General features: G+C 42.8%; 14 protein-coding genes and 4 long non-coding RNA genes across 34 annotated transcripts; 7 read left to right on the forward strand and 11 right to left on the reverse strand.

Moving 5' to 3' along the window:
- The first annotated feature begins 29,097 nt into the window (after window positions 1–29,097).
- On the forward strand, window positions 29,098–183,969 carry plxna2 (plexin A2). 3 transcript variants are annotated; one of them, XM_028992514.1, is made up of 32 exons: window positions 29,098–29,498; window positions 60,613–61,937; window positions 65,061–65,243; window positions 97,938–98,072; window positions 119,450–119,550; window positions 124,530–124,653; window positions 126,012–126,165; window positions 127,944–128,040; window positions 129,624–129,738; window positions 130,415–130,615; window positions 130,716–130,812; window positions 131,185–131,384; window positions 136,006–136,157; window positions 141,782–141,899; window positions 146,258–146,394; window positions 147,620–147,787; window positions 150,203–150,296; window positions 154,343–154,582; window positions 154,708–154,851; window positions 155,626–155,860; window positions 157,123–157,265; window positions 158,435–158,703; window positions 167,883–167,949; window positions 168,708–168,854; window positions 169,763–169,922; window positions 170,509–170,612; window positions 175,570–175,669; window positions 177,609–177,799; window positions 178,152–178,321; window positions 178,388–178,600; window positions 178,817–179,007; window positions 181,477–183,969. In XM_028992514.1, exons 2-32 carry the CDS (start codon window positions 60,738–60,740, stop codon window positions 181,500–181,502), a joined length of 5,676 nt encoding a protein of 1,891 aa, XP_028848347.1. In that variant the 5' UTR covers window positions 29,098–29,498; window positions 60,613–60,737; the 3' UTR covers window positions 181,503–183,969. The 3 variants fall into 3 exon arrangements, with proteins under 3 accessions (XP_028848347.1, XP_028848346.1, XP_028848344.1); XM_028992513.1 differs by having other exon boundaries at window positions 178,817–178,967; XM_028992511.1 differs by lacking the exon at window positions 181,477–183,969 and having other exon boundaries at window positions 178,817–180,679.
- Window positions 183,970–195,174: 11,205 nt separating this feature from the next.
- Window positions 195,175–218,974, forward strand: cd34 (CD34 molecule). The gene is made up of 5 exons (XM_028992494.1): window positions 195,175–195,320; window positions 210,181–210,276; window positions 210,755–210,978; window positions 216,345–216,494; window positions 217,778–218,974. The coding sequence occupies exons 1-5, from the start codon at window positions 195,239–195,241 to the stop codon at window positions 217,970–217,972; spliced, it is 747 nt and encodes a 248-aa protein (XP_028848327.1). The 5' UTR covers window positions 195,175–195,238; the 3' UTR covers window positions 217,973–218,974.
- An 8,108-nt stretch (window positions 218,975–227,082) lies between these two features.
- Window positions 227,083–234,988, reverse strand: LOC114798450 (uncharacterized). Its single transcript, XR_003751064.1, has 2 exons — window positions 234,500–234,988; window positions 227,083–228,719 (listed from the first exon to the last, which is right to left on the reverse strand). It is a non-coding gene; the product is annotated as an uncharacterized LOC114798450 (long non-coding RNA).
- LOC114798451 (uncharacterized) lies at window positions 227,641–229,949 on the forward strand. The gene is made up of 2 exons (XR_003751065.1): window positions 227,641–228,140; window positions 229,438–229,949. It is a non-coding gene; the product is annotated as an uncharacterized LOC114798451 (long non-coding RNA).
- A 6,656-nt stretch (window positions 234,989–241,644) lies between the features above and the next one.
- LOC114798212 (uncharacterized) lies at window positions 241,645–242,966 on the forward strand. Its single transcript, XR_003751032.1, has 2 exons — window positions 241,645–241,869; window positions 242,352–242,966. It is a non-coding gene; the product is annotated as an uncharacterized LOC114798212 (long non-coding RNA).
- Window positions 242,967–244,262: 1,296 nt separating this feature from the next.
- taf8 (TAF8 RNA polymerase II, TATA box binding protein (TBP)-associated factor) lies at window positions 244,263–247,501 on the reverse strand. The gene is made up of 8 exons (XM_028993718.1): window positions 247,340–247,501; window positions 246,643–246,802; window positions 246,421–246,519; window positions 245,968–246,030; window positions 245,765–245,889; window positions 245,488–245,635; window positions 245,004–245,146; window positions 244,263–244,732 (listed from the first exon to the last, which is right to left on the reverse strand). The coding sequence occupies exons 1-8, from the start codon at window positions 247,376–247,378 to the stop codon at window positions 244,592–244,594; spliced, it is 918 nt and encodes a 305-aa protein (XP_028849551.1). The 5' UTR covers window positions 247,379–247,501; the 3' UTR covers window positions 244,263–244,591.
- A 4,902-nt stretch (window positions 247,502–252,403) lies between these two features.
- xpc (xeroderma pigmentosum, complementation group C) lies at window positions 252,404–258,917 on the reverse strand. Its single transcript, XM_028993814.1, is given in 15 exon segments — window positions 252,404–253,028; window positions 253,351–253,444; window positions 253,577–253,746; window positions 253,872–254,003; window positions 254,107–254,188; window positions 254,881–255,041; window positions 255,160–255,897; window positions 256,033–256,122; window positions 256,797–256,917; window positions 256,991–257,037; window positions 257,039–257,149; window positions 257,540–257,624; window positions 257,743–257,842; window positions 257,939–258,175; window positions 258,683–258,917. Coding segments are annotated over 15 exon segments (2,598 nt in total). The 5' UTR covers window positions 258,798–258,917; the 3' UTR covers window positions 252,404–252,713.
- Window positions 258,918–273,667: 14,750 nt separating this feature from the next.
- On the forward strand, window positions 273,668–277,207 carry LOC114798671 (hyaluronidase-1). 2 transcript variants are annotated; one of them, XM_028994555.1, is made up of 6 exons: window positions 273,668–273,915; window positions 274,009–274,050; window positions 275,221–275,771; window positions 275,898–276,287; window positions 276,375–276,464; window positions 276,588–277,207. In XM_028994555.1, the coding sequence occupies exons 3-6, from the start codon at window positions 275,244–275,246 to the stop codon at window positions 277,065–277,067; spliced, it is 1,488 nt and encodes a 495-aa protein (XP_028850388.1). In that variant the 5' UTR covers window positions 273,668–273,915; window positions 274,009–274,050; window positions 275,221–275,243; the 3' UTR covers window positions 277,068–277,207. The 2 variants fall into 2 exon arrangements, with proteins under 2 accessions (XP_028850388.1, XP_028850387.1); XM_028994554.1 differs by lacking the exon at window positions 274,009–274,050.
- Window positions 277,208–277,933: 726 nt separating this feature from the next.
- On the reverse strand, window positions 277,934–282,705 carry borcs6 (BLOC-1 related complex subunit 6). Its single transcript, XM_028994556.1, has 6 exons — window positions 282,558–282,705; window positions 280,995–281,533; window positions 280,046–280,391; window positions 279,789–279,949; window positions 279,629–279,712; window positions 277,934–279,556 (listed from the first exon to the last, which is right to left on the reverse strand). Exons 2-6 carry the CDS (start codon window positions 281,520–281,522, stop codon window positions 279,431–279,433), a joined length of 1,245 nt encoding a protein of 414 aa, XP_028850389.1. The 5' UTR covers window positions 281,523–281,533; window positions 282,558–282,705; the 3' UTR covers window positions 277,934–279,430.
- Window positions 282,706–284,868: 2,163 nt separating this feature from the next.
- sema3h (sema domain, immunoglobulin domain (Ig), short basic domain, secreted, (semaphorin) 3H) lies at window positions 284,869–310,451 on the reverse strand. Of its 2 annotated transcripts, XM_028994327.1 has the most exons (18): window positions 310,112–310,451; window positions 306,577–306,635; window positions 303,084–303,238; window positions 302,604–302,666; window positions 300,777–300,896; window positions 297,770–297,863; window positions 297,559–297,678; window positions 297,300–297,445; window positions 296,997–297,111; window positions 290,261–290,330; window positions 288,954–289,098; window positions 287,363–287,582; window positions 287,118–287,206; window positions 286,982–287,023; window positions 286,514–286,671; window positions 286,369–286,430; window positions 285,964–286,103; window positions 284,869–285,830 (listed from the first exon to the last, which is right to left on the reverse strand). In XM_028994327.1, exons 1-18 carry the CDS (start codon window positions 310,234–310,236, stop codon window positions 285,423–285,425), a joined length of 2,331 nt encoding a protein of 776 aa, XP_028850160.1. In that variant the 5' UTR covers window positions 310,237–310,451; the 3' UTR covers window positions 284,869–285,422. The 2 variants fall into 2 exon arrangements, with proteins under 2 accessions (XP_028850160.1, XP_028850161.1); XM_028994328.1 differs by lacking the exon at window positions 306,577–306,635 and having other exon boundaries at window positions 285,423–285,830.
- A 3,742-nt stretch (window positions 310,452–314,193) lies between these two features.
- rhoab (ras homolog gene family, member Ab) lies at window positions 314,194–319,770 on the reverse strand. Its single transcript, XM_028994268.1, has 5 exons — window positions 319,634–319,770; window positions 316,800–316,957; window positions 315,482–315,602; window positions 315,020–315,150; window positions 314,194–314,930 (listed from the first exon to the last, which is right to left on the reverse strand). The coding sequence occupies exons 2-5, from the start codon at window positions 316,953–316,955 to the stop codon at window positions 314,757–314,759; spliced, it is 582 nt and encodes a 193-aa protein (XP_028850101.1). The 5' UTR covers window positions 316,956–316,957; window positions 319,634–319,770; the 3' UTR covers window positions 314,194–314,756.
- tmem115 (transmembrane protein 115) lies at window positions 316,774–324,552 on the reverse strand. Of its 2 annotated transcripts, XM_028994267.1 has the most exons (3): window positions 322,782–324,552; window positions 322,275–322,526; window positions 316,774–316,790 (listed from the first exon to the last, which is right to left on the reverse strand). In XM_028994267.1, the coding sequence occupies exons 1-2, from the start codon at window positions 323,636–323,638 to the stop codon at window positions 322,298–322,300; spliced, it is 1,086 nt and encodes a 361-aa protein (XP_028850100.1). In that variant the 5' UTR covers window positions 323,639–324,552; the 3' UTR covers window positions 316,774–316,790; window positions 322,275–322,297. The 2 variants fall into 2 exon arrangements, with proteins under 2 accessions (XP_028850100.1, XP_028850099.1); XM_028994266.1 differs by lacking the exon at window positions 316,774–316,790 and having other exon boundaries at window positions 321,599–322,526.
- Window positions 324,553–337,514: 12,962 nt separating this feature from the next.
- On the reverse strand, window positions 337,515–372,527 carry kcnab2b (potassium voltage-gated channel subfamily A regulatory beta subunit 2b). Of its 4 annotated transcripts, XM_028994263.1 has the most exons (16): window positions 372,418–372,527; window positions 370,319–370,614; window positions 367,021–367,064; window positions 366,874–366,911; window positions 366,661–366,740; window positions 363,558–363,602; window positions 362,130–362,174; window positions 360,255–360,298; window positions 358,268–358,354; window positions 357,954–357,998; window positions 345,373–345,458; window positions 343,932–344,052; window positions 340,815–340,909; window positions 340,526–340,646; window positions 338,850–338,938; window positions 337,515–338,727 (listed from the first exon to the last, which is right to left on the reverse strand). In XM_028994263.1, the coding sequence occupies exons 1-16, from the start codon at window positions 372,466–372,468 to the stop codon at window positions 338,638–338,640; spliced, it is 1,377 nt and encodes a 458-aa protein (XP_028850096.1). In that variant the 5' UTR covers window positions 372,469–372,527; the 3' UTR covers window positions 337,515–338,637. The 4 variants fall into 4 exon arrangements, with proteins under 4 accessions (XP_028850096.1, XP_028850098.1, XP_028850094.1 ...); XM_028994265.1 differs by lacking the exon at window positions 357,954–357,998; XM_028994261.1 differs by lacking the exon at window positions 372,418–372,527 and having other exon boundaries at window positions 370,319–371,011.
- Window positions 372,528–423,192: 50,665 nt separating this feature from the next.
- Window positions 423,193–463,626, reverse strand: pax7b (paired box 7b). 4 transcript variants are annotated; one of them, XM_028993082.1, is made up of 9 exons: window positions 463,334–463,626; window positions 462,865–463,100; window positions 462,142–462,268; window positions 461,769–461,900; window positions 451,433–451,632; window positions 447,786–447,951; window positions 447,516–447,712; window positions 429,149–429,398; window positions 423,193–424,655 (listed from the first exon to the last, which is right to left on the reverse strand). In XM_028993082.1, the coding sequence occupies exons 1-9, from the start codon at window positions 463,416–463,418 to the stop codon at window positions 424,540–424,542; spliced, it is 1,509 nt and encodes a 502-aa protein (XP_028848915.1). In that variant the 5' UTR covers window positions 463,419–463,626; the 3' UTR covers window positions 423,193–424,539. The 4 variants fall into 4 exon arrangements, with proteins under 4 accessions (XP_028848915.1, XP_028848913.1, XP_028848914.1 ...); XM_028993080.1 differs by having other exon boundaries at window positions 462,127–462,268; XM_028993081.1 differs by having other exon boundaries at window positions 462,142–462,271.
- A 19,527-nt stretch (window positions 463,627–483,153) lies between these two features.
- Window positions 483,154–491,213, reverse strand: LOC114798891 (uncharacterized oxidoreductase YjhC). Of its 2 annotated transcripts, XM_028994978.1 has the most exons (14): window positions 490,855–491,200; window positions 490,511–490,611; window positions 489,918–490,002; window positions 489,762–489,835; window positions 489,626–489,685; window positions 488,307–488,414; window positions 487,703–487,759; window positions 487,502–487,632; window positions 487,356–487,410; window positions 487,186–487,278; window positions 486,980–487,114; window positions 486,203–486,304; window positions 485,411–485,572; window positions 483,154–483,956 (listed from the first exon to the last, which is right to left on the reverse strand). In XM_028994978.1, exons 2-14 carry the CDS (start codon window positions 490,604–490,606, stop codon window positions 483,822–483,824), a joined length of 1,293 nt encoding a protein of 430 aa, XP_028850811.1. In that variant the 5' UTR covers window positions 490,607–490,611; window positions 490,855–491,200; the 3' UTR covers window positions 483,154–483,821. The 2 variants fall into 2 exon arrangements, with proteins under 2 accessions (XP_028850811.1, XP_028850812.1); XM_028994979.1 differs by lacking the exons at window positions 483,154–483,956; window positions 485,411–485,572 and adding an exon at window positions 485,760–485,998 and having other exon boundaries at window positions 490,855–491,213.
- Window positions 490,997–494,549, forward strand: LOC114798892 (uncharacterized). The gene is made up of 3 exons (XR_003751134.1): window positions 490,997–491,211; window positions 494,048–494,110; window positions 494,499–494,549. It is a non-coding gene; the product is annotated as an uncharacterized LOC114798892 (long non-coding RNA).
- A 1,620-nt stretch (window positions 494,550–496,169) lies between these two features.
- On the reverse strand, window positions 496,170–506,845 carry LOC114798007 (tumor necrosis factor receptor superfamily member 25). Of its 2 annotated transcripts, none has more exons than XM_028993364.1 (10): window positions 506,477–506,845; window positions 505,986–506,190; window positions 505,623–505,760; window positions 504,905–505,030; window positions 504,741–504,825; window positions 499,416–499,462; window positions 499,129–499,287; window positions 498,572–498,597; window positions 498,083–498,221; window positions 496,170–497,103 (listed from the first exon to the last, which is right to left on the reverse strand). In XM_028993364.1, the coding sequence occupies exons 1-10, from the start codon at window positions 506,510–506,512 to the stop codon at window positions 496,811–496,813; spliced, it is 1,254 nt and encodes a 417-aa protein (XP_028849197.1). In that variant the 5' UTR covers window positions 506,513–506,845; the 3' UTR covers window positions 496,170–496,810. The 2 variants fall into 2 exon arrangements, with proteins under 2 accessions (XP_028849197.1, XP_028849196.1); XM_028993363.1 differs by having other exon boundaries at window positions 499,129–499,284; window positions 506,477–506,844.
- znf362b (zinc finger protein 362b) lies at window positions 506,609–518,290 on the forward strand. Of its 4 annotated transcripts, none has more exons than XM_028993362.1 (9): window positions 506,609–506,926; window positions 507,588–507,651; window positions 508,297–508,441; window positions 509,131–509,235; window positions 512,060–512,387; window positions 513,827–514,051; window positions 514,182–514,260; window positions 514,355–514,513; window positions 514,739–518,290. In XM_028993362.1, the coding sequence occupies exons 2-9, from the start codon at window positions 507,589–507,591 to the stop codon at window positions 514,853–514,855; spliced, it is 1,221 nt and encodes a 406-aa protein (XP_028849195.1). In that variant the 5' UTR covers window positions 506,609–506,926; window position 507,588; the 3' UTR covers window positions 514,856–518,290. The 4 variants fall into 4 exon arrangements, with proteins under 4 accessions (XP_028849195.1, XP_028849192.1, XP_028849193.1 ...); XM_028993359.1 differs by having other exon boundaries at window positions 506,613–506,926; window positions 508,198–508,441; XM_028993360.1 differs by lacking the exon at window positions 506,609–506,926 and adding an exon at window positions 507,160–507,468.
- The last annotated feature ends 10,939 nt before the right edge of the window (window positions 518,291–529,229 follow it).

Below are 529,229 nucleotides of genomic sequence, written 5' to 3' on the forward strand. Positions count from 1 at the left end.
TAAATGTAAAAATTAACATGCTGCCCCTTTAAGACTTCACCCAAACTTCCATTACTTACTGATCGCTGGGCTTGAGGTAACATTCTTTTTTTTATGGTTCTTCTGTCGTTCCTTCTCTCCCAGTTGCTCTGCCTCACTCTTTCATTCCACCAGCTGCCAAACCTGTGACTCTTGTTCTTTCTTCATTACAGTCTGAAGACAGGGTGTCATCACTTGTGACTATAGTGTCTCAACCGCCTGACACAGTGTGTGTGGAGTGCTGGGTGTGTGTCTCTGTTGGTTTGCAGTTCACAGTTCTCCAAGTGTGGTGTGTTGATGCCTTTTGACACCAGAAGGATGTGCTAAACCAAGGACATTCATCCTGCTATGTCTGTATCAAGAGTACAAAGGAGGGCAAGACACTGCTGGCAAACGACAAAAAAGTATATTTTTGTGACGTTAGAGTAAGTCATCGTGTTGGTCCAACTAAAAGGTAAGAATGTTAGTCAAACAGAGATCTTCTCATAAATGGATTAACACACCCAGATATGTGACTGCCAGTTGAGCTACAATGTTGAACAGGACCCAACTGTAAAATTATTTTCTACACCTTTTACATCAGTTTCAGACAAAATGAAAAGGTTTCTCTGTCTACTAACTATCATGGTCTGTAATTTCTCATGTTATACAATCATTGCCTGGGTTCAGAATCCATTCTAATTTCTCAGGCATCACAACCATAGTCAGCTCCTCTTTATTCTTTATGTCATTAATGCATTATTATCATTCCATTAACCAATGTAATGAATATTAAATTACATGGAACAACAACATGGAATGGGCTTCTGCAGCTAGTGAGTGCCACGTGGGAGTATGCAATACCTGTTATGGAGTAAGCAGGGATACATTAACATGTTTTTAAGTGAAATATTTAGCATATTAAATGAATTGCTGGTAACAGTGAAGCCATTGACCATTTTTATAGCTGTATAACTTTCACACCAAGCTTAGCAGAAAGGAGTCAAAAGGGAACAGATGTTTTATTAAAATTCAGGAATTACTTAGCTGCAAGTGATCTTATGGACCACTGGTGCAAGCAGTCCCAGATGAGCAGATTATATTACGACGACTGAGCCATCAGCCATCAACATTACATAAAAAAAAAAGAAACAAGCATGTCCAGCATTGCAGCCACCTGAACAGTCATCCCTTTCTTTTTACATTTCATATGAATTTATAAAAACATCCATTAAGATTATGTGCCAACCCTAAAATAACATTCCAGCACCTCAAACTTCTTGCCACAGCAATCGCGGTCACTGATGTGGAAAAATCAGCACTAAATTATGAACCATACTTTGTTGCTGTGACGTCCAGAGACTGCTGGGCTCACACAGCTGACGCTGCTGCACCTGATTAAGGGGCCCTGATCAATCCAAGCTAAAGCCAATGGGTGCTGCGACATTAATGTGGACTTACCTTTCCTTGTGTTATGGTTTTGCTCCTGTCTTTACAGGACACACGCCTTTGGGTCTGTTTTAGTTTGTTTTGTATTTTGTATTTTAAATTTTTATGATATACAGTCAGCATATTGTCTATGCAATTTTTTTTTTTTGCTGCTCTTATCTTGTACTATCCACTTTCTGCTATGACAATGTAAATTTCCCACTTGTGGGACTAATAAAGGATCATCTTATATCTTATCTTTTTTGGCCCTCGGTCTGTTTTAATATAATAAACCCCTTTTGTCCTGATGTCCTGCCTCCGTCCCCTTACAACCCCAAGACGTCACAGTTGCACAGTGAAGATAAATGAATTAATTTCATTAAATAAATGTTGGTTGTAGTAGCCTAGTGTGTAATACACTTGCCTATGAACCAGAAGACCCAGGGTCAAATTCCACTTACTACCATTGTGTCCCTGAGCAAGAGACTTAACCCTAAGTTGCTCCAGGGGGACCTTCCCTGTAACTACTGTAACTACTTAATACTGTAAGTCGCTCTGGATAAGGGCATGTGATAAATGCTGTAAATGTAAATGTTGGTACAATGCATTATTTGTTTCTTGTCTTGTCACTGGCCGAGTTCGGGGACGCATTCGCAGGCATGCTTGGAGCGGATGGAGTAGTCGTCGTACTGGGAGAGGGGGACCGGAGGCGCTTGGCCGGTGATAAGGCGGCCGGAGGTGAGCTGGAACGGGAGTGTGGCCGTGGAAGCGCCGCAGCGCGGCGGGGAGGGAACTCTGGCTCCGTTGGGGGTAATGGGGAAGATCGTATTAGCAAAAGGGGGCAGGCAAACTCAAGGTCAATGGCGGGCGAAGGTCGTGGTCACACTGGAGCATCAGATTAGAGATCGTCGTCACAAGAGGGGCAGGCAAAGTTCTAGGTCGGGGACAGGCAAAGGTCGTGGTCATGGATATCAATCAGTCGGGCGTGGGAAAATAAGGCTGGCGTCTATGGAAATAAATTTGTCAAAGAGCGGGCAGTGTCTCCTCAGTGTCATCTAGCTTTTATACTTGGTGCTGCCCACTCTCACTTCCGTTTCCGGGTTGCCGTCTCCCCGGCTTGTCTGGCACTCTCTGGTGGGCTGGAGGTGTATTGGCCGTGACATGTCTGTTAATGCAGCTGTGCTTGTTAGTCAAAAAAGTTATGTAATTACTGAATGAGCAGACAAGGAACATAATTTTGTCATTAAGATTCTCTTTTTTTAAATTCTCTTTTATACTTTCTGTGCAAAGTTTAAATCATAATTATAATAAAATCTGAATAATGATCATTTCTTTTGCATAGACTTTTCAAAGAAATGTTTTTTTTATACAAGCATCCATTTCTATTTTTCCAGATTGTTTGTATAGTGTATTTTTATCCTGTAATGTTATTTCTCACTAGTGGGACAAATTTATTTTATTTTATCAAGATGAGAAGAGTCAGAGCAGATGCAGCATTTGGAGAAATGGATCCCCATCTGCAGTGACTGAGGAAGGTTCCACTCCACAGCACTAACATTTCAAATTAAAGTCGGCGAGAGGTTGATTACACGTTGCCATGATGTCTGTGAGACCAAGACGTTCACACATGGCTGAATCCCCAATCTACATGAATCCAGGTTGGAGTTACATGCTCTATATTTATCTCGGTTTTACTTTATTTGCACTTCGGTGGCAGTCAAAGTCACATGGCCATAATACATAATCAGGACTTTGCCTGCAAATGGACTTTTAATGGAAGCCACGCAGCAGTGCCTGACCTTGACTTGTGTCATTAGCAAGCAACTTGTCAACTTTTTCTCACCAGCTGTGCCTTGGAATGCAACCTTGTATTAATAAAGTAAAGTCCATCTGTTCTGTGTTTCACAAATACACACACACACACACACATGCAAGTGGCAGAAAGAATCACCAAATTATTTACCCAAAGCTTTAAGTTTTCATCCGGCCTATCAGCAAGCAAGAGATTTTCAGGCTAGGCCTGTCTCCTTACCCTCCACCAGCCCAGCTGTCTCTAACCCTGACATCCTTCTTTTCAATTTCACCCTCATTTTTCCAGTGTTGGCTCTTCACATTTTTTTTGTCCATTTTGGCCTTATCATAATGGAGAGGCGTGGTTATATGCTATTATTTCTGGACAGGCAGACTAATTCTGTCATTCTACAGACGCCACATCTGCCCAATTCAGTATCAGCTCAGAAACAATGGTGACCAACCTGCCTCAAAATGGCATGTATAGGCTTGATGATACTCAAAATCATGTACTTCCTGAATTAAGATTCAATATTACACACAGTGTTGGGGAGTAACGGAATACATATACCGGTGTTACGTATTTAGAATACAACAAATGAGTAGCTGTATTTTGTTACAGTTACCTTTTAAATTAGTGTAAATCAGAATACAGTTACTTTTTTTAAACAAATGGATTACGCCGGTCTTTTCCTGTTTCATATGCTAGGCTATCCCCTCTCTATCTCCTCTCTAATTTTGGTAATTCCACACTGCGTGGACCACGCATAACACAGGTGTTCTGTCGAAACATGCTGCCTATCGAGTTGTGCTACTTAGCGGATCTGCACATGCGCAGTCCATCAAGTTTGTGTGGACTGAGTGTGTGTAAGTGAAAGTGAAGTGATTGTCACACGTGATACACAGCAGCACAGCACACAGTGCACACAATGAAATTTGTCCTCTGCATTTAACCCATCACCCTGAGTGAGCAGTGGGCAGCCATGACAAGCGCCCGGGGAGCAGTGTGTGGGGACGGTGTTTTGCTCAGTGGCACCTCAGTGGTACCTTGGCAGATCGGGATTCGAACCAGCAACCTTCTGATTACGGGTCCGCTTCCATAACTGCTAGGCCACCACTGCCCCAGTGATGGTGACACGCCATCACCCGGTTTAACCTCACCGCTCGGAGGGTTTGAGGAAGGCCGCCTCAAACCCTTGTAAAAAGCATGACAAAATATTAAGTAATCCAAAGTATTCAGAATACGTTAATCACATTGAGTAACTTAACGGAATAAGTTACAAACTACGTTTTGGGGCATGTATTCTGTAATCTGTAATGGAATACATTTTAACAACACTGATTACATGGGTCATGTATTAAAGGGCAAAAAAAATGCCAGAAATTAACAAATGGAGTGCAGTGGACAGGCTGGATTGACCTTTACCTGCCTGAGTGGAGTCTGCAGGTACTGACCCCTTCAATAAGGATTTCAGTTCTGACATGTGATTTTCCTCCAGTGGTTACAGCTGCAGCTTTCTCATAACAAGGAGGCCAGGAATTTTATCAGCTTATTATGGAGAAAAGAATAACAAGGAAATGTGCTGTTTCCTCATGGAGGTCAGTTCCCTACAACAATGACATTGTGAGTTCTGTTAACTCCATAATGATACAAATAGACTGTAATGCATTTATATATATTGATTTTAAACATTTTATTCCACTGTTATAGCACTGCTTAGGTGTTCAGAGAGAAAACAGTTTCACATAAATGTGAATTCAGTTGTGAATTCTGCCATTGGCAATTTCAATCTATGATCATGTTGAAGTTGATCATACTGTGCAATTTTCAATTCCTGATCAGCTATTATCAAATTGTCCACTGTGGGCAGCTTGCTGATGCATTACTCTTACTTGCTTTTGCTGTTTCTTACAAAGCACGATCATTACAGCAGCCATCACTTCAAGACCGGGCAGCATGAGGTTCCTGACGTGAGTGACATCATTTATGCCGGATACATTTATTGCCGTGAACCGGGAATGGTCAGACTGGGTAGAACAATTTGAAATGTCTGCTGTAGTTAGCGATTTATATCCCTCTTACTTTCAGGTAAAGCATGAGAAATTGATGCTGCCCACAGCCCTGTACCACTTATGGAGATTTAAAGGGGGCTATGAAGGCATGCATAGAACCTGGTAGGAGCATAGATTTGTATTGTGCAGAATTCTCATTTCGTACTCCTTTGCCTCATTAATCAGCCAGTGAATGTGGAACTTGAATAAGCTTGTTATGTGTACCTGCAGGTTGATCATATAACGCAAGATATGCTGGCGCAGGACCACTTTGTTGTTAATGTGGGGTCGGGAGAAATGCGTATACAACTACGTTGTCACGGTACCAGCTCGGGACCAGAATGTGAGCGTGTGTTGGAAGAAACAAAAAACCCCGGTGCAATTGGACGCAAGGAGGCAGGAAAATTTCCTCCGATTTAATATGTGAACGAGAGCCAGCATGAGCTGCAAGGTGAAGAGATGAACAGGTTAAAGCTTAAATAGTTGAGGTGGATAAAGAGCCGGCAGGGGCCATCTTGCCAATTTATGGGAGTAACGTTACCTCATCTCCGTGTTGCTCCTGGTCACATAGATGGACTCATGTGACATACAGTAAAGGCCAAAAGTATGGACACACCTTCTCATTCAATGTGGTTTCCTTTATTTTCATGACCATTTACATTGGTAGACTCTCACTGAAGGCATCAAAACTATAAATGAACACATGTGAGGTTATGTACTTAGGTGCGGGCCTTGTGGACCGAAGCTACATTAAGAGCCCTTGGATCTCCTGTGGTTAGCGGAAATGCAGCAGCCCCTGGGCAGCCCTGGCAGGTAAGAATGTTAGAGGCACCCCATGCTGATCGAATGGTGTGTTGGGAGTGTGGATGTGACCAGCACCTTAAAAAGGATTGTGCCCGAGGGCAAGCATGTTTTAGTGGTGCCATTGGTTTTTAGGAGGCTGCCACGGTTGGGAAAAACAAGAGTTGGTACTATTGCTGTAGCGAAAGGGGCTAACCTTAAAATCTTGGGTAAATGGTGCACATTGTGCCACTTCAAGTCACTGGCCTTGGTGTAGAGTTCCTAGTAGCTGATTAGTTCAGTATTGGGCAGTAGTTGACCTAAGTGTTTGGGGAAATGGGAAAAACTATACTTTATCACATGCCATGAGTTAACAGCCTTGGACTGTCACACTGACCACTGATATCATGATTCCACCATGGAGTGAGGTGGTTATTACTGGGAGGGTCAATGAATTTTTGGCCTGTCCCCTAGTGGGGATGTTGGAGCCTGCACTGTTGATGTCGACAGTGACAGCATGTCCTTATGAAAGGGTAGCTTTGGACATTGCTGTTTGTCCATTAAAAATAGAGTCAAACTGGGACTCTCTGCTGCCATTTGTGATTATGGCTTACATAAGCAGTGTACAGGCTAGTACGGGTTTTACAGTGTTGGTCTGGATGCGGGATAAAGTCTGTATAGTGTGCATATAAAAGGGGGGAGGGGACCATGGCAACTGTTTAAAACCATGCGTGTCTCCTTCTGTCAAGGTATCTTTAGCTCCTCAGAGATCTGGGGCTGTGCGGAAGGAGGGGAGGAGGCAAAAGAAAAATGGCAGAAGGCCTCCAGAGGGTCACTCCCCTGCCAGCTGGGTGCATTTCCGGTCCAGGTTGTCTGCAGGGGAAGAGACAGAGAGAGTGGGCACTATACACAAAAAGTTAGCAAGGTCAGTTGCCCTTCATATACAAGGGGCCATGGAGAACTATGTGGAAGAGCTATGTGGCATAGCGCAGGAACAATCAGCTGCACAGTGGACCTGAGTAGCTCTATAGCTGTGACTGTGCAAGATTCACCAGCAAAAATGGTGATTTTTTTTTTTTATCCTTTGTTCTTGACGCTGATACACATTGAAGGTGTCTGCCACATCAGCAGTGGATCTGGTCTTCAGCCTCAGGATGAATCTTAGGCATGTTTGCAGAGGTCTAGTTGCAGTTAATGTGAAGGTCTAGTGTTGTCAGGATTGCCTGCAGCTGGGCTCCACACCGGAATGCAATCCTGACGCCCCATAAATGCCGGAAGTTTTCGCCCGTTCGGGGTCGCTGGCATTTTCGTGAACTTCAGTTGGTAACACTGTTTATGATTTGAGTTCTGGCAATCGCCACACGCCTACGGGTTAGTTTTAGTTTATCTGTATTTAAGTTAAATCGTTTTCGGCCACCGCGCCATTGTTTCTTTGAGTTTATTGTTTGTTTATGAATAAAACCCCTTCCCAACATGTCAGACCTCTGCGCTTCCTTCCCTCGTAAGTCCGTAGTCGTGACAGAATGCCAGCGACCCACCCAAAAGCGCAGAGGTGGAAAGCAGAGGAGAAGAAACGCCGCGAAGGACGCAGCCCGGCGCGGCGAACGCGGACGGCAGGGGAGAGACGCGCCGCCCGTTCTGGTAGAGCGTTTTCTCCCCGAGAAGCCGTGGTACGCGGCGCCACGTGATGACGTCACCCCCGGGAAACTCCGCGAAACCCGGAAGCGACAACGTCGCCGGGTGAGTGGGCGGAGCGAGGACGTTGGCGTCGGCAGCAGCGAGGAAGTGACGTGGGCAGCGAGCGCAGAAGATGCGACCCCCACGATCTTCGCCATGTCGAGCCAAGAACTCTGCGCTCTGCTGGCCAGGCTCCCCGTGGACTGGGACGACACGGACGACGACGAGAGCACGGGAGACGAGAGTTGGGCTCCGCCCATCGCACCAGTCTGCGATCGTCGCAAGGTCCGTGGGGACCCACGTCACTTCCAGGGGGGTGAGAAGCGGCAACAACAACGGCGGCGTTCCTCCAGCGAGGAGGTGGGCAGCCTCCAGCCCGAATGGCCAGAGTACTGCCCATGGGAGCTTATCGCGCCATGGGTCCAGGATGTCCGCAGGGTGGACGACCCTTGGAGTCACCGGTGGGAGGACACGGATGACGAAAGCGATGATGACGTGGATTTTCGGTGGGCGGTCGGTGCCGGGATGGCTCCGCCCAGCGTGCGCGTCCGAGATCATCGCGGCGTCCGTGATGACCCATGTGACTTCCGGGGGTACGAGGTTGACACGGACGACGACCAGGATGACGCCGTTTGGGCAGTCGGTGCCGGGATGGCTCCGCCCATCGCGCCCATCCAGGAGCGTCACGAGGTCCGTGGAGACCCACGTCCCTCCCAGCAGTGTGAGGAAAGCTGGTGGAAGAGGGCGACGGGAGGTCGCCAGCCAGCAACTGCGCTGCCGGGACTGCCTCGCAGGGAATCCTCCATTCCTGCTCCAGTCGCCGACCCGCCTTCCCTCTGCCCGGACGTTCCCCAGCAAAATGGCAGCGCAGCACCAGCGTCCACACCTGCTGGAGAAGACGTCCACCCCCCTCCACACCACACACCTACCACCATCTCCAGCGACGTGCCCAGCCCCGTGTGGGACCGCCCAATTGTCCCGGGACCCTTCAGTGGGGCAGCAGACACAGACGAGATCACTACCATCCTCACGTGTCTGACTGGATCAGCATGGGGCTGGAGCACAACCCTCTGGCAGCAGGGAGAGACAGACAGGAGTTTTCGGGACTTCCAACAGAGACTGAGGGCGGAGTTTGATCGGCCTGAGCCAGGGATCGAACTCTGCCCCTCCACCACATCCAGTGCCAGTCAGGATCCGGGGCAAGAAGACCCAGCACTGGTGGGCGACGAGAAGGTCGCTCCTCCCGAGATCCTGGCTGTGCCCCCTGAGGAGGTCCCGGAGAGCCCAGAGAGGGAGCCAGACGACCCTCTCTTCTGTCTGTCTCTGTCTGTGTGTGTCTGTGTGGCATATGTGTCCGTATGTCGCCCCCACTTACCCTCTTTGTGTCCACCAGATGGCGACCCAGCCGCGGAGCCGAACCCCAGGGAGGAGGTTCCTGACCCGAATGTGCTGGTCCAAGGTGAGGTGGACAAGCCCCAAGGTACCCCTAAGTCCAGCCGGGGGGGGTGCTCCCCCAAAGAATTTTTTGGGGGGGTGCAGTTCGGGTTGGGGACTCCTCCTGAGGGGAGGGGAGGTGGGGAAGCGATGGAGCTGGGTCCTCCGGTAGCCAGTGAGGAGGGCGGGCCAGGCATGGGCCTGCGTCTGCCTCCAGAGGGGTGGAGCGCCATAGAGCCCCCGGGTAGGCATGAGGACCCAGCTGGGACAGACAGGAAGAGGGCCTGCTTGTCCCAACGGACGCAGAAGGGGCTAGCCGGATGGTCTGGCAATGCCCCCCCCTTGGCACCAGGGCCGTGCAGCGAGAGGGGCTGCATAGTCCCAGAAGGCACCAGCCTGGGGTGCCTGGAACAGTCGCCGGAGGCTCTGGGACAATCTCCCTGCGCGGTGCAGGGGGTGACACAAGAAGTGTCAGAGGGGACGTGTGGAGACAGGGCCCACACATACCCAGATGGATCGGCCCTGATTATTGTGTGCAGGTACGGGAGTCCGGGGCTGCCATACAGGACCACGCCGTGGAGCCAGGCCGAGGGTCCGGGGCCGCCATGCGGGACCACGCCGGGGAGCCAGGCCGAGGGTCCGGGGCCGCCATGCGGGACCACGCCGGGGAGCCAGGCCGAGGGTCCGGGGCCGCCATGCGGGACCACGCCGGGGAGCCAGGCCGAGGGTCCGGGGCCGCCATGCGGGACCACGCCGAGGAGCCAGGCCGAGGGTCCGGGGCCGCCAAGCGGGACCACGCCGGGGAGCCAGGCCGAGGGTCCGGGGCCGCCAAGCGGGACCACGCCGGGGAGCCAGGCCGAGGGTCCGGGGCCGCCACGCCTGACCACGCCGGGGGAGCCAGGCCGAGGGTCCGGGGCCGCCACGCGGGACCACGCCGGGGAGCCAGGCCGAGGGTCCGGGGCCGCCACGCGGGACCACGCCGGGGAGCCAGGCCGAGGGTCCGGGGCCGCCAAGTGGGACCACGGCGGGGAGCCAGGCCGAGGGACCGGGGCCGCCACGCCTGACCACGCCGGGGAGCCAGGCCGAGGGACCGGGGCCGCCACGCCTGACCACGCCGGGGAGCCAGGCCGAGGGACCGGGGCCGCCACGCCTGACCACGCCGGGGAGCCAGCCCGAGGGACCGGGGCCGCCACGCCTGACCACGCCGGGGAGCCAGCCCGAGGGACCGGGGCCGCCACGCCTGACCACGCCGGGGAGCCAGCCCGAGGGACCGGGGCCGCCACGCCTGACCACGCCGGGGAGCCAGCCCGAAGGACCGGGTCCTCCAAGGGGAGGATACAGCAGGGCAGGAGCCCTGTGGTTGCCGCCGTCCGCCCCGCCGCCTCCACTGATGGTACTGTTGGGGCTCCGAGGACGTAGCCCTTGGAGGGGGGGCTCTGTCAGGATTGCCTGCAGCTGGGCTCCACACCGGAATGCAATCCTGACGCCCCATAAATGCCGGAAGTTTTCGCCCGTTCGGGGTCGCTGGCATTTTCGTGAACTTCAGTTGGTAACACTGTTTATGATTTGAGTTCTGGCAATCGCCACACGCCTACGGGTTAGTTTTAGTTTATCTGTATTTAAGTTAAATCGTTTTCGGCCACCGCGCCATTGTTTCTTTGAGTTTATTGTTTGTTTATGAATAAAACCCCTTCCCAACATGTCAGACCTCTGCGCTTCCTTCCCTCGTAAGTCCGTAGTCGTGACAAGTGTACTGGGGAAATGAGCCATTTCTTGTAAAAAAATCTAGATTAGAAATATATTTCGGCGGCACTTGACGTTAACAAATTATTTTGCATGAAGTGATTTTATTTTGATTGTGTGATTTGTGTGTTTCTATACTTTTACCTTTTATACTTTTTGCTTTTATACATTTAATGGTGAAAGTGTACACCCAACTTCTCTTTTTCAACACTGTGTTTTAGATATTTTAAATTGTGTATTAAATCTGACCCTACATTAAAGAAAAGTTAATCAAAGAATTCTATAAACATGAAGGTCTTAAGCTGCTGTTTGAAAACAGTTAGGAAATTTCATTCCACCACATAGAGGCCAAGACAAAGAAGAGTCTAGATGAGTGTCATCCTTGTTCCTTCACAGGAGAAGGGACCAAGCGAGCGGTACTGGATAGTCAAAGAATGTGAGGTGCAGTGCAAGGTATAATAAGGGCTCTGAGGTAGGCTGCTGCTACCCCATGTTTGGCTTTGAAGGGCAGCATCAGCATTTTGAATCTTATGCAGGGGCAGCTACTGGGAACATTGCAGTGGGGTGGTGTGAGAGAATTTGGGAAGATGTTCATAGTGTTACACTAGGAAAATGTGTATCTATTGGGATGCTTTCTTTTTTAAGTATATGGCTAAGGCACTTCACATACCAACCAAAATTGTGAAGCACACTTGCAATGATGAGCCATAGCTCATTAGTTTTTTCAGCACTGGGACCAATAATAGAAGTAATGACATGAGCCCAGCCTGTCACAGCAGCCCATAGTGGTTGTCCAAGATGGATGTTGCTCCAGCTTTCATTGTGACACTGACAGCTGTATTCATTATGACCATGCAGAGGCAGGAAAGTTGCTTAAAGCACATAATTTGGTAAACCTTTTAATGAGAGTGCATTTGAAAAAATAAAGGTACAATTTAAAGAGATCTATTAACAACAACAACAACAACATTTATTTCTTATATAGCCCAAAATCACATACAGTATGTCTCAATGGGCTTTGACAGGCCCTACAGTTGACACCCCCCACACTTGACCCTTCTGCACACAAGGAAAAACTCCACACAAAAAAAAAAAGAAAAAAAGAAAGGAAGAAACCTTGGGAAGGAGTGATACAGAGAGGGACCCCCTTCCAGGGTAGAGTGAGCCTGCAAATGGTGTCAGTGCAGGGTTGGGGATGATATAATAATAATAATAATAATTTGTTTCATGGTATGTCCTTGTTAAGCAGTTGTCAGGAACCAGGATTTATTTGCTGGTCTCTTCACTGGGGTCTGCCAGTAGTCTGGGCGCTTGATTCCGTGTCTCGGAGAAAAACAAACAGAAGCAGCGGCAGACGGTTGCACTGTACGACCGATACTGAAATATGTGGTTATAGTGGTATATTGGTGCTACAGTGGCCCGGTACCCTAACTAGGACAGCCTAACTAGAGTGAATTTAACTTTGTCTGTGTCTAACAGGGGGACTCTGTGATAAACTGGACTTTATAATTGACACTGCGTCAAAATGAAGTGAAATGAGGGTCTAGAGAAAACACATATAGGTTTTGAGATTGGATTTAAACACTGAGACTGTGTCTGAGTCCCGGACACTGACAGGCAAGCTGTTCCACAACTGCGGAGCTCTATAGGAGAAGGATCTGCTCCCAGCTGTGACCTTCTGCACCTTTGGTACCAGTAGTGACCCCGCACCCATTGATCGAAGGGGGCGTGGCGGTTCGTAAAGAACCAAAAGTTCACTCAGTTACTGTGGGGCGAGACCATTTAGAGCTTTATAGGTTAAAAGTAGGATTTTGTAGTCAATCCTAAATTTGATGGGTAACCAGTGCAGTGATTGTAAGACTGGGGTGATGTGGTCAAACTCTGGCTGCAGCATTCTGTACTAGCTGGAGTTTACTCATGCACCTATTAGAGCATCCAGACAATAATGAATTGCAGTAATCTAACCTTGATGTAATAAATGCATGGACCAAAACGCAAGTACATTGATTTGACGACGAGATTAATTTGATTAATTCATGCTCTTTAATAAGGTTCAATTGTTCTAATCGGTGGTCGTCTATTAGAAGATTATTTTCCATGGAAATATCGGCGGAGCTATTTGTTGTGCTTTTAATCTTCTCTCTATTTGCGACAATTTTACTATTAAAGAAATTCATAAAATCATCGCTACTATGATGATATTGAGTGGTATCCATTTCTGTCTTATTCCTGGTTAGTTTGGCTATAATTTTAAACAGGAATCCGAGATTATTTTTGTTTTTGTCTATTAACGAGGACAGATATGTTGATCGAGCCGTGCTAAGAGCCTTCTTATAGTTAAGTAGGCTCTCCTTCCAAGCTATTCGGAATATGTTTAATTTACTTTGACCCCATTTGCGTTCTAATTTCCGGGCGGTCTTCTTAAGCGAGCGTGTGTGATCATTATACCAAGGAATTAAGTTTTTATCGCTTACTATCTTCCTTTCGAGGGGAGCGACTATATCTAACGTACTACGCAGTGTTAATTCTAGACAATTTGGTCGCTTGGTCAAGTTCAGCGGGGTCTGACGGTGAGTTTATCAGCGTTGATAAATCTGGTAAGGTATTAATAAACCTCTGTGCCGTACTTGATGTAATTGTCCGTTTGTCTCTATAACGAGGGGGATTGAGTTTGTTGTCGTCTGAGACATATTTTAAAAGCGATGAGGAAATGATCTGAGATCATTTCAGATTGCGGAAGAATAACTATATCTTCTATATTTAAACCGAAAGTCAACACAAGATCGAGCGTGTGACCACCTTCGTGAGTAGGTCCTGTTATATGTTGGTTAACTCCAACTGAGTCTAATAAAGACAGGAATGCTGTTCTTAGTGAGTCTTCTAATTTATCACAGTGGATGTTAAAGTCGCCGACAATTAGGGCTTTATCTACAGATACAACTAAGTTGGAGACAAAGTCTGTAAATTCACTAAGAAACTAAGGTCCAGGGGGTCTATAAATAATAATCAATGGAATGAATTTAGGATTTTTATTTTGTGAGACTACATTATAGTTATATTGGTATGTAGAATCTCAAAAGAGTTAAATCCTTGTCCGGGTTTATGAGTAATACTGAGGTTATCCTTATAAATTACTGCGACGCCACCTCCTCTTCCAGTTAAGCAAGGTTGGTGTACATAGCTGTATCCAGGAGGACTAGACTCGTTCAATGCTACAAATTCGTTTTGTTTTAACCAAGTTTCGGTCAGGCATAGTACATCGAACCCCTGATCTGTAATCATTTCATTGACAATGAGCGTTTTAGGTGTGAGAGATCTAACATTTAATAATCCTATTCTTATATCGGGGGGGCTGGTGGTAGGTTCAGAAGGAGTGATAGTATTGGGTAGTAAGTTGCTGAAACAGACACCCCGTCCAGCCCATGGAACAGACACAGTGTCAGCATATTTACAAGTTTTATTATTAATGTTTTATTATTAATGTTAACATAAATGCAATACTGTGTTAATTGCCTGTGCTTTTGCAAGATTTGAATGAGTCCTTTTTCGACTGTGGGGAGGAGTCTTCTTTCATGGTGTTTACATGTTATATTTCTTTGCACATATGTGGAAACACACAGTAAGACGGTACTGACCATCAAAAGTTTTAAGCGCTAAGCACAGCAGGACAGAAATGACCAATTTGCGGCTCAGTCTGACATCATTTACATTTTCACTTCCCCTTTGTAAGTCCATTTACATTAATCCCCCACGCCCCACCACCCCACCCCCCGTGCATATATTGTGTAACAATAAAATTAGGAATATGCTGAATGCCTGGCACATTCCATTATTTAAAATAGGTTGCTGCGCAGTGAACCGCGTTAGTGCCTAGAGCTTTACCTAGTGCCTGGATCAAAATAGAGCCCATGATTTGGTGCCACATTTTCTTTTTTCTCCTTGTCAAAGTCTTAATAGTTGCATTCCACCTGTGTCTAATTACCCAGTATTTACCCTGTATTTAATTGTAAATGTACCCATAGTCCTGTTTTATCTGTTCTATCAGCATTTTGTTGGTTAATTGTCATATCCACGTATTGAGAGCTACCATAATCAAGTTTTCTCCCCATGTGCCTCTTTTATGTTTTATGTGTTTAGATAAGGTATTGGTAATGGAGGGTCAACCTGAAAGTCTCAGGAGAGGAGGAGCACTGCTCATCATTCAGTGAGACTGTTTATTTGTTGGGGCAGTGGTGGCCTAGTAGTTAAGGAAGCGGCCCCATAATCAGAAGGTTGTTGGTTTAAATCCTGATCCGCCAAGGTGCCACTGAGGTGCCAGAGAGCAAAACACCATCCCCACTCCCTGGGCATCTGTCATGGCAGTGTTTCACAGAGACACCTCACTTTCACTTACTGCACCATGAATGGGTGAAGCCCAAAGAGGAGCCCAGGCCAGACAGGCACCATCTCACACCATATGAGTTGAGCAGAGGTGTGAAGGGGCAGCCTCTGGAGAAGAAAGTGGTTGAACAGACCTCCTGTGTCTGAACTGGTGAACATCACCTGATGCCAATTATGGCAACTACATGAACCACCTGATGTGTCTCGTCCAGGTTGTTTGCCTGTGCTGTGGTGCACTGCACTGTGTTCAGTTCAGTGTATAATCCACAGTTAGAGAGCAGTGTTACCAACTATATTTGACAGAATGTAACTGAAGATTACCCAGAAAATTGCTAGGTGTTGCTAAACGACAACACAGGCCAACTTGCATATAAATTATCATATAAATTAACTGGGTACGTTGAAAGCTGAGAGGGTAATGCCACGCCCTGCTCTGTGGTTATCTATAGATTTTACTTTGACCTGGGTTTCATAACACAATTTTTCAGAGGTGCTTAGGAGTGGTCCACTCTTGTTTGGTGCCCTGTGCAAACACCCATCTGGTGCTCCCCTAACACACACTCACACACACACGGACCTGTAATCAGGTGGTTGCTGGTTTGAATCCTTCGGAAGGCTGTGTACTTGCCATGTGCGACACTGTCATACGGATGGCACCTCACTGACTGATTGCAGAGTTCGCATCACAACTTGCCTTGCTGTGGCACGATCCACTCCCAGGGCCGGCCCCCCAACCTGTCTTGTTGGCGCTTGCATGTACCCCAACTGGGGGTGCTCTTGTCCGTCTTTTTTCTCCTCCACTTTAATTGGCTTCTGCACTTCTTCTGTAGCCTGCTGTATTTTGTCATATCTCAGGGTCGTAGGGGGGAGGAGGCAGGACATTAGGATACAGGGAATAATACATTAGAATAAAGAAAAACAAAACCTGGTGCAATGGACGTAAAAAAAAAGAAAAAAATAGACCCCACAAAAGAAGTAAGGACAAATACTTATAGGGGGGTTGGGTAGTTTACCAAAAGTAATAAATGGTAAACTAAAACACATTTACAGACAAAGGTGGGACCTGCTAGTGACAGGATAGTTTGACACTCTACAACAAATATTGTACCAGAAATCACAAGACCCTCACAGGACACTTTCAGGACTACCCAATAATAGATGTTTTTTTTAATGTTATGGCTATTGTGGGTGTTTGTGACTGGTTAGTCCATGTCAAGTTGCAAACAAGTGCAAAAAGTTGAACTTGTGTATTCACATGAGTACTCAATTTCTTTTTATTATACATTTAATATAGAAATAGACATGCACATATGCCTACATGCACATAAATCCATATGATCACCAACACGTTTTTTTGACCTTACGTTCACTCTTGGTTCTGTAGGTTCAGGACTCCATTTGCTATCAACATGATCTTGTCCTCAAAGGCACTCACCAGCATGAGGGTCATATTGAAGGATGCAGGATGTGGTATAAGCAAAAAACAGGATCTGCAGTAATCCAGCAGTGCATTATGTGCATTATGGAGAATGTGTGCAAACTGGTCTAGTAAGTAGTAAAAGCCCAGGGGGAGATCAAATGTTTAAATTTCCAGTATCCTTTTGACAAATGACAAATCAATTGTACTTGCCTTCAGTTTTTCTAAAAGAAAGTTTCTTTCTTGAAACTTTCTTGTATGAATGCATGGACAGTACAGGCCAAACGTTTTGACACACCTTTTCATTCAATGTGTTTTCTTTATTTTCATGACCATTTACATTGGTAGATTCTCACTGAAGTCATCAAAACTATGAATGAACACATGTGGAGTTTTCTCAACAAAAAGTGGAGACCTGAACCCAATCCAGATGGCCTGCAGAGTGAAGGCAAAGGGGCCAACAAGTGCTAAACACCTCCTGGAACTCCTTCAAGACTATTGGAAAACTATTTCAGGTGACGACCTCTTGAAGCTCATCGAGAGAATGCCAAGAGTGTGCAAAGCAGTAATCAGAGCAAAGGGTGGCTATTTTGACGAAACTAGAATACAAAACATGTTTTCAGTTATTTCACCTTTGTTAAGTACATAACTCCACGTGTTCATTCATAGTTTTGATGCCTTCAGTGAAGGTGTGTCCAAACGTTTGGCCTGTACTGTATCATTAGTCAGTTCCCCTATAAAATCTTTTACATAATTAGGTTTTGAATGCCTAACCCATGAAATTGTGCTGTCCATTGAAAAAAATCTAAACTATGTCATGTAAGGGTGGAAGTAGCGGGAAACACACTCGCCTATGAACCAGAAGACCCAGGTTCAAATCCCGCTTACTACCATTGTGTCCCTGAGCAAGACACTTAACCCTAAGTTGCTTCAGGGTGACTGTCCTTGTATCAACTTATTGTAAGTTGCTCTGGATGTGTCACATGACTCAATCATGTCACTAGGAGCAACACGGAAACGAGGTAACGTGTGCCCTATAAATTGACGAGAGAGCAGCTGCCGGCTGCTCGGTCATTGATTGGCACTCGTTGTCAGACCCGGCTCCGCACTCCTCGAACCAAGTAAGCCCGTTCCAGTTTCCCTGTAACCCCGACACCTGATCTCCGTCCTGTCGCCCTGTTCTGTCCTGTCCTGTCCCGTCGTCAGACCCGGCTCCGCACTCCTCGAACCAAGTAAGCCCGTTCCAGTTTCTCTGTAACCCCGACACCTGATCTCCGTCCTGTCGCCCTGTTCTGTCCTGTCCTGTCCTTTTTGCCTTAGACGCGAACGACAACATCAGCGTGGTGTTGCGGCTCGCGCCGCCCGCGTTCGCAAAGTATCGCGGAGGAGCTGACCTGCCTCCGTGCGTCCCGCCGCACCGAGGTCTCTCGTCTCCTCCTACACGACTCTCTCATTCTGGTCCCGGTTCGCGTGTCAGAATGACCGAGCCCGTAAACGCCTCAGATTTCGCTGCTTTGTGTGATCGAGTAGCGCGGCAGGAAAACATGATCGAATGTCTGTCGCAGGAGGTTCGCTTCCTGCGGCAGCGTCTACATGAAGTGACTGTCGCGCACCGAGAGCACGAAGTGGCGAACGCTGAGCAGAGCCCTCGCTCCCCCGCGGCTCCCGAACCTAGTTTGGTGCTCCCAGAGCGCTGGAACGGGACCGAGGGGAGCGGCGAGGCGCTCCTCACCACACTCTCCTTAATTTTCGAGCTACAACCTAGCCGCTACCCCAGCTCCCGGTCCCGAATCGCCCTCCTCCTCACCCTGCTCGTTGGGCCCGCGGCGGAGTGGGCGGCCGCCCGAATAAACTCACCCAGTTCTGCATCCCTGTCGTATTCCGAATTCGTGGGGGAATTGAGGAACACCTTTTGTCACCCGGACGGCGTGGAAGACGTTGCGTCGCAGCTTTATCATCTGCGCCAGGGTTCCTCATCGGTCAGCCAGTTCACCGCCAGGTTCCGGACCCTGGCTGCAAAGACTCCGCTGGATGACCACGCCCTCCGGATGATTTACTACAAAGGTCTGGCCCCACGAATTCGGGGGGAGATGGTCAGCCGGGAGATGCCAGCAACCTACGAAGCCCTCATTCAACTCGCGATGAGGATTGATCGGCATCTGCTGGCACTCCAGAAAACTGCGGCCCCCACTCCAACCTTGCACCGGATTTCCCGACCGCCTCTATCACCACCTCAGCCCACCGTCGCTCCTCCAGACCCTAGGGGGGAACCCATGCAGCTGGGACGGACGACCCTCACGCCCGAAGAAAAACAGCGACGCTTTCGGGAGGGTTTGTGTGCATACTGCGCTTCCCCTTCACACCGCCGCCTGGCCTGCCCTCATCGGCCGGGAAACGGGAGTCCCAGCTGATCGGTACGGCACGGTCGGCTGGGTCAATTCATCCACAGCCAAGGACGCCGACTTCCCGTCTCACTCTTCCAGCCGTCCTGAAGTGGAACCAGCGAGCCATTTCCACCACCGCCTTTGTTGATTCCGGGGCGGCTGGAAACTTCATAGACCATTCGTTCGTCCTACTTAATCACATTCCTCTGGAACCACTCATCCATCCCCTCACCATCACCTCCGTGGATGGTCATCCGGTCTCCTCGGGTCCCATCGTTCACCGTACGGTTCCTCTACAACTCCGGCTGGACTCCCATGTGGAGAAAATCCAATTTCTGGTGACCAAGATTATCACCTCACCACTCCTCCTCGGGTTCCCCTGGTTGTCCCTACACGAACCCCATCTCTCCTGGTCGTCGGGCATGGTGTTGGAGTGGGGAGCGCACTGCCATCACCATTGCCTTCTGCCACAACCCTCCTCGTCTGTCTCCACGAACCCAGAACCGAGTCCTCCCGTGTTAGACAACATCCCCTCCTGTTACCATGACCTAGCCACCGTCTTCAGTTCAGCCAAAGCCGCCCAGCTGTCTCCCCATCGACCAGGCGACATGGCCATTGACCTGCTGCCGGGAACCACTCCTCCAAAAGGACATCTCTACTCCCTCTCAAAGGCAGAGCAATTGGCCATGGAGCGGTTTGTGGCAGAGGTGCTTCAAAACGGCACCATCCGCCCATCGACCTCCCCGGCCGCGGCAGGGTTCTTCTTCGTGACCAAGAAGGATGGTGGTCTGCGACCGTGCGTGGACTATCGGGGACTCAATAAAATCACCATCAAAAATCGAACACCGTTACCCCTTACCAACACCGCCCTGGACGCCCTCTCGGGAGCCAAATATTTCACGAAGCTGGATCTCCGGTCTGCCTACAACCTGATTCGTATCCGGGAGGGCGACGAGTGGAAAACCGCCTTCATCACCCCCACTGGTCATTTTGAATCCCTAGTAATTCCCTTCAGTCTATGCAACGCACCCGCCGTCTTCCAGCAGTTCATAAATGATACTCTCCAGGACATGCTGGGACGGTGGGTGTATGCCTACCTGGACGACGTCCTCATCTACTCACCCACTCTAGAATCCCATATTCAACACGTGAGGGCAGTACTAAAGAGATTGCTCGCCCACCGACTGTACTGTAAGCTGGAAAAATGCGCCTTCCACCAGCGCTCCACCACGTTCCTGGGTTTTACCATCTCGTCCCAGGGTGTGGCCATGGAGCCCAAGAAGCTAGAAGCAGTGGCGTCGTGGCCCCTACCCACGACGCTGAAGCAACTGCAACGGTTTCTTGGGTTTGCAAATTTCTATCGTCGCTTCATCCATGGCTACAGTACGGTCGCAGCACCCCTAAATGCCCTCACCAAACCTTCGTCACGTCCATTCCACCTACCCCCGGAGGCCATTCAAGCATTTAAATCCCTGTGTCGGCAGTTCACCACCGCCCCCATTCTTCAACACCCGGATCCTGCCCTCCCGTTTGTGGTAGAAGTGGACGCGTCAGAGGTGGGTGCTGGTGCCGTCCTCTCTCAACGCGGTCCGGACAGGAGATTGCGCCCGTGTTGCTTCTTCTCGCGGAAGTTCACCCCTGCACAGCGGCGGTACGGTGTAGGGGACCGGGAGCTGCTGGCAGTCAGGTGGGCCCTCGAGGAGTGGCGACACTGGCTGCAAAGCTGTGACACCCCGTTTCTGGTCTGGACCGACCATCAGAATCTAATCTCCATCAAAACCACCAAACAGCTCAATCCCCGCCAGGCGAGGTGGGCACTATTCTTTGAACAGTTCGATTTCCAACTCTCCTATCGTCCCGGCTCCAAAAACCAGAAAGCCGATGCCCTGTCACGTCAACACGCCCCAGACTCAGAACCACCTGACCCCGAGCCCATCCTTCCTCCTCACCGCATCCTGGGACCTCTCCGGTGGTCACTGGAGACCAAGGTCCGGGCCGCCCAAGCGTCTGACCCGAGCCCGACCAACACACCGCCCGGGTGCCTCTATGTCCCAAAGACCTGCCGGCCCGATGTACTGCAGTGGGGCCATTCCTCCGTGCTCTCCGGCCATCCAGGACGCCAACGAACCCTCTCTTTTATTCGCCGGGCGTTCTGGTAGCCCTCAGTACGGCGGGACGTACAGGCATACGTGGATGCCTGTGACGTCTGTGCCTGGGCCAAGACTCCCAACACTCCGACTGCTGGGCCCCTACGTCCTCTTCCCATTCCTCGTCGCCCCTGGACCCACCTCGCCTTGGACTTCGTCACCGGTCTCCCAGAAGCCAATGGTATGACCGCCATCCTGACCATAGTGGATCGCTTCTCCAAGGCGGTCCACTTGGTCGCCCTGCCCGGCCTACCATCCTCTGCCACAACCGCTGACCTCATGCTCCAACATGTGGTCCGCCTTCATGGGTTCCCCCAAGACATCGTCTCCGATCGGGGACCCCAATTCGTCTCAGCTGTGTGGAAGGCGTTCTGTCGCCTTATTGGATCAACCTGCAGCCTCTCCTCTGGCTACCATCCCCAGACCAATGGCCAGGTGGAGAGGGCCAACCAACAGCTGGGACGATACCTGAGGTGTTTCGCATCGGAACATCAACACACCTGGCCAGGCTTTCTCCTTTGGGCGGAGCTGGCCAACAACCTGCAAGTCTCCTCCGCCACCGGTCATAGCCCCTTTGAAATCTGTCATGGATATCAACCCACCATCTTCTCTCACCAGGTGCCCGCAGGCGGGGTCCCCTCAGTCCGTCAGTTAATTCGGGGTTGCCGAAGGGCCTGGAGATCTGCACGGTCTGCCCTCCTGGATGCCTCCCGAAGGATGTCCACCCAGCACGATCGCCGGCATCCTCGTCGACTACATTTCCGAGTGGGACAGAGGGTGTGGCTGTCCACCAAAGACCTACGTCTCAGGACTGAGTCACACAAACTGTCCCCTCGATACATCGGACCATTCCGGATCCTCAGTCGGATCAACCCCCTCACATACCGTCTCCAACTCCCTCCTGCCATCCGCGTCCATCCTGTCTTCCATGTCAGCAAACTCAAACCCTTTGTCCGTTCCTCCCTTCATCCTCCGGCTCTGGATCCACCACCGCCACGCATCGTCGACGGGGGACCGGCATATTCTGTGGAACGCATTATTGCCTCTCGGCGCAGGGGTCGGGGGGTCCAGTATCTGGTGCATTGGACCGGCTATGGACCTGAGGAACGTTCCTGGATCCCTAGTCGTTTCGTCCTGGACCCCTCTCTGGTGACTGAGTACCGGCAGCGTACCGCCTCCACTTCGGGGCCGTCGGGGGTCGGCCCTGGAGGGGGGGTACTGTCACATGACTCAATCATGTGACTAGGAGCAACACGGAAACGAGGTAACGTGTGCCCTATAAATTGACGAGAGAGCAGCTGCCGGCTGCTCGGTCATTGATTGGCACTCGTTGTCAGACCCGGCTCCGCACTCCTCGAACCAAGTAAGCCCGTTCCAGTTTCCCTGTAACCCCGACACCTGATCTCCGTCCTGTCACCCTGTTCTGTCCTGTCCTGCCCCGTCGTCAGACCCGGCTCCGCACTCCTCGAACCAAGTAAGCCCGTTCCAGTTTCTCTGTAACCCCGACACCTGATCTCCGTCCTGTCGCCCTGTTCTGTCCTGTCCTGTCCTTTTTGCCTTAGACGCGAACGACAACATCAGCGTGGTGTTGCGGCTCGCACCGCCCGCGTTCGCAAAGTAACGCGGAGGAGCTTACCTGCCTCCGTGCGTCCCGCCGCACCGAGGTCTCTCGTCTCCTCCTACACGACTCTCTCATTCTGGTCCCGGTTCGCGTGTCAGGATGTCTGATAAATGCCATTGTCACTGTGCAAGTTCGGGGGGCCATTTGCAGGCGTGCTTGGAGCAAGGGGACAAGTCATCGTACAGGGAGAGGACACTTGATGAGCTGGGTAGGAGGACCAGCGGCGCTTGGCCAGGTAGAACGAGGCAGTAGGTGAGTTGGAACGGAAGTGTAGACGTGAATGTGCCAAAGCGCGGCGGGGAAGGAACTCTGGCTTCGTTGGGAGTCACGGGGAAGGAGGTGAGGCTGGACTGGAGGACATCTGCAAAAGGGGCAGGCAAACTCAAGATCAATGGCAGGTGAAGGTCGTGGTCACAATGCAAAATCCGTCAGGCGATCGTCGTAACAAAAGGGGCAAGCAAAGGTTGTGGTTAGAGGTTATAATTAGTCAGGCGTGGGTAAGGAAGGCTAGTGTCTCTGGGAATTAATTCAACAAAGAGCGTCAACAAAGAGTGTCTCCTCGGGGTCACCTGGCTTTTATACTTGCCGCTGCCCGCTCTCACTTCTGTTTCCAGGTCGCTCTCTGGAAGGGCTGGAGGCCTGGAGTCCTCAAGCATGCCCTGTATTTTTCAAAATTATTTATAGACATAATGATAGCTTTGAAAGCCATCCTCTGGGATGCAGTTGGTGGTGTCTAAGAGTGATTCAATTTTTGAATAATGCATGATTAAAAAATGAACCTTTTGAATGAATGTAATTTAAATTTAAATGCGCTGCACCAGGTGGTTTGGTGGATAGATCCAGGGGGACAGCTGTTAAGAAAACTGCATGATTCTCCCAACAGAGGGGTTAAGGTTGAAATCAGCTGCACCACTGACTCCTACTTAACACCACACTACAAAAAAGCCAAATCAAAATACATATTTATGAATGTCTAAAGTTTAAACTTTTACAGCCTAAATGGTGAAAGTGGTTCACATTTTATTAATCATATTCCTTCACTGATTCTGACCCATGGGACATGAGTAAAAGATAGATTATCTGACCCTCTTGTGATTGAAATTTGATTTCTTTAATAAACTAATCAACTAATTACTCTTAATAGGACTAATTATTATTAACCAGTAATTACATCCAACTGAGAATCACTTAAGTGACATTTACTGAAGGAAAAATCGAATTCATGAGCAAATTAGAAAATAACTTTCTGTTATAGAATTATTTTGTTGCGGATATCCTTTGTCATTTTGTCAGATCAGCGTTAACCAGATTGCTCCTCAGGCACCATGACAGTGTCCAATATTGATCCCAACACCTCACTGACATCCTCAATCCCTCCCCCTGTTTACTTTTTATATATGCATGTGGCCTCAAAAGGTCAATCGGGATTAAAGTATCACTACTGCCACTACGAGAGGCTGTCCGTAGCCTTAAATCCCTGTCTGAAGGGTAGAAAAAGAGACTCGGATCAGATAATACCTCTGACACGCCTCTGTCCTACCTCAGGAGATCAAATGCACTGACATGTAATGGTGCTGGTAACAAACCTAACAGGACGTATCAGGATGTGAATCATGCATTTACTCAAACCTATATGAAGTATGCATTATGTCTGTATACTATATGCTGTGAGGTTTCGGTCCATTTTGACTGTTTACTCACATTAAAGACTAATGCTCTCCATGCTTCATTTCTTATTGTGGCAGAAGTGAAAAAAAATCTTCCGCAGATTACCCAATTATACAAAGGGGCTTTCCTGAATGGCAGCCAGTTTTATTCTGTAGCGACATGCTGAAGCATGCAGAATTACCTGTTTCCAACAATCATCAGCCCGGCTTGTCTGTAATGCAAGGTTATCCCCCAGTGGATTATGAAGACGCGTCTAATTAAGATGAAAAGCATTATCAGCCTGCCCACAATGAGTAACTGTAAAGTGGAACAAATAGCTGTCAATTTAGGGAAGATTCAAATTTGAAAAACATCTTATTAAAATGACCTCTGTCATGTAATACATTGTGTATAGAATTCTGTCTGAGCACTTGCTCAGGAAGATGCTCCTTCCTTGGCTTAAACCGGAGGCAGCAATATTCTGGATCTTTCCTTCCTACACTGTCATGGGGAAAGAGGTGTAAAAGACATGCTGCTGTGCCTGCAATATGGTTAATTGTTATCATTACTCATCTGATCCTGAAGGTGTGACTGCGCCACTGATTCACCACTAAATGCCCAACCATCTTCACAACAGAAATTTGCACCCTTGTTTTGGAGGTGCCAGTGCGCTGCGTCTTCCACCAGTGGTGTAGTCTTCAGCTGTTAAAATCATTTTGACGTGTAATGTTGCATACACACTGGCTCCACATTTACCCCCTGTCCCAAGGTGCCTCAGGGCAAGGACAAAATAATAATAAACACTTCAGCACACAGCGCCACCTGCGCACAATTACTCACTTCTCTTGTGATTGTCTCTCAGAGGAAATGAATGGCATTTTTTTCATGATGAACTTTTAATGAAATTTCCTTCAACATGAAACCATCAAACTTTTTTTTCACTCCAACCCACAGATCAGAGGCGTTTGGTAGTTTCTCTGTGGAGACTTTCAGGTAAACTTGATATTTGTGTTTTTTCTCTGGCTCTTACAATGGGCTGGTATATGTTTTTTGAGCAGACAGTCAAGGTTTCCTGATGTCATGATCTTCATTGTTCTGCCATGTTAAGCCTAAATGGTTCTTTTACAGGCCAGCTCCCTCCAGGTCCATTGGTGCCATGCTTTGGCCTTCTGTCTGCTTGCCAGAACAGAGGGAAAGATATAGAGAAAGACAGGGAACCCCGCTGCCACCACACCACCTGCTTTTAATCCGGGGTCCCATGTGCCGTGTCCCTAATCTCATCTCAGTGAACTGATCACCCAACATCTTCATGGTGAGCCAAGAATTCATGCATACAAGACCTACCCTTTCCCAATACTGAGGGACATGCATCTCCTCCCCAGACTCCAGATTACTGATAAGCGCTACAAAAAAAGGCTTTGTCCACCTAACAAAATAGAGATTTCAGAGAATGGCTTCGTAATGTGACAGATACTATACCATTGGCTGGAATAGTCTGAAATAGTGGCTGTCGGTCAGCTCCAGGTAGCAGTGTGCTGTAACACTTGAATCAGGTACACATTCTTTTCCCAGGATGCCAATTCAGGTACTTTAATGGATGCTTTTGACAGTGTTGGCATCTCTGACTGATGGGATCACTGCCCTTCCACAATTTGAGGCCTTGAGAAGATTTAGGGGTTATTAACTGAAACCCACTTGAACGTAGGATCTAATTTCCCTTGCACTTTGTCATGTCGGAATGAAACAGGAGGCACACTTGCCCGACATAGTAACTAGTATTGAGAATAATTGAAAAGCGACACAATGGCCAAAACAAAAAGGAAACACTTTCTAGAAGTGATACACTTTCCCCAAAAGTGATAGAAAAAAGTGCAATTATTCACAGGTAAAAAAACAAGTCTGCTACAAAAATAAATCAAACATTACAAAAATTACAGAAAACAAAAGACATGAAACATGTCTTTAAAAAATTAAGAAATAACAAAAACACCCACACCTAAACCTTCAAATTCCCCCAGTGATGGCATCTCCCATATACCCAGCCAAACCAAAATACCTGGACGTGACACCAAAATAGTAACAAGCAGCCAATATTTAATCATGCCGACAGAAGGTCTCTTGCTTACTCTGAGCGTCACTCAATTGCATACACGAACAACTAACAGTAACTAACGTGTTTTCAAGCAAAAACAAGGCTTAAATTCATGTAATTACATGTAATTGAGCACTCATGGAGATATTTAGGTTAGACAGTAATACAGTGCCAGCTGGTAGTCACCCTAACCTTTTTGAAACCTTGGCACAAGAGAAGGAGCAACAGAAGAACCACTCCCGGTGGTGGCCAGGTATGTGATGACAATTTCAGGACCCCTATTGAACAAGTATTGGTATCATCGGGGTCCTCCTCTGTTGGCTGAGAAGGTGGACCAAGGAACCTGGGGGCCCTCTCTCTGCACATCCATTCAGGAGGCCGGTTTCCCAGCCACTTCAACCATCTCTCCTCAGATCTTTGACTATAAATCTGACATATTCCTTGGGCCATTGGCTAGTGTATTGTGGTATTAGTTGGATTAGTTGGATTTTAGAATCAACCAGATCATATTTTAATGATCATGCTGGTTTCAGGGCTTTAGAGCTTTATTTAGCACAATACAGAGCCATTCTCTCACAATAAATCCCAAGTAAGAGCTGCATTCCAGATTACACGTTTGACTTAGGTTGTAGACACGCTGCCACTAGGGAGGGGGAGTGGGTGTGGCTGTTCTTGAGTGTGGGTTAAGAAGTGTTGCTCCGACCTCTGTGAAGTGGTACTGGAAGGCAGCTGGCTGTACTCGTGGTTGTCAGGGCAGACTGCTCTTGGGAGCAGCTGCAGTGTCAGAGAAGGTGTGGGGATCTTGTTTTTGCTGGAAGATTTGATAGGCAACATCAGGATCAAACAGAAGATAGAAGGGTAATCCAAAATCATGGTCGGGGTCAGAAGACAGTACACAATGAGGGTTGAGGCAGGTAGATCCAAAAATATTTTACAACAAATGTGAGTTTAATAGACAAATTAGTTCACATCTGCTGTTTCTCATCTCTGTGACCTTACGGTTCAGGGGGGACGGGGCTTTGCCTCGCCCTCTGGTGGCCTGGCAGGCAAGTGGCGGCAATGACAGTTTCTGGTGTGGTCTAAATGCAGTATGGTAACAGCTCTTTTTGTTATGCCTGTCATTGCATGAATGGATTCCTTTACGCTATTGACCTCATCTTTTAAAGTGCACCTTGCTTTTAGTTTACGTAGATGTCTTTTTTCCCACTGGCAGTTTCCCAATACTTTGATGGGCGCTACTGGTCCTTTTCCCACTCGGAATTATTGTTATACCAGAGAGTATGTAGCCAACCCGAAATCTGCTCTTAGCCTGAATTCTGTCATTGCATTCAAAGGGAGCCTAATAACATTTCACCTTGAAAATGATAGAATCCCCAATTTTGCAGCATCAACATCAACGCAAAGAGGATAGTGGCCATTTATTAATGACGGGATATTCAGGTTACAGAATATTTTCTTTAAATTGGAACAGATCAGTTGTTGGTAAACCGAATAAGATAAGCAGTTAAAAATAAAATATGATTTGGATATGATTTGGAATATTCCAATGAGACACAAATGGGGAGAAAGAACCTTATGGAATTGTAGATACCAAAAATGTATTCAGATGAACCTCTGAAATCATTTATTCAGGAATGAGATCTAAAGCAAAAAGAGTCTAAAGTCTTAAAAACAAAACAAAACACTAAAACAATCTTAAATGCCAACACAACAGAATTATAAATTAATATGCTATATTCAATCCAATAAGAAAAAATGGTTTTATGAATTCTTCTTTTTTTATTATGCACATAAAACACGTGAAATGAATCATAACCCTTTGATTTCTTTTTTCTTTTAGAGATCAAGGAAATATTCCCTCATACATCCTTTACAACTGCAGTCAAATACAATTTCATTGTACCACAGTTCGAATGACGTACACAGGCCCCGTTATTCTGGATATAACGACAGGTACATTACATATGAATTATTGCATTTTTCAACGAAAAGCGCTTGTGAGTACAGGCCTCGGTGCCGCTGTTTTGTCCATAGAGGGCGCTGCAGTTACAGAAAAAAAACTACGTTGTGTAATTTCTCTGCTCATTTTACACTTATGAGCCGCATTTAGAACAGATCGGTATTTTTGGGCGCTCATGTTTTGAAAGATATGTATAGAATGTACCTGCTATGCATGCAGAACGGAATAGAATAGGTCTACGAGAGCTGTGGTGGCGGATTAAAATAAAGGTGAATACTTGAAGATTTTCTGTCTGTCTTTACAAGACCATGGCATGCGTCTTCTTATTACAGACCTCAACACTGATCAATAATCATTGATCAGTGTTGAGGTGTGTATGGTCGAACTGGACCCAGTTTTGGGAACCCAGTAACGACATTACTCTTGAGATCATTTCCGCGATTGTTCCATTTAAAAGGGTGGGCTCGTCATCTCGGTGGCGACATGGTTAACGCGCGCACGCGCGCACGCGCGCACGCGCGCGCGCGCGCCAGGCGGGCAGGCGTTCGGGGGGCGGGGCCGGGTTTAAACGCAGCGCTGTGCCGGTGGTACAGTACTCGTCCGGACCCCGGTCAGCTCCGCAGCTCTGTAGCCGGTGTCATGTGTGGGTAGGTCGGGGGAGAACGTGTCAGCGAGCACCGGCAGCACCGGGCGGATGGCAGAGCGGAACCGAGCGGAACAGCCGTCGCGACGCTCCGTCCCCAGTGAAGGAATGCGCCGGGCGCTCGGCGCCGTGTGGTGAGCGGCCGCGGACTGTGCGGACTCTGCTGCAGGAGTCTGGTGCCCACATTCCTGCCCGGTGGGGAGTTCGCTTTTCCCGGACAACGTGCCACTGGGACCGTTTTCGGTGTGGATTTAACTTAAGGAACAATGTGCTGTGCGTGAGCAGCACCGTTTCTGCAGACAGAGGTGAGTTATGAAAGAATAATAATAATAATGAGCCCTGCGTGGGATTTATTCGGCATTGAGGTCGGAATGCTAACCTGACTGTACAACGCGAACTGGCCCTGCTTGGACCACATCACGGCGCGACTGCGCTGCGTCTTTGCACGTGCAGCGTGGGAATTCTGAGCACGTCTGACTTGCATCAGTGGTTACAACAGACAGGATGCTTCTCCAGCTCAACATTTTCAGCGGCTTATGCAGCCCAGATCAGGAACTAAAAAAAAAAACTAAATCTCATTATGTCTGATTGACCGACTTCATTGATTCTCTTAAAGTAAATTCTGTTTTTTTATTATGCACGATATTTTACATTAGGATCACTCATCCTTGTGATGGAGTTCAATGAATTATTAAACGGGTGGCTTGGTTTGAAAAAACTCATCCCAAAAGGAATATCAGGCATTCCATAAGCTTAGCTGTTGTGAGAAGCGAAGGTATATGAAGAAATACTTCAGTTGTGTACTTTTTACATTCAATTATTAGATATAGAATGTTTATTAAAGCCCTGTGTAATTTATAGACTGGGTTGACTCTCTTCACCTGCTCCAGTAAATCTATGGTCCAGTAAATCAGTGATCATCACAGGGAATTTCAGCCTCAGTGCTTGGAAGTGGAATCTCATACATTGTTGTCTAGTGGCTATAATTCAGGATTCCGGCTCTCCTCCTTCAGACAGATCATCTGGTGCAGCAGCAGACCAGCAGATGCACCCACAAATCTTAATTTCTACCCACTCTGTGGGTCCGGGAGAGCCGCGCCTGCCTTGACATTGACTCTAAAGAAAATAAATGTTGTTTTAAGTAGAAAATTGTGGGGCATTTGCATGAAAATTGCTTGCATCTGCTATGAGGGACAGACACAGTATTAATGGTTCTTTGCCAGCCTATCAAACGCTGCTTCATCTTGGTAAGAAGGGTTTTATTATGTGTGAAGCGTGACCTACTCGCATAATTTTTGATGTCCATTTCAAAGGGCAAACCTCATTTTGAGTTCTGATTCGCCTTCTCCAGTCTGGAAATTGCCATCTCGAATTGCACAGAACACCAGATCAAGTCTATTTTGCTAGCTGTATTCCTTTTGTTTTGAAACCTCGGAAAGCTGGTACTAAAGGAGCATGACAGACGGAATCTCTGCATAACTATACAGTAATAAACTGAAGCCTTCTCTTAATAATGTGACCGAAAGGGTGCGGGGCAGTGATTAAAATTTTAAATCCCTAAAAGATTCTCTCACTGAAAGTTTCATGACCTTTCCTTTGAATTTATTCAATGTAATTACAACCTTTCAACAACAATCACAAATCAATTTTATTCAGCATTGATCTCTACTTTTGTTCAGTGTTTTCCATTAAAATCCAATAATATTGAAATGCTGACTTAATGTAGATGCAACCCTGGTCGGGAAAATTTTTAGTTTAAGGACCGTTTTTTTGGATGTTGGTCATGGATTTGCCCAAATTTGTTGCCTTAGGGCCCTTTCTCTGTGATTAAGCAAGTGATCCCATGCATCACATGCTTTTTAATCAATAAGGATATCTGCATTAAAAGCTCAGTTGGACGAACTCCGGTCCCTCCTCATCCACTGAGCAGGCGTGTGCTGCTTGGCTTCGCCAGCACTTTGTCTGAGGGGCCCAAATTCAGCCAGGTCTGCTCTCTTTCTGCCAGCATGTGCTCCAACAGTCCGGCTGGATTTGTGCTCAGACAGCCAGAAAGTCGGCACATCTGGTGCATTTGTTTGGCTCTCAAGCAACACTTTCAGCTCTCAACTCACTGCTCTTGTGAAGGGGTGGACATGTTCTGCTATTATTTACACGAAAGCATGTTTTGGGAAGTTCTTCCCATAAAAAAGACTTTTTTTTATTGATTCATATTTCTACCATCTTGACAGGTAAGATGGCTGAAGAGGCTTGTGGGATGGCAATGGTGATTCCAGTGACATGCACATTTAACCTAGGTGAGAACTCTAAGCCAGTGTAGGGTGTCAATGAGGCTTGTCAGATTTGTCCTGTACCGTAAAATGTTGGTTCTAGTGAAAGAGATGGGGTTCTGCAGTGTTGCGTCTAGTGATGGCATGCTCCCTGGATTGCTCAGGCCCACCTCGGTTTAGCTTGAGAGATTCTGACAAGTAGCTAAGCATGCAGGCAGAATTCTTGACCTGTTTCTTAATGAGCCAAAAGTGAAAAGTTGGCTCCGCCCACTCCCCACTCCTTCATGCCCGCCAGGGTTGTTCCTTGCAGATATAGGTCTTCCTCCTCTTCTGTGCTTGACTGCGTGATCCGTGTTTGTGTGTGTTTTTCGTATCTCTCCATGGTTGGTGTGTTTATCTGCGGCTCTCTACAGTCCAGCTGTCACAACAGAGATCTCTATCACTCTGACCCCAACACGCTTCAGTTGACTGAGCCGCATGTGTGTGTTTCGTCAAACAAGGAGAAACCTTCCCCCGTACTGATGATGGTAAGGAGGACGGGAAGACATCCATTCCACACAGTCCAGTTGCTTTTTTGTAATATTCTCCAGGGTAAATATGAGAAGAAGTGATTATTTGTCTTCAGCAGCCTGACCCCTTTGCTCAGAAACACCTTAATTAGCGAATGCTTCTGTTGCCTCTAATTACGGAGAACTGTCTCGGAAGACAGAGGCTCACAGTTAGTAGGTGGCAGCGGCCAGATTGGGTTCAACAAAGTGTGGGCACGATGTTTTCACAGCTTCACAGTTTGTGCCGGAGAAAGCCAGGCTGCCTTTGGGCTGAGGTGGCGATAATTTGGCAAGAGAAATGTTTTTTCTCCCCCGTGGCCATTTCTGATCACCTTGCGGAAAGACGATTTCCTGGGACTGAAAGAAGCCTGCAGCCAGTCCCGTCTGCTTGTGGCCTGATTGCAATGAAGTATTTTGAGGATACCACAGTGAACCTGGCTGTGGAAAAATAATGATGTTCTTTGCAGTCCGCAATCTTGATCGCCTTTCTTCTTTTGTATGTGTGAATAGGCTGCTTTCCCGCGGTAACTTGCTAGGCGGGAGGAAATAACTGAATCAAACCGAGCTGACTTGCTATGAGCAACACAAAGCACAAAATCAATGGCGCCGTGCAGCATTCCGGCTCTCAATGACTGATCCAAATTGGTACGTAACTGAATTTCAGCCACCATATTGCGCGAGGAGGGCCGTTTCGGCATGATGGAGGTGTGAGCGGGTACGTTTCCTGCAGAGGAGCTGGTGTGGGGCTGTTAGATTTTCTATGGCTTTTTTTTTCGTAAGATTTCAGGACCAGTTGGTAATTTCTCCTCGGCTTACGACCAAATCTTCCCCGAACTCACCCCACCAAAAACAAAGGCTTTTGTTTAGATATTCAGTTGGACAGATGGAGGAGGGGAAGAAAAAAGACTGTAAATGAAAAATGTGCAAACTTGTGGACCATGGTGGGAAGACATAGTGGGAAAGGGCCGGTCCTTTGGTTTCTCCCTCCTGCTTAAAGCCAGTGGCATTCAGAGCTTTCATGTTGTCCAAGGAGCCAGGGCTCCTTTTATTAAGATGTTAATGGAACTGCCTTCACCACACATTTCCAAAAAGACAGAATCTGTTGGCAATGCTGTTCCTCAATTCCTGCCATTCTCTCTCCTTCCTTTCTCCATTGTTACTCTAGAACTGATTTATTTTGTTCTGGTAGCAAGTTTTGTAATTCTTTACCTTTTTCAGCCATGTGCTGCATTGTTTAGAATGTCAGCTACAGTAGCATTTGCGCAGACGAAAGCTGTGAACGCCACCTCCCACAGTGAATCAATTTGCCTGTGTCATGTGTTCTCTGTGTTTTTGGGAGCTGACAGTGTGAAAAGAGTGTGTGTGTGTGTGTGTGTACTAGGATGGCACCATTGGCCCCCATGGTCAGCCACACTGCCCCCTTGTGACGGAAGAAATGTGGCCAGCCACCGTTACTATGGTTTGAGTGGGTGAGTAAACCAGGTGGCAGCGTCCACCAGTGTGTGTGTGTGTGTGTGTGTGTGTGTGTGTGTGCGTGTGTATTAGTGTGGGGGGGTGTCACCAAAGAGGGCTTTGTCCTTTGACTCCCGCCAATTAGTGATGGCTAAAGCTTGAGAATTCTCCTTGAGGCGCAGAGCCTTGTCAACCAATATTGTTGCAATATATATAGCTTCAGTCATTAAAGCCTTGTTGTCATTTCAAAAAGTAGCCTATAAATAATTGAGTACTTTTTCGACTGTGATCTGTGTTCCACCTCTTTTAACGTGGATCACTGAGATGCTGAATTAAGTTCTACACCCATGTGAAAAAAAATGTTTTCTCTTGTACTGAATAAAGTTATTATTTTTATGGCATATTAAAGCACTTATGGGAGACCTGAAAATTCAGTTTTTAAAACGGCCCACTGGTGACATTCCTTGCAACAAGTTCCATCTGTGCCATTCGAGCCCATGACGGAATGCTTGATTCATTACCAGACCCCTTGCACCTCCGTCTTGGTCCAAGTCGCCAACGCTCTGACATGTTCCCGCCTGCATCCGAGCTGCCAGCTTTGTTACAATCCTGCAGTCAGCCGCTGCCTTATCTGGCCAGATAGTTCCCCTCTCCTGTCGGAAGACGGACGCCTTAACACATCCTCTGCCTTCAGCTGGGAACAGAGGAGCGATAAGCCCTTCAAATTCATTCCTGAGTGAGATAGCAAACAGAGCACCTTAAATGAGAAACTCTGCGGGAAGCTGGAGGAAAGAATAAACGGAGGCTGTGTGTCATCCAGATTATCCACTCTGTGGGGACCAAAGTTGACCAAAACAATCCCAAAGCAAAGGGATGATGAAAGTCCCTGAAAGCTCCTGGCTGCCAAACATCCCAAAAAAGAGACACACAGGCCTTTCTTGAGAAGCCCACCACTCTGCGAAGATCAGTTGATACCACAGGAGCTGAAAAAGAACTGGGCTTCATCCATTCTTTGTTTTGGCCTGTGCAGCTTTACTCGGATGTCCAAGCCAAGTGAATTTAATCTTCCCACTGTGTGTCTAGGCATCGTTATGCTAACATGATCCATGCAGTGGGGTTTCAGGTCTGAAGCAATGTGCTATTTTTTCCCAAGGTTAGACATTGTCTTGGACTTGATGGCAGACTTCCTTAATTGTCCCTGAGGAGTGCAGCCAGCACGGGACTGGACCCTGTCATTACTGATCAGAACATGGCTGTGGACTTTCAGGCCTGCATGCTTCAGCATAATGATCCTGAGAGCCCATATTCTGGCAATAAAAGGGACATTGTGGTGTGTGGGAGTGTGTGGGTGTAAATCCTCTATTTTTGATCATCATTTTTAGTAGAACAGACAGACCACATGATCTGCGAGGAAACCAGAAAAGTCTAATTTGAGACATGACAACAACATCATCCCCCTTAGCAGCGCAGGTTTACATCTAATATTCTGTTCAGCATCAGGCTCTTATATTACTTCACAAGAACAAAAAAATAATCAGATGGTGACATCATGTCTAATTCAACAGCAATGTAGGTCAACTGCTCTCCTCTTTCAAAAATGAGGGTCTCTAAGACAATTATCCTGAGTGTGACAGTGCAGCGGCTCAGAGATCTGCTGAGACGTAGATTAAATATGACTGCTACTGACACTGGATGGAGAGGAGGAGTTCGGGAGGGAAGCAGGGGGAGGGCTGGCAGTGGGCTCTTGTATTCACGGAAGCATTTGAACGAACATCTCTTCATGTCTCAATCTGCAACAGTTAGGGATTAGGCGGCTAATTCCATTTAATGCCTGAAAAACACAAAGGGTGATCTGTGTTATTCACGGCTTTGTGGCTGCCATGGCATCACAGTGGCATTACCACAGCCTCTGGATATTATTACTGCACACTTCCTGCTGATATTTGCAGGTCATTCTTGACCAGGAAAGAACTGTGTTGTGTTCACTGGAGGTTTGGAACATTTGGAACATTCCTTTGTCTTAAACTCAAGGTATCGCAGCTTCTAGTGCTCAGTTGGCTGCGGCTTCTGCCAGCACTGGGGTTCGAAGACGGGTCACAGGGTCAAACATGTGATGCCACCCACCTCTTTTGAACCATTGTGTATCAAGTTGTGCAGCTACTTCCATTGTTGTTGGAGCGCAATGCATATTTTATGAGCCAATTATCCTCAAATGAGGGAAAATTCTCTCACATTATTGCAAAAAATAATAAAATGAATTTGCATGGTTTTTGTTTTGGCTGTTTACGCATCAGTGATGCTCCCCCCATTACAGCTGTTAAAAGCTGACAATTAGTAGCTTTAATAGACGGATGAAGTACAGATATTTTCTTTTGTTTCCTTTCTGGCAGTTACTGTCCGCCCGCACCACACAAAGAAAACAGAGTTTGATTGACAGCGTGTGTGTGTGTGTGTGTTTGTAAACCTACCAATATGTGGACATTGACCTGACTGCACACCAATAAGGTGGGGACGTGTGTCATCGTGGGGACCAAAAACCAAGTCCCCACAAAGTTAACTACGCTAGCATGTATATTTCATCAAAATAAGCCTACCCCTTTAATATCTCCAAAGTCCCCAAGATGGACATTTTCTTGAAAAACATTGTGTATGTGTGTGCCTGGAATTGCTCACAGTGTGTACACGCCAACTAGGGTTGAAGAGGGTAATTGCAATTGCAGATACACACAGTAACACGTGGTACAGCAATGCTGAACTCTTATTGGCTCGTCTTGATGACGGCACGGACCATCAGAAACCAATGAGAGAGCTAATTGTTAATAAGTGCCTCAGTTAGCAAGACTGAGTTTGCTGAGCTATAGCACCATCCAGATCTATGTAAGCTAACTTTAACTGCAAGAAAAAAATCATTTAAAGATTCATACTTTTATGATACACATTGTGTTAGGGGTAAATAATATTTCTTTCAATAGTAAAGTGTTTTAGTAAGAAAAGCTATGACAATGCTAGCTAGTTAAATGGTACTAGCTTAGTTAGCACATGCTAGTTTCTGTTATTTATGGATATTTAAAATTACAATTATTACTATATCTTCCATAGACGTTTTCACTAAGCAGTAAGAGAAATAATGTGCTAAGAAAAATGGCTCGGAGGCGACAAAGCCCAATAAACAATGCCATTTTTCACATCACCACCTGCCGTGATAAAGCAGGGCTTGATGTTAAATACATCAATTTCTATAAAGGTGAGCAAAGCAGATATATTATCTTAAACTAATTACTATGAGGGAAAGTAGGTATGAATGTGGGTTGTGATTCACAAATTAGGCAGGGGAGTGTTTGCCGAGTCAGATATTTTCAAAGGAGATTTCATACTGGAGTACAGAGGAGACCTTATCGATCCAGAAGAAAGTAAACGAAGACGGCGAATTTACCACAACTCCCTAAAAGGATTTATGTTCGATTTCATCTGGCATGGAAAATTCTGGACGTGAGTACAAATGGATTTATATATTTTCCTTTGTTTTGATGTATAACTGTATTAAATATTTAAAAAATATATTTGAAAACTCGCTGCTAAAACTAGTATTAGTTTTTTATTAGTATTCTAGTTTTGTTGCCACATGTGGGAACTCGTGTCTTGTGTGGAGTTGCACAGCATGGGGAGCATTTAGATCATTTATCATCGCTAAACCGCCCATAACAGCTTTAAATGTGTATTATTAATTTTTTCAAGTCAGATGTGGAGTCAAAATGGGTTACATAACGTCGCTCAGACACACAGGGATTGTGGGTAATATGGTTGTTTTCTTCTGATGGAACAGAATGATTTCATCATTTGTCTGTCAGCATTTAAGGTACTTATTGTAAACATGCCATACTATATTGACTTATTTACAGTTGGCTTCTAATAGTTAAGATAGCAGCTCATGCATGGTTCCTGCTCAGGTCTGAATATTTTCCAGAAATACAAAAAAAAATTGTTTATTTGTTCAGCTATTTGAAGTAGATTTATAATGTCTGCATATATCAGTTGTGTCATCACAAGATCACAAAAAATTGTTTAACAATTTATATATTATATTGTTAATATAAAATTAAGTAATACAAACTAACAATAGTATAATTTTGCATTTAATAACTATTCTCTTTATTCAAATTCAGTATTGATGCTGCAAGGGATGATGGCACCCTTGGAAGACTGGTTAATGATGATCACATTAACCCCAACTGCAAAATGAAAAGAATCATGGTGGAAGGAAAGCCTCATTTGTGCCTTTTTGCCTTAAAAGACATAACACCTGGAGACGAGATTAGATATAATTATGGCGATGCTGATTGTCCTTGGAGGAATCAGGTAAGAATTGTAAAAGATATTTTGAAATCTGATATTTATATAAATTAAGATTTTAGTATTAATTAATTGTAATATTATGTTTGTTCATAAAGTTTTAACAATCAGAATAATTCACACATGCTCGCATCCATTTTACTGTTATTGGTTTACTGGGCTTTTCATATGTTTGCAGCCCTGGTCCTGCATTCGAATTCTGTAACAAATATTGAATCTAGAGAATTGTGGTTGTTTTGTTTATTTCACTGAAGATGCATCATCACTATACCTACTTAAGCATATTCTCTGCATCTGTATTTATTTAAAAATGCTTTTGCAACCTGACACTGTTCAGCTTTTTTATCTTTTACCAGTATTTGGGGACTTATTGGGGATTCCTTTGATAATTTCAGGAAGAAAGAAGTGGAATGGAAGGAGCCAGTAACTGTCCCAGGTCAGAAAACGCCTCTGAAAAGGATCTACATTACACCCAAAGTTCATTGGATAACTGCACCCTCAACAATCAGGTATAAAACTGCTGTTTAATTACCCGATATTATCCATACTTTTAGAATGAGAGTGTGCATTTTAAAGTTATGCAAACATAACTTTCATATTTGGTCTAATTGTTGGCTGTTTTGTTCATTCCAGGAGACAATAAGTGGTGTAGACAGAGCTAATATCTTCCCCAAATCAGATGGTACCTCTGAAGACATTCAGCATTCCACAGACTGTTCACAGGTTGAGACTTTCCACATTCAGGTATGATACTTCTTTTTAAAATGTAATTTTAATATAATATACGTTAAGTCCCCACACTGTGCAATGTGCATGATATATGTGAAGTCCCCATGAACTATTGTGTATCACAAATCTTTTTGAAAGATTCACAAGACTCAGGATGAGAAGTGCTGCACCTCCCCCACTATGTCCCCACATTGTCTTCTAAAATTAAATCTCTATACTAAGTCCACACACTACACCTATTTTGATCTATTAGGATTTTGTAACACATGTACAACTCTTAGTACATTTAAACATTGAAAATATGTAGTGTGATTGTAGAATGGCAACGTATCTTTTATGTTTGGTTTAATGGCTGACTGTTTTGTTCATTTTAGGAGACAATAAGTGGTACGAACCAAGCCAGTAACTGCCCCAAATCAGATGGTGCCTCTGAAGACAATCAGCATTGCACAGACAGTTCACAGCATGACAGTATCTTCCACATTCAGGTATGAAACTGCTCTTTTTTTATGTATTTTAATTACCATATACGTTAAGTCCCCACAATGTGCAATGTGCATGATATATGTGAAGTCCCCATGACGTATTGTGTATCACAAATGTTTATGAAAGATTCACAAGACTCAGGATGAGAAGTGCTGCACCTCCCCCACTATGTCCCCACATTGTCTTCTAAAAAAAAATTTCTACACTAAGTCCACACACTACACCTATTTTGATCTATTAGGATTTTGTAACAAAATTAATTATTTTAATGACATGTATAACTGTTAGTACATTTAAACATTGAACATATGTAGTGTGGTTGTAGAATGGCAACATATCTTTTATGTTTGGTCTAATGGCTGACTGTTTTGTTCATTATAGGAGACAATAAAGGGTATGAACCAAGCCAGTAACTGCCCCAAATCAGATGGTGCCTCTGAAGACAATCAGCATTGCACAGACAGTCCACAGCATGACAGTATCTTCCACATTCAGGTATGAAACTGCTCTTTTTTATGTATTTTAATTACAATATACGTTAAGTCCCCACAATGTGCAATGTGCATGATATATGTGAAGTCCCCATAAAGTATTGTGTATCACAAATGTTTATGAAAGATTCACAAGACTCAGGATGAGAAGTGCTGCACCTCCCCCACAATGTCCCCACATTGTCTTCTAAAAAAAAATCTCTACACTAAGTCCACACACTACACCTATTTTGATCTATTAGGATTTTGTAACAAAATTAATTATTTTAATGACATGTATAACTGTTAGTACATTTAAAACATTGAAAATATGTAGTGTGGTTGTAGAATGGCAACATATCTTTTATGTTTGGTCTAATGGCTGACTGTTTTGTTCATTATAGGAGACAATAAAGGGTATGAACCAAGCCAGTAACTGCCCCAAATCAGATGGTGCCTCTGAAGACAATCAGCATTGCACAGACAGTCCACAGCATGACAGTATCTTCCACATTCAGGTATGAAACTGCTCTTTTTTATGTATTTTAATTACAATATACGTTAAGTCCCCACAATGTGCAATGTGCAAGATATATGTGAAGTCCCCATAAAGTATTGTGTATCACAAATGTTTATGAAAGATTCACAAGACTCAGGATGAGAAGTGCTGCACCTCCCCCACAATGTCCCCACATTGTCTTCTAAAAAAAAATCTCTACACTAAGTCCACACACTACACCTATTTTGATCTATTAGGATTTTGTAACAAAATAAATTATTTTAATGACATGTATAACTGTTAGTACATTTAAAACATTGAAAATATGTAGTGTGGTTGTAGAATGGCAACATATCTTTTATGTTTGGTCTAATGGCTGACTGTTTTGTTCATTATAGGAGACAATAAAGGGTATGAACCAAGCCAGTAACTGCCCCAAATCAGATGGTGCCTCTGAAGACAATCAGCATTGCACAGACAGTTCACAGCATGACAGTATCTTCCACATTCAGGTATGAAACTGCTCTTTTTTATGTATTTTAATTACAATATACGTTAAGTCCCCACAATGTGCAATGTGCATGATATATGTGAAGTCCCCATAAAGTATTGTGTATCACAAATGTTTATGAAAGATTCACAAGACTCAGGATGAGAGTGCTGCACCTCCCCCACTATGTCCCCGCATTGTCTTCTAAAAAAAAATCTCTACACTAAGTCCACACACTACACCTATTTTGATCTATTAGGATTTTGTAACAAAATTAATTATTTTAATGACATGTATAACTGTTAGTACGTTTAAACATTGAAAATATGTAGTGTGGTTGTAGAATGGCAACGTATCTTTTATGTTTGGTCTAATGGCTGACTGTTTTGTTCATTATAGGAGACAATAAAGGGTACGAACCAAGCCAGTAACTGCCCCAAATCAGATGGTGCCTCTGAAGACAATCAGCATTGCACAGACAGTTCACAGCATGACAGTATCTTCCACATTCAGGTATGAAACTGCTCTTTTTTTATGTATTTTAATTACCATATACGTTAAGTCCCCACAATGTGCACTGTGCATGATATATGTGAAGTCCCCATGACGTATTGTGTATCACAAATGTTTATGAAAGATTCACAAGACTCAGGATGAGAAGTGCTGCACCTCCCCCACTATGTCCCCACATTGTCTTCTAAAAAAACATTTCTACACTAAGTCCACACACTACACCTATTTTGATCTATTAGGATTTTGTAACAAAATTAATTATTTTAATGACATGTATAACTGTTAGTACATTTAAACATTGAAAATATGTAGTGTGGTTGTAGAATGGCAACATATCTTTTATGTTTGGTCTAATGGCTGACTGTTTTGTTCATTATAGGAGACAATAAAGGGTATGAACCAAGCCAGTAACTGCCCCAAATCAGATGGTGCCTCTGAAGACAATCAGCATTGCACAGACCGTCCACAGCATGACAGTATCTTCCACATTCAGGTATGAAACTGCTCTTTTTTATGTATTTTAATTACAATATACGTTAAGTCCCCACAATGTGCAATGTGCATGATATATGTGAAGTCCCCATAAAGTATTGTGTATCACAAATGTTTATGAAAGATTCACAAGACTCAGGATGAGAGTGCTGCACCTCCCCCACTATGTCCCCACATTGTCTTCTAAAAAAATCTCTACACTAAGTCCACACACTACACCTATTTTGATCTATTAGGATTTTGTAGCAAAATTAATTATTTTAATGACATGTATAACTGTTAGTACGTTTAAACATTGAAAATATGTAGTGTGGTTGTAGAATGGCAACGTATCTTTTATGTTTGGTCTAATGGCTGACTGTTTTGTTCATTATAGGAGACAATAAAGGGTACGAACCAAGCCAGTAACTGCCCCAAATCAGATGGTGCCTCTGAAGACAATCAGCATTGCACAGACAGTTCACAGCATGACAGTATCTTCCACATTCAGGTATGAAACTGCTCTTTTTTTATGTATTTTAATTACCATATACGTTAAGTCCCCACAATGTGCACTGTGCATGATATATGTGAAGTCCCCATGACGTATTGTGTATCACAAATGTTTATGAAAGATTCACAAGACTCAGGATGAGAAGTGCTGCACCTCCCCCACTATGTCCCCACATTGTCTTCTAAAAAAACATTTCTACACTAAGTCCACACACTACACCTATTTTGATCTATTAGGATTTTGTAACAAAATTAATTATTTTAATGACATGTATAACTGTTAGTACATTTAAACATTGAAAATATGTAGTGTGGTTGTAGAATGGCAACATATCTTTTATGTTTGGTCTAATGGCTGACTGTTTTGTTCATTATAGGAGACAATAAAGGGTACGAACCAAGCCAGTAACTGCCCCAAATCAGATGGTGCCTCTGAAGACAATCAGCATTGCACAGACCGTCCACAGCATGACAGTATCTTCCACATTCAGGTATGAAACTGCTCTTTTTTATGTATTTTAATTACAATATACGTTAAGTCCCCACAATGTGCAATGTGCATGATATATGTGAAGTCCCCATAAAGTATTGTGTATCACAAATGTTTATGAAAGATTCACAAGACTCAGGATGAGAGTGCTGCACCTCCCCCACTATGTCCCCACATTGTCTTCTAAAAAAATCTCTACACTAAGTCCACACACTACACCTATTTTGATAATGACATGTATAACTGTTAGTACATTTAAATTTTGAAATTATGTAGTGTGCTTGCAGAATGCAAACATTACTTTTACATTTGGTCAAATTGCAATCAGACAGTCAGAATTGCACTGCCAGTTCACAGGTTGAGAGTATCTTCCACATTCAGGTATGAAACTGTTCTTTTCAATGTATTTTTATCATAATATCGAATCTCGAATTCCGATCCGCCAAGGTGCAACTGAGCAAAGCACTGTCCCCACACACTTCTCCCCAGGCGCCTTTCATGGCTGCCTACTGCTCACCAAGGGTGATGGGTTAAAAGCAAAGGACACATTTAGTTGTGTGCACATGTGCTGTGTTGCAGTGTATCACAATGACAATCACTTCTCTTTTACTTAATAAACATTAAGTCCCTTCAATGTAAATATATGTGACATCCCTACAAAGTAGAATGTGCTTCACCACTATTGTTGAAAGGTTAATAAGACTCAACAAGTTTTGTGTACGTGCCTCAGCAGGTACCCATGTTGTCTTCTAAAATGAAGGCTTTAGTGAAATAGCTAAGAGACTCCATGGTAGCATGAAATGGAGTCTACAACTGACATAAGTGGCTCAGGTAGTGCAGCTCGTTCAGGATCAAATTCAAATTTTATTTGTCACATACACAGTCATACATGATATGATATGCAGTTTTAACAAAAGTGTTTAAGTGTTAGGATATGTTAGGAAGTGTTCAAGTGTTAGGTATATCAATGCAAGCTATGGCAAGAAGGTTTGTGTAGAGTCCAGAACATGAAGGCACTACCAGGAAACAGGCCAGTACATCAGAAGACATGGAGGAGGCAGTAGAAGGGCAACCCAGCAGCAGGACCGCTACCTCCACCTTTGTGCAAGGAGGAACAGGAGGACCTCTGCCAGAGCCCTGCAAAATGACCTCCAGCAGGCCTCTCTGCTCTGCTCAAATGGTCATAAACAGACTCCACAAGGGTGGTATGAGGGCCCGATGTCCATAGATTGGGGTTTTGCTTACAGCCCAACACTGTGCAGCATGTTTGGCATTTGCCAAAGAACAACAAGATTGGCAAATTCGCCACTGGCGCCCTGTGCTCTTCACAGATGAAACCAGGTTCACACAGAGCATATGTGACATGTGACAGTCTGGAGACGCCATGGAGAACATTCTGATGCCTGCAACATCCTCCAGCATGACCAGTGTGGCAGTGGGTCAGTAGTGGTGTGGGGTGGCATTTCTTTAGGGGGGCGCACAACCCTCCATGTTCTCGCCAGATGTAGCTTGACTGCCATTAACTACCGAGATGAGATCTTCAGACCCCATGTGCACATCTGGGACATCATATCTCGCTTCATCTACCAACACCACGTTGCATCACAGACTGTGCAGGAGTTGGCGGATTCTTTAGACCAGGTCTGGGAGGAGATCCCTCAGGAGACCATCCGTCACCTAAACAGGAGCATGTCCAGTCATTGTAGGGAGGTCATAGAGGCACGTGAAGGCCTCATTACTGGGCCTCATTTTTACTTATTTTAAGGACATTACATCAGCCCATAGTTTGTTTTGCCACTTTAATTTTGAGTGTGACTCCAAATCCAGAGCTTCATGGGTTGATAAATTTGATTTTCATCGATAATTTTTGTGTGATTTTGTAGTTAGCACATTCAACTATGTAAAGAAGTATTTAATAAGAATATTTCATTCATTCAGATGTAGGATGTCTTATTTCTGTGTTCCCTTAATTTGTGAGCAGTGTATTTTCTCCAAGAAAGAATCAAATCCTTAACAATTTTGAATGCATTTGTTTTGTGTTTAAGTGGCTCTTGATGTAGAACCACCCATAGATCCTTCTGCAAAAGAAGTCCAGAAATCTTCAATTGAACAAGCAACAGAAATAACAAGTACCACAACTACCATGAAAGGTACTGTTTGTTAAACTTCATAGAAAGCCTTTATGAACTTAAAAATCTCTGTTTTTTCTGATGTGCTTTGTTCATTCAGGTCGAAAGGTGGTAAAGAAAAAGAAATGGGACAGTGATGAAATGAATGCAGTTGAAAAGCATCTAAACAGGTTCATCAAAACTTGTACAGTGCCAGGAAAACAACAATGTGAGGCCTGTATAAATGCTGAACCTGTTGCCTTGAAAGACAGGGATTGGTTGTCTGTAAAGTTCTTTGTGAAGAACAAAATCACTACCCTTAAAAGAAGAATGTAATGTCAGTTATTTTATTTTGTTTGGTATCTTATTTTCTGGTATTTTAGATTTCTGGTTATTACATTTGTTTTAAAAGGATCTTAGAATCTCTTTTTTTTTTTTTTTTTGGAAATGGGTGCAATTCAGTAAAGTGTCTTTGAATCGAATGTAAATATGTACAGAATACTGTTCAGAATGCTACATAAAAATAGCAAAAAAAAATAAATATTTTATTCATGTTATTAAATTTTGATCTTTTCATTCATTATAGCTGCATCCCAGCTGTTTCGTCCCCATGTTGTTCACAAGTACCTACATCTTACAGTTAACCAGACAGTTCACTATGTGTGTCTGCTGGTCCTCACAAGTGATGTCTACCAGACAAGGTCCCCAGTTTGTAGGAAAATGTCACATTGCTTTATTAATGTATTTTCTATATTTTAAAGTGACAGTCATTTTTAAAGCCTCAAATGAAACATAAATCTATCTTTAGATTTTTCATAAAGCCTTTAGAAATGCACGTCCCCACGATGTGGCATCGTGCATGTAGTCCCCAAATTGCGGCTACACAAGTATGTGTGTGTGTGTGTGTGTGTGTTTTTCCCAGTCTGGCTTTGGGATCTTGGATGCACGGACTCTTCCTTGTTTCTGCTTTATTTGCATGTCAAATAAAGCAGGCACTTGTCAGTTTAAGCCAATTTCAGGAAGTCTGTGTAACCTTTGGGTTTCCCACTCTAATAACAGAGACATCATCCTACAGATCCGTTTATGAATGAATTTGTACTGATATTGAGTAATAATAGAGAAGTGGAGAGAGGGAAACCTATGTAATAACCTCGACCTTTACAATCTCCCACAATTTCCAAACGAGCTCTTATGGCCGGGGATGAAGTGGAAGGCAATGAAATGGCACCTTTCTGGATCGGTCACCGTTCTATTTGCATCTTTAATTGATGCTCAACTCCAGCTGTCCTTTCACTGCCTGTGATGGAGATGGCAGCCATTCATTATTCAGAGCACAAAAGTAGCTTGTGCATTTTTACATCCCAAAAAAGTGTAGGACAGTGGGAGACACACATGGACCACCATTGTATCATGCTTACGACAAGTGGTGCCGTCCACAAATGTAAAATGGGATTTCACTGGTTAAATTAACTTTTTGCTTATCCTTCCCTCCCGACCTACTTAATTGGAGCATTTCAGGACCAGACGTTTTGAGGATACAGGGTTCACTGACAGCATCCACTGGCGGAAGAAAAGGAAAACAGAGGAGGAAGGATACAAGGAGAGGTTGGGAATTGTTTTTATCATGACACAGTCAGATGGAAGCCAAAGTTTTTTTTATATATTGAGGTTCTTTATGCTGTGTGGCCATATGTAATAGAGACTTTTGATTATGGTAGAATAATTGGCAAGTTCTGGCCAGGAAAGCTGTATAGACTTGACCCATTTTCACCCAGGCGATTGGAGAGTTCTTTTGGAAGTTAACAGATTTCTCTTGTGTGGTGGGGTCAGATGATTGCATGAATTACGGGAGAGATTTGAGTTATTATTAGGGAAACACAGAGGTTCAATATGAATGTAAACTCCCATCATTGGTGGTTAGCCAAAATAAATAATAATATATTTAAAGAAATTAATTCTGCATTCTTTTTTTGTGCTGCTATGCTGCCCCGGTATGTGTGTTGTCATATGACTGCATAGCTATGTCTGATTGGTGAAACTGTGTCATCAGAATCAGAAAACTAATCCCAAAGGAAATTGCTTAATTTCATGTGATTATTATTGCTACGTCTGAAAAATAAAGCACATCTAATGTATGGAATAATGTATGGAGTCACATGTTGACAAATGTAGCAAAGTAAGAGTTAATATAGCTCATTACTACTTACCTCTGTTGGTGGGAAAATGTCTTAATGTGGCCTTATTGTGTCTCTCTCTTATATACAGTAATTCACACTGATAAATAATTAATTATAGATCTAGTTTCTTCACACATTCTACATTTGTGGAGCTTGAAACCAGGTCTTACATCATTCTCGTTCAGACTTGGAGAGGCAGATTTTATCCCCCGAAATGTATGGTCAGTAGTTTTATGGGATTTGAACTAGCAACTTTTCATGATGTTGATAGGCAAATGTGTTGCCCACTAGGCTCCTACCACCCTTGCTGAAGTTCAGTGCCCTCTGTGGTCTTTGGCTATTGTACTTAAAGAAATCCTGTATGGTATTCTGGCTCTGAAATGACAGGGTTGTTTTTTATTGTTTGTTTTTTAATGTTGTTACTCTTTTCATAAGTTTGATAATGTGATCAGCCTCTTCCTGAATTACTGTGTGAAATCAGACCCATTTTGTTTGGTGTGGAATTTAATTGCCTGTACTATTCACTTCTGGCCTTAAAGCTGTGACAAACAAAAATGTTAGTGCCTGACAGATTGACCTTGCTGCAACAGGGTATGCTTGGGTAAAAAAACACATTTTCTGCAAATGTGCTCTTTTACAGTCTGATCTCAGCATTAAGTTGTGGAACCCCAGATGCGGTTCTTGCTGTTGCTGCTGCCTTTTTATGGTGCTCTCTCTAAGAGCTGAGCAGATGCCACCGTCTGTGACCCACTAACGGCCTTGCCTTGCATCACCTTTGGCGTAATGACGGCACGGAATGTGGGATGAGGTAAAGACAGAAGTTCTCCCCAGGCATGACTAAATTGCCATGTCATTAATTTTTTTCACACCCCTCCTTTATCCATTCCCTTGTCCTGCTCTCTCTTTACCATGATGCACTTGTCAGCCTCTTCGCATCTGAGGCCAAAAACAGATGCAAATTTTAATCAGGGCTTCATGCACACATTTGATCAATCTTGATGTCCAAAAAGCATCTGCTTCACTGAAAAAGTGAGCTTTTCCTCTGTTTTGCATCTGCTTTGCCAGAAAGAGGGCTGGGAGACAAGGGGAGGAGACTACCAGAAATGGGTCCAAAAAGTTTCAAAAGGGACATATCCATCTGAAAGATTCTGTTTAAAAAAAACAAAAAAACATTTCATTGGATTTACTTAATTGAACAATTGATTTGAGTTAGTCCTAATGCCTTTGCATTACTTCAAACTAAACATATTAACTTAGTTTAGCTTGATTTCTTACGTAACAAATGATTTTATTAAGTTGATCAAAAATAATTTGGCTTTGAATTTAAATCAAATAATTTTCTTTTAACTGTGTTTTGTTGGAAACGTTAAAATATTAAGTTGAAACCATGTGATTTATTAAAGTTAATTTAACATGGGAACATTACCTTATTTTCAGCGTACATTGAACTACTATCACCTCTGTTGAAGTTTCAATTACAATCATTGTGACTAATAATAAAGATAAGATTAGATGTCTAGTTAGTATACGGTCTTGTCATTTTTATATGTTTAAAATATATTCCCTATATAAAATGTGTGGAGCTGAGACGGCAAGGGACCATAACATGGACTATTTGGTGAGGAGGGTGGAGGGTTTTTTGAAACTTCATTACTATTCTGCTCACACATTTAGCAGGATTTGTCAAATCCCTGCTTGGAATGTCAATTCCCCACTCCAAATTTAAACATCGCTAACACCTTGACTGTGATAAGATCAGTAGCAGGCTTCCATTAACCTGCGTCCCCTTATAACACGGCCGGTGTGGACGTGTTGAACACTGTGCAGGAGGAAAACGATGCTTAACTAACTGGATATTTATCGCTTTTCATTTGCAGACCTTCATCCCTCCTCCTGTCCGGGCCAGTGGTGGGGGTCTGTAGTGCACAGTGGTAGCTAAATGCGTCTGATTTAAAGTCGCAGACCAATGCAGAGCAGTCTTGACAGCTTTGCATAAGCCCTGCTTCTCTCAACAGAGGACAAGGAGCACTCTCATTACCACAGGTGTGAACCGAAAATGATTACATTCAACCTTCAGATGAGATGGGATGATATAAGGTGCCTGGCATTGCTCCGGTTGCATGCAATTTGTCATCAAGGTCCTTGTAGGCCACAATGAGTCCCACCACCAAAACCCCTTGCAGGTGGACCCACGGTATAACATATGTAATAAATGTGCTCTTTGTGCAAGAATTAAACATCAGCATTTCTAGGTCACAACGCAGAGATATATGCATCCATGTTCTACTGGAGAATCTGCAGCTGAAGCTCTGTAGGTGTCAGCAAATAAAGTCCTCTTTTATCAGCATGTTTTTCGTCTTTAGAATTAAGTCTAAAAGCACAAGTGCCTGGCATGGAATGCTGGCTCGTGTTTGGTAGGAAGTACATGCTGTGGTGGAACGGAGTCACGTAACCCTGGAGGCTCTTAGGACTTGGGCTAACAGGAAGCAGTCTGTTGTTTTTTGACCAGCACTCCATCCTGTTGGTGGTTCACATGGAAAAGGGCCGGAAAGCATGATTGTGCCGTTCTGCCAACCAGATTTGAATGACAATTCCCTGTAACATCTTACTGTACAACACAGAAGAAATGTTTTCCAAAGTAACTTAATATAGAAAACCATAGAAGATCAGAATATTCTTTACACATAGTCTCTGCATTTTGCCTCTGCTAAAGCACATACATATCCTGATGCTATGGACCTACTTTTAGTTGTGCAACACTCGTGTCAGGTTTATAATTGATGTACTCTTCCTTCCATTTGTTCTGCAATCAGCTTAACTGCAGAGACAAGTGAATCTGCGGTGATAAGTCAATGACCATGCGATTTCAGAGACAATCATTGGAGATGGTCAACTTGGCTCCCAACTTTGTTTAAATTCAATATATGATGTGATTTTATGCAATATTTTGCATTTATACAGTAATTTAGAGAATCTTTCAAGATATTGAGATATGTATTGTGATCTAGCTTAAAAATATTACAATATTTTTTAGGCCCAGCCCTAATTTACTCCCTTTCTAGAGTGACTTTGCTCTTGAATTTGTGACTTTTTGGTTGTTGTGTGGTTACGAGCTAGGGTACTATGACACTTGCTTAGTTTACAATTGTATAAAGAAGGTTTTATTCTCTTTTTATGACCTCAAGGTCAGTAATTCCTGTGTGTAAACTGCGTCCGTGGCTCACTGTGTTGTTGCCTCTCATCCAGGTGTCCAACAGTAATAATGAGCCCGTCATTTCCCTGAAAAATTGACTTTAAATGTAAATGTTTAAATGTAAATATAACGTTTAAATGACTTTAAATGCTGGCAGCTGGGTAATGGGTTGGTATCGGTAGAAATGCTATGGAATGAGTCTGGGCAATGCAGAGACGTAATCGCTCAGATATAAAGCAGCTCCAGCTTTGGTCGATTCCGCTTATTTGTCATACCCTACAAATTAGGGCACAATATCTGTTGAGTGTTATATTGATGTTACCTAAAAATAAGTGTCCAATGAACAGTTATAAAGCACATAATGCATAGATTCAATCAGTGTACTATATTAATTTTGGTTGTCAAATAAAAAAACAACAACTCCAAAAACACATAAACCCCTTAATTTGAAGTTTAGAATATTGGGATCAAAACTGATAATGTATTAATCTAATGTATTAATCTTATTGTTATTTAGGGCATGTTGTTTAGCACCACCACAGTTTTTGATCTAAGTAATAATACTTTGTTGTTCAGCCATTCAGAGGCAACAAACGTGAGAGGACATGAAAATTAGCAACAGCACTGGAGGGGGCAAGCGAGTGGATATAAGATTAATTGGTTTGGTATCTGAGGCTGGCCCAGTGGGCACAGGAAATAAAATCAGAGGAGGACATGACACTGGGATTCACCCCTACCCATCTTAATGCTCCTCAGTGGGGATGTGGAATTGTGGTGCTTGGCACTGAGATTGCAGGAATCTTCTTTTTGTGCATGAGCGTGTGAATAATAGTGTGTGTGTGTGTGTGTGTGTGTGTGTGTGTGTGTGTGTGTGTGTGTGATTAGAGAAGCCCCTGCTGCTCCATCAGCATGACCACATTTGAACCAGTAACTTCGGCAGAGAAGGGATTACACTGATAGCCATCCTCTTATATAACTGGCTTCGGCAAATTATGTTGTTTTCATCAACACAATTGATGACAAAATACCTTTACCAACAAACGTGATGCCAACTATTTATATTTGGGGTAAAGCTTAAGCTCCAACCAGCATGGGTTTTCCCCCCGTTAGTGCCTTTTCAATGTCTATTAAAAATAAAATAAAAATAAGAAGGACTGATGGGTTTGTGACTGACCTCCGATACAAGCCACCAAGCTGTCACTGTCATGCTGCTGGAAACAATGTTTACCAGATGTGCAGACGTGACGTGATGAAGATGAGACACAATGCAATGCTATTCATGTGATGATAACTATAATGAAATATATTATGTATTATTGTTGATGAATAAAATGAGACTAAATGTGGTTTTCAAGATAAAATCTAGACTAATATGTCTCTGAATTATTCTGTTATTATTCTGTTTCCTGTATCTCCCATCCATTAGCACAGATGATGTTACTTCCACAATATACAAGCATGGCATTGTTTTAGATTTCAGGATACTTCTGATAAGCAGATGGCTTGGAGAAAACAACAAAGCGATCTTTAGACGCACATTCTTTAAAATGAAATGGAAAAGATAACAGAACGTGTGTAAAAAACAATTAACAAATCAGAGCATCTTCCATGACTGGAATGGATGTAGAATATTATTGAGTCTATAAGGTAACAATGATATAATGATAAGATAATCTAGTTTTAATTATGAAATGGGTTTGGCTTAAAGAAAATGTTGTTTTTGTCTGTTCTACTAGGTACTTGTACTAAATTGACTGGGTTAAATAGAATTGCACTGCTAAAAAAATCTTAAAATACAAATTTCATGGAGTAAAATTAGACTAAAATGTCATAAGTTCTCGTTGACTAAATGTAGACTAAAATATTCATGGGTAGGGTTAGGGTTAAATAAGACTAAAATGGTCTGACTTTTAGTTGACTGAAATCTGACTTGAGTAAAATGAGTCTGGATGTGACTATGACTAATAAAGACTAAAAATAGACTAAAACTAAAATTAAAAGAGGCCAACAAAATCAACTACACTGGCACACACAATCCGTCTCCCCCATTTTTTTTCACTCCTCATAATGCTTAGCTCACTCTCTGCCTCTCCCCTCCACACTCTATTCCTCAGTCTGGCTGCCAGACTCTATAGATAATGGTCTGTTGCCATTTGTGATTGCTGTTGTAACCAGTTGTTTCTCAGCTGGAGTAATGAATGTCCTCCCTCTCCCTGTCCCCCTGGGAGCCTGGCTGGGACTGACACTCTGGGGATAGTGGAGACGTTGAAGCAGTTGCAAGGCATAGAGCAGGACACACACATTGATGACATTCACACACAATGATGACATTTAACCCTGCCCTGATTGTGATTTTTAGCACTGCTGCATGACCCCTTCACAATTTAGATTCATGCAAACAAACCCTGATAGAACCCTGATGGTGACAGACAACCCTGATGAGTAGTGGGAGGATCTGGGTGCATTCAGATCTAATCCAGAATTATTCTCATTGGTATGTGTGTGTCGAGGGGCTGTTTACTGTAACAGGGAATAGAAAGGACATTATCAATGTTTTTCTAATGTCTTTCTGGGTAGATTACGGACCCGTAACTGGAAGGTTCAAATTCTGAGCTGCCAAAGTGCTACTGAGGTCCCCTTGATCAAGGTCCCCACACACCGCTCCATGGGCACCCGTCATGGCTGCCCACTGCTGTTTAAGGTAATGGGTTAAATGCAGAGGACACATTTCATTGTGTCACCGAGTGCTGCGCTTCCTGTGCTTCACAATGATAATCACTCCACACACCAGTGCTTATTTAAACACTGATGGAGTGTGCAGAGAAAAGCGTCTCTTTCTGCTGCTCCCAGGGCCAAAGGGGAGATTACATCTCGTGTCTTTGTTTGTATTTAGGGACAAAAGTGTGTTTGCTCTGCCCCCCAGTTCTTGTGTTATGTTGACAGGCTGGTGGATTTTATGCACTTGCCTGTGTTGGTTGCTGTGCTGAGTAAAAACAAAATGCTACAGCACTGCTTGCTCTTCAAAGTTTGTCGCTAAAATTGCGGTCGTCCCCATCAAACGCGCAGTGTCTCAGTGACATTGCATCATGAATTTTGTTCTGCCTGAAAAGCACAGTAAGCAAACCATGATCACAAAAAAAATGTGATCTTAGCAAAACAGCAGAATGTGAAGGGTGGAAATGTTGAATAATACCATGTCCCAGTCTACACAGCAGGTAAAATAAGCATTTTAAAATAAGCAAGCAACCGTAAAATAAGCATTAATGTGAAATTCTCAATAGGTGACAGCAACAACCCATCCAATCCACTCATGCAAATCAACCAAACCTTAGATGTCCATAATATGTTGTGATATGCAGTGCCGATTGAACTCCAAACATGGTGTATGTTAATTTTGGTCTGACCAGACTGTATCCTTGTGGCAGCTTGTTCATATTTGTCTGTGTGTTATTTAGCATTTTATTACAAATTATTTTATTTATGGACATCTATGGTTTGATTTCTTTGCATGTGTGGTTTGGATGGGTTGTTTACTTATTTTGCCCACATACTGCTCAATTTACAGTAGTAGTTAGCAGGCGTGATTGGTGAATGATAAGGACAGCTCTCCATTCTCAGCATATAGCTGGTGTATAGTCCATGTGGATTAAAGCAGTGCAGGCATGATGCTCAGTGTTCAAGGCTGAGGTCACCCTGTCCGGTGGATCTGCAGAACAGATAAACCATCACTGAAATGGCGCAGGACACAGCAGGGTAATGAACATGGGAAATACTCTGATGGATCATAGAATAGCCTGGACCGCATGAGTAATGATGGTCATTTAATAGGACAGATTAGCTGTTAGAGTTACAGTAGCTCAGAGCATTGCAAGGTCTATTTTAGACATAAATAAAGTGGGTATTAATCAGCTTGTTGTGTACCTAGTTTCATGAGAGCATCAAGAAAAGTATTTCCACAGGCACTTACCTTTTAGTCATTTATTAAACTGCCATATGATCACAATTCAACATAAATAATAATAATAATAAACTGCTTTGAGAAATTAACTTTTCGTTCTTTCAGTGTGTGTGCATTTGTTCGGAAATTATATGTGGCAAGGCTGCTTTTCAGATCCGTAGTTAGAGAGTGACCGTATAGCCTGGATGGAGCAGGAATGACAGGAAACTGGGTGGTCGGTGACAGTGTAATCCATCCCACTTCTCTTTAACATGTCATTTTCCCAGGGAGAATGCATTTGCTGAATATCCGAGTCGGACCACAGGGCTGGCACCGAAGGAAAAATGGCTGCCATTACTGTCACAGTCGGAACTCTAACTGAGACAAAGGAATTTATAAATATCAGCATTCCACACAGGCGATGCAGAAAGCCACTCATTATCTCCTCAAGAGAATGTCACTGGAGAAATAAAGGCTAATGGAGGAACCTCTCCTGCTAATGGTTTCGCATGCCAATTTTTACCTAAAATAAAGCTATATGATATTAGGATTAATATGTTATTTATTTAGCAAACATGCATTCCAATAATTTATTACATTGTTTAATCTTTGATTGAGTTTAAAAAGCAGGTTTAAGATTAAGCCCCTTTTTGGAGCATAGGAGATTAACCTGATGCATTGAAACGTTCACCCCCAAACAATTAATATAATATTGATTTATGTTCTTTTTATGTTCTTCTGCAATACAATAATTGTAAATACAAATTTAGGAAATCCTACAGTTGCGCTGCATTGTATGGGGGCTTATTGCGGGAGAAATAAACATATATTTGTGTTGGCAAATATATGTTTGGCACCATTATGACGGTGGTGGAGACTTTTGTTTGATTTGTTGGCCATACAGCTAGCTCTTCCACCACTTCCTGAGATTATGTTACGACTGTCTCGGGACCCACAGTATCTTGGGACCCAGTGTTTTGTGCTGACCCTGAAGCTGTAATGTGGTCGGGGCGACAGCCAGGGTGTCCTGGGTGTGGGAGGTAGAGCAGAGTAGCTTAGCTCCACCATTCATTATGGAAAACAACAGCTTCCCCTGCACTGTAATCACTGGCAAAGTGAGCATTGGAATGCTGTGGCTTCCTGTTGTTTCCTCACCTAATCCACAAGTTTAGAATTTGTCTGGCCCTGTTACTAACAACAGTTCCATCTTGTGGCCTTTTATCGATTGCATGTTACAGCCAGTTTGTACTTCTTGTTGGTGTTGAACTTTTTTTGAAGTCTGTGTCTGATAAGGAACCCTGCATGGGCTTGCCTGCAGGTCACACTGACATGGTTAGCAGATGATAGTGGTGCAATGATTTTTCCTGTGATCTAAGCTCCAATCTTGTCAGATACGATGTTGCAAATCTTCCCACCCGTCGCTATGAACCTCAAACTTAAACAGAATTGTTTACCCACTCGCCTCCTGGCATTCATTTTCATGGTTTTAAGTCATTACTTGAAAGACTGATTCATGGCTAAATTCGATGTCACAAGCTTACGCTTCCACCTGAGGTGCAGCAATGATCCAGAGCAATGAAAAGGCTTGTCTGGTCATCTGGACCGGGAGAGAATAAACTGTTTATACTGCCTATCATAATCATTCACTTTCATGCTAGCATAAGGTTCTTGGTACAATGCCAGCATTGTCCAAGGCTCCTGAACAAAAAACTTCACCCTTGAATGGCCCCGATGATGCCTTTGGTTATGGAGTCACAGGTGCTAACATTGGCATGGTAATGGCTTATAGCTGAATGCAGGAAAGAATGACTTGCTGCAATAAAAAGAGGATACGAATCAAGCCCTTCACAGCTATTCATGTCCTCGGCTAAGCATAATAGACAAGTGTTGCAATGGGGAGGGGGGCTCTGTAGGCTCTGCCTGTGTTCCTGAGTGGCTGTTACTTACACCATTCAGCTCTTTTCTTTACTAGAGCTGTTGATTCAACATGAAAAGAGCCTTGCGCAGAGGAGAGATACATTCATAGAGATGGAGGTGTAGGAGAACCTGTAGTGGAGGCAAGCTTGCAAAAAAGTGGTAGAGCCATCACAAAGGGCAAAAGGCTCCAGGGCTCCATGGAGAAAAGAACTAGCTCAGCAGGAACCTTCTGCCTCCTGAGGGATTCTCCAGGCTGCTCCATTACGTGAAAACTAAAGCAAAGGAGTAGCGTGAAGGGCAGGCCCTTGCCCTGCTTTCCGGGCTTTAGCACTCCCTTCAGCTCTGTGATAAACTTGTCTCGGGAAGTCCCCCATGCTGACATCTAGTACACATGCTGGACTGGTCTGAATTTGGTTGATCGCGAATTCGGTGAGGCTCAAAAGAAAAAGAGAATCATCTGGGTTTGTTCGGTGGTGCAATGTGTTCATGTAAACCATACTAAAAGGTTCACATGAGGTTTACTTTTTTTACTCTTAGAGCCGTCCACACAAGAACATTTTTATCTAAACAATAAAACTGGTTCTAGAGTCGTGTCTGTGTGGATGGCAAAGCTATGAAAAAGGCTTAACCTAATGAGCAATGGTGGCAAGTTTTTACACCTCTAGTCCTGCTTGATTGGTTTAGAAATGATTTCGCTGTCTCTTATGATTAATCCCTTCAGGGTTTGATGGTGTCATAGCAAGGGAGGAAAAAAAGAGGGATGTTGCAGAATTGAAGGCCAATAATTAAGACTTGGATCAGGCCCCTTCAAGAGCTGAGAATAGAAGACAAGGTGTGAGGAGATGGCCAATTTGTTCATTCTTTATTCACATATTGTCACGACTACGGACTTACGGGGGAAGGAAGCGCAGAGGTCTGACATTCTGGGAAGGGGTTTTTATTACAACAAACAATAAAGAAATACAAATAAACAATGGCGCGATGGCCGAAAACAATTTAACGTAAATAATGAACTGAAACAAACCCGTAGGCGTGTGGCGATTGCCAGAACTCAAAACACATGAAAACAAAACTAGGTCAAGTTCGTGCAGCGAGTTCACGAAAATGCCAGCGACCCCGAAAGGGCGGAAACTTCCGGCATTTATGGGGCGTCAGGATTGAGTTCCGGTGTGGAGCCCAGCTGCAGGCAATCCTGACAGAGCCCCCCCTCCAAGGGCTACGTCCTCGGAGCCCCAACAGTACCATCAGTGGAGGCGGCGGGGCGGACGGCGGCAACCACAGGGCTCCTGCCCTGCTGTATCCTCCCCTTGGAGGACCCGGTCCCTCGGGCTGGCTCCCCGGCGTGGTCAGGCGTGGCGGCCCCGGTCCCTCGGGCTGGCTCCCCGGCGTGGTCAGGCGTGGCGGCCCCGGTCCCTCGGCCTGGCTCCCCGGCGTGGTCAGGCGTGGCGGCCCCGGTCCCTCGGCCTGGCTCCCCGGCGTGGTCAGGCGTGGCGGCCCCGGCCCCCCCGGCCTGGCTCCCCGGCGTGGTCAGGCGTGGCGGCCCCGGTCCCTCGGCCTGGCTCCCCGGCGTGGTCAGGCGTGGCGGCCCCGGTCCCTCGGCCTGGCTCCCCGGCGTGGTCCCGCTTGGCGGCCCCGGACCCTCGGCCTGGCTCCCCGGCGTGGTCCCGCTTGGCGGCCCCGGACCCTCGGCCTGGCTCTCCGGCGTGGTCCCGCTTGGCGGCCCCGGACCCTCGGCCTGGCTCCCCGGCGTGGTCCCGCTTGGCGGCCCCGGACCCTCGGCCTGGCTCCCCGGCGTGGTCCCGCTTGGCGGCCCCGGACCCTCGGCCTGGCTCCCCGGCGTGGTCCCGCATGGCGGCCCCGGACCCTCGGCCTGGCTCCCCGGCGTGGTCCCGCATGGCGGCCCCGGACTCCCGTACCTGCACACAATAATCAGGGCCGATCCATCTGGGTACGTGTGGGCCCTGTCTCCACATGTCCCCTCTGACACATCTTGTGTCACCCCCTGCACCGCGCAGGGAGATTGTCCCAGAGCCTCCGGCGACTGTTCCAGGCACCCCAGGCTGGTGCCTTCTGGGACTATGCAGCCCCTCTCACTGCACGGCCCTGGTGCCAAGGGGGGGGCATTGCCAGACCATCCGGCTAGCCCCTTCTGCGTCCGTTGGGACAAGCAGGCCCTCTTCCTGTCTGTCCCAGCTGGGTCCTCATGCCTACCCGGGGGCTCTATGGCGCTCCACCCCTCTGGAGGCAGACGCAGGCCCATGCCTGGCCCGCCCTCCTCACTGGCTACCGGAGGACCCAGCGCCATCGCTTCCCCACCTCCCCTCCCCTCAGGAGGAGTCCCCAACCCGAACTGCACCCCCCCAAAAAATTCTTTGGGGGAGCACCCCCCCCGGCTGGACTTAGGGGTACCTTGGGGCTCGTCCACCTCGCCTTGGACCGGTGCAGTCAGGTTGGGAACTCCCTCCCTGGGGTTCGGCTCTGCTGCTGGGTCACCATCTGGTGGACACAAAGAGGGGAAGTGGGGGCGACATACGGACACATATGCCACGCACACACACACAGACAGAGACAGACAGAAGAGAGGGTCGTCTGGTTCCCTCTCTGAGCTCTCCGGGACCTCCTCAGGGGGCACAGTCAGAATCTCGGGAGGCGCGACCTTCTCGTCGCCCGCCAGTGCTTGGTCTTCTTGCCCCGGATCCTGACTGGCGCTGGATGTGGTGGAGGGGCAGAGTTCGATCCCTGGCTCAGGCTCTGGCCGATCAAACTCCGCCCTCAGTCTCTGCTGGAAGTCCCGAAAACTCCTGTCGGTCTCTCCCTGCTGCCAGGCAGCGTCGCTGGAGATGGTGGTGGGCGTGTGGCGTGGGGGGTGGTGGACGTCTTCTCCAGCATGCAGGGGCGCTGGTGATGCGCTGCCGTTCAGCTGGGGAACGTCCGAGCAGAGGGAAGGCGGGTCGGCGACTGGAACTGGGAGGGCATCTTCCCTGTGAGGCAGTTCCGACAGTGCAGTTGCTGGTTGGCGACCTCCTGTCGCCCTGTTCCACCAGCTTACGCCCGCATCGCTGTCCTCCTCCTCACTGTTGTCGCACCTCTGGGACTGACGTGGGTTTCCACGGACCTCGCAACGGACGGGCACGATGGGCGGAGCCATCCCGGCACCGACTGCCCAATCGGCGTCATCCTCGTGTTGGTCCGTGTCGACCTCATACCCTCGGAAGTCACGTGGATCTTCACGGATGTCGCGACAATCTCGGACGCGCGCGCTGGGTGGAGCCATCCCGGCCCCGACTGCCCAACGAAAATCCACGTCATTTTCGCTTTCGTCATCCGTGTCCTCCCACCTGTGACTCCGAGGGTCGTCCACCCTGCGGACATCCTGGACCCAGGGTGCGATCAACTCCCAGGGACAGTACTCTGGCCATTCGGGCTGGAGGCTGCCCATCCCCTCGCTGGAGGGACGCCGCCGTTGTTGTCGCTTCTCACCCCCCTGGAAGTGACGTGGGTCCCCACGGACCTTGCGACGATCGCAGACTGGTGCGATGGGCGGAGCCCAACTCTCGTCTCCCGTGCTCTCGTCGTCGTCCGTGTCGTCCCAGTCCACGGGGAGCCTTGCCAGCAGAGCGCAGAGTTCTTGGCTCGACATGGCGAAGATCGTGGGGGTCGCATCTACTGCGCTCGCTGCCCACGTCACTTCCTCGCTGCTGCCGACGCCAACGTCCTCGCTCCGCCCACTCACCCGCCGACGTTGTCGCTTCCGGGTTTCGCGGAGTTTCCCGGGGGTGACGTCATCACGCGGCGCCGCGTACCACGGCTTCTCGGGGAGAAAACGCTCCACCAGAACGGGCGGCGCGTCTCTCCCCTGCCGTCCGCGTTCGCCGCGCCGGGCTGCGTCCTTCGCGGCGTTTCTTCTCCTCTGCTTTTTACCTCTGCGCTTTTGGGTGGGTCGCTGGCATTCTGTCACGACTACGGACTTACGGGGGAAGGAAGCGCAGAGGTCTGACATTCTGGGAAGGGGGTTTTATTAATACAAACAATAAAGAAATACAAATAAACAATGGCGCGATGGCCGAAAACAATTTAACGTAAATAATGAACTGAAACAAACCCGTAGGCGTGTGGCGATTGCCAGAACTCAAAACACATGAAAACAAAACTAGGTCAAGTTCGTGCAGCGAGTTCACGAAAATGCCAGCGACCCCGAAAGGGCGGAAACTTCCGGCATTTATGGGGCGTCAGGATTGAGTTCCGGTGTGGAGCCCAGCTGCAGGCAATCCTGACACATATTAAGAAACAGGCCTCTCCAGCAGTGAATGGGATAATTAGTTCCTTGGGATAAACCTCCCTGCACCAATCCTTTTTAATTGATGCGTTGTAATTGCAGTTTTGTGAATGGCTACCTTAGCCTCAGTTTTTAGAATCAGGACAATGAAGAATAAAGAGGAAAAAAGTGCTTCCTTGAGTCTCTTTTGAGTCTCTATTGTATTTCCTAGGCATCGCTGCCAATGATTGCTCACTCCTTGGCTCTTGAAGAAATGTGGATGCTTTTCAATACACTTTTTTGATGATAAGTATTGTGAGTTATTGTAAAGCTGTTTAGATGATGACACTCTTTCAGCTTGTGGAGTGTAACAGTAAAGCCTTCCTCATATTGGGTCAGATCTCTTGCCACTATTGCACTGTTCTGCTATCGAAATAGCAGGCAGTGTAGTGTATATGTAGCTTTCATTTACCTTATTCATGGTGACAAAGTGTGAGTCAGCACACACTGTGACTAATTCTTTTTTTTTTTTACATTCTTTCCTTCTCCTCCAGAAATATGTGAAGAGACTAGTAAAGGCAAAAATCACAGACAGAGCCTTTTTCTTCTTTCCGCTGAAGTTTTTCTTCCACTTAAAAGGCACTCGTCTGTGCTTGTTTTTGTATTCTGTGGCACAGGAATGGAGGACCTGCAGGTAGTCCAGAGAACTTTTACACGCAGCACAAAAGCAGGTGTCATTGTGACCCTGTGTGGCTGGCTCTTTATGTTAACTCTTGTGAACATGTGTACTGGGCAGACCTTCAACAGTTTCCAACCCGAACGTCAGGAATGGGCCTTCAACCACCTAACTGTCCACAAGACAACAGGCACCATCTACATTGGCGCTGTTAATCGTGTCTACAAGCTATCTGGCAACCTCACTCTTCTGGTTTCCCATGATACAGGCCCAGAGGATGACAATAAGGCCTGCTACCCACCCTTGATTGTTCAGCCCTGCACAGAGCCACTGGTGTCCACCAACAATGTGAACAAGTTGGTGCTAATAGATTATTCCCAGAACCGATTGCTCGCCTGTGGGAGCCTTTACCAAGGTGTGTGTAAGCTTCTGCGGTTGGACGACCTCTTCATCCTGGTGGAGCCTTCACACAAGAAAGAGCACTACCTCTCCAGCATCAATCAGACGGGAACCATGTATGGAGTGATTGTACCCTCCAAGGGTGAGGATGCCACGCTGTTCATTGGTACAGCAGTTGATGGCAAGCAAGACTACTTCCCTACAATCTCTAGTCGCAAGCTCCCTCGAGATCCAGAGTCCTCCGCCATGCTGGACTACGAGCTGCACACTGACTTTGTGTCTTCACTGATCAAGATCCCCTCAGACACTTTGGCTCTGATCTCACACTTTGACATTTACTATATCTATGGCTTCTCCAGCGGGAACTTTGTCTTCTTCCTGACGGTACAGCCTGAGACTGAGAACAGCATGGTGTCCAGCAGCTCCTCCGCTGATCTCTTCTACACTTCCCGCATCGTTCGCCTCTGCAAGGACGACCACAAGTTTCACTCCTACGTCTCGCTGCCAGTAGGATGCGTTCGCAATGGCATAGAGTACCGGCTGCTCCAGGCAGCCTACCTGGCCAAGCCCGGACGAGTTTTGGCCGCCTCCCTCAACATCAGCACCCAGGATGATGTGCTCTTCACCGTCTTTTCCAAAGGCCAGAAGCAGCACCACCAACCTCCTGATGATTCAGCATTGTGTGTTTTCACCATCCGGGACATCAATGCCCGGATCCGTGAGCGTCTGCAGTCCTGCTACCAAGGGGAGGGCAACCTGGAGCTCAACTGGCTGCTGGGGAAAGACGTGCCCTGTACCAGAGCGGTAAGAGACAGATAAACTTTCTGCATTTTTTTTTCTTATGTATAGATAATTATTAATGATGTATAATGATATCTCAATAACTGGGCATTGATAAACCTTTTTTAAAATGATTTATTAGATTGTTTCTTTTCTGCAGCAGGTCACAGATCTCAGTATCCATTTGGTGCTCATAGATTTCACGGCATTTCACGGGTATTTTAAAAGCAAGTCAAAGAGTTCATTTAAAGCAGGCGCTACTTTCCATATTGCCATAGTTATTGTCTTTTGGAAGGGCTCGCCTTTAATACTGAATGGCAATTCAGGAAAGCAGTTCACTCAGAATAGCAAACAGAGAATGAGGATGCATGCTGTCACTGGCTCAGTAGGACATGCATTTGTCTATCAATACTCACACTACACATAATTATAGCTAATTGCCTTGCTGATAAGAAAGAACAAGCACATTAAAGTCGGTCATAATGACAGATATTCACAAATTAAAGGGGGTTTATTATTCTTGGCAACCGTCACATGTTCGGCGCAAATAAATATGGGTTTCATTGACAAGATGCCGGGGAAACGTGGAAACGGGTAATACAAGAGATGTGGCGCAGGGGAAGGGAAATTGAGTAGGTGACAGACAGAGAAAATGTGAGGTAATGAATGAGGACACAAGGGCCTTTGTCAAGAAGATTTTACAAGCCAACATATCACCAACCATTTTTCACAGTACTTTTGAAACATTGCTCATATGAATGCAAAATGAGAATAATGAACACTAATGAGTGTGTGTGTGTGCATGCTTTGTTGTCAGGCACCTATGTACTGTATGTGAAGCAAATCCGCTACCAGAAAATGTGTGTGTGTGTGTGTGTGTGTGTGTGTGTGTGTGTGTGTGTGTGTGTGTGTGTGTGCGTGGGTTTGCTATGTTTTAATCTTCTAGTTTGCAGGAGCAGGGAAAGATGTCCCTTGGCCAATGTGCAGCAATTCTCTTTGGGTCCAGCATTGACCCCCTTTATTAGCTTCAGCAATTTCACAATTAGCAGGGTGTCAAAGGTGATTGTCAGGAGGTGAAACATGTTATTTTGGGAGCTGATGGGAGGGTTGGTGTTGGAGTTACATCATCATCACCACTTTCAAGAAAGACCTCTGTTGTTAGTGATAGAGCTGATCTGTGTAGACTGACCGGTGAAAAGGGGGTTTATGTAAAGATGCCTCAATCAATAATGACTCAAGATTAACACAGGAAGGTTATAAAACCTGCATCATGTGACGTATCAGACTCTTCATCTTTCTATTACTTCCTTTGCAGTTTTATTATGTTGTGGTAAAACAACAAAATGCTCCTTAAAAAAATCCATATTAGCAACTGTGTTTTTTTAGTCATCATGCACAGTTTAATTCTATTGATTGAATAAAGAGTTAAATTTTTATGCAGTGTAACATTAAGTTATGCAGTGGTATGGGTGGTATTTGTACCGTCATGGCTGATATGACTTTCCTTTTGCGTGATACGCTGTCAAATGAACAACTTTTTTGTAATATTCTTGAACATTGATAATCTCAATTTCAACAATACTGAGAGATTCATGTAATGTAACTACAAAACCCCAAGGTGTCAGGGCAGAAACAACAAATTCTGATTGGTCTTTGGCAACTTCCTGGGAGTCACTGCATTCCGTTTCTCCAACACATGCTGTTATTAAGCAGTTTTTCTGCTACCTGTCTTTTTATCCAGTGCTGTGTGTAACATCTGTTGGGTATGTTGATTTTCCATCATTCTGTCTTGTTTGTGTGGCCCTGTAGAATGTCCCATCTTACACATGTAGTATCATTGTCTCTTTCTTCCTTATTATCTTCCAAAGTACCTGTTCAGATGGACTAAATAGTCTTAAGAAGGCACTCAGAAACTGTTCCTTCAACATGTTTTTCCTCCACCCCCATTCTCTAAGGTTCAGTTTTTGATCCTTAGCAGTCTATCCAGTGTTCCAGTAGTCATGGGACATGGGCCTTTTAAAATTAAATGACACTCCCCCTATTTCCTTGGCCGTTTGCTTTGGAGACTACTTACAGAGTATCACCATGTGGGATGAAGGTAAAGTTGGAAACCAGGGTTCATCAGCACCCAGAGATTTGTGGGAATGGAATAGAAGCTGTCCTGAAATGAGCTTCATCACAATCCCGGTAATACCGTAAAAACCGTACTCTAACCCTTTTAACAGTTATGTCAGACCTGTTAATATATATTTTCTTTGAAAAACTAGTATATACATATGAGCCTTGAACTCTGTAATCATTTGCAAAGCACATGTCCCCAAAAAATGTCTTGAATTACAGTCCAACAGCTGCCTCGCTCAGTGTGCATTTCTTCAATCTAAACAGACTGAAATTTGTGGTTAACATGCCATACAAAAAACGGCACATTACCTCGTCTGTGTAATATCATAGATTGTATCAATATGGCACAGCAAGAACAGGATTTCATCATTTCACTAGCGCTTTACACTCACTTTCTCTGGACATGTAAATAGTGGAAAGAAGGAACAATTCTTTCAGACAATCTACCATCTATATTGGGAAAGAGGAAAAAGAGTCTAAGATGCAGACTGGAGGGTTTATACAGGGGTGGTTTATAAAGGCTTTTATGGCCTGGGGTTGCTGCTAATGGGTTGACTGCTGCTCTGTATGAAAGCCCGAACCATAGCTGTACTCGGCAGAAAATGCCAGGCTGGTCTCAGACTTGTATTTCTGAGCGATTTACTCTGACAGTGTGTCAGAGAGGGCAGTTTGCAGGGCTCTTTTACACTTCCTGACACTTTGAGGCCAGCGCCAGTCACAGACAGTGATGACCTGATTCGAAGTGACCTCTCTGGACTTTGATACGCTAAAAATCTCCTTTCCTTTCAAAATGAAGATTTGTGGGCAGTAGGGCTGCTTGTGACATGGCCAGTTATGTAGTAAACCTTTACAAGGCCACACAGTTTTTGTGTGAAGGACTGATCTAGAAAGCTGAGTATGTGTGAAGTAATACTGATGCAGATGTTTGTGTCCTGGGGGGATGAAATATGCTGAGTCACTCACATGTGTTGTATTAGTCAGACAAATTTACGAGTTACTGACCTTGGATCTGCATCTTCTCTCCAGCCCGTGCCCATTGATGACTCTTTCTGCGGCCTGGACATCAACCAGCCCCTGGGCGGCTCCCAGTTGGTGACTGGCCACACACTTTACATCGAGAGCCGAGATCGCATGACCTCCGTGACCTCCTACATCTACAACGGGTACTGCGTGGCTTTCGTCGGAACCAAGAGTGGACGCCTGAAGAAGGTGCACACCATACTTTGCTTGTGAAAATGTTTTTGTCTTTGGGTGTTGACAGGATTTACAATGTAATTATATATGCAGTCAAGAAGCAGTTATCTTCATTTCACTTTCCAGTTAACTGTTAACTGTTTGCCAGCCTCATCTCTCTGGTTTGGGGTCAATTTAAAGGGCTTCCAACAGGCCAGAGACACCAAATATATTCCCAAGAGCCCACGACAGGGCAGAGAATGTGTGGCAAAACATACTTATCTTTCCCTCTCTGCAGCTGAGGATAGAGCATGTGGTGGGGTATCATCCATTTAATTACCAGATTGGGCACGAGGGGCACAGCATGAGTGCAGTATAAAGAGTTCCTTTTTGATGGAAATGACACTGTGATTATTGAATAGGTCTGCTATTCACTCTCTGAAATTGAAACTCTTTTGTAGGCAAGTGGCTTGTAACTGTTTTCAAGGTGTATGAATAGCAGAATTTCCTTTATATATGGAGAGAGAAACTGTGCACTACATGGTTTCTGGGCATTATCTCATTGACAGGTAGATTGACATCAGGTAGATGGAGTTCCTCCATGACCACCATGGACAGAGTCTCCATGTCTCCGCTGCTCATTGGCCCTTTTAGCATGCTGCCCAAATGCCGTGACAAGGACCAGAAACTGCAGCTGTTCTTTCTGACTGCCTGGGGGCTGGCAGCATCTTGAGTGACAGAGTGTCAATCACCCAGCAAAAAGAGCAAAATGGACTCTCAGTGAAATCCCTCCACACTCTTTAACAGAGAGAGACCTACTTGATGAACTCCCTGTTCTTTGTTAACATTGTTCCCCAAAATAGAACATCAGGGTTATCTTTGCTTACTGAATCATTTATTCATATTTGAATCAGCGCTGTAATCAGGATGTGACACTAGAGATATCGAGTATGTTTAATCCCTCTTATTTGAACGACTTTATAATTTTTTTGCTTTCTCTCTACATGGTTACAATGGAAAGATCTGCTGTAGTCAGATATTTTGGCGAATCCTCTGCATGCTCTCCTCCTTGCGTTGTCAGACGTGTGTCAGATACGTTGGAGCTGAATAATTCTCCTCTGGCAACCTAGATGGTGGCAGGGCTGCCACGCCACAGTGCATTGATGCAGGGCAATCCAACCAGGTGCATTATTGTGGCACGTGAATAACAGGGCTATAGGTTTACAGGATTTACAGGGGCTGGACAGCTTTGCTGTGACTTATCCTTTAATGCTCAGAGGTGGCTACATTGCACCCGTCTCGTCACCCCACTGTCCCTGAAAGACGGGGAGAGATGGCAGAAATGCTGACTTTCCAAGCAACCCCCACCTCACACACTGTCCTCACACTCCTTCATTTTTCACTCTCCCAGCAGAGTTAACCCTGCTGTTTATGTAGCTGGTTTATGGACTTTGCTGCAGCAGGGCAGGGAAGTAGAGTGAAGGCTGGATTGGGTTGGCTTTTCTACGCGGATTGATTAGGGGAGCAAAATTAGAGACACTTGGGAGCTGAGGCGCTGGTGTCATACCAGACTGCTCTCAATCATGATCATGAAAACACAGAGGGTTCACATACTTTTTCTTGCCACTGTTATAATGTCCCTGCTTAAAAATGTCCCATAAACCAGTCAGGCAGTGTTTTATAGAGCTGCATTGAAGAGGCGAGGACATAGTCTCAGCCTAGTGGAGAGGAGGAGAATCAAGGTGAGAAAGTCCCCAGACCTTCCATAGTGGCACAGTCTTAGACTGTGATTGATGGCAGAATGAGGTGCATCAACAGAAAGGCACCGTGTATCTTACAGATGACTTACCCTCCCCATCATCTCAGTACCGTGAGCTCTGTTTTCCAGCCACTTGAGATCTATAGGGATTCACTGTCCTACATAGCCTTTAAATGTTGAGAAGAATAGCATTAATTACAAATAGCATTTTACAACAGGATTCTTGGCTACGCATTCCATTTTCCAGAACTGCCATTAGACTGATGTTCTTTTCCTGTTTAAGCAGAAGGGCAAATTTTTTAAATGCGAATGTTGAATGTTGATTTGGTGTTGAATGGCCCTAGGTAGACTTTAAAATGGAAAGAGTAGTTTTATGCAGAATGAATACTAAAAGGTGTACCATTGATAGATTAGTGGCCACATTCACGTTGCCATGTTTGCAGTGGCCATCAGTTCATGAGAGAGACATTGATCATTGTCAGGATTGCCTGCAGCTGGGCTCCACACCGGAACCCAATCCTGACGCCCCATAAATGCCGGAAGTTTCCGCCCGTTCGGGGTCGCTGGCATTTTTGTGAACTCTCTGCACGAACTTGACCTGGTTTAGTTTTATGTGTTTTGAGTTCTGGCAATCGCCACACGCCTACGGGTTAGTTTCAGTTCCTTATTTAAGTTAAATCGTTTTCGGCCACCGCGCCCGTCTTTATTTGTGTTTAGTGTTTATTTAATAATAAAAAAACCCTTCCCAGTATGTCAGACCTCTGCGCTTCCTTCCCTCGTAAGTCCGTAGTCGTGACAATCATAAAGATTGTCAATCGCTCTTCTAGCCACGATATTGTAATTTGATATTAAATACAATTTTACTCTGCAGCTCATTATTCCTGAGAACTAATAACTAGGAATCTATGACCAAATTAGGATCTACTTGTAATTTTGTAATTGTATTTTTATTTCAGTTTTAGGAATCTTTTTTTATACAGACAAGTGTGTAATGTACTATTTGTTGTCGATTAAACAGTGGTCATAGTTCTACTCATTGAAAGATTTGGAATGATGTAGATGCATGCAAAGATAAATTCAACATGTATTATGCATCTTTTCCTTGGTGCCAATAGCTGTGTGATTGCAAAGCAAACCAGTTAGTGTCAAGGGCATTTTTCAGACAGGAATATCTCATAGTGGTAAAATATTCCTTGTGTTTTTTATCATAGACAACCTTTTATGTTAATCATTCTACAAAATCTTAGATATTTTCACTAATTTCACAATAGGGGACACAAGTCTGCACTCTACCAGTTCAGATCAGAGGCTGCTTTCCGAGCTCCTTGGACTCTGTCTTCTCTGGTCTTGGGGTATGGCCCCACACTCTCCAGTATCCACAATCTTTTCTCTGTGTGGCACCTTCACCCCTGCTTTATCAGACCCTAGGACTGGACCTACTAAAAACACCATCACCAGCTATCCTCCTCCTCAGGGTGCGGTAGGTAGTGCAGGTTGTGCACCGGGTGCAAGATATCATGTGACCGTCAGGATGTTTAATTTTTGTACAATACTTTGGTCATGAATGGTCTCTGTTGATGGATGTAGATGTAGAAAAAAGGCCCATGTGCATGTACTTAATGTTATTTTTTTCCTATGATGCTTTGATGCATAATCATCATTTTGTTTTGGATGCTGCCTTGGTACCATGCTGGCACTGCTTGAAAGGCTGGTTCAGGTGTAGCCCTCCTGGGTTCCAGCAAAGGCATTAACTGGACAAATGCCTCATTGAACTGGTTAACTGAGTTGCTGGGCACTAGTCCCACACACACCTTGCTTCTTCACCATGTGGCAGGGCTGAGCTTCCTGTGTGGAGAGGAGGCTTCACTGATTATTGAGCACAAAAAGAGTTGGTGACTTAAAAGGATTTTGCAAACAGCTGCTTCCATTGCGTTGTTTTTCCTTTTTTCCGCTCTCCCGTCCTACTGTGTATCTCTCATTCTCTTAATACCGTACCGTTTTTATGCCAGAGTGACTTCCCCAAATGTGGATGCCTTCTCTATCATCGCACATTACCAACTCCCATTAGCAGGAAGGATGGGTGGACTGGTGGCTCAGGTTTGTCGGCATCAACTTTGCTAATTTGTTGTTGCCTCCTCCAATGCAGGACAGCAACTGCAATCACACAGGTGTATATCTGTGTCAGAAGAGATGAGGTTAGTGTGTGTGTGTGCGTGTGTGTGGAGAGACGTGTGGTGCACAGAGAGACCCTCATTACTGCCAACCCCCCAAGTTCAGACTGGCAAACTAGAATGAGGATCTGTGTCCCTAGCAACAGCTGAGCCGTAGGACAGTGAGTGAATAGTGTCCTGTTCCTCATGGGACTGTGTTTCTCCAAACATGCAAGCATGTACACACACACACACACACACACACACATGCACATCATTTCAAAAATACAGCAAATGCTCAGAAGATTAAGAGTCAGGAATTCATTGCATTGTAAGCAGAACTTTGTACTAATTTATTTCTCAAGTGTACTAAAGATATAGGTTTTTCAGAGCAGGTGACTTTTTCTTAGATGAATTGCCACCTAAAGCGTGCTGTTGGAAAATTACACCAAAAGACGCTTTTTCCTACTTTATTCCCACTGCTTGTGCGATGATTGATTGCCTGAAGATTTTGAATTGTCAGACCTGCAACATTTCCTGGGTAGATTACAATGGGTGCAGTTGTGAAGCAGCATAAATTGTTGAGTTAATTTAGAAAATTCTGTAGTTTTTTTTCTCTCCTTTGTTCCGCCTCTCATGCAGGGAGATGCCATATGCATACTGCCATATGCAGACTGGAAATTGCTGTGACAGGTGGTCATTTTCTTCAGGATATGCGGCTGCTCATATATCTGGCATGAAATTGGAGTTGCCAGGATGATAACAGCTAGCAGCATGAATCAGTTGTACAGTATATCTACAGTACAAACTGGTCTGCACCTATAAAAGAAGCTCATTAATCAGGCAATATTTTTATTCTTGACATTCTCTTATTATTACAATGCTCATCTGAAATGATTGCCACTGGGATTGATCCAGAGTACTAAGCCCTCAGCTTCTTCAGTTAGATGGCAAGTAATCTTTCTAATCACGTTACACTGGGCAATTCACCTGCAATTTACCTGCCGGCAGAAACTGGTGGCAAGGTGACTTTGGGAGAATTAGCCTGTACTGATTTGTGGCAGGGAGGGGAGGCATCTGTTGATAAATGCTTGTAAGCTGCTTTTCAGTGTGCAAATTCAACATAAGCCTGTTTCTGTCCTGTGAGCTGTAGACTTTGCTGAAGCGAAAACAGACAAGCGTTAAATAAATTAATTATTCAACATTTAATCTCTTCCATCACTGGAATAAAAATATGGGGAATTAAAAAATAAGGAGTATTCAACTTCTTGATGCAATGTTAAAGGTCCTCTGTTCTGAAATTAGAAATGAAGTCATAGTACAAAATAAACTGTAAGGAACAGATACAACTTGGACACAATTTTGGGCGGCTTCCAATGTCTGGACTTGAATTTAAACTTTGTTAATGATGAATAGATCTTAAAGAGTCTCCTACAACATTTCCATAGATAGCTGAGGTTGAGAGCTTTTTGACTCCGCTATGACAATATACAATTATGTGGCCAATGACTGGTTGAGGTCAAGATTTTTTCCAGTCTTGAGACTGAGAAGTAATGGCACTATTAGAAAATGTGAAATGATATTTAGGTAATACTATGTTTTGCAAGTATACATATATTTCATGGACAAAAGGCACACAATTAAGGAAGGCATCAAGCAAATATTGCTCTAGTATTTATATCAGGTTCGGGTCTCTGTTGAATATTTTTATAATTAAATAGGCCCACCTCTTTACTTGGAGCCGGCCTGTGTTTTAAACAAAGCAGTCAGTCACTGAGAGGGTGGTTTGGTTCCCTCGCTGTGAGAGACCAGGGTGTCACTGCCTGGCTGCTTCCCGTTTACAAAGGCCACGTTGAGCAGAAGATAGCAAGCTCCTGCTGTTCCATTCAGGAGTAGGTCCACACTTTGGTACCCCTCCCCAAAAATCTCCTTTGACGTGTCTCCTCAGCTGTGTCGATGACAACCCCCCACCGACCCAGTGCCTCTGTCCGTCTGCATGGAGTGAAGGACTTGCCAAGCAGCTGTCTCCTTCTCTTCCTTTCACTATCACCTGCTTCCTCACTCTCTTGTTCTTCAGCCCACATGACACCCCGCATGACCCCACATTGATCTTATTACAGATGCACTTGTTTTTCCTCATCAACAACAACATTTATTTCTTATATAGCCCAAAATCACATACAGTATGTCTCAATGGGCTTTGACAGGCCCTACAGTTGACACCCCCCACACTTGACCCTTCTGCACACAAGGAAAAACTCCACATAAAAAAAAACTCTAGGAGAGAGAAAAAAAAGAGAGGAAGAAACCTTGGGAAGGAGTGATACAGAGAGGGACCCCCTTCCAGGGTAGAGTGAGCCTGCAAATGGTGTCAGTGCAGGGTTGGATATGATATAATGATAAGTCCTACGGTTGTAGGGTTGGAGAAGTCCAGGATGTATTCAGTGTCATGGTCTAGATTACGTGTCCATAATGATGTTACTGGTCCATTTGAAGATCCCTGAAGCTGTAGTTGTAATGGTGGTGGTGGCTGTGGTGACCCTCTGGTTTGTTTCATGTTTTGTCCTTGTAAAGCAGTTGTCAGGAACCAGGATTTATTTGCTGGTCTGATCACTGGGGTCTGCCAGTAGTCTGGGCGCTTGATTCCGTGCCTCGGAGAAAAACAAACAGAAGCAGCGGCAGACGGTTGCACTGTACGACCGATACTGAAATATGTGGTTATAGTGGTATATTGGTGCTACAGTGGCCCGGTACCCTAACTAGGACAGGCTAACTAGGGTGAATTTAACTCTGTCTGTGTCTAACAGGGGGACTGTGTGATAAACTGGACTTTATAATTGACACTGCGTCAAAATCAAGTGAAATGAGGGTCTAGGACTTTAGCAAAAAGCCAGAGAAAACAGATAGGTTTTGAGATTGGATTTAAACACTGAGACTGTGTCTGAATCCCGGACACTGACAGGCAAGCTGTTCCACAACTGTGGAGCTCTATAGGAGAAGGATCTGCTCCCAGCTGTGCACCTTTGGTACCAGTAGTGACCCCGCACCCATTGATCGAAGGGGGCGTGGCGGTTCGTAAAGAACCAAAAGTTCACTCAGGTACTGTGGCGCGAGACCATTTAGAGCTTTATAGGTTAAAAGTAGGATTTTGTAGTCAATCCAAAATTTGATGGGTAACCAGTGCAGTGATTGTAAGACTGGGGTGATGTGGTCAAATTTCCTGGTTCTGGTTAGTACTCTGGCTGCAGCATTCTGTACTAGCTGGAGTTTACTCATGCACCTACTAGAGCATCCAGACAATAATGCATTGCAGTAATCTAACCTTGATGTAATAAATGCATGGACCAACTTTTCTGCATCATGCATTGAAATTATATTTCTTATTTTCGCAATATTTCTAAGGTGAAAGAATGCTATTCTAGTGACATTATCTACGTGCGAATTGAATGAGAGACCTGCATCAATGATGACACCTAGATCCTTCACTTTAATACTCGGTGAGATAGAAAGGCTATCCAGGGTAATTGTGTAGTCAGCCAGTTTATGCCTGGCTGCTTGAGGCCCAAGTACAAGCGCTTCTGTCTTGTCAGGGTTTAACAGGAGAAAGTTGGTGAGCATCCACTGTCTAATGTCCTTCAGACAATTCTCTATTTTGTTCAGCTGCTGCCTCTGATCTGGCATTGCTGACAGATACAGCTGTGTGTCGTCAGCGTAGCAATGAAAGCTAATACCGTGTTTGCGGATGACGTCGCCTAAAGGTAACATGTATAGAGAAAAAAGTAACGCACCTAGGACAGAACCTTGTGGAACACCAAACTCTACTTTACTATGTGAAGACGAAACACCATTGATGTCCACAAACTGATATCGGTTGGTCAAATATGATCTGAACCATTCAAGGGCTGTTCCCTTAATCCCAATAACATTCTCTAACCTGGCAAGGAGAATAGCGTGATCAATAGTGTCAAACGCTGCACTCAGATCAAGCAGGACAAGCAACGAGATGCGTCCCTGATCAGAGGCCAACAGCAGGTCATTAACCACTTTAACCAGCGCTGTCTCAGTGCTATGATGAGGTCTAAATCCTGATTGATATACTTCATGGATGTTGTTACAGTCTAGGTATGCGCTCAGCGCATAATCAGGGGTCTAATGACTGCTACCTTGAACGAACTTGGTACGTGGCCAGTGCTAAGCGACGAGTTAACAATTTTGAGGATAGAATTTATAACATTGGGTGCTATTTGCTTAAGGAGCCTTGTTGGAATCGGATCCAAAGCGCAAGTACATTGATTTGATGACGAGATTAATTTGATTAATTCATGCTCTTTAATAGGGTTGAATCGTTCTAATCGGTGGTCTATTAGAACATTATTTTCCATGGAAATATCGGCGGAGCTATTTGTTGTGCTTTTAATCTTCTCTCTATTTGCGACAATTTTAGTATTAAAGAAATTCATAAAATCATCGCTACTATGATGATATTGAGTGGTCGCATCCATTTCTGTCTTATTCCTGGTTAGTTTGGCTATAGTTTTAAACAGGAATCCGGGATTATTTTTGTTTTTGTCTATTAACGAGGACAGATATGTTGATCGAGCCGCGCTAAGAGCCTTCTTATAGTTAAGTAGGCTCTCCTTCCAAGCTATTCGGAATATGTTTAATTTACTTTGACGCCATTTGCGTTCTAATTTCCGGGCGGTCAAGCGAGCGCGTGTGATCATTATACCAAGGAATTAAGTTTTTATCTCTTACTATCTTCCTTTTGAGGGGAGCGACTATATCTAACGTACTACGCAGTGGTGATTCTAGACATTTGGTCGCTTGGTCAAGTTCAGCGGGGTCTGACGGTGAGTTTATCAGCGTTGATAAATCTGGTTAATAAACCTCTGTGCCGTACTTGATGTAATTGTCCGTTTGTCTCTATAACGTGGGGGATTGAGTTTGTTGTGTCTGAGACATATTTTAAAAGCGATGAGGAAATGATCTGAGACCATTTCAGATTGCGGAAGAGTAACTATATCTTCTATATTTAAATAGAAGGTCAACACAAGATCGAGCGTGTGACCACCTTCGTGAGTAGGTCCTGTTACATGTTGGTTAACTCCAGCTGAGTTAACCAACTGCTCTCATGCCTTATTCTCTCTTTCAACTCACCACCATATTTAATATGCATGTGCATCTTAAATGTTCTGCCCAACAGGAAGTGAGATCATTTGGATTGTTTAATTTTTTGCCTATACAAACTATACACAAAAAATCAAGAAAACAAATTCTCGTACAAAGGATGTGTTTTTGCTTCATTTGATGGGCGTTTGACTGACGTGCTCTTAACGCTGTTTAACGTTGGTTGCTGTTTAACGCTTGTCAGCTTGTCAGCTCATGAGCAGAAATTGATGCCAAGAGAATGCTGCATGCAGCGTTTCTTAGATGCCATCCAAACACGCAGCCAACCGAACTGGTTGGCCTGGTTCAGATGCCCATGTGATCTTTAATGGCGTTGCAGTGGATACCCCCTTAGAATAAGCTATAAAGAAGACAGGTTGGTCTCCCTGAGAAGCAGCTCTCTGCATGAGCTGCAACAGAGGAGGGGTAGCAGATGAATCAGATGAGTGCTGAAAGTTTAAATGAGTACTGTATTCGATGTATGCAGCTATATTTTTGTTTTGTCCCTCATAGTCGTGGCTCTAAATGACACTGTCTATGAATTTTTTTTGTGTCAGAAATGTTTTTTTGTTTCACTTTGACTAACAGCACAGGCTCTAAGCTAAAGGGATATTTATTGAAGATGTGGGATGGAACTGCTCTAATCACAGCATGGTATAGATTTTATCCATAAAAAGCTCAGCTTTACTTCAGTAGTGACAGGGACAGTCCCACTGGAGACACTCAGGGTTAAGTGTCTTGCTCAGGGACACAATGGTGGTAAGTGGTGTTTGAACCTGTGACTTTGTCATCTTCTGGTTCATATATGAGTGTCTTACCCACTAGGCTACTACTGCTGATAGTTCATATTCAGATTTTGTCACTTTTGTGCTAATGTGGTAACTCCTATGGGACCATCATGTGGCTTATGAATATGCTTTGCCTGTTTATATAGGCGCATATTTTTTCTAATTCAGAATATTCTGCCCTGTTCTGCAGCTGGCGATGGTGTAGCTTTGCATTATTCAAATGGCATAACAGGCTTCAGTGGGAGCCATGCTCCTCTCATTAGCTGCTCCCTTTGAAGGGAAGAGCTTCAGGCTTCAGGTAGACTTCCTGTCTTCCTTATGAAACATCCTGCTATTTGAAAGGGTGTCTATAGGGCCGGGATCTCCTAACCATATTGAAAACTGCATTTACATTTAACATGTGTTGTCTTACTATATGGTTATGCATCAGTGTATCTACAATATCGATATACATGGTACTTACAAAATTGTTATACCATGTACTTACTTACATACATATATACATACATACATACATACATACATACATGTATTTAATGCTAATATTAAGTTTGTGTTTCATGGAATATGATAATCATGCCTATTTAGTCCCAGTTTGAAGCATTGAGGTTTTCAACATTATCTGGCTGATTATATGTTGGTGTAATACCACTAGAAGTTATTATTATTATCAGGAAGCACCACTGCCTTTTTGGGCAATAAAGTGCTCACTAGGTCCTGTTTTTTACACTTGTGTGACTGCAGCAGGCTGAATTCTGTTGGGCCAGGCTCCGGTTCCAAATGTCTGAAAGTAATTGCCTCTTGGTGCGGTTTTTCCCTGATGTTGAGCATAATGACATTAGGCTTGGTGAACCACATTACACTTACCGTGGTTCCCGTATTCCATGTTTTTTTAGTATATAGAAGATTAAACACTCGGAAGGATAATGTGAAATTCCTACCATTGTCATTTTCCCTTCCACTTTTCTTCACATGATAATGATCTGTTCCTATGTAATATTATGAACTGTGCAGAGAGTGAAAAATCTATGAAATCTATTATTTTTTTTCCTGAAGCATGGATCTGTTTGGAACGTAGTAATAGTAGAATTTCTTGCTCTATGCTTATCTCTGTTCGAGCCAATTTTGCTACAGGGGGACCTTTTGAAATTCATTGGAATTCTTATCAGTCATGGCTTTTCCCTTATTGATCAATTTCCATGGAAACAGTGCTGTATTTGGGTGATTTCTCTCTGTCCTTTAACCTCAGGTTGCAGCCTCAAGAATCAAGTGTTCCAGTGGCCTTGATGAAAAACAAACTTCATGCTAAACGTTGCAACATGTAGGAGGCAGAGACATGTAGGGAGGTGGAGAGAAGAGGTGGTGATGTGATTTGCACCATCCGCTAGAGTGGACAGTTGGCCGAGTGCCGGACCATATATAAATTTACTTTGCAGAGCACGGTTATTACACAGTTCATTCATGGTGCAGGTGTGTGTGCACGAGGTGCTTCAAAATGCACTCAGCTGACACCATCATATTGTCTGTGCGTAATACAAGTAAATTGGGGCAGTGGTGGCCTAGCGTTTAAGGAAGCAGCCCCATAATCATAAGGTTGTCGATTCGAATCCTGATCCGCCAAGGTGCCACTGAGCAAAGCACCATCCTCACACACTGCTCCCCAGTGCTCACCAAGGGTGATGGGTTAAAAGAAGACACATTTCGTTGTGTGCACCGTGTGCTGTGCTGCAGTGTTTTAAAATGACAATCATTTCTCTTTCACATTGAATTTTGTTACATTACATATTTCTATTTAGCTCAAACTAATAAATGTTCTGCCTATAAGGGATTGTTGTTGGTTGTCTTTCAAACTGTGATGTTAACCCTAAAATCCTTTACAATCCCTCAGCATTCAAGACCCAAAACCGTCAAAACCTAAACTACTAATGTGTTTGTTTTACAGAACCTGTTCAGTTCTCTCTAAGGCAGCTGCAGATCCTAGTTCTCCATAAAATGTATTATAGTCAGTGCCTTCTTAATTACACTGGAAATTGTTTTTTTCCAGCATTCGAAATATCTAAACAGTCAGGAAAGGATTGATAGTAATCTGAATGCATCATTCATTAGAGATCAGTTTATACTTATTAGTTCAGTGATACAGTTAGCAGTTGGCTGCCCTCACACACCCCTGACACATTACTAAATAACTTGTGCTGTTCAGGCCCCAAGAGTGGTAAAGTGTCCAGTTGGCATCAACGATTGGGAATTTTCAGCCTGCTTCAGATTTCCTACGTCTTTATTTCTCCTGGGACTGAAACACCAGGGAGTATACAGGGAGATATGACCCTAATGAATTCTGATGCAGCCCTAATAGCCTGTAATGATGTTTCAAATGGCGGGTAATAGCATTTACCCCAAGCCAGGCTAGAAGTTGCAATGCCAGCTCCATCTCTGTCCTACTCTCTTGTGTCTTTCATGTAAGGCTGCCCTATGGAGTGGAGTGGAATCTGATGACCTCAGAGAACCGAGATATTCCATACATTAAATGGCAAGATTCTGGTAAAGAGACAAACAAAGGTCTGTGGGGTTCTTATGATTCTTCTCTTAATAGCCATTATTACAACATAAATTAACTGTCACAACCATGGTGGCATGACGAGGCAGGTGAAAGGAGATGATGAGAATAGGTGATGAGGAAGAATTTGCATGACATCAGGAAACTGGGTTTTAATGGGTGAAGAACAGGACAGGGGAAACATCCAAGACATTGGCGAACATGTAACATAAGACCTGACCGTGAACAGAAACGAACAGGGCAGCTTTATACATTCGACATAGGTGAAAATGATTAGGGAACATTACACACGACAACAGTGAAACCCCTTTCGGACTGGATCATGACATTAACTAGACTATTAATTATCTTGTAAGAGTCCAGCAATGCAGTATCATGTTCACTGCCAACAAGACATGCTTGCATAATCTGGGATCACTGGAATGAAGTCATGGTGACCTAACCTGTCACCTAGCAGCACCAGTATCAAACCTTCTTCCTTTCTTCAGACGGAATAATGTCAAAATAACATTGAAGGTCAACTTTCTTGTATTGATTCTTTGGCTGCTCGTCTGAGGCCTGAGGTCCATAAGGTTCAGCTCATGTGTGACATCCTCCACAGCATATGGCACATGTAATTTGGCTGTGGAGAAAGCAGCTGCTGTCTCGGGGGGGGGGTTCTACCCCCAGGCACTAACTGGGAGATCCTGACCCTTCATTTGTTTTTTTGTTTTCACGTGTCACAGGAAGGCAAACATCCACACTAAAGGGCAGGTAAACCACCTTGGTGAGTGATGGGTACACTGCCTGTCTGTGGACAATATGCTCTTTACATTCCTGTTCTCTCAGGATACACAAACTGCCCCAAAACAGTTTTTTATATAGTTCCAATGAAAATATCCATATTATTTTATCTATTGAGAATTCACAACATTCATTCAAAAGCCTGGTTGAGGAGTAAAAGGCAAACTTGAATGTGATTATCTGTGCTTTATGGCTTGCTCAGACTTCCAGGTGTCATGTTCATGTGAATTATAATTTAAAAAGGCACATTTAAAAAAAAAAAAACAGCAACATTATTCCCAACTCTCCTAAATGTCATGTTCTCAAATTCATTTTCATAAATCATTCTACATACAATTGTTAACGAAACAATTGTTCTACATACAATTGTTAAGTGATGTGAAAAAGTGAATATATTGTCACTTGTGATAGACAGCAGCACAGAACACAGTGCACACAGTGAAATTTGTCCTCTGCGTTTAACCCATCACCCTTAGTGAGCAGTGGGCAGCCATGACAGGCGCCCGGGCAGCAGTGTGTGGGGACGGTGCTTTGTCAGTAGCACCTCAGTGGCACCTTGGCAGATCGGCATTCGAACCTGCAACCTTCTGATTACAGGGCCGCTTCCGTAACCGCTAGGCCACCACTGCCCCAAATGTTAAACAACATAATAATTGAGCCTTTCATATCCAATTGTCACGACTGGGTGCAGCTGGAGACGCACCTGGCACCAATCTGCATGACAGCAGGGTGGGTATAAAGGTCTTGTTGAGCAGCCCATCAAGGCTGCGACATTTTATGTGGACCCTGCGATTGCCACACGCCTGCGGGTTTGTTTTTGTTCTCACTCTTTTCTCCTATTTTTGACCCCCTGCGCCGTTTTCCTTTGTGTTTAAGATTCTTGCACATGTGAATACTGATGTTATTCTATTGGTTAATATATTTAAACAGATATCAGTGCATAAGATTTCTCAACAGGTCTATCAGTAAAATAAATATAGATTTTATTTTTATGTGTATCCAAATACTTCTACATAATAAATATTTGATTTGCAAAAAAAAAATTCGCCACCAAACATGGCATCGCCAAACTGCTGCCCTTTATCACAGGCCCTGGGGGACTGTGTGGTCAGCATTAGAGCTCCTCAGGGCAGGTAAGCTGTTTTTGATGGAGGCCAGTAGTGTTAAAAGGTCTGAGCATCAGATGACATTCCTGGCTCTCTGGCTTTCACCTCAGTAATGTGATCTATCTGATGTTTGGGTTGCCCTTTCTGCGAACTGATGTCCCATTCAAAGAGACATGCTGAGTAGAGTGGTGCTTATTAGATTAACCATCATGCACCCCACCACTTTTCTGCACTCCGCTCACCTGATCAATTACAAGTCTACTTCCCTCTTGTGCTTGTGTTCAGGTCAGTAGCATTCATGTTAAAGCTGTTGCACAGTAGTTTTAAATGTTTTTTACAGGTGGGTGATCCAGAAAGAGAGAAAGAGAAAGAGAGCACCACGTTACACAGCTTGACATTTTTATTTTTAATTATAAATCATAATAATGCCTCCTCCCTAACTTCTTACCAAAATTATTCAAATGATTTCACAGCTGAGCACTAGGACCTGGGGAAGTTGCGGGCTGCTACTGCGGAATTTCAACCAACTAAAATGATGTAAACTGGAATTTCTACAACTAGTGGAGCCAAATCTTAAGCATTTTATTAATGATGATAAACAAATTTACAAAGACAAAACACATTTGTTACATGTTTGTTACATGGATTTTTTTCTCAGTTTAAGAGGCGATTTGTGCACCGTGCATCATTCTTCAAAGGCTATAGTGCACATCATCTGTATTTGGTTGGCATAATCATGAAGTCATGTTATGTAAGTATGTTGAGTTCTGTGGTAAAGTGTGCCGCCTCTGCAGACTAATACAGCTATAGAGTCTGACTAATAAACAATGGCAGTGCGGCTTGTGTGATTCACACTGGAGACTGAACCCCCTCCCCCGGCACTATTGTTAGATTGTCGGATGGTGAGGAAGCTGTTTTTCCTTTTAGGCGTCAATGATTTCCTCTTTCAGAGAACATGACCATCATGCCCATCTGCCAGAAAGGAAGTGCTATAGTGATATAATAACAGCTTCTTCTGTCTCTGCTCTTGCCGTCTTTCTCTCTTTGTTATCCTGCTGAGCTCGGACACAATCCCATATAAGGCTCTGGGTTGCAGCAGAAGATTAGACATTCTTTTCAGGATTGAATGCTGAGTCAGTTTGACCCTTCCAACTTGTGGAATGTATGCCCTTAGTATCAAAATGAAGGACCATACCTGGCTAATCAGAAGGCTGAAGAATAAGAAGATCAAAGCAGAGAGGTGAAAAAAAAGTTTTGTAAAAATAGACAAAGGAGAGTTGTGGTTTGGCCTACTGGACCATTAACTTTTTAATGGGCTCCCTCTTTTCCTTTTCCCCCCACCTTCTCTTTCATTTTTGTTTCTCATTACACTGATGTTTCTGTCTCCTCCCATGGGTATGCTTTAACATGCAAAGCCTGGACTCTGTGTGTGGTTGTCTTCGGGAATCTGCTTTTGATTTGGGTCTCCTCTCCCTAAAAGGCTGTAGCTCTGTGCCACATTTGAAGCCAGGGCTGGCACAACCCTAATTGGTTCTGGAAGGTGCCAGGCCTGTCCAGATCTGCCCAATGGGGAAGTAGTGCATTGTGAAAGAGTGACGTTTACCCCCTTGGGCTTCAGAGTCCTTGTTAACCTGCCACGATCTTGATCTGGCCACGAATGGATTAGGGTAGTGTCTGTAGATCCACTATTATCAGACCGTGATAAGGACACATGCTAAACTCACACAGTATTAGCAGCATGAGCTGATAAAGTGAACTTATATACTCAGTAATCATGTTTGGAGGAGTCTGTGTAAATCCCGCCTGAGCCCCGGCTTGAATATTGAAACGACATGGATCTTTGCAATTAATGGCTTTTAAAGGCTCCCTCTGGTCTCTATTATGCACCGCTGCTCTTGATGTGAACCAGGAGGGTGAAACATATGGCCGTGGACAGACCCCTGCACGGCTGGGACCTCTGAATACAGTTTATTCATCTCAGAGTGGGACCATGTGAATTGTCCCATTTGGTTTTTGGGCAGAGGATTAAGTGTGCAGCAAGTTTATAAAGACTGTAAAAAAGCAGACAGGCATGGGGTCAGGGGTCGCCGCGGGGCCTTGGGAACTGAGATGCGACAAACCTTTAATGTGTGATTCCTGCCTGTTGTGTGTGTAGTGCGTGTGTGTTTTATGACTCTGTGTTTACTGGTTTTACTGGGTGTCGCTAAATGGCAGCCAATGTTTCTGTAGGTCTTCTGACAGTCAGGAGACCTTAAATGTCCTGTGACATTTTGACTTTCATGGACACATAACTAGTGCATCCTGTTATAACACTGGCAGTCTGTGAGGTGTGTAATATGTGTGTTTGTGTGTGTGTTGTATTGATATGGATTGTTTATGTTATTGTATTTTATTTCATTTCTATGTTGTTTGGCAGAAATGTAATTAATCAATAAGTTCCAGATGTTTTAAAATTATATACTATATTTTCTTGGCTTTGAGATAATCTTGGCTCTGAAATAATTCGCTTCAGGGCCAGAGACACCAAAATAAATAAATAATTGTTGTTGATGTAAGATGGGGCGTTCTGCAGGACCACGGTACTTCTGCAACTTTGCGTTGTGGAGAGGCAAACGCCTCTTTGTTCTTGTGACAATTTGGTGGTGATGGTCCGTGGGGGTCGGCCTCCTGTTGTTTGTTCTTGTGACCATTTGGTAAATAAAAGGTGTGAAGTGCCAGCCATGTTTTTTGAGATCGCCTGCTCTCTATGTCTGCCCCAGACGGGAGACTCTGAGGGCCTGACGACAGAAACAACAAATTCTGATTGGTCAGTGACAACTTCCTGTCGGTCAAATGTATAAAGGATGTTCTCGTGTGGTAGCAGGGGCTTTTTTTTCTCTCAGCTTCTTTTCCATCGGAACTGGTCCTTCCAGTTCTTGAGTCTTCTCTCTCTTGAGTCTTTTCTCCTGGATCAGGTAATGTCTCTGAAGCTTGGTTCAGGCTTTTCTGTCTTTTTTTTATCTTTTCCTCCTGTCTTTCATTTTGGTTTTCTCTGTAACATTGATACCTTTTTTACATACAATATTTACATGTAACTGCAATAATAATGTACTGGTGTTAATAAATTAGAAACTGTTCATCCTTTTAACCTGTATTGTGCAATGCCTCTTTCTGCCAGGTAACATCAAGTTGAAGTGGTTTGAATACAGTGCTTTTTTTTGTAGAGAGAGAGTTTTTTTACTCTATTCTCCACAGTTTTACATTGATAATGGGTCAGCAAGTCCCACATATGTATGAACAATTTACACAATTTTAAAGACTTTAATATGCATATGCATTTGGTGATTGTTCAGTATTGTAACAATGCTTCTTACAAAGTTAAATCTCTCTCATATACCCTACTTCCTCATTCAGGAAAATGAGACAAAACGTTACACACCCATGTACTGCACAGCATCAGTCTATTCCCTCTTTCCTCCATTTCCCTGTTTTGTTTACTTATACCCTTTGTCCCTGGGGGCAATAATGGACATGACAAATGTGATCTGAGGACTAACTTGCATATATATTATCAGGACCTTAATTCAAATAATTCTTACATACATATTATCAGGATTTTCATTGAACTTTAGACACAAGCAAGATGTTAAAGTGTATTAAGAAAGAAAGTAGCTGTGCTACATTTTGTATATTGTTCTTCTGTCTGTGCTGTGAAGGTGAAGTTATCTGCAGGACTTTAAGGATACAGCTAGTGAATGACAGTGAAGGAAATAAAAGGTGTCTTTAAAAACTGCTAAACCATCTCTCTGGTAATAGCTTCCAGCCACATCTGTGTGAATGCTATAGCCAGAGGGACTCTGACATTTACCACCTACTTACAGGCTAATTAGCCTGATTTATATAAAAGTAGGAAGGAATCCATCTATCCAGCTCACCAGCAGGGAGTAGCAGGTTGCAGGGACTGTGTGTTCATTCATCGCAATGCATGCTTCCCAATTCATTTTTCATGTTCATCCTGTGTAATGTTTCCTGATCGTGTTCACCTGTGTCTGATTGTATAAAGCTGCCCTGTTCGTGTCTTTTCGCCGTCAGGTCATTGTTAAGTGTTTTGTGACGTGGTGCGTATGCGTCCTTCTTCATCATCATGTCCAGCCATCATTCCAGCTCAACTGCCTCTCCATGTCAAACCAGCATGACAGCAAGCATCCCAATTGCTTTCAGAAACATATTTTTCATTACGTGATATTAATTTACCTTACAGGATGGTAGTAAGATAAGATAAGATATGATGATCCTTTATTACTCCCACAAGTGGGAAACTTACATTGTCAAGGCAGGAAGTGGACAGTACAATATAAGAGCAGCAAAAGACAATAGCACAGACACTATGTCGACTGTATAATATAAATGTTCATATAATATAATATAAATGTGTACAAATAAGCAAACAAATAGTCCTAGAATAGCTAAATAAAAATGTCACTATATACATAAGTATAAAATATATATTTGTGAGAATTTTACATATAGATATACACATATTGCACTTAAGAAAAATGGAGATGGTGCTGGATGTGTGTGTGTGTGTTTGAGTGGTCAGCTGTTGTAGAGCCTGACAGCGGTTGGCAGGAAAGACCTTCTGAATCTTTCCGTCCCACATTGGACGCAGCCTGCAACCGAAGAAGCTGCTCAGTTCTGTCAGGGTCTCCTGCATGGGGTGGGAGATGTTTTTCAGCAGGGATGATAGCTTAGCCACCATTCTCCTGTCAAGCCTAGTTAGTAAGAAACCACAAGACCCAGATTCAAACCCCACCTACTACCATTGTGTCCCTGAGCAAGACTTAAGCCTAAGTTGCTCCAGTGAGACTCTCTGTAACTTCTGATTTTAAGACGCTCTGATAAGACGCTCCCAACCACACACTTTGATCTTATGATTCTCTTATGGGCAGTGGTGGCCTAGCGTTTAAGGATGCAGCCCCATAATCTGAAGGTTGCCGGTTCGAATCCCGGTCGTTTGGGCATCTGGTCAGGATGCGTCCTGGACGCCTCCCTGGGGAGGTGTTTCGGGCATATCCTGCCGGCAGGAGGCCCCTGGGTCACCCAGGACACACTGGGGTTTAAGGTGTTTGTGGAGTTACCCACTAGGCTACTACCATCCTATTTAGAATTATGTAATTAAATAAGTTAATTTAATATAGTTATCATCCCTCTTATCTCCTCTCAGTTCTCCATAACTCTGGACTGGGTGCTGAATGTCTCCCTGTCCTGTGTTCAGAGCTTGGTATGCACAAGCTTGGTGCATGGTTGTGTAAAAGAGTTGAAATCATAGCAGATACAGTCTGAATAAAACCGTTTCAGCAGATGTAAATGATTCTTCCCTTGGCCACATGTCTGCTTTACAAAAGCCCACATTGCATTGAGGCAGGTTGATTATTGTTAAAATGTTTACTTTAAATATTCAGGATATTAGTCTTTTTAGTGAAAAAATTGCTTCACACATTATTCAATTTAGATTTTATTATTAGCAGCTCAGTTTGATTTCCTTCTTTACTTAACTGCACTGTTTTCACCCACCTCAGTCCTCGTAGCGCCAGTTTTCCTTTTTGAAAGGGACATAGGAAGTGTTCTCAGCGCTGAGATATGTTGGTTTTAGCCAGTGCTGTGGTCCTGCTATACTGTCTGCCAAGAAGAAATAACCCAGAAGGCTTAGTTATGCTTGCAATTTAGGTTAGTTACGCACCGCACTTAGATAAATAGTTTTGCTAGGGAAATCCCTCACACTCCGGCTTTTATTAAAGAAAATCATTATTGCTGGGTCTGTTGCAACATTCATTTTGAGCATGAAAGTTCATATGCCGCTCTTGCTAGGTGGTGCTAAAGAGATGTTAGAAATAATTTCTTCTGGTCTTTATTCTATTTATAAGCATGTCTTTATTCAGCTCTGCTAAACTGCGTCCTCTGACCACAATTGCAGGCTTCAGTGTCCAGTTGCCCATCTGTGTCGTGCGGATTGGTTTGTTTGAGGGTGTGTGTGTGCCATGTGTTCTATTGCACTATGGGTTATTTTTTCAAACTGGTGCTACTAAGCATGGGGCTTGTTTGCTAGAGTAACGTGAATCGTCTGCAGGATTTACATAAACTTGTATTCAAATTTATATTAAAATATTCTTGATTGGTTCATATGGGGTGGATTGGGTTTCAGACAAGAGTGTGTTTAATAAACAAAGCATGCCATTAAACAAACTGTGTATGTGTGTGTTGGAGGAATGGTGTTCTTAATTTTACAACCATGAATAGTAATAGCCCCGTCTTTGGGTCAGGGGTCAATTTGTCACAGGGAATTAAAGGGAAGGTGATAGATTTTCCTGTGGTGATTGATTGAGGACCCGTAACCCCTCACACACACATGCATTGTCACTTTGTCTGCTGTGGTCCTGCCTGAGATCCGGCTGGCAGTTTCTACCTGTGGCCCATCACATTTTCTGCTGCCTGTGTATGTTGTTATTGGTCTTGTTGTGTCTGTGATGTGTGTTGTTGTGTAAAAGTAAATGTTTGAGTGTGTGTAAGTTATTTGAGGTAGTATGTGTGAGTGAGTAGACGAAATGCAGGACAGTCGAGTGTCTCTCTGCCACCTGGCCTTCTGACGGTTATCTCAGCTTGACAGGTTCCTTTTGTTCCTTAAAGCCGTCAAGATGAGTAAAGTTGCACTCACTGCATCTCAGCATGACTCAGCCATGACAAAGTGCCATGAGAGATGGAGAGGAAAAGAACAGAAAAGAAAGGAAAGGCAGTGGGGGGGCAGGGTCTTGGTTTTTAACCTGACCTGAAAGTAGTTTCTCATCCTGGGGCCTGCGTGTGTGTGTGTGTGTGTGTGTGTGTGTGTGTGTGTTTTATTGTGTGCGTAAATGTGTGTGCACTTGAAGTAAGCCATTACATACAGAGCTGACTGCTCTGCTTGGCTTCTTTCCCCCACCCCCCCCTGCTGCTCACTTCCTGCTGGGATCCAGCAGACAGCCATCGCTACGCTGTCGCTATTGGTGACAAGTGACGGCACATTACAGGATCTTAGCACCATCAGGACAGGGAGCAATAATGGCGAGAGCTGATTATGTTTACATCTAACCCCAGTGTTGGTCTTATATAAACACTGTCAACAGTCAGTCATGGTTCAGTCTTCAAACGTCCTGTTATGTTTTCTGTTACAATGTCACTGGAGTTTAAAGGTACAGGACGGCTGTGGTCCCTGCTCTACATTGATAAATAGCCAATGAGAGCCAGCCGGTCTATGTCAGTGCCACCCACATCTCAAACACAGCCGGTGACTGAGCAGCTGTGTGTTCCACCCCCTTTCATTTTGTCTGCTGCTTCTCGCTTTTTCTTTGTCACATGGTGTCAGTCTAAACAGTCCCCTCCTGTATTTTCTGTGTAAATTAAACAAACTGTTTGTTCACCTCATCTCATGTAAAAAAAAAGTGGGTACTCCAGTTTGTGAAAGTACAAATCCCTATGTCTCTTTACCAAATAAACTTTTCCTTCTCGCTAAAGAAGGCCTCAGAGACACGGGGAGTCTGTGCAAAGCCATAGCTATCATGGTCAGGGGACCGATAGATGACACCTCGTCCTCCCCCTCATGCAACAAATGGACATGGTTATTCAGCCCATTATTGTGCATGAACAAAGACTGGGGGATAACAGTGGTCTGAGGAAATGTGGAGGGGAAACCCACTTTCCACCCACAAGCCCCTCTTGGATGTCCGCCAGTCCAGACAAAAATGTCCTCACTGTGTAACAGCAGAAAGAAAGACGCAAACCACTGCCGTGGGGCGCTGTCTTGTGTTCATGCTCTTATTTGAGCTGTTACAGTGAGAGTAAATGTTAAAATGGACACTTTTCAACTAAAAGAGGGAGCTGGGGCTTAAAAAGTAAAGTAAACTAAAAAGTAAGGGAGAGAGTTAAAAAAGAGAAACAGAGGCTGTGCCAGAAAGAGAAAGGCTAGTCGTCTCCTTACAGGAAACCGGAGCTTGAGCTGAGGAATCTGGACAGCAGTTAGCAAACAGCCAGCAGTCCGGACAGAGTCTGCGGTTTGAAGGGATGTGAACGTTTGGAAGAATTAAGGGTTCTTCATAAACATGACTGCACTACCTTTTTCTGAACTGTTCTTCTGTCATATATTACACACAAATACAACACATTCATAACACAGTTACTGACATTTTCTTCTTCAAGGAGCACTTTAAGAGCAAAACATCAGATTTCATGACAGATCCCACATTTTCCTTAAAGACAATCTGACTGAAATCTGACTGATTTGTGAAAGGTTTCTGTATATAGGACAGAAAGCTGTCAGAACATCAATTTTCTAGGTAAACAGACACACTCAGACCCCCTACCCAGCTCCTCTATCTCCCTTTTTTTACTAAGGGATGATGGCAGCTGACAGCTGAGGTCAGTGATGTTGAACCTGGAACCCTCCCCCTAGCAGACAGAGACATCCATCCTCTTCCATGTAGGCGCTGACCGGCACTAATGCCCTAATAGTCCTGGTCTACATATGAACCAGGCGAGTGTCTGAACCGCTGTGGTCTCCGCCCACTACAGATATAGATATTAGTGTTTTTAGTGGTCCATCATAGTGGAAGTCCATCATAAGTGCTCCTCCCTTTTTAAAACTTTGTTTAAAAGGGGTATTTTTTGTTTGAATTATTTCAACCTGTACCAAATTGACATAGCAATAGAAGTTCCTCTTTCCAAGATTGTCAAATAACAGTCTTATCTTATTTTGATCTGTTTTTATAGATCCTGAAGATAGACCTGTGAACACAGTAAAACTGTTTTCTCGTTACTTTTATATTTCTGTCTTAAATTTACGGCATTTATCAGACGCCCTTATCCAGAGCGACTTACAATCAGTCCCCCCCCCCCGGAGCAACTAAGGGTTAAGTGTCTTGCTCAGGGACACAATGGTAGTAAGCAGGATTTGAACCTGGGTCTTTTGGTTCATAGGCAAGTGTATTACGGGATTCAAACCGGCAACCTTCTGATTACAGGGCCGCTTCCTTAACCGCTAGGCCACCACTGCTGCATACTTCATTAATCCCGAAGGAAATTGCTTCTCTGCTTTTAAACCCCTCACCCTAGGTGAGCAGTGGGCAGCCATGACAGGCACCCGGGGAGCAGTGTGTGGGGACGGTGCTTTGCTCAGTGGCTCCTTGGCGGACTGGGATTCGAACTGGCAATATTCTGATTATGGGGCCACTTCCTTAACTGCTAGGCCACCCACTGCCCACATAAAACTGTGCTATGTCTATTCTATCACCAGAAAAAAGGCCTTTACACACACATATGGTCACTGACCATATATTTACTGTTACAGACCATACATAACGTCTGGTTCTACCGACAATGTAAAGTACACACTAACACAGTCACTATGTGGCCCTGCATCAGCTGGCCTCCACACATGCACACACACACTTCACCCAAGAGAGTTGTCATAATGTCAGGGTTGTGTTTTGACCCATCCATCACTGCTGTTTGCATGTTGCCCATGGCGATGAAATCACCAACACATGATCTACTCTCTGGGGTGTGTGGCTCTGAGGGTAATACTGGGACTGGGGGAAAAATTACTATTGCTCATTCAGCACATCCCATCATTCCTCCCCTCAAGGGTCCCGGTCGCTCACCTACATTTTAAAAGGTGATGAGAGGAACAGGGAAACACTCACTCTGCAAGTTCATGCCTGGTCAGGATGCAGCATCCCTCTGGCACTCGTCAATTCCAAAATGACACACAATTTTTATCAAGCTTCCATGGCTCAGTGGACACGTTGCACCAGGCACGATGAATGGTTTCAGGGTAGTTCTGGAACAGTAATACTTTTCCATCATCACCAGCAGCTAGGGTGATATTACTCCAGTGATGAAGGTTCTTGTTGACTGACAGGAGCCACAGATTCTGGGCAAATGCAAATTGACCTTAATTGAATTTATGGCTCTGTCACCCTTGGGTGAGGGGAGAGTTGAGAACTTGGCAACGGCTGTTTGCTTCTGCGGACTGATGCACTAACTTCACCTGTCCATTATTAAGGCATCTGACTCACCTACCTGACTGCATGCTGCTACCTACATTTGGGTATTGGTTTTGTAAAGCGGGAGTAATCTAATAGCCTTACAATACTGTGCCTGTGCCTGTGTCTGTGTGTGTGTATATGTTTGTGTGTATGTGAGTACATGCAAGGCTGACATTTAAAACTGTGAGCTTTGTTGTCTGTGTATTAGCCTGCCTTATGGGGCAGTAATGTGTGTTTAAAAGGACAGATGCACTGATAAAATAGATGTCACACTGGCCTTTTAGAGTAAGTAATAAGTCATTACATACAAAAATAACCTCAGAGAGTAAAACACACACACTCACATGCAGCATGTTGAGTGAAGTTCTTATGCATACTCCTATTGTGAGCTGACAGGATGAGGACTGATGAGGAACTATTAGAGAAAAAAATATTGTTTTTATATACATATATACACCTTTATTTACTGCTTATTTCAAGGACAGAATAGCTGAGAATCACCACACACACAGTCTCAGAGTATTAAAGGCAGGTACCAACTATTAAAGTCACAGTGCATGAGTTAGTCTCACAATCTAAGGAACTTCCAGGAAGTTGTCACAGAAGAAAATTAAGGCTGGATTAAAGCATTGCACTTTTTCCAACAGTGGATTCCATTAACTTGTGTAGACAGGCTTGTGGGTAAATAATTATTATTTTTCATTTTTTTCATTTGATTTATTATTTGCATCTATTTTTCTTCTGTAAAGCACCTTGTGAGCATTATATGTGATATATAAATACATTTTACTTACTTACTCTAGTTAAGTTTGAAAAGATATTTAAAATCCCACGTCACATGACCTGTTTTCAAGCAAGGCAGTTGTTTGGGTGCTGCCTGCTTTGATGTCATTGCTGTCAAATAAGAACTACTGCTGTTGAGACTGGTAGGAAAATGTGTTGTTTTCTATTGTAATGAATTAAGTCAGAGCTTATGTAATATTTTGTGGGGGTGTTAATATTGGGTGTCACTGTTTGTGCGGCTGAAGTCTCTTTAACCCACTATTCTCATTCGAATAATCATAGAAACAGTTAAAAATCCCATGGCCCCCACACACATTCAATACATGTTTAAAGCAAGGAGTCTGACCTAAGGAATCCTCTTTTTATTTCTCTTTAGGATTAATGTTAAATGTAAGGAAATCAAGCCAGATGGGGGCAATGTGTCAGAAGTTGGCTGTGAGAGGTCAAGCTAGCAATCTATAGCCCTCTCTATAGTATTCCACTCTTGGGAGCATTGCCGTGGTGACCTGGCATTATGATAGTTTTTCAATAAAAGCATCACAATGTTAATGGCCCCAAAGTGTGTCAAAGGCAGAAAAAATATCTAAATGCTCACTTCTATTGTTCTATCCTACGTTCACTATCATTCCATATTATGTTCACTATCATTCCATATTATGTTTACTATCATTCCTTAATTCGTTCACTATGATTCAGTATTATGTACACTATCATTTTGTCATATGTTCACCATCATTCCATATTATGTTAGGCTAACATTCCGATTTACATTCACTATCATTCCGTCTTACGTTTACCATATTTTCGCATTATGTTCACTATCCTTCCCCATTACGTTCACTATCATTCCGTATTACTTACACATCATTCCATGTTATGTTTGCTATCATTCCATATTACATTAATCATCATTCCATCTTACGCTCAGCATTACTCTGTCATCTTCTGCCTATCATTGTAATATGTACTATGGTGTGTGTTTGTTGTGTAGTGTGTAAAGGAGAATTTAATATGACTGTACATTGATAGTGTTTGTGAAGGAGTATAGTATTGTATGGACAATGTCTTGTTCTGCCTCTCATATGTTAACAGGTGTAAGAAAAGACCAGGTCCTGGCATCTATTCTCTTTCAGCCAATGTTGTTTGGCTATTTTTCCAAGACGGTGCAGACAGAACGCTCTCACATGTGCACACACACAGACTAGCAGTGTATTACACCTTACATGTGCTGAATAATCCCTCAGGGCCTTAAAAGACATGCTGAACCTTTGCTGTAGTTTGATGATGGTGGGCGATCTGTCCCATTGAGGCCTCGTGGCAGCCTCAGCTCAAAGGCATCTTCAGACCCCCAGAGCCCTTCCACCTCACTGGGCCTCGCTGTGCCATCTGTTGGTCGTGGTAGATTGAAGAGAGACGAGCAGGGTATTTTTGGAGTCATGGTAGTCTCGGTAGCTGGATCCAGGCAGGAAGAAGATGGATAACGGGAAGGCCCTGAGGAAGACGATGAAAATTAATATAGTTGTGTGAAGTTTGGGTAAAGCTGGAGAGCCTTCCAATGTGCCTGAGAGAAAACAGAGAGATCAGGGATTTATTAAAGAAAAAAAGAAAAACAGTTAGCACAGGGGGAGACAGAAGCTCCTCGGGGACATTAGCCCCCTATCGACTCTAATGGGATGTGCTCCCCCTCTCCCATACTGTGAAGTGTGTACCTCAGACCTCTTGTTAGCAGTTCTTCCTTTTTCATTCCCCCAGTCTCTCTTTTTCCACACTTTCTTTCTTGCTTTCTGTCCTGGAGCCCTTCAACCATTTCTGATCTCTTCACCCAGCTGTAGACAAATGAGGCTTTACCATCAGCCTCCCTGTCCCCCATATACCCCCTTCCCCGATTGGCCCTAATAGGCTGTCTGGTCGTGCATGTGTCACTGAAGAGCCCACTGATGCCGACCTGATGAAGAAAACATGGGGTGTCAGAGTAATGAAGTGATACGAGACATGCTAGCTGCTGTTTCTGGAGCGAGCGCCCCTGGAGGATTATGGTGGTGGAGTTTGTTTCATGTCGAGGCTTCGGAGGCAGCCAAATTTGTTTTATGTTATCAAGAAGCCTTTCTGCTTCCTCTGTGACATAAATAAAACCCAGCATTGCCTTTGATACCATCTTTTTGTTTAATAGACAACTTTCTCAGGGGAAAAATCAGGCCAAATGCAGTTGCTGCTTTACATTTTTATTACATTACTTCAAATGCCATGAGCACATTTCAGAGAGGAGAGGTGAGCCTGCATTTATTCACATCTGACAGCATTCCCAAAATATATACATACCAGCCAACTGGACAACTTTTTAATGAACAAATTACAAAAGTGAGAAAAAAGTATTGTTACATTCGCTTATATTCACTTTCATTACATTTACTTTGTGTAACATTCTGTGAAGGAAACAGACTTTGTTAGAGTAACATATCATGTAACATACAACACAATAGTATTAGCACAAATAGTACTGATATTTTGCCTTGAACCATGCTTCTACATCACATCTTGGCAACTTGGGTATCAGAACAATTTTGTGTCTCCTCATTATTAATCTTAACCATTCATGTGATAATGTAATTTCTGACAGCAAATGAAGGCAACATTACAACCACAGAATTACATAATTACTACAAGTACATTAGATGTCATCTGATTTAAAAACAATCAACTGAGTTTGTCAAAAATTAGTTTAGTGTTTAGTTTTTGCTCATATTTTATGAGTGCTCCTGAACTTCCCTTTTACTTCTGTCTGCTCTGTCTAATATTTACACTTATACAGTACACTTCAAAATCTTGGTGTGCACTGAAACCTGAAACTCTTATTGTCTTGTCTGTGATTGGTGGGCAGACCTTGTGTGAAAGTTTCCTCTTTTTTGATCGATAGTAGTGTCTGTTGGTGTCATTATGTTAATGTGAATTATGAGTCACAGCTGTGTTGTTGTTGGAGGATGTACGGTTGTTGCACGTCTTGCTTTAAAAATATCACTGAAATTAAGAATGGTAACCTCTGAGGAAGTCTTTAATTAAAGTGTATGACATTAAAATGTATGACGTGTACTACATTGTCCCAACTCACTTGTTGTTGTTGGCTCGAGGGGTGTTGTGCGCTATTGTGCTCTGCCTATTTTCTATGTTCCAACAGGCTAAAACCGCCTTGTGGTTTAAGAAAGCCACTTCAGTTCCACCATCCCATCCCATCCCATCCCTGAAGCCTTATTTATTCTTGTTTTGCCTGGCCACCAGCCATCAGGCTGGTTCCGGAGCAGTTTTTATAGTGCTAAATATAGTGCCGGACGAGGGGTTTGCATTTTTTGTGCCAATTAGGGTTATTTTGATCACAATTCACTGCAGCTCATTATACATGTTTCAATTTGGACTCGGCTTAGCAGCTATTGGCCAGTATCAAGTTTTGCAATTGAAAAGAAGAGTTTTCAGTTCTTCTTGTGCTCCTGCAAGGATGGTCAATTCACATTGACCATTCTATTCTGGATGCTCATACAGAATGCGCCTGTGTGTGTGTGACAGCTTAGAAACATGCCTCTGTATAGCAAAGGAAGCAATCAACAAATCCAGCAATAAACTGTGATTTGTGGTGCAATTAGAAGCTTTTGTCTGTGCAGCGGCACAGGAGAGAGTGAAGTGAAGGAAGAGCCAATGATCAAGTGATGGAGATTGAAGAATGAAGACTGTAAGGTGGAGTACAATGAGGAGGCAAGACAGGCACAGGGAAGCAGGAAAGAGTTGCCAGATAGTCAGACCAACACTGAAGAAGTGGTAAGGAAGACAGATAGATAGGCGCTTGAATGAGTAGATTAGGGAAACGGTTATGGTGGGTTGTTTTGGAGACAAAGTCAGATAGGTGAGATTGTGTTGGTTTGGACAGGAACACAGGAGAGACACTTGGCAACTACTGACCAGTATCACGTTTTGCAATTGAATTTTTCAGATCTTCTTGTGATTTTTCAGATTTTTCAGATCTTCTTGTGACGTACTATGAGCTGCTACTGAAGCTGCTCCACAGCTATGATGTCACAGGAACTCAAGAGAGACACTTAGTATGTTGGGAGAAGGATTCTGAGGATGGGGCCATCAGGCAGGAGGAAAAAGTGGCTATGAGGTATAGGGATGTGGTGAGGGAGGTGGCTGGTGTGGAAGAGGAAGATGGAAACGGTTAATCTGCTCTGGGCACAACTAACACGAACAACCAAGAGTACAGTACAACAAGAAGAATGAACAGTGTGTGCAGCAGCAATAGGATATTTGCTAATCTCATGCCTTTACACAAACACAAGAGCTGCATGTTTAAGTGCAGATCACAACTGGAGTCCCGGTTCCCACCACAACAGCAGACTGAGAGATTTTGGGTCATGTCTGTATTTGAATATGGATTACACTCAGCGTGTGTCTGTGTTCACAACAATTAAAATAAAAAAGGAAGTAAAGGAACTCGCTAGTGATGAGTCAAATATAGAAATTAACAGCCTCCAGGTAATCATCTTAATTAGTCCAGCAAGGACTCATGAGAAAAAAAAGAAACAACGAAAGAACATTACTTTCTATTGAGGAAAGGCGCTATAGAGTCTGTAGTTCATGTGTGTGTGTGTGTATGTGTGTGTGTGTATATACACACACACACACACACACACAGGATTGTATATATGATATATGCTGATATTAGGGGACTGAGTGTGTGTGTGGGTGTGTGTGAATGTATGTATTTCCACATTGGCGTCTCTTATACTGGGCCTGCTAAACATTTTATTTTGGTGTCAGGTGAATGCAGATAGTGATTTGGAAAAGGGTGAGAGTACAGCCATGTACAAGCAAGACTGACATGGAGTCGACAGTGGAATATTACTGGCCGGGAGATGAAACCTTCCCACAGCAGCAACAGCATCACACCAGTAAAGGAAAAGAGTAAAATGGCTTCCATCTAGAAGAATGAGACTGAGGATTTAGCTGGACAGTGGCATCTCTATTGTCAGATTATTTATTAGTCTTTATTATTTTCCTTTCCTCTCTGTCCAGGATATCAAATAATCCGCACTGCCTTCTTGGTGGTGGCCACACCCAAGATACCAGCAAATCGTTTTTTTGGATCAATACAGTGTCCATGGTTCTGAGGTGTGACATCACACCCAGACAGTCCACTTTCCCGCCTTGGGCTCATGGATTAACCCTTTCATAACCCTCTCTGACATCCCAGAAAAAAACAAGAAAGTTGAAACTGATATCAGGTCTGTAACATGATTAGTTATAAAACGGACGTCTTAGAGAGGCAGAGTCTCTCAGAAGTAAAGATGGCCAGAGGGTCTTCAATCTGTGAAAGAGTGTGGAATACTTCAAAACAATGTTCCTCAATGTCAAATTACAAAGGCTTTGCATATCTCATCACCTACAGTGCATAACATCACCAAAAGATTCAGAGAATCTCTTATTGGACCCTCAAATGACCCTGTGTCACTGCACCTATTTAAGAATTCTGGTTTCAGGGTGCAGGTCAGTGTTTGCTCTTGATAAGAATCTGATCAAATACACTATACAGGGGTGACAATTCAGTGTGTTAGATGCATATAAGACAATATATTAATTGTGAAAACAAATGTCAAATTGTAGAAGACGCCATTAACTGGATAGCATTTAAAACATGTACTTTAAGTTAAATAAATACATACACTGGTAGCTTGGTCCAACTTCAGATGTTTTTGCGAGAGGGTTGCTGTACATTCACTGATCAAAAAACCCTGTAAGGACCAGGTGCTGTGAGGGGACATTTGCTATTTCATAAACACACAAACACATAGGAAAAACGTAACTCATCTAAGTTAAACATTTAAACCCTGAAGAAAGGTGGAGTTCTGGGAATTAGAAGTAGATTGTTCCTGAGTTGCTGGTCATGTCAGCCTCATCCACTTCCTCCATCATTCCCTTTATTTCTGTCTCGAAGTAAGGCCTGGCTGTGGGAGGTCTGGCTTGTCTTCCAGGGGCTTAAAGACAAAGTGAGTCATTGGAGGGTTTTGAGTCACTCACTCTCACAAAAAACACACACACACGCACACACAGTACCTTGGAGCAGACACACACACATGCGTCATGTCAACACAATACACATGCAGGATCCATTAAGTTCCTAATGCACACCTTGCCAGTGTCTGCTGGCTGATCGCAGGCCTGCAGACATGTTCATACAGGATCTATTCAGCAAATTCTATGCTAATTCAAACCCACTCTTACTCACACACACACATTGAAATTTAGTGAGTGAGTTTATGAGCGGTGATGAGTGAGTGAGAGCCGCTGCCTGTGTGGTTCCTTAATGTGAGAGACAGCTGGGTCACACACACACTAATGCATTCCATTAATGTGAATGGTAGAGAGGAGAGTTACAGGCCAGACAGGAAAACAGAAAAAAAACAAATCCAACAAAGAGCATAAGAAGCAAAAGTCCCTCAGTACAGGAGCAGGGAGTGAGAAAACGGGCATCTGAAAGGATAAAAGGACTCCAATTCACATAATCCAAGATGCAGAAACATCTCAAGGATGATCAGGGGAAACAGGATGCACTTGAACTCAATTTTGAATGTCATGGCAATGAATACTTAAGTACATTTGATTTTTCTTAATTAATTTCAATTAATATATTTGCCAAAACATCAAGTAAACATTTTTCATTATAGGGTGTTGTTTGAGGGAAAAACTATAAGGCTGTAACATAACAAAATGTTGAAAAAGTTATGCACTGTGAATACTTTTCAGATGCAGTGTATGAGTCTTTCAGATTTTGTGTTACTAAGTCAGGTGAACTGGTAAAAAAAAAAAAAAACAAATTCCCTCGAACGGACACCTTGAGGGAAATATATAGCTTTGAGAATTGCATCATGGAGATAGCCCATCTGTTAGCACTGTGCTAATCCTCTGTCCCACCACGGCATTGGAACTTACCCTGTGTGACTTGGCCTTGAATGGCGGTTGGTCATATGACAGACAGCTGACCTTGACCTGACCCAACGGGGTGATGCAGCGGGGCGGGGTCATGGGTAAAAGATGAATGTAATGTCGTAATGACGTAATGTCGCAGCATCTGCTGGAGCGGGTCAAATGTTTGAATGAGCACAGTCTTTTCATGATGGAGAAAGTTTCTGGGCTCCATTGGTCTTTTAAGAGCTGCAGCAGAAAAAAAACAAAAAACAATTGATTTCCTTTAGCTCCTCTGCTGTTGTCTGTTGTAAGGAGCAAGTGATGGAAATTATGTGGATTTTGATGTTCAGTGGTCAGCATTCAGTGCAGAACCGGTGTTCCTCCCTCAACCCTCGTAATGCTTGATTTATCAATTTACATGACTCTGATGCTCATTTCACTGCTCTCTCACTTAACTCATTTCCTCACAGACCTGTTTTTTATCTTTCAAATTAGGACCATCATTAATGTCATTAATTATATGTTGAACTGTGCAATTGTTATTATTATTATCCATATAAAAAAGCACATATTTAAAGTGTTGTGAAGCTCTTGCATGAACAGGTTTTCATTGCTGTAGTGTATCTCTCTCTCTCCATCAGATCCGGGTGGATGGGCCGCCTCACGGAGCGGTGCAGTATGAGACAGTGGCAGTTATTAAGGATGGGAGTCCAATCCTACGTGACATGGCCTTCTCATTGGATAACAACTTCATCTATGTCATGTCTGAGAGACAGGTAGGCAAGGCTGTGGCATAATGGCATTTGTTACGACAACAGACACACATGCACACACACACACACACACACACACTTTTTAAGTGAGGGTGATAGTAGCCTAGTGGGTAACACACCCGTCAATGAACCAGAAGACCCAGGTTCAAATCCCCTTTACTATCATTGTGTCCCTGAGCAAGACACTTGACTAAGTTGCTCCGGGGGGGACTGTCCTTGTAACTACTGATTGTAAGTCGCTCTGGATAAGGGTGTCTTATAAATGCTGTAAATGTAAATGTAAGCGATTGTCACACGGTGCACACAACAAAATGTATCCTCTGTTAGTTTTAGCCCCATCGCCCGTAGTGAGTAGTGGGCAGCTATGACAGGCACCCTGTGAGCAGTGTGTGGGGACAATGCTTTGCTCAGTGGACACCACTGCCACCTTTAGTTTGAGGAAAGGAGAATAATGGACAATGTGATCCAGGTCTGACATACTAAAACGTTTTTGTTTCAGTATTACTAGATTGGATGTGAGAAATGTCTACACTGTATATAGTATGGAATGGCCTCCCAGAAAGTGGACTCAAAGCCAGACAAAATTACTACTTATTGATTGGCTGAATGAACATTGGGTCTGTAAAAAACTTGTGAAAACCCAGGGAATATGAGTGTGGAGTCAGAGTGTCATGGCGCTGACTCAGGAAGCCTCGCACATGCTCTGTCAGCTTTTATAACTGCCTGGGTTGCTTTCTTTCTCCCACCTGAGCCCCTGTGAAGGATTCAGAGCCAGCATTTTCTGCCATGTCCACCCGTAAAGACTCAACTCTGAGCAAAGTGACCTTTGACTCTGTGAAAGAATTAATGAATTTGCGGCTCATTTAGTTCTGGCTGCATGATTCTACTCCCTCGGTGGAATCCCCCTATCAAGAGCACCAAAGAAGCCACTTTTAAAGCACTTCAGTTCAGGACTGGCCAGTCCACACAAGAATTTGTTGTTGGTAAATAATTATAAAAAAAAATTCAGTCTGAAACGATCTGAATGTTGTGAATGTTCTGTACTGAACTGCTAAAAATGTGTGCTCTGTGTTTTTAACAGACACATAATTTTACATTCTTCTCATCAATTCTTGCTAAACTGTATGAACACACTCATAAACTCTGTTAAAAGATTTCTAACCAAGTCTGTGACAAGAAAGCATATTCTTCAAACAGCATTGTTTGGGAGATTTAATGACAATATAAATGACCCATGGAGCCATTCTATCACTTTAAGTCACTGTAGTGGAACAGATGAAAGTGGTAGTTGAATGGGCTTGCCATTCTACTCCAGAACTACTCCGGAGGTCAGCGGCACGGCCACTGCAGAGCAGTACATCATTGCTGACAGTTTAGAAACGGGGCCTAGTGCTTTTGTTCCTGATTCATGCATTTCACTGCTGCTCCACCCAGTGCTACGCTGGCTCCACCTTCATCTGAATAGATGACTCTAAGATGGAGTGGGGCAGTCATGTTTCATTGGCTTTACGACCTGTAGCACTTTAAAAAAGGAGGATATTTAATTCTGTTATAGGCTGGTGTGACACATGGCCTGTGAGAACTAATGCTGATATATTGATCTCAGTGCTGCAATTGAACAGCCAAGTTATTATAAAATATGTTTCATGCTTCATACAGAATCATCAATAGTGTTGAACTTGTTGTTTTCAGTAACAGGGCCTTCCTTCTGGCTTCTAATGGCCTGGTTATGCCATAGCATAGTTTTACCATGAGAAAATAGCAGAGTTTTAGGTGATATTTCATGTCCTGCAACTTGTCGAGATTATGCTACAGTCAAGTAAATTTCTTCTAGAGGTGTGTGTGGAAATTCTCATTCTCTCATAGCCAACAGTGCTAGTATGCTGTTGATGTATTTCAAGAGCACATTTGATTTTCACCAAATGTTTCAGTGATCACTAATGACCATATTACTTTGGTGAAGCTGATGGATCTCCACAATTTTTTCAGTTTTTAATAATGTGTTGGACAGATCTTAACCCAATTTTAGGACATTCAGCAATCAATTGCAAAACAGCAATTGAACATCGTTTCCATCTTTTGACACGGTTGTTAAAGAAATGAAAAGCTGCCCACTGCATCAGTTTGGGTTAAATAACTTGTTAACATCATAATCTATGTTACCTGAATGTTAAAAGTGTACTAGTCTAATTTGTAGGCAGTGGTGGCCTAGCAGGTAAAGAAACAGACCCGTAAGAAAGTTGTGGGTTTGAATCCCGATCTGGCAAAGTGCCACTGAGGTGCCACTGAGCAAAGCAAAGGCTCCACACACTGCACCCTGGATGCCTGTCATGGCTTTCCACTGCTCACCAAGGGTGATGGGTTAAAAGCAGAGGACACATTTCATTGTGTGCACTGTGTGCTGTGCTGCAGTGTATTACAATGACGATCACTTCACTTTCTGTTTCATCTGGCCATGAACATTGTCTCGCACTGCACCTCATGCAAATCAGTCTCATTTGCAGTGCAGAATCTGATTTGCCTTCTGGGTCTCATGCTCTATATGGAAATAACCATGGCTGCTGAGTAGATGCAGGCTGCTCTGTATGTTCCTGGGATCGTACAGATCGTATTTGGACACAGATTGGCCAGGGTCAGATAACCTATGTTTTGACCCAGGGTCTGTGTTTCATCCTGTGGGCAATAAATAATGTGTTCACTCTGCACTTTTGGTATACTGTGCTTACTTATTTGTACCAGAGTGTTAAGCTATCACAGGCTTTTTATTTATTCCTTTAGTCAATGATGAACAACTGTCCTTGCACTTACAGATGCCATGCACTTGATATTCTTCACGTCAGAATGACAGTCGACATGAGTGTTGACATGAAGGAGGTTGCTGACATGAGGGAAGGAAAACATTAACCCTGGCTTACTGCTCAAATTAATGGTCATGATTCAGTCCTGGCAAAACCTCCCTCATCAACACCCCATAGCAATCCCAAATCATTCCCAAATATAGGTAGTTTGTCTCTTCTAACTGCTCAGCTATGAAATTTGAAAAGCATGAATGTATGAATTGTTCAAGCTTTGGAATACCAAATTCTGCCCCCCAACTCATTGGCTTTTCTTTGCAAAATCTTGCACACACCACACACACACACACACACACACACACACACACACACACACACACACACACACAGGCACACACACATATACATGCCCCCTCTTTGTTTAGGCAGCTTACAGCCACGAAGAGGAAATGAGTTCCGCATTTATCAAGCCCAAGGAAATGGGATTCGTATCCTGTTTGCAGCATCGCAATTGCATCACAATCACCTGGCTGAGGAAGAGTGTCCAATAAATGGCCAGATGTGTCTGTGTGACTGAATGCACCCCAGCTTGCTGTATTTATGACACCATGATTCCTGGAGGGACTGTGTGTGTGTGTGTTGCAGATTGCATTGGCTCATAGCCATCTGTTTGCCTTCTTTCACTGACCATTAGTGTGTGTGTGTGTGTGTGTGTGTGTGTGTGTGTGTGTAAGGCTAGAGGGGACTGGGGTGGCTACAGGAAATCAACAGAACAAGAGATTTGATTAATGAGAACAAAGGAGCATAAATATTCACTTAAGAGGATCTTTCCCTCGATTTTTCTGAGCACCAGCTCACAATCTCCCGGAAGAGGCAGGATGGCTGGGGACATCAGCGCTCTGGCAGGACTGCTAACTCAAGCACGGAACAGAATAATTGGCTTTGCAGAGGTGGTGAGAAAATTGAGAGCAGGAGGCTCAGCTTCACACTGGCTTGTACTCAGTCACTCTCTCACTCACTATCCTTAACCACTTAGTCCTGTCACTCAGGAGCGCGACTGTCGGAGCCCATCCTAGGACACTGGGCGCAGGGCAGGCCCACACACACACCATTCACTCACACACTCAAACCTACAGTTATCACGGCAAGAGCATGTAAGCTCCACTCACACAAGATCTGAGCCTGGATTCGAACTCATAACCTTGGAGGTGTGAGACCACATTTTCATGCCGGCCCACTGGCTTGTATTAAATTTTAAATCTGAAAAACTTGGTAAAAACGCAAATGAATGTTTTGGCATAAAAGCTGTATATTTTAACGGCTGCAGTGTAAAGTCTGGTAAATGGTTTGTTCATGGTCATTGTCAGTCATACCTTTTTTCAGATTTTTCCACTCGCTGGGCAAACTGTGCATCTATTGTGCATATGGTCATGTGTATTTGCATCGGTCTGCTTTGTCTGTGTTCACACATGCTTGATCTCATTTGGCTTGACTGCTTTAGTCGGGATTGCCTGCGGCCCATCCACAGCCCTGTGGCCCCATAGGGGCCAGCTGTTCTCACCGTAGAAAAAGGGGAACAGTGCCAGAGAGAGAGGACTTGGACCATTAACATCTCTTCACCAGTCAGTGTGTGACCTACTCTGACAAGGACAATAACTGACTTAATGTTCTAGTGTTCTTGTGACCTGTTTATGCTTTTTTGGGGGCATTAAGCAAGTTGCTACAGTTTCTACATTTTTTTTTTTTTTGTATTGTACAAAAAAATCTATACAAAAACATTAACATTCAAAAGTTTGGGTCACTTTTGTCCATAAAAATATCATCAAATTGATCAAAAAGTTGCCAGATGTTGTAAAAAAGCTCAACACCTCGATTCAGCATAAAACAGTTAAGATTCTCCCATTGGATAGCTACCGCATGGATGAATATGTTCTATCCTCCTGAGTCCTGGAAGAAAAAATGTTTTGGTATTTAGATTTTTTTTAGACAAGTTAAGTGCTGTGAACAAAAGAAACATGTTGCAACACTTGTTTTTCAATATGTCCTATGTTTTTACCATATGTCCTCTGCAGTTTTAAATCACAGTTCATCATAGATTCATATAATGGTGTCATATGGACAATTTATATAATTAAAACATTTAAAAATTGCTAAATTCAGGAATCTTATTTAAACATGGAAAAAGCTTGTACTTAGCAATTGAACTTTTGTTTTCTAATGCAGATCATGTAAAATGTGAAATGGTAATTCATACCTCCAGAAAGCATAACAAGGTAATAGTAAGGCCTTTTGGCAAACGGTTTTTAAAAATTTGAAATAATTGTTTAAAACCATAAGGGATCTGAGTTAGGAGTGAAATGCCAGAAAACATTTTTTTCCTTTGGCAATGCACAGAAACACATTGCATTTGATGCATTTCACATAGGGCTGCACGATTTGGGGAAAAAGACATGTTGCGATTGAGATGAATATTGCAATGTGCGATTGCGATATGATAAAGGACACTTGCTTGTATATCAATGAAAAGTCGCATACAAATTACTAATAGTGAAATGTTTAATTTCAAAGTGAAACATACAAACTACTTATAACAACCTGAAATGCCCAGTGCTTTCAAAATACAATATTCTAATAAATTAAATAATCACAAAAAAGTCTTTACTTTAAAAAACATTACTGTCGAACGACAAACCCTGGTAAGGCTAAACAACTGTTTTGATTATATTTGGCCATTATAAAATCCCGTATTATAGTTCTTACGTTTAACCAAAACGTTGTTTGGAGGCTGACTTGAACACAGGGATGCATAGCTTTGCTAGCTTAGCTAAGGTTAAGATTTGTAAAGTGAGGTGAATTTCTTTAGGAAACCTTCAAAGTTTGAGAAAAGTTAACTAAACAGCTAAGAACCGTCTAAATAGTTAATGCCTACGTTTAGCCAAAACGTTGTTTGGAGGCTTACTTGAACACAGGAATGCATAGCTTCGCTAGCTTAGCCTATCTTAGCTAAGGTTAAGACTTTTATAATGGCCAATATATATATATCAAAACAATTGTCCAGCCTTACCTATGAAATGTAATCCCCCAGGATCTGGTTTGGAGCGTACAGTGGTTTGTACAGCCCCAAGCAGCACAATAGTGAGGCATTTTTATGCACTTCGCTCCATAGACATGTATATGCTTCACGCCACAGCAGAGCCTATCGCAATATGGCGGCGACTTTGACGTACGATGCAGTGCGTCATGCGGCGTCTAACCATATGTCTCCGAATCGAAAGTCATGTGACCAAATACGTCACATTCAACTGAAGTGAGACTTCAGTCAGCTCGCAAACTTTGAGAGAATGGATCGGATATGTTGCCGATCCAATCCATGTACTAATCATTTAAATCGCAGCTTTTTGCGTTCATGTAATCGCACAGACTGACATCGCGATTACGATTGCGATTAGATTAATTGTGCAGCACTAATTTCACATAGGTTTTGCCATTACATCCACCTCTCCAGCACCGTGATGCATGGGCTGCCTCCACCATCTTGGGCATATGGACAGCCCCATATTTTTTCATACTGTGGCCCCATCAGTGGGCTGTGGCTCCACACTTCGCCTCCTCTTAGGGGGAGTGTACTCATCATTAGTGCTGACATCACTGACCACCTCATCAAACTCTTGACCTCGTCCCCACTGGGCTTGGGCAATAAGATCTTCAGCTAGGAGCAATCTGAACTCAAAATACTGCAGCCTATCCTGCTCCAGTCTCCCACTCATCTCATGATCTACCCTGTACTCAATCCAGCTGTTAGTGGCAGCCAGATCAAAGAAATGCAGAATGGTACGGACAGTCCATTTTCTTGTACGGCTAGACATTGGGTAGAAGCTGATCATTCGGTCACACAGATCAACTCTGCCCATGTTAGTGTTGTACTCAGTCACAACAGCAGGTCGAGATAAATTAAAATGCCGCTTCTCTTTGGAAGACCATCTCATGCAGTTGTCCTGGGGCTCTATTCCATGGACAGTGGAGGCCAAGAGGACTGCTTTATTGTCCTGACACTTAATCACTGCAATCTTTGATGGCTTTCTGACAACCATCTCAGATGCACCTCTTCCTTTTTTTTCAAAAGTGTTATCATTTGACATCTTTAACTGTTTTGGGAGTCTGTTTTTCGTGATGGTCCCTGTTCCCTGGAGACCACTAGCTTTCAGTGCATTTAGCAGTTTGACAGAAGTGAAAAATCTGTCAAAGTATAGGTGTGTTCCTCGTGGAAGAGTCTGTGCCATCCGAATGACAGCATTCCCTCCGATTCCCAGGTGATGGTCAGTGAACGTGTTCTTGCCCTTATAAACCTCAAAGTCCAGCACCAGACCACTTGGACTGGCAAGCACAAAGGCTTGCACAATCCTTTCAACCTTACTCATCCCCTGGCTTTCTGTTTTGTGAACAATGGTAATAATGAGAGTTATTAAGTCCTGCTGTCCTCTCCAGAGGACACTGAATACAAGTTGTGTTTTCGAAGGGTTAAATTCATGTTTGAAATCTTATTAAAATTAAGTTAAGACTATCATAATAATCATGATTTTTGACAGCACAGACATATTTTCTATGAAATAATTAGCACTTACCTCCCCTAGTGCCGTAAAATGTGGCTGATGCAATGCCGGGAATTTTGAAAAGGCAGTACATGTGCTCAGTAAGCCCCTCCCCCTTTCTTGTGACATCATTAGAAAGCCCAGGATCTCTCCTAGGCAGTACAGTAGGACTGGATTAGGTTAGTCAAATGCCATTTAAACCAAAATGACCAAAATCATCAAAAATGATGTGTTGGGATTCAGGAGGCTATGTGCCAACAACCTGAAGAGATGATTTTTTTTTTTTAAGATGTTGGAAGACACATCCTGTGGTCATGTTTCAGAAGGATCACATTTTTAGCAATCAAAGAAAACATGTAAAGAGATTACTGAAACTTCTAAAATGGGGCTAAGAAATGTCCAACACATTATTAAATGTGTATGTATAGTGGATGGATAGGGCTTCAATTTGTCAGGGGCATAAAGACTGGACTTTGTAGCAATTCTGCCATTATACCTAAATTGTACCATATGAACTGGGGTTGCTGCAGTTGGTATGATGTATGAATCTACTGAATCACCAAGTTAGTTTATCTCACAGTTTTTCCATGATGGCATGACATATTCTACAAAAGACCAACATCTACTGTGCAGAGGCGACTCTGTTCTCAATTCTACCTATAAAAACCACAGGACAGTCGATTGACTGGAACTTTTAACAAAATATCCTTAATCACCTGTGAACAGATGCTTTTGTTACGTAAACAAGGTGGGGCCATGCTGAGCTACTTCAAGGACACTTGTGTTTCACTTTGATATTAACACACATTGGTTTTTTCCTTTGTTGAAGAGATTTATTGATAAAATAGTACAAAATAAAATAAACAACAAACCAATCATTTGTACAAATATTTACAAATAATAATAAAAAGTGAGTGAGCACATTTCAGCAATAACTCACAATCTTGGCACTGCCATGGCATCTCCCGTCTGCATTTACCACATGTGTATCTGTAGCAGTGAACACATCGCACAGTGGCACGATTGTTCTTGCACTGGTGTTTGACCTGGCACATGGCTCTTTTTCCAGGGCTAGGTGTGGAGGGTTGTGTCTGAAGCAATTATTCACCTCAGCAGATTGACATGTAGAATACCCAAGGCCTCCCAAGCTGTTATGAGCAGTGCAGTGTTATTCCATTGGTAATTCACCTTTTACTTTTTTTGCTCACTTTTGCTCATGTAGTGAAGCCACAACTTGTGAGAACCATTCTGTGATGGCCTGGTGTGGCACCATTCCAGCCACAGCAGTCTGTGAAGGGCATGTGTATGTAGATCAGTCTTTGATTGATTGAATATAATTCCTGAGGCCACTGTGGGACAGTCAATTCCACTGATATCTCCTGCACTCTTCTAATCATGGCCCAAGTGTCCAGGCTGACAGCTTCACTTGATATTGACACCTGGACAAATAAGGATAAATTCTTTTGTCGATACCAGTGTCTGTTGTTATTGATGAAGCCATTTGCTTTTTGAGAGCCATCTGCTTCTCCACATGAGCTATTTTCCTTCTTGACCCTCATTTTGCCATAGTCTCCTTTTGCTTTTCTATTTGGATGCGGAGGTTATTTTGGCTTCAAAGTCATCTGAGGTCAAAGGTTAGCTCAAGTCTCTCGTTCAGTCTGACAAATGTTCTGAAGCATTTCGTGTTGGTGATGAGGCCCCTCATCCTGTTCAATTCACAAACAAAAGTACCTAATTTGCATTAATCCCAGATTAGTGTTAATCCCCCACTGGCCAATTCTCACCTCATTATTTCATAGTGCACAACCTGTCATCCTCCATTAACTCATTAATTAATGTTACAAACCACATTATCTCACCCTACCAAGTCACTGTTGATGAAGCTGAAACTGCCGTCTCCAAGGTGAACATCACCTGCCCCCACCGCTACCCACCTGACCTCCTGATGTGTTCAGAGATACATTGTCATAGGTGGTGACATTTGGTCCATCATGTCCTGTCCTGTCTCTCACCCCTGAATTTAGGATCTAGAGAGAGACAGGCTCATTTCTTGGCAGGTGTCTCCACTGGGAGCTGTTCTGGACGGACATTGCTCACTCCCCCGCTGTAAATTATACCCTACAGCCACAATTTTTAGTTGGTTCTGCAAAGTATTTGACATGATGTGGTTTGTTGTACATCACTGGTGTGCATCAGTAGGCCAGTTCATTAGTTTATTTGTGCAAAAAACCCTTCAGCAATTTAATATCATGGTCGCATTCACACTTGCCATCACTTTGTCCCTGGAATCAGGCACCTCACCTCACCCATGTACGCTGTGACAGGATAATCACAAATGCAATTAAAATGTTCTGGAGTGTCAGCAGTCATTGTAGCTGTCACTGGGTGACTGCATAATGTTGCAGCCTTTGTGCGTTTATTGATACCTTATAGAAACCATTGGCTTCCACCACAGGACTAATAGTGGTGCTTTGCTCTCCTAATTGCAGGCTTTAATTGCAATAATGACTTGCAAGCCTAATTAAACAAAAAAAAAAGAGTCTTGGGAAGAAGTGACTACCAGTTCAGGGATTCTGCTGGAGTTCTGTCAGGGAAGTGATGGCGTTCAGAGAATGCCAGCATGCTATCATTACTGCTTGTGGTCTAATTGGTGGAGACAGCAGTGTCGAGCTGTCTCGACTCGTTCTTTCGCTCTCTTTTTCAGCTCACAGACAGTTATGTGCTTAGAGTCAGCAAGGTGACATCTGCATAATGAATGCACTCATGCATCAGAAAGGGGGAAAACAACAACTTCTGCGCTATAAAAATATCCCCGGGCCCATTTGCTTATTGGTCATTTTTGTGAACACGATGCAGTAGCTTTGAAAATGGTTGGCTTTTGCGTAAAAATATAAGGTGAATTGCTAACTTTGTGGGATTTAATGCAAAAAATAAAAAGTAATTGCCAGAAAGCGTGAGAGACTGTTTGTTCAAGTTCAAGTTCAGCTTTATTGTGATTTGAGCTACTTACATTTTAGACAGTGCACAGTGAAACGAAACATTTCTACAGAACCAGGTGCAGCATGTAACTTTAAAACAAGGTTAAATAAACCTTACACGTGTGACATCAACAAACTGAGCTACATAAATTGCAAGATTTAATTTTCAAACAAAATACGTAGGCAACAAAGAAAACAGACAGTGCTTAAAACCAGTGAAATGAATAATGAAGGTGGTAAGTAGAAAAATAATGAAAATGGCTCGTTCCCTGACCAGCTAACCTGCTTAAATGAAATATCCTTTAATGTCAGGTGAATCTGTCATCGTAGTTCAGCATGCTGTGTCTGCAGCTTTTTTTCTTTTTTTTCTTCACCTTATTGTCATACCAATTTGGCACCAGTGGTCTCTCCAAGGTGTTCATTATTTTTTAAAGACTGTACTTCCCCAACACCGAAATAACAAAACTACTGTCACCACAGTCAAAGAGCTGCCTGTCAATTTTCCCGACCCCGCTGCTTCAACAACCAGTGATTGAGCCTGTCCTGTTGGTTGCGGTGTCGAGGATAACCCCGCCCCCACAGAGTCGGGGTGTTCGCCAACCAGCTTGTGGATTTTGGCAGGCTGGCAGCAGTTTTGGCCCCACAGCCGGTGAGCCGAGTGCCAGGGCTGCATATGTTGATTGTCTGTGCCACCAATGGCCCAGATGCACTAGAGATCAGGCTGTGCAGTGAGAGCTGATTGCGTTCTCTGTGGGTGACAGGCTGTGGACTCAGACCATACTACATATGCAGGAAGAACGGCCCCATCTCCTGCTCTCCAAGAATGGGTGCAACTGCTACCCACTATCATCAGGTCAACATGTTTGAAGTCCATTTGATCTGGAATATCAAGCTCCACTGAGTTTGATGCAGCAGCACATGACAGTGCCATTTGACATCCATTGATATGTTAATATGATGGATATGGCCCTTTTAAAAATCTGAAAGCGGGTCGTCCAGACCTCCCTGGATTGCAGGTTATTGACAGCCACCTATTTTTACTCAAAGTAAATCAACTCCATTTGTGTAGCATGGTGAGGCAGCGGTAATAATAATGGTGTCATGAAGTCATGATGGCACATTTCTGCACTCAAAGCAGCCAGAGATGAGGCTTAGGCACAAAAAAGAAAGGATGAGTACAGTGACAAGTGTACCATATTCCAGGGTAATATAAGTATGGGAAATATGAGGTTCAATAAAAAGATAAGCCCTCTCCACCTGACTGCACTGCACTGCATTTTTGAGCAATATCAGACTGCTATTGAACTGTTTGCTCTGCACTCGACTTGCAGATATTGTTTACAGACAGGATCAGATGAGGGAAGTAACTGATAGAGCAATAAATGTGTCAGAAGCTGATCTGAATTCTAAATTTCAGTGGGTGCCTGTCTCCAGAGTGCATGAAATGAAGGTTTTGTTTTTGTGGTGCTCAATAAAGCTCAGCTCATGGGCCAATCTCATGTATGACCTCTGGATGTACATCTTCCCAACCAGCCTGTCTGTCTTCCTCCCTTCTTCTCTGTGCTTTGGGGGTGTCAGTGGATGTCACAAATTATCTTTAATACTTGCACTCAGATGTCAATGTGACATTAGTGTGCACTGTCTTTTTTTACAGATGGGGAAAGAAAGCAGTCCCATATGGAGATAGTTTAGTTTAAAAATTCACAAATACATGTAACTAGATTCATAAATATATTTCATGATTTACAGATAAATGTAACAAGATTCAGAAATATATTTCATGACTTACAAATAAATGTAACACCGTTGCATGCATTGTTGGACTTGTGATTCACAAATGTCAGTGTGGTTACATTTATTCACAAACCTATCAACCTGCATTTACAAATCACTGTATATATTTGTGAATACACTTACATTTATTTTTGGATTTTTAAGCTTCTATGATGGCGCTCGGTTCGCAACTGCCAGGTAGCCAATCAAATGTCTCCATTATTTATAGCCAATCACATCAACTGATATTCTAGAGTATGATGTCAACTGCTCTACTTTCGTGCATTGTTGTGGTGTCTTGGTAGAAATTGGGACAAAAGTAATCAATATAACGCAAACCTCACAGCGTTTTGTTGTGGTAGTAACTGTTATTCTGCTGAATTAAAATGAAAGTTTCCCTGCTTGCTCGTGTCAAGTGCTGTTCGTTGGTCACATGTCAACACAGACAGCCTGGTGTCTGGACAAACCCTGTATACAAGAATACGATCTGAAATTCTCTGAAGTTCAAGTGCAGTTGCCCATCACCAGACTATTTTATCCCCAGTTGAATCTTTGTTTTTTCTTTCCTTCAACATTTAGACCCTGTCAGGAACATTGTATAACAAACAGCATTAATTAAAACTGGACTTAATTGAAAGTTTTGTCTCGTTTCATTTGATGATTATCAGCTGCCAAAATACACAAACAAGTGCATGCGCAGGTCACCAGTAGATCAGTGACAACTGGTTGATCATTTTTCCTGAATAATGCATGACTACATTCAGCTTGTGAAAATACTCATAGTCCAGTTGTATATAGACACGACTACGCACAATGTAACCGCACTGATATTTGTGAATCACATAAATTTTTTGAGTTGAGAAGCTGTGTTACATATATCAATATTTGTTAATCTTGTTACATTTATCAACTCATGAAATATAGTTACATTTATTTGTGAATTTTGAAATTGAACTATCACCATTGTCCCTAGTGTGTAAAAGAAAGCAGGACAAAGTGCACATGCAATCTTAAACCTCGCCTTTGAAATAAACGTCTGAGTCATTATGTATTTTAACTCTGTAAATGGGAAGAATATGACATTAAAAGCTTGTTGCAGCTCCTCCCCCCTCCCTCCCTTCTCTAACCCAGACAGACAGGCTCTCCTGTCGGAGGAACAGAAATAAACAAGATCCGTCTGTCCTCTCTCTCTGTAGAATGTGATGTGATGCTAGAGGTATACACAGCTTAGACATCCTTTTGGAGGAAAAAAATGACAGTCCTGATATGATGACTAAAACCTGGAGATTGTCTTGGAGAAGAAGAAAGGCCTCAGGTGTGTGTGTGTGTGTGGCGATGTGATTGTGTCTCAACCGTGAAGTTGCCTCCCCGCAGAAGAAGGTTGGCTTGTTTCTGAGGCGACTGCGGCAAGAAACCACCTGAGCCTGGTTCACTCCCTGCAGCTTTGCGTTACAAATTCTGCCCCCCATCGAAACGTCACCAAAGCAGTGGGGTGCCAAAGCAACCATATGTATCTGTTCTGCTCTCCAAGGAGGGGGAGAATACAAACAAGGAAATAGACAAAAACACACACACAGCAAAAACAACAACAACATTTCTTATATAGCCCAAAATCACATACAGTATGTCTCAATGGGCTTGGACAGGCCCTACAGTTGACACCCCCCACACTTGACCCTTCTGCACACAAGGAAAAACTCCACACAAAAAAAGTCTAGGAGAGAAAGAAACCTTGGGAAGGAGTGATACAGAGAGGGACCCCCTTCCAGGGTAGAGTGAGCCTGCAAGTGATGTCATTGCAGGGTTTGTGATTGTCCAATAAGAAAAGTCCAAATGTAGTCCAGTGTCATGGTGGCATTGAACGACTGATGCTGAAATATGTAGTTATAGTGGTGTATTGGTGCTACAGTGGCCTAACAAGGACAGCCTAACAACCCGAACACTGTCTATGCTTAACAGGGGGACTGTGTGATAAAGTGGACTTAATAATTGACACTGTGTCTGGGACTTTAACAGAAGGCCAGAGAAAACTGATGTATTCTCAGTTTAGATTTAAACACTGAGACTGAGTCTGAGTCCTGGACACTGACCGGCAAGCTGTTACACAACTGCGGAGCTCTATAAGAGAAGGATCTGCTGTGACCTTCTGTACTTTGGGTACCAGTAGTGACCCCGCATCCGTCGTTCACTAGTTCTAGTTATAACTCTGGCTGCAGCATTCTGAACTATCTAGAGTTTACTCATGCACCTACTAGAATATTCAGACAATAATGCGTTGCAGTAATCTATTCTTGATGCATTTATTACATGGACCAACGTTTCTGCATCGTGCATTGAGATGATATTTCTTATTTTTGCAATATTTCTAAGGTGAAAGAATGCTATCCTAGTAAAATTATCTACATGTGAATCACAGCAAATCATGCCATACTCAAAGCAACATGCAGTATTCACACTATGAATGGAAGCACACACTTATTTAAGCCTGTAGGCCAGGGATCTACCATGGGCCAGAAAGACCCTGATGTCTGTCAGTGTCCTCTAAATCAATACATTGTCCCTGTCCCCAAAACGCATAACCGGAGGATCATGAACTCCTCCGTGCGCGAGAGCTGCCCTCAGCAGCTGCTTATTTTCTCTGAAACCAGGCTGCAGACACTGCTGTTGGTGGATTTTGGAAAATCACTTCTGTTCTGGTGCAGATTGGTTGAGCTGAATTAATGAAGATGAGGGGCTTTTGCTCAGAGCCTGAGCTCACCTTCTGTGCTTTTGTTCGTAACAGGAGTTCGAAGTAATGGGATTAAAACTCAGTCCCTTCCGTTATTGTGTGAAAACAGCAGCACGCGGCTGCTTATTGCCCTCGGCAGAAATCCATACCCCTCCCTTGCGCGATTGATTTTCAGAAAGTCAGACACCAATCAGCAGACACACTTCCCTTGTGGGTGCAGTGTTTCATTTTTTTGTTTAATGCTCATGATGCACCAGTTAGAGGTGGACTTCACAGCCACTATCAAGTAAAAAAAAAAGGATTACAATGCCCATCAGAATCCAAGTTATTGACTGAGTGTTTTTTTCAAGGTCCCAGGCCTACCAGATTCTTCACAGCCCACCTGAGACAAGGGCTCGGTTTTACTTTGCTTTTGGGACTGGCATAGGCCCTGGTATTGATCTCCTCCCAGCCATTAGATCATTCTGAAACACTGGAGAATGGGCACTGTAGTGTGGATCATAAAGAAGAGTCATCATGTGCGCAGTACATTAGGCTTGTGCTTCTACGTGATTTGGGTATGAATCGCTGTCACAGAATGCTCTGTACCTACTGCTGGTCTTCAGATTGTACACCAGCATTGCTCCCTCCGCCCCCAAGAAAAGGATTACGTTCATACATAATTAATATACTCCTATCGCTATTGACTGGCTGGATCTCTCGGGTCGATTCCTTTTTTTTTCATTATTATTTTTCCCCGTTTCATGCTTTGTCTTCTGCCAGGACTTCGTTCTCCATTTCTGCTTCCCGTGGATATTTTAGTGGCCGCAGTTTTTTCATGAGAGGCTTCGGGCACCAGTAACCTTGAGAGTTTTTTGTTTTTTTCATACAAAGAACCAGTTCCATTTATGGACAGAAGCAGGTGCTAGTGTGTCCACCTGTTTGCCAAGGCGCCATGCCAAGAATTTGCTACTTAGCTGGATGTTCATGACTTTAATACACATAAAAATCCTACTAGTATTAGATTTTTTACCTGGCCTTTTTTCCAGACATACAGTGCCAATAGCACGTGAAGGGGTGTGAATACTTACTACTACTTAGATCTCTTAATACACCTTATTCCATTATTACATTCTTGGAAGCAGCAGATCATCTTCACTGGAGACGGCCAGATAATCAGTCAACAGGACTCTTGGCAATGGCGTGTCTCGGTGTCACAGTCGAGCTAAAATCGGCTCAGGTCGAAAAATTAGCTCAGGTCAAATCTGATAACTAAACACAAGTAATAAGGAGAAGGAGTGTCTTGTTCATGCAGGCTTTATAATAAAGGCATACAGACAAGATTAAAATTTGAACTATCTGCTGTTGTCCTGGCATGATCTCATTTGCTGTTTATTTTTCCTCATTTGTCTTTCAGTTGTGACCCACTGATCCTCTGATATTATCTCTATCTGTAATGATTGATCTGAGAGCTGCTCCTTTTAAAGGCTGTGGTTCTATCAGAGACATCAGTACAAGTGGCTTTTGAATTAATCATTGCAGTGGGTCAGACTCAGAAGAGCATCCTGTGCAGGATGTGTATTGTTTTGTGCAGTACGGCACTGGTCTTATTTTTAGTATGTGGTGTGGTATGCTTCTGTATTTAATTCAGAATTTTTGTTCAGTGTGTTGCTGTAGTGTGGTTTGTGATAGTGTTGTGTTATGTCTTGCGTTACGGTCGCTTCTGAATTCTGTTTCACCTGGGTTATATTGTTTTATGCTGTGTATTGTGGTCTGTGCTGCGTGGGCAATCTGTTGTGTGGTGGCAGGGTCCCTGTGGAGATTTGTGGATTTTTGTTTCAAAAATCCACAAATAAATGTAAGTGTATTTACAAATATATATGGTGATTTGTAAATGCAGGTTTATGGGTTTGTGAATAAATGTAATTGTACTGATATTTGTGAATCACAAATATTTGTGATTTATTTTTTTGAGTTGAGAAATGCATTTGTGCAAGCAGCAGGTGTACCTCACAAATGGAGGGCACCCTTCCTCCACGCAAGAGGGCAATAAACCGCATGCACTCACCCATCCATGTTGCCACCCTGGGCAACGGCCCACATCACCCATATCACCCATGCCACTTGAAATAACTCACAAACAGTACTGTAAAAAGCGTGGTGGGGTGAGAGAACAAAGTGTAAAAAAACTCCTTCTCCCTGCACACAAAAGCACTGTATTCAACTTGATGTTACCTGGCAGAAAGAGGCATGGCACAATAGAGATTAAAAAATGAACAGTTTCTAATTTATTAACACCAGTAAATTATTATTGCAATTACATGTGAATATTGTATGTAAAAAGGTACCAAGGTTACAGAGAAATCAAAAATGAGAAGAAAGAGGTAAATGGAGAGAGAAAGAGGCAGAGCCATGAGAAAAAATGAGATGATAGAGCAGACTCAAAAATCGGAAAATCCGGTCTCGATGGAAAGGCAGCTGGGAAAGAAAAGTCCCTTCCCCACATGTGAACAGACCTTTATACCCCTGGCCTACAGGAAGTTGTCACAGACCACTTTCTGATGTCTAATGTTTTTGATGTCATGCCCCCGGGGCCTCCCATCTGGGGAAGACAAAGAGAGTGGGCGGTCCTGACGGCCGACACCTCACACATTTGGCTCCGGGGCCTCACGTCTGGGCAAGACAAAGAGGGTAGGCGGTCCCGACGGCCGACACCTCACACGTTTGGCTCGGGGGATGCAAATGTTGCACTGCCGTCCGACAAAAGACATGTAAAACGGAGGTGTTGAATCTTCATGCACAACAAAGGCACAGGAATGTCACATTTCTTCTTACAGACGGCCGCTATGCAAAACAAAAGCGTAGAAAGGCCATGGTCCTGCAACGGCCCATCTTACAGTACAAACCGAAAATATGTGTCTGGTAACATTGACAAAGGCTAATAAAAATAACAGAAATTTGGAAGGGATATGAATATATCAAATAATAATATATTACTTTAGATAAAATACAATTGATAATGTGCATCTGGCCCTTGGACAACTGTAGTTAATGACCCCAATGCAGGGTCTTAAACTTCATGAAAGTGGCCTTAAACCTGCAGCTACCCTGGATCTTTATACTTTCTATTTCTGTGTCTAGTCTAGTAAATGCTAGTTTTTACTGATTGATAAAGAATATGCAGTGTGAGAGCTGTGTGTGTGTGTGTGTGTGTGTGTGTGTGTGTGATCGATGTATCTTGGTGCAGGCCAGTGACGTGCTTCTCATTAATAATGAATGTGTGTGTGTGTGTGTGTGTGTGTGTTGGAGGTTGTGGGAGCCACTCCCAGCAGGGCCAGTTGTTTACCATGATCTCCAGGATATGGTGGGAGGGAGGCAGGGTTCGGAGGCTCGCCAGTTGCCGCGGTAACAACTCTTTGCTTTAGTTCTGCTGACTGTGATGCAGGGTCTGCTTCACACATCTGGCTCCTGAGGAGATGAGCAGGACAGTGGAGCAGAAAAGCAGAACCTTTCTTTCTTTAAATCATCATGTCTTTAATGTAATTAAATTAATGTCTTAAAATTAATAAAATAAGACTTGTAGCTACAGCATTTTAGATTTACCTACTTTTGTATTTTATAAATTTTTTATATTTTATTCTTTCTTAATAAATAAGTAACTATAAAAATGATCTGAGATATTTCATTCTATTGTTGAATGAAGGGCAGTGGAAGTCCTTGCAGCTTTGTGCACATGTACTTCAGTGGACGATTCTCCTTTTCTAATTTTCTAAATGCCAGAGTCTGCAGGTGACCACTAGATTAAATTTAACTTTATCAGCTGCCAAGCATGTAGAATGTGTGTGTGTGTGTGTGTGTGTGTGTGATTACACTTACACTGTACAGAGGTGTCACTGTGGATTATTGCAGCTCTATGTCGTCTTTCATCCTCTCTGTCCTTTTCTGCCAGTGTTTTGTTCTACCTCCTCTGACACCCTTAAAGCAGACTCCACTGACCTATCACACACACACGTGCACACACACACACACACACACACACACACACACACACACACACACATAGATCGTTCAGTCCTCTGGACAACAGGCTGGATTGTTCAGACCTGCTGTATTGAATGACTGCAACATATGCTGAGCAGCTGCTGCTATACTTCCCCACAATACCCTCCTTTCTACTTTACGATCCCCTCTGTTGACATTCTCTGAGTGATTTGCTGTCTTATAAAACCATTATCTTTCCTGTGTTAATTCTGTGATGCAGAATTCAGACTGGAGCCACGCTGTCTTTTTATGAGATATTATTGTTATTAATATTCTTCTCTTGACATGAAAAATGAACCCTAGAGTGTAATTGTTTGAATTTCTTGTGGATTTCCATCTGTGTAACTCCCGGTGAGTGTGTTTGCCGTCAGGCCACTGCTACGCCGGCCTCATCATTCTGGACATTTTACCAGTCCCTCACAGATATCCTCGGGAGGTCCGCCTCAGACGGGACACTCGCTGGCATGGTGTTTGTGTCTGCATCATGACCATGGTGAACACACCAAACTGTTCTGTCCCTGCCCCAGCTGTTGTTGGGGGTCTGGGGTCAACAGGTGGACGGCAGCAGGGTTACTGGATCCCCAGCATCTAAATATGCAATATAAACATACTCTGCAGTACTCTGCAAATACATGATTCAGTTAGATCAGGAAAGATATCAGGATGGTAGTCTGTTAATCTGAATGTTGATAATATTACAAATGAGGCTGGGCTAGTGATTATCCTCCTTGTTTCTGGAGACTGTATTTTAGTTACTGTCAGGGTGAAAGCAAACATTTCTGATCCATTTTGCTCACGGGTTAATTTGAGATAATATTGCTCCAGATAATTATTATTTTGTTTTATAGTTTTATATGGTACAGCAGAGTAAACTAATGTCCTCTTAATGACATTAACAGATGATAGTCTGTTCTAAAGACTCTGGTGTGTGTGTGTGTGTCTGTGTGTGTGTGTGTGTGTGTCTGTGTGAGAGAGAGTGTGGCCTCTTGTGCTGCTTTTTAATGTATATGAAAATGTGCTGCATTGAATAATTAGAACACACAATCAATCAATCAATCAATCAATCAATCAATAAAATATATCTGAGATTCATGCGTTTCCATTTATAGACTCACATATCACATGCATCTGTGTGAATGTTGGTTTTATTGAATAAAGAAAGTACAGTCCATGCCTGATCTTTAGTTTACCTTAGAATGTATTTATGTTTTTAGAGGTGTGATAAATTTGTGTGTGTGTTAATGCTGTAATGTGAGATCATACACTCTGAGTGAAACTGAATAGACAACTATAATTCCTGTATGGTCTGTGCATTTAGATGACAGGTGTGAGTGGGTGTTTGTGTGTGTGAAGGCTTCCTTTGTCCATTTAGGTTTCTGTGCATGTGTCATTTTTTGTCTGGTTTGTGTTGCATTTACAGCTATCACGCCTATTCACTCAAAGCAGCATATTCACAGTAGGACATGTTCATTTGGCCAGGAAGAACATGGTATTGGAAAGCCATTAGCGCATTGTGCGCATTAGCGAATAAATAAAAAGAATAATGAAGTCAGCCATTAAGAGGAGATGTTGTCCATGGTGCTGATTTCCTTGGGGGAAGCAGACAGCAGAAGCACTACATTACCAGACGACAGTGGAGATGACACTAGCTGTTGTCACTAGCTTGGGTCACTGCATTACTCTGCTACACTGAATTAGAGACTGGATTTAGACTGGAGTAGCACTAGCCAAATAGAACTATCACAGATAATATCACAGAAAACATAGAAAAGATTTACTTGAACAGAAATTTCTGCTTTTTCCTTAACACAATTGCCCTCCAGCCTCTGGGTACACTCATCTAAAAATAAATGACATTTTAAGGGTCACAAGAGGTAATATTGGGTTAGTTTTTGTGTCTTCATGTCTAGACATGAATTTTAATGAAAGTGTGGACATGTCTTCAGAGGTTGCTGATGCTTTGGTTTTAAGGAGGGCTGACTATTAATATCTATACCTAGCATTTTCCACCCATTAATATAGCATTATGTTCCTTAATATGATCACTGGATCACTGTGTCCACAAGTGAAAGTCAAACTGTTTGGGTAACCTGCCCTTGATACTTCTTTACTCAAAGAATAAAGTCAATATTTTTTTTTCCTTCCTGCCTCAGAAATTAACCAGAGTGCCTCATACATACCTCAGACATGCGCATTACTCTGTCAAGATGTGACAAATGAATAACACCTCCTAGCCGACCTCATCTCAGCTCAGCAGTGAAACCAATTAACTATCTCCCTTTCAGGGAATTCAGGAAAATGGAAAGAAGGGCAGGAAATGTATTTGCATTCCTTTTTAAAGCCTGTCTGTGTCTGACCATGTTTACTGGTGGCCATAACATTTTTTGAACAAATAACATACAGCTCTGCGGTTTATCCTCTGGTTTCTTTCCCATGTGTGACCAATTTGCTGTCAAAACCTTAACCAGCAAGTGACCACGGTGTTTGTGTGTTGCAGGTGATGCAGGTTCCCATCGAGGCATGCAAGCAGTATACAACGTGCGGAGAGTGTCTGAGCTCCGGGGACCCCCACTGCGGCTGGTGTGTGCTCCACAATGTGTAAGTGTCTCCCATCACACACAAGGGCAGAGTGCATACTCGCTACCTGGTGGCTGTTTTGTGGAACTGCGGCTGCGGTGGCTACAGTGCTCAGAATTTTTTTTTTTTTTGAAAATGTGCGCTTCCTGTACATGTAATTTGTAAAATTTTGGGCAAAGTGAGTAAAAACTGGATTTACATCAGTTCCATTCACCTCCTTGGTTAGGGATCAGACAGTCTGGTGCATGTATGTACGTCAGCAGCGTGGCCTACAATCATCATTACTGTAATAGCAGCGGTCCAGGTAAAGTGCACAGTGATTTACATCATCACAAAAAAGGCAGGAATTGAGACAAATAATCTGCTGTCCATTAATAATTCTGTCTCTTCTCCATGTGGCGTTTGTGAAGTGAAAGTGAAGTGATTGTCATTGTGAAACACAGCAGCACAGCACATGGTGCACACAGTGAAATGTGTCGTCTGCATTTAACCCATCACCCTTGGTGAGCAGTGTGCCCGGGGAGCAGTGTGTGGGGATGATACTTTGCTCAGTGGCACCTTGGTGGATCAGGATTCAAACCGGCAACCTTCTGTTTATGGGGCCGCTTCCTTAACCGCTAGGCCACCACTGCCCCGCAAGGAAGTAAGAAAGGGCTCTGAGGTAGGATAGTGCTATACCATGTTTAGCTTTGTAGGCCAGCATCAGAATTTTGAATCTGATGTGGTGGTAGAGCTACTGGGAGCCAGTGGAGGGAGTGTAGCAGTGGTGTGGTGTGAGAGAATTTGGGAAGGTTGAAAACCATTTTGTTTTAGTTGTAGAAGCTGGATACAATACTAGGAACTGAATGAGTATCTGGTTGGCCTTTGTTGATAGATAACGGACTCTTTTGGTTAACTGTATCAAATGCAGAGAGGTCAAGGAGAATAAGAATAAGTTTAAGCTGTGATGCACTGTGGGTAAAGAGGGCTTCCTCTTCTTTCTTTGCCTTGTTTTTCCAATAATCCCAGGCTATTCCCACTTTCCCATGTGCTTGCTCTCCTTTATCCCAGTGTCCCAGTAGCCGCAGCTGTGTCCTCAAAGGGGGCACATTTACTCACATCAGTGTTGACCTGATGAAATGATCCTCCCCTCATTCCCCTCTCGTCGCCCACTTCTGCACTTCCTGAAACTCTTCCCCAGACTCTCAAGCTGCTCAGTGCCATGCATAAAAACACCACAGCTTTAATCACAACCTCTGTGTAGCAGCTGCCATTGAGCACGTTTGTGCGTGTGGGTTCTCTCTCTCCTGCCTACATTCACCACGTCACAATGGCAGTGAGGTGTTGAGAGAACTGGGTAATTATCGGTGTGGCACTACATTTTATGAGAGGAAGTGCCGTCTTTTCTTTTTCTTCCTTTTTATTTACCAGCAGCTGGCGCATGATGAGCAGAAGCGAGAAAAGAGAAAAAGAACCAGACTGGCCACACATAGCCATCAAAAGTTGAGTATGCTCAAAAGCTACGCATTCTGAAGCACACCTGTTCCCGGTGTGGTTAACCAGCATCCAGTTTCACCCTGGTCACCACAGAGTAACCCCCTCCCTAAATCCTCTCACCTGTCCCCATAAAGCATGAATGGGGCACAGCCCCCCAACCTCATTGGCAGCATTTTGTGGACGAGTGGCTTTGAGGTGGGATGGTGGCAACCGCTCACCTTTAATCACTCGCCCCTTAAACACTTTTTCCTGATTGGCTGGTTTGGTTCTTTTCTTTGTAGGAGCTGATGTCAGGGTGCATTAGACCAGACTGTCTCAGTCCTCTTTCAGGTGGAGACTAGATATCCTGCAGTGTCTTCAGTGTCTTCAGCGGTGCTTTCTGCTTCATTCAAAATCAAGAATCCAGTACAGGCTTTTCACAATTATTACATAATCCCTTTTTTTCAGCAGACCGAGATTATTTTTGCAGAATTATTGGAACTGTTTCTATTCTACTATTCTGTATTGCATTATAGTTGTGCCTGAACAATGTGTGACCCGAGCTCATTTAATTACTTTTTTTTCTTTGTGAAGCTGCTTGTATTACTGTGGCAAATTAGCTGCAGAGACAAAAACACCACAACATTGCTGTGGGTGCAGTTTGGTTTTAAATGAAATGAGAATGTGGGACAAGTCTACAAAACTAGCTATGTAGCCATCATCCCTCACAGTACACAAGATGCAGCACCGGTAACAGAACAAAAAATGACAATTAATCAAGAGCTAAATATGATGACAGTGACAGCTCTAACCCTAATAAAAGAAACCGATACCACTTACAGCAAAAGAGGGAGTGATATTCCATATCCATGTGCTGAAATCTCACACTACTTTAATTTATAATTGTTGTTATACCACATGGTAACGTGGAATTATGAGTTAAAATTATGACATCAATCCCTGGATTCCTCTCAGAATATTGGTCCACCAATGCCGAAACCAGTTTGTCAGATTAACAGTGTCTGCCATCACAGATGAAAGAAAATGTTCATGTTATTTGATGTGAACAAGCATATTGACTAAAGAAAGTTGCTCATTTATGTCTCATTAAGTGAAATCAGTGCATATAAGGATTTATATTAATATGTTCATTATTGACGTGAACAGCATGCATACTGAAAGACGAAGTGATAACACCAATAACCATAAAATCCAGACGGACCTCATTAAAAGACACAATTCGTTTACCTTGCTGGGTAATGACTAGTCTGGGCTGCAGCTATCAGTCTCCCCAATGAACTCCTAATTAGATATTGATCAGGTACATGAATGTCCCTTCACAGTACAGCAGGCTGCCATGCTGCTGCTCACATGGCCTTTTAATGGAGGGGTATTTATGGGAGAATGGGACAAAAGCAGAGTCGACAAGGTTCCCGTCCAGCCACAGTCCCTGTACAGCACAAAGGAGGGGGCGGAGCCCAGACACAATTAGTGTATTTCTAATAATCCAATTATTGCTCAGACAATTTGCCTCACCATTAGACTGGCCTTTCAGCCTTCTCTTTATTCTCTCTCGTTGAGGTCTCACGTGGTTTTTCCTCCTTTTCTTTGTGCCATCACCTTCCCTGTGGCCTCACCTCATATCTCACCATCCCTCGTGTGAGTTGGCGTTTCCTCTTATCAGATATTGAGGCATTAAGATGGGAGATTTCACACTCACACACTCTCTCTCTCACACACACACACACACACACACACACACACACACATATACATAACCAAAACACATATTAACACATAAGGTAGGAGAAATAAATGAACACATTTTTTCTTCACTGTTCTTCTCCTCCTTGTTCTCAAATGATGAACTATCATCTGACATATGACGAAATGGCTCCTTCCCTCTCCCTCCCTACTTCAGACTCTTCACCTCTAATCCAGGTTGACCTTCATCAGTCATTCACAGCCCTTCTCCTCCAGACCCTTGAGTTTGGACAGTATTGGAAACTAAATCCATTCATGTACAATCTTTTCCCCTGCCGATGTCTATGAAAGCAAAAGAGAGAGAGTGTGTGTGTGTAGTGTAGAGAGTGTAGAATCTGTGACTGGGTAGACAGAGTAATTGTCTGTCTGGTCTTCAGGGCAAAAGTCAGATTGCTGGATCCAGAAGCTATCCTGCCATCTGCTATGCCACACGCACACACAAGCACACACACACACACACACACACACACACGCACACACACAGTGCTAGTCTCCTTGTTCATTTTCTTTCACTTGTCTGTTTTCTACTTGGATTGTCACTGTGTTTTATGGGTTGTCAGGTCTGCATGACTATGACCCCACATTCCTTGCACCTCTTCCACACACTCCTAGTTGGACTTATTGAGCGATTATGTGTGTGTTTAGTGGCATGCACTTCAACTAATGAGGGAGCTGAGAGGGTAGGGAGAGGGTAGGCTCCAGCATCACACAGATAATGACTGTCTCCTGTAGCCACGGAAACCAGCTCAAACCCATAGCTCAAAAAAAAAAATTAAATCATGTTGGCTCAGAAGGTGCTTGAATTTTTTCATGAATCCATGTAAAGTATTCATAAAACATTCTTGATATCTTCATTAAGTGTAATTTTCCTCTTAGAGAGATTGCAAAGAGAGACTGAGAGAAGATGAATGTGAGAAAATGTGAGAGCGAGAACAGAGGAGGGACAAGATGTAGGCAGTACTTTTTATTAATCTGCTGCTCTAGATATGATATTTCTTCATAAGGAGCCTTATTTTTCTTACTGGGAGCCATGCACACACATAGACACACACACACACACACACACACACACACACACACACACACGTGTCCTTTACCTCCTTCCTGCTTCAGGGAACATTTATGGGTCTGTCTCTATGGTAACTACCACTTTGAAGGCATCCGAAAAAAGTGTAGGAGGGACATGCGTGGGGGGGGTCAGGACCAAAGGCAGCATCCTACAATCTGTCCAGCAGGACACCAGTTACAGCCACACTTGACCTAGACCTGAGGGGCGGGGTCTTATATTCATTGCTAAAAGGGAGTTACAGTAATCCAGTCGTGAGATTACTAGGGACTGAACAAGTATATGGGTGGCCTGTGTTGACATATAAGGGCATATTCGTCTCATATTGTAGAGAAGGAATCTACATGAGCAAGAAAGAATGGTGGCGTGAATCGAGAGGGAGAGTTGGTAGTCTATAGTTCAAGCTCTGAGTTTTCCATATCCAGGTAAAAGCACCTGTTAAAAATTCATCATGAGAAAAGGGGAAAACATTTTTTGTGTCATCACTGTCGCTGTTAGCATACTTTTGTCATCTTGCAAATGATCTTGTGGCACCTTTCACACACATAAACTTTCTCTTATTAAGTTAATAATCATCCCAAATTCTGAATTGTTTGCTTTTATTTTTTTTCTAAAAAGCTTTTAAGCTGAATTTCCCAGCATGCAGCTCTGAGTTTGATGTGTGATAGGGAGGGTCTGTGTGTTTTTTCTGTAATGCAGTGTCTCTCCCCTTCAGGTGTTCTCAGAAGGACCGCTGCGAACGAGCCAGTGAGCCGTACCGCTTTGCCGCGTCCATCGGCCAATGCGTGAGAGCCGCCGTGTATCCTGACAGCATCGCCGTGTCCGAGCCCGGCGTGCCGGTGAGTCCCTCAGACCTTTACAGACTGGATTCACAGTGGTCACTGTGAACCATTACAGTGTCAGGAGAGAACAATGCCACATTAGCACCTCCTGTGGGTTCTAACCAAGCATAATATCATATTCATGCACAAATGTTTGGGACTTCACTCCTTTCACCCTCCCTCAGATCTTTCTCCTCTCTCCTGTCTTCTGTATAAAATGCTAATGCAGCCTGATGAGATTGGGTGTCTGCTGTCTGCAGCTTAGTCATTAGATGCAGTGTGACCAACACTGTGACTATATACTGTGATTATGACTGTGGAGCCACCTAAATAATTCCCTTTTGGTCAGCTTCTCAGTTCTGTCAGGGTCTCCTTCATGTCCTTCAGGGATGACACCTTAGCCATTCTCCTGTCACTCACCACCTCCACTGGGTCCAGAGGTCATTCAAGAACAGAGTTGGCCCTCCAGATTTGCCTTGTCAGTCTCATTCTGTTCACAGCAGAGATGCTACCTCCTCATCTGACCACGCCATGAAAGATGGATGAGGCTACCACAGAGTCACTCCAAAAGACCTGAGAGACTCTTGAAGAATTTGATCCTGAATAGAGACACACGCATTATCATGATGTTGGTCATATGGTCCCTGATTTCACTTCTGGCAGCATGAGAGAAACATTTGTCATCATAATTTGCTAGTTCACTCATATATATAATATAGGGGGCTCATCCTCCTGCATTCCATTTCTTGTAGTGTTTCAATTTTCTTGGTGGGAAGAGATCACCATGACAACAAAGTCAATCTATACCAAAACGATACAGCAGCAAAAACAGTACCAGCAATTAGGAACCTCTAATGTGTGCGTGTGTGTATGTGACCATGGCATGTGACCATGTGACAGTTTCTGGATGTGTGCACAGGACATTTACTGCTAATTGGTGTCACAGAACGGTGCAACTTCAGGGCTCTGAGAAGCCCAAAGCCAGACCATGTATCCGCATTCCAATGTATCTCTGTAATGAGTCCTTTATAGTCTCCATCTGCCGCAGTGAGGGGGACTCACCGCAGAAGATGTCCTCAGCAACGACGCCTCCCAGGTTAGCGACAGGCAGACGGAATAAAGGGGAACTTTAAAACGCGGGGTGCAAAATGGCACCTAGTAGAACAGGGCTGAAGAAATGGCACACTGATAATTAGCCAGGCTGCTTTACTCCAGTGAGACGGCGCAGCTCCAAATACAAATATTTATCCATCTTGACACTGCTCTCTGGGGAATTAAAAAAAACTCCAGTGTGTGAGTTTGTGTATGAAGTTAAATAAGTTGCTGATATTGTGTTACAAGTGTGCATATTTTTTATGAAATGCGCTTCTGTATAGCTGCTAGTGAAGGTGACCGACGTTCCAGACCTTTCTGCGGGAATCACATGCTCCTTTGGCAACCTGACAGAGGTGGAAGGCCAGGTGAATGGGAACCAGATCCTGTGTGTGTCCCCAGCTGCCAAGGACGTACCCATCATCCCCACTGACCAGGGTAGGAGAACAGTTATTACCCCATTAAAAATGTGTTTGGTATACTGAAATGTTACTGATATTACAGAAGCATGACAATTAAAGTGTAACTCCATTAAATATAACTCTAAAACTCTTGAACAAGTAGACTTTTTAACATCTCATGGACATGCTGAATCAATGAAATGAAGTGAATGTGATTCTGACCCCTGAATTTGAGTTGACTGCGAGGATAATTATTTGGCCAGAATAGGTGTGATTGTTTCTTGATCAGAGTAAGATTCTAACAAACCTTTAAATGAAACCAGAAAATATAGTGAAAATATTGTGGAGCTGCTGGTAATATCAGGGCAGAAGTTTCATCTGTGGATTGTTTTGCCTCTTTTATTTTTTACTGACATGTAAACTAACATGAATATTACAATGATATCATTATAAGCAGATGTCAGTCATTGAAGACGAAGTGTAAGTGAGCAGCAAATGTAACTGGTTACTATATGTCAGTAGGATTTTGGTGTATCTGACTCATCTGTATATGCTTTTGCTTTTACTGGACTACTTTTTTTTAAACCTTATTATTCTTTTATTATTTTTTTATTTAGTATTGCTGTTAGTCTGTGTCCTTGTTGCTCATCTTTAAGATGCTCCTCTTCTTGTTCTGTTTTCTTCTCTTTCACACTCACACCCTCATTGTTTAATTAAATGTTCATTTAGGCTGGTCCAGCACTCTCCAGCCACTGATCCAATCACACCACATGTAGCTGGCTCTATAACAAGCACAGACAGAACCTGGGTCAGGTGCGACAGCACCAGGCAAGCTTACAACCCGTCTGACTCATTAACCTCCACACACACACACACACACACACACACACACACACTCACACACGCACACACACACATACACTCATCATTTACTTCAAGCAATTTTAGCTGCAGTTTTACACTTAAAGGCCTTTTGCACCATGCCAGCTTTTTTTATTACATATAATTGGTGCTTTATTCATACTAATTGCTGCATGTTGTGTTTAATGGCTTTTATTGAGAGGAACATTTGTTTTATTACTACATGAATTTTTATGTGTTCAAATTATATGTTATTATATGCTACCCCAAAAAACATTGTTGTTATTGTTGTGAATAAATGTGTATATCAAGTTGGCAGCCAATTTAAAATTTCAAAGTGTTTATGAGCAAGAAAATATCCAAAGCCACAAGCAGACAGTATTAAGATGCTAATGCATGGACATCATCCATGCATTAGCATGTCTATGGTAAATGACAACATGGTGTACCGATGACTTCAGGCTTGTGAGGTGAGAGCTGATTCTCTATATGTCCAAAAAAATTTATTTGAATGTTTATTAATTTGCTCATCCTCATCCATTCCGTTGCGGATTATGAATTATTTAACATATTGACAATGATAATGTGTGAATCAGTCTGTGAGTCATTACCAGCTGTGATGTCAGATGCAGGTCCCATACAGGACATTGTATAATCTGTGCTGGTTCAGTTTTGGTATAAAACAACAGGTGTGAGTGGAGAGGGCGCTGCTGCAGGGTCAGGCCAGACACCCACACACTGGAGTCCGTGGGTGCTCCAGGCACCCACCACAGCTGCAGGACCTCCATTCTACTCTACGCACTCTCACATAAAAACATTTACGCTTCTCTTCAAATCCGACACTTGCAGGCTTGTGTTTCTATAAAGAGAAATATTTGTGTATGTTTTATTGTACTTTGAAATTCAGGAAAATGCTAATGCTGTGAATAAATGTTAAACGTTCTCTCTCTGTAGACTGGTCTGGGGTGGAGTTACGGCTCAACTCAAAAGAAACCGGCCAGATGTTGGTCAGCACTGAGATAAAATTTTACAACTGCAGCCTCCACCAACTGTGAGTACAACCAAAGACAGGTCGAGGTCATTGTCTCTGCCCACTTCTGGACTTTCTGACCTCTGGGTGATATGAAACAGCAACTTTCAGCCAAAACCTTCAGAAAGGGGACATGTCATGTCCAGAAGCATGGGGTGTACAGGACCCTTCAGTAATATTGTTTGCTTTGTGGGGTGGTAGTAGCCTACAAAGCCTATGAACCAGAAGACCCAGGTTCAAATCCCACTTACTACCATTGTGTCCCTGAGCAAGACACTTAACACAGAGTGCCTCCAGGGGGACTGTCCCTGTAAATACTGATTGAAAGTCGCTCTGGATAAGGGTGTTTATTCATTCATTTTAAACACTCACACACACACAGTGAAACAAGGGAGAGTAACTGTGAAAGAGCCAGTGGAATATTCTAGACAATCACTGTGTCTGAAGGGTGCCACTCAGTCACAGTCTAGATGGATGTTGACAGAACCTGAGCACTTTAGACAGAAATAGCCTCCATTAAGGTACATGTGATGGTGCAGCCAAGGACAATAAGTCAAGTGGCAGAATTTTCTCCATGGTAAGTGGACTGCGGGCTATACTGAGCATGTTTGGACCCCCCTGTCAGACAGGACCCTGCTGTGATGGAGCATAGACTGGTCAGACCAGGACCTGGCAACATTATGTGGTTCTGCTTGGTCATAGTTCATGTCTGTACAGAAAACATACACACATACAGTAAGCAACTCATTGTTAACACGAGACTTTTAATCTCGTGTTAATCTCACGAGACTGTTAATAGCACTGAGACAGAGTACTCTCTCTCACACACACACACACTGGTGTGTTTTCTCTGATCAGATTATTTGTGAGATTGTCTGTGAGGAATTATGGGATTGACATGCTCCTGGGTGCTGTGGTTCTCTCGTCTCGTTTCCCATTTATCTCTCTCCACTCTCCCCTGCTTCCAGTTTTTGCTTTCAATTTTTGTTGTGTGTGAGTGTGTTCTCTGCATCTCAGTGTCTTTGGTATCTATTCCATCTTCCTTTAAAATTGTCCCTTTCTTCTTGCATTTTTATCTTAATTTTAATCTGTCTCTCATTGACAAACACACATTAAAATTCTCTCGCTCTTCAGTCCTACGTGTTTTGTTTGAAGAGATATGTCTGAAACTGCAGCCCCACTCACGTGCCCTGTCTTCTATTAAACTAATCAAGAGCCATCACTCAGGTTCACTCAGGTTTTCCAAAGACACAAACACACACACACATACACACACACTTTTCCATGCATTCATAGCTGAATCAATCGCATTCGTTAGGTTAGGTACAACAAAAACAATGTTTATTTCTTATTTAGGCCAAAATCACATACAGTATGTCCCAATGGGCTTTGACCGGCCCTACGGTGGAGGCAGTATACACACACATACTGTATGAACCTTAGACATCCTCGCTTTTACTCAGGCTGTTTCTTTCAGACTCAAAAAGTTGCAGGGGAGTGTTGAGCACGTGTCCTTTTCACCTTCTTCATTACTGTGTTTAAGAGCAGAACATCTCGGTCCTGTGTGTTCTTTGTGAGACGGCTGATCTGGGATCTTCTTGCAGGTGTCTGTCCTGTGTGACCAGTGCCTTCCGCTGTCACTGGTGTAAATACAGGAACCTCTGCACCCACGACCCGTCCAGCTGTTCCTTCCAGGAGGGACGCGTTAATGCATCAGAGGTACAAAAAGTCACTCACACCACCACTCAGATACATGCATTATGACTTCAATATACAGACAGGCAGACTGGTTTGTGAGGTAAGTCTCTATTTTAGCCCAGTTTAATGCTGTTAGTGGTTATAGATGTACATACAGGATTAATCCAATCAGTCCAGTCACTGTATGAAAATATAACTATCTGCAATATGATTAATGCCTATGTGCTAAAGGAGCTGGAGATACGGGCTATGTGTGTACAGCAGGCTACCTGTGTGTGTGTGTGTGTGTGTGTGTGTGTGTGTGTGTGTGTGTGTGTGTGTGTGTGTGTCTGTGTCTGTGTCTGTGCTGTGAAGGAGAAAATTGTGGATATTGGCTGCTAATTGCCCAGAGGGAGGGGGGAGGGTTCTTTTCACTGCTAGATGAAGAAAATTGATCATCCTGGTGACCTGAAAGTAACATGTATCTCCACCTATCAGTCATAACAGAAAAAATACTGAGATGGGAAGTGAGGAACATTGCCTGTCAGGGGGTGATTAATTTAGACAGCAAGAGAACAGTCGGTACTTGACTGGAGGAAAATATGAACTTGCTCTGCATGGAGCTGTGTAGCTGTGTAGAAGCTACTGCAAAGACTGTGCATGTGCAAATGTCAATTTGAATAAATGTGTGAGTCTGTGACGTTTGACCGCTGGTTAGGACTGCCCTCAGCTCGTCCGCTATGAGGAGATCCTGATCCCGACAGGGGAGGTGAGGCCCATCACCCTGAAGGCCCGGAACCTTCCACAGCCGCAGTCAGGACAGCGGGGTTACGAGTGTGTGCTCCACATCCAAGGTGTGACACACAGAGTTACCGCCTTGCGCTTCAACAGCTCGAGTGTGCAGTGTCAGAACAGCTCAGTACGTCAACGCACACGCACATAAGCATTTATACATGTAGATGGAATTCATTCTTCCTGCTTTTTCAGCCCTGTTTCTTCTCCTCTCCATGTGTATGCAGTATATCTACGAGGGAATGAAGATCAGTGAGCTTCCTGTGGATTTCTCTGTTGTGTGGAATGGTAATTTTATCATCGACAACCCCGAGAACATCCAAGGTAAATCACTGCTCGCTCATCTTTCCACTTTATCCAGCTGAGTCTGATGGTTTGTGTTTAGAGAAGAGCCATTCATTATTCACATCAAAAGAGCCTCAGCCCTTAATCAAACCATAAAACTGGGCCATTAGATAAAAGTCAAATAAACTCTTAGTCACTCTTAGTCAAATAAACATTATTAAATGCTTAAATTCTATTTTTTTCTTCACTTTGCATTGACTGTGGAAACTAGCCGCTATTGTCTCCTTTATTGTTTAATGAAATAAACCTCTTAATTAAGTACAGATGCAGGGTTGCTCCAGAGCAGGTTGCTTGGCTGTGGCTATAACAGTTGCTGTGGTAACAGTTTTGTGCTCTTCCTCTATCCCACAGTGCACCTGTACAAGTGTGCTGCCCAGCGTGATAGCTGCGGCGTGTGTCTGAAGGCGGAGCGGAGGTTCCAGTGTGGGTGGTGCAGCATGGAGGGGCGGTGCAGCCTGCGACACCACTGCCCCCAGCCCAACCCCTACACCAGCCGCTGGCTCCATCTTGCCAGCAAGAATGTCAAATGCACAAACCCCCGCATCACTGAGGTTAGTGTTCTCTCTTATATGTATACACACAACAACAACAACATTTATTTCTTATATAGCATAACAATCACATACAGTATGTCTCAGTGGGCTTTGACAAGCCCTACAGTTGACACCCCACACCCTTATGCACACAAAAAAAAAGAAAAAAAAAAGAAAGGAAAAACCTTGGGAAGAAGTGTTACCTAGAGGGACCCCCTTTCAAGGTAGAGTGAGCCTACAACTGGTGTCAGTACAGGGTTGGTGTTGATTTGTTCAAGAAGAGAAAAAAAATCCTACAATTCTATTGGTGGAAAAGTCCAAAGTGCAGTATAGAGCCTCTATCCATGTTTGGAGGTACTGAACAGTGCAGAGTAGTTGTTTAGTCCAGTGTCATGGTGTACATTGTGTGCCAATATAATGTTACTGGTCCATTTGAAGATCCCTGAAGCTTTAGCTGTTAGGCAGATGGTGGCATTGTGCAACTGGTATAGAAATAGGTGACAATAGTGGTATATTTGTGCAACAGTGGCCCAGTACCCTAATTAGGACAACCTAACTAAGGTGAATTTGCTTGACAGGGTGACTGTGTAATAAAGTGGACTTTATTGACACTGTGTCTTGTACTTTAACAGAAGGCCAGAGAAAACGGAGCTCTATAGGAGAAGGATCTGCTCCCAGCTGTGACCTTCTGTACTTTGGATACAAATATGTGTCAGCATAGAAGTGAAAGCTAATACAGTTTCTGTGAATGATGTGACCTAAAAATAACATGTATAAAGAAAATAGCAATGGACTTAGGACCAAACTTTGTGAAACATGAAACTCTTTTACTATCTGAAGATGAATCACCGTTGATGTCCACAAACTGATGCCTATCAGTCAGATATGATCTGAACCTTACGAGGGCTATTCCCTTAATCCCAACAATTTTCTCTAACTTGTCAAGGAGAATATCCTGATCAATAGTGTCTCTCTCTCTCACACACACACACACACACATACACACACACACAGATTTACACTTCACTGTCACACACCCGCATGTAGACCCAGCATTAATGCACAATCACAAACGCAAACCTGTTATACCTGTTATCCACTTGTAGTCAACACTTCAAAAGTCACATGCATGAGCATGTATATACAAATATTGCTACTTCTTCATTCTGCAGTCAATACAATCAGCAACAGTTCATATAGACATAATAACATCATAAAAGAAACACTATTTAAATAGATTATTAGATTTTTGTTGGGGTGGTTACCTGAAACATTATGAGTAATTATATATTAAGTGCAATTTTTGTAGTGTGTAGGATGTACACACACACAGATATAAGTCTTTTTTGGAAAAAATGCAAGTTTTTCACACCTGGATTTGGGGATCCTCTCCCATTCCTCCTTGCAGATCATCTCCAGTTCTGGCAGGTTTGATGGTACTGTATATGTTGGTGGACAGCCATTTTTAGGTCTCTCTCTTCATTGGATTTTAGTCAGGGTTCTGGCTGGGCCATTCAAGAAGAGTCACAGAGTTGTTGTGAAGCAACTCCTTCATTATTTTAACTGTCTGCTTAGAGTCATTGTTTTGTTGGAAGGTAAACCTTTGGCAAAGTCTATGGTCCTGAGCACTCTAGAGAAGTTTTTCGTCCAGGATATCCCTGTACTTGGCCATATTATACAATATAACAAAGACTGAAAATTTTAAGGGGGGCTGAATTCTTTCCGTACCCACTGTACATGAACTGTGGCACTGGTGATATTGTGTGCTCTCTTTTGTGAGAGAGTGAGTAATGTAGCATGTTGCAGACAATAGGACTGGTTAATTTGTGTGGCTTTGACTATGAATTATGTTTCATTTGTCAGCCTATTAAAGAAAATGAAAGTAAAAAACAGTCAGCCCTGGCACAGCGCAACACTCTCTTTCAGCATGATGCATAGTATCCATGACCACACCCAAATACTTTCCTATCCTTTCCATAGGATTCGCTGCTTGTAATTTTTTTCTGGTTATTGGTAAAAGTGTTTTACATGTTGTAAATTTGTTTTATTAAACACTGATGCTGGTTTTATTAAACGTTGGGGCAGTGGTGGCCTAGCAATTAAGGAATCAGAAGGTTGCCAGTTTGAATCCGTCGAGGTACCCTTCCAGGGTAGAGTGAGCCTGCAAATGGTGTCAGTGCAGGGTTTGTGATGATTTGTCCAATAAGAAAGAAAGGCCTATAGTTGTAGAGGTGGAGAAGTCCAAAAAGTCCAGTGTCATGGTGTACAATATGTGTCCATTATAATGCTACTGGTCCATTTGAAAATCCCTGAAGCTTTAGTTGTTATGGTGGTGGTGGCTGTGGTGACCCTCTGGTTTGTTTCATGCCATGTTCGTTTTCAAGTCCTCATTTAGCAGGTGCAAGGAACCAGGATTTATCTGCTGGTATCTTCACTGGATTCTACCAGTAGTCTGTGCTGTCCAACACACATACACTGTGCTGTGTATGTGTGTTGTTTGCCCTGTTTTTGTGTACAGAATAGTAGAGGGGCTCTTGATGTGGATGGTGTGCTGCTGTTCCTCCTGTTGAATCTTTCAGGCGCTGATGTAGTAGGACACTAGTTCTACATGACTAGTGATCAGTTTTTTTGTCAAGTGAGCACTATTTGTTTTTTGTTTAAATTCTTGTTTAAACTTGGGTATCTGATAAATTAGGATTTTCCACATGTCCCCAATGGCTTTTGTTTTTGGATTTTTAAGCAAAGTAGTAAACCTGACATTACCTGACACAGACATTAGCCAGTCTATCTCCATTAAGACAAATGTTAGGAATATTCTGATGAAATAGAATCCCCCTTCAAAGAGTTGTTCATATTAAAGTGGTTTAAAGGAGAGCAGGGGACATCAAATGAGTCTGACAGATGAAAGGCCGGTTGGGAGCTCTGGGATCTTCTGTGCTGCTTGCAACAATCCAGATGCTGCTCAGCATGTGAATGGATGATCGTGTGAAATGCCACTGGAATGCAACAGGAAGTTACTCAGAGTATGTAGACACACACAAACATAGGCACATGCATACACACACACATGCACACACATTAAAATAAAAAGGGAAAAGAGGAAACAAGTGAAACAAGAAACAATCAAGTGCTCACATGAAAATCTATTTGAATGCATAAACTTCATATAGCTGGAAGTGGATGTTTATGGAAATCCATTTTCTTTATTTTGTGGATCTTTTGGGGGCAATCTTAGGTTTTGGGGTTTGGGTTTTCTTGTACACAATTCATAATATTGACAATATTACATTGTATCAAAGCATTGTTCTACCCCATGACTTGAAGTGTTGCTGGCCCTCCTGTTTTTACTTTGCATTTTATTTATTCATGGACAATGTTATATTCATGTAGAGCAGCTTTAAACCTAGTTTGTCACTAGTTGGTTTTTATCTCGTAATTGTTTTTCACCCTGAGCCCAGACATGTCAATAGTAGAATAAATTTCATTAGGAAAGATCGAAACAAAGATCGAAAGATCGAAACAATAAAGATGACAAGAGCAGGTGGCACAGGTCAGTTTATTCCAATTATTCTATCCAGAGTCTGAATTTTGCAAAGCATCCCCTGTCCTCCTTGTTCTCTTCCCAACCCCCACAAACTCAGGCAGCCATAAAAATTTCATGTATTTCTGCCCTCAGGCAGTTTGGTGACACACTTACTTTACATTGGGAGCAATTAATGTCCACTACTTCTAGATTACAATGCTAAAGTTCTGCCTGGCCACAGCAGAATTTGTCTTCAAAAGCATGTTTCTAATTATCATATGGTGGGTTTTAGCTCAGCAAACATCCTTACGTACATTTTTGATGCTGTATTCATGGTTGCTAATGGCGTATTGATTGTGTGTAAAGCAGTATGTTCTGTTCACCTCCCTCGCTCTATCTTATCTTATCTCTCCCACACTCCATCACGCTGGCTTTCAGAACTGGAGGATGGCCAAGACTGAGCCACTCTTGGGTTTTTACAGTACAGAGGGCTTCACGCCAAGGTCATGCTGGGTGGCCATATTGTATTTTATGAGAAGTTGGGCTGCAGTAGCTCATGTTCAGTTTTATTGTCCATGGTAACAGCATACAGATCTGGGGACAGCTGGCCTCCAGAATATTTATGCTGAGAGAACATGCTTCTTGAGACAATAGTTATTTAAAAAACAAAACAGAAACTTGTCGTTCTAGCATTTAGAATTACATATATAAATGAGCACATGCATGTTTGCACTCATTTACCTTTTTTGAGCAGATTAACCTTTGAGTTTCTAAAAAAAAAAAAAAAACGGGCACAGTGTCCCTGGCTCACCAGGTGGCACCAACTCACTGTGTGCATTGAATTTGGACAGGGGACTGCCCAGTCGTGCCTCGTGTTAATCTGCGTTGCTGCATGTCAACAAGGTAACCCAACAAAGAAGAAGATGAAATATAAATGAATTAACCAACACATTACATTAATCTGGCACAAAACTGATGTAACAGAACATGTGTCCATCTGTAAATGTTGGAAGGAAAATATCGGACAATGCTAGTGTTTGGCCTATATATTGATTCATCGCAACTGTAGCACAAGGATCACTGAAATTTGCTCAAAATTGGCTTCTGTTTCTACAGGTGACTCCAGTAACAGGACCACCTGAGGGGGGCACACTGGTGACCATCCACGGTCTGAACCTGGGCCTTTCCTTCTATGAGATGGTGAACAACGTGCAGGTGGCAGGTGTCCAGTGCACTCCGCAAGAGGATGGTTACATCATTGCTGAACAGTAAGTCACTGCTGGATCGTTGAACCACTGCCTCCACAAAGTCCAAACAGAGGTCTCTAGTCCTCTGTCCAGGGACTGGCTGTGAGACACAGCACTAGTCCATTTTTAGCAAACAGCCACGCCGGCCCCAGACTACATCTGTGAGCAGCATTGCTCACAAGAGGTCATTAATTGGATCTGATGTGGAGATTTCTGGAAATAGAATAAGCTGCCGGAAGTAGAATACAATGCATTAGTTAACCCATGGGTGCGTAAGTGATTAAAAAGCTGCCACTGGCCTGCGTGAGAGATGAGGATACTCACTCCCTCCCTTTTCTGATTATAATTAGATGAACTGAACTCTTGCACAGCACCCATGTGGATGATTCAGGGCGTAGCTGTCATTACATAGATGCTTATCTGACCAATGACTGTTTTCTACAAAAGGTGAAGAACCCTGCCCATATGTTTTTGTACCATTGAGCCCAGCAGCATTTTGCACATAAGAGGAAATGCATCTTGAAGGCTTTTTAATCAAAAGACAACACAACCCTTTCTCTCAAACACAAGCCTAATTACGGCAGGCCAGTTGCCGCCTTCTTCTCTTCAGCATCGCTCCCTATTTACTTTCTTAATTTTGCTCTATCATCAGTCTGCTAATTGGATAATGTTGCACGGCGATGCAGGTGGTGCATCACCATAATCACAGATTATGTTCCTTCAACAGCATAACCTATAAAAGAGGAGACCTGGAAATTTAAAACATGATGAGCCTTAAAAGGGGGAAGAGAAAAAGAAAGTAGTTAGCTAGGGCTGTCTGAGGAGTCATTAACCTTAATTCTGCTCCCTCAGTCAGTGTAGCATGCTGCAGCCCTGCAAAAGAGAACATTTCACATACTAATGCCCACCCCAATAATTATCTCTCTACCAAGTTACCGAGATGTGCGCACATGAAACTCGGCTGTTTCTATATTAACAGACTGATTAAATTCATCTTTAATTTCAGATTATTATAAAATATAAAGAGGAACATTGTTTCTGATGTGTTTTGTTTATTTGCAATAAGAACAAAAACAATAGGAAAAAATAAATTCTACACCCAGCTGCTTTTTTTAGATGGTTGCTATGGTTACAGATGTTTGCTAACTACATTATGGCTAAGCAGTTGAGAACCAGGACCCATTTATTTCATGTTGTCACATTGTCACAGAGATGTCATATTGCCATTTTCTGTTACTAATTTTAGTCTGTTCCAACATGTAGCACAACAATGTGTCATCAAAATATGTTGAATGTTATGCAGGAGATTTTAAATTGGTTGGACAGCTACCCCTTACCACATGAAAGTGTGTATGTGTATCTGTGCCTTTATATATATATATATATATATATATATATATGTGTGTGTGTGTGTGTGTGTGTGTGTGTGTGTGTGTGTGTGTGTGTATATATATATATTTAAAAAAAAATTTCATTCACAAGAGAAATGACTGGGGGACAGACGAAAAAAAAAAGAGAAGTTGGACAGAAAGTCGACAAATAGAGAAGGGAGAGGGTGGAGGAGTTTAAAAAAAAATGGGGTGGGGAGTTGGAGAAGGATCGGGAACGACATGTCAATACATGTTTGTTCATCTGTGTGAGCCCTTCGGGGTAGTGGTGGCCTAGTGGTTAAGGAAGCGGCCGTTTCATGGTGCCTGTCACCAAGGGTGATGGGTTACAAGCAAAGGACACATTTCATTGTGTGCATCATGTGCTGTGCAGTGTATCACAATGACAATGAGAATCAGATCACTTATTGTCACGGTTGGGCTGGACATGGCGTTGAAGGAGGACGCATTCGCACAATTTCACACGACAGGGGTTTAATACAAACTACACGAGACAAGGGAACATAAACATGCACAACGACCCGACGGCGAACACACATGAACAGGATAGTTTTATACAATTATATAAATAGACAACAGGTGAACACGATCAGGGAACATTACACGAGACGAACATGAAACTCCGGTCCGAACTCCGGACAGTCACCCCTGCCGGTCCGGATCATGACACTTATACTTACAGTACAGGCCAAAAGTTTGGACACACCTTCTCATTGAATGTTTTTTCTTTATTTTCATGACCATTTACATTGGTAGATTGGAGTTATGTAAGTGGAGACCTGGCCTCCACAGTCACAGGACCTTAGGGGTGAGCTGGACCGCAGAGTGAAGGCAAACAGGCCAACAAGTGCTAAACACCTCTGGGAACTCCTTCAAGACTGTTGAAAAAACATTTCAGGTGATGACCTCTTGAAGCTCATCGAGAGAATCCCAAGAGTGTGCAAAGCAGTAATCAGTGTAAAGGCTATTTTGAAGAAACTAGAATATAAAACATATTTTCAGTTATTTCACCTTTTTTTGTTAAGTACATAACTCCACATGTGTTCATTCATTGTTTTGATGCCTTCAATGAGAATCTACCAATGTCATGAAAATAAAGAAAACATATTGAATGAGAAGGTGTGTCCAAACATTTGGCCTGTGCTGTATGTGTAGCCATGAGTGCACACCTGCGCCCATGCGTGTGAATGTGCCCGTGCCCACAAGGTTTCTCCATGTAAGTGGTTAATAGTGTTTGTTGGTGTCTAAGGGCAGTGGTGGCCTAGCGGTTAAGGAAACGGCCTCGTAATCAGAAGGTTGCCATTTCGAATCCCGATCCGCCAAGGTACCACTGAGGTGCAACTGAGCAAAGCACCGTCCCCACACACTGCTCACTGGGCGCCTGTCATGGGGAGGACACGTTTTGTTGCCAGACGGGACCAGGATGGTCCTCCGTGCCCCACCACACCCACCCAAACATTCACTCAACTCCCAGACTACAAAAGACAATAGACACCCCGGTTGGGTCCATCCTCCACCCCTGATTAATCCCCCCCGCCTGTAGAGTGGATGTGTAATCTCCCTGCCTGCTAAAGAGGCCCCCAGTTTCATCTGTGTGCTAAAGGCCCCCCACACCCGAGTGTATACACCGTGACCCTAAGCAAGAAAAAATGCTTGATGTCTCCAATATGCCATCCAGGCATCACTGGAATGGCAGTACACACACTGTTAGTGCTAATATATGTCATGGATATATGTCAAGATAAAGTTAAAGATTACAATGTATAATTAACTTTTCAAAATGTAGAATGTAAATTGTAAGTCTATCTTTTGCATGACTGCCTGTTCACCTGAAGTGCTGAATGCCATAATTCTGACTGGTCTGTTGTTGGTTTTAAAAAAGTTGACAAGGCAGGCCACTGTAGTCCATCTCGGCCACTGCTGCAAGCAGCTGGGCCCCGGCAGGCTTTATGTAATTGTAATGCGAAACATGCCACCAGCTGCGTGGAACAATTTGTCTGCGGCGTGTGCCTCTGACAGGAGTTTAATCCGATCGGGACTCCACCACAGTGAATTCAGTTGTGTGGGGCTGGTAGGAAGAAACTGTCAAAAGGAAATGAGAGGACTGCTATGGACCCTGTATTGCTAGAGAGGCAGGATAGTCTCAATAGACTTCATATGGTAGTCTGGCATCTGTGTGTTTTTGTCTGTGCCATGGCAAGAAATGGTTAAGGTGCCACTGAGGTGCCAATGAGCAAAGCTGAATTTAGGTTTGTTTCATGTTCACTAAAGCTAATCACAGTGACACACAAACCCTGTCTTCACCTATAGACCATGTTCAGATTTTATTTTCACAGCTTTATGCTGTGTTACATGGAAAGTGGTCACAGTTTAATGACTGTTCTGTAGACATGACATGCATGTCTGATACTTGTCATCTTCAACATCACTGACTCACTGAATCAACTATACAACATAAAAATCTAAAAAAATTGGATTAGTACAAGACAGACATTTAGCCTTTACCATATATTATTTCAATACTTGTATTAAATCATTGTGGTTGCTTTCTTGTTTGGTGTATTGGGGGTTTAAATCATCCAGAATTAGGACCTATTTGTGTGAGAGAACTATCAGTCCATACCTACATGCGTCTCCATTTTTAAACTTAGTTTAACAAAATGAATAAATAATAAAAAAATAATAAATAATAAACTAATAAAAAAATAATAACATACTCCTCTCCAGGTTTTTCCACAATTCCGTTGAAGTCTCCCAATAAGACATTTATATTTGCAGCATTTATCATACACTCTTATCCAGACCAAATCAGTTGTTACAGGGAGAGTCCCCGTGGAGAGTTAAATGTCTTGCTCAGACACACAATGGTAGTAAGTGCAGTTTGAACCTGGGACTTTTTGCTCGATAGTTCTCCACCTTTTGCACCAACTGTAGCCGGAGTCCGGACGCCCATGCGGGACACCTAGCCACCATAAACCAACCCTTTGGTTCCAGGGGTCATATCGGGTGGGGTACAGTCAGCTCATGAGGGATGACTAGCCTATTCTTTGTCTGTCATCTCACGTCAGACCAGTTTGATATAGGAGACCCTACTATTACTTAAGCTCCAGACAACATAGCTCTAAGAATCATCTGTACCTGTAACAAGCATGTCCCATTACAGACAGATAGACTGCAGTTGGCTGGTTTTGTTAACAAGACCCATTTATGTTATACTTCTGCTGACACAAGACTTTTGCCTCAAGTAAACAATTTCCTTAGCTCTCTGCATAGTAGACACCATAGTGCTGTAAAACAAATTATGATTCATCCATTTGGTGCTCTTCACAATGACAGCAATCATTGCCTGTTTACGAGCCGGTCTAGGGGCTCCGGCGCATAACAAAAGAAAGGACAAAAACGAAAACCTACTAAGACGAAAGGGAGAAATTTAACAAATATTTTATTAATAAAAAATAATTAAAATATTATTGAGGAAATACAACAAATTACAACAAATAACGACAAACAAAACAGGAAAACAGAGAAAAACAAACACTGAAGCAGGCAGACACAACAAGTTGTGTCGCCTCCTAGGGGAAGAGATGCAAAAGGGAAATGGTAGGGAGGGGGCGGGGTAGATGGCATGGCAAGCGCAGCCCCGAAAAAGGAGACTGAGGCTCCTTTTATTCTGTCTGTCCCACAGCAGGAACAGGTGGGCTGAATTTGTAATCACCAGGCACCTGCAAACATAACACAAAACACAGAAACACACCAAAAATACCAGGATGTAACATGTTCTTTATAAGGCCCGCTGCAGCCAATCAGTGCTTCTCCGCTTTTTATTATGCAATTTGACCAGGACACCTGCCAGCATGGGTGACACCTGATCACAGAGTTTAATAAAGATGTATTGATTACAACTTACTCTACTTAATTCACCCTGAGTACACTGCTGTCATTCTGGTGGTCTGGTGACTGTCTGAGTGAGGACAGTGTGACACCAAATCACAAGGAAGATGTCAGTGTGATGCCAGGAAGTATGGCATCTTGAGAGGGTTCCAGTCAATTCTATTTCAGAATACATGTTATAAAGCAATCAAGGTAGCAATTCAGGAGAGCTCAGCAATCAATAGGGATATGCGGAGCATACTGATCATTTTTAGACCATTAAATGTGTGGTGCCCGTTTCAGATTTCTCTTTCACAGTCACATTCCTGCTGTGCTGTATGGGTTTTTAATATTTATTCAATGTAATCATAATATGCTTTCTTCCAGGATTGTGTGTGAGATGGATGCTGCCCCCATGGACAGTAAGCCTGGGCCAGTTTCACTGTGTGTGGGAGAATGTAAGCCCGAGCTCCAGACACGATCCTCTCACCTCTACTCCTTTGTGGTAAGACTTAAATGTACTTTTTACTATATGACCAGTTTGAATGTAGCTGCTGGTAATAGTAATAATAAGAGTAATAGTAGTAAAAGGATGAGTAGGAGTAGTAAGAGTAGTTGATTTAGTAAATGTAGTAGTTGTAGTAGTAAGTAAGAGTAGTAGGAGTAGAAAGAGTAGTAGTAATAGTAGTAAGAGTAATAGTAGTAAGAAAAGTAGTAGTAGTAGCTACAGGGTGGTAGTAGCCTAGAGGGTAACACACTCGCCTATGAACCAGAAGACCCGGGTTCGAATCCCACTTACTACCATTGTGTCCCTGAGCAAGTCACTTAACCCTAAATTGCTCCAGGGAGACTGACCCTGTAACTACTGATTGTAAGTCGCTCTGGATAAGGGCGATAAAATGCTGTAAATGTAAATGTAGTAGTAATAGTATGAGTAGTAGTAGCAGTAGTAAAAGTCTTGCTACTTGTTACAACTCTTACTGTATTTTTTGACTGATTGCTTCAGGTTGCCTAGATGAAAAGGCTGCCAGATTCTTACAAGGACTGAGATTAGCACCCCTCTCTTCACAGTGTGACGCTTTTGGAACTAGCGTTAATTTCAGCATGACACGCTAAACATGAAGCTTGTTCGCAAATGTTTGGTCAAATATGTCCTCAGAATTTACATACATAAATAGACCACACAAGAAAGAGACACAATATTAATGAAGTTTGCATCATTCGATGTGAGGAAGTAATTTGTGCAAGAGAGCTGTTAATCATCAGGCTACTCCCATTTTCATCTCTGTTTAAGCCCTTAGTGACATAAGTAATTACACACTAACAAAAAAGGAGTGTGGAGGAGCAGCGGTTCTACTCTGAGAACCTCCCGAATGTCAGACCTCCTCACCCTATCTCTAAGGCTGCACCAGGCCACCCTACGGAGGAAACTAATTTCGGCTGCTTGTATCCACGATTCTTTCGGTCATTACACAAAGCTCACGACCATAGGTGAGGATTGGGACGTAGATTGACTGGTAAATCGAGAACCTTGCTTTCTGGCTCAACTCCCTCTTCACCACAACAGATCGGTTCAGCATCCGCATCACGCTGCCCCAATCCTCCTGTTGATCTCCTGCTCCCTTTTTCCCTCACTCGTGAACAAGACCCCTCAGGAGAGGCAGGACCTCTCTCCCTGTACTGGCCACGGTTGTATTTGGGCAGTGGTGGCCTAGTGGTTAAGGAAGTGGCCCCGTAATCAGAAGGTTGCCGGTTCAAATCCCGATCCGCAAAGGTGACACTGAGGTGCCACTGAGCAGTTAAATTGCACCGTGTGCTGTGCTGCTGTGTATCACAAGTGACAATCACTTCACTTTATCTCCTGACCCGTAGTTGGCAAGCCACCCTTTTCCAGTCGAGACCCATAGTCTCAGATTTGGAGGTGCTGATCCTCATCCCAGCCACTTCACACTCAGCTGCAAACCTACCCAGCAAGATCTGAAGGTCAGAGCCTGATGAACGGCCGCTTGGCCGTTTGGTACCAGTCTGCTGCTTCTGGAGACCCACAGACCAGCCATGCCCTGTAGGCCTCCTTCTTCAGCCTAATGGCTCCCCTAACCTCTGGTGTCCACCAGCGGGTATGGGGGTTACCGCCACAACTGGCACCGTCCATACAAGGTCCATTCAGACTCAATGTCCCCCACTGCTCTTGTTATGCGGTCAAATCTCTGCCAGAGGTGTGAATTCCCAGCAGACCCTTACTATACATTTGGGTCTGCCAGGTCTATGTGGCATCTTCCTCTGCCATCTGATCCAACTCACCATCGGGTGGTGATCAGTTGAGAGCTCCACTCCTCTCTTCACTTGAGTGTCTAAAACATATGGTCACAGGTCAGATATTACGACTACAAAGTCAATCATTGACCTGCGACCTAGGCTGCCCTGGTACCAAGTGTACTGATGGGCATCCTTATGCCCATGGTGTTTGTTATGGCCAAACGCGGCTTGCACAGAAGTCCAATACCGAAACACCACTCGAGTTCATATCTGGCAGGCTGTTCCTCCAGGTCATGCTGTCATTGCCCACATGAGTGTGCCCAGCAAGTCCCCAGTGGGAGCACTAGCAAAGGAGAGTGTCCAACCTCTCCGGGTCGTGTACACTGGCTCTTTGTTGGTTTTTCCATGAAAGGTCTTCTGAACTGATAATTAGGGCTCCCAAACTCCTCCACCATGATAAGGTGATGGTTCAAGGAGGAGAAAATTTGTTTTTTACACCTTAAATTTTCAAACAGAAACTATATGCAACTGTAAATAATTCCAGTGTGACATTAGTGGTGAAAATGCTACATTTGTGACACTGCAAAGACTTCACTACTCTACCATTACCCTTGAGTGGAGTGCTTCAGCAGTGTTTACAGCGGACCTGGAACTGCAGTTGTTGCTGCAGTTGTTTGGGAAATATTTCTCATCTCATGAAGCACCTTGAATTTAGAGGTTGCTGATAATGTGCTACACAAGTGTTGTTATACCGTTTGCTTCCATTACAAGGTGAAGGTCAACAAAATGCCAATATTTTCCAGCAATTTACTTTAAAACAGAATTTATTTTTGCACTGTGCATTGATGCAGAAAGCAGCAAACTGCTCTGATAATTAGAACCACAATGGGAGTTCAGGGCATATACAGAAAGTTCTAAAAAAATTTAGAAAAATTATTTTTTAAAAACTAATTTAAAAATAAATGGATTATAAATTTTTTTTATTTATGTTGTTTATCCCTGTTGTTTTATCTTGGCTGGGATTTTAAGATAACTGACTATGTTTTTCAAAATCCAAAATTTAAATAAATGTTACATTTAATTACAATTAATTAATAATCTACATTATGGCTATTGTGCATTTATGAGGCATATTTATTTTATATATATATTTTTAGAACATTTAACCAAGAAAATAATGTAAATAAGAAATTTGATAATGTAAAACATTTTAGAACATTTAACCAACAAAACAGTGTAAATAAGAAATTTGATAATGTAAAACATTTGATAATGTAAAATATTTAAGCTGTATACAGTAAGTCATAGGGTGTTATAAATTCGTGATATTTTATTTGGTGGTATTGTATTGATACAGAGACATCAAATATCCATATTTATGTACACAAATGTTGTCCACCGGGTGGTGCTGTCAAGCATTTTCGTCAGCAGAGATGAGAATCAGTGTTAGATTACAACCTCCACACCTGTAGATGGCACTGTGCAGCTGAAATCCTTGTCAATAGACACCACTAGTAAGTTATGTTAATTATCTGACGACTCATTTGCATGTTCTCAATCAGGCGGCACCATCTAGTGAATATAATGTAAGATGGAATGATAGCATTTGGGTGATAGCGTAGCATGATAGTAGCCGAGTGGGTAAGACACTCGGCTATGAACCAGACGACCCAGGTTCAAATCCCACGTACTACCATTGTGTCCCTGAGGAAGACACTTAACCCTGAATGTCTCCAGGGGGGGGACTGTCCCTGTAACTACTGATTGTAAGTTGCTCTGGATAAAGGCGTCTGATAAATTCCGTAAATGTAAATGATGACTCATTTGCATGTTCTTAATCAGGCGACACAATCTATTGAATATGATGTAAGATGGAATGATAGCATTTGATAATATAAAAACTTTAAGATGTATACAGTAAGTCACGCTGATTATCTGATGACTCATTTGCATGTTCTCAAGTAGACGCCACAAGTGAGGCTTTCTTTACTGTTAACTCTTTGCGCCTACAAGTTAAGGTATATTTATAGCTTTTTCAAATGCAAAACCCAAGCCGAATAATCAGCTCACCTGATTACCTACCTAATTATGACAGCAGTTTGGGTTTTAGCATCTGATTTGTTTTGTGAGGGTGTGTGGTCGTTATTAAAATGCTGTAATTATGAGCAAGTGACAATGTGGAGAGAGTAGATGGAAACTAGTTTGATGTTTTTCTGTCAGGATCGTGAGTGAAATTATGACGGCTGCACTGCACCTGTTTTGGCCTGAAATGCTGCGGCTGCTGCCCACCGAAGCACAAGCTTGCAATTATAACATCCCCAGTGAATTAACAGAGGTGCTAATTAGCATCACTGACATGCTGCCGCTGTGAAACTCTCTGAAAGGGAGTGAGGGTTGCATGCGTTGAGTGTGTGTACATCATATTCATCACACTGAAATGTTAACCTCATGAGAGGTTATATGCGGTTCTGGTTCTCCCCAACCTCATCCTTGTCATTATTCTGTGGACATCATAAGGTACTTATGAACAACCAAACACACAAAGCATGAAGTCTTTACCAATTATCCCACTCAGCCTGGCTCTTCTTCTCTGTCTGTGTCTCTCAGATGCCATTGGTAAGTGGACTGTCCCCAGTCCGAGGACCGGAGTCTGGAGGCAGCAAGGTCACCATAATGGGAGAGAATCTGGGAGCCGGGAGCAGCGTCACCGTTCTATTTGGGAACCAGACCTGCGAGTTCTATGGGTGAGACATCCATCTTCTCTATTCTGCTGCTGAATGCATTGTGTGTCTTGGAGCCACAGAACATCTTGAGATGAGTTTAGCCACCCATGAAAACAGATTTGAGCATCCAAAGTTCTTAAAACTAGATTAGAATTATATTAATTATTGTTATTGACTATTATACACCAAGGATCACTATTAATTATTCATTTTCAGTATAGTTTCAATGTCTAGGCTATGTCAGAAATGAAAAATATGAATATAATTCTAACCATACAAGCAATCACATTTCTTTAAAATATACAGTGAAGGACACAACTGTTCTATACTTATTTTTTGTTAATGACCAGGGCGACAGGCTCAATATATGTTTACCATGCTTGTTCTATGGTTTATGGCATTGTGACCAGCCGTGGCGTCACTTTATCTGTCTCTCTGTCACTGTTTCATTCTTCGTTTCGATTTCTTGTCAGCCCCTGAGGAAGAGTCCATCTTGCCACCTGTCAGAACAGAATGTAATTCTGAATAAGGTTTTACTGACCTGTTGTGTCAAGCTGTTATAATAATAGCCCAAAGTTGACCTGTTCTGGCCCTCTTTTTCACTCTCTTTCTTTTCTCCATCCCAGCACTTTAAAGACGAGAGGTGGAGGTTGATTGTAATGCTGTATGGTTGATAAGTCTGTGCCACTTTAATGAGATGTCAGCTAATTGCAGGCACCCATTTCCTGGTGTGTGTCTGTCAGGGGCTGCGAAGGGAGGCAGGGGACAAAGGGACATGGGGACACCTCATACCTCCAGAGAGGGTTGCTAATGAACCAACTTACTTGTTTATTTGGGGGAGGAGTAAAAGGAAGTGTGACTTTCACACCACATTCAGTCAAGAACACAGCACCTTCCCACTTTGTAGTTTTGTTTGCATTGGCATAACATGTTTAAAGGGTTCAAAGATTTGACACCTTTACCACCCAAACACACACAGAGGAGTAGAAATTAGGTTCCTTTAACAGTTGGATGGTTACATTCAGAGAGAAGCAGTATGGATAAAGAATAGAAAGTAAATGTTTCACAGAAGATAAGAATTCATAAGTTTTAAGGTTTTCATATTCTCTCAAGTCCACTTATTAATGATGAGTCAAAATGAAAAAGACTTTCATTTTGTTTGTGCAAAACTGATTGCTAGTGTGTGTGTTGTCCCTGGGTACCGGGGACAGGTATTACAGAGTCTGCTGTTATTCCCCCCCTCCAGTCGGACCATGACTGAGATTGTGTGCTACTCAGCCCCGTCTATGACAGGCGTGGGCCCTGTGCAGATCTCAGTCAGTGTGGACCGCGCCCAGGTGAAGGGCAGCCTGACGTTTGAGTACATAGACGACCCCACGGTGCAGCGCATCGAACCCGAGTGGAGCATCGCCAGGTACATTCACCCAGTCTTCCTCCATCCCCCCCACCACAAGGTTCATTCAAAACACCTCATGTGGGGTTTCATTAGAGTTTTTTTTTTTGTGTGTGTTGAATGATGGTTGAGGCAACACAGCGATGCTGGGAGCAAAGCAATTAGTGAGATGGATAAGGGCAAAGTGAGCAAAGAGTGGCAGGAGAGGTGTGAGTCTGGAGCAGATGGCAGTGGAGATGATGTTTATACGTTTACAGAAGAGATTGGATATGGAAAGAATATGGAGACAGTGAGTAAGGAACTTAGGGAAAATGTCACTGTTATAAGAGAATAAAACAGAATAAAACTTCACTTGCCTAATTTTGGCAGTAAAATGTTTCTCCATTGTAGAGAGAACAAAGTCAGTTGACTGCAAGACTTTATGACTGCAGAGGTAAATGGATGTCACTATATCAGCACTTTTACAGCAGGTCTCTCAAATGTCTCATGACCAGCTACTTACTTACTTTACTTGGATAAGGGCGTCTGATAAATGCTGTAAATGTTCACCAAATACCAGAGTTTCTACAGCTATTCACAGTCATGAATTATAAAGACCATACCACACAGGGTTCATAATGTCAAAGCCGCAACTCACCAATAGCTATTTCTCCACATTCTCACTTGCTGAATTAAATTTACTCAGTGTGGGAGGAAAGAAATCCAGAACCTTTTGATGTTCTATCAGAAACTGAACCATGCTTGAGGTCTGTGTTACTGGATGCTGTGTTATTTACAATTATGGAAATCTGACTTCTTTCTTTATTTACAATCTTACAATCAGTAGTTACAGGGACAGTCCCCTGGAGACACTCTGGGTTAAATGTCTTGCTCAGGGACACGATGGTAGTAAGTGGGGTTTGAACCTGTGACTTTGTGGTCTTCTGGTTTATAGTCTGTTGAAGTGTTCTGCAGTGGTAGTCCTGCTGTTTTACTGCAGTCACAGAAATGGAGAACCTGCGACACAGAAAGATAGAGAGAAAGAAAGGAGAGAGAGGAGGTTCTCCAGTTAGGGTTCCCTAAATCTGATTTTGCATGTTATCAGCTGGAGAATCGCCCTACGCCCCTGTGTAATGTAGGGTGGCAGGGGGGTCAAAAACATTTTGTATTGCAGTTTACATTTACTAATTAATTAACTAATTACATCATATTCCTGCAAATTTTCTCTCCAGAGATTAAAATTCTTAACTCGAACCAAATGTGCAATTACCCTGCTCATACATTGGTCTATGAACCAGAAGACCCGGGTTCAAATCCCACCTACTACTTATTGTAAGTCGCTCTGGATAAGGGCGTCTGATAAATGCTGTAAATGTAAATGTGACTATTTTTCACGATGACATTCATTTTAAATGGTCCTTAAATCTTCCTTGTGGATGGAAAAATTTAATATTCTGTTTTTTTTTCTGTACTGTTTAGTATAATGTAGACTATATATACAGTCATATGCAAAATTTTGGGAACCCCTCGCCTCAGTAATTACTAGTATGCAATTAAATCAAATGTGAAAAACTAGCTGTGTAAAAATGTGGGGACCCTTGTCATTTTGCTGATTTGAATGCACATAACTGCTCAGTGCTGATTACTGATGACTAATTAGCTCATTAAGCCTTGAAGTGTGTCCAATCATGAGAAAAGGTATTTAAGTTGTCCAATTGCAAGTTGTTCTTCACTTTGACTCTCCTATAAAGAGTGACAGCATGGGATCCTCATGGCAACTCTCAGAATATCTGAAAACAAAGCAACTTCAGTATTATTATTTAGGGGAAGGCTACAGGCTCTCTCCACTGTAAGTCTGGCAGGCCAAGAAAAATAGAAGTGTGGCAGATGCGGGGGATTGTAAGAACAGTTATCTCCGAAGATATATTTTGTCGCTGTGCGCACCGTGTGCTGTGCTGCAGTGTATCACAATGACAATCACTTAATTTTCACTTCAAAATAAAGAATTCTGAGAAGTCAGACAACAATCCCATTAACACAAAAACTGTAAGACGCCAGACACACAATCGATATGTGACCTCTCTCCAAATGAGCTGAATGCGGCTCCACCAGTATGTCCAGGTTCACTGTGTACTGTGGTTTTAATGTTTTTTTTTTTTGGTCCACAATTGAGCCGCTGCTGCTTCTGACGACCTCTGCATGTTAAGTAGGATGGTGGCAGCATGTCTTTAGTGTGTTTAAAAGGATGCATGTTTTGTTTGATTGGTAAAGTCACTTTAAATCATCTTTAATCATTATTTTCTCAAAAATGTATTATTTTCACCACACTTCAGACAAAAACCCAACATCTTGAAAGCCAGGGGATTTAGAGAAAAGTTTCTTATTGATATGAAAAGAAGTTCATGAACTCAAGGATGTGATTTGTTTCTCTAACTTCTACCTTTGTCTTTACAACAGCGGACACACGCCTCTGACGGTTACCGGGACAAACCTGGACGTTGTCCAGGAGCCACGGATCCGGGTAAAATATGCTGGGCGAGAGTCAGTTAACGTGAGTACTGTCACCATGAACCTCTCCCATCCTATGCTTTTTAAATTACCTTTTTGCATGGCTGGACATGTCATTCCATTATGAGTAAAGTCAACATTTAGTGAGAGAATAGTCAAAAAGTGTCAGAGATATGTTAATACATGTTCCTGCAGCTGAACTTGGGTTTATTATCAGGATTATCTTTAAAAAATATTGACATGTAACTTTAAATAGCTTAAAGACTGACTTTTCCAGCCCTGCCCCACCTGACAGGTTGGTAGTAGCCTAGCGGGTAACACACCTGCCTATGAAGCAGAAGACCATAAAGTGACAGGTTCAAACCCTGTGGTTCTGAGTATGGGGGAGCTCCGGTTCCATGTGCTGGTCCGGAGTTTCATGGTGTCAATGTTGTGCTCCTTCAATGTTGTGCTCCTGATTTCCTGATTGTGTACACCTGACATTCTTGTCTATGAACTGGTGGCTTGTTGTAACCATCCCTCTGAGCTGTTCAGCTCACATGAAGAATTTAGATAGAGTATTTTGCCTGCTTTTACATTAAGCATGGGAATTTGAGGAATATGGGTTTTAATGAAAGTGTAACTGTTATTAGGGCAGAAGCAGAAGAATCCTTACAGATTGCATTTCTGTTCCTGTCCTGCGGGCCCATGTTAAAATAACAGAATGTTATTGTTTTTTGGGGTTTTTTTTGTGTTTATCAGGCAGGATGATGAGAAGTGCTGTGGGTTGTCTCCAAAGAGAGATCACTCATATACACACAAATTCCAATTATTGTATTTAGGGAAGACGCCAGTTAAAAATAAAAAAATAAGATCTCCACTTTCCTTCATATGACATTTTTCATTATTTAGTTTATTAATTTGTATTGATAATCGAGAGCCTATTTCAGACATACATGGTAGAAGCACAATTTTCACCTTAACCGTGGCCCCAGTTCCTTGCTCCCTGTACATTTACATTTACGGCATTTATCAGATGCCCTTATCTAGAGTGACTTACAATCAGTTGTTACAGGGACAGTAGTTACAGGGTTAAGTGTCTTGCTCATGGACACAATGGTAGTAAGTGGGATTTGAACCTGGGTCTTCTGGTTCATAGGTGAGTATGTTACCCACTGGGCTACTACCACCCCTTTCCATGTAGCGGCACAGTTTAAAAAAGGGAAACGGCAACAGGTGGGATGACTGAAGTCTCTGAGCACCTGAGAATGGTGAGGATTCTTGGAAGACTCACACTCGAACACTGTGTGAGTGATGTTGGGTCTGTCCAGTGGGGCGGCAGACTGGGAAATAAAGAAATACAAAGTGAGTCAGAGAGAGAGAAGGTTTTCTTTTTTCATCTGGAGTCTCTCCCATCAGAACACACAACAAAGCACTCCTGCCACTTTCATTCTTTCCTCCTGACCTCCCAAAGAAATTTTTTATTAACTGCCAGGGTTACAATTATTCTGCCCTTCATTCCTCTCTCACCCCCTTTGTCACCTGGGGAAGGACAAACAGCCATCTGAAGATCAAACTGTCACTCAACACCTCTTCAAACTGCCTCTCCTCCCTCCCTGCCTACTTGCTACTTTTCAGCTACAACCATGGCTGAAAACAGATACAGAGGAACCAGTTGGCTTCGTAACACATGCTCATGTCTGTCTCTGATGATTGAAACCCACTGCACTGATTATGATGAAAATGTCCTCCATTTTTCTTCTCTTGTGTGGGCAAGAAAAAGCATCTGGCACTGCAGTAAGAACATCAGCTGTTGCCTGAGCAGAACTGAAGGCACTGTGCGACTTCTGCAGGGCATTTATTGTACACATGATACAAGCCTGAAAACCATTGCTGAAAGGTCCACCAAAGTGAAAGTGATATATTCCTCTGCATTTAACCCTTCATCCTTGGCCATGAAAGATCCCCGGGGAGCAGTGTGTGTGGATGGTACCTTGACCAACAGGACCTCAGTGGCAACTTTGCAGTTTGGAATTTGAACCCACAATCTTCCGGTTATGAGTCCACTTATGAGTCACTGCAGTACTGGAGCAGAAGGTGCAAGTCCCTTTGCATGTTCTAAAAATCATCTTATTATGCAGCCCCCCCAAATTCAAGGTGTATCAGATATTAAACTCTTACACGAGAGGCAATAGGAGGAAAAACGGAAGACACATCTCTAAGATTATTTCAGCATTTCTATGGTCATTAAAAAACTGGAAAAGTCATAGAATTTTAAAAGAGAATTTCCCAGGTCTTGAAAAATTTTGGAATACGAAATAAGCATAAAAGTTGTGGAAAAGTAATTTAAAAATGATTGGCATGCAGTAGTTTATGTGCAAGAAACATTTTTCTACATTTTCAACTACAATGTTTAAAACTAGCGCAGGTCTATAGTATCTTTGCTGGCTTTACGTAGTGAACCACGTCACATGCTACTGCATGCGTTGCTTCCATATTCCAGCACTTTCTCAGCCACGTGACTCCTTTTAAAAGTCATCAGCTGAAGATCTATGCCGGAACACGATTCGGCTCATTTTACTCGGGCTCGGGCTCTGCGAACTTGGAGGAAGAAACACTGTCATTTTTAGGCTTGTCATAAGTTTAGTTTAACAGGAAATTTGACTATTTGTGTTTTTTTTTCTTCACATTTGCATAGAAAGTTCAGAGAATTTTTTTTGGAGTAATTGAAAAATCATGGAAATTCTCTTTTAGTAATGTTTAAGAACCCTGTTTTTCATTTGTTTTTGCGAGTATGCGCGAGTAAACGTGGTACGTTCCTGGTTCCTGTTTCTCTGGTGCTTTTACTTGTCGTGAGGAGAGGGAGAGAGAGTGAAAGAGAGAGAAATTGAGAAATTAACATTGGATGCGGTCTGCAGGTTCGCCGACCACACGTTGGTCTATGCAGGAGCTGATGAAGGTAGAATTAGACAGGAGGGGCTGGCACAGCCTGGCTGCAGACTGACGATCGCCCCTGGTGATAAAGAGTCCCTGCAGTTGTCTGTCTTGCTGTTGGAGCGGTGATGTGGGTGGGTGCCCAGTGCATGTTATAAACAGATATTGCACTTGAGAATATACATATAGTGTACTGGGCTGTCAGGTGACCAATCAGAGTTCTTTAAGTGTTGTTTTGCGGTGGCAGCATCATACATTTACATTTAGATTCTGGAACATCACAAACTCCACATATTTGCTGAATACATTTTACTGCTGTTTTTATACATTTAACATGTCTAATGCACTGTAAAGAATAATAGTTTGGGAAAACTTCAAAATTTAAGGCAATCGGCTGCAAAGCAAGCTGTATAATCTGTGTAAACTCACAGTTGTGTGGTTGCCAGTTTTTTTTTTTGTTTTTTTTTTTTTTTTGCTGTGGTGATTCTTCAGTCTTAGAAATTCAGAGCATTGTATGATAGATGTCTGAGGGTTGGCTTTAACAGCTGAGACAGCTGTATCGTCAGAATGTCGAGGTTTGTGAAAATGTCGCTTCTTGTACGATGGACTGATCTGTTTGACCAAGATGAGATGACATTGACAGCTCTCAGCCTGCCAATATTTAGCTCTAATTAAGTTTTTCCAGGGAGAGTGCTGGGAAACAACAGGGTGGGACTGTGCCCTCAGGCACAAGTACTTTTACAACAGTCTATTCTCTACTGGAGAGAGGTGGAGCTCCGCTTAAGCACCAGTGTGTGGGATGAAGGAACATAAGTCAGGAATGTGGCCTGCGTGTAAATATGGATGGGGCAGCCAATCATCTTGGTACCTCATGCACTGAAAAAGTGAACACTTCTAAAATAAAAAATGTAAGTAATCTGTCACACCTAATAATTTATCATTGACGTAATGTAAATAAACAGATTACAGCAAGTTTGATTGGTTTATTCACATTAGATTGCAGTAGGTGTGACAGATTAAGTTTAGCCAGCGTTCACTCTTTTACAGTGTGATACTATTAGGAGTATAAACCAAATGATCAGGAAAGCACTTTTTTAAAGAAACTGCTCAACTGCGGCTACAGCATGCTTGTTATCAGCCAAAATGGTTGAATTCTCTTTCTCTCTGTCTTATCAGGTTTGTAAGGTTCTGAACACCACGTCTATGAGCTGCTTGGCCCCGTCTCTGACAGCGGAGTACCGGCCTGGCCTGGATTCTGTGAAGCACGCTGATGAGTTTGGCTTCATCTTCAACAATGTACAGGCCCTCCTGGTCTATAACAACACCAACTTCCTGTACTACCCCAACCCTTTCTTCGAGCCCCTCAGCACCAGTGGGGTTCTGGAGCAGAAACCAGGCTCCCCTATCATACTGAAGGTATGAATATTTATCATTATTAGGACTTCTTTTGCATGAAGCAGATGTTCTCTGCGTAACATACAGAGCAGTGCGTTCTCTGCTGTAACATCCATTTTCTTGTCCTTTAACTTTTAACTTTGCAGGGGAGGAACCTGGTGCCGCCTGCATCAGGCGGGTTGAAGCTGAATTTCACAGTGCTGATTGGAGACACGCCGTGCTCTGTGACCGTCTCAGAGAACCAGCTTCTCTGCGAGCCACCCAACCTTACTGGCCAGTACAAAGTTATGGTTAGTCTGGGAAAACTTCCACACACACATTACACAGTCAACACCATTTTTATGTAGATCTTTTTATTAAAGAGAGTTCATCGAGAGCCTTGGAGGAGTTTTTATATACCATTTTATGACAACACTGTTACAATAAAACACTCAGATTTGCCACTTATCATGCTAACATATATGGTTGCTCTTTAATTCACTGCTGTAAATACCGTCACCAGTGTATTACACATTGTTATATATCACACGCTACCAGCCATTCCATTCCATTCCAAATTCAAAAAATTGCTCAAAAATGCGCTAGTTATACTCAGAACAGCACACAGTGCACACAACGAAATGTGTCCTCTGCTTTTAAACCATAACTCTTGGTGAGCAGTGGGCAGCGATGAAAGGTGCTTGGAGACCTTGGCGTTCGGGATTGAAATAGCAATATTTTGCTTCTTTACACACTAGTCCTCCACTGTCCTTAAGTGTGGGCAAAATGGAAGCACAACCACACAAATATTTTATGTACATGACTTGATGTAGCTGGAGCAGATATTAGTGTAAATGATGATTTGGCTCCACTTTAGCATGAAATCCTGGCCTTTGCTCCTGTGTGTGTGTGTGTGTGTGTGTGTGTGTGTGTGTGTGTGTGTGTGTGTGTGTGTGTGTGTGTGTGTGTGTGTGTGTGTGTGTGTTAATGGATTCGTTGGCATGTCGATAGTAGGAGCAAATGACATGAAAATATGTATGAATGAGATTTTAATGTTTGTACTGTACTGTGTGTCTCTCTCTCAGGTACAGGTGGGTGGTCTCAACGTCTCCCCAGGGGCGGTGCATATAATGTCCGACAGCCTGCTGACTCTGCCAGCCATTGTGAGCATAGCGGCTGGAGGAGGTCTCCTCCTGATCATCGTCATACTGGTGCTCATTGCCTACAAGCGGAAATCTCGTGAAAACGATCTCACCCTGAAACGGCTGCAGATGCAGATGGACAATCTGGAGTCCCGCGTGGCCCTGGAATGCAAGGAAGGTGAGTTTCTTACTGGTGATACAGTATCTTCTACCTGGATTCTCAGCATTTCTGCTGTGTTTAATGTCAGTGTTTGCATATTTGCTCCAAGCTGCGTAATCTGGTTCATTCAGTATTGCATCTGTTATGTGACGTACGGATGGTTGGTTGGTAACAGCTGGTTATGGGATGCGAGGTGAAAACACACACATTGATGGAGGGAGTGTGTGTTTGATGTTCTTTTGCTCTGTTCTATATTTGCTGCTGTGTTTTTACAATGTGGGGGGGGGACTCAAATTAGTAAACCGTAGCTGTTTGTTTAATGCAGCAGCACGACTAATCTTCAACCTTCCCAAATTCTCCCACACCACCCCTCTGCTACGCTCCCTCCACTGGCTCCCAGTAGCTGCACGCATCAGGTTCAAAATACTGATGCTGGCCTACAAAGCCAAACATGGAGTAGCACCATCCTACCTCACTGCCCTTATTACACCTCGCACTGCACCTCGTATACTCCGAACCTCCAGTACTGCTCGCCTGGTCCCCCCATCTCTGAAGGTAAAAGGAAGACGCTCATCTAGACTCTTCTCCATCTTGGCCCCTCGGTGGTGGAATGAACTTCCCCTCGAGGTCAGAACAGCTCAGTCACTGAGCACCTTCACACGACATCTCAAGACCTTCCTCTTTAAAGAATATTTAGATTAAATTGTAATTTTCTTGTTGTCGAACTTGTGTACAGAATCTACAACAGAGTGAATAAAATAGATGGATTCATAGTTGGGGTTCTAGTGAACCGGAATTGATCTCTTCATCGATGGAAACTTAATCACGTTGTAAGTCGCTCTGGATAAGGGCGTCTGCCAAATGCCGTAAATGTAAATGTAATGTATTTTTTTCTCATTACAGTAGTTTTCTCTTTTAAACTAAGCTTTCTAATTTATGTGCACATTGTTTTTTTTTACTTTACTATAATTCTACAGGTTTGTTTGGCTAAAGTTAAAAATATTTAAGTAGTCTGTCACCAGTGTTTGCTTTTTTCATTGCCCCCCCCCCCCCCCCCCCCCCCCCCCCACACACACACACACACAAACCAATCATGCAATCCAGATTAAAGTGTAACAAAACACCTTAGTTAGTTTATCATACTGTATTACATCATCCTCAACAATGGGAAATTTGATTCTTCAGTCCATCTTCCATCCATCACCAATCCAGTTGTTTTTCCAAATACAGACTTTTGCTTATAAAAAGTCCTGACCCCCTCCTTTTCCTTTGGTTCCCAGCCTTTGCTGAGCTGCAGACTGACATCAATGAGCTGACCAGTGACCTGGACCGGGCCGGCATCCCCCACCTAGACTACCGGACCTACGCTATGCGAGTGCTGTTCCCTGGCATTGAGGACCATCCAGTGCTGCGTGAATTGGAGGTGAGTCGATGCCCACACAGCCACCCATTAGAGATGGGGGATCTCGGATGGGGCTTGCAGTAAGAAATCCCTTCTGGATGTCAATACATCAAAAATCTGCCTGACCCTTTCCTAATGCTGGGTCAAGAACTGAAACCAGTTCAGAGTAGTGGCTGAATCATGTGACAACAAGAATGAACACAGGTAGATTACTATTGCAGTTACATGTAAATGTTGTATGTGAAAATGGTACCAAAATGGTACAGGAAACCCCAAATTAGAGTGAAATAGAGAAGCAGGAGGGAGAAGAAGAACCTAAAGGAGAAAGAATCCCCTAAATTTGCCACAGACAAATCTGATTGTCCACTGACGTTTTGTCCAGAGAACCCCTGATTGTCATCCACCAACAAGACTTTCCCGTCATGGCACCTCAGGCTATTTGAAAAGATAAGATAAGATAAGTTTCCTTGTTTGTGAGGGGGTGGCCACATCTTAGAGATTAACATGAATAGTCATGGACCTGGAAGCTGAAGCTCTTAATTCCCAGTTGTCCATAGAGTAAGTCAGAACAGAACCCCTCCAGCCAACATCTCCAACCTTCCTTTGAGCTGCCGGTGAAGATGCTCCCTCTGATCATGTGTGTGATTTAACCTGGAACCTCACACTCTGAAGCTCCTTGAGCTGAAAGCTAACAAGTGGAATGCATAATGAAGTTTTATGAGTTGTTGCCACTGTTCCTGTGGCCTGGTGTTCCTCAATGTAACAAAAAGCTGCAAGGACAATTTCAGTAAAAATAAATCTATGTAACCCTTTATTAAAAACAAAGAATTCCAGTTTCAGTGGAAATGTACACAATTTATAATTCACCTAGCCCAAGGTTCCAAGGTGTGGCGGCGGCGCCACCATACTACTCTGCTTCTCTCCAGGGAACACAAAAAAACCCTCACTACTCATCAAGACTGAAATATTCTCATTAAATACTTTGTTCTTTACATAGTTGAATGTGCTGACAATGTGCTGGATTTAGAATCATAATTAAATCAAAATTAAAGTGGAAAAACACCCTACAGGCTGGTAGCATTATATTTTATTCTGGGGATAACGTAGCATTCATGGATTTAAAATGTAAAAACATGTATTTGTTCACAGCTGTGAATATTGTGTGTGTGTGTGTGTGTGTGTGTGTACAGGTCTCAGGTAATGGCCAGCTGCATGTGGAGAAGGCTCTGAAGCTGTTTGCTCAGCTCATCAATAATAAAGTCTTCCTGCTGACGTTCATCCGCACACTGGAGCTGCAGCGGTCCTTCTCCATGCGTGACCGTGGCAACGTGGCATCGCTCATCATGACAGCACTGCAGGGCAAGCTGGAGTACGCCAACGACGTCCTCAAACAACTGCTCTCCGACCTCATCGACAAGAACCTAGAGAGCAAGAACCACCCCAAACTGCTTCTGCGCAGGTACATGTGCAAACACACTCCTGCACATGTAAGGGTAACATTCTTTCTTCGTTGTCCACATACAAATGCCAAGTTAGAGTTTGATATGAATAAAATAAAAAATAAATGCTGTAAATGTAAGTAAACTCATTAACACATTTCACTGGAACAAGACAGAACTGTTGACAGACACACTTACACAAACACAGATACAAAAAATGACCCAGTTAACCCCAAGAGCCCAGACTGTGTGTGTATGCAGACATTCACTAATGCAGAATCCTGGGGAAGTTGTGTTGACCGGAGGGTCTGTGTCCCTAATTAGCGGAGGATCTGCTACAAATCCCTCGTGTGACTTTTCTGTCTATTCGGCTGTCTGCCTGTCCTCAGAGGATGCACAGCTGTCACTCTCACTTCTGTGTGCTGGCAGCTCATGAAACATTCAGAAGCTCTTCACTCTTCCGCTTCTGTTTCCAGTTGCATTGTGGGCAGTTTTACTTACTTTACCCCCCCACATTGTGATTACACTTCTGCAGCAGTTGGAGGATGATTTGCAGTATAATTGCTCACTGCTCCAGGTGAAAGATAGTTCCTGGTTAATATTAACAGTAAATAAAGGGCAGAGGCATCAGATGAATCATGCTGAAAGGTCCTCATTCATTGTTATCCAATGTCATTAGGATCAAAGCACTAATCGGCGAGTCCTGGAAGACAGAGCTGTAGATGACATTCAGTTATTTATTGATTCGTTGTGGTCCGTTGCCTCCAACAGAACAGTATACTAAAAATGTTGCTGCTCTTCCCCTCCCCCACCTTGTCGTCCATTCTCATGGTGTGTTACTCCATCTCAGTCTTCTGTAGTCCAATACACCATTAAGAAAAGTGGGCCTGCAGTGGCAGGCCTGGAGATAACCTTCACAGCAACTACCACCACAGCACAATGACTCACATTTCCTCTCAGTACAAATGCTCAGGGGACAGTAGCATTTGAATGTGTCAGACTGGGACATGATCATTCCTATTATTGAGACAGATAACAGGTTGACAGTTCTGTCTACTGCCCTGTTCGGAACTGACGGAGTCAAACATTCAGCTGCAGATGTTAAATAAATTTGGAAAATGCTTGTTCTGGCACAGGATGGTTCTGCAGTAGAGCTGATGTATTATAAGCTGCCAGAACTCAGCTAGAGGATAGTATCCTCTGCCTTCCCTTACCCCTCATCCATTTTGCAGAAGGCCATTGGAAGACAGTGTGTGACATGGCATGCCCATGCCCCATGCATGTGGGTTCAACTGAGGGGACCAAACTAAACAGACCTATATTATCGATCTATTTGAAACAATATTGGTCCCAAAATAACCAGAGACAAATAACCACAGACAGTGTGTGTGTTTGTGTATGTTTAGCCATGAATGCTCTTCATCCATCCTTTAGACAGGATGGGGTGATGTGCAGCGTAAAGAGAGCAGTGGGAGAGAGGTAGAGATAGGGCGATTAACGCTTCATGCTTTAGAAATGCGGGCCACGCACTCTGGGTCTAATTAACATGTTCTCTCTCACTCGCACATCCTCTCCTCCCTTCTCATTACCCAGTCTGTTCTTCTTCAAGGAGCATCTTAAGAAGCACTGCTAAACACTTGTATTATGTACACATAGGTTATGGATTCAGTGCATCGTCTGGACAGTGCAGACGTTGGCCAAAAATGCAACAGTTGTCGAAGCCTAATTACGAACTGATACAAATCACAGCTGCTCCAAGGGCACCAGCATACAAATGAGGAATTTCAGGCTTTGGAGAAGCTGACCCACATGGGCAGAATCTGTTTGTAGCTGGTAAATTGGCTGCAGCTCAACAGGATGCATCTTGTCATTTGAATTGCAGATAATGCAGCATTGCTGCTGCTGGTTTGTGTTTTGGTGTGAGGAGCTCGGCTCAGAAATGCCTTTTCAGACAGGCTGAATATAGAGGAAATGATAACACGCCTTGTGCTGCAAGAGGTTTAAAAATTGAATAATTTCATTTTGCTGAATTTGCTTTTGTAGTGGGCACCGCAACTGCATGCACATCTCATCTGTTATTGTTTGGAACATTGCCTATGAAAAAATGAAGCAAAAATCCCTCTGAAGTTTTGCCAGATATTGATTTTTGTCAGACACAATGAAGATGCTGTAGCCAAACACTTTATTCCCAAGAGTCTTCATATAATATACAATAATGTGCAGATATCAGCACATGTAAAAAGTTAGACACTGTAGAGGTAAAACATTTATACACTCGGTACATGCAAACCTAGTGGCAAAAACTGGAGAACACTAACACCAACAGTCTATTTTAAATGGTGGCCAAAATACGGTAGCCCAGAAGGGTCAACAAATGCAAAAGCCAAAACGGAAGTTACACACTCTTGAAGTTATATACATATATCAAATATTGTATATTGCAAGTTTGATATATGAATGCATTGTCAATAATCCCTTACATAAATACATCACAGTTAATAACATTGCTCATTATGACAGCTAATAATACATGTGCACTTACAATAATCAGCCTCATAACTTCTGTTGCCAAAGCCACAACACAAATGCAAAAGCAGCATTTTTGCATCCGTGTTGACCCTTCTGGGATCAACCAGATCTACAAAAACAAAAAGCATCTAACAGCTAACTAACAGATAAAACACAAAACCCCCCTGTTACTCATGAACTGAGTACATGAAAAATGTACAAAATGTATTTGTCCATTGGTGTTCTGGGAAGCTACGCCGACACACACTTGTGAAGCAGGGCCCAGCGTGCATGCGCACTCTGAAAGCCACCATGCTGCTGCCCAATCGGTTCTTATGAACTTTGACCGACTGAAAAGCTTTATGGCAGACAACACATTTCCACATGCACATATAAAAGACATTTATACATGATAATATCTGCAAAATGTTGCATCTGAAATACATTATTGGTTATCACACAAGGTCAAAAATGTTTGATTCTTTTCATAGAATTCCTAATGGAAATTTTCTTAATTTTCATATAACTTTAATGGCAATATCATGTACATATACTGTGTGTACATATATACACACACACACACACACACACACACTGCCCAGATCTGACTGTGCCGTAAAGTTGTGTATGAAAGTAACTGATACTGTTGTTAATGTTTATTGGCATACAGAAGAAGAGTAAATAATTTTTTTATGGTTTGGGCACAAGCTCAAATGTATCTCACACAAATCTGGCAGAGCTGCTCTTGTTCATAATATACCTTGTGATATTTTGACAAACATCACAAACATACATGATATTATTGACCATTTCTTTAAATAGCTTTTGGTGCAGTTACGTTCACTCCTGCTTTGGGTGGCATTAATCCCAACATTTCCCTGTTTGGATAGTAGAGTCTACACACCATGTCTGAAGCCCATTATTCAGGAATGCTTCTATATTTCTTCATTATGAAGGAGACATGCCTCACTGTCCAAACCTGTACAGCCGCCTCCCTGTCTCATGTTTCAGGGGACAGCAGACTGGCGGTTTTTAAAATGGAGTGTCTTCATGGCCTCTAGGCTCTTGTTCCCTTTTCCTTTCTTTCTTTTATAATGAGATTTGGATGGAGCTGTTAGTGGAAGAAATGTTTCATTGTTTGGCTGCAATGACATTAAGGGAAAATAGGAGGGAGACACCCCCTTCATTCTTATTGCACTATTGGATAATGAAACCCTAATGTTCATTAACAAAACTCAAATTAAAAGAGGGATAGTAGGGAATAGGGTGAGAAAAAAAGATCAACCAGACTAGTGGTGGCCAAAAAAAAACTACTACACACCCCAACCAAGACCAGCCATCCGCCTTGGCCGTGTGGAAAGTCATGACAAGCAGTGTCCTAGAGTTTGGTGTGTCTAGTTTTATCTGCGTATTACCTTAGGCATGTCCTCACATGTACAAGATCTTATTTACTTACTGCTCACTGGTTAAAATGGCTAAAACATATAGATGTTTAAAAAAACGAAAGCTAAATACCTTTGTTGGTGCTATACCAACACAGCATGTAAAATGTACTTCAGTTTTACATTCATGAGAAGTTAATAATTACATTATTTTTAATATCATTTGACATACCCTGTTAACTGACAGAAAGACTCACTGTTCAGTGGAACTAACATTGTGTTAAATTATATAGATTTAATGCATGATGCAAGGGCACTGTAAAATAAATTCTTACCATTTCTCATTACTCATACTCATTTCAAGTACATCTGCATGTTACATAATTATTATCAACACTTAACACCTGGTGTTGCAAAACCCATTTTCTGGCTTAGCACTACTGATCTAATGATGTAATTTCCACACACATGAAGCCATGGTATGGGTATGGATCAACTGATCATCATCCTGGCGGATTATCGGTGTGCTGATATTAGGCATTTTATTGACTGTCTGTATGAGCTAAGAGAAGACTGTTGTGCATCTGATGTTTTCCCACAATAAAACATGAGTTATTCTCTGTGGTTAGTCGGGGTCTTCTGCCTCTCTTACCTCCATTCCAACATACCTGTCACGTCTTCGGGCTTACGGGAGAAGGAAGCGCAGAGGTCTGACATGCTGGGAAGGGTTTTATTATTATTAAATAACCAACAAATACAAATAAACAATGGCGCGGTGGCCAAAACGGGAAATAAAAGGGAATAAACGTAAACAAACCCGCAGGCATGTGGCGATTGCCAGAACTGAAAATACTAACACACGGTTACAATGTCAATGTACACGAAAATGCCGGAGACCTAGAAGGGGCAGAAACATCCGGCATTTATGGGGCGTCAGGATTGGAGTCAGGTGTGGAGCCCAGCTGCAGGCAATCCTGACAATACCACTGACGAGTCTCGTCCAAAGAAAGGAACTCCCTTAAGGGCTGGGGACTGTTTAAAAAAATGTGACTGTAGCAAACTGTAAGCAAATCAGAGCTTTTTTTCTTTAATGACTGAAAATGTGATCAGCAATGATACCTGGAATGGCCATGCTAAAAAGCGTTATGTAATGGTGACAGATAACTTTGCAGCTTCCACAGTTTGACACAGTTCCACATTTGAGCTTGTACAGTGCTGATTTTACTGTACATTATAATATTTACCCTACTCATCACAACATTCTCCAATAACGTCACTTACTGATAAGTGAATATTACATTTACATTTACAGCATTTATCAGACGCCCTTATCCAGAGCGACTTACAATCAGTAGTTACAGGGACAGTCTCCCTGGAGCAATTTAGGGTTAAGTGTCTTGCTCAGGGACACAATGGTAGTAAGTGGGATTCGAACCCGGGTCTTCTGGTTCATAGGCGAGTGTGTTACCCACTAGGCTACTACCACCCTATTTTTTACCAAACCAAATGTTTATTCTAAATGTATATTGGTTCCCAAAATCTGTTATTACCCCATTAACTAGCGATAATCAATATCAACATCGGCCCTGAACATTTCTATTATTTTTTATTCAATATACTCAATACCCAGCATTACGTTTTAGCAACCTCCTCCTTGAACCGTCACCTTATCGTGGTGGAGGAGTTTGAGAGCCCTTATGATCATATGTTGCCTGGGGCACCTGGTGCCCCTGGTAGGGTCTCCCATGACAAATTGGTCTTAGGTAAAGGGTGAGACAAAGAATGGTTCAGAAGACAAAGAGCCAGTGTACCCAGCCTGGAGGGTTAACAGGGTCCCACCCTGGAGCCAGGCCCGTGAGCAAGCGCCTGGTGGCCGGGCTTTCGCCCATGGCACCCGGCTGGGCCCTGCCCAAATCGGATACGTGGGCTCATCCAACTGTGGACCCACCACCCGCAGGAGGAACATGAAGGGTCTAGTGCAATGTGGATTGGGTGGCAGACCCGATTCCCGATTTTCCGATTCCTGGACAAGGAAACTGGCTATTGGGACATCACCTCTCTGGAGGGGAAGGAGCTGGTGAAGAGGTTGAGTGGCACTGGCTAGATATAGTCAGACTCACCTTGACACATAGTGCTGGCTCTGGAACCCAAGTCCTTGAGAGAGGTTGTTCACTCCACTTTGCTGGAGCTCCGGGTGAGAGGTGGAGGGATGGGCTTGGCTTTTTGTTGGCCCCAAGACTCTCAGCCTGTTTGTTGGGGTTTACCCTGGGGGACGAGAGGGTAGTTTCCCTGCGCCTTCAGGTCGGGGAATGGGTCCTGACTGTTGTTTGCGCTAATGTGCCAATAACAGCTCAGAGTACTCACCCTTTTTGGAGTCCATGAAGTCTGACTGGGGACTCCATTGTCCTGCTGGGGGACTTCAACACTCACATTGCTGAACCAGAAGACCCAGGTTCAAAGCCTGCTTACTACCATTGTGTCCCAGAGCAAGACACTTAACCCTAAGTTGCTCCAGGGGGAATGTCCTTGTCACTACTGATTGTAAGTCGCTCTGGATAAGGGCGTCTGATAAATGCTCTAAATGTAAATGAGAACGTGGGCAAGGACAGCATGACCTGGAGGGGCATGATTAGGAGGAACGGCCCGCCAGATCTGAACTCGAGTGGTGTTTCGTTATTGGACTTCTGTGCAAGTCCCAGTTTGGTCATAACGAACACAATGTTCGAACATAAGGATCCCCATCGCTACACTTGGTACGAGTGTCATATCATCTGACCTGCGACCATATGTTTTGGACTCTCAGGAGAGAGGAGAGGAGTAGATCTGTCAACTGATCACCAACTGGTGGTGAGTTGGGTCAGATGGCAGGGGAAGATGGACACCAGAGGTTAGGGGAGCTGTCAGGCTGAATAAGGATGCCTACATGGCATGGCTGGTCTGTGGTGCTCCAGAAGCAGCAGACAGGTACCGGATGGCCAAGTAGGGTGGAGCAGTGGCAGTCAGCAAGGAGGAGTTCGCTGAGGCCATGGAGAAAGACTACCAATCGGTTTCAAAGAGGTTCTGGCAAACCATCCGACGCTCCAGGAGAGGAAGGCAGCAACTCACTCACACTGTTTACAGTGGGGATGGGGAGCTGCTGATGTCGACTGGGGCTATAGTCGGGCGGTGGAAGGACTACTTTGAGGGGTTCCTCAACCAGAGCTGGGGTACCTGGGTGTGGACTGTCCAATCTCAGGGGCAGAAGTTGCTGAAGTAGTCAAACAGATACACAGCGGCAGAGCCCAGGGAGTGGATGAGATCCATCCTGGGTATCTCATGGCTATGGATGTAGTAGGGCTGTCGTGGTTGACATGTCTCTGCAACATTGCGTGGACATTGGGGGCAGTTCGGGTGGCGTGGTGGTCCCCGTTTTAAGAAGGGGGACCAAAGGGTGTGATCCTATACTATCGGGGGAACTGTGGACCAGCTCTTTACCCTTGTGATAGAGGGGGAATGGGAGTTTGCCCAACCAATCCACATATGTTTTGTGGATTTGGAGAAGGCTTATGACCGTGTCCCCAGGGGCACCCTATCGGGGGCGCTCCAGGAGTATGGGGTGGATGGCCTTTTGTTAAGGGCATTCAGTCCCTGTACCAGAGGAGCGTGAGTTTTGTAAGGATGCCTCCAGGACGCCTCCCTGGGGAAGTGTTTCTGGCATGTGTTTCAGGCCCCCGGGTCGACCCAGGACACGCTCCAGTCTGGTCTGGGAATGCCTTGGGGTCCTGCCGGAGGAGCTGGTAGAGGTGGCTCGGGAGAGGGCTGGGATTCCCTACTTGGGATGCTGCTCTCTGCGACCCGGACCTGGATAAATGGAGGAAGACCATGACAAGGATTTAGCAACTTTCTACATTTATCACTTTTTTTGCTCCATTACACTCAAGTATTAATTGTGAGGTTTTAAAATACATCTGCATGAATCACAAACCCCGCATTTTGTTAAGGGAGCTGATTGCATCTACAGACATTACTCAAATACACATCTCCTGCTTTATGTGTGAGTGTGTTTCAGAGGTTTCTCTGCCCAAAGTAACGCTGCTGGAGGTCTCAGTGTAGACGCTTCTGGTCTCACCACAGCTTTTGCACTCAAAGAGTGTGTGTTTGTGTGGGTTTTTTATCTCACAGACAGACTCAGCTCAACTGAAATGTTTGTTTTGGGTGAAAGACAGTAAAGTGAGTGAATGTCGGGGTTATTTGGTGGAACGAGGGATTCTCTCTCCCTTGCTTTTCTCCCCCGGGTGATGAAGGGGAGGTATTGGTATTCCACAGCCATGTTTGCTTGCTCTCTGGAGCAGGAGAGTAACCCTTTCATGTATTTTTTATGCTCATTATTCACTCCTGTCTGGCTTCTTTATGTTTTTTTCTCTCCACTTTTGTTTTTTCTCTTTTGTACTCTGTGTTTTTTCTTCAGCAACCTCTTCTTCTGGTTGAGTTTTTATTATTGGGGCTAGAAAGGCAAATTGATTTCAGGCACTCCAGCTATGTCAAGATTCCCTTCTCTCCCTTCCTAAAATAAAAAAGAAGAAACAAGATTACAGAAGGATAGAGAGAGAGAGATGTGCTGGTATGAACCAGACCACAAAGTGAAAGGATCAAACCCCACTTACTTCCATTGTGTCCCTGAGCAAGACCCTTAACCGGAGTGTCTCCAGGAGGACTGTCTCTATAACTGGAAACTGCTAGGTCTTGCATTTTCATCGACAGTTTGATGCTAATGATGACCACAGTGACCAATCACACACCTGCATCCCTCTTAGGGCAGTGGTGGCCTAGCGGAGGGCAGTGGTGGGCTATCTGTAGGGCAGTGGTGGCCAAGCGGTTAAGTAAGGCCCCGTAATCAGAAGGTTGCTGGTTCGAATCCCGATCCGCCAAGGTGCCACTGAGGTGGCACTGAGCAAAGCACAGTTCCCACACACTGCTCCCCGGGCGTCTGTCATGGCTGCCCACTGCTCCCTGAGGGTGATGGGTTAAATGCAGAGGACAAATTTCACTGTGTGCACCGTGTGCTGTGCTGCTGTGTATCACAAGTGACAATTTCACTTTTTCACTTTAAACTTACTTCTCTCAAGCACCAATTTGATTCTTTTATTTTCTCCATGTTTAATAGACGTTTAGCCCTATTGTGATTTCTGCTATCATGTAAGAGTATGAAGTCTGGGATGAATGTGTTGAATTTGGTACAAACAGCACAGTTCTGTCTGGAAGTTTCCGGTTGTCTGCATGTGGATGGATTGTGCCTGTACATCATTCACACAGTCCTCCTCTTCACCCAGAACCGAGTCTGTGGCGGAGAAGATGCTGACCAACTGGTTTGCCTTCCTGCTCCACAAGTTTTTGAAGGTAAGCAGACTGGGCCTTCAGGGGGAACAGGGTCTTCAGGGGAATTTCTGATTGCATGCTTCTGATTCTTGCATGCAAGAATGAGCTGGTCGTTTCTGCAAAATCTTATCCAGAATTATTATATACATTTTTACCCCAAACTATATACAAATTTAGTCCAAAATTCAGTTTTGTGTTATGTTGTTTTGGCTGAATTACTAATGTAATGTGATCGACACAGACGGATCACCTCACCTCATCAGCTCTGTTTTTACATTTTCAGTGAACTGAAATATTGAATATTGCAATATGTACAGTATCACACTATATCATTGTATCATGACATATTGTATCCTGAGATCCTTTCCAGTACACACCTACTTTATGAGAACCAGTGGTGATCCTACAGGTGAAACACTGGTGCCGGGCATTAATGTAATGGCTATTCAGTCAGGTCCTGCTCTCAATCATGCTTTCAGTGAGAAGTGGGGGACATGTGGCCCTGTCATCTGTCCCTGTCTGCACCCACCAGACCCTCATACATCACTGCCTGACAGGGGTTTCTTATCCAGAGGGAACAGACAGCACTGTTACCGAGCGCAACTGCAAGCGAGCTCAGATCCTTATCTACATGTGTCTTACACTTGGACTGCTCTTAAAGTCCTGATCCTCCTGGAGGCTGTCAGACCCACAGTCTCAAACCACTCTCTTGTGTGTGTGTGTGTGTGTGTGTGTGTGTGTGTGTGTGTGTGTGTGTGTGTGTGTATGTGTGTGAGCAGGAGTGTGCTGGTGAGCCTCTCTTCATGCTCTACTGTGCCATAAAGCAGCAGATGGAGAAAGGTCCCATAGATGCCATCACCGGTGAGGCACGGTACTCTCTCAGTGAGGACAAACTCATCCGCCAGCAGATAGAGTACAAGACGCTGGTTAGTACCATTCTCACACACACACACACACACACACACCGAACCCAAACCGCCAAGGTGCCACTGAGGTCACCGTCCCCACACACTGCACTCCAGGCACCTTTCGTATCTGCACACTACTCACTAAGGGTTATGGGTTAAATGCATATTTAGCTGTGACAAACTTTCACTTTCAAACGCATTTATACACAAGTGGTAGTGGGTGGTAGTAGCCTAGTGGGTAACACACTTGCCTATGAACCAGAAGACCCGGGTTCGAATCCCACTAACCACCACTGTGTCCCTGAGCAAGACACTTAACCCTAAATTGCTCCAGGGAGACTGTCCCTGTAATACTGATTGTAAGTCGCTCTGGATAAGGGCGTCTGATAAATGCTGTAAATGTAAAATGTAAAACAAGTCAATACATTATCAAAGCTCACAAGGTTCTTTTGCACCATTAAATATATAGAGACTTTTTTTGTCTCCAAGGCTTCTAGCATAATGCCTTTTTTATTTAGAGGTGAATGTGTATCCTTCTGACCAGTGACAGGAAGACAGCTGGTCTCCTAAAAACCTCTCTGGGTTTGGTATCTCAATTCAGGCACTGAAACAATTCAGTCAGATCTTTCAGTCTTTAAGGTGTGTCTAATGAGGCAGTGGGCCTTAGTGTTGTTTCAACAACAACTGAACCGCTGCGAACAGAGCAGTGAGGGAATTACCACTCATACACACAAGGATGACACTGCTCTGATTGTTCTGGTTGGGAATCTGGCTCATTAATGCACTAATACCCCACTGGAGTTGGAAATTGCTGTCCTGCCGAAGGTGTGAAATTAGATCATCAATGGAGGTTATAAAGTAAATCAAATAACAACAAGAAAATAACTTCACCCTGCTTCATCTTCTGTTCGCCTGGTTCCACACAGATCCTGAACTGTGTGAACCCCGACAATGAGAACAGCCCTGAAATCCCGGTGAAGGTGCTGAACTGCGACACCATCACCCAGGTGAAAGAGAAAACCCTGGATGCTGTCTACAAGAACATGCCCTACTCACAGAGACCCCGAGCTGTAGACATGGACCTGGGTACGACACACATACATCCTCCATTTCCAGCATTCAGAACTGTTTAAAATGACCCTAAATGTAGTATGTGGTAATGTAGTGTGTGTAGGTAGATGTATTCTGATGGAAGGAAGGGGAGGTTGGCGCTGTCTGCATGTAATAAAGTCCAGCCAGCAGAGGAGAAAATCTGTGATCACTGCCTGTGTGAACACGTCCATTTCCTCATAATCATTATCATTTCATTATAGGTTGACAGGGCCTCAGCTCCCTCTCTTCATCTTTTGTCCCTCTCCATTTATTCCCCAACCCTTAAAAAAGTAAGAAAAAAAGCTGAGCTCGCCCCTCAGTCGGTTTGAAAATGATGCGTTGCCTCTCTGACACAAGGGCCAATTACAGGCTGAAAGGGTGAGAAAGGAGCGAGAGAGAGAGAGAGAGAGAGAGAGAGAGAGACAGGGATAGCTGTTTAATTAAAATTCCCATCAGTCCAGATTGTCTATCGGCCACAGTGAGCACAGCTGCACAACACAAATCTGTTGATGCTGCTTTCTTTTTCTAATGTTCTTGCAGTACTGCCTTCATATTGAATCTTTATTATCATTGGCTGCAGAGTGGCGTCAGGGCCGAATGGCTCGTGTTGTCTTACAAGATGAGGACATCACCACCAAGATTGAGAATGACTGGAAGAGGCTCAACACCCTCATGCATTACCAGGTAGGACCAACACAATTGTTCACATGACCCTGTCCTACCTGTCTACCTCCAGGAGAAAATGATGATGGTGATGATGACAATTAGCACCTTCATCCTCACAGGGATGTAAAATAGTCTCTCTCAGGTAGCTCTCGTACCCACATACTCAGTTGCTCCTTTCATTCAGCATGAACTGAGGGTTTCATTAGAAATTCAGTTGCATTAGGTTTCATGGTCATTACCAGAAGTAAACTCATTAATTACTAATGTGTTTTCCATTAGTAGCAATTTTCTAGTCTGGACTTTGTTTATTATTGTTGTTTCTGCTTAATTTTTTCATTTCACTTCTCTCTTTTGCTGTTGAGTAATAGCACAAAAATAGCTTTTGTGCTCCTGTACAACGTGCTCATCGCTCACGTTTTATGCAGCAGTTGCTTCATCTGAGATGGGGGCACTGGCCTCCCAACTACTCACCAATGCCATCTGGGCATGATGCTTCTGTACAGAGGCGGGGGAGAGGTCATATGCCTGTAATCTGTCATTAGGGATGTATCTCATGCTTTCAACAATGCTTCATAGTCTCACTTCGCTCTGTAAATCTGGGAAATACAGCAAAAAGAGGTTCTCGTGGTTTGAAAAACATCTGCCAGAGGGTGAAGACTATTTTCTCACATGTCCATTTACAGATTCTGAATGTCAGACCTAAATGATGTTTAAATATTTCTGCAGACTGAGTCGTCTGTCATGTAGCAGCCATTCAAAAACACAAATATGAAGAGGTTAACAGAGAGATTCATAACTAGCTACATTAAGCATGACTGTTTTTATAAATAAGCATAATAATTGTTATTGTATGTTATTATATAGTATATTATTGTCAAATATATGCAGATGTTCCGGTCATGTTCCAACAATAACAATATCTGGTCAGGATTTTTCTTTAACTTTATGTAATTTTAATTGAACAAAACAAGGACATTTCTTAATGACCTTGAACTTTTGAATGGCATTGTAAATTTCTCCACCAATTAGAGAACCCAGTTACACAATTACAAGATTGTCTATTTAACATGTCCTCTTCTACTTAATGGAAGGGGAGCAAGACAAAAAAATAAACTTGACCTAAACCAACTGCAGCAAACCCAGATCAGAGCACCGCTCACAGCTCTGTTCCCTGATAGGCATGTGGTTTCTGGGATTAGAGATGGTGCTCTGGGAAATGGCTCAGGTCCACCATTATCTTCCTGGAACCAGTACAAATCAGCCCCCAGGGGAAAAAGGCAACTGCATTCAATCATCCAGCATTTCATAGAGCAGACCAGCTCCTCACAAAGAGAGAAGGTGAGAGGATGAAAAGAGGGAAGAAAGAGGTGGAGTTAACTAATAGGGCTTTCAACTGCCTTGTTTCTGAATCTTTCTGGAACTTTCTGATGAAGTAATAAAGGACATGGAACAAGAGAGGGTTGAAGGGAAGGAAGGGAGGGAGGGAAGGATGAAGGAAGATGTTACATGGAAAAAAATGTGTTGGCAGCCCAAAGATTGGGAGGCAGCCAAGCAGAAGTGTGGCTTCTTAAGAGCTTCGCTTTCAAGTGTCTTCCAGTCTCCTGCAGAGGGTCAACCAGGGCCACAACCCCATCTAATGGTGTAGCAGGGATTAGTGTGAGCTGGAGAATCACCAATGCAAATCAGCTAAACGTTTGTCCTCTGTATAATTTCATAGAACACCATGAACTAATACTGACTGTTATCATCCCAACCAGCCACTAATCCATATCTTATTATTAAAAAAAGGTTTTTTCTTGTGATTATTAGCTTTTACAATTACACTAGTGGCCGATTGAAATCCATTTGATGCATGAAGGAAAAAAAACATCTGAGATGATTTAGAACAACACCATTGACTATTCATATACCAACAACTTCTGTTATTCATTTCCCAGTATTCATGGCCCTTAAACAGTCTGGCTTCAAAGCTGCACATTCCACTGAAACTGCATAACTAGCTGAGGAGCTTGTCTTATGACTACACTCTCAAACTTAAAATTTCAGATTCAACATCTTATCTTCAGGATTGAACATACCAGGTGACATGGTGAGGATCCCTGTTTGCCCCGCCATGATTGGAATTCCCCAAGCCTCCGTCCTTGGATGCCTCCTCTTTTCCTTAAACATTAGATCCCTTGGAGATGTCAGAGCCTCACATTCTCTTACCATCGCTAAAAAGGCAACAACAACAACAACAACATTTATTTCTCATATAGCCCAAAATCACATACAGTATGTCTCAATGGGCTTTGACAGGCCCTACAGTTGACACCCCCCACACTTGACCCTTCTGCACACAAGGAAAAACTCCACACAAAAAAAACTCTAGGAGAGAGAAAAAAGAAAGGAAGAAACCTTGGGAAGGAGTGATAGGGAGGGACCCCCTTCCAGGGTAGAGTGAGCCTGCAAATGGTGTCAGTGCAGGGTTGGGGATGATATAATAATAAGTCCTACAGTTGTAGGGTTGGAGAAGTCCAGGATGTAGTCAGTGTCATGGTCTAGATTAGTGTCCATAATGATGTTGCTGGTCCATTTGAAGATCCCTATAGCTGTAGTTGTAACGGTGGTGGTGGCTGTGGTGACCCTCTGGTTTGTTTCATGGTATGTCCTTGTTTAGTAGTTGTCAGGAACCAGGAAACAAACAGAAGCAGCGGCAGACGGTTGCACTGTACGACCGATACTGAAATATGTGGTAATAGTGGTATATTGGTGCTACAGTGGCCCGGTACCCTAACTAGGACAGCCAAACTAGGGTGAATTTAACTTTGTCTGTGTCTAACAGGGGGACTCTATGATAAACTTGACTTTATAATTGACACTGTGTCAAAATGAAGTGAAATGAGGGTCTAGGACTTTACCAAAAAGCCAGAGAAAACAGATAGGTTTTGAGATTGGATTTAAACAGAGACTGTGTCTGAGTCCCGGACACTGACAGGCAAGCTGTTCCACAACTGCGGAGCTCTATAGGAGAAGGATCTGCTCCCAGCTGTGACCTTCTGCACCTTTGGTACCAGTAGTGACCCCGCACCCATTGATCGAAGGGGGCGTGGCGGTTCGTAAAGAACCAAAAGTTCACACAGGTACTGTGGGGCGAGACCATTTAGAGCTTTATAGGTTAAAAGTAGGATTTTGTAGTCAATCCTAAATTTGATGGGTAACCAGTGCAGTGATTGTAAGACTGGGGTGATGTGGTCAAATTTCCTGGTTCTAGTTAGAACTCTGGCTGCAACATTCTGTACTAGCTGGAGTTTACTCATGCACCTACTAGAGCATCCAGACAATAATGCATTGCAGTAATCTAACCTTGATGTAATAAATGCATGGACCAACTTTTCTGCATCATGCATTGAAATGATATTTCTTATTTTCGCAATATTTCTAAGGTGAAAGAATGCTATCCTATTTCTGTATAATCTGTACATTTTCATATTATAGTATACTAGAAAGAAAAAAGAAAACCATCCCAACATTTCCCCTTGTTTATGCTCATTTAAACAAATTTCATCAAACAACATTTCAAAATAATTTTCCTCAAATATTCATAAAAACAAAACATTCATCATCCAGTCGTTGCTATTTGGGTTTTCAACAGGAGTTTGCTTCATCTGTGAATAAGAGTAGTTCTGCAAGGTCCGTATCGCAATCTTAACGTTTATTGCCAGTATGAGGTTTTTCCTGCAAACATCTGCAATTTCTTGGTTACAGCAGTTTCAGTCAATTGAACTTTCAGGCTTTGGATAATGTGGTTTATGTATGTGTAATAAAGCATTGTTGAGTGTAATTAATTAATCCAGTTCATAACTTTTATTTATTGTCACAAAAATTTGAATCCCACCAAATGTGATTTCTTGCTATAGCCCTTGATAATCCTCAGTAAGCCCCCTCCCTTTTTCTTATTAAATATTCATATTTTAAATTTTTAATTAAATTTACTCACTAAATTACGAGTGGAAAATCCGCCGTCACCCTCTGAGCGCTCCTGAAGGGGACATGCCTCCCTAAATTCCAAAATCTCCAGCAGATGACAGTGACAGTCCCCTCCAGGAATGTCTCAAAAGTGATATTGGAGGCCCACAAATGAATTTGTGTCCATTCTAATTAATGTGAGGAGTCTGGTGAGTTTATTAATAATAGAAAGCGTTTAATCTTGTACAATATGGAACAACCCCATGGTGAAAGAATTGTGGATTTTGCTCAGAGACTACTTCTAGAAAAGCTCTTTTATCAGAAGATGAAATTATATAATAAGATATGGATTTTTGTTGTGACCAATGAGATACAACACATCAGTACAACACAACACCGCAGACACTCTGGCTTCAAGGTCATCAAGGTCATCTTCGTTACTTTCAAAACAACTATCATCATATGAATGGCCTTTAGAAAAGGAATTTACATATGAGAAAAAAGGGGAAAAAGAAAAAGGGGAAAAGCTTGAGCTGACTGCAAAAGTTTCAGACTTTCTGCAATGAAAATAGGTGATAGTAGCCTAGTGGGTAACATACTTGCCTATGAACCAGAAGACCCAGGTTCAAATCCCACTTACTACCATTGTGTCCCTGAGCACACTTAACCCTAAATTGCTCCAGGGGGACTGTCCCTGTAACTACTGATCGTAAGTCACTCTGGATAAGGGCGTCTGATAAATGCTGTAAATGTAAAATGAAAATCTTTGCACTTTAATAAGTCTTGTTATGATATGTAACTTGCCAGATTGTCTTTTTTGAACAGCAGCTGTTGATTTATGCCTAGCTATACAGGTATGAAGATGAAAGTGAAATTGAAATGATGCAAAGTTGCACAGCTAGCCAGTGTCACTATTGTCTCCAGATATGTGACACAGGATTGGAGCAGAAGGCGATATGTAGACTGTAGAGACGTGTCGGGAAGAGGCCCTGTTGAATGACGCTGCTTTCTTTCTTCCTTCCTGCAGGTGTCTGATCGCAGTGTGGTGGCGCTGGTTCCAAAGCAGACCTCCTCCTACAACATTCCTCCATCTGCCAGCATCACACGCACATCCATCAGCAGATATGGTAAGGGTCTGTGTGTGTGTGTGTGTGTGGTTCATACACTCTGGTAAAAGGGATCAAAGGAGCATGAGTGCTGACAGGATTGATGAGGAAAGCTTCTTCAGATAAAAAAAAGTCCTCTACATGCATTAACCTGTTCTCTGAAGGCGAGTCACCAACCTCCCATCTGCTGCACTCCCGACTTCCAAGTCACAGAGCTGTGGGTGTCTCCTTCTCCCCCTCCCCTCTCTCTGATTGCTAATTATTCAGTGCTGGCGCTACTTCACACCAGCAATTTGCCAGTTCCACCAAGACGCTTGTGTTGTCACCTACAGACAGGGCCAAATCAAGACCCCAAACATGTGCCACAATTTAGGCAGTGACAATGATGGAAATGCTTGCCAATTCTGGAGAGGTCAGAACATACATAGAACAAACATGTTCACTTGTCAGCTGCTTCCTCCCAAACAGGAGAAATTCTCAATCCATCATCAGTTATAGAAGAAGGTACTGGTCGCATGGGCTGACCACCCCAGCAGCGCGTTACAGTTGTAAAGGCTTTAAAGCTCCAGACAAAACTTCAATCTCAGCAGAGGCATAAAATAATAATAAGAAGAGCATCTCACCATTTTCTCACTGTTCACAACCTCTTCGCTGTAACTGTCCATGCTGCAGTCACAGAAGGTCACATCAGACACAGCTGTGTTTTTTCAACACCCAGCACTATGCAAGCATCCCTGTCACACTGGTACACACACATACACACATATCAGCAGTTCCATTTTACACATACTGTATATAAAAATAAATGATGTAGCATGTAGTTTCTCATCCTTCTAATCGTACCCAGCCTCCGTCAGCAAAATCACAACGTGTACATTTATTCCCACAATGCCGCACTGACAGAAAGAAATGTAGTTTACAGCATCAGATGTAGACAGTATCCAGGGGCGAGCCTGTGTGCGTGTGTGCGTGTGTGTGTGTGTGTGTGTGTGTGTGTGTGTGTGTGTGTGTATATATATATATATATATATATATATATATATATGTATATTCCTCTCATCTTTGCTCTCTTTCCCTCTGCTAATCTCTCACCTCCCTGGGGTCAACTCTGCACAACACAGATCTCCTCAAAAAATTCCACTTTGGGCTTAATGTCGCGAAGGCCACTTGCTACCTTTGTTATCTAACCTTGCCTGTGAAGAGGGTGTCCAAATTAGTCAGGGGACCAGCCAGAAGGAAAAAATAAGTCATTGGGATGAGCGAGTATTTTAGTATTTGTAGTAATTTAAAGTAGTCGTCTTTTAAAAAGTAATGACGGTAGTGACTGTGGTGGCCTGATCTGAGTATCCTGAGTTCGACTTTGTTCACATTTACATTTACAGCATTTATCAGACGCCCTCATCCAGAGCAACTTACAATACGTAGTTACAGGGACAGTCCCCCCCTGGAGCAATTGTGACCCTGGAGTTCAAGACACAATGGTAGTAAGTGGGATTTGAACCTGGGTCTTCTGGTGAACAAAGTCATAACTCTCACCTCACTGATGTATTTGAAAACATGATGTGAAGTACTGTAGAAAAATGTATGGGATGCAACATGATGCATAGATAATCAAGGCACTGATAACTGTAATCGGATCGATATGTGAGAGACGTGAAGGCCTCTAGCTCTCAATGCATCAGGAACCTTTAGACGTGTTGGTTTGGCATCTTTTCATGTCATGTTGAGAGTGGTTAATAGAGCGGGCAGGTACTGCAGCTCCATACAAGATGTGAGAGGCAGACGGATCCATGGGATTTATTGAAATGTTGCTTCATGAGAGAGCTGCAGATGTTCAGCATGCAGGTGGACAACTCCACCCTGTCACTTCACCTGTGATAAAAATAGACAGTATAATTACAGTATAGTATAAATAGTATAATATAGTAAGTATAATTATCTGTGTGTATCTCTGTTCCAGATTCAACATTCCGGTACACAGGTAGTCCTGACAGTCTGCGCTCCCGTGCACCCATGATCACCCCTGACCTGGAGAGTGGGGTGAAAGTCTGGCACCTAGTGAAGAACCACGAGCATGGAGATCAGAAGGAGGGTGACCGTGGCAGCAAGATGGTGTCTGAGATTTACCTGACCCGCCTCCTGGCCACTAAGGTACAGGTCCACCCCACCACGCCCCACAGTGCATCAGGCCACTGTGGTCTCTGTTAACACTTTATCCATCACTGGGTGGGGCTGGGTGCCATGCTGCAGCCCGATCTTTTTAAAGATAGTCACACCGCACACTGTCAGATGTATTTTTAACATCTGTAATATTTTTAAAAAGTGGAATGAAAAATTATGTCATGTATGTTTTCCTTTTTATAGATCTAAAATGATTTCCTTTTTAGAGATCTGATTTATAGATCTGGTTCATGTTTTTTTGAGCGTATTCATCATTAATTGTTTTCTGAACTGACATAGAAGTATGTAAACTCAGCGAGCACACCCCTTTTATTTACTACAGGGTACTCTTCAGAAGTTTGTGGATGACCTGTTTGAGACACTCTTCAGCACAGTACACAGAGGCAGCGCGCTACCACTGGCCATCAAGTACATGTTTGACTTCCTGGATGAACAGGCTGATAAACATGGCATCCATGACACAGACGTCCGCCACACATGGAAAAGCAACTGGTAAATGCCCGGGTATCCACTGGTGATTGACTTCTTTTGTTAAAACATGCCTCTTTGTTTCCACAGCCTTCCTTTGCGTTTCTGGGTGAATGTCATCAAAAATCCCCAGTTTGTCTTTGACATCCACAAGAGCAGCATCACAGATGCCTGTTTGTCAGTCGTGGCCCAGACCTTCATGGACTCCTGTTCCACCTCAGAGCACCGCCTGGGCAAAGACTCACCCTCCAACAAGCTGCTCTACGCTAAAGACATACCCAACTACAAGAGCTGGGTGGAGAGGTTTGAGTTCCCATAACCTATAAAAAAAACATGTTCCAATCGTCTGCTGTGCAGTACAATCCCCAGTTAGATAATAATGTGCTTATATCACATTTTACAGCCTTGTGCTCCAGCAACCATTATAATTTTTAATAGTTTCACACATAATCTCCCATTAAACCTTTCATATAATTTTATATTCTGAGACTAGAGCTGCACCCCTATTTGTCCCTTCAGGTACTATGCAGACATCAGTCGCCTGCCGGCCATCAGTGACCAGGATATGAACGCCTATCTGGCTGAGCAGGCAAGACTCCATTCCAACGAGTTCAACATGCTGAGTGCACTCAACGAGATTTACTCCTATATCAGCAAGTACAATGAAGAGGTAATGTACCCAGCTCACGCTGGTCATCTCGCTTATTCAGGTTGGTTGTTTATTACTGTAGCCCAAAGCACTGAATCACTGAATCTGGCTTCCCTAAATGCTTGTCCTATTAAAAGACATTTAGCTAATCCATTTAAGAACAGAAGACTTGGATTAAAGATCAATGTCTAGTCACACCACAGGATGTCATGTGTCCTAATGAATGAACTTTGAATAAGAAGATGGAGGGCTTGAGTCACTGCATGGTTGATGCTGTGTACAAGAATAAAAGAGTTACTTATTAGGGGCAGTGGTGGTGGAAGCAAACTCATAATCGGAATGTTGTGGGTTCAAATCCCGAACCGCCAAGGTGCGACTGAGGTCCCCTTGATTAAGGTACCTTCCCCACACACTGCACCCTACCCTAACCCTAACCCTGGCTGCCCACTGCTCCCTAAAGCACAGGACACATTTCATTGTGTTCATCATGTGCACACAACGACAATCACTTCACTTTCACATGGCACAATTGCAAGACATAATTTTTAAATAAACACAAAACTGGCATTGGAGCCTATAAACTGAAAATAATCTGCATGGGAACAGTTAGCATACTAAGTGAGACAACACAGTGAGAGGAGCCATGTGTTTAAATAACCTTAAGTACTGGGGGCATTCAAATTAATCGTATAATCGATGTGTTGCGATGCAGGCGTGGACGGTTGTGCATCAATGCCGTGCAAAACAGAATTGATTATATAATAATAATTTTGCTTTGTGGTTTTCTGGCGGTGGTATAATTTTTTTTTTTAATGTAGTGCTGGTCGTGACTGTGGCAGCCTGATCCGAGTACAATGCCGCTCTGGGAAGGAGTTTGGCGCAGCACAGCACACCACTCGGTGACCTTGTGCACGCATGGCGGTCAAAGTTGCACAACCAATGGAATCAAAGCGCTTTAGTATTCAATCTGACACTTTGAAACACACACAAAGCAGGAATGGAGGAAATGCTGATCTTATCAGTCTCTGAGTGTCCAGAGATCTACAACATGACAGTATTGTCTTAACGGGAGTTAACTTTGGCGTGAACCTTTTTTTTAGATTTGTTCCAATAAGCAGAAAAACTGTTGCCGTTCAGTCCACGCTCACCTGACACCACCCGACATCCAAACAAAGTGTTTTTCTGACGTTTGTGGCATCAGGTGCATTCTTATCAGAGCATTCACACGGGTGAATGAGACCTTAAGACTATACTGCACTTTGGACCTTTTCACCACTATACCTGTTGGACTTTTCAAATCATCACCAACAGTGGTGTGGTCAGGCCCAGGAACACAGTCGGTGTGTTGGGGCTGGAGAGCTTGAACCGGAGAACTCCTTTCCTGTAGCGAGAGAGAAAAAGAGAGAAAAATGGGTCATCTGGCTGGTCCTAAAAGCCCCACTGTAACCAGAAGAATGAATGAAGGCAGGGCCAGGGCTTCCAGCCATTGGTTTCTCTCAAGCACACAGCAGGGAGCAATTTATACACAACATACAATCAGGACATTATTTACAGACGTGAAATGCACGTCCATGAAGCGCAATAACAACAGTGGAAGTATGGAGTGTAGACCAGTGTGTGGGTGGTAGTAGCCTAGTGGTTAACACACTCAGCTATTAACCAGTAGACCCAGGTTCAAATCCCACTTACTACCTTTGGGTCCCTGATCAAGAACCTTAACCCTACGTTGCTCTACACTGTCCCTGTATCAGAATCAGAATCAGAATCGTATTTATTGGCCAAGTAAGTGCAAGGACATACAAGGAATTTGATTCCGGTAGATGGTGTCTCTCAAGTACAATGTAGGAAAAAAACAATGACAACAACAATGTGCAAGGGTGTGGTGTTATTGTCCAAGTTGTGGATTGTTTGTGATTTATAAATAACTATATCTACTTTTATGAATAAATAGGCAAAAAACAAACTAAATCTTATATACAAGTGAACATAAAGTGCAGTGTGCGATGATGGAGGTGATTTACAGTATCAGCGGTTTAGGAGGGAGATGGCGAGGGGGAAGAAACTGTTCTTGTGTCGGCTGGTCCTGGTCTGCAGGCTTCTATAACGTCTGCCAGAGGGCAGCAGGTCAAAGAGCCTGTGTCCAGGGTGTGAGGGATCTGAGATGATTTTCCCTGCCCTTTTCCTGGATCTTGAGAGGTACAGGTCCTGGATGGAGGGCAGGGGGGCACCGGTGATCCTTTCTGCTGACCGTACAGTCCGCTGCAGTCTGATCCTGTCCTGTTTAGTGTCCTGTAACTACTGATCTACTGATTGTAAGTCACTCTGGGTAAGGGCGTCTGATAAATGCCATGAAGGTAAATGTATATCAAGTCATGTTGGATATTTGAGATGATTTTATAGATTATCTGTTTATGAGGGAAGAAGCTGTTCCTGTGTTGGTTGGTTCTTGCATTATATTAGTATTATAAAGTGTACTGACAAGTGTGTGTGTGAGTGAGACACTAATGAGTAGGTTTATCTGTCCCCACAGATCACCGCCGCGCTGGAGCAGGATGAGCAGGCAAGGAAGCAGCGTCTAGCCTATAAGGTAGAGCAGCTAATTGCTGCCATGTCCCTGGAGAGCTGAGAGACAGGAGGGGCATGGCCTCTCTACCAGCACTGCCACCCACAGAACAATCCCAGGATCCAGTGGAAGGGAAGTGCATGCAGCCATGACACTTTTTAACCAGAGCCGGAGTGATTTCTGATTCATTTCATGCCATTTCGGAAGCGTAACGCACCGTGGCCGAACTGCATGGATGGAGGTGCAGAGACTCCCAGTGGCATCACAGCTTCATTTCCTTTAGTTTCACAGTCACATGACTGGGCGCTGACCCTGTGGGACCAAGTGTGTTAGAGCGAGAGGAACATCTCCTGTCATTCTAGAGATCCCCCTCCAGATTTTATTTTTATATGCTCTGACTGCAGTGTGCCTCTGGGGTTGCCTTCTGCTTCCCTCTTCTTCTTCTGTTCCTTCCATCTTCGTGAAGCTCGTGGTGAGGACATAGGAGTGTGGCACAGGGGTCTTTTTCACCTTCCTTCTAAAAAGATCTCAACGGTGCATCCTTTTGCTGCAGGGTCGTAGGGTGCACCTCAAAACTGTTTCTAATATGGGGAACCCTGCACCAGGATCACGTCAAGGACTCTCAACTACATATCAGTGTGTAAATGTCATTTTTTTAAAACCTTTTACACGTGAATGTACAAATGTTATATTTTGTCATTTCTGTTTCCTGAGTGGAGTCAGGATGTCCTGAGACTGGACAACTTGACGGTGTTAATTGTGTGTTCTGCATGCATCGCCCCATATTTGTGACCATTGTTTTTCAGTTTGAAGTGCCAACAGATTGCTTTAGCTGCAGATTAAGTGCCAAAAGATCCCGCCGAGTGACCCACTCACACATGTCAAAATCGGTTAATGCTTTATAATGGGGGTCCGCCATTCCAACCCCACCCCCTGGTCTCTCACCAGTACAGGCAGCTTGGTACGAACTGTGGACATTGACAGCCAGCACATCTGCAGCTGTTCACCTAGCAAGACCTCTATCAGTGATGGGCATGTGCGAAAGATGGTGTCGCTTTATTTCTAATCCATGTTCCTGGGTCGACTGGACATGAGCGGAGCCTCAGGTCAGCCGGTTCCTGTATTCTCAGTCCTGTTGGTGCTTGCTTTGACCTCGGTGTTGAACGGTAGAACGTCAGGTCCTTGTTTACATTATATACTTGAATTATGAAATGTTGTAAGCCTATATAGTGATCATATTTATGGGGCGGGGTCTTACCAAAATGATTTCCTTATTTTTTTTTTTCCTCCTGTGGCCTTAGAGTAGGTTTTCTTTCAAGCTCACAGCATAATCCACAAAAGATTCTTTGTGTCACTTTGTCAGGTTCAATCCACTCACAGCAGGAAGTTGAAAGGCAGTTGAGGGCAGCGCAGTTCCGTTGCTCGGTTCTGTTGGTTAGGAGGGAGGGAGAAACCCCTTCAGCCCCTCTCTTCTACCAAAGCTTTGAAGAAGCGCTTTGATCTCAACTGCTTGTGTGCACAGCGTGATCAGGAGATTTAAAAAAAAAAAAATAAATTGCATCAAATATAGCCGAGGGGTCAGAGGTTTTGGGAAAATTGATGTGATTGACGTGGAATCGCTGTGTCCATCTGCAGTTTGACTATTCAGCGCCATTGCGTGGGTCACAGTCAAGAATAACCCCTCCTACCCGACATGGACAGACATGTATTATACTGTCATATGCATGAAAATATTAAATTAATATAGAGGGTACCTTATATCCTGCAACATTGTTAATCGACAACCAGTCATTGCACAGCATCAAAGCCTAGAGATCTGCAGAACACAGAGTCCAAAAAACGGGGGTCAGAGAAGACGAAGTAATACTTTTTATCAGTAGAAGTAGTACTTTTCCCTCTGTATTTTGCACCTTTTTTGAATGAGATTTGGTAAGAATGTTTTTTTATTTATTGTAAGCAAGTGAAAGAACCCTTGAATGCTCTTTTATTATACTGCAAAGCAGATTTATTTTTGTTGTGTTTGAGCTGTTATTAAAGATGATGGCAGTCCATTTTCATGTTCTACTTGCATCATGCTGTCAGAGGTGAGTGGCGGGAACAACATTTACAACATTCTACATTTTTGCTCCATTCCAAGGATTCAGAGATCCTTCCAACCTATAAAACGCAACAGATCATGTTATACTGACCCTTCTTTGTAGACACTGGAGTTGTGTATTATAGTAAATGAAATAATAGTGAAAATTAGTACGATTGTTGTTTTATGAAAGTGTTGTGAAAATTATAAGAAATTTAAAATATTTAAAAAAGGATGGACTTGTTTTTTTGTTTTTTTGTTTGTTATGATAATATATTATTGTGTACCTATTGTAAATATGAAGCACACCTATTTTGCAAGCCAAGGATTCACTTTGTACCATTGTTATATATAAATAAACTTTACATGGTGGATTTTCCTTATAGACGCTTAAGACTCCTAAATATTCCATATACCATAAAATGCACATATTCCATGTTGTTAAAGCTACTGAATAATAAAGAGGGTATAGAGTCTAACTAATATATCTGTTCCTAATAATGTCTCCTTCATCTCTCCTGGTCTGATGGCACTGCTGCAGCGTACAGGAATCAAATGGGAAAAAATCTCCATTCACCTTCAAGCTAATCAAATCTTAACGCATCCAACCTACTCAGCCAGAGCAATCCCACAATACAATTTAAACCCCACCATCAGGGAGCACTCGCATTTGGGCCAGACGTGTAACAAGATTAGTAGGGCTGCTAATTTCAAGGTTTCAGGGACAGTAGAGCTCCTGTGATTCTCTCTCGGGGGGGGGGGGGGGGGGGGGTGTGAAGCTTCCTATTTCCTCAGATCAGACCTAGAGGAAAGCGTCATAATATGTGATATATAAGAAAAATAATTGATTTATATATTTAACTTAAATCTCAGAGATAACACCTGGACCAGATTTAATCATTTGTGGTCTCAAATAACTATTATTTTAGGATAAACCATGAAGAGATCTGAATTAATAAGAACATGTGCATTTAAAAACCTATTTTTAATGTACCAGTCAATAATGTTCCAAGCAATATATGAACATTTTATGGAATGTGTTGTGCTAAGCTTAATCCAAAAATGTTTTGTTGCAGTAAATACATTATGAATTTTCTTAAGGTTCACTGTGTCATGGTCCAAATTCATTAAAAGTGGAGAATGTTTTGAAATGATTTATTGTGGTTAAACTCTTCAAAAGCAACAGCTATGAAATTAATTAATTGGCTGGAGATGGGTGGTCTGGTCTGTTAGATAGAGCTGTAACCCAGGCAGTTCTCTACCACAGATCTTCATCAAGCACTAGCATCAATAATTAAAGAGGCTACCAGTAATTGCTGGCCATAAATAATTCACCATTAGCTCCCTGCAGACCTCAGTGATGTCCGGTTCAAATGCAGCAGGACTGATTCACAGCTTTTTCATTAGTGGTAGGCAGTTCATGATAAACAAACTCACTCATGAATCTGTACATTTTATTCTATATAAACCTCCTACTTTTACTAAAACATTTTAAGCAACAAAAAAACAACAGTATTTGTCAATAACATTTTATAAATGCATTAACTTCATGGAATAAACTGATGGAGAGATGCTGTAAATATGTCTGAGGACACTTTAAATATGATGTTCCCAAGCAGCGTTATTCAGCATCTGAAACAGCCAAGATGGGCATCAGAGGCAGGGCTAATCACCCTCAGTGCCTAATCCTGTACTGCTGAGACCAGTTCAGATACACATGGATCTTAATACTCTGTGAGGCATGACGTCCCTTTTACTCTGGAGCGGTATTTTACAAATACAGCTGGATTTATCATTTTAAAGCCCCGAGCCTGGCCTGTAATTGCTGCTATTTGCAACAATGTTACTTTGTTAATTCTGCCATGTTGATGTCCAAATCATCACCAAAATGGAACATTTACAGTTCTTTATACCTTCGTCCAGGGCAGCGGAAGGTTTTCCCTCAGAATCCCTGCCTGACCTGTCGGCAGATGGTTTTATTCAGGAATTCTGTGCTGAATGCATTCTGTCCATTTCTGTGTGTATCCCTGCATTGTTAGCGTGTCCCCTCCAGGCACCGTGCCACCCTGACCTGTCAGTCATGGGTCAAGGATGGGTTCCCCCGGGGAGCTTGTTACAACACTAATCCCCCATCCCGCCACCACCCAGACATAATCTCACAGAAAAGAGAGCGATGAGGGAGAAAGAGGAAGAGTGGAAAAACAAGAGGGTGGGATGGAGGAGATAAGCTAACAGGGCGTGGAATTTAGTAGAAAAGTCTGAGTGGTGAAGATCAGAAGGCAATCAAGCACACACAGAAAGAGAGAGAGAGAGAAAGAGAGAGAGTAAGAAAAAAACTGAGTGAGAGGAGAGGAGAGTGAACAAGTCCGTGGAAGAAGACGGAGTCCAGGTGTCAGAAGCGTCTCCTGTGGGAATTATTAATAGCTCAGTGTCCCGCTGTGTTGGCTGCCTTCCTCGGTGTGTGTGTAAAACCCTTTTGCCATCATTAGAGTAGCACACACAGACACACACCATAGTTTGTGCACTCAACACATTTCACAGTTGATGCAGACATGACAAACAGATAGACAGACATAAAACACAAACACAAAAACACACACATAAACACACAAGTGTAGGTGGGACCCACTTTCCAGTTTTCACCCCTGCTGTTCTGCTTGTTTGAATATGCAGATGCCAATTAGCCCTGCATGCATCTAAACACATCCGCAGGCACCTAGACCCATGTGCATGTCCCCCTCTTACCAGCCAATAATGTCCCCAACCCCCCCCTCTGTCAATTCCACCCCACTGGTGCTTGATTGCAACCCTGGCCAATATGGAAGATAATCACTTCCTATTTCCCATGTCTCCCCTCACCACATGGCTGCCATTCCAGTCGCACACTCAGCCCATGGAGCTCCAGCACTTATTATCCTCTACACCTGCTCCAGCGGGAGCCAGAGGGTGGAGGTAGGAAGGCCCTGCTGGATAGATTTGGAGAGAGACACCTGCAGACGGTCAGGCCCACAATCCAAAATGGTCATATCTGCAGAGCTTCTGGACGTTCTAACAGAGGCATGAATAGAAAAAATTGTTTGTTAGTTATGGAATGTCAATGGTGAATTTCTGTTAACAATCATGTCCTATTATCTTCTGGCAACAGTACCAAGCTCCCTGACCTTCAATCAATCTACAGCAAGAGGTGCTGGACCAGGGCCAGGAAGATAGTGAAGAACCTAAGCCACCCCAAAAATGGACACAGAGAGAATGAGGAGGAGCTTCTTCCCGCAGGCTATCCGAGCTGTCAACACTTCAAGGACAGAACACTACTACACTCCAGCACTTTCACTTTCAATCACTTCTGGACTCAATCCCCCCAGAATTTTGCACAAATGTTTTGCTTTCACTTTACTCATTTGCACACCTTCACCCTACCTGTTACACATATTTTATGTTAAAAACATGAAAGTGTAATATTTGCTTATGTTTGCAATATTTGCATATTGGTTCACTGTATACTTGCAATATTTGCAATACTGTGGCCTATAGCAGTTGCTAAAGCATTTCACTGCATATCATACCGTGTATGACTGTGTAAGTGACAAATACATTTTGAATTGATTGTGAAACACTGCACCACAGCAACCATTGACATAACAAAAATATGTTCTCTGTTTTTAACCCATCACCCTTCACTGCCCAGCAGTGGGCAGTGATGAAAGGTACCCGCGGAGCAGTGTGTAGGGATGGTGCTTTGCTCAGTGACACCTTGGCAGTTCGGGGGCAGTTGAACCTGCAACCGAATAATGAGTCCATTCCTTTACCTGCTGAGGCACCACTGCCAGTGAGCCAGCCATTGGTCCACTTACACTCAGTAGCAACTCAGGAGTGACTCAGGATTAAGTGTCTTGCTTAGGGACACAATGGAACAAAGTTGGGTTTGAACTCATATTACAACCAAACTCACAAATTTTGCTAAATCACTGCTGCTGATGACCAGCTGATATTAATTGAAATTTCTAAAAACAGACCGCAAAGCCCCATTTACTACCATTGTGTCCCTGAGCAAGACTTAAAAGTTCAATGTGTAATGATTATGCATATGAGGTTGCCTAGTGGCCAAATTGGCCAAAGCTGGATAATTATAATTGGTGACTTTAATCTTCAAGTAGATAAGTTGGATGATCTCTGCAGAGATTTCACATCTATTCTTCACTCCATTGGTGCCTCCCAAAGTGTGATATACCCAATCCATAGCTGTGGAGACACTCTTCATCTGGTTGTTGTAATTGTCATGTTCCAGTTATTCCAGTACACTTCTTAAACTTAAACACACTTAATTTATGCTTAGAATTCTGCTCTTTGAATCTTCCTCCAACCTTGTGTCCAACCAGTTCTTTAAATCTCTAAAAGACATCAAAGACTGGAAGACCCACAACTCAATCAAGACTGAAGCAAGACACGTAAATAGAAATAGATTGAAATATGATGGTTTCTCAGCTGTTCATACTACATCAGTAAAAAATCTGGTTGTGACCTTTTTGATGCTGATCTGCTTTTTGACTATCAAATTCAAAATATTTCCTGGATGGCGTACTTCTGCCTTAATATTTCTAGGGTTAGGAAGTTTCTCTCCATCTCTGATGCAGAGAAGTTAGGACAGGCATTTATAACATGTAGACTGGGCTACTGTAACTCTCTGTTGCAGCCAGGGTTCTTACATACACAATACTCCTGTATTGTCTTCTGCTTTGCACCTATAAAGCTTTGCATGGTGATGCTCCAATTTTTTCTTAGTAAACTACTAGTCCCTCATAACCCACCACTCTCCCTTCATTCTCTGGGAGAAGGTTTACTTGCTGTTCCCAGAGTATGCTGGAAACAGAACATTTGCTTACAGGGCCCCAAATCTGTGGAACACAGGAATATTCAGTAATCAGACACAGTTTCAATATTTAAATCAATGCTAAAAACCTACTTATACAGTCAGCACTCCACTCACCTTTAGTAATTCTGCAGTAGTTAGTGCCGCCGGAAATGTTTAGTCCTCTGCTTACTTGTCATTTCAGATAATTTATCACTTACACACCTTCTGTTTTCTTAATCCGTCACCGTGCAATCCCATGTGTATGGTAAATCTCTCCTGCAGAGAGCATCCCGGTCGGTGCAGAGTGATGATCTATTTGGCCTGTACTGCATGGCCCTTACAAGCCCCCTGCTGATTCAACCTGAGAGTTGTGATATTAGTCTTTGCCAAACCCTCTGCAGGTTCTGCAATGTAATGTTTTGTGTGGTTTTCAGTTGCTTATTTCCCGACCATCGTGATGTTTATTTTCAGTTATTAAACCATCACTTATTTTTGGCATGACAATAGTCATCTGCTGGAACTCTAATTTACTACCTCTAATATACCACATCATTATAACTGGATTACAATAACCTCTACACAGTGGGGAGAAAATGTATTTCACACACTGCATATTTTTCCCTGTAATTTTCATCATGGTGCACCTCAACTGTTAGAGACAGTTTCTAAAAAACAAAAATAATATATAATATTTGATACAAAAAAATAATAGAACGTAATATTTGGTCCAGAAACTATTACAGAGGCCAAACATTTCCTTTCCGGTTTCTTGACCAGGTTTGCACACACTGCAGCTGGGATTTTGGGCCACTCTGCCACACAGATCTTCACCAGATATTTCAGGTTTCGGGATTTTTGCTGGGCAACATGGAGTTTTAGCTACACCATAGATTTTTGCCTGCCTTAGTTGCCCTGGCTGTGTGTTTTGGGTAAAAGTCCTGCTGGAAAATCCAGCTATGTTTCATCTTCAATGCTCTTACTGAGGGAAGGAGGTAGTTGACCAAAATCTTATGATACACAGCTCCATCCATCATCTCCTCAATACGGATCAGTTGTCCTGTCAGCAGGCATTTGGTCGGTGAGAGGGAGGCAGGAGGTGAGTGGAAATGGGAGTGGACCAGTGGACTGGACAGGAGGATGTCTTGGGTGGCAGGAAGGTGGGATAACATGAAGTATCATCTTAGCAAAAGTGGCAGGCAAACTCAAGGTCAAGGACAAGCAAAGGTCATGGTCACGAGGTTCAATCAGTCAGGCGATCGTCGTATCAAAAGGGCCAGGCAAAACTCAAAGTCAAGGACAGGCAAAGGTCGTGGTCATAAGGTACGGTTTGTCAGGTAAAGGTAAAGAAGGCTAGCCTCTCTGGGGAGTAAATTCAGCAAAGAGCGGGCAGCGTCTCCTTGGGGTCACCTGGCTTTTATACTCGGCACTGCCTGCTCTCACTTCCGCTTCTGTCCCTGAGTCGCTGTGTCCCCAGCTGGTCTAGCGCTCTCTGGTGGGCTGGAGGTGTGTTGGCCGTGACAGTTCTTTGTAGATTAATCCATTTTCTGTGAATGGGAAAAATTGAAAATACATATTTATTCCACTATGTGCATTCATTTCCTGGATGTATTTTTCTCAACATCCCAGGATCATCCATTGCTGACCATGGGTTCCCTTGCTGAGCCTTGGTTCTTCTCAAGGTTTCTTCCATTTTCCTTGCCACTGTTGCCTTTAGCTTTCTCACTAGGGGTCTTATGGTCTTGAGTATAATAAATAAAATTGGATTTATTGGTTGATTGATTGTTTTTTAGGAAAAATCATCACATATAGTAATTGGAAGAAAATTACTCAGCAGGGTAAATCCCATCAAGAACTTTTCCATTTTTCAGAGCAATTTTGGCATTTTGGTTTGTACTTGGTGAAAAGTATTCTTCAGGATCTAATAACCCGCTTGTCAGATTGTTTTAAAAAGGCCTTTTTCACTGAATGATAAATCATGCATGAATTGTTCAGTTTTACCTTTGGCTGGTTTGTGTATAATTGGTGGCAGATGGGCCACTGTGCTGTTTGTCAGGCAGGTATGATGTCCACTGGCACAACCCGAGAAAGTGAAAAAAAGGGAAAGTAAAGTAATTGTCATTGTGGAACACTGCAGCAAAGCACATGGTGACACAATGAAATGTCCTTTGTATTTAACCCATCACCTTGGAAAGCAGTGAGCAGCCATGATGCCTTTTGTGCATCGATGCCTTTTTTTCTTCGAAGCTCCTAAACCCCACAGTGCTGAGCACACTAAGCCATTACCCCACTCACACAAGCATAGCATTATGCTAGGAAACTACTGGAATTGGGGTTAAAAAAAGAAGCCGCTTGGCAGCCATGTGTCCTTGAATACTCAGTTTTGTCCCTCTCAGTAGAAGCCATCTGTTTTGAGCAACATGTGGAACCACTCTCTCCCTCCATTCCTCTGCCTCATTGTCCAGAACGTGCCTGGGATAGCAAACCCCTGCTCCCAGCACACTTCTTTGAGAATTATTTAAGGCTGAAGAGTTACTGACAAATTAATATTTGATGCCAAGGACCTCAGCACTGAAGCCAAAGCCCTCGGCAAAGCGCAGGGTGAGGTATGCTTCTTCCAACACACACACACACACACACACATATACACACACTAATGGCCATAGGTTCCCCTTGCTGAGCCTTGGTTTCGCTCAAGGTTTCATCCATTTTTCTTTCCACTGTTGCCTTTGACTACCTCAGTAGGGGTCGTCCGGTCTTGAATGTGAAAGTGAAGTGATTGTCATTGTGAGACACTGCAGAACAGCACATGGTGCACACAACGAAATGTGTCCTCTGCTTTTAACCATCACCCTTGGTAAGCAGTGGGCAGCCATGACAGGAACCCGGGGAGCTTTCACATAAAATGCATTGAATGGCCAGCTGAATTATACAAGTATATGAAAACATACACATATTGGATTGTGTTGGTGGTATATTCTATGGATGTTTGTATGAATTGATTGCATGAATCTACCTGAAAGTATTTTTACATTCAGTTATGTAACAGACTTGATTTTTGTCAATCGTGTTGTTGCATGCAGCATGATGGTATGCAGTGTGTGAAGAGTTGAGAAAGGGTGACATTTAAGAGGTCGAATTACAACCAACACTATAGATGAAATGAGCAGAACCGGCAGAAGAGGGCGGTAGGAGGTTGACGTATCTTTCTGTGTTACAGCAGCGCCATCTGGTGTCGGCGATCTGACCCTGAAGGTGACGTCATGGGTGCGGAGACGCAGTCTCAGCGCGTTCCCACCACTGCAGCACCACTGGACTGGACCTCGAAACCAGTCAGTAGATTTCGTGCAACATATGGTGCAGATTATCTCTCTCACAGCATTACGGAAAGCATTCAACACTTGCTTCATGCTGCAAATACGTTTTTAATGCCTTGGAATACTGTTCATGTTTTTCAGAGGTTCTGAAATGTACAATATAATCAGATCTGTGTCACTTTTTAGAGGGAGAGGTGTAGCTCAGTATTGCAGGATATAGGTGGTGGACTGGATGTAAAGGTCTGTGCGGGTTTGTTGTCTTGTCTCTGCCCCATATTCCTCCCTTAAACACAAACATAAATCACTTCAAGATGTTAGATGAGCCACTGAATGAAGCATCCATGGCCAACACCAGTCTCACTAGTTAACCCAGAAACGTACCAACAACCAATGGGTAGCAGGATCTTGGAAGAAAATCTGTGTAAAGGGTGAGGAATTGGGTTTTGATGTGGGATGATATGCTTGGATCCGTACAAGAACATGGAGGAAAACAGGAGAGTCTTAGCAGCTTCTCCTTTATGTGCACCAGGGTCAAGAGCAAAGATTTCTCTGGTAAATAACATTCTTCACAAAAATATGCAGGAGTGTGTGAAGAACAGGACTGTGAGCAATTCATGTAGGCTTGGTTGGAAGCCAGTGTGTCTACAGCAGGAACTGATGTTTCTTGCATCTCATCAGTTAAAACATACAACAAAAAATCTCTCTCTTTCCATCTTATTGTCTAACTTCTGATATCTTTTGATAAAAGAGCTTGTGTAGAAGTAGACTGTGCATGTGTGTGTTTGGTTGTGTTACATATTCGGCTGGGTGTGGCGTTCTGGTTTTATTGTCGATCAGAGAACCGCTCATCTGGGGACGCCTGTTGAATTCGAACATCTGTATGGGAGGGGAAGCTGAGAAAGACAGAGGGAAGTGGTAGTTGGCCCAGAATACATGTGTAGTAAACCCCACAGAGATTATGCAGCATAATGGTATAAACAGAAGACACAAACACACACACACACACACACACACGCACACACACACACACACACACACACACACACACAGCAGGTAGTTCATTGAACAGAAAATAAAATCATAATGATAAAAAATAGGAATTCATAGCTGTTTTTACAGCACATGATAATGAAATGAACGGTCACAGGTCAAGTTAACAGGTTCTGCCATTTTATGCATTTACCAGACATTAAAATCTCTTTAACAGCAACTTTAAATTCTCTTAGCAAAAGACCAAAGACCAGGTCTATGCAAGAAGACTCTGGCATCACTTAGAGGAATATCACTGTCATTGTTCCAGGTTCCACCCCCTCAGTCAGTACAGACCTTGATAAAGGACAGTGTGGTAGAGTGTCATTCAACGTAGCTCCTCAACAACAGGAAGACAGTGTCTTCACCCAGAGGGACGATTCCCTGACATCATAGCATCTTGAGTTTTCTCAAAGGTCAGTTATCTCCATTGTCCCTCTAGTGGTTGAGTGGTGGATGAGTGACAGGGTCTTTGGATGCTAAATGTGGTTTAACACACACACACACACACACACACACACAAAATCTTCCATTCACTCACAGAAGAATGGCAGGAAATGGGTGAAGAGAAGAATTTAGCAGGAAGTTGGGGGACATGGATAGCAGAGTTTATTTATGGGGCTGCAGGAGTAGCACATCTCTAGATTGTTTCCTTACCATATGACTTTTGCCTGATAACCGTCTGCTACTTCCCAAATTCCTGTGGGCAGTCACGTCCAGCTTCTCAAAGGAAAACGTCTTTCCTGGCATTCCCTGGCAGTGGAGCAACCATGTCCGAATAATCCTTTTTAGAAAGATAAAGAATTCATAAACTTTACTAAAATAAACAAAGGAGGGTACTAGTTCAAATCCCAAACTGCCAAGGTGCCACACTGAGGTCCCCTTGATCAAGCTACCGTCCCCACACTCTGCCATTCATGGCTGCCCACTGCTCACTAAGGGTGATGGTGAAATGCAGAGGACACATTTCGTTGTGTCACAATGTGCTGTTATTCTTGATTCACCAAGATGATTAATTCAATAGTAAGAAGTATACAACGAGTAGCAAAATGTGCCCTGTGTACACAAAAAGTAAATAAAAAGAGAATCTGAAGGATCACAAACACATAAAAAGATTATATATTACAAATAAACACAAAAATGACAAACAAGTGCAAATTGAATTAAGTAAAATATTTCAAAAATTGTTAGTTTGCTGGCTTATCACAAAAAGCAGTTATACAAATAAACTTATTGCACTCTGAAACATGTATGAGAATATTGTACAATGGTGCCTGATCAGTGCAAGTTTGCCAAATGAAAAACATTATCATTCTTGTTCCCACAAAACACTGAGGCACAATATGACTTGGAGCGCTGTGTGATTCTACAGGGAACAGTTCAGGTGAGTTGGTGCAGGGGACAGTTCAGGCGTGTTGGGACTGGGGACAGTTCAGGCTTGTCAGGACTCAGGACTCTTGGTCAAGGCAGATGGGTCGTGTCGAATAAAACAAATGAGAGAGGAAAGAAGTGGGAGGGAATAAAAGACTAAATTAGGGCATTGTTTCAGCAGTAACTGAAAACAGGTGTTCGAGTGTGCTTGTGTGAACTTCTGGATTACAACATCTAAACTACAAGCGATGTCAGACCTGGGGAAAAACCCAGATTTCCCACCCTTGGCTTCACTCACAAACATTGGGTCACACAGTTTGTGCAGACAGTCCCTGAGAGGACACAACACACTACCACTGAAAGGCATTTTCAGTTTTCAGATCTAAGCAGGGGAAAAAAGTCCTCCCAAAGACAAGAAAACATGACATTTCAATTTTTAAAAAATGCAACTTTTTAATAAGACTTGTGAGGTTAAGTGTTTTAGGGTTAGAAGAATTACATTACACTGAAGTAGCTAAACATTTACACCTCATGTGGCATGTAGTTTATTTTATTAGGTGGACCAGATAATCAATATTCATCACTATTGTTAATAGGAAACAACAATAAGAACCAGACCCTGCTTGGTTGGTTATGTGGTAATCCTGAACTAAATGCTCTATGAAGGAGCCTTCCTTTAAAAAATGTAACTACCAAAGTGCATTGTGGTGTATGGAAGATTCATTTATTCACATTACTGTTGAGGGACACTTTCTGCCCCAGACCATTGTGCACCCTGTCAATCTTATTGCATGATCTTAATCTTGCATTAGATTAAACATGCATACGTACAATCAAAACAGCCATATCAGTATAAATACAGAATACTAGCCAAAACCCTCCCCCAAACACTCTATGACCCAACCAGCTGCCAGAAATTCATGAGCCACCAAGTAAGGGGGAGTGGAAAAGAAAGAGCGGGGTGGAAGGAGGAGACATATAAAACTCCACAGAACACAAGCCAGTCTTTATTCTGCCCATGTGCCTCAGCCAGCCGCATCAGACGCTCAAACCCAACACCAGCTGCACCTCCCAAATCTCAGTAGGACCATGGCCGCGTCATCTAGGAGAATGAATGGGCTCTGGAGCCAGACGTCTCTGGCGCTGCTATTCTCCGCACTGCTTCTGCACTGTGAGTAAATGAGCCACCTTTTGCCCACAAGTTTTTCTCCTTCTGGGCTTTTTTGTTCCATGAATGGGAGAACATGCCCCTTTCACTGTTACAAGGCAGGTTTGCATCCTGGTAAAAAGTTAGCGGGAAAACCAGTGGCCAAGCAGGGGAGGGGGTTTAGAGTGGAAACTTACCATGGAGGGTAATTATGGGCTACATCCTGAGTTCTGTCTGGATGGTGCAGACAAGGGACATGTCCGATTCCACCCTCTCTCTTCAGCCATGTCCAGAGATCCTTAGAATCGGGGTGTGTGTTGGAGGCATCGTCTACGCTCTTGGAACAAAGAAAAAGTCAGGACAGATAGATGTTTACTATGTTTGGGATCACACAAGTGCAAGATCAGTTGGTGCACTGGGCAGGTAGGCAGCAGCATGGTAGTGGGTACAGCTGTAATTACAGGGTGAGTGTCAGACTTGGACAGGCTCCTGGAAGCAAAGGTTCCAGGTCTGGTCCAATGTAATAACATTTGCAGGACCCAGTGGCCAAACCGAGCTGCCTTGTTGCTACCAAATACACCAAGCATTGCTGGTACAGCGGAAAAACCACTGCTTGGATGAATGCACATTTCTAGAAAATTCAAACAGGCAAAAGTGACAATACATGTACAGCCTCTTTATTAGATTTTATGAGAAATCAGTTTGTATGACCACGCCCCACTTGTTTGGGCTTCCCTTTGGCTTTGGTGAAGAAATTTTACCTTTCATCACAGAAATATACAACATTTCCTAAAACTAATAGAGCTTCTCAGACCCCATATTTGAATGCAGACTCATAAGTCGCATGTGGGTGTTGGCACACGCCAGCCAAAGTTTTTTAGCCACAGCGCACCATGCACCAGCATGTTACATCATTGGCACCTATGTGCAACTAGCAGAGCTGTGTGAATTCCAGGTCTGTGATGACGTTTGAAGGGTTTGTCTTACAGTATTTCTGCTCAGGTGCTCCCCTTACTATCATCAACCTTTGCACATGCAGAACATATCCTTAAAATGCATACTTTGTTCTGTTTCGACATCTGGCATTCATTCTGCCGTTGTGGCCGACCTTTCAGTTTTAGTCTGAATATTGAATACAGCACAACTCTAGTTTTCAGGAAGTAACACCACACAATATTAGTGTAAGATTGCCAAAGAAAATTTTAGGAACATGAAATGAAAACACATCCTATGTCAGTTGTAAAAAACATCCTGGATATCCATACTGATATTGACTGGATAAGGTGTTGGGAACAGATGGATGCCACAAAATGATCAGGCTACAGAGGGCTTAATTTAAAGTCATTTAAAGTGCTCTCATCTGTGAAAATACACAGGGCACTAGTACCAGCCCTGCCAATACTGCTGTTCCAACAATGCTGGGAAGTGAGGACGTCGGGCCCTCAGGCCACCCTCATGAAGTCTATTTCTAATATTTTGGTCCGAGACATTCACACCAGGGACCCGCTGTCACTTTCTGGGTTCTGGAAAGACTCAGAGGAGTAGATTTTTGTGATGGTTTAAGGACCAGCGCATCTAGAGTAACTGCCTGTCTCCTGGAATCTTCTCCATGCTCTTCAGTCTGTGCTGGGAGCAAACCCTCTGGCAATGGTGCATATTGATATGCAACCATTCCTGTTTTGGGGGTCATCTAACTGTTGTCCCTTTAGTGCACCCATTAACATCCAGAAGTTTAACTGACTTGATACTACAATCTGATTTCAAGCATGGAAAATGTAGTTATCTGCCTCAGAACCCAAATATAAAGAATTCAGATATCGACAGTGAGATAGTAGCCTTGGAGTTTTAAAAATATATTTAATTCCTAGGAACAGCAACCATTTTGCAGTAGAGCAGGCATATGGGACACCATATCAAAGCTGAGATGCAATAACATGCCAGTGACCTTCCTCCAGAGAACATGCCACAAAGGTGTTTTAACTCATCAGATCTATGAAGGCCAGTGAAGAATATCGGCAATTGTATACGCATGATGGCATTTTGAATGGTTCTAAAACATGAAGGAATTTCAGAGAAGGTTGCAGCTATGACGTCTTGATACATGAGGACAACATGCCAACAGAAACATACCATCAAAAGATTATGAATATAGCAGGGGTCGCTGCAATGGCAGACTCCGGAAGTCTAGACACTGGATCATTAACATTCTCATTAAGTGTAAACAAGAACGGGACATTGCCACTTTACTGACATTCCTTCTGTCCCAGGCTTGTTCACGTCATACCCTTGAGAGTTTGACTATTTGTCATAATCCTTGGCTCTATAAAGATGGAGTTTCCTGAATTTTTCTGTTGCTGTCAAACAGCATTTTCAAAAGTATATATATATTGTTAATTATCCATAATGAACAACAGGCTGCCATATTCAGCTTCAGTCATTGCTGTCCTGCTGTGCTTTGGTTCCTAATTTCTTTGGCATCTTGCAGGAATTTTATTTCAAATAACCTGCCCTCATCAGTCAATCTGGCAAAATGGTAATTCAAGAATATTAGTCTGAACATCCCAGCAAAATAAATCCATCGTTCTGCACAGTAACTTGAAAACAGTTTCCTGCCTCCCTCATCAGGACGATACTTGGCAAACAAAAGAAAAAAGTGAGCTAAACCACAGAGAGAACTGTCCAAACCCCTAGACCATGAAACAGTGTCTGAAGTGTAGTGAAAACATGATAGATGTTGGTACTTCTCTGACCCAGAGTACACCATAACATCACATAACAGCCATTAAAAGAAAGATGGACTGTTAATGAATGGAATTTATAGAGAAAGTTTTTGATGCAGTGTAAACAGATTTAATGTTCCTCACTGACCACTGCTAGTGTAATTGCTGTTCTTCAAGCAGCATGACACTGAGCAATTCTTCACAACACTAATTTGAAAACATAAGATTTACATCCAACCACAGTCAGAAGACCTTTCTTGTGGCCTGCCGTTTTCACCATGCATTGAAGAGATCTGATACTTTCCGAACCTACCTGTGGGTTTTTTATTGGCCTACAGTATTGAAAACATTCATCCAAATGTAATATATTTATTGGATAGCCTTACTGAACAGCAAGATCAAAAATCCAACAGCAATCAAGCTTTGAATGTAAATTTCAAAATGCCTTTTAGAAACATTTTCTATTTGGAGCACAATCTAGGTTGCAGATTGGAAATTCAAATGGCAAAACAGTCATAAGAGACCCACAAAGACCAAAGCCCTTGACTGACCCACTTACCATAACTGTTCGGTCCTACTCAGGGTCGTGGATCCTGGGAAAGTGGGAGCAAGGTAGGGCCGCATCCACCGCATAAGAGCTGATAAGATAAGATAAACCTCTGTGATATACACTGTACATTTGCAACAGCTTCCACTATGTCTGGATAATATACTGTAGGGTCAAGAGCTCCTTGGCATCTGTTTTCCTTGATATTCCAAATGGATTATGCTATGGAGACATTGTGTTTTATTAAAACATATAGTAGAAAATGAAATGCTAGTTGAATTGCTAATTTAATTCTTAACACTTTATGGCATTTATAATCTGAGTTACAGTAGTTTTACTATATAAAAAAGATTCATAACTGTCTGACACAGAATCTGAGAAAACATTTTTTAGATATCTATATAGGTAAAAGTCAGAAATGTACATAGGTTTTACATGCATTTAAACAACTTGGGAAAGTCTAGATGACTATGTCAAAATTTTTGCAACCTTTTTACGGGTCCACTTCTCTACCCGCTAGGCCACCACTGCCCTATTGGAATATCCAGCCATCATACTCAGGTCTGTGTCCCAGAGATGAACGTGTTTTGGTGCCTGTGAAAATGCTGGTTGAAGCTGGTGAGAAAGTGCAAAAAAGCAATTTAAAAAGACATGACATGTGGTCTGATGAACCTAAAAACCCAATGTTACATTTTGATAAAATAGGTGGAAATGTTGCAAGCCTGAGAACATCATCCCAACTGTAAAGAACGGAGGTGGCATCATCATGTTGTGAGATTTTTTCAGGAGGAGGGAATGGTGGACTTCATAAACCAGATGTCATCATGAGGAAAAAACTTTATGTGGAAATTTTAAAGCATCATCCTAAGACATCATCCAGGACGTTAAAGCCTGGCAATTTGTGGGCAGAGCTGAAAAGACGTGCCTCAGGCCTACAAACTTGACAGAGTTACACCAATTTCGTCAGGAGGAATGGACAGTATTGTGGAAGGATACCCGAAGCTTTTGACAGTTTAAAGGCAATGCTACCAAATACTAAGGAAATGTTAGTAAACTTCTGACTTTGAAGAAAGTAATTAAAAAAAACTTCTGACAAATAGCAAATATAAATAATGTTGTTATCAACTGACCTAAAACAGGTCAAACAGTGCATGCAAACATCTGGGCTCAACTGTACAAACCTGTGCAAATAGCTTGTAATCATTTTATCATAATTTAATCTGTCACATGCTCTTCAGAGACAGGTCACATAAAGTCTATTGGTTGACCTTTTGCATGGAGATCTGATGCCACTTGTTTACAATGCAAAAAGAACCAAAAAATGAACCTTTCCATGATCCTACTTAAAGATTTCGTATTTCCAGCAATATTTAAAAAGAGATGAAGTCAAGGTGAGGTAAAAAAAGACCACAGGGTCAGGGTAAAGTGTCCCATTCCACAGGACTCAGTCTAAACATTCCTGGGCTTCAGAATGCTCAGGAGGCCAGTGTCACTCTTGACTCTAATGGGATAATTCCACGGAATAGGAAGCCTTGGTCCTGCTGTAAAAACATCTAGAAGTTCAGGCGTGAAATCTAGGGGGGGGTGGATAGCTTAGCAAGTGACGAAACCCAAGGTTCTCCCTCTGCAGCCTGGGTGGAGGGTGAACTCCAGGCCGCCATCCAGGCCGCCGCCAGAGTCTCGGGTGACGTCAAAGGCCTGCTGAAAAAACACAGGGAGTGGAAACGCTCTCCAGGGAAATCTACATCTGTTGGCAGGGATGTAGGGATCCCGCCCAGTTACAGGCCATGTCCTCTGCTCCTCTGCAGCAGAGGTATAGAGATGATTACAAGAGTCGGCCTTGTCTTTCTTTTGTCGCTCCACTTTTCTGGGTTCTGTGGTTTTGTTTGTCCTCCCTGCAAGTGTGCAGGATAAAAGATGTCAGTCTCTACATGACAAATAAACAAGTTTACTACTAATATTGAGGTTCAGGGTCTCTGGACCTTTTTTGAAAAGGCCATTTGTGACCATTTCAGGTGTAGAAATGAAAGTAAAAAAATATTTGGTGGGTACTTTTGTGCTTTTAGTAAGATGGAATTGACATGAAACATGAGTTGACCATGAGAAAGAACTGAGTAAGTGAGGTGGAGCCTCATGCAACACAGTCCCATTGAGATTGAACCACATGTTATAGGCCACATTACTGGGATTTATTGCAATGACTTCATTGCATAACAGCCGAACAGGGTTAGGTCATAGCATCCTGAGGGATTTGTCTTTGCATAGAAAGATGTCCAGCATTCACCCAAGCACACATCTTACATGTATAGTACAGCACCACATGCTCCACAAACTGCAGCACATTCAAACACACTGAAAAATGCAATCCATTCACCTTCCACTATGCTACTTACAAAATCTGTTTAAGAGATCAATGAAACAATCTGTTCTGTAGAAGCTATGACATCAATCCCGAGGGACCTGTAAGTGTGTAATTCATGGTCTGGTTAATATGGGCGTCAACTTGAAGCTGGTCTATTGCTAATTTCTATGAAAGATGACATTATCTCTATAATTGAAATGCATCACTTCTGATGCACTTATAGCCAAAAACCTTAAAACACATGAAGAACAATAACTTATTTTGGAGTAAGAATGTGTTTAATGAATTTTAAAGGAATTTGTTTTTTTTTCTTCATAATGTTTTGTTATAAATGTTGATGTGTTAAAGGATTTTTCAGCATATTTCATCACTGCCTGTCACATGGAACACCATGGCTTTAGGTATTTGAGTGTGTGTACAGATTGTGCATGTTTCTGATGCAGCAATTAGAACAGAAAAGGGTGTCTGGGCTGTTTAAACCAAAACCAAATGTGAACCCTGGCTCACATATCATATATGAGCTGGTGAGAGTAGACACAGTTCCTGCCCTTCATCCTCCCTTCTGCTTCCCTCTGATTGGCCAGCAACCCCACGCCAAAGCCAGCTAAGGGGGCCCCAAACATCTGTTATGGTAACTCCCTTTGCTATGGCAACAGTCCTAATAAAACTGAATTAATTTTACGCCTGTACTGTCCTACGACCAACATTGTGGGAAAAATACATGTATACATGCATCATCTCATTCAGTACAGATGCTGATGGAGTCCTGCAAATCTCTACATGAAGATGTGAGCTGGCCTGTTGCAGGCGTGCCACTTATAGATTCATACATGAAATTCCTATCAGCAGCTTCATATTTCCATACTTCTTTTTCACTTTCAAGCATTGTAAATCCACATAAGTACATGGATAGCAACAATTAACCATATCCATTGAATCCAATACTTAAACAAACTGTGTAAACTCAAATATTATGTGACATTTGCAAAAACCTAAACCTTATCTGGGCACATTTAACAACAAATACTAAAAAATATTATTTTGAACTTCACCTTATAAATCACTTATTACAGCTTGGGTCCTATGTTTGGTAAAATGTGGGTTTATTAATGATCCTCTATAACATTTAGAACAAATGACATCATCCAAATGAATTTTCTAGAACAATAGGGAAGGTCTATAGTTGAACCTTGATCTTTACCTGATCTCCACCATTTGTCATCAATTTACACAACCAACAGAACATACAGAGCCACACAATGTATTAATTAAGACCTGAGCAAACATTCCAAATAAATGTGAAAATGTGAGCTGGGGGCAGATGTTGAACGAAAGGTAAACTGGTTTAACCCTCCCAGTGCAAGCAAACACACCACCCACATGTAAAGCAATTCCAAGCAGCTCTCGTTAGACAGACCATTTCTGTGGCAAAACATAACACAGCACAACAATCTTAAGGTAGTTTCAAGATGTGGTTTCACATTCAGCATTGGTGAAATATACTGGTGATGTTTCACAGCATGAAATAAATTGAAAACATATTTTTTGGCATAGAAAAAAAACTACATTGAAGAAGAGAGGTCAGCAGTCCTCATGTTTCTTCGCAAAGGAGTCCATAAGCAGGCATGGTGTTCATTTGGAAGCTATTAACTGAATTCTGCAGACTGAAGCCATGCTGCGAAATGGGGGTTTCACAGGGATAGGAGTGCAGATAAATAAGGACGTCTAATAGTTACCTGCACAGAGGGCTGAAAACTGGTGTGTTCGCCATTTCTGCTGTTATTTGCCAATAAGGGGCTAATGTGGTGTGAAACTGCCTGTTGGCCCAACGGCGGAATCCAACTCAATGGCAAAGGATGCTTCTGGTTCTAAAAAGAGAAAACTATAACTATCGTGGATGGGAGCTGCATCAGGAGCATCAGGAACATTTAGTCACTTTTTCCTTTTTTTTTTTTTGTACTCATGGTTTTATTTTACCCATTTGCGGGGAGTAAGGGTGGCCTGCTGCTTGCCACAGAGTGAAGCTCTGGGGGAGTAGTTTGCCCACACCACCAAACAGTCCATGACCTCCCTTGGTTATGACCTGTGCCAACGTTCTGGTCTTATCTGACTCCAATTACAAAACTGATTTAAAAGAGTTTGTGTGCTGTAGCAGTCATGCCGGTCATACAGTCCCTGACAAAAGTCTTGTCACTTGGGTTTTTTGTAGAAACACCTGCTATTAACCAGACTTTTAATTAATCAATTAGTGTTAGAAATAGCTTTTATGAAAAGCTAAAACCCTACCAAATTATATTTAATGTATTGAAATTAGTTAGTTTCACTGAAAAAAGATTTATTAACACTAGAATCCCAGGTTTTTCTGACCCCTCAGCTCTAGCAGAGGTAGGTCAAATAACCCCTTGGTCGGGAACTAACAACTCGATCACCGACAAATGGCTCCCATTCATTTGTAAATGGGTGGCCGATTGGAATGTGTCACTCCCCTTCCTCCCAAGAAGTGTTTGAAAATGGACTGTTTGGTTTTTTTGAACACAGTCCACTCCAATGTATGTTTGTTCACAAATGTCATAACCTGAGTGAAGTCATGGTCCACGGTTGATAAACATGTACAGAATCATCACTGAATTATAAAACAAAAAGTGAATTTTGTTTTTGTGTGCTCTCTCCTCTGCCTGCTCATATAAAAAGACAGAAAGGTCAAATTTTGGCAAGACAAAAGTTTTGTCGCCTATACAGAAACAGAACAAATTTTCTGCAAATTCAAAAATCAGCAAATTACAGTTTTTTCTGATTGTTTAAGCACATTTTTTGTAACTATTGGCTATTTTTGCAAAACTCTACACACAAATAAGAAAACCTTTCACCCAATTATCAAAACATTGTAGTTCTCTTGCAAAAGCGAACACAGCTAGATTAACTCTTCACACCTTCGTAAAAATGGTGTTTTCGTATCAAACAGTACACACAAGCCATCATCTACTAAGCACACAATGCGCCAACTGCACACTGATGGTATGAATACAAAACACATCTGGCTTTTGCTTTCTCTGTGTACAGATGTCAATATGAGGTCATACTTTTGTCATAGTGTCATGTAAACATACAAGGATCCAAACGTCAAGTATTGGTGTTTATTCACACTCATAAAAAAAAGTCAGAACACAAAATGGTAATTTCACAAAAAAAAAAAAAGGAAAAAAAAAAAAGACAATCAGCCTACATCATGTCGTCTTTCTGGGTCCGGCCACAAAATTTCGTCCACATCGCATGCGATATCCTCCAGTCCAAGGCACCGGAGAAAATATCCCCTTGAATGCCGTATCCAGGCCTGACATGATGCCTGGTCAATATCTCACATGCCTCCTCCATTGCCTGTAAAAGGGCTACCTGTTGATAAGGGTGACGGTCGTACACTTTCCAGCGCCAGGCAGAGAAGAACTCTTCGATGGGATTTAAGAATGGAGAGTATGGAGGGAGGTTGCCATGAAGGATGGGTGGTCTGTAAACCAGTTGAGGACCAAAGCAGCCTTATGGAAACTAACATTGTCCCATATGATGACATATCGGGTATGCTCTGGTCTCTGAACAGTGAGCATGTCATGTAAGGTGTCCAGGAATGCAATAATGTGTGCAGTGTTGTATGGGCCTATGGTTGCATGATGGTGAACAACACCATTTTGGCTTATAGCTGCACACATGGTTATGTTACCACCACGTTGTCCTTGGACATTGATGATGGCACGGTGTCCAATAATGTTCCTGCCACGTCTCCTGGTTTTACTGAGGTTAAAACCGGCCTCATCTACAAAAAGTAGCTCATGTCCTATGGCATCTGCTTCTAGTTCCATCACTCTCTGGACAAGACAAAACAAATGCAACACATCAGGCCCATGCACAGCACTACAGTATGCACTTCCAAATTCAGAACCAATGACACTATAGCTTACCTGCACATAGTCATATCGCAGTTGCTTTACACGTTCTGTGTTTCTCTCGAAAGGAACTCTGTAAATTTGCTTCATACTTATTCTGTGGTGCGCAAGTACACGACTTAGTCCAGAAATGCTTGCACTGTGTATATTTTGAAAGATGGTGTCATTATCAATTATGCGCTGCTGTATTTCGTGCAGTCTTATTGCATTATTGGCAATCACCATGTTCACTATATGGGTCTCTTGCTCTGGAGTGAACATTCGTCCTCTGCCCCCAACATCTGGACGTCTAGCAATTCTGTAAAGTAACATTTTCAGTATTTTTGCATGTATGGTACTGTTAGAGTATGGCAGTGCTACAAAGTACTTACCGATTCTCATTTCGAAATGTCCTAATGATGCTTGCCACAGTGTAGCGGCTCAAATTAGGCTGAACCCGTTGGCCAGCTTCCCTCAGGGTCATCCCATGGTTGATGACATGGCCCACTATTGTAGCTCTGATGTCATCAGTTATTCTATTTCTTACTCTTCTTACCCTTCCTCTTTCCCCTCCTCGTCCTCTTCTTGCTCCTCCTTGTCCTATTACTCTAACTTCCTCTAACCCTCTCGCTTCTTCAACTCCACGTCCTCTTCCTCCAACTTCTTCACCTCCACGTCCTCTCCCTCGGCCTCCTCTGATTCTCACTCTTCCTGCTCCTTCCATTGTACTCCACATAGACAGCTTACCTGTGGCTTATTTATAGTGCTTAGGCTGATTGCAAAGTGAACTAATTATCTAAAACAGTTTTCACATGTGAAAGTGTGCCAGACAGTTGGCAAAATAGTGTTAATGATAGCCATACATGTGTATAATTTTGCTAGGAGTGTGTTGGAAATTTGGTAATTGAGTGTAAGCAGTGAATTGTGTTTAAAGTTCTGCAAAAAGAGTGTTGTGCAGTGAATTGTGCCTACAGTTTTGCAAAGTGTGTGTTACAAAATTGCAAACTGAGTGCAAAGCAGTGTTTGTGCTTTTAGTTTTGCAAACTCAGTGAGTGGTTTTGCCATAAGTATTAATAGTTTTAGAAATTGTGCTATAAGAATCACAGTTAGGGTTTAAGCCATCAGAAAAAACTGTAAGTAGTGGTGCTGTGAGATCCAAATTTAATTTCTTGAGCTTGAGTTCTTCTTGAGTTCTATGAGCTTGAAGGACTAATTCCATGTGGTTTGGCAATGATTCATACAATTTATTGATGAAGTCATCAGGAACAGCAAAGAAAAGCAGTCTTGCATGCCTCCCAGAGTTCATCAATATTCTTTGGTTTCATCTTCCATGCTTCCTCTTTCATCCTACCCCACACGTGATCAATGATGTTCATGTCTGGTGACTGGGCTGGCCAATCCTGGAGCATGTTGATCTTCTTCGCCTTGAGGAACTTTGATGTGGAGATGGAACACCATCCTGCTGCAAAATTTGGCATCTTTTATGGCTGGAAAATAAAAGGTAGCTCAGATTTCTTGTTATTTCCACTCTGCAGATCTCTCGCACACCCCGATACTGGATGTAACCCCAGACCATGATCCGCCACCAAACTTCACTGTTTTCTGGGTGAATCTCGGATTCATGCGGGCTCCAGTAGGTCTCCTGCAAAATTTGCACTGACTGTGGTGTAATTCAACAGAAGATTCATCTGAAAAATCCACCTTCTGCCACTTTTCCAGCATCCATAGCAGGTTGTGGGCCTTCGGAAATGCCACATGGTTTTTCAATTGTCTTTTGTTTAGTGCTGGGTTCTGGGCACTGACTCGACCATGGAGGCAATTTCGAGACAGAATCTGGTTGACACAGTCAGTCAAGTCAAAGTCAAAGTCAGCTTTATTGTCAATTCTGCCACATGTACAGGACATACAGAGAGTTGAAATTGCATTACTCTCAGACCCATGGTGAATACAAGTAACATTAAAATACAAACAGTAACATTAAATACAAACAGTAACATTAAATACAACAATAACATTAAATACAAGGGTATAAAAATAAGCATAATATATAAAATTTAAAAACACAATATACAAATAAGGGCACATGGTGGAGAGTGCAAACCACGTAAACAATGTGAACAATGTAGTGCAACAGAGCTTGTAAAGTGTAAAAAGTGTAACTGACTGAGTAGTGTGAGGTAGTTGGCAGACCAATGCTGCACAGAGTGACTGGTGCAGGTCAGTTTGTGTGTGTGTGTGTGTGTGTGTGTGTGTGTGTGTGTGTGTGTGTGTGTGTGTGTGTGTGTGTGTGTGTGTCAGAATTCAAAAAGTTTGTGGGGCTGAAGAGGGGAGTGAGGGGAGTGGGGGCAGAGCCGGGAGAGAGTTAAGCTTCCTGACAGCCTGATGGGTAAAGCTGTCCTTCAGTCTGCTGGTCCTGGCCTGGAGACTCTGAAGTCTCCTCCCTGATGGCAGCAGGCTGAAGAAGGTTTGCATTGGGTGGGTGGGATCGGTTGCTATGCACAGGGACTTGTGTCCCTGAGCAAGACACTTAACCCTTAGTTGCTCCAGGTGGACTGTCCCTGTAACTACTGATTGTAAGTCGCTCTGGATAAGGGCATCTGGTAAATGCTGTAAATGTAAATGTAAATGTTAATGTGAAGGTCTAGTGTACTGAACCACAGAATGAAACATCTCTTCTTAATCTTGCTTCTACCACTCTTTCCCATAACTTCATGCGATGGAAAATTAGTTACTGCAGGTCTCCACACTGTTGTTCTCCACTCATTAGACATCTTCTATCTTTCCAAAGACTAAGTTAAGTTATAAAACTATCATCTCTCCTTAACACATCCATGCTTTCACAGGTATGTTATCTGGATCAATACCCTTTCCGTTATTTACCTTCCTCATCGCTGTCCTTACTTCCTCTAATTTTCTACACCTCACAAATGCTGTCTCATTCAGCTTTTTCATCCACTTTATATTAAGTATTCCAACACGGTGAATTGGAGAAGGGATCTGTCCATATTTGAAAATCCTTCTTTTTGGCTATAATGACCTTATAATGACCTATAATTTCTTGTGTTAGCAGTAGCTCAAGATTAGGAACCAGAAATTAGGAATCTAGAGTAGCTCAGAGAGCGACAGATTAGACTAGGGAGGCTGAGACTGATTGGTATAATAATCAACCTCTCCTCCATTTTGGTATCAGAGTCTGCCTCGATGCCTTTTTTCTATTGTTTCTATCGCGTGTCAGTGCTTTACCACAGTGTCTGCAGAGGCTTACTTGGCTGGGTGTAGCAGAAGATTGTTCCTCAGGCACAACCACCACACACGTTCAGTCTGTGAGACATTTTCCTTCTTTTCTACCTGTACAGTACTACTGCCTTCCAATAGAGTGCAGCAATTCGCCACAGTCTGGTGACAATCCTAGTAGCCTTTAGCCACCAGTAGAAGAATAGCAGCCATAAATCAGACATCAGTTAAACATTTTACAGTGTGGAACATTTCACCATAGATAAGGCAAAGAAAAATCTTATTTGCAACACTGAAATAGTGAGAAAGGAAGTTCTTCTGTTTTTCACAGAGCCATCAATATACAAAAAAGAAGACCCTTTCAGAAGGTGGACGGAAAATGAAGGTCATTTTCCCACAATGTCGAACCTGGCAAGATCTTTTCTGTCCATTCCTACAAGATATACCCCATCAGAGTGAATCTTCTCTGCGGTTGGGAATATCTGCTCTAAGAAGAGAACGCAAGACCATGCTGAAATGCAGACATAATCTGTGGTTGAAATAGTCTTGTAACTTTTTGCTTGGTTTTCTGCGACTAATGTGCCTGTCCTTGTCAAATATTTTTTAAAACTGTTTTTGACCAAAATATATTTCCTGTCTGTATTATATGCCACATAATTTAATCAACCTCATGCTAAATGTAGAAATTGGTAGGTAAATAGAAGCCATTTCGTGACTGCAATTTATAATAGATGACTAATCAATTATATCAATTGATGACTAGTCACTATAAAATTGTTGTTAAGTACAGTACTAAGTACAGTTCCTTTTCTCCCTCCTTAGGGTCCAGCCTCTCATGCAACCTGCCTTCGCCACCTCTCTCTTTCCCTCACAGATTATCTCCCCGTATTTCTGTCTAGTTTCTTAATCTCTGACTATCTCACTTCTTCTTCACCAAAATCTTCTTCTGGATACTTCCTCATTCTACCACCAGGTTTCCTTCTCCTTGAAAAGTAAAGTGAAAGAGAAGTGATTGTCATTGTGAAACACTGTAGCACAGCACACGGTGACTAAATGTGTCCTCTGCTTTTAACCCTAACCTTAAACCCAAGTGCGGTAAGGGCCATATGAGGACATTTACATTTTACATTTACAGCATTTATCAGACGCCCTTATCCAGAGCGACTTACAATCAGTAGTTACAGGGACAGTCCCCCCTGGAGACACTTAGGGTTAAGTGTCTTGCTCAGGGACACAATGGTAGTAAGCAGGACTTGAACCCGGGTCTTCTAGTTCATAGGCGAGTGTGTTACCCCTAGGCTACTGAGTAGTTTACACCTTTTTCTTTGTGAAAACAAGACAGCCAAAGCTGCCAAACACCACCACTGTGCGTATTCACATTAGCGCATTCCAGGATGAGATCAAGCCTACGTGGAGTTGAGATGAGAGCAGGAGCAGAGTAGAGTTGGCAGTAAAATCTCTACAATGACTGAGTCTTGAGCACCTGCCCAACACTGACTAAATGCCCAAGTGTGTCACCCGGTTCCGTGTTCATGACAGTCATGATAGCAAAGTCACGTGACAATGAGTCCACTTCCTTACATGCTAGGCCACCACTGCCCCATATACAAACAGGCTAACACACTTACGATTCACGATTTCTCAGGTGTGACACCTTCATGTCGACTGAAGTCTGCTCCAATCACTGGTCTCTCTCCCACACTGCATTACTTCATCCACCTCACACTAGAACGCATCTTTCTCACCCATCTCACCCCCCAGATGCGTGGCATAGGCACTAATAACATTCATCACCACCCCTTCCATTTCCAACTTTCTTTTCACCTGCAGAACACTCTTCCAATAACATACACCACATTTCTCTTGCCATTCACCCCATGGTATAACAATTTGAAATCAAATAACCTGGTCTTACTTCCATCTAGTCTCCTGCACAGACATTATATCAACCTTCCTTTGCTCCATAATATCGGCATCAAGAAACGCAGTCACATCTCTGGTGGCTGGGTTCCTTCATTTATAAAATATAAAATAAAAGGTTCTTTGTTCAAGAATGTTAATGATTGTGTTACACATACAAATCCTCTGGCATATGTTTTTGCTTCAGATGGAATTTGCCAGGAGAGCAATCCCACCATCTCTCCTGTTGGAACTGATGTACAAACAAAAACTGCACATGACACAGATGTGACAGAAGCTGCAGGTAAGGATAGTAAAGCGCATCTTCATGACCCAAAAATAAGTCAATATATGAAATAATGTTCCTATCTTAACTTGCAAAAGTGTATTACAGAAACATCCCAAGTTTAACTGAGCAGCACTTTGCACTTGCATTAGATTAGCTTAATTTATCCACATAGCTGCTATTTGAATCAGAAATCCAGAATGTCTAATTATTTGTTGCAATTTAATCAACAACAACATTTATTTCTTATATAGCTCAAAATCACATACAGTATGTCTCAATGGGCTTTCACAGGCCCTACAGTTGACACAATATAGTCCCAGTTTAACTGAGAAAATGTATTGCTGCTTGGGAGAGAACCTAAGATAAGAACTTTCTGTAAAATAAGCCCTGGACTCCTTAGTCTTCAACTTCCATAGATGAATACTTTCCTCAATCTGCACTAGAATATCTCCCAAATGTGTAAATGACTCAATCCCATTGCAACTGCTTGTAGACTCTACTACTAGTAGGACTGCAACAGGAGGGGATGCTGCCATCACCACTGCCACTGTTACACTGGGCACTCAACAGACTTCTACCAGGGTCAGTAGTGTTTCCGTCCAGAGTGCTGTTTTAGCTGAGACGACTGAAGAAGCTCCTAAGATCATCCCCAAAGCTCCTCATCTAGCTGCCACAGTGTCATCAAAATCAATCATCTATGAGAGCATTGATTCAAAAGTAAGTCCAGCATTTATTCTAATTGCCTGGTATTTAAATTAGAGGTGCAAAACTGAGTCCAATGCAAATTTACAGTCAGGCTGTCAGTGCTGATGAGTTGAAACGAGATATAATTAAACTGGACATTATTATTTTAGGAAAATAAATACATATAACTAGATATAATTAAACTCCCCTGTTAATCACGGTTAAGAATGCTCTAATTAATATACACGAATAACAACAAAATTGGTGTTGATCGGCTTTAAATCTATCTTATAGGAGTTATGGATTGGATTTTGTGTATTTGTGTGTGTGTGTGTGTGTGTGTGTGTGTGTGTGTGTGTGTGTAATTGTGTGTGCCGTAATGCAATTAAAAGTTTACTATCCTAAGACAAAGACACGTGTTCACATTATTGTGCCACACATTTCATAACCACACGAATCTCTGATATCCATTCTCTGATTGGTCTCAGCCTGTTCTCTCAAGCTAAGACATTTTTCCAGTTTTTTCCAGATCACATAAATTGGGTTAGAATTAAAACTTGTGGCATGTACGGACACATACGGATGGCCATGTTGAAATGTGTTGAAATGTGACTTTACACAAACCAAATGCCTGGAAAGACTGCTTGGGATAAAAAAGAGCAGTTAAAGCTGACCATACCCTGTCTTGTCAGTCTTAAACAGCCTGCTAATAAACTGTAGCCTAAAAGATCACCAGTGTTTCCTGGTTCAAAGGTCACACAAAATTGAGGGTATAGTGTGGAGGTGTGGAGGTTTACATGAACAGTAGATTAAAGATTTATTTATTCTTTTCACCTTAACATGGATCCTGCTAAAGTATTTGAAAGTATTTGGATATTAGTCTAATTTATATTTAGTATATATATCAGCATCAACTACATTTATTTCTTATATAGCCCATAATCACATAGAGTATGTCTCAATGTGCTTTGACAGGCTCTACAGTTGACACCCCCCACACTTGACCCTTCTGCAAAAAAAAAAAAAAAATCACACAAAATAAAATTCTAGGAGAGAGAGAAAAAGAAAGGAAGAAACTTTGGAAATTAGTAATACAGAGAGGGACCAAGGTAGAGTGAGCCTTAAATTTGTGTGAATGCAGGGTTTGTGATGATTTGTCCAAGAAGAGAAAATGTCCTACAGTTGTAGTGAAATGCAGTATAGAGCATCTGTCTGTGTTTTTGGAGGTACTGGACAGTGCAGTGTAGCCCAGATAACTCCAGTGTCATGGTGTACATTGTGTGTCCATTATAATGCTACTGGTCCATTTGAATATCCCTGAAGCTTTAGCTGTTACAGTGGAGGAGGCTGTGGTGACCCTCTGGTTAATTTCATGCTAAGTGGTCTCTTCAATGGAGTCTGCAGGTGGTCTTGATTCACATCTGGGTCAGGCTTAATTTAGTGCCTTGGAGAGAACAACAGAAGCAGCCACAGCCGGTGGCATAGTACAACTGCAGTGCTCTATATGAGAAGGATCGGCTCCCGGCTCTGACCTTCTGTACTTTGGCTACCAGTAATGACCCAACACCCGTTGATCGCAGGGGGCTTGGCGGGTCGTAAATAACAAAAAGTTCACTCAGGTAAGATGGAGCGAAACCATTTAGAGCTTTATACTTTAAAAGTACAATTTTGTGGTAAATCCCAAGTTTGATAGGTAGCCAGTGCAGTGAGATCGGGGTGATGTGGTCGAATTTTATAGTTCTAGTTAGAACTCTGGCTGTGGCATTCTGAACTAGCTGGATGATCTGAACCATACGAGCGCTATTCCTTTAATCCCAACAACATTATCTAACCTGTCAACGAGATCATTAGTGTCAAACACTGTAATGACAGTAATGGGTAATAAGTTGCTCAAACAGACACCATATCTGTTTGTGGGGCTGCAGGAGAGTTTGCTGGGTTGCACTGGTAGCTCGCCTGCATGCCATTTCCGAGCCATCACCCAACTGCCCTGTCCGTAGGGTGCTACTGGCACCCATGCCGGGGTAGAGACAGTTACCGGCTGACTAGACTGATGCGCATCCGGGGCTGGAAATGAGTCTAGGGAGACTTCGGATGCGCTCCTCTAGCTCGGCTATTTTTGAAGTCATTTCGTCTAGTCTCCTACACTTTTCACATAGTAAAATCCACACTGATGGAGTTTGACAAACTGTACATTTCACAAACTGTACAGGGGATAAGAGAGGGAAGTGAAAGTGCACACACACACACACACACACACACACACATATATATATGTATATATATAGTTTGTTGGCTTCCACATATTCCAGTAGCTGTAAACCACCTTTCTAGGATCTTAGGAACAAAGAGAGCTTAGCTTTGTGTCTATGTATGCCTATAGTTAGAGAGGTTTGGTGAAATTAATGAAATCAGAAGATCTGATGTTAGTGAAATGGTTGTGGGAAGGCAGTGAAGGTGTCTTTTTATATATATTGAGTTTTTATATATATCAAGCACGTCCATCAAAGGATGCAAGCATTTAGATCATCTCTGGAAACATGCTCTTAATCTCCAGATATTTCTCATGCCTTCAGACATACCCTGGTGTCGGGCTGAAAGGGACATTTGCTCCTTTGATTCGACAGACATCTGCTGCTCACTGTCCCACCTCGTCCAGGTCAGCCATGAACCTGCTTCAGCAGTTTGGATTTGACACCCTAATTAATGCCCATTTGTCGAACAAGGCGCATATACTGAATTACTTTTTCCAGGGAATACCTCGTCTTCTTATTGGTGAAACTTGTCATTTAAATGAGATGTGCCCTGTGAACTATTCTTGCATTGGTTGCCTATGGTATTTAGGCATTGATGAGGTCAGTTTTACTGCCAGATGGTAAACTCTGAAGCATATTCCACTTGTTGAATAGCAAGTCAGTACATTTGGCAGATTTTACAAAATTTGGTGGGTTTCTATCTGGATTCACGGACAATCTGAGTTCTCTAATGCAAAACGTACTCGTGCTTGTACTAGTGCTTTGTTTGTATGCATGGCTGAGGGTCAGATGCTGGGTGGTGGTGATGGATTGTCTGTGGAGCAGTTCAGACGACAAGGCAAATTGCAGTGGGTCCAGGGTGGAGGGGAGCAGGGACCTTATACGTTTCATGACCAGCTTCTCGAAGCACTTAGTCTTGATGGGTGTAAGTGCAACGGAGTGGTAGTCATTGAGACATGACACTGAAGACTTCTATGGCACGGGCAAGATGGTGGTGGCCTTGTGACACGTTGGAACAATGGCGGTGCTTAGTGAAATGTTGAAGATGACTGTGAGAACATCTGCCAGCTGGTCTGCACTTTTTCAGGGGTGTTGTTTGGTCCAGCTGCTTTTCATGAGTAAACTTTGCGGGTTTTCCCTCATGTCTGCCGTGGTTCGACACAGCACCTGATCACTGGAAGGAGGGTGGGATTTCCACTCAGTCACATTGTTCTGTTTGTCAAATTCTGCGTAGAAATCATTCAGAAATCTGTCTGTCCTGTAGTTTGTGACTGCCTGAATGTCCTTCCACATGTGCTGCGTGTCACAGCTGTCCTGGAAGTGGCTGTGAATTTTATGTCCCTGTGCACACTTTACTGCTCTTTTGGCTCAAGACAGTTTGGTCCTCTCTGATTTTAGGGCAACCTTGTCTCCCTTCCTGAAGGCAGAGTCTTGAGCTTTTAGCAGTTCATGTACCTCTGCAGTCATACACAGCTTCTGGTTTGGTCTTGATGTGATTGACTGTAACATCATCAGTGCATTTGCTGATGTAGCTGTTCACTGATGTCATCTACTCCTCGAATTTGGTGTCTGTAAGATAAGCGGTCTGTAAGATGGAATTAGCATGACGTGGTCTGATTGGCCAAGATGGAGGTGGGGCTCCGCCCGATATGCACTGGCGATGTCACAAAGTCCACATGTTGATATAAGTTAGGGAGAACTGACGTGAGATTCGCATGATTGAAATCTCCGGCGACAATGAACTGTCTGTCAGGGTGTACATTCTGCAGATTTCTAATAGCTCCGTACAGCACGCAGAGCACCTGCTTGGCACTAGCGCTGGGTGGAATGTACACTCCGATAATGAGAATTGAAGTGAATTCCTGCGGTAAATATAAAGGCCACAAATTCCACTAGCGATGAACAGTAGCTAGAGACTAGCTCAGCGTTTTGGCACAATTCCATGTGTGGTAACACGGTCTTACCACACAGCGCTGCATTCCATCAGCACAAAACACAGTAAGCCCATCCATCTGAATGGCGACATCCGGAACTCTGTCACCAAGCCACGTCTCAGTAAATACAAAGATGCCGCAGTCTCTATATTCCCTCGGGCACCGGCATCAGGGCACCGGCATCAACGGGGCCTGGCAGCCTGCTCACCGCAGCAGTCTGAGCATGCACAGTTGTTCACGGAAGTCATCCTGTATGTCAGCAGGATGACTAAGCAGGAAGAGTTTTTTTTTGATTGTAGACATGGACATCATTTTCCCCGATGCCCATGTGGCTTTTTTGATTCACTGAAAAAACAAAAGATTACAAAAAAACACCATAGTGGAACCGGAGAGGCCGCTGCTGAGTGCCATATCATTCATTATTAGGACACAACTGCAGAAAGTGAAAAGTGACTGGTTAGTCAGGAACACCAGACTCCAGTGAACATGCAGCTTGGTGACACTGCGGTGAGGAATCTCAAAACGGCTTCTCACAGGTCCCCCACCCTGCACCCAGGGCCAGTCCACTGAAATCAGGATCACTGACACCGCCTTGTGAACTCATCCATCCACCCATCGACCCCTCCCTTTTTCCTTCTGCCCTTCCCCATCTTTGGCAGAGTCACATGTACCACAAACACAGAGAATCCACCCATGGACTCAGTCACTCTCTCTCCATGCCTGCTCATCTTAATCAGGCTCACGGCTGCTGGAGCCCATTGGGGGACATTGGGCGGAGGGTAGGGACTTAGTTAGCCTCCCGCCAGGCGCTATGGGCAATTTAGCCCCCAATGCATGTCTTTGGGTTGAAGGAGGAAACTGGAGAACATGGTGGAAATAAGGTCCCAAGTCACAATGCATAGTTGAGAGGGGGTGTGTCAGGTTTTGCATCATAGGTTTGATTCACAATTATAATTTGTTCTGATGTTGGTGGTGTGTCTTGATATCTGATTACGGAGCATCAAGGCTGGCAAGCACAAGCCCTCTAACAATTCACTAAGCACAGGGCAAAGTCACAGAAAAGCTACACTATTTTTCAACTGACAAGACTGATAATTACATATATATATATACACCTGCAAAAAACACAATACCATATATATCAGCACCTTTGTGAAGCTTTAAGCTCATGTGCTAATGCAATGTTGAACAATCCTCTCTCTACTTACAGTTAGGTCTGACAAATGCTGAACATAAACCCAAGAACAACATGACTGTCTTGGTGTCCATCCTGGTCTCTGGTTTGCTCCTGGCTGCAGTGCTCATTGGGGGTTACTGCTGGAAAAACAACCGTGTCCAAAATGCAAAGGTCATGAGGCTGGTGAGTGCAAGACACAATGGAGACATCCTTACCTCTTTCAAAAATCCTTTATACTGGCTGCTTGTATCTGTTAACAAGCTAATTACATTTGTGAATGGGAGGCAGTTTTACCTTCTTTTGGTCACTAGAAAAGACATTTAGAAGCCAATCTAGATCCATTTTAAATGATCAGCAACGAGTTTTCAGTCCAAGGCCACATTTCAAACACAGAGGGTAAAATTGTGGCAAATGCTGTAAATGTAACTAGGACAATGGTGGCCTAGTGGTTAAGGAAGTGGCCCCATAATCGCTGAGGTGCCACTGAGTGGTAGTAGTGGTAGTAGCCTAGTGGCTAGGCTACTACTGCACTCGCCTATGAACCAGAAGACACAGGTTCAAATTCCACTTACTATTGTCCCTGAGCAAGACCCTTAACCCACTTAACCCTAAGGTGCTCCAGTAACTACTGGACTGTCCCTGTAACTACTGATTGTAAGTCACTCTGGATAAGGGCGTCTGATAAATGCTGTAAATGTACATGTACAGAGCAAAGCACCGTTACCGCACACTGCCTTTCATGGCTGCCCACTACTCACCAAGGGTGATGGGTTAAAAGCAGAGAAGCAATTTCCTTTGGGATTAATAAAGTGTAAATAAATAAAAATAAGATGTTCAAGCTATCTTTCTCATGTTTTGCTCATTTTGTGGGGAGCATAATTAAATATTTGTCAGTATTTCTGAAGGGAGCAGCTCAGACTGTTCCAACAGAACAAACTATAACTGATCTGGTTCACCATACGCAGCCAAACTCTAAATTTTTCCAGTGAGAGGCAGCTCAAAATTAATATATGGCACTCATCACCCCTAAAAGTTGCCATGTAGGGTACGAGGTGAAGATTTCAATTCTGGCAATGTGCAATGTACACCAGTTTATGAGCTATTCATATTCTATCCATAGAAATACAAACTCTTAAAATATGACGAGTCTGTAACCCATTGCGGTTTTATGTAGTATACACCTGTAATAGAATTCTTACTTCATGTTGGATCATACAACTTCTGATCTAATGTATGCATTAGATTTATTTATTTGCATTGATTTTATTTACTTACACATTAAGTATTCATTAACAAATTTCTGAAAGTGAGTACTGCATTTTGATGGATCCTTTCATTTGTATATGTATAGAACAATTAAAACAATTATGAAACCACATGAGCTTTAGGGTCTTCAGGGTCCATTTTAATAGATATGGTATATTACGAGACAGTGTTTAATGCTAATGTAATGTTTTGGTATCCAGGCTGATGAGTCCTGCCACATAGACGAGGAAAACCAGGGAAACACACTGGTGTCTGTGGCTCCACTTAACCCTCCAGAACCAGAGGAGAAACCCAGCATCAACGGGGAGTCCCCTGATGGAGTCAAGACCCAAGTGCCAACTGCGACCAATGGTCACTCGACAGCAAAGAACCCTGTGGCTGACACTGAGCTGTGAAAAGCTGGATTCCACTCCACCCTACATGGCCCTCCACCCCTGGAGTTCATGTCGGCAATCCTCATAGAGAACCACCCACCGACGACCTCATCCATCTGAGGCTGAAAATATGTTTACTCCAATCTTACCTAATGTACATGTTTAAAGGAAGCATCTCAGTAACAATAAGAGTAACAATGATTTCACAATGTGATTTTATCAAAGAAATTAATGGTGTGGAAGAGATTAATCATGATGGTTGTGGTCTCAGGGCCAGGGGAACTGGGTGGAGTAACAGCTTCGTCCTGGGATTCAACTCCCCAGAGTGCCTCTGCATGTGTTTCTGTTTCAATGCCTCCCAAAAGCCAAAAATATGCATCAAGACTCATAAAAAATATCCTCCTCACATGAAGGCAGGCCCCACTGGACCTGTTGCTCCTCTGGACCGGAGGTCTGTTTTCACTTAAATGTGGTCATGACTGTTTATATGCCTACATGAAATCCTGCATGATTTTGTGAGCTTGTTTTCATCTGCATGTGCTGGCAAGTGTGTGATTATATAAAAACGCTGTTCTATTACTGTTAAAAGTTCAATCAGGAGACAAAGTAATGGCTAGGGGAGCCCAGGGAAGAGCAGAGTCTGCCTTTGGTGCTAATTCTCACAAACACTGAGGACTGTACTTCTCCTTTTCATTACTGCAAACCGCCATCATAGATGCAAAATAACGATGTGTCTGTTTGCTGTGTAGTGCAAATGTCTGATTTACTACTTACCTTCCAGATAGAAAGTATGTACAGCTTTGTAATCCAGTATTATTGTTTTTTTTAGTGGTTATAGCGTAGCAATTTAGCCACATATTCTTTAGCCACATTTTGCTACTTTACACATGCATTAATCAAGAGAAAACAGTTTTAATGTTGTTAATTTTGTATTTATATAGCCTGTTAGTGGATATTTTCAGTGATTTGTGTGTGTGCGTGTGCATCTATGTGGTAATTATCAATTAAATAGGTGTTCCATCAGGTTGAAAATGAATTTGTTCCAAGATGTCATGTAAACATCTTTTATGGCATCAGATTTACATATTTGCATTTATACCTTTGACTCCAACACTCTGAAGAAAAATAAATGTTTGGGGGGAAAAATTATTATTTCTGCAGTGTCAGGAATGTCAACTGAAGGTTTGTGGGTTCAAATGCGGTCTCCTTGATCAAGGTACCTTCCCCACAAACTGTCCACGGCTGACTAAGGTGATTGTTGAAATGCATTTAACTAATCACTTTCACTTCATATACTGAGTGCTCTGTATTAGAGGCACCTTTTACAATGTGCATTTAAAGGAAAGCATTTCTTTGCAGATTCATTATTGACTCATAAATAGGATACTTGTCAAGAGTTTTACTGTGTGATGACAGGCTACAACTTGCTTCCCATTTGAGATAAATGAAGCAGAGTGTTGCTTCCTGATCCTCTGCACTGTCTGTTTGTTGATAGAATCCTTATCTCTCCTGCAGGAAATGGGAAAAATATTTGGCATGGCTAAGCATGAAAGCCTCAAACTCTTATGTCATTTCCTGTACCACATCCCTTAAACTGTCACTTCTTAAGACATGACTGGATGTGATGTGTGGGGATGGATCTGTTGTGGAATAGAAACTTTAATCTCACTTAGCCATGTCAGAGTTTAGGTAAAACAAGGTTAGTTTGGTGCCTCCAATGGCCATGTTTACATGGCGGCATTGTTCTCGCTCTGTGGTCGTTTGGTGAACTTTGACCGCTACGCGCTGTGACATATTTTCATGTGACCAATAGAATCCAAGCGGGTAAGTGTTCTTTCTGCCGCATTGAAACACTCACACAAAGCAGAAATGGAGAAAAAGCTGATCTTTCTTTGAGTGTCCAGAGATCTACAACATGACTCTATCGTCTAAATGGGAGTTTAGAAAAACACTTCGGTCTGAAAGCAGCTTTAGATTTTCTCCAATGAGCAGTAAAGCAGTCTGTGTTCAGTCAGCGCTCACCTGACACCACGGATGTCTGAACCAGCGATTTTCCTGTTGTTTGACATTTTTCTGCTCGTTGTAACAAATCAATGCATCCACACAGGTATATGATACCTTAACTTTTGTATTTGAAAACATCATGTGACAATGTAAGAAATGTATGGAATGCATTGATATTGAGGCATTGATAATCGCAATCGAATCAAGGACCAGTGAAGGTTCACACCTCTAGTAAACATCATTAATTACTTTCCTTATTTAAGCCCCCATACTTCCTAACTGCCTTTTCGCTCATCTGCTGTGGTTAGTCAGTGAAAATCCAATTTATCAGAGATATTGGTTATGTGCCTGTGTTCATTTATGTTTTTGTTAATAAACAGTCATGCACTTGTGCCTCGTGTCTCATCTATGTAGAAGCAACTGCCCTTTATTAAATGTAACATTTCGTAATAGGTTTTAAGTCAGATCTCTAGACAAAACTGTTATTGTATTCCTTTTGAAACTTGAGTCCTTCTTTGCTATGAAAGTGAAATTGAAGTGATTGTCATTGGGAAAAACTGCAGCACAGCACACGGTGACACAACAAAATGTGTCCTTTGCTTTTAACCCATCACCCTTAGTGAGCATTGGGCAGCTATGACAGGCACTCATGGAGCAGAGTGTGGGACGGCACCTTGGTGGATTGGGATTCGAACCAGCAACCTTCTGATTACAGAGAAGCTATGTAGAAATTCTCCAGTGGAATTTTTGTTTAATTGGATGCCAGGGGAATTCACAAAGTAATGGCTAGTGGAGCTCAGGAAAGAGTCTGCCTTTGGTGCTAAATCTGAGGACTGTACTTGTCCTTTTCATTAATGCAAACCGACATCATAGATGCAAAATAACAATGTGTCTTCTTACCTTCCAGGCAAAAAGTATGTACAGGTTTGCAATCCAGTATTATTGTTTTTTAAAGTGGTTATAGCGTAGCTATTTAGGCACCTATTCTACTTTACTTACATTTTGCTACTCTACACGTGCCTTAATCATGTTGTTATTTATACAGGTTAGTGGATATTTTCAGTGATTTGTCGTGAGCAGGATTGAGTAGAGGTCTGGGTGTAATTTCTCGGCCCATGACTCAAGCATAATTCTACAGTAACAAGTGCCAATATGAGATCTCTGGAGAACTAAGCTTCATGGGGCAGAACCGAGGCAACCCAGTCATTTGGATGTCTAAGCGGTTGGGCCTGTCTTCCAGGCTTCTAATCCCCACCATGCATCATGAGGACAGAAAATGAAAACCCAATCTTTAAATAATTGAGACTATAGATGTTGCACCATTTGTGCAGATAGAAATGCAAGGTGCTTAACAATGTTGGGGAGACAGAGATGAAGATACAAATAAATATATATAAAAACGATCAAAAAAGTACATGGTTAGCTAAAGAGATATGTCTTAAAAGTGCTTAATGGTTTAAATACCTGCAGATCCTCTGGCAGGATATTCCAAATGGTGCCTCCCCAGGGTGAAATAAATGAAAGTGATACTCACACTGGGCGGAAGACTGGATCAACTGGCTTAATGGGTTAAAAATATGAGTTTTGTGAATTTATATATTCATGTTTCTGTTCACATCAGTTATGAACACCACTGGTCAATGTGCTTACTCTGTTGTCATTGCCATGAGAAGCAAAACCACACCACATTTAGCCTTCCATATCCTGAAGAAGTTTCCTGAAAGACACACCTTTACTGGAACCAGTGTGTGACAGCAAAAAAAAACAAAACGTTTCCTGTGTCCATTACTCAACATGGCTTCTTGGCATGAGACTGGAACGCTCTGCTTAAAGTGTTCCAAGCATGCACATCCCAATCCTGACAGCTCCATGGAAGCATGCCCTGCTCTATGCAAAAGGGTGTGTCAGGAAGTCCATGTTAACCATGATCCTTCCTTGGATTAACATCGCCCTCTGCAGTTTAGATTTTAAAAAATCTCTTCTGTGGTGAAACTATGCATTGCAAACCATTTCCTGATCAACCATTTTACAGCTCTAAATACGCAGATAAATAAACAATAAATTTCTGTTATTCTGATTCAACAACAACCACATTTACTTGTTATTTAGCCCAAAATTATAGTGCTTTTAATGTCAAATTTTGATTTAAGCACATCCAGTACACACAGTCCATAGAATTCCACAGTCTACAGGCTGCAGATTTTTAATCATGATCATGATTTTTGGCGATATTTGAGGCACAAGGGAGTGAACAAATGCATAGTGTGCACAAGCGGCAATGTCAAATTTAAAGTGATTTAAAGCGATCATTGTGATACTGCACACGAGCACAGCACACGGTGACACAGCAAAATGTGTCCTCTGCTTTTAACCCTTTTTGAGCAGTGGGCAGCCATGACAGGCGCCCGGGGAGCAGTGTGTGGGGATGGTGATTTGCTCAGTGGCACCTCAGCGGATCGGTATTTGAACCGGCAACCTTCTGAGTATGGGGGCACTTCCTTAAATGTTAGGCCACCACTGGCCCATAATGTAATGAGATGTAATGTTGACAGCAGTAGATGACAACATAGATTTATACACTTGTACCATTTTCCACTGCTCTGGTTCCCATACCGGTTCCTAATTTCCTTATATTAATATGTAATTGATTAGGTGCTGGGATCTCTGTTCAGTGGGCCTGTGACATATTATCATGCGACTCCCACTGAGCTCCTGTCTAGTGTAAATGCGGTTGGTTCTTAGTTCAGCACTGGCCGAGCACAAGAACCGTCACCTGGCACCAGCATAGTGAAAATGAGGTATAGATGTTGCATTCAGCCTCTCAGCACGCGTCAGCACCAGCGCCAGGTGTAATATTTTATCATCTTGTATGTACGAAATTTAGTTTGACAAATAATATTATTCATATGACAAACCAGAGCATATGTCTTCACACCTTCACCACATAGCAAAGGCACAGATTCTGTTCTGACACCTGTATATATTTTATAGTTAGCTTATTGTATACAGTTTAAAAAAAACTATACAAGTTAAATCAACTGAATTTCTAGATTACTTTAACAGCCGTTTCACTGCAAAGTGCTGTACAGGCATAAAAGGACACACAGATATACATAAGAAGAACACTGTACATGGGTGTTAGAAGCAACAAAAAATAAAATGAGTCAATCATTTTAAAAAAGTAAAAAATTGACAAAACTAAAAAAAATGACAAAACTAGAATAATGGGATTAAACCTTGTAAAATAAATAAACTCAGGTTTGAGTTTGATTGTTTTAAAGAGAATACATATGTGTTTTATTTTAAATAATGAATAACTGTCATTAATTGTCATGATAAAATATTTGTGATTATCATTTTGGCTATAATCGTGCAGCCCTAACCCAAATTATTTTTATGAATCGTAAGAACACTTAGAGTTAATAACTCATATGAGAAAAAAAGCTAACTTCTGAGAGCCTCCTCAATCATTATTTATTTGAATTTTTTTTTATGCTGAGGTCAAATGTGAAGCACTTTTATTTTACAATATTGTAGGGTTGCAACAACACATCAATTAAATTGATAAAAATCCATTACTAAGAGTCGGCAAGTAATTTGATAATCAATTATGTCGCGTGACAGTTGATTATTACAAAAACTTTTAGTTAAGCGCAGACCACAGCAAACATACTCGGTCTCTCACTGATGCCTGCAGAGTAGACAGGCCAGAGGCAAACAAAACGAGCGCAGGTACAGGAAAGATACAAGGCCATATGGGTCATAATTGCCTGCATTTTAACGTGTGGTTTTACGCTAAACACGTAAAAAAAGCATCGCTTTCAATTCTGTTTCTAACGCTGGTTGCCTGATGCAGCCAGTGCAGGCAGGCAGCAAGCAGTGGTCTGTGCATGTGATCAACACTACCACGCGTTACGTGGTTTTTACACGTGCTAAAACAGACCACACCTGATGCCTGGTCAGAACTCCCCTTTCACGCTGTGTTTCACTAAGGGTGATGGTTAAAAGCAGTGGACACATTTCGTTATGTCACCGTGTGCTGTGCTGCAGTGTTTCACAATGACAATTATTTCACTTCTTACCTCTGCATCCCTGCCACATCAACACCATGTGTAATGCAGCCTCAAAAAAAGAGAGAGTCTAAGACAGGGGCATGTGAACATGCTCACATTTTTGCATTCTTAGTCCATTTTTATTTTATTATTATTATAACAGCTCAAAGAGCAAGCATTTTTCTAAAGATTTTAGTTCTGTTTCTGAATAAAGGTTGGAATAAGTTTATAATGGAAAACATGGAATTCTGAAGAATTAAAATGGAAAAAACGGAATTTAGGAAAAAATAAAACAGATTTCATAGGGCCCTACAAAATGGTCCACAAATGCATCAAAGTTCAGAGCCTTGGTCTTTCTGGATTCAACGCTGAAATCCCCTAAGACGCCCATCCATAATAGTGTTCCAGATTTTTAGATTTTTGCTAGTTATAATGCGACAGCTATTTTGCATTATTTTGTGTAAATAAGTCTTCGTGCGGCTCAGTGAAACATGAATTTGATGTTTGAAATTGAATCATGTTGCTTACCTCCATCTTCATACTTCACTTTTTTAGTTTAGTTCGGCCTTCTTTCACTCTCTTACTCAAAACAGCAAGCGGATAGCGCTCTAATGTGTCTTTGTGAAACGTTGCTTCATGTTGGTTTCCCATCCATGCCAGTCCATATAACCATTACAAATTAATAAATTATTACCGGCACAGGGGCCATAACAGGGCCCAGGGTCATTTTTACAAGGACACTGGTCTCTGTTTTGGACCCTGTGCCAAAAAGATAATATTTTAGTTGTCACTTACTGGTGGCAAGGTATTTTAATTTACACATAATCTTTTATTTTATAAATTATAATTTCACAAATTGTGAATTAAAGCATATTTGGAAATGTTCACATGTCCCTAATTCTTGGATTTGGTCGGAAACCCAATTTGGACTGCACATGCATGCACATGTGCAATGGTTAGGGTTAGGTTTAGGAGAAGGGTTAGGCTTCGGCCGTACCATGTTGGCTTTCAGAGTACGCATGTACACATGCACAGTCCAAATTGGGTTACCGGTCCAAATCAGGTAGTAACATTGCACACAGTTGTTGATTGCAGGTTGTGCCATTTGTTTGTTCAACTCCAATCCAACTTTATTTAAAAAGCACTTTAAAGCACACCAAGACAGGACCAAAGTGCTGTACAGTGAATATGTGAGGACAAAAAATAAAAAGAACTAGCATCACATAAAACAAAATAAAATACAGGATAAATAAAAAAATCAAAATAAAAGTTAAAACATAAAACATATCACTAAAAGTGACAAAATATAAGCTAAAGTCCAAATATCTCATAAGGTGTCAAAAGCCAGAGTGAAGTGATGGGTTTTCAAACGGATTTACAGAGAAAAGGCTTTCGAATCTCTAGAGGCATTTCCAAAGTTTGGGAGTTGCTACAGAAAAAGCATGATAGTCCTGGGTATACTCAGGAGCAGCTGATTGGCTGACCTGAGGGACAAGAGGGTGTATAAGGTTGGAGCAGCTCAGAGAGATAGGATGGGGCTAGGCTATGGAGAATTTTAAAATGAATTCTAAATTAAATGGGCAGCCAGTGAAGCTAAAATAGGGGTGATGTGCTCAAACTTCCGAGAGACAGAGAAAAGACAAGCTGCAGCATTTTGCGCCCTCTGGACATGCATGATGGAAGAAGCACTAACACCTATAAGATAAGATAATATAAGTAAGATATGATATGATTTTGATGAAATATGATTTTGTTCTAAAAAAAAACATAAAAAATAAGAACCAAACAGTAGTAATGATGCAGAAAAAAAACTATGATTTTTATATAAAGTGCATTGCAGTAATCCAACCGAGTGGTGACAAAGGCATGTATTACAGTCCCAGTGAAGAACAGGCTTTATTTTAGCCAGATGCCTCAGTTAGAAGAAGCTTGATTAAGCTTGACTATCAATTCATGGCAAGTGGCTCATTATACTGGGTCAAGGTATCTAAACAAAGTTAACAGTCATCCAGGCTTTTATATCATCAAGATATTTAAGTAATGGCTGATGGCGAGCAGTGCCACGGTATGACGTCGACCCCTGGAGAATCCGCGGAACCCGGAAACAACAATGTCAGTGGGTGAGTGGGTGGGGAAGATCTTTCATAACATCCTGTGGTGTGTACTTTGCTGCTCTTCCCTCCCTCTCAGACGCGGACAAGATCACCACCATCCTCACGCGTCTGACTGGGTCAGCATGGGCCTGGGGTGCAGCCCTGTGGCAGCAGGGAGAGACGGACAAGATGGGTTTTCGGGACTCTCTAGAGAGACTGAGGGTGGAGTTCGATCAGTCAGAACCACACCCAGTGGCAGTCAGGATTCTGTGCAAGAAGACGCAGCACTGGCGGGTGGTGCAGGGAGAGAAACTCGTTGCACTGCCAGCTGGGATGTGCAGCGTATCCCAGAATGCCAGAGGGCCAGAGGTGCCGTAAAAAGTCAGCCAGAGGGTCCAGGTCTTCCAAGGGCAGGAGCCCTGTGGTTAAAACCGCCCGCCCCGCCTCCACCACTGATGGTAATGCTGGGGCTCTGAGGACGAAGCCCTTGGAGGGGGGGCTCTGTCAGAATTGGCCTCAGCTGGAGGCATCACCTGTGGCCAATCCAGACAGGAAGATAAGAGACACCAACATTTTCATGAACTCTGTTCGAGAACTTTTCCTGGCAACTGTTTTGATTGTGTTTGAGTTCCTTCGTGTTTGAGTTTGAGTGGCGATTCCACACGCCTGCGTGCCAGTTTGTGTTTTCCCCTTGTTTCCTTTTTCAGCCATTGCGCCATGTTTATTTGTGTTTGTTAATAAATCATTGTTTTCGTTATGTCCCATCTCTGCGCTGCCTTCCCCGTCAGCTCGGTCACAGGACCAAACCTTTCAAAGACAGCTAGGCAGGGAACGGAAACAGAGATTTGAGCCCTAGTGGAAGAGGCCTTCTTAATAAAAAAAATGTAAAATATATTCCCAGGTTGTAGGTGAGGGCTTGATAGAGTCAGCCTGTGGTGCATTAATAACAGAGTCAGCTGTCTTAAATAAAACACAAGGATTGTGACAGTTTGACACTATAATGTTTTCTTTTGGCATTTTTGGCATTTACAGTTTTTGATAATTAGGCAGTCCTAATTAATGTCCTTTTAACCATTAACGTTATTTTTTCCATTTGCTCTCGGATAGCTCCAGTAGTGTAGTTTCAGATAGTACAAGACAACTTCAAATAGTAACAGATGATCAGATAACACAGTGTCATAAATCTCTTTGCTAAAAACAGGAAAACCATGAGATATGTTTTATGTGCCCATGTTCATGTATGGGACCGGCCACACACTGCACAGGATTAAGAGAGTCAATAAGATATAATAATTTCTGAACATATTTTCAGTTTTAAGTGATTTTATGAATTTATGTTCTATCTAATAACGCTAAACATATTTAAATGACAACGGTGTGTCTTCTTGTGTGTCTTGATGCGGCTGAGTCAAATGTTTGTAAACATGCGTCAAAACGCACGTGATTCTCGGTTGAAACGTCGCAGTGAAACGTATAGATGCGTCGACCAATGAAAAGGTGGAGGTGTGCGAGTGGGCGGGGCTTAAATGTGGCGCTGTGGAAAATTCTGCCACATTCAGCTAAGGCGCGTGAGAAATACCACGAAACCCAGAAAAAAACCCACAGAGAATTGACACAGGACCAACAGGCGTCCCACCGCCCGTCATCCGGGAGCAGCTGGATGCTATGAGGTACGTATACATTAAACAAATAGCACGACACCTACCGTGAATTTGCTATAGCATACGCACACACATCCCTCAGTTTTTTTTTATTTATTTACGGAGATTAAAAATATATGTGGAATGTGTCCGTATGCGCTGTACGTGAGTAACGAGTACATGTTGTGCGCGCGGCCGCGTGCTGCGCGAGGTGTGCGCGCCGCGCCGCGCGTCCGTACGACGTTACGCAGGCGCGCGTTTCCCGTGTCCGGCGGCGGAGGACGGCGTGTACCGGAGCCTCGCGTGACGTCCACGCGTCTCTGTGCACCTTCTCCCCTTGATATTTTTTCTTCTCGTCTACGTGGATTTGAAGTCACGCGTCGCGCCGACTCTTCGCCAGGTAAGAATTTGGCGTTGGGAACTACAGCCTGGTAATAATGTTAGAATGCAGAACGAATCGGTTTTCAAAAAAGTCATTCGGTACTTAATACTAGCAAACATGTGATTTGCTGTCATTATCCGAACCTTTAGTTTTTGGAAACAGCCTGTAATGGGGTTGGTTGACGTAGTGCGCACTTTTTATTACAGACGTAAACAAAGAGCTGCTTTCTCTCGACACTGTGTGGCGCTGTTGCGCGCTTATACACCATGTTCACCTTCTCACATTAATTTATTTAGTATTTTACAGTTGATGTATGCGGCTCTACGTGCAATACAAGTCACACGAAGGGTTTCTGGAAATGAGCAGATGGCTGTAACAAACGACATATTTTCCCCAAGAATGTTGGGAGAGATGCAGCAGGGAGTGGCTTCAAGTTACAGTGGCCTGGCACGTCCATCTGTTGTGTTTCGGAAAGAATGGGGCAGAGCAGACTTGACGTCAGGCCTTTAGATCCTGTAAAGCGAGGAGTGCTGATTCCAGTCAGTCGTGCCAGTCCGCACCGATCCAGCAGCCGCCAGCTCACGTCGCTGCAAAACACTATATACAGTCATTAACACTTATTCTCTTAAGATGAGAACATAATTTAATATTTTAAATAGAAGCCAGATTAATACATTTATACATTTTAAATGACTTTAAAGAAACCTCAACTTGTTAACTATTAATCAAGCCGGAAGCCCAAGTGAAGGGATAAAACAAACATATTATGTAATGCTGGGTAACATAGCGACAGTGTCAGTATTTGCAAGCTGGACAAATGTCAAATCCGGGCTAATATAATGCAACTTGTGATCAGGAATACAAGCATTGTATAACATAAAGTTGTTTTATGTGTATATATATATATATATATACACACACACGTGTGTGTGTATATGTATATATGTATGTATGTGTCCCACTGGCAGCTTCCGTTCAACAATGCATCATACAAATAAAAAAAAGGGTATTCTCCCTTTCAACGTCACGTGTTTCTCTAATAATGTTGAGAGCTATCAGTACATCCCACTGGGTGTGTCCAGTGCTCTTTATCCTATTACATAAGTCCTAACCCCTGGTTTTGTGTCAGCACTGCAAAGCTCAGAATACGGAAGTCGTGGCTTCTAAAATTTCCATGACACAAGCAGAGGTGACTAATGATATTTACAGAGCACATAAAGATCAGGGTTTTGTCAGCATGACAGTGAACATGTTGTGCGTTACTCTGTGAATTGGCTTATTTCCTGACATGTTAAACGTCTTTATTCCGCTTTAGGAAATAGATCATGCCGGAGAGATGACACAGCTAAAGTGAACCTGCTGCCTGTCGAATGACAACGTTATAAATAGTAGACAGGAAGCAGCAGTGCGCACACAAGTGCATCATTAAGGAAGTCACCTCAGATGGAGAGGCCAGCAGAACTGGTCCTGTTGAGCAACCTGCCGAGATGAAGAGTATAATGAGAATAATGACAGCATTCATCAGGAGATGGAAATGATCCATATTTGCTTGAAGGCCTCAGTTAAACTCTGTGTTTTACAGTGTAATGTTACAGCTGATTTTTTTTTTTTTAACCAGCACAGAAGTGTATGGTATAACTTTTGTGAAAATATCTGTGCTTCCTATTGAATAACATACTTTGATCTGCGACATTCCATATGTTCCCCAACAGGCACCAGAAGATAGCTTCATATGAACATTGATTACATTGGTTAAGAGAAGAGTGAATTGTTATCTGACGTTGGCAAAAATTAAAACCTCTAATACAGGACCTTCTAAAAAAATTAGCATATTGTGATAAAGTTCATTATTTCCTGTAATGTACTGATAAACATTAGACTTTCATATATTTTGGATTCATTACACACAACTGAAGGTAGTTCAAGCCTCTTATTGTTTTAATATTGATGATTGTGGCATACAGCTCATGAAAAGTTCCTATCTCAAAAAATTAGCATATCATGAAAAGGTTCTCTAAACGAGCTATTAACCTAATCATCCGAATCAACTAATTAACTCTAAACACCTGCAAAAGATTCCTGAGGCTTTTAAAAACTCCCAGCCTGGTTCATTACTCAAAACCGCATTCATGGCTAAGACTGCCGACCTGACTGCTGTCCAGAAGGCCATCATTGACACCCTCAAGCAAGAGGGTAAGACACAGAAAGAAATTTCTGAACGAATAGGCTGTTCCCAGAGCTGTATCAAGGCACCTCAGTGGGAAGTCTGTGGGAAGGAAAAAGTGTGGCAGAAAACGCTGCACAACGACAAGAGGTGACCGGACCCTGAGGAAGATTGTGGAGAAGGACCGATTCCAGACCTTGGGGGACCTTCGGAAGCAGTGGACTGAGTCTGGAGTAGAAACATCCAGAGCCACCGTGCACAGGCGTGTGCAGGAAATGGGCTACAGGTGCCGCATTACCCAGGTCAAGCCACTTTTGAACCAGAAACAGCGGCAGAAGCGCCTGACCTGGGCTACAGAGAAGCAGCACTGGACTGTTTCTCAGTGGTCCAAAGTACTTTTTTCGGATGAAAGCAAATTTTGCATGTCATTCGGAAATCAAGGTGCCAGAGTCTGGAGGAAGACTGGGCAGAGGGAAATGCCAAAATGCCTGAAGTCCAGTGTCAAGTACCCATAGTCAGTGATGGTCTGGGGTGCCATGTCAGCTGCTGGTGTTTGTCCACTGTGTTTTATCAAGGGCAGGGTCAATGGAGCTAGCTATCAGGAGATTTTGGAGCACTTCATGCTTCCATCTGCTGATAAGCGTTATGGAGATGAAGATTTCTTTTTTCAGCATGACCTGGCACCTGCTCACAGTGCCAAAACCACTGGTAAATGGTTTACTGACCATGGTATTACTGTGCTCAATTGGCTTGCCAACTCTCCTGACCTGAACCCCATAGAGAATCTGTGGGATATTGTGAAGAGAAAGTTGAGAGACTCAAGACACAACACTCTGGATGAGCTTAAGGCCACGATCGAAGCATCCTGGGCCTCCATAACACCTCACCAGTGCCACAGGCTGATTGCCTCCATTGAAGCAGTCATTTCTGCAAAAGGATTCCCGACCAAGTATTGAGTGCATAACTGAACATGATTATTTGAAGGTTGACTTTTTTTGTATTAAAAACGGATTAAATATGCTAATTATTTGAGATAGGAATGTTGGGTTTTCATGAGCTGTATGCCAAAATCACCAATATTAAAACTAATTATAAATTATCAAATGAAAAAAGTTTTTAAAGGGTAACTTGTGTCCATATAAAAGGCACTGCAGCAGATACATCAGCATATAGCATAAATGTGTAGATAAAACAATGTCTGTCTGTGTGTGTGTGTGTGTGTGTGTGTGTGTGTGTGTGTGTGTGTGTGTGTGTGTGTGTGTGTGTGTAATATATATATATATATATATATATATATTGAGAGAGAGAGAGAGAGAATATTCTGTGAAACCAGGTATTTGAATGATGTGAGTGATTTTATAAAATTTTATAATTTTCTGCATTCTGCTCTGTAGAGTTTTATTTTTATTTTGTGATTTTTAAAATCTCCATGCATGGACCAGTGATCGGCGGATTAAGGATTTATTGGGTCTGCAGTATTTTTAAGACCTTTAAACTTTTTTTCAAAATTTAAGGATTACTAGTCATTTTTAATGATATTAAGGCCTTATTATTTTGCAAACTCGATTTTAGGATTTTTTTTAAAGATCCACAGAAACCCTGCCATGCGCTTTATGTTCTCATCTGAAACTAATAGCTTGTGCTGCAAGTGGGCGTGGTTTCGCACAGGTGATGAGACATTGTCATTTTCACAAGGAACTGATATTTGTGCAGTAGGCCGTTATGATCAAAATTTGTCCCGTTGGCCAAATTTATATTGCATATCGTTTGTTCTGCGCAGCCCGAACCTCAATATTACATCATAATACATAACTGGACTCTATATAATAAACTCTATATGCTATATTTCCTGGATAAATCTCACTGTACATCCCAGGATAATCCAGCAGTGGCCAGAAGAGGGCTGGTTTCCCTTGCTGAGCCTTGGTTCCTCTCAAGGTTTTTTTTATTTTTGGAGTTTTTATTTGCCACTCTCACTTTGAGCTTTTGTTCTAATGTGAGGAGCTTTGTGACAATGTACATTGTAACAAGCGTTATATCAACACAATGTTATTGATTGATTCAATAGCTTGTGGAACTTGTGAGTGATGTTACGTGAATTATATGTTATTCACGTAAGTCGGCAGGATGTATTTGTAAGAGGATTTTGCTGTCGGATGTGACGTGACAGGAGATTTTTATTTATGTATTACCTGAGATTGTTGGCAAAACGTCAGTCACACTAATTGTTGGCAATGCCATCCAAAAGATTTACAAAGACGAGTGCGCTATTAGTGGCATTCATTTATTGAAAGTCAAACACAGTGCTCGCCACCATCTCATGTGTGTGCTTGTTTAAATGCCATTTATCTATCACTTTGACTGGTTTGATTTGCCTGTCGAGCTTTTGTTGAAACATTCCCACGTCTTACTGGACTCTGCATGTCTGCGTATTAATCAGCATAGGAATGCTTAGTTTGGTCCTGACTTCAACAAAGCAACCTTTTCATTGGTGTCTTTCTTATGTGCTGAAGTTATGAAAAGAAGGCTTCTATGAAGTATTTGCCTATTCATGTGCAGAATATTAAAGTGAAGTGTTATGTTGAACAGAACAGAACAGCACAGCGCATGGTGACTTAATGAAATGTGTATTGAAATGTGTAAATGTGCACCATCACCCTTAGTCAGCAGTGGGTGCATGAAAGGTGCCCGGGGAGCAGTGTGTGGGGACGCACCTCAGTGGCACCTTGACAGTTCGGGATTTGAACCCACGACCCTCCAGTTACAAGTCCGCTTCCTCCTCCAACCTCATTATTACCTGTTTTAAAAATCCATGTGGCATTTACCAGCTGCTACTGTCCCATATCTGCAGCTGTTGTTAATTTAAACCTATAAGCGGCTTATGTGCCACTCTGTATTTGCCATCTCCCCGTGATTGGTGTTACCCGCTGTCACATGAGCCATCCATCCATCTGCATGACCTCACATGGCCGAAGAAAAGTTGGATTTTGCATTTTTCTCATTATTGAAGCAGTAAACAATGGGCCACTTGAAATGTTAACCCTTCCCTGACATGTTTACATGCGTTCAGCACTGAGGATGTGTGATTGGCTGGATCCGGGGTGAATGTGGTGTGGTGGTGGTAGCCTAGTGGGTAACACACTCGCCTATGAACCAGAAGACCCGGGTTCGAATCCCACTTACTACCATTGTGTCCCTGAGCAAGACACTTAACCCTAAATTGCTCCAGGGGGAGACTGTCCCTGTAATACTGATTGTAAGTCGCTCTGGTTAAGGGCGTCTGATAAATGCTGTAAATGTAAAATGTAAATGTAAATGAATGGCCGGCACACTTGTGCATTGAAACAGCCAGTTTCTGCCATGTTGGGTGGTAACGGTGAGAACGTGCTGTATGTTGGCTCATGACTTGAGTGCCTGCAACTCTGGGTATGTTCCATTCTTGCTATGTAGGACACACAGAGAGGTGTGAACGAATCCTGCAGTGGACACAATGGAAGCTGTAAATGTACATTTACCGAATTTGGCAGACGCTCTTGCACTAAGGCTTTAAAATGTCTGTTTAATTCTTACACATTGTAACCTCAGCAAAAGACTTCTGCTTGCATCAAAACTCAAGTCTGCTTTATGGTTGAGTGAAGTCTTCATTTGGTATCAATAACTTCATCTGTAAGGTCATCTCATGATTTGTTTAATTCTACATACAATGTAGGATTAATTCATTATGAACATATTGTGAATGTGAATTTTAAGATTTTATTATTTTACAGTGCTGTCTAAGGATGATTCTGCCATGATTGCAGAAATGTACTAATACTTGTAGAATTGCATTCTTCTAGTTCAATATCATGGTCTATCAGTATCATATATATAATAATCTGTGTATTAAAAGTTTATGTATTAAAATGTTGATACCAGAGACACATACAATACTACAGCATCTGTTGACATATATGCACACACACCCACACACATATCAGAAGTTCTCCCTGCACTTGTAAGGTTAAGCTAGAACATACACGCATTCTGTTCCTGTCAGTTCTGGGACTATTGCAGCCTCAGTACCTATAGTAAAAAAAGAAAAAAGCCCACTACATTCACATGACCTGACCTAAAACCTGCAACTTGTCACAGTCCACGAACCAGCAGCTGCCTGCAGCAGAGAACCTCCAGCATGCACAATGTCAGCTCTGATCAGAGACATGATGGCCATTACCTCGGTTACCCTTGCATGTGGGCAGCGGATGTCCAGGAAATGCGCCGTGGTAGCACAGCTCTGCTCTCCTCTGCCCTGGCATTAGCAGACGTGTTATAGCGTCCTTCACTGAACAGACTCCACTGTAGGATGCTGGCATGGCGGTACCTGTTCTTCTGAAATCCTCCCCCTGTTTGTTCAGTCGTGTCGTCCTGATTCAGCTGTCTGTAGTGGGATGAAGGGGGAAGCAGCATCCCAGCTCTTACATAACCCACCTTGCGCAGACTCGCTGCGCACCTGATCATGTGACCAACTAGGCACAGTCCATTTAGCTCAGAGACAGGAGCGTGTTCCTCAAACTCCAGAGGAACGGCCAATCGGCAGGGCGGCTCTGCGGTGAGGTGCGAGGTGATTATAGAAAGACACAAGGGAGGGACAGCTGTGTCCCTTTAACTAGCGTCCCCTCTCCAGGGAACGCAACTCTTATTACAGCTGCTGCAGCAGCCACAACATGGGTCCAAAAAGCCCAGAGAATTAAGTGCTGCGTCACACTGAGGGAGGGAGGGAGGGAGGGGGAGAGTGTGTTTGGGTCTGCCTGTACATGTGTTTGTGGGAGGTGTGTGTGTGTGTGTGTGTTTGAGACTACTTGCATGCATGCGATTGCGACTGCGCTGTCCAATAGGGCAGTTGTGCTGTTGCAACAAGATGAAAATAGAGTGCGTGCATGGGAGAGAGAGAGAGAGGGGAAGGAGGAGAGACAGACAGAGGGAGAGGGAGGTTCTGGATTAGTTGCTACGTCACTTTTTCACGTCGAGGCAAAAACAGGAGCAAGGAGAGCAGGAGCCTCTGGTTGACCAGGCTTTGTACCTGAGTGTGGACGTGAGTCAGAGCCGCCTTCATCCTCCTCCTCTCGACGCTTCCTTCGTCTCAGCGCTAGAACGAGAGGTTTCGTGCCGTGTCGAGTCCGAGATCCAACATGGATGCTGAGGATGTGACACACTTTCCTCCTGCCTGCCAGGCTGTGTTTTGAAGGCGTAGTGGGGCGCTTGCTTCGGACAGGCGTCAGAGGGAGAGTTCTCTGCTTCTGGAAGGTTCTCCGTAGTAAGGCGAAGCGGGTTTGGGAGTGGGGAATTATTTCGGCCTACGCAACAGCATGATTTTGGAGCATAATTATTGCGTACGTGCCTGGAATGAGTAAATACGCATCTATAGGTCTATACATATTGCTTAAATATGTGTGTCCATGCGTATTTCCGAATGTTTGTAAATGTGACCTGCGACACGGGGACGTGGACGGCGGCACCTGTCAGTCGATTGGTCAGTAAGCTGCGCAGCGTCTCTGTTTATGAGAAGGGGACTGTTTACTAGCGGCCGGAGCCCGGAATGGTGTCGGCACTGTCAGCATACGTTGCTGTGACGCGCTGGTGGCAGTCGCTCTTCCTGCGTCGTGCGCGGCTGCCGGAGACGGAGACCGTGACGCAGTCTGCAACCGCAGGGGCTTTTCGCTGGAAGGATCAGAGAAGAAGCTAGAAGGGCCGCGGGAGCGGGGGCAGAGACTGTTTACCTCGCTCTCTCTCGGTGACTCTGCACTGGCACCGGTCCAGTTCACATGCGCCACACTTCCTAAAGCAGCAGCATCCCGGGCGCGAGTGACCGAGCACTCCTCCTATCAGAGCGCGGCGCTGCCCCGACAGCTGCCGGCCAATGGCTGGGCAACAGCAAGCAGGTGGAGGGCCGCTCCTGATTGGACGAGAGCTCCTCATAGAGATATCTCCTCAAGTAGTATCTCTCTTCTTTTTTGATTTATTCATAAAGTTGCATTTATTTGACGTTTTATGAGTTTTATAGGCTGCACATAATGACGCTGGGTGGAGCCACTCGTGTTATCTGGATTTGTCCTGCGTTCATGATCTTCTTCCTCTGTTACTGCGGCCTGACCACCGCTCTTCCTGTTTAGTCCGCCTGCGTCAGAATGGCTGTCGGATGCCTGCTCGGCGTGGACTGGTTTCCACGGACACAGCGCAGCCAACGCCACGGTGACCCCCGCGGCGCCCGCGCTCTGCCGCCAGGATGGGTGGACTCTGGAACAGCGGGACCCTGGGTTTTCTGCTGATGTTTCTACTCTGCTCAGCTGAGATATCAGACCTGTTGTCATCGACGAAGGGAACAATCACATTTTATAAGGATTGCTCTTTAAAATGGCTTGTTTTTTATTGTCAGGATCACGATCATGGTGCAGCACAGTTTTAATACTTCTATACTGAAAGACTGAGATTATTTCTATCTTCACCAGACCTGACTGAATTTGAAGGGTTTAACGTTTTCGCCGTGCTGACAGTAGGTGAAAGAGAGCACTGTTCCTTTAAATCTCTTATAAATATTACACAACAAGCGAAGGGGCAAGGAAGTAACAAACAAGCAGGAGAAAAGTGAGCGAGAGGGAACCACGCACTTCCGAACAGCAGCTGTCACTACGGACCATTTCAGAAGAAAGAGAAAGGTCTCAAGCTCTTGGTTGTTTCTCTCTTTCTGGGTATTAAAAAAAAACCAATGTGAAAATATTTGGGCAGCCAGCCTCCTCCCTCCCTCGACTTGTTGTTCGGTTGGGACACGGGAGCGGCTGTGGAAATCGGAAGGGGATTTAGGTGAAGGAGGGTGGGCCACATTCATAGAAGGTCCAGGACCTCTCTGCCATATCTTTTATGCCTCACTGTCTGTTCACTGGCTGGCACCTGTCACCACTCCCTCGTGACGTCAGACCTGCTTCTTGCCAGAATTTGCCACTTCTTTCATTGCCTCCATTTTGGAGAGCTAAGGAACAAGGCGTAGTAGTTGTTGTGTAGTTCGACTTCTCGGAAGGATCAGGTGAGGCTGGAATAATGAAGGTCCTGCTACTTTCTAAACAGTCCGTCAACAGAATCAGCATCTCTCTCTCTTTCTCGTGTTCCAGGTGACTTGGGTAGTGATCTCCAGTCTCTTGAGTAGTTATCTCAATGCTTCTGTCACCAATGGTTGGAATTCCTGATTGGAATGTTGTTTTGGTGCAGCGCTGGCGATTTTGTGCGTTTTGTAGTAATGCTTCCTAATGAGAGCATTGGGTTGGAAGGCAAAGACCAAAGTGTCACTGAGAGCAGTTGAGTCACCGTAATTCTTTATAGACATGTGCTGCTCCAGGGACAGCACTGTAGGAGTGGCTCTGGCTCATAAACACCACTGATATCTGATATTCACAATGACTTTGTAAAAACTTCTTGTTCTGGCTGGTTGTGTGTCCAGATTCTGTGTAATGTGTGTAGACATAATGCCACTTGTTCCTAAATACATAAAAGGTAACGGAAAGTTTTTTTTTTTTTCTTTCCCATTACTGGACAATCTTTTGAATCCATCACTAAAGTAGCATTTCACGTTTGTCTTGCAGTCATGCTGGACATTGGTATTTTTTTTTTAGATCATGCTAGATTGCATTGTTCTGCCCTTTGGAGATCCACCTACAAGGAGGTTACCAGCACTACTTAATGAGATCATTAGACCTACATAGATCAGTCCGTCTCCTGAACTCAACATGGGACACCCTGTCTTGATTACACAACAGTAGACCCATTGTCTCTTGTCTGATCAAGGGCACTATTTGGTAAAAATTTGAAGGACACAGTGCCAGAGTAGACATGTGCATCAGTATCACAGAGAAAGGAAAAAAGAAACCTCCCATGAACGGTACGATTGATTTTTCTGATGTCAGAGTGATGGCGTGTCTCATGTCTCCTGACAAGAGCCCATTAACACAAACAGGGAAAGGGAGATGAACATGCCTTTGGTGTTGCATTCTACATTTCCTGTAATTTCTCTCGGGGTGATTGGCTCTGAGATAATCTTAGTCAGTGAAAAGGGCCCATAAGGGTAGGATTTCTGCACAAGGTGTTCTGGCTCCCTTCTCTTGTGAAGCGCACCTCTCTCAGCACAATTCAGGTTTCAGGTTTCAGTTGCCCAAGCCAAAACTGTCAGTTTTACCTCTCCATTGAGGTGAAATTAACTGTATTAAAATGGTCAGGCCATGTTAATGATTGATATCCTTGGTCAGCAATTGATGAATGGTGAACTTAAGTCTTGAGGTCATGGAAGTTTAAGAATCTTTGCTAGGTCAAGAGCAATCAAAACTTAAACTGGCCACTTAATCAGTGGATGCAAGAAGGATATGGATGTCTTCTTACTTTATTAGTTTATTAGGCTTGTTTTGATGCTGAAATTTCAAATTCTATACCGATTCTAAGGATGGTACTTTATACTCAAAACTATTTTCGATACTATTCAATAGTTTTTTACAGAAGTAAAAATATATGCATGTTGAGCAATTAGAGCTGTAATTGGGCCTGAAAAGTTAGAATCCGTCCCGACAAGAACAAATTTTTAAAGGCCCGGCTTTCTTTGCAGTTGCTACATGCGCTATACGTCGTTTCACCTCCACAGCATTTTCGCAGCCCTTTCGCAATAATTAAAACAAATCACCTGACAACGGTGGCTGAGAATTTTTTATTTAAAATAATTTAATATTTTATTTTTTAAACAATTTAATAAAACAAATCTGCAACATGCAAAACACCAAAACAAATATACAAACAGTGAATCATACAGAAAGGAAGGGTAATATAGACCATAAGTTAGATGCACAAGCCTCACCTGACCCGACCCCAAATAAAAGGATATAAATTGAGCCTGAGCCTGAACCTGACTCGGCCCAAAATTCTACTGCACTTGCTTTTTACATTTTCTAGCAAGCTTGGAGCTGAAGAATAATGTGTAAGTGTTTCGCATGTAAGACATTGGGTCCTCCATGTAACCGGGGCAGGGGCTGCCCGCTGCAATGCCTGTGGAAATTTATGTGCAATTTCTGTGAACCGGCAGAAAATTTTGAATTTGAGTATCAATATCAGTGCTAATTAGTATCAAAATCTAGAGTCAATATTTGTATCAATCAACATCTGAGAAAAAATCCAATCAGTTAGTATAGCAGGTCAAAAAAGTACTTGTATTAGTCCTATTGTAATTAGCTAATCCACTGATTCCTAAAAATAGTGACTTTTTTTAAGTCTACATTAGGTTCAGACTGATGTTTGACACTTTCATTAAAGCCCTGTGGTTATGTTGTCCTGTTATGCGAGGACATTATGCGTTTGTCGGTCACATTATGATTTTCTTCTTTTTTCTTACTTTTTTTTACTTATCTGATATTTTGGAACTGTTAGTCCAGAAATATTTACGGTGTTAGTAGTAGTATCATATTTGGTGCAGGGTAAGTTAAATAAAGTTTTAATACACTGATGCCTCAAAAGCATTTTGATAGTGCTGTACATGTGCAACAAGATCAACAAAATGCTGAAGGAGCATTAATTGTGGACAAGTATTTGGACCGGCATTTGTTTTGCTGTTATGTCTGAAACACAAGTGACAATATTTATGTTTTTTTTTTTTTTTTTTTTTTTTTAGTACATGCTTTTCTGCTAAGTCCATAACTGCTGAGCCATGTTTTTTCCTCAACTGGAGAAGTTGTAAAAGCTTCAGTTGCTTTTATACAACTACAATTTCTTTTTGGCTTAATGCTAGCTTACTTTTTAGAGATACAGTACTGTGCGAATGATTTAGGCTTATGTGAAAAAACTTAAGAATACTTTCAAAATTATCATAGTTTATTTACAAAATGTAAAGTGAGCAAACAATAGTGAAAGTGAAGTGGTTTTCATTGTTTAATACTGTAGCACAGCATATGGTGACATAACAAAAATGTGTCCTCTGCATTTAAATCATCACCTTGGTGAACAATTGGCAGCCTTGACCGGACAGCACTGTGTAAGGAAGGTACCTTGGGCCACCTAGGGGCCAAGACAAAGAAGAGTCTAGATGATTGTCTTTCTCATACCTTCTGCGGTAGAAGGACCAGGCGAGAAGTACTGGAGGGTTGGAGAATGCAAGGTACTGTGTGGTATAATAAGGGCTGTGAGGTAGGATGGTGCTACTCCATGTTTGGCTTTGTAGGCCAGCATCAGTATTTTCCATCTGATGCGGGCAGCTACTGGGAGCCAGTGGAGAGCGTAGCACTGGGGTGGTGTAAGAAAATTTAAGAAGGTTGAAAACCAGTCATGCTGCTGCATTCTGTATTAGTTGTAGAGGTTAGATGGCATTCAGTCACTTGGTAAGACCACTCATCAAAGTAGGAAGCTAACCATTACAATGCTGAGCCCTGTAGTCTCTTCAGGATGGACATGAGAGTCTTGTGGTTAACTCTATCAAATGCTGCTGAGAGGTCTAGGAGAATAAGAACAGAATGGCAACACTGAACACAGCAACAAGGTAGTTGTATTGTATCAGCAAGGTCTTTCCCAGTGATGTGCTTTATTAAAGCTGAAATGATTGAGGCCATGCTGCAGAACACTTTAAAAACGCAACTGGCTCATTTGCCATCAAATTCTGCAGTTTGGAACTGCATGTCTGCAAGTGGAGGTGGACATTTGGTCAGGATTAATTGTCCTCAATGCTGAGAAAGACAGACAGATGCTTGTCCATCATACAATTACCATATGTTTTGGCCCCAGATTTATTCTACATCAGGACAATCATCAGAAGCATACATCCAATGTTATTAAAACTCTCTTCATTGTAAAGAAGAACAAGGTGTCCTGGAAGTGATGGTAACCGAATCTATCTGGGATTACATACATAGTCAGAAGGTTGTTGGTGGTTGGTTCTCCATGATCCCTTCAAAACCTTTGTGGTAGCTTCTCTTCTGTTCATTAACTGCATTTTGTTTATAGTATTCTATAAACATTCTTTTTATAGTATTATTTGACTCCTGCACAGTACTGCAGTTGTTTACTTTGTGTCCAGTTTTTGTCAGCAATTGTTTTTAATGACAGACTGCAGATTCAAGCCCCTTTATTTCCATGATCTGACATCTATGTTCAGTTAACACATGGTACCAGATTTTCACAGACTTTTGGGAAATGCATCGTTCCAACCATACAGACTCCTGCATGTTCCACTGGATGAAGTCATGAAGTCTGGCAGCCAATGAAGATATTCTGTACTCCTCTTGGAAGCTGGTTTCAGATGGTGGCTTAGAGTATTTCAGTTGTTCTTCTAGCACCATTTGAAATCAGTGTTCTTGGGGTAGGGAGAGCTTCTGATCTGATCGTCTCATCTTGATCGACAGAGCACAGCTTCACCTGCTGAAAGTTGCCTATTGTCCTCTGACCAAGGCTGACCGATTTCTTTTGGTGTTCAGAGTCTTTAGGGGTTTCTAGCACCATTTGAAATCGGTTACAATGAAGGACAGATATCTTCATGAGGGATTAACCAGCTTCAGATTCCACATGTTCACTGGGTGAACATCACTGTTTAAGGTAGGCTTTGTTGGGGAATTTGAGGACTGAGTTTAATTAACTCTGTAATACATTTTGACAACTGTCCATAAAAAATGTGCTTGTTAATGTATTTACCTAATATAAACATATTGTATAAACATTATTTTAGATGAAAATTATAGGGATTATGATTATGAATCATTCCACCAGTGACTTCCTGGCACAAAAGCTTTATTGGTTTTGTACACACACCACAAGGCCCTTTGTCAGGAAGTTTAAAGATTAGTGTTGTGTCGACTCATTTACATTTGTAAATTCCAGTCAAGTTATTTTAATGGCATTAACATTTACTGTTAATTCATTTACTCATCATTTACTGTAGTCAGCCTGTAGTCAGCTTTTTTATTTTAAACAACACATACCAATTTCAGAAAGTATAAAAGTACACAATGTTTAATACTGTATAGATCCGATTGTCTCATATCTTCATCGCCTCACTGTTTTAAATGTATAATTCACAGGTATTCTGGAGATATCCTGACTGGTGGTGTCCTGTGAGACTGATGTATCTGGTCCACTCCTATGAACAAGGGCTGCACAGATGATATTCAATTAAAATGCTGAGCAGTTAAACGTGGCTCTAAATCGGCAAGCCAGGGGCGGTTTGCTGCTTCCTGTAACATGGCACTTCAGCTAGGTCCACGCACACCACAGAAGAGGAAGACTTCCTCCCATTGCACCTGCACATAGTCAACATGATATACATGACCACAAAATATATGTTCCCTCATATGAGGATTAGAGAACACACCACATCCTTTTTTTTCTATTCTGAGCTAAAATATTTTTTTCAGTATTATTATGCATCGAGGAGTAGCAGCATTTTGTTTAGATAAATGTGATGCTTTTTCTAGACAAGACTGTTGGTCTTATCTGCTGGTAATGATCAGATCACATTAATTTATTCATGAGCACAGTTGATTACAAATGTTACAATGGACAAAGTTAACAAAATATCTCTGAACCTCATGGAAACATGACAGCATTTACTTTGGTGAATTTATTAGAATTTATAAGCATTCTTAATCAAAAATGTGAAATTTGAAATAAATCTGATTTGCCTTCTTGGCGGTTAATCAAATGGTCCTGGGTTTTTTTCTTGATTTTATTTTTTTTATGAGACTTTCTATTTCAGTCCAGTGGTAGACTCTCCATTCCATAGTCACCTCTATAAATGTAAACTTTCTTAAATCATATATAAGACATGTAGTTACCAAAACAAGCTACTCCTGTATTTATGTCTACATGTTATATTTGGCTTCGTGAAGATCGATTATCTCTTGAGCTGAGTGATGACACTGTTCCTGGACACCATCCACCATTCCTTCATGAAACCCATTTATATTCATCTGTACCACTTACTTCAGTCTTAGTCCATGTTTGTAAATTGTATCAGATAAAAGCATCTATCAAATGTGATGTAATAACATTGCCAAGTGACATTTGGTTGGCTTCCCACACCTGGGGACGAACTCCCACATCGACAGGAGTCACCTGAGCAATGAACCACAATATGGTGAGTATCATAGTAAAACAAATTATGCTGATGCTGATAATAATAACTGGGCTGTGGTGGCCTTGTGGTGGTGCCTTGTGGTGGAAGATTGTGGGTTAAAATCCTGAATTGTCAGGGTGCCATCCCCACAAACTGCTCCCCGGTCGCAATATATAGGCTTTTTCTGCTGCCTGGCTGGGTATATGCAGGAGAACCTTCTGAGAGATAAATCAAAATGTAATAAAGAGAGTTAAGAGATTATTCTCAACTGATAAGCTTAGTATCAAAATAGGGCAAAATAAGGAAGCACTATGGTGCCCCTGAGCAAAGCATTGTACCCACATTGCTCCTCTGTGCCTTTAATGGTTGCCCACTGCTCACTAAGGGTGCTGCTGGGTTAAATGCAGACACATTTAGTTGAACTGTGACACTGTTCGTCTGTTATATTTTTGAAGAAAATTTTGGTGACACCTCTACTAACATTATTGTGATATAAATGACAATTTGTGAGTGATTATTGTCTGGCTTTATTGCAGCTCCTGTGCCACAAGCCGTTGCATGCACAATTGAATATATAAACGGGAATATAAAACAAATGTGCGATATGTGAATGTAACATAAACCTCTTTTTATTCAGCAGGGCTGAGTTCTCGAATGACCACTCTAAATATGTATTTAAATAACACTAGTTTCTTGTAAAATGGTTGTTATAGGCACCTCATTAGTTTTGCATGTAAGCCGCAAATGTCTAGACAAGTTAACGATTTTTTTTTTTCACAAATATGGGTGAAAATAAATGTTTATGTAAAAAAAAAAAAAAAAAAAATCAATTAAACTGAGCAGTGTTCCAATGTGTGCATATAATAAAAAAGAAACATAACTTATTTCCCCTTTATTGTATTCAAACATTAATTTTGAATAAGTAGCAAGGGAAGGATAATAAAAAAATCTAATAAAAAAAACTTGCATAACTTCATATAAAATAGAAAAAGAAACTCAAAATCTAACAAAGATGCCATATCAGCCAGTTGTGCTGTTGACCCGTCAAATGTTGAGTACCAACATAAAATTGAACTTTTGGTTTGGTTTGAAAGTAACCATTGTTTAGGTGAGTCAAAATATCCAAATTCCCACGAGCCGACCATGGCAAAAAGAGGCACAAAGGCAAGTTCTAGGAAACGGTGGGAGAAGTCTGTGAATCCATGTTCATTTCTTCCGTCTCACTTTGGGTTTCTTGACTGGCCGCAGATAGGGGTTGTCTATGACGTTCTCTTCACTAGACTTGACTGTTGGCACCACACCACCAGAGGGAAGCACTGAGTTTTCCTTATCGGCTCCAGGGTCATCCTGTTAGGTGCAGACAAAAACCAACATTATTCCAAAACAAATGTATAATGGATCCACATAAAAACAAAGATTTTCAGCAGTTCTGTGAAAAATGTGGAAATGTCAGTGATGCAACAGTGAACCGCAATGGTGAAGTCCTCCTATGCTCTGAAAGGCCATATGAAATGGAAGAACAGTTCCTGCTCTCAGTTACAGGGAGTTTCCATGTACAGTTTGGATGAGCTGCTTTATGATAAGTTAAAAATAAAAAAAACAAATGAGCAGGACTCACGCTGACAATGTTATTAGGGTTGTTCTCGCTGTCAGTCTGGTCGTCCTGCTCAGAGGAGTCTGTCTCCTCCAGCGCCTGCAGCTCCAGCTCCGAAGGGAGGAGGGCACTAAGATACGGGATGGTGCTCGGCCTTGGTGCAATCACTGACAACAGGGACACAACAGAAAATAATTTCAATTACTCTAAGGCAAATTTTCATGACCATGTGTTCTCATGTACTTCGTCATACGTTCATGTGTCAATCCAATTTTAATAAAACTGACTTTTCCATGTTTTTAACAAGCTTCTTTACTTCATGTGATTTCAATGCATTTGACTGCAGAATATCATTTTCTGTCTGGTGTTCATGTGGTGCTCTAATACAGAATCATTTTCAGGTTCATAGGTGAAGGAGTGTTACTAAATATCAGAACAAAGCATATGTGCAGCCTGCAAGCACCTAAAGAAACCCGAGACAGTGTTTAAATAAGACAAAGCAGCTCACGTGGGAAAGTAGTGAGGTCGTCTTTGAAGAGGCTCTGAGTCTCGCCCGTTTTAGCCATAAAGCGCGTGAGCGCACGTTCTACATCCCTGCGTTGGGATGCTGCTTTCTCACGCACCACTTGATACTCCGAAACAGGCTCACGGAACGTCTGGAAGGGATGGAGTGTTCATGAATAACTGACTATACTCCACAAGTGGCTTCACTCACAAAAATTGAATTGAAAACCGTGACATGAATAGAAATCTGCCATTCAGGAAATATCGAGTCAAGGTCTCACCGGAGTTTTGATGTATGTATGTGGATCAGGGAATTCTGGGAAGTAACTGGGGATGTGGGATGGATGTGAGCGCTTCTGTCCCGTCGACAGGGCCTTAGCGACTACAGGGGCATTTGTTATGGGAGCTGGAGACACAAAGATTGATCTTATTGGAGACAGTCACCAGAGCATACAACAAATTCAACAGCTTGTACAACACCTACGTGCAGTTATGACCATCCGCTGAGATCTTTTAGCATACACCGGGAGTGTGTCTACGTTGAAACCTGAACATATACAAAAAAAATTGTAAAAACTATACAATAAGGACAATAAAATGAAAAGAAATAGATTTACATTTAAAGCATTTATTAGACGCCATTATCCAGAGCGACTTACAATCAGTAGTTACAGGGACAGTCCCCCCTGGAGACACTTAGGGTTAAGTGTCTTGCTCAGGGACACAATGGTAGTAAGTGGGATTTGAACCTGGGTCTTCTGGTTCATAGGCGAGTGTGTTACCCACTAGGCTACTCCACCCCATAGATAAATTAATCTGAGCTGAAGACAAACTATGACCAGCATTGCAGATTCATATAATCACATTTAATGCTATATGACTATGTACAGTTCCGCATAATATTGTTTATTGCTATTACCATCAATCCGCCACTTACCCATTTCAATTAAGGTGACCACCACATCGGGCAGCGTTGGCGTGATTCTGGCTGTGTGTTCGCAGTATGCTTTTGCACAACGACCAATTTCTGTGATATCTAATAACAATATAAAAGCAAAACAAATGAGACATAAAACCATTTAATTCCTGCTCAGTGCAACGTCTGTCCAAATATGTAGGGGGGAACTGGGATCAGCGTGTGAATGTTGCGTGTACGTACAACTCTGCATCATTTCAGTGAGCGACTCCACTGCTGCTTTCTCTGCGCTTTCATAACCGTTCTCGGTCAGCAGAGAGCTCACCACCACCTGCAGGGTGCGTCTGCGCGCCAGGACGTAGTTCTCTGCCGGACCGGCCACCGCCTTGCTGCCTCCGGAGCGCTGATGCAGGCAGAGGAGCAAAGATCAGGTTATTTCAGCATCATCTGGAATGTCCAACTGGTACACATTAATAAACTAAAGTAAAAGGTGGTCATTATGTTGTCATTATCTGATAAATGCATAGTGGTCCCCCTTCACAACAGAACAGTGACGTCATAAACCACGGGACCTACTCCCCGCAAAATATACTTTAATATAATTTCATTTAATAATATAAAGTGTAAAATCGGAGACTGGTCAACAAAAACAAAATCAAAATGAACAAACAGGAGAATGATGGTTATCATCTCACATTTCGGAAATGCAACATAATTAGTATAATAATACTAAAATAATAAAATAATGACCTCTGTAGTAAGAAATAATTCATTCGGCGTTTAACACAAATACGATGTGTGGTATAAGGCAATTGCAAGTACGCGTATAATTTATCCCTCTTTTGTATGAAGAAGTTAGAATAAAATGGCTGAATTTGAGCAGCTTTGGTGTGCAGCTCCACGGCGCCAGTGCGGTGGATAAAGATCAAAATCCGGATACCGAGTTCAGCGATCCGCTCACGACCGCCGGGTCCGCCATCCTCACAGCCAGCGATCCTGTACCCGCACAAATATTAACATAAATACCAACTCGTGTCTTCAAAATCCATTTTAGCAAAACAAACCGCTCTCCGATTACGGCGAGTTTGAAACAGGAAGTGTTCGGAGCTGCCAAAAACGTCATATCCGGCCAGTTCATGGCGGAGTCGAGAGCAGTGTGTGGCGTTGCTGCTTATGCTCTTAGACTATAACACAGAATTAAGCCCGTGATAATGAATTCGTTTAAGTGTGTGTTGTAATGAAAACAGTTGTGAGACTCTTGATATGTCCCGAGGCTGAAATTCGCGTTTTGCGCTCCACCTTGAAAAGTTGCGCTGAGCAGCCAGTAGGGGACGGCAGACCTCTGGACAGGATTCCTACCTATTTCAGAGGGCCTATCATTTTATCATTTTTTTGTACATATAAATGAGATGTGGAAGGGACGGCGAAGAGCATGGTAAGGTCACTTTACTGGGGTCTCTCTGTTATCCAGACCATGCAGCTGATGTTGACAAGTTTCCTACAAGTTTCCTTAAACACATAGCACCCGATGTTAATAATCCTATCCTTAAAATTATTAATTCGGCTTATATACCTTCCAACCTTCCATTTATATTGAAAATTTTAGAAAAAGTCATAGCCCAGCAGCTAAGCGCATACATAGACAGCAACAACATTCATGAAGTATATTAGACCTTGTCATAGAACTGAGACAGTGCTGGTTAAAGTGGTTAATAACCTGCTGTTTCGCTCTGATCAGGTCCACATCTCGCTGCTTGTCCCACTTGACCTGAGTGAGGCGTTTCACACTATTGATCACATTATTCTCCTTGACAGGTTAGAGCATGTTGCTGGAAATAAGGGAATAGCCCTTGTATGATCGGTATCAGTTTGTGGACATCAATGGTGATTCGTTCCACAAGGTTCCATCTTAAGTCCGTTGCTATTTTCCTTCTACATTTTACCTTTAGGTAACTTCATTCATAAACACGGTATTAGCTTTCACTGCTATGCTGATGACACACAGTTGTATTTATCAGCAATGTCAGACGAGAGACAGTAGCTGAACAGAATAGAGAATTGGACATTAGACAGTAGATTCTCAACAACTTTCTTCTGTTAAACCCTGATAAGACAGATGCTCTCATGCTTGGGTCTCAAGCAGCCAGACATAAGATGGCTGACTACATCATAACTCTAGATACCCTTTCTATCTCACTAAGTACTGAAGTAAAGGATCTAGGTGTCCTAATTGATGCAGGTCCATGCCTTTATTACATCAAGGTTAGATTGACTACAAAATCGTACTTTTGACCTATAAAGCTTGCTTGTCAGTATTCGTGACTCAGACACAGTCTCAGCGTTTAAATCTAAACTGAAAACACATTTACTCTGTTTACTCTGTCTTTCTGTTAAAATCCCAGACACAGTGTCAATTAGTAAGTCCACTTAATTACACAGTTACAGACGGTGTTCACCTTATTTGGGCTTGGAGTTAAGGACACAAATATACCACTATAGCCACATATTTCTGTACCAGTTGTGCCAGCATCTGCTTCTGCTTCTGTTTGTTCTGTCCGAGGCACTGATTCAAGTGCGCAGACCACCAGCAGACTCCAGTGAAGAGACCCCCAGATGAATCCTAGTCCCCAGCAATGAACTGCTAATGAGACAACTTAGTATGGTATCAGTGCAGGGTTTGTGATGTGGGAGGTGTCAAAGCCCATTGAGACATACTGTATGTGATTATGGGCTATAAAACAAATAAATGTTGTTGTTGATGTTGAAATCATTCATGTTTATCTTGAATCTTGTGACATTTCTTTGAGTTCTATATTTGTAGTGTCGTATAAACAAACAGAAAATGTGCAATGAACAGCTGGTCAGAGACTTCATTGTTTCTTCACTACCGGACACACTCGACCCACTGCAGTTTGCTTGCCGTCCGAACTGCTGTACAGATGCCATCTCCCATCTCATCCACACAGCACTCACCCACCTGGACACTCGGAAGGGAAATTATGTTGAAATGCTTTTCATCGACTACAGTTCAGCATTTAACACAATAATCCCTTCCACACTCACCACCAAGCTGGAGCACCTGGGACGCAGCTCATCTCTCTGTCAGTGGATCTCCAACTTCCTAACCGGGAGACCACAGGCAGTAAGGATGGACGGACATGTCTCAACCACCATCGCCAGTTTGAATCCCGATCCGCCAAGGTGCCACTGAGATGACACTGAGCAAAGCACCGTCTCCACACACTGCTCCCTGGGTGCCTGTCATGGCTGCCCACTGCCCACCAAGGGTGATGGTTAAAAGTAGAGGACACACGCTGTGCTGTGTATCATAATGACAATCACTTCACTCACATGCACTGTACCTGCGTATTGGTAACATTGGTAACACAACAATGACAATCACTTCACTTTACACCCCCCTACTGGCTGCTTAGCATAACTAATATGTCAGGAAATAAATGCTCATATGTGCCCTGTCATATTTATATTGCTTGATTAAACCCTACAGCATGGAACAGAAGAGCATTTTCACTGCAGAGAAGTTGGACGGTTGTGAAATATATGTACCAAAATGCACCAAATAGAGGAGCTGGGGAAGCTCAGTGTCTCTGGGTGTGAATGGAGCAGTGGGCAGGGCCAGGACACTGGGTTTCTGCATGGTGATTGGAGGAGCTGTGTAAGAAACAACACCTTTTTGATTGATGGCATGTTTTAAATAATAAATATTCAGAGATACATTGCAGTGGCTTGCTCATGCCCATGATGCCCATATCAAAAACTGCTGGGCGTGATTTTTTTTTTTCTTTGAGAATTTGGAAAATGATACAAATACTGGTTTTCAGCAGGCAGGAGTGAGTGTATCTGCACTCACAGTGAGGCAAAGACTTTTGGAAGATGAATGGCAACAAAAAATCCATAAATAAAGGATCATAGCCATGAATAAAGGATTGTACCAAAACATTCTCCGAACAGTTTGGTGAAGGACAATACCTTTTCCAGCATTATGGATCACCGTGCCATGAGGCCAAAGTGATAACTAAGTGGCTCAGGAAACAAAACATATGTCCAAAGACAGGAAATTCTCTGGACCTCAATCCAATTGAGGACTTGGGGTCAATCCTCAAGAGGTGGGTGGACAAACACCAAGCACTAATTATGAAGCAATAGGTTGGTCAGGATTTGGTCGAGAAGTTGATTGACAGCATGCCAGGGTGAATTGCAGAGGACTTGGAAAAAAAGGACCAACACTGCAAATATTGACTCTTTGCATACACTTGATGTAATTGTCAATAAAAGCCTTTGAAACTTATAAAATACTTGTAATTATACTTCAATACACCACAGAAACATTGTGAAACAGTATTTGTGTCATTCTCAAAACTTTTGGCCATGACTAGATGATGGAAGGGGAAACTACTGGTTGGTAGCCTAGTGGGTCGCCTATGAACCAGAAGACCCGGGTTCGAGTCCCACGTACTACCATTGTGTCCCTGAGCAAGACTCCCAGTTGCTCCAGGGAGACTGTCCCTGTAACTACTGATTGTAAGTCGCTCTGGATAAGGGCGTCTGATAAATGCTGTAAATGTAAATGGGGAAACTAGCTGTGCATAATCGCAGAATAAATGTAATGTTGATGACCTGCCATTTACTAAAAACTATATCACAAGGGGAGACAGCAGGGTAGACCAATGCCAAAGATCTCCTGGTGTGACAAGGTGAACTGGCTGTCAACAAGTTCTGTGACAAAGTACATGTAATTTTTGGCAATGCCTGTTGATGAAACCTTCTCAGGGAATGGGATGTGTTTGGTCAAACATGGGTTTTAGGGATCTGGGCGTAAAAAAGAAGGCAAGCACTGTATTTAAAACCCCCTTCTGATATTACCTGGCATAAAAGAGGCATGGCATGATAGAGGTTACAAGTATAAACAGTTTCTAATTTATTAACACCAGTAGATTACTATTGCAGTTACATGTAAATATTGTATGTATAAAAGGTACCAATGTTGTAGGAAAGCCAAAATAAAAGAAAGGAAGTTGAGAGAAAAGCCAGGAACCAAGCTGCAGAGCGGAAGAGAAACAGAGAGAGAAACCGAGAAAGAAAGCCAGACTCAGAAAGCTCCTGATAGAACAGGGAGTGACCCCAAAGCAAAAAAACCCAGAGAAAAATCTTTTATACTCTTCATTTGAGTCCCAAAAGAATTGCTGCAGACCGATCACAATTTGTCCTTTCATGCCTTATTCAAAAAGACACAGAAAGACGGTGGTCATCTTCCCCTGACAAAGACTTTCTCATCATGACACCTCATACTACTGTTACAGGCTACAGATATCTGTAGACACAGTCGTTTTTCAAATTTGCAACATGGTCACAGACCATTCTCTGCAGAAGGATTGGAGTGTAGAATTCATGAACAAATAACATAATGAATCTTTTCTGATGTAGGCCTGGCATGAGCTTCTGTTTGGAAGACTAACAGCCACCACTGCAGATTATTGAAGTGAAAGTAAAGTGATTGTCATTGTGATACACTGCAGCACAGCACACGGTGCACACAACAAAATGTGTCCTCTGCATTTAACCCATCAACCTTGGTGAGCAGTGGGCAGCCATGACAGGCGCCCCGGGGAGCAGTGTGTGGGGACGGTGCTTTGCTCAGTGGCACCTTAGTGGACCGGGATTTGAATCGGCAACCTTCGGATTACGGGGCCGCTTCCTTAACTGCTAGGCCACCACCAATGATATATGTATGATATAGCTGATATGATATAGATATAAATCATATTATACTTATACTGTTATTTTTTATATTAACATTATATATTACAGAGATGTCACTGTATGTATTGCTTACTACCTCTAGTTCTGTTTGCACTGTTCCTTTATGTTTTGATGTATTTGATTTTGATTTTTTTGTATTATTTACACTGCAACCCAGAGATCACCATTTTGTCTCTCTATACTTTTGTATGGTGGACGTTATAAGCACTTCATTGGACATGGGTGTCTGCCAAATGCCACTTTAATGAACATGTGAGATGATTTATTAATCATAGAATGAACAAAAATATATTCTGAAACAGAAACTATAAAAACAGCCAGTCTGAAAGGCACAGAGGTTTGTGTTTGAGAAGCTATGTATTTTTGTTTATTTCAGTTTCCTTTTTATTATAAATCCACCAGATTCATCCTTTGTCTCAAAAAAGAAAGGTTCCTTAAGGCTAGTATAGAACATTTCTAATTCAAACAGACACTTGTCTGATGAGAATGAAATTTTGTTATTATAACATTGGGAATAATTTCTTCAGCCTTCATCACACTTTCTCAAAGGGAAACATGTGTTTCTCCTGGCCACGTCTCTCTCGTTTGGTGGTGGCCTTCTTAGTGGCATCGTCCTGCTCTTCCTGCCGGTTTTGCGGCCAGGAGGTGACCAAAGTGGTTGTGTCCATGCTTGTCCCACCCTCTTCTTCCTCTCCAGAAGAGAGTCCATCAGGCCCCACTTCCTTTCCCTGCCCAACCCTTGGCTGTTGGGTCAGACCCTGCTGTCCGTAGCGACGCTTTAGCCTCTCTCTGATAAGAAGACCTTTAACAAGCAGAGTCCAGTTGGACAGGACACGCTTTTCCCGTTTCTGCAGGGGAAACACAAAGACAAAAATGCAACTAAAGAGCAGAAACAAACCATGGCATCCACAGACATCCATTCATCATGCCTGTTTTACTCCAGCATTGCAGAAAATATAGTACATTTTCCCCTGATTACAAATTCTGCATTCATTTATCAAAAATGTAGTTAAATAGGTGCACAGGTAATTCTGTAGGAGAATGGAATGGAACATTTCCTAGACATTATTATAAATTATAATTAATGCCTGAACCACAAAACCCACAAATACCCCTTTCCAGCTACATACATCCCAAACACGCACACACACACAAAGCCACTCCGCTTACCTCTCTCTCTTTTATTTTCAGCAGTTCCTGTTCATTTTCCCAGGCAGCTGTCAATATCTCTTTATGATCCTCACACACAATGTACCCATCGGTGCTGAAACAGCAAAGACACAGAAGTAGTCATAACCTCAATATTCCCTATTTTTAATGAAATTTTAAATGATCAATGTGTGACCTGAAAATAAGCATTTATTAAACTCATTTATTAAAGTACTTCTTGACTTACACAGCGTGTGAGTATCCTCCATGAAAGTCAAATCCTGTGACTGCAGGAGCACAGTCCATATTGAGTTTCCTGGCCACTCTGTGCAGATTGGGCAGGTGCAGATGAACACAGCCCACAGGTAACATGCATGGCTTGAACATGTACACGTTCCCGAAGTCATTACGGGGAACCTAGCGTTGCAGCAATAAACAGAATTCATAATGTAGAAGAGTCGAAAGCATCTGCAGTGACTGCTCAATGTTCTCATCATCTGGCAACACCAGAATGGTGGTATATAAAACCAAAAGATCTTTACCTTTCCATCCAGAGCTATGGGCGGCTCATACTCCTCCGTCTGCCATTCTCCGAAAAGGGGCAGGTCCTTCTTGTCCTTCAGTTCTGACATCATCCGTGCTTTCCGGGACTGGTTAGAAAAACCTCTCACCATCTGACAGAGACAACAATGGACTGAAAGATGGACTAAGCAGTAAAATATGTTCAACAAGTTAAGTTTATTTTGGCATGATAAATATATAAGACACAGGACACACCTTGTATGGTTCCTCCCCCAGACGTACAGTCCGTGCCTCTTTCAGCCACGTGTCTCTGGAATGAAGTGTGTGTACACAGTCCCTAATAACACAGAATACAGCCCAACCCAAAGACAGTTGTGAAAACTGCTTCCTTCAAGAGACTGTAGTTTTTTGGCTGGTCGACCACATTTTATCCAGCAGTGACACTGATGAGTTTAGAATACTCACTACCACATGAGTTCACATTTATATTTATTAGTTACCCTTATCCACAGTGAAATGAAAAAGGTACACCTTACAATCAGTAGTGACAGGGACAGTCCCCCTTGAGACACTTAGGGTTAAGGGTCTTTCTTAACTTCTGACACAACATTTGGGGCAGTGGTGGCCTAGTGGTTAAGGAAGCGCCCCCGTAATCAGAAGGTTGCTGGTTCGAATCCCGATCTGCCAAGGTGCCACTGAGCAAAGCACCGTCCCCACACACTGCTCCCCGGGCGCCTGTCATGGCTGCCCACTGGTCACTCAGGGTGATGGGTTAAATGCAGAGGACAAATTTCACTGTGTGCACTGTGTGCTGTGCTGCCAGTGACTTTGTGGTTGTTTCCCACCAGGCTATTGTATATAACTAGTACACAAACCATATCTATTTATTGATGGAAATCACAAGGCCCTTATCTCGAACAATCAGTGATAGAGTTAAGTGTCTTGGTCAGGGACACAGTGGTAGTAAGTTTTTTCAGCTTTCCTCGTTGATAATGAAATGATGTCTTTGTATTGCTGAGATATTTGTACCTGGAATAAACAGCTTCCCCCTTGCAGTAGCCAATGATTGCCGCTGTGTGGGGGTAGAGTGCCTCATACTTCAGCAGGTGTCTCGCCAGGGCGTAGAGAGGATGGTTCTTATACTCAGCGATGGATGTTGGCAGCGGTTTGTTCAAGAGTCTGGCCTGGAGCTGGAAAGGGCAGCATGTTGGACAGATTTTCAATAATCCACAATACATGCGTTTGATGTGTTTAACTGAACAAATGGAAATAATTCAGTGTTTTTTTCCACATCTCAGATAACATCACCTCTCTGTCCTCACTGCGTTCTCGCTCAGACACCAGCGGTTTATAAAATCCCAGCGTCTCTTCCCACCATTCCTGGTCCACGCGGCGTTTTCGTGATGACGTCATCCAGGTCAGGTCGTACCTGCTGCTCAGGTCCTTCACACAGCCATCCCCATCAATGGCGATGATGTAGCTCAGAGGCTGTGTTGCCTGGCTGGAGCACAGCATCTCTTGTCCCACGCCCTGAACCACATCTACGCAAACCCACTTATCCTCCCCATCCAAATAAACTTCCAACCACTCGTCCTCACCCTTCCCTTCCTTTCGCTTCACTCTTCTCAAAGGCTTTTCTTCCTTTTCCTCCTCTTCTTCCTCACTGCTCACCTGCTTCTTGACCCCACCTGGTTTGCGTGATGCCTGGGACATTTTCCCCTTTCCAGTTCCCATGTCAAAGTCAGAGTCGTCGCTCTCTGCCTCACTGTTGATCTGAAACTCCTCACCCTCACTGGACTCCCCTTCTGCTCCACTGCTGACTTCCTTATAGTTTACCTTGGAAGCAATGCTCCGCCTCTTTGTATTTTTGGGGCGTTGTCCTGTGCCCTGGGTCAGGGCTCTGTCCTTCTTCTGCCTCTTACCTCCCCTCTCCGCCTTGGCCCCACTACACCGTCCAGAAGGCCGCTTTGACCCAAGAGAGACTTTAGGCTCATCCTTAGTCTTCTCAGCAGAGCTGTTCTTGGTTTGATCAGTCTTGGCTTTGGTCTGCGTTATGAAAGGAAATTAAAATCTTCATTGATGCACCCAACATTTTCATCACATTTTAAGGGCAACTTTTTGTCCCTGATTCTAGCCAGGTCCAAGTAGATGGTTTATAAAAAATAAAAAAAAAAGACCAACCTTGGCTGTAGGAGGTTTAAATGGGACTGGCTGCAGAGATAGCACCAGTCGACAGAACAGCCGCAGGGACCTCAGCACTAGGAGAAAGAGCTGTGAAGAGGGGTCAAGCATCATTATTTTCTAACCAGTACTGCAACATTGATTAGTCGAATAAAAATGTCATAAAAGGTTGGTTATGGTGGTTAATAATGACTCGCAAAGCAGTGATCGGACCTCTCATCTACTTCAGGGCTGTGCTACAGCATGGAGGGGTCATGGTGAAAAGACATGTTCTTCAGATTACACTAAAGATCTTCAAAATGCGAGCTAAATGCAATCTTCCACTTTTAGGAAATACCTAGATTAAAAAGGCCTCATACATATATTTATTAGGTCTTAGTGAACCAACTAGGGGACATTTTAAAAGACTCATGTAAGTGTACAATCTGAATTTTCCCTTTGTTTTCTTTAAAAATTACAGTAAACGCACAAATCTACTAGTATATCTACCAGTTTAATGGTAGACAAAAAAGGTCCGTTTTATTTTGATGGATTAAGGCTTGATGGATTAAGGATGGATTTTAGGTATGAGGACATTTTATTTTGTATTACAAACCAGTAGATTTGAACAAACCTATAATAATTTACACATTTTTGATTACCAGAATATATGGTTATAGATATATTCACTTCCTTTGATCATGAAAAAATAGAGAAACTACTCATGAATAATATTAATAATATTATATCTGTGCCATTCAAGTCAAGCATTTAATATTCCTCACATGAGTCATTTCCTGATGATCTCGAATCGACAAACTTCCAAGCCTCTTCTCCAAGACTGCCCTTGGCTCCACCTCTTTTTCTTCAGGCAGAGCAGAGTTCAGTGTGAAGGTTACAGTAAACCTGAAAATCATGTACATTTTAAAAAATGGCCACACTTTACCTATAAACAAGCTTGTGTATGAGCTCCTCTCACCATTTTAACAGTGCTCTGAGAAATTCCATGTCAACTCGCTCGGGGGGGCGATGTGGTGAAGCGAGTGGGGACCAATGACAAGGCCACAGCCAGCAGATCAGGGTTGAGGAACAAGCGGTTCTGTATCATGCCGCCCGCAAGCAAACACAGCAGATGAACCTGACGGCACAAATGTTGATCACATTCACAGCCAGACATTTTTAATATCAGCAGATCAAGTGGTGTCACCTCCACATCTCTGGTTTCAGGTGAAAAGATCACATTACTTCTGATTTAAGCCGAATGTCACTTTTGGTGGCCTAGCAGGTAAGGAAGTGGACCCATAATCAGAAGGTTGCCGGTTCGAATCCTGAGCCGCAAAAGCAAGGTACCACTGAGCAAAAGCCCAGTCCCCACACACTGCTCCCCGAGCTCCTGTCATGGCTGCCCACTGCTCCCTCAGGGGATGGGTTAAATGCAGAGACCACATTTCACTGTGTGCACTGGGTGCTGTGCTATGTCACATGTGAAAACTTATCACTTTCACAGTAATAGGGGTGTAATATTTACCTTGTGCATTTCCTCCAGCATGTCTTTGTTTATGCGCTTCATCATGCGGCGCAGATAGGATTCAAACTCGTTCTGACTCTTCTCCCTGAGAATTTAAATGAATAGTTCTGCTTCTTGTGCACGTGCGAATGTTCAATTTTAAATTTTAATTGTTCAATTAACCCATCACTGCTAATGTTTTCTGGAGAAAGTAGCATATTTACCTCTTCTGTCTCTGACTGGCCATCTCCGGGGTCTCAATTTCTATCTCCAACAGCTGAGATGGGCGAGACATCTCAGGAGGACCAAGTGGCTCAGCCAGTTCTGAGGAATAATAATGAGATATTCAAATGCTTTTAAAAAGACAGGCATCAAGAAAACACACCTTATTATTGCTAACCCAAACACAAACAGACTTACCTTCTACTTCTTCCCAGTCCTCATCTTCCTCGCTTGCCTCATCCTCCTCCGTTTTAATTTTTGACTCGATGTGAGGAATTATGAGGTTGGAATTTTCATCTTGGTCACCTTCATCACCAATCACCTCAGGACCCTCTTTGTTTCTGGACTGCTTTCCAAAGTATTTGCTGGTCCTGACAGAGGTCCTCCTTGCTGTTTTGGACATGGCCTTTTGGGGGATTCTGCCATTCTTTTTGTCTAATAAGGTCAAATTTAAGATAAGACACAAGTCAGGCAGTCACACAAGCAGACAAACAAGCCATCAAAGAAGAGCCAAAATAATAAAATAAGAACACGTCAGGAAAATTTGGATGGAAAGAGCCTAGTGGGTGAAACAGTCATCTCTGAACAAGGTTAAGACCCCACTTACTGCATTGTGTCCCTGAGCAAGACAGAACTCCCTGTCACCACTGACTGTAAGGTGCTCTGGATAAGAGCATTGGGTAAATGTCTGATTAGTCACTGAAGAATCAGATGAGAGGTTTGTTCTTCAGATATATTCAACTGAAAGTGCCCATGTGTTTGTGTGCGACCACATTTCTTTAGATCAGCATGAGCAACTCATGATGAAGAAATGAAGAAATACCGCGATTTACTCACCACAGCATAACACTAAATAGCACAGAGCACTGTGGCAGAATATGAGAACACGCAGCAAAGTTTCCTTCTAGCTGGCAGCCAGATCCTGAAAGCCCATTCATCTACCTGCAGTCCCCCGAGATTTTGTGCCTGCTGAGAGCTGTCCCTTTGTCCCTGGCTTCACTCTCTTCGCCGCGTCGCGTTTCGTCGCAGCATCTGTCGCGTGTTTATGTTTGGCCATGACGTCTCGTAACAGAACGATTTCACACACAGGCGGCCATGCGCCAGTTATTCAACACTTCTTCGGCGCAACCCTTTGAACGCTGGTGACGAGAGACGTAATCTTGTTGTCGTTACGAAAGGTACGTCACTTCCGTTTTGTAGACCGACCAATGGGACGGTCTGTTCTCTAGTGTACAGAATTCCCCTACAAATCAATTCCCCTACAAATCCTTGCACAAACTTTTAATCTAATTTTTAACTCTTTTTACCTTGCACATTTACCTTGTTATACTTTGTCACTTTATACTTTGACTCCACCTATTTGCACACCTTCACCCTACCTGTTACACATATTTTATGTTTTAGGTTAAAGACATAAAAGTGTAATATTTGGTTATGTTTGCAATATTTGCATATTGCTTCATTGTTTACTTGCAATATTTGCAATAATCTGGTCTGTAGCAGTCGCCTGACTGTGTATGTGACAAATAAAAAAAATTGAACTTGAATTTGATTTGAACTCTCTACTTCCTGCTCGGATTATGGACACTTGCTCCATCCAAACGCTTTGTCATATCACCAATACAGATATGACTTTTTCTGATTGTTAGGCGGGTAAAATAAACATTTTGGCTACTTGTTGCTGCTACTAGTGGAATTAACTGTGAATTCTGATAATATATAAAAAAGGGTATATTATAGTAACTCAGCGCCATCCAATAATGTAGTATTTTCAAGTAGTAAGGACAAAATAAGGAAACATGCAATAGTAACAGTCTTCATTATTCATTTGAGACATGTAAGTGCTGGATTTTTGTCACCTTCTTTGTCACCTGGATTTAAGAACTGTCATTTAGCCCTATGGGTGTGACTGGGATGCAGCAGTATCAAATCAAATGTATTTATCCAGTGCTTTTTACAATTCACATTGTTAATAAGGGCCTAACAAATAGACCAGTGCCCAAGGCCCCAAGTGAGCATGTCAGAGGCAACAGTGGTAAGGAAAAAAAATCCAAAAAAAGGAGAAACCTGAAGAACCAAGGATCAACAAGGGGAACCCATCCTCTTCTGGTCATCACTGGATTAAATAGGGACATTCAGTGAGATTTGTCCAGGAAATATGGTATATAGAGGTTATTGGAGTCCAGTTGTGTATTATGATGTGAGGTAGCATTTTATTGGGTGGTACAGGATTTTGTGATTTTGACAGCAATCATAAAGTCTGTAAGGATCTTGGAAAGAAGAAGACGAAGCAGCAGAATATCAACAAGTGATTGACAAGCCAATTTAATCCCCTAGTGTGGAGACACCAGGTCAGTTTAGCATTTCTTTATTGAGCAATTGATTATTTTTTCAATGTATACATATAACAATTACAACAGACCTTTGTTGGCCAGAGAGATAATTCCTCTTTGTTTTCTTAAAATAAATTGCTCTGGCCTGACATTTATAATTGGTTGTCATTAACCAATGAATTGGTAATTTAACAAATTTCTTTTCACTAACATTATTTATTATATGAACCACTTTTCAGATAGTCTCAGTCAAGTATCATCAGTCTTTTCCAAGGAAAGGATGTTGTTTTTGTTCCACTATTACACAAGTGTTACACGCAGTTCTGCCTGGTCAAGTGGGGATGGGGTACGATCCTTCAGTCTCTGCTTCAACTAGTCCCAGACGTGCTCTATGGGGTTCAAGTCAGGGGACATTTATGGCCATACCATATGATGCACTCCAACTTCCTGAACTCGAGCTGTGACAATTCTGCCACAATGTGGTGGACCATTATCATCCATGAACAGAAATTTGGTGGGCGTGCTGGCGGAATTGGGGGATGATGATGGCTTCTTGAATGATGAACTTGGAATGACTTACTGACAATACCAGTGTTTTATATCCACAGAATGTTGAAAATGATGCCACTTTGAGGAAAGTTGTCTCATGGTATTGTAAAAACGTGTGAAGAGAGAACATAGCAAAAAAACTCTCTCTCTACACACAAAAGCACTGTATTAAAACCACTCCAACTTGATGTTACCTGGCAGAAAGAGGCATGGCACAATACAGGTTAAAAGGATGAACAGTTTATAATTTATTAACACCAGTAAATTATTATTGTACTTACATGTGAATATTGTATGTAAAAAGGTACCAATGTTAGAGAGAAAACTAAAGTGAAGAGAAAGAGTAAAGGGGGAGAGAGAAAGACTCGAAAAGCCGGAAGGCTTCTGATGGAAAAAGGCTTTGCCTTCACTCTGCGGCCCAGCTCACCCCAAACCATCCCGATTGTGTTCAGGTCCGGAGACTGTGGAAGCCAGGTCATCTACCGCAGCACTCAATCATTCTTCTCCTTCGTCAAATAGCCCTTACACAGCCTGAAGGTGTGTTTGGGCTCATTGTCCTGTTGAAAAATAAATGATCGTCCAACTAAACGCAAACCGTTTAGTTGGACGATGTCATGTCGCTGCAGGATGCTGTGGTAGCCATTCTGGTTCAGTGTGCCTTCAATTTTGAAAAAATTCCTAACAGTGTCACCAGCAAAACACCCCCACACCATCACATCTCCTTCTCCATGCTTCAAAGTTGTCCAATATGGCTGTTGGCTGTGTAGTAAGCTGACCTCTGCACAACACAACTGATTGTCCGAACCCCATTTATAAAGCAAGAAATTCCACTAATTAAGGCACACCTGTGAAGTGAAAAGCATTTCAGGTGACGACCTCTTGAAGCTCATCGAGAGAATGCCAAGAGTGTGCAAAGCAGTAATCAGAGCAAAGAAACTAGAATATAAAACATGTTTTCACTTATTTCTCCTTTTTTGTTAAGTACATAACTCCACATGTGTTCATTCATAGCTTTGATGCCTTCAGTGAGAATCTACCAAACGTAAATGGTCATGAAGATATAGAAAACATATTGAATGAGAAGGTGTGTCCAAACGTTTGACCTGTACTGTACATGAAAATAATGTCACAGCATCTGCACTCATGTTGTAAAAATCTGTGTATGTTAATATGTGTGTAACACCTCTGGTTCTTATCTGATTTGCCTGATTTAGGTACATCTGGAGCACACCAGTTAATGTGAAACACGTTTCCACCAGAAATCCCACATCCACTTACACATCCACTCAGGTTTTACAGACCTGTATGTTCTGATGACCTCAGAACCACTGGATGTTTCACTGAAAGGGAGATATTGCTTGCCTCAAATCTAGCGTAGGATATGTTAACACCATATCTTATTAAGGCTAATCCACCCGATTTCCTTCAAATCCCACTTTGCAATATTGCCCCTATATACTTATAGGATGAATGTTTTGAGTTTGAAATGACAGCACATTATCCTGATGAAAGAGGGCACTGTGATCAGGAAATTCTGTTTCACGGTGACTCCTATGACTTTTTCTCACCGTGCATTCTGGTGACATGTCTTTCCCAGATGACCCACTTTTTCTGCTTTAAGGACAAAATGTTCACTTACTGCCTGAAATATCCCACCAAGGTGCAAGCTGCAATGGTGGTCTGTAGCTTTAAATGTTGCTACCACTTGGAAGTGTGTAGCCTATTTCTAGACCAGGTCTGGTAAATGCTAAATGTAAATGTAGACCAGCTCTTATCATGGCTGCCTCTTAAGATACTGATATGTCTCTGCAATGAACCTTCCTCAGTGAAAAAAACTTCTCACCACAGCCTGTGTCTGAGCATGCATAGCACTTTGAATAATGTTAATGCAACAATCACAATGTTTTATAAAAGGTTCTTTTTTACAGTAATGTTTTAATGCACATATAAGAAACAGAAACAATAAGAAACAGAAACAGTACAAAGTAGGTTATATTTACTTTCTTTGTTGTAATTAATTAATAATGGAATAGATGGGAATTCTGTTATCAGGATAAAATGTACAGCACATTAAGCATCAATTGAAAAAACATTAATATTTTCAATAAAATTTGTATATTGTACACATAATTAATTTACAGATATTGATACCCCTTAGGATGATGTTGTTCTTAATGCTAAATTATCCTTTGACTAAATAAAGTGAGAGGGTTGCATAGGCTCTACCTACTAAACAACGTATATTGTGGAACAATGGCATAAATAAAGTCTTTATCAGCTGTTGTTTGTTTGGGGAATATAACAAAATACATAAACACAAATACATAAAAAAACGTTTATTGCACAATAAGATACAATTAGAATTTCTTTCCCAGGATCATAGCACAGAGCAGTTTTCCAGATATTGTGCACAGTGTTCATTTCTTTTTTTTTTTTTTATGAATGTGTCTGCCTTTTACTTTCATGATATACCCACAGCTTCACTTACACATAACTTACCATTATGGTCTTTTTACGGCACCACACTCTGGCTTAAACTATTTCTGGCTGCACATGTCTGTAGGTAGATGTTCATATTTCATGCCTGAACCTTGTTGCATCTTTGTGTACATTTTCTTGCCATGTATTTTGCTCACATAAAATAATTGCATTTAAACGCATGTATTCACGGGTTTATTAATGAGAACAGCAGTCGGCATGTCAGCACGCTGTTCAGAATGTTGTAATACAAGCAGCAATGCCAGATATTAACCACCAGAAAGCAGTGTTGTGTCAAACAACCCTGAAACTCGTGGAGAATGCCATCACTGGCCGTGAAACACCGCGGTGTGTGATACAGGTAACCTTGGTCTTCTGAACTGAGGCATACAGCCTTCTATTAAACACAGCAGATTCACTCGATTCATGGCGAAATCTAGAGATTTTCCACAGAAGTGATATATCAATCATAATCATATCTTACAAAGCACACTCTTCATTTAACACAGCAATTCAGCACTAAATGACCTAATGTTGGTCCAACACAGAGGCTCGAAAAGCTTTATATAGATTCACCCAGGGACGTCCTGCTGCCACGCACTTGCCTTAATGAGTAAAGTAATTAAGGAAGTGGAAGTGACACACACAAAATTTCCTCTTTTTATCATATAGCATATTTGTCTTCAATGTTGTACTCCAGTACCTCTTCCAGCGTCTGATGTGTGTGTGTGTGTGTGTGTGTGTGTTAGAGAGGTTTAGGCACCACTGTTTCACACAGGCTCCCTGCAGCAAGCTGGACATTTTGGTGGCACCCACAAGGAGACAGGTGCTTGTGCAGGTGTTTGGGCAGGACAGGTGTTTGGCAGTGCTAATGCGTTACCATGGTGACGTGGGCTCTGTGCCCTGCATGGCTTCCATCCCTATATGAATCCTCAGCAAACAGTCAAATAGGAATAAAAAGCCATACAGAGCAGGGAGCAGGAGGACCAGTTCTGTCTCTGTGTGGTAATGCAGCCCGGATTCTTACCTCCCAGACACAACCCTTTTAGTGGCTGGTGTGTCGTCATACCAACCTCAACCCAGCGCCATCCTGGCACTCAGACTAGGATCAGATTGCATTATCCAGGCTGGAGGTCTCAGGCGGGCTCGCATACTTCCGACCTCAAGGACCCCTGCGCTGCGCTCGCATGAATGGGGCACCTGTTGTCCCGAATAGAGATCTTCTTAAAAAAAAAAACACACACATTCCTCTCACCGACAACACGTGGAACAGGAGGAACCCACGGCACCTACCTTCCAAATAACATCTAACTGCGATCAGGCAAAAAAGACCTGAATTAAAGAAAATAAGGAGGAACAGGAGGAACCCACGTGGAACAGGAGGAACCCACGGCACCTACCTGCCAAATAACGTCTAACTGCGATCAGGCAAAAAAGACCTGAATTAAAGAAAATAAGGAGGAACAGGAGGAACCCACGTGGAACAGGAGGAACCCACAGCACCTACCTGCCAAATAACGTCTAAATGCGATCAGATAAAAAGACCTGAATTAAAGAAAATAAGTTTCCATTAGAAGACTGAGCAGGTCTGCGGAACCAGGTTACCTGCGGGGAGAAGATGGGTCCGGTGCAGGTCGCCAACATCATCATCATCTTCCTCATCATCATACCCAGCTCTGGCACAGCCATTCCGAGCGGTGGCTTAAAGTTGACGTTTTACGGAGCGGAGACCGATCGGGACGCGGCAGCTCGGCGGAACCGCGGCGCGTCGCGGCGGCTCCGATCCCGGGCAGCCGGGGCTGGAGGAGGGAGGGGTCGCGGTGAAGTGGGTGGGTGGGTGAGTGGGTGGTTGGGGGACTTGTAGAACAAAAGCCCCCCCTCGGCACCGGAGAGCCAATGGCGGGCGGGCACGGGGACGACATACCTGAGCGCGGAGCGGGTCGGTGGTCCCGGCGCGGGGCTGTGCGGAGTGGCGGCGCGGCGCGGCCGCGTTAATAAAGGGCCCATGGCAGCTGAATAGGGCCTTTTTCAAAAGCCCCTTTCAAATAGCGTCACAAAGCACTTTCATTCTGAGCATGATGGAGCGGACAGAGGCAGCGCAGTTAAATATGAAAGCAGGGAAATGCATGTGTGTCGGTGCCACCAAAAAAAGCCCCTTCGCCACCGTCTTCCTCACAACGTCACAGCACAAGAGGCAGGGAACAAAAGGAGCTCAAATGTCCACGGAGAGTCAAACACTTAGTGGGATATTTGGTGAATTAATTGTCCCCCTCCCCTGCCTCTCCTCAGGGCCGCATTCCTCCATGTCCCCTTTTGCCTTCACTGCCCCCCTGGCCACTGGGCACCAGGTCACACTGAAAAGGAGGGGAGGGGGAGGAATGTGGCTTGGGGAGATGGAGGCGGAAACATCACATTTCATGATAATTCATAATTCAAATTCAGATTCGTTCTGTTTGACATTGGACCAGGTTTGTTAGGTTCAGACAAAAGCATGAAAAGTTTGCCTGATGAAGTCAGGAAATCAGCCAAGAGGGACTTCATGTCAGAAGCACCTACAGCTTCCAGAATATTGAGAGCAGTTTTACTTTCCTATTACAGATCCAAGTAGGAAATCTCAAACGAGAGCCTGGTGAAGTGATACGAACCCCACCAAATTCTACTCATCATCACGAGCGAAAGCTGCAGCATAACTGTAGCTGTTAATAAGCAGCTCCTTTATTGTGTCTTTTACAGGTTGGACACCACAATACATCAATCAGAAAATACTTTTTCCTCCATGGAAAAACGTCTGACCTGTTAAAGCTGATTCACTAGCTTGAGTTATGTTTTGTGGTCAGACCTGCTATGATTTTAGCAGCTTTTTTTAAAAAAATATTTATTTGTGTGTTCAGGAAGTAAACGGACGAAATAAGAGGTGACTACTTGCTAGTTTTCTGCATCTTGAGAGGAAAAACTAACTAGCCAATTGTTATATACAGAAGACGTTTTTATAATATTTAAAAAGGGAGGAGCCAGCAACAACAACATTTAATTCTTATTTAGCCTATAAAACAGTCCAATAAGTGTAAGAGAAAGGGTTAAATAAAAAAGCATGGTGAATTGGAGAAAGGTTCTGTCCATGTTTGGAGGTACTGGACAGTTCAGAGTAGTTCAGTGTCTACAATGTATGTCCACAATTCTTATACTGGTCAATTTTAAGATACCCCTAGTTTAAGCAGGTGCTGGTGGCTGTGGTAGCCCTACAGTAGATCTCATGCTAGTTAATCTCAGCAGCAGCTTTTTACCAGGAACCAGGATCTAGATTAACTAAGAGAAACAGATTAGACTCGGGCGGCTGGGACTGAGTGGTTATGGTAAATGTCTGTGTACATGTTGAGTGCAACATTGGCCCGGTGGACTATCTTGGACAGCCTAGGTGAGAGATGAGTATATGTACATCTGAGCTTTAACTGTTGTGGAATGCTTGTCTTAAAAGATGTGTCTTGAACCAGGACTGAAATACTGACACTATACCTGAGTTCCAAACATTAGCAAGAAGGTTGTTCCAAAGCAAACTTGTTCATGTGAATTCTGATGATGGAATAGGAGTAAAGTGTTAAGATTTCAGCAGCGGCATTTTGATCATGTAGGCATGATTGACACCTCTTATACACACTACTTCCTCACTGTTGATGATTTAGGTCAACAAATGAATTTTACATCAGTAAACATACACTACACGTTACGTCCTACATAGCTTTTTAATTATTAATGTTTTTGATTTGATTACAGGTGAGATTATCAGCAACTGCTCTTCACTCTTGTGAGTCACGGTAGGAAAATCTGCTTTTCACATCCCGTAGAAAAATATTATTCTAATTCAAGGTAAATTAGAATAAATAAATTTTACTAGAGGAAACCAAATGATGAAAAGAAACTTTTAACCACAGCATACTGACCGCGCTTGAGGTGCTGGTTTATTTCACGTTTTTATGATCAGACATAATGATTATATCGGGGAGGGGGGTTGGGGCTAATGAGGATAATTGTGGGCGGAACCTCCGGAGCGACGGCATCCAGCAACAAAAAGAGGGCGAGGGGGAAAACGTGCGAGTCATCGCCTCTGCCAAACAACGCTTGTGTCTGAAATCCACAATCAGCTTTCTGCCAGGCACACGAATCCAAGGTCACAATGGGTGGTGGATTGGCCCTGGATTTGTAGCACAAAGGTGGGCCGGCAGGCCGCTGCAGCCACGCTCACCCGCCAAAAGCCTGTTTGGAGGCTCGAACATGCCTGATGCTTCCAGAACTACTGAATCAGCAGCGGCGTTATTTAAAACAAACTAGGACCCGGGTGTGCACACACTTTCACACACACAACAGCTTTAACAGTTGTTCTTAAGGTTTTGTCATATGATACTATTAGCAGAGGAGAAACCTGAAAATTTAACAAGCAATTATATGCTGTTATATGTGTGTGTGTGTGTGGTTTTGATGTGTAGATCTGCATGGCTGAGCAATTCTGTTTCAGATGAGTGCATGAGTGCAGCTCTGCTAGGGGGTCCAGCAGCACTTTGATCACAACACTGTGTGGAGAGGAAACCTGACTTATTCACACACACACACACACACACACATCCTTGGGTACTAACACTCACATGCACATGCACAAAATACACACACACTCAATACGGACTCACCGTGACAGACATTGGTCTGAACCTGGTGCTATAGCTGTGTAAGATGATTTCTGTGCTGAACCTTTTGTAAATATTAATAGGGCTTTGTAAAATGTCTCTGCACAATTTGCAGACATTTTATCCCCACTAAATAACACCTGACACCTTTGTATAGTAGTGCACAATTCCCACACACATTGTCTCGCTATTTCTCCCTCTCTCTCTCTCTCACACACACACAGCTCTTGCACTTAATACCCAATTTATATCTACTGCCCAGGAGAAAAGCCCCATGATCCTTCTGTCTCTCTAAACCCCAGCAGGTAGAAAGAACCAGGAAAGCTGGGTTCCTGTTTGAGGTCTGTTCTTTTTTCTCTCTCTCATTCTCTCTCTCATTCTCACACACAATTGCACACACTTTGCTGGTAATGTGGTGTATGTTTGATGTTTGCTCTTGGTCAGACTCTATCTTAGGGGGGATAATACACACACAGAGGCAATAAATATATTTATCTCTTTCTTTTAAAACTGCTCGCCGTGTTCCTCTCACCTCTCCCTGTCCTGGTCAGAGTGCTGATGGGTGAGGAGGTTTAGGGGCTGGAGCACTGACCCCTCCCTCTCATGTCAGAACAGGAAGACGGAACCTCTTCCAACTGTGAGGTTGTCATGGTTACAGCAAAGACATGGAATGCGGTAAATATCTCATTTTCCCCATCAACCCCATTCCCCCGGTCATACAAACACACACACACACACACACACATACTCTCTCTTACTGTTAGTCTTCTGGAAGAAAGGTCAGTACATGTCAAGCGACAGACTCTCATGCTAAAAGACATGAGAGGGGGCAGAATGAATGAAAATGTACACCAATAATAAAGTAGTTCAACAAGCGGGTAAAAACGTAGTTTGGAATAAAATATGGTTCATAATTTGGTTTCTAATATGTCATTCCAATGATTCCCTTTGATTGGCTGCTGGGAATAAGTAAACATTAAACTAGTGGTTAACACACTCGCCTATGAACCAGAAGACCCAGATTCAAATCCCACTTACTACCTCTGTGTCCCTGAGCAAGACACTTAACCCTAAGTTGCTCCAGGGGGACTGTCCCTGTAACTACTGATTGTAAGTCGCTCTGGATAAGGGCGTCTGATAAATGCTGTAAATGTAAATGTAAATTAAAACCAGATAACTTATAGAGTGTTTAATCATGTGAGTCTTCTGTGAATAAAGCTGAGGTTAAAAAAAACACACCAGGCAGGAGTTAGGAATGGTCTGGCAACCCAGACATGAAAACTGTAATAACCTGCTGGTGGGGGGGGTAAAAGGGAAAGAAACGTAGAGAGAGAGAGAGAGAACAAAGTGGAGTGGAGCAACCAAAGCCATCTGGTTGAGGGGGGACAGTGACATAAAGAGGAAGAATTAGACATGGCGAAAATGGAGGTAAAAAAACGGTCACCTGGAGATGAGTCTCTGGCTCTGGGCAGAGCTGTGGGGAGGAGGCACGGGTCGCTATGGAGAGGGTGGTGGTTGCTATGGAAACCGCTGGGCTGGGGGTCAGTGGCTGCAGGAATGTGTTTGCACACAGAGTTGCATGCTGGGAGGAGATCCCTGCTGATACAGTGAGGTGGGGCACTGCAGCGCTGCCGACAAGTGCTTTAAGAAACCCTTCCAAAATCTCCAGCACAAAATATAAAGTTCATGGGAAAATACAGGTGCCTGTAGACCAAGAATAGCACACATCAGCATAGTTGCCTAACTATTCTGAGTTCAGCCTCTGACACATTGGCATTTCATTGGAACAGATAACTGGTCACAGAGTGGGCAAGATCATTATGACCATCAACTTAAAACTTATCCTCTTGCATATTTCCCAGTCATGAGACTAATAAAGGATTGCCTTAAAAATAAAAAGATACAGCTAGTATGGTAGCATATCTGGGGAAAGTAAAGTCTGTAAAAAACTGCTGCAAACAGCATTTGTCCCACGTTTTGACGATGGCCCATATTGTCACTGGTTATTTGTTTCTTTTCTTTGTCAGTAAAAGGAATCCACCTCTAACTGCTTCCTATATGATTTTGTGGAATGTGTTGTGTACCTGCAAGAGTCGATCATAAGACATCAGACTTTAAGTCTACTCTCTGACCTTTCATCCTTGAATTGGCTGGTCTAGAGAGGTTTTGCAGTGATAAAATTGTCTCCATCGGCATTTTGGCTGGTTCTCCAATTCAGTTGAGTCTCATTAAATGGATAGATTGAAAGAGAAACACAGACACACACACATACAGGAGGATTAAGTGGACATTAAATAGATCCAGCTCATTGTTGACAGGAGTCGATCTCTCTCCACCAACAGACTTCCTATTCTTAACCCGTTACTCAAACTAGAGCAGGCGAGACAAGGTCCAAACCTCTAAACCTGCCATACCCCACCCACACCTTTCAGGGGCATCCTCAGATATCCAGTCAGTCCAGTTAGTGGGTGTGAAGCCCCTTTCTCCTGGCATGGGCAGCAGGATGGAAAATCTAAGGCCATTAAAAGAAAAAACATTCAGGTTTCAGGATGTAGCCCTCATCTCTCCTTTGGTGCGCTTCCTTTTCTTTGGAATAAAAAGAGACAGATCAAGAGGAAAAAAGTTATCAAAGTCACCCTCCTCAGTGTCCAGACACTATTGTCACTCACTCTGCCACACTTTTGTAAAGAATATCTTTCAGTTTTTGTTGGTTCCCCAGTGGTGGTAAAGAAGGGGACCAATAATCAAAAGGTTACGGGTTCAAATGCCGAACCGCCAAGGTGCCACTGAGGTCCCCACACACTGGGTGTTGGGTTTCAATTTGTGCACTGGGTGCTGTGCTGTGGTTTTTTTACATGTGACATGACTAAATGACCCATTGTCAAGTGCAGACCATGTATCAGTCGCCACCTACCAAAAAGTGGAGGAAAGAATTAAAAAATAGTTCTGTTTTTCTATTATAATCTACTTTTTGGTCTACTCTATGCTTCTCTGCTCTCCTGTACCATAAATTGTTAGGTTTCAGGGGCTTAATATGTGTCTGACAAATCCCACATCAACAAACTGGCACCTTCTGCGGTTTAATCGCAAAGAAAGACCATTTTAAACACACACACACACAAATTCATTAGACCCAGGCATGTTGCTACACTACTACTACTACACTTCTACAGTCTCAGACATGTCACACATACACTGTATGAGCCACACACATGGGCCATTCTGCATTTTTCTAATGAAAGTCCAAAATGAAACTATTCAAGCTCAGAACACTTTTTATGATGAAACCGCATCAAATCAAAATATATAAAAATATCAAAATATCAATTCACATGCTCTGGAACAAAGGAGCCTAAGTTCCCCTTTTGAAGCCCTGTATGATTTTATGAATGTTTGCAAATAATGCAGAGCCACATGAAGCCATCACTGTCACATTCACATGATCTTCATGTAAGAGGCTTCACCTCCAAACGAGACAGACTGTGTGTGTCTATGTGCTGGAATACTAATAGCCTTATCAAAGATTTTGGTGAAGTGCATGTGATGCCTTTATTGACCGAAAGAGGGCGCCGCGTACCTGACGTGACAGCCATATTTAAAGACTGAAGAGGAGAACTCAGAAGCCTCATGAAATCTTTGCTCTTTTTTGCTCTGGCTGTCATACACACACACACACACACACACACACACACACACACACATACACACACACACACGTATAAGGTAATAGAAAAATGTGCAATCAACCTGCTAGTAAACCTTTACTCACACTCTACCAGTGCAGAAAATACAGAATAACCATAATTTTATTGATTTTAGGAGACATTTTTCCCCATTTGTTTTTAAAATGTTGAATCTAAATGTCATAATTACTAAGCTACTGCACCCTCACTCTACCCCACACATTTCTCACTTTTTTTCTCAGTTTCTTTTTGTGCAGAAGGGGTCAAAGTGTGGGGTGTTGTTGGGGTCAAATGTTCTTTGTTTTGATCGGTAAAAGTTATTGCCCATTAATGTCACTCCCCGCCGTTTTGTTGAGCATGATATCAAATGAATAAATAAATAAATACACACTTAATAACATCGTGGGGATGTACTTTATATGCTCACACACACCATTGTGAGGATGTACTTTATATTCTCACACACACCACAAATTCTTTTTTCTACATCTTTGTGATGACCTATTTTATGCTCCCTCTTTCTCTGTAGCTGAACTATAAATGTCAAACAATGCAAATGTAGATTAGATTAGATTAGATTCAACTTTATTGTCATTACACATGTACAAGTACACGGCAACGAAATGTAGTTTAGGTCTAACCAGAAGTGCAATAAGCAGCAAGTGCAGGATACAGTTCAAATAAGTTATGTATATACATAAAGTGATATGTGCAGGAGATGGAAAATAAGTGTGAACATATTTACCAAAAATAAAAGTCAGTGCAATGATTATGTGAAAAAATGGGTAGTACAGTGTATTTTTGAAATATGTAAATGTCAAATGTCTTAAACCTCAGTAAGCAAAAGGAATTTGTATGACTCCCAGCCTAACCTCTAATGAGGAGTAGGAGGAATGTGTCCTCAATTTCCCTGATGTTTGGTGCATTCTGATCCATCTGAACAGAGATAGAACACATATATCTTCCTCTCTCACACACACATGCACTCGAACAGCCTAATCTTTAGAAACTCATAAGGTCACGACATGACCAGGGCTGAGGGGTGTTCGTGAGATCAGGAGGTAAGTGTATGTGTGCAGGGCTTACAGTTTAACTTGCCATGATCTCCACTGTAAAGCCTTCAGCTTCAGATTTTGCAGCCAAATTTTACTGAATTCTCCAAACGTAGAGAATGAGTTATGTAATGCCGTTATCTACTTCCATTTCACAAACCACACCTTTTGAACTGTGTTATCAAACCACACGCCCATGCCACCACCGTCACCAGCTCTGCCTCAGCCCTCATCCACCATCTGGGACACTCTTCTGAGCCGTTTCCACGGTAACCAGAGCCCGGAGGACAGATATCACCTCAGATACCACACTGAGATAATCACAACACACGTAAAGACATGAAAACGTGATTGAATGCACACATGTCTAAACTGAGGCAAACAAACAAGGAGGAAGCAGGCCAGCGAACTGCTGTATATATATATGAAACATCATGAGCCATGCATACAAACTTACATGACTTACATAGCCCAGACTTACATAGCCCAGATGTGAATAAAGTAATTTCATCAGAGATCAAATAAGATATGACATATCAATTATTATGTCAGTAAATTATGCCAGAAATCCATCCTGGGACACTGGTGCAGGGCATGGACTCACCGAAGGGTGCACACGCACCATTCATTCACACACTCACTCACAATCACAATCACAATGCATTTAAGGGCAGTGCACCATGCAGCCACACATTAAAGTAGTAAATGAAATGAAAGCCCACTCCAGATATTGTTCAAATGTACTAAACCAGTCAGAAACCTCTGCTAGGTACATCTCTATTCTCCTTTAGTATAACATTAATTCATGAACACAAAAGCACAGAACTATTTACATTATGACACAGAATAGATTAAATGGCATTTTCATTCAAAGGTATAATAGAAACAGTAATAATATTGTATTACATAGATATAGTAATTATTATACATTGATGACTTCTCAGACCCAAAAGTCTTAACCCTGGTGGCAATCACAAAACATCACCTAAAAAGTTTGAAAGTAGGGTGCAGGGTGGGCCTGCTGGGGCCAAAAAGTACGGTGTACGTCTGACAGGTGTTTTTTAGCAGAGGTGGATTATGGGATTACGGTCATGCCGGTCATGTGAGCCCAGTGCACAGCGTTGACCCTGCTTATAGACAGATTACCTCGGTGAAGGTCTTTTTGTACTGCAGCGCCACCCTGGCCGGCTGCCTCTTTTGGAACGATAGGATGGTTCTGCAGCGTCTGCAGGCGCGATTAGAGTCATCTCTTCTTTCTTGTGTCCGCGAGCCTCCAGCTGGGTGCTCTTCTCTCTCTTTGTAATTTTATTCCACCTTAGTATGAACCTTTTTGTTTAAAGCTCACCAGTCCAGGGGTGTACCGGGACCCAGATGTCAACCATTGTCTGACCAACAAACCCACAGGTGAGCCAATCTAAAACAAACATGACCTTTAACCTCTCTATAATGATCACCTATCAGTTTTAATGATCTATATTACTATCTCCACCTCTCAAGAAAAATCTCATCAAGAATGTTAAAAAGTATACTTAAAAAAAGGTGAGCGCTGGATTTTTTTTGCATTATTGACAATGAAACTACATTTATCATAAATGTATGAACCACTGGAGCATTTTTAATAATACTTTTGTTCTATTTTCAAAAAATAAGTTTGTCCTCAGATTGACATGGCAGCACAAGACAAGTGTCAAAATGAAGAAAAAAAAACTATTGGCAGAAGCCTTCCACTAACATTTAAATGCTTTTTTAACTGAATTCAAACACCACATCCTTTCCATGAAATTACATAATGCTTCCAAAAGAAAACATTATTTTTGGATTAAGAATTATACGTTTAAATAGTTAAAAATCTACTCTTAAAAAAAAATCCCAATATATTAGGTGAAATCTAACAATTTAATAGGTGATGCTGTTTTTTCTTCAGCACATATTTCTATAACAAAGACCTAGAGCATGTTCAGAAATCATTAATAACAGGACCGTAATCTGTCACCTTGTAATATCTGAGATATTACAGGGCAAATGCAAAATTTTTATACATTGTAGTGGTGGAGAGATCAAGAAGTGCTCAGCGCTGAGTCTAGGCAGCACTAATGAATCCAATTAGCTGTAAATAATTACCTTAGTCTACAGCACCTCCTTTTTATGTTCTGCTATGGTGCCTTTTAAAACAAAGCCAATGTGATTAAAATATAACTGTGTACACTTACATTTGACTAAACTGAAAGTGATTATGGAAAAAGTCTGATATCCTGAGCTTTGACAAGGCTGGTGTGGAAATTGTGGCTTGAGGGACGATTTGATGTCGGATTGCTAATTCCTTTGTCATTAAGAGTTCACTCCAGCTGTATTAGCTTGCTTTTTGGAATTTACATACCTTGTCTTGTTATTATATTCTTAAATGTTATAACAAATGGTAAATATAATGGTAATAACATTTTCAGGGAAAAAAGCACCTGGGCTGGATTTATTTTTGACCATGAAAACATAGAACAAAATTAAGCAAATGGAAATCAATTATTACATTCATCTAACTGTAGCAAATCTGACATGTTTGGGACTGTGGTGTGTGAGTTACGAGACAACCAAGCTCCTTGGAGTGTAAACATGAATTGTAATTGTGGTTTTTGAAATATACATTCAAGTTCAAAGTCTATGTTTCATTGTATAACATGCTGTACGGTTATTGTTGGGGTACGTGTGTTTTAGGGGCAAGATGGTGGGTGGCGCATATGTGGAGCAGTAGGAACATGGCTTGGAGGACGTGCCAGTGTGGGTGGCTCTGCTTCACTCTGTTCCTGACGATGGCACTATTATCACCCCTCGGTCTGGGTGGCCCTGCCAGTTCCCCTCTCCTGCCTGGGCAGCCATTCATGGTGATGTGGGGGGTTCCTGACAAGGGCTGTTTAGGACGACCTGACCCGGCCACATTTGGGATGGAGTGGGCCGGACGTGTTGCGGTGTTCTATGAAGACACCATGGGACTGTACCCGTATTTCACAGCCCAGAACCAGCCCATCAATGGGGGCCTGCCCCAGCACACGAGTCTGGACCTTCACCTCCAGAGAGTGGAAAGGGACCTGCTGGATGCTCTGCCACAAGAAGGGGCACCGGGCCTGGGGGTACTGAGGTGGGAAGAGTGGGCGCCCCAGTGGCAGAGGAATAGAGGCAAGCTAGGGAAGTACCAGGACAGCTCCCGGGCCCTGCTCAGAGGCTTCTTCCCTGACTGGACGACAGAAGAAGTGGAGAAATGGGCTCAGGTGAGAGGAAGTTTATTGCTACAGTTGGTAAATGGGATTATGTCTTTATGATGGCCATCTGGGCTGAAGCCACACATTTCGTAAAGTAGCTAAAGTGTGCTGCATTTGAAAATTGTTTCCAAACAGGTTGACTTTGAGGCTGCATCACAAGCCATCATTATGGAGACACTGAGAGAGGTGAAGAGACTCCGCCCCCAGAGCCTATGGGGTATGGCTCCATACCCAAACTGCTACAACTCTGGCCTTGCCCAACTGACTAATTACACTGGACGATGCCCTGCTGGAGAGATGGCCCTTAACGATGAGTTGATTTGGCTGTGGAAACAAAGCTCTGCCCTCTACCCAATCCTTTCGCTGGATAAGCTCCAGCCTGGGACTAAAGGGGCATGGCTGTACACATCCAACCAGATTCGAGAAGCTCTGAGACTGGCAGCCCTTGCTGGCACAGCGTATGACCTGCCAGTGTTTCCATTGGTCAAAATGTTGTATTCCTCCACCGGGGACTTCCTGTCTGAGGTGAGACCTGTCTGGCGCTTTCTGCATCTATAGGACTACACTTATTAATGATGATTTTGAGTGTGCTGAGTGATCCTGGTTTTTCAGGCTGACCTTGTAAATTCAGTGGGGGAAAGTGCAGCAATGGGTGCAGCTGGGGTCATCATTTGGGAAAGGAATTTCTCTGTGAAGAACCAGGTATCCATCCATCTGTCCCTATACGGCTGCATTAATACATCTAACATAGCAGAATATTAACAATGCATGCTATATAAAAGAAACAATAATTTAAGTGTGTTCTTATGTTCATCCGTCCTCCAGAAATCCTGCGCAGAGCTGGCGGACTTTGTGAGGGAGGTTTTAGGTCCATATGTGGTGAACGTAACCACGGCAGTTCGCCTGTGTGGCGTCTCATTGTGCCAGGGTCGGGGTCGATGCATCCGCAAAAACCTCGAGGACCCCGTCTACCTGCACCTTCCCAGCAGCTTCCGTCTGCTGCCAGAGAGGACAGATGGGGTGCGGCCAGTTGGTGAACTGGACCCCATCTTTCTGGAGACATGGAAGCGGGACTTCCACTGCCAGTTTTATGAGGTTCTGGAGGGAGCGATTGCAGACCAGGAGTCGGGTGGACCGGAGGTCAGGACTCCATCCAGCCCCGCTACGCTCAAGCCCCCATCTCTCAATGCCCAGAGTGCCGTTACTTTGACAACTGTTGCACCTAAGACAATGGACATGAGTTGTGCCACCCAGACCACACCCCTTTTATTGCTCCTGCTCCTGTCTTGCGTCCTGTCCTGTTAAACTATTGACATTTGAGGGATGCAATGACAATCTGTGTCAATTTTTCTTCTCCTAATCATTTCTACTGCATGCTGAATGGATGCAACATGTAACGTGTTTTTTATGAAAAATTCTCCATTCTTAAATGAACCAGAACTTGCTGTGTTTTCATACAGTTTAATGGATGTTGGCAGCATGTCATCGTATCACCAAGCGCATCATGTGCAGCACATGGCCACAGGTTTCCTGTTATTATCATTCTGTGTCAGCAATGGCAGTGAAAGCTTATCTTATGCGTTTATCCACAGGCCTTGAGCCACTTGATCTACCATCAGTGTTCTAACTTGCTCACAAACACGTACACGCCCACACCAATCAAAATGCAACAGTGTAAAACGTGTAACTGTGGGCAGATGGGTGATTTAATCATTTTGGCTGAAGATGGGCTGAATGGCGCTGAGTCGATTCAGAGCGCCACGTCAAAACCGGCTCAGTTTGTTTAACATTATATCTTATCTCATGTTTAGTCTTCTTCTTATCACTGTGCTGTTTCAGACAGAAACTGAATACGTGCAAGTTTACAAATAGACCTGCAAATTCCCAGGATGATGGGGTTTTTTGTTGGGCCATACTAGCATTCATACAAAGGGCCTGGCGCAAAATCATGCCACCTTACTGTAAAAATAACTACAACTAATAATGTTCATTATAGTTGTCTATTATAAGATTAACGTCAGCGCTTAGTGTATTTTAGGCATTTTTTTTTTTAAACTCTTCTTTAATTCAGTATATCACTTCTGTTTGGAGTTTCGGTATCTAGCTGTTCAAATTATCCCCATAAATCCACAAAGAGGAAGAAAACTGTAAAAGTGGGAAAGTGTAATCTGTGTGTTAAACTGGGTCTTTATTCCTGACCTTCCACACTGAGGCTTTAAAAGTTTGTCCAGTGCGGTGCAGAGAAAGTACAAGGGATCGGATTTCACTGTAAGTCTTATTTCTTAAATATGATGTACAGAAAGGTGCATAAAAATAACTCCATTAACACACAGTCATTTTTCCCCCAGGGTGATTACTGTCTTTCTGTGTCATGGCTTTAAAACAATAATACCGCTGACATCACTTCTGCTGGCTTACTGTAAAAAATAAAACAGCAGTGTGCTGACATGTCACTCATTTGAAAGCGGGATCACTCTTAGCTTTACGAAACTCTTAGCTTTACGAAGCCGACATTCTAAATTAATGAGAATTTCATAAAGACTGTGGCCTCAAATACACATAGAACATATTTTATACATAAGTTGTTTCGGAACATCAATCATGTTTTCCTCAAAGCTATTCAGGCATCAGTGCATAAGAGTTTGTATATTTATTGTGTTAAAATACACACTCATAAAAGGTAGGCAAATTGAGGTTTTTGTAACAGATGTATCTACAGAGGGAGAGTGAGTCCCATCACCATGGATTACAGAGGACTGCCATGTAAACACCTCCCCAACCACTCTTCAGTTCAAACTGAAGATTCAAATCCACAATCCAGAAGTGGGGTCTTTATTCTTGACCACAAAGACACTAGACTCATTCACTAATATTTCTTAAATGTGAAGTACAGGGAGATGCATCTAAATTATTCCATTAACAGAAAGTTACCGGCGTGTTTGGTAGAAAATCACCTTTGATTTAAAGTCACATGAGCTACAGTCTTAATCCAGGGCGACCCCCCCCCCCCCCCCCAACAATCCTCTGAAAGGATTGAAACAGAAAGGAGAGAAGACCCATGAAGTGATGTCACTGGCAGGAAGAACATGCTATACTGTGACACACACATTTTACATGGCCTGCATGTCAGCACGAGCTTACACACTCATCTGTAATATGTTGCCAAAAGTAATAAACAGGAATGTGATGTATACAGCATCAGGCTGCGTTAATTACAGACCCTACAGCACGTTTCCAGGTGAACACTTATTCAAGCTGCACACATTGAGCATGGAAGCATCCAACTTGCAAAAGGATGTGCTTCATGTCCGGCCACTAGAGCCCTGACTGCAGCTGCGAGCGCAGCAAGGGACACAACGCCCTTCTCCGAGTCAGTTTCTGGACGGACCCTGTCTCTCTTTCTACATCCTGTGATGCCATGAGAGGAGGGGTAGGGGACAGAAAAGAAGCATTCGCAGAGCAATCCCAAGAGCCATGATCATTAGCACAGGATTGGGTAAAATGGTTATAGTCAACGTGTCTGTAGAAGAGACTGGGATTGATCACAAAGCGATCAAGGGGCAGGACGTGTCCAGGACTCCTCAGCACAGTGTCCTCAGAGGGCCATGGTGGATTACAATGCCACTCTAGGCATGTAAGTGCCTGTACAGAATCCTTGGGGGGCATGACTACTTGCAAAGTGCCTCTAAGGTGTCCAGGGTGCGTTTGATGTCCCGGATTTGGGCGGCCAGGTTGTGGATTGGCTGCATAGACCGATCCAGCTCCTCACAGCGAGCCATAAGTGTATACATTCCCTGGAAAGACAAAGGATTGATTGCCGCATGAATGATACAGAATCAGAATATTACACTAGCACGCAAACTCACTTTTATGCTCATGTCCACAGACTCCCCAAGACTGTCCACTGAGTCGCGGTATGTCTGGATATAACCCACACTGAGTGCAGTCATCTAGAAAACATACAGGAACACAGGGAAATAGCATCAGGTGATGGTCTGATGAGTGTGTGCGTGAATACCAGCTCACATTCTGGATGGTTCCATTGAGGCTTCGCATCATGCTCTCCACACTCTGTGCCACGTCCTGCGTCTGTCTTTGCAAGTCATCTAGGACTGACGGGTCTATGGGAGGGATGTCTGCTGGCCTTCGTAAGGACCCTCGACCTCGAATTGGCCCTGAGCAATCCGCTAAAAACAAGTGATTTAAAAAAAATTATTATATAAATGTGTAAAACGCACACACACACACACACACACACACACACAGTGCTGACAGTTCCTTACAGTCACAGTCTAGACTGGGTCGGGAGCTCATTTTGATCTTCTGCTCCAAGTTCCTGGTGATGAAGTGGGTAAGGTCTCCATCATGGCTGACCGTCCCCTCCAGCTCCAGAGCGCTGGAGATGGTGGCCCTTCGGCCCTCAGCCTGGCTCCCTCGGGCGCCGCCTCGAGAACTTCCACCACAGGCCCCACTCAGCTCGTCCAGACTTTTGCTGTCCTGCATGCCTCGCACCACGCGTTCCCTTTCTGGCATGCCCCGCACTCGAACCTCCGCCATCACGTGGGCAGGCTGGGGGCTGTCGTCTGCATCGGCTGGGGCAGGAGCGGAGTCCACAGCCTCTTCTGCACGCTGAGACGTGGACACACGGCCAAAACCACAGACTTTGCTTTATTTATACGACGCAGAAAGCGAATTAAATAAGTTTACTTCCACCTGTGAGGTATCATTTATTTCTACTCAGATTAAGCACCTTCAGTCCAGGGTAGAGGCACAATGCAATTATGTCACCAACTATAAAGTAATTTTTTTTTACCAATTTTTACCATGCAAAATTAAATAACTAGGATAAGATGTGGAGTAAAACATCTTACTGGTGTGGTAAAAAATATTGCCACTAATATACCATTTATTTAATTATGGGTGTTTGGCATATTTTGTGTCATTTGACAAAATAGAGATGTAAGAATAATTGTCTGGTACATTTCTAACAAGACATTATTTAAAAATAAAATTGAGATTATCACATTTTCTCATTTTTAAATGAATATTAAGAAAATGAGTCAAATATATGAAATAGGTAATGCACAATAATATTTGTTGAATGGGTGTCATTTCCACACTTCTTATTCTTCCTTTATGAAAATCTGGACCAATCCAATTTTTTGTATCCTCTTTAGGTACGCAGTATTATACAGGTATTAGTAGGCTGACACTATATATACATATATTTACCTCAGGTTCCTCATGCAGATTTTCTTCCGTCTGCTTGTCCTCTTCAACCGTTTGTTCTCTTTTTAGATCCTGAACAGACGAAGGGACAGTTGGCACGCTTGTGTCATCCTGTGATTGTTTTTTGGAGGCTTGAGTGTCCATATGCGACCTGTCTTTGGCGGTCGGACCAGAGAATACTGTGTGCGTGGGAAAACTGGTGCATCTGTTTGCTGTGGCGTGGTCCCTGAAGTGGTGTGTATGTTCAGTTGGAGAATATCCACCGGACGTGTACGCATCATCTGTACGACTATAGCAAGGTTCGATACGCCCAGAGTGCAGCTGAGGGGATAAATGAGAGTTGAGTGGCAAATGGTCGTCTGAGTTGGCCGCCGTCTGTTGGCAGAGACCATCTTCCAGGACCCCTGTCAGCCCATCACACTTCAGCACGTGTTGAGGGACTGGTCTGTTAGAAACCTCTGGAGAGTCCGGTGCTTCAAGCCCATTAGCTGTCTTCCCGTCATCTGGGCTGACCAGAGGGGAGTGGCTCATCCCTCCACCTGCTGATTATATGACATCAAAGCATGACACTTAAATGTAATAAACAAACAAACAAAAATATGCACGTTGCCAGATTGGAGCATTAGGTAATATTGATACAGCAATATATCGCGATATTTTACGTGATTATATTGTATCTTTAGTGAGGTCAGCAGAGAGTCAGCGTGCGACTACAACCTCCACTCCTGTAGATGGCGTTGCTGGGTAGTTCCATCGCAAAACATGACACCGCGCGAGTGTCATTATAGCGGCCCATGCAAAGAAGTCACACTTCTGTGTAATATCCAGGCAACACAACTCATTTACGAGCTCATTTCAGCAGGAACCCTCCAGATACAGTACAGCAACAACCAAAACCTATCGACACAAAACGACAAAGTACGCTGGATACCGCAAACAAACTCCAATCCACCTCGCCACTATTCATTCGTTCAGCAGAATTTGTGCCTACTGTATCGTGATACGTATCGTGAGATCATTTCCAATACACACCCTATCAGTAGATAAGCCAAGTAGCGTTGTAGTCTAGTTCGCTGTACGTGGTAAGTTGGTAAGTGCTGCTGTTTGTTTTGAGTCTGATGCTTTGTATGAATTACGTTCAAGTCCGTATACACAGTCGTGGCAATTAATGTACGTCATTGGAAGCAATCAGCTGTATCTGCCCACAAAAAAAAACACACATCTCTGTGCGATCAGGTGACAGTTCCAGGAACTGAAACTCCCCGTGGACCCAAATCTCCTGTTAGCATCCCAGCTCCTAACATACACGGATTAAGCCGCCGTAACAGCGTCGTAAGCAGACAGCGTTACGCGTCTTCTTCAGTCGCCTATTCAGCGCATACCCGAGATTTCACTCCAGCGCCAGCCGGACACCGACAGCTAGCTCCGCTTCCTGGACCGGGCCGCGGTACCAGCCGCGCTACTCCGGGGCTCAAGTCGTCGCGTCGCGAGTGCGAAGACTACGGCGTTGGAAGAGTATGAGCGTTGGAAGCTTTGACAAAAAAAAAAAAGTAAACACTTAGCTACCTGTGTCGGTTGACCTGAAGATGAAGGGTGGCAGGAAACGAGTCCGACTTTTTTAGGGCTCCTACCAGCAAACAACGCCGTGAGAAAAGCGTTCCGCCTCATTTCAGTGGCTCGCCTGGTGCTCAGCCGCAACCCGGAGTGGGACTAAGCGCTTATGGAATGTGAGGGAGCGAAACATTTTTCCACGACCATGGGATATGCCTTCTAATATGACTTTTTAAGAAATGGGGAAAATGTTAATAGAGTTATCAGTTAAGATTAAACATGTTACCACCTGAAACCGAAAATGATGGCCTCTGTCATAACATAAACACCATATAATTTGGGCAATTCCCATTGATTAGTAACTACTAGCTAACAAATGTTAGGTAGTTATTACACCTCGCACTGCACCTCATATACTCCGAGCCTCCAGTACTGCTCGCCTGGTCCCTCCATCTCTGAAGGTAAAAGGAAGACACTCATCTAGACTCTTCTCTGTCTTGGCCCCTCGGTGGTGGAATGAACTTCCCCTCGAGGTCAGAACAGCTCAGTCACTGAGAACCTTCAAACGGCAGCTCAAGACCTTCCTCTTTAAAGAATATTTAGATTAAATTGTAATTTTCTTGTTGTCGAACTTTGTGTACAGAATCTACAACAGAGTGAATAAAATAGATGTATTCATAGTTGGGGTCCTAGTGAACCGGAATTGATCTCTTCATCGATGGTAACTTGAAAGCACGTTGTAAGTCGCTCTGGATAAGGGCGTCTGCCAAATGCCGTAAATGTAAATGTAAATGTAAGGTGTCAAAGGGGAAAAATGTGACACGGACAGGGCATTTTTGGAAGTGAAACTGAAAGGATTGTCATTGTGAAACACTGCAGCACAGCACACGTGCACACAACGAAAGCACTTGTTTCAGAAAACAAACAGAGTAAGTAAATTGAAAGTGAAGTGATTGTCACTTGTGAGACACACATTGCACACGGTGAAATTTGTCCTCTGCATTTAACCCATCCCCCTTGGTAAGCAGTGGGCAACCATGACAGGCAGTGTGGATGGACGGTGCATTGCTTAGTGGCACCTTGGCGGCTCGGAATTTGAACCGACAACCTTCTGATTACACCACTTTCACTTCACTTTCATAATCGTACATCCTACATTCAGATTAGCTTCTCATTCTGTGAATCCCACAGAATGAGGTTGCTGACATCACTTGAACCCCAACTTCAAATTCAACCCAACTGTAAAACCAATATGACCCCCATCCATCACTTCTGATGTAGTCTCCAGTGACACCCCAGCCTCACCCCAACAGTACCCCCCCCCCCCCCCCCCCCCACCCCCACTGTCTGCAGAGAAGCTTAAGGATCAAAGTGCTTCTTAATTCCTTCAGTCTCACAGGCTCCGAGTGTCTGTGGCTGTCTTTCAGCCTGAAAATATTTACATTTTCCTCTTTATTAATGAGCTCTGACTTGCTGTCACACTTCAGCTAAATGTGCCTTGTTCGTTATTGCTTATGTATTTTTTGTGTCTTCCAAGGTGACTTATTGTGATAGAGATGCTGAATGAACAACACATGGCAGCTATTACTTCATTTAAAGGTAGATTTTGCAATATTTTATTTAATTCACAAAACCACTGCAGCAAAAGTCAATGTAAAAATAACTGTGATGCAAGATGCATTAGATGGGCAAATGAGAAGCTAATCTGAATGTAGGACATGCACAATTATGAAAGTGAAGTGAAACACAGCACATGGTGCACACAACAAAATGTGTCCTCTGCGTTTAACCCATCTCCCTTGGTGAACAGTGGGCAGCCCACTGCTCACCAAGGGTGATGGGTTAAACGCAGAGGGGACGGTGCTTTGCTCAGTGACACCTCAGTGGCACTTTGGCGGATCAGGATTCGAACCAGCAATCTTCTGATTACGGGGCCGCTTCCTTAACCTCTAGGCCACCACTGCCCCTAAAGACAAGAATAACCAGATTACCTGTCAGAAGTGGGACAGATATAACCAACATAAATCACTCTATCCTGTGCTTAAGGGATTTTACAGACTGAGTCATTCCTTTTTATCTTCCATAGTAACTAGTTGCAGCCAACAAACTTTCAAGCTAAACACACACACATGTCTCAGTTTTATGGCTCCATGACTCACGTCACATGTGGTTATAGCAGTACTGATGTGGAGTCTCTTGGTGCCAGCACTCTCTGGCTTGGTGGAGGAGATGCCCATATTCATGGAAATCATATGCTGAGAGATCCTGGAGTCTTCTGCTGACCGGCATTTTGAGGATAGTTTCAAATGTAAAGGCCAGTTTCTGATTTCACAGACAAAAGGGTCTTTGTACACTTTATTTTTCACTTCAATTGAGTTTTTGACATTTTATTTCCATAAAAAAGTGTCAACAGAGCAGGAAAAGAAATGGACTAGTGAACATGACAAATTTTACGTAACTTGAAGGAGAACCACATAAGAAGGCATGAAAATAAAATAAATAAATATCTTTCAAAGTTAACAAAGCCGGAAATGCATAGAAACAAAGGCATTGATCTTTTCACTCAGTCCGAGGCCACAATATCTGTTGGTTTTTCAGGCAGCAGGGACACAGCATTTAAAATATGCCGTAGTATTTTAGCCCATGTGGTCCATTTCCTACAGGCATCTGCACCACTCCTTCAAATACCGTTGCTTGGCAACCAGGTATGACAGCCTGTCTCAACCGTAAACACATATTCAATTCAAAAGCACTCATCCCTGTGTCAGTCATACGTGGGTTCATACAGGAGAACATTGTTGAGTACTGATGTACTATGTCTTTGTGATCGTGTGTGTGTGATGTGGGAACAGGACAAAGTGTTCCTTTCTTCTTCTTGAGTTATGCGCTCCTCGGCGACCTCTGCGGTGCAGGATGGACTTTGCTCCTGCTCTTCCTCCCCTTCCTCTTGTCTGCTCCACCTCCACTTTTCCCCTCCTCTCGCTCCCCTTGCTTTCGTTCCCCACGTCGATCACGCTCTCTGTTGCCACGGCGGCCATGATTGAGCTCCCGGCAGCGCTGCTTTAGGTTGCTGGGGTGGATCAGAGCCATCACATCCTGGAACCACGGCTGTGGGGAGTCAAGGGCAAGATTCGAGGCATGGCTAAATACGGACAGTCGGATTGTGACGGACGTCCAGTGGAAGCCGTGCTCCTCCAACTGGCAGTGGTAAACTCCTCCATGGACCAGCTCAGCCCTGGAGATGAGGATGCCCCTGTCCGTCAACACCAGCTGGTCTCCTGATTTCACCTTAAAACGAATAGTGAAAATAGTGAGATAACAACATCTTTACTACATGTAAACGGAGAAATTTAATCAGCAATGTGATGATATGAATGCATTAAATGCATGTAAAATGTAAAATGTAAAAAATGCTGGCTACCTGGAGGAGCTCCGCACTGTTCTCCCCAACCTCTTTAAACCAGGTGACAGCTGCGTGGTGTGACTTCGGAAGGCACTCCAGATAGGTGCTGTTTCCTTCGGCAACCACAATGAACCTCTCTTCTGCCTCCACTTTGAGTCCTGAAGGGGGAAAAAAGACCACCTTTTCTCATCATGCAGGTCTTCCAGCCAGAATCTCCCCACATCGCATCGCATCGTTAGGTCATTAATGTTGGCTGCTGCCTTGTAATTGTTGCATCTCAGCAAGCTGGTAAAAAAAGTCTCCAGTGGCTCTAATTTCAGCAGGACTGCTGACTCACTGCAAGATTAAATGCGATGAGGTGAACAAGTGACAAATGAAAGCCCCACTCAGGGTGATTGGATGATGCTTATGACTGCTGCTCACCTCCATGTCTGATGCATTGATTGAGTGGGTTTCCTGCATCTCCAGCTTGTCGCGTGTTCCTCCTGTAGACATATAGTGTGTCCTTATGTGTTTGTGTTGACAATAAATGAGAGTTTGTCTCGCCGCATGGTTTTGTGCAGTGTACCTGCGTGCGATGGGTATGAAGGGGCTACAGGCTTGCCCGTCCCAGGTGCAGTATGGGTCCCGGGCGAGGCAGCACTCAGGACAGGCCTGACCGTACAGCTCACACTGGAAAAGCGCTAGCTGTGCCACGCCTTCTGCAGAGCCCACAAACAGCCACTGCTACACATACACACACAGAGTCAGAATATTAACTCATGAACATTATATCATGTAAATTTTGCACAATGCTGATTCTCGTGACTGTGTTCAATGAGTTTAGAGAGAAATGAAAGGGAAACGATCAATCACATTTTGACGTACATGCATGTCTACATCGCCCCCCCCAGAGAATCAGGTTCACACCCTTAATGAGCATTGACGTTTGTCACAGTAACATCATTCTATTTCATTAAGGTGCTAAATGGGAATGAATGTGGATCGTGTGTATGAATGTGTTTGTGTGTGTGAGTATTACGATCTTGAGCCTTACCCTCTTTTTGGACAGTGTCATGGCGGTAACGGCTGATTTATGCTGTTGACAGTAACAAGGATTATTTTTATTTGAGCATTTTTAAGTTTTCTATAACAGAAACATGTTTTCAGATTTTATGTACTCCTGCATTCACCTTAAAGACTTGCAGCTGCTCCAAAATCACGTCCTGCCCTTGGTCCTCATCTTTGGGAAGGTGGATGGACTTCAGCACAAGTCCAGAGTCTGCGCCACAACAAATTGAAATGTGTACTTTTATTGCTGACTTCCATTCAGATATCAAACATGTTACCATGAAAAAAACTACACAATTTTAAATGTTGCCATTGAAAAATGCCACTATCTTCCTTCAACAGCCAGGTTCACTCCATACACACACACCTGTGCCAATGAAGAGGACATTGTACTTCCCGTCCACGGCCTCTACTTGGTCCACCAACAGGCGGGTGAACTTGTAGGACACACCAGTCTTAATGATCAGGGGCAACGTCCCCAGCGGAAGCACCATTTCTTGCATCAGAGGATGTGTGCGGCTGAAGAAGATGACATCATCTGGATACTCGTGTGTGGAGCGGAAGTTGCCGTAGGTACGGCTGGGACACTGAGATGAGACAATGACATTGTTGTGAGTTGTAATATACAATATTCACAATAAGTTAGGGTTATTGTGAGAGACTTAGTGTATGTCATACATACAGTGTTTGTTACCTAAGGACCTATGAACTCAGACATGCAACTGCCACACTGCTGCAGGCCCGTTTACGAGATGCGAGGGTTTCCAGACAAACCATTCGCAACTGACTCCACCCCTTTGGTTTAAATGCCAGAGGATCATTGCAGGTGAAAGCACTGACACCAAGACAACGGCGTGAACGTCCTTCCTTCAGAGACATCATAGAACCCATCGTCATCCCCAATTCCACCAGCACACCCCCAACTTTCTGTTCATGGATGATAATGGTCGATCACATTGTGGCAGAATTGTCACAGCTCGACTTCAGGAAGTTGGAGTGCCTCATATGGTCTGGCCATCAATGTCCCCTGACCTGAACCCCATAGAGCACATCTGGGACCAGCTGAAGCAGAGATTGAAGGATCGTACCCCATCCCCAATTGACCTGGCAGTGGGAAGAGTGGAACACATTGCTTCCGAACATTATATTTTGGGCTATCCCTGCTATTGTCAAATTTTTGGGGGTAACAAATATTAAATGAATGAAAATGGTGTTTCTTCTCATACATTATTGGTAATATAAAGAGAACTTTTACTTATTTACATTTACATTTAGAGCATTTATCAGCGCCCTTATCCAGAGCGACTTACAATTAGTAGTTACAGGGACAGCCCTCCTGGAGCAACTTAGGGTTAAGTGTCTTTCTCAGGGACACAATGGTAGTAAGTGGGATTTGAACCTGGGTCTTCTGGTTCATAGGCGAGTGTCTTACCCACTAGGCTACTACCACCCTACTACCACTTATTTCATTAGAATTCAGAGGAAGTAGGAAAATCACTCATGTAAAAATATCCCTAACAATATCTCTGTGAGTAGTGTATGTGAGAAATAAACCATAATAAAGTGATCAATAAAGATTTCCCTGAATTGAAATTGTCAGGATTGACTGCAGCTGGGCTCATAACCTGTGGCCAATTCTGACAACGCTTAAAAGCCAGAGATTTCCGCCCCTTTGGAAGGGACGGCATTTTCGTGGACGTAGTGCATCTTCAGTTCTGGCAATCGGCACGGGCTCGTTTTTGGTTCTGAACTGATTGAATTGATTCATTGTAAAACATGGAGTCCTTTGATACCTTTAATTTTCCTTCTTTCACAGTTGCCTTTTTTTTTAATTACACACTCTACAAATCATAATCCAATCTTAATCCACAATTTTCACCAATTTTGTGTTGTGTAACTGTTTTAACAGATGATTAACAGCTCATTCAGTATTAATAGTAGTTCAATTTCACACTTACTGTTCCAGGCCTGGGGTAGGGGACTCTTCCAGTGAACTCAGCCCACTTGTACTGTGGCCCATCCCTGTGGTAGAAGTTGCCCTTAAACACCCGTGCTATGTCCTGCATCCGATAAACACAAACTGCAGAGCCATTCAGCACATCACTGTCAGGCGAAAGAGAGAAATCGGAAGCCGATTCAGTTTCAGTCCTAAACACTAACAGTACTGGATGTACATTTGAGTAGCTTCCCCTCCCTCCTATTCCTGTACCTGCTTCTGTTCTATCATTCTGGTCTGTACTCTAAGCCAATGCTACCAGCTCAACTCTATTTGGCTTGAGAACTTCATTCTCTGCTGCTGCCACATGACCTCTTCAAAGTGAGCTCAGCAATGGAAGAATATCTGCACCTCCTCCCTGACCTGAGGTTTTGCAAATTAATATGTAATCAGTGAATAAAACATAATATAATAAATATATATCATGTAGACTACAGCAATTATTGATGGGGCTTATAAATAGTGAACCTTCATTGGTCTCATTTACATTTACATTTACAGCATTTATCAGGCGCCCTTATCCTGAGCGACTTACAATCAGTAATTACAGGGACAGTCTCCCTGGAGCAACTCAGGGTTAAGTGTCTTGCTCAGGGATTATTATCAATGCAACACGATGCATTCTATCAATTTTTCTACATTACATCACATCATGTTTTCAAATATGTCATTGAGAAGAGACGTAAAGTCTCGTTCACACAGGTGTCTGAACCTGATGTTTCTGATCAGGCCTTTCTTAGTAAAATAAGTACCGGCAGTACTTTTTAACTAGACATTTTATCACCAAGCAACATCATTATGACATAATCAATTATGTTCTGCACTGTATCCATGCAGAAACATGCACGTCTACTTGTTAAGGATGTCTTGTCTTGTACACTAATGGTGAAGTGACCAATCAGTAGTCTGCTGTCTTTTTCCACTGACTTGATCCATGATATTTATTAAAATTTCAGTCAGTTTCAGCTGAGCTCCACAGCTGTCCAGACCTCTAGAGCTACCCTGTCTACACAGAACAGAAGTGCATATGTTTCTCTCATGTCATCATGAGATGTTCTTGTCTCACTCTGTGACAGTGGAAAATATGATTAGAACCCTCTTGCTGTCATACACCATTACAAAACTCTTTTGCTTTGAGTCCATGTGTTTCTGGGTATTAATCTGCTCACAGCTGGGATTTTTGGTTACAGTCCCAGAACCACAGGGGGTGCTAAAGCTGATGACACTGACCAGAATAATTTGTGTATGTGTTTGTGCGTTTATTTTCACCTTGTGGTAGTGAAGAGCCCAAAAATCAGGGGGTTCTTCTGATCTTTGCCGTGTTGGATGAAGATGTCCTCTGCAGGGGAGAGAACAGTGGCAGTTCTGGTGAAACACTCTGTCTGTCATCTGTTGTTGGTGATGTGTCTTTATGTGAATGTGTTGTGTTGAACATAGTGAAACGAAATAAAATTTCTCTGGAAACTGGTACTACATGACAATTTAGACAATTAAACAAAGTTACATATTAACATAAAGCAACACTGACAAACTGAGCTACATAAAGTGTAAACAGGGGACACAGGCAGTGCAAGAGTATCATTAATAACCTAGGTCCACACCAAGACATCATAACTTTGTTTTGTGAATTGTTCTGGACCCAACTGCTACACTCCTGTGCACAACAATGAACATTAAGTGTGTATATGTGAGTGAGAGAGATAGAGAGTGTGTATAAAGTTGCTTTTTTGATATCATGGATGAATGTCTGACTGTAAATGATTTGCAGCCTTTAAATATTTTCACTCTCAGTGTGATTGTATAGAGTATTTCTCAATGAATTTGACCCGCCATACTGTAACACACTGCCTCTCACCGACATAGTCATCGTTTTACACACACAAACACACTTAAACTTAAGCTAATAACATTATATCAAAAACATACCAGCGTAACACAAGCTGTACACGGTGCATAGCCCTGTATTTACACCACTAACTGGTCCCCCTCACCGAGTTATTATTTCAGCTAATGTTTTTAAAAGCTTGTTTGTGTTGGCTCTTATTAAAATATGACTATGTCCTGAATTAGCATTTTTGTGACATGCCACACATCAAAGTGTGTAACCATTTACAGCATTTAGCAGACACCCTTATCCAGAGTGACTTACAATCAGTATTTACAGAGAACAGTCCCTCTGGAGCAACTTAGGGTTAAGTGTCTTGCTCAGGGACACAGTGGTAGTAAGTGGGGTTTGAACCTGGGTTTTCTGGTTCAAAGGCGAGTGTGTTACCCACTAGGCTACTACCACCCCATATCTGTAGAGGATGTCAGTGTATTAGATTACAGAACAGAACACAGGTAGCAGACGATCACATCAAGTGGTAATAACTGTATGTGCTGTATATTAAAATCCACAATGATGTGTCCACAAGTGTTATGGTTGTGCAGGTAAAGGAAGTGTGGGTGGCTTCAGTATACCCCCCCCTCCATTTTTCTGAACAAAAGGCTCTTCATGAGGAGAGATAGTCTTGTCTGACCCGCACAGACTTTCCTTCTTCCTCATTCAACCCCTATGCTCCTTGATTTCAGCTAACATTCTTATACACACACTCACACACACACAATCTATTCTCATTAGCTGCCATACCCTCTTACATCCTCCTTGCTTTCTCCTTCCTCTCACCCTCCTTAAATACTGGATAAACTGAGAAAGAGATGCGGACCCTGTGCTACTGTTGCTATTGCACCTCTCCAATGTGATTAATTTTGTGACAAAGTTACAAAGTTACATACTGACATAAAGTGTACGTGTGCGACACAGACAAACTGGGCCACATAAAGTTTAATTTTGTAAATCTGTAATTTGTATAAATATATTTTCCCTGCTCAGTTGCAATTAATGACATGACTCACATACCTTCTTGTTCAAAAAGTTATTTATGCAATACGCATTGTCCACATCAGCATGACAATACAAAATCTAAAGAATCCAGACAGGGTATGCACACACAATCTCATCTCCACGAGAATCATCTTCTGAAAATATTCTTATGATGGCCTTATGACCTCAGTTGACCCTCGGAAATTTCTACTTTTTGTCTATGCCCCACGGTTGCACTTTCCTCTCTTTGAATCATGACTGGTCTCCACATGCTATACCACAGCCAGATGTGCCTCACCGCAGCCAGATGTGCTGACTTCTGCCAGAATGTGGTAAGGAAAACTGGCAGTCTGTTATTAAACACATATACTCCTCTTCATTATGTATAAGACATGGCTTTCATGCGTAAAAGGCCACACATCAATAGTTATGAGTAAAACTATTCGTCCCTGTTCGAATCACTTTCCGCTGAGGTTCCACTGAGGTGCCACTAAGCAAAAAAACCTCCCCACACACTGCTCCCACACGGTCATGGCCGCCCACTGCTCACCAAAGGTGATGGGTTAAAAGCAGAGGACACAGAGGAGTGCGCCGTGTGCTGTGCTGCAGTGTATCTCATAATCTCCCTTGTTCGCTGCCAACCTGCTGCATCCTGAATGACCCCGTGCAGTGCTTGAGCAACTGTAGACACTGTCTCTCTCTCACAAACACACACACTTACATTCTGTTAATCTGTCTACATGAGTGTTGCACATTTTCACATTAAATAATACATAGTACAAAGTATTCCAACAGCAACAACAAAAACAGATTTTTGGTACTATACAGAAAAACATTACTGGATCTAATCAATGCATGTATACGCATTGGCTATGTTCCTACATTACTTAAACATCTCCAGACTGCTAAGATTGGAGTAACTGTGTGTCATGGGACGGGTCATTGTTCAGACTCCCCGCAGATTACAGGTACACGTGCGTGTGATTGAGGCTGATTGCTTCCTAATATGAACCCGCCTGATCCAGAACTCCGAGGTGTGTGCTATCCGTGTCCAACCTGTATGTACTGTTGGAAGTTATATGTGGTTTCCCTCGTGTCCCTCCTCCAGATCCCAACCTAGCACTCTAGCAGTCTAGTCCAGGAACAGACTCATACTCGCAGAAATCCTGCAGGAGCGTGTTGTCTGCAAAATTCTGTTCTTGTGAGAGCCGAGGGTGAGACTGGGGAACAATTCAGTGCACATACGTTGTGGTTTTGATCTTCCTTATTGTCCAACGAGTCCCCTTTTTGTTCCATCCTTCTATGTCCGTCATCCCTCACTCCATCCTGGTTGTGATAGTTATAAATCCCACCCAATCTCTAATTTATTGGGAAAATCATTGAAAAGGGTATAGCACAGTGTGCAAACTGCTGTTGTCAGAGGCTGTGCACTGGAATAGTTTAGCTCATATTTCACTGGTAGATCCACTTTTGTGATTATCAATGGTGAATGTTCTGGAAAAGCTTTGGCCAAATATGGAGAACCCCAATGATCTATACTTGTACCTATATTGTTCTCTCTATATACATCACCATCACACAACTGTACATCTCCACTCCACTCAGAGAAAACACTGGATCATCAAAAACTGAGAATTTCATAATGGACATTACAGAGTGGAATAGACTGCTTGGCTAAAAAGATGTGTCGTTAGCCTGGACTTAAATATTGACATAGCTTCTGCAGCAGAAGTTTGTCCACCTGCTGAGAATTTGTTAATTCTCAATTTTGTGCGTGTCAAAGGATAGATCATTGTGACTCCTTAGTCTAGAACTCATGCATTAACTCATTCTTATTTAGTGTTACTCTCAGTTACACATTCACTAACAGGAAAAATGTACCTAAGCATTCAGGCCCTCTCTACCAGAATGTGCAACAGCTTCATCCCTCAGGCCATCAGACACCTAAACACTCCTCTTTCCACTCTGAACTGACAAACAGACACTCTAAGTCTTATGTCCAGAATATATCGCTATTACATTTCTATTATAGCAGTACTTGCACATTACCGCAGCAGCATTTGCACATGTTACTCTGCACATTAATGACTAATTTCACTGTTTATTAGCGCTGTCTGTAGTCTACTTTTTTGGTTTGATGTTACTCTTGTTACTCCTGCACTGCTTGTCTGGTAATGCCCGTGTACCATGTTTTTGCACTTTAAGTAGGCCAGTTTGGAAATGTCGCACATTTGCACTTTATGTCAGTATGTACATTTTACATGTTGCACCAGGTTCTGGAGAATGTACTGTGTAACATGTATGTAGCTGAAATGACAATAAAGCTGAACTTGAACATTCCCTTTTTTTGTCACAAAAAATAAAAGTTTGTTACAGTGACTGTTTAAGTGACCTGTTTGACCAGTGATCATGGGTCCTGCTTTCGACCATAAAGAATTTGTACTTGTTAAGCTGTTTGTAGTCCCCCGTATAAGATAGAGAATTAAAGGACAACCTTAAAATGTCTTTAGTGGTTGGTGCAGGTTTTACGACTAAAGTGCTCAAATAGGCTGTAGTGCAGCTGGACTCTGTGGGGAAATTTTCTGTGAGTCTCTAATCAAGAGTTTTCTAGACCTCAACACCAGCTGGATGAAAATGCTTTCATAGGGTCGGTGGTGGGCCTAGCGGTTAAGGAATTGGACCCAAAACTGAACCGCCAAGGTGCCACGGTGGTTACCTTGATAAAGGTACAGTTCTCCCGCCTTTCATGGCTGCCAACTGTTCGCTAAGGGTGATGTAGAGAACACATTTCACTGTGTGCTTTGCTTGCTGTGCTTCACAATGACAATCACTGCACTCATTCATATTTTTGTGACAATTACAATAATAACCTAAAATTACCCATAAATGCCTCAAATCAAATACAAATTCTAGTGAAGCCAAGCAAATGATCAGGTTTAGTTTTCAACTGTTATGTATACAAAACACAGTTCAGCATTATGCTTTTGGTTTTGCACCATCAGTTTCTCCCGCTTTTCCCTATAGATCAGTTCAGTGTCACCACGCTCTCAAAATCTTTCACTAATAAAACTGGATTACAGGAACCAATACATTAGAGCTGAATATCCTCACAATGTGGTCTATGGATTTGTCTTACAACTCACATCTCTGTGGTGTTTCTGAACCACAGAGCATGGAGTAAACAGCTCACCAGCAGCATTCTTCTACTGATGGAATCTCAGTGTGTGTTGCCAGCGGCTACACAGAGATGTTTATGTCTTTGCTAGAGTGTGAGTGTGTGTGAGAGATAAGAGTCTTAGCATGGTCAGACACTGCCATGAGGGAGCTGCAGGGCTGTGGATGATAACCAGTCAGTCTGGACCGTCACCTGCTGGTTTAAATGTGGATACAGAGCATTCGGGTCGATCATACTGATCATGCTACAGCTAAACAGTAAGGTTTGACAAAAACCACTCCATTACACACCACTGAACTCGCCTGATCCACATGTATCTTATAAATCATACTTCTGAAATCAGATTCATATGAAAAGCTTGTTCTAGGAGCTTTTTCACGGAAGGAAGTGACTGTTCTTAAATGTTTCTGAAACTGAACAGAGAGTTGAAAGATAAGAGTAACATAAACTATGATTAAAGAAAGACTGGATCCCAAAAATGCTTGGATGTACAGACAAAATGTACATGTCTATGTATGTGAAGACACCTCCGAACTAAATGGGTGGGAGTGGCAGGCCACCAAATTTCTCACTCAGCTGTTACAACCCTCACATTTTTGTAAATATTTTATTATATATTTCCTTGGAACAACACTGAAACTATGACCTCTTTAATAACATGCAAAGTAGTAACTTAAGTAGTAACTAAACACACAGACATTAATGTCTAAACTACTAGCACCAGAAGTGAGTACACCTCTACGTGAAATTGTCAAGTGTCATGTGACTGTTTAGCATTAGAAGGTGTCCGGTGTAAATATGGAGCAGGTGTGCTGTTGCTCTCACATTCTCTCATACTGGCCACTGTAGTTCAACATGCTGCCTCATAGTAAAGGACTTTCTGAGCATTTGAAAAAAAGAATGGTTGTTGTACATAAGAAGATGCCAAAACCCTGAAACAGAGCTTGTGGCCAAGACTATACAGGACAGGTTCCACTCACTGTCATATCCAGAGGTCGTCTTATAAATATAGGCGTGTGAGTGCTGCCAGCATTGCTTCAGAGGTAGAGGTGGCTGGGGGGCAGCCTGTCAGAGCTTAGACCACACACTGCATCAAACTGGTATGCATGGCTGTCATCCCAAAAGGAAGCGTCTTCTAAAGATGATGCTCATGAAAGCAAGTAAACAGCTTGCTGAAGACGAGCAGACTAATGACATGGATACTGGAACCATGTCCTGTGGTCAGATAAAACCAAGATCAGCTTATTTGGTTCAGATGGTGTCAAGTGTGAGTTGCAGCAACCAGGTGAGGAGATCAAAGACAAGTGTGTCTTTCCTACAGTCAAGTATGGGGGGTGGGAGTGTCACAGAGCATGATCCCCTCCCTTTGGAAATTGGCGTAGTATTCAAACATGATATCGAACCTAAACACACCTTCAAAAAAAAAAAACATAACTGAGCGTGAAGGTGCTGGACTTGCCCAGCAGGTCTCCAGACCTAAACCCTATTAAACCCTATTGAGCACAAGGTCTCTAACATCCATCATCATGCAGGAGTGAAGGAGGATTCCAGAGGAAACCTGTGGAGCTCTAGTAAACTCCATGTCCAAGAGGGTTAGGGCAGTGCTGGAAAACAATGGTGGCCACACAAAATATTGACACATTGCATCAAAGTGTCATCTCTTCAGTTCCAAGGAAGAATAAAATAAAATATTTACTTAAATGTGAGGGACACACATAGATAAGAAACCGGTCCCTGTCTCAACGTGCATGCCCCATAAAACATTAATAACAAAGAACAACACTAGGCCACATAAAGATAAAGACACACTCACTCACTCAGATAAACACACCAACATAGACCTTTCTCATACATGGGGACCCTTGCACTCTGACCAGCGAGAACCAGGCTTTTTTAAATGCTGGTTTTCTGCATATCTGACTTGATCGGCTCAGCCATGCATCATGCAAAAAGATTTCAGCACTCACGCAGCTGATCGAAGTGGGTCTGGATTCCGTCAGGACCGGGAACTGAACAAACCATCCGAGCCTTCTGGAATGTGCTCCACTTATTCACCAGGCTGCGCTGCCCACCAATGTCATTCTGGCAGGACAAGATGAGATATAAACCCAATCAAATTCCTTTTTATTCCTTTGCAAACACCAAGACTAAAAAAGTCTATTTGATTTAATGCTTCAATTTTTGTCTTTCACAAATTAGAAAGAAAAGAAAAAAAAAGGATTGTCCTGAAGATATTTTGATCATGCAACACAGAGACACCCATAATTTACCTTACAGACTCTCGCAACTCTTGAATATAGAACCTTCCCATTCGCGCCCTCTGCCTCCTGAGCACGTTCCGTGAAGAACACATAGACCTTATCATCTTCTGGGTTATCACTCTCAGACATCACTGATATGTGTACAAACTGTGCATCTGAGAGACAGATGTGGAGGGACAGAAATTAAAGGACACAGACACTGAAGGAGGAAGTAAAACGTTTAACAAAGCTGAGGTCACTATAAAATGAATATGTGTGTGTTTCTTACCTTGCAACCATGTAGGATCATACTGCTCAGTCCGGATCACATGACCCTCACCCAGACTGCGGAAAAATGCAGAGTCACGACTCATAAAGTCAGAAGTGATTCCAGCATACAGATGTCCATCTGTGAAGCACATCCAAAAGTAGGTGTTAATTAATACTTAATACAAATAATAATAATGTCAATATACATTGCACACACACTTGTCTCTTACCAATCATGGCTGTGGCAGTCCTCTGTTGAGGGTCATAGGGACATTTGCCCTTTCCGCTTTCGGTCTGCTCGGCCCACAGCGTCTGATGCTCAGACTAAGAGAGAGAGAACATGTGTGAATGAAAAAAACACTGTCAACAAACACCTGTCCTTCATATCGGCTTAGTTCAATTAAATCATACTAAGCGTCACGCCACGGTGTTCCTGGTACGACAGGTGGGAACAATGTGCGACAGGTGGCACCAATGATTGTTGGCCCTTGGGTTGATTAGGACCCACTATTATACATTGTGTTTATTCCTCCATTGATCCTGTTGTGTTTTCCTCTCTTTTGTGTGTGTTTGCGGCCATCGTGCCAAGTCTTAGGACTGGGTTTATTTTAGTGATGTTTGCTTACAGTAACATAGAGCTAATGAAAAAATGGAGAAAAGGAGAATGAAAAAACATAGAGAGGACATCAGTGCAACAACGTCACTACAGAAAGTAAGACCTACAAAAAGAGGTGGAGCCAACATTGCAGCTGACACTGGGGCTCAGAGCGGACCAGAGTTCTGCCAGTCTGGGGTGATGCGAACCTCGACAAGTCCGAGCTGCTCTGCTGTGCTGACCCCTGAAAAGACTTTGTTGATTGGTGGAATTGGTCTTTCCCAGAGGAAGAGTACTCGTGTCGACCAATGACAGCGAGGAAGAAGAAGACTGGTGGGATCAGATATGGCACGCCCACCAGGGCCCCTTGCGGGAGCATCACAAAAGCCCTCACTCCATACTTGAGTGGGAGGACCCCAGGACAAGAGATGAGCTGGAGTATGACAACAACAAAGACTAGGCAATGGTCAGATGACCCTGCAGTACAAGAGCATAGTAAAGTACAGTTTGGTGTTCCACAAGTTAATGTCCTAGGTCCATTGCTATTTTCCTTAAACATGTTACCTTTAGGTGATGTCATTCATGAACGCGGTATTAGCTTTCATTGCTACGCTGTTGTATTTATCAGCAATGTCAAATGAGAGGCAGCAGCTGAACAGAATAGAGAATTGTCTGAAGGACACTAGACAGTGGATGCTCACAACTTTCTTCTGTTAAGCCCTGATAAGACAGAATCTCTTGTACTTGGGTCTTAAGTCTGGATAGCCTTTCTATCTCACCAATTACTGAATAAAGGATCTTAGTGTCCTCTTTGATGCAGGTCTCTCATTTGATTTGCATGTAGATAATATCACTAGGATTGCATTCTTTCAGTTGGTCCATGCCTTTATCACATCAAGGTTAGATTACAGCAACACATTAAGGTCTGGATGTTCTAGTAGGTGGATGTTCAGAATGCTGCAGCCAGAGTTCTAACTAGAACTAGTAAATTTGACCATATCACCCCAATCACTGCTCTGGCTACCCATCAAATTTAGGTTTGACTACAAAATCCTACTTTTGACCTACAAAGCTCTAAATGGTCTAGCTCCACCTTACCTGAGTGAACTCTTAGTTATTTACGACCCGCCAGGCCCCATACGATCAACGGGTGTGGGATCACTACTGGTTCCCAAAGTTCTGTTAAAGTCCCAGACACAGTGTCAATTATAAAGTCCACTTTATCAATGTTAAGCACAGACAGTGTTAAATTCACCTTAGTTAGGCTGTCCTAATTAACCACATATTTGAGTATCCGTCGCACAATGCCTAGCGGTTAAGGAAGCGGCCCCATAATCAGACGTTTCCCGGTTCATATCCCGATCCGCCAAGGTGCCACTGAGGTGCCACCGAGCAAAGCACTGTCCCCACAAACTGCTCCCCGGGTGTCTGTCATGGCTGCCCACTGATAGGTTAAATGCAGAGGACAAATTTCACCGTGTGCACCGTGCGCTGTGCTGCTGTGTATCACAAGTGACAATCACTTCACTTTCACTTTACTTTTCAATTTGTTTTCTCAGAGACACTGAAACAATTGCTCGGACTACTGGCAGAATCCTGGTTCCTGGCAACTGTTAAATGACGACTTAGCATGAAACGAACCAGAGGGTCACCACAGCCACCACCACTGTATTAACTGAAGCTTCCGGGATTTTCAAATGGACCAGTTGCATCATAATGGACACGTAATGTACACCATGACACTGGACTACACTTTGGACTTCTCCACCTCTACAACTGTAGGACTTTTTCTCTTATTGAACAAATCATCACAAACCCTGCACTGACACCACTTGCAGGCTCACTCTACCCTGGAAGGGGGTCCCTCTCTGTATCACTCCTTCCCAAGGTTTCTTTCTTTCTTTTTTCTCTCTCCTGGATTTTTTTTTTGTGTTGTATGTGATTTTGGGCTATATATAAAATAAATAATGTTGAAGTGCAAGGTGCCTTGTAACCAAAGAAAGACATGGTGTTGCACTGAGACATGATGAGAGCTGGAGAAAGGGGCTGGCTGGGAGGGCAGAGTATGTGAGAGAGAGTGTGTGTCTCCAGCTTGATGCACAGGGAGGCGGCATAAGAGTTCCCGAGCCCACCTCCTTGCAAGAAGTGCAGAAAGGGGACATCATTCCCAGCCTAGCCTTTTTTCAGGAAGCACGGGGGGAAAGCCGTGTCCGGGCTGGACTGTGGACAAGGAGTCATGTGTTTTGCCTTTGCCGGCCCTGTCACCACCCATGACTTTTGCTGGGTGTGGTGTTGCGCTCTTAGAGGGAAAGTTGTGTGAAGTAAAGGTGCCAAGGTGGCTCACCAGGTGGCACCAACTAGCTGTTTTAAGCTCTTTATTACCTTCCTCCTTCCCAGAACGTGGCATTGCACATTGCACCTGCTGGGATATCTTTAAAGCTAACACATTTGAAATCTAACTCTAAATCAGTTGCAGCCTCTTTTTGTGTATATTTACAATAAATAAAGTATATTTAGTTTTGAACAATTATTACAAACAAGTACTGCAACTGGATAACTGGATAATCTGCTCAGGGGATTCTTAATAGTGAATGTGAAAAAGTGAAAAAAATATTTATGTATTTATAAATATATTTATTTACCTCAAGAAAGATGTTGGTGGGGATGAAGGCACAGCGTGGGTTGAAGGCACCAGTTCCACACACGTATAGGTGGGTGTGGTTGTATGGCTGAAGTACTCGTAAGAAGTTAGCACACTCCAGCTGTCCGAAAAACACACATGACCAAATAAATCCAAAGATCCAATCCAACTGTATTTATAAAGCACTTTAGCAACCAACACAGGACCAAAGTGCTGTAAAGTGAATAGGTAAGGACAATAAAACAGTACAAAAAACACTAATGGAGAATAAAATAAACGTAAAAATAAGCTTAAATTCAAACATCTCATAAGGTGTCAAAACCCAGGGTGCTGGGGTTTAAAAACTGACAGATAAGGCAGTTCCAAAGTTATCTCCTCTAAATTTGTGCTTAATCCTGGGTATACTCAGGAGCAGCTGATCGGCTGACTGACCAAGAGGGTGTATAAGGCTGGAGGAGCTCAGAGAGATAGGATGGGGCAAGGCTATAATAAAATAATTTTAAAATGAATTCCAAAGGAAATAGGCAGCCAGTGTACTTCCGAAAACCAGATAGAAGACGAGCTGCAGCATTTTGGACCCTCTGGAGATGCTTGATGGAAGAAGCACTGACCCCTATATAAAGTGCATTGCAGTAATCCAGCCGGGTGGTGACAAAGACATATATTACAGTCTCAAAATGCTGCTGGGAAAGAACAGACTATATTTTAGCCATCTGCCTCAGTTGGAAGAAGCTTGATTTAACAAGAAGATGCTTTAATTTGATTATCAATCTTAAGTTCAGAGTCTAATTTTACCCCAAAATTGGTGCCAATTGACTTATTATACGTGGTCAAGGAAAATAAATACACGTTAAGAGCCATCCAGGCTTGACATCTAAGTAATGGATGTTTTCTTAAGGAGGACGTAAATCTGGCAGTCATCATCATAAATGTGAAATTTGATGCCATGTTTTCTGAGTATAAAACCAAGAGGGAGTAAATACAAAGAAAAGAGGAGGGGGCCGAGAACTGAGCCCTGTGAAACACCACACAAGAGAAAAGCAGAGGACAATGCAAGACTGACACCAAAAGTTTGTTCTGTCTAGTAGAACTTGAAACACCGCAGTGCTGTGCCCCTGATACCCACCCACTACTCCAAACACGATAATAAAATGGCACGAACCACTGCATCAAATGCAGCTGTCAAATCTAAAATTACAACACAGTCATTGGAGTCAGTAGCTAGAAGTATGTCATTAAAAACTTTTAAAAGGGCTGACTCAGTGCTGTGTAAGGATTTTAAAATAGATTGGAAAACCTCTACCAAATTTTGCATTTCAAAAAAGACCAAGCAGTGATGTAACATGAAAGATGTCTGTCAACGTGCGAGTTTGGGGACGCACTTGCAGACATGCAGACAACAGGCAGCGTCCCCCCGGCCACCTGACTTTTATACTGGCCGCTGCCCGCTCTCACTGCCGCTTCCGGGTCACTGTCTCCCCGGCTGATCTTGCTCCCTCTGGTGTGCTGGAGGTGGTACGTTGGCCGTGACAATGTCACATAAATGCCCCAAACCTTCGTCAATGTAATTAGCAATTTAATAGAATTTATTTTCATTCATGGTGAATCCATTGTCCTGATTTGTAAAACAGGCAGTCTGAGATTTGAGTTTGCTAGTTTTAAGCTAGGCGTACATTCCTGAACCCACAGGAACAAGAAAAGCATCCCACAGACCGAGAATTTGGAATTGGATAAATGTGGTCAAAATTAAGCATCATCAGACACATTGTGGAAACATCAGTGTGTGTGGGAACTCCTTGCTGGGTGATAGAGTGAATTAGTGTCACACCTCATGGTCCTTTCCTGCCAGAAGACATTCCTCAAGCCTATCAGGGCTAGCTGGCCAGTGGAGCTAAATAAAGAAATAAAAAAATAAACATGATAAACAACCACATAAAAGTTTACAGTCATGGGTAACAGTACACAAAACTATCACATTTCATATGCATTTGCTGCCATGACCCAACCCACACAGGGACATACTCTCTGTGGGCGGCTGTGACTCATGTACTTCGTGTTTCTGCCGCCAGAGAGAAAGATGGACTGGCGTGATAGCGGATGAGCGTCTGTACGACACCTGCACATGGTTAGTCATGCTGTACGTGGGTGTTTGTATGTGCACAAGGTTCAAGACAAAAATCTTTTCCAATTTTTTAAAGCAATGACTGCAAGAATAAATATAATCTGTGTGCGTGGAGGAACTGTGTCTATGTGTAAATTGAGGGTTGCAATTTGCTGTGTCTGTGTATGAGTGAGTGTGTATGTGCACCTTGCGGGGATTCTGTGTTATGTCATCCAGGCTGGCAGACAGTAGGTTGTCCTTCATGGCCACATACAGACGACGGTTATCCTCATCGGCCAGGAGAGAATACAGATCCCCGGTTACAAGCGGCAGAGAGAGCACCCTGCCATTCCGCACCAGATCTGATACACACATACACACACACAAAATTAATTCACACATTACACTGTGCTCTTAAACTGAGTTTAAACCAAACTGCACCGTTTTAAAATGACACTACTAAATTATAAAAGAGTGCAGAGGGAGAGTTACAAAGCAACTGGCAAGAAACTATAGAGAGTAAGAAGAGAGAAGAGAGGATCACATAACATGTCTTTCTCACATTCCACTGGTTGATATCTTTAGATATAATCAGTGGCCTACACACCAACTGAACAAAGTGATCAAATGACAGCACTTCAATTAATATAGTGCTTTGGGGCGTGGTAGTAACCTAGAGGGTAACACTCTCACCTATGAACCAGAAGACCACAAAACTGTGTCCCTGAGCAAGACACTTGTCCCTGAGTATCTCCAGGGGAACAGTCCCTGTAACTACTGAGTTGCCCTAGAAAGAGGCATCTAGAGTCTGTAAATGTAAACATAAATGCTTGACATTTTATTGATTTTGTTTAAGAAAAATTAGAAGTATAGATTGATTTTGACTGTAAAAAAGGATATTAGACATTTGTAACAACAAAACAAATAATGTAGTTTATTAATATATTTCCTTTCCTGCTGACAGGCTCCTCCCATTTTAAGCTTTACTGATAAAAATTCAAGTTTATCTTCTGGTCATCAGAAATAATTAAGTGTATTATAATATCAGTTAAAATTATGTTTTGATCACCTCGAATAGTGGTAATAGTTCAAAGTTCATTCCATTCAAAGGCATGTTCTCACAATGGTGTTGGTGAAAATAAAAACTGATAAGACCATTTACATGTTTGTAAAAGCATTATTGGACACTTCACGTGTTGGATAATATAAATGTGTTTGCTCATGTTATCATATTGGGTGGGAAGATGTGGATGTGGATCTGGCTGGAGCTGATGCTTATTTAAACTCTTTCAGATGAGGCTGACCCAGAGAACAGATGAAAGGAAGCAGAAACAAGACTGAAGATGTTCAGATGAGATAGCAGGCAGATAATGTAAATGACCAGCATGGGAACAACACAGTTGTTCAAATAAACTAGAATCTGTAACCTGTTTACTGCCACCAGAAAGATTCTTCAGAAAAGATGACAACCATGACTACAATGGGATATTGTCAGGTGTGCATACACACACTCTCTCTCACACTCTCTCTCTTTCTCTCACACACACACACACACACAAACACAAATGCCAATTCCTGTGTATATAAATAAAGAATGTGGCATTTGACACCCTTTTACAATAATCTCAACCATCATTTTACCCCAAACCACAAATAGACACACACACGCTCACTCAAGCACACACACATTCCTGCTACTCACTTGACTCACTCCCACTGTGGCAGCTACAACCTCCCTACCCTTCCTGTGGGGGAAGTTCCCCTGACAACTGTGTCAGTTTCTTGGGTGGAGGTTTGCTAGGGACAGTGGGGAGGGAGATGTGATCCTGCCACACACACCCCAGAAGGGCTGGCTGTGGGATTAAGGTTGCTATTTCACCTGTCCATCTCCAGCACAGTGTCAATGAAAACAGAACAGAGAACGCCTGTCAGAACAGCCTCAGAACAGGTTGTATGGAGAAATGCAAGAGGCCTGCAGAGGCTACAGGGATGGGCCACCGTTTGGAACCATGGGTACTGAATGCAGTCACATTTACAGATTTATAGCCAAGAGTGACAGAGGAATGCCTGTTCCACAGAAACTAAATGCTGCATCACTGGCATCTGCCACTCGAGAGAGAAAAGGAAAACTAAGAAGCCTTTAAACACGCATAGTGTGGCTGGGTGGTCTAATCACCAGCACCTTTGACCTCTTAAAGGTTGACCTTTAACTTCTCTGCCCCTTGTCCATGCCAAGGAGAAAATGTGAGAAATTAATCTTCACTTTCTCCTTCCTACTGGCCCTGTCCCTGTCAAAGGGATCCAGAGAATTTCTGGGCAAATGCCTCTTTCACACAAACACACACTCTGTGCCACAACTTCAATAAAGCCATTCTGGCCTTGACAGGATCATGGTGGCGCAAGTGGGAAGTTGAGGGTATTTTTAAGCATGAGCATGCCCACACACACACACACACATATACAGCCCAGTGAACATTAGATTACAGAGACTGATGTGGAAATATGCAATTAGAGCAAATGTGTGGCGTGTGATACAGCTAAGAACATTCCTGCATCAGGACACACACATACACACAGTCACACACCCGCACACACACACAGATAATCTTATATGTCTCAATTCTCCACAGGCTTTGTGATAAATTATAGTAGTTTTGTTATCATTCATCTCCATAATTAACATTAACTCTCAGGAAGAGCAGAAGCAGTCAGCAGAAAAAAAGACTTTCAGAAGTTGAAACATATGAGGGAGGTCTGTATGTGATTGTGTGTGTGTATCTGAGTATCTCAATGGGAAGCTCTGTCTGAAACTCAATGCCCAGGGGAAGACTTTGGTCAGCACACCACTGGGGAACAGTGAAAAGCAGGACACACTTCCTGTGGAAATACGGTTATCACTTCCCCAATTACAGCTCAATTAGAGAGGGGGAAACTGGAGTAGTCCTGAGAAACATAACTCAAAAAACATGTACACACACCCACATACACTAATCGTGACAAGATCATGAACACCGTCATCACCACAGATCCAATCACATTCATCAGTCACCACTATATAAAGCCACTACTATTCATCACTTATAATATATACATTCAATCTGTACCGCCCTGAACATGCAAATCAAACTCTCACACACAACTACACATACACAGTAATCAGCACCTCAAATACATACACAGAGAAGCACAAGGACACAATTCATCATGGACGGTACACATATTAGAAAGACACAAACACACTGATGTAAAATAAACACAGGCCTGTGGTCTTTGTTTGTCTGGACTCCTTCAGCAATTCTTTCAGTGCATGCAGGGACCCTGAACTCTGACCTCTGACAAAGGTAGGAATGTATCGTAATCAGAGTGACCACAGCACACACACAGGGACACAGGCTTTTTTTGTGCACACATATTGTACACACATTAAGAAACACACACAGACATTCTGTCTGGGCCACCTGCAGCTCACAGAAGAGCACAAAATCAATCACTGACCCACTGGCCTACATACACAGGCTGTAGTGGTCCTCCAAGACCACCTCTGCCTGGACTAGCAATAAATCCACCAGGACCCCTGCAGGTCAACACACCCACAAACTTTTTCAATGAAAACAGATAATGAATAATTCATTTTATCATTATGAGAAAGACATACTATATAACAGCTACACACACAAACATTTTTTCATAATTTTCACACCTTTCCTGGTGTTCCTGGTGATTAGGATTCCTTGGACAGTCTCAAATCGTGGACTTCTGCTGAATAGATTTAGGTTAGACAAAAATTTAGCTAGGTGGTAAACTAACTAACATCAACATGGATGAGGATGCAAGAAGATGATACATTTCATTGTGTGCTGTGCTGCAGTGTTTCACAATGACAATCACTTCACTATCATTATTTGGAACACTTTTGCTCCTGTTACCCAGTGGTGACCTAGCGGCTATGGAAGCAGATTCGTAACCAAAAGGTTGTGGGTTCAACTTTCAAGGGTGCCACTGAGGTCCCTTGATAAAGGTACCATCCCCACCCACTGCTCACTCAGGGTGATGGGTTAAAAGCAGAGGACACATTTCATTTTTCACCGTGTCCTGTGCTTTGCTGAAAAAAAACTAAAAAAAAATTGTCAGTGGTTTTTACACTGTGGTACAATAAATAACCAGTTGACATTTGGAATTCTAGCCCTTGTCCCAAACACACGTACAATAAGGGCTCTTATAACCTTGTCCTGATATCACTTCTGTGGCTAAAACCAGAGAGGAGGAGAAAGCTGTTGGATGTTTGTGTGCCATGTGCGATCTACAGTATGAACAAATGGTCCTGTATTTTCCCATTTTTAACTCATCTCACCCGTTCTCAGGCAAAATACAGCAAATTGTTAAACACCTATCCGCGATCATTGGGAGGCCTGTGGGCACCCACGTGACTTCCAGCGGTGTGAGGACTACGAGAGAGAGACGGACAGCAAGGAGGATGACAGCGACGCGGGGGTAAGCTGGTGGAACAGGGCGATGTGAACTGTGCTCCCGGGACTGCCTCGCGGGGAATCCGCCTCTCCAGCTCCGGTAGCGGACATGCCTTCCCTCTGCCAGGACATTGCCCAGTTGTACGGCCGCGCAGCACCAGCTGCAGAGAACGTCCATCACCCTCCACGCCACATGCCCACCACCATCTCCAGCAACGTGCCCAGACCCCTGTGGGAAATACCCATGGTGTCTAGACCCTTCGCAGGAGCAGCAGGTACATGCCAACACTTCCTAACATCCTGTGGCGTGTACTTTACTGCTCTTCCCTCACTCTCAGACGCGGACAAGATCACCACCATACTCACGCGTCTGACTGGGTCAGCATGGGGCTGGGGCACAGCCCTTTGGCAGCGGGGAGAGACAGACTAGATGGGTTATCAGGACTTCCTGGAGAGACTGAGGGCGGCGTTCGATCGGCCAAAGCCCGAACCAGGGATCGAAACCTGCCCCACCACCATACCCAGCACCAGCCAGAATCCTGTGCAGGAAGACCCCACGGTGTGAGACTCAGCACTGGCGGGCGGTGAGAGGGTCTCGCCTCCCGTGATCCTGGCTGCACCTCCTGACAACCAGACAACCCAACCAGGAAACCAGACAACCCTCTCTTTTGTCTCTGTTTGTGTATGCATGTCTTTTGTGTCTGTATGTCACCCCCACTTTCCCTCTTTTTGCCCACCAGATGGCAACCCATCAGCGGAGCAGAACCCCAGGGAGGAAGTCCTGACCCGACTGCCCCAGTCCAGGACAACGTGGATGAGCCATAAAATACCCCTTTGTCCAGCCAATGGGGTGCTCCCCCGAAGTTTTTTTGTGGGAGTACGGTACAGGCTGGGGGCTCCTCCTAGAAGGGGTGGATGGGGAAGCTCGGAACTGTGTAGTCTAGTACATGGGCCTCCAGATGGGTGGAGCACCACAGAGCCCTCTTGGGAGGCATGAGGATCCAGCTGGGACAGGCAGAAAGAGGGCCTGCTTGTCCCAACAGATGCAGAAGGGGCTGAGCAGATGGTCCGTAGATGGCCCCCAAACTAGTACCAGTTTTGTGCAACGAGAGGGTCTGCATGTGCCCAGGAGGCACCACCCAGGGGAGCAGTGAACGGTCACCAGAGAGTCCAGGACCGCCTCGCTGTGCAGTGCAGGGAGGGGAGCTGGTAACACTGCCAGCAGGGTCATGAAGCGAGAGGGGCTGCACGTGCCCAGAAGGCACCATCCAGGGGTGCACTGAACAGTCGCTGAAGGCGGTGCAGGGAGGGGAGCTGGTGGCACTGCCAGCAGAAGGCACCGTCCAGGGGTGCAGTGAACGGTTGCCGGAGGGTCCGGGATCGCCTCCCTACACAGTGCAGGGAGGGGAGCTGGTCGCACTGCCGGCGCGGACGTGCAGTGAGAGGGGCTGCATGTGACCAGAAAGTACCAAACGGGAGTTCAATAAGCGGTTGCCGGAGGGTCCAGAACCTCCTTCATGCATGGGGCAGGGAGGGATGCAGGAAGCCTCAAAGGGGACGTGCAGAGACAGGGCCTGCACGTACCTGGAAGGGTCGCCCCTGATTTTTGTTTGCAGGTTGGAGGGACCGAGGCCGCCACGCAGGACGACATCTGAGGGCCAGCCAGACGGTTTGGGTGCTCCAGTGGGAGGACACAGCAGGGCAGAAGCCCTTTGGTTGCCTAGGGTTCCGAGGACATAGCACGTGGAGGGGGGCTCTGTCAGGTTTAGCTGCACCTGGAGACGCACCATGGACAAATCTGGACTGCTGTTATAAGGCACTATTGAAGCACCCATCAGTAAATCGGTCCATTCTTTGTGGACCGATTTACATATGTGTATAGTTTTTCAGTTCTGGCAATCGCCACATGCTTGTGGATCAGTTTATGTTGTTTTCTTTTTTGGTTTCACTGTTTTTGGCCCTTGTGCCTGGTTTTGTTTCCCTTTATTGTTAATTATCATGCCCTGGTATGTCCCACCTCTGCGCTTCCTTCCCCCGTCAGCTCGGGGACATGACAACCAGTCTGTTAGAAACATGTATGAGGCAGAAATATTTATTCTCCTTTTATTGTTAACTATACAGTTTTGCTGTTTTTATTATGCCGAAAAATTTAACTGATGCAGTGTCTGGGTGTTTGGCCATGGGACAAATGACCAAAACTGTCAGATTTATTGGTCTAAAGTCTTTTGAAAATAATTAAAATGTAAAATGTTCAGTAATGTCATGTTGCATTTGTCCTATGTCGCAATTGACACAATAATAAATATGTTCATATTTTTTTATATATGTGTTCATATATTTTTATTAACATATTTAACTAATTGTGTAGGTTTTCTGTACTTTGACACTGTATGCACAAATGTGTTAACATTATACATATTTACACATCGTTGGTTTTAATACTCCTGACACTTTCACTGTGTCAAACATCATTTCTAAGGGTGCAGCCTACATTTTTACATGTACGTAAATCTCATTAATTACACAGTGAAAACTTTTCTACATCTAACCTTATAGATTGCAATGCAAATGTGACATGTTACAATGTTAGAAGTGAATATTTAAAAAGCTATGAAGCAACATAAAGTCTGGAAGACAGCATTGAAATAAATTAACACCTATGTGCTGTTTGGATTGCATCTTTTCTGTCCCTTTTTGCTATTTTTGGCTGAGCCAAGAAGCCAAGCAAAAATAATACAACATCAGATGAACAGAAAAATTAGCTCCTACCTGAGTGACTGAACAGTAGCCGTGGCTGAGAGGGTTTCCAAGCGTCTGCAGGACAGAATCCCACCAGGACCAGTTGGATTACAGAGGACAGCCACCACATGGTTGAGATGAAGTATGTGCCACATACACCCAGGCAGGATAAGTGGCTCTTTCACTCAGAACACTAAGAGCATGTGAAAAATGTAATCCAGAAGTTATTCCTTCAGTGCAACAGCTCTTGGATTTTCTCTCTTCTGTCAGTTAATTTGAATCAACCTATTATTCATATGTGAGTCCCTGTTTTATTTATCCAATTCTCTGTTTCATCTCTTTGTCTTCTTATTCTCTTCTCAGACATCACTCTCTCTCTCTCTCTCTCTCTCTCTCTCCCTCTTTCTATTTTACTTGGAGGCGGGAAGAGCCCGCCCTTCTCTCTCACTCTCTCTCGCGCCTCAACAAATTTATTCCACCAGTCTGTATTCATATAATTACAACCTATCAAAATTCTTCTCATTCCCTCACACACATGCACACTCACAGTCTCACACACACAATTTATATTGCACTGAATTAAAATGAATTTGCTTCATTGAAAGGATATGAAGACAAAAAAAAAGACAAAGGGCACACATAAACATTTACAGCATTTAGCAGATGCTCTTGTCCAGAAGGACATACATCAGTTCTGTGTACTTCATACGTGATCGATGTGAGACAATCAGCTATGCTACATACCATCACAAGCCCTATTACAGTGCAAAGAACCTTGCAATTAAAAAGGAGGAAATGCTTGATGCGCTCAGTGGATGAGATGTGACCTGCTGTTTAATAAGTGCTGAGAGAGAAGAAAGGCCGGGTACATCCATCACCTTAAAGGCAAGAGTTAGTATTTTAAACACTGGTATACATATAAAATATATATCTATAAAGCAAATAAATCCAGTAAAAGTTGGTGTGTGGAGGCATGCAAGAGCATTTTAGAATATAAATTATGCTGTGGATGGAGATCCCATTCTAGAATGTAAATGTGAATACACTCTGCCCTCTAGTGTTCATTCACAACTTGATCTACATGCACCAGGAGTGTTACTCTCACGCAGAAAAAACATTGAGTAGAAACAGAAAGAAGAATCTTAAAAGCACATAATTGGTCATGGGATAAGAATCTATTATTCAAACTAAAGCAATCGCAACATTCATAATAATGTATACCTTAAAAGACCTGGAAAAGCTTTCTGTGGTTCCAGCAGGCTGCCAGCAGCAGGTAAGTAAGGTGGTGGAAACAAATCCTCCACTTACCCCTCCAAACACTGACCAAGGCCTGACAGTCCAAGCACTTAATATGAAGTGCATCTATGCCAACAAGACTCCTCTCCAATGAGAATGAAGAGCTTCAAACAGACAGATCTTGAAAGTAATCTTCTGTTTACCTTCCTTCCTTAGTAAGTTGTTAATGAGAGTCACTTCTGACTGAAGGAAACAGGGCTTCAGAGCTACTGAACCTGAACTCAACATTTAAATGAGCATGAAAAATAATGGAGTTGGATAGTTTTGGTTTTCAGTCTAGTTGTGTGCCATTCTCCAATAATATTTCCATGTTCCATAAACTGGAATACACCACATTTATGAAAACTGCATCTTGACTGTTGACAGTCAATCATGTGAAGAGATGGTTCAAGACCTTAAATTTAGAACATTTCCCACAGTTCCTAAACCCTTTCCCTGTAAAGAGACAACCTTTCTCAATGTGGCATCAATTTTAACATTCTGTGGGTATATAAATGCCAAGTCCATCATTCAAAAAGCCATGAACACACAATGTCACTTAACGGACGAGCAGCATCACCTGGCCATGGCGCACCTTCGAGTCGGTGGCAGGCATTCAGATGTTGGTTGTGAACTTGGTGTGTCTCAAAGTGTCATCAGCAGACTCGCATCAAAACACAGAACATCTGGTTCATGACAGACCCAGGAACGGAGCACCACGAGTCACAACTGACTCCGCCTCTTTGGCTTGAATGCCAGACGACCATTGCAGGTGAAACCATTGACACCAAGACACAGCTGTGAATATTTGCAGTGGGCACAAGCCCATGTGACCTGGACATTGCAGCAGTGGTCTACCATTGGGTGTCGGGTCACCTAGCACAGAAATGATGGTCATCAGCGTTGCTGGAGAAGGCGAGGAGAGTAATACGCTGAAGTCAACATGGTCCCCAGGGTTTGCTTTGGTGGAGGAGGAGCAACAGTTAGTGCAGGAATCACCAGTCAGTGTAAAACAGATTTGGTTATTGTACATGGCTCATTCACTGCACGTCCTTCCTTCAGAGACATCATAGAACCCATCATCATCCCCCAATTCCGCCAGCACACCCCCAACTTAGTTCATGGATGATAATGATCCACAACATTGTGGCAGAATTGTCACAGCTCGACTTCAGGAAGTTGGAGTGCCTCATATGGTCTGGCCATCAATGTCCCCTGAGCTGAACCCCATAGAGCACGTCTGGGACCAGCTGAAGCAGAGACTGAAGGATCGTACCCCATCCCCATGTGACCTGACAGAACTGCGTGAAGAACTTGTGGAAGAGTGAAACATATTGCCTCAGAGCAACACTATTAGGTTATTGAGGAGCATGAGACATCACTGTCAAGCTGGAAACCCTTGCTACTGACATTGTCCATTTTTGTTATTTGAGGCTATCCCTGTTATAGTCAAAATTTTGGGGGTAATAAATATTGAACTAATGAAAATGGTGCTTCCTTCTCATACATATATCAAAGGGAACTTTTACTTATTTCATTAAAATTCAGAGCAAATAGGAAAAGCACTCATGTAAATAACAATATCCCTGTGAGTAGTGTATGCAAAATTTCATCATTAAAGAACGTTTCGTTCCACAAGGTGTCGCTGTACAATTACATAAAAAGCCTTTTCATTTTATTTTTGGGCATGGGTGCGGCAAACTACACGAATAAAATATGAATGAAAATACCTCTGGTTTTACTCGATTTACAATATACAGTTATGTAAGTAAAGGCTTATTGTGAGCCCAGCACTACATTTGATATATCGTAAACATTTAGTTTTTAAATCATTTAAATGTATTTTATTTCGAGTTCTTTCTGTTCAGTTACATCGACTTGTTTATTGGGCATAATGAAATGCATCGCGCTTCTTCACACTCATGCCCGGCCCTGCCCTGCCCTGCTTTTCGCCTGCCAGTGAACACGTGACCCGCTCCTCCACGCTCATTGGCCGAGCCGTGAAGCGATGAGCTCATATTGGTTAAAAATAGGCTCAATCGCAGCGGCTAAAAATAGATCGGTATAAAAGACTGCAGTTTCGCGCCGGCGCTCGTCATTGAGCAGGCAGAACGGGGGAGCGGAGGAGCGGAGCGCCTGACCGAGCGACGGGGAGGGGAACCGGACGAACACTCCCAGCGACTCGCGCTTTTCCGCGTCTGGGGCTAAAGACCTGAGTGAGGCGGCTTGATGACAAATGCCAGAAAGCATTTTAAAAAGAAACTCAAACTTGTAGTGTAACTACTGTGAAACCAGTATATTGAGTGGCAGTGGTGGCCTAGAACCGGCCCCGTAATCCGAAGGTTGCCGGTTCGAATCCCGATCTGCCAAGGTGCAAATGAGCAAAGCACCGTCCCCACACACTGCTCCCCGGGCGCCTGTCATGGCTGATCACTGCTCACCAAGGGTGATGGGTTAAATGCAGAGGACACATTTCACTGTGTGCACCGTGTGCTGTGTCGTGTATCACAGTGACAAATCACTTCACTTTTACTTTCATATAGACAATTGTCCAAAGGCCACCGCCCACCTTTATATTTTGACATGAAGTGAAAGTGATTGCCAGCCACAAAGACGGGCCACCATGAAAGGTGTCCAGGGAGAAAGTACTTTGCTCAGTGTCACCTTGGTGGTTCAGGATTCAAACCAGCAACCTTCTAATAATGGGTCTGCTTCCTTACCTGCTAGACCACCACTGCCCAACATGTATATATTGTACCAATAACAAAGAGCCAAAAGCAACGTTATATTACATATGCAGACTACATTTCCATTCATTGTGGGCAAAACAACACAAGGTCCTTATAAAGTCGTTTATTACACAAGGTTATCTAGTTTACAAATACAACTTCCAGTTATACTTGCATGTACACTTGAGATGTATACATGCGCTTCATATGTACAGAATTGTTTACATTAGCACTCCCCTGCCCTTTCTCAATTCATTTATTGTTCCTCCCCAAAATCAGCCTTAAAAATGACTTCACATACAATATACCACAACAATTCGAAAAACAGTCATTTCAGCCCTGTTGGTTTTCAAAGACAAACATAAGAATCCCCAGCCTGTTGAGACCAGGTGGAGCACTTGATTGGCATCTTGCAGAACGACCCCGAAAAGGTACACATGACAGTATTTGGCAGGTGGGTAGAGTGATTATTTCACAGGCAAATTTCTACTAAAGTCCATAATAACTAGTCGTGCCTTGTTTTAAATACTGTTTCAAAGATATTAAAATAAAGATTTAAAAAATGACAACATTCTATCTTCAGAGTTCGGTGGCATGGAGGGTGTGTGTGCTCCAGGCGTACACTGACACACTTGAAGCCCCATGTTGGGACAGAGTCCAATGGCTGTGTCTCAGAGGACAGTACATTTGGTGGGCTTCTTGCTCCTACGTGCTTGTAGTGCAGCCCTGGTGGCCATCTCAAACACCTCACGCACGCCATCTTTTGTCTTTGCAGAGCATTCCATGTAGCCAAATGCTCCAATCCTGTTGGCCATGTCACGCCCCTCTTCTGCCTTCACTGGCTCCTGTAGGTTGGAAAAGAGGAGGATTTATAACAGGACTAAAAATACACTGTAACTGCTGAACATGATGCTGATGATGTGATGGTGCATACCTGCTTCATCTTAGCCAGCTCACGTCGTGTGTGTTCATCGTTACGAAGGTCCTTCTTGTTGCCCACAAGGATGATGGGAACATTGGGACAGAAGTGCTTGACCTCGGGTGTCCACTTCTCTGGAATGTTCTCTAGAAAGGAAGATTGGCCAGTAAGACACACAATTTTTTTTTATGGACACAACCTGTGTATTTCACACAATACCACAGGCCATTGGCTGTCTTGCTCTATTATTGCTGTGCGGTTGAATAAGTGAAAAAAGGTGGGGTGTGTCATGCCCACTGATAGAATGGGTAAAGCCTGGCACTGATATCGGAGAGGATAATGTGATTATAGGTTAGGACGCAGGACCAAGTTAAATTAGGAGGAATGGGTCATGCACTGTGAAAGACAGAAATAAGAGGATGAGTGATACCATGGTTGATGTTTGTTACTCGTGAATATTAAAAAAAAATTTCATACCCAAGCTGTCAGGGCTGTCTATAGAGAAGCACATGAGGATAACATCAGTGTCTGGGTAGGACAGAGGGCGGAGTCTGTCATAGTCCTCCTGTCCTGCTGTATCCCACAGAGCCAGCTCCACCTACACATGACACATGGACACACACAGATTGCTTACTCTACTGATTGTAAGTCATTTTGGATAAGGCCATCCACTAAATGTAGGGCAGGGACTAATGAAGGAGAAGTGATTGTTATTGTGCAATACTGCAGCACAGCCCACAGTGACACAACAAAATGTGTCCTCTGCATTTATCACATTGGTGAGCAATGAGCAGCCTTGAAAGGTGCGGGGAGCAGTGTGTGAGAAAGGTACCTTGATCAGTGGCACCTTAAACGGCAACCTTCCAATTACGGGTCTGTTTCCTTACCTGCTAGGCAGCCACTGAGTTTAACAAAAGGCCATAAAGACTTCAGTCAATGACAAATGCTGAAAATATGGCAAAAAAAAAAAAAGTATGGACCAAATCACTGACAAGCAGATCATTGAGTCATGAATATAAAAACTCAAAACTGGCCACAACCATGTAGTTGGATATCCAACGTACATTTCAATAATCACTTCATCTTACAATAACCAGTGGTCATCCAGCTCACGCCACTTCAGCACTCTCCTACAATTCGTGATCCATTATGCTTACTGCTTGAATGGCTACTAATATACGTGAACTGGATAATTGGATAAAAAAACTCCAGCAACCAGAAATCAAACAAGACTGCTGTCTTACTGGCAGAACACAATTACTAATGTCCTGTCAAAGCATGTTATCTGTTTAATACAAAATCCAACCAATCAAATTTGCCAGCTTCTGATCCAGTGCAGAGTAGGCGTGTCTTTGCTTAAGTACTTTAATTGTCCTTTCTACAGTGGAGACAGCAATCACTCAGTTCATGTCAGAAAGCAACTACACACCACAATCTCATCACAAACGCCTTTTAATGAGATGGACAGTGCAGTGAGCAATCACGTATTTGCAGAAAAATATTGGCGTTAAACTTTAAAGCAGATCAGTATAAACATGAGAATATATCCCCTTTACAAAATGTTGGGACTTATTCCCAGAGCGATGGTATTCAACAAAGTGACCCAGAATTTATCCTCACAGATCTCCAGGGGCACAAACATTGTAAACATTGAGCCAATTAGCTCAAAGTGCACCGATCAAAGTCCTTAAAACAAATCTGAAAATATGATATGAAAAATATGAAAACACAAAACCAATTTTCATTTACATCTTTTTAGGTAGTTTACTTGTGTGTGTGTGTGTGTTTCCTTTACCTGTTTGATATCCACCTCAATGTCTGCAACATAGTTCTCAAAAACAGTGGGCACATAGACCTCTGGGAACTGGTCTTTACTGAAGACTATAAGCAAACAGGTTTTTCCACAGGCTCCGTCACCAACTATCACCAGTTTCTTCCGAATCGCTGCCATGCCTGTAAATAAAGAATGACATTAACACAAGAGCAAAAAAAACAAAAAAACTGAGCACTACAGATGTAATTAGGACATTTTACTCAAGATTTTTTTCTTCTTTTAACACTGTACAATCCTGTTGGCACTTGTTGTGTTGTCTCAATCAGGTAGCACTAGAGCTACAAAAAAAAAGGGAAAAAGGTAAACCCTCTCCTCCCTGCTTCAAATCAGAGCAGCGGTCCTGAAACTAGCTAGCACTAACTTTACAAAAACACCTACAGAAGAAAACCAGCACCATGCTTCACAGAGCAGCGGCCCTGAAACTAGCTAGAACCTAGCTCTACAAAAACACCTACAGAAGTAAACCAGAATCCTGCTTCAATATAGAGCAGCGGTCCTGAAACTAGCTAGCACTAACTTTACAAAAACACCTACAGAAGTAAACCAGCACCCTGCTTCATACAGAGCAGCGGCCCTGAAACTAGCTAGAACCTAGCTCTACAAAAACACCTACAGAAGTAAACCAGAATCCTGCTTCAATATAGAGCAGCGGTCCTGAAACTAGCTAGCACTAACTTTACAAAAACACCTACAGAAGAAAACCAGCACCATGCTTCACAGAGCAGCGGCCCTGAAACTAGCTAGAACCTAGCTCTACAAAAACACCTACAGAAGTAAACCAGAATCCTGCTTCAATATAGAGCAGCGGTCCTGAAACTAGCTAGCACTAACTTTACAAAAACACCTACAGAAGTAAACCAGCACCCTGCTTCATACAGAGCAGCGGCCCTGAAACTAGCTAGAACCTAGCTCTACAAAAACACCTACAGAAGTAAACCAGAATCCTGCTTCAATATAGAGTAGCGGTCCTGAAACTAGCTAGCACTAACTTTACAAAAACACCTACAGAAGAAAACCAGAACCCTGCTTCAAGATAGAGCAGCGGTGCTGAAACTAGCGAAAACTAGCTCTACAAAAACACCTACAGAAGAAAACCAGCACCCTGCTTCATACAGAGCAGCGGCCCTGAAACTAGCTAGAACCTAGCTCTACAAAAACACCTACAGAAGTAAACCAGCACCCTGCTTCATACAGAGCAGCGGTCCTGAAACTAGCTAGAACCTAGCTCTACAACACCCTGCTTCATACAGAGCAGCGGTCCTGAAACTAGCTACCACCTAGCTCTACAAAAAAACACCTACAGAAGAAAACCAGAACCCTGCTTCATACAGAGCAGCGGTCCTGAAACTAGCTACCACCTAGCTCTACAAAAACACCTACAGAAGTAAACCAGCACACTGCTTCATACAGAGCAGCGGTACTGAAACTAGCTAGAACCTAGCTCTACAACACCCTGCTTCATACAGAGCAGCGGTCCTGAAACTAGCTACCACCTAGCTCTACAAAAAAACACCTACAGAAGAAAACCAGAACCCTGCTTCATACAGAGCAGCGGTACTGAAACTAGCTAGAACCTAGCTCTACAAAAACACCTACAGAAGTAAACCAGCACACTGCTTCATACAGAGCAGCGGTACTGAAACTAGCTAGAACCTAGCTCTACAAAAACACCTACAGAAGTAAACCAGCACCCTGCTTCATACAGAGCAGTGGCCCTGAAACTAGCTAGAACCTAGCTCTACAAAAACACCTACAGAAGAAAACCAGCACCCTGCTTCATACAGAGCAGTGGCCCTGAAACTAGCTAGAACCTAGCTCTACAAAAACACCTACAGAAGAAAACCAGAACCCTGCTTCATACAGAGCAGTGGCCCTGAAACTAGCTAGAACCTAGCTCTACAAAAACACCTACAGAAGAAAACCAGAACCCTGCTTCATACAGAGCAGCGGTCCTGAAACTAGCTACCACCTAGCTCTACAAAAACACCTACAGAAGTAAACCAGCACACTGCTTCATACAGAGCAGCGGTCCTGAAACTAGCTAGAACCTAGCTCTACAAAAACACCTACAGAAGTAAACCAGAATCCTGCTTCATACAGAGCAGCGGTTCTGAAACTCCGCTGGTACAAGATGGCGTCACTGCAGCAACAGATGTCCGTGTGTCGGCCAGCATCGGCCGGGGGAATAATATTCCTCTGATGAGGGATATGTTTCAGTAAAACCCGGTCCGCTCGGTACGTACACACGCTGCTCTTTAACATGTCCACAATTGGAACAAACTGGGTAAATCAAACCTGGTGAGAACAGAGAACAGACCCCCCCTGGATTACTATAATTAGTGTCGATATTAAACATTTACTTACTTTAATTTAAAGGGAAAAATCCCTTCCCGGTCGGCACAGTACAAAACAGCTACACGGGGACGGGGGGGGCATAGAGGACCACCGATGGTAAGTTCCACTGCAGTTAACACACAGACCGTCCATTCGGAAAGAAAGAAAGAAGATTAAAGAGGAGCGGCCTGACCGCACTCCGCTGGCCGGGCTTCCTGCTCTCTTCTCGGTCCGTTTAGCTTTAGCGGCTAATTAGTTCCTCCGAACCTCACAGGGAGTGTTTCTCGGCGCTCGGACGGACGGGGAAAGACGAAACTTTACATCTTGGCGGTTTCCTCTGCCGCAGTGACCGATTCTACTGAATCAGAATCGGTTTAACACCCCCGCACGAAAGATTTCTAATTGCGTCTTTTATCGGTAGCCGTCAAATGTTTTTAATACTGTTCACCGATCGGCGGTACCTGTAATTTATGCGGGGTTTCTCGGCAGCTCGGTCCGCTCCAGGTTCCCGGTCCTCCAGTTCGATAGAATGAGTTTTTCGGGGGCGCGCACGGGGCAGGGTGGCGGCCACGCCTGCCTGCGCGGGCCCGACGTGGTGGGAGGGACCGGTGAGTCATTCTGGTCGTGGAAAGAGCCACTGATAGTTGACCGAATGTTCAACCGTCACCGTTGCCGTACATTGCATATTATGGTGAAAAAGTCTTGCATGAAATTCCAATGGATTTGTTCATCGTTTTCAATAAACTGGTGGAGCATTTAGAGCATTTTTAATATTTAGAAAAATATTAGAAAGGTATTTTGTTCAAACTGATTTGTAAAATCGTGAAAAAAGTGCTCAACAATGTGTAACGATAGCGAGGCCTTCCAGTCATTAATTACATAAAGAAAAGAATACACACACACATACATACAAGGACACATCTTTGTTACTGTTACACTGGGACCGCTGTAGTCACATTGTGTGTCACTGCCCTGACATCTAGTGGCAAAATGATGTTATGGTCTCAGATAATACATTTCACGCGAAACAAAGAGCTAATAATAATAATAATAATGCATGTTTTGTACATTTTATGTTTTTATGATGTGTGTTTTTCAGCAAAGTATGATTGAAAAATCAGCTTCACATGCTGTTGTGCAAATGGAATAGACAAGTAGAAATTAAAGGCAATTAACAAGACCTCCCAATAAAGGCGTGGCTCTGCAGGTGGTGACCACAGACCACTTCTCAGTTCCTATGCTTTCTGGCTGATGTTTTGGACACTTTTGAATGCTGGCGAGTCTACAACCCACACAAGTGGCTCAGGTAGTGCAGCTCATCCAGGATGGCACATCAATGCAAGCTGTGGCAAGAAGGTTTGCTGTGTCTGTCAGCGTAGTGTCCGGAGCATGGCGGCGCTACCAGGAGACAGGCCAGTACATCAGGAGACGTGGAGGAGGCCGCAGCAGGACTCCATCTTTGTGCCAGGAGGAACAGGAGGAGCACTGCCAGAGCAAAACGACCTCCAGCAAGCCACAGATATGCATGTGTCTCTTCAAACAGTCAGAAACAGACTTCATGAGAGCTCGATGTACACAAGTGGGGGTTGTGCGGCCAACACTGCAGCACGTTTGGCATTTGCAAGAGGACACCAAGATTGGGAAATTCACCACTGGCACCCTGTGCTCTTCACAGATGAAAGTGTAGGGTGGCATTTCTTTGTGCTCGCCAGAGGTAGCCTGACTGCCATTAGGTACCATTTTAGTTCCCTTTCATTTTCAATCAGACTCCAAATCCAGATCTCCACAGGTTGATACATTTGATTTTCATCTATATTTTTTGTGTGATTTTTGTTGTCAACACATTCAACTATGTAAAAACAAACTATTTAATAAGATTTCATTCATTCAGACCTAGGATGAGAGAGAGAGAGAGAGAGGCAGGCTGCATCCATTATAGCCATGGATGAGCTGGGAAATTATTTTGTGAGTAAATATGAATTTACACCACTTATTATCTATATTCTAAAGTTAAATAATCAAGACAATTGCGCTCCTTATTTATTAATTTTTATTTTGTACAGAGATTAGAAGTTAGAGATGAAACTCGGGTAGACACACGAAAGCCTTTGCTAGGAAAGGTAACACAGTCTGCATCTCAAATTATACACTTGTTCACTAGTGTTCTCATGGACTGGAACTAATTTGTCTGAAAAAATACTACATAGGAAACAGGAAGATAGTTGAGAAGAGGCAAAAGCAAGAAAGAAAGCATTATTCTTGTTCTTTAGAAAAAAAATAATAATGGGGGAAAAACATGTTTACAAAGCTTTGGCCGAGTGAAATATGGAGCAAATTGAATAAATACTATTAAAGATTGGCATTTAGATTTCAGAAAGTAAAAACTCCAAACAAAGATATATGTTTCTAACCAACCAGTTGACGTATGGGTTAAAACCTGCATTTTTATTTCCTTGACGTTCACCTCTAATTACTGACAGTCATAGCAAATCATAGTAAAATCTCCAAACATTTTCATTTAATTTCAGCTCAATGTAAGATCAAGAACAAAGGACAACACAAAAACATTCCCCATGGTGGCCACAGAGTAAAGTTGCATCTCTTCCTGTGCAAAATAGCTCACTGTGTTACTTCTGCAGCAAGTCTTTACCAAAAAGTTATAAAGAGAGACAACATCTTACTGAATCAATCCAGCATAAGATCGAAAAATGATCTGTAAAATCAGATTCAGTTTTAAAGACAGGAGGGAAAAAGTCATGAAAACTGTAATATTTGTTGTGAGCTACTGTAGGTAGGGGAAAGAAAAAAAAAAGTCCCATAAGCCATAGTAGTTTATTTAGAAACGACATCCCAAAAAGACACACACACGACCAGTGAGTCTTTTAAGCATTTCAGTTTTACTTTGGGTGTCACGTTTGTCAAATGTTCAATGGATCCAATGTACACTTGAACAACTTCAAAGCTGACTGTATAAAAGATTTAAGGCTAAGTATGTGCATTTTTCAACGGCCTGATTGTTTGTACAAAGTGGTGTGTTGTACGACTTTAACTCTAACAGCTCATATCTGAGACACATGCCTGTGAGCTCAGGCATGTATGTGAGTGCGTGCGTGTGTGTGTGTGTGTTATGAGTGAGAGGAGGCATCCTCAAAGCTGATAATGCTGGACTCTTGCCCCGTAGGGTTCTGGGAAGCACTGGTTCCAGCTGCTAGTGCTTCCACCTCTTGGGTAGGCAGCAGAGGCGCATCAGTCCGCACCTCGTCATCATCATCTTCCTCATCTTCCATGCTGGGCCAGGCAGATTGGTCCTCCACTCGCCTGAGACGCTCGTTCAGGGCCTTCAATGCCAGTTGCCTGCAGAGCAATCATACAAACATAATTTAATCAGTTTTTTAATAAACACTAACAAAGTCTAAGCAAAACCATTTCTATTGCTTAATACTACTGTATTTTCCACCAGGATTAGCATACCACTGTTTCTAGAAATTTGTTTCCTTGTTCCCTTAAAAACCCTGTGTTTGCATCACTGAGGCGTGGCTGCTGTCAAACCAAACAAACAGATGAGCACTTGTACAACTGGTTGGGAACCCAAACACTGGCTCTCCTCACCTTCTCCTCTCTGCATCCTGAGGGTCTGTGCCAGGCAGGCTGATTGTGATGGAGGATGGCGCGCCCACGTCGTAGCGCTTCACCATCTTCCTGCACAGCTTCATCTTGACCAGCGCTGCGTGAATCAGCCCGGCTGCCAGACCTACGGCTGGCTGGAGCACTTCCGGAAAGAAGGAGGCGAAGGCAAAGTGGTCTGACATGTCCCCCCGGCCTCGGCTGTGGCGCTGGTAGAAGCGCAGGTAGACCCAGCCAGCCAGCACGCCGTAGAAGCAGGCCGCCATTGGGGCGGCGATCTCAGGCAGCCCGGCCAGCCAGAGCACCGCCATAAACAACAGAGCCAACGCTGGGGCAGCCTTCAGACGCACTTGTGGGACTCGGAGCACAGTGGTGTCACCAGAGGTCTGCTTCAGAGCCACCAGCACCCCACCCAGGAATCCGGGAGCACCGTACACCCGCACGGCAAACAGGTAGTCCAGGTTGAAGGTGGCGGCGTAAGTGAAGAGGTAGGACAGGCCAGTAAGGAGCCCGGCGGACACGTTGACCACAGCAAAGAAGATGAGCAGCTCCATCGCTCCCCACAAAGGCTCCAGCAGCCGGCCAGCCGCCATCACCGTGCCGACACTCACCACCACGCCCCACACATGCTCCTCAACCAGAGCATGCGTCACTAACGTCCATACCCAGAAGTTCGGGGGGAAGAGGTAACCTGGTGTGACCCCGAGTGCATAGGACGTGTCCACTGCCCATGATAGCAAGTATAGCAGCAGTACGGTCGCGCAGATGAACTTGACCACCACGCTCATGCTCGACAGCGCACTCAGGAAGTGCTGCCGGGCCACCGGAAGGTAACGATTCATCCTCCCCCCCCAAATTTCGTCTTCTCAGCTGCGACAGCAGGTAACCGGGAACTTCCAGGGTCGACGGCGTGTGGATGGGGGGACTAGGGATGACCACTCCTCCACATGTCCATGGAGCAGGCTGGGGGCTTCATCCGAACAATCACTTCTGTAAATTATTTCTGTTTCTGCCACCAAATACAGCTCTGGTTATCACGACCTGCCGGTTAATGCTCTTTCCATCCTATGTTCAGAAAGCTGAGACGCGAAAGCAGCAAAATGTAGACGTTTAAAGCCGCCAGGAAGGTGAGGAAGGGCGAGTTCCAGTGGCACCTGTCCTAGTTGAACAGTTGCATAAGTAGACTTTGAAACATTGACATGTATGTTGTTCGCGGTCGATTTACGAGATAAATCGACAACGAAAATAAAGCATCGGCTAGGAATAAGACCCTCCGTGTAATACCGAAACACAATCGGCCGGTTTTGCGAATTAACGTTACACAGCAAATTGCCTGGCAGCCACGGGAAGCGTTTTAGCTAGCTAGCATTTCTTCTTATTTAGCAGAAAAACGACCAAATAACGACAAAACTGTGATACCGATCTAAATTTAGAGTCGACTTCGGGAGCTGTGCGGGAAAGTTCAGCGAGTCTGTATGGCGGTGCTCTGTTCAGTAGTTCGGACAAATGGTTTAGCCGAGCAGTTCTGTCCACACCAGCCTCCTGCGATGAGCCTCCACTGTCGCACAGGTCCGCCCAAGGATCCGCCCTCACGACAGGCCGCCACAACACGGTTTAATCCCACAGCGTCCGACAAGACAGCGCCATCGGCCTTTTTAAACCCAGAAACGACTTTAGCATGACGCCGCTAATTCTGTATATGATTCGCTAGCGACGAAATACCAAGAAGAGACGCGAGATTTGCCGACGTCACCAAATACTCGAGACGTTGCACTTTACGGCACAATACTGCACAGGCCGACGGGAGATGGCGTTCCATATACAAGACCATATATGTGTCCGAAACGAGCCGTTGTTTAAAATTAATTTAATGTAACCTAATACATTTTCAAAATGTAGATTGTCAGGTTAACCTTTTTATTGAAAGCATGTCTATTTTATTTATTACATACATTTATTATTTCGTACTTTGCCACTATTCTGTCATTAATAATGCAACATGATACATGAAATCAGGTTCATATGTTTTGGGAAATCGACACAGTCATAATCGTTTTGGCTTTAATTTTGGCACAACCACAATGGATTTGAAATTAAACAAGCAATATTTGCATTACCTGCAGCCTTTCAGCGTTAATTTGAAGGAAACAAGGTGCATGGTGTAGGAATTACAAAAGGTTTGTATGTGTTTCTCCCACCTTTTAAAGGTCCCCTGACATGGAAATGTCACTTTGGTGGATTGTTTAATGTTAATACAAGTTCCCCTGGCATACGTATGGTCCTGCAGTGGCTAGAAATGGCAATAGGTGTAAAGAGTGCTTTGGCCATTCTGGCGCGTTCAGAGAGCGGCAGCTCAGATGGTTGGATCTGGAATTTGTGCCCTTATGTCGTCACAAGGGGATTTTTTTTATACTGGAAAAACACCAGCATGACTTTGTGTCTGTTCCAAAAATTGTGCTTGGTGAATGGTGTTGATGACGTCATTTCCGTGAATGCCCCCTCAAGTCTGGAATGCATAGCCATCACCAGCCACTGAAAGTGAAGTGATTGTCATTATGATACACTGCAGCACAGCACACGGTGCACACAACAAAATGTGTCCTCTGCTTTTAACCATCACCCTTGGTGAGCAGTGGGCAGCCATGACTGGCACCCGGAGAGCAGTGTGTGGGGACAGTGCTTTGCTCAGTTCACCTCAGTGGGACTTTAGAGTATTTGATTTGAGGTCTTTAGGCATTTTCAGCAAGTGAAATGCATGCTCAGTTGGATTCAGTTGCATGTTGTTCCAGAACTGTTAGGGTTTTTTTTAGATCTTTTTTGGAAAACTATAAAATGGCCTTCCAGTCTTTTAGACTTTGAGGCTTATCTTGTGGTGAACCCTCTGTATTTACCCTGGTGAACATTTACATTTATGGCATTTATCACATGCCCTTTTCCAGAGTGACTTACAATCAGTAGTTACAGGGACAGTTTTGACAAAGAAAGGACAGCTTTTATCATTTCTAAGTTTAAACACTCCTTATCACAATATGATCTGGGTCAGCAGTGGTATTCTATTTGCCTTTAATTAATCCACAATACAGTGGCAATACCATTGTCTTGAACTATTTTAGTCTCATTGGTTGCCTGTCCCCTGAGGTCTGTCTGAGGTCTGTCTGTGTTTGTCCTTGGTGAATCATAATAATTTTGAACATTATTATTATTGTTATTATTATTCTTATACATTATGACGCCGTATTTATTAATTTAATATCAAAATAAAAAAGGGTTCCAGTTTTTTAAGACACACATTGCTTCAGACTTCCAGTGTTGTAACAACATTGCTTGGTACAAAGAGATGGGGTTTGTACATTAGCATGATTAATATTAAAGTTTGATCTTTCAGTATCAACTATTGCAATAAGACACATTTTTTGTGGGAATACAACTGGCTGAAGAAAACAACACGATCTCCAGTAAGCATTCAAATCTGGTGCCTAAACCAGGACCAAAACCACAACCAAGTCATTCCCTCAAACCTTGAGTTCTTCCTGAGTTCATTCCAGCAGTGTCCCTCCTCAATTACACAACTGTTTTTTTTATTTATTACTACTTAATTCAGACATGTACCCTAAAAGGTGCACCAGTCGGGAGGCGAGAGTTCAGGTGAAGGGAGCAGAAACAGAAGAGCCAGGCTGTGGCCAGCACATGATCCCAATGGAACAATTCTTCCACATTTTTGTAAATATTTTATTAGATCTTTGCTCACTGAAGACAACATACAATTTGTAACGGACCTAGGGTAGAACCTTGTGGAACACCAAACTGTACTTTACTATGTGAAGACGAAACACCATTGATCTCCACAAACTGATATCGGTTGGTCAGATATGATGTGAACCATTCAAGGGCTGTTTCCTTAATCCCAATAACATTCTCTAACCTGGCAAGGAGAATAGCATGATCAATAGTGTCAAACGCTGCACTCAGATCAAGCAGGACAAGCAGCGAGATGCGTCCCTGATCAGAGGCCAACAGCAGGTCATTAACCACTTTAACCAGCGCTGTCTCAGTGCTATGATGAGGTCTATATCCCGATTGATATACTTCATGGATATTGTTACAGTCTAGGTATGCGCTCAGCTGCTGGGCTATGACTTTTTCTAAGATCTTTGATATAAACGGAAGGTTGGATATCGGTCTATAATTTGACAGCTGACTGCGATCAAGATCCGGCTTTTTAATCAGGGGTCTAATGACTGCTACCTTGAACAATGTTGGTACGTGGCCGGTGCTAAGCAACGAGTTAACAATTTTGAGGATAGAATTTATAATATCGGGTGCTACTTGCTTAAGGAACCTTGTTGGAATCGGATCCAAAGCGCAAGTACATTGATTTGACGAGATTAGTTTAATTCGTTCATGCTCTTTAACAAGGTTGAAGCGTTCTAATCGGTGGTCAGCTATTCCAATATTATTTTCCATAGAAATATCGGCGGAGCTATTTGTTGTGCTTTTAATCTTATCTCGATTATGATGATATTGAATGGTAGTATCGGTTTCTGTCTTATTCCTGGTTAGTTTGGCTAGTGTTAAACAGGAGCCGTATTATAGTTAAGTAGGCTCTCCTTCCACGCTATTCTGAATACGTTTAATTTACTTCGAAGCCATTTACGTTCTAATTTCCGGGTGGTCTTCTTAAGCGAGTGCGTGTGATCATTATACCAAGGAATTAAGTTTTTATCTCTTACTATCTTTCGTTTGAGGGGAGCGACTTTATCTAACGCACTACGCAGTGTTAATTCTAGACATTTGGTCGCTTGGTCGAGTTCAGCGAGGTCTGATGGTGAGTTTATCAGCGTTGATAAATCTGGTAAGGTATTAATAAACCTCTGTGCCTCTTATATCGGGGGTGCTGGTGGTACGTTCAGAAGGAATGATAGTAACGGGTAGTAAGTTCCTGAAACAGACACCCCGTCCAGCCCGTGGAACAGACACAAGCATATTTCTGAGTTTTATTATTAATGTTTCTTGTAGAATCTCTTGTTTTAATAGGTAAAGACACAGTGTCAATATTGTACACGCTGGGTGGCGACTCGACGCAAATGGCAGACACTCTGTTTAGCTGCCTGGTCTCGGCTCTGGCGAGTCAGTTTTGTTTTTTGGTTCTAAGACTATGAGCTAAATTTTGAGTGGCGCCCGCCCAGTTGGGGTGGATGCCGTCTCGCCCAAAAAGACCAGGCTTCCCCCTAAATATTGGCCAGTTATTAATAAAGCCCACTTTATTAAACACCACTCCGACAACCAGCGATTTATATCTCTATAAAATTATCTTTAGTTATTTCCGACCGGCGCAGCCGAACGTCGTTAGCGCCGACGTGAATCGCTATACTAGAGTACCTGCGGTTATTCTTTGCCAGCGATTTTAAATTTGCGCGGATGTCGGGCGCTCTGGCTCCAGGAAAACCCAGGATTTTATTCGCTGGTGCCGCTATCCTCACGTTTCTAACTATAGAGTCGCCAATGACTAGAGCCGGTGGACTGTAGGACCCAGCGGATGCCTCGCTGAGGGGGGAGAAGCGGTTCTGAACGCGAACCGGTGTGTGGTGCCCAGGTGGTGGGGGAGCTTGGCGGGTCGCCACGGAAGCTCGCTTGTGTGATTTACGCCGAGCCGTCACCCAACTGCCCTGCTGTCCGGAGGGCGCTACTGGTACCGGCGCCGGGGTAGACACACTCACCGGCTGACTGGGCTAGTGCGCGTCCGGGACTAGAAAAGAGTCAATTAAGACTTCTGTTTCCCTAATTAAATATACATTTCGGATGCGCTCCTCTTGCTCGGCTATTTTCTCCGTCATTTCAACTAGTCTCCTACACTTCCCACAGGTGAAATCCTCACTACTGACGGAGTTCGTCAAACTGTACATTTCACATACTGCACATGGGATTAGCGAGGGAGCCATAAATTGCGTTTTGGTGAATTTGCGTGATTAATTGTGAGTTAATTCAGGAAGTCCTTGGACGTAATACCAGCTCGCGCCAAACACACCAAACAGTATAGCACCGGAAGACTGGAGAAGTTTGAAGCTTACTGTATTCCAAATGAAACGTGACGTTTGAAAGACACAGATTCTTCACGTGTGTACAGAATTCAGGAGACAGTTGATTAGTATGTTACAGAACTCACTGCTCCCCCCGCGCCTCTCTTGGCTGCCCACTGCTCACTAAAGGTGATGGTTAAAATGCAGAGGACACATTTCGTTGTGTGTATTTTCAACTACAGAAATGGGAACTGTGTGTTTGCCAGACAGTGCCAGTCAGACAGACAGTTTCCTCACAGTTTCAGACAGTTATCTTTTTTCATTTTATTTCTTACTTACTTTACCAAAAAAAATGTACTCTAAATTGTAATAAAATTGGACATTGTATGTATATGCCTCTTGTAAACTCTTCCTTTGCGAGGAAGACCTACAACCATCCACACAATAGTAGGAGGGGTTTCCTCCGCCCACATTAAATTCAGGGATGATGTAGTCAGACATTTAAGTAAGCACTCTGCAAGTCAGGTACTACATATACATGGGTACGTAAAGTTAAGTTTCACTCTTTGTTATTGCAAAGTGCCACAATTGTCCTTTTATGGTTTTGACATATTTCTTGATATAAATATTAATATTATTATTGTATTCATTTATATTTTTCTATAATGTGGGTCATTCATGTATTTGTGATTGAGTGGTGTGTGTGTGCATGTGGTCTTGTGTTTTTGTCCTGTGGGTGGTGCTGTGGTTTGCATGGGAGGAGGAGTTTGATTAATGTGGCCAGCTAGTGTTGATTGTTAAGTGAGCTGTGCCATGCTCTGTTGTTCACTGGATTTAGTTTGTTGCCCAGTTTGAGCTGCATGTGTATTGCCGAACATGGTCTGGGCCACTTGTAAAATAATAGAGGTGAGCGCAGTGAGGTATGTTTATTTTCATGATGTGTATTAATAATTTCTTTTTTGTGTGCCAAATTCTTGAGATTATATGGCTTTAAATGTCTGAATTGTTTATTCTGAAGTGGCCATAATTTAATGCAAATGATTTACGTGTGAAATTAGATGGTTCAGATAGGCCTGTTTTAATGTCTAAAGTGCGAGGTGCTGGTGTCTTCCTCTTGAAAGTCGCTTTGGACAAAAGCGTCTGCTAAGTAAAGTAAAGTGAAGGTAATAGAACACTCTTAAAAGTATAGCTCACTTTTAGTTTGTTTATCACTTGATAATTGTAAATCATTGTTCACGTAATTATAATGTCAGTGTCAGTGGTAAAGAGTTAATCCACTGATGAGACTTCCAACAGAAGAAAATTTAGTCCTCACGCAAGAAATAGGAAAAATGTAGGAAAAATTCAGTCTGAAAGAGGATCTGGATAAAATAATTCAACATATTCAACGTGGATTTGATCATGTAAATCAGAATTATGAGCCACTCCAGCGCAACTCTGTGCAAAAACTGGATGCTTGTAATACACTGACAACCGAGATATTTGGTGTAGTGAGTAAATCGATGGAAGCATGTTTTGTTGCTCGTACATTTAAAACAGAGGTCGAAAAGGAAAGAGTGCGGATGATGATTTTAAATAAAGATGAATGTTAATCTATCTTCGGTGGAACAAACACTGCAAGTGTCTGAGGGGTTTGATAATGCATCTTCTGCTAACTCCAAAGCTTCCCATAAACGAGCAGATGCAGAAGCGGATCTTTCAGCTAAATTACAACAAGCAAAGTCTATGCAGGAGATACAAGATCAACATGATTAAACTCAGTAAGCTTGAAGGTGAATGGACGAAGGTGACGGTTGAAATGAGCTGAAGCTGGAAGAAGAGAAAACTAAGATGAAGAAAATGCAACTAGACATGGATGTCAAGGTGGCTGTAGCTAGGGTTCAAACATATAATAAACTTGAAGGTGATGTGGAGAATGTGGCTCAAGAGTTCTGTGAGACAGTTCCTGTTGTTGAAACCACCTACCACTACAGTTATGAAAGTAAACCAACAAGCAGAGGAGCCACATTGTTGCAGCCACAGGTATCATCTCAGAGCTCAATGGCCATCTTGGCTGAAGCAATTGCAAGTTCTTTAAGCTTACATCGTCTTCTGGTTCCTGAACCCATGGTGTTTGATGGTGATCCTTTGAGGCTTGTTGACTTTAAGATATCATTCCTAACTGTAATTGGCAGGAAATCTATCCCTACCAGTGTCCCTGCAGCCATTTGTCATTAATGTAAACACAGCACCCCATATTGACAGAAAAAAACAGTATTTTTTACATTTTTGTAAATTTATTAACAAAGAAAATTTTTTATATCACATGGTCCTCAGTATTCAGACCCTTTGCCGTGACACCTTCATTTTGAGTCCAGCTGTGGTTGATTATAGTAATTGGACTTGATTATGAAAGTCACACATCTGTCTATATAAGACCTTACAGCTCACAATGCATGTCCGAAGAGCTCAGAGACAGAATTGTGGCGAGGCATCTGGCCAAGACGTTTGAGACAACCAGAATCCTTCCTAGAACTGGCTGTCCGGCCTAACTGAGCTATTGGGGGAGAAGATCCTTGGTGAGAGAGGTAAAGAAGTGGCCAGAGTGGCCCGACAGAAGCTTTTCCCCAGTGCAAAACACATGAAAGCCTGAAAGGACTTAGAGATGGTGAGAAATAAGATAATCTGATCTGATGAGATCAAGATAAAATTACAGCCAAAAAGTTCTAAGCTGTATGTGTAGAGAAAACCAGGCAATGCTCATCACCTGTCCAATTCAGTCCCTGCAGGGACAGGAAGACTGGTTGCAATTGAGGGAAAGATGAATGCAACCAAATACAGGGATATCCAATCACCAGTTGAGACTCATTCTTGTGGAGCCGGAGGAGGAAGAGGTGAGAGTAGAGTTCTGGAGTGTTCTAGAGTTGCAGAGTTTGAGACAATCCTTTGTTGTGTATCTGTATTGTTTCTCCTTTTCATGGGGTTTTGTCCTCCTGTGGATTGTTGTGTAGTTGTTGTATATAGCACTTTAGGATTGGTTGGTTGTTCACCGCTCACTGTAAATAAAAGCACAATATTTCACTTGGGCCTGGTATCTGTGTATTTCCAATGCACACATTCCCCTCGTTTGTTGTCATGTTTCCCAACCCCTAGACGTGGACGTGACAAGACGGGTGCTTGTCCGGGATCATCTCCATTTTGTTTTGGCTGACGGTCCATTTTTGTGCTCGTGTGTTAGTTTGGGAATGTGCAGTGGTAGTCTTAACTCCAGTCAGTAGAGTACTTCAGCTGGTCAGGCTGCTACTTCAGTCTGAAGTACGCAGGGCTGATGTTACGCCTTTAAAGTCGCCTGCGATTGGTAAGCTTCAAAGATTAGTTAGACACTGGAAGTTTTGGGTGACAGCCATTCCGACATTTGGGGGTGTGTGGTAGAATGAAGCTTGTGTTTTTGCATTTCTAAATTAGGTGAGTGAGTTGAGTGCTGTACTCCAGTATGGAAGGTACACCATCTGTGCTGGAGGAGTTTCTTCAGAGTCCTTGAAAGAATTTATTGTACAATGGAACAGTTGCTTCAGATAGCCGCCTATTTCCCCATTGTGTTGTCCATAGACAGCAGAAAATTAAAGGAGACCTTGTTCCGTGCCGTGAAAACGGGTCTAGTGGAAAAACGTTTTCTTGGATCAACGTCGGATGATCCGGTCTCACAGCCTGCTTCGGACTCGGCTGTAAGTGACACCAAGACCGAGCTTAAAATCCGTCAGTACTCCTTACAAGAACATACACTCAAATTCGAAACAGCGAAATTGCGTTCGGAGCAGGACATTTAGGGAAAAATAAAATGGAGAAGGAAATTAGAAATACAGTGGGAGGTAGATTTGAAAAAGTTAGAGCAGAACACACAGGAAAATGAGCGGGTTCGCGAGTTTCAGCGTGATCGGGAGGAATGCGACTTCGCCTTGCGAAAGCTGGAGCTAGCTGTCCATACTGGGGTCGACCCTCGACCTGCGGGTACCACTCGGCGCTTACGGATTAAGTTCTTCAGGAGGTTCACGGGGAACCGTTGTGGAGTGTTTTGTCACCTTTGGAAGAACTGGAAAACATACACCAGTCTGGTAATCATTTTGATGTTGGGCGTAATATTCGTATGGTACTACCTTTTAATGAACGGGAAGTAGAGAAGTATTTTAACCACTTTGAACGTGTTGCCCTTACATTACGGTGGCTGGTTAATGTTTGTTGTTGCATTGCAAAAGCACAGGACGTGTATTCTACGCTGACCGTAGACCAGAGTTTAGATTATAGCATTGTGAAAACTGCTATTTTTGAATGCAAATGAATTCGTACCGGAAGCATATTGGTAGCATTTCTGGTGTTTTTGAAAAGATGAAAAAGTCACATTCATTGAGTTAGCCTGCGAGAAGGAGAACACAAAGGTAATCGCTGGTGTTCTTCACAGCAGGTTACCACGAAGGAACAATTACGTGAGTTAATTCTGCTGGAAGAATTTAAAAATTGCCTTTCTACCGCTGTGGCCACCTACCTGAGCGAAGCTAAGGTGACCACGTTAGCTAAGGCTGCCAGCAGCGCTGACAAGTTCTTCCTGATGCGACAGAATGTTTTTGGGTCTTCTTCCCAGTCTGTAGGATAGTTCGGGCCAGGTCGGACCGAGGTCGGACCAAGCATCCATGCAGACGGAGTCTTGTGAGTGTTTCTACTGCCATAAGGTTGGACATCTTATTGCAGATTGCCCTGTTTTAAAACAGAAGGAAAAATCCTTCAAAAAGCCCTGTGAAAAAGGGGTTGGTCTTGTAGATACTGTTACTGTGACCCAGGTGAACGATTCAGTAAATAAGGAGTTTAGTCCTTTCGTTTTTGAGGTGTTTGTTTCTGTGAGTCTGGAAAAGAATGTGTGCCAATGAAATTATTGTGTGACACCGGCGCCGCACAATCTTTTATTTTGGATTCATGCTTACTTTTCTGAAGACACTTATTGTGTCTTTGTTGTCTAAAAATTTGGCTTATAATCTTAGAACCAAAAAACAAAACTGACTCGCCAGAGCCGAGACCAGGCAGCAGACAGACCGGCTAAACCGAGTGTCTGCCATTTGCATCGAGTCGCCACCCAGCGTGTACAATATTGACACTGTGTCTTTACCTCGCTCTATTAAAACAAGAGATTATAAAAGAAACATTAATAATAAAACTCAGAAATATGCTGACACTGTGTCTGTTCCCCAGGCTGGACTGGGGAAATATCATTTCAATGCATGATGCATAAAAGTTGGTCAATGCATTTTACATCAAGGTTAGATTACTGCAACACACTACTGTCTGGATGCTCTAGTAGGTGCATAAGTGAACTCCAGCTAGTACAGAATGCTGCAGCCAGAATGCTAACTAGAACTAGGAAATTTGACCACATCACCCCAGTCTTACAATCACTGCACTGGTTACCCATCAAATTTAGGATTGACTACAAAATCCAACTTTTGAATTACAAAGCTCTAAATGGTCTCGCTCTACCTTACCTGAGTGAACTCTTACTTCTTTATGACCCGCTACGCCCCCTTCGATCAATGGGTGCGGGGTCACTACTGATACCAAAAGTACAGAAGGTCACAGCTGGGAGCAGATCCTTCTCCTATAGAGCTCAGCAGTTGTGGAACGGCTTGCCTGTCAGTGTCCGGGACTCAGACACATTCTCAGTGTTTAAATCCAATCTCAAAACCTATCTGTTTTCTCTGACTTTTGAAGACTCCAGTGAAGAGATCAGCAGATAAATCCTGGTTCCTGACAACTGCTAAACGAGGACATAGCATGAAACGAACCAGAGGATCACCACAGCCACGCCCACCGTAACAACTACAGCTTCAGGGATCTTCAAGTGGACCAGTAACACAATAATGCACATGTAATGTAGACCATGACACTGGACTACATCCTGGACTTCTCCAACCCTACAACTGTAGGACTTATTATTATGTTTTCGTTCTTTTATTCCTATTGTACAAATCATCACAAACCCTGCACTGACACCATTTGCAGGCTCACTCTACCCTGGAAGGGAGTCCCTCTCTGTATCACTCCTTCACAATGTTTTTTCCTTTCTTTTTTTCTCTGCTTGAGTTTTTTTTTTTTTTTTTTTTTGTGTGTGGAGTTTCTCCTTGTGTCCAGAAGGGTCAAGTGTGGGGGGTGTCAGCTGAAGGGCCTGTCAAAGCCCATTGAGACATACTGTATGTGATTTTGGGCTATATAAGAAATAAATGCTGTTGTATAAATATTTGATATATTATTACAAAAATTGTTCAGAAATTATATATGGATATATCAAAAAGAAATCAGATTGTGTTGGAATTTCTCTCGAGACTAAAAAGAAAAAGAGTACAAGATGATGATTTTTTTTCCCCAGGATTTATTAGTACAGCAAGGAAGTAAACAATCCACCTCAACCACTGAGCACATGCATTGCACCCTCATCCTGCCCTCTCCCTGTTCTCTGTTCCAGCTGTGTTTAATCTTCAGGATCATTTATATTTATGCCATTTATCAGATGCCCTTATCCAGGGTGAATTACAAGCAGTAGTTACAAGTACTTGATTTGATTTAAACCTTTGACTTTGTGGTCTTCTGGTTCATAGGTGAGTGTGTTACCCACTAGGCTCACACAAGTTTTATTTGGTTTCATCCCCCTAACGCTCATCTCACGTACACACATTTCTGCAGCTAGACCTTGTCTGTTGTCCTTTCTGCTACAGAAAGGGTTCATGGCATTACCTTTCAGCATGGAGCATTCATGTTTGTTGAGTCTGATTATTACACAAGCATTTGTTGGCGCAGGTTTCATTCAGTTTCCCCCTGTCATCTAAAGGGATGCACAGTAGGTGCTTTAGTGACTCTAAATTGACCGTAGGTGTGAGTGTGTCAGTGTAAGGTGTACGTGCAGCCTGTGGTGGGTTTGCGTCCCGCTCTGGGTGAGTCTCTGCCCTGCACCCAGTGTCCCCCCTCTGGCATTCATGACCCTGAGTAACAAAACTAAGTGGTTGAGGATAATGAGTGAGTGTATTACATGCTGTCCTTTTCTTAAAGTCAACTGTATTTTGTATGATACACCCATCAGATTATGGATGGAATGTCCGGTCCATAGAACCAGAGGGTAACATGATTTTCAAACATTATTTGAATTATAAAAACTTATATGTGAGTAAATATGTTACAGGCAAACAATGTAATTAATATTGCTATATATTAGACTGAGTTCATTAAATATTTAATATGTTTTACAATACATTCCAGCTACAGAATACAATGAGCAGAATAATCATGTAAAGATTTGCATATGCCAAATGTTATAAATAAGATAAGCCATTGTGATATGTGAACATTAATGTCCCCATTGACCAGAACATAAGATCAAAAATCATGCTACTCTTGGCAGCCTGGTGAGCCGCTGCTATGCTTGTATTTTGAGCTGAAGTGCACAGGAAAGATGAGAGAGGCCTGTAATTTTCATCATAGGTATACCTCAACTATGGGAGACAAAATGAGAAAAATCCTCTGATTTTTAAAGAATTTATTTGCAAATTATGGTGGAAAATTAGTATTTGGTCACTAACAAACAAGCAAGATTTCTGACTCTCAGACCTATAACTTCTTCTGTAAAAGGCTTCTCTGTCCTGCACTCATTACCTGTATTAATTATCAGTATAAAAGACATCTATCCACAACCTCAGTCACACTCCAAACTCCACTATGGCCAAGACCAGAAACAAAATTGTAGACCTGCACAAAGCTGGGAAGTCTGAATCTGCAATAGGTAAGCAGCTTGGTGTGAAGAAATCTACTGTGGGAGCAATTATTAGAAAATGGAAGACATACAAGACCACTGTTAATCTCCCTCGAACTGGGGCTCCATGCAAGATCTCACCCTGGGGGGTCAAAATGATTACAAGAACGGTGATCAAAAATCCCAGAACCACACAGGGGACCTAGTGAATTACCTGCAGAGAGCTGGGACCAAAGTAACAAAGGTACATCAGTAACACACTACGCTGCCAGGGACTCAAATCCTGCAGTGCCAGACGTGTTCCCATGCTTAAGACAGTACATGTCCGGGCCCGTCTGAAGTTTGCTAGAGAGCATCTGGATGATCCAGAAGAGGATTGGGAGAATGTCATATGGTCCGATGAAACCAAAATAGAACTTTTTGGTAAAAACTGTACTTGTCGTGTTTGGAATTAAGAATTAATGGGGCCATGTATCGTGAGATTTTGAGTGAAAACCCCCTTCCATCTGCAAGGGCATTTAAGATGAAATGTGGCTGGGTCTTTCAGCATGACAATGATCCCAAACACACTGCCTGGGCAACAATGGAGTGGCTTCGTAAGAAGCATTTCAAGGTTCTGGAGTGGCCTAGCCAATCTCCAGATCTCAACCCCATTGAAAATCTTTGGAGGGAGTTGTTCGTGTTACCCAGCCCCAAAACATCACTGCTCTAGAGGAGATCTGCATGGAAGAATGGGCCAAAATACCAGCAACAGTGTGTGAAAACTGTGTGAAGACTTACGTTTTGACCTCCGTCATTGCCAACAAAGGATAATTAACAAAGTATTGAGATTAACTTTTGTTAGTGACCAAATACTAATTTTCCACCATAATTTGCAAATAAATTCTTTAAATATCAGAGGATGTGATTTTCTGGATTTTTTTTCTCATTTTTGTCTCTAGTTGAGGGATACCTATGATTAAAATTACAGGCCACTCTCATCTTTTTAAGTGGGAGAACTTGCACAATTGGTGGGTTACTAAATACGTTTTTGCCCCACTGTATACTCACTGAGATTGTCAACAACCCTCTTTTGAATATATGTTAATGAAATAACATTTCTCAAAATAACTTTTTTTGCTAGTTATTTGTATAACTATAATTATAACTATTTATCTTATAGACCAAGTGGTAATTTAAATATAAGTGGAAGCATTACTTCATATACTGAAATCAAAGCTTAAGGCATTTTAATAGCAAGAGACAATATTACTCTGTACTGTCCTCTGTGCAGATGTTAATCAGAAGTTGAGCCAAATGAATAATTCCTAATTATTTTTTTTGAGTGGAGATATTTTGTGGTGCAATTGACACTCAGCATTCAAATGCGACATTCCTACTTCACATGTAGAGTATATGATACCTTGTTTATTAGTTTTTACATTCAGTCTGCACCAAGCAATAAATTAATTTATCCCAGCCTCTTCATTCAAATGTTTTCTTTGTTATGAAAAATTTACATAACTTGGAGCAGACAAAAATATTTAGCATGAGCCTTGTGATAAACTCCTGCAGAGAAGTCTGGACAGTGAGTAATACTGTCCCTGGCCATTAAAATAGTCTTTGACACATTCAAGATATGGACGACTGCTCATGATATGAAAGAGGTTAGCATACTAAAGAAAGCTATCACAACAGAAAACCAAAACTCTAAATGCCATGTTCTGATGATGGGCAGTATGATGCCAGCTACAAACAATGTTGGCCTAACCACTGCATATGAAAAATGTAACAAGTGTGTTTCTGCAAGACCTGTGACAGTTGCATTCTTCCATTTTGATAGTCATGTTACAAATTGTCTGTCATGAATGTGTCCTGGTTCAGTTGAAGATAAAAAAAGTCAAGCATTAAGTTTTGAAGAGCTCCGTGCTTGACATCCAGGCTGAATCATTGATAAGTTCAAGTTGGAATCCACATCACCCATTTTGATTTACTTGGCCTCATGGTCACTGACAGTTTGTGTGCCTGTATAAAAGCTAAGATTATTAGAGGATTTGATTACGTTTAACACTTTACATCTACTTTAAGATCGGTAGTCCTTTTTACTATAGGGTTTGTTGCCAAGAATTCTGTCCACCTCATGCACAATGGAGGGAGAAAGCTTCGGCAGGACCTGCAGAAAGAGAAGAGCTCAATCTATTGAATCTCTCCAGAGAAAGTTAAATGTGGAATTGGGGGGAACTGGACAGTGAACAAATACACTTCAATGGACAGACTGATAGGAAAAAAACTCACCTGAATTGCTCCTATATTCTCCATTAGTTGATCAGCACTGGATGCACCCAGAAGGACAGAACTCACAGCCTCATTTCTTAGGCACCATGCTGGGGGAAAAAACTTGAATAATGAGACAACACAATAAACCTAAATTTGATGTGTTCATCAGAAATGTTTGCAACCGTTTTCTACCTTGTCTCTATACCATGTCTAGTTTTTAAAAACACTTCACATTTTTAATTCACATTTAAATGTTTCAGCCAGCCACATCTGGAAAGACCAATAGATCTCAATTACTTTTTCTCATTAGTTCATGAATTTCTTTGGCTCTTGGCATGATATCTAGCTATTGAAGACCTTTTGGTATACATCACTTTGCCAGGCAGGTTTTATTTAAGTGATTTCTTGAATGAGAACAGGTGTGGCCTGTGTGTGGCTAGAGATACTAAACTGAAGTGTGATGAACCACTGTTAAGTTTTAACGGGGGGCAATCACTTTGTCACACAGAGTCATAAGTATGAGTATTTTTCCCTTAATAATAAAATCCTTCACTTAAACACATAAAATTGATAAAGTTAAGTAATTGTCATTGTGAAACACTGCAGCACATGGTGCACACAAAAAACTGTGTCCTCTGCATTTAACCCATCAACTTAGTGAGCAGTGGGCAGCCCTGAAAGGCGTGGGGACACTACCTTGCTCAGTGGCACCTTGGTTTGGGATTCAAACCGGCAATCTTAAAATTACTGTCACAGCTGCCACTACACCACGAGCTCTCAGGGGGGAGCACAAGTGTCCAAGAGGGAGGCTACCCAGAACCGGAAGAGGAGGAGACCAGAACCAAGACCCAGCATAAAAGAACCATCATGTGTATCACTCACACCATGCTGGGCTTCTCCAACCTGCTACCTTCCAGTACAACTACGTCACAGTAAATCCATCTCTCTCTGCTGCTATTACATTTTCTCTCAGAGCTCTTTTATCTCACCATGTGTCTCCCACTGTGGAGCCACCCCACCATGCATCATTCACAACTACCACGCTCTCACTCACCTGCTACTGCTCCAAGCCTCGTGAAAATACTACTGAATTTGATCAGTTTCTTTTTTATTCTTTGTGTTTCTGAATTGCTTTGGCTACCAGATAAGTGAACCCAGCTCAGAGAGAAACCTGTTTTTTTGTTGTTTTTTTTTTTAAACCAGAAATAACAGCTAGCAGAATCTACATACATATTGCGCCTTTAATAGCTTTTTTTAGAAGTTCTTAAGGTAATCAAACATCTTCTTTTCCCTAAATCTGGTCACCCTGTCTTAGTTTATTGTGAATTATGAAGTAGAAGAAAAAAATATCACCTGTATCACCTGACCTATGGCTGTATAGGTAATGATCATCAACTGATCATCAACTTCTCTGCAAGATAAACATTTACATCCAAAAACAACTGGCACAAGAGTCAGCAGATGCATGTGGATGAATGAATGTGGTATTAGTGTGATGCTAATAACACCAAGGTCCTGGGTTTGACCCCTGCATCGGCCAAATTTCCAGGGCAGTGAGGTGCCAGTGAGCAAGGTACCATCCTTACAAACAATCATTTCACTTGTACATTTTGTCATGCATTAGTGCCTTTCGCTGGAAACAAAACAGAACCCAATAAGAGCAGGGAGTGTTATACATCATGGGCAAATACTACCGATGGCCAGTTGTGGTAGCGTGCAGCCTAGACGCTCTGTGATGGCAAATAGCTCCTTCAACTTTGCTTGCTGCCTTCGAACTTCTTCACTAAGAATACGATCCTTCAGCCACTGGTAACCCTGCAACTCCCAATTTACATCACAGGTATTACATTACAAACAGCTTTGAAAATCCAAAATATTGCACACAACCACCAGCTCAAGGGACACCGACTAAAATAGAATTCTACACATATTCTTAAAATAAAACACATCACAGGTCAGCACGCACTCAACACAGGTGGTTACCTTAAGGGAAGCACGGGAACATGTGGGCACACCACTGTCATATTTCCCTGAAATGATGCCACATGCCAGTGGGGACCATGTCATTGCACCTACACCTGATCACAAAAACACACACCACATCCAACAAACAAAGAAAAGGCTGATGTACATTGCATCTCACAAAACAATTTAATCAGGAAAAAATGTATACAATTCACCCAATCACAATACACATTTAGGGTCCTGTTTTGTCTACACAAACGCATGCACTAGCATATAATCTATGAAATATAACACTTAAACAAGGGACAGCACAAACAATACAGTCAATATGATTTTGTTCTAAATTATTATTATATTATTTTATTATAATATTATTATTTTAGCACAGTATTATTTTGTTCAATTATCACTTAAATTTATGGCACTTATTAGAGGCCCATATCCAGAGCGACATGAATCAGTAGTTACAGGAACAGTCACCCTGGAAACACTCAGGGTTAAGTGTCTTGCTCCTTTTATATATATATATATATATATACACACACACACACACACACACACACACACACACACACACATATACATACACACACACACACACACACAGTACAGGCCAAACGTTTGGACACACCTTCTCATTCAGTGTGTTTTCTTTTTTTTATTGACCATTTACAGATTCTCAATGAAGGCATCAAAACTATGAATGAACACGTGGAGTTATGTACTTGGAGAAAGCACTTATGGACCGCAAAGTGAAGGCAAAGGGGCCAACGAGTGCTAAACACCTCTAGGAACTCCTTCAAGACTGTTGCAAAACCATTTCAAGTGACTACCTGTTCGAGAGAATGCCAAGAGTGTGCAAAGCAGTAATCAGAGCAAAGGGGGGCTATTTTGAAGAGACTATAATATAAAACATGTTTTCAGTTATTTAACCTTTTTTTTTGTTAAGTACATAACTTAAAAATGTGTTCATTAATAGTTTTGATGCCTTCAGTGAGAATCTGCCAATGTAAATGGTCAGGAAAATAAAGGAAACACATTGATTGAGAAGGTGTGTCCAAAACTTTTGGTCTGTACTGTGTGTGTGTGTGTGTGTGTATGTATTCCACTTATCAATAACCATAGCACATAGCACCATGTAATTATTTCTCATATATATATATATATATATATATATATATATATATATATATATATATATATATATATATATATATATATAAAATATTTGTGATACATTATCTTCACTGTAATAAGTAATCTTCTTTATTTGTGCCATAAAAAAAAACATTTTTAGTTTATAAAATTATTATGTAGCAAGCAAAACAAGTCTGAAACAGGCCTTGCGCTGACTGAGCTCATTTACATAAATTTGCAGTGCATGCCATCCATCTGTTTATGACCCCTCAGTTTTTGTCTCTTGCGGTACTTGACAAGTTGGAGTCTGTGACATCTCCAGGAAATTGTGATTATTTGTAGCCATTACGCTCTCCAAATGATGCTCTCCCTCTCCCTTGACACCGCAGATCACAATTTTACTTTTTCGTTTGGAGCATTAGATGGGCATCAGTGGAATAGCAGTGGAGTGATTCAGCAGTGGAGTGATTGAAAAGCACATTTTTGCATGCACCCATGCTTCCTTGACATCATAATGTGAGGTGCCCCTGCTGCTTCGGGTAGCAGGAGATTCTCTGACTGGCTGACGCGGCATCTAATAACCAGCTCACAAAGTAAAACACAATTTTGAAGTAGCTCCTTATTCAAATAGTCAGTTTCACCTTAAATATGGCTCAGCTGGCTGCAATACCCATATTACACCTGTGAATAATAAGCTAACCTTTGTGTTTTCTAAATTCTATCACACCCATATATGCGGGATGTGACTGTGAGATCCTCTTTGTGCCTGCTTGCGGCTGCTGCTGGGCTGCAATCTCACATCTGTCTAAAGGCCGGGTGCTTCCAAATAAAGCACATTTAATTAATTCATAATATTGTCAATCCAAGCTCATTATGTCACAATGAATTTTTCCCAATTTGTGCAAAATCGCAGAAAGCGATTATTAATTTACATTGGGTGATCCTCGGGTTGGAGGATGGGTGTGGATTCTGGAGTGCAAAATTAACAGATGGGAGATGGACAAGAAAAGCACAAAGCCCTATATATGTTTATCTGATTACATTTCAGTATGGGGGTGGTGGCAAAGGGAGTAAATAGTGTCTGCGTTTTTCCAGAAAAAAATTAAATGAGCCCATTGTTTCTTCAGAGTCACGTGTGCCTAAACTAAAAAATATACACAAAGCAACTGCAATGTTTCACATGTTTGGAATCCATGACAGCCAGTGGCGATAATGTTTTAGGGGAGGGGTGAGAAATTCTCAGGCCGGAAAAAGAATGAGAAATGGGAGGTAACCTTTCCCCTTATGACTACATACAGGGCCAAATTCCAGAGCCGACGTCTGAATAGCTGCTCAGGACAGGCAAGGGATCTATTAGTGGATCCTCTAATATTTTTTGTTTTTTAAGTCCTCAGTCTTACCCCACCCAACCTGTCTACAGCCTGCCACACTCAGTTAAGTCAACTGATGTTGACATCGCTGAAGAGTAAGCGGGGGGAGCGGGTGCGCCCATGTGGACTGAAGAGACTGTGTTTACCATGGCGTAGCTGTAGTGAAATGTGGCAAGCTGTAGAGTAATCAGGCAGCATGGGTCAGCAGCATTGAGGGCTGGAGCATCATAGGGTGAGACGAGAGAATGGTTGTGGGTAAAGTGGGTGGTGGGCATCATCCGAGTCAGAAGAAGGTACAGACAATGGAAATCCAAAAGACGTGGTCAAGAAACAATCAGTCTGCGTGGAGCAGTGTCAGTCAAGGTAAGAAGGCTTGTAGCAAAGGAGGAAATCACAATGAGCGCACGTGATTCAATATGGCAACCAGATATTCATGTCCAACACTTCTTCTTCAGGGTGGCCGTCCCCTCGGGTGTTCAGGCACCCCCTGTGGGACCGGTGGAGGAACAGTGACCGTGACACTTGCTCAGGACAAAACAGTGTTAAGTGAGGTGAGTTCATACCACCCCGTGCAACACATATACAGAAACAAACCAAATAAAATACACACTTTCTGTCTGTCTCCTACCTATTTTGTGAAAAAGTTCTGGCAGTTGAACCTCCACTTTCTCCCTCTGGAACAGGTGATATTCTGCCTGTTCACATATGGGTGGGATCAGGTTAAACTGTCGTGCCACAGAGTACGCCTCCTGCAGGACACAGAATAGCATAACATCAGACAACCCCCATCCAAACACAATAAAGGATTTTCACTCTGTGACATGAAATGTTAGCATGTTGCTAGCATGGGGCTGAGCATGCCCAGTGTCTGTGCCCTTTAAATTATTTTTCATTTATTATATATGAGGTACTTAACAACCTCTTAAATCAGATAATGCAGCTAACATAACACTAACAATTCTAACAAACTGAAGATATATTCCCTTCAATGAAAACAAATAATAAACAGTAGTATAACACTAAACACATATAAGCAATCAGTGAACACTTCACAAAAAAATCAACACTGCAAACAATATTTTCCTGACCAATGCAATGTATGTAGTATGTAGTATGCTCTTCTGACTGATCTACATATCTCTATCATGACATCTATAATTATATTTTTCTCATATAGATGATGACCATAGACTTTACATCACCATGTAAAAACTAATTACCCAATTGTATTGGAGAATACAGAGGTAGGAATTCCATTGTCATATTTTGCGGTGCCACAAACTATTCCCTTACTGCAGCTTTGTGATGGAATGGAAGGTAAATGAGTTGTATTGTTCCTCAGCATTGTTCATGAACAATCACTGCTTCTAGCTCTGCAGTGAACATCTTGCCATACCGAACAACTACAGACAAATTTGTCATGTTCAATAATGCAGTAAAACATAACAGTGCATTTAAATTACAGCAATGTTTAAACTGCATGTTGAAATTGATGCAACACACAAAATTAAATAGTAGGTGTCACCGTTAGACCAGCCTCAGTGACAGTGGCTGTAATCTTGGTCATCTTTGTCCTTTTTCTCCACATCTTGCATTTGATCCATTTTGAGTTTAAAACTAAATCAAATCACCACAATCTTTTATTATCGATTAGCAGCTTTTGAGTGGTTTAGAGTTGTAAGTTTGGGATTGAGATTTACAGATTGCAGTCATCTTGTAGTAAATTGCTTGACAAGACACTCAAATGTGATTTTGGTGTTACAAATGATTACTGTGACTAGTGTTTTGTAAATTGAGCAATAAAAAGTGTGGTGCAAGCAATTATAAGTTCTTTTTTTCAGAATGTTTGCTGTTTTGCTCATATTTATTCACAATTGACAACATGGACTAGTGGTTTGGTCAATGTTAAGCATCATTAACATAAGAAACTGCAAATATATCATACTCCTCTGGTCAATGTGGGACAGCATCAGGCTGAGCACACATCCAATTTAGTTACACCAGAGTCACCAGAGAAAAAAATATTTCATCAACATTCCCCACAGGCCCAGCAAATCATGAAGACCTACCATGATCTCCACTGAACTCCAGCGAGATGTGCCCCAGTACAAGGCCAAACCCTGGTTAATCACATGGGTCATGGCGCGCACTGTCTCTGCAAAGAGAAACCGAAGTCCCAGGTTGGAAGAGAGAAAGAAGACAAAGATATCTAAACTAAGAGAGGTGATTAATGACAATATTGGTTAAGAAAGGACAAGTGGAAAGAGCAGTTTCAACTGGGAAATACAAAAAAGGACTGTCAGGTCTCCAGCTCTGTGACTGTTACAGATGCTTAGACACTTCATACTGCACAATCCTGATGCTTTACTTTTTTTAATAAGGTAAGGCTCTTCTGACCAGTTTAATGATTTACTTGGTTGGATTATATTATTATAGTATAGTTGTAGAAAAATAATCCAACAAAACAAACATTTTACGGGTGGATTTAAAGTGTGACTTTTTGCAAAGACCTCAATGTATTAGATAATGAACAGTTTTTTGTGTATAAAGTAGGGCTGACAAAGCTAACGCGTCAATAAAGCGTCAAAAAATTATTTTAGAAATCTCCCGGGCCAGATGGATTCCCAATTGAGTTTTATAAAGTTTTTTTCAGCCAAGCTGACCCCTCTTTTAAATAAAGTTTTTGAGGAAATTCTCTCCCAAAAGAAACTGCCCTGTACAATGACCCAGGCAGTCATAGTGGTCTTACTAAAAAAAGATAAGGACCCACGTAAATGTGGTTCATACCGGCCAATAAGTCTCCTTCCATGCGATTATAAAATTCTTTCAAAGGTCCTGTCCTGCCGCCTGGATTCAGTGATACTTAAAATAATTGACTCGGACCAAACAGGTTTTATACCAGGCAGGCAATCATTCTTTAATATGCGCCGTTTGTTCAATATATTATATTCTTCACACTCTACTCTCCAGCCTGAAATTGTTATCTCTTTAGATGCCGAAAAGGCGTTTGACCGGGTTGAGTGGTACTATTTATTTGAGGTCTTGGAAAGATTGGTTTTGGTCCGACATTTATATCATGGGTTAAAATAATGTATAATTCACCACTGGCCTCTGTACGAACTAACTCTGTAATATCAGATTATTTCCCTTTGCATCGTGGTACAAGACAGGGTTGCTGTCTGTCACCTTTCCTTTTTGACTTAGCTATAGAGCCTTTGGCGATTGCCCTTAGAAAAGAGGAGAGGATTACAGGTGTAACCAGGTTCAACAAAACTCATAAGGTGTCACTCTATGCAGATGACCTTCTAATATATTTGTCTAACCCTTTAGAATCTATACCAGTCCTCATGGAACTATTACGGTCATATAGTTTAATTTCAGGCTATAAACTGAATTTTTCTAAAAGCACCATTTTGCAGGTTAATCAGTTAGCAATGTCACTGGATCTTAGTTCTTTTCCATTTAAGCAGGTTGTGGAATTTACTTATTTGGGAATTAATGTCCCCCGTTGTTATAAGGACCTTTAAGCACACAATTTTAAAACTCTACTTGAGCGTACAAAAAACGATTTCTCACTGTCACGACTACGGACTTACGGGGGAAGGAAGCGCAGAGGTCTGACATGCTGGGAAGGGGGTTTTATTATAAACAATAAAGAAATACAAATAAACAATGGCGCGGTGGCCGAAAACGATTTAACTTAAATACAGATAAACTAAAACTAACCCGTAGGCGTGTGGCGATTGCCAGAACTCAAATTATAAGCAGTGTTACCAACTGAAGTTCACGAAAATGCCAGCGACCCCGAACGGGCGGAAACTTCCGGCATTTATGGGGTGGCAGGATTAAATTCCGGTGTGGAGGCCAGCTGCAGGCAATCCTGACAGAGCCCCCCCTCCAAGGGCTACGTCCTCGGAGCCCCAACAGTACCATCAGTGGAGGCGGCGGGGCGGACGGCGGCAACCACAGGGCTCCTGCCCTGCTGTATCCTCCCCTTGGAGGACCCGGTCCCTCGGGCTGGCTCCCCGGCGTGGTCAGGCGTGGCGGCCCCGGTCCCTCGGGCTGGCTCCCCGGCGTGGTCAGGCGTGGCGGCCCCGGTCCCTCGGGCTGGCTCCCCGGCGTGGTCAGGCGTGGCGGCCCCGGTCCCTCGGGCTGGCTCCCCGGCGTGGTCAGGCGTGGCGGCCCCGGTCCCTCGGGCTGGCTCCCCGGCGTGGTCAGGCGTGGCGGCCCCGGTGCCTCGGCCTGGCTCCCCGGCGTGGTCCCGCTTGGCGGCCCCGGACCCTCGGCCTGGCTCCCCGGCGTGGTCCCGCTTGGCGGCCCCGGACCCTCGGCCTGGCTCCCCGGCGTGGTCCCGCTTGGCGGCCCCGGACCCTCGGCCTGGCTCCCCGGCGTGGTCCCGCATGGCGGCCCCGGACCCTCGGCCTGGCTCCCCGGCGTGGTCCCGCATGGCGGCCCCGGACTCCCGTACCTGCACACAATAATCAGGGCCGATCCATCTGGGAACGTGTGGGCCCTGTCTCCACATGTCCCCTCTGACACGTCTTGTGTCACCCCCTGCACCGCGCAGGGAGATTGTCCCAGAGCCTCCGGCGACTGTTCCAGGCACCCCAGGCTGGTGCCTTCTGGGACTATGCAGCCCCTCTCGCTGCACGGCCCTGGTGCCAAGGGGGGGGCATTGCCAGACCATCCGGCTAGCCCCTTCTGCGTCCGTTGGGACAAGCAGGCCCTCTTCCTGCCTGTCCCAGCTGGGTCCTCATGCCTACCCGGGGGCTCTATGGCGCTCCACCCCTCTGGAGGCAGACGCAGGCCCATGCCTGGCCCGCCCTCCTCACTGGCTACCGGAGGACCCAGCTCCATCGCTTCCCCACCTCCCCTCCCCTCAGGAGGAGTCCCCAACCCGAACTGCACCCCCCCAAAAAATTCTTTGGGGGAGCACCCCCCCCGGCTGGACTTAGGGGTACCTTGGGGCTTGTCCACCTCGCCTTGGACCAGCACATTCGGGTCAGGAACCTCCTCCCTGGGGTTCGGCTCCGCGGCTGGGTCGCCATCTGGTGGACACAAAGAGGGGAAGTGGGGGCGACATACGGACACATATGCCACGCACACACACACAGACAGAGACAGACAGAAGAGAGGGTCGTCTGGCTCCCTCTCTGGGCTCTCCGGGACCTCCTCAGGGGGCACAGCCAGGATCTCGGGAGGAGCCACCTTCTCGTCGCCCACCAGTGCTGGGTCTTCTTGCCCCGGATCCTGACTGGCACTGGATGTGGTGGAGGGGCAGAGTTCGATCCCTGGCTCAGGCCGATCAAACTCCGCCCTCAGTCTCTGTTGGAAGTCCCGAAAACTCCTGTCTGTCTCTCCCTGCTGCCAGAGGGTTGTGCTCCAGCCCCATGCTGATCCAGTCAGACACGTGAGGATGGTAGTGATCTCGTCTGTGTCTGCTGCCCCACTGAAGGGTCCCGGGACATTTGGGCTGTCCCACACGGGGCTGGGCACGTCGCTGGAGATGGTGGTAGGTGTGTGGTGTGGAGGGGGGTGGACGTCTTCTCCAGCAGGTGTGGACGCTGGTGCTGCGCTGCCATTTCGCTGGGGAACGTCCGGGCAGAGGGAATGCGGGTCGGCGACTGGAGCAGGAATGGAGGATTCCCTGCGAGGCAGTCCCGGCAGCGCAGTTGCTGGCTGGCGACCTCCCGTCGCCCTCTTCCACCAGCTTTCCTCACACTGCTGGGAGGGACGTGGGTCTCCACGGACCTCGTGACGATCCTGGATGGGCGCAATGGGCGGAGCCATCCCGGCACCGACTGCCCAAACGGCGTCATCCTGGTCGTCGTCCGTGTCAACCTCGTACCCCCGGAAGTCACATGGGTCATCACGGACGCCGCGATGATCTCGGACGCGCACGCTGGGCGGAGCCATCCCGGCACCGACCGCCCACCGAAATTCCACGTCATCATCGCTTTCGTCATCCGTGTCCTCCCACCGGTGACTCCGAGGGTCGTCCACCCTGCGGACATCCTGGACCCATGGCGCGATAAGCTCCCATGGGCAGTACTCTGGCCATTCGGGCTGGAGGCTGCCCACCTCCTCGCTGGAGGAACGCCGCCGTTGTTGTTGCCGCTTCTCACCCCCCTGGAAGTGACGTGGGTCCCCACGGACCTTGCGACGATCGTAGACTGGCGCGATGGGCGGAGCCCAACTCTCGTCTCCCGTGCTCTCGTCGTCGTCCGTGTCGTCCCAGTCCACGGGGAGCCTTGCCAGCAGAGCGCAGAGTTCTTGGCTCGACATGGCGAAGATCGTGGGGGTCGCATCTATTGCGCTCGCTGCCCACGTCACTTCCTCGCTGCTGCCGACGCCAACGTCCTCGCTCCGCCCACTCACCCGCCGACGTTGTCGCTTCCGGGTTTCGCGGAGTTTCCCGGGGGTGACGTCATCACGCGGCGCCGCGTACCACGGCTTCTCGGGGAGAAAACGCTCCACCAGAACGGGCGGCGCGTCTCTCCCCTGCCGTCCGCGTTCGCCGCGCCGGGCTGCGTCCTTCGCGTCGTTTCTTCTCCTCTGCTTTCCACCTCTGCGCTTTTGGGTGGGTCGCTGGCATTCTGTCACGACTACGGACTTACGGGGGAAGGAAGCGCAGAGGTCTGACATGCTGGGAAGGGGGTTTTATTATAAACAATAAAGAAATACAAATAAACAATGGCGCGGTGGCCGAAAACGATTTAACTTAAATACAGATAAACTAAAACTAACCCGTAGGCGTGTGGCGATTGCCAGAACTCAAATTATAAGCAGTGTTACCAACTGAAGTTCACGAAAATGCCAGCGACCCCGAACGGGCGGAAACTTCCGGCATTTATGGGGTGGCAGGATTAAATTCCGGTGTGGAGGCCAGCTGCAGGCAATCCTGACACTCACGATGGTCTTCATTGCCCATTTCTTTGGCTGGAAGAGTGAATACCATTAAGATGGTAGTCCTACCACGCTTTCTGTATTTATTCCAAATGATTCCTATTTTCCTACCCAAGTCTGTCTTCAAGGAGTTAGGCTCTTTGATTTCTTCATTTGTGTGGAATAAATCTGTCCCGTGGATGAGGAATATTTTCCTTGAAATGCCTAAAGCAGCAGGTGGTATGGGTTTGCCAAACTTCATGTATTACTATTGGGCAGCAAACATAAGTAAATTAATATACTGGATCTTTGCGTGGCGTGATAATCCTGGCCCTGCTTGGGCAGACATGGAATTGCGAGGAGATTCAGGGCTTTGTCCTATTTCCTTAATGAGCGCTCCTACATCCATGCAGCCGTACTCACGCCTCCTTAATCCTGTAGTAAAACACTCACTTAAGATTTGGCTCCAGTTTAGGAAACATTTTCGTATAAAGCAACTAAGCTTATTTTCTCCCCTTCTGAATAACCATCTTTTCTTACCGTCCCAAACGGATGCAGCATTTCAAACCGGGCACAACAATGGCTTGATCTTTATCAAAGACCTCTTTGCTGAAGGAACGCTTATGACATTCGAAACATTGCAAAAAAGTTACAATATTCCCAAATCTCATTTCTATAGATTCCTACAGATTAGAAGTTTTGTGAGCAAACACTTTAGATCTTTACATTCACCGGCTAATTCACCTGCAGATGAAGTTCTTGCTCTGAACCCCTTTATGAGAGGCAATATATCAAAATTATATACTCTGATCCAGAACATTTATTCACCCTCATGGGAGAAAACTAAAGTGGCATGGGAACAGGATCTTAACATTGTAGTTACGGGTGAGAGCTGGCAACAGTGCCTAGAAGCTATTCATACCTCCTCGGTCTGTATAAGACAATGTTTGATCCAGTTTAAAGTACTACATCGCCTACACTACTCATTAGATAAACTAGCAAAAATGTTTCCTAATACCAGCTCGGAGTGCCTACGATGTCACCAAGGGCCAGCTACTTTAGGCCACATGTTCTGGAACTGCCAGTCATTGTACAACTTCTGGGAAAATATTTGCATAGTCTTGTCATCTTTATGTAATAGAACGATTGAACCTACACCATACATTTCTATTTTTGGGATCCCCCCTCCAGATATAATTCTTACGAAATCTCAGGCCAAGGTGGTAGCTTTTGCCTCATTAATGACCAGAAGACTTGTTCTTCTGCTGTGGAAATCAGACAAGCCCCCCTCTTTCAATAGTTGGATTAAGGAAATGCTCTCCATGTTGCAGTTGGAAAAACTGCGATGCAATCAAGCTAATCGTCAGGAAAAGTTCAAGGAGATATGGTCACCATTTATTGATTATGTTAAATCATCCAGTTTAAGTCCAGCATAGACATGTTATTTCTTAATGCATATACAAAATAAATTACTATAACACTGAGAGGAGACAGCTTCCCTTCCCCCCTTTTTTTTTTTTTTTGATTTTGTTTTGTTTTTTGTTTATTTTTTTTATTTTTTATTTTTTTTTATTTATTTATCTCTCTTCTTGCTGTTTGATGGGTGGGTCTGAGGGTGGGGGGTGGATATTGGTCAACAGCTGTTATTTGTTTGTTGTTGAAAAAAATATTTTAGAGGCGGCAATTTTTTTTTCTGACACACGATTAACAATCTATCATTATCTCCCTCTGCACAGCATGCAGTTTTCCTAGGCTGGTGTATCAGAAAGCTATGCAAAAGACCTGTAATTGGAAAGTTTATATCCAAAGTAATGGTGGGTAATATGACGACATGAGATCGTGAAGACAATCTATGTGTTGATGAAATCAGAGAGATCATAGTAACGTCTATATAGACAACATTCTATCTATCTATTGCAGTTCTATGCGCTTTCTACATTTTTTTCCCGCAGCCAAATTGCGCTTATTGTTATACTGCTTAATGGCTGCCTTAAAGAAACAACACTAAACCAACCAAAGTGAACTATGGCGCGCCTAAGTCATGCGCTGCAACATTCTTAGCTTTAAATAAACATGTTGGCAAAATTGCACAAACTAATTAAAATATGTTCAAAAATGTTCTTTAGACTATTTTTACAAAAGAAAATAGATTGGTTGTGCTGTTCAGTAAATTGCTAAATATTTGTAAGCATCTATAGTTCCAAATCAAAGTCATAATTTTAACTAAAATATGAACTATGCAATCACCAGTCTACCGGTTTTGAGTCAAAAATACCACTTTCTAGCCAAGTACATATCTGATGAAGACAGAACTCTTCAACCTTGCCAAACGCAGACCACACTGGATATTTTCCACGGAGACAAATGGACAACTCTACAAGCAAAGAGACAGATGGGTAGCTACAGCTTGCAGACCAATTTACATTGTGGAGGACGAAGGTCTACATCAGGGATTACTGAACATCAATCAGTAATCACAGTTATCTTAAAATTTTAATTCTGCATTCAAATTCCATTCATATTTTATTACAGATTTAGTTTAAATGTAATTTTTATGTTTTTTTTTCATTGTAATTTTAAAAATGACTATTGACTGTCATTATAACTGTCACACATAAGATTAGTCGTGATTAAATATTTTAACCCACTGACAGCCCTGGTATAAAGACAATGCATTAGTGAAAAAATAATGTTTCCTTCACCTTTCGTTTATGAAACCTTGAAACACATTTTGGTAACGCTGACAATTTTTAAACAATATTTGTTTAACAATTTTTTTCTATACCTTTTTGTTTTTATTTACCTTTTAATTTCATATATCCAGCTTCATATAACCAGCTACTTAATACTTCATATGTGAGTGTCACATTAATCATATCGTATCATAACTTATAAAGGTAACACTGACTGAACACTCAACTCTGGTCAACTGGATATTTCTTATGAAGAAGAAACATTTCGTTACAAAGCAGATCATGCATGCTGCAAGACAGAAAATGAGCTGAATGTGTACTGAAATGATTCATGCTGATATTACATGGTGAAGCAAATTATGCACAATCAAACTGCAAGAACATGACTGAGGTGTCAGTCACCTTGCAATCTCATTGAAACAACAAGGCCATGTAGCAGTATCTTTGGGCAACATCCCTTTAGATCCAAGATTTTTTCACCCCATTCCCCTTTGTAGTTCCCCATGATGCCAAATGCTATTATGTGAATCTGTGAAAACTGTGGCCTCTCTGCTGTGCTCCTATGATGTCTAGGATCTTTATAACATCTTATTAATTTTCTCTGCCACTTTTTCTCAGTGCAACTAGTCCCAGTTTTTAAGTGTTACGTCCCTGGACGTATGCTCCCACGTGTTCTGTGTGGCTGGCCGTGTTTTTGTGTCCTGTCTGTTTTAGGTTGACTTTGTGGGAGGAGTTGAAGCCTACCAGCTCCACCTACCATCTGCCTATTGGTCACCTCCACCTATATAAAGAGACTTTGGATGGTGTTCGGGAGGTCCGCAGGGTCTACTCGGCCCTTACTCTTTTGGGAGGTCCCCAAGGTCCACGGAGATCTGCAAAGACCCATTGTTGTTAGCCTTTTAGCTTAATGTGCCCTTTTTGTTAACTTGTGTGTGTTTGAGTTATCCCCTCTGGACCACCCCTTCCTTTAGGCTGTTTTGATGTTGGTTAGCTGTCCTGAGTCTGCTGTTCTATTGTACCTGTTAGCACCCTGTAAATAAAAGCACTGTTTGTATGCTTGGTTTGTTTATGTGTGTAACAGTGGACTTCCTCCTCTCCACACCCTTGTTGCGTTTCTAAGACCCCTAGACCTGGGAACGTGACATTAAGATACATTCATTTCAGGGATTAAACTTCATATTTTGTAGATGTGTGTGTGTGTGTGTGTGTGTGTCCTTTTATAAGCAATTACTCATTATTTTTTTAATATTATATTTTCCCCATTGACATAACATGGGCCATTTTAGAATCACTTTTATTTTGTCTATATTCATTGCATGTTCATGTAATTCACATCACTTTAACATAGTGACATACTCTTCCAATTCTGTTATTTTGTTTACACCAATCTGTTCAGGATTTATTTGTTACCATTGAAGTGAATATGTCATGATCCAGTCCAGCAGGGGCTACTCCGGGTTCGGACTTCAGACCAGAGTTTCATGTTCGTCCTGTGACATTATTTCAATTGTGCTTGCTGGACCGTGCCACAGCCAGGTTTAAGCTATGATGCTGTGATGTGGTTAGGATTAATGTTAGTGGCTAGTCATATCATTGTAAAAAACACATTTAGTCCCAAATGCACATTAGTAAACGTTCATTTAGTAAACATTCTTGAATTGCAACATTAATTGCTTTCGCCACATAAGATTCCCTGCAATGGTTCGCCAGTCATAAGCTTCCCCTGGGGTTAAGAGCTGCTATAATGGTTCGCGAAAAGTTTCTGATCTTTTGTCAGCAATAAAATGCTCTGTTGTGCTTTATTAAATATTATTCTTATAAATAAAGGTGATCATGATGTTACATCATAACATTTATGAAATAATGACTTCAGTACAACCCACTCTTGCTGTCTGACCACAGATTTCACCATTTGTCTATCCAGCCTGAATGTAGCAACGGAGTCTGTGAGCTGAAAGTTGACTTGTTAAATGTTAGATCCCTTACATCCTAAACTGTATATATTTGAACATGCTTAATTAATCAATACAGGGGGTCTTCTGCCTTACTAGAAGAAATTACTGTGGGAGGACAATTTGAGCTTGATGAGCCTTCCTGCAGTGTTGGCGCCCCAGCACGACCCCTTCTACTGCTGTCCCTTCAGAGGCACTGGCTGCTCCACCGCCGGCTCACCCACCATGATCTGAACTCATCTGATACTCCACAGAAACAATAAGGTTGTATCCAGACTAGCACCTCAATGTCAAGCCCTGCTTTCTTCTGTCCTTCCAATTGTCACAGGGTTGGCTGCTACAACAGTAGCACTCTCACTGTCCCAGCCTCATCTCACCAGGCCCCAACTCCTTCCATTCTGGTGGTGCCAGATGACCACAAATTGTTGTTATTGTTGTATCTCTGTGACCTTCCCCTTCCTGTCTCCCAAAAGGAAAGGAGAAGCTCTTTTCAAACACTCCAGACATGAGTACGGTCATGGGCGAAGACAGTGGTTGGCAACATCTGGGTCAGAAGAAATTACAGGCAGGGGCAATTTAAAAAATGCCGACCCTGGCCTTGTCCCTTTGGACTGTTCCCTTGGGCATCTGCACGCCCCATGTGAGTCTGGTGGCAGGACAGCGGCCATGACAGACACAAACCGGGCCACCTTGGAGTGATCTTGTTGTTGGATATGTGCAGTCCAGTGATGAAATCCAAGGAGACATGGGACCAGTTTTTGTGGGGGCTGGGCAAGAGCAGGAGAAGGCCTTGGGGCAGCTCTTTGTGTCTGCCTTGTGGGCTGTGCAAGTGGTGCAGGCGGCCACAACCTCTGAAAGAAAGTGAAAGCGAACCGATTGTCATTGTGAAACACTGTAGCATAGTACACAGTCCACACAACAAAATATGTACTCTGATTTTAACCCGTCACCCTTAGTGACCAGTGGGCAGCCATGAATGGTGCAGTGTGTGGGGACGGTACTTTGCTCAGTGGCACTCTAATGGCACCTTGGCAGTTCAGGATTTAAACCCACAACCTTCAGACTACGGGTCAAATTCCTTACCCGTTAGGCCATCACTGCCCCATGGTGGAGGAGTGGCGTCTGTGACTCTGTGACACCAGAAAGTCAGTTGAGCTTTTGGGTTCGGTGGCAGCTGGGGTGACTGGCTAAGAAGTTGTGGTGGTCTGGGCATTGTCCGTGATGACCACCTGGAGGAGAGACCATTGCATTGGAGCAAGGATGCAGGGAGCAGGGAGAATGGGCTCAGTGCAGATGTCTTTGTCCCAGGTGTACTGACGGGACAAGGCATTTGCCTTGGTGTTGCGAGAGCTGGGGAGGTAGGAAAGAGGCATTCTATGCTGTGACGACAGGAGAAGAGGACTCAGGGGTGGAGTTTGTGGTTTGTGGGGATCTGTTGTGACAGGACTGCTCCCACGGCCAGGCTTGATGCATATACCTCTACTGTGAAGGGCAGTTGTAGACTGGGTGCATCAGGATGGGGGCTTTGGGGGCTTTTTGAGTGCATGCTAGGCATCAGGGTTCCAGGTGAGGCATGTGGGCTTCTCTTTGAGCAGAGTGATCATGGGCTGTGCTACCTGGCTGTAATTATAAATACAACTGTGGCAGATATTCGTAATGCCTAGGAATTGTTGGAGCTGGCGCATGGTCATTGGCACGGCCAGTCGTTCACAGCAGTGGACTTGGCAGGGTTCATGGCTACCCTGTAGACTTAGTCTGAAGTCCAGGAAGGAGTTTTTCAGTGGCATGGAATGTGCTCTTCTCCAGTTCACGAGTAGGCACTGGAGGATGGTGTAGGCACTCAGGTCTGGTCTATGGAAGCAATGAGGGTGATGACGCTGTCCACAAAGATGCCCCAATCTCGCTTGACCATATCATCCTTCACAGTCTCGTGTAGGAGGTGGCAGGGAAAGCAGCATTATTCCAGAGACTGTCGTTGGCAAGTGAGCAAAACTTGCTCTGGATGCTCTGGTTTCCCTGCCTCAGGTTCATCTTTATACATTCCTGGAAGATGGAGACTGAGCAGCAGACCGGTGTCATGCTGCTCCAGGAGCAGTGTAGAATAATCAGACGGCGTGAATTAGCAACATCGAGGGTTGGTGCATCAGAGGGCGAGCATGTAGTCTGCAACATCTGGGTGAGAAGACTGTACAGGCAGTATCCATCCAAAAGACAGGAACATCACGATGAGTGTGCTGCATTCAAGATGGCTACCAGATCTTTAATTCCAATTATCTTCGATGAGTAAAATGTGGAAAAAGTGATGTGCTGTGAATACTTTCTGGATGCACTGTACAATGCTGACTCTACAGAACACACTTGGTCATAAGTTAGCATTGAAGCTGTACAGACGCATTACCTGCATGTAGTAACAAATAGGGGGACACTTATGATTTATTCATTGCACGTCTTACCTGTGAACTTTTTATTTAAAGTGGGTTAACAACCAGGTTTCAGCATTCAAGTCTGGAAAAAGCTGTTTAAAAATTTAAAAGTTGTTTTTTTAAGTGTGTGAGTGTGAATTGAGTAGATAATTGTTTTTTTTCATCTGTTTTGGTAAATTTCTGTGAATAAAATCCATCAAAAGTACTCAGTATGCAGCTTTGATTTTAATGTCCCTGCATTGTAAAGATCATGCGTGTGTTTAAAGAAACATTGTTGTGAATGAGATGTTGACAATTTTTTTTTGGTAAAATTTTTATTTGCTTTTACCTCTTATTTGTTTATTTTCTATTTTATGTGTATTTCATTCTTGGTGAAAACAGCTACGTCTTTCTTTTGTTCTTCTGTATGGTACTTTGTAACAATGTAAGCAAGTTTGAGCTTGGAAGTTTGATCATTCATCCAACATTCATTCACCTTAACTGAGATTCACACATGAAAAACACAGGCGAGGAAAACAACTACAAGGATAGAAAAAGGGTGCAGAACTTTTATCAAAGTATTATTTAAAAACTGCTTTAACGCATACTCTCTTAAACCCACAGCAATTTATGGGCCCTTAGAAAGGAGTGGAAATCAGCACCATAAAATGCTTTTTGGAGACAAATGTTTGAGGTTGGCCATGAAGTGACCGTGTACCTTCTATGATGAATATTCGGGATTTTGAGGTGTTAAATGGATCTCCTGGTGACAAAAACAAAAAAATATTGTGAACATGTTACAAACATCTAAAGGATGTGGAATGACAGTGCAAACAAAAGTAGAGCACACTGTGCTGTACAGCTATTTCCCCATGCACTGTGATCATAGTGAATCCAGAAACAAGGTGTGGTGCATGTTTCTGAAAGAGGGGGTGGTGTGATGAAGAACTTTCTTTCTCTGACCATTATCAGGGAATACAATGTGATAGTATCTCAACAATTCCCCACAAAACTGCCAGACCCAGCTCTTACCTTCCATGGTTGTGATGGGGTCTGGTCTGTTGGCAAACACCACATCAACATACTCCAGCTGTAGTCTCTCAAGAGAAGCTCTTAAACCTGTCATAGACAAATCAAGTTCACAAACAGCTCAGCATAATACAAAACACCAAGTAAAAGAAAATAAAAAGTTCAAATAGTTATCAATCGTGATTATCCCTGCTGTGTCTCTCCTGGATGAATATGTATAGATGTTCTCTGTATAGGTGTTCTCATCAGAGGTTAAATATCTTATGTTTTAATACAAGGTTCTTTTCAATAAGAAGCTTCTACAATTATGAGTACAAAGCCAATCATTTTGTAAATTCTTGGATCACTGTGAGCCATTATGGAACATCCCTAGAAACCAGCTGGTGAAAGCACAATCTGGCCATGTACCATCTGCCTATAAAACAGCCAGGGTTCTTCCAATCCTAAAGAAACCTTTACAAAGTATTTTTGTTCTTTACAAAGTATTTAATAATTTGTTGAATGTGTTGACAACAAAATCACACAAAAATTATTGATGGAAATCAAATTTATAAACCCATGGAGGTCTGGATTTGGAGTCACATTCAAAATTAAAGTGGAAAAATAGACTACAGTGTGATCCAACTTTAAACAAGTCCTTAAAACAAGTCAAAATGAGTGCCTGTGCCTGTGTGACCTCCCTACAATGCCTGGACATGCTCCTGTTGGAGTTGCATATGGTTGCATATGGGATCCTGAGGGATCCCCTCCCAGACCTGGATTAAAGCATCCGCCAACTCCTGGTGCAATGTGGCGTTGGTGGATGGAGTGAGACAAATTCTGTAGAATAGGCAGGCCAGTCCATAGCATCAATGTTTTCATCTTGCAGGAACTGCTGACAGACCCTGGCCAACCGCACCAGCATATGGTCTCACAAGGCGTCTAAGTATCTCATCTCAATACCTAATGGCAGTAAGGCTACCTCTGACGAGCATACAAAAGGTTGTGTGGCCACCCAAAGAAATGCTACCCCATATCATTACTGACCTACTGCCAAACCACTCATGCTAAAGGATGATGCAGGCGGCAGAACGTTCACCTGTGCATGTCCAGACTCTTTCACTTCTGTCACATGTGCTCAGTGTAAACCTGCTTTCATCTGTGAAGAGCACAGGGTGCCAATGGTGAATTTGAAAATCTTAGTTCTTCTCTGGCAAATGCCAAACGTGTTGCACAGTTTTGGGCTGTAAGCACAACCCCCACCTGTGGACATTGGGCCCTCATACTATCCTCATGGAGTCAGTTTTTAACCTTTTGAGCAGACACATTCACATTTGTGGCCTGCTGGAGGTCATTATGAAGGGCTCTGGCAGTGCTAGCTTGTCTCCTGGTAGCGCCTCCATGCTCTGAACACTACGCTGACAGATACAGCAAACCTTTTTACCACAGCTCGCATTGATGTGCCATCCTAGACGAGTTGCACTACCTGAGCCACTTGTGTGGGTTGTAGACTGCATAGGAACTAAGAAGTGGTCTGTGGTCACCACCTGCAGATCCACTCCTTTACTGGGGATTTCTGGCTAATTCCCTATATTTTCCTCTTGTTGTCTATTCCATTTGCTCAACAGTATGTGAAATTCATTGTCAACTACTGTTGCTTCCTAAGTGGACAGTTTGATTTCATAGAAGTGTGATTGACTTGGAGTTAACATTGTGTGTTCCTTTTATTTAGATGTATGAAATCCAATGCAAGAAACTATTTGCTTATCTGGTATTAGGTTCTGAATATAAATATTAAGAACAGATTTTTTTCAACTAGTGTATGTTTCTGTCAGTTGCCACTGTTGTTACAATTCTGTTTAATGCTACTGATTGTTACCTGTTTGGCCTACATATACTGAAGTATTTCTGCCAATGAACTGACTGAGTGTTTATGTGAGGAATCTCACTAAAGAAATATTCCCAACACTGGGATTTTTTTGTATAATCAGTTTAGTATAATCTTGTTCACCTTCAATTATGTGTTTTCTTGACAGTCCCCGTTCGGTTTCTGCTCTGCAACACATTAAGAAGAGAAAAAAGACATAGTAGTGATCAGTGGTGGAGGAAGTACTGAAGCTTAGTACTTAAGTAAAAGTACAAGTAACCTGCAAAATATGTACTCAAGTAAAAGTAGAAGTGCTACATCAACAATCTTACTTAAGTAAAAGTCCTAAGTACTTACTTTTAAATTTACTTTAAAGTATTATTTTTAAGTAAAAGTACTGACACAATGGTTTGTCTCAACATCTCATTTACATTTGCAGAGCGACTTACAATCAGTAGTTACAGGGACAGTCTCCCCCTGGAGCAACTAAGGGTTAAGTGTCTTGCTCAGGGACACAATGCAGGTAAGTGGTATTTGAACCTGGGTCTCCTGGTCCATAGGCGAGTGTGTTACCCACTAGGCTACTACCATTTTGTAAATGCATAGTACATATACTGACTTATGCCTGTACTGATGTCATTGCTCATAATAATTATGTCACGTCCATGCGGGCATGACGCGGCGGGTGAACGGAGAGGAGGACGAAGAGTGACGAGAAGACGTGGAATGAAGGACGCTTTCACCTGACATCACGAAACCGGGGTTTAATTGTGAATCACAAGACAGGGGAGACATCCGAGACGTAGACACTGGTGAACACGGAACATAACGTTAAAGACCTGACAGCGGACAGAAACGAACAGGGCAGCTTTATACATTTGACACAGGTGAAAACGATTAGGGAACATTACACATGACAACAATGAAACTCCGGTCCGGATCCTGGACCGGAGTAACCCCCATTTCGGACCGGATCCTGACAAATTACAAGCAATTATATGTTTATTGGAAAGTTTGGTGTGCTTATTGTGCGTGCACTTTGCAATACTGTGTGTACCTTAGAATTATGTGGATGACAAGTTATCTACTATGTATGACAGATAGAAGGAGAAGACTGAAGGAGGTTCAGATAGAAGGACGTTGTATTGAAAATGTTAAAAAATAAAAAAAAATAAAGAACGAACGTGAACTAGTTCATTTTTTGAGCTGTGAACTTGGTTTTAAAATGTTTTAAAAATTAACTATGAACGTGAAATAGTTATTTTTCAGTGTGAACTGGCACAACACTGAGCTGGACATTATGCTAGCAAAGACAATACGCTATCTTCTCTGAGCTAATAAACAAGTTTTATCCTACCACCGTGTTAAAAAAAAAATAATGAAGCTACACTGGTAAGATTTTTATACCATTTCTGTATATAGCATACATTTCGCTAGATAATAGTATGATAACATGTCATAACATACCCAAAAGCATAGCATACCATAGCATAGCTTACCTCTATATGTTTTTTCAAATTTGAAGGGGAGTTTTTAAATGGCAACAATTATTTTTGGGATGCAAAGAAATCGCAAGGCTCTGGGTCCATGTTGAATGTCTCGTCTTCTTGAAATCAAGCCGGTCTACCAGCTCGTGCTGCTAACTGACGCGCTCTGCCATCATTGGAGCTAATAAAGCCTGATTGGTAGGAAATGGCAAACAACGCCAGAACGCAATAGGCTAACTATTTTTTCATGCAAGATTTTGAGGAAATTGTGTTCAGAAAATGTAATGAGTAATGGCATAAATTGTAGAAATGTAGTGGAGTAGAAAGTACAGATAATTGCTGCAAAATGTAATGGAGTAAAATAAAAAGTATGCATTATTATTTTTACTTAAGTAAAGTACAGATACGTAAAAATGTACTTAAGTACAGTAACGAAGTACAAATACTTTGTTACATTCCACCACTGGTAGTGATGTTATTACCCCCATTCAGCCACCCACACACACTAGGACACACACAGAGGCTCACATACTTTCCTCCCCAGTAGATCTTGGTTGTGATGACCAAACTGGAACGTCTGCAAGGAAAAGATATACTGGGTTAAAACGACCACAGTATGAGCTGGTGGGTATTGATTATCTCTAATGTCAGCACCTACAAGCTCTTTGTGAATAAGACAGCAGGTTTTGAACAAGACTTTACCATTAAACAAATACTCTGCCAATTTTTTCATAAATACTACAATAAATTCACTCCTGTTTGAGAATGATCTGCTATTTAGGGGTAGTGGTGGCCTAGCAGTTAAGGAAATGGCCCCCGTAATCAGAAGGTTGCTGGTTCAAATCCCGATATGCCAAGGTGCCACTGAGCAAACCACCGTCCCCACACACTGCTCCCTGGGCGCCTGTCATGGGTGATGGGTTAAAAGCAGAGGAAATGTCTTGTCGTGTGCACCTTGTGCTGTGCTTGTGTGTGTTGATTTCAATGACAATCAGAAGATGACAAAAAAAACATAAATGAGAGTTTACTTCCCCATTTTATAATAAATTACCCCAAAATGTTCTGTGCCATCCACAAATTAGGTTAAAGCTATATCATATAAAGATTATGCCATTAAACATGTCCCAGAACACTGCTAGCTTTTCTGGGTTCAAGTTCATTCAAAATAGTCTGGGGAACTGTCCTTTGAACTGAGTGGAAAAATGTTTTGTCAGGATAATCAAATTACATATACCAATATCACAACTATAAATAAAAACATATAGATCTCTGAAAAAGTCTTACACAAGCACAGCTCATCCCACTTTGTGGGATATCGTACGTCAATTGGAATTGGGAATAAGTATTAACAATTGAGAGTCTTCAGCCAGGACTGAGATCAACCAGATGTGTCTTTGTGAAGGACACATTAATTAAGATATTAAAGAAAATAATGGAATTCCTTTGGCTAAGACTATGTTCCCCAACTCAGAGGATTACATCAGGACATTCCATCAGGACACTGCTCCATGCCTCACAGCCAGAGGTATCTATGTTTGGATGGAGAATCAGCAAATCAAGAATCTGTCATGACAAAAACTCAATATAAACCTTCTGGAATGATGATGGGTGGACACAAAAGAGTGAACAGAGGATATATTTCATTTGAATTATTATAAAGTTTCGCAAACATGGTATCATTACCCTTATTTTGATGTATTGTTATTTCCTTTAAAATCATGCTTCAGAGAAAAATAGTACCATGGCGAACAATCTCAATATTTTGTGTGTTGAATGTAAAGGCTGTAAAGCAAACAATACATTGTCTAAATGGACTTTGCAGAAAATGGACAGGAACAGGGAGCACATTTAGGGGTCAGTTTCACACAATTAATGAAGCCCTGTAGGCACAAGCTGAGTGCACAATTCATACTATCCCCCAGTCCTATTCATCCTGCTTGGTAGCCCTTGGTACACTAACCTCCATCCTTTCTTCTTAATGATGCTGCCCAGCACTATCTCAGCCCTGCAGGAAGTAAGCAGAGACAAGACAGTACAAAAAGACAATATGCCGACTGTATAAGATAAACATTTCTGTACACAATTAAAAAGTCCTAGAAAAAATAAACAGTGGATTTGCGTTGTAAAAAAATATAGGGAGCGTTATATATATATTTTGCAAAGCATATCCACTGTTTTTTTATATACACACACACATACACCAAATATATTTGTGAATGCCTGTATACCTAGAATATAAGCAAGTGTACAGAATGGCTATACAGTACAGGCACCTTCTCATTTAATGTGTTTTCTTTATTTTCATGACCATTTACATTAGTCTTCATTGAGAAACTACCAACGTAAAGGGTCATGAAAATAAAGAAAACACATTGAATGAGAAGGTGTGTCTAAACTTTAGGCCTCAAATCAGAGAATCTGTCAGGGTCTCCCGCATGGAGTGGGAGATGTTGTCCAACAGGGATGACAGCTTAGCCACCATTCTCCTGTCACTCACCACCTCCACTGGGTCCAGAGGGCATCCTAGAACAGAGCTGGCCCTCCTTGTCTCTTTCGATCCCCAGCAAGGATGCTACCTCCCCAGCAGACCACACCATGAAACAAGGCTGAAGTCACCACAGTCATATATAGTCTACAAGAGTGGACATGAGCCTCTGCAACAGGTACAGCCTGCTGTCTCCTTTTCTGTAGGCAGCATCAGAGTCCAGTCCAGTTTATTGTTCAGATGAACAAGGTACCTGTAGCTCTCCATGGCCTCAATGTCCATACCCAATTGCGGAAATCTACCACCAGCTCCTTGGTCTTTCCAGTGTTGATCTGGTTTTGATCTAGTTGATCTAGTTTTGCTGGCACCAGTCCACAAAGTCCCAGGTCAGTTCAGACTATTGCAGAGTCATCAGAGAACTTCTTTAGGAAGCGTTTGTGAGTCTGCTGTGTAGATGGTGAAGAGGAACGGTGCCAGAACCATTCCCTGTGGGTTTCCTATACTGCACACCACTCTGTCCAACACACAGCTCAGAGTTCTTACATACTCTGGTCGGTTGGTGAGGTAAGTGAAAGTGAAGTGATTGTCACACGTGATACACAGCAGCACAGCACACAGTGCACACAGTGAAATTTGTCCTCTGCATTTAACCCATCACCCTGAGTGAGCAGTGGGCAGCCATGACAGGCGCCCGGGGAGCACTGTGTGGGGACGGTGCTTTGCTCAGTGGCACCTCATTGGTACCTTGGCAGATCGGGATTCGAACCAGCAACCTTCTGATTACGGGGCTGCTTCCTTAACCACTAGGCCACCACTGCCCCTAGGTAGTCCAGCATCCATGTTGTGAGGTGATGATTCACCCCTGTCTACTCCAGCTTGTCCCTCGGGACTGTGGAAAGGTTGGTGTTGAAGGCACTGGAGAAATCAAAGAACATGATTCTCACAGTGCTCCCAGCGGTCTGAGAGAGGGAACGATTTAGGAGGTGAATGACAGCATCATCCACTCCAGTGCCAGCTTGCTGGGCAAACTGATGCGCTCTTCCACGCTAGAGCTTTTCTAGTCATTTCAGCTCCTTTTCACCCTTTTCAGCTCCTCTTTGTATCCAGATTTGAAGGCACTCTTCTTCTGCGAGACAGGGTGTGATGTTGGAGAAGCACCGCATAGCCCTGGTGGGTACGGTGTTATATACACAGAAGTTAAGGTAGTCTTTGACGCAGGTGACAAGGCTGTCAATGTCCTCCTTGTGGTTATCACAAAGCATCTCTCATTAGAAACAGTTCTTAAGAGCCTCCTCGCTGTCCTCGGATCATCTCTGTACTGTACGGGTGACTGGTGGCTCCCTGAGCACTATGGGCTACACATGGACAAGGTGCGCCAGGTTGTGATCTGGTGAGGGGTGATGAGCAGTATGCATCTTTTATGTTGGCATACAGTAAGTCCAATTTTATTAGGCATGTCACATTCTGGGTGAAGGTGGGTAGTGCAGAGTCCGGTGATGCATGATTAAAATCCCCCAATATTAAGAAAAGGGTTCTGATTGAGTCTGTAGCCTGCTAACTAAAGAGTGGAGAGTATTTGTCTTGACATCCTCCACTGATTCTAATAGACAATGCCAGCATCCTTGATGTGGTTTAAAATATATCTATGACCTAAGACACATTTACAAGATTTACATAAGAACTGTTTTGGCTTACTTCATACTTCATATTACAATAATTATTTGAATTCTTCCACACTGAGGACTTTGACAATCCACGTCAAATCCAGAGCCACAATGATAAATTTATTATTGTAATGCCACCAGGTGGTATAAGTTGGGAAAGTGCCCACACTCCTCTGTGAAGTATTTACCCCAAATGTATGCTACATTTTACTTGTGTTTTGTTTCTGTGTGTTTTCAGCCCTTGTGCTATGTTTATTTTTTGATTATTAAAAAATCACTTATTTACAATATTGTGTGCCCACACCTCATCCTTTACCCAGTGTGGCATAACAATTGTAAACTCAACATAAAATTATTTTACTCATGACACATCATTTGAGTCCGTTTTTTAGTATTGATATTGTTAAAGCTCTGAGCGCACTGATCAAAGGGCAGGCAATGTTCAAAAATCAGAAAGGCAATAGTAATGGGTTAGTTTTAGGTAATGGCAGGGGTCAATGTGAAACAATTCAACAGGCAACACCCAAGATGGTTGCTCTGTATTTATACTGTGTGTTGTCCCGAGTTTGACTGCTTCCGAGTGGGACAGATATAATATCTGTTGCGGTTTAAAGAGTCCCTGAGAATGCACTACTTTAAGCAAAGACACAAACGACAATCCATGATTCAACCATTATAACAGCATCTTATGTCCTGTAGTAAGTCGTGTTATATAACATTATGTAACCAGGTGTTTGGTTTATTTAACCTCACAGTATATGGGATTATTTTCATTCTAAATGACCACTAAAACAGTTGGCTCGAGTTGAATATCATTATTCAACAGATTTTTTTGGTGTTAAAACAAAAAAAAAACATTTTACTTTTATGTAATCAATGGACTTGGAGTGGAGTAAAAGACGGAATGCACTCACTTTCCCGCAGCATAAACCTCTGCTGTGTCAAACAGGTTGATTCCATTCTCATAGGCAGCTGTCACAAGCTGCTCTGCCACCTAAAACACCACACATTAAAGAGACAGCCAATCAATCGAAAATTGCCAGGAGGAATGTGAAATGTTCAATTTCACTTGGAAGCTATTAGATCAGACCACATTAAATAAAATCAGAGCTGGTCACATTTCTTACCTCATCTGTTATTTGGCCTCCAAATGTGACCCACGTGCCTGTGCCCAAAAACAGAAATAAAGACATTAATCGTAATTGCAGTGTAGACATATAAAATGAACCAATTTAGCACAATAGTGTAAAACACTGGGTACTTGAGTGATGTACCTAACCCAAGACAGGACACCCTCAGGCCAGACTTCCCCAGGTTTCTGCACAAAGAACAAAGTGTGGATAGACCAGTCAAAACATGAAGCATTGCTCGATATGTTAAGGCCAGATAATCAGAGCCTGCTTGAGGTGGGGTTAGCGATTTAACTAATTTTACATGTTTTAGACAGTGGAACTAAGAACCCAGCCACTGAGGATGCACACCACAGCGTGTCATGATTCGGTCCGGAACTATGGTGCATTTATTTATTTTTTAGGTTTTCTGTTTGCCGTCGGGTCATTGTTACTTGATGTTTCCCCTGTCCTGTTCACCATCTAATAAACCCCAGGAAGGGCAAAAGTCAAGTGTGTGGACAACCAGACGGGTTGAGCTGCTGTGGCGACCCCTAATGGGAGCAGCCGAATGAAAAATGAAGTCTTCAGTGGTCTTAGAAACTCTATGAAAACCCTTACTTCTTCATTTGCAATATTGAATGGCCGTATCGTGGAGACAATAACAGTTAATAACAATAGACAGTAACCCAGGGACAGACATGCCACCCGCTCCAGATATTCTTAAATCATATATATTTAATGTGTGTGTATGCATGTATATTTCATTCCATTATGTGAAATAAGCAAGGTTGCTTATGAATTTTTCAGCAAACTGGGCTGCATCCAGTTACTTTCGAAAGGTGGATGCCAACTTTATTTGTGTCACGATCCGGTCCGAAAAGGGATCCGGACCAGAGTTTCACTGTTGTCATGTGAAATGTTCCCTAATCGTTCTCACCTGTGTTAATTGTATAAAGCTGCCCTGTTCGTTTCTGTTCGCTGTCAGGTCTTTAACGTTATGTTCCGTGTTTACAACTGTAAACGTCTCGGTTGTCTCCCCTGTCCTGTGATTCACCATTAAACCCCTGTTTCGTGATGTCAGGTGATCGCGTCCTTCATTCCTCGTCACTCTTCGTCCTCCTCTCCGTGCACCCACCTCGTCTTGCCCACATGAATGTGACAATTTGATGCAGTTATTTTATTAGCAACATTGATTTAAGGTTCTGTTATGGGGTAATGTACAGTGCCATATACATATAGAGATGGTGATGTTTCACATGTTTACAGTGGATTTGCAAAGATTGTAGAAAGATTCCATTCACTTTTTAGTATGTATGTTTATAGCCAGCAATTCAGTTTTAACAAAATACCCAATACATTAACACATTAAAAAGTAAAAATGTCTTAAAAGTGCAGACTTTGTGTACAGGTGCATTGTTTCCTTAAACAGTCCATTGCCATGTCTTTAGTTTGATCATGGTTGCAACAAACCCACACCCAATAGCTCCGCTCAACAGGAAGTGAGAATCTGAACTGTTTAATTTTCTTGTACAAAGGTACAAGGATCCTAGGCCTAGATCCTAGATCCTATGTCCAATTCACTCCAAATTTGGCTTGAATGTAGAACATAAGTTCACCATCCTTCATGAAAATTAATGTAAAGCTTGCATATGGACAGGCAAGGGAAGTCCTTGCCTGTTTGGTGCCCTGGGCAAACAATATTATGAATGAATTGGCCTTTATTTGGAAAGACCTCGCCCCCCCCTCCACTTTGACAGATGTGAGACTTCAGTCCAGCAGCAGAAAGCAAGCACAGAGAGGACCTTGCGGTCACTTCCTGCATAGTGTGAAGTGTGAAGTAATTTCAAATTGTCTGTTACACCTTAAACGCTGCTCAGCAGGCAAGAAGCCTGCAATACTATTTATTTTACATGGAAATATCCAAATTTATCATAAATATATGTGCACATGAGCAAAGTTCCCAGGTCAATTGGGAATAAAATGTTTAGGGCCAGAAATGTATTAGTTGATACTATTTCTACACATCCTATTTTATATTTCTTTATAAGAAATGCCATTCAGCAATCCAATGCACAGTTCCCACGTGAATTTTTCAGTGAAAATTTGGTGTTGGTGCACAATTGGTGCAATTGGTGTCAGTGCAGGGTTGTCCAAGAAAGAAAAATGTCCATTATAAAGCTACTGGTTCATTTGAACATCCCTGAAGCTTTTGCCGTTACAGTGTTGGTGACTGTGGTGCCCTCTGGTACATTTCATGCTGGGTCATCTTATCAGAAGCTCTTTGCCAAGAACCAGGATCTAGAGCAACTCCGAGAGTTGTAGATTCTTTGTAGATTAATACGGTTTTACAACAGTCTTGAAGGAGTTCCCAGAGGTGTTGAGTACTCTCCTTTCAGATGATTGTAGCAGCCAGGTAATCTGTTGCAGCACTCCATCAAATAACCTTTATATCGCCTGGCGGCGTGTTTGAGGTCACTGTCCTATTGCAAAATGATGGTCCCATGAAGCACAAACCAGAAGGGAAGGCATGTTGCTGCAGAATGTTGTAGTAGCCATGTAAGTTTAGCGTGCCTTGGATTTTAAACAAATCTGCAACAAATCTGTGTCAGATTTGGGTGGTAGTAGCCAAGTGGGTAACACACTCGCCTATGAACCAGAAGACCCAGGTTCAAACCCCACTTACTAGCATTATGTCCCTGAGCAAGACACTTAACGTGAAGTTGCTCCGGGGGGGGACTGTCCCTGTAACTACTGATTGTAAGTCGCTCTGGATAAGGGAGTCTGATAAATGCTGTAAATGTAAATGATACAGTCATCAGCACAACTCCACCATCACATCTCCTCCTCCATGCTTCACGGTGGGAACCTCACTTCTCTTCATCTCACAAAGACAATGGACAAATTTCCATTGGTCTAACATCCATTCCTTTTGTAACTCTTGTCTTGTTCTTCCTCAAAAGAGGAATCTTTGTGGCATTTTGACAATGAAGGCCTGATTCACACAATCTTTTCTGAACAGTTGATGATGAGATGTGTCTGCTACTTAAACCCTATGATGCATTTATATGGGCTCTAATCTGAGATGCTGTTAACATATATATGATTCATGAAGCTATAGTCTGCAACAGAGGTAACCCTTGGTTTTACTTTCCTGGGAAAGTCCTCAAAAGAACCATTTGTTTGATGGTCTTTGCAAATGCACTTGATGATTTATTCAAAGTTCTTCAAATTTTACAGATTGACTGACCTTCATGTGTTAATAATGAACTGTTTCTCTTTGTTTAGAACATTCGTCAAACAGGGCCATTCACATTCATGGTCTCAAACACACGTTAACACAAGGAATTAACACTGGACAAGGCACATGATTAGACCTCCATCACATTGGACTAGGCAATTAAATGATCTTCTCTTTTGTGAAAGCTCCTGTCCTTACTCCATACCTCTCAACAGTTCTTACCTGTATGTCATGCCAGTTGTGTAAGATACACACTCTTGCAGAGAGATGCCATTTGTCTTCAGAAAGTCCTCAAGGTTTTTTAGTTGGGCAGCAGCACGAACTTCACGGAGTCTCTGCATCTCACCCATTTCACCTGGCTGGTTGGCACGTAGTGGGTATAGTCCCTGGTCTGACAGGTAGCGGTCAATGTCACTACGCATGCTCTCTGTGAAGGACATGGACAGCATCCGGGCACTACTAAAACTGCTGCTCCTCCGTACACCTGCAGCTGGACCAGGAGGAGCCGGCTTGGGCATCTGGAGGAGTTCAGATGGCACACTCTGTTGGCGGCTGAGGCGGCGACCTGCATGCCCCCCCCGAATCTCTGTTATACTGCTCCTGTGTGTAGCAAACATTCCCAAATCCGGTGCCGTGTGCTCACAGCAATTCAATGGCTAGCAACAATCAGTGTCCAACTGAAACAAAGTGGCAACTTCCAATCTCCAGTGACCAGTATCAACAAGGTAGAAAACAGAATCAGTCACAGGGATACATAAAAAGAGAGAGAGAAAAATAGACTACGGGCTGTTACAGGGATAAAACCATGAGCCACAAGGCCAAAGTGTATCTATGAATAGCATATGCACTTAAATAGCATATCCAGCCCCCAGCAGCCACAGCAATACAAGACACATATGCACATACCGATTATGTAATCAGATGTTCTCTTCAATAACACAAAACGAACAGGCATATATTTTGAAGACATTTATCCTCAGGCGTGTTTTAGTTACTGGTGTGTACTAAGAGTGCTTCAACCATTTGCTGTGTACGTGGCATGCATAGTGGCATGCATTCATAGGGCATGACTTCAAATCGGTCTAACTTCAAATCGGTTTCAGAACTACTGACTAGGGCCATCTAACTGACAGAGCCAGACTTAGCCAGGATGATTGTGAAGACACATCTTTCGAACATCTTCCAAAGTGTATATGTTTGCACTCATTCATTACATTCAATGAAACGACTTTTAATTCAATTATTTACCATTATGAGTACATATTGATGACACAATTGGGTTCATTGCTTGTTACAATCAGGCTGAAGGTTGACTGACTATGCAAGCTTGAGAACAATGATATCATTGCGCATCTTAGATATTGAGAAAAGTAATAGTCTTTTTTAGTTGTGCTGGTTCACATATTCCAGGCAAGATACACCAAGATCACTCATGAATCAGTTTAATTATTGTGTTATTATCTGATTACAGAGGTTTATATGTAAGCGCTATATAACCCAGCCACTGGGGACACGTGAGAGTGTCCTCTTTGGCACCAGTCCCAAGCCCGGGTTAATGGGGAGGATTGCGTCAGGAAGGGCATCTGGTGTAAAATGTTTGCCAGGTCAAGTGTGCGGACACACCAGTTTATCTGCTGTGGCGGATGATGAAAAAGAAGGAATAATAATTTAAGGAATAATAATTTCTGGAACTGTGTGGAAATGATGAAGTAAAGAAATGTAATCATATTTAAATATTTAGTCTTAGGAAATATCAAGTTCATATGAAATTACAGCGTTACATACAGAACACTATGCATAAACTATGATGCTGCTGTTGCATTTTAGAACAGAGCTAAAATGAGGCAATTCGCCCAATGAAGTTTGAATTATAGAAAGACCTAGATGACCTAGAAAGCTGTCATTTATTCATAAATTCATTATAACCTTCAGCAATGAGACACAATTCCTAAAATCACAATCCGATTACTCCAAAACCACTCTTCCCTCAAAAACCACAAGATGGACGTGGAACAGCATCAAACTGGATTACATTGTGGAATCTGCTCCCACATCCTGCACATCTGCCTCAATTTTCCAAACCAGAAGGGCACAAAGCTGTTTTTTTTAGCTTTTTTAGAGTAAAACATATCAATCAAAGTGTTCATTGGGAGGTGAGGCACTGTGCATGTGTGTTTATTCCTGTGCTCAGCTCATTCCCCTCCGCGAAATGCTCTCTTCTAATGGGCAGCATCTCTTCATGCAGTAAAAAATAACAGGCCAGTCTTCCCATTAAACATGTAAACAGACACACACACACACACACACATTTGAACACCTACCCGACTTCTCAGAGGTCTACTCATATAAGGATTTTGGACCACGCTGCTCATTCTTGCTGGCTAAATAAGTATTCCAATCCACAAGCCAGTGTGTAAGTGACTAGAGTCTGATACAACTAGTGTGTGGAGAAGCACCAGTGTTGACTAGTGCCCGCCCCTCTGATGAATATCAGAGAGAAAACCTAGTCACAGACTAGGCAGGATCTGGAACACACAGCAAATAATGCACAAGCTAAATAATTCAGAACCTTCATCACTAAAAGCTTCAGATTGTAGTAGCACCAGAAAAGTACAGAAAACCATTTGTGCTTTGTGTGTATTTGTCAGGTCTGTTACATACTGCCATCATCATACTGATCTGATGAATCTTTCAGAATGCTGAAGACGTGGGCTTTAAAAAACAGATGCTGCAGCAGAACAGGTCTCTACTGACTCCAGTACAGAAGAGGCACATTTTACAGAAATGCTGCTCTATATAGGTTCATCAAATAAAACAGAAAAACTAAATATTAGACTTTTCTACACATGTCACTGGACTGGAGGAACATGCAGGAACACACAAGAAGTCGTACTATGCTGGTGTTGACATTGATTTTACAGTACAGTGTTTTCAAAGCAAAGCCCATCTGAGAGCATTAGTGTGCCATGGCATAAAATCTTTATTATATGGCTGTATTGCAAAATCACTAATGGATGTAGGTTTGCCTTGAGAAAAATCATATTTATTATTTAGAACAAACCATTTGCCAGTTATGTCACACAGCCCTGCCTTCTCCTCCTCCTTTGTGGGACAGGCTTTGATGGTTTAATGGCCAAGCGACTTACCTGCCACAGCAAAGGAGGTTATGTCAGGACAGGACAATCCTAGTTGTTAGAGGACAACTTCCCTGTCAGGAACAAATGAATGACTACTCATGGAGGTTTAAGAAGACCACCTCTTCCTCCACCAACTAAGTAGCCATATAGTGGAAGGAATGCTCACCCAGTCCCAGTCTTTGTCCTCTGCTACACAATAACGCCATGCCTGATGTCATCTTTGATGTCTACTCCTCCCTTTTCTTTTACTTGCTGCGTTCTATTTTAGAATGCTTGGTCTTCTGTAACAAATTTTAGGATGTAGCGACACAGGTGCAAGTATAAGAACTTTATTTAAATGAGAAGCAGAGGAAATATGGCCCTAAAAGTCTGAAGGACAAAAACAAAGACAATTCAGTGCATATGTAGACAAGACAAAGCATTGTGCCTTAATTTTCTTTAGTTGAAGGACAAACAAGGCACATAACAAAAGGAAACAGGTAGAGAGATGCTGAGAAAATAATAAAAATAATTATAGGAGAAACAATGTAATAAGCAGCTCCCGTTCAGGGTCGCCACAGTGCATCAGCCAGTGTGGTTGTCCAGATGAGACACCAGTGGCTGGGTTATGTTACATTCTTACTACCATGAAAATATATCTTACAGGGGCATCCTGTAAGGAGCGTCCATTCTTCAGATATATAAACTTTAATATTCCAGAAATAATAACTAAATAGCTTTTGTTTCATGAATCCACCTGGTGGCTTTTCGACCTGTTAATGGCCTATAGCAAGTAGAATCTTGGTCTGTATGCATTGCTGTGCCCAACACATTTGTTTTGACAGAAGAGCACTATAGATTCGGTATAGACTCTTTTTGTCACTCTGTTTCTTTTTACTTTATTTATTGATTCATTAGTTATATTTGACAGAATTGACAAGGTAAAGGAACACGAACTCTGAGGCTTTCTCTCCGTGCATCCAGTTTGTGTGCACTAAGCTGATTTCACTAAGCAGTGAATCATATGGAAAGGATAAGTACTAAAGGTCAGTAGTACATGTTTGCTGATTGATCTTTTTCTGTGTGAGCACAACCCAACTGAAATGATAGAAATTAATTTTCAGTTATACCCCAACTCCCATTTGGAACATTGAAGACATGGGCACCCAGAGTCAGTTTAGCCAGTTGGTAATCTAACATACTATTTTGTTGCATCAGTCCATGTATAAATCCTATCATTTTGTGTAAATGTAATCTGACATTGTGATTGCAACGCTGTGACTGGTGGATTACTGACAGATTGAATGCTTTTTTTAATTTAGAAACAGGAACAATGGCCAAGAATCAGATATGCAAAGGACTCATAGGCTGGGGACACACAAGAAATGGGGCATGTGGGTATATGCACAGAAACGCAGGTGATCACAATAGTCTGGGAGAACAAGACACAATAAAAACATCCATGGAAGGAATCTCATACATTCTCATACATCTCAAACATAATTTGTGAATGTTATAGCTCTCCTGTATAAGGTGTACTATTAGTAGCATCTCATAATTCTGACTTAGTATCTCATAATTTTGATTTAGTATCTCATAATTATGAACTAAGAAGAAGTACTATTTTTTTTATAATTTATTTACATTTACATTTACGGCATTTGGCAGACGCCCTTATCCAGAGCGAATTACAACGTGCTTTCAAGTTACCATCGATGAAGAGATCAATTCCGGTTCACTAGGACCCCCAACTATGAATACTATCTTTTCATTCACTTTGTTGTAGATTCTGTACACAAGTTCGACAACAAGAAAGTTACAAGTTCATCTAAATTTTGTTTCGTTTGAAAATACTCAGTGACTGAGCTGTTCTGACCTCGAGGGGAAGTTGATTCCACCCCTGAGGGGTCAAGACGGAGAAGAGTCTAGATGAATGTCTTCCTTTTACCTTTAGCGATGGAGGGACCAGGTGAGCAGTACTAGAGGCTTGGAGTAAACGAGGTGCAGTGCGAGGTGTAATAAGGGCTGTGAGGTAGGATGGTGCTACTCCGTGTTTGGCTTTGTAGGCCAGCATCAGTGTTTTGAACCTGATGCGTGCAGCTACTGGGAGCCAGTGGAGGAACGTAGCAGAGGGGCGGTGTGGAGAACTTGGGGAGGTTGAAGATCAGTCGTGCTGCTGCATTTTGTATGAGTTGTAGAGGTCGGATGGTACATAGTGGTAGACCAGCTAGAAGGGAGTTGCAGTAGTCCAGTCGTGAGGTTACTAAGGACTGAACCAGTAGTTGGGTGGCCTGGGTTGACAGATAAGGACGGATTTGTCTGATATTGTAGACAAGGAATCTATATGAGCAGGAAAGGTTGCTGATGTGAGTCGAGAAGGAGAGTTGGTTGTCTATTGTTACGCCAAGGTTGCGGGCTGTTGTAGAAGGAGAGAGCTGTCAGTTGTTCATGTAAATAGCAAGATCCTGATGTGGTGAAGAATCTGCTGGAATGAATATTAGTTCAGTTTTGGTGGGATTGAGTTGGACGTGACTCAAAATAGGGTGTATTGCTTGGACCAAATATTTTACAATTTTCTCTTTAGGAACATTATTCTGTTATCAGTCCACATTTGACATATTTTTACTTCAAAGAGATTCTGAGATTTTCTCTCTTTTTCTAACAAATTATATTATTGAGCTGTTGCTAATTAGTTGCAAAATATTTCTCAAACTGTTTACTACCACATATTTTATTTATTTATTTAATTTAGTTTAGAAGCATTACAGATTTTTTTACTTGGGTTAAACTTCACGTTCACATGTTACACTTTCAAACCAATATTTAGGTTTTTAGTTTAGTAATATTTAGGTAATTTAGTATGGGACAGGACGAGAGGAAGGAGTTCAGGAGAGAGGATATGAGAAGGTCAGGAACGGTCTTACTTTTAGATGAAGGAGTGGAGCCGAGTCTCGATGACGTGTGTCAATCAATGAGTGAGCGACTGGCAGTGGCCATCAATTTATAGGAGTCACGTTACCTTGTTTCCGTGTTGCTCCCAGTCACATGGATGGAATCATGTGACAGTACCCCCATCCAGGGCCGACCCACGAAGGCTCCAGAGCGGAAGTGATATGCTGCCGGTGCTCAGTCACCAAGGTAGGGTCCAGAATGAAACAACTCGGGATCCAGGACCGCTCCTCCGGTCCGTAGCCGGTCCTGTGCACCAAATACTGGACCCCCGACCCCTGTGCTGAGAGTCGATGATGCGCTCGAACGTGTAAGCCGGACCCTCATCGACGATACGTGGCGGTGGCGGATCCGGAGCCGGCGGATGAACAGACGATTGAATGAATGGCTTGCTGACATGGAATACTGGATGGATACGGACAGTAGGAGGGAGCTGGAGACGGTAGGCGAGGGGATTGATCCGGGTGAGGATCCGAAATGGTTCCGACTCGGTTCTGAGGTGAAGATCCTGGACAGCCACATTCTCTGTCCCACTTGGTAGCGCCTGTGGTCATGCTGGCCTGACATCCTGCGGGTGGCGGTGATAAGGGCTGTGCTGTTCTCCAGGCATTTTGGCAGCCACAGATCATTTGACGGGCCGAGGGGACCCCATCTGCGGGAACCTGGTGGGCGAAGATGGCGGGTTGAAAGCCGCAACAGTCTTCAAACGGGCTATGTTTGGTGGCGGAGGAAACCTTCAGGTTATGGGCCCAAAGGAGAAAACTGGGCCAGGTGCGTTGATGGTCTGACGCAAAGCACCGCAGGTATCGTCCCAGCTGTTGGTTTTCTCCACCTGGCCGTTGGTCTGAGGGTGGTAGCCAGAGGAGAGACTGCAGGTGGAACCAATGAGGCGGCAGAAGGCCTTCCACACAGCTGAGACAAACTGGGTTCCCCGATCGGAGACAACGTCCTGGGGGGGAACCCATGGAGGAGGACGACACGTTGAAACACGAGGTCAGCAGTAGTGGCAGAGGACGGTAAGCCGGGCAGGGCGACCAAGTGGACCACCTTGGAGAAGCGATCCACTATGGTCAGGATGAAGGAGTGGTGAGGTGATAATAAAAATTATTGTGCTAATAAAAAACTGGATTTTTTCGATCCAGAGTCGATACGGAGCTGGAGAGTAACAGTGCGGTGAGTGATGGGTCCCGAGGAAACGGGTCGACTGTCCACAGAGGTGATAGTGAGTGGAGATGAGAGGGAGTCCATGGGGATTTGATGTGCTCTAACAAATGAGTGGTCTATGAAGTTTCCAGCCACCCCGGAATCCACAAAGGCAGTGGTGGAGACGACGTGCTGATTCATTTCCAGGATGGCTGGGAGAGTGAGTCGTGAGGTCGGTGTCGGAAAATTAGGATGAAGTGGCCCAGTTGGTCGTGCTGCTCCGATCAGCTGGGCGCCCCATTTTCTGGGAGCACCAGACTGGGTTCAGTGATCTGCGGGGGGGAATAGACCCTGCGCCACGTTCGCCGCTTCATGCTCACGACACACGGCAGCTACCTCATGTAAACGCTGCCACATTTGGCGAACTTCCTGCGACAGACATTCAATGAGGTTTGCCTGGTGCACTACCTGATCACATAAAGCAGCGAAATCGGAGGGATTCACAGTGGGCTCAGTCATTCTGTCACGGTCCACGGAACCAGAACATGTGTAGGAGGAGACGAGGAACCCCGGTGCGGTGGGATGCAAGGGGACAGGTAAGTTCCCTCCTACTTACTATGCAAATGCGAACCGGCGTAAGCCACAACACCACGCAATTGTTACAGTACAATTTAGTACAGGACAGGATGAGAGGAAGGAGTTCAGGAGAGAGGATAAGAGAAGGTCAGGAACGGTCTTAGATGAAGGAGTGGAGCCGAGTCTCATTGGCGTGTGTCAATCAATGACTGAGGGGCTGGCAGTGGCCATCTTGCCAATTTATAGGAGTCATGTTACCTCGTTTCCGTGTTGCTCCCAGTCACATGGATTGAATCATGTGACCGTCTGCTGCTTAATGTTTTTACTGGGTTGGTCCAACCTTCATTCTCATGTTTTATTGCAGTGGGCATTGTGGGAAAGACTGTATCAGAATTGTAATTCTTTGTGAGTCTTCTCTTGAACTACTGACAAGCTGCAGAACTAACACATGTATGTATAAATATAAAAATGAGTAGAAGACTGTCCAATCACATGAAACAAAACTTCAATAACAAGGTCAGTGGCTTTACAATTTTTTTTGCAGTTACATAGATGCACATTTGGTGACCAAGTATACAGTTTACACTGAAGGTTCTTCAGTTTTAATCACATCACCAGATGACTACCTAAAGGGTTAGGGTTAAATAGACTAATAACATTCAAACAATCTCCTAACAAACTCTTTCTTAAATACCCCTCTACACACCATGATAATGATTAATGATTTGCACAGTTTGTGAATTATTATGTATGGTGAGTTTTTACTTGATTTTAGAAAGATTGTAGGGTTTTTTTTATAGCTTTTTAAGACATATTACAATAAATATATGCCTTGTAGCTTATTCAGATTATTATAAATACCTGTAAAACTGCAGTTGTTGCTTTGGGTTCCCGTACCGACCTCTGGAGAGGGAGAGAGAGGGGGGGGGGGTTCAAACAGTTAATGACCATCGAAAGGGACATGTATTATGGTAAATCATTAATCACATTCTAGCCCTGATTATTAAGTCAAAGTAAAGTAATTTGGGAAGGCCAGCCACATTCCAATTGTGGGTCTGCATACACAAAAAGACTGCATACACAAAAAGCCAGCAAGCTTCATCTTTTGAGTAGACTGAATTTATATATCCAGTGGCTCACAGCATTTTGCACTGCTGGCAACGTATTTGGCTTCAAATATGGGATGTAGATTTTTCTGACATTGGTGTCATGGGACTGCCTTTTTGGATCATCCTGCCACCTTCTTTCACGAGAGAAATGAAAAGTAAACAAGGGCAGGGTTGAGTTGTGATACTGAATTGGGACTGAAACAGTGCCCATTGAGGAATTACCATTTCCACTCTTGGGCTCAGTGCCTGCATTGGGACAGCATTTCCTGTTTGTTCACGTTCTTGTCCCAGACCAGGACGTAACAATGTGTATAAGACTTGCCTTGTTGTATCTAGTCATTTGTAAGTGAATGTTTGTGAAAGTGAAAAGTTAATTTGTGCAAACGACTGGGGGGATAGAGTCCAGAAGTTGTTTGAAAGTGAAAGTGCTGGAGTGTATGAAGTGTTGTGGTTGTTGAGAGCTCGTATAGCATGTGGAAAGAAGCTCCTCCTCGTTCTCTCTGTGTTGGACTTCAGGGAGTGGAAAGCGCATCCCTGATCGCTGCAGAGAGAACAGTCCATTGTTGGGGTAGCTGAGGCCCTTCACTGTCTTCCTGGCCCTGGTCCAGCACCGTTTGCTGCAGATGGATTGAAGGTCAGGGAGCTTGGTACAGATGATGCGTTAAGCTGATCGAACCACCCTCTGTAGGGCTCGCATGTCCTGCATGGTGCTGTTCCCGGAACAGGTTGAGATGTTTCCCATCAGGATGCTCCCTATGGTGCAGGAGTAGAAGTTCCTGAGCACCTTGGAGGGCAGTCTAAAGTTTCTCAGGCGTCTGAGGTGGTAGAGATGCTGCCGGGCCTTTTTCACCATGGTGTTGATGTGACGGGACCATGACAGGCCCTGCGTGATGTGAACACCGAGGTATCGGAACCTGTCCACTCTCTCCACTGGGCTCCTGTTGATGGCAGGGGTCTGGTAGGTCCTCTCCTGCTTAGTTCTAAAGTCCACTATTAACTCCTTTCTCTTGCTGACGTTCAGGTGGAGATTGTTCCTCTGACATCAGTTCTCCAGACTTGCAACCTCCTCCAGGTAGGCCGTCTTATCGTTGTCAGAGATCAGGCCCACCACGTCAGTGTCGGCAATAGCACAAAAAGATTAATTTAACAATGAATGAGCAAAGAACCCATGTTCCCTCCGTGCTTTTATACTTTGATAGTTCTGCTAGTGTGGTGAATCAAATGACACTTACAATACAAAAATAATTACAATAACTACAGTACAATTAATACACAACAGGCAGCCTAGCAGTTGAAGAAGCGGCCCTGTAATCAGGAGGTTGCCTGTTCGAATCCCGATCCGACAAGGTGCCACAGAGGTGGCACAGAGGTGGCACTGAGCAAAGCACCGTCCCCACACACTGCTCCTGCCTGTCATGGTGCTCACCACTGCTCACCACGGGTGATGGGTTAAAAGCAGAGGACACTGTAAAAAAAACATGTGGCGTGAGAGAGAACAGAGTGTGTAGAAAAACTCTTTCTCCTTCCACACAAAGCACTGTGTTCAACCACTCCAATTTGATGTTACCTGGCAGAAAGAGGCATGGCACAATAGAGGTTAAAAATGAACAGTTTCTAATTTATTAACACCGGTAAATAATTATTGTAGTTACATGTGAATATTGAATGTAAAAAGGTACCAAGGTTACAGAGAAAATAAAAATGAGAAGAAAGAGTAAAGAGGGAGAAGAGAAAGAGAGGGGGAGAGAAAGGCTCAGAAGCCTTCCGGCTTCCGATGGAAAAACCCCTGAGCAAGAAAGCTCAGAGTCCCTTTTCCACATGTGAGCAGACCTTTATACCCCTGGCCTACAGGAAGTTGTCACTGGCCTACAGGAAGTTGTCACTGGTCTACAGGAAGTTGTCATTGACCAATTAGAACCTGTTGTTTCTGATGTCATGCCCCCGGTGCCTCCCATTTGGGGAAGACAAAGAGGGTGGGCGGTCCTGACGGCTGATACTTCACACGTTACCGTCAGACAAAAGGCATGTAAAACAGGGGTGCCGAATCTTCACCCACAACCGTCGACACAGGAATGTCACACCTCCCCCTGCAGATAGCTGTTATGCAACACAAAAGCAGGCTCCCGTGATGTCTATCCTTTCAACACATTTCGTTTGTGCACATTGTGTTGTGCTGCAGTGACGATCACTTCACTCTCACTTTCACTTTCACTATAAATGATATAGGATTGAAAACCTTCGTGATTGATATTGCACATGATAGGTATATTGTACAGTTGTTCAAGGTGCCACTGAGCAAAACACTGTCCCCACACCCTGCTCCCTGGGCACATGTCATGCCTGCCCACTGCTCACTAAGGGTGATGGTTAAAAGAGGAGGACACATTTCGCTGGTTCCTGGCTTTTCTCTCTCTTACTCTATCACTTCTCTTTCCTTTTGATTTGGGTTTTTATGTAACATTGGTACCATAATGTTACATACAATCTTTTCATGTAACAGCAACAATAATCTACCGGTGTTAATAAACTAGAAACTGTTCATTCTTGTAAACTCTATTGTATCATGCCCCCAGGGCACATCTGATGAATTTTTATACAGTGCTTGCTTTTTTACACCAGTTTATGGTCCTTTAATTCTGTATGCCACTTTTTACCTGATAGACATTCATTCATTTAATGAACACTACTATGAACACATAATAGTGTAAAGATCCCATAGATGGATGTCTGTGTGACAGGAAGGAACTCTTTTCTAACTTGACATAGAGGTGGTTGGCAAGGAGCCGTTGTAAGACAGTTCGTGTGTGAAACATGGGTGGGTAGGTCCGATGAGAACATCAGGATATCGTCCAGGTATAGGAAGATGAAGCGGTTGTGAATGCAGATGTTCACCCATGCTTGAAGCACGGTGGGGCTGGACCAGATGGTACATGATGCGTAGATCGAGCTTGGTGATGATACAACAGGACAGGAGGTCGAAAGCCATATTCAGGAGTGGGAGGTGGTAACGAGTTTCCAATAGTCAATGCATAGTTCTTCCCCACAAAAAAGAAGGGGACTTGGAGGAGACGTGGAGGGTCGTATGATACCGCTGGCGAGGGAGGCCTGGATGTATGCATCCATGGCACCTTTGTTCTGGCAGAGAGAGTGAGTAAAGATGGCCCCAGGGTGGAAGTGCCCCGGGGAGGAGCTTGGGTTGAGGGGCATGGCTGAAATTGGTGCATGGCCACCTCAGGAACAGAGGTCAGTTGTGGCTGTGGCTGTGGCTGTGGGCGATGCTTGGGCCGCTTTCGCGGTGGGGAACATGGAGGAAGGATCACCAAATCATCACAAAATGGTTGTGCTGCGGATTTGCAGATCTGTGAACTAAACGTGGAGTTGATTTAACTGGAGGTTGCGTCTGCAGGGATTGTATGTGGGATGTGAGACGATGCCAGGATGGTCTGTTACAGGTCTGGTTTTGTTGCTGCAGGACCTCCTGTCGTTGCATGGTTCGGTGGAGCTGGTGCTGCGTCTCTTGTCTCCGCTGGAGTGCTTGCTGTTGGCTTTGCAGCATGATGAACATCTGGACGAGGCACTGCCTGGTGGTCTGTCAGGGTAGCAGCAGCCGTGACAGTGTCAAATAAAGTTTTTGTGTCCCAATGAATGAGCTGAATAAGTGACTGAGGCAGTGTGAGTCAAATCTGTGATTTATTTTAGTGCAGTCATTTATTTGTGAACATTTTACATTTATAATACTAGGATCAACCAGCTGCAAAGGGATAAACATCTCCTGCAGATGTTTATCTGACTGCAGCTTGGTGGGGCTGTTGTGCGAGAACTTGCTGCCTGTAAGCGCTTCGGGATGAGCGTGGAGCCCACTGTAGTACCCGTTGCTCGTGAGAAAAGTAAGAAAGATAAATTTTTTCACCAAAAGTCTCCAATAACACCGGAAAAAGTCAATAGGTGTATCACTAGTTGCTTTTTTGAAAACAAGTCACTAGAGGGGTCTAATAACTTTCTAATAATAGCGACAAAGTCGCTCAGTCTCAACACTGTTTCCAGGTTCATGAAGCAGGGCCTCAATTAAACCACGACACACTCCAGTGCATACCTAACAGACAGACAGCTCATTCCAACCGAAGTTGCCTTGTTACTCTGTGTTGCAAGTGACGTGAGGGATTCCAGCACTTGCCATAAACAAATGCATGCTGAAATCAAAGTTAAATTGTGCACACTTGTTTATGCTGAATCAATTATTATCTGATCGATTAACAGCACCTGGTATTGAGCTGTATTGAGTGTATTTAATGCTTTAAAATTTGCATTAGGTCGTCAGAGTACAGTAACAGATGAGCGACAGTTCTTAAAAGGTATATTGCTAATTAGTGTTTTTACCTGTGTATGTATAAGAATACTTTGCCATATAGTGGCCATCCTATGTGACAATAAGATTTAAGCTTTGGCCATTTACTAAAAACCAGACCAGTGCTGTGAAATCATTGGACAAATCATTACTGACGTGTAGACTGTAGCTGGAGACCCCATTTGATAGAGAGAGAGAGGTGCTGGAGACTCTGCAGAAGATCCTGGATGCATGGAATCTGTAAATACAGCAGACTCAAATTAACCCTAAGGAGACAAAAACAAAAATGAAAGGGAGTGAGATTAAACACGCCAGACTATTTCAGCTTTTTAAAAGCCCATAAACATACAATTTTCTTAGTCTATAGATACAGATCATGGTTACAACAACAATATAAGTTTGTAAAGCCCAAAATCACAAGCAGTATGTCTCAATGGGTTTTACTGCCACTACAGACCACACCCTTCCAACTTGAATCCTCTCTGGACACAAACTCCCTAGAAAATCCTCATGGAGACAAAATGGAAAAAAGCCTTGATAAGGTGAGACGTTCTGCAAGGCAATTGCCATATAGCAAATAAGGTGGCTATAATTTATTAGTCTTGCTTATGTCTTCTGCAAGTAAAGCATACAGGTCCTTCTCCTCTCTGGCGAGGAAGGAGCTGGAGCTTGTGGAAGAGGTTGAGCGGTACCGGTTAGATATAGTTGGACTCGCCTCGACACATAGCATTGGCTCTGGAACCCAAGTCCTTGAGAGAGGTTGGACACTCTCCTTTGCTGGAGTTGCTCCGGGTGAGAGGCGGAGAGCTTTTTGTTAGCCCCAAGACTCTCAGCCTGTTTGTTGGGGTTTACACACAGGGTAGCTTCCCTGTGCCTTCAGGTCAGGGAATGGGTCCTTTGACCATGTCCCGAAAGCAGTGGGGGACATTGAGTCTGAATGGACCTTGTTCCAGTCTGCAACTGTTGAGGCGGCTGCTGCAATCTGTGGTCGCAAGGTGGCCGGTAACCCCCGTACCCACTGGTGGACACCAGAGGTTAGGGGAGCAGTCAGGCTGAAGGAGGCCTACAGGGCATAGCTGATCTGCCAAGCAGTGTGCAGCAGTGGCAGTGGCCGAGGCAAAATCTGTGAGTGGGAGGGGTTTAGTGAGTCCATGGAGAAAGACTACTGATTGGCTCCAAAGAGGTTTTGGCAAACCATCCGATCCCTTAGGAGAGAAAGGCAGCAACTCGCTCACACTGTTTACAGTGGGGATGGGGAGCTGCTGACATCAACTGGGCTACAGTTGGGCGGTGGATGGAATACTTTGAGGAGCTCCTCAATCCCACCGAAGTGCATTCCAAGGAGGAACCAGGGCTGGGATACCTGGGTGTGGACTGTACCATCTCAGGGGCAGAAGTTGCTGAGGTAATCAAACAGCTACACAGCAGTGGAGCCCCAGTGGTAGATGAGATCTGTCCTGGGTATCTCATGGCTATGGATGTTGTAGGGCTGTCTTGGTTGACACATCTCTGCAAAATTGCGTGAACATTGAGGGCAGTTCCGGTGGAGTGGAAACTCGGGTGGTGGTCCCCGTTTTTAAGAAGGGGGACCAGTGTGTGTGTTAGAACTAAAGGGGGATCACACTCCTCAGCCACCCTGAAAAGATCTACTCCAAGGTATTAGGGAGGAGGGTCCAGTTGATTGTTGAATCTCAGATTGAGGAGGAGCAATGTGTTTTTGTCCTGGCCGTGGAACTGGGATCCACATGTGTTTGTGGATTTGGAGAAGGCTTATGATCGTGCCGCCAGGGGCATCCTATGGGGGGGCACTCCAGTAGTATGGGGTAGATGGCCTTTTCTTAAGGGCCATTCAGACCCGGAAAACAGAGGAAGACGACGACAACTTCGTCAACCAAATGGCCTAGAAGTCTACCAAAGTCTAGAAAAGATTCAACAAAGAAGGAAAAATGATGCTTAAATGTTTCTTCATCTTTCATTGACAAAAATGAGACGAGATATTTATTTCTCTCATTTTATAATGATTGTCATAGCAGGGGGCACCTGGCCACCCCAGTGACTCCACTATAAACACCTACAGCTTCGTTTCCCGCTCTTCAGTAGTGACCTGGCATTGTTAGTGTCACGGGGTGTGACATGACGAAAGAGCGAATGTCGGAGGAGACGTGGAACCAAATCGCGAGATGACACGGGGCAGTGGTGAACTAGCGGTTAAGGAAGCGGCCCCCGTAGTGAGAAGGTTGCTGGTTCGAATTCCGATATGCCAAGGTGCCACTGAGCAAAGCACTGTCCCCACACACTGCTCCCTGAGTGCCATGATAAAGACTTCACCTTCAACCCTGCTGGGTACCTCCACCACCCATGGTCAGGCTATCAGACTGCCACCTTTTAAGAGGTGTGCTGTGCTTGTGCTGGGGCTGGCTCTGCATTAGGAGACATGATGCATGGTTTTGGAAAGGTGACTGGGGTTACCGTGGCATAGATGTAACAATAGATGACAGGCTGTAGAAGAGTCAAGCAGCGCGGGTCAGTTGCACGTCGGATGGGAACAGTCGGTCAGCAACATCTGGGTCAAATAAGTTACAGGCAAGGAGAATCCTAAGTGAATTGTGTGAGACAGGTTCAGTCAGAGTACCTAGCAATCTAAATTGAAAGTGAAAGTGAAGTGATTGTCATTGTGAAACAATGCAGCACAGAATACAATGCACACAACGAAATGTGTCCTCTGCTTTTAACCCATCATTCTTAGTGAAAGTGATTGTAATTGTGATACACAGCACAGCACACGGTGTACACAATGAAATGTGTCCTCTGCCTTTAACCCATCACCATTGGTGAGCAGTGGGCAGCCATGACAGGCACCCGGGGAGCAGTGTTGGGATGGTGCTTAGCTCTGTGGCACCTTGGCTGATCAGAATTCGAACCGGCAACCTTCTGATTATGTGGCCGCTTCCTTAACTGTTAGGCCTCCACTGCCCCAATAATGGTCAACAGGTCTATATACTGGATGCTGAACCCTGCCTTGTACCCTCGTGTGTCCGCGCCCCTTCTGTGGGCCTGGTGGTGGAACGACAGCCGTGAGTAGATTAAAACTAAAATTAAGACAGCCTGGCAAAAAATAGTGTTCTAGTAGTGATAACAACAAAAATGACTAAAGTAGTATACCATGTGCTTTTTGCAAGCCTCGCCGCACCCATTCTCACCTCATTCTACGGAGGAACCATTGAAGGCATCCTGACCAGCTGCATCAATAACTGCAATAACTGCAACGTTTCTGACTGATTGACTGCAAGAGCCTCCAGAGGATAGTGAAGAGAGCTGAGAACATTAATGGGATGCCTCTGAACACATTTCACAAGCGCAGCAAGGCCTGCAGCATTGTGCAGGACCCCTGACATTTCACTTTAATTTCTCACTACCTCACAATGTGCTGCTGTGCTATGGTCATCATTTCATGTCACTATTACTGCCATTATTATCAAGGCATATCATTTACCTGTAAAACCGGGGAGAATAGAGTTAAAACTCTCTCTCTACACACAAAAGCACTATATTCAAACCACTCCAACTTGATGTTACCTGGCAGAAAGAGGCATGGCACAATAGAGGTTAAAAGGATGAGCAGTTTCTAATTTATTAACACCAGTAACATGTTACATCGCAGTTACATGTGAATATTGTATGTAAAAAATTGTTACAGATGTTACAGAGAAAACCAAGATGAAAAGAAAGAGCAGAGGGAGAGAAAGAGAGAGAAGCCATGAAAAAAAATGGTAAAATAGGAAAGACTCAGTTACTGATGGGAAAACTATGGGGCAGTGGTTGCCTAGTGGTTAAGGAAGCGGCCCCGTAATCAGAAGGTTGCCGGTTCAAATCCAGATCTGCCAAGGTACCACTGAAGTGCCACTGAGCAAAGCACCGTCCCCACACACTGCTCCCCGGGCGCCTGTCATGGCTGCCCACTGCTCACTCAGGGTGATGGGTTAAATGCAGAGGACAAATTTCACTGTGTGCACTGTGTGCTGTGCTGCTGTGTATCACGTGTGACAATCACTTCACTTTCACTTTCACTTGCCATTTGACAAAGATACAGAAAACAGAGGTGTTGAATCTCCATGCAAAAGAAAAGCGCAGAAACGTCATGGTCCTGCGATGTCCCATCTTACATACCACATACACTTTATACTAAATACATCCACACACTGATATACTGTCATATTGCTGCTACTTGTCTGCCTGGTTCATCGAGTTTGTCTTGACCTCCACTATTTTATGGGTCAGTGCACAATGTCCTTTGTCAAGTAATAGGCCCCCTGCTATAATAAATACTCAGTATTTATTAGGCTCAACACCTGCCACAAAAGAACAGGAGCTAGCCCCATATATGATATAGCCCCCCATATATGTTATATACGTGGTCACCTTCACATAACAACGGTGGCCAAGATTTCCAAATCAAATTAACATTTAATACATCCAAAAACCTTTAACCAATCACTGAAACAAATGAACAAACAGCGAATCATACTGAAAGGATAGGTAATAAAGACCTGAAGTACGTGTTTGCTGACAGCTCATTTACTGACTCAAATGGTAGAAATGATATGACATTTACATTTACAGCATTTATCAGATGCCCTTATCCAGAGTGACTTACAATCAGTAGTTACAGGGACAGTCCCCCCCGGAGCAAATTCGGGTTAAGTGTCTTAAAATATAATAAAATTTATGAAAGCCTATCAGATCTGGTCTTAGGTCACTGGGAAAACCTGATATTTATTTATTTGTCTGTTTTGTAGCCACGTTGGTCCACTGGAAATCCAGCGTGCCGCCTGAATGCTATCAGACCTTCACAGGAGACAGTACTTCTCAAAAGGAGCTGATTAAAATACAATGATTCATATAACAAGTTAAAATCTTTTGCCGTGTGAATTAATGGATGTATCAATGGCTTCTCAAAAAATAATTTGTCTGAATTCTTACAAAACATACAATGACCCTAAAGTTATTGGGGGCTTTTTTATAGAAGTTTTAGAAATATTTAATAACTGTCCTAAGTTTGTGACTACAGACTGTGGTATAAATTTTTATGTGCACAAGATAATAACTTGTACACACAGGATTATAACTTGTGCACACAGGATCAGGATTTTTTTCCATTTAATTGTACTTGGGCTCTGTAGTAGTGAGCTAGTTGCTTGCAAAAAACAAATGATCTGCCCCTGAACAAACAACTGTGCATATAAAATATTATTTGTCAAATAATATCCTCATAGTTTCCTCATAATTTGCTTGTTAATTACTGCCGACTTTACGAACATTTTTGGATAGTTCTTTGCCGAATAGGATAGGATGTGTATGTTTATGGACTGGGAAGTACTGGCAGTGTCCGGTTAGAAAATGTGTACAATGTAACATCTTAAAAATAGACGCATCTATGGTTGCATTTTAATTGTGGAGCGTAATAAATAATGATACTGTGAGGTTCTGTGATGATGTACTTGTTTCTCTTTTTTTCCCCTTCCCATCCATAGCGCTATGTCCAAGACCAAAGAGTTGAGACCAAGACAAGACCAAGACCAGTCTTGAAAACTACAGCACTAGTCGTACCACATATCAATATGGTCATGACAGAGGACAGAGGACACCACACAGGATGACAGAGCTAAAACTGCATACAAACACTGACAAACAGATTCAGACAGTCTTAGCTTTCACCAGGATTGGGTTGCCCAAGCATATAAAGATGTGCCTGAGACAGTCAGAGCCTGTGTGTGGGCAGCCTTAGCCCTTGCAGAACCCTAGCATGTCACTTTTTATTTAAGGGACCTCATCATGGAAGGGAAGAACAGAACTATGATATGCATGACAGCAGCTGGCAGTGAAGGTAGAAGGGAAGAAGACATTAGCTTGCTCTCCTCTGCTTACCTCATTGGATTGTCTCCAATATGCTTATCACCTCAACAGATCTAGTAACGACAACATAACCCTAACACTCCACACTGACCTTTCACACCTTGAGAAGAGGGATAAAGCATGCACCGGCCAATGGGAGACATAGAAATATTAATTTTGCTACTTTTCTGAAAACAATTTACAACAAATTTTACATTTACAGCATTTACCAGACACCCTTATGCAGAGTGACTTACAATCAGTAGTTACAGGGACAGTCCCCCCCGGAGCAACTTTGGGTTGAGTGTCTTGCTCAAGGACACAATGGTAGTAGGTAGGATTTGAACCTGGGTCTTCTGGTTTATAGGCGAGTGTTTTACCCACTAGGCTACTACCACCCATTTACTGCTAATACATCTAATACATCCATTAATCTTTTCAAACCTGACACATTTTTCTGCCTTGAATGCAAATTAATATCCCATAAATAGCAAGGCAGGTTTATTGTAAGGTCGTCTGGATTCTTGAATTGACAATATATTATAATTTTTCTTTGATACTTGTCCTCACTAGTTTCACAACACAGAGCACATAAAATGAAACCAGTAAGGTGCTTGAGTGATGGCCTGAGGTGCCCTCTTGTGGAAGTTTAGGGAGAGAGAGGGAAATTTAAGTGAAAACATAATTACACAGTTCATACAGAGGTTGCAAAGAGATAGAGTGATGGATTTGTGCTCAGCAGGATGAAACGGGGCTGAGGTGAGATTTCATGATGACAATAAAGCATCTTGACCTCTAACAGATATTCTGAATAATTCTGGTTTTAAGTAGCAGTTACACCCCATTTACCAAAAGATGTGAGCAGCAGTCCCAGTAAACTCTAACTGAGCTCTTTCTTGGAAACATTGAAAATAAATTCATTGTTTTGGTCTGTCTGAGGAGATGAGGAGATATGCAAAAAGCCTCATGATTTTTTGTTATTTATATAGAGAGGCAGATTTGCTTCTGATCCTAGAGGACTGGCAGGAGTGAGGGACATGTTTTAGTGAAGGACATGTGGTGTAAAATACCCACTGCTCAAATTTCTGCTGTGATCAGAGCCTTGCTGATGTCCAGAGCTGCTCACTCATCAAAGTACACAGACGGAAAGGTAAAAAAAAACACAGTAGAAATGGTTTCTAATAGTGACTGCATGGTGCAACAGAATAGGATTAGCAATATGCAGCCACATGCACCTATCCAAACTATTTTCACATTGCACAACCAAACAATAATGTTTAGAACATTACAATATATCAATGTTTTATTGTTGAACACACATGAATGTCATGGACATAATAAAAATCCAGCAGTCTTCTAGTGATTTGGTTTTGGTTACAAAATGAATTATACATATATTACTTATTATTCCGAATATTACTTATTTATTCTGAATATATCACCTTCATTTAAAGTGAACAGCTGTGTCATGGGCAGAATTCGGGGGCATTCTTGGAAGGTGTGGAGCGGCCGGCCAGAGAAGGATGGGAAGCAGTGGGGCAGGGGCGTTTGGACAGCTGCAGGTGACTGGGAGCGGGGGCAAGAGTGAGGATGCTCCTGAGAGCGGGACAGCTCAGGGGAAAGCTCCACAGCAGGAGATAAAACAGAGAAGGGTTTTCCGGCTGCATCTACTTTCAGGTTGATGACTCCTGCAAAGACTCCAGATGGTGTCACAATGTCAATGAAAATGACAATGGCAACCCAATGGTGGTTTTCTCTCATACCTGAATCGTACCTGAATACCCCAAAAGTTAAAACTTTTACTTCTTCCTTAAACACACTTCTATAGAGATCAATGTGTGAAACTAAATGCTGAGGCCTTGTTACATTTACATTTACATTTACATTACATTTTCAGACGCACTTATACAGAGCGACTTACAATTAGTAGTTACAGGGACAGTCCCCAATGGAGACACTCAGGGTTAAGTGTCTTGCTCACGGACACAATGGTAGTAAGTGGGATTTGAACCTGGGTCTTCTGGTTCATAGGCAAGTGTGGTACTCACTTGGCTACTACCACCCTGTTGTTGAGACCCAAGTTATCTGTTTGTTTTTGTATTATATGATTTGTAAAGTAAATGCCAAAATAAATAGTCTAGGCCAGGGGTGGGCAAACAACAGCCCGCAAGCCACATCCGGACCTTTGGTCTTTTTAATCCAGCCCACCAGATTACATGACCTCCTGCGGTAAATGGATGCTAAGGAGGTAAAACAGAAGCAAGCGTCTTGCTGTATTTGTTTGGTTGCACCGGCAAGGAAAGCAATGTCTGGAAAAGTGCCTGTCTGTTTTGATTGGCCCTTGTAATACGCTACACTACCACTAGTATAAAAGCACTTGTCTGTGATGACATCAGCACCGCGACCCTCACTCCCAAGCATCCACTGAAACGGTACCCAGCACCATAACACTTGGTCCCTTCACCCACAATTTAAAACCTATTTTTTGTGCCTGTATGGAACATGTTAATGCTATAAGGATTGTACAAAATAAACTCACATTAAACATTCATTTTATAAAGATTTTATATAAGATTTTATAAATTTCCAGTAAGCAAGAAATATCTGAAAGTCCTTGTGATGAGTGACCATAAAAATACTTTTTTTTTATCTGGAAGGTTTTTTTATTCACAAGGAACCCACATCCCACCACGATTACACAATGCATTGTCAATAGAGAAACTGCAGTTTACTTTGTGAAGTGAAATCATAATCCATTTCCATTAAACCTGACATGCAGTATTCCTAAATTTTATGGTAGATTCTGGGTTTTGGAGTATCAATAAAGTAACTGACTGACCAACTTGTACTGATTAACTAAATGGTTTTAATTTTATTTATAACCTTAACTGTGCATTATGCTAGAAGAAGAAACAGAAATAATCCTAGAAGTCACAATTTCAAATCACATTATAATATGCCCTGTACAGCAATAAGAGCTTGGTCTACAAGAACAGACCTTTTTCTGTAGGGATGGGCCCATAATCACACATTTGCCAAGGCCCAGTGAGCAGTGTGCCCCAGATGTACAAATGCCTTAATGTACTCTATGAAGTGAGCCACACACGTGACCTTTGGCAGTGTATGGGTGAAAAGAGAGAAGTTGGTGTTCTGCCACACAGTAACACATTTTAAATAGGCGAAATCAAGACTAAGAGCCACTCTGGCACTGGTTAGGAGGTCAAATGATGGTGGCTTCCTTTAGCATGCTCCTGTTTCAGAGAGATTAAAGCGGGTTTCCAGCCAAGACCTACCATTACAGATTGAGTTTCTAACTCTGGTCTAAGTGACCAGAGGTATTATGCATCCCTGGGAGAGTATTTTAAATCAAGCTTTCAAAGACAGAAGGAGGATGCAGCACCAAAAGGCAAATCAGTCTTCACATGATCCTACACTGCTAGAGTACTGATATCTACATAAAAAAGTTAATACATGTTATATCACTGAGAAATGTTTATATAAATGTTTGTTATTGAATAAGGTATTAATTTGGTGCAGTGTACTTGTGCACTGAAATAAGTCCTGTGCCTACTAAAACACATCTGCAGAAGTGACCACAGTCATTTATTATGTGATCAATGAGACAAGATGTTGCGGCTCATGTGTTGATAGACAATGTTGCAACCAAGAGATTTTTGTTAAAGGTAATATTTCTGGTCAATTCTTGACAAAATTGATGACAAACAATATTAAATAGATGATGTACACTATTTGCATTCAATATATGTAAAGCACTGAGTCTGCATCCACAATTGTATGGTAGCTTCCTGCTCAAATGGTCAATACTATACAAACACAAACACATAGACAGAGAAATGCAGCAACAAGGCCTCCAGTAATCAGCAAGAACAAGCCGCAGCCATCGGGACCCACCTCTAGTCTCTGCCGGTACTTGGTCTGGTCCAGCTGACTTGCACTCACACTGTCTTGGAGGAGCAGGTGGAGGAGGTTTCACTCTCACTGCAGACAGGCAGCATGTGACCTTTAGCTTTGAGCGGATGAGGGACAGAGAGGAGGAGAGCACCGAGAGCGAGGAAGAATCAGCAAATAGAAAGAGTTGAAGGGGGCAGGGCGAGAAAAATAAAGAATAAATAACGGGCTTGTACTGAAAATGACACAAAGTGAGTCACTGTATGTAAGACATTTGGAGATTGTGGTTGTTACACAAGCCTGAATTTGACATTAAATGCTTTATAGATTTTTCAGGACGTTGCATAATAACTATTAAATTCATTGAATAACTATTGAAATTCATTGAATTTCAAATTTTCATATTTGTACAGCTGGTGGTTGCCTCTAGTAATATGCAAGGAGGCTATGAGACTATTATAATTCAATGATGCTATGTGTTTAAATGTATAGTAGTTATTTAAAATCCTCACTGTAGTTCAGTAAATATTGTTTACATTTACGATATTTAGCAGCAACCTTTTCCAGGGCAACTTACAATCAGTAGTTATAGGGACAGTCCCCCTGGAGACATGCAGGTTAAGTGTCTATCCCAGGGATGTTACTTTGTGGTCTTTTGGTTCATAGGAGAGTGTGTTACTGACCAGGATCTTACCATTAAATATCCTAATTTTTGACTGGGTTCTTTACAGTGTATGACAGTCAAAGGTTAACAATATTAATATTAGAGTTAAAATGTTCCTGTGTAAAATAGTTAAACAGGGAAGGTAGTCGTCAGGAGAAGTTGGTATTATACAGTAATGTCATCGCTCGGAGTTCCGAGACACAGTTGCCGACATGCTTGGAGCTGGATAAAAGAACCGGAGAGGCCTGGCACGATGGAGGGAGACTGAAAGTGAGTAGGAAGAAGTGCATGCAGCAGCACGGGAGGAGAGAGCGTGGAGTGTGGCACCGTGGGGAACGGTGAGATGAACGTTGAGGAGAGATGGCTTGTGTGGACCAGAACAAGGGAGAACAGGAACACAGCTGGCTTGAGGATGGTCCGGTGGAGCGAGAGTCAGTTTCAGGAGGGTCTTGGATGTCGAAGGCTGAGATCGTCGGATTGTCGTGGCCAGAAGAATGGGTCAGGGAGTGCAGAATTATTAGGCAAGTTGTATTTTTGAGGAATAATTTCATTATTGAACAACAACCATGTTCTCAATGAACCCAAAAACTCATTAATATCAAAGCTGAATGTTTTTGGAAGTAGTTTTTAGTTTGTTTTTATTTTTAGCTATTTTAGGGGGATATCTGTGTGTGCAGGTGACTATTACTGTGCATAATTATTAGGCAATGTCACGACTACGGGCTTACGGGGGAAGGAAGGGCAGAGGTCTGGGAATGGGGTTTTATTATTAAACAAACAATAAACACAAATAAAGAATGGCGCGGTGGCCAAAAATGGGAAATAATGGGGAACAACACAAACAAACCTGCAGGTGTGTGGCGATTCCCAGAACTGAAAATTCTGGCCCTTGTAATGGCCCTTGTAACACGTACACATTTGCAATGTCAAGTTCACGAAAATGCCGAAGATTCCGAAGGGGCGGAGATATCCGGCATTTATGCGCCGTCAGGATTGGCCACCGGTGTTGAGCACAGCTGCAGTCAATCCTGACAGGCAACTTAACAAAAAACATATATACCCATTTCAATTATTTATTTTTACCAGTGAAACCAATATAACATCTCCACATTCACAAATATACATTTCTGACATTCAAAAACAAAACAAAAACAAATCAGCGACCAATATAGCCACATTTCTTTGCAAGGACACTCAAAAGAATGCCATCCATGGATTCGGTCAGTGTTTTGATCTGTTCACCATCAACATTGTGTGCAGCAGCAACCACAGCCTCCCAGACACTGTTCAGAGGGGTGTACTGTTTTCCCTCCTTGTAAATCTCACATTTGATGATGGACCACAGGTTCTCAATGGGGTTCAGATCAGGTGAACAAGGAGGCCATGTCATTAGTTTTTCTTCTTTTATACCCTTTCTTGCCAGCCACGCTGTGGAGTACTTGGACGCGTGTGATGGAGCATTGTCCTGCATGAAAATCATGTTTTTCTTGAAGGATGCAGACTTCTTCCTGTACCACTGCTTGAAGAAGGTGTCTTCCAGAAACTGGCAGTAGGACTGGGAGTTGAGCTTGACTCCATCCTCAACCCGAAAAGGCCCCACAAGCTCATCTTTGATGATACCAGCCCAAACCAGTACTCCACCTCCACCTTGCTGGCGTCTGAGTCGGACTGGAGCTATCTGCCCTTTACCAATCCAGCCACGGGCCCATCCATCTGGCCCATCAAGACTCACTCTCATTTCATCAGTCCATAAAACCTTAGAAAAATCAGTCTTGAGATATTTCTTGGCCCAGTCTTGATGTTTCAGCTTGTGTGTCTTGTTCAGTGGTGGTCGTCTTTCAGCCTTTCTTACCTTGGCCATGTCTCTGAGTATTGCACACCTTGTGCTTTTTGGCACTCCAGTGATGTTGCAGCTCTGAAATATGGCCAAACTGGTGGCAAGTGGCATCTTGGCAGCTGCACGCTTGACTTTTCTCAGTTCATGGGCAGTTATTTTGCGCCTTGGTTTTTCCACACGCTTCTTGTGACCCTGTTGACTATTTTGAATGAAACGCTTGATTGTTCGATGATCACGCTTCAGAAGCTTTGCAATTTTAAGAGTGCCTCATCCCTCTGCAAGATATCTCACTATTTTTGACTTTTCTGAGCCTGTCAAGTCCTTCTTTTGACCCATTTTGCCAAAGGAAAGGAAGTTGCCTAATAATTATGCACACCTGATATAGGGTGTTGATGTCATTAGACCACACCCCTTCTCATTACAGAGATGCACATCACCTAATATGCTTAATTGGTAGTAGGCTTTCGAGCCTATACAGCTTGGAGTAAGACAACATGCATGAAGAGGATGATGTGGACAAAATACTCATTTGCCTAATAATTCTGCACTCCCTGTATGGTTTGTGGATGTACAAAACGGTCAGGCAAAAAGTCATTATTTGGAAGACAAGTACTTTTGGTTTTGGAAGGCTCGTGTCAATGAGAATGAATTTACCAATTTTGTTGAGATTGTGTTCTGGAGGCAGACCCCGTTCACTTCTGTTTCCAGGTTGGTAACCCCTTGGTTGATCACGCAACCCCTCAGAGGCAGTAGTGGCCTAGCGGTTAAGGAATCGGCCCCGTGATCAGAAGGTTTCCTGTTCGAATCCCGATCCGCCAAGGTGCCACTGAGGTGCCACTGAGCAAAGCACCGTCCCCACACACTGCTCCCCGGGCACCTGTCATGGCTGGCCACTCAGGGTGATGGGTTAAATGCAGAGGACAAATTTCACTGTGTGCACTGTGTATCACAAGTGTCAATCACTTCACATCACTTCAATTCACAGAAGTGTGGTTGTGATAGGGCCCTCTCCTAGGCCCAGGAACTGAAGGGCCTGGCAAATCGGGATGGTGCGCCATTGGGGATGAGAGGACTTTGCAGAGGTGTGGCACATAGAACACTCCGCTTACGCACATTGGGTGTAAGATGGCCACCTGGTACACCATGGGTTTGACGCGTCGCATCACACGGAAGGGGCCAATGAACCTGGGTCCCAGCCTTCAGCCGTTGGATGACATTGCCAAAGCCCATGTGGGTTGGAGGCCATTGACCACTTTGAATGGAAAGATTACTGCAGCAACGTACAGAGAAATCCTGCATGAAAACCTGCCCCAGAGCGCTCTTGACCTCAGACTGGGATGACAGTCCTCTTTCAGCAGGACAGCAAACCCAAAGAAAAGATATCAAAGGAGTGATGTCATGAAACAGGGCTTTAATACACAGGTGAACACAATCAGGAAACATAATAACACAGGACTAATATGAAATTCCGGTCTGAACTTCGGACCCGGAGTGGCCCCTGCCGGACCAGATCATGACAATGACCTATTTTAGAAACAACCTAAAAAATGACTAATTACTCACAAAGACTACTCAATTACAGTAATGTGAGTAAATTCTTTCCACCTCTGTTTGTATATTGGAATTCTATTGTCATGCTTCTGGGTTTGTAAGGGAAGGAGTAAGGAGTAAGGGAAGGTAGAAGCTTCACGTGTCATAAAAGTATTATTTATAAAGCAGAAAATAAAACTAGGCATGATGGACAGTTAAGTCAAACACAAAATAACATTTCGGCCTGTGAGTGAATTGTCAGGAAACTATAAACTGAGATGTAACATGCAGTCCAATTCCTATTTGCTGCATGCACTCTTTTAAGGGGCCCTGATCACTTTTGCTTAAATAGCATCAGCTGAGAGTGAACAATCAGGTGCATCAGCTACATGTATATTGCTATTATACATTGATATTCTGTTCCCTGTACCTATAGCACTTTTCTACAATTTCTTTTATTTTTTACCACTTCATCATGAAACACGATAAAAATATGATTACAGATTTGTTGTAGAAGAGGTTTTAGATTTCTTATCATCATCATTGTAGTATATGATGAAACCTGAGGCTCAGCTGCTTTGAAGGCACAGCTCAGTTACATTTGTTTCTGATTCATTGAAATGTATTCAAAATACTAATCAAAGTCTCGGTTCCTCTAGATTACGAAAATCATTGAATGCCATGTGGAGTTGATAGGACTTGCATTTGCATAATATCCAGAACAATGGGACTGCATTGTGTGGTGAGGAATGACCTTCAGCGAGAAAGGTTCATTGCCATTAATACTGAATAAGCATTTTAAACGACAGAGGATACTGAGGTGAACTTGAGTAGCTAAAAGTGAATCATGTTCCTGCCTCACAGCCAAGCTGAGGGGAATCGAGTCCTGGGTGTTCACCTCAGTATCCTCAGCGTCCTGGTGACTCACTGCACTGTGACCTTCACCCCTATAATGTCTCCTGTCTTGGCCAACAGAAACTTTTTAGTGATGCACTTTTGGTGTTGGTTTCAGCTAAGCATTGCTGAATCTCTGGTGTGGGACTGTTTACACTATATACAGAGAGGATTGCACCTTGACATCTTAAAAATAAGACACAGTATCACATTAATTCTGCACAACCCAAATGTGAAATAGTGCGGCAGTTTTAAAATGCAGCAGATGTGTAAGTTACAGATTTTGTGACATTCTTTGAATGTTAAAAATTAAAAAGACTCACAAAACATTGAGAGAGATAAGGAACCAACTCTTATATGAGGCAGTCTAAAACTGACCACCCAGTCATGGCACCATTCACTGTCATGCAGAATATGCCAACCAAACTGCTCCAGCACTATATCCTGACTACATGTTAAATGGTTAAATGAAGGTAAATATCTAAGCACCATTTAATGATCTCCTGATCTTCATCAGCTGCTTTGCCATTAACAAAGAATTATTCAAATAGAGGGCTGAGTGACCCCTGCATTTTAACATATTTTATCTTATTTTATTATATATCTTATTAAAATAATTTAATCTTAATTTAACATTCCATGTTAAATCATTACATTTTCAGACATCTTGTTAAAGATTTCAATGAAACTTGCTGATTTGGTCAAAAATGGAAATTGTGAATTTCTTGGAAATACAATAAGGCAGATTTTAAGATAACAATAATAATAAGGAAGCTCTTCATTAAGAGGGGTTACAAATATAACCCAGCCAGTGAGGTACTTTTGGCTGGGTTCCTAGAAGGGGCATGTATATACAAAAAAGACTGGACCAAGGAAAGACCCCTGAGGAGCTCCATAGAACACTATGTGGAGGTATGTGGTCAACCATAGTAAGGCAGTGCCTGTAATGCCAACCCACTATGTCAATAGAGTCAACAGTGTCACATGTGGCACTATGCTCTAATGTGAACAGTTCATAATTTTCTCTCAAGTCTAGCATGAGGAGCACACTAGTGAGGCTTCAGCGAGGCTGTTTCAGGGAAAAAAAATAGTAAACACACAGAGAATTTTGAACAGAAATTTTGGTCTATAATAACGTCTGTTGATTCAGTCTGAGAAATACTTTTTAGCTGTTGTATCCAAGGTTATATTAGACAACAAGATGATAATTGATGTATGTTGATTGTATATTTCATTGTAAGCCTTTTTTTGTTTTGCTTGATTGATAGAATGATGGACATTTTAAAGCATGTATCAATGTTGCTCATAACAGCCTCTGTCAAATGCTGTAATGTAGATATAAGTCCTAAAGTAGCAGATTTGTTTATTTGATGATTCAATTGAATATTAAGTACTTTTGGTTCTTTTTTAATGTGAAATAGGCCTACTAGATTCACGTTCACTTTATATTTAATGCAAGACAAGCAACATGAGGGCACTAGGGGGCGATGTAGGCAACACTTTACAGCTTCTGCTTTGAATCCTGTCTTTTTACTCTTAGTGTTTTCCTTCATAAAACAAACAGATGTCATAAAGAAAAATTGAATTGAATGGAAAATGTCCATTAACAGATACAAAAAAGTGCATCAAAACAGAATTGTTGTAGTGATTGTGTGTAAAATGTCATATTGGCTGTCCTGCAGTGTCACAAGGATCAACATATTTCAACTAAGATCCATGGATGTATGACAGCTGAAGAGAGAAATGTAAATTCTGGCTGAATCCCAAATGGAAGACAAGCAGCTTTATTAAGCAGCCACTTGTCCCAGTTTAAATCATACATTTTCTGTTACGGAAATTTTCTTAACAGAACACATTGAGAATGCGTGATTTTCATATAGGGACGTAGGGACTTTCTGCAATGAGATTATATTGCTATTTTTCACTAAACAAACATTTATTAATTTCTGTGCACATAAAAAGATCTATTTTCTAAAAATATCCAGGTAACTTCACAAGGATGGGGATTATTCAAAAACACTGAAAATTTCATGACTGTGCCAACAGATCTATGTGCATTGAATTCAAACAATCCATGGTAAGCAAATCTTCTCAAACAATACATATTTCTTGCCCATTGTAAAGACAATGCCAGTGTAAATGCAAGAAGACAAAGAACCAATCCCTTTTGTCAACTAATTACTCTCTCAGCTATTCTTTCCCACATATATTTCATCATATGATAAAGGTTTTCTCTAGTCTTTTAAAAAACCCATATGCAAGTACATTTACATTTACAGCATTTATCAGACACCCTTATCCATAGCGACTTACAATCAGTAGTTACAGGGACAGTCCCCCCATGGAGCAACTTAGGGTTAAGTGTCTTGCTCAGGGAGTCAATGGTAGTGGGATTTGAACCTGGGTCTTCTGGTTCTTAGGCGAGACATCCCTCAACATTGCTCCCCCTCACCATATCAGACAGCCCGGTGTCTATTGTGGAGACTTTCATGTTCCTGGGCACCACCATTTCTCAGGACCTGAAGTGGGAGACCAACATCTCCTCCATCCTCAAAATGACCCTGTGTCATGATCCGGTCCGAAAGGGGTTACTCGTTAGTTTCACTGTCGTCATGTGAAATGTTCCCTAATCATTTTCACCTGTGTCTAATGTCTAATGCCCTGTTCGTTTCTGTTCGCCCGTCGGGTCTTTGATATGTTACATGTTCACCAAAGTCTCGGATGTCTCCCCTGTCCTGTTCTGCACCATTAAACCCCTGTATCGTGACGTCATGTGATTGTGTCCTTCTTCCTCGTCATCTCTTCGTCCTCCTCTCTGTTCACCTGCCTCATCATGCCTGAAGGTTGTGACACCCAGCAGAGGATGTACTTCCTGAGGCAACTGAGGCAACTGTGGAAGACTGAAGTACAGTCTTCCACAGAAGCTGCTGATCCAGTTCTACACTGCGGTCATTGAGTCTGTCCTGTGCTCCTCCATCACCGCCTGGTATGGAGCAGCAACTAAAAGAGACAGGATCAGACTGCAGCGGACTGTACGGACAGCAGAAAGGATCACCATCCAGGACCTGTACCTCTCCAGATCCAGGAAAAGGGCAGGGAAAATCACCTCAGATCCCTCACACCCTGGACACAGACTTTTGTACCTGCTGCCCTCTGGCAGACCTTATAGAAGCCTGCAGACCAGGACCAGCTTCTTCCCCCTCGCCATCTCCCTCCTAAACAGCTGAACTGTCACACTTCTTTAGCATTGCACACTCTTGTGTACTCATGTACACTCTTTGAATACATTCTGTAATATCTGTATTTTCTGTTTAGAAGATTTAGATTGTCTAATATATTGTACTGTTTGTTGTTCATTTATACACACTTATAGACCTATGTGCATTAATACATAAGTTTATATTCAGTATATATATTTATAAACAGTATAAATTTGTACAAATAACATTTATACACATCCTTCTACATTATTGTTATTGTTGTTTTCTTTTATACTGTACTTGAGAGACACCATCTACCGGAACTTGTATGTGCTTGCACATACTTGGCCAATAAATGCGATTATGATTACAAGGACAAGGATGTCCCCCTGCCTGCAGAGCAATCTCAACCCGAGCTAACAGCAGAAGAGTGTGCCTCATGCCCCTCAGTCAGTGGTCCCTGCCACCGCACACCACAGACTCAATGACTGCACCTGACTAGATTCCGAACCAGGCTATAAAAAGCATGCATCACTGTCTATGGTTTTTCTTCAGTGGAATTCAAGGGAGTGGCGAACAAAGGATGGGCCCACATGCCCCCCATGGAGGCTTCCATAGCGAACCCCCAAGTCTTTGGTGCAGTCATGCACGAAAAGAGCCAGACAGAGCTGGAGGAGGACATGTCTACGTCTCTTCAGACTGGTGGACGCAATCTGGACCAAGATCCGCAAAGTCACCAATCTGATTGGAGGCGATTCAACCTTATTAAAGAGCATGAATTAATCAAATTAATCTTGTCGTCAAATCAATGTACTTGCACTTTGGATCCGATTCCAACAAGGTTCCTTAAGCAAATAGCACCCGATATGATAAATTCTACCCTAAAAATTGTTAACTCGTCGCTTAGCACCGGCCACGTACCAACATCATTCAAGGTAGCAGTCATTAGGCCCCTGATTAAAAAGCCGGATCTTGATCGCAGTCAGCTTTTAAATTATAGACCGATATCAGTGGATGCTCACCAACTTTCTCCTGTTAAACCCTGACAAGACAGAAGCGCTTGTACTTGGGCCTCAAGCAGCCAGGCATAAGATGGCTGACTACATCATAACCCTGGATAGCCTTTCTATTTCACCAAGTATTGAAGTAAAGGATCTAGGTGTCATCATTGATGCAGGTCTCTCATTCAATTCGCACGTATATAATGTCACTAGTATAGCATTCTTTCACCTTAGAAATATTGCAAAAATAAGAAATATCATTTCAATGCATGATGCAGAAAAGTTGGTCCATGCATTACATCAAGGTTAGATTACTGCAATGCATTACTGTCTGGATGCTCTAGTAGGTGCATGAGTAAACTCCAGCTAGTTCAGAATGCTGCAGCCAGAGTTCTAACTAGAACTAGGAAATTTGACCACATCACCCCAGTCTTAAAATCACTGCACTGGTTACCCATCAAATTTAGGATTGACTACAAAATCCTACTTTTGACCTATAAAGCTCTAAATGGTCTCGCCCCGCAATATCTGAGTGAACTTTTGGTTCTTTACGAACCGCCACGCCCCTTCAATCAATGGGTGCAGGGTCACTACTGGTACCAAAGGTGCAGAAGGTCACAGCTGGGAGCAGATCCTTCTCCTATAGAGCTCCGCAGTTGTGGAACAGCTTGCCTGTCAGTGTCCGGGATTCAGACACAGTCTCAGTGTTTAAATCCAATCTCAAAACCTATCTGTTTTCTCTGGCTTTTTGCTAAAGTCCTAGACCCTCATTTCACTTCACTTTGACGCAGTGTCAATTATAAAGTCCAGTTTATCAAAGAGTCCCCCTGTTAGACACAGACAAAGTTAAATTCACCCTAGTTAGGCTGTCCTAGTTAGGGTACCGGGCCACTGTAGCACCAATATACCACTATAACCACATATTTCAGTATCGGTCGTACAGTGCAACCGTCTGCCGCTGCTTCTGTTTGTTTTTCTCCAAGACACGGAATCAAGCACACAGACTACTGGCAGACCCCAGTGAAGAGGCCAGCAAATAAATCCTGGTTCCTGACAACTACTAAACAAGGACATACCATGAAACAAACCAGAGGGTCACCACAGCCACCACCGTTACAACTACAGCTTCAGGGATCTTCAAATGGACCAGTAACATCATTATGGACACGTAATCTAGACCATGACACTGACTACATCCTGGACTTCTCCAACCCTACAACTGTAGGACTTATTATTATATCATCCCCAACCCTGCACTGACACCATTTGCAGGCTCACTCTACCCTGGAAGGGGGTCCATCTCTCTATCACTCCTTCCCAAGGTTTCTTCCTTTCGTTTTTTTCTCTCTCCCAGAGTTTTTTTTTTGTGTGTGGAGTTTTTCCTTGTGTGCAGAAGGGTCAAGGCACACCTTCTCAGGCCACGCACAGACATGCAGAACCGATTGCTAAAACATGGAGGCAACGTCCATTTAACCCTGATCCTGTGCCATCTGCCACTGGTCTGCAGGGTAGGAGGAAGAGGCAGACGGCATAATGTCCACATTGAGACAAGCCTGTTTTGAGGAATATTGGTGCCTCAGGCTCCCCGTTTATACTTCCCAATGTCATACAAGCCCACTTTATGGGTAAATTTTCTGTTCATGGACTACGCCTAGGACTAGGCTACATGAATACATGAACAGAAACTGATCCAAAACGTCTCAATTAACCTCAGATTAACGTTCAAGTAACAGGCATTATTAATTAAAATACTTGCTTTGAAATAAAATGACAAATTACTCACAAAAACTACTCAGTTACAGTAACATGAGTAAATGCACTGCACTGGGCTTACTGTTTAGGAGGGAATTTCAGCATTGGGTCTCTGTTTTCAATCTCTGGCTGTCTTGCCACTTAAACCAGTGGTGGGCACGAGGCTTTAATGTTCTTTTACACTGAGACCCTGGAGTGTGTTCATGGTGGGAACCCCAATGGGCGTAGTGGCACAAAGTAGTGACCAGGAATGCTTATTCCAGGGATGCTTCTTCACATTGATTCTGATAGTGCCGTCCTGGACCATTGGCCATCATTGGTGGAGATAGTTCAGCTGCTTTATGCACCATGGCGTCTCATCAGCTGATCAGTGCAGACTGTGCGGCTCTGAATCACAAACCTGGTGTACAATGAATTGAGAGCATCAGGAAGAGAGGCATCGATATTGAGCAATTCCGCAATTGAAAAAAACTTTGGCTTGCCAGTCAGTGTTCGGGACTCAGACACAGTCTTAGTGTTTAAATCTACTTTACTTTTACTTTACTTTACTTGGCAGATGCTTTTATCCAAAGCAACTTACGAGGAGAAGACACCAGCAATTCTCATTCTGTTTCAATAGATTGTGAGTTACAAAATTAAGAGCCCTGATAAGGCCTAACTAATAGAATAGAACATGGGGAATTGTTAAGTGCTAGATTGGCCGTCGCAGGACCATGCTTTTGTCTTGCATAGCGGCCATCGCAGGACCATGCTTTTGTTTTACATAGCGGCCATCTACAAGTAGAAATGTGACATTCCTGTGTCAATTGTTGTGCATGAAGATTCAACACCTCTGTTTTTCATGCCTTTTTCATGCCCCTTTACTCTTTCTTCTCATTTTTATTTTCTCTGTAACCTTGGTACCTTTTTGCATTCAATATTCACATGTAACTACAATAATTATTTACCGGTGTTAAGAAATTAGAAACTGTTTTTAACCTCTATTGTCCCATGCCTCTTTCTGCCAGGTAACATCAAGTTGGAGTGGTTGAATACAGTGCTGTTGTGTGGAGGGAGTTTTTCTACACTCTGTTCTCTCACCCCACCACACGGTCTTTTTACAACGATTATTATTATAATTATTTTGAGAGTATGTGTGCGTGTGTCTGTGAGTGTTAGACTCATTTGAAATACTTTTTAAACAAGTGAGTTTATAGGACACTTTTAGGTTCTATCACTGCCAAAAACACATTGGTTACACTACTTTATCTTATGTTTTCCATGTGGTATGCACATCTAGCCATCCAGACCTCACCATGCACAGCATCAGAACTGGCGATACCCCCACATTAAACTGTGACCTTACTCCACATCACCTGCCACTCAAGCCATATTACAGCAGGAAGTTGCCATGCTCTTGGAACATGGCATTATTGAGGAATCAGACTGTCGCCCTAACGCAGTCACAATTAAAAACTCACACCCACTACCTAGAATAGATGACACTCTGGACTGCTTGGCTGGAGCTCACATATTCAGCACATTTGATCTCACTGCCGGATATTGGCAGATTCCTCTTGATCCTCAGGACAAGCATAAAACAGCCTTCTCTATGGGTTCAGGACTGTACCTTTTCCATGTGATGCATATAGGCATCACAAATGCCCCCCCTAGCTTTCAATGGCTGATGGAACAGGTACTACGAGGTTTACACAGGAATGTTTGTTTAATCTACTTGGATGACATCATTGTCTTCAGTAAAGGTGAAGGTATTCATCCTGACCCCTCTAACACAGACAAAGTAGCGAATTGGCCTCAACCTGTATGTCCAACTCAGCTCAGAGCATTTGTCAGACTCTGTTCCTACTACAGGCGATTCATAAAGCACTTGGAAAACCCTTGCACCATCTCACACTCAAAGGAGTGCATTCATATCAGTTGATACAGATTACTCTTTCCGACTTCTGAAGATAGCCTTGACTTCCTAGCTTGTCTGTACCATTTCTTTTGCACACTGACGACTCTTCATGCTATTGGTTCAGTTCTTTCTCAACTGAAAGATGGCAAGAAACATGTTATTGCTTACGCCAGCCACATACTTTTAGAATCAGAGAAGAAATGGTCTACTTCTGACCGTGAACTATGTGTTGTAGTATGGTCTTTCAGACACTTCCAACATTATTTGGCCAACAATCCGCTCACCATTATCACAGACCACAATCCTCTAGTGGGACTTAATAAGATATCATTTGATTAAGATCCTACTGGCAGGCACGCACATTGGGCTGTGGAATTGGACATCTATTACTGGCACATTGTATATCGTTGTGACACCAAGCATCAGAATGTAGACCCCATGTCTCGGCGACCCCCAGATATGTATGTTGGTTTTGTCTGGTTGGTATACCTGCTATACTAACCTGGTGCACATCAATGCAGACTTGAACATAGCAGAGGCTCTAAGGACAGATCCTGACTTGGCCACAGCTCTCTAATGGGTAGAGAGTTGACACCAGCAGTTGGTACATGCTTCTGCTTCTGCTTTCAGGGACACAATGCTTATACTATGACCGCCGACTAAACTATGCCCCCTACAACCCTGGTCAATTGGTCTTGATGACCCAAACTGGCCCCAACTGGGGACTAGCCCATTCGAGGTGGTACGTACAATTCATCTGCCCAAAAACCCCCTCCCTGTTGACATTCAGATCCGGAGCTTGATGACCCAAGCTCCGGATCTGACCCAAACTGGATGACCCAAACCGGTTCCATGGGGGACTAGCCCATTCAAGGTGGTACGTACAATTCATCTGCCTGAAAACCCCCTCCATGTTGACATTCAGATCCGGAGCTTATTGAATCCTTCAGCCAAGCTTAGGAATGTCCATTACAACTGACTTAACCCTTAGATTCCTGGACAAACCTATGATCCTTCAGGAACAGCATTGGACAAACCTTCCATACCAGCTACTTTACCAGAACTGGTGCCATGTGTACTGCAGCCTGTACCTCCTTCACCACGTCAGCAGGCACTGACCTTGATGCCCAACTCATCTTCCTCACAACAGACCTGGAGATGGTGCTGACATGGTGGTGTGCTCCGCACCACATCTGCCCATGGTGACTACCAGACCCTCTGCTTCCCAAAGTAGGAGTGGCCCTCCTGCAGCGCGGACTTTACCACCATGCCAGCAACACACACCACGTCGTCTGCAGGATTTTGTGTTAAAATGAATGTAAAAAATTGTGTTCTAATCCAAGTGTACCATTGTTATGGATTAGTTCCTTTGTTACGTACAATGCCATTAATAATATTTTCCCCAGTAACAGATTCCGCGGGAAGGCATGGCGGCCCCGGTCCCTCGGCCTGGCTCCCCGGCATGGTCAGGCGTGGCGGCCCTGGTCCCTCGGCCTGGCTCTCCGGCGACTGTTCCAGGCACCCCAGGCTGGTGCCTTCTGGCACTATGCAGCCCCTCTCGCTGCACGGTCCTGGTGCCAAGGGGGGGGCATTGCCAGACCATCCGGCTAGCCCCTTCTGCGTCCGTTGGGACAAGCAGGCCCTCTTCCTGCCTGTCCCAGCTGGGTCCTCATGCCTACCCGGGGGCTCTATGGCGCTCCACCCCTCTGGAGGCGGACGCAGGCCCATGCCTGGCCCGCCCTCCTCACCGGCTACCGGAAGATGCAGCTCAATCGCTTCCCCACCTACCCTCCCCTCAGGAGGAGCCCCCAACCCGAACTGCACCCCCCCAAAAAATTCTTTGGGGGAGCACCCCCCCCGGCTGGACTTAGGGGTACCTTGGGGCTCGTCCACCTCACCTTGGACTGGCGCAGTCAGGTTGGGAACTCCCTCCCTGGGTTTCGGCTCTGCTGCTGGGTCGCCATCTGGTGGACATAAAGAGGGGAAGTGGGGGCGACATACGGACACATATGCCACGCACACACACACAGACAGAGACAGACAGAAGAGAGGGTCGTCTGGCTCCCTCTCTGGGCTCTCCGGGACCTCCTCAGGGGGCACAGCCAGGATCTCGAGAGGAGCGACCTTCTCGTCGCCCACCAGTGCTGGGTCTTCTTGCCCCGGATCCTGACTGGCGCTGGATGTGGTGGAGGGGCAGAGTTCGATCCCTGGCTCAGGCCGATCAAACTCCGCCCTCAGTCTCTGCTGGAAGTCCCGAAAACTCCTTCTGTCGGTCTCTCCCTGCTGCCTGAGGGCTGTGCCCCAGCCCCATGCTGATCCAGTCAGACACGTGAGGATGGTGGTGATCTCATTTGTGTCTGCTGCCCCACTGCAGGGTCCCGGGACCCTTGGGCTGTCCCATACGGGGCTGGGCTCGTTGGTGGAGATGGTGGTAAGTGTGTGGCGTGGGGGGTGGTGGACGTCTTCTCCAGCATGCGGGGGCGCGTGTGATGCGCTGCCGTTCAGCTGGGGAACGTCCGGGCAGAGGGAAGGCGGGTTGGCGACCGGAGCTGGAAGGGCGTCTTCCCTGTGAGGTAGTTCTGGCAGTGCAGTTGCTGGCTGGCGACCTCCTGTCGCCCTGTTCCACCAGCTTACCCCCGCATCGCTGTCCTCCTCCTCACTGTTGTCGCACCTCTGGGACTGACGTGGGTTTCCACGAACCTCGCGACGATCATGGACGCGCGTGCTGGGTGGAGCCATCCCGGCCCCAACTGCCCAATGAAAATCCACGTCATTGTCGCTCACGTCATCCGTGTCCTCCCACTGGTGACTCCGAGGGTCGTCCACCCTGCGGACATCCTGGACCCAGGGTGCGATCAACTCCCATGGGCAGTACTCTGGCCATTCGGGCTGGAGCCTGCCCACCTCCTCGCAGGAGGGACCCCGCCGTTGTCGCTTCTCACCCCCCTGGAAGTGACGTGGGTCCCCACAGACCTTGCGACGATCATGGACAGGCACGATGGGCGGAGCCCAACTCTCGTCTCCCGTGCTTTCGTCGTCGTCCGTGTCGTCCCAGTCCACGGGGAGCCTTGCCAGCAGAGCGCAGAGTTCTTGGCTCGACATGGCAAAGATCGTGGGGGTCGCATCCTCTGCGCTCGCTGCCCACTTCCTCACTGCTGCCGACGCCAACGTCCTCGCTCCGGCCACTCACCCGCCGACGTTGTCGCTTCCGGGTTTCTCGGAGTTTCCCGGGGGTGACGTCATCACGCGGCGCCGCGTACCACGGCTTCTCGGGGAGAAAACGCTCCACCAGAACGGGCGGCGCATCTCTCCCCTGGCGTCCGCGTTCGCCGCGCCGGGCTGCATCCTTCACGGCGCTTTTTTGCCTCTGCTTCTTACCTCTGCGCTTTTGGGGAGGTCTCCAGCATTCTGTCACGACTACGGAATTACGAGGGAAGAAAGCGCAGAGGTCTGACATACTGGGAAGGGGTTTTTATTATAACAATAAACAATAAACACAAATAAAGACTGGCGCGGTGGCCGAAAACGATTTAACTTAAATAAAGAACACAAACTAACCCATAGGCGTGTGGCAATCGGCAGAACTCAAATTACAAACATGCACACTGTTGCCAAATGAAGTTCCCGAAAATGCCGGAGACCTGGAAGGGGCGGAAACATCCGGCATTTAAGCGCTGTCAGGATTGGCCACCGGTGTTCAGCACAGCTGCAGTCAATCCTGACAATATTACATAATGTTCACATAGCACGTCCTTAGCATGGTGGGAAGTGAAAGTGAAGTGAAAGTGAAGTGATTGTGACATGTAGCACAGCACACGGTGCACACAGTGAAATTTGTCCTCTGCATTTATCCCATCACCCGGAGTGAGCAGTGGGCAGCAATGACAGACGCCAGGGGAGCAGTGCGTGGGGATGGTGCTTTGCTCAGGGGCACCTCAGTGGCACCTTGGCAGATCAGGATTCGAACCGGCAACCTCCTGATTATGGGAGGTTCCTTAACCGCTAGGCCCCACTGTAAGCTGTAAACAGATACAAAAAACAAATACGAAGGTCTGCACTTTACTGCCACAACATCCATTAGCAATGAGCAGTGTTTGGATCCTATGTTGATGTAGACAGTGGATGCTCACCAACTTTCTTCTGTTAAACCCTGATAAGACAAAAGCTCTCGTACTTGGCTCTCAATCAGCCAGGCATAAGCTGTCTGACTATATTATAACTCTGGATAGCTTTTCTATCTCACCAAGTACTGAAGTAAAGGATTTAGGTGTCCTCATTGATGCAGGTCTCTCATTCGATTTGCATGTAGATAATATCACTAAGATAACATTCTTTCACCTTAGAAATATTGCAAAAATTAGAAATATCATCTCAATGCACAATGCAGAGAAGTTGGTCCATGCCTTTATTACATCAAGGCTAGATTACTGCAACACATTGCTGTCTGGATGCTTTAGTAGGTGCATGAGTAAACACCAGCCAGCTCAGAATGCTGCATCACCCTGGGCACATCACCCTGGTCTTACAATCACTGCACTGACTACAAAATCCTACTTTTGATCTATAAAGCTCTAAATGGTCTCGCCCTGCAGTACCTGACTAAACGTTTAGTTATTTAAGACCCGCCACATGCCCTGATTACACGCCCATCAACGGGTGTGGGGTCACTACTGGTACCCAAATTACAGAAGGTTACAGCTGGGAGCAGATCCTTCTCCTATAGAGCTCCGCAGTTGTGGAACGGCTTGCCTGTCAGTGTCCGGGACTCAGACACAGTCTCAGTGTTTAAATTCAATCTCAAAACTGTTTTCTCTGGCTTTGTGTTAAAGTCCTAGACACTCATTTCACTTCACTTTGACACAGTGTCAATTATAAAGTCCACTTTATCACACAGTCACCCTGTTAAGCACAGACAGTGTTAAATTCAGCCTAGTTAGGCTGTCCTAGTTAGGATACTGGGCCACTGTAGCACAAATATACCACTGTAACTACATATTTCTGTATCGGTCGTACAGTGCCGTCATCTGCCGCTGCTTCTGTTTGTTTTCTCCGAGACACGGAATCAAGCACCCAGACTACATGCAGACTCCAGTGAAGAGACCAGCAGATGAATCCTGGTTCCTGACAACTGCAAAACGAGGACATAGCATGAAACGAACCAGAGGGTCACCACAGCCTTCCCAAGGTTTCTTTCTTTCTTGTTTTCTCTCTCCTAGAGTTTTTCCTTGTGTGCAGAAGGGTCAAGTTTAAGAAATAAATGTTGCTGTTGTTGTTGATGTAGACACACAGGCTGATATCACATGTTTTTCCAGATCTGCTAGTGTCACTAGTGAGTTTCGGCCTCCATTCTTCAGTCACAGAAAAGGCTAAAGACACATAAAGTAGGGCAGTGGTGGCCTAGCGTTTAAGGAAGCGGCCCCGTAATCAGAAGGTTGCTGGTTCAAATCCCGATCCGCCAAGGTGCCACTGAGGTGCCACACACTACTCCCTGGGCGCCTGTCATGGCTGCCCACTGCTCACTCAGGGTGATGGATAAATGCAGAGGACAAATTTCACTGTGCTGCTGTGTATCACATGTGACAATCACTTCACTTCACTTTCACTTAAAGAACATATTTACACAGCGCCATATTGGACTGAGCCAGAATGGCATGGCGAGAAGGAAACCATGAAGATAACCACTATCACACACATACTGTGATTTCCAATCTTTATATTCTGGTATTTCAACCTTACTGTGCTGGGTCAAATGTAAGTTGATGAGTGAAAGTCACCAATCCACATCAAAAGTATGGGTGCATACACACTGCTCCGTGGCCACCTGTCATGGCTGCCCACTGCTCACAGAGGGTGATGGGTTAAAAGCAGAGGACACATTTTGTACTGTGCAGACACCCTTATCCAGAGCAACTTATAATCTGTAGTTACAGGGACATTCCCAGCCATTTAACTCCAAAACTCTTTTTATTCTGCATTCAGCTTGTGCATTCTGTACACCCCTGACAGCCCCGCAGGTGGGTGTGAGATATGTGAGAAAGATGAAGTAGTGCAGAGTGTACCCAAAGGAAAAAAAAGAAAGGAAAAAAGAGAAAAGAAGAAGCTTTCCAGCAACATAATACCTTTGAGAGATGTAAGCATTAAAGTTCACCTATTATGACATTAATTTAACATTAATATGAGTTCCTCTGGCCTGTCTATGGTCCTGCAGTGGCTATAGGTATAAAGATAGGTATAAAGAGTTTTTTGGCCATTCTGTTTCAGCGTTCAGAGAACAGCAGCTCAGACGGTCGGACCTGGAATTCGTCCCCATATGTAGTCATAAGAGGAAAGGTTACCTCCCATTTCTCGTGCTTTTTCCACCCAGAGAATTTCCCACCCGTCCCCTAAAACATTGCCTCCACCGACCATCATGGCTTGCAAAGCATTGCAGTTGCTCGGCGATTTAATGTGAAAATGAGCACAAATTCAAGAATCTGTAGATTCGACTTCCTGTTGCGCCAAACATTGTGGTTGTTGAATGGTGTTGACGACTTCATTTAAGCGAATGCCCCCTCAACTTCACATTTCTGGGGTAGTGGTGGCATAGCAGGTAAGGAATCTGACCCATAATCAGAAGGTTGCCAGTTTGAATCCCAAACCGCCAAGGTGCCTTTCATGACTGCACACTAAGTTGATGAGTTAAAAGCAGAGGAAACATTTCATTGTGTGCACTGTCTTCTGTGCTGTGTCTCACAATGACAATCGATCATAATTTCAATTTCTGAGAAATTCTCCTTTGCCACCTTTCGTTCCAATATGTTGTAAATTAAATGTTCATACACACAGATTTTCACAGGTACCTGTTTCATGAATCAAATCTACGGTTGTATTGATAAATGTGGAGAAGAGTGGCAGGAGTGATTTGTGACAGGTGGGTACCAGCAAGAGAAATAGAAAATAGATCAATGTGGTCACAATAAACAGGAGCAGCCAAAAGTAAATAGAAAGTGGAAAATCGGTGGAAAATCATTCTATATTAACAGCAGTAAGCTTGATCTTAGTTAGGGTGATCTTAGTTTCACTGCCCCATACCCACCAGTTATTATTTTTACTTCTCAGCTATAGACCTTTTTCTGTTGATGACCCAAATAGGTTTATGCTAAGCAAAGCTATTCAGTTGTATCTCTACAAACACTGATTTCTTTTTGTATGGACTAGTGGACCTCTAGTATAATGTTTTCAGTTATCACACCCGGCATAGAAATGTATCTACAGTGGGTGCATTCCTCATTAATGTACACACAGCACCCCATATTGACATTTTGTTGCAGATTTATTAAAAAACTAATTTTAAACATATTCAATTCAGCTAAATCGGATGAAAACTGATTCAGTCAAACCAAAAGGCACCTTTTATAAATTTCTGGACCTCATTAACACCATCCGTTAGTAAGCAGTCTGATCTACACAGATTCTACAATAAACACATCCCTCCTACAGTAAAGAAGCTGTAGAACAGCTCTGAATGGACCACAGAAACCAGCTCTCACATGCTGGCATGAAAATTATTTTGCCCAGCAGCCCTGCTCAGAGATTGAAATAGTCCTCTGATGTGAGCTTGGCTTTTTAAAATACTAAGAGGGAATATGGATCTTGGTGTGGAAGTTGTCACTGACAGCTGTCTTTGTCCATCTTTATTAATGAAATCTAGCACAGAAAACTAATCCCTTTCTTATCAGTGTTTGTCTCTCTGGGTAAGTGCACTAGCAAGAAACATGGCACCAAATTCTAGCACCACAGCAACCTTATTTTAATGATACAGGCAATAGGGGAGGGTTAAGAGGATACTGCAGATTAGAAGGGAAAGAGCTGCAGCACGCTAGCAGCTTTGTGAGACCAGTTTCCAGGGGAACAAGAGCCACGGGTTGGAGTAGGCTCTCACCAGCAGTCTCATACAAAAACCTGTTTTAAGTGTCTTCACCATCAGATGCCATGTTATTAGTGGACAGGGACTAGACCAAAAAAACACAAAAGTCAACACATAATTATAACATGAGAGAACATGAGTTTACTGTCATCTCAGCATCAGATCGAAGAGCTGTGAGAGCTGTGTTCCAAGTAGCATGAAGATGTTCCACTTTGCCAAGAACTTGGATGTTTCTAGATGAACTTCAAAAGGAAGACTGAAGATGCATATGCATGCAGCAGCATGGAGAACATTGTGCTAATACAGCATTAGCACCAGTCTGCAGGTGAAAGAGCATGAACCCCACAGACAGACCTGAGATTTCGAATCACCTCCACCTACTGAAGAAAATTGGGTGAATCCTCTGATGTGTCACTTGTTGCAGAGCTAAACTGAAAATAATTTCTGGCACTTAATATGGCAATTACTAATTACTATGGAAGGAATTATGTTATAAAGATGAAACATTTTAGAAATGGCATTTAGGATTAGCTTTTTTCCTGTTTCTAAATAAATGTAATAAATACAAATTAAAGTGTATAGAGTATATAGAATATACTTTTCAAAAACAGTGACAGAAAGAAATAGGAAATCAGAAATAAAAATATGGGGAAAAATTTAATCAGGACAAAAATCAAGTTCAGTTGTTCTGAAATAGTTTAATTTAGTTTAATACTAAAAAAACAGTAAATAATAATGTATTGTTCCAGCCATCAGGACCCATCCTCACCCAAGATGGGACTCCATCGCAGGACACATGCTTATGGTTTATTTAGAGTCACCAACACAGAGCATGTAAACTTGCCGCACACAAAATCAGAGCTTGGATTCAATCCCACAATCGTGGAGATATGAGGGCACAAAATAAACCATTGTCCTACTGTGTGGTCCGTTGTTCCTTTTTTAAGTAAAAACAAATTATTGGGGAGGACAATCCAGCAGTGATTTATTGCACCACACAGTGCTTGGAATGAAATTTTGAGCCAGCATTTATTTTCCAACCTGATTTTAACTGTCTTTACTTTTCTTGAATTCTAAAAAATGATTGAAGAACATTACCAAAGGTTTGCACATTCCACCACCCGCACAAGTCTGGTTACTGTACTGTATTATTATAAAGTACAATCATGTTTAGAATACATTATTAAATGTTCTTTAATATCATTCTGTTTATTTAAATGAAGGCTTTAGAACAATGGAACGGAATATAAAAAATACTGAATTTACTGGATGGCCAAAAATGTGGTGATCTTGTCCATGTTACCTTCATTAATGTAAATCTAATGCCCTTTTCAGCAGTGTACTGCCAAATGAAACCCAGATGGAATGCTAAGAGAGAAACACTACCTAGTGGTAGTGCAGCTGTCTTTATGTTTCCTTTTGTGAGGAAAGCAGCAGACATGAGGGAGTGTTCACCCCACTCTTTATCACAGAACTGGCTCAACATCATAACCTCTGCCCACCAGAGAGTACAGCAGCTCAGCTGTTCAACTTGTCCGGACCCTGGGAAAGTTGTCTCTTTTGCTCAATTCCCCTCACTGTGGCTCTGCTATGGCATGCCAGACACCCGACACCAGCATCCAGATTGTACATTTATGGTGACTTGTTGCCAAATGCAGTAAGCCCCAGTGAGAAATTAATCTACAGTCAAGTAGAGCTGGTTGGGGCTCACAAATCAGGGAATAATGCCCTTTTCATCCTTTTTATTCACCTTTACCTTATCTCTAGTCATTCTTTATAGAGCCCACAGTAAAATAATTGTATTATTTTCATGTTCCGATTACTGCAAAACCCTTCATAGTAATAAAATTACTAATATGAGAGTGGTGTACAGAGGGTGGAGCCTCTACTGCTCTTGTAATCCTAGCCTATTGTGCATTAAATCCCATTGTGATTGCCTTCTACAGGTCTGCCACAAAAGAAGACTTCTATCCTCTTCTGACTGCTTGAAAGGACAATGACATGAGGATTCATTTCCTCGCAGCTTGTCCTGCACAGCACCACTATGAGGTGGTGAAAAAGCTTCAAACTGACAACATTTCTTAGATATGGCCACATCAGCACTTTGGTAAATCATGTCAAATTGCTTTGAGTAGGCTTAAAGTTCCCCAATTATGACCTTTTTTTGCTTTTATATAGGTTAATGCAGAATTATAACCTATTTGATCCAGTCCTACAATGAGATTTCCCCAGGACAGGCTGTTTTGGTGTCTGTAGCTTTAAATGTTAATGAGGAGGAGAAAGGCAGGACAAGGAGGAGAGCGGCATATAGAAGTGAGGGGACAGAAATTACACCATCAACACTATTCACCAATGACAATGTTTCGCGCTGACAGGAAGTCGTGACTGCTTTTTTTTAACAATAAAATTAAACCACTTCTTCTACAGTGTCTCCTATAGTGTCTTCTACAGAACCAAAAAACACATTTGTGATCATTTTCACATCCAATCACAGAGCAACTGCAATGCACCGCATGTTTGAAGCCATGAGGGTTGATGGAGTTGTATGGAAGGTTTGCTTCTCACAGGACCTGAGAAGGGCTAGGGGTATGGTTAGTAAGAATGAGTGAAACTATTGTTCATATGCCAAGATATTGCACATGGTTTTAGTTATACACCTTATGGATCTGAACCTTTTGCCAGAGGCATTAATTTGAAAAGGTGGTGGTTGGGATAGAGGTGGTCTGGCTCTGGAGAGACTTGAGCTGGTGATGGAGTCCAACAGCTGGAGCCTGCTGTTCTGAGGACCCTCTGGAATCTCAGCTACTGTACAGCCGGCATTCCATACAGCACACCATGCACCAGCACTGTCGATTGTACGGAAGGACTTTAGTAGGTTGGTGTGCAGGATTTTTCCATTTTAGGATCCTCAGGAAATGGAGGAGGTGCCGAGCTTTCTTCATTAACGTGGTTATGTTAGTAATCCTCAGAGATGTTTCAAAGAAACTTGAAGGAGGTCACCCTCTCCACATAGTCAACTTTTCATAGAGAGAGATGGGGGGGATCAGTTTTCTGGGTCTCAGTGCAGTCCAATATGCTAACGACCCAAAACAAACCTCAAGATGAACACTGATTTGCTAAAGAAATTGAGGGTAAAGGTGCTGGATTGGTCAAGTATGGCCAACCCAGAACGCTTTAAGCCACGCAAAATATCGACACTTCGAGCAGAATTTGGACATTTTCACTTAGAGGTGAAAAATGTTCCCTGCTGTTGAGATAGTAATATCTGTGTTTTGAATGGACAGTGAATGTACATTGTCTGTACAAGCTGTACATTGGTTACTTTACATTGTATCAAAGTGTCCTGTTTTCAGAGTTGTCCCAATAATAAATAGGGTGTGAAGGGTCTGTGAGGTGAAATAAGAAGTGAAAGTGAAGTGATTGTCATTTTGAAACACTACAGCACAGCACACGGTGACGCAATGACATGTATTCTCTGGCAGGGTTCTCAAGTCTCACAAATTTCAACAAGTTCACACGCCACACATGGCACTTCTCACGCTTTGGAATGATTGATGTTTACCACACAGAAATTCCTACAGCATGTTTAGCAAATGAAACAAAGCTTTCAGCTTCAAGCATGTGTTCCATGAATGCGTAGTGGAGGGAATCTGAATGCATGTGCAGATCTCTAAACCCCCATACCTACACTACCTGCACATACGTTGTCAAACAAACATGTACCCACTGGGATGAAATACACAAATGAATCTCGTCCATCAAATCATGCACTTCTCTACACCTCTCACCTCCCTTCGCTCTACTGGAGTGTTCTCCCAAGACATACAGTAGGTTTCCCAGCCTCAGGCAGCACCACTTCAAATGTTACATGGTTACATGGTTTATTAAGAGAATCCAATTTCAGCATTTACATTTTTTTTAGAATACTTTTAGCCTATTAAAATGACAGGAATCACATTCATGACCTGTGTAGTCCAGTACAAATATTTAATTTTAACTATGGCAAAACATGAACTGCCAATCAAACCAGCCAACTATAAACTCCAATTTTGAAAACACACTGAATATTCTATTATAAAACTTCCAGTGTGTGAAGCTCCTGCTGTGCACTGGGTCAGAGGGTCCTTCTGTGGTCTGGGAGCAAGTCTTGTAAATCTTTGTCTGCAAAATACAGTATGTAATGACACAAATCATTTGCATTTCTACTACTACTACTAACAGTATTTAATAATCAGTATCCATAAATTAACATTGAAAATAAATGACACTAGTCTGTCCTTCTCACGTGTCCAATGATACATGTTGTCCAGGTTGATGGCCTCATCTGCTTGAAACTTTGACTCTATGCACATCAGCTGGTCCATAGGCTGGTAGTAGCCTAGTGGGTAACACACTCGCCTATGAACCAGAAGACCCAGGTTCAAATTCCACTTAATGCCATTGTGTCCCTGAGCAAGACACTTAACCCTAAATTGCTCCAGGGGGGGACTGTCCCTGTAACTACTGATTGTAAATCGCTCTGGATAAGGGCGTCTGGTAAATGCTGTAAATGTAAATGTAAAATGTAAATGTCCAGACCTTAATCCCAATAACAGTCTCTAACCTGGCAAAGAGAATAGCGTGATCGATAGTGTCAAACGCTGCACTCAGATCAAGCAGGACAAGCAGCGAGATGCGTCCCTGATCAGAGGCCAACAGCAGGTCATTAACCACTTTAACCAGCGCTGTCTCAGTGCTATGATGAGGTCTAAATCCCGATTGATATACTTTGTGGATATTGTTACTGTCTAGGTATGCGCTCAGCTGCTTTGATATAAACGGAAGGTTGGATATCGGTCTATAATTTGACAGCTGACTGCGATCAAGATCTGGCTTTTTAATCAGGGGTCTAATGACTGCTACCTTGAACAATGTTGGTACGTGGCCGGTGCTAAGCGACGAGTTAACAATTTTGAGGACAGAATTTATAATATCGGGTGCTACTTGCTTAAGGAACCTTATTGGAATCGGATCCAAAGCGCAAGTACATTGATTTGATGATGAGATTAGTTTAATTAAGGTTGAAGTTCTCTAATCGGTGGTCAGCTATTTGAAGATTATTTTCCATAGAAATATCGGCGGAGCTATTTGTTGTGCTTTTAATCTTATCTCTATTCGTGACTATTTTAGTATTAAAGAAATTCGTAAAATCTTCGCTACTATGATGATATTGAGTGGTAGTATCGGTTTCTGTCTTATTCCTGGTTAGTTTGGCTATAGTGTTAAACAGGAGCCGTATTATAGTTAAGTAGGCTCTCCTTCCACGCTATTCTGAATACGTTTAATTTACCTCAACGGCATTTATGTTCTAATTTCCGGGTGGTCTTCTTAAGCGAGTGTGTGTGATCATTATACCAAGGAATTAAGTTTTTATCTCTTACTATCTTCCTTTTGAGGGGAGCGACTTTTTCTAACGTACTACGCAGTGTTAATTCTAGACATTTGGTCGCTTGGTCGAGTTCAGCGGGGTCTGACGGTGAGTTTATCAGCGTTGATAAATCTGGTAGGGTATTAATAAACCTCTGTGCCGTACTTGATTGACTGAGGGCGGAGTTCGATCGGCCAGAGCCCGAGCCATGGATTGAACCCTGCCCCACCACCACACCCAGCACCAGCCAGGATCCTGTGCAGGAAGACTGGTGAGGTGGTGAAGGAGGTGAGAGTGTCTCGCCTAATGTGATCCTGGCTGTGCCCCCTGAGGAGGTCCTGGAGAGCCCAGAGAAGGAACCAGATGACCCACTCTTTTGTCTGTCGCTGTCGGTGTGTGTGCATTTGTCTGGTGTCCATATGCCGCCCCCACTTCCCCTCTTTGTGTCCACCAGATGGCGACCCAGCAGCAGAGCAGAACCCCAAGGAAGAAGTTCCTGACCCGACTGCGCTGATCCAGGATGAGGTGGACGAGCCCCAAAATACCCCTAAGTCCAGCCAGTTTGGTCCCCTGGACGACAGAGCTGGGTCCTCCGGTAGCTGGTAAGGAGGATTGGGCCTGGGATCTGCCTCCAGAGGTGCAGAGCACCACAGAGCACCTGGAAGGGACAGGCTGGGACAGGCAGGAAGAGGGTCTGCTTGTCCCAACAGACACAGAAGGGGCTGGCTGGATGGTCTGGCAAAGCCCCCACACTGGCATCAGGGATGTGAAGTGAGAGGGGCTGCATGTTCCCAGCAGGCACCAGCCTGGGGTGTGGGAAATGGTCGCCGGAGAGTCGGGGACCGCCTCCCTGCGCAGGGAGGGGAGCTGGTCGCACTGCCAGCAGGGACGTGCAGCAAAAGGGACTGCATGTGCCCAGACTGCACCACCCAGGGGTGCAGTGAATGGTAGCCGGATGGTCCGGGGTTGCCTCCCTGGTCCAGGACAAGGTGGACAAGCCCCAAAATACCCCTAAGTCCAGCCGGGGCAGGGAAAGGAGCTGGTCGCACTGTCAGCAGGGACGTGCAGCAAGAGGGGCTGCATGTACCCAGAATGCACCACCCAGAGGTGCCAGAGAGTAAACGGTCGCCAGAGAATCCGGAACCGCCTCCCTGCACATGAGTTTTCATGCTGGAAAATAAATCTATTACCCTGCACAGTATGATGCAATTGGAGCGGAGTTGCATTTATACCCAGCTCCACCAAACCAAACATGAAGACAGGCTATCGGAAAATTTTCAAAAATCTGTCCGTATCATGGCTTCATTTTTCATTTTTCAATTCAGCTCATGTGTGAATTTACAGGAATACACTGGCTTCTGAGTTCTTTTCTGTTCGGGGTCCCCTCAGTGGATGATTATTTCATGCCGGATGCCTTTCCTCATTTAACCTTCCCTATTTACTCGTGCTTGGGACCTGGACCAAGAAATAAATATGCATCCCCAGTGGCTGGTTGCAAATGTTCATATACATATTACTGTTAATTAATTACTGTAAACTACTGTGAATTTACTGCAGTTATAAACCATTAATATACTGTGATAAGAAAGTAATATGTTTTGCAGTACAGTGTGGTTCTGTACATGAGTCCATAAAGATAAATTCTGAATATGTAAAATGAATATGAAAATCATCTCAGTACTTAATAAAAATATGGAATATGTATGAAATATGTATTAAATTATGATTGTTTTTGTATTTTGATTTGGTCTGAACCAGTGTTGTAATCAGTATCTTGTTGACGTAAAAGGATGGGTATTAATGTTTCTTTAGACACAAGATTGTGCAGTCATCACACAACATTGATACATGCTTTCATTGAAACTAGCTGTGGAACAAGAATGCAAAAAAAAATTACATTTACATCTACTCTTAGCTGTATTGTTGTATTAAACATTTTTATTTTACATCTAATTTAAAAATAATTATACCTAAAGAATCAAATTATCTATTCATGCACTGCGGTCACTTCTCCTTGTGCTTACCTCCCCCAGACACACACACAATTGAGTACTCTGCTGTTTTGATCAGATACCACATTGCTGTATATCGTGTATACACAGGGTTTTCAAGAGATGCAAGATGTTACATAACTTGAGAACTTCGTGTAGAGATGTTTCAATATACAGGTCCCACCCCATTACAAAAGCTCATGTGAATAAATTAACACTCCCAGTTGTTCATAGTCACAGATATAGTGTGTAGTTGGTTGAAAGTAAGGATCCACAAATCCACATTCAACTGTATGTAATACTTGAGTCTAGATTGAAGGAAGGACGGTTCTAAAGGTTTATGATATGTAGTTAACCTTTGCACGTGTGTCTTTGACTTTAATTAATTTTATTTTGCTGAAATGTGCCGTGTCTAAGCATGTGGCTGCATGTCTCAGTGGCCTGGTCTGTGCCCGTAGACACAGTGTTAATTCCGTTTTCATCTTTTGTGTGAAATTGTTACTGGTGTGGCTGTGACCCCAGCATTATGAGGTCAAGTGCTGAAATCTGATGATTGTCTCCACACAGTCAGTTTGGGGGATGGGGCTACAGATGCCCTCAGACATGAATCCTTCACAAAAAAGCTCACAGGCAACACAACACTGAGACGATTTGTCAGTGTTTTGTAGTTTGTATTTTGGTAGTTTTTGTTTTTGTATTAATAAAGTCTTCTATTTCTTCCCAGTACAAATTCTGTTAATCTGCAGGTGTGTGATTACATTTACACTTTCGTCAGTTCACCACAATATCCTTACTCTGTGCCAGTGGTTTGGGGTGCATCAGAGGTGAGAACCCTGAACAAATCCACATTCAAAATGATTTACATAATTCTCCGTTCAGAGATAAGACACAGACTGAACAGCATTTCTCATCTCTGATCATTTCTACTATTATCTAGAGGAATTGTCTGTGTGTATTAGAATCTGTGCCCAGCCGTCATGCCTGTTAGCTTGATGCTGCTGTCTGTCCATTCTCTAGATTTTTCAACTCATGACAATTTTCTTAATAATGTTAATTAGGAAACCAAGCTAAGACTTTTAATTTGAATCAAAAATGTCTTACAAGGTAAGGTGGCTTAGAGCTTAGTTGGCCATATGTATTTTTACTGTTTTGAGTCATTACAGAAAAAGGCCGTCATGGAATAAAGACGGGATTTAATGAGAGTTGGGCTGAGAAGGCAGATTCCCATCATTCCAGCTCCTGGAATGTCTCTCCTTTCCTGAAATCATAACCTTTTAAGTCCTCCAAATACTAATTATCCTCAGCCTTTGTCACCTTCAAACACTGTCCTGGGAGAAAATACAGGTTAATTACTATAATTGATAGTGCAGCCCCACAGTGGCTTTAATTACTTCAGTTTTTTTTTTTTTTTTTTTTAACACATTAACTGAACTAAATGCAGACAGTCTGACAGGAAAAGAAAATGTTAAACCTTCAACCATGGCTTTTTTTTTTTGTTGTGGTCATTTTTTATTTTTAAATAGTTGCAGTTAGTTGCAAAACCAGTTCTTACAGAAGGTCCTTAAAAAGGTTATCTGGGGAGGAGGGGTCACATACAAGATGCCCCAGCCACGCAGATAAGCTGCATGGTTGGAAACAGGGGCCATGGGGAACACTGTTGTCTAGAAAGTGCTCCTAGTGAGGCTCAGCTGAGCCCTCAGGGCCTAAACTCACCTTTTATGTAACACAGAGAGAGGGGCAGTGGTGGCCTAGCGGGTAAGGAAGCAGCCCCATAATCAAATCCCTGAACCGCCAAGGTGCCACTGAGCAAAGCACCGTCCCCACACACTGCTCCCCGGGTGCCGGTCATGGCTGCCCACTGCTCACCAAGGGTGATGGTTAAAAGCAGAGTTGTGCTGTGTTTCACAGCGACAATCACTTCACTTTCACTTCATCTGGAGGTGTGAGGTTGTATGTGATACAGGAAGTGAGGTGTAGATTTTGTCCAGTTATACAGATTTAATTGGAGACAGTTAATTCACAGTTACAGTAAAAACATTGAGAGATGTCAGCACTACAAGACTAATACTTCATACAGCAGAATAAATTATGCCTTGATCATATTCACATGCTGAACAGAAACCAAAATACAAATGGAGGTAAACGAGTAGACAGTAGTGAAAATTAAGCTCTGAAAGTGGTCATATGCAATGTAACACAGTGCTGAAATCTGCTCATGGTTATAAAAAAAAAGTGCTGTGCATGAAATGCACTTATGCAGTTTGGCCTGTTGAAAAATAAACCCTTGCTTGACATATTCATGTGAGCTTTGGCCCCAACAACATCAACCTTTTATTCAGTGACCATCAAATGTTCCAAGTATTCTGGAAAATGAACAAATCTAGACATGCTTCACAATTTCTGCATCTCACTCAGATGCCAGTCAAGTCGATGAGGGGAATAACTTTATCGGATCAGCTCACATCGCCAAATTTGTGCCAGCAAAGAGCACAAACCAGTTTTAAATAATTTCACAACATACAGATAGCTAGCTGGAATGGGATCTTAGCAGGGTTCTGTGCATCATCACTACAACACTATGACCAAAACTATGCAAAAACTAAACTGGATTTTCAAAGAGAAAAGGCATCTTCAGGAACATCAACATGCTCCAACGGATGCACAGGTTTTGGAATGTGGAGTACAACATCTGACTACTGGGAAGAGAAGAGAAAACATGAATGATGAGGATGGAATGATTTTTTGACTGATTTGGGAATGGTGTGCAGCTAATGTAAAATTCTGGAATGTTAGAATGATGATTTTTTTTTAAGCCATTCCTCTGGAAACCTGCCCAGGAAATGTAAGATGTGTAGTAACAAGATTGACATTTTCTAATCCTGGCTTCCCACAGAGTATGGGACCTGAGCAGGATTGTGAAGTCGAAAAAGAAGTTAAATGTCACGCTCCAAAGAGTCATCATTCCTCCTGAGGGTTTTGCGTTTGAAAAACATATAGCAAAAATACCATAATTTATAACTTTAAGTCTGAATTATAACGTCATGAACCCTACTATCAAAACATGGCTGGAAACAGACAAAAACCTGAGGACTTTTGATTCCTGCTGAACCAAATGTGGCTCATTTTCCTCAAAATCCTCAACAAGTGTCACTGAGTGGCTGATGCTGATCCAAGGGGAAGAGTCAATGCCACTCATCTGAGAGACCCATAACCCTGTTAAGGTATGAAATGTCCTTGTTGCCAATGTTTACAAAGCCACATTCTGCTGCTGCCACTGAATGGGTGAGTGGCTCTGATGGAGATTGACGTTGACCTGGGAGGGTCATCAGTAAGCCTGTCCAGTCTCCACCTGCAGGAGTCCCAACACGGCTGAGTGTTCCCCCAGCTTCATCCTGCGCTGAGTGGACAGAGTCACGTTCTTGGCCAGATAGTCAACCGCAGCTGCAGAGCAAACAAGTAGAACATTTTATTTACTGCAACTTTTTACCGGACTTTATGTTAATAACAAAAACTATAATAACACTGGTGTATGTATACAATACATAGTTTAAGCGTGTGACTGAGTGTGTTATTTTTTCAAGGTTTGATTTTAACCTTCAGCTAATTGTACATTGCAGTGAAGGCAGGCAGTGCACAAGCTCCTCCTCCAAAATCCAGAGCAGCAAGAGGACTAATAGCTGCACTGGAAAGTAGAGGAGTCAATAACCATAATTTCTCTGATCAGCATTCATATACTTTTGATCATTTGACATATTTCTTATCATTTACTATCCTGTTTAGTTGTATAGGACATTTAGCATTCACTCTTAACAAGAGCAATGTACATAAATTCTTTAATATATCTAGTATTGTAATTTTTTTAAATTTGTTTCAATATTGTTTTCTCCATATTTTCATTTCTTCATACAAAGGATGCTGAATCCTTTTTCAATTAAGTGAAGTACTTAAATTCTATACTATACTCTGTGTTTTTTTTTCTAAACTAAATAATCAGCTATAGTTTGTGTTTTTATGTCAGTGTGTTATACTGTCCCCACACCCAACACCTTTCATGCCCATTGCTTAGTAAGGTGATGGGTTAAATCCAAAGACCACATTTTGTTTTGCTTCAGTGTTTCTCAATGACAATCACTTCACCTCACTTCACATACTTATATGAACAAGCAATATATAGGAAAAAACAAAAATAATTTATTGAAATTGCAGAGTGCGATTCACTGCACACCACACACACAAACCCGTACCTGATCATCAAGACTGATCAGTGTCTTTTCACATTTATACATCACAGGAAACCATCAAGGCTGCAAAGACAAATACCACTTTGTGATACAAGCATAGATATCTTCCTTTCGAACGCCCCAAGTCCAAGATTGGACGCCAGGCCAAATCAGGGATTGGGCTCTGTGAGACATGACTGTTACATCATTTCATTACACAAAAATTGTAATTCTTTATAGTTATGGAGGAAAAGGTGTAATTATTGAAATATTGAAAGATATTATTGAAAGATTCATTATTACAATTTTAGTTTGAAGCATGGAAGTAGAATTTTTAGGATACTAAAAATTCCTTCTTCACGGGGTCTCCGATTCCAATCATCTCTGTTCTCCGTTGTTGTCCCTGGCTGGTGGAACAACCTGCCCTCCTCCACACGACTAGCCGAGACTATCACCACTTTTAAGAAGCAGGTGAAAACCCTCTTGTTCAAAAAAACACTTACACACGCACATGCGTACACATTGCACAAACAATACAAAAATGTATAAATACATTATAATTTTTTCTTCGTCTAGCACCTAACAATCTCTGAGCATGCTCTTCGCTGACAAGTTGAGCCTTATCAGGGCTCTTAGTTTGTAAACTCAATATTCTATAGAAATCGAACGAGAATTGCTGGTGTCTTCCTCTTGTAAGTCGCTTTGGATAAAAGCGTCTGCTAAATAAAGTAAAGTAAAGTAAAGTAGTATTTGTGTCAGCCAATCAGCGCTTAGTGCCTTTTAAAATCCCTGTGATTGTAATCCCATTGTAAATTGAATGAGACAAGTCACTGGTTCTGACATCAAACTTGTACTTGTACATTGACTGTACTCATGTTGTTCACCGAAAGCCATCACTAAATTGAGCAATATCTTTGTCATGAGCTTCCTTTCCTTCCATTTTCTATTTCAATTCAGCAACCATTATAAATTAAATAACACAGCCAATCTTAAAGGAACAGGCAGCTACCAGGACAAAATGTCACCTGGGAATTATGGGAAGAATGTGGGACACGGTGTGGACTAGTCAAGTGCCAAACCCTGTAACCAATAAATGAATCACGGCCAGGTCCCACCCAGTATTGTCACGACCACAAGCTGATGGGGGAAGTAAGCACAGAGATGAGACAAATTCTGGGATTTATTAATGAACACAAATGAAAACGGCATGAGGGAAAAATAAAATTGAACAAACAAAAACACAGCCATGAGGCACAAGGCCGGGAACATAAATCTAACCATGGATGTCTAATCAGCGGTACTTGTCCATGATTGGAGCCCTGCTGTCAGGCTAAGCACTGCAGGCTGTGGGTTCAAAACAAGAGTAAGGTAAGGACAAAGCCAAAAGAAGGGTCAGGCAAGGTGAGACACACTCAGAACAATCACTTCCATCTCCAACATTTTCTGGACCTTCTCCTTTAAAGCAAGAATCAGTCTTACTGAAACACTAAAAGAAGAGCTGAATAAAGTCTGGAGTCAGTCATTCTTCTCTCAGAAAAGACCATCAGTTACCATCTACAGCAACTCCTCTTTCAAGGATGCTGGAAAGATTCTCCACTGGGGGTAATGAAGTCATGTCTCCTGAAGAAGGGGAAGCTCTTCTAATATGTTACTGTCAGGTCACTGACAGTTTCTGGGTTTGATATCCACGACTTCATGTGAAACGCCTACCTTGACTTGCTTTTGTCACAGGTTAGAACCTCAAAGGGACCTTCTCAGCAAACTTCTAACGAAGGAAGCAGCAGAAGCTCAACTGCATTCCCGGCCAATACAGTCGATGCAGCTTAGGGGCAGTGGTGAGCAGGTAAGGAAATGGGCACATAATCGGAAGGTTGCTGGTTCAAATTTCAAACCGTCAAGGTGCCACTAAGGTACCACTGAGCAAAGCACCATCTCCACACACAGGTCTCCAGGCACCTTTCATGGCTGCCCACTGCTCACTAAGGGTGATGGGTTAAAGCAGAGGACACATTAACTTGTAGGCACTGTGCGCTGTGCTGTGTTTTACATCCACAATACCTACACTTTCACTTTACTCAAGGAGTGGTTTTGGCCAGACCTGTCGTAACAGATACGAAGTCAGGTGACTAGTGGGATTTGGGGGACTGACAGACTGACTGTTGAAACTGATGTGGTAGGGCCTGCCACCTCTGGGCTTGGCACTGCGCCTCCCACTCCCATCTCAGCTCACTGGTCTGCTGGCCAAGATAAAGAATATCACTCACGTCCCCAGCTTGGATACGTGGACGCCTAGGGGTCCTGATTATGGACTGGGTGCATAATTACCCTGTGCTTGCTCCAAGGCCAGACCACTACCCCTTGAGATGCAGCAATGCCTGATAATGCCTTCACTCTTGCCATCCTTAGTGACCCCCCTCCAAACAAAATCTCCCCACAACCTTTAATTGTTTTCAGAACACACCCCTAATTGGACCACCAACAACTACAACAACATTTATTTCTTATATAGCCCAAAATCACATACAGTATGTCTCAATGGGCTTTGACAAGCCCTACAGTTGACACCCCCCACACTTGACCCTTCTGCACACAAGGAAAAACTCCACACAAAAAAACTCTAGGAGAGAGAAGAAAGAAAGGAAGAAATGTTGGGAAGGAGTGATACAGAGAGGGACCCCCTTCCAGGGAGGAGGGACCCTGCAAATGGTGTCAGTGCAGGGCTGGTGATGATTTGTACAATATAATAATAAGTCCTACAGTTGTAGGGTTGGAGAAGTCCAGAATGTAGTCCAGTGTCATGGTCTACATTAAATGTCCATTATGGTGTTACTGGTCCACTTGCAAATACACCCACAAGCATCCTCAATTTTCATTTGTCATTTATTTTTTTCACCAAACAGATGAATAAATGTCAAAATAATGTGTGTGAAAATTTTGATGTGATAGCTTGTATGCAAAAACTCACTGACTGTGCTTAAACTCATTGCACACAATTAAGAATGGTTATTTACAATATGCATTAATTAAAGGCAAAAGTGGATTAGAGCATTGAATGGTGTTCATAGCAGCCGCCACTGGGACATGTCACACATGGCTGCGATAATATTAAGTAACAAAAAAAAAATGTTTTTTTTATTTTATAAATTGAAAGTAACATGTACAACATTACTGCTATTTTAATAATGTATAATATAGTAGAATAGTATTCTAGGTAGGTAGGTAGATAGATTTTGTTTTGTCAATGTGAGACTAAAACTGAGAGCTCTGCTGCTGGATTTGGTGCCATTAGCTGAGTGGAGCCATCTGACCCACAGCGCCCCACCCCCACCTTCCAGCGGAGGGTTGCAAGTTGGATGGAGGGGCGGAGCAGAGGCAGTAAGCAGTGACTGTGTGAAGATGAGATACAGAGAAAAGGAGCTGTCAAGAAAGTTGGCATGCAGCAGTGCACTCCTACCTGTGGGTGTGGCACCTGTCAGCACAGGACACCCAGGTGACAGCTGGTGGAGAGTCTCTAATCACAGGGGTTTATCTCCACAACACACACATGCCTTCCCTTGTCACCTCAGTCTACACCCTAAATCCACTCAAACACACTTCAGCATATAGACACACACACACATCTTAAGCTTGCTGTGTTTGATCAGAGTGTGACACCGCTGTATTAGTGAAATGTTAAGCTGTTGTTTGTGTGTGGGTGGGTCTGCTTATACGCACATTGACTGTACTGTGAGTACTGGTATCCAGGGGTGACAGGCTCTATGCTGTAGCTGGGGGAGCTGTAGGTGGTGGGGCAGTAGGACTGCCTCGAGGCCAGGCTGTCTGGAGGCTTGCTAGGGTCAGAGCGCTGGCTGCAACTTGCTGCGATGGGGGCAGAGGCGTCCAGACTGCTGTGCAGGGGTGAAACTGAGAAGTCGTGTTGGGGCTGAGGGGGCACGGCACTGGAGTTGTTCAAAATATTCATCACCTGGAATCACCAGAAATAGGCAATCATGTCAATACACACATAGACAAACCGAGGTCAATACAAACCCCACATGTGCTCTACCACACAATTTCCACACAATGTCAAGAGGGAAGGTGGGAAGTGCTTCCTTCCTAAAGTTTCATCCATGTTTTTGTCTTTTGCATTTACAGCATTTATCAGACGCCCTTATCCAGACTTACAATCAGTAGTTACAGGGACAGTGCCCCCTGGACTGGGGTTAAGTGTCTTGCTCAGGGACACAATGGTAGTAAGTGGGATTTGAACCTGGGTCTTCTGGTTCATAGGCGAGTTTGTTACCCACCAGGCTACTACCACCCCTGTCTTTTGGGGGGGTGGGGGTCATATGTGGGGTGGTCGTAGTCTCCTAGTGGGTAATACCCTCGCCTGTGAACCAGAAGACCAAGGTTAATATCCCACTTACTACCATTGTGTCCATGAGCAAGACACTTAACCCTGAGTGTCTCCAGGGGGGCTGTCCCTGTAACTACTGATTGTAAGTCGCTCTGGATAAGGGTGTTTGATAAATAATGTAAATGTCAATATGTAATTGGCGACTGCGCAGGATTTTGAGCAATATAAGAAATTTTGTTTTTATTTGTTAAAAACATAGAACAAAATGAACAACAAAAAGAGCAGAACACACATTTCTAATAGATAATGAAAGCCAGTTGCACAAAGGCAAGGATTTTGTATGATTATATTGGGGTGTACAATCATTCGGTTATACCAAACATGTGATACTTATCATTGATTATTATTGATCAATGCTATAAATGGCTTAATTTTTGACAGAAATTTGTTCACACTTGCCTAAAACTTTGCACAGTGCGATGTGTGTGTGTGTGTGTGTGTGTGTGTGTTTCTTTTAATTAAAACAGTTCAGTGAATTTGTCCCTGGTCATGGTTGTGGAATTAGCTTTTTATTAATGCACAAAAGAGAGGACTGTATCATTCAAATCACTTCAGATTTATCGCCTACAGAGTAAAGGCAGAATTTTTTATTTATTAAAAAAAAATTGGAACGGTTACTGATTTTGGAACAGATTTTTTAAAGAAAGATTGTGATGGACATAATAAAGTCACACAAAAAAACTGTAATCCTCTTTTCTCCACAATTTCAACAGCAAATATGAATTTCAGTAGGTTCAACATCCTTGCTCTATTTGAAGGGGATTCTGCGTCTCTACAGGAGGAGGGTTTTATCCCAGAACAGAGGGTGAGGGAGTCCAGAAGCCTGACACCTCCTTTCAAAGCACCTCCTTAAGCGTCTGAAGCCTCGCTGAGGCCTTTATTAGCTTGAAAGGAAATCAGATGCAGAATAACCTCAGCTACACAAATCCCCTTAAAACCCCTCAGTTACAGCAGCTACCCCAAAAAGTTACCACACAAAGTTACACCACAATTCTACTGTTACCTCTGGCTTACAGCAGTTACTCCAACTCTATAGTTACTTCCCCAGTTACTCCACACTCTGTGTGCCTTTATACTTTCCTACACAAGCAGCATTGATTCAGGCAGTTGAACCGAAGCAGTGCTTTTGCATGACCTGATGCTGAGCTGCAGAAGCTCTTCTGCCACTCACACAAAGTAAAGCTGCCATCTTTCAAAAGAAACCTGTCTACTTTTAGAGATGTTCTGTGTATCACAGACGTGTGGCTGGAAATAGAAGGACACATTCACTCAACTCATAAATCACAGGGTTTTAATACATAAAAAAAGCCACCAAGACCCACACAAAGACAGGTAGAATCATGGATATGATTCCAAGCAGAATTGAAAAAGACAGAACAAGGTCTGGACACAGCAAGAATACATTTATAGGAAAGCTAACAGATGAAAACAGTCACGGATATAAGCCAACCATATTATCCCCTCACTTAAGATGACTTAAGTTTTAATCACACATCACACAGATTTTTCAAATAATGGCATGGTGTTGCCCTCAAGCAATAAACCACAGTTTTGGTCCTCTTGCTACCCGCTTTTTAATAAAATAGTGATTTGAAGTAATTGAAAGGGGTCAAGACAAGTCTGTGACTAATGAAATGTGAGGTGGATCTTTTTTCTTGGGGTTGGGTAGCCAAAGCAGGATTAAGCTAATTATCACATCACATATTTAAACATAAAATAATGTTTAATTTATATGTTTAAATATTTAAACATATAAATAATATATTTTTGATTTAATAAATATGTTAGCACATTTAAATGATTGGGTGTTTTCTCTTTTTTGTTGTTGTTTCTGTTTTTTTCTGCAACATTGCTCATAAAGACCACTTCTTTGCATTTACATTTACAGAGCGACTTACAATCAGTAGTGACAGGGACAATAACTGGCCCCCTGGAGATACACAGACGACACAATGGTAGAAATTTTGTTAGTGGTATTGAGGTGCAGTTTTGTTCTATCATGACAGGAAATGGATGCAAGAACATTTCATGGTTGGAAATAATGCTGGGTTAAGCACCGGCCCAGTGGGGCCAGTAACCTGGGGCCTTTGAGTGATATTCAGATTGCACGTTAGGATTTTTTCCATTTTCAGTCCTCACCTTTTTTATTGCAGGTGTGCTAATCAAGAGAATTCACCAGAACTGAGTGAGATACAGACAGAAAGGAACCCAGCTCATCTTTTCGGCATCTCTCATGGCTCCAGATTTCAGAGCTAGATACAGGAACAACACCCTCGCCACATTGTCAGGAGATATATTTTCTGAGCTGTAGAATGTGATATACATAAATAAATGCAAAAAAGGCACATTGGTAGAAACATCTTTGGGGATTAAAATACATAATGGGGTGTGATGACAGAAGGAACCAGGCTGGGTGAATTTAGGAGTATCTGATGCAATTCCACTGTAATTATGGAGCAGAAACAGCTTTCAGCAAAAAAAAATACTAATCCTGCCCAAAATCCATCTCCCCCGTCTACCCCAGAAATGAATAAACAAGAATGTGTGATGAACATATTTCAGGATATCTGATGCAATTATAGCCAGATCCCTGCATAAGTTAACAAGCCTGCAGTTTACACTAACCAGATGAATGATGCATGACATCCTTGAAACATAACAATAACTACCAGATGATAATAATTGCCATTTTGACCAAAAAAAGTATAATAATGGTAAAAAAAAAAAACAGCATCCAGAAACAAGGCAGAACCCATCAGCAAAACAGCAGTTCTGACTATAATGCAAATGCATAAATTCCATTAGAGGTTTTGTCACGGGCGCACAAAAAGCAATTAGGAGCCACGTTCAGCTGGGAAGCGGGGATGGGGGGTGGGGTGTTTCCTCAAAGGCCCAGTGGCACCAAACAGATGACAGGGGTGATTTGTGCCTGCAGCGCAATGTCAGCATGTTAACTGGCCACAGCACGCTAATTGAAAGTGAAAAGGGGAAGGGAGGGGTAGAAAGGAGGAGGTGGTGAAACTAGAGATGCAAGCGCGACAGGATGTGCTGCATTTATGGAGTAGCTAATTGTTTCAAATTAGGTTTGTGATTGGCAGTGACAGAAGCTGGGCAAAGACAAAATGGCAGGAATACCAGCGATTAGGGCACAACCAAACAAGACATCAGCTGTCCCAGCATGCTCACTGCTGCATTAAGTACTAGGCATATGGCTCCTCTAAGTCTCTGAGGAATCTCACTGGGGTTTCCTGAGAAACACTTTGATCAGGAAGAAAAAAGAAATCAGAGGAATTTCTGCCTTTGGCGCCACTGCTGCAGCTGTCCATACAGGTTATATAATCAATAAATTCCCCAAAACAGTTTTCGCACTTCACTGGGTCTCATCTGCAGGAGCCACTGCAGCTGCCTGTAAACAATGCAAAATGCTACACGGCCCCATCTAACCAAAGGTTAATACTTTCATTGGGCTGATATTGAGGTATGTGCGTGGTACAATCCATTTATTTACTGTGAACACAGACACACACACACACACACACACACACACACACACCTCAGCCAAATGAGAATCCTTTCAGGTATAATGTGGCAGAGGGTAAGCAGGGCAGCGAGTTCAACTCACTGAGGAGTGTTGCATTAAATGAGAGTTGACAGTGTTAATATTGTAGCCTCACAGCCATGATTGTAATAAATAAACTGAGCGGTTTCCTCAGCTGCAGCCCAAGAGAAGCACACCGGTTAAGAAGAAGCACCTGGGGACCTGCACATCCCATCCAATCAGAGATCGAATCATGGAGCTGACGCGGAGTTAGATTTATCAGTGCAGTGCAGGCAAGGTATAAATCAACTCCTCATCACAAGCACCTCTGTAACCACATCACACATCACCTGCTACGTTGACGAATCCATCAGATCCACCCATTTTTTTATCCAAAAATATTTTAATACATAAGTATATGACTCCTTTACAATAGGTGCAATACCTTATTTATGGAAAGATTTGAAATTGTAGTCTTCAGTAATGGTGTGGAAAATACATTTAAAAGATCACAAACCTTGCTCTCAAGCCTTTGCTCTCAACCCTTGTAAAGAGACAATCTCAAAATGTTTTTTTAATTATTATTTGTATTTTGTCAACTTTTTTAAGTACACAAAAATGTGTAGCATTATAAAATAAAGCAACAAAGGAGTGTTTTGTAGATTTTGCTTTATTATTTACAATCAGAAAGAAATTTGCCTGACTGAGTTTACAACCAACTAAAACAAGTAGGCATATCACAGAATTGGCCCCAAATGTAATAATTACATAAACACTCTAAATTTTCATGTTTTCGGTTTAAGCAGTTCAATATTGTTCTCTGAAATTAAACAAGTAAAAAATGAATGCAATCAAGAAATCCATATATTCTATATATCCATATACTGTTGACTCATCAAATTATTCTATCAAATTTGAACCAAAATTGCAATTGGCATAAATGAGATTTGAAAAAAGCAATGATTGCAGTTATTCTTACAACTCCTGACCTTTACATTGCACCAACGTCCCTATTCCAGTTTTCTAGGAATCCTTACCCCTTATTTTTGTGCTCGTACTTTTGGATGTTTGTTTTTTTTTTGTTCAACAAAATATTTCCTCTGTGACTATAATAGGCTGACTATAGCTATGACATCGTGACACCATGAGGTATTCTAGAGACGGTATGCTAGAGAAAAATGTCAGTTGCCTGGTGTGTTTTGATGTATGTTTTGATGGTGCTTGTTGTTGGCAGTATATATGAAATAGCTTCTGATAATTATTGACCACCTTCTCAATTTGTTAACTGAAATAAAAAGGTATAGTTACAAAACACATTATGTAATGGGATAGAGAGGGTGGCGCACAGTGACAATGTTAACCTTGCCTATTTTTTGTGCTGAACCACTGCAGCAAGAACAGGGCTTTCACAGGATGTCGTGTCCTGTCTAAAACCAGATTCGCAATCCTATGAAGTTAAGCACACAGATTCAGGTGAAACTGTCTTTTTCACCCGTATCCGTGTAAGCATTTCATATACATATGTGTGAGGGAACGTGTTTCGGATGTATGAACATGCAAACATTTCATAAGTACAAGTGTCTAAAAGTGTTTTTAACATCTGTCAATATGAGCATGTTATGTATATGTGTGCGAGTTTTCTGTAGTAATTGTACTTCTGTGAAAGTTTCATGTGTTAATGTGTCTGTGCTTCATTAGTGTTGTGTAACAGAAGTCTGAAATATTTCTTCAACAGACAGTCATACTCAGCCATCAGGTTTGACATTTCCCTCACACTCACCAATCAGATGTATCCCAAGTTAAAGCAATGGCCAATAACAAACACAGATAAAAGAAGAGTCATGCTACACTAATAAAAATTAAATGATGCAGAAATTGTGGAGGCTGAAAACTTGGTGACAAAGAAAAGGCATACATCTGTTTTGTGGAAGTGTATGTAGCATTTTGGGCACAAGCTATGTTTTGCAATTGGTAATTAACCCCTCAGTTTGGATTTCAATTTGTAAAAAATAATTCTGGGCACAAATAAAATAGCATTCTTTGTGGTATAAAAGCAAATCTTCACTTTTATTGCAGTTTAAAAATTATATTTTAGAGGATAAAAATCAACCAATGTTCTACTCATGATAGAGCCACTTACTGGACATTTCCAGTGTTAAGCCTACCGTTGGGTGTGAGAAATTGTGGAAAAACTCCATAAAATCTCCTAATTCATGCAAATCATAACAGAAAACAGCAAATGCATTCATGCAAACAATTACACAATCTATTTTTTTTTTTATTTTCCATTTATCATTTGTAATGTCATGTTGGTCAAAAAAAACAATATACTGGCTCCGTGCTAAATATTCCCACCATACCAAAAAAAATGTCTCAATGTTTCAGTCATTGCATTGTGAACTAGTTGTCAATGCATCTCATTACACTGCTAAAGAGTCCTCATCACAGACTTTGTTGGGATAGTTCACAAGCACTAGGCAGCTGAATAACAGGCAAATCAACCTCACATTGAGAATGTATGTTTAACCAGATTAAGAAGGCGGAAGTGGCCCAAAACAATGAATAATCAAAATGGGACCACTGAGGCCTGGAATGGGATATAGAGGACCAGCCTTGACGAATTGCTGGGATTACCAGCAATGTTTGACAGGTCTTTATGAAGTGTGACACATCTTACTGAAGGGAATACCAGTAGAAGTACTTAATAAGCGTGGTATAGGTTTTTGTATCACCTAAATGTTCTGTATCCTCCTCAAGTGCCATTCTGAGTACCACATCTCTGAAACTTTTAGGCACTACAATCAGGTCAATAGACTAATCTAGGACCCTATATGGCATGCATTTGTGGACAAAAAAATTCTCTGTTGATACAACTGGATACAACTAATCCTAGAAACAGTGCCAAATAGAATTGGAATTCATATATTTGATAAGGCTAAGTATACATGTCAGCCTGATCACCCCATTGGAAAATCTGAAAACCCAGTTTAAAAAATACTACCTGCTTATTAGACAGAATACAATTTTATTCAAAGAGATTGTTAGTGCCATAATGAAATAAATACTGGACCTAATCAATGCTTGTAAAAGCACTAGCTATGTCCTTACATTAAGCAAAAAGCTATAAATCCTATAATAAAAAAGCCTGGTGTATATATAAATGAAAATTCAAATTACTGCCCAATCTCTAATCTACCATTTATTGGGAAAAACGTGGAAAAATCTTTAGCACAACAGCTCAATAATTTCCTGGAAATTAACTGCTTTTTCTTTATTCATTTGAGTCAGGTTGTAAATAGCTTATGCTATTTGACAATGACTGCATTTCCATGCTCAACCTACTTGATCTCAGTGATGCATTTGATACTGTTGACCACCACTGTCTACAGAACTGGTTAGAAACTTTTGTAAGAATCAGAGGCTGTGCACCTGAATAGTTTAACTCATATATAACTGGTGGATACACTTTTGTTAATATTAATGGCGAATGTTCTGTAAAAGTATTGGTCCCCAATGGTCCATACTAAGACCTATATTGTTCTTTATATATGTTACCACTCAAAAAATACTTCATACACCTAATATCAACTACTACTGTTATGCAGATGGAACACAACTGTACATCTTCACCAGACACAGAGAAGACACCAAATGATATTAAATTTTTGTTCGTGTTAAATTCTTACTTGGTCCAAAAGCTGGCAGAAGGAATCTATCCATAACTTCTCAGTCAATAATGATGGTACTTCTGCCACAGAAGTCTTGGGAATCACAATTGAAAGTGATCTGTCCTTCGACAATCTGGTAAGTAATATTTGTTAGACTGCTTTCTTTCACTTCAATCTTTCACTTGTAATATTTCAAGGATATGACAGACACATACTATGCATGATGCATTTGTAATGTCAATAATCGACTACTAAAATGCTCTACTTATTGGATGGCCAGCATCATTTTTAGTAAACATGTTTAAAGTTCCAACAAGTTCAAAATGCTGTAAGAATCACAAGAAAGAATCAACAAGAATTTGAGCATATTACTCTGATTCTGTCTTCACTGCATGTGCTACCTGTACAATATTGCATTGAATATGAAGACTACTACTTTACTTTACTTTACTTTACTTAGCAGACGCTTTTATCCAAAGCGACTTACAAGAGGACTACTACACAAGAGATACGCTCACAAGACTTACTGAACACATTCTCTGCACAAACATGGACAGATCCTTTCTCCAATTCACCATGTTGGACCATTTTAATATCAGACCTTGTCATTAAACCTATTATAAGTGTAGTTTTCTTGTGTATAGTAACGGTCAAAGTGTGGAGGGTATTGTCAAAGTCCATTGAAACTTAATGTAGTGGTTTTGGACTAAATAACAGGTAATCACACATGCAGTAGACAGGTCAGATAGATCACCATCTAAACGTGATGAAATCTGGGGAGCATTTCTAACAAAAGGTGGTAAAATATTTTACCACACACAATCTCCTGCCAGATTGTTTCCAAAAATTAAATAGACTCCGTCAACAGGCAAGGAAGGACAAACTGCAATGTCACTTCATTGGAACACCACCTTGTGCAGAGAGAGCGAGAATCTGCAGTGATATATATATTTTTCACATTTTCATTATGGGCTGTAGAAATTGGAGGAAAAAATTATTTTATCCATATTGGAATAAGGCTGAAAAAACAAAATGTGGAAATATAGTATTCTTTCTTCTCTATTGGTCGCCCCTTAGTTATGACTGGCTTATGACTGGTTTTATTAACCACTACGTGGTTCCACATGGAGTTTGTTCTCTAACCTGACTGGTGGGCTAAAACAGATTCATTGGATGAGACTGTGGCTTTGCCTGCAATTTCTGCTTTATACCAATTACAAATAACAATTATTTCAGGGATGATGTATTTAAATTGCTATGAAACAATCAAATTGCAGAACCCTTCAATGGCATTAACACCCACAGCAATACACCGATATTTAAAATTACTGTTTGGGTCTCTTGCTCCCTCTGAATTAGTTTGCTTATCTCGCCTTTTCCAGTGGTGAAATTGTTGTCTGAATGCTTCAGGAATAAGTTCATAACTTTTTAGAACAGCTTCCTTTACACATTTATAACTTTTTCTATCAGACAAATGCCTGATTTTTTACCCACACAGTCAACCTCCTACACAGCCCTCAGGCTGACCACTTCCCTCAGCCCATAATTCAGGCTCTGCGATAAATTTCAACCTCTGCAACATCACTTCACATTCAGGTTCTTGACTTCTTAACTTCAAATATTTTAATTCATGTTCCATGTGCAATGCACCTCTCTACCAATTTTTCACCAACTGTTGGTACTGAGCTACCTTTGCAGTTTTGGGTTTATGCAAATCAATACTAAAATATTCTGTTCTTTATTTAATGATCCCAAAACATTCTGTGATGTGATTGCAAAAAACATAGCCATTTTTAATCAAATGTCCTCTAAGCCTAACCCTTGGCCAGACAATCTACAACTTACACCAGGAGAAATGAAATATACCCAGAGTAACTCAATTTAATACTTTACCCCAAGCAAACGTACTAATGAGGTTTGTACTGTAGTGATATAGTCTACTCAAACATTTGAGACCAATTTATTCCCCCCACAAGAATTATGGAATTATTTTCCTAAACTTCTTCACAATGTTTGCAGCATTGATGAAACTTGATCAAATCAAACATTCGTCAGCGCTATTAATTAGATGGTGGTATGTTTTGTAATATAAAATACATCTTTATATCAAATATAGCAAAAAACACATCAACAGCAATTAATCAATCAGCTTTGAGACCAAACCTGTCCAGTCAATTGGCTTCCTAACAACGTTCCATCAGCATAAAAAGACCAAAAAGGAACGGGACACTTGAACACATAAGAGGAACGACTTTTACTCACCATGACTGAGGTTTGCCTGTGAACATTTGAAAGGTAAAGATAAGTTGTGCTCTGGTCTGATGAGACTGAACTGGAATTGTTTGGGTACATGGATGTTGCTTATGTTTGGTGAAGAAAGGGAGTCTTCATCCCTAGGAACACAGTTCCCACAGTTAAACATGGTCGTGGCCGCATCATGCTGTGAAGATGTTTTGCAGCCTCAGGCACAGGGAGCCTTGTTGAGGTGCATGGCATAATTTTGAGGGACAATATGTAAAACTCTGCTCGTAGTCTAGGCATAGGTCATCGCTGGGTTTTCCAACAAGACAATGACGCAAAGCATACATCCAATATTCCTCAAGGATACCAGTGGCACCTTGGCGGATCGGGATTCGAACCGGCAACCTTCTGATTACCGGCAACCTTCCTTAACCGCTAGGCCACCACTGCCCTGTAGGGGTGAAAGGGCGGACCACGAAGAAGAGTTGAAAGTGCCCAACATCCTAGATCGTGGAGGAGATCAACCCATTGTCTCTGTCATTTAACAAATCTTTGGTCTTGAAAACTTGCCTGTGGGACCTCTGTTCCCTCAACGTGACAAAACTCACTATCTTAAATATTGTAGATGAAGGGTGTCCATATTTTCTCAAATGTTTTGTTTGGCTTATATTACCCTATAATATGTAAGCTATCCATTCCAGTTGTGGAGTTGACATTGTTTCATCCGCATTTTAGTACTTTAGTACATCAAGGCCAGTGAGGTGATTTTCCATAGCAATACATTATTTTTACATTAACCTAGCTGAGAACAATAAATGCTCATAGTATAAGTGTTTACAATAAATATGTTCCATTTCCAGTTCCTTTGAATTGACTGTTTTAAATATTGCTCTTCCAGGTAAACATTACATTTACACTTATACCCCAAATGGGGCTGAACTGAGACAATACAGTTGATTATTTCTTCAATACCTTTATCATATGTTTCATGATTGGATTTTTGTTTGACTTTGTAGGTTTCCTACTTTGAATATTTGTTTATGGGAATATCATGAAATTCCATCTAAATCAGGTAATTCCTGAAAAAAAAAACATCTCAGGGTTTCAGAGTAATACCATGTTACATTTGGACACTTTACACTGTCTTGATTTTAGGTACAATAATGACAGTCAAAGTCTTGCCCTTTTTATGCTCCATCTTCACAAAAATGAAGGAGGTGGCAAGGGAATGTATTTTTTTAAATACATTAGTTTAGGTAATACATTAATGTTTAAGACATTAATTCTTCCGATTATGGACATTGGTATCAACATCCCCCTGTATGTGGATTCATTGCTTTGTTTTACTCTCAGCATGTTACAGTCTGTACATATTTGAACTGTTCTACAACATTAAATAGAATCACTTCAGGAATAATGCACTCGTCTATAAACCAGAAGACCCAGGTTCAAATCCCACTTACTACCATTGTGTCCCTGAGCAAGACACTTAACCCTAAGTTGCTGCAGGGGGGGACTGTCCCTGTAACTACTGATTGTAAGTCGCTCTGGATAAGGGTGTCTGATAAATGCCGTTAATGTAAATGTAAATGTAAATTGCTAATATTAATAAAAGTGGTGACAGAGGACATAATTTTACAACACTGTTCCCATTTTAATTGGTTTTGCATTGTTTCCGTTTGAAAATTTCTACTGCAACATTTTTGTACATTTTATAAATGTATTCCCATATCCAAATCTTGTAATACCCTCAAAAGATAAGGCCAATCAACCCTATCACAGCCTTTCGGCATTGAATGATAGGAGCTCTGCATCTAGCATTTCTTTACTAAAATTAATTATGTTTAAAACATTCTAACATTATGAAAACCCTGACATGCCTGTATAAATCTTTATCAGAAAGTTTGGGCAAAATTCCATGTAAATGTGTTGCCAGCAGTTTACATAATATCTTGAGACCAAGATCTCACATTTAATGGGTGTTTTACCTGACTTACTTTAACAGGGTAATCAATGTGTTGTACACAAAGAACAGAAGATGGTTCTCCTGAAAGGACTCTTGAAACATTTCCAAACGTGGTGTTATCTATTTAATAAAACTATATTTGGAAATGTTTCAAGAGGCATTCATTAGAATGTTTTTATATAAATCATAAGGGAGACTGTTTTTCCTGATTTCAAACTGTTGGGTGCTGTTCTTTTTCCTGATTTCATACAGCTTACACATTTCATATGTGCAGTAGTGTGTCTAATCTCTTCACCATCAATTTCTATATCCAGACCCTCACTCCATTTATCATGAATATGTGGTATTTTCAGTTGATCTCAAAAGTTATCCATGTCACGCTGATCACTTTTATTTGCTGAGAATAATAATAAATGTTTCAATAATTTCTTTAAGATCCCCCAAAACTTTCATTAGAAATAACAATTGTAATTGGTGTTCTGTTTTGAACCTTTGGAAGCAGAAAACGTTTCATACTCTTTATCAATAATTTTTTTCCATGGGTGGGTTGTTTTATATACCCCATATACCTGTTATGTCTTCTAAATGTAATTTTTACTTTATGTTCCTTTTTTGACTTAAAGTCTACTTAACTTGTCCCCTAAGAAATGCTTTAAATGCTTCCCACTTTCTACATGCTAATGTTTGTGATGTGTTGTGTCCAGAAATCATCTATCTGCCTACTTATATATTTCATTAAATGTGTTTGTAATATTTGTGCTGAAAATGCTCAGGTATTAAGGTGCCTGCCAAGCATCAGCCAAATGCATCTTTATTAATATTTTGGTGAATAAGGGTCATTACTCCCCTAGCCTGAAATGTGAATACGCCACCCCGCCACCTCTGTTTCATTTTCTTACGGTCCTCATCTAAAAGATGGGTTTCCAGCTAGAAAACAATTTTAGAGTCTGTACTTTTCACCATATTCATTACCTCTGCAGTTCCAAAAAAATCACATGCAGCACACTGAACATATATTCCCTTCTTTCCACTCATGTGAGAACACCTTACTAATGACACTTCTTCCATTTATGAAAATCAGTCTATCCACCAACCAAAAATGAACAGGAACAACAACAATAATGTTCCAAATTAGACCTTAAAATATTAAAATTATATTAAATCGCTGCCTACTATGGAAGACTATACAAAACAGTATCTGTAAACTCACTTTATGTTCTTTGTGAAAGACTTCCATTGATCAATTTACTGACAAGTCAAAGAATTAAATAAAAGGTGTGTTCACAAAATCTTAAACATCTGCTGCTGTATAATGTACTTAGGTCACGTCAGCTTCTTCCTGAAACCTCTTCACATGGTTGCCATACCGGTGCTTAAAATATGCAAATTTGGTCATTGTGAGAATCTTGTAGGGCTGAGTACCTGGTGGATCGGGTCAAATTGTTTCCTCAGTTGATGGACTCCAGCAGGGATGTTTGGGTAGAACCACACAAGGTGGTCCTTATTGAACTTCTTTCCTGGCTCGTGCTGCAGTGATGACTGCCAGCTTGTCCTTGTAGTTGAGGGACCTCATTATTACTGTTCTTATGTTTCCCTGGCATCACTCCTCATCCCAGTTTGGTGCACCACAGCTATATCATTTGCTTCTGGCATCCACTTCTCCAAGAACAAACGCAGATCCCAACCCTCTGCACCCTCAAATATCAGGTTTTTTATTCACAATCTTATCTTCCAGCTTCTCCTGTGAAATGCTCTATGCAGGCATTTAATTTTGATATTTTCAATAGACTCCACAATATCATTGAATCTTGACAAAAATTCTGATTTCATAGAAGCTATAGAGGTTAATATTGCATCTGCTTTCTCAGCACCAATTTCACCTGTTGCATTGTCTGCTTCCACTACCATTAATTTTCTAGTTTCTCCTCTTTGTCACATTTACTCGGTCTCAGTATTGTAATATATGCTTATAGAAAAATTGGATTGATTTATTCAGATTAATAGAACATAATAATAGAGCAGTGAGACACGCATCTTCTTAAGTGGCTGCCATAACCAGAAGTCAACATACACTTTTGAATAATTTACTCTTTTAATAATTATTTTAGCATTTTTAGTAATGTACAATGTGCAATGTGAGAAAATTCATTACACTGTGAAAGGGGATTCTCTACAACATGGCAAACCTTTGTCAAAAATATGGAAGCAGATTCTGTTAACTGTCTCTCTAATACATCATGCACTTGAAAGTCTGTCTTATTTGACCTTTTGCAATTATTATTTTTATTTATGTTTTCCATATTCTGGAAGTGGAAAATGTTATCTTGAACCAGACATGACCAGGTTCTCCTTAACTAAAGATTTTGAGAATCAGCCCATAACATTATGACTAACCACAAACGTGCTTATTTTTGTGCCACCTATTACAGTCACATATCTATTCCTGAGTATGATGCTGCTTCTACCTATGTATACTATGTATATGTATGCTTCTACCTTGTATACAGTTTCTGCTCCCACTACATCTTTATGGCATGATTTTTTTATACACAAATACAAAAGGAACAGCATTATAGTGGTATTTATTTCCTACATGAAACAATATATCAAGTTTTACAATTGTACCGTTTATTAAATTATATTGTTTCTAATACAATATCCTCTGGATGTCAGAAGTAGGATCTGCTGAACTCTGCAAGATTGCATATAGATTCACAGCTTCTGGGATTTACTGTACTATATGCTGGCTGCTTCTGCCAGATAAATGTAAAGCGCATTTCCTTATTTGAGCTATTATCAGCACAGCGCAGCACTCGCCCACGCACAAACACCCTGGAATGGAAATAACCTTCCCTTTGTCCACTGCAGCCTTTCATCTGACTAACGTTCGCTCTCCAGGGAGAAAGGAACCTCATTCAGCACAACAACGCAGAGCAAACTAAAGATCTGTCCAGAGTGAATCCCATCAAGGTTCCAGCGTAGAGATGTGATTTTCTCCAGCAGCTTGTGCCATTGAGGGACACCTGTGATGCTAATCATTTTATTCTGCATAATATTTGTGCTCTTAAAAAAAAGAATTTTCTTTTCTTATAGCTCTGTTTTTATGGGACTGAGAGGCTGCATTTTGTATTGCTACATTTAATTTTATTATTATTAAACCTACATAAAAATAAAAGGGATCACAAGGGATTGTTCTGCACTCCAAACAAACACAGATTTTTTGTGACATTACTGACTACTAATAATTTATGCACTCCTGTTTACTCGCAGAAAAAAAATCCATGCAGAAAACATCCTGCTAGTGCATGTAATTTAAATTTCTTGTTCAATTTTCTTGTTCAATTTTCTTGCATCAGTTTCTCTCTCTCTCCCTCTCTGTTTGTAAAGCCTCTTACTTCCTGCTTGGAAATATTGACTGCATTTAAATTTAAATTTATGGTTTCTAATTAACTGACTGTAAATGTTGTTATCTTTATATATTCATTTCTATATTTTCATTTGTTGACAGGCCAATCACAGCTATAACACACAAGATTTATTATCACAGGCACGTCACCATTTCACTCATTGACATTCAGGTGCACAATATGTCGTCAACAGCAAAAAGGGGCCAAAAGTGATGGAACCAGAGCTCATTTTTTCCTCATCCCTCCCCACCCGCACCCCCTCTTCCTGCTATATTTTCTTTTTTTGACAAACTCTGTGCAGGCTTCTTAAGTATAATTCATCCAGTTTAAAGAGGCTGCAGTGCTAATGGAACTCCAGAGCGAGACGTCACTCGCTGCCTTATCTCTGGCAGACAGTTGTGAGTGGTGAGCAGTGCGGCCGGATCGCGGCGCATTGAGCCAGGCAGGCCTGAGGACATGGATCAAAGCGAGGCTGAGTGAGTCCCGCCCGCCTCTGATCCCCAGAGCTCAAACCAACCCATTCCCACCGCCTCCCAATGTAAATGGTGGCCGCGGTGTCTTCATTCCAAAACACAAATCTTTCTCCTCTCCTGCCTTCCTGTATTTATTTCATTCTTTCTCTTTCCTCTTGCGATCTGCTGTGAGTTCATGGATTTGTTTTGTCTTTCCATTTTGTGTGAAATTAAGGATTATTGTTTTATTATTAATAATAATCTTTTTATGCAGAGCATATAACTTTGACATTTTTTTATTAATTACTAATCTATTTTACACAATTATTTGAAGCAATTCAGAGGGTCTGTCTCCTTACATGCAGAGCATCTAAATATGTCATTTTTCAGACTTTTAAACTTTTTTTTTTGTTTTGTTATTTTAAGATATTATTTCAGATCTCTCATTCTTAAAAGATATTTTAAAAGATATTTCTAATTTTAGTCTTCATTTTGTAGGGAAAATGCATTTTATAAGACCAGTATTTTTCTCTACCCTGTAAAAAGCCAATCTTTTTTTTTAATAGTGTTTTGCTCACAAAATGTGTAGTATTATAACATATTATAACAAATGTGTAGTATCAGTAACATAATTCTTTTCAGATTTAAGAGGCAACATATAATGTCATTTATAATTCAAAAGAACAAACATAATGTTTACCACTGAAAATGTTTATGACATAAACCCATTTCTAAATTGTTTTGAACGTTAATGAATATTTAATTAATATAATTTAATGAATATAACACATCTGAGGTCATTCTTGATGTTGGAGCTGACATAATGTCCTTCTGGAGAACATCGTATTTTCCAGTATTTGCCCTGGACCAATAAACACTATTATCGGAGATATGAATTCATGAAACAAATTAAGGATGTCATTTAACGAAAATAATAAATAATAAAGTTCTAATATCAAACACATTATTAAAGAGAAATGGGGACAGATGAAGTAAATTCCACCATTTTAGATTAGATTTCTAAAAGCTATTTCAATAAAGGATTACAGCCATTACATTATTGACTATTCTTATTTAATTGTGTTTAATTGTTGTTCGTGTTGACCTATTCATCTATTTGTAACAGATCATAGATTTTTATACAACTACTCCCAGTTTTTTCTCAACATTTTTTGCAAACATTTTGATGTTAAATAACCTCAGAAGGAAGAGATGAGTATGAAAAATGGATGTACTATGTCTAAATCTTTAATTTTAACATAACTGGGAACAGCTGAATGAACTCTTCCCACAGTTAGATCTTGATGGCAGGGTGTGTGTGTGTGTGTGTGTGTGTGTGTGTATGTGTGTGTTTGAGGTAGCATCTTAAAATGGACATTTCCAATTATTCTGACATCAATAGCTGTCACAGACACAACTCACGCTGTTAAATATGGTAAAGATTTAGAGGGAATGTTATAACATGTTATTTAATGTTTAAAAAGATAATTCCTCACATGTGATCCTGGATGGTATTATAATCTTCAGTGTAAAACAGGACAGGGCTGGGGTTTTATCTTTTTTTTACCATTCCTACAGAAGGCACTGAACAGCCCCATTAATATAGAGCAGAAAAGCCACTGTGTTCCTAATATTTATGCAGGTTTGCAGCAATAGCATTAACACTTAAAGCCTTTCCTCTATGATTAACAATCAAACATAGAGGGAGACGCCTGTGTTATCCCCAACTCTCAAGCATAAGAGAAAATCTCTTTTTTTTGTCATCAAATCCCTAATTCTTTCTTCTTCGTGGGAAAAGAGTAATACCACTTTCCAATCTGCTTTACGAAATATTTGAAGAAAAAAGCCAATAAAGACTGTGTGAACGCCGCAGACAAATGCAGCAGTGAATTTAATTTCCACTCACCATTTCAATCTTATTTTCTGGTTGTTAGTCAGGTCTTGTTGCTGAAGGTGGGCAGTGTTGCACAGTACTGCAGTGTAATTTACATACATATTGATTGGAATACATATTGAACTGTTCCACAATGGTGCTGTAGAGCAGCATTGGAGTAAAGCAACCAAATGCAGGTGAGAACTGCACACAGAAGGTGTCATTATACTGTGCACTACTGACACAGGACACCACTTACACTACACACACCACTGATACTGGACACCAATAACCCAGCGATACATGACACCCCTGACAAAGTGAAGCACTGATACTGGACAAATCCCAGACACTGGACTTACAGCTGATACAACACACCACTCGTGGCACAGAGCTCACTATATGGAAACTATATGCCACTGCAATGACATACTGCAGGCCACTCCACAAACATACTGCAGGCCACTCGGTCAGCTTCATCAAAGTTGAAACAATTTAAAACCATTTAAATTCTTTTTGCATATATGCAGACACACTCACCTGAGTGGAGAGGCCATTACTGACAGTACTCATGTGGTTGCTGGATGCCGATGAGCTCATGAAGGTGTCCGAGTAGCCAGGGAAGCTGTGGCGGTTTGATGAGAGGCCGTACACAGCGCCGCTGTCAGCTGATAGTCCACCTTGGTGCACCGTAGACGGGGGGAGCGGTTGCGGCCTGTGGACAGTGCTACTGCCATCTGAAAAATAATTCGACGTTCCCATCCACAGCCACAAAATATATCAGGCAGACAACTGTGCTTGAAGACCTACCCTGTGATAGTGTGGTCGAGGGGTAGGTAGATTCTGGTAGCTGGTACGCAGGCAGGGTGGTCATTCCCGCTGGGGGGAATCCTCCCGGCAACAAGTGGTTAAAGGCAGCGAGCTGATTGGCACCGGCTTGCTTCCGCCACCTGGCTCTCCGGTTGCTAAACCACACCTGTGGAGGGAAAAGATGGTGTGAGCAAGAGATTTCAGAAGCTTTGTGATTTGACGAAGCAGTCCAGACTCCCGCTCTCTGAGATATGAAAAAAGTCTATATTTCCAACACGTGACCCGGACCTGCACTCCACGGCACCGGTTCTCGCCTGTTTGACATGCAGAGAGAGCGTTTAATCTGCTGCTGGTTCTCAAGAGGCCCGGCACATTGTGAGCGAGAGAAAAGGACAATAGGCTTTCAGAGAGCAGGGACACAAAGAGAGGCGTCCCTTTCAAACAGCTCATTCAGTCCAGCATCTAGCAAGGAGTAGAACACACACACGCACAATCTCTCACTCTTTTATCCTTCCTTCTGTAAACACTTCAGCTGTGCGAGGCACTTTGTTCTTATTGAAATGGTGTAAGACTTAGACTCTCTGATTAAAGCACATAATCATTGCAGTTATTTTTAAGAAATGCCAGAATGAGGTCATCAGTCGTGTGTCTCCAGCAGGCTTCTGAACCCTCACACAAGGAAAGTTCAATAACCCTCATTTTTTAGTCGGGTAACTGATATTAGTTTATTGAGGCTGAAAGGTAAAAACTAATGTGTGTCTGTATATGTGTGTTCTATAGTACTATATCTGCACAATGCAACGCAAGACAGCATGTTTGTTCAGTAACATTAATCACTATACTTTCCATTGCACGTGTTGTAAATATTGTCAGATTGAAGACCGGCACTGAATGTGATTTTAATGTAGGTGTTTGAAATGGCAGAAGTACATTTGCATGTTCAGTCTGGAATGAAGAACACAATCGGTGCTCTATAAGAGGATTGCATTCTGCATGAGCATCTTGATGCTCCACTTTGGAACCTGGTTGCAAAGTCACCATGGAAGAAGGATTTACTCTCTTCAGCGATGTCTTACTGCTTCACAGACACACTTGCATCATCAGAATCCAGCTCCAGAGAACCTGTATGAAATGGGAGCATACCCAGAAGAACAACAATGACTGCGACTCTATATTCTCTCTTCAGAAACTGTGAATGTGAGTTTTCAGAACAAAAATCTCTGCTCTGATGAAACTTGGACTCAGCTGTTTGGCCTCATTTCAAGGTACCATATCTGCAGGAAAACATGTGCTTCAAGTACCAAGTTGAGGATCTGAATATGGCTTTCAATACCATATTTCTCCAATGAGATGTTTTGTGAAGTGCATTTGGCAGACATTCTTATCCAGAGCGACTTACATAAGTGCTTTAAATTATCCATCGTTGAAATCCCTCGTTTGGTTCACTAGACCCGATTGGTAGATGCCATTAGCTTAAGAACTTAATTTTTATATATAGATCTTTAATGACTGAGCTGTTCAGACATCTAGTGAAGTTCATTCCACCACCTAGCAGCCAAGACAGAGAGGAATCTAGATGAATGCTAGTGGAGGGAACGCAGTAGTGGAGTGGTGTGAGAGAATTTGGGAAGGTTGAAAACAAATCATGCTGCAGCGTTCTGTTTCAGCTGGAGAGTTGTGTAGTGCCAAGTGGAAGACCAGCCAGGAGTGAGTTACAGTAGTCTACTTTGAAGATGACCAGGGTTTGAAACAAGACTGATTTGGGACTTGAAGCTGATTATATATGCTACGTTCTAGGCTCCAGCATTCCTTGGCATGTAGAACCTATTTAGACATGGCAGCGTACTCTTTGAGCAGGACAATGAGCCCTACCACCATGTTGAGGATGATTCAGGTCTATATGTCTATAGATTGAGATGCAAACACAAAAAAAATCCATGAATTTCATCTCTTATACATATCTTATATGCCAGCCATGGCTCACAAGACTCCTGACTGAGACCCATTAGAGAAGACACATTTCCTGACAGATGTTCCACTGGGGTTTTGTCATTGATCCCTCAGTGCCAACAGTTCCTCTCACTCCCAGACATCCCAGACTCCCAGACATCTGCAGTTTTGGATAGTGGAGTAAGTGAACAGACATTCATGCATGGGTTCTGGCAGGAGCCAAGAGGCTCAGATACCATCCCCTCCCAAGATGAAATGATTCCAGTGTAGTGGCAAAAACACAAAACACACTGTCATTTCTACATTATTTTGGTTTGTTCCTGCTGCACAAACGATCATGCACAAGAGTTAAGGTGCAAAAAGTAATTCAAACAGCTGCTGTCATAACTCCTGACCTCAAAACTTCCCCCACAGCCAACAGCTGAGGAGCTGAATCCAGACACACGTCGACTCTCTCAACAGATATAAAAATGCTTCATCGTGCATGAGGAGCTGAATCCAGACACATGTCATCTCGCTCAACAGGTATAAAAAATGCTTCATCGTGCATGAGGAGCTGAATCCAGACACAGGTCACCTCTCTCAACAGGTATAAAAAATGCTTCATCGTGCATGAGGAGCTAAATCCAAACACAGGTCGAGCCTCTCAACAGGTATAAAAATGCTTCATCGTGCATGAGGAGCTGAATCCAGACACAGGTCACCTCTGTCAACAGATATAAAAAATGCTTCATCGTGCATAAGATGCTGAATCCAGACACAGGTCACCTCTCTCAAAAGATAAAAAAAGGCTTCATCGTGCATGAGGAGCTGAATCCAGACACAGGTCACCTCTGTCAACAGGTATAAAAATGCTTCATCGTGCATAAGAAGCTGAATCCAGACACAGGTCACCTCTCTCAAAAGATAAAAAAAGGCTTCATCGTGCATGAGGAGCTAAATCCAGACACAGGTCACCTCTCTCAACAGGTATAAAAAATGCTTCATCGTGCATGAGGAGCTGAATCCAGACACAGGTCACCTCTCTCAACAGGTATAAAAAAGGCTTCATCGTGCATGAGGAGCTAAATCCAGACACACGTTGACTCTCTCAACAGGTATAAAAATGCTTCATCGTGCATGAGGAGCTGAATCCAGACACAGGTCACCTCTCTCAACAGGTATAAAAAATGCTTCATCGTGCACGAGGAGCTGAATCCAGACACAGGTCACCTCTCTCAACAGGTATAAAAATGCTTCATCGTGCATAAGAAGCTGAATCCAGACACAGGTCACCTCTCTCAAAAGATAAAAAAAGGCTTCATCGTGCATGAGGAGCTAAATCCAGACACACGTTGACTCTCTCAACAGGTATAAAAATGCTTCATCGTGCATGAGGAGCTGAATCCAGACACAGGTCACCTCTATCAACAGGTATAAAAAATGCTTCATCGTGCATGAGGAGCTGAATCCAGACACAGGTTGAGTCTCTCGACAAATAAAATGCTCAGGGCATTCTTCTGACTATCCTTTTTGTTCATTTGGAAGTGAATGAGGTGTGGAAGTTGTTGTGGATGATCTATGTAAGGTGGACACAAGCATTTAACACAACCTTTGAAATCTTTGATTTCTCGTCATTTTGCTGTTCATTATATGTTCCCAGTGAGCTGTCTTTCTGTTGTGTGTGCGTGTGTGTGTGTGTGTGTGTGTTCCATTACCTGCACCCGTGCCTCAGTCAGTTTGGTTCTCTGGGCGAGCTCCTCTCGAGTGTAGATGTCAGGGTAGTGTGTTCGCTCAAACGCCTTTTCCAGCTCCTCCAGTTGCTCGGCTGTGAAGGTGGTGCGGCTGCGCCGCTGCTTGCGCTTCAGGGGGAGGTCCGGCTCGGATTCAACATCTGAACTTTCATCCATGTGGGCACCTGTACAGGTTGGGCAGAGGGTCCACAGACTTCAATCAGAAAATGACTAGTGGAAGTTGTACTTTTTAAACAATGTGCTAGTGCTGTGCAAATGTAGATGTATTCACACCCCAGCAACCCCTGGAGTGGTAGATCAATCTTCCAATATGACCCCACATGACAGAGTAGCTGTCATGCCCTCAGCCTGTCTGTCCTCACATGTACCCTGTCTCTGCTCCATTCATCATCACTGCCTGCACCAACACATTACGTAAGAACTAACAGATTGAGTCAGATTTAGTCTGTTTTTGTTTATTGAAGTTGATTTTTTTGCTTGTGTCCTCCACCCTTTTCCTGTGAACTGGCAGTATGGAAATATTTGCAGTACATTATTGTGTTCATTATTTTAGAAACAGAGCTCTCTCATTGACTTTAAAATAACTGCAGAAGATTATCTGTCTACCACAATCATGAACGGATAATAATTGCTCTTTAAGGGAAAATGGGGAGATATGGCTGAGATGAAATTGAAACTAACACAACATGGGTGTGGGTGGTGAAGGAAGCGGGCATCCCTTTTCAAATCTAAGATGGTTTTGAAGAAGAAGCATCTCAATGTAGTCTGTCAGTAAACAACCACAGCGTATTTCACAAATCCCTTTAATTACATGCTAAGAGAGTTCTGCTTCATGTGTGTGTGTGTTGAGGCAAAAAGTATACAATTGTCATGATCTAGACCGGCAGGGGTTACTCCGGATCCGGAGTTCGGACCGGAGTTTCATGTTCGTCTCGTGTAATGTTCCCTGATCGTGTTCACCTGGTGTATATTTATAAAACTATCCTGTTCGTGTCTGTTCACCGTCGGGTCATTGTGCGTGTTCATGTTCCCTTGTCTCGTGTATTTTATATTAAACCCCTGTCCTGTGATCGTGCGAATGCGTCCTCCTTCACCGCCATGTCCAGCCCACCCGTGACAGAATGACCCGACCACGTGGACGTAGCCGATCTACGCCCCGCTGAGCTCCAGGGAACCGTGGATGGTCGGGAGGACGTCTGCTCCACAGATCCATGTCCAAGGTTCCATGTATGGACGTCCCCCGACGCCGCCGTCTCGTCCGGATTCCAGCGACGCACCTCCGGTAATCGCCAGTTCCCCGCCATGATCCATGTCATGTTTTATCGGTTCCCCAAGCGTGACAGACTCTCGGTGGCCTACGAAAGCTACCGTGGGGTGGAGAGGACCTGTCACGCGGTCCATGTTCCCCCTTTCGATTCCGGAGGCGGGGAGTACCGACGAATCCGTGCGACCGGACCTCGATGTCCTAAGAAAGCTACTGTGGGGTCGAGGAGACCGGTCGCGCAGTTCAGGTGCTCCCGGCGATAACCGAGACAGGGGAGGCGGCGAACTTTCCAGCGGGGCATGCCGGAGACTGACCGGAGTGACGGTGCCTGCGGACGGCGGACAGGATGCTGGTCCCCCACGGACGAGCCGTGCTTTGGCCTGGGCCTGACGCCGCCGGTGCAGGACAACCGCCACTCGTCCTTAAGAACTTCTCCCCCCTTTCATGGACCGTTTTGTGGGCACTCCCAGGTGGTAGTGCCTTTGAGGGGGGAGTACTGTCATGATCCGGACCGGCAGGGGTCACTCCGGATCTGGAGTTCGGACCGGAGTTTCATGTTTGTCCTGTGTAATGTTCCCTGATCGTGTTCACCTGCTGTCTATTTATATAATTGTATAAAACTACTGTTCGTGTCTGTTCGCCGTCGGGTCATTGTGCGTGTTCATGTTCCCTTGTCTCGTGTATTTTATATTAAACCCCTGTCCTGTGATCGTGTGAATGCGTCCTCCTTCACCGCCATGTCCAGCCCACCTGTGACAATAATATATGATAATACATGATATATATACTCTTCACACACATTCATTTCAGTGGAGACACTCGGTAATGTGTCTTACTCAGGTACACAATGGTAGTAACTGGGGTTTGAACCTCATACTTTGTGCTCTTCTGGACAACAAAGAGATTAACTGCCTTGGGAAGCTCATAAAACTCTCAAACTTTTGCATTATTTGGGCCATTGAATTAGATTTAAGTACTTCCATTGCTTAGGTTTGGAAAAAATATTATAATATTTTATGTTTGTTTTTTCCTGTGTCTGTCCAATCTGTGACTGTGTGGTGGTGCTCAATCATCGAAAGTATACAGTACACTCTGTACTGTACTGCTCTCATTTTTACTTTACTTTACTTTATTTTACTTAGCAGACGACTTACAAGAGGAAGACAACAGAAATTCTCATTCAGTTTCTACAGATTTTGAGTTACAAGTTACATTTTTTTAGAGTTACTTTTTAGAGTTACAAGTTACAAAATTAGGAATGAACACATGCGGAGTTCTGTACTTAACAAAAAAAGGTGAAATAAGTGAAAACATGTTTTATATTCTAGTTTCTTTGCTCTGAACTCGATGAGCTTCAAGAGGTCGTCACCTGAAATGCTTCTCCAACAGTCTTGAAGGAGTTCCCAGAGGTGTTTAGCACTTGTTGGTCCAGATCACCCCAAACCATCTGGATTGGGTTCAGGTCCGGTGACTGTGGAGACCAGGTCTCCACTTTTTGTTAAGTACAGAACTCCACATGTGTTCATTCATAGTTTTGATGCCTTCAGTGAGAATCTACCAACGTAAATGGTCATGAAAATAAAGAAAACACGTTGAATGAGAAGGTGTCCAAACTTTTGGCCTGTACTGTATGTTTAATACAGCATGACAACCGGATTCATAGCTTATGAGCCAACATTCCAACTTTTTATGTTGAGTTTTTCATTTAAATAATTTTAGTAATTATGTAATTCAAATGTGTTTATTAACAATTTGTACCATATTTGATCTGAAGGTTCTAAAACATGATAGACATGCATATGCAGATTGGGGAGAGAAAATCCTAATCAGGTCATGGAGGTGTTTTCGTTCTAAAAGCCTGGGTCTGGTTCCTAAAGAAACAGGTACCCCATGTCTCCCTGCCACCTCCCTGACCCCAAATCCCTCAGAATCCCACACGGGCCACAGTTTTCATTTCAGGGACAGCGTGGGATTTATATGTTCTCGTCTACATTCTGCAGGATTTAGGCAGTGAGGAAATATGCCCTGCACCCACCTGGGCTTTGAATCTGAGAAGAGATGCCACAATCAGAGACTGGTCTTTATAGTGCCAGTTATCACTCTGCCTGAGGATGAATACTGTCACTAAACCAGATTTTCATAATCTGGTCACTGTCTGTCCCATTCAGGACAATTCATACTGACCACATCAGAAAAGAGAAGAATCTCTGCTGAGTGAGACAGCGGACAGGTGAGAACTTGCCTCTGTTATAAGAAAAGAACTAGGCCAACAGTGCAGGCAGGCAGTGTCCCCGCATGCCAGGACTCATGCATCCTGCTGCAGCAGGGGGCCTGAAATCTCCGGCATGCCTGCTTCCATCCCTACAGAGATGCATTTTCTCCTTGGAAAGCATTTCATTGGAAAGGACAAAAAAAATCTTCTCCGAGACAGCTTCTCTGAAGACAAATCCATTAATTTTTTAAAAACCTTTTATCTGTATTTAAAACAAAAGTAACATATAGATTACTACAAAGTGACAGTTTTAATTCCATTTGGAAGTGCAGGGGAATATTTATCGGGATTTTTTTTTTAAGTAATTAAGAATGATTGCTAATGCATTTCTTTCTGCATGTATTCCTTAAGGGCTTAGTGGATTGCAATACTTTACTAATTGGTATAACAATCTGGAATTAGACATTTGTTTCAAGAGAGGTTAAAAATGCATTCAGACACTGAAATTATGAATATTCATAGCTACTGTAAAATTCTTCATTTAATAGTTCGTGGAATAACAATGTGTAAAATCTATAATTTTTTTTCTGTGTATTTGTGTATGTATGTATGTGTGTGTGTGTGTGTGTGTGTGTGTGTGTGTGTGTGTGTGTGAGTGTGTTTTTGTCTGTGTGTGTGTGTGTGTGTGTATATATATATATATATCTAGATATAGATAGAGAGAGAGAGCGAGAGAGAGGCTCTGAAAGACAAGGTGCTCTGGATAAGCGAGTCTGATAAATGATAAATGCCATATATGAGAGAGATTCATGGCTGTTTCTGGCTGGAGAGGACTGATTTAGGACAGAGAATGTACTAGACAAGAACGTAATGTACTACACCACAATTAGAGCACACATTTAAGATCATCCCTGCCCTTCCTCTCTTCTCCAACCCTATATCCTCCCTCTTTGACTGCCATGGCCATTATGCCCAGAGGGCTTTACTAATCTAATGTAATGTACTAAATGCTGATTAATTTATAACTATTTTGAAATGAATTTTCCTGGATTTTTTTTTTGTTATTCCTTTGTCTCTCATTGTTCAAATAAACATACATTTGAAATTATACAGTGATAATTTCTTTGAAAGTGGGAAAATGAAGTGTTACAATGGCACCTCACATTTTGTAGGATCCTTGACAAATGCAAAATTGAGATGGCTAAGTGGTTGGGCAATAGTTTGTGGGATGTTCCTCATCTGCAACGGTCAGGACCCAGCCCAAGTGGCACCAAGACACATGCTTTGTGAGTGAAAAGTTTGTTTCTGTTTAAAATGTTGTAGAATAATGTAGGAGGAAAGCTGTGACAAAGTGAAGTACCTTCTGTAGCAGATCCACAAGGTGGATCAAATATGGATAACAGAGATGAGCAGCTAGAGTAACAATGTAAAATAGGTTCAAATAGAATTATTATATATCTCACAAATGTTTTATTATTTAAATTGTCATGATTCAGTCTTTTTGTGTTTAATGCAGTAATCGTTCATTTTGATGATTGTGAAGGCTTGGTTTAAAGAAGGTGAAGGTGAAAGTGAAGTGATTGTCATTGTGAAGCATAGCAAGCACAGAACATGGTGCACACAATGAGGACACGATGCACACAATGTGTCCTCTGCATTTAACCATCCTCTTAGTGAGCAGTGGGCGGCCATGGTAGGCGTCCAGGGAGCAGTGAGTGTATATGAATCTTGATATACTTAGAGAAAATCGAACTAAATGGCAAGTAGAAACACAAATATGTAAACCAATAAACATTAAAGTGTGGGTTGAATTTTTTCAGTTTAAAGAGAAAGTCGTTAAACACTGGGATCTCAGACATGCCTGACTACTCAACATTCTGCTCAGAGTTTAGGGATGAAAGGCCATCGAGAAGAAGCTGCAACTGAAAAAAAGGAACAGAAAGGGAAGGCTCTATAATCTTTGGCTCCCACAACAAACAATTAAGCTCCTTTTCTTTCCGAAGTGCAAAGAAAGTGGAGGAGAGGTGATGGGAGATGGTCTTTTATCGGCCCTGTCATGTGCATGAAGGCTTGGCGGTCTTTGTGTGCGTGTGCACTCACCTTCAACAAGAGCGCAGGGGACACAGGGCCTCCCAGCCCTTTCAGCCAGATAGAAGGAGCACCTTAGGGGGCCATTTACACCTGAAAAGAGCCCAGACAGGCCTGCGCTGCTCTGTGGGCCATCACTAAACGCTGCCATATTGACTCTGCTACAGCAGCTAGCCAGCTTATTAATCCATTATGGACTGCAGAGCCACAACAAATAGGCCACTCTTTATTGACTTCCAATGAAAATAAGTATCTGCATAAACAGAAGAATGTATCTATGGAAGTGACATGAAAAGCTAACAAGTGTGTAAAGAAACATTTATAACTCAACATTTTTTTAAGAAGACTTCCACAAATGTACTAAACCTTTTTGTATACATTTGTTTTTATTAAATAATTTGACATTCGATTTAGAATTAGCAATATTTTTTTTTCCTCATTTTTACTATTAATAATTCTATTTGCTGGCCATTTGCAGAGATATTGTAGTTTTGTCACACCAGGGACCTTCAATAGGTTTGAAATAGTTTTTTAAAAATGTTTAATATTTCTTTAAAGTTTTTTGTTGACTATGAGAGCATTTTTTGCACCAATGTTTTGATTTATAAGTAAATTAATATATATATATATATTTTTTTTAGATTAACTTAAATAAATAACAGTAACCCCAGCACTGTCTATAATCTGAATAAATACAATGTGAGTAATACATCCTAGTTTTTAAAATCTGTGTGCTTTTCTATAAAAACAGACACGATACAATCCTGGGCTTGGAGGAGAGATATGAAGGCAGTGTGACAATGACAGCGTGGCTTCCCTGCCCCCAATTGCAGTCAGTGTGATATCAGGGCATTTATAAAATAAAGTCTTCAGCAGCCAACACGACTGTGTATTAACTGGGTTAAAGCAGCATCGTAAATACAGAAATGCTGACAGTCACTTTAAACACTGATTTAGATTATCTGTGTATTTTAATGCAGTGCCTCAGTTGACTGCTCAAGGCTTAAAATGCCAAAAGTTTTAAATGGGGGGAAAAAAATCGAATTTCAGAAAAAAAAGCAGATTAATAATCATAGATGAAGATTTTTCTCCTTCAAACAAATAAGTGATTTTGGAATGTTGAACCTCTTTGAAGCTTATGGGCAAAAGAGCCTTTGAAAGGCTTCCAGATATTTTCATTTAAGTGCTGGGGATCGCCTCCTTCTCATACTGCACTCATCCCCTGTGGACTTCACCTCAGGAAAGAGGTAAGGAGAACATTCTGCTGCACAAAACTCATCATGTCGAGTTCTGACCTGCCGCTGACAATTCAAGAACATTTACATGTGCAGTTTTTGGAATGATGATGATGATGATGATGAAATTAAATGAGTGTGTGTGCAGCCCCAGGACAAACTGGCAGCGGCTGTGGAAATAAGCCCATTAGTTACCAAAGTGCAACAAGCCTGTTAGGGTTCTGAGCGAGGCGGCCTATTCACTTCCACTCTCTGTGGCCCGATCTGAGAAACATCCTCTCATCCTCTGAATGAGTGCAGAGCAGAAACGGACAAAGCTGATGCAGAAAAGGGGGATGGGAAGAAACGGAGGATGTGAAAACGGGCCAGCATTTGCCCTTGAACTTGGAACAAGGTGACAAAAAAACAGCAATCACAAGCCAATTGATTGTCCTTTTTAAAAAAAAAAATCTCAGAGAAAGAGTAGATAATAAGAACAGACCCAGGGATTTAAAAAGCCAGATGTAATGTGAGTGTAATTACTTCATCTCACCAAACAGATCTATTGACACTCATTTTCTGGAGGTGAAATCAAATCTACAACGATCGCAGAAACATAAAGCCTCCTAACAGCCCAGTCAACAGTTATCTAACGTATGACGTTAATGCTGTTGTGGACAATACAACACTTTCTGTATGTAAATGAGTTGGGAAGATTTGGTCTTCTTTATTTGTTTTAAGTGTTCTCATCCTCTCTAACAGCCGTCCAGAGTGTAATCTCCCCCTAATCTTCCTTGTGCCTGGCCCTTACCGCCCACATCGTGTTGGTTAACTTCCTCAGATGAATATGCAGCACCAGCACCTGCCAGCCCCCCAGAAACCCCGCCCGCTTTCAGGGATCGAACCTTGGGCAAGAGAGGTCATGAATCACGGCGCTCATTGTGCCGGGGTGCAGGTCCACTGGGACAGCGCTCTTTGTGTGGATAGTCCCCAGAGTGAAGCTTCCTGCTGCACATTCACTGTTGACATCTGTAGCCTCATAACTAATGACGGAGTCTTCTTCTGAACGTCATACAATTCCACTTAGTGACAATTATGGGATCTTTACTCCCAAAACAAAACCACAGCTCTTCAGCTGCATGATGAAAGCGCTGGAATACTCCCTTTTAGTCTGGATTTCCATATTTCCCTTCTGAGACCTGACACCTGCTGAACAAGGACTTTAATTTTGACACACAAAACAGCCCGAGCACCAACTGAGCACGTCCAGATTGGACACCTCCCACCGCAGATGTACATTAATGCAAAAAAATACAGATCTGCCCAGCGCAGAACAGGGACTGCTGTCTGGCCTGATCGTGTCAGGGTGATCGTCCATTCAAAGGTATTCAAGCATTGGCCTTTCACACACAAAGGCAGCCATTTTATAAACTGTCCCCTTGTTACCCAAAGGCTTTAGTTCCAATTGTCTTCCTCCTCTTAATAAACTTTTGGAGGAGTTCATCAACTTGCCTGAGTGGCCAAAGCAGTCGGTCTAAAGCTTCACAATTCTAGGCAGTTCGCTGCCGCCCTTTTTCCACTTTTCAAGTGACTGGCTACCAAAAGAGAGGGCAGCCTGTCAAATTCAGACTGAGACAAAGGCGCTGGACTTACGGAACAAAAGACACTCATCAAGAGGAACCACTGCTTACTTTTCACCCAAATCCATTAAAGTCAAATGTGGAAATCGCAGAGCACTTAAACTGTCATTCAGCTCGTTCAAACAATGCATGCATTCTGGGATGAATTTGTGAAGATGCACAAGATATAGCCAAGGTTATAAAGGCTAGGTTATGAAAACAAGTTCATATCAAGCTCTGGATGAAACAGAATAGAAATTCTACTACAGCACTTCATTCAGATGGTCAACAGAAATTATGGACAGTGGCTGCACAGCAAGGCTGAGTTTTCCAAAGGTTGAATCCTATGATGAATATGATTCTTCCTGAGACTCTTGCGCACATTTGCTGGACTTTTTGTGGGTAGACCAGGTCTGGCGATGCCTAAATTGGATTTCCTGGAGACAGCCAGGTCCTGCCTGGAGACATTTGGAGGGTACAAAAAATTCCCTGAGAAGAGCTGTGGAATATCAGAGTGGAGGAAACATTTTGGGGGATTTGTCTTTCACACACTGCTGACCCGTGAACTAATATTTGAGTAAAAACGCTGCTTTGTCGGCAGCGCACTCTCCGCTTTGTCTAATGATTTCTTTTGTGAGCTGATCAGCCTCCCGTTGGCTTTCCAGACAGGATTCCTGGCGTCTGTCGGCAGGAATGAAAGTGGGATTATGAGACGGATACTGAACACACCATAGTAAAGTATCTCCTACCATCCCGAGCCGAGGAGACCAGGACGAGACGTCCAAAAATCAACAAGTACTGAAACAGAACCACAGAGACACTCCCAAAACCAGAGACAAAGTCTAGCAGAGCGCACTGGTCTAGTAATACACAATCTGGCTTTTTTTCAGGGTTCAGAGTTCAGCTTGTGGGTCACATCTACTGGATGACCCCCTCTGTGGTGGTGGGTGGCAGTGGGTTATATCGATAATAAAAGGTATATCACATGACATATTTGAGCTAGAATCAGGTTTAATGTCATGTTCTTTGGAAAGACGAAAGCGCTTTATACAGAAGATATTCACGACCCCCACAATGCAGAAGACATGAAATCGTTCGTAAACGTTCGTTCCAGCAGCCGTCGTTGTTCCTGTTGTTTGTTTCGCAGCCTGTAGTATTATATGAGTATGATTATGTGTGTTTGGTTAAAGAACAAATTATTGTTATAGCCACACTGCCGAATATCACTGTTCAGACGCCGCATGAAAAACGACATTAAATCCACAAAATTGATATTTCACTCGATGATCGGAAATGAATATGAATGATGTTTCTGGTAATTATAACGCGTTGTCAAACAATATTATTCATGTGATTGATGAAAAAATTACACCTTGTTCTCTATGTACTTAAATATATTGATTTTGTGTCTAAAATGTCAGAAAAGATTTATTAAAATCCATCAAAAGAATACGTTTGAAATCAGCTTTGGATAGGATCAGAAAAAAATATTATATCCTCTGCATTAATAAGAAAAAATTGGTGAAATGAAAAAGAAAGGAGAAAATTAGTTGAATGTAATGAACGGACTGTGTAATAAAAATTCCGGAATTTAATTAAAATGAGTACATTTTTGAATTGCAGAAATGAGTGGATTGTGAGTGACGTTTTTTGGTATGAATACATTTGTAGTAAATGAATAAAAAATGAACGTATTAAAATAATCGTGCTTTTGGGGGGAAGCGCGCCCGGGGCGCGTCGCAGATGAAAGAGAGGAGGAATAAACGCGCTAAACGCGTTAAACGCTCCGGAGATTCGGGGGAATGCGCCACGCGTCCGAATGTTCTCTGAGACGAGTGTGCGGCGTGGAGTGGGTTCAGGGGAACCCTTTGAAAGGAGATCGGTGTGCCCGCAGCGGCGGTACCTTTCTGATCCGCGAGAATCCCGTCGATGCTGTACTTCGTCTTCTTCTCCACTCCTCCATCCTTCTTCTCGCAGTCCTCTTCATCCTCCTTCCTCCCGAAGCGAGCTCTTAGCACGCGACTGATGGAACTCACTGACAAAGTATTATTACTATTATTAATATCACCATCATTAGTACACTGAAAAAAATGAAGCAATCTGTCATACCTAATATTTCAGCATCGGTTACAGCAGATTATACTGGTTTACTTACAGCACGTCCATGCTGAAATATGCGGCGTGACAGATTCCTTCATTTTCTTCACTTGGTTCAGTGCACAAGTATTATTGTCGAGGTTTAAACGTGAAAAGTCTCTTACCAGATGAAGCCTCACCTGAGGGAACAGAGCTTCGGTCGCAGATCCCGTCCTTCAGCAGCTTGTCCCGTATTTCCCAGCTAAACATTCCCTGGTTGTCCCGCTTGTAATCCTCAATCCGTTTCTCCACGTCCGACGTGGCGACCTGCTTTTTTTTTTAATCCCACAAAAATATATATATTAACAGCCATAAAAAATATGAATGGAATATTGGTAATAGTAACTAATATTATTGGTTTAACAATCAGACGTTTGTAATAATTATTATTATTGTATTTATTATTGTTGTTATTATTATTATAAAATGATATTATATATTTATGGTTCAACAAGCAGACGTTGATTATTATTGTTGTTATTATTATAAAATAATATTATATATTAAGGGTTCAACAATCAGACATTTATTTATTATTGTTGTTATTATTATTATAAAATATGATTATATATTAATGGTTCAACAATCAGACGTTTACATATTATTATTATTGTTGTTGTTATTATAAACGAATATTATATAGTAATGGTTCAACAATCAGACGTTTATTATTATTGTTGTAGTTCTTATTAAATAATATTATATATTAAATGTTCAACAATCAGACGTTTGTTTATTCTTATTGTTGTTGTTGTTGTTATTAAATAATATTATATATTAATGGTTCAACAATCAGACGATTATTATTCTTATTGTTGATAAATAATACTATATCTGGAACTGGTTTTTCTCGGTGAACTCACCCTGGGTTTACTTCCCCCTATCGCGCCGGGCCGGATGGATCCCGTCTCCTGGTACCGACACAGGATTTTGGACACGCAGCCGTGGGACACGCGGAGCTGGCGGGAGATGACGCAGGGCCGGATGCCGTGATGCGCCATCTCCACGATTTTGTGGCGAATATGATTCGGCAGAGGACGGCCGTTGATGAAAACCCCCCCGAGCTGGTTCACCCGACCCTGTCCCAGAGGGGTGGACACTGCAGGAGGCCGGAGAGGAACGAATGAAAAACCATCACAAATGAATCAATAATGAAAAAGTGATCTTGAAACGTTGGCTCTCAAAGTGAAAAGAATGAAATAAGAATGAAGCCATTTCTGTCGTGGACTGGATCTGAGATTTTAATTTCACTGCTCGATTATAAGCAGAGAAACCGTTTCGGTGATTCAAGTTCATTCCTTTAATGCCTGACTTCTCGCCCCCTTTTCCTACCTTCCAGTGGGAATGTGGTGCGTGGGTAATTTTGTCCCGGCGCCGGGCGCATCATTCTCGGTACGGATCCCGGGAGAGATGACATCCTGCTGTGGACCCGCAGTCCAGACCGTCCGGACAGGACAAAAGCAGCTCCTGCGGTCACGGAAGAGGAACGAAACCCCCCAAAAAATGGTTGAAAAAGCGCGCGTGAGCGTGGATAATGGAACCCGGGCGCTCGGGGGTGGGGGCTTCCGAGGGACAAAGGTGACTTAATTCGTGGCGGTGTCCTGTTAAAGCCCTGGTAGCTTGTGATGCCGTGTCTGGTTCAAGTGGAGAAGTTTGCGCGCGCGGGAGGTTGGGTGTCGCGCTCGCTGATTGGCTCGCCGGAGCCCCTTAATTCGCGATGAAAACGGGGCTCCCCACAAAAACGCCGGGCAAGGGGCCCGTTTAATAGTGGATGTGGGATCAGGCTGGGCTCGTCGGTCCCTTCGTGCATCATACTGGTGTTCTGTGGACATTTCCTTTTTATGTCCCCGCACAACACACCCTCCCAACAATTAGGGTCGTGGGGATGAAATGGCGATTAGACACGCAGACGCGTCGGTGGGACCAGAGGGACGATCTGCAGTCAAAAAGTAAATCTATCCTTTAAAAACACAGGCCAGAATTCACGCCCGAGATTTGAAGTGAGAGTCTTTTTGACAGGTCATGTCACGCAAGAAGGCTGCAAATGTGCATGGTTACAAATGTTATTAAGAAAAAATATGAAATCCATAATCTGGTGTAGCTAACTATAAATTACGCACTTCTTCTCTCCAATAAGCCTCGTTTTTTATTTTCTATTTTAATTGTCGCTTTCGTATGTATATAGTTTTATGTCGGTCACAGACATAAATCAACTTTTTGGACATTTGGAACCCCGGTGAAATGTCACGGGAGTTTTAGGAAGGAACCCCGCGCAAATTTTACTCTTCACCCACGAGGTTCCAAAGTCACTTTTCTAGAACCCAACAATCCAAACTAATATTAAACACGAAACGCGTAACAGAAGCGAAAATGAAAATGAGCCAAAACGAGTGGAAGCGTGGGAAAATACCATCATCATCATCATCTTTATCAGGATTCTCTTTACAGATGTTAGATGGCGCTGCACAGGTTGAAGACGTTTTTGAATGGTCTTAATGTGAATTAACTGTGAATTAATGTCCCTCGTGAGGTAGAAAAACGTGAACATACCTGTAAAATATGATTATGCGGATTTCAGTGCGGCCTCCATCCCCCAGAACATTGATTAAATATTAAAAAGTAACAGCCCGTCAGAGGGTTCGGGTTGCCTACTGTATTTAGTCCTAATGTCTGGTCCTTCCATCTTTATTCAGTTTGTACATTACCTAGTTGCAGTACTGTATTCTTCATTACATAAGAATATTTCTTTCAAGTAATTTAAAGATTATGACAATAAGAAGATTTTATGGTTTTACATTATTTAGCTATTATCTTCATTTTAACGATCAGTTGTGATGTTCATTTTGGTATATTTTGATTTAGTACTTTTTTTTTATTTCGTTATAATTTCATTAGCTTTTTAAAACACATTAAATTCAGGGGAGGATCTTAAGAACTCTCCACCACACAACCAGTCACGCAGGACATAAGGAGCATAGCAACTGTCACGGAATATCATAAGGCGCAAGGGCGCAGGTGAGTATATAATGACTGAGCACCGAGCACCTGGCTGGTACTGATTAAATATCAAATGTCACCCCGATGCCCCAGGACGGAGGAGGAGTGCCGTCGGTACTCGGTGATAAGGGATGGGTCTAGGATGACCCAGCCAGGGATCTAGGAGCTCTCTTCCGTGTCGTAGCCTGGCCATTGGTCGAGGTAATGAACTCCCCTCCCCCATGGACAGGGATCCAGTATGCGCCCCACAGTACCTCATCCACCGAGGGAGTTGGAGGCAGAAGGTGCCTGGATTGATGTGACTGGTGATGTGGAACGGGCTGATGCCGCAGGTGAGAGCTTCCTGGACTCTGCGAAGAAAGAGGTTCTCAGTGGCGAGCCACACACTATTACCCACACAGATTTGCTGATGGCTGGGATGACGGCGGTTATGTTGAGCCGCTGAGTGATGGGTGGCAGAGAGAAGGGCGGCACAAATTTTGGTCCAGGCCCAACAACAGTTACGGAACAGCTGCTGGGCTGGTACCCACAACAGACTTCAAATGGGCTGAGACTCATGATGGCAAGTCGTCTTAGTCATTGGCAGGCAAAGTAGCAGCGTAGGAAGCATCCCACCTGCTGATTGGCTCGCCCTGCCTGGCCCTTTGATTGGGGATGCTGAGGATAACTGAGGGCCTCGGCCAGACACCATGTCTTGGCGGAAACCATGCAGCTGAAATACATGTTGGAGACCAATTTTGCAGTGGACAAGGCAGATGGCAGGCCAGGTAGGCAAAATAGACAGCCTTTGAAGAACAACAATGGTCAGGATGATGTTAAGGCCACCAGCGACAGGGAGTCCGGTCAAGAGAAATGTGAATCCATGGGTGCCGAGGAATAGGCAAGGGGTGGAGAGGCCCTGTGAGAAGAGTGTCAGTGATCTTGGACCTGACTCAGACATGAGGGACAGCCACCAAAATGCCCAGGTGGGTGAAAGTGTGAGTCCTTGGTCTCCCGGGGTGGCCAGAGGGTAGTGACGCATGACCCCACTTTGCAGCTCAGACCCGATTTTACGAATCCCATCAGAGGGATCTGATGGTGCTCTTTGGGGGATGATGGGTGATTGGTCCAATGATGTAGTGTTCGGTGTGTTGCCATCATAGGGTGTTGGCCTTGGTGTTTAGGCGGCCAGGATAGTAGGAAAGATGAAAATTGTGGAAGGGTGGTAGTAGCCTACTGCATAACACACTCACCTATGAACCAGAAGACCCAGGTTCAAATCCCACTTACTACTATTGTGTCCCTGACCAAGACACTTAACCCTAAGTTGCTCCAGGGGGGGACTGTCCCTGTAACTACTGATTGTAAGTCGCTCTGGATAAGGGTGTCTGGTAAATGCCATAAATGTAAATGTAAAATGTAACATATTGTTCAAAGAGAAGGGGCCACTGGGACTGACGAGTGTTTTACTGTTTAGCTGAGTGGATTGTGATGAGATTTTAGTCATCAGTCCAGACCCCAACAGGGGCAGTCCCACCCTGAAGCCAGTGTTGCCACTCCTAAAGAGCATAATTCACTGCCAGCAGTTCATGGTCCCCCATCCTGTAATTCTGCTGAGTCTTATTGAACAGAAGAAGTAAAATCATGGGTGACACATTTGATGTGGTCCCTGTTGTGACAGGATAGCACCAGCACCCACTTCTGTATTATCCACTTCAATGATGAAAGGGCGTGTTGGGTCCAGAGGATGGGAGCTGTGGTGAAGCAATTGCACTGGGACTTGTATGCATGAATGGCGGCCAGGGTCAGGTGAAATGGACGGATGTTTGGCTTCGTGAGGGAAGTGAGAGGTGCAGCAACTTTACTGTAGCCATGGAGGAAGCAAGATCTTCCATTCCTCGCACTTGTAAGCAGACCTGAGGCCAAGCTTTAAAGTGAAAGTGAGTAGTTGGTACATGCGCAGCCATGACAGGCGCCCAGGGAGCAGTGTCTGGAGACAGTACTTTGCTCAGTGGCACCTCAGTTGCACTTTGGCGATACGGGATTCAAACTGACAACCTTCCGATTGAAGTGGAGACCAATTGTTGGCAGTGATGCGGTTGAGGCCCCTGTAATCAATGCTGTGTGTCCTTGGAGGCTGTGTTGGTGACAGTACGGACCCCACTCCAGTTCTAGACCTGCCAGTTTGGGTCAGGAGCAGAGTAAAAACGGATCACTTCCTGATGTACATGTGTAGCTGGAGGGGCAACGTTTGCCAGTGGATGGGGCCAGACATGTTTCATGGCGGGGGTGTGGGAGAAACACAAAAACAACAACAACATTTATTTCTTATATAGCCCAAAATCACATACAGTATGTCTCAGTGGGCTTTGACAGGCCCTACAGTTGACACCCTCACACTTGACCCTTCAGCACACAAGGAAAAACTCTAGGAGAGAGAAAAAAAGAAAGGAAGAAACGTTGGGAAGGAGTGATACAGAGGGGGACCCCCTTCCAGGGTAGAGTGAGCCTGCAAATGGTGTCAGTGCAGGGCTGGTGATGATTTGTCCAATAAGAAAGAAAGCGAAAAAAAAAAAAAAAAGTCCTACAGTTGTAGGGTTGGAGAAGTCCAGAGTGTAGTCCAGTGTCATGGTCTACATTACATGTCCATTATGATGCTACTGGTCCATTTGAAGATCCCTGAAGCTGTAGTTGTTACGGTGGTGGTGGCTGTGGTGACTCTCTGGTTCGTTTCATGCTAAGTCCTTGTTTAGCAGTTGCCAGGAACCAGGATTTATCTCCTGGTCTCTTCACTGGAGTCTGCCATTAGTCTGTGTGCTTGATTAGTGGTATATTGGAGCTACAGTGGCCCGGGATCCTAACTAGGCACATAGCCCACGCAATACCGATGTTCCAGTTCCTTGGTATGGAGAGTGGTCCTGCCAAGCTGCATGGATTCCCCGTGACAACTCCTTGGGGGGATACACGAGTCTGGAAAATGATGAAGGTGATTGTGTTGATGGTTACTGGCCTTGTTGCACTCTGGACGACTGTAGGGTCAGCAGGTGGTGATCGATGCGAAGCGCCATTTATACTCCAAAGTTTTGTGCAATGTGCAATCTCCCTGCTGACCTTCTTACTCTTAATTCACAGCTATGTCATGCAAAAACAATAAATAGTTTTGGGAGAGAGGAGGAGGTGGATAGAGGAAAAGGATTGGGATTGGAGTCAAGGTGATTTGGGAGTCAAGTTAAGCATGCAACAGTCATAATGATGGACTGTTGAGCACCAGACCAGTGCTGATTAAAAGGCAAACGTCTTCCACTTCCATGTTCGTGAACGTACCATGACATTAACATTTACAGCATTTACCAGAGCAAAATCATAGTCAAAGAATAACATAACAAACAGTGACAACAATAAAACATATGTAACATATAAACTGGCAGTAGTATTATACGCTTATAAAGTGATATAAGGTTGTATTGAGCAATTAAGCAATTTCCTTGGTTAATAACCTTTTTTGATTCTGATTAGTACCCTAGAGGGTAACAAACTCGCCTACCATTGTGTCCCTGAGCAAGACACTTAATTCTGAATGTCTTCCTTAATGTAAATGTAATATAAAACTGACAGCAACACAATGGAATCTATTTTTGCCCTGGCGCTAGGTGCACTTTCGATCATAATCCAGGGGAAAAAGTGGGATATGTAAGGGAAGAGGGAGGTTCATGTAAATGAGTGGACATTTAAATGAAGTCGGCAGCTAAATTAAGCACTTAGCACTTAAGACATTAAGGGCACTATTTTAAGGGCACTATAATTCCCTTATTTAAGCTGTTCCCTCCCTCACTCTCAGGTCACTCGTGTAAGATTGGGGGTCGCAGGACCATGCTTTTGTTTTGCATAGCGGCTGTCTGCAAGAAGAAATGTGACATTCCTGTGCCTTTGTTGTGCATGAAGATTCAACACCACGCCTTTTGTCGGACGGCCTTTTGTCGGTCTCCCCCGAGCCAAACGTGTGAGGTGTTGGCCGTCGGAACTGCCTACCCTCTTTGTCCTGCCCAGACGGGAGGTCCCAGAGCCAAACGTGTGAGGTGTCGGCTGTTGGGACCACCCACTCGCTTTGTCTTCCCCAGATGGGAGGCACCAGGGGCGTGACATCAGAAACAACAGGTTCTGATTGGTCTGTGACAACTTGCTGTAGGCCAGTGACAACTTCCTTTTGTCCAGGGGTATAAAGGTCTGTTCACATGTGGGGAAGGGACTTTACTTTTCTTTTCCAGCTGTCTTTCCATCGAAACCGGATTTTCCGGTTTTCAAGCCTGCTCTATCATCTCATTTTTCCTCATGGCTCTGCCTCTTTCTCTCTCTCTCCCTTTATTCCTTCTTCTCATTTTTGTTTTCTCTGTAACCTTGGTACCTTTTTACATACAATATTCACATGTAACTGCAATAATTATTTACCGGTGTTAATAAATTTGAAACTGTTAATTTTTTAACCTCTATTGTGCCATTCCTCTTATTGCCAGGTAACATCAAGTTGGAGTGGTTTGAATACAGTGCTTTTGTGTGGAGGGAGAAGGAGTTTTTTTACACTCTGTTCTCTCACCCCACCACACGGTCTTTTTACACTCGTGATACTCGCCTGTGTATTTTATTTCAAGGTTTTATCTTCTGCCAGCCATTCTGGCTAGATGTGAAAAACACGTATCAGAATTCAGGCCCATTTTTTTTAGAATTTTAGCCGTGCTTGGCTCAAACTTGCATGTTAAGGGTGTCAGTGGTCGACAAACAGAAACTTCCGATCTATAGTACCTATCCTTTCTGTTCTGCCTAGCCTTCTGTCTCATACACCATTGCTGTTGCCACCGACAACTTTCTGCGCCATCCGCCCTCAACTATTACATGTACATGTTCTTTCACTCTTAGCACTTGTTGCACATGCACTTACAAATAATGTGACAAATGTTTTATCAACCAGACAAGTCTGGGCAGTGGTGGCCTAGCGCGTATGGAAATAGACCCATAATCAGAAGGTCGCCAGTTCGAGTCCCGAGCTGCCAAGGTGCCACTGAGGTGCCGCTGAGCAAAGCACCGTCCCCACACACTGCTCCCCGGGCGCCTGTCATGGCTGCCCACTGCTCACCAACTGTGATGGGATAAAAGCAGAGGATACATTTTGTTTTGTGCACTGTGTGCTGTGCTTCAGTGTTTCACAATGAAAATCACTTCACTTTCACTTCAAGAACCCGATCGGCCAGTTTCAGGAAAAAAGAAAAGATCGGGTCACCCAAACTTACCTACACTATGCTAACTCTACACAATTTATCTTATCTTGCTCCTTAATCCTGCTCTTATCTTGTACTGTCCTCTTCCTTCCGTGACAATGTAAATTTCCCCCTTTTGGGACTAATAAAGGATCATCTTATCTTATCAACTAAAATTCATCATTAAAACACTGAATATTGCAAACTACTATATACTCAATCCAAGAGGCAATCCAACGCTACTCTAATTAAACTGATTAACAGCTCTGGTAGACCACTTATGAATACCTCCTCTTAGCAGCAGCTTGTTAAGTCATACATTAGATTAAACTGAGAAAAAAATACTGTACTGTAACAGAAAAAAATACAATACTGTAACACATGGCTCAATGAAGGGGAGCAGACATTTCCAGACGACAGAAATCCTGTTTTTATGTTTCTATTTTGTGGTCTTTTGTGTGTAAAATGCTGATTTAAAATCTAAACATTTAGATTTGATTCATGCGTTGTTTTTTTTTGTTCAAAGGCATGAATCTAAAAATCACAAACCAAATGTACATTTGAACTTTCGGGGGAAAACTATTTGTAGAAATTCTTCACTTCCTAGCAGTTCCATGTTTTGGTCACATCGGGAACTGAGGTTCTGGTCTCTCTAAGCCAGACCAAATGGAAATCTTTACCACCATCTAGAGGAAAAACACATTTATTACACATATTTAAAGAAAACAAAATTGTTCCAGAACAAAATCAGTTCATTTTATTAGGGATTACATCTTTTTTTTCCTGTCGTTGAAATGTGAATAATATAATTCAGTATTCCTTATTACAACATTACTAATTTGGAAATTTCACCTTCAACGGTGCATAACATACTTAAAAGATTCAAGGAATCTGGGGGAATTTCAGTGTATAAACAGTGTTTGGGAGTAACGGAATACATGTACCACCGTTACGTATTTAGAATACAAAATATGAGAAATAAATGGATTACACGGCCGTCTGATCCCCGCCCGCTGCCACCAGGACGACTCGGCCGGGCAGCACCCCCCATCTGCCCACTCCAGAGCAAGCACAAGTGTGCGTAAAATTGCCAAACGTTTCCGCTAAATGTTCCATTTTCTCCAAGTACAGTATGAGTGCGAGGATTAATTAATTTGTGCATTTTTATCAGAATCGTATTTATTGGCAAGCACATACAAGGAATTCGATTCCGGTAGATGGTGTCTGTCAAGTACAGAGTAGAAAACTACAAGAACAACAATGTGCAGGACGTGTGTAAGTGTTACTGTACAAGTTGTGGAATATGTTAATACTGTTTATAAATCACTATATCTACTGAGTATAAATAAATATATGTAAGAATTTACATAGGTCTATAAATAAATAGACAAAAAACTAAATCCTATATACAGAGTGTACATAAAGTGCAGTGTGCCATGTTGAAGGTGATTTAGGAGGGAGATGGCGAGGGGGAAGAAGCTGGTCCTGGTCTGCAGGCTTCTATAACGTCTGCCAGAGGGCAGCAGGTACAAAAGTCTGTGTCCAGGGTGTGAGGGATCTGAGATGATTTTCCCTGCCCTTTTCCTGGATCTGGAGAGGTACAGGTCCTGGATGGAGGGCAGGGGGGCACCAGTGATCCTTTCTGCTGACCGTACAGTCCGCTGCAGTCTGATCCTGTCTCTTTTAGTTGCTGCTCCATACCAGGCGGTGATGGAGGAGCACAGGACAGACTCAATGACCGCAGTGTAATACACTCCAATACACTCCAGCACTTTCACTTTCAATCACTGTGGACTCTTTGCACGAAATCTCTGTGCTTTTTACTCTTTGCACAGATCGGAAGATGTTCTGACCAGAGAGTGAGATGCTGAGTTCTCAATTTGGTGGGGCATGCCAATTTGAATTAGTTTGGTTTTTGAACTGTTAAGATTTAGTTCTATCCATGCCTTTCCTCCTTTAGACAAGCAGTCAATGAATGGAGAGAGGACAATGTTGCAGATGAAGCCGATAGAGTAAAGGTTGCACCAGACAGAGTTCCATCCAGTTTCAGTTCAAGTTGAGTATCATCCACTTAGCAGCGCTGATGTGCCCAGGTGCTTTAGGAGATGGAGGAGGATGTGATGGTCAAACTCTGCTGACAGATTAAGAAGGAGGAGAGATCAGAAGTGATCAGCATGTAATTTGTGATCCAGATCAAGGATGTTGGTGGATTTTCCAATATTTTATTGTCATGTGAGTGTCCTTGAGGATTAACCAAAACAAATTTCTCCAGAATGTTGGACTGAAGTGCCCCAGGAGTTGAGACTCATCTGAGCTGCTGTGTTTGTAGCCATATTGGCAATTTTCTAAAAGGCCTTGGTCAATCTCCTGACCCTTCATATTGTCCAGAAAGTAGCAGTTCATCTGACCACTGCTCTTCAGGCTGCATTTGCAGAGTGCCAAAACCTAGATCCGGAAGAATATTATGTGCCAGGAAGAATATTTAGAAGAAGGGAGGGATAATCATAATAAATCTACTGATCACAGAAAACCAGATAATGGCTCAACACTGTTCAACTTTGGAGATATGACTTTCATTTTGGCATCTTCATATGATAGACTTTCTCAGTACGACTGAAGGAGATGCAGGCTGGATAGAAAAGTATGTATTGGACCCCTTCAATGGACTGGAGGAGTTTATTGATGATCAACTGATCCTTAGCCCACCACAAAATATCAGCACAGTCACTTTAGGAATGTAATATAGTAATCCTAAACTTAATTAATTTCAGCCAAAATTAGGCCCAGTGTGTCAACAAATTATGTTTTGGGGTAAAATAAAGTCATTTCTGAAGCTGATTCATGCAATATTTGTAAAGCAAAAATCTGTCATATTTAATTCATATATAATGGTGCCTTGAACCATGGTAATTTTAACCAAAATAGCAAATGATCAAACTCATCCCTTCTGCTTACTTTTATTATTTTAGTAGGTTGTAATAGATTATGTGCCAGTAAGGGAATTATAGGGTTGGAATAGAACTTTCAAATGTTCCATTTTTTCACTGATGTAAAAAAGACCATGTAGTGTGAGAGAAGAGAATAGAGTATGTAGAAAAAACTCTTTCTCCCTCCACACAAAGCACTGTATTCAACCACTCCAATTTGATGTTACCTGGCAGAAAGAGGCATGTGTCACGTCTACGGACTTACGGGGGAAGGAAGCGCAGAGGTCTGACATACTGGGAAGGGGGTTTTATTATAACAAACAAAGAAATACAAATAAAGACTGGCGCGGTGGCCGAAAACGATTTAAACTTAAATAAAGAACATAAACAAACCCGTAGGCGTGTGGCGATTGCCAGAACTCAAAAACACATAAAGCTAAACAAGGTCAAGTTCGTGCATAGAGTTCACGAAAATGCCAGCGACCCCGAACGGGCGGAACCTTCCGGCATTTATGGGGCGTCAGGATTAAAGTCAGGTGTGGAGGCCAGCTGCAGGCAATCCTGACAGAGCCCCCCCTCCAAGGGCTACGTCCTCGGAGCCCCAACAGTACCATCAGTGGAGGCGGCGGGGCGGACGGCGGCAACCACAGGGCTCCTGCCCTGCTGTATCCTCCCCTTGGAGGACCCGGTCCCTCGGGCTGGCTCCCCGGCGTGGTCAGGCGTGGCGGCCCCGGTCCCTCGGGCTGGCTCCCCGGCGTGGTCAGGCGTGGCGGCCCCGGTCCCTCGGGCTGGCTCCCCGGCGTGGTCAGGCGTGGCGGCCCCGGTCCCTCGGGCTGGCTCCCCGGCGTGGTCAGGCGTGGCGGCCCCGGACCCTCGGCCTGGCTCCCCGGCGTGGTCCCGCTTGGCGGCCCCGGACCCTCGGCCTGGCTCCCCGGCGTGGTCCCGCGTGGCGGCCCCGGACCCTCGGCCTGGCTCCCCGGCGTGGTCCCGCTTGGCGGCCCCGGACCCTCGGCCTGGCTCTCCGGCGTGGTCCCGCTTGGCGGCCCCGGACCCTCGGCCTGGCTCCCCGGCGTGGTCCCGCTTGGCGGCCCCGGACCCTCGGCCTGGCTCCCCGGCGTGGTCCCGCATGGCGGCCCCGGACCCTCGGCCTGGCTCCCCGGCGTGGTCCCGCATGGCGGCCCCGGACCCTCGGCCTGGCTCCCCGGCGTGGTCCCGCATGACGGCCCCGGACTCCCGTACCTGCACACAATAATCAGGGCCGATCCATCTGGGTACGTGTGGGCCCTGTCTCCACATGTCCCCTCTGACACATCTTGTGTCACCCCCTGCACCGCGCAGGGAGATTGTCCCAGAGCCTCCGGCGACTGTTCCAGGCACCCCAGGCTGGTGCCTTCTGGGACTATGCAGCCCCTCTCGCTGCCCGGCCCTGGTGCCAAGGGGGGGGCATTGCCAGACCATCCGGCTAGCCCCTTCTGCGTCCGTTGGGACAAGCAGGCCCTCTTCCTGCCTGTCCCAGCTGGGTCCTCATGCCTACCCGGGGGCTCTATGGCGCTCCACCCCTCTGGAGGCAGACGCAGGCCCATGCCTGCCCCGCCCTCCTCACTGGCTACCGGAGGACCCAGCTCCATCGCTTCCCCACCTCCCCTCCCCTCAGGAGGAGTCCCCAACCCGAACTGCACCCCCCCAAAAAATTCTTTGGGGGAGCACCCCCCCCGGCTGGACTTAGGGGTACCTTGGGGCTTGTCCACCTCGCCTTGGACCAGCACATTCGGGTCAGGAACCTCCTCCCTGGGGTTCGGCTCCGCGGCTGGGTCGCCATCTGGTGGACACAAAGAGGGGAACTGGGGGCGACATACGGACACATATGCCACACAGACACACACAGACAGAGACAGACAGAAGAGAGGGTCGTCTGGCTCCCTCTCTGGGCTCTCTGGGACCTCCTCAGGGGGCACAGCCAGGATCTCGGGAGGAGCGACCTTCTCGTCGCCCACCAGTGCTGGGTCTTCTTGCCCCGGATCCTGACTGGCACTGGATGTGGTGGAGGGGCAGAGTTCGATCCCTGGCTCAGGCCGATCAAACTCCGCCCTCAGTCTCTGTTGGAAGTCCCGAAAACTCCTGTCTGTCTCTCCCTGCTGCCAGAGGGTTGTGCTCCAGCCCCATGCTGATCCAGTCAGACACGTGAGGATGGTAGTGATCTCGTCTGTGTCTGCTGCCCCACTGAAGGGTCCCGGGACAATTGGGCGGTCCCACACGGGGCTGGGCACGTCGCTGGAGATGGTGGTAGGTGTGTGGTGTGGAGGGGGGTGGACGTCTTCTCCAGCAGGTGTGGACGCTGGTGCTGCGCTGCCATTTTGCTGGGGAACGTCCGGGCAGAGGGAATGCGGGTCGGCGACTGGAGCAGGAATGGAGGATTCCCTGCGAGGCAGTCCCGGCAGCGCAGTTGCTGGCTGGCGACCTCCCGTCGCCCTCTTCCACCAGCTTTCCTCACACTGCTGGGAGGGACGTGGGTCTCCACGGACCTCGTGACGCTCCTGGATGGGCGCGATGGCCGGAGCCATCCCGGCACCGACTGCCCAAACGGCGTCATCCTGGTCGTCGTCCGTGTCAACCTCGTACCCCCGGAAGTCACATGGGTCATCACGGACGCCGCGATGATCTCGGACGCGCACGCTGGGCGGAGCCATCCCGGCACCGACCGCCCACCGAAAATCCACGTCATCATCGCTTTCGTCATCCGTGTCCTCCCACCGGTGACTCCAAGGGTCGTCCACCCTGCGGACATCCTGGACCCATGGCGCGATAAGCTCCCATGGGCAGTACTCTGGCCATTCGGGCTGGAGGCTGCCCACCTCCTCGCTGGAGGAACGCCGCCGTTGTTGTTGCCGCTTCTCACCCCCCTGGAAGTGACGTGGGTCCCCACGGACCTTGCGACGATCGCAGACTGGCGCGATGGGCGGAGCCCAACTCTCGTCTCCCGTGCTCTCGTCGTCGTCCGTGTCGTCCCAGTCCACGGGGAGCCTTGCCAGCAGAGCGCAGAGTTCTTGGCTCGACATGCCGAAGATCGTGGGGGTCGCATCTTCTGCGCTCGCTGCCCACGTCACTTCCTCGCTGCTGCCGACGCCAACGTCCTCGCTCCGCCCACTCACCCGCCGACGTTGTCGCTTCCGGGTTTCGCGGAGTTTCCCGGGGGTGACGTCATCACGCGGCGCCGCGTACCACGGCTTCTCGGGGAGAAAACGCTCCACCAGAACGGGCGGCGCGTCTCTCCCCTGCCGTCCGCGTTCGCCGCGCCGGGCTGCGTCCTTCGCGGCGTTTCTTCTCCTCTGTTTTCCACCTCTGCGCTTTTGGGTGGGTCGCTGGCATTCTGTCACGTCTACGGACTTACGGGGGAAGGAAGCGCAGAGGTCTGACATACTGGGAAGGGGGTTTTATTATAACAAACAAAGAAATACAAATAAAGACTGGCGCGGTGGCCGAAAACGATTTAAACTTAAATAAAGAACATAAACAAACCCGTAGGCGTGTGGCGATTGCCAGAACTCAAAAACACATAAAGCTAAACAAGGTCAAGTTCGTGCATAGAGTTCACGAAAATGCCAGCGACCCCGAACGGGCGGAACCTTCCGGCATTTATGGGGCGTCAGGATTAAAGTCAGGTGTGGAGGCCAGCTGCAGGCAATCCTGACAGCATGGCACAATAGAGGTTAAAAATGAACAGTTTCTAATTTATTAACACCGGTAAATAATTATTGTAGTTACATGTGAATATTGAATGTAAAAAGGTACCAAGGTTGCAGAGAAAATAAACATGAGAAGAAAGAGTAAAGAGGGGGAAGAGAAAGAGAGGGGGAAATAAAGTCTCAGAAGCCTTCCGGCTTCCGAGGGAAACCCCCCTGAGCAAGAAGCTCAGAGGTCCTTTTTTCCACATGTGAGCAGCCTTTTATACCCCTGGCCTACAGGAAGTTGTCACTGACCAATCAGAACCTGTTGTTTCTGATGTCACGCCCCCGGTGCCTCCCATTTGGGGAAGACAAAGAGGGTGGGCGGTCCTGACGGCTGATACTTCACATGTTGCCGTCAGACAAAAGACATGTAAAACAGGGGTGCCGAATCTTCACCCACAACCGTCGACACAGGAATGTCACACCTCCCCCTGCAGACATCTGTTATGCAAGGCAAAAGCAGGCTCCCGTGATGTCCATTCTTACAGACGGCCGGTTGATCCCCTGGGGCACTCGAGTATTCAGGGTCCATGGGGATCACAATTGGGTCATGGTTGTGTATCTGCTTGCTTCCTGGTCAGTCGGGAATTCAAATGTAGCCGATAGTTGTGGTTCTGTGTCCTTTGCGATCTTCAGGCGTCTGAGATCACCCTTGCAGGGAAACCTGCCTTCTTGACATAGATCAAACACAGCAGCATACATAGAATATTCTACTTGATCCAGGGCTTTTCACACTTGGTTGGGTTCTTTGTCTGGAGTGTGATGAATTTAAAAGGTTGTAGGTTTGCATACAGATTGTACATGTAGAAAAACAGTGTTCATCGTACATTAAAACCAAACCAGAAAAACAAATGACAACAATGATCAGATACTGTAATGCAAAAAAAACATGTAAATATAGTGGGAGGCTTAAAATGATATCAGGGAATTCATAACTCTGCAGATTTGCACTGGCTTATCAAGTCTAATCAACAACAGTGGTCGGAAAAATAAATACAAATAAAAAATCCCGCTTGTTGCCATGTGATTAGAGAATTACACCTTTATTAGGGAATTCATAACTCTGCGAATTTGCACCAACTGACGAGAATTACACCTTTATCACTAAAAGCTATTATTTGAGATTATGGCATTGTTGAGGTGTTCAGAGAGAAAAACAGTTTCACATAAATATACATTCTGATCCTAAACATGTTGATAATACTGAACATGAATTTAAAATGTAAACAATGAATTTTAACAGTGCAATTTCCAATCCCTGATCGGTTATTATCAAATTGTTCACCGTGGGACATGGTTTATGATGTTCAATCTAATACCGGTAATCTAAAATGTCACAAATCCTGGTTATTACTGGTTACAGTTTGGTTTGTGGGTTCATCTATTGTGCCAGCCATATCTACATGCCACATTGCAAGTGATACAGTAATTAGTCTATGTTCATTTTATACCTTGTCGGAGTGGATCTGGATTTAGAAATGCCTCTGTTTCTATGGTCCCGGGCTTTTTAGGATATGTAGATCCTTTTTATTTAAATTAAAGCACATAGATTCTATTCCTCCCTATGCAGTAAAATTCAGATATGAGACTTACGGTCACAGATCCACATTCGAGCAAAGGTATCACGTCGGGCTCACCATTTGTAAAAAAGACCATGTGGTGTGAGAGAAGAGAATAGAGTGTGTAGAAAAAACTCTTTCTCCCTCCACACAAAGCACTGTATTCAACCACTCCAATTTGATTTTACCTGGCAGAAAGAGGCATGGCACAATAGAGGTTAAAAATGTTTCTAATTTATTAACACCGGTAAATAATTATTGTAGTTACATGTGAATATTGAATGTAAAAAGGTACCAAGGTTACAGAGAAAATAAAAATGAGAAGAAAGAGAAGAAAGAGGGAGAAGAGAAAAAGAGGGGGAGAGAAAGGCTCAGAAGCCTTCCAGCTTCCAATGGAAAACCCCCTGAGCAAGAAAGCTCAGAGGTCCTTTTTTCCACATGTGAGCAGACTTTTATACCCCTGGCCTACAGGAAGTTGTCACTGGCCTATAGGAAGTTGTCACTGACCAATCAGAACCTGTTGTTTCTGATGTCACGCCCCCGGTGCCTCCCATTTGGGGAAGACAAAGAGGGTGGGCGGTCCTGACGGCTGATACTTCACACGTTGCCGTCAGACAAAAGACATGTAAAACAGGGGTGCCGAATCTTCACCCACAACCGTCGACACAGGAATGTCACACCTCCCCCTGCAGACATCTGTTATGCAAGGCAAAAGCAGGCTCCCGTGATGTCCATTCTTACACTGACATACTTTCAGTAAACATGCCAGGGTCAACTCTTGAAAGCAGGGACTCATCCTGGCCAGTGCCCCAAGTGCACCCTCTAGTGTTCATATATGAAACTGAGAATCAAGAACACAATCACAGTGTGCGAGAGGCAGTGAACTTACAGTTTTGCAAGTCACCATCACTTCCTCAATCTGGAAAGAGCTGAACTACAGAAAAGATACCTCAATTCAAAATAATTACAAAAATCCAAAAGAGTCACAATTCACATGAAGTGATTGTCATTGTGATACACAACAGCACAGCACACGGTGCACACAGTGAAATTAGTCCTCTGCATTTAACCCATCACCCTTGGTGAGCAGTGGGCACCACGACAGGCGCCCGGGGAGCAGTGTGCTTTGCTCAGCGGCAACTCAGTGGCACCTTGGCGGATATGGATTTGAACCGGCAACCTTCTGTTTACGGGGCTGCTTTCTTAACTGCTAAGCCACCACTGCCACTTGCCCCATATTTAGCACATATTTAATTTGTATTAGGGCACTTGCTAAATGCCATAAATGCAAACGGCAGAATAAATCGACAGACAAATCATTTTTAATTGTCACCAAAATTTATTGGTTTGCAACACAACAGATCTCTTTTAAAGTTCCAATCCAGGTCCTAAAAATGCTGTCACCAGCACTGAAGAACTGTATATATCATATATGCAGATAAGGGGGACTTTCATTTTTTTCTGATCGACTTGTCAGTCAGGTTGACATGTTGTCATCTGCACATATATTATATACAATATATAAAAATAATAATACACAAATGTAGGATGACTTCAGTTTTATTAGCAAATTCACAAACACACAGAGCAAGAGAGATAAAACTAAACCTGGATCACAACCTGGAAAGTCCAACAGCAAGAATGTCGAGACTCCCAAACACTTCCAGTTTACCCCAGGAAACAACCCGTATTGGACAGTGTGCTTCCCGAAACACATTACAGTACTAAACAAAATAAACAGTTGTCGTTTCCTTTTATTTAGTCCCCTCTGGTGCAGTGGAACGAAATAATCCATGCTGGCCAGGTCCTTGTGGCAGAAGAAGGTAAAGGATCAAATGCTATAGCTTCCTCCTCCACACACACACATCACCCCGGAGAGTAATAATCCTCCTGCCGGCTCAGATCCACAGAGAGCAGCAGGCAACGGGGCAGTCGGCTACTAGCGGTTAAGGAAGCAGCCCCGTAATCAGAAGGTTGCCGGTTCAAATCCTGATCCACCAAGGTGCCACTGAGGTGCCACTGAGCAAAGCACCGTCCCCACACACTGCTCCCCGGGCGCCTGTCACGGTGCCCACTGCTCACTCAGGGTGGTGGTTAAATGCAGAGGACAAATTTCACTGGGCGATGTCAATATGCAGTTTTTATTGGAGTAGATGGACATGAGATGGGTTTGATGTATCCTGAGGAAGCTGTGGGCAGAGTTCTTCAATGAACTTGAGGAACAAACTCCTTCAATTCAAATGGGTGGAAATTCAGGGTGGTGTTTTAGAATGGTACTTGAGAGAAGTTATTGCATTTGAGTCTCCTCCAGCTCCCCTCACGTGTGGAGTACCACAAAGTTCTATTCTTGGGCCTCTTCTCTTTGTATTCTGCAAATTCGTTACTGGAGTGTATTACAGAAATTAAAGCATGAATGTAATAGATTTTTACCTTTAAATAAAAAAAGACAGAGGTCAAATTTCCTGCCTGGGCAGCTGCAATAAAGGAAGTCAACTGAATTGATTATCCAAGTTTATTCACCATGGCCATGGGGGTAACTCGCAAGAAGAACTCCCATCCCCTGATAGCAGTTCACAGCTTTTAAACCACGGGACATACAATGTTGAAACACAAGCTCACCCCAGATGGCACCATCAAGGTCCTTTTATCAACTGGGTCAGGCATAAGATACACAGTTGTCTTCTAATTATTTCATGACCACAGGTGTTGGTCAAATAACACGAGAGAAGTTCAGGTCATACAGTTTTCCTCCACACTTGTTTGGAGAGTTAAAATTGACAGGTTCTTTAAGAAGAAAAAATTGTCACACTTAATGTTGGCCTTAACCAGAAATTACTTGATCAACTTCAGATGGTCAAAAATGCTGCTTTTACTTGTTTTTTTTTTTTTATTTCTTCATACCCTTGATCCACAGTCTCTCCGGGCTGCTTCAGTTGTATGCTCCTCCATGTGTTCTCAGGTCAGCAGATCATTCGATGTTAATTGTCTCTAAGACAAGTAGGTTACTTACAGGTGACCGAGCTTTTTCAGTCGTTGCTTTACTTTACTTTTTGCAGACGCTTTTATCCAAAGCGACTTACCGGAGGAAGACACCAGCAATTCTCGTTCAATTTCTATACATTTTGAGTTTACAAAAACTAAGAGCCCTGATAAGGCCTAACTTGTCAGGAAAGAACATGCTCAGAGATTGTTAAGTGCTAGATGAAGAATTTATTTATTTGTTTATTTATTTGTTTGTTTGTTTGTTTATTGTTTTGTGCAGTGTGTACGCATGTGCGTGTGTAAGTGATTTGTCTGAAATACTTTTTGAATAAGTGGGTTTTCAACTGCTTCTAAAAGTGGTGGTAGTCTCGGCTAGTCGAATGGAACAGAGCAAGTTGTTCCACCAGCCAGGGACAACAAAGGAGAACAGAGTTGATTGGAATCGGAGACCCCGCGAAGAAGGAATTTTCAGTCTCATTTCATTTGCTGATCTGAGAGAGCGTGCAGGAGTGTAGCTAGGTAGTATTGTATTGATGTAGGAGGGTGCAGTTCCATTTACAGCCCTGTAGGCAAGCATCAAGGATTTGAACTCAATGCGAGCAGCTACCGGGAGCCAGTGGAGAGAGGTGAGAATGGGCGTGACATGGGTGTGTTTCGGCTGGTTGAAGATGAGACGGGCTGCCATATTTTGGACCATCTGGAGTGGTGTTATGACTGCAGAGGTTCCAGCCAGGAGAGAGTTACAGTAGTCGAGTTTGGAGATGACCATTGCCTGGACGAGGAGCTGCGGAGCCTGGTGTGAAATAAAAGGTCTAATCTTGCGAATGTTGTAGAGAGTGAACCTGCAGGATCTGGAGATCGCAGCAACGTGATGGTTCAAACTCAGTTTGTCATCGATCCAAATTCCAAGGCTTTTTGCAGACGCTGTGGGTGTTAACAGTAGTGAGCCCATTTGAATTGAGAGGTTATGCTGAGGGTAGTTGTTGCCCGGAAAGATCAGAATCTCGGTTTTGGATAGGTTGAGTTGGAGATGTTGCTCAGACATCCATGCCATCCATATGTCTGAGAGACAGGCCAAAATTTGTCTTTGCTCCAAACTATGGAACGAAATGGACTTAAACATCAGGCAGGCCATCTCCCTCTATGCTTTTAAGAGCTCCCTTAAACACATTTCTATCTCCTTGGCTGCTAAATCTGTTGGTTTTACTGTTTTGTTGTGATAGTTATTATATTACTGTTTTATTCACTTATTTCTCTTTGTCTGTGTAAATCATTTTGGTCAACTGCGTTGTTTTAAAGTGCTAGAGTTCAATTTGAACTTGAATTGTAGCACCCTATGATCTCATGTTCTACAGCAGAGCAGTTCTCTGCTGAAAGTGGGAACATGCGTGGTTGGTACGCTACTGACCATCTATATTCAAGAACATTACAAGCTGATGAAAACCATGCAACATAAGTCACCCATGATGGGATCTGATGCAAATCATCTATTTGAGATCGCCTTCTCCTTTTGTGGTGACTATTTTATTGAATTTGTTGATTTGTATGCGTTAACCAATTAGAATGCAGAGAATGTTAGATTAAGAATGTTGGAAATTGACAAGCAGAAGCACTCCAAAAATAAAAAAAATGTCCCACACCGCATTACTGAAAATTATTTTTATTACAATTTATTACAATTCATTTATTACATTTGTATTTTGGTAATACTCAGAGGAGTGTATATATCATAATATGAAATTCCACAGAAACTGAACAATAAACAGAAATGTAATGGAATGCAAATAAGTAAAATTACATGTCCATATGTGTAACAAAGCTGCAATTTTTACATATTCAATAAATTTTACTGTGGATTTTAAAGAATTAAAATACATTAAAGCATTAACATTACATTGTTACAATACATAACATTACACTAACAAAACATTAACTATACACAAAGTTTGGGGCTTGATCACTAACGTCACCAAGATTTACATGGAAAAATAGGTAAAGCACGGAAGAACCACTGTTTCTGTCAACCACAACAGCTCTGATGCAAGCTTCCTTATTCTGGACTATTTAAACCTGTAAGTATGAATAAGGTCACATGCATCATACATCATTAAATAATCATTAAACTTTATGGTTGACACATTTACACACCAACCAAAATGGTAATTCTTTTCTCTTCAATACCAAGTGGTTCTTCCATGTTTTATGCATGTATGTAAATCCTGAGGACACATTTACACCGGTGAACAATAGTAACAAGCAAAGAAGTGCTGCAGCACTTTTAAAATAGTGCCCACTGTGTTGGATTTATTACATGATTTTACTTTATTAATATTATGAATTACTCAATAGTGCTGAATGTTATGCTGAACCATGACCAATTTTTTATCGATACAGAAAGCAAATTATTCATTCTGCTCCTGATGAGGTCCACAGAAGACCACTCTGTTCTCCAGACGAGCCCTTTCTGCCAGAAACACCAATCTGTGACTTGCCAGAGTCTCCTCTGGACCAGAATGAATCAAAGAGGGATCTGCACTCTGCACACAAAACAATGAAAGCCTTTTTGATAGTGTATTTTACTACAAAAGCACATTAATCGAGATGATGATATACCCTCCGTCTGCTTGGTCACACCAACTGCCGTTTTTGTAACACATGCAAGACTTGGGGCTCTAATTTGGCCCATCATATTGGAATTATGGAATGTGCTAAATGCTTGGTGTTACAATTTGTAGTTACAAATGTTGACCAGAACATGTTGCCAGAACCCGGGTTCACTCTGGCACAAAGGATTACCTATCGCGATAATCATGCCCAAGCAAAATAAATCTTGGTGATTGGTTATTCCAGAAAGGAATAGTGGATTTGTACCAAATTACTACTTGCAGGCATCGTTACATCCCTAATTATAAGAAGTATTCATTTGCACTGAAGTCACGATGGTTAGTCAACTCTGTATTAGAGATGCAGGTGCATGTGCCTGAAAGGGCAGTCATTCAACTGATTTGCTTAATGACAAATGTTCCATAATTTATATTAATAAAGACACAAGGAGATTAAAGGATCTTTAACAGTGAAATTTAAGACTGTGAGAAGGAAGGTTTTTCCTGTACCTTATAGAATTCATTTGTTCTCTATTTAGCCATACAGACCATTTAAATCAGTGATATAAACACATGAAATAGTCTATGTAAACTAAAACAATTAGCATAATTGCCATTGCAAACGACTCTGGAGCACTAGTTTCAGATGAGTGCAGAGTAGTCTTCTTTGTGAGGAAGTCAAAAACTCTGATTCTGTTGCCATAGTAGGGTGGTAGTAGCCTAGCGGGTAAGACACTCACCTATGAACCAGAAGACCCAGGTTCAAATCCCACTTACTACCATTGTGTCCCTGACACTTAACCCTAAGTTGCTCCAGGGGGGGACTGTCCCTGTAACTACTGATTGCAAGTTGCTCTGGATAAGGGCGTCTGATAAATGCCATAAATGTAAATAATTTAATTACTCATTAAAATGTGTAATTTGTACTGCTTTTCCCCTTTTAATGTGTATGAAACTCCTAATTTTGGAATTGTAGAAATGATGTTTCAACTAGAAAGGTAACTACATAACACAAGCCGGATCAATTTAATGTTATCCCCCCCAAAAAAAATAAATGCGATCTAGGCAATAGTGTTGCCTGCAGTGGGGTCACATAGGAAACACAAGATGTTTTATTGAGTTTCCAAGCTGCCAGCTCAGAAATTTAGGCAGAGGGATGGGACTTAAATTGGGTAACTACAAACATGCTTAGAGATGCCACATCATAAATGGTCTTGGGAGACACCTAATTACATTTCATAGTAGCATTTACTCAGAAAGTTATACTCAAAATTAAAAGGTTACAGCTAAAGGTACCTGGATACACCAGAAATAATGTTTCATACTTTTACTACCAGGAGCATGCGAAAAATTACTCAATATTCATGTATCTATTGTAAACTACTTACAGCAACAGCGGAGATGAAAGCATCAACGAGATGATAATCTGCATTTCCATGTCCCGCCATTGCAAACGACTCTGGAGCACTAGATTCAGATGAGTGCAGAGTAGTCTTCTTTGTGAGGAAGTCAAAAACTCGGATTCTGTTGCCATCATAGGTGAGTTCGCCCTGCACAAGGACAGAGACTTCAATGCAGAACCTACAGGTGCAATTTATGAAACAGCTGTACTAATAGTAGGCTTGTCACGATACTGAAACTTCAATCTCAATACCAATTTTAATTACGGTACTCGATACTATTTGACACTACAGGGGAAGGCAGTAAATAAATAATAAATATTGAATATAAATCATGAATAAATAATGAATATTTTTGGCTCAACACAAACAGGTGCCCAAGTTAGAGGGCTTTCTATAATGGTCCAATATCATCACTGTGGACATATAATTGTGGACCATGTTATTGTCTAAAACGTATAAACGTACTTTCTTCAATGCACCATGAGGGACTATTTAATAGCAGCCTTGCTCTGACACACACTGCATGCTGACTCTGCTCCTCCAAAGTTTCACATCCTCCATTTGGAGTTTTTGCTGGTGTACAGAAAAGTTTGGTGTCATTTGTAACTGGCTAAATAAGAAAAAATATGTTGTTATAGCATACCTATCACAAATGAATCCACAGTGTAGGAACGAAGTCAATCAGTTATAACAGTTTATGACAACCGAGAAGCTGCTGTACGTGTCCCGTGCGGAATGGAAGCAGTACGGAAGATAAGACAGAAAACAGTTCCTGACCTTGCTACCATAAATGCTTGTTTTGCGTTGGCAGATCTCCTCAGTAAATGCCACCATGGAGAAGGCTACGGTGAGGCCACCCTCAAACTCTATATTCACAACCTGCAGAGAACCGGACACCGAAGTACAGGGTTCTTACACATTTTTAGAAAAGAATTCACACAACTTTTACATTATATTTCAATTAATCTAATGCAAATTTTCATGACCATACAATTTCTATGTAAATGTGGGAAGAAAAAAAATCCCTAAATATTATTTAAACTAAATTTATGATAACCCTGAAAAGTTTCACTTTAAACGTTGTAGTTTTTTGCAGTCTCAAATAATTAGATTTATGATTATATATATATATATATCACACACACACACACACACACACACACACACACACACACAGGTAATTGCAGTTTGTAGGCAAATGCACTTATTAAAGAAAATGGATCAGAATATCTAAATAAAAGTCGCAATCAATTGTCACAAGATGCAAGCCAGTATTCCAAGTCAACACAGCATTGCATACAGTGACAGCAATATAGTGTAATGCAGTGTACTGTTTTCCATGCAAATCTAAAAAATATATATAAATACTTTACTTGTGCATGGAGCACAAACAGCCTTTCACTTCGTTTTATGGCTCGTGTCTTAACTTGATTCATTTGAATTAAACAGTTTTTGTATTCTGTTTTTTTCCAATGGAATTCAGTAACAAATGACAGTGAGATGACAGATGATAGCAGACTATTAAAACCGTCCAAACAAAAAGCAACGGCTCACCTGATTGGAGCATACATTGTTGTCACATTCATAGACGCAGCGTCCATATGGCCCATTTCGCAGTGCCTCAGTGACAGACTCAATGTCAGGTACTGAGCTGCTACAGATCACAGAGACTGGCCAGCCCACATGGCCCTGAAAGACATCATGTGACTGCTGATCTACGGGCCTGGTGCAGGAACATTACAAGAGGCACGCTCCTGTACCTGCTTCACTCTGTCCAGGTAGATCTTGCAGGCAGAGTACGGGCAGGTCTTTTCCACAAGACAATCCAAGCACCGATCAGCTGCTCCAACAGGCTACAGGACAGCAATATGCATTCACACATGACAGGGACACACTCTGGCAATAGATTGAGTTTCATACATAGCCAAACCTTATTTTCTTTGCGGAAGTGGTTCAATGATCCAAATGAAGAAATTTTAATGCACCTATAAATTACAATTTTTATGTGATATGTTCTGACTGCATTCCACATTCCCTGTCAATAAAAAGGGAAAATATGATGACAGTTGTTCTGACCTACGGCCACCCGTCCAGTGATGAATGAGGTCAAGATCATGGCAGGATTTCGCCAAAAGGGCAAAGGAACTCTGGGCTTCATTCCTCCAGTTCCCTCTGACAAAGGAGTGAGCAAAGTGATAGAAGCCCACCTGCAAGACCACGGCACATGACAGAGGGTCCACAAGCACTGGGATTAAATAGGATTCCAAAGGTACTCACTGGTTCCAGGTGTTGAATGTGCATCACGTCACCAACAGCACCATGGTCAATCAGCTCCTGTAATATTAGAAATCAGCAAAGGGCTTTGGAAAAATTCCCAGCTGCAGGGCCTCAATGCAAATATGGAACAAGAGTGTTCCATGAATAGGGCATGAGTGTGCATGAATAGGGTTTTAAACTATAGAATTCTACTATAGAAATCTAAACCACATCATAATCTAGTACTTTCATCCTCCATTCACAGAATTATGTGTAGAAGCTTTAGGAAATACTTCTATTAAATAGGGTTTTTACGTATATTTAATTAAAAATAAGCTTTTAAACGAATGGTTTTTGCAAATCAGGTCCTAGCAAACCAAATGAAGGGGTTTCAGCGATAGACATCTTCAAAGTGAAAGTGAAGTGATTGTCATTGTGGGGACGGTACTTTGCTCAGTGGCACCTCGGTGGACTCAAACTGGCAACCTTGTGATTATGGGTCCGCTGCCCATATGCCACCACTGCCCCAGGCTTAAATCGCTAATTCAGGTCACTCTGGATAAGCGCATCTGCCAAATGCTCTAAATATGAAATGTAAAGGACGATTCTCTGTGAAAATGCTGACCTTGATTTTGCTGATGAGGGGGTCATATCTGAGAACATGACAGACCATGAGCATGACGCCACTAGTGATGCAGGTCTCCACAATCTCTGTGCACTCTTCTTCAGTCACCTGAGCACACACACACACACACACACACACACACACACACCATGATTAAGCACTAGGGGTGTAATGATATGCCCAGGTCACGATACGGTACGTATCGCGATACTGGGTCCACAAGACAATATGTATCACGATATTTTGAACAAAAGTGAAAAATGAAACTGAAATTTAAATAACAGATTTATTTTAAAAACATTAACAAATTTGAATAATTTTCTTTGTTGTACATACAATACACATTTCAAGGTTTAATAAAAAAAACCTTCTGTATTCAAAATAACAACTGAATATCTCTTTCTGTTAAATTTAACATGAACTTAAAATTAAAGATACCTCAGACAGAACTTCTTAAAGCAGTAAATATGCGATCTCAAGCATCTTTTGCTTTTCCTGAGCACAGCTGTGGCACTGCGGTGAAAGAAAGCTACGACTTTCCTTACGCGACCAAGCAATCGACTGACGCGAGGCACATTTAAACACTTAATATGCGGTGACAGCCCGGCTTCTCTCACTGCCACCTCCGTGTTGCGTGCGTTGTCAGTAACAACTGCAGTACTACGAGGAGCCCCATCAAGCTCCCACTCTTGTACAGCCGCTGTGTTAGACCCAGTGTGCGAATCAAAAAGCGGGCGAGTCTGAAGCACGAAACTTTTCATTTCCCACTCCGTGATTGTAATATAGCTCTGACAAGCCCGCAAGGTCCACCCGTCAGTTGCCACATCCTCTGCTTTGTTCACACCGTCGACCACCTTTGCCTTAGCTTCACGGTACAGCGCTGGAACTACCTCTTTTTTAAATGCCACATCATATTCGAAGTGTTTGACGCTGTGTTTGGCATCCTTGTTTTACAGTGTTTACAAAAAGTTTGTGTTTTGACTGTAATTTTTTTACCGGCGTCCTGTCGCGTGACTGGAAAACCAGACGATGGACTTATAAGAAGACGCCCGGGGCATCTTCAATTTCACTCTCAGCCGAACTCATGTCGCCCTAATAATGTTCAAGTGATTTCTGCGGCTGCGATGACTGTTGCAGAGTAGGTCACGTCGGCAGCTCAACCAATAGGATTAAGCTGACGTCATATCGTAAACGTATCGCCAACACTCTATGATACGTATCGTAACATTTTAGCACCGCGAAATATTGCACTGCGATATATCGTTACACCCCTATTAAGCACACCGACTTTCATGACAGTTATATGATGAAGAACTCACCGCCATGGGCTTTTCTAGCAGAATGTGGTAGCCTTTCTTTGCCAGCGCAACAGCAGGGTCCTAAAAAAAAACTTTTTAGAACAAATCCCTACACAAGCCCAAGAGGAGTATAGTAAATCATGAAACTTGCACATACCCTATGAAGCCGGTCAGGGGTGCAGATAAATACAGCATCTGCAAACTTCTCCCTGTCTGCCACCTGCCTCCAGTCTAGTAAAGAGTGATGTGAACTCTTCATTTCATGTTAACCACAGAGAAATGTGTGCGTTATAGAAAACATTGACAACATTACCACTGAATGTGTTCTCATCAGGTATTTGGTGCCTTTTTTGGAGGTTCTTCTGTGCAAATGTTCTGGGATCTGCCACGCCTACAACCTACAACACATGCAAACACAAAAATTTATTGTAGGGCTTATGCTCCAATACTGTTAAGTACTGAAATATTCCTTCAGTTTTGGTGCTAAATACTGACAGCCAAACAGTCAATCTTCTGAGCTAACAGCTTACATGTCACAATCTAAAAAAGTTTAGCACAATGCAGGTCTAAGAGTTTAAGACAAATGGGTCAGAAAAAATTGGTCAGGTTTAGAATATTTGGTTACACCCAGTTTTTTCATGGAGTAGCTTAGAACTAATCAACTGCCTAATGTGTTGAATTATTGCTCAGATTTCTAGGCTATACTTCTGCACAGATGAATGAAGGTGACTTAAGACGTATTATTAAGTCTTAAGTGACTTACATATTAATCTGAATATTTTTTTACTAAATTGAGCAACCTGCTGCAGTAGTCAGACCAAATGGTGCATAATGAGTACAACCATTCTAATTCAACTTTATACTTGTTTGAGCACAGGCCTGGTTAATGTTTGACAGGGACCTTACCTGCATGCGGACGGGGTTTATGGTAGCAAACTCTGCGTAGTTCTTCCCACGGTTCCCAGCACCGATCACAATTACTTTGACAAAGGTGGACATCATAGAACCTGCTCCACAGGAGACATTCTGACCATCTCTGCCATTAAAAGCATGAGCCTACTAAACATTGTTAATGATCTTTATACTCAGATTTCCAATTAAATAACAGCAGTCAGTTGCAGTCATGTACTGCTGAAGCATGCTATATCTTGCAGCTAGAACAGTGTGCACACACAGCACACATCAGCTTTTCTGACTAGACCAATGATGGACAGGTGCTGTCAGGATCAATAAGAAACAGTGGAACCTACCCGAGTGTAATGGTCTCCCAGCTCGTCACGTCATGAACCGTCCTGACTTATTTCTCCAGCTACCTACAGAGTCGCGCTTTGCGGAAGTGACGTTTCAACCAATCGCAGTCGCCGTCTTGGCGCCGTTGCAAGTATACCGAGAGTATAAAACGGGCGTTTCTTATGCAGCACCGGGAACGCCTACCAGTTTCTCATCCACTCGCCATAGATATATACGCCAGGTGCATAGATATACATACACTAGATATCCATTTCAACTTCTCAGCAGGCGCCATATTTGGACGGGGTTTCAAGCTCATTCTCTGACGCTTCTCTGACGGTACGAGCGAAATATGACGAAGGCATAACATTTCATAAGTAAGATTTTATTTTATCATCTTGTATGTTACGTAAGTTTGTATTCCTGTTACAGACCAGAGCATCTGTCTGCAATTTTTGACAAATCTATACAAAATGCCTCTGTGTATGGAGCTGCCCTGTCTAAAGTTTTTTCCAAATAAGCAGGTAAATGGACGTTCATCTTTGATATTAAATATATAAAAAAATATTTTACTTATCTGAAAAATGAATTGTATACAGTTCTTTGTCTATTGCTTCCTACAAATCCCTGTTGCTTTGGATAAAAGCATAAGTATAAATGTATGAGTGGTACCGATACAGGGCTCATCATGAAGATTGCACTTCAGTTCTATAAGTACAGAGATGTGCTTTGCACATACATAAACCTTACAATTCAGCATTTAACCATCACCCTTGGTGAGCAGTGGGCACCATGGCAGGCGCCCGGGGAGCAGTGTGTGGGGACGGTGCTTTGCTTAGTGGCACCTCAGTAGCACCTTAGCGGATCGGGATTCAAACCGGCAGCCTTCTGATTACGGGGCCACTTCCTTAACCGCTAGGCCACCTTTGGTTTTGTTATTTCTCAATTACAATAATTTGGTTTGTGGTGATGTTCAAAAATGAAATAATAAAATGACTTTTAAGTCATTTTTCTTAACACATTTACTCTTACCTTTATTATTTACCGTATATTATACAGATATAAAAATATGTGTATACATAGCTAGTGGGTAACACACTTAAGCCTGAGTGTCTCCAGGGGGGGACTGTCCCTGTAACTACTGATTGTAAGTCACTCTGGATAAGGGCGTCTGGTAAATGCTGTAAATGTAAATGTCCTACCAAATGCAACTGTGCATGTGCACGCCCACAAACGCATTCTGCCAAGTTTAGTTGGAGTATTTACCAAAATACCAAAATATCTCTGAGCTATCAAAATATACCTGTGACTTTTGGACAATAAAGTGTCATAATTAATATTCAAACACTGGTGGTCTATTCACTGGTGGTAGGCCAATCTGATGGGTGTTTCTGAGCTATCGCAACATACTATTTGTGGTATGTAATAGTATAATTATTATATAAACAAGCTGCACATCGCATTTCTACTTTTACCGAACTTTGGGCACACAACAGACCAGTTGATCCGCTGTGGTGACCCCTGACTTGAGAAGCCGAAGGGAGACGACAACAAAGCCAAAGTGCAATATCAAATGTGCAAACTTCTCATTCAACTTCATTCTCATTCTCATTCACTTTACTCTATTTATCTCTCTTATATATGAAGGTTAACTATAATGCAAGAATTTTGTAACTGACTAGATACAGTTGACTGGATAAATTTAATAACTGAATTTAATTTACAAAAATCTGAGTAACCTACCATTTTTGTTGCATCATAGATTATATCTGTATCGGTTACAGCATGTTTTGCCATTCTTGATAGATATATAATGCAGGAGCTGGAGATTAGAAAGTGAAGTGTAGTGTCTTCACATCCCAGTCATCCTCTGCAACATTCTTAAATAAATAAAGTGAAGTGATTGTCACATGTGATACACAGCAGCACAGCACATGATGCACACAGTGAAATTTGTCCTCTGCATTTAACCCATCACCCTGAGTGAGCAGTGGGCACCATGACAGGCGCCCGGGGAGCAATGTGTGGGGACGGTGCTTTGCTCACTGGCACCTCAGTGACACCTTGGGCAATACAAAGTACATCACCATCATGAAGCGCTGTCATGGATCCTCCAGCTGTGTATGTCCATGTTCTGCTCTACAATATGCCTCACCAGTATCATAAAAAAATACATGTTTTCACTGAGTTTGGTGTTGCCTGTGTTATCACAGTGAAGGGCTAAGGGTGGAGTTTTGCATTGTAGAGGACAGGATGGTAATATTGTTCGTGTTTCAATGTGGGAAATCTGTATTAGCCAGAAATTAGTGAGTCTAGTAACAAAACACAGTCATTCACAAAATATCAATTTAAAAATAAGTACAAATCATTGTACAATTACCCCTCTACCACCACCCTTCCATTATTTACTGAGGGGTGGCGAGACTACAATCTTGTTGTACTACTGTACTCAATACAGTCTTCAAATAAAGTCAAATCATGTACTGAAATCTGTTCATTTTATGAAGCCTGGTGAAAATATCCAAACATAAAGAAAATAAGGGTGAAATAGTTATATGATGTTATATAAGATCATATAAGGCAACATCACCAGTTGCTGTCCAGCCATTGAACATCTGATGCTTTCCTGATTTACAATAATGTGAAACACCTAGCATGTCACTACAAGGGTCCCAATTGCATTTTCACCATCCTGGAGCACAACTTCCACCAAGGTCTTTCTTCGGGCTTCCTGAGAAAGCCTAAAATGTACATATTTAAATTTAAATGCCAATTCAGTACAATACATGCCAATACTTAAATACAGTGGTTGAAACACTTACAGTACATTTTACACTGTACAGTGCATCCAGGGCAGTGGTGGCCTAGCGGTTACGGAAGCGGCCCCATAATCAGACCGGTTTGAATCCTGACTTGCCAAGGTACCACTGAGGTGCCACTGTGCACCGTGTGCTGTGCTGCTGTGTATCACAATGACAATCACTTCACATTCACTTCAATCACTTCACTTTCATTTCAGATAGTATTCACAGCGCATGACTTTTTCCATATTTTGTTATTTAACAGCCTTATCCTAAAATTGATTCCTTTTTTTCCCCATGCACCATAATCACAACATGAAAAAAATATAGATGTTCAATGGCTGGGCCACTCAAGGACATTCACAGAGTTGTACGGAAGCCACTCTTTTGAAATCTTGGCTGTGTGTTTAAGGTCAATGTCCTGAAGAAAGATGAACTGCCACCCCAGTCTGAGATCAAGAGCGCACTGGAGCAGGTGTGTGGCTTTCCAAACCAGGTCTGATCAGCTGTTTTTCCACAGGTGGACTCCAATTAAACTGCAGAAACATCTCAAGGATGATCAGGGGAAACTGGAGGCCAAATCCTCAAGTATATTTTTTGGTTGCCATTATGAGGTGTTGTGTGTAGAATTCTGATGGGAAAAATGCATTTAATCCATTTTGGAATAAAGCTGTAACATAACAAAATAGGATGGGTAGATCAGACATATCAGTCTAATATCCTAAATCCAGAGAAACAGTTATTTTTTTATTTCATGTATTGGCTCTACAGTAGATGCAGATTGTAAAGGATAACTGACTGAATAACACAGTCTTAGTGAATATATACACTCCAAACTAGGATGACAGTGTATTTCTTTTTAGGATAATATACAGCTCGGGCAGTGGTGGCTTAGCGGTTATGGAAGCGGCCCCGTAATCAGAAGTTCAACTCCTGAGCTACTGAGGTGACACTGAGGTCACATTGATGAAGGTACTGTCCCCATACACTGCTCCCCAGGCGCCTGTCATGGCTGCCAACTGCTTACTAAGGGTGATGGTTAAAAGCAGAGGACACATTTCGTTGTGTGCACCATGTGCTGTGCTGCTGTGTATCACAATGACAATCATTTCACTTCAGCCCTGTAATTTAGACAGACCACTATATAGTCTTACACATGCAAATGAAAAGCATACACATAATCTAATTTTGTCTTTCACACCCATCAAAAGCTCACATACAGATTTTTACTTCACACGTTCACTTTTGTTTTTCACATGCACTATAAAACATGAAGGATAAATATATCCCTTAAAAATGGGACATACAAATGATAAATGATGTGTGTGCGAGCTGATATTAAAATGAGGACCAAGCAGAGCATTGTCATTGTCCTGCCCATGGCTCTGGACGTCCAGACAGCACAGCAATCGCTAGACCTACGTCTTATGAGTTTGAAAAGTAGAACCTGTGTAAGCTTTCTTATTGATTTCCTGAAGAGGCTGAGGTCCATCATCTGAAAGAAACTCCTCCGGATGTTCTACCAGTCTCTTCTGTGTTGTGTCCTGGAGAGGCAGCATATCTATCAAACCACATTTCTTCATCAACCATGTACTTCCTTCACAGAGATGTGCTCCTTGCCTGCCAATGACATGTATTTATACACTGAAATTGGCAGCATTAACAGCAACAAAAATATGGTTTAGAATAAATGATGTCATGTAATATTTGAGACAATAATTGTATTGTACAGCTTCTAAAGTATGTTAATGTGCACTATTGTTTATTATTGGACAGAACCAAAATGTCACTTCAAAATCCAGGTACGTACTCATTTTTGTGAATAGTTACACCCCCATTTTTGCAATAATGGACAGAAATAATCCACAAAAAGTTTAAAGATAAAAAGTTTATACTGCCTTTAAAAAGATTTTTCACATACCACAAGGTTTATTTTATCATTTTTTCTGCCCCAGAAATTAATCCTTTAATCTCTTCAAGAACACAGTGCCTGTGTTTTGAAATGCATTATTAATTACTCTATCCTCAATGCAGTTCAGATAAAATCCACATTTTGTAGTAATAATAAATATTATTCATATCAAAAATAAAACTGGATTCTGTGTAAACGAGTGTAATAGGTCTGTGCTCCTGTATTTACATTCTGTTACTTCTGACGTCATATACATATCCCCATGACAACATCAGCAACTAGGGAGACAATAAAGTACTGATATATTGTTTCAACCCATCTTCTCATTCAATGTGTTCTCTTTTCTTAACAAAAAGTGGAGACCTGGCCTCCACAGTCACCGGACCTGAACCCAATCCAGATGGTTTGGGGTGAGCTGGACCAACAAGTGCTAAACACCTCTGGGAACTCCTTCAAGACTGTTGGGGAAGCATTTCAGGTGACGATCTCTTGAAGCTCATCGAGAGAATGCCAAGAGTGTGCAAAGCAGTAATCAGAGCAAAGAAACTAGAATATAAAACATGTTTTCACTTATTTCACCTTTTTTTGTTAAGTACATAACTCCTCATGTTCATTCATAGATTTGATGCCTTTAGTGAGAATCTACCAACGTAAATGGTCATGAAAATAAAGAAAACACATTGACTGAGAAGGTGTTTTAACTTTTGGCCTGTACTGTATATACTTGGTATAATTTTATTTTTACCAAATATATATTGTGTGATCAGTTGTAACCCTTTAAATTAACTGCCCACATGCCTGCCCAATAAATTAATAAGATGAGGTTTCACATGAAACCTAATTATAACTATAGTTTTCACACTCATTCAGTGTTGCGTTAAATGAAAGAAAACTGTTTTCATGCTGAGGTTTCGCTTCTTAGGCTTAAAAGAAGCGCGTCTGTGACTGTCAACTGATGAAAGTGAGATTTCCAGGCAGTGCAGTGCACTTCCCATGTACTGATGTGGCTTGCTGACGCTGTGTGCTGTGAATGTGGGAGGTGACCTGTCATATTACTTTGTATGTCAAAATGCATACGTAGCCTTATCTTTTAAGGTCAGGACTTTTACACAATTTCCACATCAAAGTACACTTTGTTCCAACTGCACCTCTCTTTCACAGAGATGGCCAGAGATGGAACTGTAAAAGATTTACTGAGCTAGATTAAAATGAATACTACGATATGTATTGCATGGTTATGAGAACATTGTTTCACGTGGTATGTTAATTTACAGATTTTAAGATCCTCTGCACTTCTTCTTGCAGTGTCTGGGCACAGCCGCTCAGGCCCATACTGTCCAGGGTGGAGAAGACAACCTCCAGCTCTGCTCTGCTAGTTATGCTCCACAGACGCAGCATCTGATACTGGCGCTCCAGGTATGATGGCCCTGCCTCCATCTCCACTCGCTCCATGTCTTCATCTGAGACAGACAGGAGGCGGAGGAACTCCTTCCAGCGGCGCACTGGAATTTCTTTAATGATGGCATACAGGACCTGTGCCTCTTGTTTGTGGATTGCTGCAGCACAGAGAGGGCAACAACTGCAGATTATCAACATTTGTAAAATAAAACTATAATTATCATTATGATGATGCTCTTCTTCTTCTTATTATTATTATTATTATATTCATGAATGACAATGATCTTATCTTTAAAAAACCAACCAGGTGCCCACACAGAAGTTTATGCTTTTAGAAGGATCTCTTCTCCAATATTGCTATAATGCAAAATAAGACAATATTGATTTACAGCCATCCTTCGATTCAAAAACTTTGGAACAGAAGATCATTAGTCTAACTTATACAGATAAATAAAATTAATGAAACATTCCCAGTCCTGTTCACTATCCACAGAAGCTAAGTCTTTCCAGTACTTAAACCACTGCCAGTGTTAAAACATGCAACCCTGGGTGTGAAAGCCAGAGACCCTGACCTCCTGAGGTCATAGAAAGACCTCTTCTACATCTTATAACGTTAAGAGATTCATAAACCACACAGATATATATAGAGATTTTTATTTATTTAATTCAAATTAATCTGGTGCTGTGCTTGTAGAAACTTTGATGTGTGTCGAGACATTTGACATACAGGCACAATGGAAAGACTGAACCTAAGAAATGCACTACATTAACTGATAGGATGGACTCAAAATATGGCAAAAAATGAACACCATTAACACATTTCTTCCCACTCTTTCCTTTTCCAAACAGAGGTAAAAGGCAAGCATGCGTGCCCAAACCAAATAAGACAGGTGGTTTGAGCAATTCAACCTCGTATTTCCAAGGTGCCACTGAGGTGCCACTGAGCAAAGCACCGTCCCCACACACTGCTCCCCGGGCGCCTGTCATGGCTGCCAACTGCTCACTCAGGGTGATGGGTTAAATGCAGAGGACAAATTTCACTGTGTGCACTGTGTGCTGTGCTGCTGTGTATCACATGTGACAAATCACTTCACTTAAATTGTATCAGATACAGGTACAAAGTAAAAACCAACTTACTTTTAGAGTCACTGCTGAGAAGTAAGTGTGAGTTGCTCCCAGACTTGCTTTTAATGGAATCCTGGACATTTCTGCATTGAACTGCCATGAAGCCACCTTGTTCTTTGGTTTCAGGAGGAGCAGCAGACATATCTGTGGCCTTTAATAAGAAGAGAAAATATTAAACAAGACTAAGTTTCACTCAGTTACATGCAATAAAACAAGGCTTTCCTTGTAGTTCCATTGATACCTCACATTATAATTGCATTGTGCTTACCATACAAAACACTACAAAAGCTTTAGATTTGGCAATAATACATGATACTGTGCCCCAATTATTATCTGTGGCTTTCAGTTTCCTGTTTTTGTGTGAACAACCTTACTAGCAACACCATGAGCACACCGTGAGTTCAGAATATATAATATATATCTCACATTTTCAGTTTGGGGAAATATTGTTAATTGCATTGTTACACACCTAATGACAGCAAAATTACAGCAAATACTAACCAAAGGCATGCATATGACAGGCTGACCTGTTGAAAAACAACAAATATAGAAAATCATTTTTTCACATTGAATTTAATTTTATAACAAATTGACTTTATTACAGAACACAATCATGGTGCTTCCATAGCTATACAAAGTATTGGAGGGAACGAAGCACAGATTAAAGCTCCTGAAACACATGGACCTAAATTTCAGTAGAAAGGATAAGGCCACCATCTTAATCATTCTGGTATATAGTCCAAGTCAAAGTAAACTTTAGGTCAACTTAGAAAGATGAGATGAGAAAGAAATAGGAGCCAGAGTTGGGATGTTGACATGGGGTATTGATATGGAGTAGGCATATAAAAAAAGAATAAATATCTATATATTTTAGTTACATATCTATATATATCTTTTAACATGGACAGAATTCCTGAGAATGAAGTTGTCCATGAGCAGCTAATTGTTATAGTGTTGCAAAAGCATTGGTATTGTCCATCTCATGGTAGGAGAGCGGACTCTTAGTGTAATGAAAGCATCTGAGGGGAGGAGAGGACTACTGTGCTTGTTTTAATTACCTTGATCTGTCAAGTTGTCTTTTTTCTCTTTGTTCCACGTGTATCGTGCTCTCGCTCTGTAGGTAAGGCTGAGAAAAAAGGACGACCCCCACAGCAGCAGCATCACAGTAATCACAGTAATCACAACCGAGACCAACCCAAAAGATTTGTGAACAGCTGCTGAAGAAAAAAAATGTATTATTCAGATTATTAAGAACATTTCTCCATACATCCAATAGAAGCACAAGACTTGCTGATGAACTCATTCCTTGTTCAACATTATCAGCAGTACGGAGGTCTCAGGTTACCTTGGCAGTTTGGAGAATCTTTACACTCTTCTTTGGCACAATTGTCACTAAGATAAAATCAAATTGAAACATTTCAAATTCATGTGAACCTAGAACATCATCAAGCAAAATGGTGATGGTCATGGACGGATTTCAGGTGGTGTGCGTGTGTGTGTGTGTGTACATTGTCTCCCTTTCCCGTCTCCACTCCCTCTGTCCCAAAGCTTCTTCCTTTTGTTCAGTTTAAAAGAAATAATTAAAAGGTGACACTAATCTGCGTCTGGGTCCTCGTCCTTTCTGTGATGTGACAGACTGGAAACTCCCTTCCAGACTATCAGATACTAACCACTTCGTCCCAGCTCTCACTACTAGAAGTTCATTTTGAATACAAATGATGTGTGTATTCAGTTATAATTTACTGTAGGGCTGCAACAACGAATTGATTGAATCGATTCAAATCGATTACTAAGAGTTGGCAACGAATTTCCTAATTGATTTGTTATGTCGCGCGACGCGGAGACGTTTGATTATTTAAAAAAAAACTTTATTTGAGCGCGGAGTGAACACACTCGGTCTCTCTCGCGCACAGATGCTAGCAGAGTTTGGCGCCTCATAGACAGCGTGGAGCAAAAATAAAACAAAAAACTGATAACTACTGATTGTAAGTCGCTCTGGATAAGGGTGTCTGATTAATACTGTAAAAAAACGAGCGGAGGTAGAGGACAGATACATGGCGGAGGCAGAGAAATCTGCGCGAAAATATGCAAAAGCGACATGGCACGGCACGGGAGCACCACGGCAATGATCCAGCACCGTGTTTGATGAGGAGGAAGGGAGTTCAGCAGCAGGGTAAGTCGCTACAGAATTCTACTTTTGTTCTGTTTTAAAGTGAGGAACGCAATGTCCCTGGTGCTGATGTTTAACTCGCCGCGGAAGAGAACTAGACGGGGGACTTACAGCGCCACCTACAGGTGTGGAGGGGGGAATGAAACAGCGTTCGGACTGTTCTCTGCGTCTCCGCGTGGACGACTCGCCTATTGTGTCCCTGAGCAAGACACTTAACCCTAAGTTGCTCCAGGGGGACTGTCCCTGTAACTACTGATTGTAAGTCGCTCTGGATAAGGGCGTCTGATAAATGCTGTAAATGTAAATGTTTACCCGTCATCCAGCTTGACAGGCATGACAAGTTAGCGTTAGCGCGTTAATAACAGTAGTAAAGCAGGGGTGCTATAAGTTACTTTGCAATAAAAGACAAAAGACATCTTTTTATTCACTAGCCTTTTTTGGACCATTCATTTTTCAATCTGTTGTCATGTATAGCTACACTGCAAAAAAAGCTTTTGTTACCTAGTAATTTTGTCTTGTTTCCAGTCCAAATATCTAAAAAATCTTAAATCAAGATTACTTGACAAGAAAAACGGCATGAGAAAATTAAGTGATGCTTAAAACTTCTGTTTGAGATTCTATCTCATTAAGATTAGTTTTCTTACCCCATTGGCAGATCATTTTGCTTGTTTTAAACAATCACTTAATTTTGAGATGTTTTATCAGAAAAAAAGACCAGTGTGAGAGTTTGTGAGTGTGTGCGTCTGCGAGTGTGTGCATCTGCAGTGTAGTGTAGAGTTCTGACATTCAAACAAATCCTGTTAAATTTTCTGATTTGTATTGTTCTTTATTTTTTTATAAATTATTTATGCAGCTCAGGTGGCACTTTATTTAAAAAAATTAAGTCTATATTTGGCAGATGTAAAGCATAGCCCTAATTTACTGCATTCATCTCTATGTGACATTTTGAAGTATGTTTACCTTACAAATGCAGTCTTATCTCATCGTCTGTGTTTCTGTGCACCTTCATTTTTTTAGATTATTGGTCATTCTTACAGTTACGAGTTAACACTCACTTCAGAATCAATTAATAGACCTAAAATGCTACCAGCATAAAGTTAGAAGGATTCTTCACAAACTTGAGATCAAAGGAGTTTCCAGACGAAATGACACCAGAAGTCATGATGTCAGCAGATAAAATTTTGTTTACTTTTACGGCATTTATCAGACGCCCTTATCCAGAGCACCTAACAGTCAGTAGTTACAGGGACAGTCCCCCCCCCCTGGAGCAATTTAGGGTTAAGTATCTTGCTCAGGGACACAATGGTAGTAAGTGGGATTTGAACCTGGTACTTTATGGTCCTCTGCATCATAGACGAGTTAAAATGACCAAGATGAGCAGACAAAAAGCTCATAATGAACCAGTTATTAAAAATGTACATTCATTTTACTGTGTAATAGTACACAAATTATAAGATTAATTACAGTCTTTATGTCAGGAAATTCAGCTTTTCTAATCTTGCATGTTTGTATGCAGAGGAAAACCACAATGCACAAACCACGCTCCCTTAAACTCAACGGAAGTTCATCTGAATCATCAGAATGATATCCCTTGTTCAATGTGCTACACATCATGGTCTTTGAGCTCACAAACAGATATCACACATGTGATAATATTTCAGTAATCTTGGTATTTATCTGTCTGTAAGATTTGGCCTATATTGAATATATTTGTTGCTCTCTATACTCTTGTGCTTGACCGACACCGTTGACCGGAATCAAATGTATGTGTTCGCTTACATATTTGGCCAATAAACACGTTCTGATTTTCATTCTGATATCAGCACATGTAATAGCACTTCATATTCAGAATACAAAAAGTCTGCGCAAGTATTCAGAATAACTTTCACTGTCTGAGGTCACAAACCACTTTTCAACAAAAAAAAAACTTCCATAATGAAACATAAAAGTAAGAACCATACCTACATATGCAGATCAGTAACAATACTAACATCACCCAGCAAATATTATCCAGCCCTGGCCTTTTGAAGTATGCTTCTAAGGACATGCTGTGGTACCCGGCACCAAGCCATCAGTAGCAGAGTCCTGTACGTTGTGAGTTGGTGCATCCATGGATCAAACCGCTGTTCTTGACTTCACCTCAATCTTGTTCTTTTGTTCCTCAAAAAAACATTTTGGCCGTGTGGAGGGGAGAACTATCATGCTGAAAAGGGCACTACCATCCAGGAGCGATATCGTCAAATATCGTCAATTAAGGACGATATTTGATCAGCAAAATTGTGGTGAAAAACATTGCATTAAACTGCCAGTTTGCCTTTTTTTCAGGGACCACCATGAAAAACAGCAGCTCTACATACATTCAGATGACTCTTCTCCTCTAATAACCAAAAATAACATGGGTGGAGGGACCACTGAACATCGCGTGGAGATTGACAGGAACACAAACTTCCTCTGTGTTCATCTAGAGGAGAACCTCTCCTGTGCTCTCAACACCAGCTCAATAGCCAGGAAAGCCCAGCAACATCTTTACTCCCTGCGCAGGCTGGGGAAAGATCATCTCCCACCACCCATCCTCACCACCTTCTACAGACAGACTACTAAGAGCATTCCATTCCTCTTTTATTTTATGGTAACGCCAAAAGCTATGCATAGGTGGCTTATTAAAAAGCAGATATCTTCAACCTCTGACGCTCAGCACTTCTGCTACCAAAGCTGAGCACAGTGCACCAATGTCAGGAACTGAAACTCCAAAAAATGTAGATAAACCTACACAATCCTTCAGGCAGACACCCCGAAACCTCTGCCTTCAACATAATCTACAACCCGGTCTGCCTGACTTCAACATGGATTAATTATCCCACAAAAACTGTCCACAAAAATTATAAGTTCAATTGCCTCTGAACAATTTTATTGAACAATAGGTTAAGAGTTCTGCTGTCATTATTATTATTATTTATAAATAAACAATGGGGGTGGGTATTTTAAGTAAAGTGAAGTGATTGTCACATGTGATACACAGCAGCACAGCACACAGTGCACACAGTGAAATTTGTCCTCTGCATTTAACCCATCACCCTGAGTGAGCAGTGGGCAGCCATGACCGGCGCCCGGGGAGCAGTGTGTGGGGACGGTGCTTTGCTCAGTGGCACCTCAGTGGCACCTTGGCGGATCAGGATTCGAACCGGCAACCTTCTGATTACGGGGCCGCTTCCTTAACCGCTAGGCCACCACTGCCCCGTGCACACGTGCACTTTATGTCAGTACTTTGTTTAAATGTTACATATAGCACCAGTTCCTGGAGAAACATTGTTTGGTTTCCCTATGCACTGTCTTAACATGTCATTACAATGAAGCTCACTTGAATTACTTGAACTTGTGACAATGTGACAGTGTCTAGACCTTTCTGTCTGTGCCCAGAAGGGATGAGATAAAGAGCTAGACACGGACATCTGTAAGCAGAAGCAAACACATGAGCCACATCCCCTTGTCAGCCTGAAAAAATACAGGGCTGTACATCCACGTAATATGATGGAGGCAGACCGTGCATCACGATGCAAGGGAAATGTTCATCAGGTCAGCATATAGAAAAGGGATATTGGCTCACATACTCGGTTAAATAAATACTGTATATGAATTATCTTTCATTAATAACACATAACATTTTAAATTTAGCATGTTTAATCATTTGACATAGATGCTCACCCCCCTGCTGAATACTTGGTATTACCCAACCCCTCTTTTAAGGGGCATCCTGGGGGTTTTAGGAATGTCTGTTTTTTTGATGGTGGATAGTGGATTTTGTACACAATAAGGCGTGCTGGTATTTATGGCTTTTTATTGTACAAAATGCTGACATATTTTAGCACACTGTTTCAGAAAACTTGCTTTGGAAGTGGTGAACTGTTACCACTTTGCTATTTGGAGTAATTCTTTTTTATGTACGATACACTGTGATTAACCATGTCAAACTCCAACCCATATCTACCAACACTATTGGAAATAATCTTCTTGTGTATTACTTAATGTTCTTGTTTTGGTATGTTTATTAATTTGTTTTCCTTTAAATCCAAACATATTTATTCAACAGTATTAAAAGGAAGTATTTTATTCTGGCCACTATGACAGAATTCTTTTATTCCAACCTTTTGTGCTTTAAACCTGTCACAGAATTAGTTTGATAATCCCATGATTCTAATTAAGCAATGGTTGGAGTTATTGTTCAATATTCTGTCCACACCTGACCCAAACAATCAGGACGCATTGACCTCAGATCATGTATCAACCATCTGAACATGCTTTCAAAAACCATACATTTGTCAGAAGTCAGTGTTCCACTATTCATTATGAATTAACACCACTTACTACCATTGTGTACCTTCATTACTACCTTAATTAGAGTGGTCTCTGGGCAAGACACTCTCCAGGGGGACTGTCCATGTAACATCTGGATGATTTACATGTAAATGTATGAATTAATGAGTTGCACGTTGCTGTCCTTACTTTTCACATGGCTGGCATGTAAGTCCAGAAGTGCAGTTAGAAGTGATGGGTACCAGGCTTGGAGTAGTTCTAGAACACTCTGGACCTCCAAAAAAGCGTAAAGCAAATTTGACTATAGTGTAGATAAAGTATAACGAATGTTTTTTAGATTTTTAGGAACTTACAATTGGTGCATTCTGAACAGCTCCGACATGTCAGCTCAGAGGCAGTGTTTTTATTGTAATATCCTACTTGACAGCCACAAACACGATTCTGAGTAGAGGTGCAGGGCTTAAGCTGAATCTGAAAAACTGGCAATATTACAGACAATCAGTTGTGGCAAGATTTTAACAGGCAATACCATCAATTGCAATTTCGCTTCCTTCATCACTATGGACAAGGCTTGGCAAGGTTCATATGGTTAACCTGCAGGACCTTCAGCTGAAGTTCTGAGGCTATTGTGAACACTAGTGGAATGCTTTCCTCACCTGTGAAGCAGGTACATTGGGGCCTAGCGGTTAAGGAAGCGGCCCTTTATGTAAGTTTTTTTTTATTTTTTTTTAAATCATGACATGTAGGGCATTCGTCTGTGTCCCTTGTACAGGGGTGTGATATGATGTACTGCCAAGCCATATCTTAAAGTTTTATGAGCACCTGAACACTGAACTGCATATTTTTCACATTTTTTCACAAGTCAAGTCAACTTTTCTAAAATACGATGCAAGAATGACGTAAATAAAATGGTCTGGCCAATTTTTTTGGAACTGCATCTTCAGTTCCATAAAAAAAAGTCCAGCATATAGCTGCACTTTAAAAAAATGACCGAAATATTAGCTAGAACATTTTTAACAGCGTGTCACATCCTCCACACCTACACACACAGACGGTAAAAAATATTCTTACCTCCTGTGTCACAATCTGTGCACTTCTGACACTCATAGTATGTGCTTCTAATGTCAGTATAGTGACCACTTGGACATACTGAACAGCACACACTTTCACCTTGGCAACTGCAGTCCACATTTCCATTCTTTTTATATCCTGCAAGATCATTTTTTAACCTTTGTGAACAACGTCATTTTGACACAATGACGTATTTAATCATAATCACTATTACAGGAATCAGTTGAGGAAATTAATCATTTAACTGGGTTCATAATTCAATCACTGGAAAAATCTGTATTAATAGTACTTAGACTAACTCACAGCATGAATTCTGCTAATACAAAATAAAACTTTATCCTAATTTGTGGAAAATCTGATCACCTGCTGGACAGTCCCTGCAGCAGGTACTTGGGTTCCTTGTGAGGATTTCTTCAGTACACACGTCCTCCATGCCACTAGACCTAAGGCTTCTTCTTATTGGATTTTCAGCGGTCTCCCTTGTAAGCGGGTTGTTGGAAAACTCCTCTAACCGCTTGACTGTCTTTGGATGCTTTAGCTCAAGATAAAATGTCACCATGGGAGGAACCTGACAGCCAGATCGGAGAGAAAAGTGGTTAAAGCAAACTAATGCAAACAAGAGTTTTTACTTCAATGCTTCAGTCCAGAAATAAAAAAAACTATTAATTTCAAGGAAAAGTGGAATTGAATAGAATGAATAGATTCTGCCCAGACAGGACCACAGAGAAGTCCACTTTTCATGATGTACACGGTACAATAAAGAAATAGAACTAGAAATGAAACGATCTTCATTGTAGGCATCAAATATAAAAATTCCCATTAAACAGGTAGAGAATATACTGGAGAGAACCCACCCAACACATCACCCAGAGAAGAACGTTCACGATCATCTTCCTCCGATGGACCCCGGTGATGCAGTCAGTGTGACAGCACGTCGCGCATCGTGCTGCTCGCAGCTCGTGTGACAGCAGCTCGGAGGGGGACGTTGACAGGGGACGGAAACGCGTCAGGACAGCTTTAAACTGAGATCGGATCGCGGGGGGATTTTTAAACGTTGCGTGCGGTGGCACCTCTAGAGGAGACCGGCGTGTCTGCGCTCGTCTCGGTCTGGACCGGGCGACAGGCGACAGGCGGCTGGGGCGCGGGGACGCGATGCCACCCGGCCATCGCGCTCCGCGGAACCCAGAAGTGAACGGCGGGCGACCCGGAAGCGCTGCAGTCCGGGGCGGGCGGGCGGAATATCGCGCTTTTGTGGCTAAAAACGGGGATTCGGCAGGAAAATAACGCCGCAGCCAGGATCGCAGGTCGGTGTGCGACACCCCGCGTTCCGTGACACCGCGTCGCGCTTCCTGTGCGAGTCGGTAGAAAGTTTCCCGGCGTGTTTCGGGGTAAAATGTGGCTTTTTCCTCGCTGTTAGATCGCGGCGGCGGTGCTTGTTGTAGGAAGTGTCATGGCTTTTTTTTTTTTTTTTTTTTTTTTTTTAAGGCCGGGGCCGGGCAATTCAAACGCGGCTTCTGGGTAAACAATCGCGCCGTCGTTTCTCCCCGTTTCTGGATAAAGCAGCTTTTATTCCTCCCGCCTCGCGTTTTGGCATCTGCAGAATATGGCGTCCTTCCTTATAACACGGGCTGCCATTTTTGTTTTTTCTTTTGTCTGCTTTTTGGGAATAAGTGTGATGCGCGCCGGCCCGGGGAAGCCGTTTTAGGGGAAATGTCGGGTCCGATCCGCGCGTTTCAAGCCCAGACCCATTAACCAGCTCGACTGGAGCAGCAGATCGGAATTCTTCCTTCTGTACCATGTCACGTAATCGTTGCGTCGCTTTTGTAGCTCGCTCGACTGATTGCAGGTCAGTGGTGGAAGAGAGTGGGTGTAGTGTCGCCATGAAACGTGTCGTGTAGGAAGGAGTGTGGAAATCCAGATGTTTCTTGCCAGTGGTGTGATGTGGTGGAACTTGCTGTGTTGTAGGATGGCAGAGCCTCGGTTCAACAACCCCTATTTCTGGCCTCCACCTCCCTCCATGCCCGGTCAGGTAAGGTGTCTGCCTTTTTATTCCTGCATCACTGTGTAATATGAATATTACATTTGAATTAAAGCCGTACTCTTCTGAATGATGGAAACATGTTAATAATGCGCCCCTGTATTGTTATAGTTTAAATGTTGAATGAGTTGGGCGAGTTTTTCTCTGTTTGTGTCCTTCAGCTTCCTGGTAAATGCTGGAAAATGGCAGATTTTTGGGGATTTTTTTTTATTAGGCCTTTAGGCCCAGGTTTTCTGCCTTGAAAATGTTCAGAAAATAACTTTTTTAAAAAAATGCAAATAATATCTGTCTCTGCTCAGAACAACATGAAACACGAAGCTAGTGCATCTTTTGTGATTCAAGTTGCACACTTTTGAACAGTTGTGGTTTTACACTTGAAGGGCAGTGGTGGCGTAGCGGGTGGATGGTTTAAACCCTGCACCGCCACACACCGGCAGTAAAATGTGTGGTTACTGTTGCTTGCTGCACTAGCTGTTGGTCCTGTTCGTCCCTGTGGTTCGCCGTGCTTGTCTCCAGACTGACTCATGACTCTTACAGCTGGATAACCTCGTTCTGATCAACAAGATCAAAGAGCAGCTGATGGCAGAAAAGATCAGACCACCGCATTTGCCCCCCACAACTCTTCCCTCTCAGCAGACCCTGCTGGTTGCCCCCTCGCCGGCGGACGCCCAGCACATGATGTCCCTGCCAAAGCTGCAGCAGGTCCCTGGTCTCCAGACACACGCTTCCCCCCAGCCTGACATCGCCCTGCACGCCCGGCCCACCTCCGGCTCCACTTCAGGTATGATTTCAGATGTAAACGCCGCATTACTAGTTCCAGCGACGTGCTGACGTTCCTGGAGAAAAATGTGGGATCCACAGTTTAATTCTCCGCATGTCAGGGGGGTCCAAACCTTTTTCAATAGCTGGGCCCACTAGAGGTGAGAGATGTGTCGCCCATAAACTTCATTTGTGGGAGGTTAGGGGGGTCATGACCCACGCAAAAGTCAGATCCAGCCAACCTCATATTTTTTTTTGAGGTGATTATATCATCATCATCATCATCATAGGCTTCCTATATGCCTGATCACACAAACAGCATCCTAGCATTTAATAAAAAAGTGGTGAACTGATGCTGCTTTGCTTCTCCACCACTCATTCGCTCACACTGAAGCTTCGCTATATTATCTTCCCACCGGGTCTGGAATATTCTGCACTCACTTGCTATTTTGCGCTTCTTTGGTTCTGCCGATTTTGCTCACTCTTACGTAAGTCCTGCTTTGGTCAAGCTTGTTCTGTGGTTTGGACCCCCGGCATACATACGTAGGTTTGGTTCACCGTCAGGGTTCATTGCAGTGTAGTAAAATATGCTTCATTCCTAGTGCTGCTCCAAGTGTCATTGAAGTTCCTGTTAAATAAAGGGAAATACTTACTGCTGATTAGTTTGTATGTATTGTGGCCAATTGTATTGTGATCTTTGTGCTGATATAGATGGAAATACAGATGATAAGGCAGTCATTAAAGCAAAAGGAATATGGGAAGACTGGCACATGCGACAGAACATTGACCAGCCCACCCGAGTGAATCATCGTTCAGGTAAAAAGACAATCCACCCTGATCAATAGAAAGCAAGAGGTGTCAGATCACACAGTGCATTACAGTCATGAATGGGCGTGATTTCTGCAGTCCAACAAATAACACGGACTCCGCTGTAAATGGTGGGATTGTGTAGAATTCGCGTTTCTGGCCGCTGCAGCCCACCACACGTGTTTCCAGATGAGGCAGGACTTTGTAAACGCGTGTTCAGCGACGGCGAAGAGGCCGTCGCTGCCGAATCTGGACCACTTGCTCGATCGGTTCCGTGCACATGCGGCGTGTGCAACAATTCCGGAAGTTTGGAGCGGAACAATACCAAACAATTTTTTATAAATCAGTAGAACAACTCTTTTGTAAAAACATATGTGATTACCATTTAGATGATAACTCTGATCAGAAACAGAGAAAGAAGCAAACTAGTGTGAGCCAGTCACGCAACAAACCAGCTGATTTGCAACATGGTTTTATTATCATGGCTCCAGTTCATTATGCAAGTGTGCTTTTTTTTTTTTTTTTTTTTTTTTTTTTTGCATTCCAGGTCTCCCCAATGTTCATTTATTTGAGGTTTTTATTTTACTTTTATTTTACAAAAGGAAGAATGTGTAATATTGTGAAATAGTTATTTGCATGAAATGCACATATTATTCATATTTAAATAGTTTACGAAAGCAAAGAGTAAAGGCCTCAACACTTTGTTGAACAGTGATTAAATGTGATTTCTCATATTGCAGGTTTTTTTTTCCCCACCTACTCCATAATCACACAATTTTCAGGTGAATGATTGTTTATAACAGAAAATATGGAATTCAGAAGAATTGGAAAAATGGAATTTAGTAAAAAATAAAACAGATTGCTCCAGGGAGACTAGAGATGTGACTAAAATGTTTGTTTAAATGGATACTTGTGTTTATTTACAATGTTAAACATCTACAAAGAGTAGTGATTCAGGGTTCCTACAGTTATTAAAAAGCTGGAAAAGTCATGAAAATAGAATTTTCCTGAAAAGTTTTGGAATACAAAATGAACATAAAGACTAAACGAGAGACATTTTTCTACGTTTACAACTACAAGATTTAAAACTAGAGCAGTCTAACGTATCTTTTACGGGTGTGTATTGCAAGGATCTCATGATACGATATGTATCACTATACGTGGGTCACGATTCTGCCCATATTGCGATATTCTGCAGTGCACTGAAGATGTAAAAACAGAGCTGAAATACATCATGCGATCTGGGCGGGTCACATTACAGTCATATTTCAGCCAAAACAACATAACTCAGAACTGATTTGTAACTTTGTCTTGCATTTCAACACTGAAGTAGTGGACTCCAAAATGTCAAGATAAAATGCAAAAGTCTAAGTCTAAGGTTGCTGCGGTGTTGGTGGAGGACTGAGCTGAAATTTGAACATACAAGAACACACACTCATTATAATCAGTGAACGCTGAAAATAAAACAGCAGTATGATGTTAAACTCAAATGGTATTTGCATGTGTCCACTATACCCCCCACGTAAACCCCAGAATCAACTGAGGTGTTACAGTGTTTTCCACGCACTACCTGGCTGGCTGTAGTGCCGCGTTTTAAAAAGCTGATTATTCTTCTAACCCTTTAGCTTTATCATGTGCCGTGAAGCTAAATTCAACGTGTGAGTAAAGCATTTCAAAGGCCATGTTTGACTCATTTCCTGTGACTATTGCAGGGCCCTCACTTTTTACAACATTTTTCCTCTGTTCATTTCCACTGAAACATTTAGGATGTTCATGAAAATAAAAATACTATGAAATACAACTTTACGAACGTAGGTTAACCTATTTGGCCTTAATAAAAACATTTAAAAAAAAAAGAGTACCCCCTGCTATAGCCCATTTGAGTACAAAATAGTACAAATAAAATTTAAATAAACAATTCAAGTATTTCTAATAATACAACTTAAACAGTTCTGTTTCCAAGTTGATCCAATTTCCATAAGATTTTGAAATTTTGTCTTGCAAAATAATGTCATGCTCTAGTTTTCGGGATATATTTTATGCAATTTGTGGGCATCAGCGTTCTGGAATTCTGGAATTTTCCGGGAATTTTCCTATCTGGACGCCACCGCCATAGAGCATAAAATAAATCATGCTGCCTTAAAACTTTGAAATGTGCTTCAAAGTAGTGTTTGAATTTGATGACAAATTAAAGAAAAAACCACTTCTAGTTTTGTTAACACCAGGTTCTGGTACACAACTTGTTTTTCAACCACCAAATCCTGTCAAATAAAATGCACTAGTTATTCTGTCATTTTTTGAGTGCGAGGTTGTTGTTTTTTTCACATTTGCGCAGAAATTTCTGAGAACGTATGGTTATGAAAAGTAATGTAAGCACCCTGGTGATTCCATATATTTTTTGCCAGTGTCATGTACAGAAGGAGCTTACTGGTAAACTAATTTAATTGACTCAATTTTGTCTAAAGGAGAACTAAAACAGGAAAATCTGGACTTGCGTCCAAATGGAGACTGCGTTTGAGAATGGCTTCCACAGTGAATTTCTCTTTTCCGTGTAGACACCAAAACGCTGATGTATTAGCCCAACCTCCAATCTGACCTATATCCTATAGGGATATAGGGGTGTCATACATACAACAATGGCCAGTAACACGTAGCAGCTACAAGAACACGTCCTGCACACGTCTAATGAAAAGACAAGGCTGGAGGACAACAACGTGTTCTCGTGTGGAAGGGACCTCAATCAATAATTGTATCTGACTGTTTATAACTGGCCCTGTATGCATCATCATTACCTTTAATCATTATATCGTTCTTTTGTGTGCACATCCAACAGGTCTGATCCTGTCATCTCGCACAGACACTCACAGCACCTCTGAGGCAATCACCCCGAGCACGCCCACCTCCAGCAGTCAGAACCGCATTGGCGGGGCACCTGGTCTCAACGTGATCTCTGGGTTAGCCAGCGGTGCAGGGATGGATGTTGTGAAGAGTGGGGGTCTGGCAGGTATGCTGGGACCACCTCCAAAGACACCACGTGGCCGCAAGAAAATCAAAGCGGAGAACCCATCCGGCCCGCTGCTTGTGGTACCCTACCCGATCTTGGCATCAGGCACCGACCAGTCTTCTGTCACAATCACTGCCAAAGAGGGAAAAACCTACAGGTTTGATGTTACACCATACTGCATGGTCTAAAGGTTCTGTCCCATATTAACACACTCGCCTATGAAGCAGAAAGCCCAGGCTTGAATCCCACTTACTACCATTGTGTCCCTGAGCAAGACTTCCTGGGTCAGCATCCCAAGTAGGGAATCCCAGACAGCCCTCTCCCCAGCCACCTCCACAGGTCCTCTGGCAGGACACCAAGGCATTCCCAGACCAGACTGGAGATATCATTTCTCCAGCGTGTCCTGGGTCCACCCGAGGGCCTCCTGCCGGCAGGACATGCCAGAAACACCTCCCCAGAGAGGCGTCCAGGAGGCATCCTGACCAGATGCCCGAACCACCTCAACTGGCTCCTCTCGATGTGGCTATTTGGACTGTCCTATTTTAATTCAACACGTTATTGCTACATTTGCTGAATTTATCAGACACCCTTATCCTGAGTGACTTAGAATCAGTAGTTACAGGGACAATAAGACAGTCAGGGTTAAGAGTATTGCTTAGGGACACAATGGTAGTAAGTGTTCCCATCTAGGCTGTTACCTCCCACCTTTTAATCTGGCCCACTGTTTCTTAAATAGTGGGGTGGTGCCAGGTACGGCACGCATGACTCCATGCACCGAGCGAGAGCACACAGGATGTATGAATAAACGGGGGAAGGCAGAGAGAGACTGAGATAATGAGACAAACGTGACTCTCCCAAAAGCCACAACAAGAAAATGGGATGAAGCGTTAGGAGACACATCCAGGGGGCGCCACACACACACACACATATATATATATATATATCTCTTTATATATAAGTCTCTTTCGGAAATTCAGCCTTGTTGCAGAATTACGGCCACTTTTAACAAGCTGTTACATGGGATGAGATTTCCCCAGGATGTGCCAATGAGGAGGAGAGAGGCAGGACGAGGGACAGTTCACAGAAATTACGTCATCAACACCATTCACCAATTGCAATGTTTGGCGCAGACAGGAAGTGTCAGCGTTTTTCCAGACAAAAATGAAATGATTACTTCTTAGTAGCAGGGTTCCGACAGAATCTGAAATAAACGTATAAAGTTGTGGACAAGTCAATGAAGACAGATTGACACATGAATGTATAAGATGAAATATCTACTTCCTGTAAGACTGTGTGGGACAACTGGCACAGGTCGATAGTATCTTAGCACATCACGTGGCACTGCGTGTGTTGTTTCTATATTCCAGCACCTCCACAGCCACGTGCCTCCTAAATTACATTACAGCTGATGATCTGGTGCCCCAACCCGATGGGGCACATTTTGAACTTGTAGGAAGAAACAATGTCGTTTAAGTTCAGCTTTTCTGGTAAATTTGTAATTGAAGAGTCAAGGAAAAGACATGAAAATCCTTTTGTAAAATTGTGTAAGAACCCGGTCTTTAATTGAGAAGCACTGATCTTGTCTCTGTCCCTCAGGTGTAAGGTGTGTCCCCTCACCTTTTTCACCAAGTCCGAGATGCAGATCCATTCAAAGTCCCACACTGAGGCCAAACCTCACAAGTGTCCTCACTGCTCCAAATCCTTTGCCAACGCCTCGTACCTGGCGCAGCACCTCCGAATCCACCTAGGCATCAAGCCATACCACTGCTCGTACTGCGAGAACTCGTTTCGCCAGCTGTCGCACCTACAGCAGCATACCAGGTCAGCCACTGTACAAGTGTTGGATTATGATTTTATGATTCTGGATAATTGTGATTTTTACGGATGCCTGTCTTATGGCTGGCTGGTGAAAGGTTTTAGTGCAATTTGTAGATGATTGATCTTGTTACAGGATCCACACTGGTGATCGGCCATATAAGTGTGCCCATCCTGGCTGTGAAAAGGCCTTCACGCAGCTGTCTAACCTTCAGGTGAGAGTTCTACTGGTATCCAGCATATGGTGATTACCTGGTTCTTTCCATTTGTCTTGAGTTTGCTGCTGTTTTTTTCCCCATTTAATTTCAGTCCCACCAGAGGCAACACAATAAGGACAAACCCTATAAATGCCCGAACTGTTACCGGGCCTACTCAGACTCTGCCTCACTGCAGATCCATCTCTCAGCTCACGCCATTAAAAATGCCAAAGCATATTGCTGCAGCATGTGTGGACGCGCATACACTTCGGTAAGATACTGATTTCCCACTTTTTTGAACTAATGGGAGGGTCTGAGTGAGAAGTTCATCAGGGTCAATCATGCTGAGATATTTATGTTTTTTTCAGTAGATGATGGTTTGAACCAACACATAAGATGCGGTTTTAATTCAAACTAAATGAAAATGATGCAAATATGAGCACCATCTGGCCTCTTTGTAGTGCTGTTTCTAATTCCCAGTGTTGTATTCTTCCAGGAGACGTACTTAATGAAGCACATGTCCAAACACACAGTGGTGGAGCATTTAGTGAGCAACCATTCCCCGCAGAGGCCGGAGTCTCCTGGTATCCCAATACGCATCTCTCTCATATGAGCCCGATCTCCTCCCTCCCCCACACCTGCACATCCTGACCGTGGGTTTTCCTGCAGCGCCCGATGACGATTCCACTATCCCCCAGCAGGGGGCAGAGCAGCACCGCGCTCCTCTCCGATAATCATGAAAACCCACGGCTGCCCGGAGAGAGAGAGAGAGAGAGAGAGAGAGAGAGACGTGCTGTCTCTAGCGAATAGGACCAATTGCAGCAGACCAGCTTGACTGCTTGTGTTTCTTACCCAGGATGTATTAGGGAGACGCCCAAAGATAATCCTACAAGCACTATCTGGCCCGGTGGTCCCACTTAAAAAAAGGTTCGTTTCTCGATTCATGTCACTAAAGGATAAGGTGTTGCTTTAGGCAGCTAAGACTTCCCAGGATGATCAATCTGAATGTTTCATGTTCTCAGTTCTGTCCTGCAACTTTTTTTTTTGTGCTGATTTCTGAAGAGACCGTGACAAGTCATGGTTTTATGTTTACTGTATAAAATACAGTACTGCTGAACATCAGAAAGGAAGTGGCATGACCCTGTTTGGAAGTAAGTGTTGAGCTGCTTCTGTCATCTACACATGCAGTAAAACTTTGGAATATTATTACTCGTTCAGATCCCAGAACCTGCAGTCCTTCAAGGTGTTTTCCCCTTTGCTCTTAGACTCAGTATTCTTGGATTTTTACAGAGACCACATTTTATGCCAAAATAGTGAATGGTGTTTTTGTTTGTAGTTGCGTGATGTATGACCTTGGTCTCTTCTGCCCTGCAGAGCCTTTGATTCTGTGCTTTATGGGGCTCGGCGTTCTGATGTGAGCTTGCCACGTCTCTAAATGTTTGCTTGATTGCAGCACAGTGCAGCAATAAATGGTGTGGTGGATATTTCAAAACTCCCCAGAGCCGCACCCTAAATACTGTTCATATAATGTTCATATAATGCACATTACATTTATTTGCCACTATACACTTCGGAACAAAATCTTAAGACCAGGGGAAAATTCCAGGTATTTGCAGTTTGCGCTGGATCATAAAAAGGTTGTAAGTATAGGTTCAAAATAAGAAATTCACTGTAGCATAAGCGTACATTGAAACATGTAACCAGCCTACCACGAGTTGAGAGGGAGTGCTTGCGGGCTACAGACCGAATACTACATGCGGCGAGATTAGCACGTTGTAAGTTGCTCTGGATAATTAGTTTGACTTTGCTGCACGCTGTGATGCTTTTTCGCACGACCGATACTGGCCAGTGTTTGGTCCCTTCGAAACACAAAGCGGGAAACAGAAGTCTGTTTTGCTGCCAGCTCCCTCAGACAGAGTGAGCGTCGTCTGGCCACGCCCTTCCCATTCGCCCCATCCAGTTCTCCCCACGCGGGTAGTTGCCTCTCTTCTGCCTTCATCCCCAACGCCCCAGGGCGTCCCCCAGACACCAGTCTCTCGCTCACTGACTGTCTCCAGCCAGCCCAGCCCAGCATGTCTGCGCATTCGTCTTCCCGCAGAAATTTCAGACCTATTGCCGATGTTTGACATCCCTGCACAACCTCTAATGCCATTGTGCCATTGAAAGCTCGTCCACATCTCAGATGGGATCTCCTTTTCAAACAAGTAATGATCGTGAAAGTGAAGCGATTTGTCATTGTGAAACACTGCAGCACAGCACACGGTGCACACAATGAAATGTGTCCTCTGCATTTAACCATCACCCTTGGTGGGCCGTGGGCAGCCATGACAGGCGCCCGGGGAGCAGTGTGTGGCGACGGTGCTTTGCTCAGTGGCACCTTGGCGGATCGGTGGCACCTTGGCCGCTTCCTTAACCGCTGCTGGAAACAGTCAGGACAAAAAATAATTATGAAAATTCTCACTTGAGAGTTAATTATACTTCCAAACAGGCAAGTTTGTGAGGTGGGAGAAGATGGTTATGGTGTGTTTACATGTAGTATGTATGACATCCATAACCCTGCATCCAGTTGGCACACTTTAACTTTTAAACTTTTGATGAGCTGTTAAACAGTCTGTTTGAGCTAAAATGAAGTTTTTATCTCTTTTTGCCATTGGAAACAGTGCAAAATATCTGGAATTGTCCCCTACTTTAGTTCAGGAGTGTAATAGTTAAGTACATTAGAGGCATTGGGCTAATCTACTTTTTATACCAGTCACTTGTTAAGCTTCTTCTATTTCAGTTCCACTAACATTAGCAAGCGGGTAGAACAGCACCGTGCATTTTCATATTTAAATGCAAGCATTTTACAATCTCTCAGCCCCGTGGTGATGCATTATGGGTGGGGTCTGTAGGAAAGAGTCTGAATTGTTACTTGGGAGGAATGACTGTGAGTTAGGCAACATTTTTTGTGGTGGTCACTCAAGGTGTGTGGGTGAAAGGGTGGGGTCAGCTGCCTCAGAATAGGTGCACTAGTCACAAGTCACAGCCACAGCAGATTAAATTAGGTAACTGTCCGGTTGAGATTGGTCATCTGGATACCTAATACATAAACCGTGTTACAAGTTTTAGAGCTGCACGGTGGTTACCGACGTGGCCTCACACCTCTAAGGTTGTGAGTTTGCATGCTCTCCCTATGATGGTATGAGTTTCCTCCTGATGTCCAAAGGCATGCACAGTAGGACAGTTGGTGACTGAATCGTCCATTGGTGTGAGTGATAGGTGTTTCTGCCCTGTTTTTGGTGCTGAGAATCTCCAGTGGAAACTCATTCCCTACTGCAGGGCTTTTTTGTAAGCTTTTGGGATTTCAATATTTTGCAGATGGCATTGGTGGGGTCGTTTTATTTATAGTCATGAACTGGCGCTGCTCCGTGTCCAGATGAGGTGCTCATTGTATGTCAGGAGACTGTAATCCTACTTGTTGAGATGGAACCTTGACATGTTTACATGTTTAAATCAAGTTTAGTCTGTACAATTCCTGATGATTCTATTCTGGCTTCCTGTCAGCAGTAAACCAGGGTCCATGTCTCAGTCAACAAAGTAAACACACAATGTACATTATAAAATATCCCTGTTATTCATTTAAAGTGCAAATTTGAAACAATTTTACTTATTGTTATTTTTTGTATTTAGTACAGTTTCATTTATTAATCACTTTTGTGAGTATTGGCCATGGTTATTAATAACAATTCTTTTAAAAATATTTTTATACATTTAAGCCTTAACTGTTATTATTTTGTGTCCATATTTGGTGTTTCAGTATTCGGCTTTCTCCATGTTCTATTTTTCCGCATGGAATACTCTGACAATAATCTGTGTATTAATTAACTGTAGCATTTATTCTATATGACATTGTTACATATGTCTAGCAATTACAACACATTTCTCTGTCTCTTCGTTTATTTTGTTTTTTTGCTTAATATGCACAGACATACTAGGTGAATTTAATATTAATGTTATATATATACTTTGTATCTTTTCTTCTTCTAATAAATGCAGACTGTTAATATTGCAATTGCCTTATTTTTTTTATTATTACCATTCCCAATACTGCCAATGTGAAATTAAAACTTGACACAAATTGTCTTGGGATACATTGATATATTGGCCATATTTCTTTTTTACACACACACACACACACACACACAGGGTACCGGCTCTTATTTTAGCCTAATATTCAATGATGTGCATTGAACACATTTACTATGTGTTGATGGGGATTTTAATTACCATTTGGAACATTGCTAATTATTATGGCAGGAATAAAGGAAGATGCCTGTTATAGTAAATCAGAGCACCCCCTTTCAGGTCAGAGCAGGGTTGTGTCACATGTGTCAGATCTTTTAGCTCCACCACAGTACAGCGTAAATATAGGCTTCAAGATGAATGATGCAGTTTACTGTCCTACCTATGTCCATTCTCACCTCCCACAACTTCTAATTCCCCACCCAGGACTGAGGTCACAGGGCATGGACAACCCACAGCAAACACCCCATCCACTCTCAATATACAAGATGTAGTGAACGCAAAGGCCTATTGGTCATGCCTTTGGATGATAAGAGGAGACCGGGGCAAACATCGGGAAAGGATGGAAACACCTAGTTTAGGGTGGAGATGACATGCACCTAACCACTAACCTATCCCTAACCATGAATAAAGTCTGCCTTCTGCCGAGGTCACGTGTTTCTGGCTACTGTGGCGCTCCACGCCTCACAGTGGAGAGAGAACAAGTGAATTACCGCCACCTAGGGTGTAAATGGGGAGACGTTTAACTTCTTGTAGAAACAAGTAAAAGAAAACATGGACTCTTAGAGCATTTTAGTCATATAATACTTAACTTAGTGAATTGGATTTGTGGATTCTGACCCAAAGCTTTAAAAAGTTGTTCTCCATTGATCGGTGTGAACTCGAGGGTTAAACATGGAAGTACGCTGTTCTGTAACTGTACCTGAATTGTTAAAATTGAATATAGATGCAAACATTTTGAATGAACCAAAGAGTGAACCAATGGGTGGTAGTAGCCTAGTGGGTAACACACTCACATATGAACCAGAAGACCCAGGTTCAAATCCCATTTACTACCATTGTGTCCCTGAGCTTAACCCTGATTGTCTCCGGGGGGGGACTGTCGCTCTGGATAAGGGTGTCTGGTAAAATGCTGTAAATGTAAATGAGTCAAACTCCCTGATTAACACACAGAAAATTTCTTTTTAGGCTAATATGCTGCAAAATATGCCTATGAAAAAAAAATGCTGCTAATATGCGATGAAACAAGCGTGTCTGCTTAGAACCTGCCACTTATTAGCAAATAAAAAAGAAAGGGCCTACACAACAGCCAATCAAAAATAGCAGTATTGTACCTGGGAAAACACAACACAACCACCAAGGCATCCTGGAATTCTTCACGTTATTCTGCTACATGTATCAAAATCTTCTGAAATGCTCAGAGCATCACTTCAAGTAAGTAAGTATGACATGTGCTTTTAACATTCACCCTGAGTGAGCAGTGGGCAGCCATGACAGGTGCCCGGGGAGCAGTGTGTGGGGACGGTGCTTTGCTCAGTAGCACCTCAGTGGCACCTTGGCAGCTCGGGATTTGAACCGGCAACCTTCTGATTACGAAGCTGCTTCTGGTCTTCAAAACAGGAGAGCCTTGAATATTTATAATGGCATGTCGAGAGCTGTGTAACTTTTCTATGCATGCCCAGTCATACGGTCGTTGTATGGAAAACCTGTTCCATCTGACTTAAAGGTTAATAAAATTTCAAACACATTTTTTTCCATTGAAAATTTTTTTTTGAATATTGTGTTTACAGTTTTCCTGTAAATAATTTCAGTGTATTTTTCCAATGGCTATAAATTCACAGTAAAAGATTCAAAGGCCCAAATTTCAAATCAAATTCTCAAATTCACAGCTCACGTTGATGTGCCGTCCTGAATGAGCTACCTGAGCCACTCCGTCTCATGCTACCACCAGCATGAAAAGCACTGCCAGCAGTCAAACGTGACCAAAGCATCAGCTAGAAAGCACAGGAACTTTTCCATTTGCACAACAGCTTGTGAAAATGATTGTGAATCAGTGTTGCTTCCTAAGTGTACGTTTGATTTTGCAGAAGTGTGATTGACTTGGAGTTTAAGTGTTCCCTTTGTTTTTTTTGAGCATGATGTTTTAATGTCATCCATGGTCATAATGTTGAGTAGACTGCTGTCAAAACGTCCCTAGCCTGTCTAGGCATGGATTGCACCGGACTGCTGCGTCCTGACAGGCAGGGAGCAGCAAGTGAAGCTGGGGGAGATGACTTCTGGAACACGCTCCCTCAGCACTGCTGACCGTGTCTTGTTCCCACTGCTCTTCTCCCTCTCCACCATTGACTGCACCTCCAGGAACTCTGCTGTAAAACGTTTGCAGATGACACCACCATCATTTGACACATTCAGGATGTTGATCAATCCTCATAACTGAAAGTTCATCAACAAATTGAACTGCATGATGTATCCGGGTCCTACTAAACCAAACCAGGGATTTCAGTGATGGGTATTTAAAGCACCTACAGTGGGTACGGAAAGTATTCAGACCCCCTTAAATGTTTTCGCTGTTTGTTATATTGCAGCCATTTGCTAAAAGTTCATTTTTTCCCTCATTCCTGCAATATGATATTTCAGGATTATATGAATGTAAATATCACAGAACTGTTCCCTATGATACAATCCATTCTATCAGGAGATGGTAGTTTATTCTTCTTTTAAGACCATCTGTTGAGCTTCTGCAGCTTGGTAATTCTGGGAAACTTTCAGTGGCTGGACAATAAGTGGTAATGTTGTCTCATATAATACAATATCATATGACTGTTTCACCCTTTCATTAGGTGTTGTCAATGGAGCAGATTTTCACCAGGCTTCAGGAACATTTACAGACTTCGATAGTAAAGTAAACTGAAGTGATTGCCATTGTGACAATCAACACTGCAGCACAGCACAGTGACACAATGAAATGTGCCCTCTGCATTTAACCATCACCCTTGGTTAGCAGTGGGGTAGCCATGAAAGGAGCCTGGGGACGGTATCTTGATCAGTGGCACCTCAAACCCGCAACCTTTCAATTCTAGGTCCGCTAGGCCACCAGTACAGAGAATGCAGGAAATGTCAATGTTTTTTTAAAGATCTTGTTGAAAGCTTATGAGGATGTGGAAAGAGGTGTGAAGTCTATGGATGTTACACCACTAGTAACCAGTCCCAAGCCCAGATAAATTAACAATAGTGTGGTTTTGCTTTAATTAAGTAATATTGTACTTTTTGTAGGTATTAATCTTGACATTGTTCACTGTCCACTCTTTTTTTAAAATATCTGTTAAAATATTCAACTTTAAGCAATGATGTGTTAAATCTCCAGTTTTTTATGAGGGGCCATTTAGGAAATATTTCAGACTTTTGTTACACAAACACACACACATTCACATATGAAACTGACAAGGATGCATTTATACTGCTGAAAACTCACACACACATATGAAACACTCACCCAGATACATGTGAAAACCACACACACACATATGAAATGCTCACACTGATACAGGTGAAAAGGACTCTTATGTAACAAACAAAAAATAAACTTAAACTGTGTTAAAGGTCCATAAAAAGTTAAGTGAATGTCATTGTGATAAACATCAGCACAGCACACGGTGCACACAGTGAAATGTGTCCTCTATATTTAACCATCACACTTGGTGAGCAGTGGGCAGCTATGACAGGTGCCCGAGGAGCGGTGTGTGGGGACTTGGCGGATCAGGATTCGAAAATGGCAACCTTCTGATTACGGGGCCGCTTCCTTAACCGCTAGGCCATCACTAAGTAAAGTAGCTAAGCTAAGTAAAAAACAAATGAAAAAGATTTGAATATTCATAGGAGGCGCGCTGTGGCTGGTAGCGCGGCGGCGCTCGGCAGACAGAATCTTCCGTCAGGAAGGGAGAGCGACGTTGCGACTCGGTTTGGACTGCGCACGCGCAAAATACAATTACCGCTTTTTTTATTGGATCGCCAAAATAGAATCCATAGAATTTTTTATTCATAAGTCTCGATTTCTAAAAATCATCCCCGTTTTCAAGATTTTTGCAAATGAAATAAATGTATTCAAGGAAGTGCTAAGTCACTGTGAACATACTAAAGCCCAATCATTATAGCAGTATATAGACAACTTAATATAACTGGAAGTCCTCTTGTAAGTAACAACGATCAGTGTTTTTGTTTTTCATATTAAGCTATGTTTCTTCATTGAATAGTTTTGCTGTTGTTTTTTTTGTTTGTTTGTTTGTTTTTATTTATTTTTTTATTTTCAATTTCTTGATATAGGTTGTAATATTTTGTAATATTTGTGCTCAGTTTACAATGTTCTGAAGACATTCTTTATGTGAAATGTGCCTTGTAATTTGTAATACTAAATAAATAAATAAATAGAATCCATAGAACCGCCTTCCGGATATACTGAAATGACTTCCGGATATACTGAAATAACTTCCGGATACAGTGAAATGACTTCCGGATGTAGTGAAATGACTTCCGGATGTAGTGAAATGACTTCAGGATATAGTGAAATGACTTCCGGATATAGTAAAATGACTTCCGGATGTAGTAAAATGACTTCCGGATATAGTAAAACGACTTCCGGATATACTGAAATTACTGTGTGTGTGTTTCACATGTGTTTGTGTAACAAAAGTCTGAAATATTTCCTAAACGGCCCCTCATAGGAATGACCTTCTTATGTATTACAGTTGAAGACACAGATGCATGTACGCTGATAGCTATAAGGTGTATCTCAGTGTCTGAAATGTCACTCATTAGTGAGCTGCTGACTAGGATCTAATCCAGATGTGAATAGGAGTGGACATGTGAGAAGAAAGGTGGTAGTAGCCTAATGGGTAACACACTCGCCTATGAACCAGAAGACCCAGGTTCAAATCCCACTTACTACCATTGTGTCCCTGAGCAAGACACTTAACCCTAAGTTGCTCCAGGGGGGGACTGTCCCTGTAACTACTGATTGTAAGTCGCTCTGGATAAGGGCGTCTGATAAATGCTGTAAATGTAAATGAGAAGAAAGTATTTTCCCTGTAGTTAGGGTGAAAAGAACATGCATCACAAAATCCGCAGTCGCTCATATATTGTTTAACTAGATTCATAAATTCCCAGTTACGCTGAGTTCCAACTGTACTAAGCCTTTCTTTATGTAGTCCAAAGTTGAGTTAAATATAGATTATTTGATGTTGATGTGCCAGAGTTAAATGGTTACACAAGATTTATAAGTGTATTTCTTCTTTCTTGTGTCTTTTATTTTCTTATTTTCTAAAGACTTTTATTTTGGTTACCTGTATTCTGATGTGGGTAAGGGAATTATAACGACAATCAGGGTGTTTGTTCAATTGTAGAATGTTAAAATGTGTTAATGTTTCTGGTTATGTTCAATATGTTTCTGTATTTTTGTTTGTTCAATTTATGATTATTATAAGAAGTTATGTGGGTTCTAAAACTTTGATCACCCCCCGAAAAGTTGTTGGATGCGGCCGTGCCCTTGGGTTAGTGGGTTGGAGACCCGGTTCAGTTCTCTTAGACACATGGCATGAGCTGTGAGAGAGAGAGGTGCAGAGAGACGCGAGTTGTGACGCGATGTTCTGATGTGACCTTGCTTTTATACAGAATACAGTTTGCATGGAAAATCTCGTGGGTGTCGGCTCATCATTACGGTTCAAGAAAAGAAATAAAAAAATTACACACCGCAGAAGAAGAACCGCTACATTTAGAAGCCTACCATCTGGATCTATAACTGTGTTGAGTACTGTAACATTTTATGCATTGCTACTCCCTAGAGTAGCGGCTAAGGAAACAGACCCATAATCATGAGGTTGCCGGTTCAAAAAGCAGAGGACTCATTCTGTTGAGTCATCATGTGCTGTGTTTAACAATGACAATCACTTGTGCACACTGTGAGATACTTGATGTGATGACATGGTCGTGCTGTGCAGATGTGTAAAAATCGAGGGTGTTGAGATGGAGTGAGTAGAAAAGCAGGTGATCGGTGCAATAGGTAAAGGTAGACGTGAAGAAAACATACAAAGGTGTGAGTGGGGTGGGATAAAACAGGAAAGAACATCTCTGTGAGTCTTGAAACGCTATGGAGCCTGACGTTACAGTATCTGTTATGACATTGAAATGATAAACGTTAGCAGCAACCAAAAAAATCAATAGCATAGACAATTTTTTCTGAGACAAAATTTTCTGATGAGGGTAATTTTATTTTAATGAACAAGGAACCATCTGGATTGAAAAGTTGCCTAACTATGAGAATATCATTAAATTACTATGGATGGAACAGCAACTTGTTTTTTTAGGTCAACATATGATTATTCCAAATGAAGTAACTGTGAGGAGAGAAATTATGTTTGTAAATTAATGATCAAAAAAGTTGCTTATGAAACTGGGAAGGTTTAAGAGAAATTATTCAGGTTTGTAGTCACATAGCAACAATAAATTCAAGCCACCAATTTGGGAGAAAGTATAAACAGGAATATGGTTCCAAATTAAGTTTTATCCAATTAATCTTAAAAGTATTATTTAGACTCCCAAAATCTAGAAAATGAAGGCCACCTTTATCATAACTATTAATTAATGCTGATTTTCTTAATGTAACGGATTTTATTCTTCCCAAAAAAGTTCAATAATAAATTGTCTACTGGTTTACAAATGTTCCAAATTTAAGTTTTATGGAACAATTTGCATTTGTGTATAAATCTTTAACGGTGTTACAGAAAAGCTGTTTATTTTGTGCCACTGGCACATTTGAAGTGGGGAGATGAATCTCGCCTTTATTTTACAAAACGCATGAAAGTGAATAAAAAGCCCACCCCACGGCATTCACATTCGAGCACGCATTCAGTCGGGAAAGGTCAAATAACTTGCTGGTGAAAAGGCAGGTTAAAGGGGAATACAGCTGGGTCAGTATTCTCAGATTTACTTGATGGGACATTTCCATAACACAAGGAAGTCAATAACTCAGCGCAGTGGATAATAGTAACAGGGTTTCTATGAATCGACCAACCTGTTTCCATGCATGTCACATGACAGAAACGCAATATTAAATCCTGTATCATTTATTACATTTTGTAACGTGAATGCTTACCGACATTTAATTTATTGTTTAACACTTTTATCGTTATCTACTTACCTTTTATGCTTTTACACAGTTCGGGTGTTCATCATAATCAAATGGTTGTAGCCACACCACCTTCATCCTAAGAAGAGAAACATAACAAGCGGATCTTTCAGAAAACACTTGAAAGAAAGTGTGCTTACTTGCTCATTCCCCAAATTATGTAATCAAACTCTTATTGCTGTAAAAACATTCTTGCTTTAATGATAAAGATGATAAAACTGGAAACCTCTGCCCACAACCCTCAAAAACTCCACAATCTTCTTATCTCTACTCAACCCTCCGACTCCCCCTGCCCCATCTTGCCTAACTGCTGAGGATTTTGCCAACTTCTTCACAGGGAAGATTGAACAAATCTGAGACATTCTCCACCACAAATCCTACTCTACCTTCTGAAAATTCTACAACTGCTCTAAATCAATTTTCCAAGCTCACATCTGATGAAATCATTCAGATAATATCTACAGGCAACCCAACCACCTGTCCACTAGATCCAATCCCTTCAGCAATGCTTCAAACTATCTCCCCTGACCTCATCACTTTCATTTCTTATATCATAAACAGCTCAATATCATCTGACCACGTACCATCCGCCTTCAAAACAGCCAGGGTTCTTCCAATCCTAAAGAAACCCACTGCTGATCCTACAGACATTAACAATTACAGACCAGTTTCTCTCCTCTCAAATCCTTGTGTGCTGTGTTTACAATGAGCTATCACTTCATCTGTCACAGAACAACCTCCTGGATCCCAACCATTCTGGCTTCAGAACAGCTCATTCTACAGAGACGGCCCTTCACGTTGTTTCTGAGAAGCTACATGCAGCCAGATTGGCAAAATTGTCATCTGTACTCATTCTCCTTGACCTCTCTGAAGCATTGGACAGCTTGATGAGCGATTTGGAAAGGATCCTCCTCTAACTCACGTAGACTCTCCACTGGTGTCCCTCGAGGCTCAGTACTAGGTCCTCTCCTTTTCTCCCTCTACACAAGATCACTTGGTGAAGTAATTTCCTCACATGGCTTATCCTACCACTGCTATGCCGATGACACACAACTCATCTTCTCCTTTCCTCCCTCAGATCTACTTGCTGCTTCCAAAATCTCTGCATGTCTAACCGACATCTCGACATCAGCCCATCACCTCCAACTCAATCCCACCAAAACTGAACTAATATTCATTCCATCAGATTCTTCACCACATCAGGATCTTGCTATTTACCTGGACAACTTGCAGCTCTCTCCTTCTGCAACAGCCCGCAACCTTGGCGTAACAATATACAACCAACTCTCCTTCTCAACTCACATCAGCAATCTTTCCCGCTCATGTAGATTCCTTCTCTACAATATCAGACAAATTCACCCTTATCTGTCAACCCAGGCCACCCAACTACTGGTTCAGTCCTTAGTAATCTCACGTGTGGACTACTGTAACTCCCTTCTCAGACGATCTGGACTACTGTAACTCCCTTCTCCCTTCTCGATCTACCTCTGTGTACCATCTGACCTCTACAACTAACACAAAATGCAGCAGCATGACTGATCTTCAACCTTCCCAAGTTCTCCACACCACCCCTCTGCTACGTTCCCTCCACTGGCTCCCAGTAGCTGCACGCATCAGATTCAAAATTCTACCTATTCTACCTTTTCTGCAGTTGCGGGTACATGTTGGGATTCAGCTCATGCCTCTTTTTCTCCAAAACCACACACATGTACAAGGGCACATGTTATGGCCTAAATCAAAAGGACATAAAATATGTTTAAATGCATAGTTTAGGTAATTTCTTTATAAAAGAGTAAGTCTTTAGAATATGGCTTACCTAAGGGAAAAGAACATCTAAAATGTAGTTTGCTTTATGCCCAGGAAAGGTTGGCCTTGCACTATTAAGGAGTGAGAGTAGGTACTTGTAAAAGCACTCAATTTGCTCCTCACGCTCAAGGTACAAGCACATATCCTGAGAGACATAGAGGAAACTGTTCCTCCAATGACACCATGGCCAGTCTTTACCAGATTTTTAATCAAAGGCAAATTCCCCATGTAAAGAAGTTTATATCTGTAGGAAGATGTTGCCAGTCAATTCCATGGTGCAATGGTTAGTGCTCTGGACTATGATTCCAGCGATCAGTGGACTGTTTTGCTGACGTTCAATTCACCAACCTGGCTGCAGAATTTACCACCACCATCCAGTAGAACCCAGTGAAGCTAGTCAAGGATTGAACCCCTGCTGTATGAAATTCTTCATACTGCTCACCGGGCGCCTGTCATGGCTGCCCACTGCCCACCAAGGGTGATGGTTAAATACAGAGGACATGGTTGGAAGACGTTCATTTTACTTGAGCTTTGAACAAGCACCAAAAGGGTGGTTTGCTTTTGCCTTCTGATTCAATTCTTAGCTGAAAAGTGAGGTTAGATGTGGGTTCCATGTTGTAAGTGAGTTCAAATCTCATTGGAACCTCCTTTAGCTTGACTAGACGAGATCTTTTTCAGTTCTTATACAGAAACCTTTAATGATATGATCTGAAAAATCCAATCTTAGCATGCAGTTCGAAGATGATTATGTAAAAGCATTTTACTCTCATACTGTGGGATTGTATGGAACTCAAAGTTCACATCCAGTTCACTAAATACAACCTATTCTCATTTTCAAAATCAGAAAAACTTTTTTTATCCTCGAGGAAATAGTGTTCAGCAATTATTAACAATTGTCAGCTGTAATACTGTATTTTGTGAAATAAAAAATTCAATTGGTACCATGGTATTATGGTTAGCTCTTAATCCAGCTGTCTTGATTTAAATCTCGGTGGGACCTTCTTGATTGAAGCTATGAACAGTACTCCAACTACGAGTACGATCCTGAAACTGTACCTCGGTTTATTTGGCCATGGTTTTATTATGGATATCATGTCCTTGGTAAGTGTTTCGCTTTTTATCAATATTACGCCATGTGAATAACTTTGTCAGATGCCGCAGTGTTAATTCATTTTTTTTCCTTGTTACAGAAGACCTCTCGCCAGCAGTCATTTTGCAGGTGGGGCTAGAAAAGCTACATCCTCACCGCTGCCTAGATTCTTCTGAGTGGCAGCCACCCACATGGCACTTACATGCTGGAGAGGTGGTCAGTGCTTCTGAGGGTCACCAGATCCACCAGAGCACCAACCAGGATACATGTTCTTTTACAAGTGCCATCCTGGCTGATAAACCATTTCTCCCGAAAGAGACCAAATCCGAAGTCCCGATGTTACACAGTGACTTTGGATAGTGAGGAAAAGGACATTGGGGTCAATGATGAGCTCCTCTTTGAATATGGAGTTCAGAGGAAGTCTTTCCGGGGAGATGGCTTAGAAGCCACCAGAGCAGAAGAATGGATTTGATTGTAAATAATGTAAAGTAGGAGTGTATAAATATGTGTAAAAAGTGAGTAAATCTGTGCATCAAAAGCCTGTGTTTGATCATTTGTAATTCATTTTGTCATCTATTGTTAATACAATTTAAAGAAAACTCAGTATGTATATGGCACACACTACAGGAACTGTCTGCCACAAAGAATTGGAATGTTCATTTGGGGGTGGGAGGCAGTTGTGAGTGAGCTGTGTGACATTTTCTGGCCCATACCCTGCCCTGCTTAAGGAGACAGAATCGTCCCCATGAAGATGCCCCCCACTGCAGTGAGCCTGATGGCACCGTAGGACCCTCATTTAGCTTCCTTTGTCTGTATTGAAGCTTCATGATTCAGACATGATGTCTTCAACCC

Source organism: Denticeps clupeoides, chromosome 10, assembly GCF_900700375.1.
Source record: "Denticeps clupeoides chromosome 10, fDenClu1.1, whole genome shotgun sequence".
Lineage (NCBI taxonomy): Eukaryota > Metazoa > Chordata > Actinopteri > Clupeiformes > Denticipitidae > Denticeps > Denticeps clupeoides.

Coding starts and splice junctions, on each gene's coding strand:
- cd34 (XM_028992494.1), top strand. CDS start 195,239: ATGGCCGCGTCATCTAGGAGAATGAATGGGCTCTGGAGCCAGACGTCT. Junction 210,277..210,754: donor AGATGTGACAGAAGCTGCAG/GTAAGGATAGTA, acceptor AACTGCTTGTAG/ACTCTACTACTAGTAGGACT. Junction 216,495..217,777: donor ATGCAAAGGTCATGAGGCTG/GTGAGTGCAAGA, acceptor TTTGGTATCCAG/GCTGATGAGTCCTGCCACAT.
- LOC114798007 (XM_028993364.1), bottom strand. CDS start 506,512: ATGATCGTGAACGTTCTTCTCTGGGTGATGTGTTGG. Junction 505,761..505,985: donor CTGCAGGGACTGTCCAGCAG/GTGATCAGATTT, acceptor ATGATCTTGCAG/GATATAAAAAGAATGGAAAT. Junction 498,222..498,571: donor CTGTCATATGCATGCCTTTG/GTTAGTATTTGC, acceptor TTCTTATTAAAG/GCCACAGATATGTCTGCTGC.
- znf362b (XM_028993358.1), top strand. CDS start 507,419: ATGTCACGTAATCGTTGCGTCGCTTTTGTAGCTCGCTCGACTGATTGC. Junction 507,469..507,587: donor GCTCGCTCGACTGATTGCAG/GTCAGTGGTGGA, acceptor GCTGTGTTGTAG/GATGGCAGAGCCTCGGTTCA. Junction 507,652..508,197: donor CTCCCTCCATGCCCGGTCAG/GTAAGGTGTCTG, acceptor TGACTCTTACAG/CTGGATAACCTCGTTCTGAT.
- pax7b (XM_028993079.1), bottom strand. CDS start 463,418: ATGTCATCTCTCCCGGGATCCGTACCGAGAATGATGCGCCCGGCGCCG. Junction 461,901..462,126: donor CTCAGGTGAGGCTTCATCTG/GTAAGAGACTTT, acceptor ATACTTTGTCAG/TGAGTTCCATCAGTCGCGTG. Junction 451,633..461,768: donor GATTCTCGCGGATCAGAAAG/GTACCGCCGCTG, acceptor CAACCTGTACAG/GTGCCCACATGGATGAAAGT.
- tmem115 (XM_028994267.1), bottom strand. CDS start 323,638: ATGAATCGTTACCTTCCGGTGGCCCGGCAGCACTTCCTGAGTGCGCTG. Junction 322,527..322,781: donor CAGGATGCAGAGAGGAGAAG/GTGAGGAGAGCC, acceptor ATTGCTCTGCAG/GCAACTGGCATTGAAGGCCC.
- rhoab (XM_028994268.1), bottom strand. CDS start 316,955: ATGGCAGCGATTCGGAAGAAACTGGTGATAGTTGGTGACGGAGCCTGT. Junction 315,603..316,799: donor TTGAGGTGGATATCAAACAG/GTAAAGGAAACA, acceptor TGTCATGTGTAG/GTGGAGCTGGCTCTGTGGGA. Junction 315,151..315,481: donor AGACAGCCCTGACAGCTTGG/GTATGAAATTTT, acceptor CTTCCTTTCTAG/AGAACATTCCAGAGAAGTGG.
- borcs6 (XM_028994556.1), bottom strand. CDS start 281,522: ATGAGCCACTCCCCTCTGGTCAGCCCAGATGACGGGAAGACAGCTAAT. Junction 279,950..280,045: donor ACCCAGTCTAGACTGTGACT/GTAAGGAACTGT, acceptor ACTTGTTTTTAG/CGGATTGCTCAGGGCCAATT. Junction 279,557..279,628: donor CTGTGGACATGAGCATAAAA/GTGAGTTTGCGT, acceptor TTGTCTTTCCAG/GGAATGTATACACTTATGGC.
- plxna2 (XM_028992511.1), top strand. CDS start 60,738: ATGGAGGACCTGCAGGTAGTCCAGAGAACTTTTACACGCAGCACAAAA. Junction 61,938..65,060: donor ACGTGCCCTGTACCAGAGCG/GTAAGAGACAGA, acceptor TCTTCTCTCCAG/CCCGTGCCCATTGATGACTC. Junction 130,813..131,184: donor CAACCCCGAGAACATCCAAG/GTAAATCACTGC, acceptor TCTATCCCACAG/TGCACCTGTACAAGTGTGCT.
- LOC114798671 (XM_028994555.1), top strand. CDS start 275,244: ATGTGGAGCAGTAGGAACATGGCTTGGAGGACGTGCCAGTGTGGGTGG. Junction 276,288..276,374: donor CCGGGGACTTCCTGTCTGAG/GTGAGACCTGTC, acceptor CTGGTTTTTCAG/GCTGACCTTGTAAATTCAGT. Junction 276,465..276,587: donor ATTTCTCTGTGAAGAACCAG/GTATCCATCCAT, acceptor TCCGTCCTCCAG/AAATCCTGCGCAGAGCTGGC.
- sema3h (XM_028994327.1), bottom strand. CDS start 310,236: ATGTGGCACATACTTCATCTCAACCATGTGGTGGCTGTCCTCTGTAAT. Junction 286,672..286,981: donor TGACACTGTCCAAAAAGAGG/GTAAGGCTCAAG, acceptor GTGTATGTGTAG/CAGTGGCTGTTTGTGGGCTC. Junction 286,431..286,513: donor TTCATACCCATCGCACGCAG/GTACACTGCACA, acceptor ATATGTCTACAG/GAGGAACACGCGACAAGCTG.
- taf8 (XM_028993718.1), bottom strand. CDS start 247,378: ATGGCGGACCCGGCGGTCGTGAGCGGATCGCTGAACTCG. Junction 245,147..245,487: donor CGACCTCACTACTTTCCCAC/GTGAGCTGCTTT, acceptor CCCTGTTGTCAG/TGATTGCACCAAGGCCGAGC. Junction 244,733..245,003: donor ACCCTAATAACATTGTCAGC/GTGAGTCCTGCT, acceptor TGCACCTAACAG/GATGACCCTGGAGCCGATAA.
- kcnab2b (XM_028994261.1), bottom strand. CDS start 370,713: ATGTTTGCTACACACAGGAGCAGTATAACAGAGATTCGGGGGGGGCAT. Junction 366,741..366,873: donor GAGGCCAAATAACAGATGAG/GTAAGAAATGTG, acceptor GTGGTGTTTTAG/GTGGCAGAGCAGCTTGTGAC. Junction 344,053..345,372: donor GGAGTTCAGTGGAGATCATG/GTAGGTCTTCAT, acceptor TGTGTCCTGCAG/GAGGCGTACTCTGTGGCACG.
- LOC114798891 (XM_028994978.1), bottom strand. CDS start 490,606: ATGATGTCCACCTTTGTCAAAGTAATTGTGATCGGTGCTGGGAACCGT. Junction 489,836..489,917: donor TGATGAGAACACATTCAGTG/GTAATGTTGTCA, acceptor ACTCTTTACTAG/ACTGGAGGCAGGTGGCAGAC. Junction 487,633..487,702: donor ACATTCAACACCTGGAACCA/GTGAGTACCTTT, acceptor GTGGTCTTGCAG/GTGGGCTTCTATCACTTTGC.